Source organism: Phalacrocorax carbo, chromosome 3 (genome assembly GCF_963921805.1).
Source record: "Phalacrocorax carbo chromosome 3, bPhaCar2.1, whole genome shotgun sequence".
Classification (NCBI taxonomy): domain Eukaryota; kingdom Metazoa; phylum Chordata; class Aves; order Suliformes; family Phalacrocoracidae; genus Phalacrocorax; species Phalacrocorax carbo.
The window spans coordinates 19,853,452-20,318,089 of record NC_087515.1 but is presented as its reverse complement, the minus strand read 5'-3'; the positions used below and the strand labels follow the sequence as shown (position 1 = coordinate 20,318,089).

The window sequence follows — 464,638 nt, the reverse complement described above, 5'->3', positions numbered from 1 at the left end:
TTTACCCAATTATTTCAGAGTTCAGTTCAAAAGAACCAACCAGCTGTAAATTCAAGTTAGGTATATATAATTTGAAACTCCCTAATTTGGGTCATCGTCAAAAAATTAGTCTAATCATACAAGGCTTTTTTCCCCTCTTACGTGTGTAGGATTTACTTTCTAATGATATGCAATATAGTTACAAAGTGAAATAGCCTTAAATGTCCCAGATGTAATGCTTGTTCTTTGTGTTACTGTTCTTTGATAAGGGCTAGACTTGACACCAATGAATCATTGTCTGAACTCCTGCATCTTAATGTTTTTAGAGCTCTGCTCAGGAAAGCACATGCTTATGTTTATCTCTATGCAGGGTCGCAAAACAGTAAAAAAGCAGGTTAAAGCATGGGACTAAGTTTAAACAGAGATTACCCCTCCGGTTTCAGAAGGACTTAAGTGTCAGTCTATTCCAGTATTGCCCTGAATAGAATGCTTTCTCAAGCTTGGGCTTAAAAATTCTTCAGCACATGCTATGGGTATGTGCTGTTTTACAAGCAAAAGATCCACCTGTGCTCTGCACTGGCTGAAAGCTGTGTAGCCACAGCTAGTGCTGCACTTACCTGAACTAATGGGCCCTGCTTAATGGAGAGTGCATGAGCTGCAGCTTTATGCTGTTAGGGCTTCCTACAGTCTGCAGGCTGGACAAAATAAGCATATACTTGCTCGCAGAAGACCCTCCAGGTATAACCATGGTAAAATCCCTTATCTATATATTATCATAAATGTTACCATACAAATATATATGCCTGATATGTTTTTTAAAGCTCTGTTTAAAGAGTATTTAGGCTGCAAAGCCAAGCAAAAAGCCACACTTGGAGCTCCTTGTGTAATCTTTGTACTGCCCTTTATGCAAATACTTACCAATGAAGGGAGGCATCCCATGGAAAATTGTGAGACTGTCACAGTAAAATAACCCAAGGAGGCAGAGTTAAGATCTGATGAGGAACCTTTCCCCCCACTGAGTCCTTCATGTTGCCATTTCAGTAGCATTCTCATATGGCTGAGTGCAATTTGTAAGGCTGATAGAAAGGTAAAAGCTAAATTGAGCACAGTTGTCCCATATCCTATATTACCAGTGGGGATTGAATCCTGTGTCTTTTCCACAGTAGCCATAGTTCATTATAAAACCAGTCAAATTTGTCATTTTAGTGTAGGATGACGGATTATGGGTCCTAGCAGTGGTCAGTGGGAAGAAACTCAGCATTTCTTTCTCTTTTCCTGGGAGCTGGAAAATTGATGCCACCTGAAATGTCAGGAAGGGAGGTGAGCCAGTGGAGCAATGTGCTGGGTCTTCCCCTCGCCTCCTTGAGAACTGGAGGAAATCCAGTCCTTCACAGTGTACCCAAAAATTTGCCACTGGGGACAGATGCTGGATTACTTATGGTATAAGAGTGCAACCTGGTTCTTGGCTGCATTGCAGGAACATGCTGAGGGTCATATGGTCTATACTCGGGCTTCATAAAGAACGTAATCCATACTCCTGTTTCCTACCTCAGTGCTTTGGCAGCTCGTGAGTTAGCTTCTTCTGCAGCCACTACTACTGCTTTGGTGATGGTGTGAGCTGAACCATGAGATATTCATGTGTTTTGTTATCATCTTGGCAGACTGACAAAAACTTCTGTAGGCGTGCAACTGGGAGAAGAGAATCAGTGATTTTTAACAGTCCATTTTTCAACAAAAGATGACAGTATGCACAGGCCAGAAAGACAGGAGAACTCTGCTATTGCCTTTAGCTTGTCAGACAGTGGAAGGCCCCAGTCCAGAAGTAAGATAACTGCATGAACCTAAGCTAATGAGCATTGCTGAGACAGGGTATGTTAGTTTGGGCATGGTGCCATATTAACATTACTCTCCATCTTCCAGATGGAAGCTAGCTTATGTCTGGGCAGCTTGGAGCATGAGCAGAGCTTGCTGGTGTCTGTCTGCACATGTCTGTGTGGCCTTGCAGAAGAAAAAAAAAGCCGTAATTTCCCAATTAATTAGCAAAGGCCTTTTGCAAACAATGCAGTCATAAGAGCGTCCGCCAACCCCATCCCCACCCCACGCTTCAAAACCTCCATTTCTCTTTGTCTACAAGGCCTAGAAGAACATGGCCAGTGTTGAGTCTACTGTCCATCTTGCCAATATACTCTCAAAGTGCTTTTGTAATCCCCATCTGTTTTTGTTTTCTTCTGTTTCTTCCTGCCTTATATTTATATTGAAAGATCTCTGAGAAAGAGACTCTCTCACTGCCTGTGTTTGTACAAACATACAGTGTGATGGCAGCGATATGGGCGATATGTGTTAAGTAACCATTTGATTTGGGACTGATAGAAATGTCAATCAGCAGGAGCAGAGATCTGTCAGGAAATAGTTTGCACTGTATTCATATTTTCTACTTGCAGCTGGACAAAGCACCAATATTTTTATTTTGTGTGACAGTGAGCACTTGTAAATGGAAGCTCCATGTCACTATTACTTTTGCCACTATTGCAAGCTTAACACTTTGATCAGATAGATCCTAACTTTAGACTATGCCCTACCTATCCAGAATACTACTGTGACCTCCACCACTGCAGACTTTGAATGCCCCACAGTCTTTACAGTATTTATCATGATGCCTTCACAAAATGAGGGTCCTGTATGCTCAGATCCTAAGTTCCACTCTGAAGAAGACACCGCAACCAACTTTCTTTGTGTAACGCCTACTGAATCTACTGGCCATTGCTGTGTAATTGCTCGGTACATGTTTACAGCAGCTCTTCTTTATGTATGGGTGATGCAGGGTGCGTGGTCCATATGTGGAGTCCCTATGCACATATAGGACGAAATATCTATTGTCAGAGTGTGTTTGAGGAGCTTCTGTATTGTGCCTCACAGCCTAGTTTCCCTATTGTGAAGGACAAAGGCACAGTCAAATTACATGCCTTATGCAAAGGTAGAGAACTGTATCCTGCATCTTCAAAGTGCATTGGTATTCCATACATGATCTGTTAACTGTACAGCTGCAGAGAGGAATATAGTGTGGCTCTTCTTCCAATTGATTCAGCAACTGTTTTGCAGAATTACTTCTGAAGCTCCATTACGTGCTAATATATCCAGCCTATACACATAAGCGAATGGAAAAAGAACTGTCTTGGAAGAAAAGTAAGGGATACCAAAGGATGTTTAGACTGAAGTGTCAACTGTTGTTCCTGGGTTACTGCATGTATCTATTTCAAAAGAGAAGGTCTCTTCAGAATTAGAAGCAAACAGTGGCTTAGGGATTGCTAGAGGGCAATTCTACTTCTGTAGAGGTCAGTTCTTCTGTAAATAAGCACGCTCAAGATTATAGTAAACTTCTTTTCCTAGGCTGCAACGGCTTTTTTGGAAAAAGTCACATTTAGGAGAATCAGAACTGAAGTACTTCACTCAAGGTTAGTCTACTGGCAAAATCCATTATTCCTGTACTATTATCTATATAAAAGCATTTATTGTCTTTATTTTACCCTCTCTTTTTTTTTTTTTCCTATCAGTTCTCTGCCTGTGGGACTAGGACACGTCAGAGGGAAATCAGAGTCTCCAGTTTCCTCTGCTGACTCTGCAGAAGCACCCAGGTCAGGACCTTCAACAGCCACGAAGCCGCGTGTCTTGTTACAGAGAGACCAAATCCATTACTTCTGAAAACAGGAGACGATGTTGCCAAGCGGAGGGGGCTCAAAATGTGCCCATTATTCCCGTCTGTTCGAATAGCAGCTTAAGTGCTTACAAATTGATCAGATGCTTTCAGCAAGCTATGAAAAGGGCTTCGGTCTAGGGAACATTCATCTGAATCTCAATTTCCTTCTCAGCTACAGATGTCCTGTGTGACCTTCAGAGAGAGACTCTTTCTGTGCCTCCATTCCTCATAGGTAAAATGAGCTACGAATAACATTCCCTAAAATAGTGTGTGAGGTTAAATAATGACTATGATACACTCAGGTATTAGCAGATAAAGGGGCTGCATAAGAATCTTAGATTTTAGTAACTGTAGATTTTACAGGAAAATTCCTTCCAGAAAAATTTTGACTGGTCCCAGTCACTGCATGGACAGTAACAGTATCTGGTGTTTGCCATGTTCCTTACTTGTGTGCTACTTACTGACACAATGGTTTATGCAAGCATACTTAAACAGCTCTAACCAAGCAATCTGTGGATATTATTGAAATAAGAAAGTTTGTATATAGTCAAAATATAGTCACTGTACTAGATATCCTGATACAAATAATCATTTAGAGAACTCCTTTCTTTCTCAGTCACCGCTTCCTCTCTTTTCTCATCTTTGAAAGCAAGCTGGTGCTTTAAAATTCGAAAGCCTTTAAGTGGGTTTTTATGCACGTGGCAAGTCCACGCAAATGTAAAGATGAAAATGAGAATCACATAAGGCCTTTATCACCTGCCTGAAATTCCACCATCTTCAGCTGAGCTGCGGCTGGAGGTGGATTAGCCTGATCCTAGGTGAGAGCTGAGAAAGATGCAGCTCTTGGCTGAAGGGAGAGATGCATTATCCTTTCAGATCCAGCCCTTCTGGAACTGATGTCTGCTGCCAACAGCTAGGCCATGGCGTGGCCTTCCCCGGGTGAAGCGAGAGCTTGCTTTCTGGTTGTGGTTGTAACGTGTCTGCATTTTTACTAGCATGGCAGCCTGCAGTTTTGTTAAAAATACTTTGAAAATGGTTCTGTTAGTAGTCCTAGTGACCATTCGTTTAAATAATCACAGTCAGTCTTGCAGACTCAGTCATGATGTCTGTTCAATTCAAAGTGTGTACAGTATTTTATAACCTGGCCAACATTTTGCAAGTAACATAAATATATGTAATGCCTCATCTTTGCTAGATTTAAAGCAATGTTGTTAGGTTCAAGAAACAGTGATCCAGCAACCTTGGCTTTAGTAGTACTAGCAGGCCTAGAAAACGGCCATTTTGGTTGCTTCTGTCTGTCTCAGTTATCCTGCAGCATCGCAGGTCATTCATTTTCTGACGAGAAGTTCCAAAAATTCCAGTGAATGGAGAATGTTGACACATAAAACTTGGTTGCTATTTCTGTAAAATAACTATTGCAGTAACTAACTATATATAGCCAGAAGTAATTGCTTCTGTAAATAAAATACCAGTGAACACATTACAAGATTAAAGAGAAACTTTGAGCTTCCATCACAGCTATTTGCTGACTCCCACCCATATACACACGATGACTTTGCAGTCATAGCTCTGCAATGCTACGAGACTTAATTTAGGATATGCGTGGCATAGAACACTTCCTCACATTCCTAAATGAAGTGTTCTTCCATTAGCTGCTTAGTTCTCCTTTTAGCTGGCCACTTCACCTTTCGTTGGTGAAGAAAAGTACAGTCATTTCACCAATTATACTGCAACACAATTACTAGTTAGTCTTACTTTACAGTTAGGATTTATAAATGCATAATGAAGGCTTTAGGTGACTGGGGGATTTGGATGCGTTCTTTAGCTAATATTATTTTGAAACTCTCACTCTTTAAAAAAAGCCTCTTTGAAATGGCAGTTATAGGTAGTAAAAGTGAGACAAATTGCTAGAAGATCAGATCAGAAGTGATGTATCTTAATAAAAGTGTGATCAATCTTTGAGAAGGAAGGTGGTATTAAATAGCTTGAATACCATGCTGCTGTAGAAAGAGACACTGGTTAAATACCTTTGAAGGTAGATGTACAGTGATCTCTAACATTCAGTGAAGGATAAGAGTTATTGCCCATAAACTGTGGGGTTTTTGCTTACTACTGCTGGTAAAACTAGAACACCTGCCAATCCTCTATACCTTTTATTGCTAGGTATTTAACAAGTTCACATGTGAGAAGTATAGAGGGTACCTACATAAGGGTTTGAAAGTCCCTTATTTTTTCTTTCCTAGTCATTATTTAGGCAAAGCTGGGTTTGCATGTGGACCTTTTAGAAAGAATACAAGTCTATTCCTACAAAATCATTTACAAAATACCTTTTGCTGATTCAGTCCTTATTGTTGTTTCTATTAATATTATCAGAAGATCTGGAAGCTACTGTGATGGAGCAAGATCCTACCAAGCTGTAGGTAGAAGAACAGCAGACTGGTATTGTGCACATTTGTAGGTGTCACGGCAAAGGAGAGTTTTCAGTCTGAAGCCTGATGGGGAGATGCACAGGTGCCTCCAGGGAGCTCCTGGGCACAAGGGCAGCATAGGAAAAGTGCTTCTGTACTTGAATTAAAATGTAAGAAAGGAGTTTTGCCTCCTTCTAAGAGTCAGTGATCAGAGAAGGGTGTTGACATCTTGTTAGGAAGGAGCCATTGTAGGCAGAGTGGGGATGGGCTGCGTAGGAACCTGAAAGTGAAAATCAATGGCATGAGTTTATGCAAACAGGAATAAATGAGAGCAACCAGTATGTTGTTTTAGGCAAAAACCTGCACAAATTCTTACAACATTCTGAACGAACAGGGGTGGTGCAGGAATACGTCTTTCATAACTGAAAAAGCAGGATGATGCTCCACTGTATCTTGGACAGGCTGTGATTGAAGATTTTACTGTTGAAAAAATCAGCAAGACAAACTCTGAAGATAAATCAGAGTAGAAGATGACGCCTATGTTATTAGACCTGACAGTAGTGTGACAAGAAAGCAGATAACAAGAAAGATAAGCTCTGGGAAACAAAATCATATTAACTTGTTTTGTCTCTTTGTATTTGAATACATTTGCAGCAATTCGACATCAGCTTCCCCAGAAATGCAGATATTTGTGTTCTCAACCTGTTGGCGAACAAAATGACATCAGGTAACAACCTATAGTTTGGCAGTGTTGCTTCACTTCAGTGATAAATGCTGTTGATGGGCAATAACCCAGTGTTACAACATTATCCCAGTCGTAAATACACATGATGCCATTACTTCCCTATGCCCTCATCCCTGTGGCCCAGCTCCACTGTTCTATATCTTTCCTTTCTTCCTCCCTTTCCCCTCTCAAAGTCACAGTGAAGTAACATGTGACTGCTCCAGTGAAGAACAGAGAAAAATAGAGATATGAGCTGCCTGAGTTTTCTGCTCCAATAGCTGTGGAGATCTGGAAGATGAGTGTGTCCCTGTACCAGACTGGGCTGCATGCCCATGTATCAGCCTCTACTGCATGTAGGCAGGCTTTGTCTAACAAGCCCATCAGATGGGCTCAAGCGTAGAGCAGTTAATAATCAGAGAGGAAGAGCCCAAGGGCCCTAAAATTTCATAGCTTGTGTCCTGAAGATTTTGTGGTGTCCTAATACTTGATAGGTTCATGATATATTTTCGTGCTAGTATAATAAATATCTAAATGTTGTTGTCCACTGCAAGTATCAGTAGTAAATGTAGACTAGGTTCTGCCTCTGATCCTTTATATGTAGAAACATTATTTTAGCACCACTTTTCATCTGTCCATGGAAAGTTGTATGGTCAAGCTACTAGTTTACTACAAACTGCTTAGATTGATGCTTACTAGAGAGGAGGCTATTATCAGAAAGTGCTGTGTCAGGGAAGTTGTGTCTAGCAAGAAATTATTTCATATGTATGATCACCTGTTTCACATAGAAAGGATATCACAGGGATCTGAAGTAGTAATGTAAGTATATGTAATCTTTCACTTGTAGATCAGCCACAAACTCTTCTGAGCTGCTTGTACTCCCTGTTTGTGTGATGGGAGTGCTGTGTGCAGATTTTGGCATATGTGGTGAAGATTTGCCATAAACGACCAGTATGATCATCTCCTGTGTGTACCTGGATAGATCTCTTCTGCCCAGTTTGAAAAAACACTTCTCTCTAAAGTGTCTTTGTGAAAAAAGTTAACTGGAAGGTTGAAAGAGAAACACGGGGATGCAAGTGCCAGTGCTTGACCCATTAAAGAGGTACTGAATGAGTTTCCTGTAGAGTTTGGAAAGGCCCTCCATAAAGTTAAATGAATTTTGGTTTGCCCTCCTGAGAGAGCTTTGGGAAGCTGTCTTGTAAAGCAGAAGGATATGGGCAGGTACGTTGAACAGCTGTTTGAAGGACAAATCTAGAAAACATTCCTGTCCAGGACAATTCCCAGGAACATGTTTAACTTTAATCATGCAGCGTAAATCAATCCTGTATTTCCCATCTGTTGAGGATGGAACATTTGTGCCTTTCCATTGCAGTAACTGCACCCTTCCAATGCAGTAACTCACTGCTGCTTAGTCTTCCCTATCTTCAGCTGAAGCTCCCAAAACTCATTTATGTCAAATAGAGAACTAGTTCAGAAAACCGTATATGCACAACATGTCATTTTTTATTCTGAAGCACTTTGCTGCAGTTATAGATGCCTTTTTAAACGGAACATATGCTTCACTACATAGCTTCATGGCTTCAGAACAGCTATGATACAACTACTGGTTGACTCCTGAAGTAAGCAAGCACTCACCTGCTAAGCTAGAAAATAAATCGCTCTAAAGGGTGTTTCAGACAGCTTACAATAAATACATTATCATCCACTTCATGCAATCCACTAATAAACAAGAAAGAGAAGAAAACCATCCACATTTTATATTCCATGTGGTGACGCACTGTTGTTACGGAAAAAGCGAGTGGCAACATGTCACAGCTTGCCAACTTCAAATACCTTTCTGAATGCTGTCTCTCATCAGTAGACTTCTATTCCCAAAGTATGAGTATTAAGTTTCAGTGAAAGACTTGAACTGTTCCATTAATGACCTAATGGATGAAGTAGGAGTCAGTGTTTTTTACTCAAACAGTCCCAGACTTGAAATACTTGAACTACCTCTCACTTCTGCTTGTCTCTTTTCCTGATAGATATTCACAGGGATCCAGTTGTTGGATAAATTTCTGAATCAGCAGAAGACACTGAACTCTTTCCAAAATTACAAAATAGAGGTTGTTAAAATTAGGTATTTGAATCCATTATATCTCAGTACAGTGCCATAACTTTAAAAGGTGCTAAGTACAATGGGAGCTTTGCCTCATGACCTTGTAATTGGCCCTGGAGACCAGAACTTCAATATTCAGATATCCCACTGCATTTGAAATTGTTAGTTTCTGTCCTTTCAAAGTGAGAAGAAAAAGAAACCTAGACAAAGTTGCCTTGGGGAAAATGGCTTATTTAAAACTCATAACTTTGAAACAATTATACTCATTTTTCCAGGCTTGGCATTTCTTAGATCACAACAAAACACAACAAAAAAAACCCACCCCCCAAACAAACTAGGTGCGATGTTCCTGTCCTCTGCCATTATTGAAATATTCAGGCATAAAATATGCTACTGAAACATATGAAAAAGGTTATGTTATTAATCCACACATAACTTAAAAATGTTTGGAATGATATTACTCAAACTTTTACATTAAAAAATTAGGCAAAACTAGAGGAGTTTCAGTCCAAAAGAATTATTTTGCAAAGTTACAAATATACCAGACTTGGAAAAATGTGTTAGAATTATAGATTAAATTGTACTTTGATTATACTGAAAAATAGCTATTTCTGTGATACTAAATGCTTACTAATTATAAAACCATATTACAGTTTTTAACCTGATTGCTATCCCTTCTTTCCTTCCTCTCTCCCTTATGACTCCTTAGTGCAGACCGCAGTTTTCTGCATTTTGGAGCAAATGTAAGCTATCTCCATATGTTGGAGGAAGAGGTACATAAAGGATCAGTGCTCCTTTAATTTATAAATATGTGTTTATCCTAATAAATAAAGTGTCAACGTTTCTCTCCAGGCTAAATGTACTGTAAAAAATTCAAATACAGACTGGAGCATAAGAGCACAAACCAGAAATCTCATTTCTTTGAAAGGGAACCAAAGATATGTTAATGTCAGTATAAACAAACAGATTAAAACAAACAAATGGGGGAAACCAAAAGTGAAACAATGATGTACTACATGATCTGAATGAATATATATACTTTTAATAATTTATCTTCTTAAGAATGAGGCGGTGTAGGGGCTGTGGAGCCTACAAGAAAAGTAGAGTAATTCAAAAGCAGAAATGTTAATATTTTCTCTATACTACTTCTTAAAGCACCACATCTAGACCTCTGGATAAATTTAATTTATTTCACTTCCACTAAGGATGGGTGAAGGCTACCAGATTCCTCAGACTCAGAATATTAAAACCATGGATATTGAGGATCTCCCAAGGCACTCCTTCAATTATATTAATATTAGAGATGGGAAATATTTTTCATTAATAACACTTCAGAAAAAATGCCATGCCCTTATGATTATGACATACATTTTCATTGAATTATTTTGACTGTTATGGCCAGAACAAAAAATAAATACACAATGGTTTTCTTAATTTTTTTTTTCAAAGAAACACTGTAAATAATCTAATTTAAGCATTTTAATTAACATTCAGATTACCTGGAAAAAATAATTCATGTAACTTGTCCTATCTTGGCTTTGTTAAAAGTCAGCAGCCCTACTTTTGATTCCTTTGGATCGGTTACCTACTTGACTTTACAAGAGCAGCACTAGCGTAAGTATCCCCCTATTAGTTTGTTTACATTCAGATAACAAGAAGTAACTGACATAATTGTATGAGACTTAGATTAAGGCAGTCAGCTCTCACACATTTATTTTGGAGTGTCTGCTTTCCGTAAAAAAAACAACCAACCAACCAACCAAACCCCCAAGCTTTTATTTTCATAGGAAAGCTTTAAATTCCATGATTGATTATTTTCAGTTGAGCACTAGGCTCGTTTCAGATACTGAATATTCATAGTCTATGCTATTGTTTTTTTCTTTTTGCCCCCAAATGGTATGTCCAAAAGCAGAAATATTTATGGTAGAGAGCAGAAGGATGTCTCTTAGAAGTTATTTGGTAAACAGAAGATAAATTTAGACTTATTTCTAATGTATTTAGACAAAATAACAAAACTGTTGTTTCCTTTGATTTTCGTAAGGAATAAACTATGTTTTTTTAATTAGATCAAATACAAATTTTCTTTGCCTTTATAGAATAGCTATCAAATCCTAAAATGAAAGTATGAAAGTCAGGAGGGTGCTTTGAGGATAGATGTGTGAAAGTTTTGTAGAAAGCTATGAGGTTACAGAGGTATAATTACTAATTAAGTAGTACTAACTCACACCTGTAGTGCTTTTCTTGGGCTCAGAAGTTCCCTATGCCTGTGTATAATGGGAGTGGATCATGCCCTGCCTTGCCACAGGTGTTCTGCTTTGTAGGATCCCATCCTTTGCTTTCTGCTTGTCTTGTGCTGTGTGAGGGGAAACCGGGATTACACTGAAGGAAGAAATTATTTGCATTATTGAGAGGTCCTACAATCCAGCATAGAAAAGACTAAGAAAAACAGATGAAGCTTTTAGCTGGACAGATAGTGAGGTGGCTATGTTTAGGGTGTGTAAATGAAGAAGAATAATGGAGTATGACAAACTTATAACCACATCCACAAGCATAAGAAGGAGAAAGAAAAGTAAAATAAACTGTGGAGGAGTAACTGTGACCTACTAATGCTTTGTGTCATTCTTCTGTTTGTGAACTCTAAAGTCATGAGTCATGTGAGTTTAGTTGTCAACTGTTTTCCATTCTGTGTTTGCCAGTAGAGGCCAGTTAGGCATCACTGCGTGGGAGAAGACGTCTCTGTTGGTCCACACCTCCAAGTTTTCTCCCAGCATTGACTACCTTCCTTCCCTTATGTTAGAGCAAAAACCATCAATGGTCTGTTCATGTCTAAAAAGAGTTGAAACTGCCAACTATACTAGGAAATGAAGCTTGGCTTTAGACAATTTAAAGACATAAATATTACGGACTTGTGTAGCCAGGTACTACATTTCAGTTCTTCAAAGACATGTGCAGGAACAAGTCTACTGAAGAGTCCCCAATCCTGATGTTTCAGATTGCATAGTGTTATGCACATACATATAGGCCTTTTTAGGCTTCGGCCACCATCGTAACTTGTTAATTAAGCCAGGTAGAAAATGCAGCTGAGCAAGTCCTACATGAATGGCAATACTGCACATACTGTAAATCATTACGTCACTCCTTTATTCTGCCTTAGTTTCTCAATTTTAAGAAGTTTGAGTTCTTGAATACTACAGTGGGAAAAGGCTGGAGGAGGGCTGTGGGAATCATGAGATACAGGTTTTATTCATAGAATCATAGAATCATTAAGGTTGGAAAAGACCTCTAGGATCATCGAGTCCAACCATCAACCCAACACCCCCAGGCCTCCTAAACCATGTCCCCAAGTGCCATGTCTACACATTTTTTTAACTACTCCAGGGATGGTGACTCCACCACCTCTCCGGACAGCCTGTTCCAATGCCTGACCAATCTTTCAGTGAAGAAATTTTTCCTAATATCCAATCTAAACCTCCCCTGACGCAGCTTGAAGCTGTTTCCTCTCGTTCTATCACTAGTGACTCTGCTAATTACTTCATATACTATTTTAAGCAGGTTCTTAGGACTAAATTCTCAAAACTGTCCACTTAACTTGAGATACCTAAAATATCTTTAGTGAGATATTTTACAATTAAAGCACTCAAAATTCAGAGACACTTCCAAAATGTATCCCTTTAATCAGTCTCTTTCTCAGTCCTCTTCTCTGTGAAGTGGTGATAATACCTACTTTTGAAAAGCATGTTCTTTTTATATTTAATTGATACTACTGAACCAATGTATAATTTAAAATCATAAAAAAAATTAGCAGAAGTTGTTAATGACAGTTACACCTTGGGCACAGTTATTACTCCGCCACAGCTTATCAACTGTGAAATGAGTTTGCCTTCAAGTGTCATATGTAATAGTGACAGGCTCCAAACCCTGTACAGGGTTCTGGGTAAGATAGTACGACAAATCCTAGCTATGCTTCAGCAAAGAACATATACCCTGCCACTATTCTCAGGAACCTTACTACATCCAGTGATGGCTAGGCATGCAAATATCAAGCTGCCCTGATTTGCAGCTTTCCTTATTTTTTAAATTTCTTCTGCTGTACTCACACTAAATAGTTCAGTAGAACAGCAGGTCTTTCTAGCCTGTTCTTCTGGGAAGAATATGCTGTGTCCTGCCATATGTTGTATTGCTTCCACTACAGTACCATATGAGCAAATGGAGAGTCAATTCCGTTTCCTAGAGGCAAACACGCTCAGGTCCTCTCAGGGAGTTTCTTTTGGGGAAGTCCACCTCAGTTTCCAATAACAACAATACTGTGGTACTCTACAGAGAGAAATAGAAAGAGCAAAAACCAACAGGAGTTTGGATGAATGGCAACAGATCCCAAAATGCATTTGGTGTCCAGCCTCAAGGGGCTGTGATGACTGTGACAACCCAAGGGCCAGCTTTTCTCTGACGAAAGGAATTGTATTTAGCACTATACTACACTTGTTTCTTGCCTGAAATTGCTTAGCTGGTAAAGAAAGGAATGAAGAGGACTCGTTCTTTTCCCTACTTACTCTCGTTGGTTTGTGTTTTGATTTGTTTTTGTTTGGGTTTTTTTTTCTTGATACAATACAAAATCATTGACCCAAGCAGCATATATAGTGGGTTGGGTTTTTTTTCTGTGTGCTGCTCAAGAAAGCAACAGCCTGGAAAGGCAAGACTGAAGTTCACATTCCTGTTCTCTTCTGGTCCTGATGCAGAGTGAGCTGTACCTTTAGAAAAACTCTTCTTCCAAGGCTCACCCTGTGTGCGTCGAGAAGCTGATTTAGGGCAGGGGCCTCTCTGTTACAGCCTGATCCATTCCAGAATTCTCTCCTTGACACTTACTTCCAGCAAGGAAAATCTAATCATTGAGTCTGAATACCAAAAGGCTCCTCTTACAGCCCTAAACAATGCCAGTTAACTGCAAGTTTCCCTGTTGTAAATCCTCTAGATGAGGGCTGATAAACCAAACCCAGATCAGATCTGGGTTTTACCCTCCACAAGTTTCTCCAGCAACTCCATGCCTAGAATAGCAACAATCCTGTAAATGGCAAACCCACAGTGAATGCTGCCAGCAAGGAAGGTTACATATGTGAAGGCTGAGAGGATACATGTGTTAGACCAAGTGGACGCCTATTTATGTATTTGGAATACATTTCCAGTATAGAAATACCACTGTATTTTTCCAGAGAGATGTATGGTGCTAAAGCTTTTTATATCAGTATAACAAAATCACCATCCACAAGTAAGAAAACAATTTAATAAACCATAACAGTGACAGTCCCTGGCAGAACTGTGTTTGTCTGCAAAAGTACTGCTCTATAGCCCTGCCTAACTGAGCCAGAAGTCTCTAGTCTAGATGTGACCTAAGCATATGCTCTGCAACTGGTGGTATGTTTTTGTAACACATGCAGATATGCTTAAGCTGGCTCTAATCTATCTAGCTCAGATAAGAACTGCTAGGAAGGTATGATATCATGGGTTTCGGTCTTGGCCAGCAAACCAGGTGCATACCTGAAATCAGGCTGGCTGGCTGGTAGACGCTGCATGGAAATCACCGTGTCACTATGTCTGCAAGAACCAGGTACCTTAAAGGTGCAAATCCTGCAGTCCCGTAACAGTTGCAATGCAGATGTATTCTGGGAGATTTATTCCCAATGAAAGCTAACAAACTGAGGTTGAGTTTAGTATGTTCTCTTAAAAGATGTTGGGAAGAGTACCAAAAGTATAATTAAACTAGAGAGAGTTGGAGAGCTAGTTAATCACACATTGACAAGATCTCTTTTGCTGAGACATTGTACAGAGAACATTAGGAGTGCCTTAAGTCACTTCCTCAGGTACATGCTTTGTGAGTGAAGAATAAATTAGTAGGATATTGGCTGGACACAAGGGAAACCTTGAAATGTATTTGGAGGTTGGACCAAGCTCAGTGAGACCGGGCTTTTTCTTCATCTTTAGAAAAGATGAATTAGCTATATAAGTATATATAGGTATATATAGCTATTTAGGTATACCCTAAAGATCATTTGCAGCATGACAGCAGTGAAAATGCTCGAGGATGCTTTTTTCATATATGTGTGTCCAAAATTAGATATCTAAATAATAATCTGACTTTCAAAGATCGTCAGCGTTCACCAGCAATTTTTGATTTCTTGCCAGGAAGGACGCAGGGGACAGGGTCCAAAGTGGCAATGCTAATGCCATCACATCCAATGGGGGAATAAGCCAGGCCAACCAGAAGAGGAACAAAGGTGCCTTAACTGCCTCACGAGATGCCAGTCAGAAGACCAACCACCTCAGGGGTGTGTAGGCCTATAATGGATCTTCATGCACCCCTCCAGTGAAACCTGCATACTCAATTAACTCTCTGAAATGGCTGTACACCAATGCACTCTCCATCACCTTTGAAAGGTCATGGAGGGCAGAAGAGGTGCCTGAGGACTGGAGGGTAGCCAATGTCACTCCAGTCTTCAAAAAGGTCAAGAAAGAGGACCTGGGAAACTATAGGCCAGTCAGCCTCACCTACATCCCCAGAAAGGTGATGGAGCAGTTCTTCCTGGAGGTCATCTCCAGGCATGTAGAGGACAAGAAGGTTATCAGAAGTAGTCAGCATGGATTCACCAAGGGGACATCATGCTTGACCAAACTGATAGCCTTTTATGATGGTATGACTGGATGGGTAGATGAAGGGAGAGCAGTGGATGATGTTTACCTTGACTTCAGTAAGGCTTTTGACATTGTATCCCATAACATCCTCATAGGCAAGCTAAGGAAGTGTGGGTTGGATGAGTGGACAGTGAGGTGGATTGAGAACTGGCTGAACAGCAGAGCTCAGAGGGTCATGATTGGTGGAGCGGTCTGGATGGAGGCCTGTCACTAGTGGTGTTCCCCAGGGGTCTGTGCTGGGTCCAGTCCTGTTCAACACATTCCTCGTGATCTGGGTGAAGGGACAGAGTGTAACCTCAGCAAGTTCGCTGACGATACCAAGCTGGGAGGAGTGGCTGATACACCAGAAGGCTGTGCTGCCATCCAATGAGACCTGGACAGGCTGGAGAGCTGGGCCAAGGGGAGCTTGATGAAATGCAGCAAAAGTAAGTGCAAGGTCCTGCACCTGAGGAGAAACAACCCCATGCACCAGTACAGGTTGGCAGCTGACCTACTGCCAGGTGTCTCTGTTGAGAGGACCTGGGAGTGCTGGTGGACAGCAAGTTGACCCTGAGCCGGCACTGTGCCCTTGTGGCCGAGAAGGCCAGTGGTATCCTGGGATGCATTAAAAGGAGTGTGGCCAGTGGGTCGAGAGAGGTTATCCTCCCCCTCTGCTTCGCCCTAGTGAGGCCACATCTGCAGTACTGTGTCCAGTTCTCAGCTCCCCAGTTCAAGAAAGGCAGGGAACTACTGGAGAGAGTCCAGCAGAGAGCTACCAAGATAAGGGGACTGAAGCATCTCCCTTATGAGGAAAGGCTGAGAAGCCTGGGTTTGTTTAGCCTGGAGAAGAGAAGACAGAGGGGGGATCTCATCAATGCCTATAAATATCTAAAGGGTGGGTGTCAGGACAGTGGGACTGGACTGTTTTCAGTAGTGCCCAACGACAGGACGAGGGTCAATGGGCACAAGTTGGAACACAGGAAGTTCCACCTGAATATGAGGAAAAACTTCTTTCCTGTGAGGGTGCCAGAGCAGTGGAACAGGCTGCCCAGGGAGGCTGTGGAGTCTCCTTCCCTGGAGACATTCAAAACCTGCCTGGACACAGTCCTGTGCCTCCTGCTCTGGGTGTCCCTGCTCAAGCAGGGGGGTTGGACGAGATGATCTCCAGAGGTCCCTTCCAACCCCTGCCATTCTGTGATTCTGTGATTGATCCCACTAACACTCATCTATTGCATTTGTATAAGCAAATCCATTAAGTCCAAAGGAATTCAGTGGATGTACTCATAGTAGTGAACATCTTCACACATGTGATGCTTGGAATATGTTAATGTCCAATGTGGATTCAGAGCCAAAGTTCCTCAAATTTCACAATGTTTATAACTTGGATTCTGGCTTTTATTTCATTTTTGACATAAAGATATTTGTGAAAATCTCTCTGCATGCAGGCCTGATTTTATTCCTTGTGCATCTGTTTAGTATAACTTTAAGAAATTACACTCCTTTTAAAAATAAAACAACTCAAAATCTCCTCTCGTTCTTTCTAATTGCTGTACTTAGAAAATTCTGAAAAAATGCTGACATTTCTCCAAGGTTTAAGCAGTTCTTCAGGAAAGCACTAGAAACTGATAGAAGCATTAGTTTTGTAAAGACTCAGCCAGGTGTATTCCCCTGACACTGGGACTGTAAAAAAGAAAAGAATCCTCTTGAAAATCCAGTCAAACTATCACCCGTGGGCAAGCACACCTCAAAAGCAGCTGCGATTGTGGCTGCAATAATTGAGCAAAGCCCATTGCGAGTCCTGGAAGGACTTTACAGAGTCCCTCCACCAGATAGTGCTGTTTCTCCACAGAGCTGTTGAGGATTCACAGGCCAGGGGAAGGTCAGGGGCTGACTCAAGGTAACAAACTGCCTGCAGCTTCCTCGTCCCTCCCTGCCACTGCCACCGCCACTCTGCCAGAAACAGGGGAGGCGCAGCCTTAGAGGAGTTTGCGCAAGTAAACCCGTGTCTCGAAGGCCGTTGTCTGCAGATGACTGCGTGCTGGTGTTGCCATCGTTGCTATCCGTTGCCAGTTTAATGTGTTTTCTTTCTTAAAGTAAGAATGCAAATAGAAGCTGATGCAAATAGGCTGCGCTTGTATGACCTTTCAGGGGTCTTTCCCTTACAGTTCTACAGGAGACCTTAATGACGCAGTTGTCTGGCAACACTAATGAAAAATCAAAACATCAACATGCAGACGCTCCCGCAGGCGTGCAGCGTACGCTGGGAGCAGTCCTGACACAAAGCTACATGCAGTGTGGCCTTAGAGGGCTGTGCAGAGGGACTTTTACCAGCAAAGTTACTTCTGTGGAGTAGGTAGATCTCCTTAACCAGCCCTGAGCCTGCATACCCTGTAGGCCCTCTGTGCCCTTTCGAAAAACACACAGCTGGGAAGAATACCTAAAGCATAATAACTACAGGGCATGGTTTACTAACCTGCTGTAGCCTTTGTAACGGAGTACAGAAATGCATCTGTAGTGCTTCTTACTGCCTTTCCGCAGGAGAAATATTGCACGTGCTCTATCTTCCTCTCCTGACCCTCCCATGAGAAATAGAACAGCATTTGCTCTTCAACTCTTAAAGAACTAAATCCTTCTGAACCTACAGCAAGAGAACAGAAAAAAAAATCAAGCAAACAAATATTTAAAAACTTTTCAAGTGGAAATTGGTGCTTATTGTTGGAATGTTCTTTGCTGTCCATTACGTAGAGTTTTTGAGACTACTGAGCCAATTTTTTGGATGAATTTTGCAGGAATCATTGTAAAGTTGCTCAGTGTACCCGAGTTACTGGATTTTAAGAATATTGTTCTGGGGTCTTTTGGTAAGTTAATAACTGCTTAGTGTTTAAAGTTCAGTCCTGACATAAACATGCTTTCCCAAAGAATAGTCAGAAAAACAAAATATAAAAATAAATTAAAACAGTGCAAGATATGTTTATTTTCCTAAGCAGTGTAAGGCTTGAGCTGTCTGATCCTAAGTGAGCTTGTAAATCTTTATTCATGCAGGCAGCCTTCTCAGAAAAAAATTATTTGTGAATCAAAACCTTAGCTTGCTTCAGTGCATGGAAAGGTGCAGATGGCTCAAATGAGATATCAGGGCCTAGCTATGTATGCAGTAGCTTGTATATGTAATTAACCAAATATAAGGTTTATTTATCTTATTTTATATGCTGTGTTAATATTGTCTGTATTTATTCAGACTTTTGTAATATGCATGTGTGATCTCAGAGACATGCTAGGTCATTAAACTCACCATGGAGACTGTGTTTACTTAAATCTTACCTTGGGCATTCGGAATACACCTAGTTGCAGGTTTCTTAAAAATAAACAGAAAAAATTTAAATATATCAGTTTGGCTTGTATGTTTTCCAATATCTAAGGAAATGGAGCATATTGTTTACATTACCACTATTGAGAAACAACACAAAAGCATCCAGAGGAAAGATTTAATTCTAGAGTTCTTTCTGACACACTAAATGTAAGACCATATAGCTTAATATATTGTACTATATGTGGTAGGTTGTGAATGGGCGATTCCCGCATTTCTGGTGGGGCCTACGAGTACAGTCCTTTACAGAAATAATGTGGTAGATGTATCATGGCTGCTGTGAGCCAGGGAAAGGCTGAATTGCGAAGGAAGACATTTCCTGTAATTGGCTCCATATCACAACTTTGTATCAAACGATTCTACTTGGGGTTTGTCAAGATGATAATGAACATAGAGATTGTACTGTACTTCTACTTTGACTGGTAGATTAAGTGGCAACAGGCACCAGGAGTCTTTCTTCCATTAACGTGAATGCTCTCATGACCCTTAGGCTTCATTAGTACCATATCCTCTGTCTGGAAACTACTCTGGAAGCACAGACACTGGAGCTATTTCATCTGCTCCAAGTATAACACCCGTCTCCTGAGCCATTACCTGTCAAAATCCATAATTATCTGTTCTTTGCTCTCCAGTCAGGAATATCAGGTCCAGATCAAGGATTGGGTGCTCATCTTTTATGTCCTTACTCAGCTGGATCCAGGCAATCAAGTTTCTTTCTACGTTGCCTGAACCTTCGAAGCACCCCAGCCAGCCTCCTGGGTGCCAGCACCGGCCCTCGGTTTCTCTTGTGATATTACAGTGAACTCAAGTCCCATCGAAGGGCAAACGCCATCCCTTTCCCAATAACTTTCCTCACAAAACACTGGCAAAATCAGTAACTAAAAATAAATAAAGGCAGCGGTGATAATTTTCACCAAAGGAAACCATCTAGATCCTGAGTACATTTGTTCTAGGAGGAGAGAGCCAGGCTGCAGTTTCCCGATTAATTAATAGAATATTTGGTACCACGGTGACGAAAATGCCTGAAATCTTACATGACTTGTAGATAGCGTTCAGAAACACAGTAACTACACCCTTTCACCCTCTCAGATTTATTTTCCCCCCTTCTCAGTACCTTGGCGGGGCAGGGGTGACCGGCCCCGCGAGGCGGCCCCGCCTGGGGACAGAGCCGGAGGAGCGGGGAGGCGCTGGGCGCCGTGGGGCCGAGGCGGGGGCCGGCTCTGCCGGGCCAGGTGACCCGCAGCAAACAAAGGGGCCGGCACCCACGGGGAGACAGGCGCTCAACAGGCGTTTTCCGCCGGGCCGGGGCGGGAGCCAACGGGAGCCTCTGCCGGCCGGAGGAAGGGCGGCGGCGGGCCGGGCCGGGCGGTAGCGGGCCGGGCTGGGCCGGGCCGGGCGGGGCGGGCCCCGGGAGGCCGCTTCCCCTGCCGGCGCACGGCACTTCCCGGCGCTCGCTCACCGTGGGGAAACTCTTCCTCCGGCCCGGCCCCCGCTGACGTAGCGCTGTCTCTGCCGCCGCCGCGGTGGCCGGAGGGCGGGGGGTTATGGGGGGTGGCGGCCGGCGGCGCGGGCCGGGGCTCGGCGCTGTCAGGCGGCGGGGCCGGGGCGGGCGGGGCGCGGCGGGCTCGCTGCCCGTCAGGCGCGGGCAGAGGGGTCCCGGGGCGGTGCTGTCACCGAGGGGAGTGCGAGGGGCGGGAGGCCCGGCGGGCAGGGGCGACCGCCGCCCCCGCGGCGCCACAAGCGCCCCGCGCGGTGGACGCAGCCGTGGCGGCAGCGCCGCGCGGCGGCCGCACTTCCGCGATCAAACACGTTAATAAAGGCGGCCGGGGGTGTTTTTTCCACGCTTGGTTCCCCACTTTCCTGTGAGGAGGAGGAAGAGGGGGGAGGCGGGGGGAAGCAGAGGCAAGCAGAGGCCCCCGCAGAAAGCCGCCGAGGAGCGGCAGGAGTCGCGACCCCGGGCGCGGTTCCCCGGGCGGCCGCCGCCGCCTTGCTCCCCCAAGAGGCAAAACTTTCTCCACTCGCGCGCGCACACACACACACACACGCACACACGCACCCGCCGCACGCTCGCCCCACACACACACACACACACACACACACACACACACTGACGTCTTTTGCGCATTTCCTGCACTGGAGCGGGCGGCGGAGCGGCACCGGCGGGCGGGCCGGGGCTGCGCGCGGCGCGGCGCGGCGCGGCGGGAGGCGGGCGGGAGGAGGCAGGAGGCGGGCGGGGGGCGGCCGGCGGGAGGGAGGGAGGGAGGCGGGAGGCGGCGGCGGCTCTGCCCATCGCCAGGGCGGCGGCCGCCCAGCCGGAGCCCGCCGAGACCCGCGCGGCCCGCTCCGCTCCGCTGCCGTCGCCCCCGCCACCCCCCCCGATGCGCGGGGGTCGCTCCGCTGGGTCCTTGGCCTTGGCGGCGGCGGCGGCGGAGGAGGAGGAGGCGGCGCAGGACGGGCGGCTGCGGGCTGCGGCGCGGATGGAAGGTCCCCGGGTGGATGTTTGCTGAGCGGAGGAGGCTGTGCAGTAGGCAGGGCTGGCGGGTCGGCCGGTGTTTCTGATTTGTGTGTGTGCGTGCGTGTGTATTGTTGTGCGGCGCACGGGCAGGAGCGGCGTGTGCGGGAGCCTGGGGTCGCGGCTCTGCCTCCTCTGCAAAGACTGATCCAGGATTATGGTCTAGGTGAAGGGAGAAGGCTCTTGCGCACCCCAAGGATTGATTATGCTCGGGTTTTGATCGCGTTCGGGGGTTTCTGCAGCCGCGGACGCCTCCCCCTCCCCGGCGGCCCCCCTCCCTTGTTTTCCGTTAGAAACACGGGCAAGAAAATAAATGTATTCACTGGGTGTCGCAAGAGCAAAGGCTAAATAGTCAAAGGTAACAGCAGCGGCGAGGCGAAGAGACCCACACTGTATCCCGCTCCCCCACTCCCAGACCTGCCCTCCTATTTATTGGCGAGACCTCCCTCCCTCCCTCCTTCCCTCCCTCCCCTCCCTCCCTCCCTCCCCTCCCTCTCGGTGCGAGTGCGTTGTGCGAGTGTTCAATCCCGGGAAAAGTGCAGCCATCCAGCCATGGTGGTTTTCAATGGCTTGCTGAAAATCAAGATATGCGAGGCGGTGAATCTGAAACCCACGGCGTGGTCTCTGAGGCATGCAGTGGGTCCCAGGCCACAGACCTTTTTGCTGGACCCTTACATAGCCCTCAATGTGGACGACTCCAGGATCGGGCAGACCTCAACCAAGCAAAAGACCAACAGTCCTGCTTGGAACGATGAATTTGTCACCGATGTTTGTAATGGCAGGAAGATAGAGATGGCTGTTTTCCATGATGCCCCCATCGGGTACGACGATTTTGTAGCTAACTGCACTATACAGTTTGAGGACTTGCTGCAGAACGGGAGCCGCCACTTCGAGGACTGGGTAAGTGTTTGCGCTGTAGATACATGCACGTACATACGATTTTTAGTGGCACGGCTCTGGATGCAACATCTGTCTTGCAGAGCTAGGTTGCCAAGGCCATATAATGGCTCTGAAGGCTTTCCATTATTTCCATGCTTTGTTATACTGCGATAGCCATGGTTACTGTGTATCTAATGCATGTGGTGTACAGGCAAGGGAGGAAAGAAAAATATGCTGAATCTAAGTAAGAGATGTATAATTACCACTTCAGCTTCTGAAATTACGTTACATAAATACAAGTCTAGTTATCTTATTGTGTTTGAAAAACCCCAGCCAAATGCATCCATACAGAACATTACCACAAAACCCAGATCTAGCGTTTAGACCGAGTTCACCATTTCGATGTGAACGCTCTTGGTCAGTCTGGCAGTGACGAGCTTAAAAATCCAGACCTGACCTCTGATACGAGACACTTTGGGGTCTTCGTGTCACTTGAAAGCTCACTGCATCATCACTGGTGCTCCTCCTTCCTCCCCCCAGATGATCTACACCTTTATGCACAGAGCTAATGCAGTGCGTCTTCAAATGCCTGCAACTGATAAAAGGGTCCTGGTGGATTTTGGCCCTAACCAGGCAAATTCTGTTGCCTGTATATGCAACGTGTCTAACAGCGTCTACAGCATCTTAAAGACCCAGAGGCTAACATGCCTCTGTGGGAGTACAAAAAAGCTGGAAAACCCTTGGCCTGACATCCTCAGGTGCTGTGATTTTAACATGGAAAAATCAGACAAACAAGAAAAGAAACACAGGAATGTGGATATGAGTATTTAATGTTTCTGCAGTTAAACAGTTAAGTGGTATATCCTTTAAATAAGATGTATAAGAGAACAACAGTAGCCGTCTTCTCATTTTAAATGTGCCCTGCTTGACCAGCCATCTGAAATGTGTATGCTCATCTTTTTGAGTGTTTATTTGTTGTGGTCAAGAATACTAGCCAGGGAAATATATCTTTGGCAAACAGACAAAGAACCCAGGACCAAAGTAAAAATAGCGAGTTAATAGCTCTGAGTTTCATGTATTCTTTGGGGTTTCTTTACTTAATGCAGTGGTATAAAGAGATGTCAGAATGATGGAAAGGCGTGAAAGAATTAGGCTCTATTTATGCTGATTAGTTGCTCAATAACTTTACTGTTAAAACTTTTTTATGTTTACAACTTTAAAATATTTTTCACTTTACGTATGCTACATTGTGATAATTAGGATCTAGATTATTCTGATACTCTATAAAAGCTACACGTTAGTAAGCTCGGAGGGTAAAACTGGCTGATAGGCAGAGGAAAAATAGCCAAATCAGGAAAAGACAAATGCAGCAGTATTGCAGATGTCTTTTACCTGGATTGAATGATAATCAAGTTGTGGCTTTCCTGAAATCAAGGGGGGTTACATCTTTGAGACTAATGGGACGAGGATGTCATCACAGATTTTTAGTGAAAGAATAATAATTTCATACGTTCTTTTTGTGTATTGTACATGTTGTGAGTTTGCCGCCAGATCTGGAAGGACGTTGCAAGTTGGAGATGCCAAGTTTGAATTTTGGTAGGGCTGGTGTGCTGGGGTATGTCCTGGCTCTGATTTTTAAGGTGAACTCAAACATCTGAACACATTCCCTGGATAAATAGTGGAATTTAACAGATCGAGGCCCATTGTAAACATGATCTGGGAGGAACTACATAGCTGAATCAGACAAATGCTGTGTTTTAATGCGCCAGGATTCATTGCTGTCCAGCATTCACTGGGTGGGAGGAGACGAGGGCGTGACTACGCTTGCTGTCTGTTGATGTGACAGAATTGAGGACATGGCAGTGGATCATAACTGGCCAGCTCAATATAATGCAGCTTCTGAAGCATCACTTGCCTTGTTTTGTGCTGTAAATCCTCCTAGTTTGGATTGTGTTTGTGCAGTACATATAATACACGGTGTACACCACCCTCCTGGTATGACAGTTAGAATTGGTGGGGAGGCAAGTATTTGTAGGAATGTGCTTTACCCTTTCCAAAATCTTCCCATTTACTGAATGTGTGACTGTGATTGTAATAGCAAGTGTATTTACTAGATTGTTAATAGATAGGGACCTTCAGAGAACTGACTCTTAAAAAATTGCACTGGGTCTTTTTGTCTGATTTCACTGAGTTAAAATAACGCCTGTGGCCATGACATCTCTGTAGAGTCCATAGTGAAGTAAATAGATTTATTGCTATCCTCACCAGTATCTGGAGTCTATATTAAAACCTGAAAAAGAGAAGTCGTCTATGAAGTGAATGTGTTTCACAGTACAAGAAAAATGCACGTGGCCTAAAACAACATTAGGCTAAGATCTGCTGGTATGATACAGTCAGTTTCTTCTGTTTAATAAGAGGACTAATTCCTTCATGTCAGTCTTGGCATTTAAGGCAGTTATTTTTGTAGTGCTCTCTCCTGACTTTATAACACGCAAATTAAAAGCAGCAATGACAGGAACCCACTCCTCCTTACTGCCTGAAATATCAAATAAATGCAACCTAAGAAACACTCTTGGAGACAGTGAAGTCTTTTTAGGCCATTCAGAGGGTTTCCCTGAAAGTTTGAACTGGGCTCCACATACTTGTTGAGTGTGTTCTATGTAATTGTACTGCTGCCCCTGTCTGCCTTCAGAATGATGCAACAGTTCTTGCAGGACTGGACTGTCACTATTTAAGTAAGTTTGAGAAAATGCTCATGTGCTGAGAACAGCTCTTGTCAATATATTAATAGCTTCAATACTTTTGATCTTATATAATACTGCATGTATTTTTTGTAAGAAAATGTCGGTATTTGTTTTATAACATCTGCTCTGGGTCAAGGTTATGTTACTTATCCTGTAATACTTTTCTAGGTTGTTGTTGGAAGTCCAAAATGCAAAAAAGACTTGCAAAGAAATAATGTTTTGGGGGTTTTTTTTGCTTAAAAACCAGCTTTAGCCAGCTCGCCTACTTTGATTGGCTTCTGCCATTGTGCAAATCCTTGTATTTTTAATAAGAGATGAGTTTTTTAGGAAAATATTGGGTATTTTTCTCACTGTTAAGCCTGTGCTATATACTGATGCCATGGTTACAGGAGAAACACTAATGATAAACAAGTACAAAGCTTGAAATCATGGTAGCATCTATTGTATTAGGACAAGTCAGATGAATATGCAAAATCCTGGTTGCTTTTATCTACAGAGAATTCAGCAGTTGCAAAAAAGATTTTTAACCTTATGATATGTATACTCCCTGAATGTATATATATATATTAGAAAAACAAATCAAAGTTGTGGCCTAAAACATTGGTTCAGATTTTACTGGATGGGAGCTTTTAAACAAAATATATACTTGTTTGTTTTTTTTTTAAGGATTGGTCTAAAATATTTGTTTGGTTTTCTAGAAAAGGTATAGTGACAATTAAAAAGATGGCTGCTTTTCCAGTGGTGCATCAATACAGACATAGCACAGTAAAAGTGTTAGTTTTGCAGATTTTTTTAGTCATGGCTACACTGCAGTTTTCAAGAGAGCTTTGGATTTATGACATTACAAGCTTTTCTGTAAGCACCTAAAATGTTGTATGGAATGGCACAGAGTATTCAAGAGGATGTTGGTGAACTTGCACTTTGAAAAAGACGAAACACAGAACAATAAACAATGTGCAAGTTCTAACTGAAAAACAAACTAATAGCATGAAAGCTGTGGCTATATTTTTTTAGGTAATTCAGGTAATAATAAAGTATGTCTTTAGCTTTCTTACGTGTGGCATATGTAAATGTTGCACTTGAGTGGGTAGTGCAGCTACATTTTAATAAGCAGAATTGAGTTCAGGAAGGAAAATTCCGTTGATATTTAGCCTTGTGGTTGCGCTCCTGTGAATTAGCACGATCAATGTTCATGTGTTTGGGTGATTGGTAGTACGGGGTTTGAGTTCAAGTCCACTTTCCAGAGCTGATGATAGATGAAATCAGTGTGATTGGACCTATGCCAATGACTCCATCTAAGGGTCTTAGCCATTAGCCCGGCAGTATGCGAGAAAACCTATTTCGTCCTAAGAAATCCTTTTGCAGGCTCAGTAGCAGAACTCACTAAATCAGTCAGGGCACCACAACGTTTAGCAAGAAAAGCCTCTATTTCCACTGAAAATATTTTACAGCTGTATTGAAGTTAATGAAACAAGTTTAATCTTCTACTGTCTTAAAAAAATCCTTAATCCTGTCAGGGGAAAAAAAAACCCAACAGATTTCAGCGCGCTTTTCTTTGCTAGTCCTAAATATCTTCCATACTGTCTTTTTTTTTCTCTTCAGTGCTGCTTCTTAAGATCTAAATTTAAAACATTATACTTTTTTAAAAGCATCCTTTCATTTTTCCATTTTATCAATGTGAAATTAGTCACGCAACTGCGCCACCATTGCATAAAGCCAGTTTATTATGAATTAGTGTAATATCTCAATAACAAGTTGATGATGAGTTATGGGAAATTACATGGGGAAGAAGTCCACTCTTCTACATACTTGTTGAACTGTTGAGTTATGTATTTTTATGTCATGCGTATAGTTTACTGTTGAAGAAACTTTCCTATTGGAAAAAATCTGTCTTGAATTTGAGTCCATACAGTTAGACATCTAGGTTGACGGAGCTCTGGATGTCACCCAAAAGGCAATAGCAGGGAAGGGATTAAAACTCTTCTGAGGCCTTGGTCCCTTGAGCTGTCCGTGGATGTGAGAAGTAGAACTGTCTCCTTCCAGTGCCTCTAAACTGAATTAACTGGAAAGACTACTTAGGTGCTTATCAGAGGGTTTGTTTGGTGGTTGGGTTTTTTTTTTGTTTTTTTCCCAATGCCATTTCTGCTGCTGAAATGGGAACTCCTTTCACTCAGCAGGTGATCTGTTGTAGCTGGCAGACAGAGTGTGGAATCATCATGATTTTATTGCAGGTCACCCTGCGTGTTAACCTCTGCTTTTGCCACACACTGCTGAAGGTTGGCATTGGGCTAGCAGAGTGTGAATGTAGCGTATTTTCATTTTTATTTTAATCTACTGGCTGAATTTATCTGCGCTGATGGTGTTGAGAGGCCTAGGACTTTGCTTGTGAAAGCTTTACATCTCATCTAAACTGCAGTTCATGGGCTGCTGAAAAGCATTGTTATCAGAAGAGTATTTGTTGAAATGAAAATGAAATTTCTGTCCTGTTTGATAGATTTCTGCATGACAAGGCTGTCACTGAGCAAGGTCTGTCAGGTTTGGGGGGGCAAGAGTGAGAGAGCCACAGGGTATCAGCAGGGTTTCAGAGGGACTTGACTTCATTGTGAGGGTGGGCGGTTGTCAAGAGGAGATGGGAGATTTTGGAGAGCACTTTGTACAGGTAGGGGTCTTCCTTGCCTTCTCCCCCAGCCTGTCTCCCTCCTGTGCCTCCTCTTTTCCCTCTCTGCTGGGGATGTGGTACAGTCACCATGCAGCTCACCCACTATCTCGTATCAATCCCTTTCTACAGCTGCATAAATCTACTCCTACTCCCTGCTAGAAATGCTCTCTCCTAACAGCTCCTGCTTACCTGCAGTGCTTCCCAGCCTGCTGAGAGGCAATAGAGGGTGAAAAAGCTGCCTCTGTGGTTGCTACTGCAGGGACATAGAAGGGGCGAAATGGGGAAAGGAAGAGATGAGGCATGGAGAGAAAGCTGGAGGAGGGTAATGGATAGTCGCTGCTGCCCCACATACTCCAGCTGCCCTTTTGGCAACAGCAGAAGGCTACACATATAGGAGATGGGGATGAGATGGCATAGGCAAAATGACTAGTTGAAGGTCATATGTTTCTCACTGACCTGGTGGGTTTGGGGTTTTTTTGGTGTTTTTGTTTTGGTTTTTTTTTGCCTGCTTTGCTCAGTGTATAGCTTTTGAAGTCTCACTTCAGATGTGAAGAAAAATGCTCAGGGCATGAAAAGTGTGTAGTAGAGCATGAGTTTCACTTAGCACTGAATTATCATACATGAAGGTCAGGATTTGATCCCAGAACTGATCAGAGTCTCATCCTATTGTTGCTAATACCAATACTGGTAGGAAATTCTGCATCATGAAACTAATTCTTCGTAACTCTGTAGAAAGTATTTGTTAGAGCAAAGGTACCAGTAACAGAGTCCAGTCCATAGGTATTAATTCAAAGTTGGACTTCAAGAAATGCTCAAGTGGGATGAAAACAGTTCCTACATGTCCTTCTTGTGCCAGTTTTTAGACTGTGCGCGTATTTATTCCAGCTTAGGTGGTTCCATACATACCATGCAGAACTTCATAGTTGTGAGCAAACCACTGATCTCACTGGGTTCACTGGATTTCATACAGGCATGTGTTTAAATTCTTTTCTCAACTGGGGCCTGTGTTCCAAGGGAAAACCAAGAAGAAATAATATTTAATAACATCCTTTACTTTTATTTTACTCTTAGTGATTTATTATTCTTCTGCAAATCTTGCACATGCAAGCCTGCTTTCGGCTTTGCTCAGCCATCAAAATGAAATCTCTGCTCTCCCTGTCCAGAATTCTTTAAATACTGCTGAAATGAGGATTTGATTTAAGTTGGAATTGTAGGACTTGGCATCTAAGTCTGACTAGTTTCCACTCTCTAACTAAACTTCCATTTAAATGAACTTTTAGGGGGTTTTCAAATTTCGAAGGGAGGCTGTGAATAGAGTTAGTAAAAAAAAATTGAGGCAAGAGGCCTTTCTGCTTGGAATTGGATGGTTGAATTCAGTTCTGCTTTACCTGGTACTGTCTTAATCTCCTTTCCCTCACCTCAGTTATTGGACTGTAAGAGAAAGACATCTACAGTTCATGGAAAGAGAGGATGGAAACAATAGGGTATGCAAGTAATGGGAAATCTGTGGTCAGAGAGGACTGAGAAGAGACTTTCCCTCCATCTGCACAGAAAGGTAGGGCTGGAACTATCTGGATATGGAATAAGATCAGAAATACAAAGACAGCTTGGAAAACTGCCATTTTTGGGGACACCCCCCAAAAAAAAAACCCAAACAAACCAACGACCCCTTTTGTCAAGCTAGACAGAGTAAGGTTTGAAGAATGAGGATATTTCACATGCCCTTTTGAGTTGTGCAAATTATAGCAGTTACAGGGGTTTCTACCATTTGGGGGCAAAGCGGTCATTACAGAGGCTGAGTTTTAAAAAAAAGTTTTAACCTTGTGTTTGTAAACAGCTGCTTTCCTATTTGGCGGGCAGTCACTAGAAGATTTAAAAAGTACATTCGGCAATATTAATATGAAACTGCAACTGTAAAACTAATAAATAATTCTAGAGATTGGGTAACTTTCATGGCAGTTATGTACTTTGCCCTATAGTAAAGCAAAATGCAAATGAATATGATGAAAGAACATCTGCAGAATTATTACCTACTCTGATCATTATTCACAGTCAGTAGCTCAAAGTAAAGTTGATTTCTGAGTGTCCTCTCACATTCCTCTAAGAGTTAAAAAATCTTGAATTATCATTGCTGTGATTTAGCAGAAGTTACAGAAGCCAGGATTTCACATATTTCTGAATAGCACAGCTAAAAAACTTAGTGATACTGGCATGTTCCCATTAAATGTAACAGGAATTTTAACGTTTATTTTATTGGAAGCAGTGTTAGAGAAAAGCTACACGTTTCTAAGAATTTTTCCCCCACTGAACTCTGTAGGGCTTGAATTGTTGAAGAACAGAAGTAAAGAAAGACCATTACTTTTAGAATTGAATAAAGCAAAGTTTGATTCCATGGGAGGCTTGCAGGCAGCCATTTCTGCCTTATATCAGCTAACTTGAGCTGATTTAATTGTTCCAGACAATAGAATAATTTTGGTTGTTTCTGGTGTCCTGCTGGGCAATTTCATCACAGGCAGGAACAAAAAAGTGTGAATAATGGCTAGATGTTACCAAATAAATTTCATGTCTGCATTGTTTGAGCAGCGAGCCCCCATTGTATCTCTGTATCTTAAATGGCGAGTAGCAAACTTAATACTTAGGGTGTGCAACTTAGTGTCTTTCAGTACTTTACAGTGTAATACGTAACAAGCCTCTTACCATGGGGGACCAGGTTTTGTAACCCATTTTAGAACTCTTCATTCTTCAGTACATTGGCCTTTTTATTGTCATTAAAAATATATGCCTTTGTCAATGTTAATGTTTATAAGTATCTTAAGATAGCGATGTGGTAGCAGTGAAGTACGTGCAATGGTGGTGGAGCCATGAAGGGAAGACTGATGCATACTCAGCATAGGTGATGAGGAAACGGTTGGAATTGCTTTGCTTTGTTTCACAGATTAAAAGCCGGCAAGGCAGTAGTGTTTTCTTCTTTTTCTTTCCTCTTTATCATCTCTTCAGTCTTCATGCTGCCAATTCTCCATTTTTATCTGTTCTGTCTTCAAGATGGTCAAGAAATGATAGGGTGACCTTTACAGGATTGCATAAGATTTTGATGTTGGCAGTGCTAGCAGGCTACGTGAATGAAATGCCCGGCTATAGATCTCTACAGAGACCTATTGCAAGTACAGTTTTCTTGCTGGGACCATATTTACTCATTGCATAAGTCTTTGTGGCATCTGTCAACTTCCCTTTATTTCAAGGTGAGCTTGATCCATGGTCTTTAAAAACGATGCCTGAAAATGTGTTGGAAGAGGACAGGCTAAAGGTTACTCATGCTGTGTCCGCTTTGTTCTCTTTCTTAGATGGTTCTAGTTGGATTTATTGAGGAATCTTACTTTTCTTTTCCTTTTCTTTTCCTCTGAGTTTCCTTGCCTTTTTCTTCCTTGTGACCCCATAGTGCCTTGCTGCCTCTTGAACATTTGACCTCATGGCCCACTTCTTTTTTCCTTAATCCACTGCTATGACCTTGTCCTCAAGTCCTGATTCTCTATTTTAACTTTTCCTTCATTTTTCTTGTTACTACTTCCCATATATCCATATTTCTGTTATTCCAGCTCCTTCCCCCTTCTTGTCACTCTGGTGGACCAGTGAGCTCCTGGTGTCAGTAGGACTCAGAAGCATCTTCAGTATGTGAAGCTCTATGGGATTTGCCCAGCCGCTCTCCCGTGTGCTCTCCCGTGTCCCCAGTGTGCTTCTCAGCAAGCAGCAGGGAACTAACTAATCAGGCTGGTGGCTGTCGGAGCAGTTATATTCAATCAGAAGTGATGCACTGAGTTTCCAGTTAGTTATACGGCAGAAGTGGTTGGAGGAAGAAGTGTAATATGGTAGCTTTGAACTTCAGGTAAAATGCTCTGGTTTTAGCCGTCAGTGGCATGTTGAAGGAGCATGATCTATCCCTGAAAACTGGACTTTCCCAAGCAATGGGAACACTGTTGTAAAACTTCAGTTGGTACTGACTGTTGGGTTTTCCAGGGACTCCTAATCACAGAAAATACCTACTATTGTTTGGTATTTTTATTTTAGGTAAAGCAAAATTATGGTTTCTGTCTTAAAAAAATTACAGCCCAAACACAAGTCAAAAAGAACAGATTAGGGAAGCCAAAAGAAATAACAGGGAAATGCTTACCAGCGTGAAAGGCTGCAGGTAGCTTGCAGCAGCCTATCAGTTCAGCTTTGCTTTGTGTCCCTAACTCAAAATCTGAAGGGGAGAGACAATAGTGGAAATTTTGCTGAAGATTTTTGGAGATCCTGTTGCTTTGCATGATGTGGTGTTTCTTTTTAAGGAGCTAACAGGTTTAGAGGGACAGCCCTTATGATCCAGTCTATGGTTCCCAAATTACTAACTATTTCTGAGTATCCCATATAGGTTTAAGAATGTTTGGGATCACCAACTTTTAGGGAACTACAGGATTTTTCTGTATAATTATATGAAAGCTGGTATTAACTGTATCATTATATTTGAGCTTTTTTCTTTATCAGTAACTGGGTTAGAGCACTACCAGTACAATAATCAAATACAGACACACTATATAGGGTTAACCTTATGTACTAATGTCACTGGGCTGAGATAAGCTTTGTTAAGTTTCATTCTACATCTTTACGCTTTGTGCCAGTGAGTTCTCAGAGCCATGTCCAGGCTCTGAGAGAAGGAAAGAGAAGAGTTTTACTAATCTCTTGTACTGATTTTGTACAAGTCTTACCCATTGCATCAGAGGCAAGCGACAGTGCTTTTCACCTAAAGAATGAAATCTTGTAGCTCTTTCTGGTGACCTTTATGCAATGCATTATTTATTTTTTCATATATATAGTAAATTCCATTACTTTAAAAATAACATTTGTTTAGTGGTCATATTTAGGAAGTAACTTTGCATATGCATTTTTTATAAGGCCATGTAAATGTTTTAAAATACAAATTCAGCTAAACTCATTTTTAACAGTTCTATGGTGCATTAGCAGCCCAGACACCACGACCTAGACAAGTTCCTGTGATCTCTTTAGGTGCTCTTTCTTTGCCAGTTCACGCTCAGTTCTTTGTGTCCTCTTTGCCTGTTTGTTGCAAGATGCTTTGGGTAGGGGATATCATGTTACCTTCATGTATATATCATTTAGTAGGACTGTGGGGTCCCCGTCCTCTTCTGAAAGATACTCACAGTACAACAGTAGTGTGGCAGAAAAAATAGATCAGGTACAGCTGATCTCTGTTTGTCAGAGCCCAGTGCAGTGCAAGAAGCAGAAGCTTTTCAGTGTTGGTTTTATTGTTAAGTAGATGTGTGAGTAAGCAAAAAACGATACACCTTAAACAAACACAAAAGAAGTTTAAGTCTGTGGTGTGTGCCGTACACAGGCTGCCCTAACTGGTGGGCAGACAGGGCATAAGTTGTCTTGCACACCAATTCAAAGCTGATGTTCCTATATTGATTTTAAAGGGAATTTCTTTCAGTGGTCTTCCCTGTTGCTAAAACTGTTGAAAGTATGTGTACCATTTAGTTGCATACATAGTGATTCCTCTGTGCTACTAGCTGAGTTAGGGAGATGGGTAGTTATATCACCATCAATTGAATTCCTTGTATGTTTAATATTGTGCTTTATATATTTCTCAGAATTGAGGCCTATTGTAAAATTTTCAGATATGTGGATGTCACATGAAAAATTTAGGCTTCTGGTTCAGCTGTCTTTTGCAAGTATTACCCAGCTGTCTTATCATCGGGTTATGTCAGCGTGATATCCATAGTAAGCTTACCTTCTAAACTGTTTATTAAGAGTTCACAATGCACTGACAAATGCATTGTGAATTTGTTGGTCAAACTGCATGTTCTGACCAATGAGTGTTCTCTTCAGTTTGGTATGTACGTGTTTTCTTGCAAGTGATATTGTTCAGAGCATTTTTAAAGTTTAAAAAAAAAATCCAAGCCCTTAACATTTTTATTTTTTTTGTGACTGATACTTCATTATAAAGCAATAGTAAACATTGGATATTTGAACAAATAAAATGAAACTGATCTCTAGCCTTGTTTGAATGTACTCTGGACAGCAAACTGACAGGCTCTAACAAGTTCCAACTGTTATATTTGGTTTAAAATGTATACACTCTCCAGCCAAGCAAGTTTTGCTGTATCAGTGTTATTAATACTATAAAGCTTTCAAAATCTTTAGTGTAATCCAAAGTTTACAGTTTTTTAAAAATGAGATTTAATATCAGATGTGAAGTGTGAGAATGTATTTTTGTCTTTCTGCTGTTCCTGGAAGACTGAGGTCAAAAAAAGTATCTGACTGAAATGGGAGGCAGGCAGACTGAGAAATGGGGCAGCTCTGGTCAAGCCTCTTCTCCCTACAGCAATTTCCCACTGGACTGTATGGGCTTCTTCTGTTTGGGTCCTGGGCGTAATTGTGGCAGTGACCAGTAAGACAAATTACAGGCCAAATGTTTTGTAGAACTGCCAAAAAGTTTGCAGTTCTTCCAGCAACTGTGAATCAGCCCTGCGCCCTATTTGCAGACTAGCAAGTAAAATCTGCTTCCCAGCAGCAGTGTGCTGGTCTGCAGAACCCCTGTACATAAGCTTTATGCATGGTTACACAACTTTATGATGCAAATAATGTGAAGTCGTGGAGACATTTTATGCTACTATGAAAATGTACTTGATGCTAGTGATATCCCCAGGAAGACAGGAGTAAAGTGCTGAAACCTTCTTCAGAGTGTGGATGCCTACATTCTGGCAGGGTGACAGTTCTGAATGTAGGAATTATTACTTTCTCTTTGATAACACTCACAATGTGTGATGCTGTGCAGAGACAGAAAATTCATAGTTTCTTCCTGGAGGAGTTTATGCTGTAAAACAAGAAAACTTATTATCTCACTTCTGGATAATAAGATCATAAACTACAACGTAAGATCTAGAGAGGCTTTGGACCTATGAAGAGAGAAGTGACACGCAAAAGCCACAGAAAACGCCTAACAAAATACAAATCTATGCTTCTCAGAACAGAAGCATGCAAAAGAAATAAATGGCATATTATTGCAACTTTTAAAAATGTATTTGATGGCCTTTGGGGAAGCAGTAGTTGTCTAAGAGTAGTTAAGGGAGAGTGCTTTTATTCATGAGTCAGCAGAGAAAGAGGCTGAAGCTTAAGTAGTGTGCCAAACCAAGGAACATGTAAATAAGGTGGACAGTCAACAAAGTGAAGCCACTTTGTAATAGACCAGATTACGCAAATAAGGAAGATGGTATCTGCAGCAGGCTTTATTTAAATAAAAGTTTAAAAATGTCATAACAGGTCACAACATAAAAATGATTGTCATCAGTATTGCTTGGTTTTCCTTAGTGTTTGTGGTAACAGGTGAGGTTGGTGAATTAGTTTTCACAGTGCACAAAGCGTTCCTGATCCTGATTATTTTATGGTCTGAAGTTTCAGTGAGCCATGAGATGATGTGGAATAACTTCATTATAATCTTGCATGCTGTGAACTAGTAAGACAAGTTTTTACATAGTTCATTGTCCTGCATCTACTTGTGATGTAACACATTATCTCCTCTCTCTTCCATAGATTTTGCCTTAATTTCCATTCATGTAATTCCCTCAAACAAATGAGGATGTCAGTAATGGGAAATGATGGGCATTCACTCGTAACTCAGGTATAAAATCTTCTTGTAAAATGAATAATCCAGTCGTCTTTTATATCAGTGGTTCCAGAAGAGGCCTTTGTCTGTTTTGGATTGACACATAGTAACACACAGATCTTATCTGTCTCAGATAGTAATGAAATTCATTAGCAAAATATCTGAGTCTGGAGACTCATGACCATAATAATCTTCAGAGCATTCCTAAGAGGAAGTATAATGGATGGAGAAACAGTATTCCTCCATGTCACCCAGAAGTATGGCACAAGCATTATGGTTTTAATCTCAGACTTTTGCAATGGAGGTATCAGTATCCTCATTTTTACAGAGGGGAGGCTGGGGCTGAGACCTAGAGGTCTGAAATAAGGTTTCTGCCTAATACTTTGTAGATATCTTTCTTTCTGTCTTGCAGTTTCTTCCTTGTCTGTCAATCACTTTTCTTACTCTCCCTTTTAAAAAGAAAGATTCTTATAATCCCATTTATGTTTCCTTCTTGTAGCATAGCTTTTGCAGGCTATTGGGTTTATGGTTCAGTTGGTTTTTTTTTTTTTCGTGTTTTTATTCTGCAACCACTTTACTGTGGGGACGCTTTCCTATAGTTGTAATGAACAAATCGAAATGCAGGGCCTCTGTCTTGCTGCATTCTTGACATTGGAGCTTTCTCTGCAGAGGTATGGATCTATAAAACCAGGCTTCCAGACTGTCAAAGCCGAGTCAGTAGTTTGAAGTTGGGCTGCTTCTCTGGATGACTCGTTGTGGGCAGCACCAGCTTTACTGTTACCATGGAAGAATTACCATCTAGAGGATTCCTACACGGATGTACTTGGAGCGCCTCTGGTGTTGAGCCTACCTGTGTATGAATATACATAGGCTGTCAAAGGGGCTGAAGAGTGGGATGTGCAAACCCCTTTGAAGTGTAGAAAGAATTATTTGAGCACCTTTGAAAGTTGTCATCCTAACTCATAATTTTTTATATAGTTTATAATCCCATAACTGTAGTTAATACAGGAGAAGACAACAGCAGACAAAATGTAAAGTTGAAGTATTTGTTGTTTGATCATTCATGCACTAAATTCAGAGGAAAGAGGACTTCCCTTTGGGTCACTCGTGAAGAAACAGAACATTTTATTTTCCATTTTTAGGGCCTTGTCTTTGTTACTAGGAGTAGAAAGGCTTAGGATCCTGCAGCTGGAGTTCTGTGAAGAGGGAGTAAGTGCAGCTGGTGTGTGCTGTGGAACAGCTGTGCAGTGCAGCAAAGCCTGATAGCCCAACACCTGAACGTGTTTATAAAACAGATACAGTGAGATTATATTGGTGTTGCCTGCCTGGCAAATTGCTAGCCTGTGGTTTACACAGGGCTGTCCCTGGTTTTGAAAAAGCCACAGAGTCAGCACACCGGATATGCTAACATGTCTTGGGGTTAATGTGTTATGCTTCAGGATTGATCCTGGGTGGGATGGATTTGGTGCAGATTATAGCAACTGAGGCTTTATGAATTTGAGGAAGAGAGACTCCGGGGAAATGAAAAGGAGGTCTCAGTTTAGCTACTCAGAGTTGCTTTGCAAAATTATTCATTACTTATTGTGTCTGGAGCTCAAATGAAGTGGGGGAAGACACAACATACCCGTTGCCATCTTTTCACAGTGAAGAAGCGGCATTCTGTTGGGTCTTTTGATATAGTGTATGTTACTGAGCTTCCTGATCAGTATAAATTTAACAGCTGGACCTGTAAGTGTAGTAAAGCTTTTTTACTTACAGTTCTTTCATCTGAAAGGTATTGTGCAGACACTACAGAAGAAATGTCGACACGTGGATTGTTAAGGTCTATCATACTAAAAGTAGTCAGTGATTGGAGTATCAGTTTTGTGGTATTATGTGAAGCTGAAGACACTGGAGTGCAAAGGGGATGAACTTATGGCTTCAGTTACTTAGGGTTTTCATCTGTTCATGAGAGTTGTCTTTAAACCCACAACTTACATGTTTCTGTACAGCCACCCAAAATTTAATACTGGCTTTGCAATACACTGGCTAGTGATCTACAGCAAGAAACCAGCATGCTTAGACTACAGTCTTATGGATTTGCTTGATTTCAAATGTATGTGACTCATTAAATTAAATTAGAATAGCAGCTTAAAGGGAGTATGTTAGCAGCTTGATTTCTTACTGTAGGCTTATAATAGTGTGACACCTTTGACTGCAGAGAAGCTACGATTTTCTTGCATTAGGCGAGTATGAGAAAACATGGTGCCCAGGTACAACCAATTATCTTCAAATTCTCCTGGTGTCACAGGTTTACTTTTCTGGAACAGTAACACTGGTTAAGGACGAGCATTGTTAAGACAGAATGTTTTGAATGTATACTAGAATTGAATGAATACTACATGAATACAGGTTTGTTTATTAATATTTGTTGGCAGGTCCACTGTACAGTGTGAGACCGTATCAGTCATCATTGTTTCAGTGTGATGTTAATATTTGTGTCCTCACTTCTTAAAATATGAATGTATTGTGTTAGATGTTCATCTCAAGGCTGACATATTTCAACAGCAAAAAAGAGAGTGTATGGGAGGATTACCCAGCAGTTCTGAAAATATCTCTGCTCACAAACCAGGTTCCTGGTAAGAGCCATAATTGAAGACCCCAGGTAGGTAACTCCTTTGTGCCTCAAAGTGCCATCTGCCCCAAAGCTCAGATCCCACGTCCCAGAGCTTTCGCCTTCAAACCCACAAGCTCATTGCTACTTTCCTTCAACCCTGCTATCTTAGGGTTACTACTTTTCCAGTACCACTTCCTTCTTGTACCTTATTCTCCCAGTGGTACTTCTAATCGCTCTTTAGTTGGTTGCTGTTTGCATTTCCTCAGTTGAGAAGTACCTCACTTCTGCTCCTGGCAGAATTTAAAAATCATGGTGAAAGGCTGCATTTATCAAAACTCCTATGAGGGATCCTGGTTCAGAAACCGAGTATATAGTCACAGAAGACCATACATGTGCTAGCCTGATTAAAAAAAAAAAAAACAAAACACCACAAAAAATATGGTTTTGGCTCAGAATAACTGGAGTACCTGAGGGTGAGAAGGGTTGAAATAACTTATCTTCATTTATTTAGGTGTGTATGTCTAACTCATGCTGAATTTTCTTTCCTGCTAGGAATCTGGGAAAGTAGATGCCAATCTCTACCACCTGTGTGTTTTCTTTCCCTGGAGAAAGCGTGGCTGGTAGCAGCTTTAGTTACAGTTAACATTTTTAATCATTAGAAAGCTTAATTTGAAGACCTACTTTGTTACACTGTGTTTCCCAGTGGCTCCGTCCAAATATGAGATAGGTGTAATGGATAAATCACATTAAGGCTGTGCATATGTGTCATAGGAAGAGGTTACATTGGCTGGAAGGGGAGATGTGGGGCAGCCTCCCTTTTAGGGTTGTCTGAATGATAACTGTGTGAAAGCAGATACAGAAGGAAATTATGCTACTGAGAGAGAACAAAAGCAAGTTCAGTCAGGTATTTCAAGGCCAAGGCAACTCACTTGAGTTATTACTGGCTCTTATTAGTATGCCTGAAAAAAGTAATGAATGTTCTTTGCTTCAGCTGGGTGGCCCTCAGAAAGGGGAGAGATTCTTTCCTGCCTTTTGAAATCATCAAAGAATATCAGAGTAATAATTTCCAAAGTTATCTCTATGTCAGAAAGCCTTGCTGCTCAGGATAAGCCAGGGTAAACAAAGGGCAAATAGGAAGTGACTTTTTAAAAGTATGGATTTGAACCTGTGAGGTGCTGAGTTTCTCCAGTGAAACGCTGAGCTTGCTTGGTTTCCAGTAAGTTTATGGCTCTCAGTTCCTGACGGGATCAGGTCCTAAGATTAGATCTACTCTCTGAAGTAAAATCAGGTTACTGCTGTCAGCTTTTTAAACTGCCAATATTGCTTGCAGTGCACATCATCAGTGCTCTGTATGTACACAGACAAGAACAGCACTTGAGTAAAGATACAAGCTGATCAACTGGGACTGTATCACTTTCACATTTTCACCGTTTGTTGTACTGATAAGAACTCTGATATGAAAATGAGACATCAGGAGGGTAAAGCAAAATACCAGATGCTTACTGGCAAAAGGAAAAAACCTTTAGTTTTGCTCTCATGTTTAGGAGCATTTGTATGTGGTTTTCCCTTATGTACAGTAAAATAATGTCAAATCTCTAGTACTTTTCATCAGTAGATTCCTAAGTGGATATCACTTTGAATGTATTGAATATGCAATCAAGACCTCTGGGTAGAGGAGCATGTGGTGGTGTAGTGCTTCACTTTCAGATGAACTGCAAAGCCCTTCACATTTAGCTTTGACTTCAGTGGAGCCGTTCATGGTGTATGGGTACCTCAATACACCATTGCCTGCCCAGAGATTCAGAGATTGCAAAGGATGTTTGAATTAGACTCCTTCTCTCCCACTAATACATACTTTACTGTCTCTACGAGGTTAATTTGCTACCAGGATGCTGACTTCAGTCATTGTTTGGCATTATTTGAACTAAGGGTGGGTGTAATGAGACTTCACTGCTAGTCACGCTGAAGGGGAAAACTACCTGTTTTTTCACAGTAGTTCCTAGAAGTTACACAAGGAAATCTATTTGCTCTAAGCATGAAGTGAGAAATGTACATACAGTAGTCAGACTGATTCAGTCCTCTCATAATTTATTGCTGTTATGCTGAGCAAGTGGCTAAAATTTTTGCATCTGGTTATTGCAGCATGTAGAAATAAAACTCTTATCTGAAACGGTACTGAAGTTTTTAATGGCACGACAGAAATGAGGCATGGTTGGTTTGGGTTTTTTTCCCTTTTTTTTTTTCTGAATTATTATATCTATACTAATGTTGTTTAGAAGGCTTGGACCATCTTGAGTCAAAGGGATTTTGATTAAAGTGTACCTTTCCCAGGGTTCATGTGTTGCTGTGTTTTCCATGGCTTGAATAGAAATTGTGTGTTCATTGACCCTTCCAATATATGGATTATAAACAAATTGGAGGCAAAGGGGAGGAAAAATTAGACAGACTTTTAAAAGAATCAGTGCTTAATTCTGCCAAAGCTCCTGCCTCAGGCTTCAGTGCTGGGTTTCATCAAACAGGTTCTTCTACCTCTGTTTCCTCATTCCTCTTGAGGAGAGTCAAGCTGACCATGCTCAATTAATCACGAGCCTTCAGAGCCTTCCTTGCACTCCAGAGAAAGAGTGCCTCCATGCCCATAGACCGGCAGCACCCAGGAAATATCTGAAGTACAGATCCTGAGTTATAATAATTTGGGGTGAGGGATTGTTTTCTAGGGCAGCTTTTTTTTTTTTTTTTTTCCACTTGGTGCATGGTGACACCTTCTGGGAGGCCACTGGAAGGCTAAACCAAATTCAGCAAGCAAGAAGCAAGAGACTGCCTCCCTCCTGTGTGTGGGGAGGCAGTCTCCTGCCAAGACTGGGGAGCCATATTTCCCATAATGCAATGATGCAGATCACCCAGACAATAACGCAAGTGACAAGCCTGGGAAATATGGCATATTCCTTAGTAAACAGTAATCTTTGGAGAACAATATTGCATAATCATACGACATCATCATGTGGGAGAAGTCCATATTTCAAAGTCAATGTCTCTCACCTTACCTAAAGGATGATCTTAATATTGGAAAGCAAGGTGGTTGAAAGGGGAGCTATGCTAGCAGTTGTATTTCCAGCCTCCTTTAGGGTACATACAGACTTCCCTTTACATCTTCTTCATCCCAAGTATTTGGTGTACAGGACTTCCCTGAAAAATACTGATAAGGATAACTTCCTCTGAAACATTGCAGACCATCCTTTGAATCTCTGGGTTCTCAGTATGAAAATAAATGTGTTTCAGACAGTGCTTACTCTGAGAAAAGACCAGTCAAAATCTTACTCTTCACTGCACAGAGAGGGTAATAATTAGTTGAATAATAGCAATTAATTTTGAAATGCAAGGTATAACTATGTTTCCTGCAGCCAGGCCTTCAGTAATCAAGAGTTGGGGAAGAACTGTACCCAGTTTATGTACCAATAAAACAAATAAGTAACTGTGTGATAGTTTTGGCTTGCAGACTGTCAGCTACAAAAGGGGAGCCTGGAAGCCTATAGAGCTTTAAAAATACCTTGTGCTGGTTTTGAACATTAGGGCTAAATGTTCCTGTTGTTTCCCCAACTGTCAAGGAACAGAGCAAGCCACATTTATCCCCTCCTTTTCCACAGTATCTGCAGAATAAAGGATGGGTTAAGAGTTGCTCTCTGCATCTTTTGTCTTTTAGCTAGTGAAGATGATCAGTAGTGATACCTCAGTTAGTATAGATTGGGGCTTCGAAGCCCCTCTCTATGAGACAGGGCAGTCGGGGGCCTTGTGGGAAGGTCTCACACGGGAGAAAATCTCTAGGGAAGTAACGTGGAGCACAAGGGTGGACTGTTGTTTGGAGAGCTTTTGAAATCTGTGCTCTTATCTGGAGATCTGACTGGGAACTGGTCTCTTTTCCTCTTAAATGAAGAGGGTAAAGCTCTGTCTTTCCTCTTCCCTCACCCCCTTGTTTTCTAGTGGAGGGTGTGAGTCAAAGCTGGCAGGGCTGTCAGTCCTGCTAGGTAGCATTGCCTGAGTGGGGAGAGGAGGGAAGCGGAAAACTGGGATCATAATCGTAACATAAATAAATAACATCTGAAATACCTCAGTATTACCCCAGAGAAATGTGTGTCCCTGATAAATGAGCCTTGATATTGTTAAAATGCCTACAAGAAGCTTATCATCAGAGGCCATATACAATCCTCTGTGGTCTTATTGATCTGTGTATAGTGTGATCCTGTAACCTGGCTAAAACAATATGCTCACAAGATATACCGCAAGGTTATTGGGTTCTACCTAAATTATTCCATACTGGGTGATTTAATCATGATTCTATGATTTGTAAAATTTGTTTATATATGTGGAACTCTCTGATCCTATACGTCTTCGACACCAAGGCCGCAGTAAGTTAACTGTGAAATTGTGTAGGCTTTTTTGATACCTGCAATCCCAATTGATACCTCATCCTCAGGTGATCGTGTGTCCAAACACGGGCCAGGTATAGACTGAGGGGGATTAGGCAACTAACTGATCTGTCCTTGCTGATCTGGTTATTCAGGCATTGCCCACTAGGAGGTTTCTTGCACCTTTGCTCAGTGTGTTTGTGGGGGCTACCGAAAGATTTCTTCACTCTGCAGACCTCTGACAGAAGCATGGCGGTTCCTGTTTTCCATCTGAGGCTGCCAGACATAGCGGTTAGAAGTACAGTATCAATAGAAAGCTATTTTTTTCCTAGCTGGTGTGTGTGATCATCGACTGCTTTGATTAACCAGTTCTGGGGCTTAAAGTGAGACATTATTTTTTCCATTCTTTGTAGAGTTTTGGCAAGGGGTGGGGAAAATATAGTCATTGCTCCCTTTTCTCTCTAAGTTCGTTTTTTTCTGCTCTTTGTGCTCAAGCACAAAATGAAATGGTTTGCAAATAAACTAAATATTAAAACTAAAATGTATTTTATATTCCCTCTTCACAGAACTTGTATGAAGATAAATAGGAACAGATCATATTGGGAAAATACTTATTTCCCCCCCCGCTCATGAAAATAAAGCAATCCCTCCGTTATTGAAATTTTCTGCAAGTAAACCACAAGTAGGCAGGCTGAGTGCAGCCGGCTACAGGGTGATAGCTTTGTTTTTGTTGTTGTTGGGCTTTGGGGGTTTTTAACTGCAGATTTAGCCATTACAAATTGAACCGCTAAAAACACATCAGTGTTATTTTGAAAATTCACAGCAGATTCCGCTCAAACCAGGAAGCGAGGTGTTGTCCTTTTAAAGCCTGATATACAGAAAAGGGTATTTCTGACGCATGACCTTCAGTGAACAGGAATTCCTCTACTCAAAATCTCATCCTTACCATGAACTTCACTGCCGCAATTCATCCTCTCACAGCTGTGTGAAAAGTGACATATCGTGGGAAAAAAAAAAACCCAAACCTTTGAGAGATTTTGATCATATTTTCTTAAATAAATAACAAGGGCTTGCAAAATATAGAGCATGAGTTTTTGCTGAAATGTTTTGTATATAAATAAATGTAATTTTAAGTTACAAGAGGGTTTTTTAGTGGAATTTGTTAGCTGTTAACTAAATAACTGCCCAGATTGTTAAAATCTGTTTAACTATCTAATCATAAGTATCACAATAGAAACTGTGGGGGCTTACTTAAGTTTTTTGAAGATCTGGTTTGAATTTTGAGTGGTGAGTATTTGAAACTCCATGCTGAAAAAAATCTGGCTCTCTATGCACTTTTTTGTATACGTTTGCTTTTACTTCCCCCCTACCCCCCCTTCATTTTCCTTTGCTCTCTTTCTCTCTCTCTCTGCTTTCAGCTTAAAGGCAGCGAAAGAACACCTAGCAACTGGCAGGTTTGAGAACGAGGCAAAAATGTTTTTATGACCATAGCAGGTAACATGTCATGCCTACTCTGTGGTGGAGTGAATTAACAGTAATAATTTTGTGCAGATACTGAGTATGACTGCCGTTAAATGCATGCAAAAATACAGCCTTTTTGCCAGAGATAGAGATTCTGGAAGGCATTGAATTGAAGCCTCTTTGGAGTGGGAGAGGGAAATTATCTGGCAGGCGTCCTTTTTTAGGACTCTGCACTGCTAGAATTTGCCAGTTCCTGCTGTTTAACAGCCCAGATTTGCTAACCTCCGGGACATACGGCAAGGCCTACTTTTTTTCTTCTGGTTCTGTGTGGAAGTGGGTGTTGGCTAGAGCTAGATAACGATGAAGAGGGGATATGTTGCTGAGATTGCTCCATTTTTGCTTTTGCTTTTGTTTTGTTTGCTGGATTATTTTATTTAACCTGAGGCAATTTATTTCTAGTATTTAATTTTAAAAGCCTGCTAGTGACAGAGAGATCACTGAGAAACTTTCCAGTGATTTAGAAACAAAATGAAAAAATAATACTTTTGTGACTCAAATCCCTATATACTGCAGCTGCTAATTAGTAGAGCCTTTATTGTTTTTATCTATAAGATGTGGTAAACATATAAGAAATTTTTCCTTGAATTTTCAAAAAACAAGTGAATGTAGTGGATGCAAATATAAGTGATAAACCCTAATGAAGTGAAACTAAAGATCTTGTAGGGCTTTCAGGTACATTAGGAGAAGGCATTATGGCATAGGCCTCATAGTAGATGCTGACACTTCCATACAGTAGCAGTGCAGATCAATCAATCTTTGCTCGTACGCCAGTTTTTACATTAATTTATAGACTGGGGATGAAGTAGAAGTCAAAGGGCTTGTATGATCTTATACTTGGAGAGACAGTACTATGCCCTGTGTGAGAGGTATGTAAGCATAGCGTCAGGTAGTACTTACTTGTAGATGCTAAAAGAAGTTGCTCCTTTTTAAGTTCAGTGTTTCATCATTGTAGTTAATGAACTTCTGAAAGCTTGTTTTGCCAAAACTACTCTTAAAAGTAATTAAAAATTAATAAGTCTTGTTAAGGAGCAGGGCTGAATCAGAGTTTTTAAATGTCGGAAAATAAAGTTTATGATGCCTTAGTACCAAAATTTATGAACAGATATAAGCCTCACTTTAAAGTCTACATAATATGACTTTGCAGAAAATGTTCTAGCTTAATTATAGTAATGTGCCTCCAATTTTCCAGTGGGGTCATTTATTTTGAGTGATGTGTCGTCTCTTATTACTGTAACTACGAATAAGGCTGTCGTTGGGTATGTGTTGTCTAAACGTTGCACGTAACTTTCCTGGAATTTGTAAAGCTATTCTGTTTGACATTAGTTGGCATACCTTGTTTGCAACCCTTGTAATCCAAAAATAAAATATTTATGTGTCTCTAGTAGCAAAGTACAAAGTACCATATTAAGAACAACCATATACGGGCCTAGCTGTGTAAGATTCCCCCTAGCTCAGCAATCAGTTTCACATGTCTGTCTTAAAACCTGCTGGAACTACTCTGAAGTTACAACTTGGAAACCAGAATCATCTTCTGGCTTGGCTGTTTGAGGCAGAGACTAAACTCTCTTGGTTTAGGGTGCCATCGCAGTCGAGGTGCTGCTGTTGCAAGCAGCTGTGGACAGAGATGTTGGCTGCAGTGGTTTGGCTACTGGGAAGAGTAGCTGCCACTTTATCGTCAAACTGAGCTGAGCTATCGGAAGGAAGCAAGAGCTTTTAGAGAAATGTATACAAGGGAAAGGTGTTCTTTTTCACAGAAAGGAACCCTTCTGGCCATCTGCTGGGGTTTGGGGGAATTGCCTGGCAGGCTGGTGGAGGAGGTACTGATCTGGCACCCAGAGATTTTACTCACAGCAGGAACTGTGTGATCCTCCTTTTTGGCTGTAGGAGAGCTGTGTTGATTGACAGACACCCAAGCTACAAATAGTGCACTTTTTCTGTGTTCTATTTGCTTTATTTGGATGCCCAATTAAATATTTGTTTTTAGCCCTAGCTGAGGATTATGTTTTCCCTATACGCTTTTTTGTGTGAGAAGGATGGGAAAGAGGCATAGGGAAGGCTGGTGGGCTTCCAACCTATCTAAAGCTTCAGAGGTCTGTTGAGGGTTTTCTTCAAGAAGAATACTGTGCCAGCCCTACGGTCTGCCAAATAGTATTTTACTCTTTGCTGCAGTGAGATTTGTTTACATATATCTTTCCCCATCCTATCTCCTTTTTCCTCCAATGTAAATAATTTCATTGTGGGATAACAGTGGTAACAAATTCTCTAAAAATTATGCCAACTTCATGCCTCAGGGTTAGCAAATCAGGTGTGCAGAGGTAGCAGGGGAATCTAACACACGTCTGTTTTGCTCATCCATAGCCAGAGGTTTATGAGGAATAAAGCACAGCTGGATTCGAGTTACTAGTCTTGCCCTTTGAGTTTCTTCTTGCATTGTAATTTTTAGCATGGAAAGGCTGAATGTACATGCAAAAGGACTAAGATGTGCACTGCTTGTGTTGTTTTTGTGTCCTGGTAAATTCACCATCTGGTATTCTATCACAGCATAAAAATATGTAGATTCCTTACTGAACATTGAACTATACTGGGACATGGTACTTTGCTTACAAACAGGTAACCATTTATCTTATGGGTTATTTTTAGTATCCTTATATGGGAGTTAGTTGCTAGTTGGTGGAAAATAAGGAATCATATTAACCCTATATGAAAATGGGGTCAATGGTTACAGTAACTCAAAACAAAATTAGTTTAGGCTTTGGAGGTGCAACCAGAGTGCTGCCAAACAGACTCTTCCTCTGACTGCACCAGGATTTCTTTCTGCCTTTATAAGGGTTTGCAGGAACTCTGGGTGGAAGTCTTGCCGTGGTAGGGGCTGCTGAGCCCGTCCCATAGGAAACCAGTGAGAGGAAACACAGGGGTGGCTGCAGTCAGGAATATACTCGCTGCAAATCACAAGTGGGAACAAATGCAATAAGGAAGCAGCCGGCATCTCCCGTGGTCGCTGGGAAGACACAATGAAATTTTCCGGCATTGGGGCAGGATAGTGAACCTGAATCATGAAAAGCCTTGGTCCCTCTGTGATTGTGGGGAGCAAAGCGGTGAGGGAAGACAGGAAAGGGAGAGGCCATTTCAGGACATACAGCCTGCAGATTTGCCTGGAACTTTTGAACATTTTAGCTTTATGCTCCAACTTCTTGCTAGTTGTTGAATATGGCCTATACAGCCTCCCCTCCCTCCTTCTTGAATGACTGTCCTGTGAGAGCGCCTATTTGTGGGGCTTTGTGGTTTCTTAAAGATTAACCTTTTCCCATTTGGCTTTCCAAATTTGCTTTTGGTGAAGATGTATGAGTATCACTTGCACTTTTGTCCAGAGCACTCCTGGAACAACTCTTTGTGATGACCACTTGAGTTATTTCACACCTCGCTTCTTAAAAAAGTGAAGACATTTAAAAAAATAAGCATTATAAAGTTGTATCCATCGGTTCTTTGGCAAATAAGAACATGATTTTCATAAAAAACTACAGATAGAATTAAAGCAACATATTAGCAAATACGTTTCTTTATATTTTTCATTATAAAGATTACTGTATCAGCGCTAATTTCAGATTTTCAAGAATTTTCAGGCACCTAGAGGAAGAGTATTGAACAATACACTTTCTAAAATTTACAATGTTTAATCTGTAAATGAACAAAAATATGTATCTTCTGTATAGCAAATTTCAAAGCCAAATAGCACACTCCATAGAATTTCATGTATTGTGTGGCTTTGACTGATTCATATGAATGCTAATGATCTGCTGCTTTCCACTGCTTCTTTTCTGCCAAGAACTGTTTTAGCATTTCTAACCTTCCAGCAATATAAAACTGGAAGGATGAGATTCTTAGATTTGCAAGGCCCAAAGAGCAAAGCACTGATGCATTTTATGCTTTCCTTAATATATGTATGTAATTATTATTAATTCATGTTTGTGCTGAGAAATATTAGTAGTATAGCGTTAACACTGTTCTGGAAGGATGACAATTTTAGTTCATTCCTGTCTTCATTCCCTTTAATGTAGCCATCCTAAAATTGTGCCTAGAAAACCTTATACCACATTGCAGCATAGTATTATCGACATAACTGCTGTTCAGTGAGCCTGACCAATGTGATGTAGGGGTGTTTCAAGCTCCATGATGAATCTGTATGCTATATGGGTCCAGTTGTCTACAAACCATGAAATGAGGTACAGTGTACGTTAATTAAAATATACAGGCAGTATCTATAATTCTCTTTCATTTTTTCTTTAGCTGGAGAGTAGAGAGACACAAAGCTTTTCTGGGTTAGGTACTTCAGCAGTTTTGGTTAGACACTAGTATGTAGAAACCTCTGTTGTCGGTAGCCTAGAGAGATGCAGGAATCCTTGTCAGCTTTTGCTGACAGACTTTGAGTCACCTATAAAATGCCATACATGTGTCATTGTGTATAGCTGGTCAAATGCTTGTGGGTGTTGGTGCGTGTGCCAAAGATGAATTTTGCCTGGATGATAGCTTGATAAATCATTAATGTAGTTTCTGTTGTCCATGGAATGTAGCTATGAATTCCTTGGCAGCCAGGGTTACCTGGAGACTAATATAAAGGTTGCTAGTATAAAGGTAGCTTGCTTTGTTATCTCAGATGTGAGAGTGTGCCAAAAAACAAGGCTCATGGTTTGCATTCCCAAGTTCAGGAGAAAGCCAGGTCAGCAAACTGGAGACCTATAGCCTATCCTATTTATTCCAGCTGGTCAGGACTTTTTTGTTAATCCAATTCTTATTTTGGAATTACTGATCTGTTGCAGTTTTTTCAGTAGAGCATAGCTGTTTTCACATAATTTACACAGGAGGAATATCTATGAGGTCCTGGGTGGAATTACCACTCCTAGCCAGCAGCTCGTGATGGGAGCGGTCTGACGGCATGCAGGAGAGCACTTTAAAGGCCGTGTTTCTTTGCCAGCTGCGGTTTCTGTGTCACATATGGGTAGCCTGACCATGTTACTCTTCAGGGGTAAATCTCTATCCTCCTCCCCCCGTTTCATTTAAAGACCTCCAAAGATAATTGGTTTCATTTTAATGCACAGTAGAGTAAGTTTGAAATTTTAATGGGATGGAGGAGGGAAGCCATTTTCTGACCAGCTCTGTGCACTAGTTAGCACCCTGGGTATGCCCTAGTGCTGTGTGCAGATACTTTGCCTGTCTTTAAATCTCACCAGTGGTGGTCCTTTCGCTGGGAGGGTGTGAGAATGAGAAAATCCCTGACCTGTGGTGTCCTTGACAACTTTATCTAAGTACAGAAGAAATCCTGTGCTGTGGCATATTGTCAGCCGGTGTTCATTCACTGCTCACTTTCTCTACATTGTGAATCTTGTTTTTAGATAATTTAAACCTCTCTGAAACTGAATGTGCAACCGGTCGCTTTATTTGTGATGGCAGTAAGGATTGAGCTTCTTTATATAACCAGGAAACTAAAACAATAGCAGCCTCCGCCCTGCTACAGATTCTGGGGATTGCTGAGTGGATGATTGAAAAGGTAATCTAAACTGTTAGGAAACAGTCAGGTTGATTTCCAGCGATAATGGGATTCATCGGGGATAGTTTTCAGATGCTTGGAAAAATCTGTCTTAGTTCAATAACTATTTAGTTCATGAAACAAAGTTTGATGGCAAATTCAAAAAAAATGAAAGACCAGTTGGCTATGTAAATTTGTAAAGGGAGGCTGGATTATTTTAATTTATTTTTGGGTAACAATACGGTGTTTTCTAAATAAAAAATGAGCAAACAAGTGACAATACAACCTTCAGTATGGCAGAAGCTGAGTTTCCCTTCTCCTTTGCAGCCTGCTGTCTAATATACGGGTTTTTAAAATTTGATTGTAATACTAGCATTCTTAATAAATAAGAAATTATATACCTTATTTAATACACTTTTTCCCATCAGCCTTTGGTTCACAAATCACATTTCAGAATACTGATTAAATGGGGAAGCTAGCAAATTGTTGCTAGTTAGTTTAGTTAGCATTAGTCACGCAGCTCTGCAAGAGCTTTTTGAGGGGATAGTGTTGTTCTAAACAGAGATACAAATCTCGTATTTTAGTTCCTGAGGTTCTAATTTTGGTTAGGCTATAAGCAAAAAAATAAGTCTTGTTTTAATAGGCATTTCACAAAAAGAAAATTGCCACTTCAAAGACTGAATGACGTATTAACCATTATTTCTTTTTTTTTTTTGGTAGGTGATTTAACTTGAAAGGAAGTAGAGAGAGGGACTAATTTATAATAGTTGAGCGGTACCCAGATCTCTCATGTCCTCGATCGCTCTTATCTGTTCCAAGCATATATTAGCAAAGAAAAAGATCTGATCTATTGCATCACGTCAGATGGCGTTCACGCATTGTAGGCTTTCTCCATGATGCGAGATAGTTCAACTTCTCTGACTCTGTGGTATGCAGAAGACAAGAGGTGGAGAATGAACCATGAAGGGGGGTGGAGTAACTATAAGGAAGAAGGAAGATGGGTTGTTTCCCTTCAGAACAAAGTCTCATCAAAGTATCAAAAATTCTGTTCAGGTTGTGGAAGTCACCGACGCAGCGCTTTTAGTCTTAGGAGCCAACTAGACATTCCAGTTCATATCTGCGGTTTACTTATCCCTAGAGATTTAAGGAAGCGAGACGCTACTTGAATTCCAAGATGTCTAGTATTGCAATTTTTACTGTTACTTGTACGTGTTATATTACTATCTGGGGGCCAAAGATCCATTATCATAGTGTTATACAAACAGCAACAAATTATGATTCTTGTCTAAATGATTCCACTGTCTGTGATGGACACAACAGATGTCTGGGACAGCAGGTTCAGCTGAGTTTTGAGATGGTTTTAGTTTTTTGCAGAGAAGTCAGATGTCTACATAACCTCCTTTCCCAGTCAGAGGTCAGCCATACAGCAGACATCCAAATATTACTGTCATTGGCAAGTTTCTCATTGGGTGCTCGAAGCAAACCTGTGTTCTCCTGGGTTATATATTGATACAAGCATTTGTACTATTTGATGCTGCCTGTTCATTTACTGTGGCTGATAAGGTGATAGAAAGAACATTGAGAATGTTCCGTGGCTGGTAGGTCTTCAAGACTTACGTACACCCACGCAATGCAAGTGTCGATTAGTGTTCACCCAGCTCCTTTAATTCAGTCTGTTTGAATTTAGTCATTGCAAGTGTGTGGCCATGAAGACTGAGCATAATCTTACACACTATAACATGTGTAGGCTTTGATTTTAGGCACTTGAAACTCTAGGCATGCTCTTGGAAGGACTGATTTCCAAGTCCTGCACAGCTTTTACTGATTGGTCGTAAAACATGCATGGAAGAGGGAAGAGGATTCACTTCTTGGATGCATAGGGCTGGAGCTGGCTTACTTGTGTGGCAGTTCAGTGCTTCCTTGAGTAGATATACTAAAACCAAACTGGGGAAAGTCAGAAGACATTTCCAACAGCACAGTCAGACATTAAGAGAACCTTTCTTATGCATATCATAAAATATATATTTGTAACCTAATCAGGGCAGTTTTTTAGAGGTTCTAGTTGAGGCTTTGGGTTTTGGATATTCTCAATAAAAGAAGTTTCTATAGAAAAATAATAGTGGTCATAGGTGTAATGCCTGCAGAAAAGGAATGCTGTATAAATAATCCTTTGTGTTTATGTTCCAGTAAGCTAATAAACTCTTCCTTTAAAATAGAGAGCAGAGATGAGCCCCTATAATGAAATGCAGGAAAAAGTTACTTGTCCTCTGATTAAAGATTCTATATGTAACTCTCTATCTAATCTTGAACTTAACCTGAAAGTAATTATTTTTATGTTAAAGGGTCTTTTAATTTTGCTAGAGTCCTGTACTTGCATGTTAAAAGTAGATACTTTTAGAAAAATGTGACCTCTTTAGTAGTTTGTTGAATGCTGAAATAATTTTAATTTCTGAATAATTTTGAGGCTTCCAGTGTAGCACCTTTTTTAATTGTGATTCAGCTTCTTGATACACTTCTTTTTTTCTTACTTGGAGGCCAATTGCCATCTTTTAAGATAGTGATGTTCACACTAGAGCTTCAGTTAATTTCTTCTTCAATTTGCACCTTTTAGCAATTAAAGGACTCTCCAACACTGTTGCTGACATGTGAAAGGATAACACCATCTGTTGACCTTGAGAACCTGAATTGTATTTCTTGATGTCCAGCCTGTGATTGTGACTTTTTTCCTGGTTTCATTTAAAATTCTAGGTGATGACTCTGGTGTCCACACATACTATGGATTTTGTTATTAAGCAGCAGTGCATAATGACAATAACAAGCATAAATGCAGGATAATAACTTTTGGAAGATATACTGATTCAATAAATTTTATTGATACTCATGAGTAATATGCCTAAGCTTACTAGCTGTACGTGTGCAGTGGATTATGAGCTCAGCTGAATCATATGATAATCTTGTCCATGGAAGGCAACTGCTAAGAACACAGCAACTAGATACCACAGTATTCCTTTAAAGGGAAGTTCCTTATTTGTTAGGAACACTGCATAAATCATCTGTTATTTCATGTGCTCCTCGTCCAGTGTCCACATTTGTCTCCTGTCTCGCTTCCTTCTATGTTCAGACCAAGCATACTTTTTGTAAGCTGTTGCTGTTTCGCCTGGTTTGTATTCATCTCTTCTTCCCTGTTTCACTGTGTTCCAGAAAAACCTCTGTTGCTGTGTTCACAAACTGTCCTAAAATATTTTTTCTTTATTCAAGGTCTTTTGTGAAGCTAGCCTGTGAGCAACAGGGCTTGTGAAAGCGTATACGCTGCAAGAGATGGTCCATAGAACATGTGATGTGGGACACATGCATACAGAGTTATGTTAAATCTTTAGGACGGTAAAGCCTTAAATGCAGGTTTTAAATTTCTTGTGAGATAGGAATTGAAAAATACTGTTGTTTGTGTTCTGAGCTGTTTTTTCAGAATGTTCCTATAAAAATACAGCTTCACAGACACCCCGTTAATTTGAGTTGTAGTTATTGAGTGGAATTTACTTATTGAGTGGAATTCTCTTTTCAATGAAGTGAGTGGCAACGTTTCAATGAGTTATTTTGATTAGCAGGAGCTTTGCCTGAACTTCAGTGGAACCAGAATTTCACCCTTCATTTTTACCACTTCATATTGAAGAATTCCAGAGTGATTCATTGTACTAGATACGCTGAGATATTGGTGAGCTACCACGTTTTTATTTGTTGTGCCAGAGGGTAAAACCTAGTAGCTCACATCAATATATAGAATAATTTTTAAAATACTCTTCATTTCCTGTCTTGAAACTTATGTGAGATTCTTTAAAGAGAGTTCTTCAGCTGTTTCCCCTTTATATCAAAGAGCAGCATCCAAGTCCTGCCAATACAAACAAATGAGAACTTTAATAATGATGACTATCAGACTCCTTATTCCTCTGAAAAGTAACATCTGCAGCGATATGGTAGTCAATGGATTCGGTGTGTAATTTCCACTGAGTTGTTAGGAATTGCAGGATTTTATAGGAGAAGGTACAAGAGGTATAAACATGAAATAATGGATCCTGAAGATGGAAACAAAAATGCTCTGTACTCTGATACAAGTTGCTTCTGCTGTCTGTGTGCTTTTAAAAATGTAGCTGAGTCTAGATGTCATGACTTAAAGTTAGGAAAGCTTTACAGCTGTGGGGTTTGCCTGCACACCTATGGCTGAAAATGGTTTGGTTTGCAGAAATGTGGAGGGAACTGTGCACTCAGCATCACTGAGCTAATAAATCAGGTTCATAAGCTCTTTCTTTTGAGCAGGTAGCTCACTGTTTGTGTCCCAGATCTCCTTATCAAAGCTGGAGGGCCATGTCAATAATTCATTAAATAAATCCTTGTGAATAAATTAAATTGATTTAATATTTTCTATGTTGAATTACATTGAGTAGAATGAACATGTGGAAATATTCGTACTGGCTTCAGTGGAGATACAGGACACATCCTTCAAGAAATTAAGCATGACAGTTAAAATTAATAACGGGTTTTGCTTAACTTCACTTTTTTTAAAAAAAAAAGCTGTACTACATATCTTAAGATGAGGGTGTAAATTGCAGTGAGGAGGAATCGGAGTAGGAGTCCACAACCTAGTACCAAAGAATATTGGGGTGTTTACACTGACTTGCTTGCTGGAGACCTTGGGGTTATAATGCAGCAGATTGCAATCAGTTCCAGTTGTAACTTCACTAAAATAGTCCTCTAAATTGAAAGTTTTAATGAATTTGTTTCCCCCACATATTCTCTGCACGTACAGCCTTGTGTTTGCTGACCGTGGGAGGTTAAAACCACTAACTGTCTCATGGCGTGGTTAGCACCAAGTGAGTCTGAAGGTGTTTCGGTTTTCTGCTGATAGTGAAAAGAGAGCAAGGCAACTACATTTTGGTCGCTTCTAATCTTGTGGCAACTGCAGAGTTGTTTCAGAAGGTACATGATTTGTACCTTCTTTACTATTGCAAGTTTGAGTATTGCACCGCCCTTGTCTGAAATGATACTTACCCAAATAACATCTGCACAATTTTAAAACTGTTTTAAACTAACATATCAAGCAAGATAATGTGTACAAATTCCTGCTTGAAATTCCTTTTGGAATCTGCAAGATAGGTAGGTAGCAAAAGAGGTATCTCAGTATACTAATTTTTACATCTGTTTTCTGGCACCTCGGGACACTTTTGGGGTTCTCTGGAAAGCTTTGGGTAGGTAAGAAAATAGATTTATAGAACTATGCACTGTATTAACATTTATTCTCTTTCTTCTTTTTAATCCCTTTTAAAAATGAGTCAAACCCCAGGGATTTGTATAAACGAACATGTTAATAAATATTGGTCAGCTGTATGGAATTATTGGATTCTTTTGGAGTTCAAGTAATTTGGCTTAATAAATTGTAACAGTTACATAACAATCACTCTCCAAAAAGAAATTCTAGTGTGGAACTTATTTATCCTACACTACAGTTCCGGGAAGCACTTTTTAGGGTTTACCTCAGTGTAAGAGATACAATCTTTAACTTGATTAAATTATTAATTATCTTTGAAAGTTTTCAAGCACTTCTATCCAAAGTATATACATGCAGCAGGGTATGTCAAACACAGATTTGTTACCACTGGCTTGTAGTATAAGAGAAAATATTGATGAACGTCTTTATTTTCTGAGGACTGCCAGTATAGGTCATAATACCGGTTCATTTGGAGTCTGTTTTTGTGTTGCTTGCTGACTTATGATGGCTCGGTGAACTAAGGTATGAGAATAATATATATAATATTGTGCAACTGTGTGGGATTCAATTGCTGTCTTATTGCAGTACCATCTAACTGTAAAAGTACATTAACACAGTGGGGGAAAAGTACTTAGAGTAGAAATTACATATTAGTTGGTGTGTTATATTATCATATTTGTACCTTATTATGCAATTATTATATAGTACATATTTGTGTGCAAAGTCAAATGTTTGTAAGTCCAGTAACAAAATTATCATTGGTTTCAGCGGTGCAGATTCAGTGCAGTGGTGCAGAATTCAAAAGCTAATATGGGCTGGAATGTAAGAAGAGGTAATATTAGGTGAGCAGTGGTAATACAATAACTCTCATGGCAAATTTTGCTCTTATGAAATTATTTCACTAAAAGGTTAGGTTTTATAAGGAGACTCATAAAAATAAATAGGTTTTGGAAGGTTATACAGCAATATGTAGGATGCTTCTTTGCCATATAAAAGTAGTTGCTGTTGCAGCTTACGACATTTTCAGTAATGGCTCAATGAATACTATACCTGCCACCTTTTCAAGGGTTTTTCATGGCAATTGTGAGAGACAACTGTACCACTCAAAAAGCATATTTCTGAGAGATCTTCAATACGGGAAGCCAAGCTTGAATAGTACATTTTAAACAAATTGATGGTGCCCGTCTCTTTCTAGGTGGGTGATTCTGCACACTCTAAAGAGTTTGAGTTGGGCACCTTAACACATTAAAGAAAGGGCTTTGAACATCTTGGCGCATTTGGGACCAGTTAGCTAGATGATGAGCTCTTTCTGGGATATTGTGCGCATGAAACTCCAAACCGTGTCTTCTAGCTGGAAGGAGAATATTCAAGGTTCTTGGGCTGAGCAGCAAGAGTGCTGTATTGATTAAAGAGAGCATGGATTAAAGACAATTTCAAGCTAGAATAATAATAATTATTATTCTGTCTTGATCAGTACATAACACCCAAGCTGTTTTGTATATTTATGTATTTTAATGTACATAACCTTGAAAAAAAAAAAAGGTTTTTTTCTTGAAATAAAAATTCAGCTTTCAATTTCAGATCAGAGCATTGTTTTAACACAAGTTATTTAAATACTTAATGCAGAAAACTTTCATAAATTATTTTACATTTTTTGAAAATAAAGCTTCAACCAAACCAATATGATTATGATCCATAGTCTTAAATAGAGTCTGATACTGTGAGTCTGTACCTTTGATAATTAAGCTGCCTGTTGGAAACTTTTCACAGGATTCTTCTCCTGAAAAACTTAGCAGTCCTGAAGGAGTTGCCTTTGGCTTCCATTTCTTAAGGTATTTGCTAATCAAGTTTCTTCAAATGAAGAAAGCTAAATGACTGACGTGAACTGTAGTTTTTGAATGTCATGCATCTGTAAAATGTAGTTCTTCCTCAAGTCCTGATGAATAGAGTATTTAATTAATTAGCTGAAATAGCTTTAAGCATGAATATACAGTAAGAAGCTCTATAATTCATCATATAAGATGTTATTAAACATCACTGGAAGAAATTAAAGGCCTTGAATAGAAGGTCATCTCAAGTCATGCTGGAACAAGCATAGAAATGTTTGCAAATTTTAGATCCTTGTCATTGTCATCTGAAAAGTTTCACAGGAGAGGCAAATTTATATAACTTGAATAAATGTGGGAGTTCGAATACACAAGAAGTAGTTAAGTAGCAAATTCACTAGTAAAACCCTGGCCAAAGTTGGAAGTTTTCTACTGTAAAAAGAGCAGGAGTTTGGCCTCATCTGTCTTCATGGTTCCCAGAAGTATATTATTGCAAATACAAAGTAATGACTTCAAGTTCTTCATGAATCTGCACCAAAGCCCACTGCCAGTCAAACCAGTTCTGTACTGGCTGCTGGAATCTAAAAGTGGTGGTGATGTAGGATTAATCACAACACTTTCTTGGATTACTGCATTCACCATGCCTTAAATAATGCTAGTCCTTAGGACACCTTGCTTATCAAGGACAGAGTATAATGTTAGCACATGCAAATCTAATAGTAGTTTTATAGTAGTCATGAGCAAAATCAATTCTGGAAGTTAGAAACTTCCAGCTACTTAAAAAGTTCAAGAACAATGTTCTTTATGTGATAGTGGTGGCAAGATGGAAAGGTTGTTTTGGGGATGGAGCGTGACAATTTTGACCGTGACAAGATAGGAAAATTCCTGGAGATCGAAAATTGAGTTTATGATAGGATTTTTGGCTATAGGATGTGTTGGTATCTCTCAGTGGAATTGCAAGAGGGTATGCTATTGTTTGCTTCTGGCTTGCCTAATTATATGAATCTCAAGTTGTTGGGCTTCTGGTTGTCACCTCTGTAAGCTGGAAGGAACCCTTTTTTATCTTTGAAACATATTTTTGCTTCTGATTCTCCCCACCCCCCCAAGATTTGACAAATATCACAGTTAGAAACACAATGTACCCAGACTTTGGTTGCACTGTTTAAGTCATTCAGACTGTTCAGGTGTACCGTATCTATATCTGCTAGCTGTTAAACTGATTGATGTTTCTGGGGTTGGGGAGTGTTTTTAGCCCTGACTGTACTGGCAGGGATATGATCTAGGACAGGACCATCCAGGATGAGAGAGGTTTTTGGTTTTTTAACCTGTCTAGGCTGTCACAGATACTTAGACTATCTCTGATTCCCTCCATTTTTCTGGTATCTATCTTTAGTATTTTATAGGTGTTGGTTTTGCAAAATTTCAGTCGTTCTTTCTTTTCTGTCATCTTCCTGGAAATACTTTATCCTAGAAATTTCAATTAAATGGAAGAGTGGTTGTTCAAACAAGTAGGCAAAGGACTACCATGTGTTTTATTGGAAGAGGATCGGAGTGATCCCAGTTTAAGGTACACTGTCTCATCTCTTCTGTTATCCATGTGTCAGTATGTTTCTCAGTTCAGCTAGGTTGCAGAGGGAACTGCTGCAATCATGCCCTTTGCTAGAAGGCACTCTGAAGTCCATCCTTTTGCATTTTCATCTAATTTTTGGAGAATTGTGACACAGTTTTCAAAGTTGCTCCATTTGTGCAGCTCCCATGGATGGGCCTTAGTCAAATTATGTGTATTGTTGTGTAGCCCATTAGCAGAAGGACCCACTACTTCTCCCAGACGTGATTAACCAGCCACCAGCAACCCCTTCTGTGAGATGATGGTCTCAGAGGTGGTGGGGTCTGGAAGGGTTCCTCCTGAGAGGAGGCTTGAGTAGGTGGTGCTGAGGTGAGAGATGCAGCTGTGAGATATGCTAATGGAGAGATAATGGTGATGTACAGCCTGGTCTAGTAGGAAGGTGGTATGCAATAGGGAAAAAAACTGTTGTCTGCTTACCAGGATGTCTCTAGGCCGAGACCCCGGAGATGACAGATTGTGGAGAGGGAGAACCAGACTTGCACTGGTGGACAGAAGGGCTCTTCTGTCAGACCTGGCTATGGTGGGTGACAAGGTGTTTCCCTTTGACACATAAAAATGTGTGGTAATACAAACCTGATGGAAATATAGTGTATCATTTGTGTTAACAGTAATTTAAATGTTAAATCTCAAAGCATTAGTTGATGTAGTAGTTGGTGATAAGTGGTGTTTGTAATTATGGATGCACAGATACTTAGTGTTACAGTAGGACTTCTGTTTTGTTAAAAAGTGAAAAATATGTTGTTATGAACATTTAGTCACAGGTGGGTTTTCCTGGTTTTTGTTTTTAATTTGATGCACATATTGCATGAAATTCAGTTGGTACTTTACTCAGTACTTTGTGTGTGTGGAGATATGAGTGGATGTGAAGTTTGGTCCAATACTACGTGAGACTGTAGCCAAAAAATTGTGTTTCATCTGCAGAATGCCATTTAAAAGGAATGATTTCACAAGATGTCACACAGATGCTGTTGTTGTGTATCTGACAAGACCTATGAATTTCATGCAAGAGACATGTTTTTCTTCTGTTCACTGTTACACTTCCTACGTGAAGCATGTCCTTAATATTTAACAGATTATACTACTTGTTGTGTTTTTTTTTTCCAATGTGGTACAGAATTCAGACATTGCTATGCCATGATCCTTGCTTCCAGTCAGAACTTCCCTTAGGTTTCTTACCCAGTCTGTACAATGATCCTCCATGTGCATTTGCATTTAGTATTCCTCACATCTGGGATTTCAGATTGGTGCTACCTCTAGCCTAGATTGGCTAACATAATGTGGAGTCCATGATCTTCTTTCTATCTTACTTTGCTAAGAATTCCCCATATTCATAAAAATTTGTCTTGAAAAGCAATCCCTCGTAAGTCTGTGTGTTTTTCCAACGTGCCGTGTTTTGTTAACACATTACAATAGCAATACCAGGCATGGTATTATGAAATGCCCTTCTGTTGAATACCAATTCCTTGGAACTAGTGCTTTGGTGTATGTTCAGAGCTCTGTCGGCCTATCTTTTTCTGTAATAGTTAGTGAGTCTTTATATCTTGTCTCCCTATGCCCACTTGCAGAGTGAATGAGACAGTGGTATTTTGTCTAATTGCCAGCCAGAAACCCCATGAAGTTAGTCTTTCCATCACCTTTCATTCATTTTTGAATATTTTTCTGTCTTTTAAAGAAATGCAGTTGAGCTTCTCTAGTGATAGTGCTTCCATGTAAATAAGGAGGAGAAAGAGCCTTTTTGCAGTACGTATGGTCTCCACAGCGTCGCCATGAAAATCATGTATAACTTCTTGGCATCTGTGCCCTGCAGACCAGGTTCAGCTGACTTCAAAGTAGGCACCATGCCATCTGAACAGATGGGTATTAATGCGAGCATTGGATATAGATGTTATGGACATGGTTCCCATTTCCAAATGTTACAAAATGTTGTCAGTCCTGAACATCTACCTCTGGCTGTAAAGGTTCTGTTGTAAATCCAGCTTAGTGAAGAGTTAGCTTTACAATATTAGGAATTTAAGTCTTGGATCAACTGTGTCATTTGCAATGTTGGATAAGGGTGTGAAGTTCCTCAGAGGAGCTTGCTTGTATTTTTGGAGGAGTTCCCATGAGCAACAGATGAAAAAAAACATCTGTGGTGTTTACCACTTTCATATGAATAAATTATATTGTGAAGCCACCGTGGAAGAAAATAACTATTTTACTTTTTTTCTGCGCCTGCAAGTAGGGATGGAATTCATTGGGCATCTGATGAACTTCATTGAGCTCACCAGGCTTGTCTGTTCCCTTGTATAATGTGATCGCTATTTAGGGTGAAAGGTTCTTTTCTCTGCTTGCCCTTTTTGTCCTGTGTTTTTCTCGTATGCCTGTACGGTAGCGACGATAGATGCTTTCCTAGGCCTTGTTGACAATAAGGTGTTTTTTTGCTTGTCATTGTCTAAGCAGTCTCCTGATCCTTCCAAGGCTTCTTGTAGGTCCCACCAAACTGAATTTCCTCTCTCCTGCCAGAGTTGTTATAAACTCCACTGTGTTCTGAAAGTTTTTTTCAGGAGCTACTTACTTCTTCCACTCTGTGTCCTAACGGGCGGTGTAACAAGACGTATCCTGAGGGAAGAGTGTGGAGATGTGAAGTGACAGTGGGCCCATTTACAGTGATTTGGATAGAAGCTGTGTTGGAAGTCAGATTCAGGGCCTGTCTCTCAATGTTCTCTGTAGTATGGAGGATATGACCTAAATCCTATTCGTTTTCTCTTTTTGTATCACAAAGAGATCAGAATATGTATTTATACTGGACGTCAGCTCCTATTCCACATGATCAAATTATTTATCTTTTACATCCTGCCAAAAGTGAACAGAATGCCATTTGTTAGTTTAGAAATGCCAAATAAACAATCTTTAAAAATAATTTCTTTTGGGAAGAAACATCCCCTAAATTGTTAGTTTTCTTACAGCATGTCTAGTCCAGATAATTTCAACAAAAAGTTGATGTTAGTGGGATCATCCACTGAGCTCTTGGCTCTCGTTCAGTCTGTACAGATGTTCTTTTAGACTCTTATCCTGTCTAGATAATAGGAAGCATGCCTAGTAAGCAACTGTGGAGCATGTTAGCATAATTAACGTAATTCACAGTACCTCAGCATTCAGCCTGGGGCTGCGGACTCTAAAAATAGAACAACAGATTCTGCACAGCTTAATCCTACCTGCTTGTTAGTCATTATCTTCTTAATAAGCAACTAGCGGCTACCTTTTGTTTGTAAAGAATCTTTCATTCAAATGGTTTTACTTTTCATTTGGGAATGAGGCCGGGGCTTTGGCCATTTTCTTTAGTAAAGTGTTGTGGATCTGTGTGCTGATACTAAAACAGTCATAGTTAGATGCAGTGTTTAGTATTTCTCTTTTAGTTTAGGTAAACTCAGCACAAAGATGAACAGATGTTGCTTAGTAAGAGGGGAATAATTTAAGTAGGTGCAATGATGTCTTTTTTTTTTTTTTTTTAATTTTCAGTTCAGTTTTTCCTTGGGCAAGTATATTGTATAATGATGAGATTGGCTTCTCTGTTTAAGGTTATGTAGGTTGTAGGTGAAGATGCAGAGAGTTTCCCTCATGGCAGACATCCTTTCACCCATACCTCTGCTCTTCAGAGGCACCATGCCATGCCATTATTATGTTGAGGGGTTTTGCCAAGGCAAAAAAGATTTACGCATGTTGAAGCCAAATAGTACATGAGAAGGGCAATCAAATGTGTTTATGGCAATAGATTGGGAAACCAGCAACTTGAGTTTAATTTCTGCAACTTCCAGATATAACTTCTATAATTTTAGGAAGTAACTTAAGCCCATATTCTCAAATGCACCTTGCCTATTTAATTTTATAGTCTTTTGGTCCTAGTTTCTGTGTGCCTCGATGTTTAACACTAAGAGGATATGTCTTCCTTTGTCTCTTTCTAAGCTCTGTACAAACACATACACAGGCTAATGAAGCTCTCAAGTTTGATTTGAGACTCTAGGTCAGGCAGTAGTATAAATAGCCTACTAATGAAAGGATAAGAAATGGAGGGAGAAGATGACATAGCATTTATGGAAACAGCAACAAGGCTGAGAGGATAACAAAAACTTTTTAGAACAATCATGGGTAAGATGTGCAAGAGCAGTTCCTCATCTAGGGATACATATGTCATGTTCACTCCCATGGTTTATTTTTGAAAATAAGACTTAGACATTTAAATCACTTAAGAATTCTTGAAAATTTAATTGGTTTATAAATATGGGTCAATATACTAGTAACATAGCAGCTGAGTCAAATGCAACAGAAGAAGGCAAAATCAGTACTTTTAAATTCCAAGATATGTTTATTATGTGTGCTAATGAGAAAAATAATTATTAATAAATAATAAACCAATAAAATTAATATAATTTAAAAATAAAAAGTAAGAAACAAATATTTATGAATAAATAAAACTTTTGTATGTTTATAAATTGTATCTGCCTAATATAATTGGCTTTTGATGCCTTTAAATAATCTGACTTTGTTTTCCCTTGTTTATACACCTTGCTGTCGATGCCTTGCTTGAAAGAAGAAGGAAGATGACCAATGGATGAAAAGTTTAGGTGTTTTCTGAGGTTTATATGATTTAAATTCTAGATTTGGGAAATTTTATGGTTTAATCTGAGAGGTAAACGAGAGCTGCACTGAAAAGTGTCAGTTATTGGTATTGTTTCTGGACCATGAATCCCAATGTACCTAATGTTAGGTCATCAGCTTTTAAAAATTCACACAGGAATCTTACTAGGGACTTCTGAGTCCTCTGAAACCACTGAGGAGGGAAAAAAAGAAAAATATCTTGTCTTGAGTTGAGCATTCTTCTGCATATGCATATTTAAGACACTTGTTTTACAAGGCTGAGAGCGGTAGTGATTACCGAACCGCTCAGTTGCTGAGCTGCAGGAATTTGCGGCTCATAGGCCAAATTGTGACTGGCAAATTGTGGCGTCTTTCGGAACATTATAAGTATTCATATTCTGAAAATCAAGCCCATTTCAGATCCTTCTGTAGGCTCTCAATATATGAGCCATCCATACCCATTACCTGCTTTTGAAAAGCTTTCCCTACTTGCCTGAGGATAATATGGTTTTATATGGCACATCAAGCTCCAGACTTGCTGTTACTTGCTTCTAATACACTGAATTACAAGTTAGAATTTGACCATTAAGTCCTTGTTCTGTTTTTCTGAGTTTGTACATACTACTGTCAGTGCCAAAGCACCATAGCTTTGACCTAGCTCCAGTCAAAGGTTAGAAAATGGCTGGTTATTTATAACCAGCAAGCACAAATCTTGTCTTTTCATGCACACGTACTTTAATATACTTTTATTGGTTTTGAATATAGCTATCTGGTCTTTCTATCAGTCAGCAAAATTGGAGGTCAGTCTAGTCTAAAGCAATTCAGCAGCAAAAGCTTGATATTTCAAGGCAAAACTGAGATTGATGGATTGCATTGACTTTCATAGAACTATTCCATACAAGTGAAGTTAGGTTAAAATTTGTACAAGGAGGTTTAGCTCAATGGTAACCACTCAAATGTCAAAAGGATTTAATGTGCAGAAAAGCTATATTTAATACATATTTTACGATGCAATTAGTTCCTAAATATGTGAAAATGATCACCTGACAAACTTTATACACTGGCACCTTCTTGGACTTGGCACATTTTTGTTTTAAAGCCTGGCTTACATTCCCATGGAAACTGGAGTTTTTTCTATTCCACTATTTTGCTTCATGGGAAGATACCAGCTCCAGAAATTCTTTCTTGCTGGAAGTTTTTACAGAAATTATGTTCTAAAGCTTTTCAAATCTTGAACACACCCATAGTTCATAATGAACTGTCCTCGTATGCAGAAAATATCGCTGCTGATATTCAAAATTCAGAAAAAGGGTAACACCCTTGGAAGGTTGGTTTTTAGTATCTCACTGTTTTTTGTTGTCTGGATGTGTGTGATTAAACCTGTTTAAAAATGAGCAGTTGCCACCAAGCAGCACAAGTCGAGAGAATTGCAGCTTCCTGTATATTGCTTGAGTTCCCCAAATAATAATAATAAAAAAGTATCCACATCGTACAGTATCAGTGGCGCACTGACCAGCGTGAAAGAGCAGCCTCTGGATCTGAGGCTGCCTCCGCTGCAGGTACTCACCAAGCACAGTGGAGTGGCTTGGCTGCCCTGGAAAACACAAGCCTGATGGCAGACAGCAGGATGTTTCTGTCAGAAACCAACTGTTGTGACGCAGCTTGTGGGAAAGGAGATGTGAGAGTTCTGGATTTTGGGACATTTAAGGCTTATCTTTTTGTGGACTTGTCTTGAGGGGTGTCTGCACTGATCCCTGCACTAGTGAGCAGCATGGCGAAAGTGCATCTGAACTAGGTCGACTGCTGTCCCTGGCTTGGTGCTTCAGAAGCTACCCAGATAATCGGTAGCTTTGATGACAGGGATGAAGTTACTGAAAAGGTAGTATGCTACTGCAGTTTGATAGTCATTTTGCTGTCCTCTTGGCTCTGATGGGTTTGAGTGGTTGGTCTCTGGGAGTGTGCCTCAGAGCAAAGAGTTTCTGTGCTTCATTGAGGGAACTCGGGACTCAACAGGCATGGACATGCTGTGCTATGCATAATATAATATTTGAGTTTTCTGGATGCTCTGAATGGCTTGAATACCTGCAGCTATAGTATGTATTAATAACAATTATGAAGTAACCTGAAGGGTAATTTTTTTTCTTTGGAGCTTTGGAAAGCTTATCTTAGCACAGTTGTCTTCTAAATGCATTAACTTGGGATCGCTGAAAACGCATGACAGAATCAGTTTTGCCATGCTCTGCTGGAAGGCCAGCGTTGCTGCAGAGCAGGTAGAGAAATAGGTCACCTTGTTCAAGGGCTGAGTAAGGCCTGTTTCTGGTATAACTGCACATTTTTTAAGTGCTCTGACTTTTGAGAACCTTCAAAAAATGGGTTGCAAATACTAGTTAGCAATGCACTCCAGGAAATTAAAACTAAGGAATCCTGTTGCCTTCACTCAACCTGTGTTCCCGGTGGAGTCCTTAGTGAGTCTGTCTAAGCTGAAGAAAAACCTCTGGGATTTGACCCACCAAATACTTAGTCATCATAGTGGTTTTGAAGTATTTCTCATGCCATGTACTAATTTGAAAAAATTCAAGAAGTTGTTTTAATGATACTGGGACAAAATGTTCTTTGTCTGGCTTTCTGGAATAATCTGTTCCTTCACAGAAGTAATAGTATCGTTATTATGGGAGACACTGCTTTTTGGCTCTGTTGTCGAACACTGGAGCCTTGAACAGTCACCTCCACTGAATAACAGGTTTCCTAAGAGATGATGGGCAGCCTGGTCAAATGGTAACAGGACTTCAGTGACATAATAGCTCTCAAGTCTTGATCTAGACTGTAGTGAGTGGCTCTGTCTGATGGCTGTCTGGTCTAGGCATGAATTGGGCAAGAGATCTGGTGTTAAAAAGAGAAAAGTTCCTGAAGTGGGTTATAACTGGTAATCTTTTAATTTTCTTGACAGCAAGCAGTTGAATTGTGCTGAGAGCGACAGCACATTGCAACTCTATACGGGTTCTGAAAAGTCATAAGATCAGAGATTTGAACTACTTTTTGTTCCCTGTTTGTGACCCTGGATGGCCAGAGCAGGGGTGTATTGGTGAGGGAACACATCTCAACTGTTCGTTGTGCAAGTGGAAAACCTGAACCTGATTTGCAGAAGCACAAAACTCACACCTGTAGAGTTTTAAGCAGCAACTGAAGTGGAGCTGCTGTCTCTGACAGCCAGTCCATCCCTGCTCCATGTTCTAACTGGATGCACAACTTGAAGTGCTCAGCTCCTCTTTTATCTGCTTGCAACAAAAGTCTTTGTTGCTAGTTGGTCTTTTCTCTCTGTGCTAATGTTTTTGATGCATCTTTAGTCCTGTAATGGTTCCACTATGAAAGTTGACATATAGGTAATTAAGTAAAATGGGGTTTTTTACAAACCTGTAAGTTCTGCTGCCAAAAGCCAGCGAATCCCTTTTTTAATCTCAGTGTGCAAATTGTTTCTAATATGCAACACATTTTTAATTTAGCCCTCACATCCGCATTATTACTATTTGAATGCCATAGCATATCTGTGGCTCCATTTGATGTATTCTGGATAGGAAGGGAGTTCTGCTCGAGCAGTATCAGATGTAACTCCATATGGCATTGTTGTGTGAGGCTAAGATGCTTGCCAGTTCCAATTTGGAACATGACATTCAATGCAAATATATCATGATACAACTGCATTGCAAGGATTTGAGCTGATTGCTGTGCTCTGCTGCTTATAGGAATATATGGTTACAGTGTTGAGGTTATGGAGTATGCTCTTGCATTCAGTGCTTAATGAGATAAAGGTGCTCTATATACTCAACTGTAACTTTTTAATTTCTCTGTCTCATGAGCATGCAATGCACTAACCATTGTACGAGTAGGCTAAGGGGGGCTTTGTTTGCAAGGTACAAGCAAAAAAGAACATTTTGGTATGTGTTCTAATGATGTATTATTGTAAATACCTCCTCTGGGGCAAAGAAAAAGAAAAATATGTATTGCTTCTGATTTACCTGAGGCCCTGCTACCAGAGTTATATCTTAAAAATCCGAACAAGACAGAGGTAGTTCTGAAAGGGTGGGTGAGAGTAAGGAGACAATCTGTCTGTATGTTTGGGGGTTTGAAATTAAGGCACACTCTTACAAATAGTGACACCAGATGCTTCAAGGGGACAGGTGGTTAGTGGGTTGTTATCTTCCTCTTCCTCCTCTTCGATACCAGCTAGTGGGCCACAGTGACGCAGGGGAGATCATGCTGTACTTTTGAAAGGCTAGCCATGCCTACAGTGATGTGCAATGCAGTACCTTTTCCTGCCCCTTCCTTCATGCAGGCTCTGGTCTGCTGTCTTTTTCTGTGCATTTGCAGCGATAGTTGCTTCCAGCAGGCCCATGTAAATACTGTAAAACTTGCTTTTCATGCATCTGTTGGCATCCCATCATCTCTGTTCTCTCATAGTGTTTTTCTGAGTTTGTTCTTGCTACATCTTGCATGTCAGCATCTTCATGGCTTCTTGGAAACATTGTCTTTCTTTTGCTTTCTATCTTAAGAATGCACAGTTCATCCTGGAAATAAAATGCACATTGAAGATTATCTTAAGCTTTATGGAAACAAAAATAAATCCTGTAAATTTCAAGTAATGTGCCATTAACTTTGACGCAGTATACAGCTGAGCTAGAGATGTGAATATGTCCAGAATTGCTCCTAAAAGGATGGGAAAACCATGTGTAGTAGCATACTATACAGCAAAGCTTCTCCTAAAAGAAAAGGGGATAAAAATAAAGGATCATAAGTAAAACAAGCACTTATCCTGTTGTTTGTAGTCACAAGTGAAGTATATCGATAATTTAGAAGTCACTGAAACAATTTTAGGATATTGCTTATGAAAAAACATTGCATTTTTGCATGTTACATTAGAACTTATTAACATTTTTTTACATGTGAAAAAAATTAATTGTAAAAAGAAATAAATGTCATGGCAGCACATGGGCATAGCAAGAACAGATGCTGATTAGGTCATCTTGTTAGCGACTTAAAAACGTCACTGCAGATGGGTACAGAACTGACAGCCTATGCTGAGGAATGTATCACTGGTAAGTTACACAAGCTGCTAGGGAACAAGTGTGGAGATGGAGAGATAAATCTGGGATCCTGGAAACCCTTATAGCAGGCTGAAAAACTGTTCTGTTGTCAATAACAGTCCAGAATGCCTGAAATAAAATCAATTTTCCATAGCTTGTTGGCAAGGGATTTTGAAAGAAATGTCTGACATGTTTTCAAGCTGTGTGCAAATCAGAAGGACTATTACTCTGAAATCCACATGATAAAGTGTTCAATTCATGAGATAAAATACTTTAAATCCTTATTAAGGGGACTAAACTTGTTAGCAGATGCTGCTTGACACAGTTATGGTTGCAGAAACAGAGGTACAAACTCAGTGGTTTGTGTGCTGACAGCTGCGTAGCTAAGTTGGGAGTAAACCAATATTGGACATGACTTGTAGTATACTTAAGTTCCTAATCATTTGCCACCTACAGGATACGAGCCGGCTTAGTTATTTTGTGTATGGGGCTATTTACAGAGATCCTGACCTGGTATGCAAAACATTGTGTGAGAGACTTTGTGTTAGAGGGTAGCAATGACACTGAATTTGAATGATTTGGAAAAGAGAGTTTTCCATACAGGGAGCATAATGGTACCAGAGGCTCCTGCAGCTCCGAGCTTTCAGTAGTTTGCAACGACAATTCTTTTGTCTCATGGCTGGTTTGTCTAATTTTGATTACTACAGCTGCCTGTTTGCTCAGGTGATAAGTAAAGAATAGGAATTGGCCATTATACCTATTTGAAGACATATGTCTGGTTGCTGGTCGAATGTTGTGTCATGGAGGATGACACTTAGTTTTGCTTGCACTGCTTTGCATTGTGTTAATTACTGCTAACATTAATGTTTCTTCTAGTTTCTGCTCTCAAATTTTAAGTCAAGACTGCAAAGAATGTGCAATGAGCCTTAAAGATTGTAAGTTTTAAATAATTACGAGACATTTGATCTCTCCTACTTTCTCAAACTTCCGTAATTCCTATTTTCAAGCTCTGGTCTTCCAGGCAGGGGCTTGAAGAGTAGAAACTTTAAAAAAAACCCCAAAATTATACAACTGAAAGCTGAAATTGCCATATAACTCTCTGGAGCCCAAGCATTTTAAAAATCCCACAAATGAAACACCAACGGATAGATCTTCAGTTCTCTCTCAAGGAACTACACTCGATTTGTCTGCATGGTGCTTTTTGTGTTTTCATTATAGCTGTGTCACTTTAAAGGCAAATGTCTGAGGAATTGTGAGTCCTGTAAGATGCTTGTGCAAGTTACCAATAGGCCTGACCTCCAACAGTTTTGGAGAAAGAAATGGTTCATTGAATACAATCCATGGTGGTTCTGCAACCATAATTTTCTGAACGCATTGTATGTCTGTTTCTCTATTTGTACAGACTAATATGACCTGATCCCAGTTTATTTTTAGATAGAATTTTCTTTTTTTCTGCTGACTCTTTCTTTCTTTGTTTTGACTTTGCATCTGCGGGGACAAAGCTCGGCTTTACATTACATTAACTGTTCATTCACAAAACTCACCTTTGGGAAGATTTGCATCTATGCACTTGTTCTGACTAAAATTTCCTGTGCGAAACAAAGATTTTGCATTTCAGTTAAAGAGAACAGAATTTGTCTGTTTCGGTGTTTTCTGTTTTTCCATCACCATGGTATCTTAGCACCTGGCAATTTTGCAGGCTGAAAAAGAGCAAGCCAAGTTTATTAAGGAAATAGAGACAGGTCAAGCATTTATTTGATGGTACAGTACAGTTTAAGAATCCCCACATGGTAAACCTCTTGGTAAAATGTGTGTAAATGCGTTAACCCTGAGCACGGAGTTAATATAGGTGTGAGTAAGAGAGAATCACGTCCAGCATTCTTCTCTGAATGGTGTTCTCCTGGCAGAGGTGGTGTGCAGCATCCCGCAGACCCAGCAAACAGTGGGAAATCAGTGTAGCTTGGAGTTGTGCTGTTGCATGGTATCATCCTGAAAATAACAACATGTATAAGCCACCTGCAAGTCACCCTGTTGAAACTCCTCTCCCACATTTTCATCAAAGAGCAGCCCTGCGTTCAGCAAGAAGTAGGAATGCCATCAAAGTTGCCATCGTATGAGCTGAACAGCTTGCATCAGGGTTTCCTGACACTGGTACCCACCTCTCCCATTCCCTTCTTTCTAGGAAGAGACAGAGGCTGTGAAGAGCAGATATTATGAAAAGGCAACAAAGTCTTTCTGATCTCTCAGAGTATTCTGAGAAGTGTGCGCACTGAATGCAAAAGACAAGGAGTTGAGTTTCTTGGTTAAAAAGAAAGTTGGCAGGTTTAAAAGGACATGCTTTAAACCCAAACCTCTATAGTACTGTTGATCCACTCTTTTTCTTTTGTTCCTGTCTAAAAAAGTGCGATTACTCCTCTTACTGCTCTGCCTCCATGGGTCATTCATAGAGACTTTTAGTATTTTTAAGTTTTACTCAACAATAAAGTCATGTAAACACCAAAATGCATGAAACTTAGCAAAAATTTTCTGCTCTGAATTTTTCTAATACTAATTTTCTTTTTCCATTGCTTTATCACTGTTTTAGCTTCCGCTTTGAATTGGAAAAGTTGTTGCATTGTGACAAGTGGATTAGCCAGTTGCATAATAATTTTACTGTAATGGTTCATGAAAAAGTGAGACAGGGTAGGAATGACAGAAAACAAAATCGAGATTGAGGAAGGTGGTTTGAAAAAGATGCATTTCTAGCAGTTAACCTGATTTTAAAAAGAATCTGGTAGGGGAAGCAGGGACTGGTGGTTGTAAAATGAGGACAGGTATCAGCTAACTTGAAGAATTAAAGTTAAATAAAACTTTTAACATCTAGATTACTTGTATGATACGGTATGGAAACACACAGGAGTACAGATACATTGAATGGAAAAACCAAATCCTCATCACTGCATTTACTGGCGGATCAACTTCAGTGCTGGTTGGCAGACTGTTTTCATTAATTTATGCTCTTGTATTTCAACCTGATAAACATCCTTGCTTCAGGACTTTCTTCAGTATTTGTAACCATATCCTTTCACAGATTCTCAAATTTTTTAAGTAATCCAGATTGTTATGTGGACAGGGACTTTCTTCCAAGGAGGCTGTTCAATCTATTTCACTGTTGGTACGCTAGGACTGTATTTTTCTACCATAGGAAATGTGTTTTGACTGCCTTCATTATGGTAGGTAAATTTAGATGATACTCTGAACAGTACAGACAGAAAAAAAATGTCTTTAAAACAAATTCTGGAAAGTGGGTCTTAGTTTCCTCTTGGGACATTTGCAAATTCGTGTGACATCTGTAATACTGTTTATGCAAGTCTCATCCCTAGAGCAAAGAGGATTTATACTGTAGTTATGACTTGTTATGAGATTTATAATATCAACAATCTCAGTGAAACTGGATCAGACCTGGTGGCTTACAAGGGAAACTCACTTTCTGCATGATGATTTCCTTCTGTGGCAAGTCTTCGACTATCTGAGAAAACCAGTGCTGGCAAGTGGAAAAATGGTGGATTTTCCTTTGGTATTATCTAGGCTTTGGCACTGCGCTAGAAGGCAGAAGGGAAGGGAAGTTGGGAAGCTGACGCTCTGTAGAGGGTGAAAGTAGAGAGGAAGATGTGATCACCTATCTAGCATGTGCAATGCCCCTAATCCTCCTTCTGTGCAGGCGTCCCACTTGATGACAGATACCCAGACTGGGATGTGGGGCATTTGTAGCATCTTGCTACAAACTTCAACAGGAAAATGAGAACTTCGTGAGGTGAGGTGAAACCTACAAGTCAACATACAATGTGAGGTTGTATGACACTAAGCAAGTCTGCTTAGGGGTTGCTGTAATACAGGCAGTAAAATAATAAACATAGCTGAGCAACATAGCCCATAGAAATAAGCAGAATATAGCTTTAACTCAGTGGCTTTCCCCGCCAACTCAAGCGTGGGTTTGCTACGCCACAGGAAGCTGCACTATTTATGTCTCTGATTTAATACAATGTTCAGGTACCATGATGAACACACATAAAAGCATATATAGATTAACAAGGGGCATTAAACGTTGAGAGGGAAACAGAAGAGGATTGTCTAAGCATTGAGCATTCTTTTAAAAATGTACAGGCTTCGTTCCGCATGACCTTTTTTATTGCTAGCCTCAAGTAAAAGAATTGAGCATATACTTTCTCCTTTGGGCTGATGGAGCTGAAATTCAGATAACCAAAAAGTATTTTATTATCCTATCAAAGGAACTTGGACCTTGACTGAATGAAAAGATAAGGCCTTTCATGTGAGCCTTATCTGTAGGTTTCTGTATCTTCTTCATCAGTTGCAATGGCTTCTGAATAAAATGAACGGAAAACATTTCTACTGATGCTAGGCAAGTAATGCATCTCTTCGCTTTTAAAGAGGTGGCAATATGCTAGTTAAATGTGAATGATGAAAGAGGTTTTATCAAGTGTATTCACTGTTTACAGCCAAGTGTCTTCATTCCCAAGGAGGAAGATTGGAACTAAAATTTTAGGACTGCAGGAGGAGGTATGTTCAGCAAGGTGCTGTAATCCTGAGTATTATTTTCATCCTGTTGCAATCGTTAAAAAAAGGCTCCATCCCTTGTAAAATGCGCTGACTTCAGGACCAGCTTCAGTGTTAGAGGTGGGAATGCTGGTATTCCCTGGCCTTGTTGAGCACTGATGAAAGGGCATGGGAGCAGTAATTGGGATAACAAAGCTTCTTAAGAACAGCTGCTCTCTGCTTCTCTTTGTCTTGATGGTGGCTAAAGGCAAGGAGGGGAAGGGTGTGGAAGGGCCATTCCCTGCACTCCAGGGGCACTCCTGTAATGCTAGATGTCAGAACGCACTGGGTGGATGGAGCTGTTCCAAATATCAGAAAAATTACTCTAGTGATCCTGTTCCTTCTTAAGAGTCAGATCATAGTTACGCATTTGAGGCTTCTTATGCTAGGCTTATGACAAAGACATTACTCAAAACTGGGTTATTAGCAAAGAGAAAAGGGATCACCACTGTTAGCAGTCTCTACAGCAGCAGCGTGTCTACAGCAATTCTACTTGCAGCAGAATTATTTCAGTGGGTATTTGGGGCACTCAACGTATCTTTGGATGGGCTGGCAAAGTGAGGAGAGATGAACTGATATGTACGTTATCATTAATGCAAATAAAAATGTTGAAATTGCCAGAGTGGGTCTCCCAAAAACTTTAAAGGCTTGTGTTTCTGCTATGTATGCCTTGATAACCAGTTACAGAATCTAAAGTAAATACAGTAGTTCTTTCAAACTAGAATGCCATGCAAGGCTAAAGTCAGCCAGGAAGGTGTATTCAGACTTTCTTCATTATGGAGCTGAATTTAGGAGCTAAACTGGGAGAATAAATTTCCTGCGGAAGTCGGTAAGTTAAAGGGTGCCTTTGCAGAACAACTCAGAGCAGAGGTCTGTATGTCTAAACCAGTTTCATAGAGAAAGTAGGTGCATAGCATAGGCACCCAAATTTAGATGCTTAAAGACTGTGTGAATACTATGCTGGAGCGTATGTTGCCATAGTCACAAGGAAGATGATCTGCATCCCGTGAAGTATTTCTGCCTTATAATGATTTCAGTGAATAACTGTTGTAGTGTTTGGTCTTCTGTAAAAACAAGATTATCAGTCTAGTTGGGGCGTTATTTTTATATTTAAGAATGTATTTGGGTTTTTCTGTAACAGAGCCAATGGACCAATATACTAATTTATGTACTAAAGCCTCTCTGTGCTTCCAACGAACTGCTGCCTAATTTCATCCACCTTGATACTCAAAACTGGGATTCAAGAGTAGTCAGGAAGACCATGTGGACTTCTAATGTGCCTTTTCTCATGCAATGTCTTTTACACTGCCTGTGTTATCCTTTCTTTTCACTGCAGCCACGTTGCATTTCTTTTCCTGCACTGTACCAGGTATTTGATGTTCACCCTCTCTCTGCATATTTTTTATTTAATGGAAAAGGGAAAACTTCCCCCCTACCCCATTCTTCTCTACAGAACAAAGATGGAATAGGAATGCTAATTGATATAAATCCGTTGCAAAGAGCCTAGGGTTAAGAGGAAATTAGCCCTTTTGCAGTAAGGTTATATTGTGATTATTCATAACAAAAATGTCTTACTTCTTTAGAAAAGCAGTTGTTACTAGCAACAGATTGGGTACATTACGAAATCGACCACTGGTCCGCTTAATGTGTGATGTTAAGTAACCGCTGTGTGAATGTTACAGCCACATCTCTTGTAATACATGGAAGGAGTTTTTTATTGGAAATTCTAGGGCCTGTTCTTTATCAATACCACTATGCTGGCTTCAGTAGAATTAACTTTGGCACCTGGTTTACACAGAGAGGCCAGTGTGTTGCTGAACCTGCCGTCTGGTTGGATGGGAATCACACCCCTTCTTTCAGAGCTCAGTGTCGCTGGAGCCCTCGTCATTTCCTGAATGCAGAGCAACCTTTCTGACAACTTCTTCAAGGCTGTAAATCTTTCCATGTAAAACTGTTGTGAGTGGTGTTTGCAGAATTGAATCAATGTAGAATTTATCCGTTGCTTAGCAAGGTCACTGACCAAACAGCTTCCAGGCTGTGATTACGTTGTACATTCTAAAGGCTTATTAAAAGATGCAATTTATATTTCATCTTCATTAAATAATTTTGAATCTCAGAATTAAAATCTTCAAGCCAAGCTGGGAGGTCTTGTCACAGCTCTATGTATTGTGTAACTCCCTAGAGTACAGGCTCTGGAGTGTATGCAGAAATCCTTGGGAAATTGGACATAAACGTCACTGCTGACAGTTGTGTTACAGTAACAACACAACTCACATCTTTGTGGCAGATCTGACTAAATTCCTTGTCAGCAGGTTTTTTAGTTTCCAGTTAAGTCAATTGCCGATCAGATGGTTTAGATAGAGCTGATACTAAAGTTTTGTTTAATGTACTGAGTGGTCCCATGTGGCCCTGTTCAAATATGCTTTGCTCTCGGCTGTGGGCAGGTAACAGCTTTCCCCCTCCAGAAAGGCTGCATTCTTTGCTTTTCACAGTGCACAAATAGTGAGCAGGTATGGGAGGAGGGGTGGCAGAGAAGCAGGCAACTGAGAATGAAGGTGCAAACAATTTATCTATCCGACATTTCTGAATTAGGGTTTAAAAGAGGGCTAACTACTTTCTCTGGTGGTTCTCCATACTGCTGAGTATGGACAAGAAAACATGAGTCTTTTTCCTTATGTCAGATCAGACCAAGGGTACATTACAGCTGGGCTTGCTGGAGGCAGAAGGCCCAACACTCTGCTTTTGTAATTTAATTTTATATGAAGCTCACAGTATCAGCATTGTACATAGAGTAGCCAGTTGCACAAGATAAATAATGTTGCATTTTTCAAGTTTCACAAGCTTTGTAATACAATAATTTAAAAAAATACAAGAAAGATGTGAGTCTTACAGCTTGACTGTTACTTCAGCTTAATGGCAGACTCTTTTAAAGAACATACCCGCTCAAGCAGGGGGATTGGACGAGGTGATCTCCAGATGTCCCATCCAACCCCTACCATTCTGTGATTGTGTAAACTGTCATGTGGCTGCTACCAAGCACCAGTAATTTCATGTGCAGCCCCCATGTGAAAACTCTGGTTGTATTTTGCTTTTGACCACTAGAAACCTCAGCCACTGTTGTGTTTGCTGTGGCTACACGTGCACTAACCACAGAAAGTTGTTTCAAACCACTGATCAAAGATCTGTCTCTACTGGTCATAGCTTTAACATTGTTTTTTGTTTGTGCTCTCACATTTCCTTTGGCTTTCAGAATACAGTAGGATAACAGTTATATTTTTAAGAAAAGATTTTTTCAATTTCAAACACTAATAGGAGTGGCTGACTGACTGCTTCCTTCACTCTGAGTTTGGATGTTGGGGCAAGAGCAATAGGTATTGTTAAGAACTGCAGGTTTTGATATTCTGTAGGACTCCAGTTACTGCACAGTAGCATGAAAATATGAATAATTCAGCTCATGGTTCATAGTGAGAACTGGGAAAGTCTCCAAACTGAAATTTGCAATGGAAGGTCTTAACACAGTAAAAGTGACTGAAGAAAATTTCATTTGGAGGCCAAGGATTACCCTCTGTTAAGGTATGTCTCACCCTGTCTGTATGTCCCTAAAAATCTTGCTTTACTTTAACATTAGGACTTTCTGTTGTACTCACATTGTGAAGTATTAGTTTACCTAACCTGTGTCTTCTTTGCTACCATCTTCAGTCTCTCTCCTTTTCCCCTATCAAATTTTTAAAGAACGTGTCAGATAATGGATTGTCTTGAAAGCCTACTATTGTCAAATAAAAGATTATACTGCAGGGTGGAGCAGAGCAATAAACATGAAGACAATTCATAATACTCTCTCTGGTTGTGTTATGAGGCTGGGACTTGGGTCTCATGCAGCATAATGAAGAAGCACCTTTGCAGCCTGAGTCATGCCTACAGTAGTCTCTGCCTGTTGCCACCAGGACCATGATTACCCTGAGAGGTCACATTCATAAATCTGCCCACTCTAAAAAACGCTTCCTTGCATATGGGTTTTCTTTATGGGGGATGTGAATCCGTGCTGGAAAAGACAGCATCCACTGCCAAGAGATAATGCTGAAGTGGACTTCAGCAATTTTTGGGGCCATTTTCCTAACCTTTTGAGGTCCAGAGAAAATACCTCTTAAATTGCTGTGGTCTTACCTTCATGTACCTTTGCTTTCTTAACCTTGAACTGTGTTTTATAGTCTCTCTGATGGGACACATGCAGGGTTTCTTTGCCATAGCAGGAATCCCAGGCAAGAGGCTTCAGGTATTATCTCTCTAGGTTTAATGGAATTTTTCTGTTCCCTGTTAGAAGATGATAATGATAAAAAATCACTGCTGTTTTTTAATACATGAGCTCTGGTTGTCTGGACCCTGAATGTAGAAATTACCTGTCTTCATTGACTAGATATTTGGTAGCTGTTAACACCTGCCAGCCAACAAGGTGTTTAATACTGTATGGTGTCATACACCATCATTATACCCTGACTCGATATAATGGGAAGCTTGCTTCTCATCCACTCCAGGGATAGCCCTGCTGGGCCACCGCCAGCTTCCTCTGGGACCTCTCAACCATGCTCGCCGTGCCTTACCTGTGGAGCAAGTGCAAAGCAGTCACCTGTGGGTGTGGGATGTTCCTGGAGTAAATCCTTGATTCGCCTTGGTCCCAGAGCATGGGCTCAGTCCATCCCAACTCTGGGACCAAGGCAAATCAAGCAGCAAGCTTGGCCAAAAGGGCTGAGCAGCACAGGTGCGATTTGACCACTGGATGGCAAGTTAGGAATGTATCCTCATAAAGGTCTTAGGATTTAGAGAAAACAGTGGGTCTCCAGGTTGGAAGAGGGCCAGGGAATTGTCAGGGTTTTTCTTCCTATGGGTGGGCACTTGGTTTGGAAAAGAAATTGCTTGGCTTTGGAGTGTTTTGGTAGGTGGAGCAGCAGAATCGAGGGTTCATTTTTGCTTTAAGAAAAGGCATGCAAGATGGAGGTGTTGACAGAGACATGCACTCTGAATTTATTTAGTAATAAATGGACACGATCATTCTCTTTTCCTTCTTTGTTTGTAGGAGTAGAGAAGCTGTGACCTGATGGGGACTGTTTTACATAGACCCAAAATGAGGAAAACTAGGCCCAAACGGTGGGCCAGCAAGCAGAGGGTAGCTAATAGCTACAACTCCATTTTGCTCCACGATTGAATGACAAATGCCTTGGCCCCTTTTCCCTTAAAGGTGCTTTCTGATTTTTTTCTTCTTTCTTACTTCTCTGTACTTTCCTTTCTAACTCCGTCTCCAGATTAAAGAAAAATAGCCTCCATTTATTTTAATGGTCCATATTTCTGTCTGTGAATGTTACATCTCTTTTTGTACAAACTGTTCCAGTTCAAAGGGGAACAGTTCTGAAAGTAGTTGGTCTCCACTTCTGGATGCTGATGTTCTGTCTGCTGAAAAATTGACTTTTCTGGTCACTGGTAAAATGCATTCGGGAAGATATGGAGCATCTGTTCGTAACTTGTCAAACAGATGGAGCCAACTAAGTGAAAAAAGCATTTTTGTGCCCATAGCCCCTTTAAAGCATTGCCTTCCAGCTGCTTCTTCCTTTAGAAAGGGTATCTTGCAGAAGACACACTGAATATCAGGAGTTCCTGATGGTAAGTCCAAACGCCTGCACTCAGATGCTGAATTAATTACAATACTAAGTCTGGATGGAGTCATCTGAATAATTTTCTGTAATGCCTAAGCAGACATGACTGTAAACCAAATCACTGTGTTTTGTGCAGAGGAGAACTGAACTCTCCAGTTCAATGAAATTCCTTGAATACGCCCCTAAAGTAGTGAGTGAACATGATGATAGAATTTAGACAGAAAACTTTTGACAGGGTTCCTCACAAAAGGCATTCAAGTCTTAGGATAAGTACTTAAAGGGCAAAAGGCAGTGGTGCATCATTATTTGGAAATCGGCCAAAAGATGCAAATAGGAATTTCTGTAGTAAATTTTCACAGTGGTTCAAATGTTGCAGCGTATCTGTCCCTGAAGATTTGTTTGAACTTTTTGCCTGTGTTGCTGAAATGAAAGTTAACTCTAACAATAAAGGTAAAAGCCATGGACCTTATTGTCAGTGAACACGAGCGTTTATGTAGAGGAGTGGTAAATCAATTATTTAAATATAGAAATATTTCTTTCCCGAAGTTGGAGATAGCCACCTAGACTGAAAGTGAATACATTTTGAAAAATAAATAACAAATAGCCCTCTACATAAAATATGACTACCTGCAGTTAGCAGAGCCTGTAAAAGCAGGTAAAGTTTCAGTGTAAAAGCATACTTGCCTTCATGTATTTTGGTAAAGGGGCTCCTTTAACTCTGTTATGCTGTCGCCAGTGATGATCCTGCAGCCTTAGAGCAGATCTGCCTGCTGACTGAGTGTACTGCAAGGGATGGAGTAGAAGTCACTGTGGTCTCACAGCTATTTTACCTTCAGTGACAGGTTCTCCTCTCTGCAGATGTCTTTCCAGGTGTTCCTCTTCAGCAGCTGGGCAGTGTATCTTACAGCACTGCTGAACTGGAGGAGGGTCAAAGATACAGAGTTTTAAATAGCAGATTTGGGCTGTTTGTTCAAGCATGTCTTTGAAGGGGGGGGCCTTCAGATGGTCTTTGTACCTGAATCAATTCTATGCTAATGCTCACTTGCCTGGTTTTGGGAGAGAAAACACCCAAGAACAGTCTGTTTAAAAGCAGAGGTGCTGCCCAAACGAAGCTGGGAGAAACTTCTTTGTGATTTCATATTCTTGTAATAAACTGAACCTGTGTACTGAAAAAAGCAGAAGTCTGTTGTTCTTTCTTATTTTTTCTACCACTGCTGCATACAGCAAACGCTCTTTCAGCCTTGCTAAGTTTGTGGTTGCACACTTCCTCCCTCTGTTCCCCCCCCAGCAACCTCAGCCTTACACCCAGTCTGCAGAGTCTGCATGTACGAAGGAGAATTTTGGTTTTCATCTACTAAAAATCCAACTCTCTTCTCTATTTATGTACCTTTAAAAATAAAAGTAATGTATGTAAAATGATTGCAGAAGGGCAACAAAGTATTCTTCTGAAACAGGAAAACAAGGGAATTAAAAGCCTTATATGTAAAATTTGGGCTCTGTCTCAAAAATTTCTCTCTCTACCATTCTTTTCCTTCCTAAAGCCTCAGCTTTGCCATCTGCACTCTCACTAGGGACTGGGATTTGGCTATGTGTGAAGAAGGGTAAGACAGCTGAAAAATTATTCTAGGAATAATTGCTGCTAAAGGTGTTCTGCATTTGAATGGTATCTGCTGAAAAGGAAGCACTTCCCTGTTTCCATTAGTGAGTTTATAACGATTGCTGCTGCTATTTTCCTATGCTTTAAGTTTACCTTCAGGTAGATGCTGTCGGTGTCAGAGAAATATTTGCACGTCTAATGTTTACAACTCTAAATCAAACGTCTGTCTTTTTCATGAGTTCAGAAGCTCCTTAATAGACACTGCAGAGAGAAGTGGGCTCAGCCTTTTAAACGTTCTCTGTCCTGCCTTTTTAGCCTGGGATTGAAGACTGTACATGGACTTTTTCTTCCCCATGAGGACAGTGTGAGCCAAACCCTTCTGTAGCCCAATTCCTCTCTCTCCCTTTTGGCAACTGTGCAGAATGGCTTACCGTATGTGGAGTTTGGTGCAATTCCATTGGAATTTGCTAGAGTTGCACTGATTTATACCTGGTGTGAATCTTGTCTTTCCAAAATATTACTGATGCAACAGAAATGCGGAGCTCAAAAATCCTTAACCAAGGAGAAATAGTGGTCTTTTTTTTTGTTTTGCAGTAAGTTAATGGATCATTGTTATCACTGAATCATTGTTATCACTAACTTCGGTTTTCATTATCAGCTGGAAAAAAGATGAATACTTTCAAGAGTATCAGAATAAAAACACCAATAAAAATACCTTATTCAGTAGTTTCTGGGAGAGTGGTATCCCTGAAACCTTGCATTGACTACTTCAGAAGCTGCCAGAACAGCAATCTGAAATTGATAGGCTGCAAACCTGTGTACTGGAACAGATGTTAGTATTCCTATGGGCAGCACTTCATTGTGTTACTTCAGGTACCAGTTCTTCAGCAGTGGTTTAGGAGGAATGGTGGTTGGAAAAACTCGCTTGTGATTGGAACATAAATGGAAAGCGCTTCAGTTATAATAGTGACACCTGTGTCTTTGTTGTAGTCGTGGCACCCAGGTCTTGTTTTACATGATAGAAACATGAATTTTATGTTGGTTTTAGAGTATGAACCTCCCATTTTGCATCTCTTTTTCCTGCAGACATCTAGGCATGGCGTTGGACTAGGATAGTCATGTCAAAGAAGGAAGCCGGTCACCGAGTAATAAACTTTTCATTTCGCTTGTATGTGATGTGATTCACTTCCTGCTTCAAACCTTAGTTCTGTGTTCTTAGGCAGCTGAAGTTTCACACCCAAAGTCTGTTTTTCTACAGCGTGTGAACCAATTTCTGTACATGTAAGGCCCTGCAGTCAAAGGACTGCAACAGAGAATGTACCACATGTGGGTAGGTATATGTTTACAATCGTGTACAGAATGAATGTCACAGCATCATTTTAAGGGTGCTCTTTGCCTTTACGAGACCCCCCTGCCTCATAAACAGCCTGTATGTTTTCATATATGTTGGGGAGAGAGAGCAAAGTGAGGGACTGTGAAGGTAGTGGGGGAATCTGTTGGAGAGAGATGACTGTAGAAGAGCAAATACTGTCTATGGTAACAGCTTCAGGCCCTGAAGGTTAATGGAAATTACTTCCATGGAGTGTTGCAACGAGTCTGTTATACAAGTATGTGCTATGTAGTTCGAAAAGCAAGGATCTGCTTTATTATCCTGCAACTCTTTTATTATCAGCAGCTAAATAAATTAGATCTAATTATGCGGCTTCTAGGATTCTGTGTGTTGTGAGTTAAATTTGCTCCTACAGCCAGTGTAGTTCATTGTAAGTTCAGTATGTTACTGAATATTTATGAATGAATATTTTTTGCATTTTACAATGACATTTAGCAATACATTACAGCTAGAGCCAAATAAAATAAAACCTTCTTACAGAAAGAACAGACTTGGGGGAAAATATCTCATCAGATTCTTGCTTTTCCTTGACAGATAGTTTGGGGACCTGTTCTGGAATTTTATTAATGGCTGGTTTGTGAATCTGGCATCAAATCCTGGCCTTGCTGAAGTTAATGAGTGTTTTACCGCTGAGTCCAGCAGTGGTAACACTGGAGTTCTTGCTTCTACCCTTCTGTCCACTTTTCTGTTCCTGAAGTGTGGTGAGGTGCAGGGATGCAGACAGGGAGAGAACTGGTCTTCTCCTTTCAGCTCAAGAAATGACTGCATGGAAGGATTTTCAGAGCTGGGCTATCTGTAGAGAATAAACTTATTTCCCTACCCTCTGTTCTCCTCTCTGCTTCCTTAACTCTCCCTCCCACGCACTCTGTCTCCCTGTCTCTGGGATTTTCTGTAGAAAACAAGAAAGGAAACCTGGGAGGAAAGATTGCTGGCCATTAGCTGAAGCAGGTTCTGCCTTAAATGTTTACTTCTGGTGAAGGAGGGGAGGAAGACTGTTTGGACTTCCCAAGGGTCTGGACAATATTTGCATTAACTTTTCTGTATCAATACAATAAAGCCCAACACAGGTGTTTTAAACTTGACCCGCTTGTGCAGCGTTCCATCCCAGTGCTGACCAGTCTCTCTTAACTCTGTATGATAAGGTTGTTTTCTTTGCAACCAAGTTGATCCAAGTGACTTACCTACATTCCTTCTGATGTGCTTGGAAGCTCTTTTCTTGTTTTGGGCTTGGAATACTTTCGAAATTTTTTTTTCTGATGAATTCTCTGAAGTCAAGCTTACTAACTCTCTTTGACCTCACAGGTTCTGTCCTGCCCCTCTGTTGGTGCAATAAATTGTTTTAATTTGCTGCAAAATGTTTTTACTGAGATTTTTATATTTATAATGGCTGTTTCCAGGCTAAGGTACAAATGAATAGCATATGGCTATTGTGAGAATAAAATATTAATTTTGGCAAATTCAGTCAATTCACAGTGGGTGTTCTTAGACTTTAAAACAAAATTATCACATATTTGGCACAGCTATCAAGTGCCTGGGTTTTGACTCTAAGTTTTAATCACCAAACGAAGAGAGCAATGTGTTTTTAACATATTATGAAGACGTGGTAGCTATGACTGTGTGAGCCGAAGGTGGGTGTTGTACATGGCAGACACATGGTAGAAAAGAGGACAGGTTGCAAAGTTAGGGCAGCAGGCAACAATTAATGTACTCAAAATGATGTGGTCTGAGTGATGTGCTTGGATCAAGCCTGCCAAACCAATGAGTTTGGATTGAAAGCCTAAAAATTCTGTAAGTGTCTGGCTTGTCTGATGTTTGATATCATCCAGAATATTCAAGCATGTTAAGCATGTCTTTGTCTGTTGTTACCGTCGAGTCTCAGGGAAGAAGAGAATGCATTTACTCATTGAAAAGCAGCAGAAGACTATAGATTGGTTAATTGGAGGCCCACTGATTATAAATACCTCCATAGCACCACATCTGATGGGCAGTGCTATATGACAGCAGCATAAGCAGTATCACTTACAACTTCATTGTGCCGAGTGCTGACAGCTCCTGCAGAATCCTCTCCTTGGGAAATGAGGAAAGTCAGTGTTACGTAGGAGGGCGTTTGAGCTTTTTTTATCTGCATGGATGCATCCAAATCACCTTCATTCATTTCTGAATACCTCACCTGTTGTCTGACTGCAGTCCAGAGTGACATTGACGTTTCAGATTATATATTATGGCCCAGTGGTGTAATTGATGATGATTCTGATTTTCATGGGCATTAACAAAGCATGGTTTCATAAAGTATGTCCTTGCTTCTGTGCTTCACTGGAGCATAATCTTCTGTAGCACCACCAGCTGATGGAAAATACAGGGCCGGAGCCAAGGCCATTTTCCTTTTGTTGTTGCATATAATATGGTCTTTAAGTTACGTCTGTGTCCTTATGAAAGGACTAATGTTGATTCTGTTGAAGGAGATCCCAAAACTGGGACAGATCTATAGGACACTGGCAGTGTTAGGGAGCTGACTGGTGCTGTCAGTTACAGATTCATGAACTGTCTTTGGCATTAGTATTTAAAAACTGTGGAGCCAACCTTGTAGGATTTGGGGATCTTTGGAGGATGGCGGGAAGTTTGGGAGGGAACAGTAAATGAAGGCCTCCTAAGGCATGAATATTTTTCATTCACGTAAAACCAAGTTTCAGGAAAATTTTAATACTTTCTAAGAATACTTGGGGACATGCTGATAGATGTACAATATTCTTAAATTATATTTTTAACACAGTAAAATACATGTGTGGATGTAAGTTTGTATGGACAGACGTTGGGGTGGAGGCAGATTGTCCAAAGGGAGAGCAAGTTTCAGTTACCCTGCATGTAATTTCTGCTCCCTGTCTGGATTGCTGTTTGGAACTAATGTGACAGTATTACTGGCTCCTAGAGAAGAACATTTTTTCTGTGTATCTCATACGCTAAGCAAATGTAAACCAGAGGAGAGGAGAGGAAAGGGGATGGGAAGGGAGGGGGGAAAGTCCATTTATTAAACAAGATTTTGATAATAGATTACTTTTTCTGGAAGTCCACGTGCCACCACCAGAACATATGTTAAACTGTAACTCAAAGACATTTTGACGATATGCAAAATGTCTTCCAAAACCTTTAAGTAAGCAGCTATGAGATTGAACTAGCTGTTACTAAACATTTCACATTATTTTCTGGGATCTGTGAGGTTTTCACTTTTTTCAAGGCCTTGTTCAAGATGGGAAATACTGGGAAGTATATTTGATATTGGAGGAAGGGTTTTGTACCATGCTTTGCTCAATTGTGTCAAAGTTGTTTAATGAGATTATTGGCAAAGCGGAATAATAAATTATGAACAGAACTTAAATGACTGTCTGTCTCATGTTCTAAAATAGCTTGAGTTCAGAAGTCAGGACTGATCTGAGATTGCAAGCTGGCGTTTTTATTTGTAACAAGAGTGTAAGCTTTCTGCAGGTGATTCAACTGTGTAATGTCAGTATCAGAGCATACCAGAAATGGGTCTCTTGAACAAAATGCTGTATAGCTGGGATTAGGATTTTGGTATGTCCCCTGTTGTACTGTCTGATAACCTCACAGAGCATTTATCTTCCAAACTTAGGCCCTATTCTTCCTTGGGTTCCAGCTTCTAAGTAAGGGCCATTGATTAGCACAGGAATTCAAGTCAATGTAACCTTAAACTTGATTCTTCCAAGTCCTGCGTTTGTAATCCCTAGACGTCATCCTACATCCGGTGTGCTATGTGTGTCTGGATCACTGAGCCTTTCTGTCATCCTTTGCACACTGTTGTCTGTGTTCTGGATGTGTCTATACCCTGCTCCTTCAGTGAATTTTAGAGGACAAAGTTAAACATAGGGATTAATTTGATAGCTGGCATCTGGCTATTTCTTTTTAACTGTTCACAATGGAAAATTAATTTTCTTTTTTAAGCTGTAGGATTTTTTGAAAAGGCACGGGGTTTTTTTTTGTTTGAGTGATGATTTCAATGGGTTTCTATGTTGGCTCTATTCTTACTTGAATATTTTTAAGGCTACCATAAAAACTTTCTAAAATGTTGTTGGTAGAATGATTTGAAGAATTTATAAACATGTCTTCATGTATTTTGGTTCATATGTATGCATACAGACATTTGGTGTCTTTCAAAAGCAGGAAGGTTTAACTTTTTTTGTTTTTGTGAGTAATCGGGATGCTCTTTCTAGGCTTACTGTCATAGTGACCCTTCCTCTGACCGTGAGAGCTAGAATTGGAGCCCTTTTTAATTTGGAGTTTCTTTAATACTGCTCTAAGCTCCTGCTTAATGTCACAGGAAGTTGTTTGAGAGTAAATTGAGATGCTCTCTCCCGCAGGATTTAAATGTGCTGTTTCCATTGCCACATCCTGCTGATACAGTGGTAAAAGATTAAATTGAAGGTCTAATTTGATGTGGGCCTAATTATAAGCCTAGCAGCCTTAAAAGCTTATAATGCATTTATTATTCATTTAGTGTATTTTTGAGGTACTCTAGTCTCTATTTGTGGTTTAATGTGTATGTTGGCTAACTTATATGTATTAGAAACTCTTTTTTCCCTACTCCTGTGATCAATAAAGCCTGGTTTGGATTTTCTTTTTTTTTTTTTTTAACAGAAAATGCAACTTTTGGAAAACAGGAAAAATACTGCAGTTTCCACTCGATAAGAGCATGTTCCGCACTTGCAAAAAACCCAATATTGCCATCTAGTGGGAGTAAAGATTTTTGACGTGCCATGCTTCTCCCTCTACATTACTGTTATCTAGGTGTTCTCTTGGAGTCATAACATACGTTTCTATTGAATGCACCGTTCTTCTCTTTCCCCAAACTATGCAGAAATCTCATAATCTTGTTGCTGAAGGTACTCTTGCATGTATTGCTGGACAATCAGAAATATTTTGAAGGTGTAGAAAACCAAATGTGGGTCTTCACAAGCTGCTTTTTAAAGCACAGATTCACAGGGCAGGGTAGTGTTTCTATGCTACTGTCTGTTTGGGTGATGTTACTGTGTCAGTGCCTGTGCAACATGCAGATGAATTTAAGCCTTTGAACTTGCCAATTTTCTGATAACTGTAAGAATATTAGAAAAAATAAATATTTTTCTCTCTCAAGACTATGTGCAAAAATATATTGGAAGTGTTCTACGTTATATGTTCAAAATATATAGAAAATGTTCAATGAAACAGAGCAGGAGATAGGATTTGGCTGAAGCTCTGGGATAAAGTGATTTCCAGAATGTTTCTTCTCCCTTTTTTCCCCCTTTTTGTATCAGATCAGGGTCCACTGGGGCTTCACAGAAATGGAGACAAGATTTAAAAATTACTTTTTTTGTTGCCTTGTAACACTTTATTCAACTTTTATTGCCTCGTTACACTTTTTCTTCTGAAACTGCAGCTGGGTAGGATTGGCTAAGTTGCAATTTTTTTTCTTGGATTCAATTGTAGCATTTAATTAATCTCCCCACTTTAGACATCAGTCTGTAGCTTAGCAATGCAAGGTACTAAGAACCTAAGCATTACTTCTAAATACATTAGTAATGGTTTTACTTAATTCTCATGCCCAGTCATTGCATTTCTGAATCAAAGTGCTAAACCAGAAATCACTAATGCACACTCTACATGACTCTTTTTTTGAAGCACAGAACAACAGCAGGGTGATAGTTATGACAGTATTGCTGTTATTGCTTTTTCTTCTTTCCTTTTTTCCCCCAGTCCTCCGGCAATGAACTTAATTCAATCTAGACTGCTTTACATATCTCTTGGCAAGCAGATTGCTACCTGTCTTTCTGAAAACCTATGTGATCCATAAAAGAGACAAACCTATGTGTTTTTGTCATATTCAATACTGTTGACTCTTAATCATCTTTCTTCGCTTGCAGATGTTTATCTGTTTTTCATCAATTGCAATTGGTACTGCTAAGCATTTTTTTGCACTCGGTGCTGCATCACTGCTGATGCCCTGTCTTACTGTTCGCCCTTGTCCTCATGGAGCACTTCGATCTACCGGATGTATGCTGGAAATACAATACAGCGGAGAGGAAACAGTCTAGGAGGTTTCTGAAGTGTGTGGAAGATAACTTCCTGACACAGCTGGTGAGCGGGCCAGTTAGGGAAGGCACCCCGCTGGACCTGTTGTTCACGAACAGAGAAGGACTTGTGGGTGATGTGATGGTTGGAGGCCATCTTGGGCACAGCGATCATGAAATTATAGGCTTTTTGATTCTTGGAGAAGTAAAGAGGAGGGTCAGCAGAACTGCTACCTTGGACTTCCAGAGGGCAGACACTGGCCTGTTTAGGAGACTGATCACCTGAGTCCCCTCGGATGCAGCCCTGAAGGGCAAAGGAGTCCTGAAAGGCTGGACGTTCTTCAAGGAGGAAGTCTTAAAAGCACAGGAGCAGGCTGTCCCCATGTGCTGAAAGACAAGCTGGTGAGGAAGAAGACCGACCTGGCTGAATAGGGCGCTTTGGCTGGAACTCAGAAATAAAAGGAGAGTTTATGACCTTTGGAAGAGGAGACGGGCAAGTCCGGAGGACTACAAAGCTGTAGGGAGGTTATGCAGGGGGAAAATTAGAAGGGCCAAAGCCCAGCTAGAGCTTAATCTGGCTACTGCCATAAAAGACAACAAAAAATACTTCTAGAAATACATTAGCAGCAAAAAGAGGGCTAAGGAGAATCTCCAGCCTTTCTTAGATGTGGGAGGAAACACAGTGAAAAAGGATGAGGAAAAGGCTGATGTACTTAATGCCTTCTTTGCCTCAGTCTTTAATACTAAGACCAGTTCTTCTCTGGGTACCCAGCCCCTTGAGCTGGAGGACAGGGACAGGGAGCAGAATGGAGCCCCATAAAATCCAAGGGGAAATGGTTAGCAACTAGCTACACCATCTAGGCACACACAAGTCTATGAGGCTGGATGGGATCCACCTGAGAGTACTGAAGGAACTGGTAGAAGTGCTCACCAAACCACTTCCCATCATTTATCAGCAGTCCCGGCTAACTGGAGAGGTCCCAGTTGACTGGAGATTAGCAAATGTTATGTCCATCTACAAGAAGGGCCAGAAGGAGGATCCAGGGAACTACAGGCCTGTCAGCCTGACCTTGGTGCCAGGGAAGGTTATGGAGCAGATCTTCTTCAGTGCCATCACGTGGCGTGTACAGGATAACCAGGTGATCAGGCCCAGTCAGCATGGGTTTAGAAAAGGCAGGTCCTGCTTAAGTAAACTGATCTCCTTCTACGACAAGGTGACCTGCTTAGTAGATGAAGGAAAGCCTGTGGATGTTGTCTGCCTAGACTTTAGTAAAGCCTTTGATACCATTTCCCACATCATTCTTTTGGAAAAACTAGCTGCTCATAGCTTGGGTGGGTGTACTCTGTTGAGTAAAAAACTGCCTGGATGTCCGGGCCCAGAGAGTTGTGGTAAATGAAGTTAAATCTAGTTGACAGCCGGTTACAAGCGGGGTTCCCCAGGGAACCCCATCAGTGATCTGGATGAGGGGATTGAGTGCACCCTCAGTAAGTTTGCAGATGACACCAAGTTGTGCAGGAACGATGATGTCTTTGAGGGTAGGAAGGCTCTACAGAGGGACCTGGACAGGCTGGTTCAATGGGCCAACTGTATGGGGTTCAACAAGGCTAAGTGTCGGGTCCTGCACTGGGGCCACAACAATGCCTTGCAATGCTCCAGTCTTGGGGAAGAGTGGCTGGAGAGCTGCCTGGAGGAAAAGGACCTGGGGATGTTGGCTGACAGCCGGCTGAACATGAGCCAGCAGCGTGCTCAGGTGGCCAAGAAGGCCAACAGCATCGTGGCTTGTATCAGGAATAGTGTGGCCAGCAGGAGCGGGGCAGTGACTGACCCCTGTACTTGACACTGGTGAGGCCACACCTTGAATACTGTGTTCAGTTTTGGGCCCCTCAGTACAAGAAGGACAAGAAGTTCTTTGAGAGGAAAGTATAACCTATCTGTAGCCAAGTAGCATGCAAAAAAAGATAATAGTACACCTGTGAATGTAATTGATCAAAACTGTCCTGAAGCACCAGAGCTTGTGCAGTTTGTCAAGGTAGAAAATCTGTTGATGCATATGATCTGTATTTGATCTAGTGCTTTTTGTGGATCTTCAGGTATCAGCCATTGAGATGTGAAAGGGAGTTTTCTGAGCAAAAATGGACAGATTTCTACTCTGGACAAGATTTCTGAAAACAGATTTTTCTTTTCAGAACAATGTTTCTGAAATATTATAATGGATTCTAAACCATCTTCTCTTCATCTTTCCGTGTATCTCCTAGTACAAATTTTTTGTATGCTAAAATAGTGTGTTTAACAGTAATTCTCTGACAGTATATGCAACCAAAAGGAAAAGGACAAAGCTGATAAGGAGTGCGAAAATAAATTAGCCAGCAGCCAATGGTCTTTGTTAAAGTAAATAATTAAGGAGACAAAAGGTAATTCAGAATTAATCAGCAAGTGCTGTTACATTATTATGATAGAGAAGGGAACTGACAGAAATACTTGCAATTTTCAGATTTTACATAATTTGGAAAATAAGAATCAAAGTGTTTTGAATTTTTCAAAGTTTCTTTTATTAATATTATCTGTTTTCCCTCTGGTACTATATATGAAAAATATTTTGTGTAAAGAATAGTATATGATTGCATTTCCATAAGTGTGTTTTTATTTGCTTTGCCATATTTTTCTTTATTAGCATCTTTTAAGAAGACTTTTCTTTTTTTTAATACTAGAACTGTATGAAAGAGAAGAACAGGCTTGGTAAAAGGTGGAGTTGTTCTTCAATCCCTATTTCAAATACCTCTGGATGTCTAAGGATCTAATCCCCAAAAATGTGGCAAACATTTATGGATATGTTGCAGCAGGAATGATTTTTATCTGCCTTCTTTGCTCTTCTTTCTCAAAGATGACATGGGTATCCTGAAATTACTGCCTTGGTTATTCTGTAGCCTGGAAAAAGCATTATTTAGAGAGAACAAAGTTTAGCTCAGGCCAGCTGCCCAACTTTTCCTCCTAATTTTCCTGCAGGTTTTCCAATCCATCCTACATCCTGTGCCTTTAGAGCTACATTGCTAACCTTACTTGAGCTGGATTTTTTTAGAGAGAGTTTGTGTATGCAAAGAACTATGGTTGAAGTTGTTACTGTATATATATTAATAAGCTTAAGAATGGCAGTGCGATAGGGTACTTCCCCTATTCATAACCTCCTTCCCAGGGTGAATGTTGTGTCGTTAAGAATGTGGTAACATCTGCATCTCAAATACCTCATTTCCTCTTATCTGCTACTAAAAATGGAGATGAGGGACATTTTTTCTGTTTGTTAGTTGGTTGGTGGGTTTTTTTTTTACCCCAAAGTACCATTTTTTGATTCTAGGGGAAAATAAGATTGCGTATGTAACTTTAATATTACCTTATTTTATGGCTGGAGAAACCAAGACCTGGATTTCTTGAGCATGTATTTTCTGGGTATACTAGCTATTCGAAGATCCTGCCTCCCTCGCTCCCTTTGTCCCTCTTTCTTTTTGAAATTTGTCTTCCCTGATCCATAGCTCATTACTATTCATATAGAGTTATCCTCTTGCTGCTTGTTGTATGTCTGCAAGGACACACATTAGATAGTTAAGACAGCAACTGAATGATCTGAATAATAATGTTTAATACAAGATCTAGAAATAAACTATATAAATAGGAAAAATTACTGCAGCTTTGCAATGGCTAATTATATTGCACTTCATGTATTTTATGATAAATCCTATTTGATACCTAATTGTAAGTACATTTCCTATGCAATCTTTTTAATTTCTCAAGACCTTATTCTGTCACTGAGCGGTTCCTTTAAGTTGTGCCTATACGCTGTTTTCTGGTGCAGAACAGAGCACTGATCAACTGTGTTGGAAATTATCAACTATGTTAGAGAATTTGGCCTTCACAGAAATTTATCACCTTTCTTGATTTTACGTACTAACATAAAAATGTAGTAACTATGTTGAATTTCAGAAGGAAACATGGAAATCCCTGAGTTAATTTTCACTAAGGTCCTCTGCCTTTCACTGTAGTATCTATACAAGTTCAGCAAGACATTGGTATTCCTACTTCTGCGGGTGTTACGCTGCCCATGTATTTTCTTTTGACAAGGTCCATCAGTTGAACACTTAGAGTTATCAGTGGGGCCACCTTCCGCTTGCCATGTAAGTGGATTTTCACTGATAGACCCGAAAGTGAGAGATAAAAATCTAAATTAAGACATGTCCTGGTCTGTTGTGATCATCTCCGTAAAAGAGCGGGAGAGCCGTGCCATATGCCAAGGAGCAACCTCAGTAAAATGCCTGGGTTGCAGAAATAGTTCTTAGATTCCTGTGTGGGTGGAGATGGAATTGTAATACAAGTACAAGGAAAATCTGCAATATTGGCTTTTGATCCAGCCAGTTTTTGTGGGCGGGAGATTTGGTGTTGAAATTGATAGAATAGAATGAAAAATTATCTCAGGTCAATGCTGAATTGATTTTAAAAAAAGAGGAAACATGTTACGTGTCTTTAAATCTGTTACCTTATTTAGCATGCATTTGTGTATTTCAATTTTTATGCTGCTTAGTAGAATATGATGTATTTGAAACTTCATCTGTATTTCTTCAAATGTGCACTGCCAATGTAGCCTACTGTCTACAAAATTTTTGTTCCACTGAAATACAGTGAAAGGAAATTGGGTAACAGGAAACATTCAGTTTATTAAGGGTTTCACTGTGAGTAGATTCCACTCTGATGTTAAGTTCTGGAAATACAAAGACCTCTATACTACGACTAAGCGTACTATATAGAGATACACTATTAAGAATTAATTTCAGAGAGGATACATTTTATGTATCTTTTGTACATCATTGCCTTCTGAAATAATAATGGTAATCCCTTTCCTCTTCCATTTTCTTTTTGTGAAAATTCACGAGCTTCCACTCCCTCTCTTTGTGAGCCATACTGAGGCAGAAGGGCTTTTTCCCTCCTACCCCCTTTTTCCTGTTAAGAACTATTCACTTTTACTTTGTAATTTCCAGAAACTTTCAGTCTCTGTCTTCCAGGGCTTCAGCCTAGGTGAGTTAATAGATTGTCCTTTTCGTCCTAATCCCGTCTGTTATTTGCAGTGGAATTTACGACACTTGAACTACAATACTAGTGGTAAACTGCATTTTCTAAAATCTGCTGATTTTTTTCTTTAGAAGCAGAATTTAAATCTTTCTTATAAATGTCTGATAAAAAGAACCAAAACTCTTGAAATCTGTGTGTTTGGTATTTCTCACTTTGTGGAATTGCTGTCCATATAAAGCTAAAAAATGACAACTAGCAAAACTTCATTTATAAAAGATTATTTTTCAAGTACTTTCAAGATTATTTTCAAGTGCACACAATAATTCGGCATCAATTATTACATGCAAGTTTTAATGAAGCTTGTTCTTATTCTTGTTCTGAAAGTGCTGTTTGATACAGTGCTGCGTACTGTGGCATTTCCTCTCAGATGGGATACAGTTCAGAATCAGACAGACAGGATCCCCACAGATATCCACCAGACTTTATATAGTGCTGCCTATGGTCGCTTTGGAGTAAATCCTTCCAGTGCTCCCCGTCTGAATTGGTTCTTCTGTTCCTTGTTGAAGAAGCTGAAAATGCTTGCCGGCTGTTCCACCCACTCCAACACGTTGCAAAGGTTGTTTCTGGAACTATTTCAGGTAGTTCATACGTCAGGCTTTCTGTTAGATGGGATCAATAATTCCTATAGCAGTAGCTGAATCCTTTTACCATCTCAGATCATTCTGGGAAATGGTTACATTATCAAAAAGTCTGATTCTGCAGAATTTGCAAATGCAATTTTCCTTGGCATTATTGGTGTGTTTATCATGGTGTCATGAACGTAGCATATCCACAGAGTCTTACTTCCAGAAAACATTTATAATGTGTTTTTTTTTGTTACAGGGAGCATAATATAGTTTATAAGTGTACCTAGATAAAATGAAAAATAGGTAGAAAGCTATGGAAGTCTCAACCCCAGTGAATTACTAATTTCGGTGATGTTTTCAAAAGCGAGTATTCAGAGTGAGAGCTTAATTTACCAAAAAGAATGTGTTGGGATTCCATAAGTTACAAGCTTGCAAAATACCTTTTTTGGAAGTTTTTGCCAGGAGGTTTCAGCTGCACGGTACAGGTAGACTTTGGCCACTGAGCAAACAAAACTGAGACGCTGGCTGTGTACTGTCTTTGCTGCTACCCGCCCCGCTCGCCGCCCCCCACGCCCCACCACTGCTTTCCGTGCATGGTGTCGAGCTGCACAAGCACCCGTCTGCAAACCAGCCCGGATGGTGCAGCTGCTGTGGCTCCACCACAGCAAATGTGATTACCTCCGTGTAGAACGCCTTTTAGGGAGCAGTGCTATTGATTTCGGAATAATGGCCCTTTTATCTTTCACTTACTTTTCAGCTTTCAGCGATTGGCTTTGTCTTATTATTGCTCCCATGGACCTATTTCAAAACCAGCGCAATATTTGTAGTTCAGCAGAAATAAATGGCAAGCAGCATCCTCTGTCTATTCTATGAATAATGAAGCAGCAAGGGAAGGATTTGGTCTTTAAAATCAGTAAATGTATTGATGGGAAGGACAAGAAGGAATTAAACACTTGTAACTCCATGCAAACCTTCTTAATTCTAACAGAGAAACTGTTGGGTTTTTAAAAGATTTGAAGGCAGATTTTTGAGTCCCCATTGGAAAAAAGTGTAGGGGTTGTGAATTAAGCATTGGTTCAATTCATAGGAGTTCACTAACATAGAAAAAACTTACATCTACTTGATTTTAATGGCTCTTCTACACCTCCCAGAACTACTCTGGGAGAGCTGTTTCTGCTGCTGGCCCCAGAAGTTCTTCGGCTCAGAAGCTCTGAGCACAAGAGCTCAGAAGCTCTGTGCTTTCAGGTGTATGGTCCCTTCCCACTACAACTAACTTAAATACTTTGCCCTAACTAAAAGGACTTTTCCCAGCCCACCAGCAAGCAGCTTTCTTCTTGGTCTCACCAGTCCTAATTTGTATCCTTGCTCAGCTGGTTGTACACCAAATCCCCTTCAACTTTTCCATCACAAAACAACCTCCTGACCTGAAGAGCTTCTACTCTCTTATTCTCAGTGGTCTACCTTTCACTGGTATTGTTTATACTAGTGCTGTTAGGTTTAGTGAAGCTACGCTGCATGGACCTCAGTAACCTTAAGGTTAACCTTTACAACCTGCAGTATCTTATCTTTCCTCTGAGATTTCTAGTAAAAGTAACAGGTAGTATGTTGTAAGGATGACTTACGTGATACAGGCATTTGCTAAGTAGGATCTGAACTAGGACTGTCAATATTCCCCACGGGTACTCACCACCAGGGTAGTGAGAACCATATTTTCTTCACAGCGGGTTTGTTTGATGGTTTTGAGTAGAATTCTGTCCCCCCTGCCAAACATCTGTCAGCTGTAAACTTCAGTTGGACGTACTGTGAAAGAAGCCTGGCAGAGTAAGAAACTTAATGTAAGATGCCACTCCTCTGTATAGAAGTACGTGTCTGAATAGTTTTTCCGTTCCAGCTAAAGAAAAGTACAGCACTGGCAATTAGAGGGGTAGTGCTGTGGGTGGAGGGTGGAAAAGGAATGTCTGTTCTATGCTAGTGCTAAAAGCAGAGATAAGAACCTCATGAAAGCTGGTTGTCAAGGTGTGGTTAACCCTGCCCGCTAGCCTGCCTGGCGGGTTGCAAAATTCATGTTCTGTTTCTGATAGACCTGGTGAACAGTCTGTGAACCACATTGGGGTAGGTGCTGCTGCAGAAGTGCTTGTGAGCTTTTGCTTGTATTCAACAGCAGCTGAAATCACATGAATATCATTGACGTTTTATGGGGTTAAAGTTAGGTCAGATTTTAACCTTATGAACAAAATACTATTAATGCTTTCTCTACGTTAGGTCATTACAACATACGTGTTTGGTGGAGATACAAAATGGACTTCAGCAGTGTGGAGGGGTTAGGAATGATTTCTCTTCTGATCCCATTGAGCAGCTCTGTCACCCTGAGAATGCCCAGTTGGGACATTTTTTCCTTTGGTGAATTGCAAGAAATAGTATCTCATTATGTATTTTCCAGGAGTGGCAATTATTGCTTGGGAAAGGTGAGACGTTGGACTCGATTTTTTTTTTAAATTTAACCTTCCTGTGCTGTGTGGCTGGATCACAGTGGAGTGCTAGAGCTCTGGAAGCGGTACAGATACGTGGCAAAAATCTTCTATTAAAGATTTAGAGATGCGTACAGCACAAAAGTAGGAAATATTCAGGGATTTTATTATCATAGGATACTTCAATCTTTTATAACAATTTTCCAAAGAATAACATACTTATATGGAATTCTTTGTGCCATAGCAATCCATCTTGTTTTTATCCTGACATTCTGAGTGATAATTAGTAATATAATTTTCATGTCCTCTAAGAAGTATTTATTGACACAAACTAGAAAAGCTTGCAAAACTTGGAGGTTGAAAGTTCTTCGGCAGAGTCAAAATTCTTAAGAAACTTCTGATTCTCACGTAATGGGGGTGGCAGTTTTAAAAGGCAATAAAGAATCTTTTTATCAAAACTGAGATGACTGCAATTTAAAGTCCTGAACAAAATGCAAAGCAGTTGGAAAGTGCCTTATAATTGTGAGCCTGTTACTTCCCACTGCAGCAAGTTTTATTTATAATTCTGTAAATGTTATTGAATTTAATTTGACTAATCTGAGAATTATCCATTTAGTGTTAGTCCAATACTGAAAATTCAGTCTGATATCATAGGCACAAAAGCATCCTGTCATCTTTCCTGCCTTTTGAGAAGTTCAAGTGAGTCAGTTGTTAATATAAAAATTAAAGTGCATAGTAAAGAAGAGCTTAAAGAATAACCTAGCTCCATATATAAAAAAACCCAGGGTACCTTAAATCCTGAGATAAAATAGCCCTATAATAAATAAAGATGACATAACTGACTGATGCATGCACTGCTGCTAACAGACACAGGGGTGTGGTGTCCGCTCCTTTTGTACTTTGGATTAGGTTTGGTGCTACATTTTGGGGGGGTTTATGTGGCCTCACATGAGTTTTAGCTGAGCAAGGATCTGCCAGTATTGTCCTTCTCTAGGCAGATAGTCAGTGAAATGAAAACTGGGTTGAAAAATGTTATTGCTACATAATAAGCCAGAGAATGTTTTACTGGAACAGCAAAACTTAGCTGGCTGTAAAGCATCAAATATATATAAATACATCAGTTGTTGCAGATAAATGAAAGTACAGATATACATGTTTGTCATGATTGATTTACCACATGACATTTTGAGAGCATGCAGAAAAGAGTACGGAGCATCAGATAATATAGAAGTGTTAGCCAGTTTTAATTAGGGAGCTTTCTTTATCTGTTCCAGCCTTGCTTGTGTGGCTGCTCAGGCTTTCAAGAAGATTTTCCAGGCTTTTTTGTGGGAATTCTAATTTTGCTTTTTTTTTGAGTTTCCTACATTACCATTTCTTACTGGTGGTAGGGTGGGTTGGCCCCATACAGTGCCTAGGAGGCGAGGAGTTAAGTCTTGTCCCCAACTGCCAGACACCCCACAGCTGCTGCCAGCAAGCCAACAATGCAGTTTAATAGAGCAGCGGGAGCTTCTGGTGGGGGTGGGGTGGGGTGGGGGGTGTTAACAAGGCTAGTTGGCAACGTGCACTTCATTCCCAGTGGCTGGAGGATATAAACCATGAGCAGGCAGAGGCTTGGTGTAGAGTTGTTGGTGGGGAGTACAGGTGGAGATACATGCAGGCTAGGCTGAAGTTGTTAAGAGTCCAATTTGTGGTGCTATCTCTATGCAGTGTGGCAATGGTAATAACTTTGTTGGCCAAAGAAAGGTTTTTTGAGGAAAAAGTGTTAACTATGAGCTGCAGTTCCCTGCCTGCCAGATGCTTTACCTGCCAAAGTCTCTGTTTGTGGGAGCTAGCATGGGCTCTTGGGTGCTTGTTTGGATCCATCAATGAAATCCTGTACTTTGGTCCTTTATGGTGCAATACCAGCTCCTTGGTGTCCTATGTAGCCCTTGATCTAGTTCCTTCTAGTAGGCTTAGGCTGTGCAACTCTGTGTTTGCCCCTTGTAGCCACAGTTCCCTGGACAGCAGTGGGCTTTCAGTCTCATGCAAAGCACCACACGTGGTTGCACTGGGCCGCTGTCAGGACTCCTGCTCTGTAGGTGTGGGGCTGGGGTGGTGATGGTGGTGGTGCGGTTCACACCTCATGCAGGGCTCGCACCTCAGTGGTGAGTACTGAATGTCACAGCACTCCCATGCTTTGGGTGGGTTTCTGTGGTTAAGCAGTGCAGCTACCCAAAGCAATCAGCTCCTGCTGCAAAAGCCAGAGGCTGTTAACCAGCAGCACTTGCCTTGCAAAATTGCAGAGTAGCACCTGCGGATGCTGTGGGAAGTTGAAGCCTCAAGACCCGGGGCACAACGTGAGTCCCAAAGAGCTTCTTCACCTGAGGCAGAAGGTGAGAAAGGAAAGCTGTTGGGCAATATCATGCAGAGGAAAAGCCTTCACAGATTACTTTAATCTCTTCTCCTCTGTCTTTTTGTGCCTGAGGTGTTCTGTCTTTCATCAGCCTACTGAAAAATACAGCACTATGCAGCAGTTAGATATGCTGGGCATTTCAAGGTCTAACTTGTCAGTAAGAAACCAAAATGTTTCTTGTTTTACAGCAGCATGTGGAAGTAGTTGTATATTCAGACCAGTGGTTTTGGAGCTTTCTATTCTGTGTGTTTTCTTCTTAAATCTGATTTCTGCGGTAGATATTAATAATGGGAAGGATTAAACAAAATCACGGAAGAAAATGAAGGATTTTAAAATATAAGTCATTGTATTAAAAAAGTTAAGCAGTTAGAATTTATAAATGGATTACTATACTACCCTGTGTTTGTAGATTAGAGCTGTTCATATAAGCTTGTAATTTTTGTTATAATTGTTTGTATTTGTTTTGTTTCAGTCAAAGTATATGAAATTAAGACTAAGAGTGCTTTCAGTTACTCTCTTTCCGAGAAGGGTAAGTTGTCCTGGACATGTTAGTCTCATGCTGACCTTTGACAGGGCCAACAGGTTTTTGGATGGGAGCTGTAGTTTAAGTTGTTCTGTTTAGGCTAATAGCACAAATGTTTAATAAGCTGTTTCCAAGCTGCTGTGGTAACACGCTTGGTTATCTTTTCAAACATACATCTACTTTAAACGCTAACTTTAAAATCAGATATTGAGTAATATAGAGTTATTGGAAAGTTATCAGTTTATAAGCTTTTAGAATATGACAAGCATGCAACTTTAAACTTAACCGGAAGTGTTGTAAATAATTAATTTTCATGGCAAGTGGCAATGGCTAGCAATTCGAACTCTCATAGTTACCAAGGTGGTTTAGAAGCACAAGCTACTGATGATCAAGTCCTGATGAGCTGCTTACGTTTTTTAGAATCATCCGCTGCTTTCTGTTCCATTTTACCTTTCCGTAACTTTGCTTGTTTGTCAGGGAAGACAGGAAATTAAATGCTAACTCTTTTTCATTGAAAATCAAAAATATAGTTGCAAAAAATCTGACTTCTGCTTGGAATAAACAACTTTGTGTGTACAGAGGGCCTATTTGTTGCAAATGAGATAATTTTTGATAACAGAATTACAAATATTCTTTAAAGTGGATGAATTGCCACCTTAGATTCCTATTTATTTTTCTATTTATTTATTTGAAATTTTTTGGGAAAATTTTCTTACCCTCAGAACTGGTTTCTTAAGAATATTTAAGGAAACAAGATGCATACAGACATGTAAATCTGAAAGAATTTTTCGTCGCTTTAAAGAGTAATGGGTTTAATGGAATAGAAGGTGCATGCCTGAAAGGCAAGACAATTATCAGTGGCCCTCAATAACCCTCCCAGAAAATGTACTACCCTGGAAAGAGGGGAGTTAGAATAGAGGTAACGCTCAAGGCACCAGTCCAAATGGCTATGATTTTTGTTTTATGCTTGTACTCCTTTATCCCAAGAAGTCATATTTTATTAATGGCTGCTGGTTTTGGTGTTTTTTTTGTTTTGTTTAAAATCTTGTGTGGTTTAAAAAACTAACTAAATAATTGTGATTCTGCCTGTATTCCTGACCCAAATGATGCAGAAAGCCTTTCCACTAAGTTTAATGGCAGGGAAGGTCCACTCCTTTCCAGCTTGGACCTGAAAATCCTTTCCTTATTTCTTAATTGCCTTACAAAATGGCCAACTCCTGCAAAACTGCTTCCTCGCTGTGTAGGATGAATAGTTATACAAATTCTGTCCAGAAGAGAAGTACAGACAGTCACATTTGGAAAAATCTTTGTGTAGAAGCTTCAGAAACACCAAGCTGACTTAAAACATACGTTTCTTTGGACAGCAAAGGGATGTGAGTGCGTGCGTTGCTTTGGGAGGGTGTTTGAGCACGCCAGCCTTCCAGGTTGTGCTTGCTTTTGGAGGGTGTCATGCTTCCAGATCCACTGGGTGTTTCTGAACGTCTCGTTGTATAAATTAAGAAAATAGATGGGGAAAGCAGGTGGAAATCTCTCTGGGGGATTTTGTTTTTAACTTGCTATAATGGTTTAATAGTTAGCAGTTAGAGCTAAGCAGGTGTTTTAAGAGCTCTTATTTAACAATTATCACTCATTTCCGGGCTTCCTGTTTGTTCAGACTGCCGGAGAACATCATGAAATCAGCCAACTGCTCTCAAAACCTCTTTTAACCCTATGTCATCCACTGAAGCTGGGAAAACCCTTCATTAAAGATCCATGTGGCTGAAAGGATGAAGGCCATAGTACAAAGGCACTGTGGTGCAAAGGCTTTCTGGCAAATGAAAACAAGGCTCTGGAAAATTATGTTGGTCATAGGAGCATCATATCATTGGGAAAAGACTGTATCATCATTTCATCTCTTTTGTGTTGGAGGAGCTTATGGACCTCATACGATTTGGGGTTTTGTGGGGTTTTGTTTGTTTTTTTGGGTTTTGTTGTTGTTTTTTTTTTCCCCCTCCTCCTGTACCACTTTCCATTAGTTATTGGCCTGGGACATGACAGACACATGAGGATTTTTTAATGTGATAGAATTCTAATTGAATGTAATTTAACCATCCTTCAAAAGTTCATATAAAGCTCTTGAATATTTGTTGTCCTGAATCGTTGTGAAGGATTGGGATTTAGAAAAGCAATCAGAGAATCGTGAAAGATTTCCTTTTGTCTTTAGCAATTACTGTTCTGTTGATAATATGCAAATGAGTTTTTGATCTACTCATAACTGTTGTTACATAGATTAGTACTAAACTATAGTGAAAGTGTAATTTTAATCAAGACTTCAAAATTAAACTACTGACAGTACTCTTGAGGTTGATATTAGAACACAGAGCAAACTGTAAGACTGTGAGGGCTTTTTTGTTTAGTGCTATAACAAGGCTTATTGCTAAATGGTTTGTGTTAATATTTAATCATAAAATTAAATAAATGTATGCAGTTATTTTCTGGGGCGCATGTATAGTTTGCATAGTGCATATTTCTGTTTTTTTGAGTTTTAAGAAACTGTCTCAGTAGATTCAGAAATACTGCTGTACTTACTTGAGAGATAAAAATGGAAAAAATGCTTTTTAATTCTGCTACAAGTTGGAGTGTCTCTGGAGACTGTAGAGATGGATAAGAAGGGACAGCCTGCTTGCTATAATGGCCCTTGAGTGTTGAGGCCTGGTGAGAGTAAGAAATCTGGGATATATGTCTGTTCCTAGATTTGTGTGCTGTTAATGGTATTTATGCCAACTTCAGCTAAGCTCATACTGGTTTAAATATGTACTTTTTCTAGTTTGCCTGAAATTGCGCCTTAGTCTTCCCAGTGTAACAGAGATTAGAATCAGGCCAGATGTAGCCCTGCTCTGGTGGAGAGGCTTTTGGTGAAGAAACTGTTTCTGCCATTGAAAAGCAATTGCTCTGAATGGGAGAGTGGGGAGGGAGAGGCCTTCAGCACGCTCTGTGTGTGTGTACGTGCATGCACATGCACACCGCAGATGGTATGCAGGGTCTGTAAAGCTACAGGGAAATGCTTTCTTTACTTACCCTCTCATGCACATATGTCTATTCCCAGTGTTTCTGCTGTCATCTCTGCTCGTACCAGTTATCATTCAGTTCAGGAACTGCTGATAGCGAGTTTAAAAGTGTTAAGTGAATGTAACGTTATAAGCTTTCTTCAGCTGAAATGACAGAGCATTTTAGTTTTACAGTCTTAACAGGCTTGGGCCAGTACCAATGGATAAAACCAATTTATATTAAGCATGTAAGTAGTAAAATTGATTTGCAGTTTAATATGCTACAAATTCAATCTTCAAAAGAGAACAAGATAAAAACTCTATTTTGTATGCTGGTTCAGGTACCTTCCAGTTTCCTGGTTAAAAGTATATCATAATTTCTCCTGTTTCCTTTAAAGATAAAGTACATATTGTACAGATTTTCACTCTCCCAGATTTCCTGTTTTTCTCATACTGTGTTTAAAAATCAAATTCCACTAATTCATTAGTGGGAATTAATAAATCCTTATACTGAAAACCTAAGGAGACTAAGCAACAGAAACCTGTGAATGGTGTCCAAGGAAAGGAACATAAGTGTTTACTTGAAATGCCAAACCAGATTCTGTTACTCCTTGAAATGCCCCAGAACAGGAGTTGGGTGTTTTATCCTGGAGCTGCTATATGGGCTAAAAGTTCTCACCCTTCAACATATATCTGCTGCAGATATAATAATTCATTACTGTTGTTGAGAGCCTACGTTATCTTGTAATGTCTTGCCGGAGCTACTCCACTAAGCGGAAATTACTGTTGGCGGAAGAGTTGGACTTGATACTGCAAGCATCTGATTCAGCTTCTGACAAGGTCAATATTCCTGGCCCAGGTACAAGGTGCTGTTTTACACTGATTTTTTTTTTTCAAAGGTGTGTTGAGGATTTGGAGGCACAACGCGGAGATTTTGAGCACTTGAATCCTTGAGGTAGGTTTTTGAAAACAGCCTCAGTTAATTTAGGTGGAAGTTGTCCAAGTGTAGATAAATCAGCTGGTTGGTATACACATTAATTTCTTTGTGGAGGCATGCTAGCAGCTGAAGGGTTGCATGAGTAGCATGTTAGATGTTGTGTTCTGGTATTGTGGTCTTAAATGAAGTTTGGGTCTTTTCTGGTGGGTGATACATCATGTATGTCTTGCAGCTTTTGTCACTTGGAACTATCTTCCTCAAATGTTCTGCATCACGGACTCTTCGGCTTGTGTCAAATCTCACAAGAGGAACTGTGTTTTAGGGGGAGAGTTGGTAGTAGGAGGGAGTTTTTTGTTTCTTGATTGAACTGTGTAATGTGTCTTTTTTACTCCTAGTTTTCTTTTTACTGTAAACAACAAATTTCTTTGAACAGTTTGGGATTTTTTAAGATGACTATGGCACATAGGTCGTAAAGGCCTATATGTACTATGGGCAAAAAATATCACAGTTCAGTCACATATTTACTTCGAGAGGGTTTAGTTTAGCTCTTCTGGTCTATGACAAAACAGCATGTCAATGTTTAAAAAACTTGGCTGCTTAGAAAACTAGAAATCTTTTCTTTATAAAGGCTAGCTCCTGTGCCTTTTTTTAATTAATGCTTGACCTGGGACTGTAACATTGAAACACAGAATTGCTCTGTTGGTATGGAAGCAGCAGGAATAAATTCAGCAGTTGAATTTGCACTCAGGTTCAGATTAATTAACATGTGATGTAAGACCCTATGAGATCACTGTATGCCCAAATTAGTGTTTTCTCTTTCATATATCTTTCAGATTATTTTTATTTCCCATGATAGTTTCAGAAGTAATTTTGTTCTTTCTCTCTGTTGTAGACAGTTTAAAATTATATCAAAGACAAAGCATGATTATAAAATTTGGAAGATTTCCTTTTCTTTTTTCGTCCTAACACGTGCTTTGAACAGAGAAGCAGTTTCAAAACTTTTCATGTATGTGGTAACTAGAAATGTATGTGTGTGCGATTCTGCGAGATGGAACAATAACAGATGTTCTCCAAAGTGATAGGTAGTTCCCTGGCAATTCATCAAGAAAGAACATGCAACCTAGGGGAAACCAGGCTTCTTGTAAAGGGAGTATTCTCAGCTCCAGGGGTATAAATCAAAGACTTTGTGTATACCAGGCTCTATTTTGGTGGCCCGGGAAATGTAACCAGTCTTGTGTAGAAAGGATCAAATCATGTAGTTCCTATAAAAGTTTGCACTGTTCTTTTCATGTAATAGGGCACTCTGACAGCTTTCTCCTGAGGGAAGGCAAGCATTTCTTCATGCTGTTTCTTTTTCAGGTGCCTTAGTCTTATGTCTCTTCAACAGTAACATCAGAAAAATACTTGAAGTCTTCCTTGAATCTTCTGGCTTGTAACGCAGCAGTGCAAAATTCTTTGCTTACATGAAACTTTAGAAACAAAGGAAGACAGTGGGCACAAAGGCTGCAGTGCCAACTTATTAGTCCAACTTCTGCCAAATGAGGATCAAGCATATTTGCATCTTAATTATTTTCTAATGTGTTTTTAGTTGGTACATCAAGACTAAACTCTTAAAAGAGAGGCTTGATGGATGTAATGTTTACCTTTGCTTAGAGTCCAAAATTTAGAATTATTTTTACAATAATACTTAGAGATCATAACAGTTTGTAAATAACAGGTAAACTGCATACAAATTATGTGACTGCAAAACAGCAAAAACGTGGCACAGCTGAAGTTGCCAAGAAGAAAATAAGAAAATATCTGTAAGCCTCTCATATTCAGGAATTTTGGGTATTGGGAATGGGAGCTTGGCTTGTGGTTGGTGTTCCATATTCCTCTGTCCTTTGAAGTTGCAGGGGTCAGTATTGTTTTCCATCTGTGTTACTAACTTTCATTCACTCGTCCTCTGTCCTCCATGAATTTGCACTTGTGTTAGGAGAATAATACAGCTTCATGAGAAGTCCTTTCTGTCCTGCATGCAGGCTACAAAGATGTCAGATAGCAACACTGAATGCCCATTTATTCAGTAGGAGCTACAGTGCTGGATGCTACCAGTGGACTCTGAACATCTTCGGGCATGCTCAGGGTCTAATATTGATTTAGTAACACTCTGCTACAGTTTTTGTGATTCAGTGTACAAAGCTGTTGCTTGTGCCTATAAAAGTTAAGGATTTTTTTTTTAATGCTGTGCACAAGCGCTTCCAAGAACGAAGGGAGGAAAACTAAAAATAACAGGGAAGGGGAATAATACTGCTCACATGCTTTTCAGTGGTTACTTTCCCCTTTTTCATCCTTAGCCTCCCATACAGCAGTAGCTTTTTTCCATGTTGGAAGTGATTTCTGAAGATTATTATATGTGGGAATTTTATTCATATTTGTCTAACTCCTGAGAGTTTAAAAAAAATCATGTTTGTACACTCTTTTTAAAGTATGAAATATAAGCTAAATCTGGATTAATCTCCATAAGCTAAAACTGGATTAATTTTTCAGATAGACATTTGTGGACCAGAGCTTTTTTTTTTAATGCAGTATGTAGAAACCGCAGCTTATATCTCTGCTCAGTATCTTGCTTTCTTCAAGTAGCAAGTACGAATCCCCACTTTTAATCTGCTCTACAAAATTTGTCTTAGTATGTCACTTCATTTTTAGTTTCAAGGTATTATTAGCATTTGTATGATGCATACAGCTATAGACGAGTAAAAGAATTAATTAAACCTTAGGTTTGGAATGCCACGCTCAAATACAGGTCTGTTGAGACCTTCCTTTTTTTTGAGTTTGATAAAATTAATAAAATTTGAAAGGAAAAGGCGCTTTTTTTCTCTCCCCTGACAGATCTAAGCCTAGCAGTGTTGGAATGATATTAAAAATTCTGTGGGAGAGCTTAAAATAGGACTTTACCCAGCATTCTTTTTAAGTTCCCCTCTTTTGAAACCTACTCTGTATTCTCTGATGCTGCGTGAGGTTTGTAATGCACTCGAAGGATAAAAGTATCTCTGACTATCATTGCACGGGCATCTTTTACTTTTGTGTCACCTCTTTAGTGACACATCAGTGCACCACAAATAGTGGAATAAGGCAGAAGAAAAGCATAGACATGCTCCTAACCATTACTGCAGTACCAGATATGTCCAAGGAGAGTAACTTTGAGATAAATAACTAGATGGTTTTGTTGTTGCATGTGTCCAATTTCTCAAAGAGGCTAAACGTCGTTTTCTGAACTATGTCAGTCTGTCTTTCTGTTTTCACCGGCTGTATCTGTTTGTGGAGCTGTTCTCTCGAAGCAGAGGTGGTCATGAGAGGGAGGTGATTTAGGTGAGAGAAGCAAAATTTTGTGCCAGTAAGGGCATACCTTCTTTCTGTCTCTTCCCAAATATGTTTCCAGTAAACGTGGAGCCTTGAGGACTGGCAGATTTGGTTTTTTCCTGTTTAAAACCTTTGGATGACCAAACCCAAACTTTGGGATGCTCTTTGAATGTTGGTTTGCTAGAGTCATCTGTGTGAAAGACCCGGAGTCTCTGACACCAGTCTAATACAAACTGCAGTCGGTGGGAGGTTTGGCAGTTAGGTAGGTTTTGGGCAGCTCATTATCTCTGGGATTTCTTTGGAGTTCAGCTGGTTGTTTTTTTTCTAAAGATTGATTCAGTTGTCACTTCTAGACTGCAGCTGCGTAAACGTACTGCTGCCGCCAGTGCTTTCTCCAAAAGCTTCTTGCAGTTTTGCCCTCAAATAGTGTCTCAGAGCTCTTTGGAAGGGCCTCCTGTCTGCAGAGTGAACGTTTCAGTAGCTTTCAGTTTCTCTCCATTGATGGTGGTTCACACTCATCTAACTTTGGTGGGGAGGGCAAAGCTGATGTAAGTTAGCAGTGTTTCAGTGCATGATCCTTCACAACAGCTCTTACGCTGCCATTAAACTTGATTCTTTATAGAAATTCTTGCAGTGTGAACTCAGTAATTATCCTGATTTACATACAAAGTACGGGGAGGTAAAAGGAGGATAAGTGGCTGAGAGCAGGACTTACAGTTTGGTTTGATGTGTGCTCTTCTTGCTTAGCCATATGAGAAGGAAGCCATGTTTTTATATATATATTGTAGTACCATTTTAATAATGTTATAAACAAACACTACTAGCTATTGACATGGTGCAGAAATAACAGTGATTTACAGCTCTTGCAAAGCTTGATATTCATTAATTTAATAGAAAATGACAAATACGTAGTAATAATTAAATGCAAGTAATCGATTTTTATCCTTAGCTACTGTAATCTTTTGGTATAAAAACATCTTTTCAAATAACTGCTTAAATTCCTAGAAAAAGCTACAATAAAATAGGAATTCAAGAGTTGGAGTAGGTGGTATTTGAAGTAGCTGTTGCTCTAATATAAGTTAATTGGACGATGGTTCCCAGAATGAGCTGCTTTTTCTTGAACACTCAGAATTAACTACAATTTCCAGCATGTAACAGATATCTCTTCATGTGTTAAAAATGTGCGTTGGTTCATGGTTATAAAATCAAAGCCACATGTTATGAAAATAATTCTGAATGAAATGTTGATTCATCAATTGTTAGTTAATTTTGTACCTGAAAAAAATCCGTGAGCAGCATTGATTTTACAGATAAAATGTCAGGTCTCAAAATGATGCTAACTTAGCTTTTGTGTGTCTTTTCTTCTATTCCGGTATTGCATTTTCGTGCCAAGATGTCTGTTAGGGCTTGTGAGATCTGTGCAATATGGCCATGCAGTAGGAGAGCTAGTCTCTCTCCATTGTTTTTAATGTTAGCATGCTGTTCGGTGCTTGTATTTTTCACCATGCATTTTCTTATAACAAAAGTTGAAGTGAGGATGGGAACCTCATCTCATTTGAATGTTAATAAAATAAATCCAAGTGAACTGGTCAGGTTTCAGTTCACACTTTGCTGAGGCAGAGATGTCCGGTTCCTTCCTTTGATATTGTTCAAGGGATGAGAGCAAAGTGAAGTAAAAAGTTCCCTTACTTTGTGGTAAATCTGTGGAAGCAGTCAGAAAAGCTGTCATTGTCTGCATTAAATAAAAGGCTTCAAACTGTAGAGGAGTGAAGGGTGCAGGGGCTGAGGAGTACCAGCAGAACCCAGTGTGGCTGCCAGGTTGTGCCTTCTGCTGGATTGTAGGGTGTTTCTGGGTGTACCTGTTCTATGGATGTTACTTGGATGCCTATAGGATCCTGACTGACTGTCCCAGGGGTAACAGCTCTCCTTGTTGCCAGATTAGGTGGAGAGTGTTCAATTTTGTCGTGAAGCAGAAGAAACTTCATTAAAGTACTTCTAAAATACTTGGTAATGTTTCAGGTTTATTGTTGGGTGGGACTGTTCATGGTGTTAAAACCAGTTGATTTCCTTTTAAAATGATCCAAGATGAAAATGAAAACAAATTGCAGGTCAGGGTTCAGACTTAACCAGGTTTTTATTAGGTTTGCAAAAAAAAAAAAAATTTAGGTTAACCAATGATCTTTAAAGAAACTAGCAGTAAACAACAATTGCATGGGTTTTTTCCAGCATTTCTTCAGGTATACGTAAAATGCTGCTGAATTGCATTACTTCAGTTCTGAACACACAGTTCTAAAGTTGCATGATCTCTATTCTTTTTTTGTTGGGTTTTTTTTTTTGAGGAAGGTATAAGAAAAATGACCAAATTACCCAGAATCAGTCACATATCCAGGGCTGAATGTCAACTACTATTTGAGCCAGGTTTTTTATCCTTTTACCTTTACTGGATCCCACTGCATCTTTATCCTCAATAGTTAACAACTTTCTTAGCATGCACACGTGTATGTATGTTGAATATTTTTGAGAGGGAACCTTTTTCCTTGATGGGGGGAATGATTTTTGTAATGGGATAAAATGAAAGCAATTTTAAAGGCAGCTGCTTTGCAGAGAATGACATCTGAAACAACCCAAAAGAAACTGTGTAGACTCCTGGGAAAAGTTAAAATACAACATATTTGACTGAGCCACAAGCAACAGATTGGACAGGGTCAGAGAATCAAAAATGGAAACGGTCCAAAACTCTCACTCTGCAATATTACACAGACATCATGGAGATCTATAGGATTCCCCAGAGTGCCTTACTTAGAGGGGTTGCGCAGAGGGTTAACAAGGTCATACTTGTGCATGAATCATTTTTATCTTTACTACTATTACTGTATTTTAAAAAAAAAAAAAGGCAAATGGGAAGGAATCCCAAACAAACAAAAACCCCAAACCCACACACTCAAAATGTTTCTTCCCCCATACAAAGGTAACTTTCCTGCCACTTCTGTCCTTCAAGTCTCTTTAGCAAAGGCACTATCGCTGTTACTTTGGTCAGGCAGACCTTTGGGAACTGTTTCCTCGCTCCTAGCAAGAAGTTTAAACATGTAGCTCACCTTTTAAGATAAAATTTTTCAGGTAAGACTGGAGAGGGAGTTTTGAAACAAACTCTGATAGGACCGAGTTTTGATTATAGGGCTCTCTGAGATGGAGATTTCTGCAAGCTGTGTGGGATAGTGCTTATGGTAATCGTGGGCCAACCAGAGATGGAGGAATGAGGAACAAGGATATCCAAAATGTAGAAGCATTCCTTAAGAAGCCAATCCTGCCTGCCTCAACGCTCACTACAGATGACAGATTTTTCATGACACTTCCCCCCAGGGTGTGAAATTATTCCTCCTCCTTCTGTAGGCTGCATGTAAGAGGATTATGGGTGGTGAACATTTTAAAAACTGGTTGGAAACTGAGAAAAAAAAAAAGTTTAGTAAAAGCCAGATAGACTTGCTGTAAGACCTCTCTCTGCCCTCTCTGTGTGGAATTAGAATTGCAAAGCCTTATGCTGTAAACCCCAAATGAAGATTTTTCTGTAAAACAAGTGGTAAGGTTCCTTGCTTTTGGGGAAGCGATAGGTGCACCACAGCAGAAACATGTGCAAGTTTATCAATAGGCTACAACAATGACTGATTACTCCTAGTCAATTTAGCAGTTAAAATAAAACTATCAGTATGGCAGCACGCCTAGAACCTGTAAACCCCAATGTAGACGATGGTAAAGGGACTGGGGTCTAATTGCATAAATGTGTTAAGGAGAGCCTGAACTTTTTAGAATTTAAATCCTAAATAAGACTAATTATAGGAGGTGAAATAGGCACATGGAGAGCTAATTAAGTTTATTGTCCTGGATAACTCCACAAGTCAATACCAGAGCTCACAGTCGGGCTTCTGAAAGTATTCAAATTTTGGAGAAGATTCTTTATAGGGAGAAACTGTGAGCTCACTGGTTTGGTTTATATAAAGGGAACAATGGGAGGTTACTTAATTTGGGTATGTAAAGTACCATTTGAAAAATAAAGGGTTTTTTAATCTGAGAAGGGTAAAGCAAGAACTGAGGGCTAGCCAGATAGATTAAAATGAACAGCATAGCACATATTTCTTTTCACATTAAAAGCGATAAACCAATGAAACCGGTCCTCAAGAGATGTAGCAGATCCTTAAACCCTAGACATTTTCAGGAAACACTGAAAGCATTTCATGGAAGGCAGGCATTAGCTTTCTTCTACTTACTTGGCTTGATAGAAGAGTAAATAGGCAGCATGCTATGCCCTCCATGACCAGAACTGTGTGGTTCTTATACAGTCAGAACTACATTTCAAGATCTAAACAAACAAAAATTCTTCAGTTATCCTGAGTCCAGTTCCAGGACCCCTGACTATTTGGCTGTGTAAAATCTAACATAATCTCTAAAAAGACGTTACCCAAACCTGAACACTCTTGTATTTAAAAAAAAAAAAAGTTTGAATTATAATCAATTTTTTTCAAAGCACAATCCGAATGCACATGTAACTGACTCTGCACTTTCTGTTTCATTATGGACTAAACGAGGAAAAGAGGAACAAAAAAATTACTACAGTGTAAGGCAGGGTGTCAGGAGAGTTTTTGTTGTGTGTTGTTTTTTTTTCTCCCCCCCGAAATACTGGAAAGCTTGCATGGGTGTGTGAAAGAGGGAGATTTTAAAAAGGTGTACCCAGCATCTTTCATGTCAAACTGGTATCTAACATGTGAGACCTCCACATGTGATACAGTTTAAAACACTGCATTAAATGAAAATAAATGCTGAAGACAAATGTCAGTTAATGCAGCATATGCTAGAATGTGGTTGTTCTTAGGGAATTTTGAAGATGTATTTATTCCTGGTGTGCCACTTCTGGCTGGTGGACTTGACTCTGCTGCCTAACTTTTCAGGAACAGTAATAATAGTAGAGGCTATTTTTGCAATTTCCTTTTCTGTAATCTCTGTATGCAAGATGTTATGTTCTGGTCTATCCATTTTATGTGATATAGGTTGCCTTGCAGCATGTGTAAAGCTACAAAATTCTATTTTACTTGATTTTTTTTCCCTTCTCACATTTAAACATAGGTAACATGGACCATAGAAGTTTTCTGTTTTTTTTTCTTTTAACAGTGTTTTGTAGCTGACATTCAGGGAGTCTTGGAGTTGCTCTGGGTTTGTTATGGCTAAAGCTGCAGAGGAAGTCCAAGTGAATCACAGATAACTGTAGTCCTCAAGATAGCCATTTTGTTAACAGAATTAACTTCATTAATCTTTCTAATCTGATAATTAAACAGAGGGTAAAACATCATCAGAGCAAGGCAAATACTATGTTTAAAAGAAAAACAACCAACAACAAAAAAAACCCCTACGCTATTAAATGATATCTAAAGATCTCATTGTAGTACTTTCTAAAGAAAAAAAAAATCAACCACTCCACCCCCACCCCCAAACAAACCACAAACCAAAGAGCGAATGTTCCAGTTGATGTTTTATTCTGGAAATAAAAAAGCAGGTTCCTCTGGCAAGTTTTTTAGAAAGGCACATAAGATAGCACTGGGGCCACACTTTCTATTAAAATTTTGAAGTATTTTTTGCCAATTCTGGGTGTTTGTTCAAGAAACAAAAGAAGTTAAATGTTTTAGTGCTATTTTTGAATTTACTTTTTCAGGGATTGAATGATCAAATATATCTATTTTGATTAGTTTTGTATGATTAAAACTACCATGTTTACTGGCAAAATGTTTATTTGATACAAGGGTTTTAGAAATTACCTTTTCCTCTGGGAAACAACAATGATCTTGTTATTTAGATATCAGATGGAGATTTGAAAAGTGCATTCAGTTCCCAGTTATAGACATCCTTACTTAAAACCCCAGTGTGGAAAGGGTGATAGAGAAGTCGGGAGGTTCAGAGAAGTCAGTGCAGAGACGGTGTCATCCTGCGTGTGTTCTGTGTTAGTGCTTGGTAGGGAAAAATGTAACGTATCCTCACAGCAGCCAGTTTCTGTGAATACTGCTTGCAGTTGTGTGTGTCATGTTGTGTGAAGGCAGAGTGAAGTCTTTCATTCTGAAATAACAAGCATTAAAAAAGATTTGGGGTTTGTTTTTTTTTAAAGACAATTTTGCAAGTAACTTGTATTTTATTTTCTTAATTCTGTTTTCTTCTTTCTTCTTTCAGATTTCTTTAAAACTTAACTTCTAGTATAACTTGAACAAAGTCTCTGAATCAATGTAATTCTTGGCATGCTGTAAGTAGGAGAGCTATTTCCAGGAAGGATACTTTTGTTTAAAAACTTGATGCCAATTCTGTTTTACTATTGTGGTTTGTATATCATTCGATGTTTGTTTATTGTAATGTCAGTGTTTGTTGTAAAGCAGTTCAGGTTACAAATACATATGTGAAAGGACATAGAGAATATTTGTGTAGAACATACTTTTTCCTTCCATGTTTGTAGCCCAACAGAAGAATGTACTTGTAATTCTTGAAGCCTGTGTATTCATGCTTTCATCTTGGTGCTTGCTGAAGTTTGTTGGTTTTTTGTTTTTTTTTTTAACTGGGAAATAAGTATTTTTGTGGTACTTTTCAACCTTTCTATGATGAAATCTTGCTAATTCTATAAGGGGACTATTCCTTTTTTGCTTCTATTTCCAGTTTCTTTCCTAAAAAACAAAGGGGTATCTGAATGGAAAAGTAGGAGACTTTTTTTTTTCAAAAGTTCATTGAAGTTACTAAAGATGATCAATTACAAGGATTCCTAAACAGAGACATCTTACTTCAAAAAATTGCTGCCTTGCAATTCCCTGGACAAATAATGAAAGCTCTTAACTTATTGTGGTTTTGGTGTCTTGATTTAAAAACTGTTTAAAACTTCTTTGTTACTTTTAAAAAGCTTAGCCCTTATGTTAGGAAAAAACTGGTCTTTCAACATAGCTGGACAGTTGAAATAGTAATGAGAAACATTTTAAGATTTAATAATGAGATGATAGAGTAGTATGGCGCTCTTTCCAAAATAAAATTTATAATTTCTAGAGAAAATCTAGCATAGTTTTGTTCTTGAAATATTATTTCACTTCCTCGTGTTTGCTTGTGACAACTTTGTGCCACTTCTGAGCCATATATATAATTTTTGACTCTGTATGTTCCCATGGTTATCTGTCTTCCCAAGATCCTTTGTTTTTCTCATTCACTTGTGTTTTTTAATTGAAGATATTTCAGTCTCTGTATTATGTTATTTCATCAGCTGTCTTAAGTTCTGCCTACCTGGAGTAGTGTTCTGCGTTTCTTACGTGGTGGTAGTCCATAGAGCTGCTGCACTTTGGCACTGCCTCAGAGCAGCTTGGCCATCTTGGTAGTTAGGAGTTCAGCCCTATGATATTCTTCTTTGGTCTTGGGCGCCAAGGCAAGACTTGAGACAAAAACTGAAGTCAGTCATTGCACTATATGCGTAAAGGTCTTTGCGGTGTTCAGCTGTGCTTGGACAGCTTGATTGTTGGCTGAAATGTCACGAAGGGTACACTTCGGTTAACTGTGAAGTAAACCAGGGTTTTGTCATGTTAAAAGACCTGTTTTGCACAGAAGGAGCTTGAGTGCTAGAGAATTTTCAGGCAAGCCTTGTAGAAAAGCTTCCTCAAATAAAATATTGTTAATTTTCTGGAAATTTGGGGCTCAGAGTTGCTGAGACCAAAGACTTTTCTGGGCTATCTTAAATGTGTATTCTGTAGTTTCAGCAACTTCAGGTGGGGGGTTGTGGGGGGAGGGAAGCTCATTCGTGTCTAAAACAAATTGGCAAAAGAGAAGGGGAAGAATTTACCAATTGGAGTTTTTCTTCTGTGGTGATGAACTCTGGTTCGCAGCTGATGCTGGTGTCAAAAGTCAACAAACTACTTGAAAGTTCCAGTGAGTGTCATCAAAGTACAGTTTGTCTATTTGCAGCGTATTGCATCAAGCTGTTTCCTTCCTAATGGAGGTTTAATTTCTATCATGAATACAAATGGAGAGAACATTTAATGTGGTTGCCTTTCAGATAAGAAAGGCCTTTCTCCTTTCTTCCCAGGGAGCTGAACTGAACTCAAGCTCACAAACAGTAGCTGTTGTTTTAATTTTTTTTTTTTTTTTAATTTGGAACGGAACCTAGGCTTAGATGTGAGTTTTGCTGCTAACTGGAACAAAGCCAGTACAGCTTTACTTACAACTCAACCTGAACTAGAATTGAACCAGAGTGGATTCAGTTCTCTGATGCTTTTTTTTTTTTAAACTGGCTAACTGATGATTCCAAGTCCAGTAGGACCTCTCTTGAAAGCTACCGAAAGGTGATGCACGGTAGCGTGTGACACATTGAACATGTGAAACTCTTGTGGGAGGGGTCTGAGATCAATGCTGAAGTGTCGGCCTGGTTTGTGCTGAGGTTTCATAAAAGGTATATTTATTTTTTAAGAGCTGGTCTGAGAATATCTGCCCTCTGAGGCAGTTGAGAGCTTTGCTCAAACAGGGGTGTCATTGATGTTTGTAGCTTTTGTTTTAAAAAACAGTTGGTTAATGGGCAAGTTCAAGAATCTTTCTTTTTTATGGAGTATTAGAATAGGATTAACAGGTGAAAAACTGGCTAACCACGATGGGCTTGCAGCCCTTGTTCTCTAGCCAGCATTTTATTCCCAGGTATATAGGTGACCACCTTCCTTCTGGTGGCAGTTCTGTACTGTGACATTAAAAAATGTCCGTAAGCCAAGATGATAGATGTGTTTTAAATGTTTTGTGACAGCTAATTATTTTCCTGTGGCTTGGAGAGTGCCACTGCACTGGTGCATTAAAGAATAGATTTTTGAAAAGCTTTGTGATGAAATTACAGGTCAGATCTTACCACACGATGCAATTCCTTTATTCTTAAATCAAATAACCATCTGCTTGGGAAAGTGATTGTGCTCTGAAGAGTTTTTCTTTCCTGAAATACATTTAGCAGATGTTTCAAGTCAATGGCTTTATGCAGACTTCTGTTTTGTAGGTGGTTTTACTGTTCTTTCACTTAAAGTCTAGTTGAGCGTTGCTCAGCCAAACCCAGCTCTTACGCATTGTACTTCATGTTATCTCTGGGCTTGCGTAGGTTCTTTGTACTTTATCTTCATTACTATTACTAAAATAGTGTAACCTCCATTTCTAGTGTGGATACTGTATAACCTTGGCTTATTCCCTGTCTTTATAAGAGTTACTAATAGAAGACATTTACATCATGAGAATAACTGTACTGGGTTAAATAAACCAACAAACCAGCACACGCATGTGCCTGAAACACTGATGCTGGTACGAGTCTCCATTGACCTGTTCATGTGCAGAATGCCCTGAATAGTTAGTTTAGGCAGCCTCACTTCTTAAGGTTATTGACTTCTTTTTCCACTTGTGAAGAAATGTCTCTCTTATTGATTTATTTCCCTCTCTCATGAATTCGGATTGTAGGTATTTAGAAACCCAGACCAGTTTGGGCATATAACTGTTAAACACCTTAACAGTAATTAATACCTCGTCCCATACATATTCTCACCACCAGAAGCTTTTAAGAAATGAAGATACTCTCTTCCTCCCTTCAGATCAGGAGTCAGAAACTTGATTTTGTGCAATGACCCTTCTGTGGTCATGCTGCTTGATGCCTTTGCAGCTGTTGGTACTGCTCTGCTGTCTTGTTGCATGTAAATATATCCATCTGTCCAAGTTCATTGTCTGGACTCCACCAGAAAATGAACCATGAACATCCTAGTCCCAGTGCAGCGGTCCGTAAAAGATGTTCTTCCTTGTATTACACCACATGAGTACATGACTTCTGAGTGTGTGCAGATGTGCATGCTTGTGCGCACGCACACACACACACGTGCATTTGTGTGTCACCAGGCATACAAAAATGTTCCTCTGTTAGTGCCTGGAGGCCTTAGATATGGTAGGCTGTGGAAGATCAGAATTGTATCACGTGTGGTTCAGGACACTGCAACTGAATATCGGTATAAGCTATATTAACTAATGGAAGGTTTCTTGTTTTAGAATTGATTTCTGAATACTGTGGTTATTTCCGCTGAGTCTTGTTTTTCCCTGGCTGCTTCTGTTCTGTATTATGTCTGTGCATGTGTCTGGCACTGGAAAGTGTTTGATCTTTTTTGTAGGTCATGCAAGATGTTTGATGTCTTTTTGTTGACTTTTGAGTGTGAGTAAATAAATGATAGAATCCCCTGTGGCCAAAACTTCTTAACTTTTATGTGTATCATTGTGGTCAATTACAATGCGGCAAGCTGTGTTACGTTTCTCTGTAGTTATAATAATCAAATATGTAACATTCATAATGAAAGGCAGATTTGTGAACTTTGTGGCAGTGCACTGGCTCTGAGAGGGACCTGCTTACTTCAGCCACAAGAGCAAGGGGGGGGGAGGGGGGTGGGCAATCATGGAGGCAAACAGAGATTCCAGGGAAGTTTTCTAAATGTGCTCTCTGGGTAATTTCTTTAAAAGTCAAGTTTACCTCATGTAATTAATAATGTAACGTGAAATCTATTAATTTTCAGGTAATACTATTAAATAAAATTTTCTCAGCTGTTTTGCTGACCTTATGGAGCCTATTGCAAAGCTATCCATTTTAGGTGAGCTTGCTAGGGATTCAGGCGTGAATGCTGGGCAAAGTTTGCAAATTTAATCTTACCTCAAGTTGTTGTTTTGGTCAAGTGTTTGCTTCCATTCCAATAATGATGGTGGAAAGATTTTAAATTACTTGGTCTCTGCAGTCATTTTCACTATATTGAAAAGTGTCACTATTAATGTTTTCTGGTAAATAATTTAAAATATGTACTCTATTGGCTATTGAAGATGAAGCAGAGAAATCTTTTGGCTAAAGAAAAAAGACCATCGTAGACTCTGTCACCAGCCATTCTCTACATTTTCATGGAAATAATATTTTATCAAAATTCAAAAAGTAAATGCCCCTCAAAACAGCAGATGTAACCCCGCCAGCCTTTGCAGATATCAGTTCTCTAAACACACAAACCCTTTCCTCTTCCTTTCAGAGTTGTGTGTTCAAAGAGAAACTTTCTGTTATGCTGTGCTCAGTAAGGGTTAATACATACTGACTTCTCAAGTCCTACATGACTCAAATAACCATCTGCAGTGACAGATCATGTGCTTGGAGGTTTATACTTTAAGCTATCCAAATATCAGATAATCCTAGAACATCACAATGAGAGGTGCAAAGCAGGTTTTATGTTTTAATTCTTTCTGTTGCTTATACAGTCCATTTAGGTTTATACCGTTGCCAAAATCCTAAACAGTTTTGTGGTTGAAGGGTTTTTGCTGTATTTCACATACCGTCTAGCTAAGGAGCATCAGAGTAAAACTTACTCAACCTTTGTGTGGTTAGGAAGTTTAGTTATGGAAAATGTGTATGTCTAGTTGTTTTTTATTTCAGGTCTGAGATTTATGTTAATGGCTATCCTTAAATTTCTCTCAAGAGACAAGTTGGTATTTAAATGAGTACAGTGCACCTAATCTTAGGTGACGTTCTTGTGTTGGAACATAGGTGGCTGATAGATTCTGTTACAATCAAATGAAAATCTATGGTAATGGGGTACTAAGCCACTGAAGGTAGCAGTTTATCACTTGCTTCCAACAGGTCTCAGTTTGCTCCATAGGGCATGCAAAATCTCTGTGCTGGTGCTGTCAGCCAAAATGAAAAAAGCACCCCCAGATGCTGATGGAATGATGGAGGCTGTACAGTGGTCAAGAACATAAAATATTCATATTCAAATATGAAGCACGGTGCAACCCAAATAATTGCATATCATATTCTAATCTTCCTCATCCCTGTAAGATTAGAGTGTGTGGTTTCCTTAGCAAAATCTTAGTCTAAGAGAATTCTGTCTAAATTTCTTATTTTTGAGGTTGGGAATTACATCTTGGACCTGAGGAGGAAAATGGTGAGCTTCTAGATGAGTTTAGGACTCAGCTTTTCAGAAGACTGGTTAGGAGTAAACAGCTTGCAAAAGCAAACTTTGAGGAAAAGCTGAACTATTTTCACAATCTTCTGCATAGTTTGATTACATTTTGCATTACTCCAGAGTTGCCCAAGTGTTGTGATGCTTTGGAAATGCTGCAGAGAAATATTTAAGCAATTTTTTGTTTGATATTGTTTTTACTGATGAGTATTGACTAAATGGAAAAGAAAGGAAATTGCCTCCTAGATATGTACCCATTAAAGTTGTTACAAAAAGAAAAAAAAAGTACTTGAATGTCTCTGATATTGCAGGAAGACAGGATGTGTATAGCTTGGCAAAGTGAAGCTTAACTGAGGAATACGAGAAATGGTCCAGTGGGCAGTCTGGGCCTCCAGAGACAGAGTTCAGTTCTTGTTTAACCGTAGACTTCTGGTATGACTTTCTGGCAAGTCATTTAGTGTGGCTTGTGCCTTTGGGAGTATCTCATTTTACAGATGGGGAACTGTCTCAGAAGGGTGTTGAAAATAAAATCCATTAATGACTGTGAAACTATATAAATGCCTTCAATATGCTGAAAGTTGGCCATGGTTCCAAGATGGGATTTTTTCCTCTGAAAGTATGTCTGGTTTTATGGATGGTTGCCTTTTGTTCCCTGAAACAGGCTACTAATATGCTTTATTTGTGCCTGGAGTTTTTCAAGGTCTGTGCTGCTTTCCAGCAATCATTTTACTAATCTCAATACATTGCCACATAAGGATTATTTTAATAATATAGAGGTTGTTTAAAGTACCTTTACAATTAATCTTACTTGCACCTACTAAAACTCTGTTTTCCAACAAAAGTCACAGCAATAGCATGGGCCAGTAACAGATAAAATACTTTGGTGATCAAACATTTTGCTCAATGATAGTTGTTACATCTTCTGTTGCATGTAGAGAATGTGGTGTGTATGTGCAAGGTGTATATTTTGCAACATGTCGTGCTTACAGCAAAGCTGCTCTCGTATCAACTCCTTTGTCCCATCCCTAGTTTGCATCTTGCCTTGTTCCCTTTTGTCCTTTTGAAAAGTCATGGCTTTTTAGATATCTTCTCATAGCATCTCTCTGCATGTATAAATGCTTGGCTGCATTCGGAGAGAAGTATTTTTAGTCAAAGACAAGGGTCAGAATCAGAACAGCTGTGATCAGACTATTTCCATTGCATTCAAGGATGTCTGTTACATTCAGCTGAATTTGGCCAGTCACTCTGTTTCTGGTTACATATGTCTAAGGGCATTTCACGTGTTATAACTTTCAGGGCATTTGGTGAAAAAATCCTGGAAGCTGTAGGTTGTGCTGTATGCATCTTTTGTTACTGATTTATAATATGACATTGCATAGTCTCCACCTTCTTCTAAGTGTCGTTTAATGCGCAGATTGAAAGAAAAGGCCATGTAGGTTATATTCTAGTAATCTGTTTTGGAGGTATTGATACCATTATGTTTCTAGGCATTAAATGAGAAATGTTTTGTACAAAATTAGGATCAGTCCTTTTCATTCCACACTTGCTTTGATATATGAAAGACCTGAGATCAAAAGAAGGATTCCTGTCAGTTTAGAGGATTCTGGGGTTTTTTTGGGTGTTCTTTTTATATGTAAGGTCAGCTGAGGCAGCTGAACTGCTGTCGTGTGGCAAAAATACTACTTCATGTGACTGATGAAGCTGTCAGCATAGGTACTCGCAGAAATGAAGTACGGGTATTTTATGAATTAAAAAATAAGAATATGTCCATTTCATCCTTATTGGTTTTAAAACATTTTATGACTGAAACATGCCTTCTTTGTAAAAGAGACTCCCTTTTATAAATACTTACTAATGCTTAAAGCATCAGTAAAAAATCTGAATCAAAATTAGTAAGCATCATTTCTAATAAATTGTATATGAAAACAGTCCGCTTGATGGGTTCAGTGCTCCGTCTTTTCCCTCAGTTGATTCCAGTGGTGTTTGTACTTAAATGGGCAGAACAGAGGCTCTGTGATGGTCGTCACCAACTCCTCCAGATGTCTGATTCTTCTGGAGGGATGGTGTTGGGGTTTTGTATCTGTGCACGCACACTGGGATTTGAACTGCATAAAGTATTTTACTGAAAGCTTAACCAAACAGTATATAGTGCTGATACATCCAGAGCATTAGATATTCCTGTCTTTAATACAGCCATCTGTTGAGTGCTATAGCAGTTTTTCAAAAGCCTCCCTCATTGTAGACATCAAAGTCTATTCATGCACCTGTGCCTCTGATCTAATTTTTTGTTTTATTTAAAAAATGCAAAGGGAGAGGAGCAATATTTCAAGATCAGTAGCTTTATTCAAAACGAAAACAAACCCCCCAAAAAATCTCCCCCACAAAACTCACACTGTTAGTTCAGAAATTGTTAAAAAAGTCTTTACTTAATATTCAACACTTTATTTATGGGAAAACACTCAACCATGCTTTCATTTTCCTCTCCTCTGAGTAACCCTGGCCTTGCGAACACCTATTTCCTGCCTTGTCTATTTACAATACAGCTGCTGAGATAATTTTCTTGATCCATTGGTCCAATGACATCAGTGAGACCTGTAAATTCCTCTACCAGCTTGCTCTTGAACGGCACAGAAGCGTTTTTGTGAGAAGCTGGGGTGTGGAGGGAGGAGCTTGTGTCACCCTGATGCATTCGGCAGCTGTGGCCCAAAAGAGCAAAACAGCAGAGATACCCCTTTTGTAAAGGTTCTCTCAGGTGGTGAGAGAAACCTGGAGACAAAAAAGGTGGCCCCATGGGACTGCCTGCTGAACGCAGATGGGCAAAGCCTAGCATGGCCCAGATATTTTGGCATCGCCTTCCTTTCCTCGTTTACTTGCTACTTTACAGATTGGTCTTCCAAGTTATTTGTGTGAATTGGTCACCTTCTGATTATCATCTTTTTGTGGCCTAGTGCCCCATATCCTGACGTCGCTTATGACTTAGGAGGCACGTCAGTGCTCTGTGTCAGCCCACAGCTGATGTCGGCGAAGCAAGGTCCGCCTTCCCCTGTTGCAGCAGAGCAGCCTGGCCCAGGAGGAGGGCGGCTGCGGTGGGGTGGGAGGGGAGCTGGCCTGTTCCCAGCCACGGCCCCGTGTGCGCTTGCCTCAGTGTAGCAGGGGCATAAGGGAAGTTCTGGGGTTTCTGCCCCTGGAGAGCCAGGCTTGGCTGGACTCTGGCGATGAGGCACGCTCCTGGCTTCCTCGTCTGCCTCCATTTGGTTTGGCACCAATAGTCCTGCTGCTTTTTCACTTGGGGGAAGAAGGGGCATTTTGGGGCATATATCCTTTTCCCATGTTCTCTCCTGCCTCATGTACCCTGGTTTGGTAAACAGCAGGTGTGATCTCATCAAGTCCCGTGTGGGTGGCAGGGCTCTGAGGGCACTGACAGGCCCCAGTGTCCCTGCCTGGACCCCCAGGGCTCCCTGACTCTGCCCATGGCCCAGGCTCCCATGTCACCCCCCTGGGGCCATCAGCTCCTGCCCCAGCAGTGCCACAGCGGGGCCAGGCTCCAGCTCCCCATGGCCCTGCCCTGCCCTGCTCGGCTATGGGCCCCACTGAGCTGGGCTTTCCTGCAGGCCCACCGCCCGGCCTGGCCTCGGGCCTGTCCCCGTCCCCAGGGAGGTGCCCAGTGCTGGGGGCTGGGGCTGCCCCAGTGCCCCCCGGCTGCTCACGCCCAGCTGGGGCAGTGGAACGCAGGACAGGCCCTGGCAGACAAGGCCCTTTCAGGCACCCTGGTACTGGGCATGCTATTTTATCTGTGTGCTTTACTTACTAAAATAGAATGAAAATACAGTATTAATGTGTACATGACATCACTTGGTCTGTGAAATAGTGTGACAACTGCGGCGTGACAGTAAGAGCTATTGATTACATAGTGTTTTAGTTACAGTTTAATTTTTGAGAGATGGGTGGCTGCAAAAAATTATCTGTCATGTGGGGCACCATTAAGATACTCAAATCTGGCGTTATTTAGAGTTGCTGATGAAACGTGTGGTAAGTATAGGAGGATTTGTAATGAGTTCTTCATTGCAGTGCCTAAATGTACAGGAGCTTATTCCCATAGCCCATGAAATCTTCAAGTACAGCAGCTTGATGCTGAGCGCCTGTATTTCATGCTGAGTGAAAGTGATCTCCACAAGAGCAAAGACTCCTTAAAATCTACCAGACTGGTGCAGAAATAAACAAATTTTGTATTTCAGAAAAAGAGGATAAAGCATGTATTTCTTTCTCCCAGTGGAGATACAAAGGGACTATTATAAACACGTGTTAACTGGCCATATGAGCTGTGTGTGTTCATTTCCCCCATTCTGTGACCAGAGCTGATCTGTCTCACTGGGATCTGAATAGGTCACAGTGTTGTTTTTCACATTTGCATAACTGGGCTTAGTATAAGTTACAGTAAAAAATTTATTAGATACTACCACTTTTTAACTTTTTTCCTTTTCTCATTGGAAATAGTGGTACAAATGTATGGCAGAACAGTGCTTTAAATATTTGATTTGTAAAATTCACTGGGTCTAAGCTTTCCAAGTGCTAAGGGTGCACCCTTCTTTTTTCTTCAGTAAAGGTTCAGGGTCCTCAGCACCTCTTTGTAAAAGGAGGCTCTGTTGGTAGTGAACTGTAGACCTGTCCGTGTGTCCTGCCTACACCTTGGCTTCATGAGTTTTGGAAAATTCTTGTTTCCTGCATGTGCAGTCACCTGCTTTGGGAGCCCTTCTAAGTTTTCTTCTAATTCTCTTCTTGATTGCAGATTGACTTGGAGCCAGAAGGGAAAGTGTATGTCATCATAGACCTTTCAGGATCGTCAGGTGAAGGTAGGGACTTTCAACATTTTATCTTATTTTTTCATGAATGGACTCTTCCAAGGGCCTCTGCAATGGAAGCATTAGAGGAAGTGCTGTGCCAATATCCTCTTAAATCTGTATGAGCTTCAGTTAAAGCGAACACATTTTGATGTACCTGCCTCTGAGTCAATGAGCAGTTGTAGTTCATCTTACCCTGTTAATCACCGATGGTAACAAGACCAGCTAAAAGGACAGTAATGAAATGAGAATGTTTTAGTAGTATTCATTTCCAGAAGAAACTTCAGAATTCTTATTTTTGGAAGAATGCTAACCATTATGTAGCTAGAAATTATAAGATATCAAAAGTCGGGGGAAAGACTTGATTTCTTTTTTAGATTATTCTAATATTTGGTATTTTTGCTCTAGATGTTTCTTTTCCAAGTAAAGTAATGACCAAAACATTGTAATGATAAGAGGTATTTTCATTGTTATGACACAGCAGTTACATGTTGGAAAAAGAAACCTGAAGAAAGATGGAAGTGAAATATTTATTAAATCTTTAAGATAATTTTCTGCTGTTAGGTGGGAACAGAGTCAGGTGGTATATGGAGGGAATAAGAGAATTTATGAAGAAGCAAATCTGTGTATCCTAGTCATGCTTTTGATGACAGCCTGATCAGCTCAAATGGCCTAGATGGCTCTTTGGGTTTGATTATTTTAAATGGTGTCCACTGATCAGCTTTACCTGATAGCTCATAGAGCTCAGCTAAATGAGGTTATCGTTGGTTCACAGTACATAAAGAAGATTCACATAAGCCCTGACAGGAGCTCAAATAGAAAATGCTATGAAATGAAATTATTTTGCCTGGCACAGTTGAGAAACAGCAGAATGCATTTATATTTCTGTTCTTTGTAATCAGTTCTTGTGCTCTGATCAGTTACTGACAGCAACTTGCAAAAACGCATATGCTCTAAATCCTGAATTTTAAAACCAAAGCAAACTGTTATTTAAATTTCATCTTATAGCCACATTTTGTACCCACATAAGAGATGCTCGGCTTTTTTTTTTTTTTCCTTCCTGCATGTTGAAGAAAATATCAGTTTAATAGTTTCCACATATCTTGCTAATTGATATGTCAGTGATGGAACTAAAATGTGGTTAAAGGCATTGGGGTGATTCTGTTGTAGGGCAGGTGGATGGTGTTGCAACCTCCCATTGATACTTAATACCGCGGCAGGCATAGTGTTACTATTCCTTAACCAGATGCATTCAGGTGTGTCAGACTGTCAGAAGGTGGGAAGAATCATGTTATGTTGCTCTTCAGAAGTTCTTTAAAACTATAAACTTCTATATAGCAAAAGAAAACATGGCTATGGTAATGTCTCCTATATTATGTGGTTCATTACCCTGTGACACTTGTAAGATGCTTGGAAAGAAACCTGCAGAACTAGAATTCATGTCATTACATGAGCATTGAAGGGGAGCACTCACATGGAATAAGCCACTGAGGGAAAACAGCTTATGAAATGCTGTCTTATGGAAAGTTTTTGTGAAGACCGAGAGGCTTTAGTTAGGGTGGATTCGGTGGAACCCTGGAGAAGTTGGTGTGCTTACAAAATGCAATAGAACTTGTATAGTTTTGAGCTTTCTCATACAATTAAATACCTGTGAAAAAGTGGTGTGTAGAAGTACTGCAAAATTCTATAGGAAAGTTACGGTCTTCCTCACAAGGGAAATTGGAGCAGTTCGTAAACTGTTTTTACGGTGTTTTGTTAGTGATGTTAAGAAATCCTGTTTTTAGATTGCTTTATTAGGGCTGAGGCCTAGATAATTTTGGATGAGTCTCCTCTCACTTCAGCTGTCTTAGTGAAGCACCTAGTTTAACAAAACAACTGTATGCATTCTTCTGTAGTGAACAGAAACACTTAACCCACATGGAAATTAACTTACTTTACATGTTTCAAAAATGCCTATTTAATTTGATCTATGTATATATACATATATAAATATGTATGTAAATAGAATACATCTGATATATTTTATGCATTGCAATGAGGCAGTTCACTGTATTTGATCTGATTTGTTGACTATGAAAGGGATGTAAGATAAAGGTTAGACTAAATACATGACTTTGGAGTGGTTAGGGTTGTTTGAGGCGATTGCTACTCTTGACCTAATCTGTTAACCAGGATCTTGTTTTTGAACTCCAGTCTTCATTGTGAATTGCACAGAATACATAGCATTCTTCTCATGCTGAGCAAATAGGTATCAATATTTCACCTCGGGTTCTGGAGGGGAACAATTGGCAATTTATGAAAATAAAAATAACTGTAGCAACTATTTTAACTGAAAGAAACAATCATGTCTCAGCGGTATTTAAAGAAAAAAGGCAATAAAAAAATCTGTCATTGAGATGTAGAATATACTTGCCAACCAGTATTGTCTTGTAATTCTGTGTACTGAAAATTGGTTTGTTTCTTCTTCATAATATATGCAGGTTTCTAATTATCAGCAATCAATAATGCAACTTCAGTTATTTGGCACTTCTAAAAGATTTTTAAGATCTGTCTTGGAATAACTGACTTAAGATTAGTTGAATCCATTAATAAGGGCAGAGAGCTTTGTCCTTTATTAAGTTGCCTCTAAGAGGCGAAAGTCCTAATTTTGTAAGTGAGCCTTTATGGGAATAAATTGCTATATAAATTTAAAGTTTACATATAAAATCCTAAATGGTGGAGAAAGAACCACCATTCTCAATAGTAGTATATTCTCAATAATTTTAGTAAGCTTTTATGTTATATTGATATAAGATGTTGTTACGGTGTACCTCTTAAAATTCAATTGTCCCTTTGTCCCAGCTGCCAGATTGATTATCCCTCTGCATTATTTGCACTTGCATGGCAAAACAATGAAAACTGTTCATTGTTATAAGCTGACTTCCTCAACAAAAGTACACAATTTCTCTTCCTCCTTCTCCTTCCTCTAACCTGAATCATTCATGGACTTTCATCACTTGCGTGGCTTAGGTGTACAGAAGAGATGGAAATATGGCAGATTCAAAGGGAGGTAAAGAGTACTTCTGCCTCTCCTTGTCATACTGTCGCGAATGCAGGCTTGTGGATATGGCCGACTACACCAAATTGCCACAAATATAGCCTTCTGTATCCTGCTGACTACACCAAACTGTCGGGAATATGATTTGTTACACAGCTTTAGTTAGCAATCTAAGATTTATTAATATTTTTGAGATAGATCACAGTATTAGGTATTGTATTAGTATAATTCTTAACAGCACTAGCCAATATAAAACAGCAATTTGATGGAATTTTTTACAGTCAACATAGCAACTTAGTTAAAGATTAGAGAATGGCAAGGTTCACTCTATTGCTTAGAAGTGCACAAAGGAAAATTGAGGTATACTTGAGTTAGAATGATTCAGAGGGATTGTGGATGCAGGGGATAAGGAGGACCCTCCTGCTGAGTCACGAGGTTCAGAATAGACCACCTTGCTTTCTAAACATCTTTCAGAGAGAAGTCTAGGTGTGGCTAGGTCCAATCTTAGTCTCGAACTTGGTCAATGGTTTATGTGAATAGGGATAATACATATATATAGTCAAATTGCACATGCAGACACACCCACCAAGGTTAACCTGTGAATAAAATTTCCCTATTCGTGAGTTTCATAAATTACTCACTTTTATGTGCTGGCATTCATCAGCGCACAGCTGGCAAACCTCGCAAAATCAGTGTCACTCATCCCACTGCAGTCCCTCTTGGATTGCTAGTTATAAGATCAAGATGATTGACTTTGGTCAGTATTTTACATTCTGGCCACAATTCTGGTACACAAGTCAGGCAGCAGGTAGACCAGGTGTGGACAGAGATTGCCTCATGCCCAAGTCATTTGACCAAAATAACAACACAATAGGGCTTGTGCTGGATCCAAAAGTAGCCCAGGGAGCCTGAACCACCACACACACTGAGACAGACTTAGCTATCAGTGTTAGCATCTGGCAGGTATTTTTATGTGGAACTGTAGAAAGGAGGCTTGAGCTGCTGGCTTTGCTACTTGCAGTTTTTCTCCCATTTTAAAGACAAGCTACAAATCCATGGGAGCTTATAGAGCTGTGCCAGTTTCTCTGCCATTTCCTATATTGTGAAATTTCCTCCAGAAGCCACCTGAAGGAAAGGCTCTGCTTCTCCAGCAGCAACAGTGCACTTGTGAGGGGTCAGCCTGTAAAGTCCAAGGCTTTAGACTGCTCTCCACTGGATATCTTGCGGCACTGCCAACTTTCACAGTGGATCATTCAAATCTCAAAGTATTTGTATTTGTTCTGAAAACATCATTTTCTAGAACTTGCTCCCATTCAATTCTAGTCTTTGCAGAAAATGGTTGAAAAATACAAATGCTAAAGTCTGAGAAGTGGAAGACAAACTACATAAAAAGCCCTTACAACAACAAACCCCACAGGAACATTTTTATCATCACCTTTTTTACACTAATCCTGTTTTGGAGCCTGCTTACAGCTTCTGAATGTTTGTTCTGCACTGAGAGGGAGGGTGATTAACTACTTATTTTAGCAATCTTTTGTAAATTCTGTAGTAGGAACTGTCTGGCCCACATACTGAAAAGAAAATGCTAAATGAACTGTTTGTCATGCAAAAGGCAATGTTCTCAAAAGTTAGGATTTAAATTTTTCTGCTGAAATTCAAAGATCCCTATATTATGCTTTCAAAACCAGTCCTGCAAAACACTTTAGCTCACTTTTCCTGATGGGAACGTAGGCAGAGGGAGAGAAAACATCCCTTAAAATACATTTTTTTAAAATTCTCCATTTTAAATTATGTAACCAGTATTTCCATAACACCTGAGATTCAGGTCTTTAAACTCTCTATGCCAAAATTGATCTACAGGGGTATTTACCTTCTGTAGATATATTTTATTTAAAATGGCTCTGTGCATTCAGAGTAAATACGCATTTGTGTTTCCTATGAATGGAAACAGCTGCCTCAGTGGAAACTTCCCAAATGGCATTTCAGGACATGGTTTAGGAGACATGGTAGTGTTGGGTTGATGGTTGGACTTGATGATCGTAGAGGTCTTTCCACCTTAATGATTTTATGATTCTATGGAATGTAGATACACACTCAGGTATCCATTCACAGACTAAAATAACTACAACAGTTAATCAGTGAAGTTCTATTTATAAAAGTATTTGTTTATAATGTTAATATTTTACTGTATTTTTAAAGTGCTGACAAATAATAACTGCCTGCTCTGAACTTTTAAACATAAATCCCTTTGGTCAAACAAAGAAATGGAGCTTCTATGGACCTGACACAGCATGTGGTAGCATTAGTTGAAATTTTTTGGTTAACTTCATTGAGCCATGTCCTGTGCCATATGTAAGCGCATAAGATCCTTAAGAATAAGTGTTGCTGATAACTTGCTTTTAGGAGACCAGTGCAAAATATGGGTGGCTGTTGTTACTCTGCCAGAATATTTTGTCAGTCTTGCAAAGCACGTAATCAGCCAATTTTGCTATTAACCAAACATCTGGTGACTCCACTTCATGTATGCAGTTACAAGAAAAGCAAGGTTTAGAGTAGACTGGTGTTTGTAAGAAGTAATTAGCTTGGGAAAGGTCTATCATATTTATTCTCTGTTACTTCACAAAGTGGACCTAATGATTGCATGGGTTTTTAGTCTTGTAGCTTCAAGTTCTGCCAGAGCTATGGAGATAGGTGTGTCTGTTTATCAGTCTTCGGATGAACAGGAGAGACTCTAAGACATGCTGTCTTATTCATTTCTTCAGTGCTGCTTGTTGTCTGAGGTCATATTGATTTTCTGTATTACTTCAGTGTTGCTGTAGCATATGCTTTATTTCTAGGCTGAAGTGTACTCATTGACTGTTTTATTGACATGCTTTGGCAGTATTTTTTGATCTATTTTAGTGCTTATAGAGTTTTGTGAGTGAGGTTTTTTGAGTGATTTCAGAAATACTTAAGAGCTGCAGTGTAGCTGATCAATATCCAAATGCAGGCTGAAAGTTTAAAACATAACTCATATGATGACACAGTAATTCAATTTATAAACTGGAGTAACAGATGGCCATCAAGTGGGTAAGAGAGGTAGGTTGCCTTAGGAAACTGAGGATTAAAAACATTTTCAACAAACTCGGTTTCATATAGACTGAAAGACAGATGCTGCTGTATTTAAAAGCTTGTGGCTCTACTGCAGTTGTCATTGTAGATTTCTTCTTTCTTTGGAATTATTGGCTTATGTATGACACAAATGTGTATGGTTACGTATGATAGCTTTCTACCAACTTAAAAATTAAGTTATCATTTGCAATATGTCAGTATTGACTCAACTGTAGAATTACTTCAGAATGACCTTGATATGTTAGGGTTTTTTAAAACTGTATTTATTATAGGTATCATGTAATAAAAATTGTATAAACTCTTCAACACTCTCTTTCTATGTACTATGTTTAACCAATTGTAATGCTTTTTATTGTTGTTAGATGTCCCAATTTGCGTAATGCAATTGTTTTTCTGTATAACTACAGATTCCCCATTTTAGAGCAGGTAGTTGAATTGCAATAAAACACCACCGCTTGTGCTGGAGATGGTAGGTGCTGCAGAAAGCAGCCTGTTTGAAGTTCTTGGTTATGTCTATGAGTTAGGTAGTTACAAAAGATTACATCTTCTAATACATTTATTTTCAGAAACATCTTCCCATAGATACTTACGTTTCACAGGGTGAAGAACTTAAGGTGATATTTAACAATAAAGCCTGTTAGCTGAAGTTATGGCAGTATTTTGTGAATGCAAAACACATTTTGTTTAGGTTGATTATTTGGCCTTTTGCATTGAAATGCCCAACAAAGAAGTCCTTAGATACCTGACTACAAGTTATATATTTAACATTTACGTCAAAATACATGAGTTTAGAAGAGGTTTCCTGGTTCTTGCTAGCTCATTTAGTTTGAAGGCTCTCAGCTTTGCAAATACAGTTATTGCTGATTGGTGTACATCCCTGCTTATTGTAGGGGGGTTGGACTAGATGACCTTTAAAGGTCCCTTCCAACCCAAACTATTATTTGATTCTCCTGTGGCAGAAGTTCTGCAGGAAAAAGGAGATCAGCATTGGTGGAAGCAGGGTATGCTTCTTAATGCCATTTTTGTGTGACATACCTGATAAGTCTGTAACATAGATATGGCATGTTAATCAGAATATCCACAGGATTTATTCCAGGCATCCAACTTCAGTAGAATCGATACCGTAAGAAAAACTGTATTTGTGTTCCATGTTGTAGCATCCTTTTGCAAAGATCTGTTAGTAGAAAATACCCCATGGGTTGAAAACTACCTCTACAATTCCTAATGTATCCATTTGTCAGAGTTTTTGTTCTTAAGACTATTTTGTAGTCGTCATCATCATTAATTACACTTCTTATGCTATGAGGGCCCAGAAGATGAGATCTGGTTGTGCTAGGCACTGTCTGAAGAGAGAACAGCAGAAGGTGCCTACCCAGAAATATCAAAGTCTAAATGACACGCATGCAGGAGCTAGTCTTTTTGCTTGCTTGTTTCAGGAATCTGCCTTAGTGAAGGCAGTGTTTTCTTTCACTAATGTCTTCTGCAAATACAGCTTTGACAGGCTGGGGTTTTGGGAGGTTCTTCTATTATCTCTGATTATTGCCATTTTGGGACATTTGTGGTGCTGTTGAAAGATTTGTTAGGCAAACCATGAAATAGTTTCTGGTAGCCATCAGCTGCTGATCTTAGGGTGTGGAACAGGCTATGAAGAATGCTTGTGTCTGTTCAGAATTTCTAGTATATGACTAGGTACAAAGATCTCAGCTGAATATTGTTCCAGTAGGTGGAGAGCAGTTCACCTCTTTCTAGAAACTCAGTTTTTTAGAAGGTACAAATTGTTCTTTATTCCCACTAATACATCTCTTCCATCAGGATGTATCTCTAGCCCACCTTTGCTACTCATCCTGGCAGTAGCACCTCTCTCTGAAAGAAAGTTTCAAGTTGATCACAAGCTTTTAATTGCCAATAATTGCATTTTAAGATGGAGAACCAATTGTGTAATATCCCACGCAGTTATGGTAAACACATTGAAAAGAAGAATCACAATCTCTTAATAAATTCACTGCAGAGACCTTCTTATCTCTTACTTTGCAACCCATAATTGAGCATTCAGCACACGCACATCCTTACCTTCCTCTGTAATTTAATGTCTGACTGGAAGCTGATGCGTTGGAGGTGGCTTAGGGAGAGCCATACAGAGCCTGGGGAGAGACAAAGATACAGTCAGAGTGCACTGCCCTCAGGGCAGGAGGGGCCCAACAAGCCTCTGCAGCTTCTCCAGGGCTGTAGGTGGAGTGGAAATGATCTGCACAAATGGATTTGTTGTGGCATTGGGGCAGGCAGTCTTCCAGGGATAAAATTTAAAGTATCTGTAAAGTAAGGATGCTGCTCGATGCCTGGGAAGCTGTTTACCAAGACTCAGCTAAGCACAGAAACATATTTTTAGACTCAAGGCTGGGTCTGAACAGGACAGTGCTGAACTGGCAGTGCTAACCAGATGTTTTCTGTCTTCAGTCACTTGACTCAGGTAGGTTTACGAGCTAGAGCTCTTTCACAAATGCAGCTCCCCCTGAAAGTTCCCACAAATATTGTGTGCTCAGGGAGATAGGGTTTGAAGTGTCCATATTGTATACCTTTTCCCCCTTCCCAATGTAAAACAAAATATCCAGTCAAAGAAACCAGGCACACATTTGTTGCTCTGCTCTGGGCAGTCTCAGTAAGGAGGACTCTGCTTCTTCTAAAGGCCTAATCTCATGTTTTTATTCATAGCTTGGGTGAAGGTAGGGTACTACACTAGCTTTTTGGTTTTGCTTCTGTAGGCTGCCTTACTTTAACAAAACAACAGCAAGCAGTAGCGTTTGTGCTATCTTCAAATGTAACCAGAATCTTTGTGTTCAAAATTCATTATGCAGTGTACCAGCTGAGAACCTATTTCCTTTGAAGCTTTGGTTTTATGCACATAGGGTTTGGGGGATTATTTTTTCCCTATTCAGCTTTTCATTTCTTCAGCACCAGAAGTTCAGCACGCATGTAAACCACAAGTGAGGAAAAAGGGTAAAATCGAAGAAATAAAAGAAGCTTAAACTGGTTTGTAAAGTTTTTTCCTTCTGCTATGTCTTAATTTCTCCTCTTAGGAGGGATAATTCAAAACTATCACTAATATGTCTTTTCTCTTGGGTCTTATTTGGTTTAATCTTAAAATACCTCCGTGCTGAAGAGTGGATATGTATTACAAAAATGAATTTTTTTTTTCCTAGGTTTCTTTCTATCTCTTCTTGGAACTATGAATCTGTTTTATTTCTGTGTTTACAACTGGAAGAAATCTTTGCCCATCCAGATCTTGAGTTTCTAGTTTGTTTATTTAAACAAACAAACAAAACCCAACAGAACCCCCCCCCCCCCCAAGCATTGCATTTATAATAAATGTGTTAGAATAAGTTAATGTCAGTAGATATCTGTAATTCACCTGACTCTGGTGCGTATTTACTTGTTGATCTGGTAGGTGCTATGTTTCTCCTGAGACAGAATTTCACCTGTTGGTAGCATGGCATCTGAAAGCAGATGTCTGTGTGTTGTTACCCAAATGACAATAACTGGAAAGCCTGCGAGGAGGAGCTGTGAAATAGTAGTGTGACTGTCCACATTAAGTTCTTTGCTCTTGCAAGTTAACACTGACTTCAGTAATGGCACAGGCATTTGGCTGAGAAAATGAACCTTGCAAGCTAACTGATCAAAGCCAAAATTCTTTTTAAAGGTATGAGTGCAGACAGAAATTAGACCTTGGTGACAATTCAGTCTGTTGGTGCATAATCCTTTTAAACTGCACCACTCAGTGAAGAGGTTCTCCAAAGGGTGCTTATGCAACTTTGACTTTCTGCGGCAAATGCCTTCGTAACGAACATCCCTCTGTGGATTTATAGCCGTCCCTTGGATTGTATCCAGTTAGCTGATGGAACATCTGGTAAGCATTGAGGGTTTGTAATAAGCCCTTACTGTATAAATCTGGCTCAACTTTTCAGGCAAGATCGATGACCTTTTCTTGGCAGGCTTCTAGCTGTTTGCCAAAACAAGTGCTTCACAGGGAGCAAGACGCTGGTAGAAGATTTGGTTTAAAGGCGCCTTTGTATTGTACTGTAAGAGTTTGTACTTGTTTAAGGAAAATTGCATTATATTGAAATAGAAAAGTAATGAAACTCATATACAGACCATGTTCCAAACTGCTGCACCTCTCTTCTCCATTCATGTAGTAAACGCTGATTTCCATATGTTGTTTTTTTCCTAAGAAAATTGTGCAAGGTCTTTGGAATAGGCATATTTAATTTTACCACTGTGTACGCCTAGTATGTTTTTTGAAGAAAATTAAAGGCAAGTATCAAATTAAAAACTATAGTGATGTTTTCATACATCAGTGAAACACGAGCTAGTAATAGGATTTGAAATAGAAATAAATTTTTGGAAATCTGTATATGGCTAGCTATTTCACAATATAAGACACTACATAGATTAATCCAATGCTCATTGTATAACATGATATGATGTGAAAAATACATATAGCTTTTTGTTGTTGTTGTTGTACTTCATAACATACACAACCTATGCTCTGTTACTATGTTAGTGTTTTGCTCTACGCTTCTGTTGTTGCAGTAGTGTGCTCTGAATCGATCTGTTCCCTCTTCACCCTTATGCTCCCCAACAACAGGATAATTGTTAATTCTTGGTATCATTGAGGAAAAAAAGTCAGTGTAGTCTATTTTGATTAATTGATTAGGGAATGAATAGATGAGGTAATACATCCATTAAAGACAGGTCTAGCCATGTTCCTGGCCATTCCATCTACCAGTGAGGTTGTGAAAACTTTGGGAACACTAATGTCTTTTCTGAACATCATTAACCAAATGTTTATTGCCTTCAATATAACCTAAAAATCTGCTTCTGTTTTTTAAATGAGTTCTAGAGTACTATAAACTGCTGGAGTCTCAAAAACTATGTATTTTTTGAATATAGTCTTGAAAGGTTTAAATATTTGAGTATAGCTGGAAACAGAAGTCAATTTAGGAAAGCTTGTTTTTAGTAGAGGCTCAAAATCTGCATACAGTTGCATATTTATTTCTTGAAATTTCTTTAATTTCTTGACAATAAGTGTTGTAATATATTAAGTAGCGGTAAATACATTTTCATCTTTTAAAGCTGGGTAAAATAATCATTTAATGGAAAAGTACCATCGTTATTTCTTAGGTAAAAGCCTGAATTTAAAACTCATACTTTTTAAAATAATAAGCAGATGTTCCAAAAAACCAGTCCCATTACCTGTGCTCGTTTGCCACAGAATCTTAAATATTGTCAGTCTTTTGCACTTCCCATTGAGCAAGAGTGAACAGTATTACAAACCTGTGGTGCATGATATGGAGTTTCAGTAAAGATGAAACAAAGCATTTGAGAAAAGTTAATACATTATATATCCTGTAAATCAGCAAAATTTATACCTGCTGTTACTTTTGTTTTGAGGCAGCGCTATGCAGTGCAGTGAGCGTCCCAAAAATTAGAGAGTAAAATCAGACTAATAAAGCACACTACTCAGGGGAAGCCCTTGTCTATAGCGAACATGGCTGTCATTAAGAGGGACTCTTGGACTCTGGTTTACTACTGGACATTTGGTACTATTAAATATGTGTGTTTATGCCTCTCAGTGGTAAGTCATCCTTTATACTGTTGGAGAATAAAGCAAACTATAATCTCAGTATTTCATAAGTGACTATTACTTGCTGAAGCAAACACCTAGCTAAAAATATTTTACTGCGGAAGTAGGTAAAAAGAGCTGCATACAAAAGGGCAGTAGTTCTGTCGGTCAGAAGCTTTGTTGGCAGGTTTTGCAGGTTACACTTGTGTAGTCAGAAACTCTTTATTTTTTTTGTATCAGCAGCTGTGCTCATAATTTAGTAGACATTCAGTCTATGATAGATCTTTTAAGGCCTACTGTTAACTAAATTTGTGGGTTTTGCAATGCCAAAGTAGAATGAATGAATGCATTGGAACTTCATTATACTGAACTATAATAGCGTGGGTTTGTGCTGGTTTGGGTTTTTTTTCTTTAAAGATTTTGCTAATCATAACATGTTCTTAGAAATGCCTCTGCAAAGGCATTTGCAGTGACAATACTGTATTAATTCTTGTGGTACTCTCAGAATACAGTATGATTTGTGAGACTTGCTAACATTGCTTTCACCCCTGCCTCACCTTCAAGCATCTACAATTTGGCTGAAAGAATAGGAATGGTGGTTGTGTGTAGTAGGACTTACCTCTAAAATAATGAGGTAGCACAGATGATTTTCCATAGGTACCTTTATCTGTCCTTTAGAATTTACTCTTTCCTTTTCTCCGCTAGTGTCTTTTCATGGGCGTTTTGTACCTGTGGGGGGACAAATTGTTTGCCACTATAAAAGGCAGTCTCTTGACAGAAAAATGACTGAGTAGAGCATGTGTGTATTATTTGCAAGTTAGTTTTTTTGAAAGAAAACTTCAAAGAAAGCAAGATGCAACTCCAAAAACAAAGATCAAGCCCTTTCATAATTTCTCTGGATTTTCAGAAGGTCTATACTAAGGAAAGTATCACAAGCCACAAACTGAGATACATACTCTGACCTAAACACTGCCTAGTCTTTTTTTTTTTTTTATTGTGCTGTGACTTTTAGTTTGCTTTCATTATTTCTTCCATATTTCTTTAATGTATTCTTCAAAAAAAGTGAATTATATGTGATATCAGGAATAATATAAAATATAGATTTTAATCTGTGGTAGCAGCTTTAACAAAGAAACTGCCTGATGTGTTGGACTGTCAGCTATTGCATGTGGTATAGATCCTTAATTTCTCTTATACTAAGACTGGGGTATATTTCTCAGAAATTATATTTCTGTAACACACGCTAAACTTAGAATGTTAATAAATAATGAAGCAATGTCAGAGTCCAGGGCAAAATCCTCAGCCTGAATAAATCTGAGGAGTTTTAATTACTGCAATTTGCACCAGTGGGGCTTCTTCCTCCAAGACAGAACAGATAGAAAATCTCATTTATATTATGGTGTTGTAAAGGAAGACTGAGAAATATGCCCTTTCTACTTATTCTCCATTTATAATTCCCAGATCAGTACCAGGCAACTGGATTGTTCCAGTGAATTCCTAAGCATGTGCTTTTCTTCTTTATTAAACTTTGTGTTTTCAAAAAATCTTTAATATAGTATTTTTTAGCTTCATCCCATCATCTTGGAATTCTGCTTTGCTGTTAATGGGCTATTTAAGGGAAACATCTTCCATTGCAATTCATGAATTCCCATAGTAGATAAAAGTATCCCAGGGTATCAGTTCACCTCTGTCTAAAATACTGGAAGCAGCTGTACTTTTCTCTTTGTCAGAGCAATGTAATTGTTTACATTTGCACAGCAATATCATAAGGCAAGAAAGAACTAGAAAGGAAGAAAGAACTTCTTTTCCCATTTAGACTTCCGAAAAATGAAACTGTGTGAATGTATAATCACTTTCAGACTTTGGTTCAGGGTGCTTGAAGACTCAGTCCTGCCTTTATAAAAAATATGATGCAGTATTTACTATTGTACGACAAAGAACTAAAGCCATCCTGTTTTCTTTTCTGAAAATGTGCCCATTTAGCAATACTGTTCTCCCAGTAATCCTGTTCAAGGACTTCATTTGGGGCTTGGTAAAAGTCAGATGGTTACTGTGGGATTGTCTTCACATCCAAAGAAACTTTCAGATGCAGAGGTGAGAATATTAAGACCAGGTTTGAGGCTTTGCCTCAGTGGTTGAGTTCTTAGTTTTACAAAAACAGACCTGTGCATTTCAGTTGATTTAGTAAACAAGCAATGCACACCCACGTGTTCAATTAACATTATATTTAATATTATATTCAGAAGCAGAGTTCACAAATATTTCAGTGTGTTGTAAATGTCAGTGTGCGAATCACAGCATACGTGCTGAACAGAGGGGAGAAAAAAGAAAAAGGTCTCACGAGCTGCAAGCGCGGTAAGTAAAGCTTAAATTGTGCGGTTTTGGAGCCTTTTGGGTTTTTTGCCTTTTTTTTTTTAAAGCTACAGCAATTTGAGTTTCAGTGTCTGATTTACTTTTGTGTTAGAACAGGCTGTGGACTAAACAAATTTTTACTTTCAAATGCTTTAAAGTATTTTGGACGAAAAATAGAGTTAAAATTTATAAAGAATTCTAAGGGGGTTTTATGATTCATTTGTATGCATTCCATAAGTACAGCAGATTTTGCTAATATCCGTGATGGCAGATGTTTGTGTGAGAACACGCACTTTTCACGTGTTCATAGTCTTTGGAGTGAACAGAAGTACAGAGCTATTACACTGAATATACTTCAAGACTGCAAATTTTGTACTTCAGGCAAGATAATATAGCTCTCGACATGCAGTGGAATCACTGAACCCATTTTATAACAATGTTTTTGAGGATAAGATTGTCTGGTTAAACCCCATAACTGGAGCGATTTGTACATCTGCCATCCTGACTTTGGGCAAGATTCTTCTGTGTGTTAACAGACTTGTCTGGAAAACAGGAGTATGTCTGTGTATTGTGCTGTGAGGCTAATTATTAATAAGTGGAAGTTTTCCTTGAGAGAAAGAGGTTGTTAAAGACTGGAAAAGGGTTTGAGATTTAGATTTATATCTTGTTTTCAGTTAACTACCTACTCTTCACTGAAATAGTAGAAAGTACAGTCAGTGTAATGTGATGAACTTTGTTATTAAAAATACAATTTCTCCCTGTTTCAGAGTCCTTTTTTTTTTTTTTCCTGTTTTTAAGGATCTGTTAGTATTAAACTATTTTTGCTGGCTGTAGCTAATAAATTGTAATCAGGGGTCCTTTTTCAAAACCCCTTCTCAGGACATTTTACTGAATATCGTACCTTTGTGTATAAATGCAGGAGTTATAAATTCTTAGTTATATTTTTAAATTTGAGTGGCAAATTGACCACAATGAATGGGTTTTTTTCTCCCAATGTTTGGTGGTGTAGTAAATTTCAGAATTGATCTTAAACCAGGAAAACCAAAACAAAACAAAAGCTGAAGACTGTATGAACTACTTGCAGGATTTGAAGACTAAAAATCTTACAGGTTTTTTTAAAAAAAAAACCAACACAAGCAGCTGTCATCCCTGGTCTTTATTATTAGAGAGCATAAATTATGCATGCTCATGGAAGGACAGATACGTAACATGTATAAGATATTGGAGATATCTTTACTTCTTCCTTTAGCCTTTGTGGGATGTAATCAGTAACAGAAACTGCTTTGGAGGGTTTGATTTTGTTCATTTCAGAATGCATATATCACTAAAACTTAGCTTCTCTTAGGTAGATTAAGCATTCCTCTTATCTGTGCTTGAGACTTTGACTAAGTTATATACGGAAATCACATCTTGTTCTTCAAGTATTTTTCCTAAATTTTTGAGTGGGAGAAGGGGCGGGAGACTTCGCGTACTCAGTAGTATCTTGTTTGATGTCTTCTCCTAAGGTCTGTGCACTGACAGACTTTGCGCCTAGGATAGCAAACCCATTTGGCATATTAGGATGTGATCCAGCTTTTCATATTTCTGTTTCTTTGCAGCACCACAGTCCTCATTATTTACAGATTTCTAACTCTATATTGCTCCAGAAAGGTTGGCTCGGAATATGAGCTTTCAAATAGCATGAGCCTATGTTTCTGCATTCTTTTCAGGCTTATCACCCATTTCCTGGGCCTCAGCAGGAGTCAGTGGAACTCTTGCCACCAACTAGATTAATTACATGAGTTGTTGGGCACACTCTTTCCTTACAAACTGAGAATGGCGACTCAGTGAAAGATTCAGAGTAGCAAATGCAAACATCTTTCTTCTATGCTGGTTTAGCTATACATAGCAAAAAAGTGTTTCATTTCATTGCTACTGCCTTTGGAGAAGAAAGCATTTAAGAATCCTTGTAAAAAGCTGATGCAACTAATACTGTCCAATGTCTTCTACAATGGTTTCTCTGCATTCTTAATATTTTTTTTTTGTAGGGTAACAAGACTCCTGATTCCTCATTTAATATGTAGTCAGAGTAGTGGAAGCAGTTTCCCTTTACTGAGTGTATGGCAGACATGCAGGCTATAAAATTTGTATTTGAGAACTTGTATCTTTCTTGTTTCTTTGCCCAAACTCTTTATAAAATATGAAAATGAAATTATTTTGTTACCAAATTCGTTTTTTAAGTTACAAATACCATATGCTGCTTAAGTCACAGATACTTCTCAGGGTTGTTTTTACATAATAGTCTAAGACTGATTCCTTCTAGCAATACTGCTACTGCTAACACTTGCCAGCATTGAAGGAACGCATAGAGGACTTCAAAAGTGGTTTGGCTGTGCTATAGCACAGGTGAAACTGTTGTTTGCAGCATTTCTGGTCTGAGAAACTTTGGCTAGCATGAGGCATGCAGTATGTCTTCTGTGATAGTAATGAGGCCAACCCAGCTATACTGGAACAATTTTACATCAGTAAGAGATTTGGAAGACAACATGGAAAGAATCCAATCTTCCAGTTTCATACCTATGCTAGAAAGGCTAAGAAAAGAATCTGTCTTTAAACATCTGGATTCTATTTCTTCTGTTTGCTGGTACTGATCTTGAGTTCTCTTTTTATTCATTCTTCTTCTCTCTGTTCCTGGGAGACATACGGTTGGGGTTTTTCATTAGAAATGGAAGTTTCTGTTAAGGATTACACAGAATAAAGTTAAATAATGGCATTGTTAAATTCAGTAGGATCTAAATTTTATGACTAGTTTCCTATTTTTATAGCACCCAACTAAATATTTTCCTTTTTTTTTTTTGCTTCTAGTCCTTCTTCCTCAAATAACAGTTGAGGACTGACTTCATAGGTTGGTATACGTTAATCACACATGAGCTAAACGTGAAATGTGCTGTTAAAGATTAGGTAGTTCCAGTTTGAAATTATTCTGGTGTTTGTAATACTGATATCCTTTTTGGAAATTTACTGCTACTTTTGTGTAGCTCTGTAATCAATAGCGTTTCAGAAGGTCATTTTCTAAGAAATGGGCACAAAAGCTCTGTAACTGTAAAGAAAGAGATTTTTAATTTATTTTTTTTTTAAAAAAAAGACGTAATTATCTTTTGTTTTCACTGGGTTAGTGCCTATTCTTGGTAGCTCCTTCCAGAGAACCCAATTGACACAACCCAAGTTGTGTCAATTAGGCAAACAGTCTCTTGAGGCAAGTATCTTTCCACAGAAAGCAATGTGGAATGAAGGCTTTTTCTCCTTTTGTTCCTTAACTTCTGTGGGATGTAGCCACCTACATAATTTAGGTTCTTGTGAAAACAGCACCTGATATCTGTCTCTGTAGGCACTAAAGCCCTAATTTGTCCCGTGTTTCTTTGTACAGTGTTTGATTATGCACAGCTCTCAGCACCAGTGCATATGAGTAGTGTCTTCTCTTGCTCTGAATGCTAAACCAAACAAAGCTTCTTTTATGCCTTATTACAATGGGAGGAAGAGAGCAGATGACCATTGTTTGAATGTGGAGCTAAAAATCTAAGTAAAATTTCTTTTTGTCCTTGTTATTGTAAGGTTGGATTGAATTCATTATCTTGTTGACTGGCCTGTAGCTGCCTTCTCTTGCTTCCTGCTGAGCTGCTTATCGTGGCCTGGTGTGCATTGCTTCCCCTTCCACTTCCTGCCAGCTTCATCTCCAGAAGCGCAGGCAGGCCAATGTCTGAAGTCCCTGCCCTAGCAAAACTGATTTGTATTTGGATATTGGTATTTAGAGCTGTGATTTCCTATAAATCCTTCCTTGCTGAGATCTTTAAAGCTGCTATAGTAAAGATAAGTAAAAGCAGTTACAAAGTTGACAGAATCAGTTGAACAGCAGAGTGGATCTTCCTCTTCGACTTGTCTTGGAAAGACTACTGAAATATGTAATCGCTGTGGGGTGAAGTGACTGTTTTGGTGTGGCAGTGAAACTGTGCCTGTCTATTATTTAGAGTTCATTCTTAGGAAAAAATAATTGTGAGTTGTAGTATTTATGTTTTATTACAAGTTATAGGGATAAATTAGCATATCTTTATATGGCAATAACAAGGCATGGAGCTGCCAATCCAAAGCACCACTTTTGTACATTTTGCGTTTGAGAAGATAAACAGAATCCATAGGAAAAGCATAATAAATAGGAGATACTCTGCTGTTGTAGACCATTCTGTTGAAGACCATTCAGATTACAAAAGTAATCTTAAAATTGAAAAGACAGGAAAAAGATGAAAACATTTACACCAAACTGGTTCCATCAGTCAAAAGGATACGCTCATATATGCGTGTGTGTGCACGTATACACACATAAATACGTATATTATTGTAGTTTAAAGACATAATTCATAACTGAAAGATGTCTTGTGCCTGGAAAACGTTAGCATGTTTGATATGTTGTATCAGAAAAAGAAGTAGTTCCATTATGGTTTTATCAAACACACTAATAATGAATAATGGTTGTAGTAGTATCGGTGTATTTATTTATATTGACTTAGCATGTATCCTTTTATGTTCAAATGACCAAGTTACTTACAGTTTTAATTCTAGATCATTATTGTGCCCATCTGCAGTGTTTCTAGGGATAATAAATTGTATCGCTTAACTGGAAGATGCTAGATACACAAAATAGCCTTTTACTAATTTGGTTGACTTTAAATTGTTACCTGTTCCTGTTGCACTGTGTTGTGGTTTCACCAAAACAGCAGTGCCCAACCTCCTTAATTTTGCATCTAGTTGGCCATACCACTTTCATATTGATTTGGATGAAGAAAACCTAAGCAACTTATGTTTGTCATGTGTTTCCGTCACAGCTGGTGACAAACACTTCCTTTATTTGATATTGTTAAGTCTGAGGTGGCTACATCTCAATATTTAAATCCCTTGCTGAAGAACCAGCACTGTTTTGTAAGACTGGTTTATTTGCCTTTACTTTCTGTTTCTGCTTATGGCCTAGAGGTAATTTTTACATTGCTTGTGGCAAAAGCACAGAAATAGCTATTTGAAAACTTGATAAAAAGCCAAAAGGGAAAACAGAAGATGGCTAAGTTTCTGCAAGTAAGGAGTATGAAAAGCTAACTAAAATTTAAGCAGCAAGCGACTATTCAGTGAAACATTATTTAAGACATTTCCAGCATTTTATCAACATTTGTTATCTGAGGTATGAAAAAAGGTGGTTCTACAAACAAGTTGCAGGACTGTAGGTAACGTAATTTAGAATTAAAATATTATATAAACCACAATCTTGAGACCATGGTCTTACTCCTTCTGCTGGTATCATTGATGTCCTTTATATGGAAAACAGCCGAGATTTCCTGTGTATGGTAATAACTGCATTTATATGGTGTTTCTTATCAGCATAGAAGATTTTACATGTTGCATAAGCTTTACAACATCTTTAGAAGATGTGTTTTTATGTGGAGAAACTGAGGCAGAGATGCTGTCATTCCTCCAGACTGGGAGGATTATAGGCTAGTGGGTTGGTCAGTGAACACAGGATTCAGGAAGCAGCCTCAGCAAAAAAGTATTTGTGGCTTTGGACAAGTCTTTGATTTACCCCACATCTCAGTTCTCTCAGTGTGTGAACACTGAATAGAACTGCCAGGGGTAAAATACATGGAAAACTGAATCAAGCAGACGGCACAGCAAAGAGACTGGAGCATGTTTGAGCTGAGATCAGTTCTCATGATGCCCATGCTACCAGCCTGAACTCAGTCAGGCATAGTGAACAAAAAGGCTATATAAAACTAATGGATTTATCTGCCTGGATGCATTCCTGTGCCCCCTGCTCTAGTTGTACCTGCTCAAGTAGGGGGGTTGGACAAAATGATCTCCAGAGGTCTCTTCCAACCCCTACCATTCTGTGATACTTCTGTGTCAGATGCTGCTTGATGGTAGCCTTTAAAATGCTTTCTGGTAACAAGAAAGTGCTTTTCTGATTCTGGAGGAAAATAAAAACAGAAATATCAGTGTTTCTAATTATATTTCTTTTTTCAATGCAGTACTTGAGAGCCTCCAGCTAGTAGCAAGTGCTTTATTTTTTGCCTCAAGCCATCTAACTGTGGCAGATTTATGAGGCAGAGTTACTTTCTGGGCGCTGGGCACTGGAGCTTGGGTTCAGTTCCCTAAAGGAGGGCTATCAGCTACGTGTTCCCTATTATATTCTCAAATCAAAACCTCAGAATAATTTGTAATTGAAGTGCAGCAACTTTAGAATGAATTTCTGAATTGCATGCATAGGTGAAGGAAATCGATTAAAATGTCCTGTCAGTTTCGAGGAAAAGCGATGGTGCAGATTCTGATTTGCTCTACTTCCCCTTCCTGTCAGCTGCTGTTGAAGACTGAGACAAAGATCTGATGTGCAGGTTTTTTCCCCACAGGATCAGTATTAGGCAGTGTTTTCAGTATTTCCATTAATACTTCGGTGCTTCAGAGAAGCATTAGAACTCTCAGTATGCTTCACTGGTGACACCCTTGAGAAGAAAATCAAGGTTGGGGTATCAAGTCATGCAATAATATTGACATGAAAGTGATTCATTTTAAAGCTATTGAATTATGAATTATGAATCTCTCTTCAGTATCCAGCACTGTGATCCTTATTCATGGAGGGCAAATGAGGATTGCTGATGTACAGGTTGCAAATCAGGTCCTTTACCCTGTGTCTCACCTGTGTGACACAAATAGGAAAAAAGCAACAGCTTAATGAAAGGGTGCTAATTAGTTGGGGGGTTTGTTTTGGTTTTGTTTGTTTGTATTTTACAAAATGTTCCACATTACAGATTTAGTGTAAAGTATCAAACCAGCTCACTCTTACTGAGTCTTTTACCCTTACACTAGTTACTGTAGTGTAAGATAGAGACAGTGCAAGTTCCACACTGCATTATTTGAAAACTCTTAGAAGAAGGGAGCAGTTGATTATGAAAATAGCTGAAGCACCCTTTACAAGCTGCAGAATGTCATGTTTGAAATAGGCAGCATGTATGCTTTTAAGGAGGTAGAGGGTTGATTTTGCTGGTCCTTCCTGGACTACTGCTTAGCTCCTTTTTTGGGAGAACTTCCAAAGTTTAGGATTCATCCATGTCACATTGTTAGAATAGATTACATGTTTTTAAAAGAAAACAACAAGAATTTGCTTTAGATAATGTTGGGTTACTTTTAAAAGGGAAAATCCTTGGAGGAGTGTTTTGCTCTTGTTATTCAGAATTCATACACAGTTAATATTTAGTTCAAATTATTTCAACAGAATGCTTTTACCTAAATAAAGTTGCTTTCATTAATAGTACAGAGAATGGATTTTGATTTGTAATTGATTAACTGTCTTAATGTGTTTGCATCAATTGAAAAATGCACTAGCACAAGCAAAAGCACAATATTGCTCCAAGTAATTTTCCAGCCCTTTGTTTCAGTGGCTGGAATGGCATTTAAGGTAACTATGCAATGTAACAGATGCTGATTTCATCCTATATTGCTGTCATGGTAATGACTAATAGTGCTGATAAAAGGCAGTTGAGCATTTGCCTAGGGCATGGAAGACTGACTCTCTAGGGTGAACTGTACCATGATGTCAACGTTGTTTGCAATGCATGGATTCCATCATGGCTCCGTGTTTATCCCGTCTTTAAATAGTCCTTGCTTTTATGCAGAACTCCTCTGTTCTGATTTACAGTAGAAATCTGGTATCTGTGGTGGTGTTTTGCTGTGTTAAATTAGAATCGGTACTATAGACAAAGGCAAAAACTTAAGTATTAAAAAGGAATCTCTTTCTGGTTTTGATATCAAGGGAATACTTGGGTGGCCTATGTGAAATCAGTTGGTGGTCTAGCTCTAATTCCTCATGGATACAGGAAAAACAAACAAAAAACCCCTTCATTATAAACAACACCCTTGCTGATACATTCAGCATGGAACAAGAAGTGAGCTGCAGAGGAATGAAATCCTCTGTGACCTTTAGATAAAACTTCTCCTGGAATACTGTCTGTACTGGTAGTGAAAGTTGCATACTGCTTGCTGTCTTATTTTGTTACTGGATTTCAGTTTCCTTAAATCGGGCTGCAGATATAGTTTAAGAAGGGAGCTCCATCCACTGTTTGCTCATTTCTGAGCAAGTAGAGGAAATTAGCCATAGAAAGTTGTATTTGGATACGTAATTCCTCGAATAGTAATTTCACTGTTTTACCTTTAGGCATGCAATATGCTTAACTCTTACAAGATTTCTTGCCTTAGCCCTTGCTAATTAAACTAACAATTGGTAAATATTGTATGATTCGTGAATCTGCATATGAGGTTGTGTTTTTTGCAGTTCAGAGTGATCTTCACTGTCAGTTGAAGGAAAAGGAGCAAATGTAGGGCGAAACTCCACTGACTAATGCTGTCTCCTGTTGGGTGTGGCCGAGGCAGTGTACATACGGGTTGATGGGAGCCAAATAAATAAATTAGCTTCTTGGTGAGGTACTTAAACTCTCACAAACAGCACCATTAGATTTCAGCCAACTACATAGAAATATAAATGGAGAAGGTATATTATTTGTGACTGTTTATTACTGATATCTGGAGATAGGCCTGTCACTTTCTTCCAATATGAAATATGTTCTTTAAGGAACAGCAGCGATGTCATATGCAACCTTGATCATTTTCATTTTGCTTAAATCTGTCTATAATGACTTTTTAAAACATTATGGAAAAAAAGTACATCCTATATTAAAAACAGACTTTTATTGTTACTGTTAAGTTGTTGCTTAAATTAACTTGGGTGTGAATAAGAATAGGACAGCATAGAATTTATGAATCTTGAACCCCTAGATGCTATGTGAAACAGTAATTTGCCAAATACTCAGAAGTGGGGGGTATATTAGGGTTGCATCAACGTTGTTGTAGCCCCTATGTTATGACTTGTTAAATAAATTTGGTATGCATAGGAAGGTGTTAATGATGTCTACAAATGGCGATCTTTTACCAATGTCTCTTAGAGGATTCCTGGGGTATGAGGGTCTTTAGAAGTTATAACTCATTTTTCTAATTCCAAATAGTAATATTAATAATTTTAACTGCCTGTGGAAGTTTAAAGTAGTTTCTGTTACTTGGTTTACATGTGCATCTCTGCCTAGGTAAGTTTATATTTAGCTTTTTTCAGTATGATCCTGTTTATTGAGAAACGGTATTGCATAAGTAAACACTGTAATGACTAAGTATACTTAGATGCTGGTATTCTTTTCCAGAAAAAGCAGAAATAGCAGGTAGTAGAATCAGTAGATTATGTAAAATAGGCTGAAGTAACAACGTGTGACTTTTCTGATGTGGAATAGTCGGGTTCTTGTATGTATGAAGATTCGGAAACCACAGAATAAAGTGAGTAATATTATTTTCACCTACATCCAGAGGCTCTGTTTATCTGTGATCCCTGCCTAAAGCTGTTGCAGTGACTAAGAATGCAGCAGGTGGTCCGATTTCAGTGTCTACAACATTTCATGTTATTGGCACTGCTGCTTTTAGAGGTGTCTCTCTGGACAACTGTACACAAAGTATTCACCCAAACCTTGGTGTCTGTCATCCTTACAAGAACGTTTCAGTCTGTGTTTGTGGAAGATGAGGATTCCCTGTACTACAGCAGTTTCCCGGTGCTGTATGCTTCTCTTGCGTTATACTGAGAGCCTTTCTGTCTCATCCTTTCATTTGCAATAACACTGCAGTGCTCAGCTACTTGCTGAGCCGAATAACCCAGCAGAGTTTCTTGTTGGAGGATGTTTTACTTTAAACAAACCATTCATGTTTCTGCTTTTGTTGTTTCCCAGTATTCTGCAAACCAGGAATCAGGAATGGGAAGTGTCCTAGCCGAGTAGTCATGCAGCTGAAAGGCTGCACGCTTCCTCTTTGCTCTCTCCAAAACCACTTTTATAAGCCCAGTTGCAATTAGTGCTAGTGTAGTTTGACTGACACCTTCCCCTGTGCATCTTCAGCAAGGGTCACTGTGATGAAATGTAATAAAATTAATTATCAGCATGTTGCAATGTTTTCTGTGTTAGCCAAGGCCTTTTTAGTGTTGGCTGAAGAACTTCTCAGTGACAGTGAAATTTAGTACTAGTAAAAGTGGAAATATAGCAGTGTTTTCTATTGTATGCTTAACAGCAAATGCAGATCCTTTAAATGTTTAGTCTAAGTGGCTTTCTCATTTGTATCCCTGCTTTCATTTCAGTTTCAGAAATGTGTAATTTTATTAGCCTTACCTTAAATTTCATACACAAGCTGTGGATAAAACAAGACTTTCTTGTCTCTAGTTATTTTCATGCAGAATGCTCTTCCTTGTGGAATAACTTATAGAAGGAATGGAAATGCTGAAAAAATCAGACCCAGTTGATGGAACTAAGTGTGTGTATTTCAGATTATCATCCTCCAAAGACAAGATTCAGGAGAGACAGTACTCCCTTTGCCCCATATAAGGGGCAAAGGGACATCTGCAGGTGCATCTGGAGGAAACACTTGGATCCTGTGTGTTGCGCTCTGTTTTTACTGGGCTATTATTATTGGTCACTGAAAGGCAAGATGCCAGAATTGGACAGGATTTTTTTTTCTGTGAGTGCTTTTTGATAAAAATATATCTTGTATAGAAGCTTCTGAAAATGATGCAGTTTTGTCAAAAGTCTTATTTCCCATCTTCTCCTAGCCATTTTTCCAAAAGCTTTTTTAGTCAATCAAAATAAATAAATTGGTGATCTTTACCTCCTTAAGTAGCACGGGGCTTTTTAAACTGAATTTCTTGTAAATAGCATTTCCACTCAGCTTTGCATTTTAACAACATAACTTTGTAACAGAACTTAATGATTTTTCTAGGAGGTGCTGTTCTAAATATAGGGACTCATAAAGGAGATCTGAAACACTCCATGCTCAGGTACATACTAATCAAAAACACTATGATGACAAGTTGTTAAAACTTGAAGGATGGATTGAAAAAGAAATATTCTATGGAAAGTTCATATTGTTTACGCCTGTTGCCTCTCATGATTTTTAGCATGCTTTTCCTCCATGGCCCAGCATCACTCCCTCTAGAAATAGCCTCAAAGCTATTCCATCTTTCTGTGTCTGTGTCCCCTCCTTCCTAATGAAGAAGACACTGTTCGTTCTGGAAATCTGTTGGCTTATTTCAAATGTGCTGGAGCAGGAGAGGTGTCGAAGATAATCATGCCTCCACAAGCTCAGTGGAAAATAAAAAGCTTGGTGGAGAAGGGAGGACCTCCATGGAGGGTTCAGAAGTGCTTAGAGAGAGTTCATCTCAAACTGGTAGGAAAGGCAGACTTTGCTAATTCCAGGGTTTATAGAAATACTTTTCCTCTGTCATGGGCATCTCCATTTATTTCACCTGCTCTTTTACTGGCTACTTTTTTCCTTTTCTTTTTTCTTTTTTTTTTCCTTAGAGGAGCTGTTGAAAAAATACTTATTACTTTGATGACAAGTCTATCAGAGGAAACGTAATTTAAATGCACAGGCTATTCCTAACAGTCCCCTGCACGGTGTAGCTGTTGATTCATCACTTTGCTGTCAGGGATGGATCCAGTGGTTAAACAGTTTGCCATTTTAGCCTTAGCTAAGCTTGTGCCCCTGTTGAACACTCCTGTGATCTGAGGGGCTTCATAGTCTGAGAGTTTGCCATACTTCACTGAACTGAGAACACATTTCAGTGGAACAGTCGAGTCTCTGACACTGAATGATCCACCATGCTCATCTTGAAGACCTCACATAAACTCTGTAAATTATCCTGCGTCATAAGGTACAAATATCTGATCTGTACTAGTGATTCCTAGGAGAAGGTGACTGAGAACTTTAGTAAGCAGATCTGTTGCTAGGGCTTTGACCTGTCCACCTCAGGGGAATAAACATCTGCAGGTGACAAAACCAGTCTGTTCCTTCTATGGAGCCATCCATCCAGCAAGACCACCAAATCTGTTCTTTAAACATTCAGCCTCCAGGGGATTTTGGACCATTCCCTAGCCGATTTCTGATTCTTTTTTTTGTAACAGTATTTGTTACTTTGGTACATGCATGTTGTGATTAAAAAAAACCAAGCCACCTTTGAAATAGGATAAAGTTTTCATGGTGCCTTTTCAGATTAGGATTAATAGGTTTATCACAATATAAATTTAACAATTGGTTGAATGTATACTGAAAAGCATCCAGAAAACTTCATTTCTTTCAATCAGATTAATTGTGCTGGTGTCACAGTTGTGCTGATTGCACAGTCCAACCTCATCTGAATTTGTGACTCGTAGTAATATTTTGATTAGGTTTTACTTTCTTATGGACAAATCCTTTATTGAAAGGACCAAAGGATCTCGATGTCTAGGAACTGTTGTTACTAAAGGTAACAAGGTAAATTTATATTATGTCACACAGTTGAGAGTTCTATTTTTTGATTGTTATATTCAGACAGTAGATGGTACTTTGCAATAGCAGCATCTGGTTTTAGGTGGGTGAAAGGTCTTGGCCATGTAGGTAACTTTTCAAAGTCCGTTATTGCCATTGGAAAAGTTTCTGTGGATCCTGTTTGGTTTTATGCTGACCCTCAGAGCTTGGTTTTGATCTTGGCAGCTGATGCTGTGGTGCTTTTGTGGGCAGGGTCTTAGATTTGAACCTGTGTAACTTGACCTTACAGGTGTCCACCACCTCTACAAGGGACTAAATGCAGAACTAATGTTGCAGGCTGTTCAGGTTTTGTGGAACAGGACTTCAGTTTGTCATCGGTCGCCTTTGTTACTTACGTCTGATACATGGCTTCCCAGAGGGAGGAAAAAAAATAGGAGTTACAGGTTAATCAGTGATTGCCTGATTGTTAAATGGAACTACCACAACAGCAGTCATCACAGATAGGAGCAAAATGGAGTAACAGTTTTGACTGTAACCTGAAGTATACTGCAATTTCTCTTGATTGCTATTAGTACCATTCATAGAGTATATATTTCTTGATTTTATTCTGCTGGTATTCGTGGAGCATCTGAAAAAAGATGTCAGAGAGGCTGGTAGCCTTTTAGCAGGTGCAAAATCAAATCAGGCATCTTCATTCATATAGCTACCATTTTTTGCAGCATTTAACGTAGCTTTGCAAACACTTGGAGCATTCTGCCCAAGGGTATGGCAGTGTCAGAAGCAGATGCAGTGTAGGTTTATATTTAGAATTAAACGTGTGATGTAAAAGAAGTGCCTTGAATTCAAATGTTAAAGGATTGGTAAATAGGCCTGCCTAACTACTTGGGGGGAAAATGACTAGTAATCAGGACTTAGAAAAAAGGACGTTAATAATAAATTAATAAAAAATTCATAAACTGTACTTGTCTGTTGGTGTGTAGAGAAGTTTCGTTTTTGAGGGTAAGACCTGAGTCCTTTAAGAGTAGCACCTTACCCTGGGCTGACAGCAGTCTGCCAAGGATACCCTATTTAGGAGGCAGCACATAGCTATGCTAAGCAGTGATGGTCTGCTGTTTCCTCCCTTGGACTGGCTTCAAGAGCAAGGTCCCACCCTCTCCCTCTCTGTAGCTGCTAATTTGTTCAGTTCCCTGTGATCCCTGCTCAAGCGTGTGCTGAACATTTAGCTACAAACCCTTAACCTACTCTCAGCAGATTCTTTATAACTGCTTGTGATAACCAGGTTCTAAGCCACGATAAGGATATTGGAATTCAGTTGTTTATGTATGTTAGTGTTCTTGTATATAAGTACAAATAGTGACTATAATGTGATAAATAGAAAAAACATCTATATTAGTTACATTTGGGAAATTAATTTTTTGCAGTTCTGTAAATTGAAGGTGCCAGTTTATAAGCGTAAATGCTCTCACTTAAACATGTATCTACATACTAACTGAAGGTTTAGAATTTTGAGGTCATATTATTTGGGTTCATTATGCATGCTTCCTAATTAGTTCTACCTTTGAAATTTTTGTAATGTTAAGTTTTTGCTGACAGAGTTACTAATTGGCAGATTTTTCAGCTGTGAAACAGTGAGAGTATGTGCTTTGAATTTTTAATTTTGGTTCCCTGTCTGGAGAATAATGTTGTCCTTTTAGATCATATTGCTCAAAAAATAGACATTTCTGAATGAAGATAAAATTTGGTATTTTACACCATTCACAAATGTGAGTGGTGTACCTATGAATTACTCTAATTAGGCAATCACTCTTTTGGAGCCATGTTTTAAGGTTATCCTGAAGCATAATATAAGTTTACTTTTGATGAGGAATGAAAATAATATAGACTTTATGGCAAACTCAGTTTTGGTTTATATCTTTTTTAGGTGTACTTCAGCCAATTCTGAAGCAACTAGCTATAGCACTGCATAAAATAGGCCAAATATGCCTCTAATCTTGTTCCATCTTTACTTAGGAAGAGTCTCAGACATAGCAAAAGTAGCTAAAGCCTGAATAAAAGATGCCTATGATCTGCTGTATTTTCCTTGTAAAGATGAGAATGCTACAAAAATCATGTTTTAAACCAAGGAGATTAGCTATAGATACACTTGCTAAGTGTGCATAGGTAGAATAATCTATTGCTCCTACTTTCTGACTACAGCTGAAAATTTTTCTTCCGTCTTATAATTTGAATTTATTTCAGATTGATAAAAATGTTTCACCTCTTCAAGATACTGAAATTTTTGTTTAAGTGTATGTAGAGGAAATGTATCTCTAAATTATTTGAAATACATGAATCTTATATTTGGGTTAGATTAATTTTTAGTGAAGAAGATTAAAGTCATGTAATCAAAAGCAGTTGTTCTTTAACATACTCGTAGTGGACAAGTCCAAATCCAGTGTGTGGTTGTATTCTAAAATTCTTTAACCATATATACACAATAAAGAACAAAATAATGTGCTAATCTTGTGTGTAAATATAAATAATTTATATAAGATTTTTTTAGATTATTTTAGGGTGTAGATTATTTTGGGAGCCTTCAAATTATATTTCAACATTAAATCTGAATTTGAATGAAAACTTCACTTCTTGACAAAGAAACATTATTCCAGAGTGCAGAAGAGAACCAGTCTGACAATCACTGTAACTTTGACACATACAGTAATTGATCCACAAAAATTATTTGGGGGGAGAGGGAATGGACATCACCCTGGAAAAGTATGTGTACTAATTTTTTTTTCCCATCTTGATTTAATCAGATGTAGTTACCAGAAAACATCCCAATAGTAATTTCATAGTTAACTATAATGACACAGCTGAAGTTGTACCAATAATATTTTACTAAATCATTCTTGAATCCAGATGATATTTTCTGAGTTAGAGATGGATTTTAAGAATCCAAGTGATGATGTACTCACCTCCCTTCTAGGTCATTCATTCTCGTGGGTTGATTCTTCCGTTTAACCCATTACTCCTAATGTCTACTCCAGAATTTGTCTAACTTCTGTTTTCACTCTTTCGATTTCTTAACATATGAAAAGGAGACAGAGTTGTTGTTTTGTGGGTTTGTATTTTTTTGTGTGAGTTAGTTCTTCTTCAATGTCTTTCTCCCAGAATAAGTTAAATTTTGAGAATAGAAGATGAATTCACCCTGTAGTTGTACTGTTTTGTTCTTATCTTTGCAAAGAATGCTTGCCACTATTAATATTGGATGTGTGAAGCAGTAAAAGATTTGCTATTAGAAACTGTTTGCAAAATGTGTTTATTTTGTACCTGGGTGCTGATAAATGGAATAGACTTTGTTTGCAGAATCACCATGACATTGAAAGATGGTTATATAACTGGCATAATTTTGGTTAGCAGGAACTCAATATTATGTAAATATCAGAATAACCCGGCTGACTGCAGCAGGAGGTTATAGCACAATCAGATTGATTTTCCGTAATGAATGTTAATAATGATCAGTTAATATTAACTACTTCTTTCTGCTGAGTGATAACAAGGGATCCTGTTAAGTTGGGGATAACGTGACAGAGCTTTTAGTGTTGCGTGACATCTTATACAAGCATGGAAAAAGTCCACCCTATCAAAGTATTATCAGTTAAAGATGCTGTGGTGGGTTTTGTCCTGCTCTGCTTGTTCCTGCTTGGTACCAATGTCTCAAAACATTTTGAGCAAGTGTCTAGATAATTCACAAAAGTAGAATTGCTTCAGAGGTCATGATGACTTCGCATAATGAGTCCATTAGATACGGTAATCAATATCAAGCTCTTGGATCTTATGAATATTGATGAAGCAATTGTAGCAGGGAGGTAGATGGGGAATTGAGATGCATTTTGATATAATCAGAGAAACAGTTAATGGCCTAGGTAGATTATGGGTCCAGTAACCACCTTGCAACATTTTGGAACATTCTAAGTTATCATTAATAATGGAAAAGCCATTATGGCCTTTGCAGGGGAAAAAAACATTTGTACAAGGCTTGTGTTGTTTTCTGCCCACACAATGCTTCTAAAGACATTGGTGTCACTGCTTCATCCGAAATATTCTAAAACCAGTGGATCACAAGGTGAGGAATTATGTCACCTTTTCAACAGGAAGTAACATTAAATGTTGAACAAGAAAATGAGAATCTAGGTAATAGGTCACTACTTCACCTGCTGCAGCCATACTCCGAAGCTAAGAAAGCTGGGATAGCTGTCTGGCATTCTGCATACTCAGTGATTTTAACTGCTGATCCCTGAATTGTTTTTCTGTTATCCTGATGATTCCCTTTTTTCTGCAGAGGAAAAAGAATTGGAAAGGTTTTGTGAGGAGTCACGAGCGTCAAGCCAGTTTGTACGTATTCACACAGTTGTGTGTCACTTAGGCCTGTGTTCAATGGAATGGCTGCACCCCTCTGAGCCCTGTAAGCAGCATAGAAACTTCTGAAAATCTCTGCTGATAGCTGAAACATAAGAGCTGACTGAAGTATGTTACGCTGGTATTACGGAGTTTACAAGCCCAAGTGCTTGTAGTTGTATTGTATAATAATCTAATCTCCGGCTTGGTTATCAGTCTGCAGAATGGAGTAAACAAAATTTTCTTACCTTGCAGAGGTTGATCTGAGCATATGTCAATAAATAACTGGCAAGCATATGGAGACTGAAGCCAGTTCAGGCCTTGTCCTGAGCATGGGTCAAATCAGTCAGACAAAAGAGAGTAAGGGGAAGGATGCAGAAAGTATAATGAGGAAAAGTTGCTGTTTTATAAAGTAAGAGAAAAATCCCTGGCAGAAGCATGAAATTTTAAGAGTGATTCAGTAGAAAAGCTCTGGCCTGTGAAAAGAGGCCAGAAAGATCTTCATGTCATGCTGTTTTTCCTGTGTAAGCAACAAACATGGTGTTGAAGCCACAGCCTTTCTCCTTTTGGCAGTGGAAATGAATGGCTCTGAATTGAAAGTCTAGGTCAAGGTTATGTGCAGAGAGTTTGTAAGAAACCTGGTTCTACTAGCAATGACCAGGTCACTCAAGTTATAGTACAAAATCCCGAGACCCTATTATTCTTCTGACATTTACTTCAGAAAACTAATATGCAGAAAAGTTAGAGGTTTTTGACATAAAACCTGAGGGGAGATTTCAGGATTGTCACATGCAGCTTCCAGATGCTTCTGGAAGCATATGTGATTTAATACACACAGCATGTGCATAAAGGGCAAAATACAGTTAGAGCAACAAAAACTTTACATTGACAGAGGATATTTAAAAAAAAAAAAAAGATTTCCAGATAGTAATAAGTACATTTAGCTGCAATTGTTCTCCTGTGACTAATATAAATACCTAAAAATAAATGTTGTCTATAAATAAGTATTTGGCTTAATGCCAAATTTCTCTGCTGTTTATGGAAAAGCGGGGGGAAAACGCGCAGTAGCTGTGACTAGTTTTCCAGTAAATGACCTATTTTGACCCTTACTCTAGCACTGCTGAAATAAGACCAGTGTGGCTGAAAATTGTCAGCCACAAGTCCCATGCACAGAGAACTGCACTAGGGACGTTCAGAGGAAACTAGGCGTATCAGATTTGAGATGAGTTTGAAATGACAAAGGAATAATGTTACCTAACTTTTTTTTTTGTAAAATGTCATTGCTAGAACGTGTGACCTTGACTGGGTTTGGTTAAGACTTCAGTAAATTCTGTGTTGTTTTGTATTTATTTTAGCGATATTAGCCTTTATCATTATTATTAGGGAGGGTGTATTCCTATTCTAGAATAATCTTGAAGGGCCCTTCTGCTTCTTCCAAATAGTGCTGAGATGCTACAAATGTCACCAATAAGCAAGAATACATCATTGATAACTCTCCATCTTGTAGTATTCTCCTACTGAAGTTGCTGTCCAGCTGTACACTGACAGTCTCTCACGCTTGGCATAGGGTTATGATCTGATAGTGGTCCAGCATTAATATCCGCTGTTTCGCTACCTGTCAGCGTTAGAATATTTTTTGTTTCTGCTTGGTATCAAACAGAAAACCCTACACCAAATTTCAGTACCACTTACGACAGTTTTATTAGTGATGCCAAAACTTGAAGGCATGAGACATTGGCAACCGTATTTACTTTTAAAAAATACCCCTTTTTCTACCTGGAATTACTCTGCTTCTCTGTAACACTTGGTAACACCATTAAGATATTTTGCTGTCTGACATTAACTTTATAATTTTGATTTAGAATCATATTTGTATTGTTAGAGACTAGACCTTGTAAGTTCATTCATGACTTTTCCTCTTTTGATTGCCAGGATTATGGGGATATAAACATGAAGACGATAGAATATTTGTCAGCCTTTTTTGTTTGTTTTTACACACTCTGTAGATGATGGACCACTAAATTGACATCACTGCACTGTTGTCACATTTAGTATCCCTTAGTTCTTACATGCATGTGCATTTTCAGATTCTCCATAATAATTGGGTAGAAATTGCTTCTATATCTTGCAAGTAGTTTAATAAAGTATGTACTTTATTTTGCTATATTTCTATGAATTCCTGCATCTAAATTTTAGAAAATGGCTTCTCTAGCTTACAGACTGCTTCCATTCTGCCTTTGTTTTGATAAAGTACTTTTTTGTACAAAGCTGGGATGCAAACTGAGTTAAAAATGCCTTTATGGGCAAGTCATTCTGCTTTCTCACCACTTTACTATGGTTTTATTAACAATTATTTTAAATTGTACAGGAACCATTTTCATGTTGAATTATAGCCTTCATTAGTCCCAAACAGTGAACCATAAACGTATTGCTCTAAAGATATTTATTCCTCAGCTATTTTTTCTGTTGTTAGTACTAACTTGCTCCAGAATATTACATCTTTTTGTGCCCTCCAACAAGCTGCATTGTTGCTGTTGGGCAAATAATTTCCATGCTGCATCTCTAATGGCTGGGCCTACGTGTTAAATAGAAATGAGAGACAGGAAAGTAGTAAAGTTGCTACTGTAGGTTCAACCTCTTCAACAGCCCCCTAGCTGTTGTTTGAATTGTTCCAGCTGAAAGCGCTCCAGAGATGTCCTACCATTCCCCCTGCAGCACCCTACCTGGAGTTCAGGGAGTGCAGCTTTGTCACACGAAGTCTTTGAAAAATGCCATCTTTCCTATCAGTGTTGTGAATGGTTTGTTTTATCTCGGCTTGTGACATTCAGACCTTTCATGTGGATTTCCATCTTCACAGTCACCAAACAGCTCCCTTCATTTTGTGACCTGGAATACAATGAATTGTATCTACTTTAGTCCCATTTCTGCATGTGGGTGTGTGATTTCACTGCTTTGCTCAGAGTTTTACTGGTTTTGGCTTTTACTTTTTTTACTTTTGTTCCCTGAAAAGGCAAGGTTCCTTCTTCAGATGGGAGTACTGACTCTCAGAAGATAAATTTTAGACCCTTGTTTGTGCCTCTCTGAAATTCTCCTTTGCGCCATTGGCGTTTCTTGGTTGGGATTTTTGTGGTTTCCCCCTGCCCCTGAGACTCCTTTTAAAAGTAATTTTTAGACAGACAGTGTGCTGGTGACATAGTCAGTAATTAGGCTTCTCACTGAAATGCCTACAGGTTGCATACGCTTAGTTTCTGACCCATTTTATTTAGCGCTACATGTATGAACATGGGCATTAAAGCAGCCTTCAAAATCTGGGGATTTTTAACTTTTCTCGAATATTCTTTGCAGCTACCAAGTGTCTTAAGATCATCATAGTGGCCTGTTATTTTCCATCTTTCAGTTCTGCTTTTTAAACTTTTAAGGCAAAATTTATAATCTTAATTTTTTGTTAATCTCAACATTTTTTTCACCTGAATGGAAACAATATGGGAGCCCTCTGGTGGCTGCTCGAACATCTGCAGTTTCCTTGCAAATAACGGCATTAAAGATGAAGGTGGTTACCAGTCTTCGGCCAAAGCAAGAAAAACCCAAAGTGCATGCTTATTGTCACATGCAGTCAGTTTAAATCCTATTAGTCACACTTCTGGTACTAATTTCCATTACTTCTAGAATTACTATGAAAATAAATGAAATTTAAATAAAAATTCTGAAACCCATCCATATGCATCACTTGTTTGCAACGTCATTTGCATGAATCACTGGTTTGTATGTGCATGTGGCAACGTCTTGGGGAAGAGGTACCCATTCACATGAATTATGAACCCCCTGCACTTGAGGTCATTTCAGCTTATTAGTGGGATGTAACCACAACCACAGCCCAAGCCGTGGCCTTTGCTGGCAGAGGGCGGTACATAATACAGCCCCCCGTAGTTTCATTTATTATTTTGTTTTCCTATAAGGCCCCAGCCCATGCTCTGACGGATGTTCTGTATGAGGATTTCGGAAAAATCAAGACAAAAAAAGAACACGAGTATGTAACATAAAAATAAAGGCATTTAGCTTGATTATTGTTTCAGATGCTTGGAAAGGCTAACAATGTTGAGAAATGAGAAAGTTAAGATATAGACAGGACTATTATTTTTTTTTTTCTCCCTTGGGTACTCTTGGATTCAAAATGTACATACATGGTTTCACTAGCTGGAGAAAAATGAATCAAATGCCTCTGGAACTGATTATGTAAAAGCAAAAGAGCTCTTCCCATTTTTAAATATAAGGGGTGGTTTTGGGAAAAAAAGTAAAATTTTTTTATATAAAGTTTTAAAAGAAATTAAAGTCTTCCTTCTTATCCTCTTTTTTTCAGTCTACTTCAGTGGCAAATAAAGGGGGGAGAAAGAGACAAAATGGCAGTGTAAATATTGAATGAAATAAACCAAAATGTCAGTGTACTCTGATATTTGTTCTGCAATCTAAAAATAAACAAACCTACTTCTATACCATTTTTGGAAAAAAAAGTTATCTTTATTTTTACCAATTTTGGCCTTGTTTAGTATGAGCACTTAAATTCTTTTTGAACACACAGTTTTATTTTTATTGTCTTTAAATAATGGAATTTTGTTCATGTTTAAAATAGTAATAGTTTTGGCCTTCCTTGCAGTATCTTAAAACCTCATGATTTCCCCCATTAGGTAGATTCTGTAGATGCTGAACTACATCACTGCAGCAATGTTGTATGGCCTGTCTAGAATCATGCTGAAAAGGTCTTCTGGATCAGAAGGTTGAATCCTCTTCTGGTCAAGTCCTGGTGCCCTCTCTTATCTACAACATTGTTCAACCTGATCAATCTCTATAAATCACTTAAGAGCTGTCTACTGGCTGAAAGGGAAGAGAAGAGAGATTAAAACTGTATGAAATTCTCTAGGGTATGTATTGAAAAACAATAACTCTTTCACATTGACTCTTTATGAGGGTTGTATTACATGACACAGCCAAAGCCTCAGGGTGTCTTGGCTTCTACTCTTTCCTAATGTGAAGAAGAAAAAAAAAAAAAAAAAGCTGTGGAGCAGCCGTTCCAGCTTGCTTCTCCATGTAGACAAGCACTTACATTGTACTTCCCATCCTTTTTGGACCACTACAAAGCTCTCTTTCTTACAGACTTGGCAACTAAACATTTGGAAAATTTAGACTAATTTTGCCAATTCAAAATACTTCTGATTACTGTACTATTCATAACAGTAGCATAAGGGGATGAGACTTTTTCTTTTAGTGCTATAGTAAAGTAGAGCGTGTCACAGAATATAGGAATTTGATTGTTTACCAATGCAATAGAAATAGCCTATTCTGTTCCTCTTTAGTGTTTGCTGCTGCTGCCCAGCTCCAACTAAATATAACAATAGAGTATTTAGACAAAAAAGATATTTGCGATTGAATAATATGACTATTATTCAAATTGAAAATGCAATGAGCAGACAAATCCAATCATACCACTTATGACTTATGCATGGTGGCTGGCAGTGTTATTGCGTTAGCCTAATAGAGCTGACTGCTGAAAAGTGTCATGAATTTCTGGGAATGTAAAATGTGGATTTTCTATGCATGATTTAAATTGGCATAGTAATGACATATAATGCTATTAAAAAAATCCTAAATGTTTCTTCATATCATTTAAATGATACTTGATTATACTGTGGGAAATTAGTTTCTTCTCTCCTCCTCCCTGTTTCTCCTGAGTGTGCTGTGGTGGCTAATAATGTGTTGGGAAAGACCAAAAAGCAAGGAGCATGGGTCATAAGATGACTAGAAAGCTTCATGGTAACACTAGAAACATTAGAAACATGACGTGGAATTCAGTTCCATGGTTGGCAATAACGGAAGTTAGAGCCAAATTTCAGAAACTGGGGGGGAGGTAGATGATGATGGAAGACTAATGTAGTTGGGGTGGTTCCGTTTGGTCTTTTGATTTACACAGAAGTAATATAGGAGGTATTTCTTCCTTAGAATGATCAGGAATTTGAGGTTCTTGAGTGAGAAATAGCATTAGTCTTTATTTGTATAGTAACTAAGTTGTCAGAGGTCAAATATGCAGAATACTTGAATGAGTAGATAGAGCACAATTCATGTTGACATTTGTAGCATGGGTTTTTGAGGCCTTTCAAATAGTTGCAAAGAAAACATTCTGAACATGACAAGATCTTCAAAAGTGTTGAAATGATTCCCTGCATTTACAAGAGAGCCTGAAACAATAGCTGTGAGGTGCGATTTGCTTCCTTCATTTCAGTTAAATGTAATTTGAATTAACTTGCTTATATGGTCCTACTTAACTAAATCATAGTTCAGATAATGAGGATTTAGGAAAGATGATTTATGGACCATATCTAATTAGTCACATTTGCAAATCCACAGGACTTTCACTTCCACCTTTAAATTTCTATCTGACATTGAATTCTTAAAACTTCATCATCCAGTTTTACTGGTAAGTGAAAATTTGTTTCATGGAGGATGTGAGGTTTGGCTTTTCTCAAGCTTTAGGAAGTCCTTATGTCTTTCAAGCATGAGGACTGTTTTTACTAATCCTTCTACAGAAGTTGAAGTGATTGGGGATCTTCTACCTTTTTCTTAGTCCTCTGCCATGTATCTGGGCAGGAGAAAGTAGCAAAATAGCCTGTTGGTATTGGATAGCCAGAGCAGGGCTGTTGGCATGGATTAGCACACCAGGCTTTCACCTGTGCGAGGTGGTTATCTGGTACTCCATGACCAACTCCACTGCAGTGCATAGGGAGCAAATAAGCAAATCTGAAGCGATGTTGAGAAAGGGATGGAGCAACAATGCTAGAAGTATTTAAAATATTGTTAAACAAGCAAGTTCATAATAAGTTTTCTTTCTGTTGGTATTTTTATTACTCTAACTGGCTGTTGAACATGCAGAATAGTCCTGGAAAAGGATAGCGAAGTCTTTGATGGATTTTTATACAACGGGGGATTTTTACTAGTTATCGTAGTAAAATAATGATTGAAGAGCATAGAGCATAGCAAGGATGTATGTAATGGCTGTTAGGGAATGTATTTCTGTAAAGTTTTTCCGAGAAAAGTTTGAGAGAGGTGCCATGAAATCAAGAAGCAACTACTTTTAAAACTGGTCACAGGAAATCATAGCCGACCTGGCTGATACTTAGCAGCATATTTGGTCACAGGGAAAACATTGTCATATCCACAAACTGCATACAAATCCATTGATTTGAGTGTATAAAATGTATTGGAAGTTATTTCCAAGTTAATTATACTGTGTCTGTCAGCTGCTGCAGTAGTTTTTGCCTGGACTGCTTTGCAGATTGGATGGCCGTGTCTGTTACAGGAGCAGGTTCACCTGCAATTACTTGTATTTCCTATAAAACATTATCCAAAGTCAAATGAAATAGTAAGAAGGCTCCCATTACTTCCAAAAGGCATCAGATAAGGCTCTTGACATACAGTTTGGCTTACAGAAGATGATTTTCCAATGGGCTGAAGTGCCAAGTGTTCTGGCTTTCAGGACCACTTGATAACTTTGGCCATTTGGAGGAGGAGTAATATAAGATGGATATGAGGCTCGCCATCTTACTGTGTTCACTAGTACGTAATGCACCAGTAAAGCAAAAACTGTTGTTGTAACCTCACCAAACCAGCATGAGTTTGTGCACTGCTTTTAAGGAACCCATAAGGGAGAAGGCTTGGCTTCAGAATCACTGAAGGGTATGAACTTATTTATTTTTGCTTTCTTAGATATAGAATAATAAATTTCTTCAGAGAATCCAGCAACTCTGTACTGGAACAGAAAAGCTGTTTGGTTAAGCAAAGCTCCTATATTGTTTACGTTCTACAAATTGGAGAAAACAGATTTAAAAAAATACATTAAAATTAAACCATGCTTTTTCAGACAGCGAGGTTATGCTGCCCTTGTTCTTACTCTTCCTGCTGGAAACATTTATGGAGTTGCAACTTCATCAACATTCTTACTGGATTTGAATTAATTTTAACTACTGGTATTTTGATTGCTGTTAGAAGGCTTCTAAGTAATTCATTGCCTGTTAATGCTCTCCTGCATAGGGCTTTAATTTCTTGCCATAAAATTTATTATCTAGCAGTACCTTTTCAATTGGCATTTAATATTTTCTAGTTTGCTGATGTGTAGCTTTCAAGATGAATGCAGTATTAATATTACATTTTCTACAGCTTCCTTCTTAGACTTAATCATCTTTAGTGTAACAGCACAGGAAACTACTAGAAAGATGATTCTTAGCAAATGACATTAATATTGATGGCCATAATTAAGTCCAAAAATGTGTAAAGGCAGTGTCTTTACTGCACTTATGAAAAGGCAGGTTAAATTTAAGTATTAATACTTTCTATATTCAATAAAAGTTTAAAAAGAAAACATCCATCTTTCCCATCAGCAATTTCTGGGTTATACCAAAGAACAGAGGTAGAGAAAGTCAGTGCCACTCATAGTACAACACGCAGTTTACTAATAAAGGTTATTTCTCTTTTCAGTGTAATTATGGATGCTTCAGGCAAGTGGAAATTGTGGAATCTTTTCTGAGATTAAAGTTACTAGGAACAGAAAGCCAAGTTATTAACCTCTGGAGATTTAGTTTTAGTTGCACAGTATAAGAGTAGCAATGGTAATTTTGTAGGGGGGGAATCCTTAAAAAAACTTCACATACTTTGGCCTTTTTGTTCTTTTATTTTTACTTTGGGGGGTGGGGTGTGTGGGGTGTGGGGTGGGTGGTGGTGGTGGTGGTGGTATTAGTTTTAGGTACTGTATTTTCTCAAAGTTTCCAAAGGACTAAAGTGACCTTAATTGAGTAGTGACACTCTTTCTTTTTCCGTGTGAAAACTCCATATAAAAAATGAAAACTTCAGCATAATTGTCTGTAATTGTTTTAACATCTTAAAAACTTATCAAGCTATTTGCAACTTTTTGTTCAATAAGCAAGCAACCTATTTTTTGAAATCCTGCAGGAGGAATGGTAAAAGTCCTGATATTTACACATCTTGACTTTACTCAAGTTGCCAGCATTTTATCCATTTTATGCCTGCTGATTATATCAGTTACAGTGGTCTGTAGATTAGAAGGTATTTTAAATCATTATTAAGTTGTCACTACTGGACTTGAAACTTAAAGCAGTAAGAGAAGTGGGGGAGAGGGGATATGTTGGGGTTTTGTTGGTGTTTTTTTGCAGGGTTTTTTACAACAGTCGATTGTGTTTTCCTTCTGTCTGAAGACACTTTTGGGTCTCATATTTAATCAGTTGGAGAGGGTTGTCTATTTTACAAGGAGCAGAAACTATTTTTGCAGTGGAAGTTTATATTATTGATGAATCAATGAGGCAATCTCATGCATATGTGGTTCTCTACTGAGTAATAGCTACTCTTCTGTCTTATTCACTAGACTGAAAGAATAATTTGTTGTAAAATTAATAAGATGATATCAAAACCAGTATCACTTAAGTGCTTTTTGTCTGTATGTTGTCCTTGCAGACCTTTGATCTTTTTTGTTTTGAAGTTTTCTTCACTATTAACTACTGTGATGGTTTAAAGGAGATATAAAAGCTTCTTCATAAGTAATGGATCAGTAGGAACTGATTATTTTATCAGGTTTTTTTCTACTGCAGTGTTATCCACTATGTCTGATGATTGCTGTATGCACGCTCTTGACCTAAAGCAAACATGAAGTTCTCAATCCTCTTCATTTTGGAGTATCAATGAATTGTTAATTTAAGTTCATATTTTATTTCATAGCCATCTTGTTTGTGTCTACAACCCCTTAGTTGACTGTAGTGAAACCATGCTGACCTAGTTGTAAATGCGATAGGAGTTCTCTGCGTTGCTCCTGTCCTACCCAGCTTGACTGGTCCATGTGCCAAATTGACACGAGTGTACCAGTCACAATGACCTGCTCTGTTTTTGTGCAGAAAGCTGTTTTGACCACAGTCACTCTTAGTTTTCTGATGTCCTTCTGATTAATATTTCTCCTTCTATGTCTGTTTTGTCAGCCACAGGATACCTTACTGTCCTTGTTTTCAAAAGGCTGAAGCTTGCATTTGGCTTACTGATGTTAGAAGCTAACCCTGCTCCATATTTAGTACTTCAAAGATGAATTTTTTGGAATATGCTCATAATCCACACTTGCATCCAGATATGGGTGACTGACAATATTTCCTAATAATATCAAAAGTGATTCAAATTTGTATGGAGGAAGTTCTCTGTCCTTCGTGTGCACTGACTCAATATCCTGGGCTCATTGTGCAGTTATCCTTGAAGATGGCTTTCAGCCTAAAAGAAAACTACTTTTGTTGTGCTCTGTACTTATGTACCTACATGCAAGCTGTTCTACTGGAACCTTCTCAGTATGGGTAAACTGCTAAAAAGCATTTTATTGTGAATGCATAGTATATACTTCCACTTTATATTGTGATAGCTATTCCAGTAAGGACTAGAGGAAAAATACACCTTTGTGGTCATCACAGCAAGCTCAGAGCAGTGATTGTTTCCACATACTACTTCTTGCAAATTATGAGTTCCTTCACTGAAGGAACTGTGTTTCAATTTATATGCTCACAATTCCTTTTTGTAGACCAGGCCTCTATTTCTGTGAACATTACTTGGGACAGCAGGATTATTCTGAATTAGAGCAAATACTTAATAAATGAGTCCTTCTGAAGTTCAGGAGCAACACACAATAAGATGATGGAAACTTTACAATGAAATTTACTTCTTGCAAGAAAACCATAACATAGCAGGTTTCTAAGAAGTAAAGTACGTATTTCAAATCAAGCTTGCATTCCTAAACTGATGGATTCTTATGCTTTGAAGAATTGTCTTTCAGCAGGGTGTAGATGAAGACTGTTGCTACAATTCAGTCTCCCACAAAGAGAGAGATCTGGCATACGTTGTAATAAGGCATCCCTTTTGTGCAGCTCTACATCATCTGGTTTGAAGTGGGAATAACATTGTGACAGAAGCATGAACAGTCTGCCCTTTTTGCCTTCTTGTTCATTCAAATTAGAGGAGAAAACAGGTGCTGAAAGACAGTAATGGTTTGTCTCTGTAGAGTAATGAGGAGGATTCATCTGCTTCGATATGTAATCTGACCAGTGTAAGAGACTCTGCTTGGCACAGAAAAAGCCTTGCGCAATACAAACCAAAACATGGCTACTGTGGCTAATTTTAGACTTCTGGCCTTGACAATGTCCTTTATTTCAGTTATTTTTATTTATCTATTTATTTATGCTTTTGTTAGGTCCTCAGGCCATGTGAGTTATGGCAGAATGCCTGGATTTCAGTCCTTGAATTTGGCTAGTTATGTGTCCCCTGCAGACAAGTATTCTGAGTGTTGGTCTCTCCCCAGGATATCCATTTACTCCTCTACTGCAGTCTGACTATTTATTATAGCTACGTAAAAGAGCATTATGAATGACGGATAAAAATCTTTTGGAAAGAATTTGCCCACAAGAATCTTACTATATAGGTTAAGCTAGATAGTTTTGTGGGTTTTTTTTCTCTAGGTAACCAGATTACATCCTTCAAATGTTGAAAGTTTGGTGCCTAGGTGTCTGAAAAAGCAGTCCATTGGGCTAAGACAGAGTCAAGTTTTGAATTATATCTTTTTTTGCCATCCTCACATACTAGTGGTCTGTAGATGGGCATGTAATGCAGGATGTTGCTTGCTGTATGGAAAGTTATACGTGCTTTGTACCAGAAGCAGGTCAGTAGTTCTGAAGAATAATGTTTTTTATTGAGATTTAGGCACCTTCATCACTCTTTGCTCCATTTCTCTGAGTCAGAGGAATGCTGTACAGCTTGCCATTGGAAATTGAAGGGTGGGGGAGAAGAGAGAAAGTAGCAGCATGATCTAGGGTCATTATTGTCTTATGAGTTTGTAGCAATATTTTATTTAATTCCAGTAAAATTGTTAGGTGTGCTTTTGTCTGTTGTCATTGAACAGCTACAAAAACAGGCTCTAGTGAGGAAAGAAGGCTCTTTCCGTAACTTCTGGTTTGGAACAGTCTTTACACCTTGCTGTATTGTGTGTATGGTAATGGTGTTACAGGTCACTGCAAGGTTAAAATCATTTGAATTAGAGCAGCAACAGAGCTTAGCACTGGAGTTCAGTAGGTGCTGTGTTAAGACCAAGTTCTTTTGAGAGGAGGTCAGTCATGGGCTTGTTTCACTTCTTTTGTTTTACAAAATGAAGGCAATATCCAAAAGAAATTAATTATATATAGTCTTCAGCTATAGACAATTATAAAAGTTTAAAGATTTCAATTGTGTGTATTATCTGGAACAGAAAGGGTGGACTGTAGGAGTCCTTAAGAGTTAGGAAAAAAATTTCCAAATGACAAGCTATTGTCTGGCAATCTACCCCATGGAGTGGTTACTCTTTTCTGAAGCATCTGCTATTCGGGCAACTCTCGGATAAAACACTGAGTTAAGTGTGTCCATATAGCAGTTCCTATGCCTCTGTGTCAAACATTGATTGTTCTTATCTAGTGGGTATAGGCTAAGGCAGTTTTTCCTATATTCCTTCATGAGATATTAACCTCCTGTACCACTGTTATTAGGTACCCACATTGCTAGCTTTGCAGATTTGGTTTCATTCACTGTATGAGTCTCTAAGAGACACATTAGCAGGCTGTAACTTCATTTTCTCAGAATCTTATTGGGATCTAATTTCATGTACTGCTATTTGTTGTTATGGAAACGGTATAATGAGTTCAGTTGTTTAAGGGTGGAAATATCACATACAGTTTCTGTACAGGGTAAAAATGACAAAATGGCATTTCTATATATGGTGTTCCAGAATAAACTGCTTCAGTGGGACTCATGAAGTTTTCCTTCCAGCTAATTCTTCATCATTCTAAAGTTTCTAAAGTAAGTGGCAGAAGAAGCGTTTTAAAAATAAAACTCATAGAAGACTTTTTATAAAAATAGCAGGAAGCTTACTCGTCTCATTTAAAGTGTAAGAAATAATCAGAAAAGCCAAGATATTGTGGCAAAAAATTTCCTCTTTAATAACTGTATTATATTAAAGAGTATTAATCTAATGTATCTTTCTTTGAGAGATTATTTTAACTGCCAACTATTTTAACTAAGAGAATACTTTTATAGTGTCACATAATTATTTGTCTCATAAAAATAAAATTATGCCCCAGTAAAGTTGATATAATGGATGCTGTAATGCTTGAGGTCTTTGTTCCATTCTGAGAGTCTATATAGAAATTCGGCAAACATGTTACAGGTGTCATTTATGTGGGTAAGAGCTCTATCTATGTGGTTTAGATAGATGCAGCACTTGCATTATTTATTATTTTATTGTAATATCTAAAATACGGAATAAATCTCATCTCTTCCAGAAAGAAAGGTTGACAGATAAACTCACAGGAAGTCTTGTGTGTGTATTATCTAATACTCAAGCAGATTTACTATTGACTTTTACTTCTTTAACACTATAGAGATGGAGAACTGTGTGAATGTTTGGAAATCACCTCACACTTGGTGTAGCACTAAATTTCCACCAGTTGTTGCTCAGGCTTATTCTATAAAATAGGGAACATTTCTAAGAAGCATGGACTTCATTACATCAGAATAAGAGAGAAAACCAGAAAGCCAAAAAGACTATAATTGCACTGAAGAGGTTATAAAGCAGAGAAATACTATCACTTTCTGAGCAGGAAAAATCTACTTCTGTGTTAACGTCCTTAAATAACACTTACAAAGGTGTTAGATCAGAGAATTGCTTCTTTGATTAATTAAGGGATGTGAGGTGCAGAACAGAAATTTACGTCCCTAGGATTTGGGTTAAACTGTAAGCCTGCAGCTGTGGTTGGAGCTTAACTTTTGAAGAAGAGATGGTAAAGTTTTTCTGTATTCATCAGAATATTTACTTTGTCATCATCTGCCATTTCCAATCTGTCCACATGGCAAAGCTCCCTATCTTATCACTCATCTGAAACATTCAAAGTTTTATTAACATCAGTTTAAAAATCAAGTTAAATATTTCCAGCAATAATATTAGCTAAAACCAGGCAAAACTATATCTCTTCATAATTTTCTATCAACCTTTACTTAAAGCTTGATTTGAAGAGAGAACGTGGGATGTCCCAGAGGACTGGAGGAAGGCAAATGTTACCCCTATCTACAAGAAGGGCTCAAGGGAGGATCCAGGTAACTATAGGCCCATCAGCCTTTTTCAATCCCTGGGAAAGTTATGGAACAAATCCTCCTGGGGGCCATCACAAGTCAAATGAAGGACGTGATTGGGAAAAGCCAACATGGCTTCACTAAAGGCAGACTGTGCTTGACAAACCTGGTGGCCTTCTATGACAAAGTGACTTGCCTGGCTGACATGGGGTGGGCGGTGGACATTGTCTACCTGGACTTCTCCAAGGCCTTTGATATGGTCCCCCACGGCCTGCTCCTGGAGAAATTAATGCATTATGGCCTAGACAAGTGGTCTGTGCAGTGGGTGGGGAACTGGCTGACAGGCCGCACCCAAAGGGTGGTGATAAATAGGTCTTTTTCCAAGTGGCAACCTGTCACTAGTGGAGTCCCCCAGGGATCGATATTGGGCCCAATGGTATTCAATATCTTTATAAGTGATCTGGGTAATGGCATCAAGTGTAGCCTGATGAAGTTTGCTGACGACACCAAATTGAGTGGGGAAGTAGACACTCCAGAAGGGAGAGCTGCTCTGCAGGGAGATCTGGATAGGCTGGAAGAGTGGGCCAACAAGAACCTTATGAAGTTCAACAAGGAGAAGTGTAAGGTCATGCACCTGGGAAAACATAATCTGGGAGTGCAGCACAGACTGGGATCCACCTGGCTGGAGAGCAGCTCTGTGGAAAGGGACCTGGGGGTCCTGGTAGACAGAAAGCTCAACATGAGCGAGCAGTGTGCTGCTGCGCCCAAGAAGGCCAACAGGATGCTGGGTTTTATCAAAAAGGGCATCACCAGTGGAGATAAAGAAGTCATTATCCCACTCTGATCAGCGCTTGTCAGGCCACACCTGGAGTATTGTGTACAGTTCTGGTCTCCTCTATACAAAAAGGATGTGGCCAGGCTGGAAGGGGTCCAGAGAAGGGCCACCAAGATGATCAAAGGACTGGGAAGCCTGCCATATGAGGCTAGGCTGGAAGAACTGGGTTTGTTCAACCTTGAGAAGAGGAGGCTCAGAGGGGATCTCATCACCATGTCCCAGTACTTAAGGGGTAGCTACAAAGAAGATGGAGACTCCCTTTTTACACGGAGTCACATGGAGAGGACAAGGGGGGATGGACACAAGTTGCTCTTGGGGACATTCCAATTGGACACCAGAGGGAAATTTTTCACAGTGAGGACAGTCAACCACTGGAATAATCTCCCCAGGGAAGTGGTTGACTCGGCCAAATTGGACACTTTCAAGAGTCGTCTGGACAGGGTGCTGGGCCATCTTGTCTAGACTGTGCTCTTCCTAGAAAGGTTGGACTAGATGATCCCTGAGGTCCCTTCCAACCTGGGATTCTGTGATTAGTAACTGTGCTGAACTACGAAAGAAATTGAGACGCCTGGTTAGTAATAAGATGACACCAGTGCATCGGCTGTGTCACCTTAGTGTGTTCTGGGTAATGTTTGCAGCTCGTTTTCTGTGTAGCATCAAGGAGCACACACATATCTGTGGTGGGGCCATTACTGCCAATAAGGTTTGTGTGAAGCTGGCGTGATGATTACACCAGTGTGTGTTTGCGTGCCTAGTGGTTGTTTCCTCGTAGTTTGGATTATAGTCTGTGTAGGTTTTATGATTAGCAATAAAATAAGAAAAAGCCTAGGTTAAAATATGTTCAGCCACTGAAAGAAACATTTTAAAATCTTTATTCTTTTTAGGAATATTCTAGAAATTTAGACATGGGTTTACATAGAATTTACATAGGCTAGGTGAATCATTTTGTATGGGGGAAAGGGAAAAAAAGCTTTGTACAGCTTTTTTTATCATTTTAATAAACACTATTTTCTCCACAATACTGCCTTTAATCTCCTCTAGTTATGAGCTGCTTATTAATATACAAATAGAGAAAGCAATTTATCACATAGTAATAAACTAGGTTTTGCAAAAGGCTATTCAAGCTTAATGAAATCAGACGCTGGCAGTCTGGCCAAATCGCAGAGTCTAAGGCAAAAATACCATGATGGAAAAAGGCTGCAAGTTTGGCTCGTTTGGTTTTCATGTCTACCTGAAAATGTTAAAAGAATACCATCATAGACTATAAAATATTTTTGTAGCATCTGAGGTCCTGGTGCTGATAAAAAGCTGATTTATCTCAGAGGAGATGGAGATAGCGAAGGCGAGGTGGACTAAATAGCTGCCCTGGCAGGGACAGGATCACTCTCTCTGTGCTCTGGCTCAAATGGAGAGAAGGGGATAACTTGTCTACAGCTACAAGAAAACCCTATGCAGATAGTTCTGATCATTTCCTACTGTTACAAGTAGTAAAATTTCCCTCCCTGTAATTTGCAGAGGTAAGAAAGCCAGTTGACTTGTTTTAATTATGTATCTTTCTCAGTCTTAAGCTGTTTTTTCCTAGATTTGGACAAATAGAGCAGATGAACAGAACATAAATAACTAGGATTAACCCCAAATATGTGTAGAGATACCCATCTCCAAAAGTTGTCAGTTCTCTTTTTTAAAAAAAAAAAAAAAGTGTTAAACTGGTAACGCTGTTGTTAACTTCTGCTTGTTTGCTTGATTTACCTCCCCTCTTTCTATGAGGAGAGACCTATTTATTTGCATCAAGAACTGGCTGGGGTTGTTCAACTGTTCAGGCCACAACTGTTTAAATACCTTCCTTTAAAATCACTCTTAGGCACTGTTTGGAACATGCTCGCTGCTGAACAGTTAGAGATTATCTAGAGCTACCATCATCCAATCTAGTCTGCATATCAAATTCTTCACATACTTGTACAAACAACAGTCTGATTCTTCCTTTTTATTAATATGAACTTTTACTTGCTAATATGCTGCTGAAAAAGAAAAGGGTGGAATTGAAAACCTGTCAAATAGTATAACTTCTCTGTGGGTGATCTTATTTTGTATATTTTTCTTTAAATGGCATTAATTGGCAGCATAATTATAAAACATAGAGGAATTAATGTGCTAAGTGTGTGGTCCTTATAGACAGAGAGGAAAATTATACCCTGAAAAATAATCAGTATCAAGAATGTTTTGTTATTTTGTGAGCATCTTGATGGCCATTACATGAGAATTTTTGCATTGCGTATGCTAAATATAATCATTATGCAATGAGTATGCAGTTATTGGGTTAGGCTTCTGTAGGGTTTTTTTGAGGTTTTGGTGGGTTTTTTTGCATTTGCAGAGCCTTGCTAATACTTCCTTCATATTGTTCTAGCAGACTTGGGATGGAGGAGGAAAGAAAAAGATAGAGGAAAAAAAAAAAAAGATGCATTTCTGGTCTGCTGGTGCACACATGCCCACACCACCCGTGTTGCCCATGACACATCCAAATGTTAGCTCTAAATCTCTATCCAATTTTATTGCGTTTGTTCACTAAATAGATTAGTTGAGTAAATACTTAACCCTGAAAATTCTTCTACATTTTTCCTCCACAAGAGGCAAAACTTTTTGTTTTCCAAAAGGACTGAGTTGTTTACCAGAGCTCTTTGTTTAATATAATGGTGAAATTTTCATGCTGCTTTTGCCAAAAGTGGATGTCCTCTGTTTTATGAAAGGTATTTTGTAATACCTTTTGTAGAACTTCAGAATACCTTTTTAAATACCTTCAAAAGATGGTGAAAATAAAATCATTGTTTATGTCAAATTGAGTATCCAAGAGAATATTTACCTAAAGGTTTTTTAATGAAGTATTGACATGTATGTTTCACATAGAGCAGTACTATGGTCCCAAAAGTGCATCTGGAGACTGGTAGTAGAGAGTGTAAAACCTCAAGAGGAGATGGTAGCGTATAAACGTACTGGTCTTGTCAGAAATAAGTAATCTCACATCATGGTATATGGCATCTTTGACGAAAATGTAGTTATTGTTGATATTCTCAAATGTACTTGACAGAGTTGTCTGGTCCTCTGAGTCTGAAAGAAGGGGAAGGAAAGGATGGATGCCCATGCCGTACAGGACAACCCAGGGCAGAGGAGTGTTGGCTTCCCTGACCTGCCTGCCTGGGCTGTTCCCTGCAGGCACCATGCTTTATTTGAGGGGATCTGGAGAGCAGCAGCTTCAGCGGCTCACCCCACCAGCGTCCTTTGATGTGGGGCACTGCAGGCTATGGGGAATAGAAGCCAGGTTTCTCAGTTTCCTGTCTCTGCTGGCTCCTGTCTGCCAGAGAAATCACAAGCAAAGGACTCAGCAATTCCCTTTCCCACCCAAGGAAGTGGGAGAGAGCAGAGGATCTCCCCTGCTCCTCTTCCACGTTCGTAGTGAACTGTGGATCTCCCTTTTCTCACCGGCAAGGTTGTGTACCACTGGGTGGTAAGAAAAAGCTTAGAGTCATCTGTTACAGGGATGAGTTGTCAGAGAGTGGGATGTGAGGAAATTTTAAAAAGGTGACTCCCTAGGGGAAGTTCCCATTACATTTTTGTGTTGGTGCCTCATATTCTGTTTAAAAACCAGCCCTCCATGAAAGATTACAGCTGAGCAAGGGAATGTTTAGCTACAAATTAATAATAAAAGCTAGACTGAAGATGGTTTGACAGTATTCTAAAATTAATGGCCTGCCATAGAGCTTTTCACTTCTTAATTGTCTTGGACCTCTGGCAGCCTTGGCAATAAAAATGAGTTTAATAAGTAAAGTTTATGTGAACTAGTTTTTGGTGCTTTTAGTAGAATTATTAATGACACTATAATGCTGTAGATGCTACTGATTAAACCCAAGATATTGGTAAACTATGAATTGGCAAGCTTGAAAGTGTAATATTGAACGACTATCATAACAAGAAATATACTTCTGGCAGTTAAGCAAATAACACCATTTTTTTTAAAATGGTTTTGCTCAGTCATACAAACTAATTCGGTGAAAGAAATGCACATCTTTTTTCTTCAGATAAGTGTCTGGTTTTAGGAGAAATGTGCAGTGGTTTATGTGGGAGGCTGTTCAAAGAGAGCAGCCCACACATGAAGAACTTGTCTTTTTGGATGCGTAATAAGGGATTTATTTTATTTAAGCTTAATTTCTGTACAGAACACCAAACTGGTATAAGCATCACATAAACATTTGCCTCAGTGCTGACATTTTCACAGCTACATTCTTTAGAAGCATTTATCTAAAGTTTTACTGATTGTGTCTGTCTGCAGCAACAAGGATTTGCTTGGTAGTATAATTACATGCAGGATCTGGCAAGAGATCTGATGTGTAATTAAAACTTTGTATTGGGCTTGTGTGGCAAGGTTTTGATAGCTGGGGGGAGAGGGCTACAGGGGTGGCTTCTGTGAGAAGCTGCTAGAAGCTTCCTCCATGTCTGATAGAGCCAGTGCCAGCTGGCTCTAGGTCAGACACACCTCTGGCCAAGGTCAAGCCCATCAGTGACAGTGGTAGCACCTCTCTGATAACATGTTTAAGAACAGGGGGAAACACTGCTGTGCAACAGCAGCCACAAGAGAGGAGTAAGAATATGTGAGAAAAACAACCCTGCAGACCCCAAGGTCAGTGGAGAAGAAGTGGAGGAGGTGCTTCAGGCATCACAGCAGACATTCCCCTGCAGCCGATGGTGAAGGCCATGGTGAGGCAGGCTGTCCCCCTGCAGCCCGTGGAGGTTAACAGTGGAGCAGATATCCACCTGCAGCCCATGGAGGACCCCACGCTGGAGCAGGTGGATGTGCCTGAAGGAAACTGTGACCCCATGGGAAGGCCATGCTGGAGCAGGCTCCTGGCAGGACCTGTGGCCCCATGGAGAGAGGAGCCCACGCTGGAATAGGTTTGACGGCAGGACTTGGGATCCACACTGGAGCAGTCTGTTCCTGAAGTACTGCACCCCATGGAAGGGACCCACTCTGGAGCAATTCATGAAGAGCTGTAGGCCATGGGATGGGCCCACATTGAAGCAGTTCATGGAGGACTGTCTCCTGTGGGAGGGTCCCCACGCTGGAGCAGGGGTGAGGAGTCCTCCCCCTGAGGAGAAAGGAAAGGCAGAGACACAACACGTGATGAACTGATCGCAACCCCCATTCCCCGTCACCCTGTGCCACAGGGAGCGGGGAGGCAGAGAAAATTTGGCATAAATTTGAGCCTGGGAAGAAGGCAGAAGTGGGGGGAAAGTGTTTTTAAGATTTGGGTTTACTTCTCATTATCCTACTCTGATTTGATTTTTGGTAAGTTAAGCTAATTTCCCGAGTTCAGTTTGTTTTGCTTATAATGGTAATTGGTGAGTGATCTCCCTGTCCTTATCTAGACCCATGAACCTTTCATCTTATTTTTCTACCCCTGTTCAGCTGAAGAGGGGGAGTGATAGAGCAGCTTGGTGGGCACCAGGTGTCCAGCCAGTGTCAACCCACCACAAACTTCTATGTTACCTTGTTTTAAAGTGATCTTGCTTTGACCGCAGATTTCAGTATTTGGGCAGTTTCAAGGGGTGATGGATAGATTATCACCCCATACCAGTGCTACACATTGGAAAGAGGTCCCATGCAAGCTAAGTGTCAGCAGCCATCTCATCTGCCATCAATGACAATCTCTGCATGAACTTTCCTTCTCATAAGTCCTCTCTGACTTGGGTTTTAAGGAGAAAATAAATGCAAAGATATTTTTCAGTATTAGCCTAATCTTTTGTCACTGTGCTTACTACTGAGAGTTTAGTTTGTAGATCAAATAGTCAGTGACAGCATAGATGAACAGCAGTCATTATAGGCAAGCCTAATAAGTATGTGTTTGTATTTAAGATCCTGTAGACTAGTAAATATTTTTCTTTATGGAAAATTAGGAGCAAAGAAACTAAGTATTGCTTAGTGGCAAGCCATTGCCTATTAGTAATCTGAAGTCTACTTTAAAGACGAGTACCTGAGAGTCTGATTCTCTTACTGTCTGGCCCTGTTCCCAGCTGAGGTCAGCCATAGGTTATCCTCTAGCAAAATACTCTAGCCTAACAGTTACTACTTTCATAGAGTGTAAATGCTACACAAGTGCAAATTATTATTACCAGTAATTTAACTGGAAGATAGTGATAGTGACAAAACCAGATATTTTTATACATTGTGAAGAAAATTCTTGTTTCTACTATGTGCTCCCTTTCCAGTTAGGTTGATAACCATTGAGCCATCCTTCCTAGTTGTTTTTGCTTGTTTAATTCTGCCCCTACATTATAGAAAGCATCTCAAAACAATTCTTGTCCTACCTAAAGGAAGAACTAGGCTTTCTTTTGTTTGAATGGAAGATACTAGTTTGCTTGTCTCCTTATTTTGTGGTACTGTTGTGGGAGGGCTGGGCAGTCGCAGTAGGTTGTGCATGTTGCCGTGGGAGCACTGTGGTTCGTGGTGACTCTGGGACGTGCAGTGTGGCACAGCCCCTGCAACTGGCCACAGTCACACACAGAGCAGCTGTTCACCTGAACCACTTCATTTTAGGCTCAGACGGCATCCTGAAAACCAGAGACCACTGAGAACAAAAGGATTTAAGCATGTAAAGCCTTGGTGAATCTTGGGTCTTCCTCAAACTGTGTGCCTGGTACATGGCTGTGCAGAGTGCCACGAGGTCCTCCTGGAGGTGCTACAGGTGTATCCCATGGCTGAGTCTGAATCTGCCTGAAGTGAGCACAATTTTCTTGGCAGGTGTGAGCAGGGAGAGTTGGTTTGATAGCTCTTCTGGGAGTCCTCATGAAACCTAAGCCTATAAGCTCTCTTAACATGCAGATAAGTAAGGAATAGTAATACTGACCGTAAAGAGTTTTTCACAGCAGTACTTCTGTGCATGAGGATAATGTGGTTCTTAACTGAAGTAGGGCATAGAACAGAGTGAGAAACATTGGAAGAGGAGGTTGGGCTTCTGTGGGTACGAGCTATGGGAAGAGGAGGAGGAGCGGTGCTTGTAATGGATATTTGTTTCTTGGAATAAATAATTCATCTCACCATAATAGTCCCAACACTCCTCATACCTCTGAAAGATTTCTGAATGAGCTCTTAAGATCATCTAGTTATGGTAGTACAGAGCTCTGTGCATGTTAATCAGTCTCTCAGAGATGCAAGATGTAAATGATCCAGTAATACCTTGCAGAGTCAATATGTCTGTTTTGAAATGAATTCCAAATCCTGTCTTTTACTGGTAAAAATGAGAGGGAGCGTGTGCAAATGTTTAGCCTGTGTGTTGCTTTGCAGAACTGTTCCATTAGATCAGCAGGCTGTAGATGAATAATTAAAATATATAATGTAGGCTGTTCTGTATGTGTGTTTGCTGAATGGGGTTGACCTCTATTCTTTGTCATGATACAAAGTGAGTTCATTAACTGTATTTAGTGTATTGATAGTGATTTGAAAGCTATTTCAAGGTATTATATGAGCATTTACAAATAACAGAGTATCTCATCCAACTCATAGACAAGACATGGAGCAGCTGTAATTATTGTAACTGCTGCTGGAACCTAGGCAAATTAATTTTGGAAAATTTGTGTATTTTCCATTATCTCTGTTCTCTGTTAGTTTGGACGTAAACAAACAAAAATCCCTGGCAGAGCACTCAGGCACAAGATTTGGGATCACCTGTTCTGGTTGCTGTCTCTGTTTTTGTCACTTTTTATCCATTAAACGCTGCTTTGGGTCAGAGAGACAGTGTGATGGTGTGGTAGTGCACAACTGGTTAGCATTTTGATTATTCAGGAGATGCTCTCACCCCCCACAAAGTACCTGTGGACATAATAGTCATTTCCTTAAACCAGATATAAGGGGGGAAAAAAAATGTATACTTCTGTTGAAGTCCCTGTGGCACTGTTTTCACTAACGTATTCTGAGAACTCTGCTGGTGTTAGCGGTAATTCTGATACAAGAAGAGACGCTTTTGCATCATCAGGGTGATTTAAATTGAAACTATATTGGAACATTCATAAACTTCAGTTTAAATGCAATCACAACAATATCAAGCAGAAAAGGACAATCTGAAATCAAGACTGGGAGTGCACTGGCCAAATTTAAACAGGTGAATATACACGAAGGAAAGGGAAAACACTGAGAAATTTGGATAGTGCTTCTTTAAGGATTTAATTCAGAAATTAATATATTCCTTTTGGTGTGTGATTTTTTTTTTTTCCCTTACCACATTGCAAGCAATTTAATGTCACCTTGCTATCCTGTTTCAAAAGGATTTTGTGACAGCACCTGTCCTGTCTGCTTTGATCCCAAACTTGAATTTGGTAGTGTTGAGAAAGCAAAGACACAATTTCTCTTCTGACAGTACAGTGGGCCTTAGCTTCTCCACGAACTAGTTCAGATAAAACATACAAAAAAAATAAGCTAACCATTTGTGTCAGAGAGCGAATATCCACAGCTTACTCCACCTATGTAGGTGATCCCTTGTATTCAGAAAAAAGGCTTTAAAGAATGTGTCACTGCGAAGGGGGAGGGAGGGGAGTGGATTTAAAAAGCAATTACATCACTGAGGTGATAAGTTTTGGTTCCTGATAATTCTGCCCTTGTGTTTGTGATGGAAGGAGGTGGCATAGTCTGGTTCCAGCCATGCCTTTCCCTCTGGAGTCTCCTCTCATACTTAGTATTTATGCCTTGTCATAGGCTATGTCATATAGCAGAAAGGGTGGAAATTGCCAAAGTAAATGCCTCTTCGTTTTAAAACAAATAAAATTACTGTCCTTCGTAGCAGTCTGCAATAGTAAGTGTAGCAAGTAAACAATGATAATGTTAGCTGAGATGTTCTGTGAGATGTCTGCAGGATATTGTAATAAACTTTTCCATTATTGGTTTCCCCAAACAATTTGCAGTCTAACAGCACTAGGGGCGTGCAGTAAACAGAGCAGTTCAGTTCTGGATCGTAAATGTTTCCTGGAAGAAATAGGAAATAAAACATTTTTTGAAAAAGGGAAGGGGAGAACGTTCAAGCCAAGCAGCCTCATTTCATTCATGTCCCCTTGCGTAGTGTTTCCTATCGTCTGGCTTTCTACCTTCAAAGGTGCCCCAGCTCTGAGAACCAAGTAGCCTAGGGATTTAATTAGCAATTAGGTCCTCAGAATATGGGCCACGTTTGGGATGCTGTTCTATACACCAGAAATGGTGTGAAAAAATGATATGAAGTTGGGAGTGAACAAAGGGAGAAAAAGAGCCGTGACTGCTCAGTGGCTCAAAGCAGGGAATCCAGGCATGAATGTTCGGAGAGGCAGAAGCCCCATTTGTAGAAGCTAGCAAAGCACAGCAGTTTTATCTAAGCTTTCAGAATGTTGGCGCTCTGTCCTCTGTTTTTGGCTGGTGTCTTAGGATAGATGTGTGGAATGTGATGCAGCAGGGGGGTGGGAACTTTAAAAGGGGATGGAAGATGGAAAACAGAAGGAGCTGGCCCAAACGAGCAGGCTGTGCTAGTTCCATGTTATGGAGTGCAGAAGTTGTTTCTAACACTGCGATAAGGAAGCTGAAGCTCCTGAATGGCAATTACCAGTGCAGTCTATAGGTAGAAATCCTTCATCAAATTGTAGAATTTTTCCTCCTCTCTGTCCCTTTAAGCAAGCATTGATCATTCACAATACACGGTGAATCCAGTTTTCCTTTTGTCTTGAGTTGTTTGAATCCACTGAAATAATGAAGGATTTCTGGGAACTGCTGCTTTGCATAATTTTTTTTTTCAGATTGTTGCCAAGATTTAGATCGATCCCTAAGAGTCAGAATGCCATAAGGAAATGAATTGGAGCAAAAATATTTTCAATGACTGTCATTTCTTTGTCTGTTGAAAGTGATCGTAAATTTATAGAATAGATTGTCTCTTACTTTCATCAATGAGCTTCAGAAGTTACCTGTAGCAGAAAGGCTACAGTTGTGGCTTTCAGGACTGCTGAAATAACACTTTTAGAAGCATCATCAAAAGCAGATTGAAGCAGTTCTCCCGTACTGCTATTGAACAGCAGTTTAACAGCCTGGGTGCTGATGCCGGGAAGGGGCTGTTTCATAAGGCTGGCTATTACATGAAGTTTCTAGTTTGAGACTGCTTTCCTTTTATTTGTATAAGTAAATTTAAAATCTCTACTCTGATGCTAGTCTAACCAGATCTTACTGGATATAAACAACATGGTCATGTATAGCAAGGGTCCTGGTTTTGTTTAGGATTTAGGTTGCAGTGCTTCAGCTATAGCTGGATGCCTCAAGGGCAACATCAGGTTTTCTTGTCTCCCAAGTGGAGTGCTGGCAGATAAGCCTTCATAAAATTTAGCTCTGAGTTTAGCTCAAATCTTCTCAGAAGCATGGGCAAAAATACATTTTTGCCGTCCTGAGGGTGACAGGCCAGAGTTTTCCTGCTTTAGCAAGGGTGAATGAAAGCACAAATACATAGAGCTTATCTGAAAAGGCAGCATTCCTGCTCTCTCTGCAGGGTAGGAAAAGCTAATCTGGGAAATGCTGCTTTTTAGCAAGGGCCACCCCAACCATTAGCTCAAACATCACAGCCTTTTAGTCTTCTGCAGGGGTCTTGTTTTTCCAGGGCTCTGATGGAGGAAAAGGGAACAGTGGAGCATCAGGGTTACAGATGTTAAATCAGCTGGTGATAGTCCGATATGAAAGAGGCTATGCAAATGTCAGAGCATTTCCTTGTGTAAAACTGATGCACCTGTAATTGCATCTCTGATTAGTAGACTGATATTACTGTCCTTGATGTTGGATTTACTAGGCCAAACATCAATATGCTTTTTCGTAAGGGCATATTGGCAGTCTCCTTTGGAGAATCTTGAGAATGTACAGCCTTACATTTCCTGTTTGAAGGCATAAATTTAAAAAGTAGCATGCAGTCTAATGTTGAAGTGTTCTGGGAAATTAAAATGAGCCTGTGTTTAAACATGGATTGTAATCTGGCATAAGTTTGTGCTCTGCTTAGAGCTTCTTGTGCTGATTTTCAGCATGTCGGTGACCTGACCAAACCTGTCACACAGCAGCGCAAGAGCTAGAGGTGATGCTCTGGGAGAGTTGACACAGGAGAGGATCATTTCTTCCACTGACAGCATGGATTTATGACAATCTAAAATGACTTTGAAACAAGAACCTCAGTGATTTTTTTTTTTTTTCATAATTTGAATAGGAAATAGCTCTCTGTGACCTGCATTAGCATTGCTTGGATTGCTGCTGTTCAGCAGCCAGCTTTTTAGCCATGTGATTTCATGGAATTTGGATCTAAGATAACTTTTCTTTTTCCCTAACTTTTTCAGTTAGATACTACACCTGAATATCTAAATGCTTCTTCAAGTACCTTTTTCAGATTAAAGTTTTATGTTTTCCTCTGTGCATGTACTTTATGCTTTTATATTAGTTTCAAGGTTTCAAAGGGATGTATAAGCATTGGTAAAATATTTCACAAGTTCCAAATGATGTACTATTGTTATTCTAGTACTTGTGGCTAGAGAAATCTGAGACCTTGTGAATTATTCAGATGTATGTCATAAGGCGGCAGGCGAGAAACAGACAGAGCCTACACAGACAAGTGCTACGAGCTCTGGCCGACATTGAGTCCTGCTTTGAATGGGCTCCCAGCCAGGTGACCTTGTAAAGGTCTTTTCCAGGCTAAATTATGAATGCACGTGCGTGGTTGGGGAGCAATGCCACCTCAGTCCTGGATGCAATGTAGACATATAAGCAAATAGCAGTGTGTGAGAAGCTGAAGCATTACGTTTCTTTGTATAATCTAGTAGGGGAAGAAATTTTCCATAAGGGTAGTTATAGTTAAAACTTCCCTTGCAAATGCAACACAAATTCATTTTTAAAAAAATAAACTTCTATAAATTCAAACTTTTGTCCTTCTTGTAAGTGACACCAATCAAACAAATTAATCACATACAGTGGGAAGTTGGTAATGAATATGTTGTCATCTGGCTATGTCTGCTGAGCAGAGCTGAAAAACTATTTAATGTAAATGTCTCCCTTTTACTTTAGTCATGTTTAATTTATGTTTTAAATGTTGCATGTTTCTTTTATCAACTTTTATTTCTCTTGAAAGAAAATCACAGGAAGACAAATATTAACTTTCTGTTTAACTGCATGTCTCAGAACCTAGCTTAAGTGGCATTTGTCAATATGAACATTTTGTCATTCAGACACTGATGATGCAAATATCCTTTTCCAAAGTATCTACTACAGATTCCCATTGTAGTTTCTTGCTCCTGAGTATTGTGTAGAGGCTGTGATTTGGGGAAAGAAAGGAAAATTATATTGCTCAAATTATTTTCAGTGATTTTTCCTGTAGTTTTATGCTTGCTTTTTCCAGTAATCTTGCTGAAATCAGTAACCTGGCATGGATATTCAAATAATTGAATCTGGTACTGTTTCAGAAAGCATTTAGTAATATTTTGCACAAGTTTTTTCTGGTTTTAATACACTTGTACTTTAACGTACTACAAATAATGGCATGTACCATGACAGACACATTGAAATATACAGAGGAGAGAAAGCATTAAAATCATGTTAGACATAATCAAGGCTGCTTGTATTTCTGATCCCCGAAAGGTGTGCAAAAACCTGGTGGGTCTGCATTTGTGCACTGTCCAGCGCCATGGGGTCGGCCTTGAAAGGCAAAGCCTAGGTGCTGAGGATCCAGTGTCCATACTGTGTGCACTTTGAAGGTTTTACTTTGGCCTAGCTCTTGTCTGTCTTAGTCTTACTGAAGAAGGGCTCAGTTTGTGCTGTCTGAGAGCATTCAGTGATGTGAAGCAAAGCATAGTAGGTAGGGATGATCATGAGACTTGCTTCAAAAAGGCATGTTCAGGCTGAGATAAAATGCCGGTGTAAACGCACTTTTCACTCGCTGTAGAGGGGATCCTTTTTTCCTCCATACACAAACACTAAAGCAAACAAAACTTCCAATGATTATCATTTTGCTACGGATTTGACTAATATCTATAAATATAACAAGTAATCATCAACATCATTAATTGAGGGATCTATGTCTGTTGTCATTCATTCTTCTATTTTGCTGCAATCTAGCTGAGGAGGTTTTCAGTTTTGTCAGTAAACACTAAAGGGCAGAAAAGAAATCGCTGTCAAGTGGTAAAAGCATTATGTGTAATTATTTGAAGGTACAAATAGTAGCAGCCACATTTAGTGAGCTGTATAAAACGGTTGTAAGATCCCTTTAGTTGGCTCCTTGATTTTGGTTGCAAAAGAGAATAATTTGTTTTAATTCATTTTAGATATATATACTTTAGAAATTTTGCAACAGGTATTCTCTGGAGCGTTGCGTCAGTACATTTTCTGCCTGGTTTCACTTGAGCTCCATGAGCTGGTACAGCTTTCCAGCTCATTCAGGAATCATCCTTTTGGGTTAGCAGGCTAATTGTTTTTCAGCTTTTGTGTCAGGATTCTGCACAAGTCGAGGACAGAGGAATAATTTATTTCGCTGGGCAAGTGCAAGTGTGGGTTAGCTGGCGTGATGCTGACCTATGCTTGAGCAGCCATGCAGGCACTGCTTCTGCAGGCTGAGGTTGTGTGAGGTCTGGCTGTGTCCTGTTCAGCCCCTGCTCTGCTCTTGTCTGGTGACTGTGAGGAGCCCAAGCTCCTCCTGGCTTGTACATAGCAAAATATGTTCCATTCTGGAAAGGTCTTGCTATAGTATGAAATAGAGGAGAGAACAGTGAAATAGACTGGTAGTAGGAACGGCTATTTATTAATCTAACTAGTGATCTGTTTTGAAAGTCATAAAGAAACTCTTAGGAATTATGGGTGGGTATATAAAATTTTTGGTAAATGCTGTTACTGGTACTGTTTTCAAATGGGAGTTCTTCCAGATTTTTAAGCTGAACATGGCATTATAGTGATAGTTTGTTTTGGATTTTTCTCTGAAACTTTATTAACAATTAGATATAAAATAATCTGATCTTATTTTAAATTGAAGTTTCCAATTGTACAAACTCTCAATCTATAAAGTAACAATTCCATTTGCAGTAGCTAGAATGCTCTGGGAAAATATGTACCTTTATCAACCCTGAGGGTTGAGTTACACTGAACCAATGTATTTCATCAACGTTATTAGTGGCAAATGATTTACTGCGCAGTACAAACCCATCAGGTTGCATGTTCTCCTGAGAGCAAAACAGTTTCTGAGCAAGACGTTGATTATTCTGCCACCATGTGGTTATCTTCTTTAGATTCAACGACCATTTTAAGAAAGATGCACTACTGTGGTTTTTATAAAAATTGACTATAAACTATCACAATTGTTTTATTTTTGATAGTCAAACTTTGTTAACTTGTGTTGTTCTGTTTGTAAAGCTTGAACTTCAAGATATATATTTAGAAATAAGCATTTCGTTCAGTAAAATTGTCTTTTCATCTGCTGCAATTTACTGTAAATTACGTATTCTTGCTTTAGCCTTTTTTCCTGTTGAAAAGAAGTAATAAAGCTCTTTCTTTGATATTTCAGAACAGGATTGGTCCCTACATTTCGAAATCAAAAGTGAAATTAGAGTTTCCAACACCACAGTTGAACTGTACTGATGAAACCTTTTCCCCCCCATTTGCCATAATGCATTAAAAAGTTAGGTGTTGCTTAAAACATAAGAAAATGCCCACTCCCTATTTAACAATTTCCATTTCAGTGGGAGAGGGACTTGCATAAACATGTTTGCAGATGGATTCCTTAAGAATTTTTGCCGAAAGTTCCTATTTTATCTATTCGTAGGATTCAAAATTGGACCTTCAATGTGAAAACGAAGAAAAGTAACAAAGGACAGGCTTGGCATGCTTCGTAAAAGGGTATCTGACATGTCAGACCTATTGCTTTTCTTTCCTTCTTTCTGTGCTATTTTCATACAGCTCCTTCAGATTTCTTGTCAAAATAACCAGCTGCCATAAACCCCATGATTATTACGTAAGCCGTGCTGCTACTGAAATACTCATTAACATGGGAAGGTACATGTCATTTCACACCATGCATTGTCTGAAATTATAATTTTTGTTCTGAATAAGCTTTTTGCTTTTACTCCTCTGTAATAACAGATATTTTTAGTAGAAGGGATGAAACTAAGTTTGAATGCCGAAGTATGGGGTATATGTGTGCAGGCAGATTTGAAAGGTGTAATTAAATTGCTTAGGTCTTTTTTTTTAACTCTACTGAGCGTGAACTTTGAGGCTCAGTCATCTCCCTTATACTGTTAATGTAGTTAGAATATGTCCAATAATAAAACCTGATTCTTTTAATTGATTTTGCAGATTTTTGAAACCTTCAGTAAGTCAACCTCTCTAGACAAACAGCTTTAGCAGTTGATTCTTGGTGCTCACTCCTTTGTGCTTTTGAAGCACTAGGTCTTAAATTCATGTATTAATCAACAAAGCTCTGTCGCGTGGTGTGTTTTAGGTCATGTTTTGATAGACCCACGCACCTCTCTGGAGGTTTTATTGGATGCATTTAAGTACATTTCTACTGTGCTGATGGATGTTGTGTGGATGTATTGAAAAGGCTTCAAAATTGTTTTCTAAAATACAATGAAAGATGTTTCACTAAAGAAATAATGGTTTTTGCAAAGTGCTAGCACTCTCAGTGTGCACTGGAAGCAAATTCCATACTGCTGAGTATTGTTTGGGCAGATAAGGAAATGCACCACCGCCAAAGCGATTCAGCAAAGTTTGTAAATGCCAAAAAACCTTGATTTGAAGAGCCAAAAATATAATCCTTTTGCATTTTCTTAAAACTAGGTCATAGAGCTGTTCAGGAGCAAGTCTTTAGAGAATCTTTAAGTGAGTTCTGCTAAACAAAAAAGGTAGTGCAGTCACCTGTAACAAATAATATGCTTATTAAAGCTTTGTGGGTGTGAGCTTTTTCACCAGAGTAATGTCATTTTTCATTCTTCAGTTCCTACTTGAGAAGCAAAATCTACATTCAATTCACTGTGCAAAGGAAACCCATTAAAGCAAGTGACAGCACACTGCGACTAATAACAGCTTATACTGTCATGTGTCTGTGTCACAATGTCTTAAATATAAACTAAGTTTCTTCTATTAATTTAAACATTATTTAATGTAGCACATACATACAATTGTTTTCTGTTTTTGTCCGGTGGTCTCTCCATGTAAACTATAGCATTCTTTTAAGGCAGTTTGGCAACCTATTTATGACTAGGTGGGGAAAAAAAATTGAAATCTCATTGTTGTGCCTATGAAATAATTAAGAAAAAAATCTGTGGTAACTGACAGATAATGTTTTCTTTGAAAAACACTCCTGCTAACTTTCCATACCAAGCATAACTGAGTTTATGTGAGTGTCTGAGGATAAAATTTTTAAGGTACTTAGAAGAAGTGGCATGAGGTAAAGAATAATACATTGTACAACTTACGGATATGATAAAATATGTCATGGTTACTGCTTACTGTCATAAAGCAAAATTAGGTCCTGAAATTTCTAATTTTAAGTTGGATCATAGCTTAAAGATTTCAGGGATCTTCTATAATTCATGGGGTGTACGTGGAGTTTACACTTAGAACAGAAAGGTTTGTTCAGCTTGGAGCCTGGAAGGATGGGATGTTTGAACTGCTGTGTTCAAAGGTTGGTTTGGCTTGATTATGAGTCCTCTTATTTTCAAATGTCCAGGATTTTTAGCTCCTGTAGTCTTCCTACTTTGATAATTGACTTGTTTTGTTATCTTTTATGATTTTAAACATTAACATATTGTTTTAGATTTTAAAGGGGCCAAGTTTCCCAGGAATTCCCCTTTCTCAGAAGTTCCTTACTTAAATTTCTAAATGTTACTTCCAATTCTCAGTAATTCAGCAACAATTGGAAGCAGAGTACTAGTTTGCAGACGGTCATTAAACTGAAGCAGTCTTGAAAAACCTCAGGCACTAAGAGGAATAGATCCTCTGCAACAGGAAAATAAAAGACTTGTATGCGTCGCTACGTCTTAGGATATTCGGTCATGGTTTTGCATAAGAGGCCTGAAAGTTATGCTTGTGTTTGACAGAATGCATAAAAGGTGGTCAGGAAAGGAATATCACAGTTGCAAAATAGAACTTACATTAGTAAAGGTTCTAGGAGAGTGCATCTATCCTGGTAAATTTGCTTTCTTCTTCAATCCTCCAAATTCCACAGATCAGATGTGATTATAGATTTCACGAGGAGAGGAGGGCACAGCAGGACTGTGTACATCTCTTCTGACATCAGATTTGACTGTGTATGTACTTACATGTGCCTATAAAAACATGCCACAAATATTTATGTTAAATAGAAATATTTAGCCTGTTTTTCTAAAATTTTACTGCAGTGCATCAAGCACGCACATCCCTCTGCTGAAGACTCCCTTTAGGAGCATAAGTTCAGGTCTGCAGAAATCCCCATGCTGGTTTACAGATTGGTTTCTGCAGCACTTGAGTCCAGCTTGAGCTGTAGGGCTCTCAACAGCTCCTTGTACATATTACACAGGCATAAATGCTGAGAATTCATTGGAGATCTAATCTTACTGCAGCAACTGTGCAGGCACTGTGCTTAAAAATATTCATGTTCACTGATCTTCCTTGAAGACTAGTGAATGAATCATGATCTGTTAAAAAGATGTGATAACCAAAAATAAAACAGAAAATCCTAAACTGTCTCTCATGAAAAATATCTGCTTTCACAGTAAACCCTCCACACTAAATTTAAAAAGTTGATTGATCTATCTGCCTACCTGCCTACCTACTACATTGTAAATTATTTCTAAAAATCATGCCAGCTTTTATATGCACCATTTCCTTAGCCCCAGATAAGGGGGGGGGGGGGGGGGGGGGGAAGGAAGGGGGCAGTCATGGCCAAGTCACTGTTAGTGAAGTCACAACTTTTATAAATAGGTCTTATAAATAGGTTTTTTTAAAATAGCTTTCTACTTTTTATTTAGAATACATAGTAATGTACTCCTTAAAACACATTGTATAATATGTTATTGAATATGGCTCAATTTTTAGGATGTTGACATAAGAAAACAGGTATTTAGATTATGATAGTGGTCATTCTCAAGTTAAGTGATATAAAAAGATTTTGGGTATCAGTCCTAGCTTCAAGCAGTAGTAAGTTTTCTTCCATTTCTTGCATTAACTCATTTTGTGTGTTAGGCACTTTAATTATTAAGTAATATCCCCTGCTTCTTTTATTGGTCTTGCTCTAGCTTCTGCTTTTTTATTTGTATTTTTCTAAAGGACCTTTCCATGATATAAAAAGTAGATACTACCCAAGAAACTTTCTCTTGCACATAGACATTTGTACTACAGATCACATGACAGTAAATTAATTCCTGTAGTTTAACGTGGGGGCGAAGTGTAGTCTGATCATTGGATCAAGTGGTCCAAACTCAGTTTTTTGGGGGTGTAGTCCTGGCTTTGTCATTGATAGTCTCTGTAGCTAAAATTAAGCCAACAGAGGCTACTTGAAGGACAGTTGTTGGAGAATGGATGTGAACCCTGGATGCACTTGGATTTTGATTGGACAAGGCTCAGAGCAGCCTGCTTTGGCTGGAGCTGCTTGGGGCAGGGTTTGGACCAGAGACCTCCAGAGGTGCCTTCCAGCCTGAATTATTCTGTAGTTCATGAAAACGGTGTGTGAGAGGGAGACAGTAATTTTCCCTTGACATTTAATTATGTTTTGGCTTGATGATGATCTTCGAATGAAGCAATATTTTTTAGAAAAACAATGTTGTTATGCCTTCTAAATACATGGGACAGGTTTTTTATAAATTGTATATAATTTTGTGTCCAAGCACAATGGACAGCTGACTGTCACGAGTGTTCAGTCAGAATCGCAAAAGACAGGCAAAGAGGATACAGAATTAGGTTAGGTGACCAGAGAGATGGTGATTACAAATATGTTGAGATGCCTACTTTTATAGTATATCTGCTACGTGTATAATTTGCTTATGAACAAAATAAAGTGACATATGTGGAGCCCATTGTCTTTTTATTTAGCTAAACATAGTGTGATACTAGCTTCCCTTTGAAAAACAAAGCTATGAGAGATATATATATTTTAGTATAGATAAAAGCACTTGGTAGGTATTGTTATCTGTGATTTAGGTGTCACAGGTGTTTCTAAGATTTCCATTGGCTTTTATCTACAACTGATTTTTGATGACCAGTTTCTGCCCAACTGGGAGGTGGTTGAATCTGTAAAAATAGCTGTAACATGGTACAGAGTTAAAATATAGTTCAGAAACTGAGATATAAACTTGTAGCTACTGAGCATGGGCCACTGCCCTTTCTATTTTTCATGCTATGGGGAAAAAAATTACAGGAAAAAAAAGTCCTTATTTAGTGATCAAGCAGGAGGATTCAGGGAAGCAATTATCTGATATTAGTCATAAGCACTGTATCAGTCTCTAGGTGCTTAGAAATGATGGGAAGAAAATCCGGGGTGAAGGCTGTCAAGGCACCATGCACAGGTCGTCTGCCACAGGTTTTCTGCATGGCCTCGGGCATGTCATTCAATGTGGCAGTGCCTCTTGGGTAAAGCCCTTTGAAATGTAGAGGTAAAAAATGCTGTTTCAGGGATATTGTGACTACTATCAACAGTCACACACACTTCTGCTGTTCTACTAACCAAGTTAGGCTGTTTATGAAGGCAAGTAGGATGTGAAGGCAAGGCAGTATATTCTAAATACATTTTTCTTTTCCATGTATTTGTGATATATAAATAATAACATATGCCAGGAATAAGTTCTGGATAAGTCAATTGACTTTTATATATGTGTTTAGTAGGAGAAATCATTGGCTTATTCTTCCTCAGTATTGGTTCGCTTTGATGTGATCAGCCTTACTTGTATGTTATTCTGAAATTAAAAATAACATTATTGTAGTGTAAATGTTTTATTTTTGTTTATGTGGCTCTTTCATAATTTTATCTATCACAGATTCATTTCACTACTGGACTATATTCCCAAAGTTTAAGCTGGTATAGTCACTGTGATTAGTCCGTAGCTGATGTGTACAAAAAATTGTTGAAAGAAGACATAGAATAGACAAAACCAGCCTTGTCAGTTCCAGCTATTGTTCCTCTGAAACCTAGGGGTGGAGGGAAAGGGAGAATCAGTGTTTGACAGTGTTAGAAGAAAAAAATTGATCAAAGCAGAAATGCTATTTTTCAGGACTTAGACTTAAAGGAAAGAAATAATACCGTTACATGTAAATAAATAGATAAATAAATTTTAAAACTTAGCAAGTAAGTAATTATTTGCCTGGTCTAATATAACCTGTTATTTCATATTACATTGGAGGAAAATGTCTATTTTAATTTCTGAAATTAAAGAGATATTTTTGCTTTAATTTTGTTATGAGTAAGCTATAAAGCACCTTAAAAACCTTTTCCAAAGAACTGTTATTTTAAGAACCTCTTATTTTATATCTACAGAGACAGATTTTATTTGTGTGAGTTTACAGCAATATGATTCAAAACTCCCAGGAATTTATCAGAGTTGGACCCTGATCAAGACCATTATATTTTAGCATGTAGCCAACAGTTATTTTAGAGGTAGCACTCCTTAAAGAGTTGAGTGGTCGGCTGAAATAGTTCCTATCTTGGGACCAGTAGTATAACACCATATTAAAAGGGGTAACTTAATAGTAGCATTTCAGTAGCTATTAGTGGGAATTCACCCTCATGTTGCACATATGACCAGATAGGTGATGTTCTGAAACGTCAGCATAAGGTTACACATCGTGGGAATGAAAGGAAGGGAAGAATGTGATACAAATAAATCTAGAGATTTTCACTGGTCTGAAGCCAAGGGCTTCTTGTATCTCATAATTGAATTGCCCCATTAGTTTAAAAACTTGCAAATGCCTAGATAGTTTATATTGACAGTTCCTTGTTCTGGAAAGCATGATTCAAAAAGTGCTTCTGGTGCAATGGTAGAGCCACACACCTCTCTCACTGATGGCAGGCAGCAATGATTTGCTGATCTCTGTGTATTCAGCGGGACAAATGTCAGACTGAGATCTTAATACTTTTAATCTGTGATTCAGCTTTCTACATCTTTCTAAATCACCTACAATCCATTTTCATGGAACCCACAGCTCTGGCACAATAATTATAACGTTTAAAATGCCCTCTCTTAAACTAAGATTTATTTTTGCCCTTAGTTTCCAGGGATGCTTTATATCCTATGTTCCTTGCGTCTGGTAAAGATAAATACAGTGCAGAGGGAGGATTATATTAATGATTTTTTGTCTTTTTATCTAAGGGACAAGTGTAATTTGTATTGCTTGCTGGAATAGATACTGGAATAATTATTTTAAATAAGTTTAGATGCTGCTAATAATAGTGCTAATGTTTTGCTCAAAGGAATGCTTTCTTCTAATGTTCTGTGTGGGCTGACTGAAAATTGCTTCACTACATCTGATTTTCTTGGCCTGTTTCTGCGATTTTTTTCCCCCTCATGAAACGAGGGAAATTGTGTGTACTAAGATGATATTCTTGCATGTTGGAGAATAAGCAAACTGATGCTGCAATGCGGACATGGTGGTCCGAGTTCCTAAATACAGGCAGCTATTCTGAATACCTCTGCTTTTGGATATAAGATTTAAAACACATTTAATGTAGCTGAGTTCAGACAGTTTCACTGTATCTTATAAAATCTGTACTTTCTAACGTAAGTTTGTTATGATGGTCTCAGAACTGGAGGATCACAAAATCACTACTCACGATTGACTAGTTTGGATTCACTGCGTCATATTAGAGTTTCAAATTCAATGAGTTTTCCAAGTACACCAAAAAGAAAGGTTTGGTTTCATGCATTGGGTGGGGTGTTCCTGGGGCTTTGTAACAACTCCAGGACAAGTAGTGAAGGGTCGCTTTTACTTTAAGAGAATTTTTGAGTGCTTGACTCTCGAAATGCTGTGTTTCTCTTTCCTTGCCTTTCTTTTATACTTGTTAAAAACAATCTCTACCTGTTTTTTTTTCTTTGTTATTAAAATATTTGTTTACTGTTTTGAGTGTGAAATAAGGAAAAAGGCAGACTATAAAGATGGCTTTATTCTAGTCTAACTTACCTTAAAAATGTTTTTTTTCCATCTTTGTTTCTATTTCTTAAAATGCATTACATATTTTCATTTGGCTACTAGTATGCTAATGGCAAAGGTAATGTTTTATTAAATAAAAGTTCAGAGAAATCTTTTCAACATGTAAGAATATATTTGATTTTTTGATAGGTATTTACTGAAGGAAGAAGACAATAGATCTTACCTATGCAGTTTCTGATGGTAAATTTGCTAGTCTGGGGGATGATCCTCCTCCTTAGGGTGTTTTTTGTTTCCTTATTAACGAGGAAGCTTCATTTTTTTCTGAATCGAAACAATTGTAAAGAACTAATTCATGAGTGCTGTGATATGTCATATGGTAGTCAGTCAGAAGCTCCAGCTACAGAGCTGTCAAAATTGTTTAAAAAAAACCAACAACAACAAAACAACAGTGGGAGCTTCTCTCTAGAAGTTCTTTTTCTAAAGACAGCCAGTGTTAAAAGGATTTTTTTGAGGAACTTCTGACACCTTCTTAGGTAATTCACATTTAGAGAAAGTAAGTGGGAAATCAAAATCTCTTTGAAACCAACTTGGAAATGCTGCCATATGTCTTATTCTTGAGATTATAGAAGTTTTTTTAAAAAAAAAAAAAGCAGGAGGAGAAAGAAAAAAAAAAAGTAAGAAATCCAGCCTCCAGCTTTCAACTGTCACATCCTTCAACCAGGCAGTTCTGGGATCTGTTAAATCTCCATACACCACACTTCCCAACTTGTGAATTGATAGGTGATACAGCTTCCTGTGGTGGTATTGAAGTTTACCATGGGAACAGCTAAATCAGTGACAGCAGCAATAAGGAGGCACTGAATATATTTTTTTCAACTTAGAGCCAGCTGACTTTCACATCCTTATTCAGCAACCTGATAAGGCTAAGTTAAAATGAATTATGTAGTGTTTGAATATGAGCAGAGGTGCTTGGGAAACCAAAGAGGACAGGAAGGGTTTGAGATCATGGGTTGTGACTTGAATCTTTTAAGGAGAGCTTTTTTATTGAACTGTCTGCTTTCTCTTGACCTGTTAATAAACAAAACAGTAAATGGAACGAAGTTTTAGAGGTTAGTATTTTAAAATTGCTAGCGCAATTTTGTATCCTTACAGTTTGGACGTAGGCAATCAAGTTGTTTTTTTTAATCTCTATTGTAAGTAAACTGAGCCAAATTCTGCCTGATTTTATGTATGTGTGCCTGTTCTCTGCCATAACTGTAGGGCTCTAACCAAGGATAGATTTTATCCTCATGTGACGATGCAAGTAAAGCACTGAGATGTACAAATAGTTGTCCTTTGTGCTGCAGGCAATCTCCTTGTTATTACCTTGGCTCTCCACAAATTTTGCTTGGACCCCATCCTCTTCGTGCTGTACACAGGTTTCCAGATGAGTTTGTCCTGTCAGTAGCAGGACAATTTTTATTTGATGTGCTAGAATATCCAAAGGTAGCACCGCTGCTGTGAAGGCAGGGTCGGTGTTGGACGGAAAACAGTTAGAGCATTGAAATAATAAGAGAAAAATTAAGTTGGCAGTCATTCCAAGAATTGCTTTGCCTCTGTTTTTGTTGCCTGATTTAGTTTCTGGACTAAATAGGGAGAAAGTTGTTTGGATCTTGAAGTAGCATTTGATTTGATCTTTGAGCTGAAGAAAAGAAAAAAATAATTCAGGGTTTGTTTTTTTTTGAGGTCCATTTTCTCTTTCAGTGACAGTCTACAGATGCACAGCCCAGAGTTTAACAAATATTTTTCCTGGAAGACTTACAGTTTTAAGAAATGTTAGAAGCAAGTTTTCTCCCACACACATTGATTAATTCTTGTATAGAGTCTCCACATATGTTTTGAAAGTTAACCTTCAGTGAGTGCTGTGGGGATTTGCTAGTACTGAACTGCTTTTAGTATTACGAAGTAAAAGGTGATTTACTGAAGGAGAAAACAATCGGTTAGTTCAGAGTAATGTAATAGAATACAATATATAACTCTCTTAACTTGCTAAACTATCTTTCTGTACTTGTTCTTCTGCATAAACATAGTTTGAATTAGTGTTAACTGTAACATACCTGAAGAAAACAATAGCATGTCTAAAGTAGCACCTAGCTTGTTGAAGTTAGTTGTTCAGGTGAATTTGATTGGTTCAGTATCTTTGGGAAAACCTTAGCAAGTCTAACATATTTTCTTTAGGCATGAGAATATCCATTCTCTTAGAGCACTGCAAGACAGGTATCCAGATCCCCATGGAAAAAATACAGATCTTGAGTGCTTTTCTGTAGCTAACTCTTTGTACGTATGTATCTGCTAGTTCTTATGAGTTTTCTGTAATAGGGAGGGTTAACTTTTTGTTACAGCAGATGGGTAGAAAGGAAATTAATTTACTGATTGACAATAATCCTAAACTCAGATTGGCCTTGGATCTTGGGCCATTGATGTAAGCTGCATTGCTCACAGTTTGTCCTACAGGAAGGAAAATGAACATTCTCTTTCATCTGATTCTCTCTCATCAGCCCTAGGTTCACTTTCATTTCTCCCTCATTTTTCTTTCATGTCCTATTTTCCTCTGAGTTTCTATCTCTAAAGTGAGAGGATTAAAACTCAGTCTGATTCCATTTTGGTTTTGGTTTTGGTTTTTTTTTTTCCTCAATTCCCACAGTAAGGCACCTCACTATCCAACATCCCACCCTTCCCACTTGCCAGCTGCTTCCATCAGTAAGTTCTTAAGCATTCTTGAATATTACATCAATTTTAGAGAACTACAAAAACCAAAACACATCTCAATCAACACATCTGTTGCCTGTTCAAAGGCTGTTTGCCAATTCTTTTCCTCTGTGAGTATACTTTTTATTAGAAACTTAATCAGCCGTAGGTCAGGAAAAATGTCTCGGGTCCCATTAGATTACTTCAAGCAGCTGATGCTTAAAAACTTTTATGAATCTGATTCAGTTGGAAATTAGGTGTCCAGTTAAGCATCTTCTCGTAAGCCAGACGCAGTTTTCATTTTACACGAGAGCTTCAGCCACATGCTCACTGAATCACTGAAAAAGTGAAAGGCACTGATAGATCTGTCTTAGCAAAGGCTGGAGAATTGGGAGAAAATAAACATGGACACCGGAGGGAGGAAGTTTGGAATGTCAAAAAGGTAGCAAAAGTTCAGAATAAGTAACTAATGTAACTTGTCTCACACAGTCTTGTGTTCTGTCCATACATGTGTCTTACACAGTAAGCCATAAAGTTTGACCAGCTGTAATGGGTTGACCCTGGCTGGATGCCAGGTACCCATCAAAGCTGCTGTATTGCTCCCCCTCTTCAGGTGAACGGGAGAGAAAAATAAAATGAAAGGCTTGTGGGTCGAGATAAGGACAGGGAGATCACTGAGCTGTTAAAGTCACAGGCAAAACAGACTTGACTCAGGGAAATTAGTTTAATTTATTGCCTATCAAATCAGACTAGGGTAATGAAAAATAAAAACAAAGTATTAAAAACACCTTCCCCCCACTTCTCCCTTCTTCTGGGGCTCAACTTCATGCCCAAATTCTCTACCTCCTCTCCCCAAGTGGCACAGGGGGATGGGGAATGGGAGTTGTGGTCAGTTCATTGCATGTTGTCTTTGCCACTTCTTCCTCCTCACTCTTCCCTGCTCCAGCATGGGGTTCTTCCTATGGGAGAGTCTCCTTCACAAACTGCTCCAGCGTGGGGGTCTCACACGGTCACAAGTCCTGGCAGCAAACCTGCTCCATCATGGGCTTCTCTCTTCATGGGGCCACAGGTCCTGCCAGGAGCCTGCTCCAGCATGGCCTTCTCATAGGGTCATCCACCTGCTCTGGCATGGGGTCCTCCATGGGCTGCAGGGGGACAGCCTGCCTCACCATGGTCTTCACCATGGGCTGCAGGGGAATGTCTGCTCTGGTGCCTTCCAGGTGCCTTCTCCTCCCCCTCCTTCTCCACTGACCTTGGTGTCTGCAGGGTTGTTCCTCTCACTCCTCTCATGTGGCTGCTGTTGCGCAGCAGGTTTTTTTTCCCCCCTTCTTAAATATACTATGACAGGCTACCACTGTCACTGATGGGCTGAACCTTGGTCAGTAGTGGGTCTGTCTTGGAGCTGGTTGGCACTGGCTCGATCGGACACGGGAAACTGCTAGCAGCCTCTCACAGAAGCCACCCCTGTAACCCTCTCCCCCCAGCTACCAAAACCTTGGCACCCAAACCCTGTACTGATTTGAAGTCTTGTATCCAGTGTGCAAAGACAAGCAAGATTTTCTGTAATAAAGTTGGGGGGTGTCCTCCACTAGGACTTTTTTGTGCTTTTCTGTCTTTAGATGCATTCATGTCACGTTTTTCAAGCTTCTCTCCATAACTTGAGGGCTAGATATGTGTTGTGTTGCTTAACAAGAGCCAGGGTTCTCATGTAATTATGTATTTTAGGTAGCACAGTATTCAAAGCCTCAAATGCTGCAAAACTTTGCTGGGACTCATAGGAAGCAGGAGAGACATCCCTTTGCTGTTCTTTTGCTTGAAGACCTGCAAAAGGAACAATAACGGTACTTTTATAAGTAGCAATCTAATACTACAGATCAGAGCACACAATGGAGCTGGTAGCAAATGCATGGTAGGCCGCAAATTCCTCTACAAAAGTAGGATGCGTGAACACTCTAGTCTCACGTTATTACTCTGGGTTTTTTTCATTGTTATGTAGAGTTTTGACAGTAAAATAACCTGTATATTAACATCCAGAAGCAAATAAGAAGCGTTAAAACTTCTTATTTAATCATCACTGAGAAATACTTCTTTTGCTGATGATAGGGCGTGAGGGTGGTCATCTGCCTGTCCCTTTCATTCCCCCCCCCAGTAAAAACTAATCTAACAAATTCAGACTCTACTGCCAACACGCAAACTCACCATTTGCAATTACCTCGTGATGCTGTGCCCATAAGCCTGGCAGAAAGAAAGAACATACTGTTTAGTACCTGTTTCCATTTTTACTGTGCAATAGATGCATAGAGTTAACATCTAGCAGGGCAGGTAAGGAGTGCTTTAAATATTGGAAGATTTCCCTTGAAATCCTTGGCACAGTGAATATACTCTTTCATATAGTCATATCCAGAAATGCTTTGCTAAATTGGGATTTTAAAGTAGTATGCTCATAGTAGATCATATGAGTACTTCAGGATTTACATAATATATCTATTATTGTTCTCTGAATGGAAATTAATAATAATATATTTAATGTTGTAAGACATAGATGGGAGAGTTGCTTTAATAGCACTGCTTGTGAGTCAGAGACATTCTTAATTAAGCTTTTGTTGTGTGCATGTGGGGGGGCATCAGAATAAGAAATTCCTCCCACGTTTGCAAGAAAGACAATGGAAAGAGGGAATGAGTTCTTTTGCTGCTGATTTTTGTCTCTTACAAATGATTGCAAGAATTGCCCACTTAGGAAATGGACAAAATGAGGATGTTGGTGGTGGAGGATAAGAGGATTTTCGTAATATGGTCCTTAGTAGAAGTTGTAAACCAGAAAGAGCAGTGACATGTTGGAACACGAGTGGAAGTGTGTTATGGGGTTATATATTGTATATATGCTTATACATATATATGTATAGCTACAATATACATGTATATATACACATATACAATATGTAACAGAAAAGTAGTGATAGGTGTTGTTTATTGGTGGTCTTGGAGAACAGTCCTTTCTAAGGTGATGAGTAACATTATCTTTCACTTGTTTTATTCAGTTCAACAGTAGAGTTGTGAGAAATGAAAAGTCCAGCGGTTGATTACCAGTAGACTCCTGCACTCTTCATCAAAGAAAGGAAAAAATTACCTCTGCAGTTCAAATGAGGACCCACTTTTTTACCCATTGGGTGTCCTGCAGGCTGCACTGCAGAGTAAAGGTGTATCATGTATTTTTAGCACGCAGAACCAAATTATAAGTGGTGAAACAAAAGGAGAAATTTTTTTTTTTTTTTGGGGGGGGGGGGGGGGGGGAGGGGAAGGGTGGGAGGTGAGGGGGGTGGATATAACCATTATAGAACTATGTTCTGAAAGCCATCTTCTCTGGCCTGTGTAGGTTATACACCACAAGCCCTTAATGTGGTTACCACAGGTCCTTAATTTGGTTACGTGGAATTATCAGATTTAATATGGAGCTTCTAGCGTGAGTGGGCTTTTTTCCCATGCATTTCTAAACTCAGATGGAAGCAAGTTGTCACTATCAGGAGGGGGATGTGGAAATGGAATCAACAAGACAGCTGTGAGATTTAGTAGCTTAAAGGCAGGAAGTGGTTTTCATTCTCCTTTTTACCTTCAGATATAACGCTTTTTCTGCAGCTATCATGGGACTGGGGTCTCCACGGGGACCTGTTTAGTTCAAAGCAGCTTGTGTCTTGCTGTGGCCTGAGAAGTACGCAAAATTTCTACAGTAGCCTTTTCTGTGACGTCTTGCTGTCTCTGGCCATCCCCAGCCTTGGTCTTTTGCATGGTGTACAGCAGGATAACAGTTGCTTTGTCATAGATACTCCAGTAGTTTCTGTGCTGGCAAAAAACTTGCTTTTTCAGGTTGCCATTCACTCATCCAGCATAGCTTACTGCAAATGGATTTAAGTTGGCTATTGGCAGAACAGCCTGCCTGCTAGAGTAGTGAAACGAAATACACAAGTGTGTTGTGCAGTTTCCCTTGCTGGAGATTTTCAAGAACCATCAGAAAAATGGAAGCTGAGGATACCTGAAGTACATGAGACCCTTCCCTATTGCAGGAGTCTGTGCTCAGGCATCTCCTGTGTGCCTGCCACTTATCCTTCTGTTATTCTATGGCAAAGGAACATAGCTGGGGTTAAAAAATATTTATGAATCAACTCTTTTCTGAAGGACTAGAAACCCCAGTCATACAAGGTTCTGTTTCATTGTGCTCTATGTAGCTTTTGCAACTATTAGAAAAAGACTGCTGAACTTCTCCGATCTATCATAAGCATATGCTTAAAATACTGTCTTTCAGGATCTGTCTGGTTTAATAGTTACCTCTGGGAAAAGGGCTTTGTCCTGAAATTTTCACAATGCTTGTTTTCCTTCTTAACATCACAACACTCTTTCATTTCCAGGAACTGAGAAAGGCCAGCAGCTCAGGTGTTGACCCCGCAGAGAGGTCAGTTAGCGCTGCAGATAGTTCTGTAGCCTGGAGGTCTGTTAAAATAATCAATCATGTACACTGCTTTGAAAGTTCAGCTTTCACAGCAGCCTTGACCATGATGTTTTGTCACGTTTTCCTTCTTTCCTTTAAGACAGCCAAAGGACAATTGATATGAGCGTGTCACCAGAGTATCCACCACCACCACCACAAGTGGCTGGGCATGCTCTGAGGAGCATGCTGCAATCACACTGCAGGACATGCTTGCAGACTTGCAGCAATAACTGGAGGGAAATCTAGTTTCAAGGATGGCATTTGGTCTGATCATAGTTACAATAATCTTATTATATATGTAGTTCTTCATTCAAAAGTTGATGTACTTTTTTAGCTCTAGTAAGTAGTTGATCTAATAAGAGCTATTGCACCTTTTTAGCCTGTCAGGACTAAACACTGTCGATACTAACACCAGGCTACTAATACTACTTGTTACTAACACTGTATCATGAACTGAATGTCACTGGCACAACTAAGTTAATTTTCTTCCTCTAAGTTTAGCATGTGAAGTTATGGCACAAAAACTGTTCTACATTTTACACATCATCATTTTACATTATTAGTTATTTCATGCGTAGACCCATGACATTGCATTGATGTAAGGTTTTTCTCCTGAATAAGCTGTAGTATTTAGCGTATGTAGAATGCATTTCCACCTCTCTGATTTCATCTGCAGATTTATTGACATAAGCGCGTTGTGTTTAGAGTGAGGCTGTTTGTTCCTCCTGAAAGATAATACTGGAAGAGAAAAATAACCTTAGTTAGCAGTGATTTTTATTTTTGTCCTGTTGTCTGTGAAGTTGTCTCCTTTCCGACTGAAAAAAGCGCTGAATTCTGTCTTGTGGAAGAAGTCTTGGAAGTTGAAATTTTATTTTAAAAACCTTGATGTGAAGTGGACTCTTCAGAGAACGTGTCATACAGCAAAAACTTTCCTGTGGTATTTCTAGCAATAGAACTTCTTTTGCCAAATAAAATGTAATGTGAAAATTGTAGTTACAGGGCTTTTATTTCAGAAATACCATATTTCTTAAAACCATTAATGTTAAATACCACCAATAAAGAAACTGAGAGGAAGTAGGAGGAATCTATCTCTGATTTGCTTACTTTGTGGGTCTGACGGCTGTTTATCTGTAGGAATTGCATTCACCCTCTAAGATGAGGTCAGTACCCCATCATCTGTGTGAGCCCCCAGAGATCTAAAATATAGCCATAGGACCCTGTATTTATATCCGTCCCCTACCAGTTGTCTGATCAACTGTATTTCTGTTTTACAGGAACTTTCATTAAATATTAGATTTGTTAAAACATGCTGTATGATCATCTGAAGACCATGTGTAATTCCACATTGTTAATACGTTAATCTTGTGTAAGTTGTCACTAATTCTGCAGGTGCTGTGCAGATGGAGAGCAGAAACATGTGAGGGCTCATCTTGAAGGCTTTCTTAAGGAAGGTCTCAAAGCCAATTTGAAGGAGCTGACCCTCCTTCCCCCCCAGCCTCTGCTGCCGCAGGGCGGGTGGCCTGCAGCTGTGGCAGCAGTTGTCCCTTCAAGTAACAAGCTTCATGCTCCTGGTTTTGAACAGTTGGTCCAAATTATTGCCAGCCAGCAAGGTTGGGACATTTCTGAAAACTAATTGGACTTCTCCATGTGCTGAAATTACAATCAGACCTTCAGCATCTATGAGGCTTTTTGGTACTTCGGAACTTTATGTCCTGCTTTCTTAAGTGAATAGAATGTGAAGGTATTTCCTTTTGAAAGGTTGTGGGGAGTTAACTGTTGTCCCTTCAGCTTTGAGGGAGCTAATGAATGTGTTCATGATAATAATTAAGTATGTAGAGAAGGTTAGAACTATGTGTAAATAATACTTTGGATAGCTTCATAGGTTTGGGTTGGTTGGTTTATTTCCTTTTAAGAAAAGGAAAGTAAAACAATCCCTGAAGCAAAAGTGTGTGCCTGTCACAACCCCAATCACTTTTATCTGTTTACATGAGAAGGGAAGTCTTTAAATACCTATAGGCAGAATCTCTTTTAGACAAGAATTTAAGCATTTAAAGATAAGCACGTGTTTGAAGACAAATAAGTAAGAGCCTGGGCCCATGCTACAAGGCCACCCACCATATCTGGGCTTGATGTACTTTAAAATGCAATTTATTCTTCAGTGCATTCAGGCACAAAGCCTGAAGCACCGTGGAGGTGTCAGTGTTCTGCTGCACTGGGTTACCTGGCAGCTGCTCCTGTTGCTGCCAGTGTTACCGTTGTATATGGGCTGCAGTTTGGCTTTCATGGAGCAGTAGCCATTTCACTAAAACATCTGATTATTTTTTTTCTTCCCCAAATGCTGTCACTGTTTGATTCCTATCCTCTCTGGATTAAGGGAAGTGCCCAACATGTTCCCTTCTAGAAGTTGGTATTCTCAGCAATAGCAAATGCCGAAAAACCTCTCCGTGCATGTAATCTTTCTCTCTCTCTTTCTTTCGGCAATATTTTTTCCATTTTTTTGTTTGTTGTCAGAATTCTGTAAGTACTCAGCATAGAGGATAAGGAATGGAAATGGCACATTTTGTTACGCAGGGTAATTCTGCCTGTTGCAGTTAGTGCTGTACACTGAACCCTTCTCATTTATGCTGAAACCATTTTAGTATGAAATGAGACTTGACATGTTCCAGCCTTTGCTGTTTGATGTACAGGGTCTTTTCCCTCCAATCTTGCATCTTTCGAGCGTTACTGAGTATTATGTGTCACTTTCGTATCTTTTTAACTCATGACATATAATACATGCTTAACAGATAATACACTATTAACAGTGTTAAATGTAGTTCCAGACACTTCATTTAAACATCCATTTTGCAAGTATTTATGAATTTTTTGCAATTTTGCATGCCAAATACTTCTGACCTCTATAACACTTCTCTAAGAGCTTGGAGTTAAGCCTGCAAGTCTTCTCAGTCTTTGAAATTGTAGCCAATATGTTTGTATGTACATTGAGTTTATAAAAGCAGTTTATATGCTATTGTTTTCCAAATAACTCTTGGCTGCAATGAAAAGAAGTAGTGGCATTACTGAGTATAGTTTTGAGATGAAATTAGTTCTAAATTTGCCAGTTCTCAAGTACCGTCATATAAAGCCTAAACTCAGTGTGTTGTATTGACAGTATTCCAGTATTCTCCATGAACACTTGGAAATTATCATGAGCCTTTCTTACTCCTTTTGAAAATGAAAGTTAAATAAATGCATTAAAAAAAGATAAACTGAATAATATAAAGGGCCGAAGGAGTCAAAATCAAAATAGGGAACATAATGTACGTTACATAAAGAAGCAGCTTTTACTGAGGAAACAATAACCCTCTGTGACTATTTAGTAGAAATACTGTGAGAAGAAATTGTTGTTTATATTGGAACTTGCTTATAGACTGACTACAGCAAATCCACTTAATTTTCGTTTGAACGCCTCAGCTGAGAATAGAAATGCCACAATTGGGCAGTATGCAGTATCCTAATGTTATTTTCTGGAATCTACCATATACTACTGTAAGACTTTCTTTTTGAAATATATTTAAAGGCCAGTTTTGTTTGGGATGCTCCTATTTTCTAAAGTATATCTTGAAAACACTGTTTGGCTGTATTGCACAAATGTTGGGGTTTTCCCCAGCACTCTGATTTTCTGATAGCGTTTAGTGATCTCTGCTTTCCTGCTTGTGAACGATGAGAGGTTTGGGGAAAGCAGTGTAGCTCCTTTTCTAAGGAGGTGTCTTCAGAGAGTTAAATGAATGTCTCTAGTGTGGCTGTTCAGTATGAGAGAAATGGGTTTTAATTTAAACATGAGACTATTGTTAGTGCTACTAGAAATGAGTGGTTCACAACCCTGGGTATGAGCCAGCACAGATGTGATCATCCGCTTCTGAGTCACCTGGGAAAGTTACTGCTTGGTTTTGTGCCACTGGTCCACCACAGCGATGTGAGTCGTGCAAGACATGGAAGCGTTTTGCTTGAGGACTGTGGAAAAGCATTGCGTATGAGTTTTTGTTGGGCAACAGTCAACAAGCTAGCCAAACTGAAAGTAAACTGAGTGTTTATCTAGCCAAAAGAAGAGGAGGATTTTTTTCTCCTCTGTAAAATTACAGGTGCTTTATCTGTGAAGTATTACACTTAAGATGGAAAAGGGAGAAAGCACTGTTGTGGACTGAATATCATATCAAGTGTGAACTGTGCACTGTCAGAACATCTTGTTCATTTCGTATAGAAGATAACTTTTTGGAAACCCTGTCAAGGAGAGTGGGATTTTAACTTTCTCACATCCAGGCTACATACTTCAGCAAATTCTACAATCTGGATGATAACTGAAAGAACAGTTCTGTGTTAATATAAAATTATTTTCTATAATGATAACAACTTTTAAAATATTTCCAGTAGCTTTGTAAAGTCAGTAAATCATTCAGAAGCTGGAAATAGGAGCCTTTTGTAGGATTTCTAACTACTTGTTACATATTCTCTGTGGAAGGCAGTGTTTCTCTCCAGGGACTGTTGTATTTATTAGATGTCAGAGTTTTGCTTAGTGCATAAGCATAAACATAATTGTAAACATAAAAATAAACATAATTGATAACTATTTGGTACTTCTTATTTCTTTCTTAAAGGGGGATCTAGAGCCATTGCTTTTTTAGTGTGTGTGTTCTTTGGAATAAATAAAAGGGGCAGCTTTGTGTATAAGTCAATGTTGATTTACTGAGAGCTCACTCAGAAATAGGAAAGTAATGTCAGCCTGGCCATCCCACAGATGTGTCTCCTGAATATGAAGTTTTTGCAAAGTGTTAATGTGTAAAGAGCTTAGGCTTTTTAGTGCGTAAATGAATTTCCTGCTGTCATGGGTTTTATCACTTGTTGCACAGTGAAAGAAATTGATCCCGATTCGTTAATTTTACAACCCTCAAAAATAGGGTTTATTTCAGTGTTTGTCAAAGAATTTGCGACTATTATAAATTTGAGATGTTCTCACACTTTTAATTTTGTGTGATGTTAAATACTGTACTGTTGCTTGGAGAGCTCATTCGTGTACAGAAAAGCTTGCAACAGACCTAAGTTGGCCTCTTTAGGCCATCGTAATGATTCAGGGTAGCTGAAATTCAGAGAATGACAAGTGTTAAATACGTTTCAAAGTGTTGCATGCGCTGAAGTAGTGAATGTATAGATTCATTTGGCAATGGATGACTGAATGTGGTCCTGTCTAAATCTGACATTCTAATTTGCAGAGACAAGTGGCTCAAGGAATGCTTGTAAAATCTGTCTTCCATTAACAACTGTGTACTGTTCTTCATTGATAATTCATCCTTAGCTTCTGCTTAATGCATACAGAATACTATGGAGGTGCTAGTGACACTTTTCAAAAGAAAGCCTTGGATAAAAATGCCCAATGTACTCTGCAGATTTTTTTCCAAAGGTTTTCATTCTGAGATATATCAACTTCACTTTTTACTTCCTCTACCATTAAATCTTATATACAATTGAACAGGAATTGGTTAAAAGGAACTTCCTTCCCTTGAACATTTTGCTGAAAATGTATCAGTATCAAAGTGGATTATTAGAGCCTGAAGCTCAGATCTTAATCAGAAATTCTACAATGTAATCAATTCTGGATGGAATTTTTGTTCTGCTTGATAATATATTATTTGTACTCAGCGTTCTTGCACTTGTGTCAGCACTTTCTGAGTGTATGGGGACCAGGGGATGCTGGGATTTTTTTTTTGTGGGTTTTCCACACCCCACTACCACCAAAGATCAAATGTGATTAGAGTCTGAGCTGTTCAGAGAATCTAACTGTGTAATTACTGTTAAAGAGGTTGTCAGTGTGCTTGATAGTAATAAAGCGCAGAAGACTTATTCCCAGCTTAACATGAATTTACAGGTAAAGGTTTACAACAAATAGAAGTTCCTCTGCTAGGCAATGAAAACCCTTGCTCTTCAGTAATTGATGATAAAAAAGAAAAAAATTACCCACAACTTAGGGACATTATCTTGCACTGCTAGCTAGAGAGGATTTTGTGTGTGTGTGTGTGAATATCTACTTACTTATTGCATTTGGGTTTTCCCTTATTTGTGTCTGATACAGTCAGTGCTTACTGTTTTTCCCTGTTTCAGCACCCAAAGACAATGAAGAACGTGTGTTCCGGGAACGTATGCGCCCTAGAAAGCGGCAGGGTGCTGTGCGACGCAGAGTACATCAGGTTAATGGACACAAGTTTATGGCCACCTATCTTAGACAACCAACGTATTGTTCGCACTGCAGAGATTTTATATGGTATGACTTTGCTTTCTTTGCAACTTTGTATTGAAGAGTTAACATACTTTCCTGTTTTGGAGAAGTATAAATGGCATACAGTAGTAGTTTTTCTGCTCTTCATTTTAATATTAAGCTGTCATCTGTTTTGCAGACAACGATGGAAGACTTAAACTTTAATCACAAGTGTTAGAATTTGTCATGTTTGTGTTTTTCTCCTCTGAGCCACAAAGTTCAATCTTTTACTGTCTAGTGCACATCATAAATTCTAGGTAGACAGCCAGTCTTGTGTTCTGTAGGTGCCTAAGCGTAGATTTAGATGTAATATTAGACCTTTATGTTTTACCAGGATGACTGAATTCTTCTTTAGGTGCTTAAGTATCACCATTTTCCTTCTAGGAAATGCCATGCTCCTATGTATCCTATGAAGTTAATGAAATACGGGAATATTAGACTTGTATGATCCAGGGGTTTGGGTGCTCAGTGTACAGGGTCTTTCTTATTATAGTGTATGTCAAGAACTCCCTTTTAGAAATTATTTACATTAGTTTTGGGTACTCACAGTTTTCAGGTAGGGAAAAGTGATGGAGACATTCAGTTGTCAGTCATTTTTCAGCAACTTTATTGATGTTTTCCTAAGTTGCCTACAGATACTAATTTGCACCTTAATACAGGTAACATCTGATATGATCCATAGTTAATACTTCTTAAGAGTATGTAGTGAATCAGTCTTTCTTAATTTGAAATTATGTGAATTGTACATGAACTCAACTGCATTCCTCCAAGAAATGTCAGCAAGTTAGGCTTTAGGTTAGCTAAGATGATTTCGAGCAACAATATTGGCAAATGCAATCTTCTGTCTGTTTGGAGGCCTATTTTACCGGCTTGTGGCTTCCCTCTCTCTGTACCCTTTGGCTTTGCCTATTTTTCTTATAGTAAATGTGTCTTTACTTCTTAATCCCTTCATGGCCTATCTTCCTACATGTTACCACTTAGCAGCTAAAAAGTGGTTCATGCTTTGAACTGATCTCAGTCTAGGCATGCAATTATCACATAATAGATTATAAGAAGCTATTCTTTTAAACTTATGCATGTCTAGTAAAGAGAGGAAAAATGTTTTTCATTTTTAAAAATATATATTAATAATGTTCTAAAACACTGTTTTATTTCCAGGGGTGTAATAGGAAAACAGGGATACCAATGTCAAGGTAAGAGAAAATCTACAGGGGGACAGTTTGAATATATGTATTATATGATGATGAAAATATCTTATTATTAATATATAAAGTATTGCATATGTACAGTGTTAAGAATTTAGCACAAGATTATAAGAATAAATTGGTCTCACCAAAGATACACTGTACAGAAAGCGACAGTAAGAGTTGGTCTTAGGCAGCATATATGAGGTAGGGCCACAGCTGACATGGCTGAACAGCAGGTTCTAGGTATCTCTTGATGCACATCCAACTGGGGGCGGCATTCTGTGGATGCTGACTGCTTCATTTTTCATTTCTTGCATTTTAAAATTGTTTAAAAATACCAGGTAGTTGCGAAGATTGTAATTAAATGGATGAGATAATTATAGAGGTCATTATTAGGGAAGGTTATAGCAAAGACTGCAGAAGTGCTTCATTTTCAACTCCCATTTTTCAACTCAATTTCTTGTACTCTTAATTTTTTATGCAGTCCCCTCTTGTGATCATGTTTTTCTTATTTGACAAGTAATAATTCTTAATTTTTATCTGACAAGTAGAAATAATGAAGTTAGTGATGATTTTTCAGTTACAAAAGACTTGATGAAATCTCACTGTAAGTAAATAAATGCAAATAATGGTTTTACATGCTATAACAAGAATTACTCTATTAACATACAGCAGAGGTTCCTTGAGTGCTGATAATTTTTTTTCTTACAACAATGACCAAAGCTAGAAAAAAATGAAATTCGTTATTTAACTCTGAAGGTTTTTTCTTCACTTAGTGACCTTGAATCCCACAGTACGATAGACCTTGCAATATTTTATCTTCTCTGTCATATCTGCAAACATTATTCATTGATTAAGTAATCAGAATGAGTATTGACAAAGTATTTTTGCCTTCTGAAACCTTTTACTGTTATCAACTCATGATAAGGTGTTACAGAAAGAATGTTCAACTTTGTTTTTTCTGTTCTTTGACTTTTACAATGACTTATCTTTATGTCTTTCTTCCTCTGGAAGTTCTTCAGACATGAATTGTTTTTGCTATTGTGTCTCATATAATGTGGAGATCATGGACTTCTATCAGATAAAGAAATCAAATACGTAAAAAATGAGAAAAATTGTGGTTAATATTTCAGAACGTAACTTGTGGTTTTGCATACTGAGATTTTGATAGATATGCTTTAGTTCTCTTAAAATTCATTGGTCTTTTGAAAGTCCATTATCTTCTGCCTTTGTAAGCCAAACTCACTTCACTAGGCTCACCAAGTCACTAGTCACTTGCAGCCTTTCAAGTCCCAACATTTCTAGTCTTCTGAGATCAGTCTTTTGCTTTAAAATCAATCTTCATGAAAATTCATATTTTAATCTTTTTTTTTTTTTGTTTATAGTTTGCACTTGTGTAGTCCACAAGAGATGCCATGAACTTATAATAACAAAGTGTGCTGGCTTAAAAAAACAGGAAACTCACGATGAGGTAAATGTTTATAAAATAAATTTTCTAGATAAAATTCTGTCTTTCATCTGTTCAAAGTAGTGTCATCTCCTCTGTTTAATCAATAAATGTTGTAGACTTTTTGTGCTCTCTGGTTGTCTTGTGATGTAGCATTTACTTTGAATGACAGATGACCATAACAGTTTCATCTACATGGGAATGATTATACAGCAATTTATTTCTGATTAGTAAACTTTTATAACGCCTGAATGCTTAAAGTCTTGGTGAGCTCTTTCCATTCCTTTACTTTTTTAAAAATTCTCAATTTCCAAGTTAATATGAGTTTTGTCATCTTTAATTCAGAAGGTGCAGGATGCAGGATGGGACCCTTTATCCCTTAAGTGCATTTTGTTTGGCTGAGTCACTAGCAGCTGATAGGATAGGCACTATAAAAGACTATCCACAATTTGCTTGCAAAGTCTCACCTCAACAAAGACTACATCCAAACTGTCAATATGTAGAACAAAAGCCATGCCGTATGTTGAAGAAGGCACATGGATATTGTGTAAGATGGTAGGGATAACACAAGGTACTGCATAGCTAACAGGTTTTCCAGCGTAAGTACTCCCTACCTCAAGGAAGCTTTATTAATGGAATTAAGACAATACACACTTCATGTTATCATACATTTAAATCAATGAAGAAATCACCTGAAAATTTAATTAGCTGCCTTCAGAACTCTACTGTCAAGGAGGTAAATATATTTGTCAACAGCATGTTCAGCTCTTGATCAGAAGAGAAAACAACAATCCTTTCACTTGGGTTAAAGGTCTATCTTGACTAAGATGGCCCTTTTAGGCTTGGTTAAGAAATTAATGTTAATTTCTGTGGATAGTCATATACTAGGGAGCAATGTGACTGCTGTTGTGTTCAGCTTCCTTAGACTCGGCTTCAGGGTATCCTTTTATGGCTGAGTTGATAGGGGACCGTTGGGGAGGGGAGTGGACTTACGGTTTTTTAAACAGTTGTAGCCCTCAGCTGTAACCAGTGAATGCTTTACCTTATGCAGAAGTTTGTTATTTGTTTGTGTCTTAACAGAAAAGTTAATGAATGCTCACTGTCCTGTTCTGTTTCATGCAACAGCAAGGACCTACTATCTTTCCCCATGGGATTATTAGGTGAGGTAGTCTGTGGATGATCCCAGTTACTTGCCCACACAGAAAAAATACACTACTTAGCTTTGTTTTGGGTTTTTTTTTTAAAACCTACATTTATATGTTACAAATCAGAGTTGTGTGTAACAATGGTTTTAAGCCGCTCTTTCAACTTTGATGTGTGAATTTGACTGAGACACTAACTGATCTCATTCTTCCTGTGCAATTCACCACCATTTTTCGTGCTGGAAGCGTTCTTTAATATCTGGTTCACAACCAATATTTTACCTCTGAAACCTGATTGCTTGTACAGGAATGTGATAAAGGACTGTTTGACTGGTGGTGTTTTTGCATAGTGCTCACAGGAAGATGCTAAATCTTGCATAGATTTATATTCCCAGGCTCCAGACTGGTGGAGACTTGTATGCTTTACTGATAGAATGCTCTCATTGTTTAGAAGGGGTGCTAGATCACTGGAGAGAAGCCAGTGATAATAAGAAAGGGAAGGAAAAACATCAAAATAAATCTCCTGCTATGCAGTGGCCATTATAAAAACTTATCAGTGGCATCCTTTAATTAGTAAATAATCATACCTTGGAATCCCTGAACACAACAAATGATCATTGTCATTTTCATAATCTAAAGAAGAGTGGGATATGTAAAGGTAAAGGGGTTGTGATATATTTCTTTTTCTTAGTCCTGTGTTAGTTCAGCCTCCTGCTCCTAAAACAATTGGGAGTGACTTCCTGGCCTTCCACATTACGAGATCTTTCTTGATAGCTTGTATTTGTTGTTCCCAGAAGTACTAGGAAGTAGACTTTAGCCTTTATCTCTTGGACAACAGCAGCCCTTCCCCCTCTTTTCCCCAAATAAAGTAGTAGGAACAACTCTGGAGCTGGAGTGTATCTAATGCAAAGATCATCATCTGAGTACAGACCTATTTCATCTTGTTTGAATTCTGTGTGGTTTCAAAGCATAACAGGGCCTCAGTGTATAATGATTAAAAAGAAATTAATTTGCATGAAATATGATGTGCTCTCCTTTTTCAGCAAGTGGGATCCCAGCGTTTCAGTGTCAACATGCCTCATAAGTTCAGCATTCACAATTACAAAGTGCCCACCTTCTGTGACCACTGTGGTTCATTGCTCTGGGGTCTTCTGAGACAAGGTTTACAATGCAAAGGTAAGGGTTACCGCTTCAGAGCTTTTCTTTTTCTTCATGAGTGCAGTACACTTGAAAAGACTGCAGGTTACTCTGTCTTTTCCAGCATGACAGAAATTAATAGAGAGTAAATAACGGACTGCTGTATGGATTGCCATCATGATTAGAAAATGGTCCTTGACCCTGCCTGCAACACCAGTCAATAACAGATGCAGAGGACAAAGGTGCAGAAACACATTTTGCACTAGCTGCTATGTAGATTTATTGCCACACAAGAAATTAGAAGTTGACAGAAAGTTAGGAGCATGAGAATTTACATCCCTTCAGCTTATATGCCTGTGTGTTTTCAGGTTTGAGGTGGTGGTTGTTAAACTTTTTAAAAATCATTATTCCGGCTACTTTTCCCTTTAGTACCATCTTCAAAAATTACTATTACATATTGGCTAAGCTGGGCAGAACCAGTCATGTATGCCCTTATCAGAAGATGAGGTATTCTGATATCTAGTTAAATCATCCTTTGTGATGGTCTGCCTAGCCACTCTATTCCAGAATATAAAGGATTTATTATGTTCTGCAGCTTAAGGACTGTGTACTCTCTACAGTAACTGTATATAAGGTATTGCTAGAAGGTACATTCATGTCATTTTAGCTGACTAACAGAAATGATCGGTTCCATATCTCCTTGTTTCAAGCAGATCTATATATTCTAAAAAGGGGAGAAGACAGTACAAACGCTTGCAAAGGAAAGTAGTAGTTCAGAAATAGTGAAAAAATACTTCAATTAGTGGGTTGGTGGTAATGATGTCAGAAGATTGTCAGATTCTTAGGAAGTAGTACCAAGTGGAATTACAAGCATTTTCATTTTGTTACACCTTCACAAATGGGTAGGTCTTTTTCCATAAATACAAAAGTCATGTTATGTACACTTCTCAACAGCAGAAACATGGAGTCACACCTATATGTATAAACGTGTAATCTATTAAATATATGCTTTGCAATATTTAAGATGAGACATAACTATAGGTAAAGGTCATGCTAATGCTTCATGTCACAGATTGCCATGCAGCAAGGGAAAGAAGAAATTTCTTTCATGGCAAACTCATACACAGTGAGAGAGCTCTGAAGTTGAAGCCTTCCCTTGTGATTCTAGCTGGAGAGCAGTGATAAAATGTTAGACTCCAAATATAGTTACTTTACTACTATTAAAGATTTTGTTCAAATGCTATCTTAATTATGGTGGAGATATGTTCAGAGAAGATTTTTCAATTAAACTGAATTTTTTTTTCTCTTTGACTTTTAATCAGAGCTATAGTATCACTCCACTTAATCTGTGGATAAATTAGTTCACTTTCACGTTCTCAAGTACCATAGTGGTTCATTTCGTCTTAACTGTAGAAAATAATGTTATTTCTCATATATATGCATTTACTGTGTAGCAGATGCATAGAAACAATAGTTCAGAGAGCCTATGTTGCTTTCTCCATGTTCATAAAATTAGTGCCTATAAAAATACAGTATTGTCAGCATGAAATCTAGAACTCAGCTGAGCTGGAAAAGTCATTTTCTCCATGCTTTGCTTTCTCTCTTAACAAGTGCTGACCAATGCTTCTTTCTTCAGAGATGTACTTGCTTCCCCAGTGTGGTTATTAACCCCATGAAAAGTGTATTCCAGAGGTTTATTATTATTCTGGTTTTCACTGCTTAGTCCTGTGTTTCTTTTTACAAAATACGTTCGTGTATTTGGACTGTACAAAATTTTCCTGCTTGCTTTATTTCAAGCAGTGCAGTTCCTCGGTGCCCACTGTTATGGAGCCTAGGTCAAACATTTTACTTGCCACTGAGCTTTTATCACTGAATAACATGCACTGAAACTACTCTGTGTAACAGTTTCTTTTTGCTGTTCTTGTGAGCTGAAGCATACTTGAAAAGGAGGGCACCTGCTTTCTGAAGCACATGGCTACTGTTGCAGGTGTAGTGCCTGTGTCTCAGAGGGAAATGGGGTTTGTTTCTTTAGGGCTTATATGGTGAAAGCATTGCTGAGGAACGGTATAATGAAATGCAGCTTTACAAATACTTCTGTGAATTTTTTTTCCTAAAAAGTAATGAAGTGAGGAATTTGAGCAATTGAATGTTAATCTAGTATTTAATTACACTTGCAATTTTGCTTTCTTTATGCCTTGGTCCACAAGAGGGCAGTGAAGTCTAAGATAAAATATGTCATCTGCTCCTAACAAATCCACACTGTGCTATTTTTAATGGAACTATGTTTCCCCACCCCACCCCATAACCTAGAAAGAAGGTAACCTTTTTTCCCTCTTACTTGTATGCTAGTTTCAGGAGATGGTATTTAAGAGAAAGAGCTTAGTAAATAGATTGCTGTCTAAAGAAAGAGAGCTTCTAACAGTGCCAAAGATTTTATTTAAAATTTAAAACACTGTTGGTTTTATGCCTGCCTACATTAGGAGTTAATCTGCTTGAGTAAAATAGAGTAAGAAGTAATAATAGATGAGGAACTTATGTTGTGCACTCAATATGAGACCAGAAGTGGACTGCTAAAATCCAAGCTCTGAAGGACTTTTCTCCTAATTAAAATTCTATTTAAGATTTACAGGATCATTAGATATTTTCATTTATTCCTGTGTCTGTTCTGGGTACTGTGTGAAAGGACTGTTCTGCATTATCATAGCAGAAGAATGATAACCAGGTTAATAATTTTATATGAGCATTCAAGTGTCACTGCAAATCCAGCTAAGTATTTTTCTACTGAAATTGCATTTATTTGAAAAATTTATTGATGGGTCCAATAAGGTCTGATTTAAGTAAGACAAATGCAAGTCAAGGTAGTATTTAATTTACTCTATTACTTTACATTTCATTGCAGTTTGCAAGATGAATGTACATCGACGCTGTGAAACAAATGTGGCACCAAACTGTGGAGTGGATGCTAGAGGCATAGCTAAAGTTCTTGCAGATCTTGGAGTCACTCCAGATAAGATCACTAATAGTGGGCAGAGGAGGAAAAAGGTAATTTCACTATGTAGTATCACATAAGAAATAAGATAAGCACAGCTGTATTGTGACTTTACTAGTCGGGGTTCAATCCCACTCACTTGACTTGCACAAGAATGTTTTTTTAAGTCAGTACAGAACTAAGACTTTGGCTTTTGATTTGTAAGTGCAAATCATCTATTCTGAATTTTGATATGGAATTTATTTTGACCTGCTACAATTTTGCAAACCTGGAGTCTGTATAGTGTCTGGAAGGATTTCCCCTTTTTAATTTTGAGGAAGGAGATTCTACAGAGAGACAGGGTCTGATGCAATAGTACATAAAACCATAAATGTCTCTTAGGCTTAGAACTGGCATTGGATAATTGATTGATAGAGAGAAAGCACTACTCTGTATCATTGTAAATGCTGACAAATGAGCCAGTGTGCTGACTGTCATGAAGGGGAGCTGTTTGCTAGATGGTGGTTCCAGAGTTATCATCACTATTATAGGAAGAACTACGCTGTCCTAGAAATAAAAAACAAAGGTCACCCCAAGTACGTGCAAAGCTGATGGAGTTATTCTAGATCAGAATTTTGCCACACTTCCTATCTCTATTTGCACTAATGTGACAACAGATCTATTGCTCTCACTTACTGAAATAGGCAAATTTTACCATAATTTGTTAAAACGTTGACATTTGGTTCTGTTCATTTTCTGGTTCATTTTCCTGATTATTACACACTTGGATCCCATGTACACTGTTTTAAAATGTTACAGAAATATAGAAAATTTGGGAATAAATTAATTGATCTGTGACTCCTGGGAAAAGATGTTGCATGTTGTTATTGCACGAGTTAGTTTGCAGTGCTTGCTGATGCTTCTTACAGTTAAATGTATTTACTAGATAGATTTCTGTACAGGCTCAAAGTTGCTATTCAGAACTTTCCCACTCACTAGGTATGCTTATTAAATTTATTTAATCTTAAGAACCTTTTTTTTTTAATTGCTGGTTCTTTCTCTGGTTGTATAACGGTCTCCATTTGATGTGATGCCTATAGTGAGAATCTAAAGGAGTAGAGCATCTTCACTTCCCTTCATACTTCTAGTTGCGAATTAATGTTGTTAAATTAAATTTACTCTTGGCACGGAAGGATCTCATAGCTAAGTACCCCCTTTGGAATTGTTCTTAGCTAATTGCAGGTGCAGAGACTCAACAACCAGTTCCTGGAAGCGCATCATCAGAAGAAGATAGGTCTAAGTCAGCACCAACTTCTCCATGTGATCAAGGTCAAACATTTTTTTTATTTCCTACCTGAGATATATATTGTCACATATTTTCCTACCTGAGATATACATTGTCACATATTTTCCTTCTTTATGAGGAGTAAAATAGCTATCGTGCCCAGCCTTTGCAGAACTAGACAAACGAAGTAGTTACCACGAGAAAATTAAGTACTTAAAGTTATGAACTGCAGAGACTTTTTAAAAATCCCTATTTCTCATTTCATTTAAATCTGTGAAATTAAGTGGCTTTTAAAGGGAAAATTCTAAAAATTCATCTTAAAATATTAAGTTTACCAGATGAGTCTTTGCCTAACCAAACACCTTTATGTAAGGAAGATATATGTTCTATTGTAAGAGTGAGAACATTTTAAATAGTACCACAGAACTTGAGAGAGTCTTTATCTTTCTGAAAAGCTTCTATCTATTAGTAAGTTTTTGAGATAAAATTGCCTCCTTGCAATTCCATGTTGAACATTTGTGATAATAAAAACTTCCATCCAGTTAGGCTGTGCTAGGGTCTCTGTGTGGTCTCCAGAGGCTTCATAAAGCCTTGTTTCCTTTCAGTGATTTTTTTCATGCATAGATTTGGAGACAGATATTTTAATCTTCACGGATATGACCTGATTTCATTGAGCTTAACAGCCTGATTGAGAGAATGTGTATGTCAGCAGCACTTTTTGAATCTGATCTGACTGACGTTTTTAAAAACAGAAGTCTGTGAGGTATCTTATGTACCATCATGTGTGTAAACTGATGAATGAAAGATCTTTACACCAAGACGTAGGAAGAAGGATACTTCTGTGTCAAATTCTTTGAAAATTATTTACAGTTGAGAAATTTCTCACCCTTGTTTTTAGGGAAGAGGCTTTCAAAGCTCCATTGTAATAAATACTCTAAGACTCTGAGTCCAGAACTGATTTAAATTTGTAACCTTTTTGTTTCACAGACAGTATTTTAGTTAAATAATATTATTAAATATCTGATATTTTGCTTAAAATAAGAACAAAGAATTTGCCGAAATTCTCTCCTAAATTTCACTTTTGTAGATGTCCAGTAAAGTTGTTGCTTCCAAGGCCATCAGGCAGAAGTAGTATGCAAAAGCTTGAGGCAGACCTTGAAGTCCATTAGTCACCAGGACTCACTGTGTTCAGCACTGAGAAGCGTTCAGAACCATTTAGCAGATGTACATGATTGCTGCTTGAAGCGGCACTAGGAACTGGTCAAATACTTTACTGGCAGGCGTCTGTTAACAGCTGGAGCTGAGTAAGGTGCTCCATTCATATTGACTTCAAGGACTGGGATGCCCAACTATCCTTTGAACTCTTAAAGACAAAAGTCTAAAATACTGAAGCAGGAAGATGATCAAGTGCTGCAGGAAGATAGGGGTATTCAAAACAAAGTACTTCTCTGTTGTACAGGAACACCCAAAAAACAACTATTTGGCCACTATTCTGACTTATCTGTCAAGTTTTGGATATGTCATTCTCTTAGGTTCATTTGAAAAGGCCACCCTTCCTGTTAGAGCAGGATTTTGGCTGATTACTGTAAGGTGGAGAAGCAGTTTGCTAAATATGTATTCTTAACTACAGAATGCTCTACACAGCATTCAGGGATGATGAATGTCTCTTCCCAAAACCGATACAGACTAACACAGACTGTTTTTCTGACGTTTGGTTAAAATGAACACATTTTCGCACATTTCTACAGAAATCAAAGAGCTGGAAAACAACATTAGGAAAGCATTATCATTTGACAATCGGGGAGAGGAACACAGAGCAACAGCAACAACATCAACGGACAACCAGCTTAAACCTGGGGAGAATGGTGAAAATGGGGAAGTCAAACAGGCCCAGACCAAGAGAATAGGCCTTGAAGAGTTCAACTTCATCAAAGTATTAGGGAAAGGCAGCTTTGGCAAGGTAGGTAGCTTCCCCCCGCCCCGTGTTGCAGGCTTCTTTTGACTACTGCTTTGAAAGTGTTCAGAGTGACGTTCAGAAAGTCCCTCCACCCCAAGGGTTTCCTTCCATTCTTTACCTGTTGTGTAAAAGCAGCTTTTACCCTGCAGATCAGGAATATCAGCCTCCTGATCAGGTGGCATTTTCTGACCTTTAGTTCACTTCATTAACTGGAGTCAAGCCTTTTGAAACACAATGTCAATGGTTTCCTATTTCAAGATAATGGTAATGAAGTGAAGATGTACATACAGTTTCATATATACTGTTCAGCAAGATAATTAGTTGTGGTCAAGCAGGACAAATCAGCCCAGGAATAATGCTGTGGAGTTCTGAGTTCATTCCCGTTCCAGATAATACCCAGTTCAAGTTTACTTATTTCACAGAACAGTTTGTGTGCTTGTGTCTCCTCGGTGGGTGTATTCAGTGCTGGAGGAAGCAGAACACAAGCATTTCCACTCAGATATGACTAGTGCAAGAGGCTTAGGCAGCTGCCCAAAATACCACATGTGCAGCAAAGATGTAACTCACCAGATACCTTCCCACAGTAGGGAATTGATGAGGCTGGGAGGGGCATTGCTCTGTCTACAGGGCTTATAGATTTTTTTCTTTTCACAGTGCTGGGCACCATGGAATCAAAGAGGAGGTCTGAAATGTGAATCTGTTTCACAAGTACATTCTTCCTTCCTTGATATACAGGAACTGCAGATGCAGAGGGACAGGGCTGAAGCAGCTCTTTTGTCTCCCTGTTTTCTAATCCTTTCTCTGACAATTACCCTGGCTACAAGCCAGAACTGACCTTAAACAGAGTATAGGACCTGAACCTTAAACAATAGTAGTAGTTAAAATCAACAACTTCAAAGAATGGTACATGAGACTGGATACTAAGTTCATCACACACGAATCCCACTACCAAAAGTGGGAGATTAAAGTGGGACATAAACTTCTGTTTATATCAACTTCCTTCTTTTTTTAGTTTTTGAGATCTCATTAATAGGCACTCATTCAGATATTTGAATGAAGAGATAGAATTTTTTATCCTCTGCTTTCTTAAGTAACAAACAAAATAGATATCCCTCTGTTTCAAATTTAAAGAATACCAGAGAGATCTTTTTCTAAAATTACATTTACCTTTAATTTTATAAACATACAACTGCATTCAGGCAAGTATGTACATGTCTTTATGTTTCCAGTGCTGTCGATCTCATGTACAACCCTGCATTTATGGTATCTGTTGTTCATATGTAAACAGAATTCTTGTTTGTTTTAGGTAATGTTAGCTGAGCTAAAAGGAAAAGATGAAGTATATGCAGTGAAAGTTTTGAAGAAAGATGTCATACTTCAAGATGATGATGTAGACTGTACAATGACAGAGAAGAGAATTCTGGCATTAGCACGGAAACATCCGTACCTAACACAGCTTTACTGCTGCTTCCAGACAAAGGTAAGCTACGTGAACTTTTTACCAGTTTGTGCCAAAGGAACAGCATTTGCTATTTCCAGAAAAAAAGACAGCAACATAAAAAGTACAGCAATATTTCAAAAATATTTCTGAGAAGTTTTTGGCATTTCAGCATTTCGGTAGTATTGAACAGTACTGGCTGCTGTTAAATGGCATATATACTATTACCTTGTAAGTACCAGGAGATGGCAGTAAATGAGTTAAAAAAATAATTTTAAAAAACCTCACATGCATAAAACAACAACAAAAAAAACTACTGAAGTGCCATTTTCTGGGTTTCTTCTGTACACTAATATGGTATATTGTTTCTTGAATTAAGTACAGATGTTTTTAACATCCAGTATTCAGAATAAAAATTCTAAAATGATCTTGTCAGAAATGAGGTTATGCTAGAACACTCATCGTTTCAGTTTTCTTGTGCTGTGTGCATACAAAATGTTCAAAAGAGAAAGGAAATAGGTATGCTGCTTGTGAAATAAGTTCCTGTAGTGCTAATGCTTCCTGTGTGCTTGAGGAGCAGGGAGAAGGAAAAGCAGAGAGCGCCGATAATGAGAGCCTGTTCCCATGGCATGTTCCTTGTTGGTAATTTTTCAGACAGAATTCCTCTTCATAGCACATGCTGCTTAAATGTAAGTGGATGTTTGGATGGTTTAGCTGACTCTCTAGGATTTCTGAATCCAGTCAAAGTGCTTGAAACTGGTTGTGTTCACAGAATATTTCTAGTTTTCATTTTTAGTCCCTTATTTCTCTCTTGTCATTCAGCTGAGCTGACAGCAGTTTCTTACCTGATTGTACAGAAAGCTTTGTGAACAAGAAAACCCCCACAAGGTGAATCTGTTTTGCAGATAGAATACCAATCATATATAATTGAATTTACAGAAGCATCCATTATTTTTGAAGTACCTGATAAAGTGTTTACTACTTCAAATCACTAAGGTTTGAACTTTTGCCTGCTGAACTAAATATGCCATTCGTTTCAATAGGATGAGTTTTTGACCTGTAGGGAATAAGTTTATATGTTAGTATATGTGTATGTTTTAAATAAAACACTTGAAAAGCAATCAGCTTCAAAATTCTGTTTTGTTGGTTTGTGGTTGGTTTTTTTTCTTTCAATAAGACACTACATTGGCATATTTGAGTCAATTTAGTGGAAGAGTTTGCCAGATTAAATGAATAATTAAATTTAGCATATTGAACGAAATTAAGAGTTACTAAGGAAGTGTATGTATGTGCATGTGTAAATACCTACATATTCACGTATTATAACTAAAACTAAGTATGGCACAAATAAGCAATATGTGTAGAATTACAGAAAAGCTGTAACTAAAAGACCTTCCAGCAAAGTTGTCAGGAAAGATAAATACGGCAGTAAGAAAACCATGGGAAAGTATCCAGTAGGATCAAGATTATAGTGTGTTCAAATATGCAAATAGCAAATGCTTTATATATTGATACAGTTCTTAAAATAGAGAAAATGCTTTAGCTTTTTGTATGCCTTGAAGTTGACACAAAAGAATAGCCCAGGAAGGTGTACATACAGTTCGTGTCTATGGAGGGTGTTTCATGTATTCAGACTATCGTTTCATTTGAATATATGTGTGAACATACTCTTTAAATGTTTTAACATATTGTTTTTAAATCTGTAATTAGAATTGAGGATTTTATTTCAGATTCTAAAAGGGATAAAAAGATTGTACTGGGGTGAGGGATAAACTCTGACCAGAGAGGGACCTCAGGACTAAGGCAGACCATACTCCCTGAATTGTCGATAAATGTATCACCAGCCTGACATGAATCATGTGGCAGAACATAAGTAAAGATCAGTTTTACATTATGGCAGAAAGTTCACCTGCTACTTCTCTGATTTCCTGGAGATTTCCTTTCTTTTGTATTTGTCATCTGTTCTCCCCTCTTTTGTGTCATGCTTTCTGCCTTCCTCCCTGCTGTCCAAAGCCATTTGCCAAAGTAAGATACTAAAAAATTCTTCTCACCATCTTCTCTCTTCCCAGATCTCTTGACCAGAGGAAAAACTATAGTTTGTGGCTTTGCTTGAACTCAGAGGAACTGATAGTTATGTGATTTATAGTTACAAGTCTGTGCTGGTTTTGGCTGGGGTAGAGTTGATTTTCTTCACGGTACCTAGCATGAGGCTGTGTTTTGGATTTGTGCTGGAAATAGTGTTGATAACACAGGGACATTTTCATTACTGCTGAACAGTGCTTACACAGAGTCATGGCCTTTTCTGCCTCTCACCCCACCAGTGAGTAGGCTGGGGGTGCACAAGAAGCTGGGAGGGGACACGGCTGGGACAGCTGACCCCAACTGACCCAAGGGATATCCCACACCGTATGATGTCATGCTGAGCATATAAATCTGGGGGAAGAAGGAACTGGGGGACATTTCAGGGTTATGGGGTTTTGTCTTGCCAAGTAACTGTTATATGTGATGGAGCCCTGCTGTCCTGGAGATGGCTGAACACCTGCCTGCCCATGGGAAGGAGTGAATTAATTCCTTGTTCTGCTTTGCCTGCATGCGTGGCTTTTGCTTTACTTGTTAAACAGTCTTTATCTCAACCCATGAGTTATCTCACTTTTACTCTTCTGATTCTCTCCCCCATCCCACCGCAGGGGGGGAGTGAGTAAGTGGCTGTGTGGTGCTTAGTTCCTGGCTGGGGTTAAACCATGACAAAGTCATAGGCTAATGACTCTTATCAAACAACCAAAACTATTCCTAGTGACACCCAATCAAATTAAAACTCCACAGATGAAAAATTGAAGGGGTTTTTTGAGCATGGACGATGAACAATTTGCAAAGAACTCCTTATAAAGAAACTAAAAACCAAAACACATGTAAAAGCAAAAGCAATAAATCTGCTAAAGCTATAAGTTATTTATGAATGGCAACAAATGAAAATATACCAGGTAAATTAGTCACGGAATGATTTGCTGAGGTTCAGTGGAAAAACAGGTAGAAAAACTTGCTTGAACAAACACGGTCTGTGGCTAAAATAGCTTTACTGAGACAAAGGCTATTGTACAATAGAGTTTAAAATGTGTTGAGCAGTAGTGTCTAGTTACTTACACTGTAATTGTATGCCGCGCCATGGTTGCTGTGCTTTGCAGAACTGGTCCCTGAAGTGATCATGCTGGAATTAAATTTTACATTTCAAGTAGAGCATATATGTCGTGTACACCCTGGCTTAATGGGAGGATTGACTCAGTATTCATTGTCAAATCACTCAGAGGTTGACTTCATGTAATGAGATTACTTGCTTTGTTCCTCTTCCACAAAAACATGAATGTGTGAGTTTGACTTTATATATTGGAGTGTTTTCCTTCAGTAATAAGGTGAAGACACTGCAGAAAAGTTGCCTAATTGGCTTTTTAAAGTAAGTATGCTTTGGTATTATTTGGTTTTTACATGAAGCAGACTTTTCATTAGTATCATTTACTAAATGATACTATTATCATCACAAGTAAGGGATCATATTTTAAATTATTTTGGAATTCAGAAATCATGCCAAATAATGGGTAATAACAGCATACCTTATACACTAACATGTTATTAGCCCTACATATGTGAATTTACTTTTAGCAGTCCCATCTAGCTTCCTTATTTTAAAAGAATATTCTTGGGACTGGTATGTCTCATGTGCTACCTTAATCCAAAAGCTATCTTTGCTGAAATCACTTTGCTTTAAGCTCATTAAAAAATTGGGCCCCAAAAATATCAACATTTGATATTAAAATTATATACATTCAGATCTTACACTTCAGGGGTCATTTAGTGGTCTTGTGCAGTGACCTGAAAGTCAAGAGAAGTGGAGTCTGTTCCAAAGCTTAGGATAAAGTATGCGAAGCTGATGCATGGTGTTTTGTCTGCAATAGCTGAGGTATGAACTCAGCAACCCAGTCCTACACATCAGAAAGAATGTAAAAATCTACTGGCAGGACCTCAGCTGACATGTTTTGACATGGAAGGACCTCGCAAGATTTTTGTGTAGCATATCTTATAAAACCATGTCACAGTTGGATTTTTCAAAGCTCCTATACTATTGCAGCATTTCCCTTCTTGTTTTACCAGAATATGGTCAATGCATCTATCAATGTATTCAGAGGTTTGAATTCTGTTTTGCTTGTGATTTGCGACCTGGGATATAAAAGAAGAATACTGCATTCTGTATTCAGCACTACCGTAGCAAAACTTGCCCAAGGCCTAGCATACAGGGTACAGTATTTTTTTAATAACTGACCTTTGTTTATCATCATCTTTGATTTATGCAGGACTTCATTGTGTCCTTTATTGAGAAAATGTTGTGTTTTTATAAGACGACTACTGTTTACATTCTTTTTTCACTCTTCCTCCTATCTACTCTTTCTCTTCTATGTGCTTGTTTCTTGTGTCTTCAGTTAAGAAGTATTGTACCTGACAATAATGCTGATGCTGCCCAGTTCCCCTCTCCAGCGTCCTCTTCAACCTCACTCCACGCTTCAGTGGTCATCTATGGAGCAGAATCAACATTAGGTTTTATTGATAATGCTTCGGTCAGGTGGCTGGCAAAGTGGGGCTAGGTATTTCTAGAGCTATTTTCTCTGAAGACATTCTTGGATTTGTGGTACTTTGTTCACAGTTGGAAGTTTCAGAACTGTGAAAATTGAAATCTTTTTTAATGGAAAGTTGAGATTCTAAAAATAAAGGTATAACTAGCTTCACTTTATTCCTCCCACTCCCCTGTCAACCTGCTTCAGAGTACTCAAAATTTTCTGGACATTTACCTTATGAGATGTATAAACATATAGGTGCACACCCTGAAATTTATAATGAATTATCCTAATAAATACTTTAGAAATAAAATGTTTTTAAAATTATTTAAGACAGTGAAAGCTTTATTACAATAATTTCTTAGAAATTTATAAGACTGGAGAGCTACTGCTTTTAACGTTTACCATTTGCTTGTTTTATCCAACATAATGAAATTAGATAAATTTGAAACTAGTGCTCTCCCGCTTTTTTCAGAATACTATCTTCAACAAAACTGCTTTGTACATAGACATACTAGAGGGTACTGTTAGTACAGAGCAATGTTGTTCTTGAGTGATGTAGTTGCATAACTTGTAAAGGACCCTTAGTCAGCGTTAGATCTGTTTCTATTAGAGAAAACAAGTAATTAAATAAAGGATAGAGAAAGTCAGAAAGTCAATTACTACAGGTAAATAGTTCAGCTTATCCCACCCATAAAAACTTTTTTTTTTTCCTTACAATTATCTGCAAGTTAAAAGCAGCATATCTTTTCATAGCATAGCTCCTGAGCTGACCTGCAGGGCCTTCATTTGTTTCCTGTTAGAGATTAGCCACATGACAGTAGAAGAACTGAAGGACATCTAGGAATAGGCTGTAGTCACCCTATTATGACTGTGTTGATCCCTTAACTGTTACGTTCTACTTAGTGGCTGACTACTGGTTGATCCTAGGTTGTGAGTACTGTGCTTCAGGTACTATACCTTTCTGCGCCTTCGCACTGTATCTAACACACTCTGGGTAATGTTAGAAAGCTAGTGTTTGTAAAGGTAAGGTTTAGGGAAAGTTGGTTTCAGTTTCAGCTGTCACGATGTTCCTTTGTGGTTTTTGGCAAATCTCAGAACCTCTTTCAGCATCAGACCCTTCTGTAAAAACCAAGAGTCATCAGTCCTCCTTCTACTCATGGCTTGTATTTAAATGTTGCCGAGGAGGGTTTGGAAGTCTAGTAGTACGATATTACAACGTACAATGATCAGTATGGAAAAGTGGAATATTGCAAAAGGTGTAAAACAGCTACATTTTTGAAGTGGCTTGTTTTATCTGTGTAAGAAAATGTCAAACAGTAGAAGGAAAGAGAATCATATGCTTCTGATGTCTTTAAGTAATGTTTTCTAAGTTAATTTAAGAAGCATCACTGTAGTATGGGACCAAACAGTCTTTGATATTGTAAAAGCAAGTCTTATTTCTCGTAGGTGTATTCGTACAAAAAAACTAAACGTCGTCTGTAATAATAGCTCAGAGGAGTCTCATTTATGATATACAGTGCAAATTAACCTATCTGACTGGCCACTGGTACATTCATCTGGGACTAATCAAAGCTTATAATCCATTCTATCTGGTATTCTTGTACTTCTGTTGCTAAGCAGCTAAAGCCATTATGCAGATCTTGCTATATGGGCATAATCTGTTTAGCACAAGTTTGCATTGCCTTTTATTACTGATTAGTGTCAAATTAGAACTTTTTAGGGCCCAATTCTGTTCATTATTATCCCTGCTTCAGTGGATTTGTACATGTTTGAGACAAAAGACTAAATTAGCCCCTGTATTTTTAGCTACTTCAGTGCTAAAATATTTTAATACAAATTAAATATAAAATTATGGACAAATGTTTCCTCATGGTAAGTGTTAACTGGTAAAAAGGTAGAATAAAATGGTAGGTAAGCATGAAACAATGTTATTTGTACTGTTTATATTATGGTATATTTTTATATACATTTATACATACTTATATTCAAACTCAATTTTAATATTTTATTTCCCTGTGTTTTTATATATATATGTATACTCAGAATATGTGCAGTAGTAGCTATTTTTTAATTCCCAGCTGGTTTCTACAGGCAGTTCATATCATAAGAAATTAAAGTGAACTGATGCTGACTCATTCTTTGGAATATTTCCTGAAGCACTAGAAGTTAGAGTGGTATCTAGTTATTTCTTGTGTATCATACATTCAAGAAGTCATGTAAATACATGAAATTTTGGCAAAATAAGGTTTTTCAGAAATTTGGGTGCTGTGTATGTTAAATTTAGATTTCCTGTTGACTGCTACAGAGTATGAATGCATTGACCGCAATCATTGTATTGTCTAAAAGTAGACACTGTGGTCAAGAATAGTTGGAACGGTGAAGCTGATGATTAAATACTGTAATCATTGTCTCTCACACACACAAGCCCCTGTTTCCAGCACGATGACCCGGTTTTGGGAAACTTGCTATTATGCTGCACAGTTATTGCTAGCTGCTCTTGAAGGATTATTAAAGCCTGGTTAGCTCACTGAAGATTCATTGTTCACATCAGTCCTTTTAGTGTTAAACTTCAAGTCAGACTATCAGTGCAGCCAGGCTCATCAAGGGCCCATAGGAGAAATTACTCCTCCAGCATCAATCAGAAGAGTCTAAATGCTTCTCTTTCAGACAGGAAAGACTTTTATTTTATGATGTAGCACCCAAACTGAACAGGACTCTTTCACACCCTCTCAAAGCTAGGGCTTGTTCCTAGTTTGCATGTATAAAAGTGAGTGCTGCAGCTGCAGCTCCATGGATTGCTTTGCTGTAACCAATTGAGGCCTCGACAACCCCAGGAATAGTCCCAAGTCAGCATCTGTGGCCAGGATTCACTGCAACTGCCATCATGAAAGGGGTGAAGGCAAGCTGGAGTTTGTACTGATTTTATTTACTCTGGTCCTCATGCCTGCCTATTAGGTTGTTGAAGTAAACTATACGAGTAGTTCACTGTGTTAGAAACATCTTAGTGTAGCCAAGCATAAAATTCATCTTCAAGATTTTAGTCCTGATGTGATCATGTACAGACAGGAGGTTTTTAGGATAACAGGTGGAGCTAAGGGCCTTTTAGGTACTGTTTTCATCTGTCTTGGACAGAGTAGCTGGAACTACATATTGCACACTTTTCCTCTTGAGAAAAGGGTGTTTCTCCAGTTGAGACATGTTTGAGGGGAGGAATTTTCAGAATATCTACCAGATGCTTTGCCAGTAACTTTCCTGGCAAGTCTGTCTGTCTTGTACACCATACTTTAGCAGAGATCAGAGGAGACGGGAATATTGTCATCCAAACAGGGCAAAGGGGGTAGCAGACTTTGAACAGAACTGCAGTAGACCCAACACTTACTGGGTCCAAAAAAAAATCTGTCTAAGCTTTGCACTGTGGCTGTGTTAACATCATGCTGGTATTCTTAATCTTGCAGTTTTTGTGGGAATGAAGTACTGTTTCTCATCCAGCAGGATAATTGAACAATGCTGCTTTAAATCAAATCCTGCAGGTTAAGGCTGGATTGTGGCTTTCAGTTTAGTTTCGTCTTTGGAGAAAGGGAAGGATGAGGGTAGCCTGCTTTGTGGCAGCAGCCTTTGGAGGAAATGTGTCTGACTGGTTTGTAGCGGGATCCTTCACCCTACAGCCATATGCTGTGACCCTCCTTTCTGTCCTCCTTCTGCACCTAGGTCTCGAGAGCATCCTCACACCTCGTGTAGGATCCCCCTTTTGGACAGAAGAGACCTGAGTAGATGACCTACATGAACCCACTGGCCCTTTGTCGTAGCACCCTTTGTGCTTTTTCTTGTATTTTCTAGAGGTAAAGCACTATTTACAGTTTACCTCTAATGAGTTCAATACAAAAATGAATTTGTAAAAATAAAACCTGTTTTTAAAGCAAGTGGAAATGTAGTACTCACATGGATAGCTGTCAGGATGCCTCGTTTATGCTCATTAACTCTTTTAAAAGCTATTTAAAGAAAGCCTGTTTCACTCAAGTGATTGTGGGAGAACATTTAATACTGTGTTTGTTAGGTGTTGCTCTTACAAGTAAACAACTAATGCACCCCAAAGGAAGAGTCAAGAAAAGGAAACTGCGTATAAAATTTTATTCTTCTGCAGCTTCTTTTCTAACTACAGGAAATGTTTGTCTTTGGAATTCATTGGGGCACTTCAATAAAACTTTTCTTTTTTTGGGTAACCAACAGTAGGCTTAGTAAATGATAATTGTACACGAGAGAATTTCACCATGGGAAAGAAATGGAATTTACAAAACATTTGGGTTTGCATCTTTAGTAAAATTTTCATTGCTTTTTTTAGTATGTACACAGAGTAATTTTAATTTTGGCACAACATGCCTTCTGCACCATACACCATTTGTGAAGTGGGCCAAATTTGAGTAGGGTATAACTTAAATTATACTTTATCTCTTCTTCTCAAAACCACACCATCAGATTATTTTTACACTGCTAGTGGGTGTGTGAGAAGATTTAAGGGAATCCAGTTTATGCCACTTTATCTCACTTGCGGGTGAGTACTTTTAGCAGAAAAACACACACTTTTTTGTTGGCAGCAGGGATTACTCTTGCCTAATTACTGTGGGCTAAGGATAGTGATGCCCAGCCTATAGTCTCGTGCTTGTGTGTGTGGAAGCATGTAGAGAGCTTCTTCGTGTTCCCATGTAAAGATGAGTCTGAGGCCATTCAGTAAGCTGAGAAGTATTCAGTGTGTTGTTGATCTCCTTAAAAAAAGATAACAAGAGAGGTGATCCATAACATCAGCTTAACGGTTAAGAGAAGTGACTCTCTAGAGGAGAGCGAGTGGTGTGTCACTTGTGGGCCTGTGAGTCCACAGTGCCTCTATGCCAGGGCTAAAATGCTGCATTAAGAGAATATACAATTTCCACTAACAGTAAGAAACAGTGAACATAGATCTATAAAGCATGTACAGGTAAACTGTAACTCGTCATTAATGCTTTCTGTTCTCTTCTAGTAAACTGGCCATTAAAAACTAATTATTCAGAACTAAGGAAACCTGAATAATAAAGACTCCTTCAGAGAAGTTCTGGCTGTGCTTATTAATACAGTAGTTCATAGGAATGCAAGTGTGTTTAGCAATTGGGAGATCATGACGGGTTTTGGACTGTGCCATTACAGCAAATGACTATGAACTACTGCAAAACACTTTATCTTTCCATTCTCTGCTTTCCATGTAATTTAAAGGTGACTATGCACATTGTTAGAGGCTGAAAGGAGGGAAGGGGCTGTGAGTTTTAGTTAATGTTCCTTGCATTGTAAGTAGATTCTGATTATTACTGAAGCATGAATTATTTATATTGAGATCCTAGAATATATTCTACTAACATGTCTATTATATTATAAAACTAGTATAAAACAGTATTTTAATTTATTTCCTAAAGGGAATTGCTTCTTAATTTGCTCACAGTCTTTCTCTTCCTACACAGTGTAGCATAAATATTTTATTTTTCCCGCATTGGGTGCACTAATTCATCATTTCCTGCATCACACAGGGTATCTAATAACTAAGTCTCTTTCCCATGCACAGTGACTCTCTGTGTGTAAGGTTAGCTTTGTTACAATCAGACCACTAGGTCCTCTAAGGAATAATGAGGTTTTGTCGGAATGGTATGACTCTTAAAACTAATCATCATCTAATGACACTACTTTAAATAATTTAAATATTAGCAGTACCTGTGCTGGAAAAAAAATCTTTCTTCTTTTAAAGGCAGTACGTTATAAGGGAACTGAGAGTTAACTTACAAACTTTACTTTAATTGTGTATGGAATAATACCAGCTAGTAATATTAATATCTATAAAAAGATATAGATATAGATATAAAGATATGTAGTATATCCATAGAGTCAGCATATTTCCATAGACTAATTTTTAAGTTGTGACTTAGGGAGGCCACCCCATTTTATCCTTAATACATGCAAGAAAGACCCGGTTATAATTCTTGTTTTCAGAGCGTGTATACCTTGCCAAGTACACAAGAAGGAAAATTGTCCTTTTAGGTACTTAACTTGCCATTCAGCCAATAAAAGGATGAAAGGGATCCATTTTGTAAGCTTCTATAAATAAGTTTTTCCAAGAAGCGTCACAGAATCACACAAGATATACTCTAATTGATAAGTGGTTTCTTGAAAAGTCTATGGTGGTACTTGTTTTCTCTTTCTGTCCTCAGAAACCGAATATTAAAGTAATCACGCAAAATCCTGCCCCTTAAAACTGCTTCCTGAATTGTAGAAAAAAACTACACCCTGAGGATAAGATGCATTATTTTCTTCTGTGCTGCTTTACTCATATTAGAGGTTTGGATGGCTTAAATGATGGCGGAATTTTGGGCAGTGTTTCCTGTTGTCTGACTATTCTGTATTTGTGAATTGCCAAGGTTTTCAGCCGTGTGAAGCATAGGCTTTGCCAAAAATTAATTGTGTTCTGGAAACAGGAAAGTATGGAAAAAAAAAGTGGATACAATTAATGCTTTTAAAGGTCACTGTTGCATTTATAGAACTACAGAAATCCAGACAGTGAGGAGAGGTGTATGAATAATGTCTTTCAATAGGTATTGAAAAAGCCTGGCTCAGGTAGCTCATGTTTTTCATATAAAATGAAAAAAATCTGTGTGTGGTGCTTACACAGATCGATGGATATTTATAACAAGCTTCATTTTCAGGAAGGGTTGCAAAAACATGTTGAACAGAGAATATTATAGGTAGACTAAGGATTTTGCATATATTTATCTGTTTTCATTAATTCTATGTGCTCATGTAATTTTTCTCTTGAAACATGAATTTTTAACCTCTTGCTAGGTTCTTTTAATCTTCTTTTGGAAAGCTAATTTATATAAAGGGACAAAGAAAAGGCAAAAGCAGGCTCTGATCTCATGAAGGACTGTATAAGACATACTAATGTAAGAACAGCCAATGGCTTTTTTGGCCCAGTATCCTGTCTCCAGCAGTGCCAAAGCAGGTACCGAGGGAGAATGTAAATACTGGGTAAAGCGTATCATGACACTTTTCCAGAATACTATCCCAATATGAGGAGATCGATGGTTTGGGTGTTTCCTGAGGCAAAGGAGGTGGTTTTGCATGAAATGAGGTGGCATCTTTGCACATAATATTGTTTGTGGGAAGTGTTAAAAGTGAGAAACTGTTTAGAAATGTAAATGTTGGAGAGCATTGTATTGTGTTCTCCACCCTGGAGTGGAGAAACCCTCTTCATACCACATTTGCAAACAGACAACCATATAGTGCAGTATAATTATTTGTACCATTTTCTTTAGCAATATTTCTGAAAGTAGTGTCTATACCATTAAAAATCTGCAAAGTGATGTAGCTGCACTATTTCTGTCATCTTCTACAATAGTGAAATAATGTATCTGATCACCTGGAAATAGCAACTAAACGTACTGGAGTTTCTCAGATAGAAAAAAACAGGATACCCTACAGGTGTTTTGATATGAGTTTCCATAATGTATCGTTATGTGTACATTAGATATAAAAAATATTACATGCTGTAATACAGGTAAATAGTAAATAATAAATTTGATAGAACAGCTCTCAAGTTACATTTTCCATCACTGAAAGCGAAGGTAATGAAAGAAGGAGATAAGTGTTATAGTATCTTGTGCTTTCCCATCAGGAAGGTAAGCGGTGAACCACAGCTGGCAATGTCGTGCCAGAGCCAAAAGGGCATCATGCATAATGCATTAGACTTAATTAAGAAACATGCCAGAGAGTGATGCCATCCTCTTTCAGGTTTTCAGTCTGCAGTGTTCTTTTGTTGAATTTCTGAAGTAGAAATGCAATAAGGATTATTTTAAACTTAATTCAGCCACTTTTTAATACATTTATCTGAGCATTTCTCAAAGAAAAGCTAGGGTGTAGACAGCTCTTTCAGAAATGAGAACAGCTGTGTTGGATATATTGATAAGTATAACCCATGGATTCATATATAGACCTATACAGTAGAACAAGTTCTGAAAGAGAAGTTAATTAGCTTCTTTGGACATCAAAGAAATCTTACTTTGTGTATTTTTAGGCGATCAAAGAGTAAAAATGAAATAAGATTTGGGCAGGGAAAGGAGCTATCTTCAGTATAGCCCTGTGGAAAGTCCTCTTTGGTTGATTTATATGTGAGAAACTTGGTGGTCATGTCCCTGAGGTCTCATTCGTACAGGCTTGTGTCACATGTTTGCTTTGTGCGTTACAAACACCCCCTTCATGCTTGCAGTATTCAAGAGCAAGTCCCTTAATGGCAACTGCTATATTGCAGCAGCATAGGAAAGGAAGCTTGCAGAGCTTTTCTAGCATGACCAGAAATGGGAAGATCATATCTAATGAGATTTCTGGATCAGAAATGAGGGAGTTTTAGATAGGAATCTGAAGTTGAAGAGGCTTAAGCACACCAGACCTCTGAACTTTTGGAAATTTGCCATGAAGCTGTGGGAAAAGTTAAGAAAGAATTGTTGCTGGGTGATATGCCTGAGGAGATTAACTGCTTTCCACAGTGCATTTCAATGTGGTATTATTATATAAAACACTCGAAGTGGTTCAGATATCCCTTAGGCTAACATGTAATCTCAGCCACATGTGTAACCCAATATCTGAGTATTGTTTCACTCTGCTTTTTAAATGGATTTAGATTGATGATTTGGGTCTAAGTAGCCGCAGGCATCTCCCTAGAACCTAAAATATCATGAAGTTCAGGATTTGATACACAATATAGACTTCATTAAAATTTATTAACCATTATCTGATTGCACAGTTAACATCATTCTGCAAATAGCATTGACAGAAAGGAGGTTTATTTACTGGCCTTGTCCAGAGAAAAGTCATGTTTTATCCATTAGTAGTATGTTGTTTGTAAAGTTGTTTACATTCTTTGAGGAAATGCGGAAGCTACTGCTTGAAGAGGTTAGAGGACATACAAGTTTATTGGTTCTTTTTGAAAATATTCTTGAAGCAAATGCTAAATTACATTATTCAACTAACAGACAGCAGAGAGAACATTGTGTCTTGACAAACTGAATTTGCTGTGTTATATTTAAATAAATAAATCTAAACTATGAAAAAAGTTCCCAGATCTTATCATGACACAGTGAAGAATTATATCTCCTTTTTTTTTTTTTTTGTCTTGCCCACAAGTTTTATTTGCAAGTTACTGCCTTTGTCAAATTACTGATGGTCTCAGAAAGATATACAGACTACAAATAAAATTATTGGAGGGTTTGAGTAGAATGTTTCGAAGGTTAAATACACGATAATCTGTTAATGAAAAATTCTGGCCTTTTAATTATTTTTCCTTTTCCTTCTTTTTCCCTGTAAGGGTAGATGTCTGTTAACGTAACAAGTAGCAATCTGCGATCTTTCCTTAAAGGCCTCTTTTGAATTATGTAAATTGTTGTCCCATAGAAACCTTAGGTTATAAACTTCAAAGGAGTCTCATGAAGCCTTGAGGTGAAGGTAGGGGAAAATTTCAAATAGACCTTCTTTCTCCTACGGAACTAAAGACATGGGAAATTGTGTCAGTACAACTGAAATTTGCTTTGAAATGCTGGGTTAGCACAACCACAAAGTACTGAATGGGAAGCTTCCAGTCGCTGCTGGTGTACTTACTGAATCACAAAGGCTAAATTCGTGCAAATTGTTACCGCTGCTCTTTTGTTCCTAATTCCAGAGAACATTTTTCAATGATTAATATACTTTTTCTTAGAATGAAATATCGCACTGCGCCAAGATTACGGCATGTTGTATTCCCAGAACATGTTTTAGTTCAGGAATAGTTGTAGAAAGGCAATGTGAAGCCACAGGGGGAAAATATAAACTACGAGTTCAACGTTTTGTATTCTTACAAAGCCAGAAATATATCCCATTGATGTTCCTTTTCTCCTCAAATATGAGATTTCTTTCTAACTCTTGTTAGCTATTGGACACTGATTGCATTGTTCTGCTTTACCAGCTTGCTGGTTTGGTCTGTCAGTTCAGTTCTTGTGGTCTGAGTGTAGTTTTTGATCCTGAACTAAGAAAGAAAAACTTTGCCCTCTCCTTGCCTTGTTTCATATAACACAGCAACTGCTATAAAGGAAAAGTAAAATAAATACATTGGAAGTTACTACTTTTTTTCAATTTGTTTTAAAAATAATGATGGGAACCTTTGACATCAGTTTTGACATACACAATTTATCAATTGTTTTGAAGGTACTGATGACTGTGAACAAGTTGTTCTTCAATATGCTGAAAAGCTTTGCTGCTTCAGCTTGAAGTTTTAAGCCTAAAATAATTGAAATGAGAAAGAAATATAGTCCTGCTTCTCTGTGATACACAGAGTGAAATCAGTTAATTTATAATTAAAAGAAAAGTAGCTTTTTTTGAGAGAGAGCTTAAACTTAAATACATCTGTCCACCAGAAAGGAGAGAAAGTGTATGTCAGCAATCACAGATACAACCACTCTTTTTTAGGAATTCAGCAAATACCTATTATGGGTGGTCTTTTAAAATTTTTTGTTGCAATCCTGTTTGCATTATCCAAAGAGAATGCATTATTCATGCATTATTTAAGGAAAGACGTTTTGCCACAACTTTGCCTATGTAGTGAAAAAAAAACCCTGAAAGGAATTTTCCATATCTTCCCAAACTATCATGAAGTTTCCATCACTCCGGTGTTCATAAATACCATTGACATTTTCATAGCTGATGCTTGTAATCTCACCAAGGCACTGGCTGTTTCTGCTTATTTTCTTAATATAAAAAGCTGTTGAACGTACTTTAAAACTTGCTGGTGCGATGGGCTTTTTGACAAGTGAGCAACACAACTAAGCATATAAATGTTCTTCATTTTTACCTACTGCTTATCAAAACCTGTACTTATTTTTGCATGCCTTCAATCTATATATGTTCTTTGTAGTCAGCCTTGATATGGAAAAAGAGTACAGAGCTTTCAAGCCATGTCTTAAAAAATAAAGTTCACATTCTTACATTATCACTGTTTGCATGGAACAATTAAGTGAAGCTCCAAAAGTTGTAACTGGGATTGTGATTTGACCCAGAACTCACAGAAGTGACTTTGCTTGTGATTGGGCTTATAATGATGAAAGCAAGATACTGCGTGACGGCACTGTTATAGATCTTACGAATGTTATAAAAACCATTTTACTGCTCTAGTGTGTCATCTAATGAGAATGTTTATGGGACGAATACAGAAAATCTAGTTAGTCTATATCTGACAGCCAGGTGTAAGTCATTGAAAACTTTTTTCAGGATATTGCCATATTTGTGTGGGGTAGAAGAATTGGGGTTTTGTTTGTTTCTTTTAATAGTGACTACATTTAATTCAGTTGAAAAAAAGAAGTGAAATTAACTACTGGGGGATGAAAAATGGAAAGTAAACAGTGTTTGGGTCTTTTTGTACAAAACCAAAACACTTGTGTTTTATTAGAGGGCATTTGAACAGTGACCAATTAATAGTGAAGTTTCGTGATATGTGCATGCTGACAGGAGACTCTGCTGATGATGATTGATGAGGATGCCTTCCCCTCTGTTCCCTCTTGCCAGGGGTACCCGGGCTTTCCGTTGCATCTGTCCCAGTGAGCCCTTGTGTGGGTGGGTTGGATCAGTTTGCTGGTAGAGCTGAAAACTAAAGTTGCAAAAGATAATCTGTATGTCAATGAGCAGCTCCAACCAGCCTGGCACTGGTGCCTGCAAGGCAGCAAGTGCGAAAGAGGCTTTTGCTCTTGTCAGTCGCAGTTCACTGTTGGGACAGTAAACCAGCTGTGAAATTCCATGTAGCCCTGCCTGTCCAGACAGCAATAGATTTTCTTCTTAAAAGACTAGTAAGAAAATTTGAACTGCAGTTTTTTCACATTGGTGTTTTGTGGCTATAATCACCTTAGATGCGATCCTAAACTCTTTATCCTCATGATTGCTATTAAGTTGCTCATGAGAATGGAAAACAAGATTTGTGGGTCAGTTTTGATCCTTTTGAAGATAATAGTTATATTCCCACTGACTTCAGAAGGGTCAGAAACGTTAGCCGCCTTTTTTTTTTTTTTCTGTGACCAGAAAGAAGTACGTATTGCAGACGAGATGTGTCATTTTGTCATCTGCTAGAAATTCAGCTTTTGGCACTGCAACTATGTGAGCAGCATGTGCAATTGCTATTTTGTTTCTGGGTTTGGGGTTTTTTTTAGTTTTGTTTGTTGTTCTAGTGTTTATAGTTAATGTTTATACTCTGTAGTAGTTGTTACACATAAATTAATTACACTCTTAAGGTGACATGCCATAATTGTCCATGTCCATCTTTGGAAGTAATTATTTCACTTCTGCACAGTATTAGATGATGTGGATTAGATGGTATGTTACCTATGCAGTAGAGGACTTAAAATGGTTGATCCAAAATGGAATGTAAAATATCTGAATGTGGATTTTTAAAGGACAGAAAAAAAATTGGCAGTAGATTCCTGTATATGAAATGCAGTACTTAATTTGGAAAACGGCTAGATATTGCAGAGCATTTGTATAGTAATGTACATTGGTGTTGGCACTCTCCAGACCCATATATCTTTCAGGAACTTGCACGTCCTTGTGTATTCTCCTTTCTTCAGGCAATTTTGTCTGACCTTTCTCAAATACCCCCTGTGACTGCCTGTCACTATCTCCTTGCAGGACTGCAAGCTCTCTAGGCAGGATCAGCCCCGCTCCCTGACCGCTGCTCTGCTTAGCATCACTGCCAAGCACATGGCTGCTGGTTTGAAGTCTGCAATCTTGACATCCTGTGTTTGAACAAGGCCTGCCTCAGTTAGATAGATACAAGTCTTAACCTGCTGGCCACACTTACTTAGTGACTTACCCGCTTTTGCGGGAGTTTGTGGGATGACATGGGTAAAATAGGAAAGACTCATAGATGACATTACATGAAAAACATGCACAAGTGAGTTTGCCATTGCTATTTTGATTGTGTATCATGAGGTGTTTACTTGTACGTGTTGAAACCAAATTGACTATGGATTTGTACACACTTCTGACTGCTTTTTCAAACAGTTTCTGCTTCCTGTTCTAAATCAGAAAAGAGGACACAGGACAGTATATTTCAGGAGACAGAAGCAGGTTAGTCTGTCACTGTTTTTCTGGCTAAACCATGTGTATAAAACATTTGCAGGAGTATGTTTGTATATTCATGCACCCAAAGCACATCTGCTTTTGCCAGAATATATTTCTGTCCTGGTTGTTCAGTGTTCACCCAGCTTCCCCTATGCACAGGATAGTTATTTTCGTAACAATTTCTTTAATATGTCTGCTATAATTTTAAAACTTTTGGAGCTGTTTAAAGAAGTTTGCCTTTTTAATTTTTTCTTACTCTCAAAAAAATCTTGTCTTCTTGAGTTGATTTGAATTTTCATCTCTCTTTAACTGCATTCATATTACATATGAAAGCTAGATCTGCTGCAGTGATTTTAAACATGAGTTCTGCTCCAATTCATTAATATGTACTAATAGAAGAGTCTTCCCCCCCCCCCCCCCCCCCCCCCCCCCATTTCTGTATGACTGAATACCAGAGAAACAGTTCAAATCCCATATAAAAATGTTTTGGACTGCAAAAAGTTACATTGAAACTCATGGGCACTGGGAAGAAGAATGCTCAGTGATGAAAGTTTATGACTGATGATGCATAGAAATGATTCCTGCTGGTCATCGTCTAGCAGGAGGAGGGTCACAAGAGATGTCCATGTGGTTACTCTTCTGTGTTACAACGCAGTCACGTTTTTAATGCAGAGAGAAATTATCTGTGTGAAGAGAAACACGTGGGAATATATTACATTGCTAAGCTGTTCATATCTATCTGTCAAGAGAAAGGCTCTTTTTGCTATAGACCAACACTATACATGCTAGAGACTAGGTGACTTTATTTTTCTTCCAGTTTTCTAACCACAGAGTCTTTCAGCTTTCTATTTCCAACACTTCAGTATGCTAAAGTAAATATTAAACTCTGTCTTCAGACAACTTTCAAGGTCTATGAAACTTGATTTACCTAGATTCAGATATGGATTAGGTCCTGTGTACATCCAAGTTATCTGTCAGGAGTTCTTAAAAAGCTTTTTTCCCTAAGAATTCCTGCATCTACAGCTAGGTATGTCCTTTCATGGAATTACTTTCAATCTAGGTACAGCACAGATCTTTTGAGCCAGGCTTGCTACAAGCAGGTTTTTGGGTTGGGTTTTTTTTTGTGGCAGTTGGGGTTTTTTTTTGTTTTTGTTTTAAACGTATACACCAATACTGACCTCCATTAAAGGTGTTTATTAAGTGCAAAATTTTATGTCCTAGATGTTAAGCTGTGTGTGGTTTAAAGTAAAAAAAACAAAAAAACCACCACTAAGTTTGCACTTTTAATGACCCAAACTTTCATTCATCATAGAATTCTGTGCTTAATCTGTTCTAGGATCTCTGCCATAATCTTATCGCTTTAATTATAGTCCCAAAAAAATGTAAAAAATGTTATATAACTCTTTCTGAACTTGTTTGGGCTTCTTATAGACATGCTTATGTGGCAGGGAGAACATTACGCAGTCCAACAGTGGCATAGGGCATGCAAGCAACAATTACCATCTGATTTTCTAAAATGAAACTTCTAGAGATATAGTGTTGGCAAGAAATAAATTTTGAAACACCAAAGAATAGTTTCATTACAGTTCTCTGAAAAAATGTAGACTTCATAATCTGAAGGCTGGAGTTAAGTAAATTTGAATTTGTCAAATTGAAGTTATTGCAAACTTTCTGGTTTGCCTTATGAGGTCAGGTTCTAATAGATTTAAGATGTGTGCCATAAAATTACTTGCATTATCTTCTATCTGTAATTTAGAAAACTATCATTTTATTGTTTTCATATAGAAGTAAAAGACATTTGGGATTTATGCATGTTGTAAAAATCTATGCCTGTAGGGGTTACCCAGCTAGAATCAGAATGGCTTTCTGCCTTTTCACATTGTGAAGGGTGTCTGCATTTCCTTTTGTGGGGTCCCTTTAAAGAAGGACTTCTAAAATAGTGGAAAAATTAAACCATTTCTACATATGAACATGAGCCAACAGTGTGCCCTGGCAGCCAAGAGGGCCAACTGTGGGTGGATCAAGCACTGCATTGCAGCCAGTCGAGTGAGGTGATTGTCCCACCTCACCTCAAGTACTGTGTGCAGTTTTGGGCACCACAGTACACTGAGGGTATAAAGCTACTAAATGTGTCCAGAGAAGGGCCATGAAGTTGATGAAGGTTTTAGAGGGGAAGCCGTACAAGGAGCAACTAAATTCACTTGGTTTGTTCAGTATAGGGAAGAGGAGGCTGAGAGCAGACCTCATCCGAATCTACAGCTTTCTCACAAGGGGAGGCAGAGGGGCAGGCACTGATCTCTCCTCTCTGGTGACCAATGGCAGGACCCGAGGGAATGGCAGGAAGATGTGCTGGGGAGGTTTAGGTTGGATATTAGGAAAAGGCTCTTCAACCAGAGGGTGGTGGAGCACTGGAACAGGCTCCCCAGGGAGGAATTCATGGCACCAAGCCTGATGCTATTCAAGAAGCACTTGGACAATGCCCTCAGACACATGGTGTGAATTTGGGTTGTTCTGTGCAGGGACAGGAGTTGGACTCAATGATCTTTGTGGGTCCCTTCCAACTCAGGACATTCAATGATTCTATATCCTTGCCTGTGCTGAAGAAACCAGCTACAAGTTCGTCATTAATGTATTCATAATTATAATGCTAAAGGCAAGAAGAAAAGGAGGAACTGTTTTCTATTTTCAGTTAACAAATCCTTTTGTGTGTGTGTACATTAAAGGTTATGGGCATTTTTGTAAGAGCTAATGACCTTTTGAATTGTTAATTAACTCTTAAGTTCCTTTGTTTATTTGTGCATGCATTTTATGTCTTCAGACTCAATTTTAAATCTTTCATATTTTGATACTTCTTGTTTTAAAATGTCAAATAACAGGTCATAAAGTCATAGTAAAATTTAGGCTTAGAAAGCAGGGTCAGCTTGATCAGTCTGCCCAGAGCCACGAGGTCTCTCACCTAGATAGTGCCAGCAAATCTTAATGTGACAGTAAGTCAGGCCATTTGCAGAGAACACAAACTCATTTGGTGGGAGCATAAGAAAAGCAGTTTTTGCAGGATTAGCCTCCTGAATAGTCTACTGTTTGCTACTGTTAAAGTGTTACGAGATATTCCATCATGTATCAGAAACATGTTGTTTGTTGAATAATTCCATGGAAATGGTATGTGGCTGTATATATTTGCGGATACAGACAAGATAATGGCAAAATGGAAGCGTTGTAGAAGCATTTTTACTGGTGTCCAGGCCATCAGAATTACTGGAAAATACAGCATGTATGTTGGACCACAGTGATCATTCTTGGTGAATAACACATGCTTTACAACCCGAGAAATTGTGCGGGCTCAGAGACCGTGAATGTTAAAGCTGCCATTAAGCCACCACCATTATCTATGTCACATAAATTCATAACTCTTGTAAGATCTGTTATATGAACTCCACATCTATAATGTATAGGACACAAAAGTTGTTGATATTTAGGAACAGAATGCTGGAATGGGTATATTGGGAGGTTTTTTAGTAGATACCCAGAAGTCCAGTTCTTGTGTGTTTTGTCTTTGAAGTTTCTGGATTACAGTCAAGAATAATCTGGGCATTTTGAGGGTACGTCACATTTTCATTTTGATAATGGGGAATTGCTTGTGTAACTTCTTGGCTTTGGTGGTTGCCACGTCACAGTTTTACTTGAAAATCACAATAACACAGAAAGTCATTGTGTTATTTCCCCTTTGTCAAAGCTTTAAAAGTCACCCATGTATAAGTGGTGATAGTGTCTGCAGTACCAGTGACATCCCTGTATCACTAACAGAGTCTGCCAAAGGAGCCTGGGGGCTTCCACAGTTGTTCTCCCTGGAGCAGAGGACTTTCCTGGCCAGAAGTTCTCCGGCTGCACTTTGGTTTGTAATCCTTTTTCCCTAAGTGGTTGTTTTCCGTCCTAGAAGAGGCTCCATTCAAAGAGTAAAACCCTGTGCATATAGTTGGCAATATCCTCTGAAATGGGTTTTTAAGACCTTTGCTTGGACAAGGACTGTCAGAAGTTTTGCTGCTGCTTTCAGACTGCAAAGATCATCTTCATTTCTTTTTAGAATGTATATGCGCTTTATCTTCTCATATCAGGACTATTTCTTACTGCCCAATCTCTGACTTAGTATTTTTCATTTGTTTTTGCTTGGAATATGTAAAAGTAACATGTAGTAGCAATACTTAGGGAGATTGCTCAGGAGTTCGAATTTATAGCCAACACCCGCATCTGAATTACTGCCTCTGAGTGGAGAAAGTGACTTCTGAGCCCTCCGAAGCTGCCGGAGCGTTCATTTTGGTCCCCTCCACCCCTGCTTTTTTCCCTTCTATTTTTGATAGGCCTAAAATAAATATTGCTGAGGTATCCAAGAATCCCCAGGGGGGGAGGGGAGGTTAGGAGGGGGGTAGTGTTTGAGTGTATCTCCTTACATGGCACTTATCACAATAGTGCTTGTGCTAAACATTCCTGTTCTATGAGGCAGTGCAATGATATTCAGTTGCTTTTTTATTTCTTAGAAAAAAATTTTGCAACACTTTGAAATTGCTCAAACCCTCAGTTTTTCTGTGACAACAAGTTTAGAGAAGAGGGGGTTCCAGCAATGAATAGCTTCAAGAATCTATTCTGGCATACAAAGAATCTTATATAAGAAGTCGTACTTTTATTCTTTCTCCCTTTTCTGCCCAACCCCTTTTCTCTGCTAGTCAAGGCCTTTGTTATAGCAATAGCCCAGCTGGATGCTACTTCCTCTGCTTAAGTGAAGTTCAAGAAACCAGCTGCTGCTTAAAAGAAAACTGCTTATTGTTAAGTTCCCCTTCTTCCCCCTGCCAAGGTTAAACATGTCCCTTCTCTGTCAGCACCTCCAATGTAATGTGTCCCTAGATATTGTGGGGCACGCCTTCAAGGATACAAACTTAGTCTTTACCACGTTACCTGCTGACGAGACAAAAAAATAGACAAAAATTTTTGAAGTTTACTTAATGTTAGCCAGCCACACCAAGATCGATTTCCTCTCATTTAGAGGATTTTTCCTATCCACAGATGTTGTGCAAGGTGAAATTCTGGTTTTGTGGAAGTCATTGAGGATTTCTAGGAAGATGTTCATTTTAGTTTTCTTTACTCTTGCCTGAGTCTCTTCATCACTTTTGTAAGGAGAGGTATTTTTTTGCCCTCCTTATAAATCTCCTCAGGTGCTGTATAAAATCTTGTACTTTGGCATTTTTAATACAAGATTTTGCATGATAGCTCCCCAAAACTTTAGTCTAGTGATTTACCCACACTTACATCCAGTAGGAAGTGATTGGCAAATAATACATTAATATCTTCCTCCTATATGGAACAGTTACTTTTAAAGAAGTTTAGAAAAATTCACTGCTGTGCTCAGATTTCCTGTGTAATTCAGCTTTCTGAGTACTCAGTATGATGCAGTCCTTAATTCCATGATTGTGTACATTTTTATCGCAGACCATTGCTGTAGTAAAAGAGGAGGTGTATTTTTCTGTATCTGTGATAATCAGTGCAATGCCTTGTTTAGGTAGTAGGTGTAAACCTTATGCTAATTTATTTCCCAGGCTGTGTGTTTATGATTGTTTTACTATGCTGCCTGAATGCTTCACAAAGCAATAACAGGGTACCCTGTGGGAGTGGCTCAAACTGCTATGACTGTTTTACAGCTGAAGACCTTAGGTACAGAAGGATTGCAGCCATAATCTTCAACAGTTTTATTTTTGTAAAACATCACCTGTGCCTACATTCATTCTGCCTAACTGCAGCACCGAAACTGGAGACAAACTCTGTCTTCGCATAGGGAGCGGAGCTTGACAGGGGTCCAAAACCAGGCATCTTTATTAGCTCCCTTAAAGTTGGATGAAGTAAAATTATGCCCAGAGTATATTAACGTATTTTCAGTGTTAGCATTTTATACTCTATGAACCACACTTTTCATTTTACTTCAGGTATCACTGTTAATGTCCTAAGCTTCTGCAGAGAGGGTGCAGAAGAGAAATAGGTAGCAACCAACACTTGAACGCTTTTAAGTAAGAGGCCTGACTAGTAGGGTTGATGTAACCAGGGCAAGGACAGACTCTCTTTGTTCAGAGTGACAATTAATTCTGAAACCATCCTTTCTCCAAAAATTTACTTCCTTTGCAACATTTCTTTAGGCTTTCCTGTAGTAATAAAGTGGGGTTTCAAAAGAAATAATTAGTCATTGTTTAAGTAAACATCATCAAACTGCAGGTTAAAGAGGGAATAGGTGGGGGTATACAAGCATTCTTAAGTCTGGCGTTTGTTTGGTTTTGAGTCTTTAACTGCTTCTGTAATGCTCTTTTACATATCCTTGTGTGTGCTTTTTCATGTTTATTTACAAACACATGCACTTTTGTATGCATACATATATTCACTGCGGTGGGAAATCTGTGTGTTTTCAAGAGTGCATAATGAATAGCATGTAACATGGGAAGATTGTGTTGAGCAGAGATTGCCGTAAATCTGTAGCACATGTCTTTTGTGGGATTGCTTGCAGTCCTAGCACCTATCTTGGCTTTGTATCTTCTCCCGATGACATTGTTTCTGAATTCACATCTCTCCTAGACAAACACAACAGGATCTCCTTTGTCTCTCCAGTGGAATCCTGAGAATGCTATCTGAAGTGTTAGTGTAAGTTTACCTGTAGCAAACAAAAAAAAATAATTGCTGGTCGTTTCTAAACTTCTGCCTGGTCTTCCCACCTTGCTAGTGGGAGATCATGTGCTGAGCTACCATTTAATGTGCATCTGTGTTGCAAGCAGTGAACTTGTCATGCACTTTTACTGACATGAGAGGGGATTGAAGCTATGTTTATTGAGTCTTTGTGATAGTCCTCAAAGACTTAAAAAAAAAAAAAGCCCTGTCCAACAATTAGTTAATTTTGAAAGCACTGTTTAATTGTAGCTGCTCTGGTTTTCTTAAAGCATTTCTGGAACTGTGTATGAACTGTAGTTGAACTTGCTTACCTAAAGCCAAGTTCCTAAAAGATAGCTAAACAAATGGGCAAGTTGTTGAAAAGTTGTTTATGAAAATTCCAGTGACCGAAAGCACTGTAAGACAGAAATCTATGTATTATGTTAAAATAACTGACAGTCATTTTCTACAGAAGGTTTTGACAGATTAATATTGCATCATAACATTATTTATTTCAAGTCAGTTGTTGAAACAAAGCAATGCTAGGTGTTACAAATCCATCAGTACATACCACCTTGCTACTGTGCTCGGTGATAAACTATAAGGATGGTAAAGTGTTGATGCTATTTTTCAGCCATTCCACAGAATATTCCATGAATGGGAAAAAAAGTAATAAATCTAGGAAGACCAGAACTGTGAAACTTGGTAATAAAGGAATAGTAAAAAAAAATGCTAGCTGTGATGTATTATCTCAGAAATAAATAGTTCAAAAAAATTATCTACTAAACTTTTCAGAAGAGAGCCAGCCAAGCAAGCGATGTAGTCTCCCAAAGACTGTGTAATGAACACCTGGGAATAAAAGAAGATGGCTTTACAAGCAAAATCTGAAGAAAACCACATCCCCATTTCTCCATTTTACACCCAAAAAACCACTTGAAATATAGTCAGTTCAGTTAAGTGGTTGACATCTGTTCATAAATAGAAGCTACTAATTTAATAGTTTCTGGTTGCCAGAATGCTGTATATAGTATGAGCTAGAAATACTGAAATATAGCCCAAATATGTCTTACTAATGTGCTGACTGCAGGAGAATTAAGCCCAGTGGAAATCAAATAGTGAGCTCCTCTCTCTCTCACCTGTGATATAGTCTGGAAGTAGGAAAGAATGACATCATTTGTTAAAAACACTTACCTGATCCACCTCATCAGGATGGTGCAGAGCTGCTGATGCCTTATTGAGAACTGCTCAGGAGCCTGTGACACCTAGGGCTTGGTACCCCAGATGCATGATTTGTGGAGCCTACTGAAAAAAGAAGAAATGAGCAGGATAACGTTACACTTAGATTTATGTGTATTTCATATTTCTGCAGTTTAACTTGATGGTAATAGGATGTGTAGTCCTACCAAATATCTGTAGTATCTGTTTAGCCTCGTATGTTAGTTTTCCACTGCCACACAGAAGCAAGTTGCTTTCTGTTCACAGAGAAAACGATGGTGCAGAGTCTGACTGTATAATTAGTGAAATTTCTTGGGTTTGGAAAATATTGTTCAGTAAATTTATTCTCCTTTACCCCCCACCCCATTCCAGGCGGTCTGCCTCAAAACGTAACTCTAGAAAGTACACTCCTTACTGCCTGCAACTCTCCAGAGATAAGTAACATCACAAGGCTAGCGATTCTGTTATCATTCCTTCAACAGCTGAACTCTCCTTTTATACAAGGGAAAAGAATTAGTAAAATGAGTAAAAGCTATGAGTAAAAGAATCTAGTGTTCTGCTAGCAGAGCAAATACTTATTAGGTATACAAAAAAAAGGCAACTACTTTATAATAGAATATATAAATCTCAATAAAGTATCATAAAATGAGAAGAAATTGAATGTTCTACCAGGAAAAAATTGAAAGCAGCTGTTATGTTGCCAGAACGCTTATTTCCAGGTTATTGTTTCTGATCTTATTAGGTTTTACATAATTCACTTTTCTGTGATTTTATTTAATGTGTTTTGAAAAAAGTTTTTCTTTTTCTTTTGGATTCAGTAAGAGTGAAAGGCTTTTAGAGGTTTGTAAAGTTTTAAACAGGTTACAAATGAGGAGTGATTGATTTAGTATAAACTAGAAATCATCTTCTGCATCCCAGTAGGAATCATGTCACAGTATTTCTTCTGTCTAGTTGAGGCAGAAGAAAAAAGTTCTTTATCCTATCTAGCAGTTTTACTTGCTGCCCTCATCAGACTAAGATTGCAACCAGTAGTGAAAAACGAATTTTCTTGAGCTTCAAAAGTTCCAATTTGTGTATTCTATGAAGGCTTGAGTCAGTATTTTGTTCTACTCACTCTTGTACCTAGACAACGGTATCCAGTACCAGTACTATAGCAGTTTACTTGGTCAGTGCCCAGTACTGTTAAACACAGTGCATCAGCTTCATGGCTGGTCTAAGTAATCCCAAATCCATTGATTCAAGTGAGTTTTGACCTCCTTGTACCAGTGAATAGGTTATTTTTTTTATATGAGATCGTATTACCAAAAGCTTGCCAAGAACTTAATACCATGCTAGAGTTAGATTTGTAGAAGCGTACTACATCTTGTGATCTCTATTTACTTAAACTTACATGTTTTCTACTCTGGTAAGGCATAAATAAACCAGCACTAGAACACCACACAAATTGCAGAGAGCACAGTGCAACTCAGGACACTTCCATGGCTGCCCCGTTCCAAAGGATAAGTGCCTTGTCCCTCCATAAGCCAAGATCAGTTTGGCAAAGGTCCAGCAGCTTGTTGCATTGTGATGGAAAGAAGTACTTGGAAGCAACCAGTTCACTGTCAAGGATGTTAAATATTTTTTCAATAAAGCAAGACTGCATTTAAGTGAAGTGAAAAGGCTAACTTTTAAGCCTCACCAGAGAATAATATAGTAAGGCTTGCTGTGTTGGGTAACACAGAATTTAGCGAATATGAAGGGCAAAATAGGTCCAACCTGTCTCACTGTATTTTAACCATCGTGTCATCTAGTTTCTGTATAACCAAAATTAAGTGGATTCTTGTTTTCATCATTTAGTAACAGTAAGCCTGAATGCCATCTTCCTGGATTTGGTTTTATTTCCATGGTATAGTAGAATCTCATGTAACAGATGCATGGAGGTTCGAGATCCCTGTTTTTTCCACTGTGAAGTGGCTGCCTTGAGGCCTTAGGAGGAGTAAGATGAAGTATAACACAGTCCTGCAATTGTCAGGTGGTGAATGAACCCTTAGTGATTGTTGCCAGACTGCCTTTAGGGCTCATGGGGATAGTACACTTAGACTCTTTCTGACGGGGTAGATTTAACTAAAGTTCGGTGACTGGAGGAGAAGGGCACCTGCTTTCAGTCAGCTTTGGAGCATTCTATTGTTGGCATTGCATCAAAATTAATTACTTTGCATTTTTTACAGTTTATTGATGTGTAGTTTGCAGAATTCAAAAATTTTAAGCGTTTAGTAAAAGCAATTGTTTTGTCATTCCTGTCTTGGTAGGGGCAAGACTGGTGTCTCATAAGTAATGATATGAGAAGTGCAAAAGAAACTGATGATTATGCGAATGCTGATGCCTCGATAACATGCACTAAAGTGGAAATTCACCCCAATGCTGCACTGATTTCAAAAATGAAATGGACTTGTAAGGCGAAAAGACTAAAATGGTTCCACAGTAGTAGTAAGCTGCTTGTGGTCTTAAAATGCTAGCTAGGTAGTACATAAAAATGGTGCTTTAAATGATACTCCTGCCTTGGGTGGAGGGACCTTCCCCATTCTAATGGCAGCTTTCCTGCAAAAGATGTCTTAAAATTGAACTTGCCAGACTGAAGATCATCCATTCTGCTGTGCTCTTGAAGTGTGCCTAAAATCCTTTCATATTCTGTAGAATTTCAGCACTAATGCAACGTGTAAACTACTGCACACACCCTCCAAAAACACACGTCACTAGTGCAGTCTGGGCACTTGCTCACAGGCTGACTTCACACTTACAAGAAGAACTTGATCTGAATTATTTGACCAGAAAGCACTTGAAGGTAGCAAAACAATATAATCCTAAAAAATAACCTATTAAATACTGATGGAGGTCTATTTCTAGCAAAATAATTACCTTAGCAGCAAGATAATAAATGTAGAAACAGAAAAAGGAGATAGAAAGCTAGGAGTTTTCTTTCTTGCTCTGGCATCGTGTTTTTGTTTTACTTCCTGAACTACAGCAGCTGAAATAATTTTATTGTTTTATTCCTGCTCACTGCAGATGTAGAAACATGTTTTCCTTGGCTTCAAAGTTAGAATGAAAAAAAAAAGTCCCACCTGATGGGGGAATGGAAACATTTTTTTCTAAAAGGCGTTTGAGGTTCTGTGAGTCAGTGTCAAGTTTATATTTTTCCCATTGTACAATAAGGAAAACTAAAAGTGGTCCCATATCACAAAAGTAAAATGCATATTTTCTGAAAAATATTTCAGTAACAAATGTGGTTATGCGTTGTTGTGAAATTACTTTATAATACTATAATTTTCAGTTTAAAGTATTCTCTTAGGAGTATAAGCTTGTACAACCATAATGTTCCAATATATCGTATGAATCTATGTAAAACTCCAGTTGACAAAAATACCTGTACTTTGAAAGACTTAAGGGGTTTTGTTTGGGTTTTCTTGTGTAGCGTTTTTGGATTTTTTTAATCTGCAGCTTGAGATCAATCTGTTTAGGTAGGTGTACATCCCTGGCTTTGCTTGTAGTATTTCAGTGTGATCAGAACATATGTATAGGTAAAAGATTGACTAAAAAAATTAGGTCTCATTAAGCAGTCAAATCTTCAAACTGACCTTTCAATCGATGCAGTTTGTAGCTCCATCTGACTGAAGGCTTAGAACCATAATGAGCTTCATTCAGAACATGATATTCTAAAGGAGATAATTATTTTTTAATACCCCACTACATTCTTGAAAGCACAGGCTTTTAATGAAAACTTGTGGTTGATCAATGAAATTTTTTTACTGATCTGCATTGTTGTGCATTAGCGGATGTCACAATGCATTGATAGATGAAGAGGAAAAGGCTTCGAAGTTCTTTTTCAGAGTTGAAAGACTTGATACACATATTATGTGAGCCCTATTCATTCTTGGTTTTCTCCAATATTTTTAATGATTTTTGTATATTAATGTTAGTTCATGAATCCTAAATGAAAAATTTTTAGAGCCAGGTATGAACTGAAAGCCTGAAACAAGGTAATCTGCAGTCTCTTTTCCAAATTAGAGTGAAACTAAACATGACCTTTATATTTTATCTCTCATTCTTCTTTCAAGCTCCTGCAATCATAATTTTAGTCTTTCTCCTGCTGATGCCTCTATCACCTCCTTAAGGGTCTTTTACAACCTTAATGATTCTATGATTTTTTTTTTTTTAATATTTACTATAATAATGCAGTTATTCTTCAGATATATTGCCACCTTCACTAGGATAATGGTCTTTAAAAAAAAAAACATTTTCTGTATGTCTTGAGCTATGTATAGATATCATGTAAGTTTTTATTGTTACCTGTGAAAACAAGAACTGTCCTACCAGGTACAATCAGGGGGCTGTCTAATCTATTTTGTTGCTGCTGACACCATGCAATAGAAGAGGCTATTTAGAGAGGGTATTTAGAGACTACTTTCTGCAGTCTATTCCCTTCATACTTCACCAGCATCCAGAATTGCGTACGGCTGTTAAAAGGGACTTCTCTGCTTTATCCCTTTTACTATATGCTTATGGATCTATTGTCCATTGTTTTTTCTAATCCATATTTGAAGTAGCTGACACAGTCTGCCTCCATAGTTACAGCAGCAAATTCCTGAAGTTCACTAGTCACTGTGTGAAGAAACACTTTTTTTAAACCTGTTTTACTACTTCCACCAGTGTCACAGTTCTAGTATTGCAGGGTTACGTGTACAGCGGTTCCACATTCATCTCATCCACCATCTTCATGATTATGTTAATCTCACTACTGTCCTTCATCAGCCCCAAATTTTAGTCATTTTTTCTATGTCAGCTCTTTCATCCCTGTGATCATTTCAGTTACCCTTCACTGTACTCTCTACTTCCACTGCATCCTTCTTGATTTGCATAGACCAGCACTGCATATGATACTTAAGATGTGGGAACATAAAACTTTTATGTAAGCAGCAAAGCAGTACCCTCAGGTTGTTTTCTCAGTGACCTTCCTGATATTAACCAACATTTTGTTGGCTTTTTGAGTGCTGCTGCACCTTGAGCCAATGATTCAGAGAACCATCAACAAAAGCACCAAGATATTTCTCCAAAGTTTTAACTCTCAGTTCCAAGTTCAGCATCATGTAGATGTGGTTTGAGGTATTTTCCTCTAGAAAGAAAATATTTTCACTTTACATTTATCTATAATGAAGCTCATCACCACCTTTTTGCCCACCTGGTTTGAGTGGTCCTTTGTGGAGTTCCTTAACCATTAGCACAGCATCTATTTGAAAGAACTTAGTATGATCCCCAGATTTGGATGTTTCACTGTTTGCCCCCTTCTCCAAGTCATTGATAGAGATGTTGAATATAACTGGCCTCAGAAATGATCCTTGGTGAGAACCCACCAAGAAAGTGACATTGTTCTACCAGTAATACAATACTGATTTGTCAGATGAAATAGCTGTACTCGTGCATTAAATTCTTCCTGTACCAATTCCTCTAATCCTGAAGTTCCCTCAAGAAAAATTCTCTCCTTCTCTTTACCTTATTCTTGTCTTATTTTCTCTAGATATGATGCTATTAGTATTTTACAGATGTAGAAATGGAGCATTAAAAAGTAATTTAATTTTTCCATTTCTACTGTGGGATTGCACACACACACTCTCACACACTCACTTATGGGAGTCAGGGGACAGTTGTCCTCACAGGTGGTCCTGGTGAGTTATATCCCTACTTTGGTATTGGGATGTGGCACAAAATAACGGGTAGAGGCAGTGCAGGATGTAGGCTGAACCATTTGCACTGTGCCATTGTCCTGGATGATAATGGCCCATTTTGCTCCATTTGTCTTAGCCCTTATTCTGGGTAAGAGAGAAGTTGCAGCCTTTGGCCAGTGGACACATGTCAGTGCAAGTAAGAGTTGGTGTGAACTTGAGTTTTCAGTAGCCTCTTATTTCTTTAAGATGAATAAACACAAAGTAGTTTCTAGGGGATTTTAATTCAAAGATTTACTGACATTTTTCAGCAATGTTTCTAAACTTCATGAACTGTGGCCAGGTCTTCATTTCTGGCGTTAATTTGTTCCATCTGTTTGTTAGCATTATTTGCTGGTAAAGCCACCCAGGTGGCTGAAAAAATTGTAGCTATAAAAATACCAGAATCTAGGGTAAATCGTATGTTTCCACCGTGTAATTTCTCACTCTTGTGCTTTGAATTGCATTACATTTTCTATTTAGCCTGGAATTAAACTTTTCTGACCTGGACCCATTCTGTCAGCTCTTTAAGTATTTTTCAGAAACATCTTTCCTTCTAGATTTACAAACAAGTGGTACCACTTAAGCTATTTCAGTAACTGTCAAAATAGGCACTTTAATATATTCATGCACATACACATTCCTTTTTCAGTTTGTCTTATAGTGCAACACATTCTGCAAATTCCTGATGCGCACATCTTTCTTTTTTATGGGCATTCTGCAGAGAAGTAAACTGCCAGGCTATTCTGTAATCGTCATTGATGTTGCAATAAATGCTGTGTTCTTTAAAGTTTTTTAACATTTAATCACCTAAAGAACAAATCAAAGAAGCAGATTTCTAGGTAATTTTAAAAGACTATAGACACAGTAGATAAGTTGAAGTCTGTGTTTGCTGTGTATCAGAGAACTTTCCTTCTGCAGGAAGAAAGAAATTCAGTGAGCAGCCAGCAGAAAAACAATTCAGACATCTCATTTTTTAAAAAATATATATATATTCAAAATGTGCAGTTATTTCCACATACAAATGTGTATTCACAGGACTAATGTTTTAAATTACCCATGCTTCAGTATGCACAGAGGTACCCAGTGAATATATGCAACCTGAAGCCTCCATATGTGTGCTGCTGCCAGCAGCAGGTGCAAATCTGACCCCACAAAAGCTTCGCCCAAGTCAGAGGTCAGTGACTATTGGTAAGGGCCTAACGGCATCACTTGATGTGTGTGTGTCCCTGCTTGTTGCTTCAGGGGAAACTTGCTGATCCGGTTTTAACACCTGCTAGCATTTTACTGGGTCTTAGAGTGAGTTCAGCCTTACTCAGTCCAGAGCAAAGTCCTCATCTGTAACCTGTAAGGCACTTGCCATCTCCATAGAGAGCCAAGGCATCTCCCCCTCCACTTTCTTTCCCGTAAGCAGCTTGGCTAGTGATTAAGCCATGCAGGGGACAACCTATGCTTCAGACAGAAAATATTGCTGTACCTGAATTTCCTGGGGATCACATTGTGCCAAACTTTAGTTGCCTTCCTTTGGGGGTATAAATGTCATCGCCATTGGTTCAAATTTGTTCATACCTTTGGAAATACATATGCAATGTCTGCCAGCGAGAGTAAGGGTCAGCCTGGGAAGCAGGCATTGAGAGTGACCCACCAATTGACACAGACCTGGGGGGTCCAGATTTGACAAGCAGAGCTGGCTGCTGGTAAAGGCGTCCATCAACAGCCCCCAACATGGTGAGGGGATGAAGCAGGCCCGGGGTCCATCTAGGAGCTAGGGCTAGAAGTGCCCACCTATGTCCCCGGGCTGGACTGAAACAGGACTCCCATGGACAGTGTTGACGGGTTGTCTCTCACCAGGGGAGACTGGGAAGGGACGTTGGGGCCTATAAGTGCCCTCAGGGCCCTGACTCTATCACTAGCAATTTTGTAAGTGCAAAGAGGGCTAAATGCTAAATTTGAGGCTACAGAGGATGGCAGTGCTCAGCTCAGCAGAAAGACCTGTATGATCCTCATCCCCTGTATCAGTTCATGTGGTAGCTCTGTATATATGCTGGCCTCTTACCATTTGCTGAATTGGAGAATCTGTGCATATATTAGTTACTTTGAAATAGGTGTATTTATATGAATTTGTATTAATTGTGTTAAATATTAACTTTTTAAAATCCTTATTTATGGTTATAATTTCATTGTCCCTTTCAGGTTTATTGGGTATTTTTGGTGCACAAGAGCAAATCAAAGCACGAAACACTGAGTTTGTGAGTAGAGTAGTGGTGTGTACAAGACACAGGAGAGAGCATACGAAAGTCAAGTTTCCCTCCCTGGCAGGTGCTCTCTAGCAGAGCAGGTTATCTAGTTTCTGCTTAGCAACAGAGGCTGCACAGGGATTTGCTCAGAACGTTTACCCAGGGTGGAAGCTCTGCCCATAAGCTGTTATTCATACTGACCTCTGTCTCCTCATGATGAAGGAATTTTGATGTTGTCATGTTTCCACAGACAGGTTTCAGGAAAGACACTGAAAATCTTGAGAAAGTATTGTATGTTATCACTATCTAATGAAATTGTTGTGTTAACTGTCATCTAGGATAGGCTAGGAGTAAGAAAGGTAGTGTAAGAGGAGATGAAGAGAGAACACGATTTTGTTTGGCCTTGCACCAATCATGAGGTTAACATCAGGTCTTTTAGTTTCTCCCTTCCCAAACAGCCTGTTTCAGTGATAATTTTGCATTATCCTCTCTGAATGAAGGATACACCTTCCAAAAGTGTAAATGAGCATCTGTTCTGTCATTGCTGCGGTTGATGCAACGAAGCTTGCTCTATGGGAAACAGCCTGGGCATCCATGAAGAGTGAGGCATAACATGTGCAATCCCTGGAGCTTAGCCAAGCGAGGTGTTTCCTGAGGCTCCAGCAGCAGCAGCTCTAGTGCTCAGCAGAAGCTGCAACTCACTTGGCTTAGGCAGCAGATGCCCTGCCAGCAGTTTTCCTAGTGTTGCTTTGACTAGTAGTCTTGCTGTTTCTCCTTGTGCATCTGAACTCTACCCCTTCTTGGCATATACCAAGTCCCTGTGCGGAGGAACTTTCAGTCTGTATTAAGTATGGTAATCAGTGGAAAGTTTGTCTGCCTTTGGGTCTAGTTATGGTATTTTATTACAGCTAATAATAGTATACATTTGAGCTCAATATACTGCTTGATATATGTACAGTCTGAAGGACTGAGCTTGAATTTGAGGAGATGAGCATCAGCATGTTAGTGTGCCTATCGCTGTTAGAGTACTATGAATTACAACCTGTAAGAAGAGAGAGGTCCTGAAGAAAAAGCTGGAATTAGATATTTCTGAATGGAAACATTTCTTACCTTACTTTAGAGCAGCAACACATCTATTTTTGCTGTCATAATTATTTTGTTCTGGCCCAGCCAAGTTCCCAAAAAGAAAGTCCCTTTGGTAAAGGCTGCAAAATAATAGTATGCTGTTTTTCTTTCATGTGAGTGGGGACACAGTTACTCATGTTAATGTCTCATTTTAAGGAACTTGAAATCCTCAGCAAGGTTTTGTTAGTACAAATGCAACTATTTTTTACTATTCAGAACATCATGTTCAAGTAAACTGTAGACTTTATTTCTGGCATCCAGGGCATAGTTTGTGAACTGATATGACAGTATCTCATATAAATTTTCCATCTGGATGATCACAGTGCAGTAGGAGTTTCTTGCTGCGTTGTCAAGCTAGAACCAACTGTTGTTACTGGCTGACCTTTGTTTTTAAGTACGTGGGAACATTACTGAAACACTTCACATAATAGAGAAGAGCTGTTTCTCTGGTAGCGAATATCTTTATGTTGCCAAAGACTTCATTCATCTTCTCCTTTTGAATGAAGTGCAGGATTCCCTGTCCTCCCCCACCACAAACTTTCTAAAAGTATAAATGAGCCAATTCTTACCACTTAATCTCACAAAATGTCCTATAGGACTCAGTGACCTGGTCTAATGAACAAAAGTTAGAAAATCATTTTCTAAAACAAGGCCAGAGAATGTTTTATTGTGCTCTGGCTTGTGTAAAATCACTGAATACAAAATACTGTGTGCTGCTAGGTGTGTCAATGAATAATCTTTTTTGTTTCCTTAGTGCAAAATGATTGAGTTGGTTATAAGAGTAAGGAAGCATGAAGAATATGCACAGGAGCAATCTGATGGGAACATTAATTATGAATGATTTATTGATGAATGTAAGGGACCTAGTCAGCTAGAGACTGGAAAATTATCAGCTCCAAAGAATAAAAAGCTTGTACTCAGAAATTGGTAAAAGCCCTCTATTTAATGCTCGTACTTTATTTCCTGAGTTTCATTTGGTGATTCATCTTCAGGAAAAAAACTAGCTGTGGGGTGAAGTACCGGCCTTTTCACCCTTTTTTGCTTAGGCAAAAATAACAATTTAGAAGCAGTAAAGAATATCCAGAGGCAAATGTTTCTGTAACATGTAGAGCATCATAAATGGAGTATCTAGGCAGTACGTATAGAAGCTGGCCCTGCTGCAGCACAGTTTTCCAAAGCTCGTTACCACATTACGGGGAAAGAGGTTTGAAAGCTTTTGGAGAATTCTCGTTTACCTCTTATTAAATGCACTAACGTTCACGTCAAGCTCCTATTAGTCAAGTTGACTTACAATACAACATATCAAATGTTTGGATAACTTTTTGTACCCTTCTGCATTGCCTTCTTCCCTTCTACAGTGTCTACTACTCTGTTCATGGGCAAGTACAATTTTGAGCGGGAAGAAGGGGCAGGTTTTTCCAGCGGCAAATTCTGTGTTGCAAGACAACTCTCCTTTCACAGGCTGGTGCAATGGCAAAAATTTGTTGTTGCATGGGGAGAGGGGAAAGCTTTAGATATCTGTGCTTTCTTTTCTTACAAGGATTTTAGCTTTGGGTGATTTTTTCGAAGTGAAATTCTAATTCTGAAAATGTAAACAGTGAAATTTATATATAAAGTATGCTCATGTATTGCTGCCATAGTGCCCATTTAGGTTCAGTGTGCCCGGTCCTGATACATGTGACTAGAAATCATATCTCAGTGGACTTTTTTGTCTGGGCAGCTTTTATACAAGTAACTCATTGGTAAAGACATTGTAGTTTCCTCCTGGATCATGACTGACAGTTTCATAGGTCTGAGAAGACAACTTCTGCCTTTTGGTCAGTTGATTACATCCCTAGAAACAAAAAGCACTGTTGCAATATATCATGACTCTGATATGAAGATTTGCCCACTCAGCTAATTACTTCTGGTTGTTTTTTTTCAGCAATAATGGGTAATTTCTCAGAAAATGGTTGCCGGATGAGTGTTTTGTCCCATGATTTTCATTATCTTCCTTAACTGGTTCCTTTTCCTTCTGATACCACTGCTGCTGGACCAACTGGCTGCATTCCCCAGGGTGTTCTCTCTTAGTTGCGTAGTACCCGATGTGTTTCCCTGTGTGCTCAAAGACATAAAGTAGATGCTCAGACAGCATAAGAAAACAGAAATGATAAAGACAAGAAATGTTTGAGAACCAGCCTATGGGCTGAGGAGGTACTGAGGACATGGGCCATCTCTGTCTAAGCTCCTTGGCAGAACGTAAACAGGTTAAAAGTTGTTCTTAGAAGTTCTGAAGTGCCTTCAAAAACTATATAGTTATTTCTAATTGCCAGACAGCGCTTATATTTTTCCTATAAGAATCAGAACAAAGGAATATTAACAGCTGCCTGCACTTTATAACATTTTCTGCACAATGACAGTTTGCAGGCTTGATATAATTTTCTGTCATGTGCATCAGGCCATTAAATGAGAGGTCTTAAAATTATCTCACCAGAACAGTTCTTTTTTCCAAACAACACTAAAAGAAGATGAGATCAAAGAATTTCATAAAAGGCACTTTTCACAGCTTATCTGTCATCAAATGAAGGTATTAGGGAAATGGCCTGAGAAGCTTTTCCTACTTGATACCCCTTTTGAAGTGACTAGAACTACAAAACATGCCATTTCTGCAGAGGATTCCAGTTGTGTTTCTCCCTTGTGGGAGAGGAAGGACAAAAAGAGCATATTACACCAGCTGGCACACTTCTGGGGTCCCTGCTCTTGTGGCTTGCTTGGCATTTCAGGAGCAGGCAGGGGTCAGGGTTGCCACCCCAGGGAGCAGCAGTCCTACCCTGAGCTCACCGTGGAGCACGTGGCTACCAACACTGCAGCTTGGGGCAGAGACTGAAAGATTTGCATCAACTTCCAGAAAAAACATGGTGACAGCAGAACACATCTCTCTCCAGGATAATTTGCGGTTAAAGACTTTCCCAAAGTTGGAAGTCTTTTTGTTTCAGTTCATTACAAAGGTTAGATGGTAGGGGATTAAGCCAATGAAATAATGCATATAATTTGTTCTGCGTCTTCACTGCATGCCCTCAGCTAACAAATTCCACATATTACAGCATTGAAAATTTAATCATGACCTAAACCCCATCTGAGCTAAAGAGAGTCTCACCACTAAGCCCTGTAGATACAGTGTCAGAACATTAGGTATTATATTACAGGTGTCACAGAAAACATTTCACATATGCAGAAGGCGTAATATCCATTACTGACTGAGAAGAACAAAAACCAAAATTATAATTCTTTTTTAAAGTAGGAAGAAACTTAAAGAAGAAAATGTTTGCACTCACATGATAATATTTTAGGGTCTTAATACAAAATTTTTGTTTATTCAAGAAACTCAAGTAGAACTGGAATTATATGTTGTATTCTCGGTGAGTAAAATGAGAGCTCTATGGAGAGCAGGCTGACAATTCTCCACCTGCTGTTTCTGTGCTATGTTGAATTAGTCTAAACTTTATCTTTTTTAAAAACAGGATTAATGGAATTTTCAACTGTATTTTCTTTTTACTTGCCCTAGTAGGAACCTGATACACCAACTAATCCAATGCATAGTAAACTTGGTCCAGATAGTAATCTGACAGAATTTATTATCTGAAAAAACAGTAGGAATACTGTATGCAAACAAGGTATATTTAAATTACACAGGAAGAAGCTTTGTGTAAAGGCCATAACCTTCATCTGTTATTCTGATGTATATGATTGTTAGTTGCAGGTTCTAGGGTATAGATTTTATTCGTATCCATACTGTTATTGTATTCCAAAATGTATGGTACAGATAAAGACTTGTACATTCCAAAACTGATGTTAAAGTCTGTGGATTTTGCTAGCCACAGGAACATGGGACTAGATTCTTTGAATAATTGAAACAATCAACTAATTATTGAAACTTTTCTAGACGTATTGGTGCCAAGGGGATAACCAAGTGGCATATTTTTTCACTCTCTACGAATCTGGGACTCGTTGGCTTCTCTTCATTTTGGACAGTTTTAGAGTATTGTTGGACGTGTCTTTGGAAAAATCCTTGAACAAGACTTCCTTCTTGAATGCCAGTCTAGGTAAAACCTAATCATCCCTTCACATTTTTTGAAAAGAATAGGTGATGTCCACAAGGTCCTAGCTAATGTTTCCTGCTTTGAACAGTAAGTTGAGATTTCCTTAGTTCTGTGACCTGCTACTGGCACATAGAAAGTCCCCCAGCCAGCCAGTTTATCTCAGTGTACATACACTAGCCATATTTTCCTTGTTGAACAGTAATGGGATTCGTTAGGGGCATGAAAAACATGTTAAAACCTCCATTCTGTTCCAGTATCAATTGATATTCCACGGGGAGGCAACATAAATCTCCCATGACAAAAGCAACATACCAGGCCTGCTTTATGAAGATTAGAGATCTCAGACAAACATCTTGCTTAAAAACCGTTTTCCAGCGACTCCCATTATAGATGAGTAAATGCTACAGTGAGAGTCTTTACAGTAATACCGTGTAAAGATTTTGAGAACCTCTGTATTGATTCTGAGAGCACTGTTTGGAAATTAATTGTATTAGATGTGTAGCTTTTTCTGGCCCTTCACATGGTATAAGGGTAGAGAGGGTTTTTTGAGAATTATTCCAGTGTGTCAAGGAGGCCCAGCTATTGAAACCATTTTCAAGACTTCTAAAGTGGTTTTTATGCCACAGGCTCTCAATTGACATAATGTCTGGGGTCTCTACGAATAGAATAAAAATATTTTGAGGTCAGTTTTATAAAATCAAGAAAAATCATTAACCAGTTCTTTGCATGAGAAACAAAGTTGGAAAGCACTGAAGTGTTTCTCTGAAGGTAGTATGTAACTTCCACAGCTAGGAATTGACATTCTGAGTAAGATATTTTCTGTAAGTACCAAAACAGACTGCCAGTGAAGGTCAAGGAATGTTTATCAGTAGTGATTTTTAAGAGCTGATCAGATTGATTTCAGGAACTGATGCAATTTTCTGGCCTGCAAGGCAGAATATATTCAAGAAATACTATTCACTACTGGCTTATAATGATGATGAGAGGACTGAGAAAGGAACAGAGCAGTTCTGGCACAGCAGGAGACCCCACTGCAATGGAGTACAGACAAACCCACTTGCCCTCCAGCAGACCAGACTAGCAGAGACTTCTGCTTCTAGGTTTTTGTGGGCCAAATGGAGTCCCCTCAGCAGGGCTGTTCAGGTTCACAGTTAGATTGCTGGCTCGCAGTGCCCAGAAGCTGCCTTGCAGCATTGAAAAGGTTAGTTGCCCTCGGCATAGGTACAGCTGATCCTGCCTGTCAGCGTCAGCTGTGGGATAATCTAGGTGACCTTGCATGACTTCTTTATCCATTTTCGTGTGGTTCTCTGACTCTCTATGGTGTGTGTCTTAATTTTGAGGTCATTCTTTCTTTCAATGACAAAAAAATGGGTTTGAAATTGAATACTGGGCAAAGCTGAGTAAAACTGAGCAATAAGTCCCTAGCTGTAATGGTATTCACCAACCTGAGAGAAATTTGAAGTGTCTGGTTGACAAAAAAAACAACCCTTTAATACAAAATCTGAACGTGTGCATTTTTTTTAAGTGGAAGATGCAAATATCCTGTGTGAAGTTTATGACAGCAGTTCCTATGTACAGGGCATTTATTCCAAGAAGTGTGGGATTCATAGAAATTGTTCCCTTCTTAGTTGGAACTCCATAAAAGCACTGATACAAAACAGGAAAAACAACACAATTAGCCCCGCGTATAAACACTGAAATCAGAGACAGATAACGTGTCGTACTGTCCTGTTCAAGATTGCTACAGTAAACTTCAAAAAGGAATCAAATGAACAGGAGAGCGCTTTTTGTTGTTTTCTCTAGCGTTGTACCTGGCTTTTCCCTTGATTTTGTATGTGACCCTCCTAATGCTGGGATTGTGGAGGATGAATCTGCCATCCTGGTTAGTCTTCTGCTCCTGGTGTTGAAGTGTATAGTTTTGTGTACAGTGTGCCTGTGCAATTTCCATCAGAAGCAGGAAATGTTTATTCAAGTTCTGAGGGGTGGGACAGTTGCTGTAGTTTTAGGTAATTTTAAACAAACTGTTTGAGCATCCTGTTTAAATAGAGGTAAGTAATCACAGTTTTGTGCTAGCTGGAAAAGAATTCCATATGTGCATGATATTAATAAAATATCATCTTACAGAGCATACAAAGGTTGTGATCTCTCTGACTTCTTGTGCAATAAAAGTTATATATTTGACTTTTATTTTGCAACAAGTTTAGTGGCTAAACGTATTCCATTATGTAACAGCGCTCTACTAGAATATGGACCATTTTGTGTTTAAATTTACCTGTATTTAATACATGTATTAATTTCCTTGAAATTTTCAGTAACCTCTGAAGAAATCTACTTCAAATATGACTTTCTGAAACTAGGAGGTAAAAAGTGTACTCACAGAAACAACTTACTTTAGGGAACAAATGAGAATCAGGAAGAATTTATTTGCAGCCAGCTTTATGAAAGCATAAATGAAGGGAAGAAGTGGTAGTTGGAGCAGACTGATAAGATTTATCAATTGTTAATTTTACTTGAGGAGTCCATGTTTGATGCCTTTCCTGAATTCTCTCATTTTAAGTGTTGTAAGGGTTGAACTGGGAGACAAAAAACAGTAGTGAAAAGATTTGTTCTCAGGTTTGTAGCATGGATGCACATGTCATATTTGAAAGTGAGAGACAGATTGCACGACTTATTTTTGTTTTGTAACATTTCAGTGCTGAAGTACATGTTGGGTCCCCCAGCTGGCAATACCCATTTGAAAGGGGAAAAAAAAAAGTTGGTACTCTTCAGATTGCAGTGATACTTTGTCTTATGTCTACCAATGGTATGTCTTTAAGCTGCAATCTAATGTTAGTGAGATTTTAACTGGAAGACAAAGGACAGACAGGTTAATGACTGATAACCATTTTTAAAAAATCTTTTAAAGGCTACACAACAATTAATGTAAACAATACATCAAAGTCCTCCCATGTCTAAGCTTTCATACAGGGTTTACGTAGAAGCTTGTTCCTCAACAATGGTATTATTCCATGTCTAAACAACTAACAGACTGTATAGTGTCATCTGTTAAATCAAAACTGATTGGCAAGATTATCTGGTCTTACTAGTAGGAAGGACTTGGTCATTAATCACACCTCCACAAAAAGGAGCTGGATTGAGTCTGTTATGTCCTGAGAGTTTATTACTGTTGATGTTTCTGGAAACCACGCCCTTTTTCCCAATTACAAACTTACACATTATTCCAAAAGAAGCAAAAGGTAGGAGCTCTGTCCAGTGGCACTTATAACACTGAAAAACAAGCTAATACAGATTGGTGGGGAGTGCACATCATATTGTTGATGTGCTGATGTTAACAAGAGCTATATAAATAAAACTAAAAATCAGAGAATGGTTTTGAAAAGGGAAGGTTATGGTAGTGATCAGAATAAAGAGTAAAGGATTAGTTAGAAGGATTTACTGTGGAGCTGAAGGATGGCTATTTTGAATGTCAGGGAGGATGAAAAATGAAATTAGGACACAATTAAAGGAGTGGAATGAGAAAGAAGATGAAACAAGATTTCCATTTTAAGTGACAAGTGTACTTCTCCAAATAGTGACAGGGACAGAGACCAGAAGAGAGGTTGCTTTTAGAGTCCGGTTTTGAAAATGTAGAGCATGCAGGAGAGTCTCCCAATTAAGAAAATCAAGAGTTGAGACTGGAATAATAAAGATGTTAATCGTAGAATCATAGAATAGTTTGGGTTGGAAGGGACCTTTAAATGTCACCTAGTCCAGCACACTGTTAAGACAGGCAGTTATGCTTTCCAGTATAGTGGTTAAAGCCACAGTCAGAAAACACTATGGAAATACAGAGTTGAAGGTTTTTTTATCTTGACTTCTAGCCTGTTTACTCCAAACCCACTTTGCTTTTAAAATCTCTTACCCATGCTCTCCGCTCTATTTTTCTTTCCATTTATTATTTTAAGTATTCTTATTCAACCATACCTTTTGAGAAATTCAAGGAAAAGCAGGTGTGATTGAGGACTAAAATAAACCCTGTAAAAGAATCTAATTACTTCAGAAAACATACTGGCTGGCTTTGCAGTATTTTTCTGCTTTATAGATGCCAAGAGAGGATTAATCTAGCATGCCTCTGTGATTTTGCCTGTTTCTTTTCAGTTTATGTAACTAAAGAGCTGCCAGGATTGCTTTACATTTATTTTGTTCGGCAAAACATACTTCTCAAATGTTATGAAAACATAGTTGAAAAATAATACAGTCCAAACCCATTCAATTTTCTCTTAGAACACTATCAATGATAGTCACACCTTGTATCTCATTTTTAGCTGAGTAAACACTGTGTTGTCCCTTAATAATGCATACTTCTTTAGGGTGTTCACTTTATATTCTGCCATTTCAATATTTGAATATACCCTGGTGATACATGTAGCAAGATGCACATAATCAGGTATGATACAGTTGTTTCACAATTACTGTTTGGGGATGAAATCCTTTCTGCATTGAAGTCACAGAGATGTCATTGGGTCACTCTGTGTGTGTGTATACATTGCGACGGAAAGGAAATGTCCAGAGTGTTAGGAATCTGTATTTTGATAATTAACTTCTGATGAAAGATTGGGAAAGAATTCAAGTAGCAAAAATCAAGATAGTGTCTCTGTTGTTGCATCAAAAAGGATGGTACCTTCTAATGTTGAAACTCTGGCCTGCTGTGCATATGCATGTTGTGCATATTATTGTTTACCTCATTTTAGTGGGTGAGAAATAGTATTTTTCTTCTCTCAGAATCAAACCCTTTCCCAGAGTCACTGTAAACAGAAAAGAATTTTCAAACCACTTTTTTTTTTCTCTGAATTCTCATTAGGAAGCTGAACCATGCACCCAGGAAAGCTGGAAATGTAACTTGAAATATTGGTGTAGAGCAGAAAAATGCAACAGCCATTTCAGTCACTGAGCTGTTAATTCTGGTTTTAGTAGTTATAGTTTTGAAGAGGTGGTCAACTAAGTGGCAGAATCTGCCAGAAATACCGCTTTACACTGAGAAGGGGATGTGCATAATACAGAAGATGTGGAAGTAGATAGGAGAATTAGAAGTCTCCAGCTCTGGGAATGGAGCTGCTGCTGAAGCTTTTGTTACGGCTGTTTAATGGCAAGATGTTCTGCTAAACAATCCAGGTTAAATTTTCAGTTGGCTAAACTGGAGAAATCCTACAAAGGACTGAACCAAAATAAAAGAACCTGAAGTTTTAACTAAAAACATTTTCTGATATTTAGAATCAGCAGTTAGGCATTTGGTGAATGTCACAAAAAACCATTGGTTCTGTTTGGATCAAACATGGAGTATTTAATACAAAAATGATAAAATGTATATCCTGATATGTTAGGAAATGGCCCTGGTCTATACAATTGTGTAAACCAGCCCCCCCCTTTTTTTTTTGTGCACCATCCCCAGCAGTTGGAAGAGTGGTGGCATCACCATTGGGAGCATTAGCTCCCTGCTCAGTGGCAAGCTGGGGATGACGGTTTGGGAGAAACAGCTGTTAAGATAGAGCACAATCACTTTGCATCAGCATCGTTTGTTTTATACTTGTGATAGAGGCGTAGCAAAAAGGTAGCATTGTTGAGAATGTTGAGTATGGCTGCTTGTCAGAATGTGCACTGCAGCTTCCTTTTCCTAGTTGTGCCCACTCACAGCCAGACTGTTGACTTTGGAAAGGTTAAAATAGCAATGTAAGAAGGTTCCATTTCAGCAAGTGTTAGGAGAAGTTATTTTAGCCAAATGTTAGACAGACGCTCCCCAGCCTGCAATCCAAATGGGTTTTGTACTTGAAACACTGAACTATATTCATGTGAGATAATCTAAGGCAATGTGCTGCAAAGGCACACTCAGACAAAACTGCTCTCCAGAGATACTGTCTGTAGTGCAGCGATGAGGAGCGTAATGAAGGTTAATGCCTGCATCTTCTTCTTAGGGATGTAGTATCCTCTTAGGCTACAGTACCGATGTAGCTATGCTTTTGATTGACATTATCACCAAATTGACTGCTTTTGGTCTTATCCTTAAGCTTTAGCTTCTGAAATCATAAGACCATCTGCGAGCTATCAGATTTTCTTTTCAAAGCAAGGATGTAATTCTCATCAGTTCCAGAGAGAAATCAGAGAGACAGCACAAGGGCCTATATTTTTGCTTAAAACAAGCAATGGTGATACAATAATGTCGAGAGATCTGCACTATGATTTTGAATGTTTCTTATCAGCAGTATTAAGCATTGCAAAAAGAATAAAGGCATGTCTCTAAAGCCATGCTCCTTTTGGTATATGATACAGCCAGAAGCTTTGATGCTGTTCTTCAGTAGGTTTTCCTTACTAGGGAATGGTAAGAAAAATGTTGGCAAATGTACCAAAGTTGTTAGCAGTGTTTTACCAAGAATGCCAGTCCACCCAGATCCTGAATTTGATCCAGTTGGGCAGTTTCTGTGTTCCCAAGATACAGAGGGAAAGGCACAAGGTTTTTTTCCTGCATCCTCTTTCTGTAATCAGCAAAAAGTCAGCCAAACATTTGTAGCCTCCTCCAGGAAACATCCCTGATAAGTATAACATTTAGGCACTTAATGAGCAGGATTAATGCACACGCTTAAGTTTAAGGGTATTTTTAAGTGCTGTGCTTTAAATCTGAGCTGTAGAGTAGTTGATTAAGGAGAAACAGCAAACATTTATGAATTTCTGGACTTGTGTATATAAACTATGTAATCTGCAGGCTTGGATTCACTTGTGGGAGGTTAATTAACTTCCATCTTCTGTTGGTTTTGCTCATCCAAAGCAATGCTGCATCTCGTCTCCCTGAGAATTCTCCATGAGAATTACCTCCACCTCTGTCTAAACTCATGTGCATATAGATGTAGATATTTGACAGTAAGGAAATAAAGAATGTGGAAGTAGGCTTAGAAACCAAGGGTGAATGGGCAAGGAGTTGATGATTATTTAGGGCTGTTAGTACAGATTAGGGAAAACTCTGAAAATTTGTAAGAAACATTTGCAAAAAATAGCATCTAAATTATATCAAGTGGATGTGTGTAATTTCCTTGCTTATGCCTTCACCTGCATTGTCAGTTTAGATCATGTTTCAAGATGCCAAGCACACACATAATTTACTGGTGTTCTCAGTTCTGACTATTTCACTGAGTGCTTAATGGGGTGATTATCAGAGAATCTCAGTTCCTGTTTTTAAGTAAAGTTCATTTCTAGTTCTGCTTCATGGAATAAGGCTTGAAAACTTGAAGTGATAAGCATCAGGAGAAAATAAAACGAACTTGATATGTATTTTAATAATGTAACTGTATTTCATTGTCTTATGAGAGTTTGAGGCAATTCAAAAAGTCATATGTAGGTGTTTGACAGCACTGGTTTGTATAGCTTAAAAACTCTAATTCATTTTTACATAATTTGGGAAAGATACTTCGCAGACAAAGTAGCTGGTAAGAGGTAAGAGAAGAAATAAGGAGCTTGAAACTTGGCAACAACCCCACAGTAGTTGGCAGAATGGGCTGTATCTCTTAATTGTTATGGTTAAATTTTAAAAGAAACAACATCATTCAAGTATCTCCGTTATTATGTAAAATTTATTATAATTCCATATGAGAGATTTGTGCATACGTTGCTTATTACTGCGTTTTGATTCTATTCCCTTTTTCTCGTTTCTCACTTTGAGACTTGTGTCATTTTCTTTAGGTTTGGGGGATTTTAGTGTCTGCTTTTCCTTTTTCAGAACTGTAGCGTTTGTTTCTTTCATTTCTTGACACAAATGCTGCAGTGGCCTAAAGTGGAGCTTCAAGCAGTCCTTTGTGTGACTAAAAGAAATTAGCTAAATAGCACTGTTTAATTAATTTCAGGACCGCCTCTTTTTCGTCATGGAATATGTAAATGGAGGAGACCTAATGTTTCAAATCCAGCGTTCACGCAAATTTGACGAACCTCGATCCCGCTTTTATGCAGCAGAGGTCACATCAGCACTCATGTTTCTTCACCAACATGGCGTCATCTACAGGTACTTTTATTTTTTATCAAAAATAAAGTATTCTTGAGGCTTGGGGCTGGTTTTGGCTGAAATCCTCTGTCTCTTAGCAACCAGATTTAGATTAGTTGTTTGTTCCAATTTGCTTACATAGAACTTTTTTTGGCTGTTTATCATTGAGAATGTTAACATTTGAATAGCCTCTGCAGCAGTCGCCAGCTGTGTGTGCCAGTTTTGTATTATAGTCCAAATAAAGCGGTTTTGAAAAAGCTTGGCACAGTGCGACCCAGAGGTGACCTTTCTGCAGATCAGCGCAATCTCTTCACTTTCCTCTCTGTGCCATAGATTTCCTCTTGGTTTCTAACCCCCTGCCACTTCCTGAGTTTGTTTGTCCTAGTTGTCTCCACTCTGATACAATTGGGATGGTCGTTTGCAATGCTTTGCTTATGCCCCTTCCTCTTGACTGTTTGGGTGAAGGCTTAGTCACCAGCAGGAAGTGGCTCCTTGAAGACAATTTTGATTTGCTTGCAAGTGCCCAGCATCTATATGAAACTCCACCCCCCACTCCCAAATCTCTAATCGTCAACACCCATGCACACACACCAAAAAAGTGCATATTGTTGCGCTGTGTTGAAGAATGCGTTTGTTAGGGATAGGCTTTTATTAGTAAAAGTAAGAAATCACTTTGAAAATTCTCACCCTGATGTCAGTGTGTTTATTAAGTCCTTTATCTTGTCATTTCATCCTTCCTCTCTCTTTTTATTTGTTTTTAGCAGCCTGTCATTGCTTGCGATAAATTCAGTGCACATAAGCAGAATGTTTACAAGTTTTGTGATACAAGTCTGTCCTATCTATTAAAAATTCTGAGTTCAGTGGATCTAACTGAGTTTTGGTATTCTCCTGACGTTCTCACCCTCTTTCAGGTTATCAGTTTTAATTTGGGGTCGTCATCTCAGAGGCAGGCAGTCTCAGGTTTCTTGAGCAGAAACATCAAGATGAGGATGTGGAATTTGTCACATCCCTGGATTCGTATTAAGGCTGCTCTCAAGAGTACTACAAATTGAAAGAAGTTAATTTGAATCGTTTAGTAACCAAGACTGAGTGGTAACTTCCATCAGAGGCCATTGGCTTTCCCACCAACTGGAATTCAAAGGGAAACTTCTCAGAGGAGGAGTGTCCTTTCCAGAGACGTCGCAAACAGCAGGACATTGCATTTCTCAGGAAACTAAATCTTTCAGTCAAAAATCCAGTTTTCTTTAGAAAACTTTTTTGCTAGCTGCAGCTCTTAATCTCCATCTTTTATTAACACTGGTGTGATGTTTGTATACTGGCTTGGGCTTTAGGCCCTACCACTTGTTTAGGTTTGTTTTCAAGGGCTGAGGATCCAACACATTTCTTACCTTTGCTGCCCGTATAACATTTCCTATTCTTGTCTGCATTTATTTTCAAAGCTATGTATTTGTACATTTGGATACTAGAACGTGGCAACTTCACAATTGTGTAAGTATCCATCATAAGGGAAACAGACAAGATTGGTGCTTTTAGAAGTTATGGGTTTTGATGATTTGTTTCCATAAAAAGACTTGAGCTAATTTCCTCTTCCTGAAAACTGGAGTTTAGACACTTTGTAATTAGCAGTCAGTTTAGTGATTTCTGTGAACGAGCAAGAAAGAATCAGTAAAATTACCTTCCCGCTTCTTTACATGAATGTGCATTCATTCCTCCTCTTCCCTCCTTGCTCCCATCCTTCAACACACATCCGCTTCTCTCTCCTCTCTTTCTCTTTTCTCCTTCTTTTCCCTTGTCTTATATGTAGCTTCTGCTATGTGTTGGCTCCTAGCTGCATTGAATTGCTTCATGTGCCTGCGTTCTTTCTCTAACTTTTTATCGTAGTCAAAATGCTTCAATCCCAAGAGAAATGTCAATTCTGATGAGACAATGCTTTGTAATTTAAACTCTGCAAGATACTCTCAACTTCTGATTTAGAGACTATGCTGACATGTCTTTGGCACACTGCAGTAAAACACTGAAATTGTAAATGGCGTGTTATATGGGGTATAATAGCAGAAGAGGCAAAGTTGTAGGATTAATGCAGAAACTAAAAAAAGTAACAGGAAGAACATTAGGAACAGATTTAGTTGTATTCTGCTTTGACATTGGCTTTTGGATCTGGACATAGTTGTGTCCGTAAGAATAACTTATTTTCCCAAACGGGGGATACTAGGAGTTTCAACAACTCATAAAATGTATATCCCGGTTACTCTATAAGATACAAGTAGAAGGAGGAAGTTAGAGATTATTTTAAAAGAATTAATAGTATAAAAACGTCATTCATAGCGTGCTAGGCCCTGGGAGAATGCATTTGTTGATGTCAAGCATATGTTAGAATAGTTGTCTTGCACAGAACAGTTTCACTCTGACATTCCCTACCTCACTGCATCATTTATTACAATGTTAAACATGCATTGGGATCAAGTTACTTCTTTGCATCTCCAAAGCTCTTATTAGCTGGCAAACAAGGAAAGGAAAGGGTAAAAAAAAAAAAAAAAAAAAAAAAAAAGAGAAAAGAAAAGAAAACCTATGCTCCTGAATAACTACCAGTCATAACTACCTAACATGCCTTCAGATATTTTAATAAAGAATACTTGTCTTCTGTGTAATTATATCTCTAGAAAAAACATTGTGGTGTGAAATTAATGGTTATTCTCCAAAGTGGGAAATGCTGCTTATGTGGGCAATACTTCAAGGAAAGTGGGGAACATATAAATAAACTAAGATGTTTGATGGAAATGCAGGTTTCAAAATAGCTGCTATACCTTCTGATCTTTTTTCAGCCATGTATGTGGAAGTATTTGTTTGGAGCTAAACATAGTTATATTTTTGGAAGTAAATAACTAGCTTTAGCTCATGCTTTGGCTTGTTGGTTAGATTTTTAGAAAGTGCTATGATGATACTAAATGATCATCTTTTATAATAACTAGTTTATCCTCATTTCCCCTGAAGTTCAAAGAGAAAGCTAGCTCCCTGTTTGGCAATAGAAATTATTTTTTAAGTTCACCTCTTTGCAACTGGCCCAACAGTTGTTCCCAGACTTGTCCCATTATTTGTGTGCTTACTGGAGTTACGTACCTTCCTTTTGTTTATCGAGTTTATGTTGGAAATAAAGATGAACCTCACAATTTTTATATCTAAAGATGCTGCTGTTGCTAAATGCATCGTGTATGATAGATAAACTTTGGATAATTTTTGGCGTGGCATTTTTAAGGGTATAATGTTACTGTTGTTGTGTCAAAAACACGTCAACAACTTAATAAAAATATTTGCATTATCCCTGCCACCTTCTCTCTCATCTGGCATTTAGCTATTCAAGTACGTGTCAAGCTGGGGCCTGATAATGCAAGTAGAGTCAATCAGACACTAGGGGAGTTTCAATCACAGTTTCTGGCAGTCATTGTTTGTGTTATGCAATTACACCACTTTGAAAAAATGTATCCAAGCTTCAGGAATTAAGAGCTAGACTATGAATCCCATTTTGCCTGTGAGCTGAACTGGACTTTGAACTTGGTGGTGAAAGATTGTGAACTATGTTCACTGTCATCTGTCCCTGGAGTCTGGTATATTTAAAGTCAGTCACTGTTAGTTTAGTATATATTCTTATATAGGGAAGATGCAACAAACTGGAGATTAAGAAACTGCCAGTTCCATACTCCCATCTTGTACTGACTTTCAACATTCCTGTGGACTTTCCACAAATATATCTAAATGTTACATGTTCTTGTTTCACCTGCAGTTGTTGAGCTGAGAAGTACCTGGGTGGGTGTCTCTGGCTGTCATTGTAGGAGTTCAAGTGGGGTGACACAAGTGGCCCACTCTGGCTTGAAATACATACAAAGAACTGTTGTCTCCCCAGGCAAGGATATCAGCACTAGAATGGGGTACCAATTCATTAACATAAATGCCGGTGTGGTTACCCTAGTTCATATTTGATTTAAGGAATAACTATGTGAGGTACAAACCTTGTTTAAGTCAAGACCTGAAGGCCCAGTAGTTGCATGTTGCATGATTTCTGGCACGCTCCAAGACCATTCAAGTGATTAAATGGGGTGCTCTCTCTGAAATACAAAAGGAGGAAGCTGAATGTACACAAGTTCAGCTCACCTGAGAAGATGACAAATACCTTAACTGGGAAATTACTGTCACCTGCTTTGGGTTAACTCATTCTTTTGGTTTTGAATGTAAAGTCTGTGAGATGTTGCCTTCAAATCATACAGTACCTGGTCATGGGGGAGTCCTCATTCATAACTATGGGCTATCATGTTCCTCAGCAATATGAAGAAATAATCCAGCCTGTAACTTGCTGCAACTTTCTGAGGCCCTGTGCACTCTCTAATTAGTATGTTGGTCGTGATGAAGGATATATTAACACTGAATTGAGGAGAATGTGAATACAAATATGCTGATGCCAATCCTGGAATACCTCCAGGCTTTTTCCGTACACAAATACCCTAAGAACTTGTTTGAACACTCACTGAATTTTTCCTTGGATGATCAGTTTTCCCAGCATTCCCATTTATCAGGGTAACAAACACCAGTGTTTCAGAAAGAACTACTACCTAAAATTAAAAGCACTTTCATTAGTTTGTTTTTATGTGAAATAAGAATATTTAGAAAGTCTGACTTCACTGGCGGTTGTATGATTCAGTGCAACCTTGGCAGAGTAACGAGGAGTTATATTTACACTGATGAAAATGTTGCATGGTCAGTGGTTAACATGTTAAAAGTCATCATTCTCCCAAGTTACTTTACTGTGTTATTTCTGAGTGGCAGCAGCCAAATAAAATTCCCTTCCTCCCCTTTTTTCCTGGCTTTTTAAAATACAAAACTAGACGTGGAGCATTTTGGTTTAAATTTGGTTATGTATGTAAAGATAATCATATCGCAACTCTGAACAGTTAAAGCTTAAATTGCTGCTTGAGCTCTGGCCAATAAGGAGGGCAAGGAAGACCTTGTACCCTCAGTGTATTCAGACCTAAGCACTGGAATATTGTGAACTCAGGCCCTTCCCCACATAAACTGTCTGTTGCAGGAGTCTGCTACAGAGAAGTTACAGTTTCCTTCTGGCGCAAGTGAGCAACAAACTATTTCCATCACCTTCAGTAAAACGAGGAAGCAAGGAGTGAACTGTTGCTGCTGTGTGTGCACCTGAGTCCCAGTGTGTGCCTGAGTCCCAGTGTCTCCCGGGACAGCTGCCCAAGCCGCACCACCTGACCAGTGCTCCTGGCTGGGTTTGCGTCCTGGGCTGCATCCATGCTCTGCTCTGCCTGGTCTAGTTTCTGAAACCGAGCGTGAGCTCCAATGGGATTTTAGTCGGTGGCCTCCTGCCCTCTTTGCACTTTTTCTTGCGGGATCTAGGCAGGCCAGCAGTCATGAAATGCAAAAATAAGCAGGATATCTTCCCCGCAGGAAAAGGCAGTGGGCTGGGGTGGAGAGGAGCGGGGCTGAGGGAGATGAGAAGCAGGAAGAAGTGTTGGTTCCCAGGCTTCTGGCATTCGGACCGAGGGAGTCCACCCTGCCATCTGCCCAGCTTATGTATTGTGCTAAAGGCTGCTGTCGTATAGGAGAGCCTTTGACAAGGTTTCCAGCTGTGGAAGGATGAGTAAAGGCTGTGGGAATAGGATATGAACCACACGGTCTTGCCAACAGTAGAATGCTTTCTAAATTTCTCCTGGGTTTGGAACATAAGAAAGTCCTCAGCTGGCTCTTGTGTGGGAGTTGGGTACGCTGAGGAGCAGCGCCAGGCAGTTAATATTTAGAAGGATAGAGCAGCACCATTGACCTCATTTGGGGAATGACAAGGTACTTCCAGGGGGAGTTCCCGGTAGCGAGGTCAGCATTGTTTTTTTGCTTCGTGTTTATTTGGTGCAAGATTTTCTTCTTTAATGACCATTTGTATAGTGCTGTATTGTATAAATAAAGCTATGACCTTTACCTTCTGATAACAGTATAGGAGTGAGTTAATGTTAAATAAGAGAAGTCAGGGAGTGGGAATCTGCCAGGGTTAATGCCAAGTTTACATTCCTGTGAGGGCAGCCATGTTCCGGTACGCTCGGTGGAAAGGGCGACAGTGCTTCTCAACAGATAATAGCAGCAAAATGTTACAGAGCTTATTTTTATTTGTTTCTGGGTGAATGTCAGTGATTTTAGATGATTGATGTTTGTGCTTTCATTTTATAACAGGAAGAAATGTGCGTTCTCTTTCTGCATTTGATAAGATTTTAACTGAGAGAAAAATACACAAAATAAAAATCCACTAGAGTTCCAGCACATGTAAAACTGAAATGTACTGACACAAGACAATCCCTGTAGTTTTCCTAAAATGCTGAGACACAGCTTTGTTTCTACAGAAACTTGTATGCTACTTGCAAACAAAATCATATTCTTCAAACATATTTCTAATAAAGGATGAGAATGGTTTTTGTTTCACAGTGCATTAAAACTCTGAAGGTGCTTCCTAAATGTAAGCCTGCTGCTAACAGACAAAAGTTAGGACTGAATTTTGCTGTGCCCTTCAGTGGTGTTTGTCTTCAAACAATGGAAAATATTTCAATAACCCAGTTACGGTGGTGTTGAAAGTATGTCATGTTAAGGGTGAGGCTTTGCCTTTTTGCATGCTATTGAATGCATCTGCCAAAGTTTCATAGTAATACAGAGGAGCACACAGCAAACATGGTTCTGAGGCAATAGGCATTTTACAAAGATTTTGTTGTGCTCTTGAGGTGCAACAGAAGTTGGACAGCAATGCAAAACGTTAGAAGAGAGCACATGAGGAACTCTATTTCATGCTTTTTAAATAATTATATTAAAAATACTAAACAACCTTAAAACAAAATTTGGATTGTATACTTTGGTAAGGACATTTGCTTACAACTTTTTCCATCTTTTGGTCAGAACCTTGCTACTTTTGGCACAATGTTTGCATTTATTCTCTTTGCTCCTTCTTCCCCCCAACTTTTATCTACCTCCTTGTTATAAAAGAGCTTATCACTTAGACACTGCTCCAGCAAACATTTCTGCATGCAGACCATTCTACTCATAGGCTGATCTTGATTCAGTGAGGCTATTCATATGCATGAAGTGTGCAGTTCCCTGGATGATTTGGGACCTTGGTTTGACTTTTCAGACTGAAAATGTGTTTATTCTAAAATAGAAAATCATCACCTTTGAGGATGCATTGTTGTTAAAAATCATATGTTATTTTGTTTACCATTGCAAAAGGCTGTGGAAAATGAGAATTTAGCCAATCTGAAAGTTAACGTAACTGAGTTATCAATGAAACTTTTGAAAACTATAAAAGTGTCTGTTTAGCTGACAACTTGTACTTAGATGTAAGAAAACAGAAATAATATTGTTCACCAGGAGGTTAACTAAAACGGAGGAGATACAGCCAGTAAGAATCCCAGCATTTTGGGGAATGCATCAAAGTCTCTACTGCTATCAGAATAAACAGTGGTAGGATTACATCAGAAGGACCTTGGACAGACTAGATGCAGTCTAGCCAGGGGAATCAGAAAGTGGAACAAAAGGGGTCAGGTGGCCATGACTGTGCTGAAAATGAGCAGAAAGATGAGGGGTAACAAGTCCAGGGTGGTAATGAGTCACTAAGTGTACCTTCTTGTGTCAGAAGTAATGCCTGCCCCTCTCCTCAGCTGCCAGTGTTTCAGAGTTCAAGCAGCTTCCCAGAGCAGCAGTGGTGGAAATACATTGTCTTCATCACCTTGGCAGCACTGAGTATATGTGGAGCAGGGCTAAGCAGGAATGGCAGTGAGGCCAAGGCCAGCTTTTACTGACATGGGAGTTTGTGTGGTTTCTGTGCTGTGATACACCCAGGGATGGATGGCACCAGGGAGAGATGCTCTCCTGCCACCTCCAAACTGAATTTTGATCCCCTCAAGACCACTTATGCTGGAGGTATAATGTTTTGGATTATGAGCTTATAAGGAGAAGCCCAAGCAGCGCTTCTCACGATGTACGCACCAGACGGGTCTCCACTTCCTGCCTCCTGCTTCTAGAATTTGTTTCTAGTAGTCAGTCTTGGGAAACAGCAGAAGGCGGGGGCGGGGGGAGGAAAGGCCGGAAATAATGCCAATATTTACACAGGTATACTTTTTCCTCCAGACTTGAATTTCCGTCTCCTGATGTATGGAAGCTACAGAAAATACTGTTCTTCAGAGCATGTCAAATGCAAAGAGTACATGCAGTTGTGTACATTTTTTAATGGCTGTTGTAAAAGTATTGTTCATGAGACATCCAGTCTTAGGGCATGTGATTGCCCCTTCAAGGGGAAGGAAGGATGGGGTGGCTTCAACAGTAGATAGCCAATAGCAGCTGGTATGGGTGCACCTTGGTATGAAACTGAATAACACAGAAGCAGTGCCCTAAAAAAAAGAAACCCAGAAAAAGCTTGGTCACAAATAACCTGAACTGAGGAACTTCATGTGTTCGAAACGTGGAATATTAAAGATAAAATTAAGTAGTAACAAATAAACATTATAGCACTTCACCAGGTATTTACTTGAATTATTATAGGGTTTCCAAGGGAGATCCTATGGTCTATTAACACCCATTTTAAAAAATGCCTAAATATATTCTAACAAACACAAATAATGAGTCAGATGGAATTGCTATGGTCAATTAAGTGGGTAATGGTTATTTAAAAGCTTCCAAACGTCAATAAATCTGAAACAGCTCTAAAGGAGTACTTGTAGAACAAAAATAATATGCACTTAAGAAACTGCCTGAGTACATATTTGCCTAAACTTAACCACCAATAAGAGGACAGCAAGCATTTATGGTACTGTATACTGAGAGCATAAAAAGGCATAGCAAATGTGTGCCCAGTTCAATTGTTGATAATCTGTAATAGGTCCGAAGGGGCCATAAATATTATAAGGCGGCCCTGATTCTGATTTATATGAAAGTCTTTAAACACCTGATAGCATGAAAGGATCCTCAGGTTGTGAATGGGGGTAGTAGACAGCAGCTCAGCAGAGTACCCCTTGGTACGAGGCTGAAGGGGTCCTGCACCTGGGGAGGAACAACCCCATGCACCGGTACAGACTGGGGGCTGAACTACTGGGGGCTGAACTACTAGAAGGCGGCTCTGTTGAGAAGGACCTGGGAGTGCTGGTGGACAACAAGCTGAGCATGAGCCAACAATGTGCCCTTGTGGCCAAGAAGGCCAATGGTATCCTGGGGTGCATTAAAAGGAGTGTGGCCAGCAGATCGAGAGAGGTTATCCTCCCCCTCTGCTTCGCCCTAGTGAGACCACATTTGGAGTACTGTGTCCAGTTCTGGGCTCCCCAGTTCAAGAAAGGCAGGGAACTGCTCGAGCAAATCCAGTGGAGAGCTACCAAGATGATCAGGGGACTGGAGCATCTCCCTCATGAGGAAAGGCTGAGAGACTTGGGTTTGTTTAGCCTGGAGAAGAGAAGACTGAGGGGGGATCTCATCAATACCTATAAATATCTAAAGGGTGGGTGTCAGGATGGTGGGACTGGACGGTTTTCAGTAGTGCCCAATGACAGGAGAAGGAGCAATGGGCACAAGTTGGAACTCATGAAGTTCCACCTGAATATGAGGAAAAACTTCTTTCCTGTGAGGGTGACAGAGCACTGGAACAGGCTGCCCAGGGAGGCTGTGGAGTCTCCTTCCCTGGAGACATTCAAAACCCACCTGGATGCAATCCTGTGTCCCTGCTCAAGCAGGCTGAGTGGACAAGATGATCTCCAGAGGTCCCTTCCAATCCCTACCATTCTGTGAAGGCAGTCCTTTGCAAGCTGGTTGAAGCTGCCTTTGTCAAAACTCTCTAAGCTGGTTTCCACAGACACTGAGGGAGAAATGCGCAGGGTGGAGGTGAGAGGAACCTTTTAGACAACACCACGTTTTAGGTAGGTTCTCTTTTCACCTTTTGAAAAGTCACAAAAGAAAATGGAAGGGATCTTTTGTCAGCCTCCATGAGATCATAGCGAGTGGTACAAACACGAGGACGGAAGTTCCAGTTTTCTGTGGATGACCCAAGAGGAAAATGACTTGACTTCGATTTTTAAAACATCTGCGGATTGGGTGGAAGTCCATGAGCAGAAGAGTCAGAAGAAATTTTGAAGCAGCATCATGGAAATTCTGTGTTATAATAACAACAAAACATTAACTGGTATTAGTGAGCTATAGCTTATAAAGCCAGAGGTAATTTGGTGACAAGCCTGGTATATTTCATTATCTCTACAACATTTTATTCCCTGGCTCATCTATGGGTGCTCTTAGTTAGGCCAAGATAATTGTCTGTATAAACACAATCTGCGAGATTTAGGCTAAAACCCCAAAATCCTGCCATAGAAAATAGGGTTTATTTTTTACACAACTTATTGAATAGAATGCATTTAAAAAGCAGTCAGACACAGTTATGTTTGCCTAATTACGACAGTGGTAGCATGGGGGTATGAAAGAAAATGGAAGGGATGATGCCTGGGGCAGAGTGGGCAGTAAAAGGTGGAACTGTATCATGGCTAATGGAGTACTTCATGTCATCATTTGAAGTCTGAGTGTGGGTTGAGAATCATACTATAGTGCCCCTTAATATTTCATTTGCTATACTATCAAGTCTTAATGCAGTGCCATAAATTGGCTATGGAGACTCTAAACTAATATCCACATTTGTTTAGGGTTGGACAACATTGAGTTTAATACATCATATACATGTCTTTGGGATACAGCACAGCTTCCGCAACTTCTCTCCCATTTTGTTTTAAACGTCTTTTGATAATTTTTCTCAGAGATTCATTTGCATATGCATTTTTATTTGGAATTCAGAATGAGATAGTACATAATAAAAATATATTATAAATATGATCATATTTCCCATGTGTACGTTGGTGTAAAGAGGCTGCTATTCAGTGTGTAGGAGGCTGGTTCTTTAAAAATTGTGATTCTCATTTACAATAAAAGCTCTTTCTGATACCAGAAAAGCAAAACAATTTTACAATGGAATTAAATTGTGCGCAGTGTGTTCAGTTTAAGACTGTCAGAAGGATGCAGAGAGACTTTATTGAACATCATAATTTAATGAAACTCTATGTAAAATAGTTCTTCTGGAAGCTGTATAATTAGGTTTCTTGCTAGTCTTTGCCCACATAACCATCTCGGAGTTTTATAACATAATTTCTGATCTTGTCAGAGCATAGAGTCTGGTTAGCAGGTCTCTGAAGAGAGACATAGTGGCTGTGTTCATAGAAGTTATAAAGATAATTCCTTAGGCTCAAAATATTTTTTTTTATGTTGACAAAATTGTTCAAGAACAGCACACCTCAGTCAGTAGGTCACATCATAATCCTACTAAAGTCAATATTTACATGCAATGACTACCCAGTAAGTACCAAATGTTAACGATTAAAATCACATTTTAGTCTCCCAAATCCTGTATTCAGCATTGCCTCTCTTTTTTTCATTTAGGCTGGACTGTTAAGCTCTCCTCTGTAGCCTCTCTGTCTTTACAGCTGAAGGTAAATTGTTATAGCAGTCTTTGCCAACCTTCATCTTGGCAAAAGTGAATATGCTGTAAATTTTCTAAGTTGTGCCATGTTTTATTTCATGTGACTAACCCATGAGTCATCTTTCCATAGCATTCATATTAATTAAAAATAGTGGGGTTCTTTGTATAAATAGATTTTAAGTGATGATGATATACATTGGCATTACAGCCAAAGTAGCGTTCCCGAGCATGTGTGTTCTGGAAGAGAAGGGGAAAGGCTACATGAGCTACATTTGAAACAGCACTGGAACTTCCTACACAATAAAAGTTTCTCTAGGAATGTTTGCACAGCTTTCTGGCCAAGGTTGGGGTGAAAGTAATTTGATTTTGCTACACAATCCTGATTTTAGAAGAGTATCTTGTAAAATATAGCGTTCTCTATTACATATGGAACCCTTTTCAATTACATATCGAAGAAAGGTTTGGAGTTGGAGCCATCAGTGCAAAGCAGAAGCTTCTATGACCTTGGTCTGGAAGCAGCATTAAGAGTGTATTTTACGTATAGATCAAAATAAAAGGGCATGCAGCTCCCATTTTTTCAGGCATCTTCTTCATACTTTGCAGACAAATAATAAAGACTTTTTTAAATTTTGCCAGAATCTCTGCACTGCACTTACCTTCAATCAAACATAACAGAAAATTAACTCTACAGAATTTTGAAACAGACAAATTTATCTGTATAACAGAATGTTTTTAGAAGGTTAAAAAACAAAATAGATTTAACTCACTTTTTTTTACAAAAAGTTCTGCAGAAATCTGTTAAACTGCTGACAACTCCTGCTGTTTTGATCCTTGATAAATACACCAGGGTTAGAAAAGGTTTTTAATTAGGAGCCTACATACCCTTCCCAAGTTCAGACCACGTGATTGTGTAAAAAGATGTTTAGGCATGTGAACTATGCTACTGAAATCAGAATAGAAGCAGAAATTACTAAATTCTTTCTTCTAGTGATTCCATATAAGTAAACATTTAGTTGGAAGCAACATTCTTGTGGAGTTACATAATTTCATTTATGCTATATAATTTATTTACTCCATTCTGCATAATATTACATGTACCGCACTGTGGAAAGGTTTTCCATAAAAAGACCCAAGAGGTCGAACTGAGACCAAAGTGAGGTTGGAAAAAAATCAGTGTCTGTACAAAAGTTCACTGCAGAGGGTTTTTTTTCTGACCAGGAAAGCATTTTTCTCCATGGAAACATGATACAGAGCTTTACCAGGAGTCAGCTTACTGCTAGGAGCTGTGTTTGTTCCCTGCTAAGGGCACCCTTGGGAGCATCGAGAAGAATATTCTGATAAATGTTTCTTTTATAAAAAGAAACACTATGTAAAAACCTTCAGCAACCCTTCTCCTTTACACTTCCTGGGCACCATAAAGCCGCAGAGGGCCTTCGCTTGTACAGAAAAGGCAGTGGAACGTCAGCTTATGCTGGCGAATTAATGACTTGTTCAGGATATGCTCCAAGTCACCTGGATTTGGCCATTTTATTGAATGCCTCATGTTGTGGTTGCCAGACTATAGTGGGGTTTTTAAACATCTTTAAAAGTCTACAGAGTGTATAGAGTTTACTCAAAGAAATGAAAGAAAAAGAAGACCAGTTCAAGTTATAAGGTAGGTTCCCAGCATTGCCACGTTTTCGTTTTTTCCCTGAATCTAATGGTGGTTCTGTCTGTTCCTGACAGAAGCACAAAATAAGGATTACTGAGGATGTAAAAGATATTTGTCACCTTTTACAGGCAGATGGTAATACTTTCAAGAGCTCTTCGTCTTCGCTGTGTGTTCTCGCCTTTGAGTATGTTGAAGGTCTGGTCCCTTGGCTGAAAAATGGGAACTTATCTGGGTGTCATTAGTTTTCTTTTGATAAACAACCCTAGCTGAATTAAAAAGAGAACCTTTACTAAAGTTTTGAAACTAGTAAAGGGGTGGGGGGCAAGAGAGAACAGGACTTCAGATGAGCTTTGGAGGCCATCTGCTAACACTCAATAGCTTCTACTGTGTGCACCTGTGTTCAGTAGGTACGCAAGAAGGCTGCGTGAGGAGTTGGCTTTCAGTCTTCTCGCAGCCTGCTCAGACAGGCTGGCCTTCTCCTTTATGTAACAGAACTGGACCAAAGCACAGGGTTTTCTTAGTAGCTGCTGGGAAAACATGGCATGCTTTTCCCTTCTTCGCCAAGTCAACAATACGCTTGGAACTGGTCATTTCCGAGGGAGGTGTTGACATTTGTGTTACAAGTAAAAGAATGTCATTTGGCATTCATGGAAGAAAAAAAAGACCTTCTCTCTAGAAAAAGAATAGGGTCAGAGCACAGGACAGGAATGCTATGTACCTTAAAACAGTCTGTATTTAGTGTGACAGCAGGATGACAATGTACAGGATTGGATCAAATTAAGCTATGCTATTTGTAGCTTTGACATTTGTTTATTAGTCATTTTAAAACTTACACTTGTTCTTAGTAGACAGCATGATGGAAATGACAGGCTTCCCACTGAGGGAAGTTTTTGCTCAGTATTGTGATAGTGAATGAAAATCTGTCTCCCCTTTTGGACTTATACTAAAATAATATTGGTATTGTTACACAGCATGAGGTTGATTGACCTTTAGGCTAGGGGAAGTGTAAGGCTAACAAGTTAAATGCCATTGAAAACAGCTATCTAAATCATAAATTCAAAATGACCTCGTTCATGCATCTATGATTTAAGGAAGAAAATTGGAGATGTGGGATGAGATCCAGGACTAAACATCTGAAAGAGAGAGGCTAAAGTAGTCAACTTTAGTTGATTAAGGATATTCTGATCCTGTTTTTCTCTGGTGCCTTGACCTTACTAAAGTTCACTGAGTATGTAATGGAAAAAACAACTGGTTTGATAGCAAAATACAGGAAATGCCTTCAATCATGGCTGATTACAGTAGCAGCTTTTCTCCCGTTGTTTTCGGTTTTTTTTTAGAATGCTCTTTCTACATGCCTGAAACAATGTAGAATAATAATGCTTTGGAGGCCTTTATTTGGTGCGTCCAAGTAGAGCAATTAAACGTCTGGCTTTTTGATGGATATGCATGTTGGGAGTTTTTGCAGTCAGGAGAGTGCCATATGACATAAGTGAGAAAAATTAACAATTATTACAGGGTGTAACTTCAAAGCCTAGCAAATTGTGTGTGTGTGTGTGTGTGGCAATTCCATGATGAGTAATGAGACAAATGAATGCAGATATTTTTTTAAAATCTGCCTTTGTTTAGCTTTCTCCTACAAAAGTGGAAGTTTTAGACTAATTTGAATGAAATATCTATCTGGAAGAGAGGAAGCCAGGAAGCAGCTTATACTGAATGTGAACAAAGGCTCAAATTCACCTCACCTAACTTTAGGAATGCAACTGAAGCTTCCAAACCAGGCTCCTGCTTGTTCCGGAGTGCATTTACAATCGGTGCAGAAGGGTAGGCTTCTTTGGAGAGTTGTGCAAACCCACATGCTCTGTGAATCATCTGCTTGGAGGTATCTGTGGAGATGGCCATGGAGAGAACCTGGGGCAAACCATGGTACCTCAGTTAAAACCTAATGTCTGGTGGGATAAATCTGGGTCAGAATCCTGGAAAATATGGGAAAGAAAATGACCATAAAACTAGAGTAAATATTTCAGAGCTCTGGTTATTTTCATATTTAAGGTAAATTTCAAAAATGGATGGAACTGTGGTTAGTTACATTGTATTGTTTTATTCTGTCTTTCCTATTATCTGTATAAGGCAGTAATATATCCTTTTGGGGTATTAAGAGTTCCAAGGCTTCATTGCTGAGGTAGCTGAATGAGAACTATTACAGAAATGCAAAATTCTGTCTGGATAGACATGCATTTGTTGGCTGTATGTTTTTCTATTCCATGTAAGAAAGCTTCAGTCAAAAATAAGACAGAGGGGAAAGAATTTCAGTCTTTTCAGTTAGCCACGGAAACCGTATGCCTGAAGCCCAAGTACTGTTCTTTGTGTTTGCATAATCTGTGTTCTGCTGTTCAAATGGTAGTGACTTTTTCATCCTACCTGCTAAGGTCTCTAAAAAAAAAAAAAACCATTGCTTTTGGATTCAAAAGAAAAACTTTTGAATAGATCCAAAATTAATTAGTGTGTCTGCTGATAAATTTGTTTTCTAAGGTTCTGGTAACATTTTTTCAGAATTGAGTTTTTGAAACTTGATCTTGTGAGCTTTTCTAGCTTCACACCATCCTTTTGCTGTCTTTCATAAAGTGGTTTTATCAAATAACCATTTAGTATTGTTTTGTTTAAAAGGATTATAGACATACATAGTAGGCACTTTTAGTTTGCACTACACCTAAACTATTGTTATAATATGCAATCTTATTTTTATGTTAATTGAGGTATAAAAATAAGAGCTTGAAGCATTGAACCTCACAGAGTAGAATACCACAGCTTGAGTAAGTCCTTGGCTAAGCCTGGGGACCCCTGTTGTCTTCAGTGGGATCACCAAGGTGTCATTGAGGACGGGGTTTATCACATTACATATTTATCAATGACTTAATGCATAGGCTTTGTAACAGAGACCGAAACAGTAAATATTATTAATGGTAGTACAGATTTCACCCTGTTGTTCCCAGCCTGAATACATAGAGCCAGTTAGAAATTTTTCAGCTACAATCTTCAAGAAAAAAGTTAGAAAACGGTGCTTTTAACCAAAGTGGAGATAGCAAGAAAGAAAGAAAACCTCTGAGAGAACTGCTAGTCAGCTGAATGTCAGGGCACTCATGGCGGGGGCGGGGGGAGCACAGGACAAGCAGGCAGCTCAGCCTCAGTTCAGAGCTGGTCACTGTCCTGAGCACCCAGCCATCGGCTGTTCACATGCTACTTTCACAAAAACCTTTGTACAATCCATGTTTTCACCCAGCATGAAACATAAATGGTTTGTAAAAGCTCAAGAAGCCTTACAAAATGAGAAAAACATTTTCTGTCTAGTTTAGCTGCAAGTTTCTGAGGCAGATTGTTTGTCCTATACAATAGGTCTAACAAGAAGCCAGCTCCATTCGTGACAGATCTTACTTGGGACAAAAATTGCAAGCCTGCAGGCAATCAGAAGGCAGAGTTGCCACTGGGATCCAACACAAAACTTGTCTAAATCAGGGCTTTGACAGTAGGCTAAGTCAAGAGGCACAGCTGTAGCACTCATCCCATTCCTGCGTCAGGCTCATGGAACAAGTGGTGTATTCCCAGGCAGGGGTGTTGGAAGGATGAGGTTTATAAAGCAGTGAGTTGTGAACGTAGAAGGCAACCCTTCTCGTGAAAAAGAAATAGAGACCGCTCCCCTCTGTGCTTAGCCAATTTTTGAGAATGTTTTACATAACGTGTATTTAAACTTGTACATATTTCACTTATGTTCACAAATAAAAATGTGGAAATAATAAGAAAGGAAAAGGCACACAAAAGAGAGCTGTTAAGTAAGTACAATATATTTATTTGTCTGCACATTATTTTAAGGAAACTCAGCATAGTAAGATAAGCAAATCAGGCACTGTAATGTCCTAAGCAGCTACCGACAATTGTAGTAGAGTTATGATCCAAGCCATTAAAAAGCCATATATAGAAATTATTTTATAGAAAATGTTTTTATGCTACCAGAAAAGTCCCTGGTTTCCTTAAGCTACTCAAAATGAATATGAAACCTTTTTTCAATACGTCATTAAGACATCAGTAAATAGTTAGGGCCACGCGATGAACAGACAGCCGCCTTTTCAATCTCGGGACCTTGCTGACCTGAAAGTTTTCTAATAGTAGGCGTTGCTGGAGCAGGTGATGTTATATATCTTGCAAGCCAAACTTTTGCCTTGTAACAACTAGGGTTTACAGAGCCACAGATAGGAATCATATGTTTGTTTCCCTCCGATGTCCCTGGCGGGTAGACAGCAAACTGCCTTTTGCTACATCCCTCCTCCTGGCTCTGCCACCCCCTTAGTCCACAAACTATTTGTGCAAATGGCAGGGTGGTGGACACTGTGTTATATAAGGAAAGTAAACATGTGTTTTCAAAAGTAAACATGCCTGACGAAGTGTCGCTATGGTCACATTAAAAGTCGTCGTTTCCCATTAACGTTTACCCTGCTATCTGAACTATCACCATTTTCTTTGATGAAGAGTAGCTATAGTATCTCTGACTTCATTTGAAACCAAGTCTGTGCTCTTAATTCATCTGCCACTAGCCATTACACATACTCATACACATCAGTGTAAGGTGGATTCACTTTATTCCAAACTTGACACGGCTGAAAAGTAGCAGTTTTCAAATCTGCACAGCAGGTTTTTCTGTATATTGCTGAGTACAGCTCTGCTATAGTTTGTGTGATAAATAATGTCTTTATTCTTTGAGAATATCAAGTAATGTAACAGTGACAAAGAAAATGTGTATCATAAACCCAGTAATCAATATAAGAGCAAAACAGAGAAATTCCAAGACTTTCAGATGAACGCAGGCAAAACTTCCTGAGATCTCCTACAACAACAAAAGCAGCAGAACCATCTTTTTCTCACCATTAGTCTCACTCAGGTTGCTCCCCAATCCCTCCCTGCTAACAGAAATTGCCCTACTGTTACGAATCCACTCATAAACATGAACAGTCCAGTGCATGTCCTACTTCTTACTCCGTGAATAAGGGAGGTCACATCAAATAGTAGAAGCTGACCTCCAGTGTCACTGCTATTACTGCATGTTTATGCTCAGTAACATCAGAAAGTATGGGCTCCTCCTTTCCCATACAGTTTTTCAAATGGGAAAAAAATTCTATTACTAGTTTGCATTTTCTTAGAAGTTATGGTTTGGATTTTCCCATTTATCTGTGATCTGTTGTGGGGATAAAAAACAGCCTTGCTGATGTGTTGTGACCAAAATACTTAAAGCAACAAAAGAATCCACTAGTGAAGTACAGTCCAAATGTAGCTGTCCCATAGTTTATGTATGGAAACTGAGATTATGTTGGTGAGAGCTAACCATTAAAGAAGCTAACATCAGAACATTAAAATTGTTGAAGTTTCCTTTTGTTTCCTGACCAGTTCCATATATAACTCCATCTTGCTTATATTGTAACCTAGTACATTAGTTATCGTTATTTTGAGGACACCAATGTGTTTGAAGAACTGAGACAAAGATTTTGGTGAATTTATGTCTTCCAGAAAATACTATGTCAGATGGCATGGTACAAATGATCCAAGTTCTGTGATATTTACTGCTTGTGATTGAAATTTATGTTGAAAATGCAGCATTAACTAAAATTACAGCAGAGCATAAATTTGTGCTGGGTACAGGAGAGACCTGTTGTTGCAGGTGAGCATCGTTGTCTCAAAAGCAATTTAGATACCACTGATTAAGGTAAAAAGTAATTCTAGGAATGTAGAAGTCTTACCTTAATTAAATAGAAAAAAAAATTCATGTTACCCATTGTTGTGGTTTAGCCCCAGTCAGCAACCGAGCACCACGCAGCTGCTTACTCACCCTCCCCCCTTGGTGGGATGAGGGAGAGAATCTGAAGAGCAAAAGTAAGAAAACTCATGGGTTGAGATAAGAACAGTTTAATAATTGAAGTAAAATAACAGTAATAATACTAATAATAAAATTGTAAGGGGCAGGCAGAGAGAAAGGGAGAACACACCTAGGAAAAACAAGTGATGCAACTGCTCACCACTCACCAACTGATGCCCAGTCCATCCCTGAGCAGCAGTTGCTGCCCCCAGCCAGCTCCCCCCAGTTTATATATGCTGAGCGTGACGTCATATGGTATGGAATATCCCTTTGACCAGTTTGGATCAGCTGTGTTGGCTGTGTCCCCTCCCAGCTTCTTGTGCACCTGGCAGAGCATGGGGAGCTGAAATGTCCTTGCCTAGTGTAAGCATTACTTAGCAACAACTAAAACTTCAGTGAGTGATCAACATTGATTTCATACTAAATCCAAAAACACAGCACTATACCAGCTACTAGGAAGAAAATTAACTCTATCCCAGCCGAAACCAGGACGCTCGTTGAAATGGCTAATTGAAATAATGAGCATATTGCCTTCAGTTATGAATTTCAGTAACTCTAATGACTAAAGAATGGTTCTGATGGTTTTCCATGTTGTTTGGGGAAGTTTCCCTTTTACCTTCTGTGGTTTCTTCTGTGAAAAGCTTGTCTCTTTAAAGCCTGCAGATAGGATGTGTTTTTGCTTTGCAGGGAAACAGCAGCAATGATTTCAAATACACTATTGAAAGGGTTCGTTGCAGTTGAAAATCACCAGAAAAAAAATGGTGGTTAAATAGCTACATGGTTTAAACTTGTGTTGCTTTCAGATCTTTCCTCTTTGAAGTTCTACAGATGTTTAGTAAGGTACAGTCCTTCACTGAACTTTCACCCTATATTCTTCCTTCTGATGTTGCTATTAATAGATAATAATTATTGTGCTTCATTCTGACCTCCACTGTGAAATGTATATGTTTTCTAGTTTTGTTGCTCATTCAACAGTTAGAGTAGAAGCAGATGCTGTGGAGATATTTTTTTTTTTGTAAAGTGATTGCTTAAACCCGCTTGTGATCATGTTTCTCAGCTACTTGATCTTGTTCTTCAAATATGGATTTATTTAGTCACTAATGTTTGCTGTGTTCAAAGGCTACTGTTAGTAATGTTTGGCAGACTTTCTGATTTTACTGGTAAAAACCCATCTTGATTGTTTAATTGCCTTACTTTCAACAATAAAATTATCTGTTATCTAAATGACACATGTGACACATGGGGCCATGCACACAAGGCAGTTATCTCACTGGCTGCTGTTGGGAGTCAGTCTTTTAAGAGGAAGCCAGGGCAGTCAGTGTCTCATGGCACTGGTGTGGGGAGGAAGGAATGAGCATTATGGAAGCTTTCTTGCAGGTTACCTGCAGTCTGGCTCCTCTTCTGTTCCGACTTGCACAAGCCTTACTGTTAAAATCCTGATTCTTTCTTGAGATCCTGCCAATCATTCCAGCTTCTGAGGTGATTGCGATGCTGGCAGGTATCCAGATATAGAAACCAAGGTTTGGATTTCTGTTTAATGCTTTCTGAGAGAGAAAAAAAAATATTTAAAAAAAATATGCAATTGACTGCTCAAGTCAGCTGAACTGACTGTACAAAGTATCTTGGCAAACAAACAAAGGAGAGAAATAGCTTAATGTAGCATTACTGCATTCAAGCAATCTGGGCATTTTCCTGGCTTAACTGGTTAGGTTGTTTGCAGTTGCATGTAATTACTCAGGTTGTAGGAACTCATTTTGTCAGACACAGATGACTTTCTTAGTTGCTACAAAGAGAATGCAAAATGAGAAAAAGAAGAATTTAATAGACCTTTGTCATTGAGCTATCTGACACTATTATTTGGTACGCTTTGATTTAGAGGTAGACAACTGGCGCTAATACCAGGATTCAAATAAAAGACAGAATAGGTCAGAACGGATCGTTCTGTACAGACAACGAATTTACATTCCAGAGATTGATAGCTGTTTACTTTACTTTTTGAGATGCAGGAGAGCTGGCTATTCCTTAGAACAGTTCTGTGGAGATATAAGTCTTAAACTAAAACTTTTAAGGGTTGGTTTTTTTTTTCAGTGAGACTTATGCTCTGGAAGGAGAAGCTTCCCTGACAACTTTTTTTTTCTGTTACTTTTTCATTTGTTTCCTCACCTCTGACTGTTTTAGTTTAGGTATTTTCCTGTGAGGTGCTAAATAGCATGTTACCTATTCTCTGACATTTATTTAGTGAACTAAGATTTCTTTCTCCAAAGTTGCATAATGAGGGGGGTTTGGTGGGGATTTTTGTTTGGGTTTTTTTTGTTGTCTTATTTTTTTAATCTGGCAACTGTAACTTGACAGAATGATTTTGAATGGTTTTCAGTGCAAGCACTTTTATGGACTATGATGATCTTGTGGGCTACCTATGAATTTGGCATTTTGGCAGACTCCCAGCTTACATTTTAACCTCCCATCTGTACTTTAATGGGAGTCATGATGCTGTAGTTTTAGCCTCTTCCAAATTTCTTTTGAAACTTTGGTGCACTTTGTATTTATGATAACAAAAATCTACTATTAAATTCCATTATTGCTTGAGTAATTAAGCTGATGCCTTCAGTGACTCCGGTAGGGTTATGAAGAGGCTTATGGGCTTCACTCCTTTGTTTTGGATTGATGAGGGTTCCCAGATGTTTCTCCTCTGTCAAGTAGGATTATGGTTTGGTAAATGGTAAGAAAGTTATACCGACCTGTGCTTTTACAGGTAGGTTAAAATTTCATTGTTGGTCGTTACAAGTACTCAGAATTTAATATTTAGACTCTTCCTGTTTTTCTCTTTGCTCAGTTTGTTCATTCTCTTTCTCCACTGTCAAGTTAATTTTTTATTGCTAATTTCTGTGCCTTATACAAATCTTCAAGAAAATAAAGGTAATGGTGAGTATCCTGTCCTTCTCCAGTATGAGGTGGCTTGCTGTTGGGGTTTTATTACTATTGAAATTTCCCTTAGTTTAGGAGTTTCTTGGATTATCAACTATATCTGCATCCAATTCCATGGCTAGCATATGGGTGGCAGTAAGTAAAACTTAAACAATTGTAGGTCCTAACAATTCCAGTGTGTCACCTGCCTGCACTGGGAAGTCCTGCTTCTGGGATCAGAATTAAGATAACATATAAGAGTCTTCTGATGATCACTTGCCACTCTGAATTAATGTGGATCCAGTTTTCTTAGCAGCCTCTTGAATTTCATCAGTTTCTATCATAATTATTTTTATTACGACCTTCTTCCTAACAGTCTGTTATGATGGTGGCTGGAAGTGGTTCCCAGATTACATCAAATATAATTGTACTTTGATTTCTTTATCTGAACATCTTGACTTTTTGAAATACAACTTTTATTCTTCCTTAGCTTAGGAACGTCTGAGATAACACTGCATTTGGAAGGTTAAAATCTACAGCTACAAGCTCATTTTCTTCTCCGATCTGCAAGAGCCTTATCTTATTCTTGATCACATTCTACTTGATGATGTTATAGTGTTGTATTCACGCAGGTCTTTTGTTTGTAACACTTGTAGTTCACTGAAGGAGCGGTTTTGGAAAGGCACATGATTATTGGAGTGGGAGCTTTGCTTTGTTTACTTGACTTTTTTGGGAAGCACAGAGCTAATACCCACCTCACTACAACCTCCTTTCAGGTAGCTGTAGAGCAATAAGGTCTCCCCTCAGCCTCCTCTTCTCCAGACTAAACAACCCCAGTTCCCTCAACCTCTCCTGCCCCTTCTTCCGAAAGTGGTAGACTCTTCTTTTTTTCCTGAGTGTCAGCAGAAGCTCCCTGTTCAGCCAGGCCGGTCGTCTTCCCTGCTGGTTCGTTTTGTGGCACTTGAGGACAGGCTGCTCCCACGCCTGCAAGACTTCCTTCTTGAAGAAAGCCCAGCATTCCTGGACTCCTTTGCCCTTCAGGACATCCTCCCAAGGGACTCTCCCAACCAGTGCCCTGAACAGGCCGAAGTCTGCCCTCCAGAAGTCCATGGTAGTGATTCTGCTGACCCGTCTTCTTACTTTGCCAAGAATCGAGAACTCAATCATATCATGGTCGCTAAGCCCAACACAGCCTCCGACCACCACATCTCCCACCAGCCCTTGTCTGTGTGTGAACATGAGGTCAAAAGGGGCGCCTCCCCTGGTAGGTTCACTTACCAGCTGTGTGAGGAAGTTATCTTCCATACACTCCAGGAACCTCCTAGACTGTTTCTTCTCTGCTGTGTTGTATTTCCAGCAAACACCTGGTAAATTGAAGTCCCCCACTAGAACAAGGACAACCAATTGTGATACTTCCTCCAGCTGCTTGTAGAACAAATAATTGTATGTATAATGATTATGCAGACCTTGAGTAGTACGCCCACTGTGTCCCAGAAATACCTGATTTTTATGCTGTCCTGTGTACATGCTTGAGAAATATGTTAGATACACAGGTCAGCATGTTTGAAAATTTTGAACAAGTTTCAAAAGAAAGAAAAAATACAAAATCCACCTACTGAAATTAGGGTGATAGGGAGAAAAGAATATTTCTGGGGAAATCCCAGCGTACTGGAGCCTTGGACGTGTCCATAAAAACTCTTAACATAATGCAGCCTTGAAGGGTTGTTTAATCATTTAATGTGTGTGAATGCTTCCACCATGTTATGGTTTGTGCCTGTGGTTCTAAGGTCTGGGGGCTGATAGGGAGACATTTCTCTGAAAAAAATCGTCAGAGCAAGGTGAACACTCTTCATCCCTCACTCAGGTAGGATTTGTTGGCATAAAGGATTTTTGCAACAAAACTTGTATCTTTTCATGGGCTTTTGGGGTGAAATTTTGGGGTGAAATTTGTTTACAGAGGTTGGCATGGGATTTTATTCCTCTATCTGATTTAGAACTTGCCTACACGTGCTTTTTTCCTTGTCAGTTCCACCTGTGGAAATTCCTCTAATCCTTCTAGAAAAAAAGTTCTGATCAGAAGGTGTACACACAGTGTCACCTAAGGACATGTGCTTCTCACCTCTGTGTGCATTCATACATACAATGCCTTCATTTATTACTGTGTATTTTTAATCCACGGCGGAGGTACCTAAAGCCTAGACAGAAGTAGAAAAACTAAATGCAGTAAAAGTGGGGGGGTTGCTTTGTTTTATGTTTTATTATTTATACATGATAAAGTGTTTTTAATTGTGGGGCTTTATTTCATGCAAGTGAGGGTTCTTTTATGCATTGAGTTTCTGGATTCTTTTCTAGTTTAGTCTAAGGCAAGTGGCAGGTAAGTTAAATGGTACCTAGCATCCATTGTGTTGGAACATGTGATAACCATCAATGGTATATTTAGAAAATGTGCAGAGGGCAAGACAGGAAAGGTGGATATCCCTTTCTCAACCTGTTTTTGACCTCACCCAATTTAATAGCTGAAGAATTGTGTAATTTTGACACAAAGGCATTTGTACAACAAGTGATCAGAAACAGCTGCTAAGATGTGTTGTTCAACAATGAAACTGTTTCAAAGTACCTATTAATTCAACTCATAGAGTATGGGTAAACTGGTACTCCTTACTTTGTGCTAATGGAAAAATGGTGAATGGCTTCATTAGACATTGTTGACCTATTTCACATAGACAGAATGTTAGATTTGTAGCAAAGACAACTGAGATCTTTTTCCAAACGTTTCTGGTTATGTCGTGAATACAGCTGTCCTTTCATGCAGCTAAAGAGAGAGTAAAGGCCTGGTCTTCCAAAATGCCTGTCATTGCCTGCTTCCTTATTGCCTTCAACCAGGTCTGTTTAGTGACTGCTACCAACTTTTCATGCACATATGTGAAGGGCAGCTTCTCTGTGGTGTTTGTGAAACCACCTATTGGTCATATTCCGTAGCTTATGATGCAAACCAAGAGCACATGATCAAAATTTGAGGTTTAATTTTGGGCCTTTTTATTTCAGGGACCTGAAACTGGACAATATTCTTCTGGATGCAGAAGGCCACTGTAAGCTGGCTGACTTTGGGATGTGCAAAGAAGGGATTCTGAATGGAGTGACCACCACAACCTTTTGTGGCACACCCGACTATATAGCTCCAGAGGTATTTTTTTAAATTGCACTAAAAATACAGATACTATCATTCATCAAGCTGTTACATGTATAATTTCAAACACTTTTTACATGTAGGTGAAAAGAGTAGAAGATGCAGACTAGACTGTGCCACAGTTTTTCCTTGGTAATCTTGCAGAGATTGGCTACTCTACTACTCACAAGTGGTATTCCATGTTGATAGGAGTGGCAAAGCATGGTTTTTCTGTTATTTGTTCCCTGGACTTAACCATATTCTTCTCCATACGCTCATTTCTGACTCAGCATCATTGTCAAGGCACTTACTAGCCTTTACGGTGCTAGATGCAGCTATCTGCTGCTAGCATTGGTCTTTAGTAATTACAAAAATGTTTTCAGTTTTTCATGAGACTTAGAAGGGGATGTTCATATGGAAGAGACCGTACATTTGGTGTCATTTTGTCTAAGGCCTTTGCGGAAATATAATTTTTTTCCTTTCTTTAAAGTATCTGTGAGTGAAAGGTAGTATATTTGTGGTACTCATCATATGGATGAACAGAAGTTATAGACTTGCGTAGAAAAGTAGGAACTTGTACGGGTGCAGCATATCAGTTGGGAACATCCAAAGTAATTTCAAGGCATTCACTGGATAAAAGAAATGACTGAGAATCGTGGTCATTTTACATATCCTAAATTTTAATATTATGAGATGCATTTCCAGGAATCAATATTTTACAGTTAGTCTGCTAGGCAGACTTTGCTCAGTTTAGTAAGTAACCTGTGCATCCATCTTCCTGCTGAATATTCAGTGTGCTGATTAAATGTAAAAGTTCCATTGGTTTGTCTTTCATCAACCATAAATTTGCAGCAGGGAAAAGCGTGAGTTTATTATTTGCTAGAGACAATAAATTAGAAGCCCATATCGGTAGTGTTCATGGCTGACAAGCTTTGGTAGCACAACTGATAAGGTGTGAATCATCTTGAAACTATCATAATATAAATGTGTGTGAATATGGAGCTTGAAAAGTATTCTGGCGTTAAAAGAAAATTAATGCCAGTGTGATGGTTTTGGTTTTGTATGAATTCTTTTCTGATTCAGTATACTAACTGAGTCCTTTGGTAAATGCTTTGAATATTGTTACTGAAAACAAAGCAGTAATAAGATCTCAAGAAGTTTTACATTAAATCCTGGTCTCACTGAAGTCAGTAACTCAGGCTTCTGTTTTGTCATCTTAATTGCAGAAGTTTATCTCCTGCTTCTATTTCTCTTGCATCGTGGTGGTTTTGTTTCAATTTCCTTTTCTTTAGCAGTATCTGAGTTCCAAAGAATGCCCAGAACACTTGAAAAGTACACTTTTGACGAGTATAATTTTCTGTAGGTAATATCTATAAAATGTAATATCCATTCAACTAAGAATCCAGTTGGGATTCAGACCTCTGTATCCAAATGTTAAACTCATTTCTGTTTTTATATTAAGACTGAATTTGGTTTTATATTGGTCCTGATTCCCAAATACAGCACTAAGGTCACACGGTTCACCACAAGGCTTCTGACTGTAACACTAGTGTCGTTTAAGGAGGTGGTGGAGTTGTTGCCATTCCAACTCATTTAAAGGCAGTCAGCTTCACCTTAAACAGTCACCCACTCTACTTTCCCCCATCCACTGGCATACTGAACCATTACAGCCAAACTACAAGCTGCTTTTCAGTGGAGAGGAGCCAAGAATTAAACTTGTTCCTTGTACAACACTAGTTCTGTAACACCAAATACAATACAATAAAACTCCATCACCCTAACCTACTACTCCCTACTGAAGGTATTTGCTTCAAGGTTGGACTTGTGCCACATGAAAAGTTGTAGCCAGTTTTTCTGAAAGCAGAAGGCAATGAAAGTGAGTCCTACAGCTATGTATTGTACAGTGTTTTAATGCTGTAAAAAGAACTTGGAACAAAAATGCTTTGGATTTCCTTCAGCCCTACCTAAAGGACTAGAATAAATCTCTCAGATGACTGCAGTTATTACAAGATGGTTCAGTTTGTTTTGTTCAAGATAGAGACATGGAAATGTTTCACATTTTCCACCAATCTGTTTTGTATATGAGATCTTTTTTCCCCTATAGCATGACCTGCTTTAAACATTTTGGAGGGATATACAGCTCTTTTGCTCACGAGGCTAGTCTTTTACTCATGGGACTGATAAACTCAGTACTTCTGAGAACAACTATCCATTGACACTTAGCTGTGTTAGTGTGCATTGCATGGGTAAGAAACCATGCCTGCTGTTACTGAAATCAGTGTGGGATTTAGTCCTACTCAGGCACTGGGGGAAAGAAGGGGTGTATCATGTTGAAACAGCAAATGTGCAGTCAAGAGTGTTGTCTAACTTCTCTATTCAATCCAATCTCTTTTTCTATACTAGATCCTCCAGGAGTTAGAATATGGCCCGTCAGTAGACTGGTGGGCTCTGGGTGTTCTCATGTACGAAATGATGGCTGGGCAACCCCCCTTTGAAGCTGACAATGAAGATGATCTCTTTGAATCCATCCTTCACGATGATGTCTTGTATCCAGTCTGGCTCAGTAAAGAAGCCGTCAGCATTTTAAAAGCAGTGAGTCTTCCATTACTTGATTTCCTCCTCCTCTTGATGGCGTTGTTTGGGATTGGGTTTTGGTTCCCCGCTCCCCCCCCCCGGATTAAAATTGAATTTGCTGAAAGTTGTTGAGAGCAGTCACCGCTGGGAGTTCAAGCACAGTTCAGAGTGCCACTGTTAGGATAATAGGGCCTGGGATAAATTACACCGCTTGTGGGAAAGGAACAGAATGTTTGTATTCCACGCAGTTGTACACTGTATAAATCTGCGTACTGCAGATTCATGTTTCAGGGAAAACCCAACCAACTAGAACTGTGCTATCACTTTGACACTTTATATGCTGCATGTTCACTAGAGTGGGGGAAGCTCTATTTAATTAAAGAAACAATGTTTTTATTTAACCCACTTGTAAAATCTCCTGTCCCTCTGCCTTTCTTCTGCTATCATCAAGATGGGTTGAAAGCTTTTTATTTACAACTGCATGTTCTATTACATAACACTTTGATGTTATGTTCACATAACACTTTGATAAGCAGTCTTACTCTAGTGTAATTGTTTCTGCCCTGGTTGGTGTTTTTCAATATGAGTAGTGACATGTGTCACCAAATGCCACAATTCATTTAATCAGTCAAAATGTGCTACTGGGCAGCTTCAGTTTTTAGACTACCTTTCTAAAGTCAGGTTTGCTTCATTATCACGCGCTGACAAAAGTTCTTTCTTCTGTGCTAGTATTATCCTAAAATAAAAAGCAAAACAAACCAGAAGCAGTATGCCAGTTCCCATAGTTTGAAATTCTGAGGAGGATTTCTGGCTTAAAAAAATAACTTGGTTTTTATTCCAGTTTTCTACCTTCTTTGAAAGTGGAAAATTTCTACCTTTCCCTTTCTATTTTTCTTTAAGCACCTGGAGTAAGGGAGACTTTCAGTTAAGAAGGCATCTGGTAGCATAAAGTTCTGCAGAGGTCTTCATACAGGGTTACATTTTGAAATTTATATAAAACTTGAGCAAATTCTGATTTTAACACCAGTGGGCAGGTAACACCTTCTGCAGAAATGCTCATCTTGATCTTTTAATAAAAATATCTTCAGGCTCATTCTAGCTGAGTGAGATAGATGCTCTAGCAGATGAGTCAAAGCAGAAATTGAAGTTAACCTCTCTGAATTGTTTGCTGGAGTATCTCTTTTGCTCCATCCACTGTAGTGAGAACATGGAGGAATTATTAAAGCTGAATTTTCTACATATTCTTCCTTCCCCCCCCGATACCTCTCTGATGACTTTTTATTAGCTGACATGATACTTTCATGTGACCATTTTTGTTGCCAGACCCTTCAGTTATTTTCAGTTCAGCAATTAAAATGTATGGACATGAGCTGCAGAATTCAGGCTCATATCTAGCATTCAGGGGTTATTTTGGCATACTGTAGAGAAAACATTATCAACATTCATATCTGCATCTGAATTTCGCTAAAGTCCAGGAGATTTTCTGTAGTGTTTTGGTTTCGCAGCCTGTAAGATCTGTTCCCTTGCCATCCACAGGCTCCTTCAGTGAATCTCTGACCCTTCTGTTGTTCTGAATTGTAGAAATGTTTGTCGGAGGGGAAAAGTTAACCGATAACTCTTGGTGAAGTGTGTAGTACGAGAGCCATTGTAACTATTAGGAGAAGGTGTTTGTTTTAGAGAGAAATGGGGTAAACAGATTTGCCAGTCAGAGCCTTACTGTTATCTCATTTGTGGTGCAAGTAGCGAGATGTCTAACTTAATGATATATATGTCATTCATTAACCACACACAAATGCAGACGCAGAATTGGGCTGCAGGTGTAAACTGTATATTTTTGTGAATGTAAATGCAAGTGTGTTAAACCCTCTAATTCCTCTTAAAGCTGACTTTGCTATAAATTTTCATGAGTCTGTTTTCCTGGGTCAACATTTTGATAAGTAGTCATGGTGTTTTGTATTTTGCTGTAGTTGTAGCATTTTTTTTTTTACATCTTTCTGTCTAAAGTTAATCCTTAATGCCACTACAAACCTTAAAAAGAGAGTTGCATCGATTAAATAGATCGGTACTATTATAATAAGATTATTCTTCACTGGGCAAGATGTCTTCACTGGCATAAATTGATAGAATTTAATGGAACTGTGCCACTTCCTTATATTTAGCAACCTGCTGCCTATGCAGCTATGGTGTGAAACATGTTTAAAACTTGTGTTCTTCATCTGATCCGTCTCCACATTCTGTTAAATGAAGAACAGGAAAAACAGAGGAAAGAAAGAGGTGTCTATGTATTTTACTGCTGAATGGTAGCAAGGGATTAACTTTGGAACACTTTGTTTCCTCACATTGTGCTTTGAAACATGGGTTTTATTCTTCAGCAACTGTATTTTTACACTCCTCCAAACAGCATGTAAGGAAAGTTTAATAAGAAGACGTTCTCATGTGTTAAGTAACAATGTTTTCTTATTTTCTGAAGAAACAGTTTTCCTGTTATTTCCAACAAAACACTGAGGAGGATAATTTTACAGCTCAGTATTACCAGGCAGCATGTTGCTTATCCCATGAAATCCCACAGATCTTATTAGTCCTGTTTCTGTGAATTGACAGGAATTGCTATTTAAAATTCTTTCCTGTCTGGTAAGGAAAACAATTCTGCATTGAAATTAGCTCTGTGCTTCTTTGCAAGCAATGGAGAGAGGTTGTGTCTCCAGTGTGTGTTCCCTGTGTATCGAGATGACAGAGATCTCTGGGTACAGAAACAGCACTCTATTTTTAAGCTGTGGCATTTATTTCAAGAAGCAAAATTTTGGGAGCCTGACAATCCTTGATTCGGGCCCCAAGTTGCGTGGCTATCTCAGCAACCTTTTGTCCTGTTGTCATTTAAGTCAGTAGGAACTCTCATCTTAAAAGACTTGTCATTTTGTAAAAGGAGGTTCCTGCCTTAATAAGGGAAAATAAAGAGGCAACACTTCACGGCTACGGCTGTCAGCTCCATTGGCAACCATCTCATCAGCACAGTACAGTTAACAGCTGTCTCTGCCCTGACAGTTCCATCGTTGTTGATGCTGGTGATACACAAAGAATAAATGTCAGCTTGTGCTTCAGAAATAGAAGGTGAAAAATCAATATTTACTGCAGGGGATGAAACTTACAGAATTAAATGTCCGCTTCAGAAGTTTGAGATTATTTCATCATAATTGCGTGTAATTTTTTTTAAGTATTCATTCTTCAAATTTGTTCTCCCTTATCGTCCATTTCCAAGTTTCATGAACTTTATGAAATACAGTACTAAACTGTAGTACCTAGTCATATTTTCATGTCCTGGGCATCTTAAAAATGACATGTTCTGTTGTTTTTCCCTGCCTCTGGATTAAAACAAAGATAGAGCTTGGCAGACACTAGGATCAGATTTTACTTCTTTGATACCTGGATTATATGGTACAAAAAGCATATCCTGTAGTTTCCGTGTTCTGTGGCTGCAAAATATGTGGCTGCTGGTTCCTGGCCTGCTTGTTCCAGTCCTGAAGGTGAAATAAAGCAGAGGAATGTAGGAATGCGTTTTGTGGTTTTCCAAGAGAGCTCACCAAAGCACAGTAATCCTTTCAAAACCTTTGTTTCTCATGCCCATAGAAAATATGGCCTGTAGTTTAGATACGACTTATCCACTTGCAAAAGAACTTGCAGAGTAATTGAACGCAAGACCAAAGAGAAGGATCGTCTTCAGAGCGGCGCTTATATGTCAGAAACCACAGAGAGAATTGCCTCACTGATCTATGTTATATCTTTAAAATGATAGCAATGGTATTCTCCTGTGGATGGTTGATCTAGCTATCTAAAATGATCTTAAGGGCTTTAGCAGCTACTTATCTAATAACTGGAGTTCTAAAGGAAGGGTATGCATTATAGTTATTTATTTTTTTCTAAGTTGGTTTTTTTTCTACAGATGTATAGTATAATATGGTACCTAGGTTAAAAAGGCACTGAACAATTGTTATATTTTGCTTCATGTGTGCACTATTTTTTATATTTTAAAAATGTTATAATGGCTGAATATGAAGTTATAGCAACGCTTGGGAATTGCAAGAATTCTGTGTCCACATGCATTAGGAAATAAGTAGAAAAATCGCTAATAAAAGAAGGAAGAAATGACAGACCAAATCAGGAAACATAATATCAGCTGCCATCATTTGACATCAATGTCTTACACTGGTTATACAGCTTTTTGCTGGAACAAATAGTAAGAGTTTAAAAGTGAGATGTTTAGAAATTACCACCCCGGAGGAGAACAGTTAGTTCCAGTTGCTGCCACTAACAGTGTACTAAAGATGAAAGGGAAGGTGCAAGTTATGTTATGGAGATTCTCAAGGGAAACTTTCTGCTGGTACTGATCACTCCGTGTCTTTCCTGAAATGTATGGACAGAACACTTACAACTCACATAGCCGCAGGCGGTGTTCTTATTTGTATTAGAATAAAATCCTAGAAATTAGTAAGGAGGTTATGGCTCTTCATGTGTCTGCTTGAATGGAGAGTATGACTATGCAGCCTACGTACTCAAAGAAAATAAACAACAGTAAGCATAATATGTAGCCCCTATCCCCCAAATTAGTAGTTAAGATAGAGCAAATAAGAGACAGTAAGAGCTATCCTGACCATCTGTTTGGAAGTGCCTCTGGAGGGTTTAATATTTTCTTTCTTTCCTTTAGTATTTTTGGCCAAAGCTGGAACTAGAAATGTTGAAAGAGAATCTGAGCCTGTAGCACTGCCAGCCAGATGAAATTAAAAGGTCTCGGCAATCAGTTGAAAGAGCTTCCTGCAGGAAACTTACTCTTTGGAGTCTCTGAATCTTCTAGTTTGGCTGGAACCTCTGAAATTCGGAAGGGCATCCTTGTCACTCTTAGAAAAAAAAAAACTTCTAAAAGGGGACAGTCTCTAAAAACTAGGCGCTAGAAATTGGAATGCGTAATTGAACTGCAAATGGTTTCCAGCCATTGCCATTCATGTTTTAACTTTTTCCTTCTCTCCCTCCCCCACCCTGTAGTTCATGACAAAAAACCCCAATAAGCGGCTTGGCTGTGTGGCGTCACAAAACGGGGAAGACGCAATTAAGCAGCATCCATTTTTCAAGGAAATTGACTGGGTTCTTCTAGAACAAAGGAAAATCAAGCCACCCTTCAAACCTCGGATTGTAAGTAGCAGTTTGCATAACATTCAGAAGAAACTTGGTTTGAAAATTCTAGTTGTTGGCTTTTCTCAGACATGAGATTACATGATACAACATTTGGGGGTTGAAACAGTAACATAAAAACCACACTGAAAAGATTGCCTTGTCATTGTTTCTGTGAAGGTAAGTGTCAGGAATAGATTTAATGCACAGGAGGATGTTCATGTTCAGTCACATAAACCATGAGAGGGTTCGAGGCCCTGTTTTAATTATTTTCCTGTGTTCCTAAAGAAACCTTGATCAGAAGAGGTTATGTCCGTCGGGTATATACTGTCTGCATTTCCTGTGTGAACTCCACTACAGTCCTGAATTGCCAATGGCTACTGGATTTTGTAGCGAAAGACAGAGGAAAGGATTTCTGATTAATAATATTTTAACTGAGGATACTTGAAAAAACAGCTTCCTGGGGGAAAGAAATATATATAATAATTAAATAAGTTGATGTACTTACATTTTCCTAGGTAATAATCAAGTATTTCTATTTTAAAGTAACAAAAACATAGCAGCCCCACATGCAGAAACTACAAAAGCCAAGCAAAAATACTTTACTTATTCTTGTCTTCCTCTGGATGAAAATACATGTCAGCTTTTCAGCTGAGAATGTGTGCAGTGAATTTTGTGCTTGAATGGTACAAGAGAATAATGTTATGATAAATCCTTTGAGATTGATTTGCATCTTTTGACTTTGCACATTCCTAGTTACGGTGTTTGATTTGCCTGTAAATATGATCAAGGTACTTGTTTCTTTCTTTCTTTAGATAGTTTACAAAGGTATTAAAAAAAAATAAAAAGGCAAAACTTTGGGCTTAACACTGAATCCTAACTTAAATTTAGAGGTGGAAAAGTCCCCTCTGTCATTGCAGAATTGCTGTCTGTTGCGTTTAATGTAGTGAGATGCATTTCCCCAAGCTGCTTGTGTAGGTGGTGAAAGTGGGGCTGCCGGTACAGAACAGCAGCCTGAGGTAGCTCCTCTGAGTCCACTCTTGGAGAAGTCTCTCTCTGTAACTATGCAGAAAGAGCCCAAGGGGATTGACAGCTGTTACGTGAAAGTTAGCCCTCATGAATGTCTTTCTAGGAGCAATAGCAAGATATAATGTTACTGTATAGGAAAGTTTTTCTTAATATGTTTCTTGGAGTATGGAAACCTCGTAATGTGGTAGCTACAGGCAGAGGGATGCCTGAGCCAGCCCCTCTCCTGGAAAGCATCCAGCCAACTGGGCGCCCTTACCCTGCTGCCCAGCTCTGCTCTGGAGGTGTGGCCAGGTTGCATCTAGTGCCTGAGCTGACTTACAAATGTCTGTACTGATGCAGGAAGTGTAAACCCCAAATTCACCCTATTAGTATCTGTTTGAAGCCTAACTAATAATGTAACTAACTGCTTTCCAGTCAGGTTCCGCAGCCCTCGCATAGTTACAGGCAGCCTTAGTCAGTGTTCAGCTGAGCTGTGTGTGTGTGTAGCTCTTTTCCTGTTTTTACAAGAGATGGCCTTTCATCTCACAGTAATTTTTTTTTGCTTTGCTCAGTATTCATCAATGTTTTGGTAATACAGTTATCAAATCAGGATGCACAATTCCAAAATAATTTTCACTTTATGCCTGCATCCAGTAACTCCCAGATTCCTCACATCTAGTCTGTTTATTGGCTATTTTGCTTTCATGATCAAGATGCACAGTCCCTTTAACAATAGGTATTTTTACAAGACCTTTATTATTTTTCTAAGTATTCCTGCTGTGGTGGTCCTTAAAAGTCAGAAGGGATTTAGTATGTCAGACATTTTTATTCATTGCTGATACAAATACCTTCTGCCTTCTCAGTGCAGCTTCTTTCTCTTTCTGGTAATTATTTCACTGCTGGTACATTGTAAAGCAATTTCTATTTCATTTGTTCCTATTGTTTTATTCCTTTTCTGCTTCCTTTAATGGTATTTTAGTTGGATGTTTCTGTTTTAGTGATTTCAGATTACTTCAGAGTAGTCCTTTGTATAATTTTCAAGGCAGTGCTTGCTCTTTAATAATTGTCACGGTGATTTTATACATCTTTATTTACACCTTTTCTCATTCTTCTTCAGGCTGCTTCTATAATGTCGGATTTTCATACTACTTCTTTCCATATTGTATATGCCAACTTTCTTTGTTCTATCAAATTTGATTCCTGCAGTCAAGTAGTTCTGTATGCTTGTTTTTTTCTGAACTTTTTTTTTTTTAATGGGGTGAATTCAGATAATATGTAGTCTATGTTACAGGCATCTGTATTATTTTCTCAGTCTGCTGTCTATAAGATATCTTCCCCAGTGACCTGGTCCTATCAGCTTTTAGTGATAACTCTTCTACACTTAGAAAGGGTATACCTTTTATGTTTACACTATGTTTATGATCCATCAGCTGTTTTGTACCAGCTGTATGAATTTTGCAATTGTTTGAATTTTGTGGTTGTGTAGAAATCCTTGAGCAAGATCATACTGAAATATTTACTTGTCCTCTTAAAACTGAACGATTTAGTTAGAAAGTAAAGTGTGATATATATCTAGGCTGGAGAGAAAGATCACACAAATAAAATCTAATTATTAATTATGCAACTTCAGAAATGGTAAAGGAATCTAGGGCAGCAAGTTTCAAATGCTGAAAAGGTGATTTTGGATGTTTGCCAAGCTGGAAGAGATTGCACTGACTTTGAAAAATACAGGAAAGAGGGAAGAAGGTGAACACTAATGAAATAAAGTCTACTTTAAAACCTAGATAGAGAGTCCCTCTCTAAATTCAGTTGTGGGTATAGCATTGAGATTCATTGATTCAGGTTAACAAGCCTAACTGTTCCATAGCTATGGAGTAACTGAGGAGAAAACATAACTAATGTCTGTGTTTGGAATGTTTTCTGTTTTTTCACACATTTCAGTATTGATAAAGGGCTGTTGATTATTTAAAAGTGACTTGTAATGGTAAAAGGGGATTAAAAAATATCTTTTAATCGTATGTTTGGGAGAGCCTAGATCTGTGAAAATAGCTATAAGAGAGGCCAGATTATTAGTCAGAAAATAGACATTCTTGCATGTGATATGTGAGTGTACATATGTGTAGGGAAAGAAGCATAAAACGCATATATATTCATTTGTGCATTCAAATTTAGTTTTGCATGCACATATAAAATTTGGCTCATGCAAGAATGCATATATTTACACAGGTATTCATCTATTTTCTGACCAACCATTAAGATGACTAAGGGGGGAAATTTTATAATTACTGTATCATACACACTTTCAGAAAAAAAAAAAAACACAAAAACAAAACAAAAAAAAAACCATAGGGTGTATTCAAATGAGCTCTGGGCAATATGAAATGCTGACACTAAACAAGTAAAGCCATTAGGGAAAATGGTCAAACACTGAGGTCCCATCAGACTATGGAATAATCTGCCAAGGGAGGTCACGGAGGTGCTACTGTGGAAACAAATGTTGCTTCAGTTCTACCTCACTATTCCGCTGATCCCAAAAACACGTGAGTGTCTTGATTAGCACAGCTGTGTTCCTCTTCTGTTACCTTTTATCCTTTCTCTGCCATAATAGATTTTCTGAGGAGCTATGTTACATGGTACTGTAAGGCCTGTGCTTCTCCACAGTTCAGGTATGCCAGCCTTAAGTCTGAATTTTTCAGCTGGACTTGGAAGAAACACCACATGGCTATTAGCCTTTTGAGGGTTTTTTAAAATCTCGTTCATGCTGTGAATGTATGAAAACATATTTCTTATTATACCGGAAATATACCATTAATATCTTTCTAGTTTGTACATGATTTGATTATTCTAATGATGATGATTCTAATGATGATTTGGAAGCTGAAATTTCTTTCCTAACTGTTTTCAGCTTTGGAATGAAAATTACCAAAGTCCAAAAGGTCCTTGAAAAACTGACTGTGTTTTCTGAAAGCTTGCAAGAGTGCCCTGGGCAGAGCACTCATACAATGGCTGAGGTTTAGATTGCTAAGAAGTGACAGGAGTGCCACACCAGGTTGTGCTAGGTAGAGGCAATGGAAGAAGATTTGGTGGCCCTGAAACCTGCTCTGAAGGATCTTTGGCTGCTCCTCCAGCTTAATGACTTGTAATAAAGAATACAAAGGGGTTAAAATGCACTGTAGCCCAGTCCTATGATGCATATTATCTACCAGTCCTTCCTTTTGTAAATCCAGCATTGTGAGGCTGTTCAGTGGCAAAATTAATTTTTTACATATATATACTATGGTTTACTATACTAAGCAATTCTCCCATGTAGAGCTATTCTAAATGTTAAGCTATTACAGAAAAAGTAATAGCTCTGGGGCATGTACATTAGAAATCAAGCAAACTTTTGAACCGCAATGAAGGAGATATTTGTTACATCTAAGCTGCAGTGACCATGACAGTGTCTCTTGAAGATAATTTCCTCTGTTCTTAAAACCTCATTCTTAGAGTTTCACAGACTGTCTTGAAATTTTCTGAATAATGTTATCTTCCCTGCTGACTTTAATGCAGACATGAATATGTAGTTGTATATGCAAGAAATAAGTACAGTTTTAGTGCAGACAGATATCTTGCAGACAGATATCTTTTCTCCAGAGCAACTGTTTTGAGATAGAAATCCCTTTGAGGCATTTTATTCCTATGTTGAGATATTTTGTGTCATGCATTCTTCCTGGAATTTTATTCCATTTGGAGAATGAAATTTCCCTAATGAGTAGCCGTAACACCAGGCTATGGTTTGCAACATAATTTATTACCCAAGAACCACAGAGGCCTTGATATAGTATTCAGTGATGCTCTGCTCTCCATCTTTCTTTGTTTCCATGGTTATGCTCCTGCCTTGGTTGAATTGGTTATTTCCATTTTCAGAGCGCATTTGCCATAATACAGATGAAAACCAGGGTGTAGTAGGTTAATTTCTTACCAAAGTAATTGATATGGTGGTAAGCATGGTAGATCTTGCTTAGTGACGTGATGGGATGATTGGGTCTATCCCATAATAAGATATGCATTAAAAACAGTTATTGAAACATTTTGTCGCTTCACCTTGAATGTGTATTGTTAAAATTTATATTGTCCCAAGTTGTTATTTACTGGCAAAGCTTATATTTGAAACAGTGAAGCAAAGGTATATTTTGTCATATTTTCCTTTTTCCTCAATCTTCTCCATATCTTATTAGATTCCCTGCAAGAAATTCTTTGTGCCGTTTCTGAGAGCACAACTGGCCAGCTGCAGGCTTTCCAGACTGCGCTTGTGGCCTGCTGACATGCCACTAACATCAGCTAGTGAAGCGCAGAGAGGTGTGCACAAGTGGCATGATATCCCAGTCCCACTTGCCAGGGATGGTCGAACGTCACTCTCTAAAATCTGTTACTGATGTGGCTGAGGTCAGTGGTAGCCTCATATGAGCATCAATTTCATAGAATTATAGGATGGTTTGGGTTGGAAGGGACCTTTAAAGGTGACCTAGTCCAACTCCCCTACAATGAGCAGCAGAATCTTCAACTAGATGAGGCTGCTCAGAGCCCTGTCCAACCTCACCTTGAATGTTTCCAGGGATGAGGCATCTACTACCTCTATGGGCAACCTGTTTCAGTGTTTCACCACCCTCATAAAAAAAATTTCTTCCTTATATCTAGTCTAAACCTGCCTTCTTTTAGTTTAAAAGCATTACCCCTTGTCCTGTTGGTACAGGCCCTGCTAAAAATTTTGTCCCCATCTTTCTTTTAAGTCCCCTTTAAGTATTGAAAGGCTGAAATAAAGTTTCCCTGGAGGCTTTTCTTCTCCAGGCTGAAAAACCCCAACTCTCTCAGCCTTTCCTCATAGGAGAGGTGCTCCAGCTCTTGAAGGGATTTCTTCTTGTTTTTTTGTAGAATTAGACCAGCACAATGAAATTGCTTTTGTATTTCTTACGCTGTTGGTCACAGTGGCTCAGTGTGCTGCGAGGAGCTGTGAGACTGGAGGAGGCTGTTAGGCGCTGTGCAGTGAGGACAGCATCACCACAGGCACACCCCTGTCCTTTCAGGCTGAGTTTTCACTGTTAACCCCTGAAACATGTGCATGCAAAAGACAGCCTTGTCATTTTCATCCACCCTGTTGTAAATGTCAGGGTTGGGAAAATTTGAGACTTTGACTAAGACATCCTCAACATGAAAAAGCTAAAGAACTCTGAGCCAGAGGGTAATACAAAGCCTGGTAAAACAGATGTTTGCCATATGTATTTCTTTTTAGCAATTAAGCCAAAGTTTCATCGCTAATGGCTTTATCAGTGCCTGAGGCAATCCATTCATAGTGTGGCTTTATGGAGATGAAGTTAACAAAATAATCACATTACAACGATTTACTGTGAACATGCAGCTTTCACAGAATAATACATTATTTTCATTTCCTCTATGTATTCATGATTTCTTGGTTTTCCATTTTAAAAGCTCACTTTCTCCAAGAGCATTAGAAACAAAATGAACAAGATATTCTATTGCAGAATTGTATCTTGCAGTATGGAGCAACAGCAGCTGCTGCCGGCCTACTTAGGTCATCTAATGTGACTCCTTTCGTTTTGCAGCCTTTTCCATTCCTTCTGTTATATCATTGAGAATGTTTTCTGAGCATTTGTATGTTCCTTCTTCAGTTCGGTCTTCTCAGGGGTAGAGAGTTGGTCTAGCAGCTAAAACCAGAGACCCAACGATTGCAAGATATAGAAGTTCTTCTACCAGATTTTGTAGAAACTCATGGTGTGGTCCAGGGTTCATCACCTTACCTTTTCATGCCTCAGCTTCCACTTTGTGGTAGTCTCAGGATGCTTAATGTAGAGTTCTGTGACAGCAAAGATATATGACTGAGAATTGTTAAAAGCAAATGCTCAAGATCAGCCTGGCTTTTAAATTAACTGAATACGTAGCACTCCCCTTGGAAGAGTGTTCTGTGCTATACCAGACCTCAGTGTTAGCAGATTTCATCTTGATTCTCAGTCTCAAATTTCCTACAGTCATTTGCACCTCTCTCTCACCTCCCGTAACTCTAAGATAATCATAAACCGTTATTGATGTCCCTCCCCCCTTAGTTATCACTATCTGAGCCACATTGTCTGTATGCAATTTCCTTGTCAATCTAAATTCCCTTGTTAAGTCTTGACTTAAGGATGCCAGCAATGTGTCCTCTTCCAGTTTTGCGCTGCAGAAAAAGTTTGAAATAAAATCATTCCCAAGTGTGAAATTCCAGTCCTAGCCAATGATTGTGGTTTACAGCTGGAGTCAGTGAACACTGGGAATTGTCCCCCTCCCCTAAACGAGTGAAAAACTGGCAAAATTTTGGCAGCCCTTTGTTGATGACTTATGACAAGCTGGATGCCCACAGTGTTTGGAAACTGGGTAACAAATAGCAAACACAAATCAGCACCTACGGACTGTGCAGCCAGCCTGTTTGCACAGGCAAACAGGCAGAGGCCGCACCTGCCTAATGGGTAGGTGCCTCACTGAACGGCTCCCAAAAATGTGTTCAATTAGAGAGGTGTGTGTTTAAATTGCTGCAGCAACCGTCTGCTTACTGTGAAATACGGCTGGAATCCTTAAAGAGGGACCATGTTTCTGGAGAAAACTTTCAAATATATTAGCCTGAAACATAAGTTTTCTAATCTCAGATTTGTTTTTAATTATGACTGCTAACAGGCAAAGATTTTTTACGTCTTAACGAGGGATTTTTAACCTGGTGTTGGGAAGTCATGATACTGTTTTGGTGGGGTTTTTTGGCACGCCTCTATTTTTTTGTGACAGTGGATTGTATCATCATACATGCAGAATTATGATTTTGCCTTTACACTGTGGGGAAGAAGCCCTGTAAAATGCAGTATCATTCAGTAACACCAAAAGGAACTTAGGAAATTACAGGCCAAGTAAATTTCTTTTTGTATAAATGTTCTCTCTTTTCAAGTTTGCTTCAGTGTGAATGTCCCTCTTTAAGGTAAGGCCTTCAATATGGGGAAAATGCCAAGGTAGGTCCATTTTTAGGCCTAATAACCTTGAGGTGTCCCTTCAGTTTCATAATATATTTCCATTCAGTCATCAGTGCATGGCAATGAGCATTTAGCAGATGGGCACGCAAGGGGCTATACTGCATGCTTTTGCATGAAGTGTTACTGCTTAGACGAAACACTGGGGAGTGATCTTGAGACCTCAGGCTCTCATGTACCATTGTTAAACATTGCACATTACGTATTCCCCACTTGCTGCAGGCATTTCAGGCGTAGGAGAACAGTGGGCTTTCTTCTGAAAGTGACACCGTGGTGATTAATACTGGTGTACAAAAAAGGTTTAGAGACAGGGAAGAATCTCTATTTGTCAGAATGGTTAACATATATCCTTTATAAAAAACTAAAGAAAAATGGATGTGGACTTCCAGGACTTAGCCTTTTTATTACAAACAGCCATAACGGCTGAATTCCCACACTCTTTTTTTGCATGCTGCTCCTGCCACAGGGTATCATGAATTAGAATATTTAATGTCAGCTGGTTCCTAAGAGTTACACTGTTCTGCTACCGGTTCAAGTGTTAGCCAGGTTGTTGCTGATTGAGAAGCATTGGCTATTGACAGGTGATGAAGTTCAAGTCTCAGTTTAGCTTGCAGTAGACAGTTGTGAACAATGGTACCATAACTGCCTGCAACGTAGTTCATACCGATCAGTCCAACATGTGGCTGGGCAGGGCAGTCTGTGACATTTCTGCATCTTCCCTCAATAAAGCAAAAGACCTTGGCTTCCAAAACACTTAAACAGCTTGGAACTTTGTACAACCACTAAATTTGCTCAGAGTGTAAGTATATAGCTTTTGAGGAGCCGATGTGCAGCTTTCATCACAACTTAAGAGAAATCAAGACTAAGCGAGCTGTTATTTTTAAGGGATTTCAGTGTTATTTGTTTGGATGAACAACATTCTGTTTTCCCAGAATTTGCTCATTCAGTTACTCTTATTTTCTGTTTCTCATTCTCTTCAGCATCAGTTCCTGCAGCAGCTGTTTTTAGCTGTGATTACCACAACACTAGAATTACAGAAGTTTGAAGGATACTTCCCAGCACTGCAGGGTCCCAAATATTTATAAGCTTTTATTATGCTTCTTTTGATTCTGCACTGGGCAGAATCTGATACTGACAGCAATATTTGTTTGGTTTTGTTGAGTCCTGGTCTTATAGCACTAAAATCTTTTCATACTGAATAATTAAGTTTAATATAATCCTCTGTTGAGAGTACATTTTTAAGTGGCACCCACTGGGATGGAGTGATAAGCGTCCGGAGTGTTCCTGCTTTCCTTTTGGGCTTCCTCAGAATAAGACAAATTCTGTTTAACTTTTTGGCTGCTTTAATCTCCAGTGCTGTTTTCATAAAGTAATCTAAACCATTAAGTCAAATCATATTATCATGGTTACGTACAGTATATTCTTAAGTGTGCAAAGAGAAACATTTTATTTTTAGGTCAATGTAGATACTAAATAATATTCCTGGGTCAGGTCTGTTTCTGATGTCATTAAAAGCTAGTGGCAAAACACCAGGTGATTTAAGAATCAGTGAAATCTGGCTATTTATCAGGCTGTGGAGAGGAATTTATCAGAAAAAAGCAGAGACTCGTCTAAGGCTGTCAGTCCATGACTAGTCCCATTCACAGCTGGAGTCCGGTGAACACAGAGTATAAGAGCAGCTTTGGCTTTGGGTTTTTTCTCTTGCAGAACCTTTTATATTAGCAGTATACCATGATAATGCAAGAATAAAGTTAACAACAGTGGTTTACCAGGACGTTCATCCAAAATGGGCGGCAAAAATTTGCCAATGTACATGTTCACAACTCTGCATACTAGTGCAAAACTTAATTCCTTTGGTATTTGCACTAATATGCAGATGGTGACCTGAAGCAGCTGGTATCTGGGCACTTATATTCAGTAGCAGGACAGGGAAGGCATCTTGAAATGGTAAGGAATCCTAGCACTTCATTAACTGCTCTTTCCTCTTGTTATGCTGCTTTGTTGTTACAAAGGATTTGGAGGCACAGACCTTCTACTCATCCTCTCAACAGCATGCTCCAGGAGTCATACACTTAAATTATGCGAGATGAGGGGAACACTCAGTCAAGATATTTATCAAAACTCTTAAGCACAGATCTTGTTCCTTGATTGACAGCACATTGACCATGAGCCAACAATGTGCCCTTGTGGCCAAGAAGGCCAATGGTATCCTGGGGTGCATTAAAAGGAGTGTGGCCAGCAGATCGAGAGAGGTTATCCTCCCCCTCTGCTTCGCCCTAGTGAGGCCACATCTGGAGTACTGTGTCCAGTTCTGGGCTCCCCAGTTCAAGAAAGGCAGGGAACTACTGGAGAGAGTCCAGCAGAGAGCTACCAAGATCATAAGGGGATTGAGACATCTCCCATATGAGCAAAGGCTGAGAGACTTGGGTTTGTTTAGCCTGGAGAAGAGAAGACTGAGGGGGGATCTTATTGCTTATAAATATCTAAAGGGTGGGTGCCCAGAGGATGGGACTGGACTGTTTTCAGTAGTGCCCAATGACAGGAGAAGGAGCAATGGGCACAAGTTGGAACTCATGAAGTTCCACCTGAATATGAGGAAAAACTTCTTTCCTGTGAGGGTGACAGAGCACTGGAACAGGCTGCCCAGGGAGGCTGTGGAGTCTCCTTCCCTGGAGACATTCAAAACCCACCTGGATGCAATCCTGTGTCCCTGCTCAAGCAGGCTGAGTGGACAAGATGATCTCCAGAGGTCCCTTCCAACCCCTACTATTCTGTGATTCTGTGATTTGCGTGACATACTCATGTTTGCAAAGGACCTATAGAAGAATTATTCCCTTTACTTAATTATGGAGTATGGAAAAGGAAGAGTTGAAGGTCATGACTGCCCATGACTCTCTGAAGGACTGTATTTATATTTATATTTAAGAAGGAGAAAAAGAAATTGCGTTTGTGCCCTCAGGTCCACAATAACAGCTTGAGTTCTCAGCAAGATAAGGTTCCTGCTGTGCAAAAAGCCATGTAAGTGAAAGACAATCAAGAGATTGTAGAGAATGATAGACAGATCATAATCCATGTACAGGAGATCAAAAATAGGAAGAAAATTAGATGCATAGTGAAGAGAAAATTACTCAAGCTCAAAGCAGGTCAGTAGCAGAACCAAGAATGAAACCTGTGTCACTACAAACTCTGCTATGTCTTACTGCACTCTTTTAATAAAACTGTGTTCCAAAAAAACAGTTCCAGTGTCTGGAAGAAAGGTGGAAAGGAGGTTTATTGAGGTGCAGAAGTAGTAGGCATTCATGCATAATTGTGCAATGCCTGGGTTTTTTTTCAAGTCTACAATTTGTATGAGTACGTGCATTAGTTTCAAAAAAAACAGCACCTTCAGCTGCTTTCTAAAAAGTGACATATATATTCTAATCTGTCTTTGCAGAGGCTTAAAAATAATCATTAGACTTCAAAATATTATCTCTAAAAATGTGGAAGTCTTGGAATTAAACCATCATTGTTTGTCTTTCTCCATTTGTATAAGGTGAGACCTGCTATACCATTTCTCTGAATGAAAGCCTGTCATATGCATCATCCATGTCAAACCAAAAGCTTTATTCTTAATGAGCTAGAGATCATTATCAAAGAACATTAGTTTCCCTGAAATATTTTGAAGAAGCCAGTCTTGCCAAAAACTCTGTAGCATTCCTGCTCTATGGCCTATAGTGCAAACTGTTGTAGTGTATAGCCAAGTCTTGGAATGATGGTCCCACTGTACATGCTTGCGTACACCACCTGCCATGCTGTGGTGCTTCTTTGCATCCACTATCACAACGCACATGTCCATGCCTCCTCAATAGAGGGGCTCAGAATCAGAAGATACTGTTATATATTTATAATTTCCTAATGTATTCAGAGAGGTTTTCATAATGCGTTACTTTTCTGTAATTAAGTGGGATAGGTGGCTATAGGCAGAATCAAAATTTGGAAAGTCAGTCGGTCAGTATGTATTCAGGATACATGGCAGAGATATGAGTCTTGAAATATTCACCTATTCCTAGCATCAGATTGTCCTTAACTTACTACTTGTCTTTGTGATTGCTTAAGGAAGGGAAAGTAAAGTAAATCTATTGATCTTTTACAGAATAGATCTGGTCAAATATCTCAGTGCACTGCTAGAATATCCGCATTTGGGTAATTTTTCAGTGATTCATGGGACATCTGGAAGCCACTGGAATTCTAGGGGTGTGTGCCCTAGGCTTACCAACTCTCACATTTCCTCTTCTTTGCAAGTCAGCTCCATTTTCCGGGTATAGCCAGTCCTTTGTGCTAAAGTGCTAGTTATCAGGAAGACAAAAATGCTTCTACACCTGTATTTGAGGACTCCCCAGCAGATGGTTTAGCATGTTGCAGATGCACCAGCCCTGACTGCTATAACTCTGCTGTAACAACAATGGTTAAAACACAATTTCAAGAGAACACAACCGAAAATGGACTAATCTTGGATGTGTGCCAGGTTGTAAGAGGGGAGGTGACATTGGTGATCCTGACCTTAGAGCAGTTGAGGATATTAGTGGAGGCTTGCCAATATGTGAATCAGAGAGGCGCACATATAAAATCTGCACTGCAGAGTGGATCATAAAAGTTGCAGTAGGAATTGCATGGTGCAGATGAAGGATATTTTCATATGATTGTTCCATTACTTTCTCTTCTCTGATTATTCATCCCCACCCCAAGGAGAAATATAAAGTTGTTTCCTGTGTAGTTAAACCCTCAGAGAAACCTACCATAAGGGAAGAATTTAGTGTAGAAATTCAGAGATTGGCACTCTTCCCCTGCAATTTTTTTGCATGTATTCTACCATAGCATAGCTTATGTGCAGTGGTTGTGTCATGATTAATTCCTAATGGAAGCAAGCCCTAATAAGGTGGGCAAGGTGGATCTTGAGGCTAAAGGACTAACCACGGGTGAGAAGCTGTAGTGCTGACCTCCCCTGCAGCTCCTGTGAAATCTGTCTCCATCGATGTTTTACACAGAGATAACTGTTGTGCTTTAGCAATCAGGCTATGACAAAGCTGGCTGGGTATATATAGTTTAACTGCTGTGTACTTTTTCATGCTAAAACCATACCCAAGTATGGCCATAGGGGACAATGGTTTTACAGCGATTTCTTCTGGGTGAGGTTCATTGCCCAGACTGCGAACACAGGGTGGTTGTCAGTGAACCTGCAGAGCTTTGATTTTGTTTGCTTTGCTGTTTGTATTGTTGTGGTGGTTTTGGGGTGTAGGACAGGAGAAAAGCTGTGCAAAAGTGAAATACTAAGGTTGGAATCCTGGCCAGGTAGTCATTATGTGTTTGTACCCCCTAATTGTTTAGGTTATTCTTCCTTCCTACTTGACCCATTTCACATTCCTAGGAAAAATCCACACTGTTTCAGGATACATGCTGTTTCAGTATAAAGGTGGTTTCAGTTTACTGGATCACAAATGGTCCCTTTTAAAATTCATATTTCTGTGAATTAGTCTGGTGTTTATTAAATACCTGTGTACTTCCTTAACAGGTTAAATTGTGGACTGCACAGGTTGGCATGGTTTTCAAATATTGTTTTGCTATCTATTAAAATCTTTATTCACTGTTTTTTACCCAATTCTCTTATTTTGATGTCCTTTACTTCTAATGAAAGCATAATCTAGAAGCACAAAATCTCACCCTCCACTTGGAAGTAATGAATGTTGGTACACCTGTAAAAACTACTTGGATTCAAACCCCTTTTTATCATCACAATCTTCAGCTGAATATACTGCAGCCCATTTCTCATCTGTTGTAGCTCTTCCATACATGAATAGAGCCATTAACATGCTGAAAAAAATTAATAACTTGTAAAATTATTCTGATAACATATATTTCATATCTTCCAAAATAAGGAAATAAGACATTCTAAGAGATGTTTCTAATACTGATACAGATTCTCAGGGCATGCAAATACTGTGAAGAGACTTCCCCAGGAAAAACAGAAAGACAGGCCTGAAGAGTTCTGCTTCTCAGCATGTTTCTTTCACAGTATTCATACCAAATTTCCATATATATAGAATGAGTTATGTGAGAAAGTGAGCACACATTACAGTTGGTCTCAACTTTTTAGAAACTACTATGTCTTTATGAAGAGAGATCTAGTCATTGGTGCAAAGTGATCTCCGCCTGTGCTGCGGTTTTTGTTGTCATAATAAAGAGAGGTGAATGAGAGGACAGTGATATGTGAGGTTAGCCACATAACCTGTGCTTCAAACCAGCTTGTTTGATGTCTTCAGTTTCCATTTGTCTTGAACAAAATAATCTGAAAATCTTATCAATGAAAAGGTAAATACAAAATATTCAAACTCTGATCCTTCTGATCTAAGAATTTCTTCTTGATGATACTGTGTCAAACGTGGGAATCATTTATTTCTTACTGAAGCAAAGTTCTGGATAAAAATAAATTATACCGTGTAATACATATAAGAAGGTGCAACTCTTGCTGCATGTCCCATTCCTCCTGCACTGCTGTTACATGCCCCTGTAGCTGCACACCAAAGGCTGTAGCAGCTTCCTGTCCAGATTTGATGTGCCTGTCACGTGTTTGATGTGCTGCTGATACAGCCAGATGCTGCACTGGAAGGTGTCTCTGGTGAAGCTCCCCAAATGAATTACAAACTCCAGGATTTCAGTATGGGACTGAAAATACAGGAAGAGGCATCAAGTGCCAATATTGACAGAAAATTGCAGTGAAGTTAAAGATGTTTCATTCAGTGATATAGAAAGGCCAATCTACATCTGCATTTCTGTGAAAATCATGAATGAGCTGTGTATATATTTTGGGTCAAAAGGTCAATTTACTGAAAAATATTATAGCACAATAATATTTTCTTCCAACATATTGGTTCATTGTTATAATGATAATTTCTGACCTCACTTACTTGTATTTGCTGTCTGTTCTAGATTAGCTCCTCATTCTACTAAATTAAACAGAAATCTATTAATTGATTTAAAGAGGATTCCTGCAGTTATACTTAAACAGCATATTTTGAATTTGCAGGAAAATCAGACTAAAATAGAAAACCTAGACTTTTATGGCAGTGTTGTTTTCTAGCATCCACCTCCATCTTTCTTTCACCTCCTCTGAGTAGCCTTTGAACCCTCTGGACAATTCCAGCCCCATTTAGTGGAGCCATTGAGCTTGCAAAAGACTGGAAAGAGTTTCGGTGATTTTTTCTGCAAATTAAATGAAAATAAATACTGGAGTAGAGACAGATGCCTCTTAATGCCTCCAAGCTGAAGAATTCATTTAATCCTTGTTAGGCAGAAGAGAGTCCACTGAACTTCTTGGCCTCATGACATAGCTGATGAAGTGCCCAGGCTTTGCTGAGTTCCCTGGTTTGGAACAACCTCTGTCAGGTGCATTCTTGCCAGGATTTCGAGGCTTTTTAATACCAGAGGCTCCTTTTGTTCACATTTGACTCACGTCAATAATGGGAGGAATGTCATGTTCTAACTTTCTTAATGTATTTTTAGTGGTAAGAACACCAACTTAGATTTCTTTTTTCACTGTTGCAGTTCAGATAGTGTTGTTTAGTAATCATTGACAGGCAAGGTTGGTAATCCTTGACACCGGAAATCTTATTAAGCATGTTTTGGAGGTTTTTTCTAAGCTTGAATCTGTACCCTGAGCAGGTAGAAAATTAATTTTTCCTTGAAATGGTAGTGAAGATAAAACCAGTTAAGAAAACCAGTGGTTAACGTGTGCTTATTAATAGCATATGAAGTTCCTTTTAATATTTTAGTAATTATGGCAAGATATTTAAGGAAAAAAAGCATTTTGACTCATAAAAAAATATTCCTTTGTCCAAAGTTGTCCAGGCCAACTAGGAAAGCTGATTAAATGGTGTTTTATGAAGAGAGAACCTTTTAAGATCTCCAATATCTTTAGCTGTTTGAACAGAAGAAGTAACCTTTGACTAGAATAAAACATTACTTTGACTTAAGAATTGTAAGCCTTGATGGGTAGTAGGTCGTGTTAATATTTATTAATTAATTTATTAATATTTATTTATTTATTTATTTATTTATTTATTAGTGTTCTATTTCTGTAGCAGAAGTGTTACATCTAATCAGATCGTTTCACCCACATGAAGTAGGTCCCCCGTGTCTCCCAGGATAAGCAGGTCACACTAGGTCAGTGCTCAGACTCGAGACCTACAAAGCATTCACACTGCTGGAAGAAAAAAAAGATCAGCTATCCGGCGCGTTTCCTGCGCAAGAGGTAGTGAGTCACTATTCCTTCTCACTATCAGAGATACTGTGCTGATCGAGAAGCCGTCTTTCAGACTAGGTTTAGAATTGGAGTCATGTCATTTTAAGTCATTAAAAGTGCCATGACACTGCTGCTGCTCTTTGTCAGACAGAGAAGGACTACTCACATGGTGCCTCCAATAGAGCAGTTTCAGTGCGGTGTGGAATTTGGCACCTATTGTTGGAAGTTCTTGGGTAGCTGCTCTGACCCTGCTGTCATGTAGCATTGATGCATGCTGAACACAACATGTTTGGGTAGTCTAAAGAGAAAAAAAGTAGCATCTGAAACCTAGTCGGATTTCTGTGTGTTTGGGTGGATAGCTGTGGTTTTGGGTGTTCTTTTTTTCCTAATAACCCTACTTTCTTCAGTCATCTGAAATTGAGAAGTCTTCCCTGGAAAAAAGTTCGAAAAGTTAAAAATAATGTAACCCAAAGTCTCAGTAGCTGCAGACTATATAAACAGAATCCCACCCATTTAATTACTGCATTTTTTTAATTATGTATTTGCCAGCCAATCTCAAGATTTTGCCTTTTCTCTTAATGTTTTTTTTTTTAATCTTCAAAGTTGGGTAATAGCTGCACTGTTTCCTTCATATACTCTCCTTACCTTCCAGCTCTTCTTTCTTTTCTCAGCTTCTCTGCTAGGAGACAGCCACAGCCCTTCATACCTTCATCCGCAGCCCTCCTGCTGCAACTACATATTGGTTCAAGCTGTTGGCCTATGTAGTAGTCACAGTGCAAGTACATTCAAATAGCAATAGCAGCAGAAATGTGGCCAGACCTGTTTCGTCTTAGATGGGGCCTTGCAAAATAGTCATTGCTTCAGGAAGAAAGTGCCTAAGTTGCTAAGGAGGGTTTCTCAAATAAATCTTTCTGTTGAAAAGAAGCACTTGTTATGAACTCTACCTTTTGTCTTGTATGGCTTAATCCACTCACTTTTGTTCCCTATGATTTATTTAATCTCACTTCATCAATTGTTTGGTTAGAGGCTTGCTAGCATACCCTTGCAATCTAAGATTACTCCATACTTGTCCTGTTAATAAATTGGGTGATGTACATCTGTGTTGCCAAAAAGACATGGAATTGTTTATAAATAAAAGAAGGTAAAAACTTATTTTTTTCTTCCTTGGTCTTGAAGGCATATTTTAAGACATGCTAGGCTTTTAAAACTAAGTAAATACCTTTTTTTTTTTTCAGAAGTGTTTGGGGTTTGAAGTTCTACTGGAAGTACAGTTGTTTTTAATTGATAGGGTTTAGGTACACCAGTGTTGGGACAGTTTATCAGATGTACTTGTCTGCACGCTTTTTCACGTAACACCTTCACAATCTTAGAGATGGTTTTCCGGAAAAAGTAGCTATGGGGAATTAATTGCCTCTGATTGGCTTTGAGGAATTTGTCATCTTACTCTTTTAGCTTCAGCAAGGAAGTAACACTTTTCACAGATACGTTCAGTATGAAAACCTGATAATAATAAGTACTGTATTTGTTCTCAGCTATCTGAGAAGCTCTAGTCCAGAGCTAATTTACCCTGGATAACTAGTGGTTAACATGTCAGTGTAGTCATATTTCTCTTGCACATAACTACAGTTCTGAATTTGAATTCAACTTTCTACAAATATTCACCTACTTCCTTCTGCTCTAGTCACTATTCCTGTAGCAAATTCATTGTATTAGTGTGTGAGTCCTACTACAGTAGCACACGGGGAAACAAGAAGAATGTAGGCATAGTTGCAATATAATGCATTTAAAAATTCATATGGAATTTCATTCTTATTTTGCAGCATTTGCCCAAATGACTGGGAAAAAAAACATAAAGCCTAAAGCCATGTCCCTCATGCTTTATGCAGTACAGAGTATACGGGTTACATATGCTTTATGTCCAGTGTTTATGTACAAAGTAAATATTACAGACATAAACAATATAAACATATATATATATATATATATATGCTTGTTAAGTCCATAGTCATTTCCTTTTAGTGGAGTTTTGTAGAAAGAGGATGTGGATTTTTGGTTGCCTGCACTTAGAAAGTACTTGGTTTACAAGTGACAATCTCTTGCATTTATATAGACCTTTCTTCCCTATATCTATAAAGTTCTTATGAACAATGTAGGTGAAGGTTGCTATGACCATTTTCAAATTGTGAAAAAGAAAACTATTTGGTCTAGTGCCTCAGTAGGTCTGATGAAGAAAATATGTTTTTATATATATTTTATACATTTATATATTTTTAATAGGAAAATTAATTTACACTGAAAGAAGGCATATATCCCGTTTGGAATACATTAATGTACTTTATGATGTATCACTTTGTGATTTTATCATTTACTTTGCAAGTCAAATAGCTATTCTATATCTGGGTTCATCTTAATCTCATACGTGTGCAGGATGGACACAAAGCTAGTTTTCAATGTGTCAGTGTGCCTCCACTAAGTATCACGGAGGTGACAGATTTAAAGAAACAAGGCAAAAGGAGACAGTGTAAAGGAAAATGCTTGTTCCAGTTTTCTGAACCTGTACATGCCTGAAATATGCTGCTAACATGGAAAACACGAACAGTTCAGGTCTCAAGGGGATGACAATGGGGAATGTTTTCCCCTGTAGCCTTCAGTTTTTTTACATGTAAGTGGACACAGATGGTCACTCTCCTGAGTGCCCTGAGGACGAGTCAGCCTCCCCAATGCTGTCTCTAGTTAATATGTCTCATCCCAACCACATGTACATTGCACTTTGTTGGCCCGGCCTCACGGAAGGAGCGAGGTGGTTTAGACTTCAGAGGGGAAATACTGATGCCATTGAAATAAAGAAGAGTTCTGAGGTGGATTTCTCTGGAGCCAGAATTTCACACTTTGCCATGGTGCTCTGAATGACGTTTGGCTGCATTAGGAAATCTGAGTTGCCGGCGTGGAGCTCAAGGATTTTGGTCTGAGAGCTGTTGCGAGGTCTACATCTGATTTTAAAGCAGAGTGTAGCCAGATATAAAGAAACAGTTAACTTAGAGTTGAAACAGTAGGCTATATTGTGGGGAAATCAATTAAATCAGTTCACTCTGTGCCTCTGAAATGAGATATCATTATGTTCAAATCTAAGAGGAAACAGCTGTACCACCTACTATGCCAAAGCCTTTTTTAAACTAGTCCTAATCTCAGCTTCCTGCTTTATCATCATACTGCTATTCCTTCGCCTGTCAGAGACCCGTGAGTCTCTGGGAACTCATTTATAGTACTGCTTCTGTGGCCTCTCCTGAACTCATTTATAGTACTTGCTCCTGTAGCTTCTCTCATACATCTGTTATTCTTTGTGTGAAGTAGCTCCTCTTTTATTTCAATCATTCCAGAAAATTCAGCCTTTTGGGAGGGATGGAGAGGAGGGAGAGCACCTTTTATTTTACTGTGCTGTTTTACCATTCACCTTATTTGTATTTTTCTTCTCAGAAAACCAAAAGGGATGTAAATAACTTTGATCAAGACTTTACACGAGAAGAACCAGTATTAACGCTAGTGGATGAGACAATTATAAAACAAATCAATCAAGAAGAATTTAAAGGGTTCTCTTATTTTGGAGAAGAGCTACTGCCATAGACAACGTTAGGCTGACAGATGAATGATGCTGCAAGAAGTGATTCTGAAGAGATCGTCAAATTACTGAGACTCAGTAGATCAAGAACTACTTTTCTTACCCTGAGCCCATATCCCCAACTAAAGTATATATTTATTGTTTTTTTCCTTTAATCTTCTGACCTGAAAGCACTCTTAATTTCTGTCTCACAAAGCAATGCAAAATAATTTTGTATCAGAAATTGTAGATGTAACACACTGCCGTATATTTGCAACTTTTCTTTTATTCCTAAGATCTCCCCAGAGGAAAAAATTGCATCTTTTCCATGGAAAACGAAGCTCTGCTATTAAAAGCAATTTAGCAGATCACGTTCTGTAATCGTCATATGTATTCAAGCTAAGAAGGTGAGAACTGTTTCTTCTGCACTGGTGGTTATGGTGAGATCTGCATTCAAATGTGGAACAAATCAGTAATATGTTGCCCTTTGGTAGGCAAAGAAGTCTACCTTTGTGGAGGTGTAATCTTCAATTATTAATTTATTGTGGTGAGGTACAAACTCAAAATAAAGCTGTCCAGAAAAAGAAGCATATTAGTTAAGGCTTTTGATGAAGCTCCTTGTACAATTTGTGGTAAACTCTTAGGAATAAGAAGAGTCACAAAGATAACTGAAATTTTATTTAAAGCAGGAAATAGATACTATTTGGAAAGTTATTAAAGGGCTAAAGAATAAAAAGCCTATAGTACTTTAACACAGCTATATATAGGCATTTTACAGTTTTTCAGGCAATTGGGTGTACTGTCCATGTTACCAAATTTAATATCCATTTAAATATCCATTAATATGATGGCAATCTCACAAATGTTTACAGTTAATTTTACATAAAAAATTAATTATAAACATTATACATTTGCCTTTTCCATTGTATCCAAGTTGATAAATAATTTCTTATTTATATTTATTTTCTCAGCAGTGTGTTACTTTTGCACACTTTTACAAAACCATAATACTACTGTGTTTGTTGGTTTTTATGTTTAAAATCTAAAGAGAAATCTGCTTTTAGAAGACGCAAAATAAAGCTACACGTGCATTATGTGGAAGTGTGTTAAAAAACTGAAGATCAAACATTCACAAACTGACATTATTGAAAGTTGTAAATTGAATTTTTTTGTGTATGAATTGAAGTGGTAACTCATGTGGACAATATTACTAATGTGAAGTTACCTCCTGTAGATACGCTAACAGTGTTATGTACTTATATTTCCAGGAGTACCCTGTGGTTTGTTGGTTTTGGGGTTTGGTTTTTTTTTCTGTACATGTATCGCTGAGGTCATTTTATTATATATTTTACTGGACTGAGTGAGCGGTCATTGGAATCCATTTTAATTGTTGCACATGGATTTCCAGCTGCACAAAAATATATATACTTGTGATTGGCAAAGTGGCACTAAAGCTTTTTTGCCTTTTGTACAGGTGAGATTTTGTATATAGTGTTTGCTGCAAGGCCTGTGGAATTCATTGAATATAGAGGTATCAACTGCTGCATGTTCAGGCATACTATTAAAATGTTAGTCTATGAAAGAATAATTATAATAATGTCCATGTGCAATACTCTTGTATGTGTATTGGTTCAAGTTACTGTCAGAGAGATGAGGTTTTTGTTATAAAAGATGTAGACATATATTAAGCTATACTAAATCTCTTGTATAGTTCTCTTCAACTCTATTATGACATGATAGAGCTCAGAAAGAGAAAGGAATGTTACAAATCATGGTGGACAAAGTGTGAATCATTGGCTTTAAGAGATAATCTTGGTCTCAAGCAGATGAGTTAGTTTGTGTCAGTTTTGTGTCTGGCTGCTCATAGCCTATTACTGATGACAACATTCAGTTCCATTTTGTTTTGTTTTTAAAACTCAGGTGTAATTATTATATATATTCTTATGATGATTTCAAAATATTAAATATTATGATATATCAATTAATGTGTTGTCTGGCCTACAGGTGTAATAGTGGATCAAGCCTCTAGTTTAATTTAATTTATCTTCAGTAATCTTTTGTACTGGGAAAAGACCTGCTTCTGGAGCTGAGTACCAGCACAGAAACATCTTAATGATTGCATCATCTCAATGTTTAAATTTCTTTCTCTTTTAGAAATATATTGTAGAACTGCCCATCAATTTGTGTCTCACCACTGGCTCTGTTTATTTCTCATCACAGTTAGCTTTTGACATCCAGGCAAGAACTGATCACAATGCTAGAGCGTTCTTTTCCATAGGTGAGTAGACTGGCTAGGAAGACAAGTTATCAGATAGTGCACTACTGTTTGTACAACAAGAGGCCTTTACACAAAACTCTGAGCGTTTATTTTGAAGGAATAAATGCATCCCATAAAGCTTTTGTAAGCAAGCTATGTAGTCTGTATCCCTGTTTCTAACATGAATATAATTAGCAAATGTTTGTATTTCAAGAGGCCTCAGCACCTGCAATGCTTGGTAGGATGCTACGAGAAAAGTCAAGGAGATAAAAACTTTTGCATGGGCAGATATTTCTTCAATATAAATAGTTAGATCCTCTGCATTGGGTTTACATCCGAAGGTTTGTCTGTTACCTTGAACATTTTTTAAAGATAATTCTTAAAAATGGACATTCTGTTACATTTCTGCCTGTTCTGTAAAATCTTTCCTGTTCCTTCTTTGTAAAATGAGTGCAAAATGCCAAAAATATTATTAATAATAATAATTATTATAAAGAATCCATTGTTTCTTGTTTTTCCTCCCAAATAGACTTTATAAAAAATGGAAACACATTTTTCTCCGTAGGGTGAAAAATAATTCTCTCAAAAAAAGGCTTACAAATTACCTCTTTTTAAATTATGTGCAGAATAGTTCTGGCTAACTATAAAATGTATTGAGTTGGGGGGGTAGGTGGTTTTTTTTTTTATTGTGAGGAATTATTTGTACAGAATTTTTTTTCTTATGGATGTAATTTGAATCTCTTGCCATTCATTAGTGTTATTTCATCGTAAACATTATTACTGTGCCAAATGTACTGTATTCAAAAGGATGTGAATGTGTATTGTTTCGGAACCTAATAAATACAATGATGTTAAATCTTATTTTTTTCCCCAAAGTTTTCCTGAGTATTTCCTAATGAGGAAGGAACAGAAGGATGAATATTTTTCCTGTTACGTGTTGTGCAAAATACCATGAGCTTGTCTTTTAGGAGTGGACATTTTGCAAAGGAAGGATTTGCTAACAAGAGCCTCATCTGTGAAGCACTAAACACTCCAAGAGAAACACAGGTAACAAACAGTGTGTGAACACTATTTACCTTGGGCAGTATACCTCAGAAACACCAAGCAGGTGAGTTTACAGACTTTTTCTGCTTACCAGCTACATAACGGTCACCAAGTTCTGACTGATCCCAGCATTCTGCTTAGCTGCATTGTTAAAACGCACTTCAATGGGGCAATCTGTGTACAAAAATGTGAGTCTGCTTCAGTCTTTAATTGGATTTATTAGAGGAATTAATAGTATGCATATGTTTAATTAATTAGGGTAATAGAGCTTATTAAATTATTTAACTTAATCTGTTAACGTGATGTCAGAAATATTTCAGTATTTCATCGTGTTTCAATTTGCACCTTAAATACTTGCCATTTTCATGGTAAAATTCTTCACTTCTGTTTCAGTAGATCGGCGATCAGCATAGTCTGGCAGTAATTCCAGTTAACAATGTCCAGTTAGTATACCTAGCCAGTAAGTATACTAACTAGCTTTAAAAAAAAAAAATTTAATTTGAAGAGTGTTTTCAAATCGGAGCTTTTGCACAAACCTCCATTTTCCTCCTTCATGCTGAGTCTTCTCAAACTCACTGAATGTGTTTGGTCCCTAAAGCATATTCCAAATCCTGTGTGTTGACAGCATTAGCATAAGCTTTGTCACACAGAATTTACCACTTAAACAACTATGTAACATCTTGATTTTCTGGGTTTGTTTTGCAATCTTAGAAGCATACAAAGAATTTAACAGTCATCTTACAAACAATAAGCATCACTGGCCTCCATATACATCAATCCATATCCTGTTTTCTTGTAATGCTGCAACTGATGTCTATTAAGAGCTTTTATCCTTGCTGATGAACTGCAAAATTTAGAAGGACAGCAGTCTTTTGAAGAAGAATGAGTCGCAGTCTGATCGACTGTCCATGCTGTAAATGTGGTACTAAACACTGCTAGAGCCTGGTCAGGTACAGAGTAAATCAGTATGATAAGCACCTAAACATACTGATCAAAATCAGAAGAATTATCCAATGGGGAATTGAGGTATTGAATAGGTTGACATATCCTAACTTGCAGAAGCTGAAGAAATTCAATTTGGGTCTTAATCTATATATACTGTTTGAGCAAAACGGTTTTTTAATTAGAAAACATGGGGTGAACATGCCTCATCCTGGACATGAGGAGAAAACAAGAATGAGTTACAGTGGACCTCTTTTAGGACCAAGAGACTTTTCATCTGAGTGATGTAAATAAAGTATTCATATAATCAAAAGAAGGTGTGAGCAGCCAAATTGGGTCAAACCAAACATTACTCAGGTCAGGTATCCCGCTCTTGGCAATAGTCAGTAGCTTAAGCAGAGACATGCACTGATTAGAAATCAAGAACTGTCAGCTTTGATTGTAGCTATAGAAGCATAACCAATAGAAAATACCTGTGGAAAAATCTGAGAGCAAGAAGCATGAGGTAGTATTCTGCCTGCGGCAGTCTGACTCCATGATGTTATGAAGTACCTGGTGTCATCTTTATTATATTTCATATCTCTGAATTAACTTTCTTTTGATTAATCTCTTTTTGAACAATATCAGCTTCTGTCGTGCAAAACATACTGTGGGAAGGAGCTCCACAGCTCAACTAATCATTGCATTAAAAATTACCTCCTTATGTTTATTCTGATCCAGCCATAATTCCATTTTTGCTCCATGGGCCTTTCTTTGAAAGAGGATAAATAATCATTCACTATTCACCTTTTTCATGCCACTGAGGATTTTATAGGTCACTGATACATCTTTCCTCAGCCAGTTCTTTTTCAGACTGAAAAGTCTTCCCTTGTCTGTAAAAAGGCTTAATACAGACACATTGGTCTTTTGGTATTTTTGATCATCTGTGTCAGCTTTGTCTGAGCCTTTTCTATTTCCACAGTATCCCTTTTGAAGACGGGGAGTAGAATTATGTGTAATATTCAATATGTGCATGTAACATGATTATAATGACTAGCATGTTCTGGTTTGTTTTCTGTTATATTTCTACAGCTTCTTTTCTTAATCCAAGTTTATTCTCAATTCTTTTACAGGCCTTCCCAGATTATTGTCAGTTGTAAATCTAATGTGCATCCTCCTTATTAGATTCTTGAGTCATAATGAAAATACTTTCTGTCCAGGACATAATGAAAATAGGTTAAATAGGAATTTAACCAGTGCAAAGTGCTGCCTCAGTGCAGGCTCCCATTTTAGCAGTAAACCTTTGATGGTTACCTTCTTGGCGTGGTTTTCCTACTGCTTTCATACCACCTATATATAGCTATGTTTAGACTGTCTTTCCCTAGCTTGATTATTAGAACATTGTGTGCAAAAAATATTTTTCCAAAGTGAAGATACAGGACATGCTCTACTCCCCTCCTATCAATACAGGCTCTTACTGTGTTCTCAAATACCCCTTCTTTTGACACATTAGCTACAATGAAGGAGAGAAAGATAAAGGTTTTCTTAGCACACTGGGAAAATGTATATATGTGCCAAAATAGTTTCCACTCCATCTTTCCTTTTACCTCATCATTGCTGTGGAAGCAGAAGATAAGAGCAGGAGCCTGAGGTGGAACACAAGCTGCCACTATAAATATTGTGAAATGATTGTGCAAGACTGTCCAAAATCTGGAAGAGCATTAAAGAACTTTCACGTTTGTACATAGATGTTTAATCCTTGAAAAAAAAAAATCAGTTAGGAATAAAGTCAGTGACCTGGAGTCTGTTGCTGTTTTGGGCACTGGAGTGAGAACTGAATTGGGCATTACGAACACTTGTCATCACCATCCAATACTACCAGTTTGATGTAGTGTCTAATGTACTACAGGAGGTCTCACGAAGGTACGACTAAAGCTGCTAGTAACAGCAAGAGCCAGTGCCAGGCTGGTGATCGTCTGTGCCAATGTCCGTTCTCATTTCTCTAAACCTGTTAAGACAAAATGTTACCGAAAGGTGCCATACGTCCAGGATTAGTGCCGCAAGGGGGGAAAGTAAAGACAGGAGTCTGCTGTTGGCATACACGAGCTTTTAGGTTAGTTTGATCACCTCTTATACAGCTGTACCCTTGACAACTTTTTAGGAATACGCCAGATATTCCTTGAGTGACAACATCCCTGCTCACATATGTCTATCAGATGGTGACAGTTACATAGAGGGAGAGACCGGAATATCAACACTTAAGAAGTGTGTCTAAATTTCAGAAATGCAAAAATGAGTACAGTTGCCCAAGCAACCCTCTGTTTTCATTGACATGAATGGCATGGAACTTGAGACTCTGAAATTGTGTGAAGGGAGAGATACTCTTAAGGCCGTTTTACAAATCAGCAAACAAACTAGGTGCTACGATGATGATTCGCTTCTTATTGTGTTAGTATAAAGTCAGCAAGAGTGCTAGGAAAAGAGCATGGGTGAAGCTAGTCAGGGCTCTCACTGTACTAGTGTTTCTGAGTACGAGGCAGTTTCAAACCATGCTTCACTAAATACCTGCTGGTGGTTTCCCATGAAAGGGCTTCATGGCTGCTTGGAGTCCCATGTTTTCCTCTCTTCAGTTGCTCAGCCAAAAGACAGTCAGAAGTTGTGTGCAATCAGATACGGTAGTTGATGCATAAGGGAAGTGGGGTTTTGGTGTTACAATGGGGTAAGTTTTTTATTGAAACGTGGTCACACCCAGGCAAAGTTTGAGAACCTCTGTGTTCTAGGAAAGCTATTTACTCAGAGTCTTTGGTACATTGAAAAAGAACATTTTCTGTTGATTTTTGGTTAATGAGCAGTGAGAAGTAGGCAAAGATACAAGGCACATGGAGGCACATTTTTCTAAATAATGATGTGGTTGATTAAGGTGAGCAGATTGAGGGCCAAAGAGATTATGCAAATCTCACTTAGGTAAATGTTTATGTTAGGGTGGGGATCACTGTCCTGTTTAGAGGCAAACTTAAGACCTTTAAACTTTACTTGTTGGAATAATGTGGAGACATTTTTTCTTTGATTAAATGATATGCTAACCCCTTCCATGCTAAAGCATTGCAACGGCAATCTGTAAAGGACAGGAGTTGAACTTCATAGATCCTGAATTATGCTGTTATGAGGCCTGTTAATGGTTTATGATGCTGCTCTACTCAAGTACAGGGTTGTATGAAATCCCTCAAACACCACCTCCTAGCTGCTGAACTGAGGCCTTGGGTAACCCCAAGATCAGTCCTCCCAGAGCGCAGGAATCTTGCTGAAAAACTGGTGTTCCAGAGTGGGTTTTTTGCTACACTTTCCCAATCCCAACTATAGGGCCAACTTTTTAAGCAGCTGTCACCACGAAACTCTATGTTTGGGCACTCTGAGATGCAGCCTATGACATGTATTCCCATTTAAAGCATGTCTGATCATAGTGACAGCCTGCTAAAATTGTCGGTGGGTTCAGTCTACCAAATATGGGCGAGGAAGCGCTGATCCAAAGTCCACATTACAGTGAGTCCCTCGTATTGTTAATTCCTTAGTCATCCTGCACTACTCAAGATATAAGATTACTGTTACCCTACCTCCCATTGCACATCACCAGTGCTGGCTTGGTCAGGCAGCAGCTGGAACACATATTGACTTCAGTGGGAGAAGGAATGGAAAACTGTGCAGCACACCATTATTCTGACAAGTTGAAGGGCTACAAAAGCAGCATTAAACCATCAGTCTTTAATACCACCAGAGAAATCTTCTTCCAGAAGGAGTCAACTTACAGACAACATCCTCTCCATACATCCCTGCTGAAAGCCTGTGTTCTATCAGCCATTAGCCCTCTGAGAGGCCCATACCAAGTGGTGACTGCCAAGATGCTCATCCCAGTCACACTATCCTTTTTCTCATTTGCTTGCTCAGGGATAAAAGTAACACATCACAGGAGCATTTTGTAATGGACAGTAATGCTGTCACCGTGTACTTTGGTGACACACTAAGAGACAATCTCCAGCTGGAAGATTTCAAATACAAGAGCTTTACTGATGTTTTTGTTCTTGTTAATATTCCTGTCTGTGTTGGGAGAAGAGTCTGGGTGATTAAGAGAAGTGGAGAATATTAATTTTCATTTACTAAGCTGTCTAGCAATAATTCGAACCACCCATACAGCTGAACAAGTTGATCTCAGAGCTAGGGAGGTTATCAACAACAACAAAAAAGCAGTTGTCATACTGTTTAGACACTATGCATGGGCAAAAAAACTCCTGGTATATCACTCATATGCAAACTGAAAGTATTTCTATAACCTCTGACCCTGCTTGTAAACAGCAGATTCCAGGAATTCTGCTGGAAACCATACATTACTAAGGCAAAACTGTACTTAGCAATAAACATGCTTTCCTCTGTGAAAGAATCTGGAAGTGGAAGAATGCAAGGCCTTGAAGTGCACTGCTGATTGTGGGGAAACCGCTGAGGCCACCTCCTGCTTAAAGGCTGGGAAAACACCCACCCTTGTGGAGCTCCCAGTGGAAATATGTAAACCAGGCATGGCTGTTGTGCGTGAGCACCTCGTTAACACGCTATCAGGCGTTCGCAGGCAGCGGCTGTGCAGTGCCAGGAGGCAGCAGACACGTAATTTAAGCTTGCTCTGGCATGAAACGGGAAGTCATTGGAGGAATTCAAAGAACTGAGTGGAAGGACAGGACAGTTACTTTAGTGGCAGCAGGAGGACTGAGGAGCGAGTAGGTGAGAAGGAGAAGGACAGAAAACACAGTAGCAGTCCAAAATGAAAAATCCCCTTGGAACAGGGGAGGTTTCCAGTGATCAAAGAGTACAGCAAGAAGATTGCTGAAAGGTGATCGAGGGAGGAAATGTGGATCTTGGATAGAAGCTAAGCATAGGAGGGAACAGGAAAAATTCAAAGTGGATATCTGTGTGTCAAAGATGTGCCCCAAGATATGCCTAAGGTACTTTTAAAATAGCTAGCATGGGTACCGTCACCTCAGCAGTGCAGCCTCATGTTCAAATATTTACCTGGCACCTGAGGGAGGGGAGTTTACAATCAGGTGAGAACTTAATGTGGCTGCTTACATTGCTAGGAGTAAAAAGCAAGCTGGTTTAAAGCTAATCCAGGGTGTTTATACACAATTTCACATCATAGTGTTGACCTATACTAGAGGCATATCTAAATAAAAACCCAAAGGTTGTGTCCATGGAACGACATGGTCTGTTCCATCAGGATTATCATTTGGCCACCATCTCCTTCGCAAAAGTATGTTCATAAGGATCTCACATTCAGCTTTTTCAAAGGAAGGGCATAATTTTAAAATCCAGTAATACGATGTTTTTGAAACACTGCAGGAAGCCCAAGTTTTACTGCCTAAGTGTTAAAAATCTAGGGCAGATAGTGTGCTAGGGCTTCCCCCCCAAAAAGCAGAGAGATGGATTATTCTAATATAAAAGGGAATGGACCTCTGTTATTGGTGTTGTATATGCCCTCACACAAGGAAAATATGTGTTTCTTCACGATGGAAACATTAACAAAAGGGTGATGGGAGATCATAAGATAAAGAGTTACAGTGCCAGTCTACAGCTCGTAGCCCACTCCCGTCATGACACTGCATGAAATAGATGCACCGATTTTTTTTGTCTTGTGTTTCCTGCTCTTTCATCAGTGCAAGCAAAACTCTTTCACATATCAAAGGCAATAAGGCAAAACAACGCAACAAAACAAATATGAGATCTATTTAATAACTCATTAACTTCCATGTAGAAGATAGAAAATTACGCTAAGATAAATATTTTCTCTATTTGGAGTTTATTTTAATTTATCAGCATTCAGACTACTTCTCTGAGTTTGCTCGATTTTTCAGAATAGAAAACTAGCATAATGTTACCAGTAGACCAAGCCAACAAAAGGGGTGTTTTGCAAAATCTTTCTTTCTTTTTTTTTTTTTTTTTAGCCCAGAAGGTCTTGTAGGTGTAGCGTGCTGCAACAGTTAAGCTAGCCTGTCATCTCATGGTGGCTGAAAGAGGTGATCCTGCCCATCTTTCCCTGCTCTCAGCTACACGATCCCAACTTTGTAGGCACTGTGAGCTGGGATTCAAGTGTGCTAGGTGCTGTACTCCATTCTTCCTCTCCGCTTATCAGTTCCCTGGAACACTCTTCTGGGAAACGGTGTAGGTCAGCACCCACTGTCTTATTTACTATGTGTAGGGCCTATTAAGCACACTCCACTGCATAAAGAGGGCAGTCTCCCTTCCTGCTCTTGGAGTTTCCTGTTTGCACTGCTGGCTTTGTGCTGGCTCTGGCAATTGCCTGACCTCTTTTGAGACAATCCAGCTTGCTAACCTGATAGGAAACTACTCACTTTTTTTTTTCTGTCAGTTCTCTGCCATTTTAGAAGGCTGAATTAGTTCATAAAAGGGTCAGATGCATGCCAGACCACTGTGAAGGCAAGTGGTGTGGTTGTGGAACTGGGAATGGCAAGGTGGGAGAAAGAGGAAAGACTATTCTTTGGGGTGGTGGGGCTGGGCACTTCATTTCAGGTCACCTTATCCTTTTTAAACTAAACAGGGTCAGGGAACACCATTGCAAAGGTGAGAAATAACTAAAGGACAATCCTGTGCTGCAGGAGACCATGCTGGTGAATCAGTGGGGTGTTGCCCTGTCTTGGAATCGGTGCTGGTCCAGCACTGCAATGATGAAGTCAAGAATGCAGTTGCTGAAAAGGTAGCAGTTCAAATGTAGTGTTGCAAAGGAGATATAAAATTGAGTTCTTGAAAGGTGGATTTTTAAAAAAACTCTAACAGGAAGGCCCACAGTTTTCAGGGGAAGTTCAACAGGGAAGTTCAATAGGGAATTAAGATAAAATACAAAAGTTAAAATGACCAACCCAACAAAAGTGGGGGAAGAACTGCCAGTGATTCCAGTCAAGAATGTCTTGTCCTCAGGCAAGCAGCCTGCATTACCTCCAGGGCTGAACGGCAACCACGCTTCCCACTCAGACATAAGCGTCACCCAACTGGGTATGACCGACTAGCGTAATCCCTGTAGCCTTCATGCTTGGTCCAGAATCCAGAGTTATGCTAGGGACTGTGTGATCACAGGCACACATTCCTGCTGCACTTACCAGTCTCCCAAAGGGATCCTATGGGCTTGCAGAAATGGTGCAGGTCAGCGCTCACTCTCCTACTTGCTGGGTGTGGAAAGTAATAACTTATGGGGCTGACAAAACTGTAGTGTTTTAGTAGAGGGGGATTGTGGTTGTGCTTTTTTTACAAACAGACATTCTTGGATTTTTTTCCAAGATGTAGACCCCAGTGACTCCAGGCAGATATCGTAGATCATCAGTAAGTACCTCTGCAGCAATATTCAAAGAACTGGGCACGCTTAGTATTTCACTGAAAGAGCTGATGAACTAGCAGGTGCTTTGCTGAAACTTATCTTTGTTTCTGTGCTTTCCATGGACTGGGATGCAGATTTACCAGCCCTTTCTGAGCCACCGGCTCACGGCTCAGCTACAGCCTTGGCTAGTAAGATGTTGGAAGCTTGGGTCCGATTATTTAAAGCAAGTGAGCAGAGAGCCTGATCTGTGATGTGCACAGCATCCTCAGGTCTCAGGAGGAAGTAGAGTACTCAAATTCACTGGAGTGGAAAGCATGCAAGATGTGAGATTCAGTACCTCAAAGAGCCTGCAAAAGTACTAAGCAATTTGCACCCCATTCTCCTCAATAATGTGGAAATTCAAAAGTTACCTATCTAAAACACTCTCTCTGACTGTTTCGTGAGTGTCTTGCTTTGGTTATAGTCCATTTCTGGATATTTTCCCACTGATACTATTTTCTTTTTCCTTTAACCTAATTTTATCTCTTCCCCCATCTTTTTCCTTTTTTTTTCTCCAGTTCATGTCAACAGCTGGAGATTGAGCTGTTGGGTGAGATTTCCCCCTACATTGGACAGTTTTACCCGTTGACCCAGTGCCTGCTGTGACTTTGGCTAAGATAATACAATTCATTCAGTGTCATTCACAGCAGGAGCAGGGAAGAAATTGTTTCATTACAGGAGCACAGAACAATGATGATACTACCAACTATATATAAACACAGAGCACTAGTTACCCACCAGCCAACGTTTAATGGAAGTGGAAGGCTGAGTGAATTTTCTCAGCTACCACCATCTGCCAAAGCGCGTCCTGAAAGAACAGACGTCTAATGTTGTGCTTTGAAAGTTCCAAAACTTGTGATCCAACTGTTGAGTTCATATCTCCCAGACTGTAAATCACAGCTCTCCTAGCCTGCAAAATGATACCAGCTGACTGCAGGCTCAGAGTGAGCGAAAAGAGTTGCATCAGACTCCAGAAACAGTGTGGTAATTCATCTCTTTGGCAAAATGTTTTAATAGGTACGAACACTGACTGAAAGAAAATGCTGGCATTCTGCCTTGTTTTGCTATCTCACACCCCTTTTCTTCTCCACAGCCCCTTTTCCTGCTCGCTGCAAAAAGTAAGTATGTTAAGGGAAACATTTACCAAAATTACAATCCTGCATGTGAGCCGGCCAGTTTTCACGGTATTGCAGTAAATAGCATGTGCTCTTGGAACGTACCGCTGTGGATATCAAAGAGAGATTTGATCAAGAGGGTAATGGGTGCTCTGAGCGGCAACATTTGTCCCTCCATTTGCTTTGAAAGCTCATTTCCATGTACAATAAAAGTAGCCATACACTTTTGTGCAACTGCTACCCAATACCCACAATGAGTGATTATAAGTGAAAGGAGCTACTGATTCACTTAGTCATCTTCTGTCACAGATGCCCAATGACCAAACACTAATTGGCTCTTTGGTATCTTTTTCAAAGTAGATCTAATCAAACGGGAAAAAATTACTCCAAATACTTGTGGTTTTGTCAGTAGCTGCTGTGACTACTGATCAGGCCTCTGCAGTTCTTTAGAGATGAGAAATGTGTTTGAGATTCACAGTGGAAAGAAACAGATGAATTGGCCTTGCAAACTTATCCCTAAATTAACAAATCCATATTGAAACCAAAACTACCAATGAAAGGCCACACTGTGGGGATTTTCTTCTGTGATGGTACTGTATATCAGGTAAATAAAGAACAGACCAGGTGAATTCTTCTGCTAGGAGTTTAACAGGGTGATTCCTCAGACTTACAACTTTGAGACCAGAAAGTCTCAAATACAATTTCCCCCGTTCCTACACTTGTGCTTTAAATACTCCAGAACCCTCTGAGAACCAACAGAGCTTGTTAGAGGAGGGACTGTTTCATCCCCTTTTCCCCACAACCTCTGGAATAAGGTCAGCGCTCTGCTACCTTTCCTTTCCTTTTAAGACACAGAGATGAGGAAAATACTGATCCTACCCCAGCTTGGGAGAGGATGAGAAGAGTCCTGGCACTTGGTCTCCCATTGTTTTTAGATGACCGGTGGCTGTTTTCCTGATGGTGTTGGGTCATGCATGCTATTCCCTCTGCCAGTTTGCACTGCTGGTGAGAGCCCGGCAGCTGCTTCCTCTGACCTCTGCATGGTTTGGGTGTCTTGTTTTTTGGCCTGCTCTGCCTTGCCCCCTGGAGTGTATGAACGATTCTCTCCTGCCGTGAGGCAGAGGGAGCATGTGGCAGGGTGAGAACAGGTACATGCATGCTTCGCAGATGCAGGCCTATAGCAGAGGTGGGCAGGGCCAGAATTCGGAGTATTGCTGATACTCCTGCACTGGGAAGGGTAAAGGTGTGGTGTGCTTGCTAGAGGCCTGCGAGCTTGGCTGTTTGAATAAGCAAGGCCCCTAACAATGTTATTTGGGCTGCAGCACTTGGAGGCATCTAGCCAGTATTTAATCATATGTCTTCTGCAGTGTGCTGCTGGTCATGTCCCTTTTTATTTTTTTCTGCTTCCTGAACTTTTCTTTAGCCAATTGAAATTTGAAAGCTATAAAAAGAAGGAAATTTTTTACAAGGATCCAGAAGTGCACAATTTTTCCTCTTATTGTAAGTTTTAATATTGCTGATATCCATCAAATTTACTTGTTGCTTGACATGTCAGCGTGAATATATACAACGCTCTTTCCTGAGGATAGCTGAAGTGACAGATGATTTCATTGTTGGGTATACAATAGGCATAACTACAATGGAAAAGAAAGGCTGACATCTGCTATGGTGATATGTTTTCAAAAACATGTATTGTCATCTCTTTCTTTTGCGTGTTATGCAATGATAATTAGGAGTGGCAAAGTGAGCATCAGTTTGGTTGCTTTGCAGTGATTCAGAGTTTCTACTTGCAATCTGTGTTAGTGCCTTCCAGTGTCTGAGAGTGCAGTAAGTATGTTCAGATACCACATCTTTCTGCTTCTGAAGTAGTGTGCTAACTGTGCAAAGACAGCAAAGGAACTGCTGTTTATATGAACTGAAATCTAGCAGTCCTTACTTAGGTCAGCTCCATTCTGTCAGTGAAATGCCACAGCATCATCCACCATGGAAATATCTCAGGTTAATTTTCTATGTCCTGTGTTTTCTCCCTCCTGTTTTTTCTCTCTACCCTGAGCATGATGTTTCCTTGATGTTTCATGCCCACACAATACCATGGCAGTGAAAACTACTGTAATGACTGTTCAATGACTAACCTGTATCTGAAGAATAATCTTCACATCTCTGCTGAATTTGATTCATACTCCCCATTTGAAAAGCTGCTGCAAGCTCAGATATGATTGATGGGTAATAAAGTAACACAGCCCACTTGAAATATTAACCTGTATTCTCTGCTGATAACCATATTTCCAAGCAGCTCAGGATCCCACCACATGGGGGATCTACATTTTTAGGTAACGTGGTAGTTCTTGTCCATTTCTAATCTAAAAGAAGAATGAGTAGGTAGATGAGAAAAGCAGAGGAAGGAACAGAAGGGCTGTATTTGCAAATGTAGACTCAAAACCACTAGCTGCAGTCATAGCTGTCAGCACCCTGCAGTGCTTGATGTGTATTACACAGAGCTGAGAGAGATGTTGAAGACGGCGCTTACAAAGCAGGAGTTGATTCTTCGTGTAAAAGATAGTCTGGGAAGAAGTTAGAGCAAGGGAATCAGATGTTGGCAGAGCAAAGAGTAGGGCCAATCTTTTAATGAGAGAATGATCACAACAGGAGAGGGGAGCTGAGTTGTGAAGCTTTCTGAGGAAAAACAGAAAAGAGGTTGCAATTCCTTTTCCCTCCCTGAGTGTTCATTTTCTCCCCAAACACCCTGCATACCACATCACCTGAATATATTGTGCTCTCCAGCACAATCCAACACCCTAGATGCTAAGGAAAAGTTGTGTTCCTTGACTGACTGACTTAATGATTTACTCATTCAACCTTTACACATATAAAGCTATTTTCCCTGCCCAGGGACAGTACCCATAGTGGTTTTTACTACTGGTAGTAGTTCTCCACATGGAGGCGATTTATTGCTCAACCCTTTCTCTCATGTTTAGCAGCTTTACCTACCTCCTGCTGCATTTGGGTTTGGGAAGGTTTTGCCTCCGAGTGGATCTGAAGAGGCACATTGGGAGGGGATGAAACCTTGCTCCTGTCACAGGTGCAGGCTGTTAGGCAGCAGTGTGGAGCTGGCAGGGCCACAACAAGCCCCAGCTGTGCCAAAGCCAGCACCAGCAGCTGGGGCTAATGAGAGCTGTGGTGGCCGTGGCAGGCCCCGAGCAAGTTCTGTGGTCAGGTCTTTGGCACAGGGAGAGGTTTGGTCTGAAGATATGCTCTTGTCCCTGTCCTGAGGTGGGTTTGTAGGACTGCTGTAGGAGAAATACAGGTAGGGCAGCAAGCAGTGCAGTTGTTCTTGGTGGTGGTCTTGGTGTCAGGGATGAGTTTAAGGGGAGAGCGGAGGGAGTGTTGTTTGTACCTGTGAATACTTCCTGAAGAGGCTGGTAACATTGGTCCTTTGGTGAGAAAGATGACTTAATTGTGGCACATGTCAGGAGGATTCATTGTTCCCTCGTACAAATTCTGATATGAGGTGTGTATTTTCTTACTACTGTATGTGGTCTACATAAGTGTTCAGGATTTTCAATGCTTTTCTAATAAACACGGGGGTTCAGGGTTGTTTTTAACTGAACTGTTTCTCTCGGTAGCAGACAGAAGTTTCAGTCAGGCTTCTGTTGTGTTAGATCTTGTTCAAATGCAAACTCTATGCTTGTTTCTAGGAAAAAAAAAAAGAGTTTTCTAGTCATCACTGCAAAATACAAAGTGCCTTGTGTTTTGTGAGCTCTGTGGTAGGGTCAAATATGGTAGGAAATAAAGCATGTTACTTATTGTTACATTATGAAACTAATTTACCGATATGTAATGAAAGAATCTTATGCAATACTAAAAAAAACTAATGTGTGAAAGCTTTTACTAGACTTAAACATAAACTGAATCTATCCCTCTCCATCTCATCATAGTTGCAGAAGAAAATAGCCTCCCATTATGCTTCACTATATGTTGATGTGTAGGTTTATTTTTAATTATTATTTTCATCAGAAAAGTGAAATTAAGCGGGAGCTAGTGAAGACAAAATGGCACCTTGAGATATAGACATCATAGTAAAGTGTCAAGATCTGTTCCTTGATCTCTGTTTCTTCTTTGCTACATGATGAGTAAATTCTTATGTGTGTTTTGGATCAGAGGCTGAGCTGTGCAGTCAACTGCTGCTGTATTATTTCAGTAGTAAAAGGACAAAAAGCTAAGAAATGGGGTCCCCTGTCACTAGGATCAGCCTCTTCTTGCCCCTTTCTCACGAAGGGATCATGAGAGGGCAGAGGAAGGAGCTGTAGGTGAAGTTTTGTTCTGCTTTAGCAGTTCCTCAGTAGCAGAGGGAGGCTTGTGGGTTAGAAGCAGAGACAAGTGGAGTGTGCAGGGCTGCATTTCACCTTAACTGTGTGCAAAAACTACCTATTACTGATACATCCCTATCTCCTTGAAGGATTGAAATGTAATTAATGGGTGAAGGTTCAGGCTAGCTTCATTTGCGTACAGTTTATCCTTAGTTTAACTGCAAACATTTCCCTTTTCTAATAGGTGAAATGTTTGATTGTGCCTCTGTGGTTATCCTTGCAGCAAGCATAGCATTTGTGGTAGATTTGCCCTGAAGCTCCTGGACTGAAAAAAGGCTAAAGGACTAAGACTTGGGCTTGGTGTTGATAAAAGAGGTGCTAACTTGAATGATCAGGTCCTTGCTCCTTGTCTGAGAGCTTGTGGAAAGGATAAGGAAGATAGCAGGACTGTCTGTGGTAGTTCTTGGTATGGGACAGACTGTCATTTGGACACACAAATGATGCAGTTCTGATAAGGAACCTGTCTTGGGTTGTTTGTTGGCTGCCAGTGCAGCTGCTATCAATGTGGTGCGGTGGACAGTGTCCTGAGCTGCCATCAGCTGGAGAATAGAAGAAAGCTAGTACGTTGACTTCAGTCCACCCTCTTTGCTTGTATATTTTTACTGTTTGAGTTTCTTCTAGAAGTGATTTCCCTGTCTTGGCACTTGAGAAGATGCAAATGTGTCTGTGTGGGAAAACACGTGTCATAGTGACAGAGGGAACTCGTGCTGTATTTTCTGTGACTGCCCAGTGACAGAAAGGCCATCTGAACTACTTTCAAACCAGGCTGAGGCCAGCCCTTCTGCTACACTAGGAAGCTGTGAAGGACAGTGGTGGGAGAACTATAACTAACAGTGCTGGCTTGTTCCAGCTGCAAGTGTGTCTGTGAAACTGGAGCTTGTGAGAGAGGATTTACACTCACTTGGCTTGATCTCAGAGAGCTTACTGATGTAGGATCTTATAGACCAAATACTCTTTTACAGTTACACTGTCTCCTCCAAGTTTAACTCCATAGAAGAATGCAACAGGAAAGTGAGAATAGAAAAAGCTAAAAGGCAAAGTGACTTAGATTTCTTTTACACAGGCATAGACCAAGAAAATGAACATTTTCTTACAATGCTTTATATGCCAATTCTCTATGTATTTTCTTGTGCGCATGAACCAGAATTAACTTGAAGAAAGGAAGCGATAGCCGAGTAGCAGTGTTTACTAAATATCAAGAAACATCTCTGCTGCATGTCTTTGCCATTGTGGCAGTCTTTGAAGTCTTTGAGATTGAACTTTTTGAAGAATGATATAATAACTTTTATACCTTGAAGGACTTTTTTTTTTTTTTAAATCATCCCCTCAAGCTCTTTATTAATATAAGGTCTAGAACACTCCAGCCCCCTAAGGTAAGGTTTCTCAAATTTTTTAGAGGATAAAAAAAATCTGCAGACAACCTTATTTCAAATGCAAACTACAAGCTAGACTACATTTTTAATATTGCCTATATTTGCTCAACTGTGTGATTTTTTTTTTTTTTTGCTCGCATGAGTAAAAAGGCATGTGAGTTGTCTCTTTCTCATGGTTGTTTGGACAATCCACTGAAGTCTTTCAATCCATAGATTGAGAAATACCTCCTTGATTCATCTTTTCTTCAATCCTTTGCTTTCTATTCTCTCTCTTTCCATTTTCTTTCTCTTTTAGGCAGCCTAATTTGTTTCTTGCTCCCCCCCCTCCCCCCCCCCCTTTCTGAAAATCAAAAGAATAAAAATTAAGTTAAAACTGCATACTGCTCTCTCAGTGATTCTTGCACCATTTGGGGTGGACTTTTTTTTTTAATCTTGGTTTCAAGTCACATGGTTGTATCTCTGTGACTAAGAGCAAGGGTGGTTTTGTTTGTAGTGTGAAACACTCCTAAAAACAATGAAGCTCATACTTAATGATTGGAGCTATAAGGAGAATGTTTACGTATTTGAACCTTTGGTTTGTCACTTGCAGTCTTCATTTTGGTATGTCTATGCGTTCCTGAACTGAGGCCTCTTCATCCCTCCCTCCCTCCCCATCTTTGTCTGTTGTTCGACTAATGAAGAAAATTAAACTGAGAGGTAAAGCGGAGAGCAAATTTGAAGGTAGGGTGTTCTTAACAGTGTTTGTCTTTATTGCCTTTTTGGGTAGTTCTGCAGAATAGGAAGACTGGATGGCATCAGAAGGCACGGGGGTTTGGTGGGACAGCAGTGCTCTGAGGGGTGGCAGAGAGGTTCTCTGTTCACAATTTTGGCCTGGTTTTGCCCCTTCTGTATGGGAAGCAAGAGGGCTCTTGATGTGTATGACCGACAGCTTAATAACCCAGAACTTACCATTTACATCTCCTCTTTGTGTTCCTGTTTGGCTTTTGACAACACCATTTGGGGCTGGGTGGCAGCAAGACAGACTGAGGGCAAGGTGCAGGCTGTGGGAGGAGACTGGGCATACCTTTCCCAGAGATAGCTTGCTTATCCTCCCATTTGCTTTCTATTCACCTTTTGTTGGTACAGAGTTGAGTTGTGCTGGTTGGAGCAAACTCTGAATACTCCCATGTTAAAGCTAAACCTTTTTGATAGGCTGGTTGTTTTTTTTTAACCTCAGTCAGTTCTCACTTGTCTGAATGCACAACTGCATGGGGAAATGTACCCGCATAACGTGAACGACAGCCACTGAAAAGCCAATGAAAAAGAGTGAGGAAAAGGGACAAGGGACTGCTAGAAGTTGGTATTGCTGCTGGGAGATGTGCCTGTCAAATCACAACACAGGAGCATGATTGCAGCAACAAAGCAGTATGTGTTGTGCTAGAGGTTCACCAAATGCATCCCTTGAATAGGCTGGAGAGGCATCTCTTCCCTTGTCAAGGCTCACTAGCATGCATAGTCAGGAGCATAAGAGTTCGATTATCTTTATCTGACTAGATGAAGGCAAAAGTGCTTTTTACAGTCCCAAAATGTCATTGCCCTCTTAGAAATGTAGCCCGACTGGGTAAGAGAGTGACTTCTTTTACTAAGCACTAGTTTTAGGATAAGTCAAGGTACGAGGAAGACAAGGAAAACAAAAATCATTCATACACTGTGTACTCAGTAACACACGGATACCTTGCCACTGCATGCTCTAAAGGAATTTTCATGTGCAATCCAAATACCTGTGCCATGTATTTTGGTGGCCGAAACTGAGCATAGAGGGAGTTCAGCTCAGAATGGCCAAACACTTGTTAAATGTGTTCTCCTTAGAGAATCAGTTGCTAAGAAATATAAGTGCTGGGTTGTATCCACAATCCTACCAATAGCAAGGTATTGTCAACTGAAGCTAGAGCTGCAAAGAAATTTGGTCATCTGTTGGGTATCCGTAAGATGAGATCCCTCTCTTATGATATGGTCTATGATGGAAGGAGAAGTGGAAATGATTCTGATCCATTTTGCCGCAGTCTGGATGCAGGAATGCTCTCAGATAAAGAGGTGAGAAACAGTTTCTTTGCATCCCTATGTTGCAGGCCCAAACAGGCACCTCCTGCCACTGAGGAGGAAGCCCTGGGTGTCTCCTGACAGGCCTTGCCTGTCGAAATTCTGCCACTGCAGAGGTAAGAGGGAACAGGACTCTCTGGTTAAATCATTTGAATGGGAAGCTGTAGAGTCCATCCCCTTACTCAATGTCCCTGCATTTCTTTTGTTTGTTTCCTTTAGTGTAGTGTGAAAGATGCAAAACCACGACTCTGAGTGCCCTAACCACTGTGTGACAGATCAGGCGGTATTTTGACCCTTGCATTCCTGACTGCATGATGCTGCAATTTCTAAAGGAGGGATCAGCCCTGTGATTGTGCTCTCTTGGGAAGAAGTCAAACTGCTAGGCTGTTATACAGAAGCTGAATGGTGCTACTTAGTACCCTAACTTTCATCTCTAAGATGGAGCAGATGCACTTCTATTTTACCCTGTTGATGGGTGTTAATTGCATTCAAGGCATGCTTCCCTGTTTGGACACAGGAGGCCTAGCTATCACTTGCTAGTTTCTGGATTACACTGTGATTTCAGCTGGGGCTAGCCAGAATTAGGTCAGATTGGGCAGCTGGGTGGATGCAAAAGCAGAACCAGAATAACTTTGCCTGGCCTCTTCTGGCCTGAGGCTACTGCAGAACAGTATTTCTTAGATGCTTAAGGAGGGGGGTGGGGGGAAAAACCTGCATTCTAAGTCCTCCTCTCTCTTCACACTTGATTACCACTAACAGACCCAGAACATCTGTTCCAGGTAACATATACTTTACATTTAAGTAACCAAATTTATTTTCCTATGGAGCCCTGATTATCTCAGATGTCTTGCACAAGGAATGTGAACAATGCAGAACTTGGTCTGTACTTCGCTAAGCTTATAGCATGCATGAATGTGTTCCCCAAAACAAGGAAAGCCCTTTTCATTTGACGGTAGAAATACAAATACCCTGTTCTTGAGAGATTCACAAGTGGGGAATAATTTGTCTCCTAACGATCAGTAGGTGCCCAGCTTCCACTGAAGCCAATTTGAAGTGCCTCCTGGAAACTGTGTTCTGCTGATTTCTGTGAAATATTTGGAAAGAGGAAGGATTTTTGACAAGAGGTCTGGGATCACAAGTGTCCTCTGAAGTGCTTCATAGAACTTTTAAATGGGACTCAGCGTGCTGCAGGGACGTTCATGGTCCTCACCAGGATTCCATCCAACCTCTTCATTGAGCAGTGTTGTAATTGCAATATGTAAAAAGTTTGAATTAACTGCTTTTATAGCTAAAGAGTAGATCGGGCATTTAAATGGGTCACATGTACAGTGCTTACGCAAAGCTGTTATTATTTACTGTTGGCTTAGCAACATAAAGTTATGTGACTTTACAAACTTGCAATTTTGCACAAATTTGAAAAAAAAAAGCAGCCCAAACCCAATCCCTTGCCAGTTGGGTGTGGATCTGTGTTGGTAAATGACGGAAAGTAAATAGCGAATCGCAAAATGATGCGTTTGTGGTTTTGTCTCTGGTCTCTGCAGCCAGCTACCTTTGAATCAGGAGATAAGAGTACATGTAGTTCATGGATGTTTACAGCAAAAAATGTGACATTTTGGAATGTGATACTGCAGGCAGTGCATCATTTCAATGTAATCTTCACTAGTATTTGCTCCAGTATACTTTTAGGGTGCAGTAGCCTGTTGGGCCTCCAGGAGGTAGAAGACATAGGTTCATATTTAAGTTTATATTCAGTTCTAAATCAGACAAAGAGGATGCAAATGCAAAATGCAAATCCTCTGTGTCCAAACAGAGCACTCCTTTAACCCTGGTTAATTTGGAGCCTGAATGTCTCAGGTTTTCAGGGAAAGGCTATCTGTTTAGACATCTAACTCCAAAGGAGATAGTTTCCAGGGAATTGGGCACTACTTCCTGGGATTATTTTCTTTTTTAATTATTTATATGAAGAAGGGGGCATGCATCTAGAATATGGGTCTTAGCTGCAGCTCTGGTATATGTGCAGGAGTAACAGGCTAGGTGAGAATATCTAAATGCATCCCTGCTTACGGCTTTTTTTTTTAAGCTTTCCTTAGCCCTTTCAGAGTTGCCTGCATTATTGAGTGATGTTGCCTGTAGATGCTGGAGTCTTCTTAATTGTGATGGGGATGGATAAGAGCAGCCTAACAGTGCAGGACTTTGATTTCCCAGCTTGATAAACTTTGTTTGAAAGAACTGTGTGTCCAAAAAAACTGTCTTTGTCCATTACCATTTACCTCATGCAGTTATTTCCAGCTGGATTAATTGTTCAAAAGGCCATTCAAATTTGGTGAGTGCCGACTACCACCTTTACCTAAAATGAGTGGACAAGGAGAAAACAAATAGGCTCTTGTGCATCCCCACACAAAGGTTTCAAATCAGGAAAGAAGACAGGCTGCTTACTGGTGAAAGAAGCAGATAATTCCTGGTAGCAAGATAGCCGACGTGAAATCTTTGCTCTCATTCCTGAGGCTTTTGACACACAATAACTTTCTTTTACCAGTCTCTCCCCCATACCAAGTGGAGCGCTGTAGGCTGCCCTCGGCTGTCTGCCTTCCTCACCACCCCTTTCTGGCAAAAGTTGCCATCCTGTTTCCCTCATGCATCCCCAAGAAAACCATCAACTTCAGTGGCTGCTACAGGAGCTAATAATATCCTAGCCAATGTTAGTGGTTCAGTCTTAGTCTTCCCTAAGGTATTACCAGCCCTTGGATGAAGATGCCCTCTTAGATCTTTAATTCAATCTGTTTTGTTTAAAAAATAATTTTCTGGATGGAGGCTGGAAGAATGCATTAAGATGGTCTAATCTGACCCCTCTGCAAAGAATGCATGTGTGATCTTGGCCAGTGATGCCTGCAGGTAACCTAGTGACCGAGCGTGTATCTCAGAAATTTATGCTCTTCAGCCTTGATCTGAAGATTGTTACTGCTGGGCTGTTCTTTGCAGCCTTGGGTAATTTGAATCTCTAGTACTTGTTTTGCCTTTGTCTAAGAGATGGAGCCCTCTAGTTATAGCTACTCTCTTTGTATAGGTACCTGTAGATTGTGATCGAGTTAACTTTTGACCTTCTCTTTGATAAGTTAAATCCCCAAATCATCCTCACTGTGAGGCCTTGTGTCAATTTTGCGTCATTCTTGTGTCACTCTTCTAGACAATTTTTTTCTTTTTTTGAAGGGAGTTGGGAATGGCAAAGGGTCAAATTCTTGGTGAAAGGAGCTCCCATGTACTAACTTGTATTTCTAATGTGGAAGTGCTGTGGTCTTTTCAGTATTCGTGTGTATGTGTTGGTTTATTGAGGTAGTTAAACATCACTATTCCCATTTCACAAACTGAGAAACTGGAGCTGAGCAGTCACATAACTTATTCAGGGTCATGCTGTGATCCAGTGATACCTGCTCCCATTCTCTGTCTGCTGGATGTCCACTGCAGTGCTGCTGTTCACATCTGAACCAGAACACTCCCGCCACGATGACTTTGACATGCTGTTACCATGACCTGTATGCATCCTCACTCCTTTGTTAAAAAAAGCGTAAAAAATTTGTTAGAACGTTGTTAAAGTCTAACACTTCAAAGAAAAAAAATCACTATTATGTCTGTTAAAATTTATCACCTTTTTCATAGATTATGGAAGTAACTCATTTTATCAGTGCATATGCTTTAATTTTATCTTTCTACGAATACTTCTTGCCTTGGTAAGTATACAGAACAACAGCAAAGGTGTAAGTAGCCAAAAATAGAGATGTGGTCAAAAATGTTAAAGCAAATTCAGCTTGTAATTGAAAAGTGAGTGTTATGTTCATCTTTCGAAGTTATTCTGAGAAGTGCCTTTGCTTTTGAAGCATTCTCTGTAATTAACATCTGGGTTGGACTTCTGTCATCAAACTGAGGAAAAACAGATGATCTGATACAAGCAAATGGATGTTTTGTTTTGCTTTTAACACACATATCTAAATAACTCGCATTAGTTACAGGTACTATTAATGCACCAGCACATATATTATTGAGACACCAAAACTTGAAGCAACATGTAACTTAGAACAGGCTTTAGAGAAGCTTGCAAATCTAGTTGGCAGTGTCTAGAAGGAATATGAATATTCTTACCAGGTTGTGACCTTGCAAATTCCTTTATAGGGCATGTTCTTTGTTAATATCTCTGAGGCTGAGACTGTTGCGTTTCAATGCATTTAAATTCCTTTCCTTTGTTTGCCCCTGGAATGTGTGTTCTTAGTCACCTAACTATTGAGAGCTTGGATGCCTTTTTTGTCTCTAACCTGTCCTAGAACATTACTGTCTCCATGGCAGAAGAGGATAGGTATGGCTGATACTATTATCTATTTAACACTTTCCTCAAATAAGGTCTCCTGAATAGGGGGAACAGGCAGGCTGGAGCCTGTTCTCAGGTACCTCTGTAAACTTCTATGATACTATTTCAGACCCTTGTTACAATCGCTAAGGGGCAGGTAGGGAAGACTAATATTTTCTTAGTCCAAAGGGCTCCAAAATGGATAATCCAGTTTATCAGAAATTCAATTTATTCCCTGACCAAGCAGGTTGTTTTCTGGCAGCAGCAAACATAGTTTATAAAGGCCAGCTTGTCTAATCAAGAAGTATGAGGATAGCCAGGACAGACTTTAAAAGGACCCAGCTTATCCAACCAGGGGAAGTAATATTACTACTTTTTTAAAATAGGGTTTTATCATTGATTTTAGAGGGAAGTAGACTAAAAGATAGCTGAGACTCCTACTTGGTATGTATTTAGATCTTTTGGGTCCTAGTAAAACACAATTCATAAATCTGTGCTGTAACACTTGCAATCAGTCTGTTAAATCAGATATTTGGTTGAAGCTACCTGAACAATCCAAAGCAACATGAGGGAGGGGTGGACCCAAAGTACGTCCTTATTAACAATTTGCAAAGTGCAGGAAGGATAATCTCATCAAATCACAGTAAATAGTTCAATATGTTCTCATAGTTATCTCCTATCTTGTCACTACTAGGACTGGAGTCACTAGGATTTGAGTAAAGTTGGGTTTATTATTAACCAAAGCTTATGTAAGATGTTATTGCATCTGATTCTATTTTTGCTGTTACTGGGACTCTGTTGATCTTTCAGGCACAAAATGCTGCCTGTGTAAGAGTGCTCATATAAAGCAATTGGAATTAGGGCTGGCTGGGCAACAAACTGGGACTCACAAGGAGGGTGGTGTGGCCAGCCTGTGCTTCCTGCAAACCGAATGTGATGCTTTGCTTTCCCGAGAGATTTTGAGGCAGGGCTGGAGAGGTCTGGTGAGGCATAGGGGAGGATACTATCATGTGTACAATGCAGCAGACTTCAGCTGGAAGATGGCGTAAGCCCTGCTGGCAGGGTGCCACTGCCACGGCTGGGAGCAAGACCCTTCAAGCTGGGTGCCACCAAGTGCTGCAGTGCCAGAGCTCAGGAGAACCAGAGGCTGTGCAGGATCCTGTGCACGTAGGGTCCCAGGGCAGGGCTCCTTGCAGACCAACAGTGGGGTGCCTCCAAAAATTGCACATGCAGAGGAAATGGGGCAAGGTATGCAGGCTTTCCAGGCAGCTTGCTGGCCTGTCCTAGGAGGCTAGCTGCAATGCAAAACAAGCACCTTCTGGTCAGGTTCCCCAGCTCTGAACATTTTCAAGGGTTTATGGGAATTCTCTAGAACAGTGCCAGCCTGTGGGAGCCCAGCGGTGCTGCCCTCCATTGTACACAGAGGTATGCCCTTGTGCAATGTGCAGTTGGTGTGGGATCAATGAATTACTATCCTATGCAACAAGGTGCCAGTTTGGCTTTTTAGATTTTTCTCAGTGCCACCACTACTCTGCTGGTTGTTTTTTTTTCTTTCTCTTTCCCTGGGAGGCATAAGTGGAAACAGGAGTGGACAGGCAGGACCAAGGGAGCCAAAATCCCAGGATGGACACAAATGGGATTTTTTTCCTGAACAGTTATAGCCCTGCCATGGATGACGGGCCTTGGAGAATAACTCCTGCCTTTTTTCTTTGCTCACCCCCAAACTGCATGATGGCACTGAACTCTAACCACCCCAGGGAGGCATGTGGCACTGCAGTCCTCTTCCCCTGCACCCCACTGCCTTCCCTGCCTCCCCAAACGTGCCAGTGTGGTGGGAGGGTTGGTCAGTTCCAGCATGAGATGAGGAGCTGTGAAAAAAGCTGTGATACTGCCTTGTAAGTGTGAGGGGGGGACAGAACCCCACACATACACGTCCACCGCAGCAAGCAATCAGAACACAGAGGTTTGAGAAAACAGTCAGTCTCCTGGCTGCTGTGAGTCAAACACATGGCATGCCTAAACGAGCCATGCTTGTGTGCAGCCTCTCACAGGAGGAAAGATGGTTTTTTTGTTTGTTTTGGGTTTCCCTGTGTCATAAATATGCACATAGATAAATATGTGGGACTTCCTTAAACCTTTCAATCTCTGCTGTGTTTTATCCTACATCAGGGAACAAGAGAGGTACAAACCGGGACCTGTGGCTCCTGTGTGGAAATGCACGTTGGTATACGGCGAGGGATCCCGCTATCTCTGATCCACTTACCTGCAGGCAGCCGGCATGCCTCACTGATGCTGACACCATAAGTACAACCCTGGCGGGGCATCCTTCGCTATCAGGCAGCAGTTGGAGCTCCTCACCTGTCGCCCCGAGGGCGGCTTGTGCTGGGTTTCTCCAACTGTCCCCATAAGCTGGCCCAGGGTGAGATAGTGTCCTTAGAAACCTGGATGTTTTGCTGACTGAGGGGCCAATCTTGCTTTCAAATCTGCCTCATACCTCTCCTCAGGCTTGAAAAACTTCTGATGCATGAGAGCACCTCAAAGTTTCTCTGAAGTCTGAGTGGCTGTTTTCAAGAGGAAAATTGCCAGAGCATGTAACGGCCATCTCTGGCATGAAACTGCAGCGAAAAATACAACTTATCTGTGCTAGTGACACAAAAGTATGTGGCAGCTCCCCCAGGTTTTGTCTAAGCCACTACTGGTTTGGCAGGGGTGTTTTTGTTTGCTTGGGGGGTTTTGTTTGGGTTTTTTTGTCTGTTTTTGTGGTTCCTTAGGAGTATGGATTGTATCCTGAGGGGTGCTGGAGAGCCCCAGAGCTTGGAGCTGCAGCTGGGGACAACCATTACTTTTACATGATGTCTGCTATATCAGGGTGTGAGCACCTCTGGAGAAAGGCTGGCATCTTGAGGAGGGGAAAATGGGGCTGTTGCGTGAGACTTGGTGTCTTTGACTTATCTGAGTCACCATCACAAACAGCTGAAGGAAATAGGCTGGTTGATGTATGTGCTATTGCTAAATAGCATTCAAAATGTGAAATCTGTCTGCTTTTCCCGGGTGTGGGGGGAGGGGGGAAGAATCTGTTTTCATCTTTCTTCTCTATCCTGCCATAATTATTTTTTTTTTCAAAAAAGCACAAACCAAACCAAACCAACCACAACAACACAGCCCCCACCCCATAATAAAAGAAAACTTCTGGGAACTTAATTATCTTTTAATACCCCTTTGCCAAGCTGGATTGAAATCAGTCAAGTCCAAAAGCTATTTAAAGTGGAGGGATAGACTGAGAGTTTAATTGCATTGTAGGGTCATAGGACAATTCAGGTTGGAAGGGGCTTTGATAGATCATCCACTCCAACCTATTAATGGAAGCAGGGTCAGCTATTTTAGCTTATGAAACCGGGCTGTAAAAAAAAACACGAAGCAAAAATACCCCTGTTGACTCCAAGTCCTGCAGTGATCACTGAAGACCAGAGCGTAGCTCTATGTGTGTGTGTGTATGCGCGTGTGTGTTTTCCACAAGCTGTGGTTTCCACAGAGTAACAGGCCTCTTCCTCTGGGCTTTTGTTACCAGCTGTGCTGTTGTCTCCTGACCTCTGTCTTTGGAGCAGAGAGGGGTGGGTTGCGAATGGTCTTGAGGCCCTGGCCTGGCCTCACTCTCAGCTAGCCAGCAAAGCCATGGTGGGATCACACAGGCTGGCATTTCGAGGGGTAACAGAACACGCTTTCCTGAAACGCTTGCTGTAATGGGTAAAATCAAGAGCCTCTCCTGGCAGAGCAGCACCATCCGTAGGGAAAGTGAGTTGCTGCAAAAAAGCTAAGCCCTGGCCCTTCAGTGCCACTCAAAATCTCAGGAAAACTGAAAGGGATTTTTCTGGAATAAGTACAAAGAGGACAATAGAGAAAAAGATTGACAAAATTATTTTTTTTTTAAAATGTGTGGAGATCAAGGTGGCTTCTAATAATCTGTCTTGCTTTTTCTTTAAAAGAAAGCAATCCTTTTAACATTTTCCTATGGCACACTGCATCCAAACACAACAGCGACAAGCTGGTTCATGGGAACCGGAAACTGAGACAGGCTAGAAAACAACATCCTTGGGGGGGGGGGGGAAAGAATGCTGCTTTCAGGGCTGTTTCATTTTTATTTTTATTGCTGTCGGAAACAAGTGACCTACTGCAGCCAACTCGGCCTAGGGCTAAAATAAAAGGACCTTCAGAAGGCAACCAAAATACACAGGCCAAATGATGTACACAACATAAGTGTAATTGCTACTGTGCGGTCCATTTCCCCTACCAATGTCTATCATTTTAATTTCTGAGGGGAAAACAAATGTAACTGGAAAGTTCCTCTGCCTCGGGTATTACTTCCAAAGGGGAGAAAAATTGAACTAAAAGGGAAAATGGACAAGAACATGAAGTTTGTGTGCAGATAAGGGGAGAGGGGGAGGAACTGGAGGAACATTTCATGTAAAATGGTTCTTACCGACATGAATGGAAGGACATAATATGTGGAAAATAAATGTTACTATATTTGTGTATCTGTGTGCCATAAAGTTGACAGATGCCAAGCTTTAGACTAGACCACAATTAGGGGTTATTTTAATCTGGAATAAAATGCAGGAAAGATTGCCAGTTTTCAGTGAGACATAGGTCTAAGAATTGGAAAATACTTACTAGATTGCTGTAGTCTGTTTTTCCTGCCAATACGCGACTCCTCTGTGAGACACCAATCCAGTAATGTGCCCCTGTACGCTAGTGTAATTAAATGCAAAAACAATTAAAAGCGGACCTTTGCATCAGTCAGCATTACAGATATGGGGATAACAAAAAGCAGAATCATAGGGTCTCTTCCCCCCTTGTATTTGTCCGCTCTTTCTGTGAATCTAAAAAGGCTCCAATTTTGACGATGCGATTGATATGCTCTGACAGCTGTATTACAATGACTTCTACGTACTTAAAACAGCCTGTATGAAATAAATTTGCAACTGGACTAATGCATGCAAAACTTGGGTTTCCCTTTTTGGTTTTAACAAACTTCACATCTCCCCCCCAATGAAGAGACTTCTGTGTGAAATAGTGGGTCAAAATTTTAGTGAAGCATTTAGATGTTTGAAATAATCAGTGTTGCTAATTCAAAATCCTGGGAAGGGACATACTTTAGACTTTGATTGTGGAAAACACCAAGTCTGTCTTCAGATCCAAAGAATCTTATTTTCTGTTATCTCAGTTCATTAAGTGTGCTGCTCCTTGGGGCTCGGTATGATTCCAGTAAATAATCCCCCCCAAATTTGGTTAGTAGTACCTGCTAATCTGGATTCATATACAGCTGCTTTCCTTGGGTACTTATTTGACAGCAGAATTGCTTTTCTGTGGGGCATACTTTTTCCCTACCAGCTTGCTTTCTAGTGTTTAATTTTATCCCACCACAGTCATGTGCCTTGTATTTCTGTAAGTACCTTCACCTAAAGGCCAAAACCATACTGAAGACTTTCTCAGAAATTCCCAGGTCTGTCTCCCACTGCTGCTGGAGACTGCTCAGCCAGACTAGATATGTTTAGCTCTTGTGAAGAAGCCTTAGTCAGTTCCTCCAACCACATAATTGTTTTGAAGCTCTTCTCCAAAAATCCCTCACAGTTGTTTACATCTTTCTGAGGTTCAGATGAAAATCCTGCTGGACTGTCACTGGCCTTGCAGAGAAATGTGTTTTGCCCTTTCTGATTCAAGCATTCTGAAGACTAAGCTTGTTGGTTGCAGTGTTGGTCGCATGCCACGTTGCCTGCTCTTGCTGCAAGGGCCAAATCAGTTGTCGCTGGAATGATGCAGCTTTGCAGTGGTGATGAAACAGGCCCAGCTCTGAATTTCGTGCTTCCATGGTACTGTGTTTTAATGAATATTTGTCAAATTATTTTCCTTCCAAACTCCGTGTATATCTGATGTTTTCCTAGGTTTTATTCCAGTTAACTTTGTCTTTATTTCTAACCCTTTTTTGGGTCATCTTCTGTTCATCATGTAATCTGTGAATGATGATTAAGATACCATTCAAGTCTGCTTTTAATATAATTTATAAAGTACTTAGGGAAATTTGGTCTTCCTTAAATTCATCCTTTTCTTGGAAGCCCGTCACGAGATTGCCATTGATCCCAAAGAGAGCATTCAACAAAAATAAGTTGAAGCAGACATGGTCCTGAAGCAGCACTTCTTGTTCATACACACTGTAGCTTAACTAAACCTTAGATGGTATTGGTGGGCCTGAGTGCCCATTAAAGGTCTTAATCTTCATTGGTTTACACTGGCTCAAAGTTCATAATGTCTATACGTACTCCTGTAGGAGTCCTATTATTTTGTTTCTTTCTTATGCTCAGATTGAACTTGATGAAGTCTTAGTGTTCCTGTTAAGCTGGAATAATTATACAACTCATGACAAACTGCTCTGTGATCTCCAATTTCAGCTATCTAGTTGAATAACTCCTTAATCTCAGGTATGTGACACCAGTGTTTAAAGCGAAGTATGTGATCACTGCAGTGTTAGAGGGTGACTAAAGTGACCCTTAGTTTAGCTGTTAAATAGCATACATTAAATGGCTAAAAGGGAACTTGTTTCTTGTGGTTTCGGCAAACTTTTACCCTTGACTTGCTGTGATAGAGTACCTCCGGTTTTTCACCTACTCTGCTCTTGGGTCACTCATTCAGCCACCTCTCCTCTGTGTAGGAACACATACAGATATTTGTTTTTATAAGGAGAGTGTCCAAGGTCGAAAATGCTTTAGGACCAGGAGAGAATGCAATATAAAGCAATGAAGACAGCCAACAAACTTGCAGGTGATTGTGAAAGTAATGCACCATGTGCTGCATTACTGCTTGTCAGCTGGCGTAGTGCACTGAGGTATGACTAATTATCCAGTGAGCTTTCTCAAGCCTTTCATAGTCTTAGAGGCAGCCCATTTATACTAGTCGTTAGCAGATGATTACATTACGAAACTCAAAAAACACTTATTGTATCTTAAAAAGATGCAGGTTTCCTGTGGTAAGATCACTTTTTTTTAAGCCTACTTTGAATTTCAAAAGCTTAGTGTCAACCTTCTACCTTTTCAGTCCCAGGGTTTGTGTGAAAGAAATCAACTTTTCTATACCGATGTGTCTGATAGGATAGTGCTCATCCCTGTGACACGGGTGTTTCTCTTGCACTGTTCCTGTGCCTCAAGGTGTGCTCAAACAGATGTTGCATCTCCAGAGCCGCCTGTCAAGGCAAAGGGCACCCCTTGTTCCTCTGCCCCTTTTGGGAAGGCACCAGGCAGAGCAGGGACCTGCTGGCTCCATGTGCCCGCAATTCCAGACAACTGATGGAAAAGCAGCCAGCTAGCATGGGACCAGCTTGTAGCTGATGTAAGGTAATTTAGACTGAGATCAGGGATGGTATAGTTTTGCCGTCGGAGACAGGGGAAGTCAATGTGGTGCCCATGGTTACTCCCATGCCCTAACACTGATCGCATTGCTAGAGAGTCTCTGCAGTTTATTTCTCCAGTGGTTTTGAGAGCTAACCACACCCGCTGCTGGTTTCTACAGTACCAATTTACAAGATTGGCTGGTTTGGATGAGGAAACCCACATTTCCTGAGGTATGCCAGGGAGCTCAAAAGCCAAGATCTTAAGAAAATTAAGAGAAGTGGTGATTTTGGGTTTTTTTTTCAGCATGCCACTGTAAAGAAGGCTGTGTGTTTCTCCTCTGGTAGAGGAGGCAGCTGCAGATGTATGCATTCAAACATCAGGAACTTGTGGTTTTGCCCTTGTCGCACAGCTGGAATCACTAGCCAATTGTTTCTTTTTAGCCTTGATTTGGAAATAACTTTCTGCCCTAGGAGTAATCAAGCTAGAGTCCCTGAGTGCCCTTACTCAGGTAGGCAAGTGGATGGGTGGAATAAACAGCTGCATCAGTTTTCTCCACACAAAGGAAGAGGTCTGTCTCACTCCTTTGCTTCAGCTGTATGCTGCTTGGACTCTGAGATAATTCAGTCTTAATACCAGCACAAATTTCTGGGTTGTTTTTTTTTTAATGGGATAGTTTCCTTCTGGTTAATGAGTTAAAGTGACCGATATGAATAGTCTGATGAGCATAAGGCCTGGCATAACGTAAGACAGGAATGGGTGTGGGAAGCCAGATGGTAGAAATACTTTTCACCTTGTGATGAACAGTTAGATAAGGTCATTTGGTCTCCTGGAGCTGCAGTAATTTTCCTGCAGCAAGGCCTTAATTCTTTGGACAACTCTTGTAAGTGGGGTGAGATGCCAGGAGGAAGGGCTGCTGGTCCACACCAACCTGAGCCCCTCTGGGCCTCCAGTCACCTGCTGGAGCTCTCCTGTGCTGGCCGTGCAGCTCTCCTGAAGTGCTAGAAAGTATTACAAAAACTCTCCTGGGGAGATATAGGAGGGTGGAGGCTTTTTTTGATGTTGTTTAACTCAAAGTTCTTAGGCATTCAGTTTCTTTTTCCAAAATGCCCAATGGCTGTCCTGAAATAATCAGTTTACTAAATCAGTTTTATAAAAGTGCTTTTAGGGGAAAAAAAAGGCAGCTTGTAAGGAATTGCTGGCATAATTCTAGAAAAAAACCATTACTAATATTAGGGGATAACCATTTAAAAAATTTTTTAAAATATTTTGTACTATAATAATTACTGTTAAATGCTGTGTACTCAAGGAACTCAAAATACAACTTTAATATTTCAAAGGACAGAATTGGGACTGTAATATTCTTGCAAATGGGTTATACCCAAGATCCAGCCTAGGGTAGCGCAAGGCTAAGGCTATGCACCTGGAAATTGCAGAGTCAACCCATGCAAAATATGCAGCAGGAAAACAATGTTAATACAGCAGCATATCCGTTTGATTTTACGGCACATATTTAGCAAATGCAGAAGCATGTGAGTCTGCTGCACAATGACTGCATCCCACTTAGCCGAGCTCCCTGGGAGTTCCCTTCATGTCTTTAGGAAGTGCTTTGGACATCTTGCAGAGGAGGAAAGAAATCTGAAAGTTATGATCCATTCTTGAAGAGGCCCAGCCTGACACTGGTGATGCACTAATAAAGGGTGTTGAGGAAAACATGCAGATAAAAATAAGGGTCACTGTTAAATGATGGTGTGATTACACAGTCTGGGCACATTCACAACTTGGTGGTTAGTTCTCAGTCCTGCAACTTGCAGCAATCCACCCACTTGCAGCAAATCCAAAGCCCCAGAGACTTTGAGGGATTCCGCAGTAGGCTGTCAGTATGACGTGTTTTTCAGGAAAACATTTTTGAAAAAAACAGCAGTGATGGTATTTGCTGTTGGAACCTCAACTCTTGCATTTCTTACCTTTGAGTGAAGTGATTTTTATTTTTTGAAATTGGTTTCCTTAAAAACAATCTCCTAATCCTTCCAGTGGTTCATCCAACCAACTGTTTTCCATGTTCACCTTAACGGTGCTCAGGTTACACACTTCTTAAAGTTTAAAATGCTCCTGTTAAATGTAGATATATTTATGTCTCATTTCCTAGAAGATACACCTTCTCACCCAGTAGTATGCAAGTAAAGCTTTGAATTAAGACTGTCATTCTAGAGGGAGTGGAAACTCTCCCTCCAGATGAGTCTTCGGTGGTTTTTTTTCTGGCAGAAAGGGAAACTGTTGGCCTGTGAAAAAATGTGTCCTGTGGTCATGAAACATTTGGAGCACTGGTAATTTCATCTGCATGTGTTACCTGACAAAGAATCCAAGATCTAAAAATCCCGGTGCTGTTACTTACATGGTTAAATACTGCAAGTACCTACCACACCCACAGCTCGAAGTTGGGTCCTTTTTGAAGGAGAGCTGCATATGCCATTTTGTCTTGCAGTCTCTTTAAAACAAATATTGTTTTCTCTTTGCCTGAAAGTGTTTCCTTTTAAATGAATGTCATGTATCAGTGTGAGACTTTTAAAACAGGAGGGCTAACAAAATGGGAAACGATGCTTGCTTTTTCATTATTGAGAAGAGTAAGCAGGTAATTTCTTACAACAACTTCCCTTTGCTTAAGAAATGTCCAAAATCTACACAAACGAGTTGGAAATGAAGGATCCAGCCAAGTGCAAGCGCTGAAGTGCATACCTGCGTTCAAGCAGGAGTTGTTATGCGATTTACTCATGCACTTACGACGAGCACGTGCTTTACATTGCAGAGCTAAGAGAGCTGGCCTTTCTAAATTCAAGATGATATCTCTTTGTTCTCTTTTTTCTTTTCCTGCTATTATAACATGAAATAGTTGCCTATGAACCTAACTTAACTAGCATAGCTATATACGCTGATGCAGACACATACACTAGCTCCTGGTTGCAGATGACCCTGAATCTTCCTATGAAAATGAGGAATAGGTCTAGCCAGATTGTAATTTTTACCCCAAATGCCCCTAATATTGCTCCTTACTTGCTCTGCTCATAAAGGGATAAAGAAGGTATTATCTCCTCATGTCTTTGGCTAATGATCTGGCCAAAAGTAAATACAGACTGCATCACAAGAATGCAAAGGGCTTAGCTGCTACTGGCATCTTGGTCAGGGACGACCCTCCTCTGCAGTTGCCCTGCCACAGCCTCACCGGCCCAATGGCAACTCACGCCAATGGGGCTCTGCTGACGGAGCGCACACATGCTCCTCAGCAGCAAAGCCACCATGCTGGATAAAGATGTGGGGCATCCTGTAAAGCATGTAGCCTGATGGCAGCTCTTCCGTCTTAAAAGCACTGTGAAGGAAGTGTGCTGGTTTGCCTTGCTACCTGTGCAAAGCTCCCTATGGAAGGGACCCATTTTGCTGAGAAATGTGGGTGGTGGTTGGATGAGGAGAGCTCTGGCCACCTTTATTTCTTGTGCTTTTATACATGTGTATTCCTAGTTTTTTTGTTTCTGCTGTGCACGATAGCATGTACTTCCAAAGAGGAAGAGAGGTTTCTTTTCTTATGGATGAGAGACACCCCTACATGAAAGAAATAATCCCATGTGGTGGTGTACAGCAAATGATTAACAGCGGCCATATACTCTTATCTAGCCATAAGCATATCAGTTGTACCGCATCAGAACTATCAAACCTATTCTTCCGACAGCCTTGCACCAAGCTTCTCGCTTTGCTGCCTGATAGTCTGTCTCTTTAACTGTTGATGAATAACTGAATGTCATAAATGCATTAGCTAACTTTTTTTAAAAAAATTAAACCCTTTCAATTTCTTGAGTCTTTTGATCTGCTGTAGACAAGTCCCCTTAAAGGACATTCCGTTGACCAGTATGGTTGTAGTAAAGATTATGGAAAAAGTTTAATCTATAATTTTCTCCATGCATTGAGGTCTGAGGATAAAGTGAATAAAGCCTTGGTTTGTCCCTTGAGAAAGGATTCATGACACAGAAGACAGCAAGACTAGGAGCTGGGTTTTTGCTGGGCAATGTGCATGCACTTCCTGATTTTGGAAAAGTGCAATCTTTTTATTCTTTGCCATGTGTTCACATGATTTTAAAAAAACAACCAAACAAAACTTTTCACAGTATCAGTGCAGTTGTAAGAACTCTTGTATTTTAGTGCTTTTGGAGTTAATCAATATTAATGACAATTGATAGTGATAAGCCTTTAAGTATTTCTTAAGAGGCCTCTATTTCTAAGGACCTGCATACACAGATGGTGTATGCAAAATGCAAAGATGTGAGGGACTCCTATACATGTGTAGCCCTCAATCCAGAGAAGTACTCAATTTAATCATCCCTTTTCCATGGCCTTCAGTTAAAATACCCCCAGCCTTGGGGTAAACTATACATGTTACCAATCATGATACTTCGCTGCATGAATCTTTGTATATATCTTTATCTATATCTGATATCTGCAATATATCTTTGTATAACCCAGTGTTAACAATGCTTTGCGTTTCTGCCTTTTGAAAAGAAGAAAGATCAGGATTTCATGGCAGGCAGCCTCTGGTTCAATGTCCCTCTCTAGCACGTTGTAGCTTTTTTTTTTGTTTTTTGCACATTACTCTGAGTGAGCCAGGGTTGGTATTAATGAACACAGATCAAACCTAAAATAAAACACAAGGCAAAAATAAAATGATTGGTTTGGAGCATACTTCTGGGATTTACATTCATTTTTGGGGGTTACATAGAATGCTATAAACAGGGGAAGAACATGGTATTCGCTAACAAAAGGCGTGGGGGAAGAGGATGCATGTTTGTACTGCAGTCTTATTTACTGATCTATGAGTATTTATATAGATTTTTTTTTCCAGGGCAGGAAACCCTGAGCTAGTGTAAATCGGTTGAGTTAATTTATCATGATGTTGCTGACTTTAAAGGAGGCACCTGATCTACATCAACCAAGGATCTGCATGCATTCTAGTCTTCTGCTGCTAGGAACTGGCAAACTATGCAATTAAATAAAGAAGAAAATGCATTCTTATGGTGTAACCATACACACTGGACACGTAAACCAGTTTCTGCCTTCATGTTAATACCTTGTGTGCACAAAAGTTTAGTCTGTATTGCTATTGGAAGCCATTGCTTTTAGAGGGAGCCTCTGTATTTTTAGTATTGACTATAAAGTTGAGAATAAACCATTACAATAGAATTAATCTAAAGCTCTGTCAGAATTTCTCACGATAATAAAAATCTTATGTAAAAGCTCGTCTGCTGATGGAACACACAAACTCGCAGCGCTGCCCGCCTGTGGAATTTGTGTTTCAGCAGTGTAGTACTTAGGTTTGATCTAATTTCCACTGTGGTCAATGAGTATCTTCTGACCTATTATTTTCATTTGAGAAGTGGTTAAAGCCCGTGATCCCTTGTTTTTCCCATGCTAACTGGGTGATTGTGTAAGGGAACAAACTTGAAGGTAATCCTAAATTAGACAAATCAAAATAACAAAGGATTATTGTGATAGAGCATCAATTTAAATTATCTTTTCTGGCACATGTGTGTTTGTTTGCTTTTTAACTTCTAAATGAATATTTACAAAAAAAAGTGATAGGGTGATGAAGAGAACTTGTTTTAGGAAGGTGAGGACTGCAAGACATATTGTGTGGACTGAGGGCCAGTTCCTCGGGCAGAGTAACTGGTGCAATTTCTCTGAAGGTTTGACTTGTTCTATCTTAATGTCAGCTGTATTGACCACATGTAAGCATGAATAACTCTGAAATATATTTTTTTTTCCTCTGTGGTGGATGGGAGGATGTGTGTGACAAATGTGCAAGATAAAACAAATTAACATAATGTAAAATATGACAGGAAATAGTTAATATTTCATCACTTCTGCAAACTATGGTAACATGTACTTAGATGTCTGTTTCTGTTTCAGTGCTTAAAAGACAGTATAAAAATGTACTGTAAACAAGAGACAACCTTCTGTGAGACAGCTGTGTTAAACTACTTAGAATTTTTCTTACTACTGAAAGAACGTTAAAAAAAATAATATCTTGAGAGACAATCAGTCCTTCTAGGAAAATGCCAATTAATAGAGAAGTCGTCCTGTTTCTAATAACCACATTCCCCCCCGCTTCTTTTTATTTACTGATTAAAAAATACTTCCTGGTGCAGTGCAGTTGGAGAACTTGGCAGGCAGTCTGCATTTCAATGGAGCACAACTGCTGCCTTTTCTTCCCTTGGACTCTCTCAGCCCAGCTGTAGCGGCTTCCTCCCTCCGCTGGCTCTGCTCCTTGTGCATCAAGGACCAGGTGGGGTCTGGGTCGACAGTTATTTACATCAAAGATTTAATGCTGTTCTTCCAGCAAAATGTTATGGAATTTTTGCTTCCTGTATTTCCAATCTTTTATATTTGAGGATAGCAATGTTTATTGTGGGGACAGTAATAATATAAAGCCCCCAAATATATTGAATTTAAAAGAAAACAAATAATAGAAAGTCTGACTGGAAACCAGAACATGGCACATCAGGGTAATATAGAGAGATGTGTATCATCTTGGCTGCTACCCGCAGCGGTGGCTGGTAATGGGATTAGTCACAGCTAGAACTTCATAAACGGGAGGTTTGAGGCAAAGGCACTCTGAAACCAGTTGTGAAGTCTCAAAGGCTGATATTGGCTCACCAGGAGGCAAGGTTATTGAGGTTATGCTCAAGTATAGTAGTCCATTGACACATGCAGCCTTCCTTGGAAACCAGTTTTTCATTATTGCATTCTAAGGAGAGTAAGCAATAAGGTGGGCAGGCATCTGGCTGACAGCCCTGACAAATCTAACCAGGCAATTTCAACTCGGTTAACTCATGGGTTGTCATAACTATACAAGATAACCTAACCTTGAAGTTATTCCTAGCATTACCCACTTCTACTAAAAGGTAGTTCTGCACAGTAGCAGCATAATGAAGCAATGAAAAAGTGCTTATGAATGTTTTTGTAACTACTGTCTTGTACCATCTGAGGAAAATCAAAAGGTCTTGCCCGTACGCTTCTGTTGGCCTTCTTGTGAGGCACTGAATTACTTTAGTGTGCATGTGTATCTGTCAGTTTGAAATTTGCCTGCTTGCTCTCCCCAACATGTGCATAACCAGATTACTTGGCACAGTCACACAGAACACCGACAGATCCTCCCGTCCACGTGTCAGCCTTTCCTCCACCACGCAGCTCGCTCCAACAGAAGCTAGTTGTCAAGTATCCATTTCAACACGCTTAGAAATGCGTGAAAGAGTAGAGCTCTTCGCCTGCTGTTCTAGCACCAGTTGAGTGCTTCAGAAAACTGTTTTCTTAACAAACTGTCTCCCTACAATTGTGCCTTTCACATAGCAAAAATAAACGAAATAATATTTATGTTATTTGTCAATACCATAGGTGTGTAGCCAAGAAATTCCCTCTATAAATTGCTACTTGGAGAGTATTAAGGGAAAAAGGCTTCCTTCAATATCTTTATATACTTTCAGAAAAAACAAGGTGGACTGTTGTTCCTAGTTGTATTGGAAATGTGTCCAGATTCATGATAACTGATTCAATTGCCTTGCAGTGTATTAGGGCTCTCTTCTTGTTTCTTGTTGGTTTTGGTTGGTGTTTTTTTCTACCAATCTCTATTACTGCACATGATTGTCATAAAACCTTTTTGAAAATATACAAAGTAATATATTTAAACTATTTAGATTTTTTTCCCCAATCCTTTTGCTACACAGTCAGGCTGTTGTTCCTTCAGTGACTGAGCACATTCTTCTCAGCATGAACACTTTTTGTTGCAGAATTACTATTGATTTACTGAAACTTATGTGCATTGATCACTTTTATAAAAGAAAAGGAATGGGATGTGGTACCAGCTTGTCTGCTGTAAACAACAGATCATGGGTGTTGAAGGCTCTGGAAAACTTGACATCTGATCTACACAGCACAATAAAAACAATACCAATGTGTTGCAACCTGTAAAACAGGATAATATTTTGTAAATAATAAATGAAAAAGTTTTCAAACCTAGGAAATGGGTACCCACCATCAGGGAGGAGGGAAGAGATGATGCATCTTTAAAAACATTTTCTCTGTAATTCCTCTTTCATCATAAAATTAATGGAGTGGGAACAATTTAGTTTAATTGTGTGGTTTATGTTTTCACTCTATTCCATTTGCACAAATTTGTGAGCGGTGTCCTGTATGCTTTTCGCCAGCTTTGTGCTGCTGAATCTGGGCCTTCTCATGACAGCTGTGAGAAAAAAAAAAAAGGACCCAAGGCACCTGAAGATGTGATCTTTCAGCTGTATGTCTGTCAGCTATTTGTACATCTTTTCTGAGAGATGTTCTAAGTCAATGTCCAGTCACAGCTCACTCTTCCTGTTAGTGAAGTTAGTTTTCTCTAAAATCTAACTTTGGATAGTTAAAAGTCTTGGTTTTGTCCTTCTCACCACATTTGATTACCAGATGGTTGCCTGTTTTCTTTTTTTTTTTTCCCCCAGAAGCTTTTCCATATTTAAAGTTTGTTATTGTCCTGGTCATGCCGAAGACCTCTGACCACTCTCATGATCTCTCGTAGTCTTTCTATGGCTTTATCCACTTCTGAGCACTGCATTTCAGGAAAGGTATGGTTCAGCCTTATGGCTGAGACCTATGTGCTGAGCAGAGTGGCAGAATTTTTCCATGTGTCTTATGAGCTGGACTCTCACATGGATGTCTGAGTACAAGGATGCTGTTACAGAGCAGGAAATGCCGAATTATGTTCACTTTATGATCCATTCTTTAGTCTCCAAATTATTTCTTGCAGAATTTTTGCCTCACCTCTTGTTTTCTGAACTGTATCTGTGCAGTCAGGTATCCTAGTAACTTGCGTTTTTCTTACTGAATTCACCTTTTCCCCCACTTCTCCAGGTTTACCAAAACTAACTTTCCTTTCTAATGCTATCATCCAACATACACCCACAAACTCCTCTCTCTCCAGTGGATTACTGCCAAAAATAAAAGGATGCATCAATGTATTCTGTGGCTTGCCAGACAGTGCTAATGAATTCGAGAGCTACGACGGTCATCTAGAAGGCCTGCAATTGTGTTCCAGCTGAAAATTAATTTGATTGGGCAAGATTTGTTGTTGATAGATCAAAAGTAACTGCTGTTACTCTCTTTGTTTCCTTCCACAGCAGATTAGTTTAACTATTTACCATATAATTTTTCTAGGGATTTAAGTTAAGTCTGGAAATCTCGACATCTCCTCTCTTTGACATCTCCTCTTTTTTTTGTCACACAACTCCCCTCCCCACCACCCCTTCTTTTAGAGGTAGCCACTGAGTTTGCCTCTTATGGTTCTTTGGTACAGCAGCCATTCCCTGTTAGCTCTCAAAGATAAACATTTGAGGTTCTGCATTTACTTTAGGCCAATTTCTAGGTATTCTACTGCAAACATAAGGTGAGAGCATTTAACTTAAGTATTTCTCTTACCAATTCTGTCTAATCTGCAGGATACATAATCCCTGTCGCTAGTGTCACTATTCCAGCAGCCTACTCGCAGCTGGCTTTTGGTAAATGCTGATGCAAAGATGATGTTAAACACTTTGGCCTCCTTGGCATCAGATCAGTTGGCTGATTCATAATTTGAAGTCATCCCTTATGTTTTTCTTAATTCTAGTGAGACTGTTAAGAAAGTGTTGCAAGGCACTCACAAAAGCTACTGCTTTGCCCTGCAGTAAGGAAGCTGCCCCTGTGGGCCAAACTAATGACTGATGCAGATCAGGCTGTCGATGATAGAGAACTTGCAAGACAAGGAAATTTAAAATGGCAGGGCCATTGGTAGAGCTATGAATGGTGGAGCCTATGCTGAAAGGGATATAAAAGTATGAATTAATAAAATGTTATTAGTTCGCTTAAATGTTAAAACAGAATAACAAGCAGTAATGCTAAAAGGCTGAGCATTTATATTTGTGTACTGTATTTGAGAGAGGTCCAGTGACATAGAAATATCATGATGAAATCAAAAGTATTTCAGTGCCACTCATAACAAAGCTTCTTGGCTTACATATTGACAGGCTGAAATGACTTGCATCTGAGAGTTTTAAAAGAGCCGGATGAATGGGTCTCTGGGATACAGAGTTCTTCCCCAAATAGCTATTTGAAACTGTGGAAAAGATGAAGAGATTTGACCCACAACTTAACATTGTAGCAGCATTTTTAGAAAGGTAAATTATAGTTGTATTTTGGGGAAGAAAACTGCATGACTAGTATGAAACCTGGTAAAGAACGAACAGATTAACTTAGTTAACACAACAGTGCTGCAGTGTAAAATACACCCCACTAAACAAAACCTGTCTGGAAGGTTTGCTCCCATAAATCAGGAGTGTTTAAGTAACATTTTTTGCTTCCTGTAAAACAGTTCAACTGATGTCATACACTGTCTAAATTAGTAACTAAAATGACTCAGTTTAGCAGAAGATACTGAGTGTATTGAAACTGTGTGACTGACAGGTCTTAAAATGTAACTGTGACAGGGACAGTCTTTCTAGAAAGGTTTGGAAAAGCTTAGTTTTTCACCCAGCTCTGATTATGTTTAATAGTGCCCTTGGAGTAAACAAAAACTAGCCAACAAGTGTTTGCAGCCTGTGCAAAGACTGGGGAAGCACGAGGCAATGGAGACTTGCAGCACCTGAAGGAAAGCAGTGGAGATGCCTAGTAAACTGGACAGTGCCAAGATGAAGCTCGCTATGCAGTTTCACAGCAAAGTAAAAACGGAGACTGTGTGCAAGGCGCAAACCTGGAGCACAGTGATTCTAACAGCAGTTTAATGATCTTTGGCTGGATAACTTACTGAACCTCACTATCTAGTATGTTTGTAACTCTGAAGACTAATGTGATCCTTAAGTTTATGGACTGAAGAATTTCAGGCAGTATTAACAGAACTTATGCTTGCCCTGTATTTTACGCAGAAGATGCTTTTATGGTGCCTTCCAGTTAGTCCAATATAGAAATTGCAGGAGATCCATCTGGGAATAAGTAAAAGAGCAGAAAACTGCTTGTAGTGGCACATGGAGAGAAAACCTGCCTGAAGAGTCAAGCAGAAGGGTGGGAGCTGACTAGACGGCAGATCATTAATAACTCCCAGGCAAAAGGGAATGAAGTTGATAAAACTTCTTACTGATTTCAAAAATCATATAACATGTTACAGGTAGTAGAAGCAAGGCCATTTCACACTTAGTGTAGGTTTTCAACTGGGAGGATAAAACATGAGAGCATTTACCAAGAGTTGTGATGGATTTTTGCCAAGGATTATCTAAAAGATATTAGAAGACTTCCCTGTGATATGCTGTTTATTGGCTTATAGCTGTCGATTTATGACAACTGTATTTAATTAGTCTTTTTAAATGGAGCATTTTGAGTGAAGGTGAACTGTCAGTTTGAGAAAAGGATGAAGAGTGACATGGGGAGAGAGCTGTTGAAGGGAGAATCTGGGATAGGTCTGTGGGAGAAGATGGAAAGAGGGAGGAGAGAGGGTGAGGATTTAAAGGACACTAAGGAGCTGGCATTTCTCAGCAGACTCCTGCAGGACAAAAGCTAGTTAGGAAACAGCACTGATGGTGTCAGGTGGCAGATAAAAACATGGGAGCCTGTTTCCCTGAAAGGGGGGAGTCCTGTGGCAACGCCTAGAGAGCTCTCTGCTTCCTCCCAGCTTGGGTACAACCTCAAACTGCTGGAAATCCCAGTTCTGCCATTTTGGCAGAATTGGGAACTCTTTTGAAGGATCCTTTTATGGACAACTTCTAAAACATGAAGATTAAAATTAACTCAGCTTTCATAGGGCAAAAAAAGAGAAATTCCAAGAGAAAAATAAACACACCCCTTTTACAAGGCATGGAATATTTTGGTCGGTTGGAACAGAACTTCAAGGTTCTGTCTCTTTTTTTTTTTATTTTTATATCATCATCTTCTGCGTGACTGAAGTTTCCATATCATAAAAGGGGTGTTTCACATTCCATTTTCTGTTTAAAGCTAATAGGAATTGTTTGTCGTGTTTATGGACGAAAAACTCAGCTAGAAAGTGAAAGTTATCCCACACAAGTGTGGGACGAGAACACGCTCTAACCTCTGAGCTCGGTACTTTGATTCTGGTACTTGCCAGTAACACTACATGCTTCATGCCAGTTGAGCAGCACAACTTCCAGCCTCACTACTTTCATCTCAGTACTTCATAATCTGTGTCTGTTATTTATTAAAGAAGTGTATGAGTTCTGACATAAATTACTTATTTCTTAATCTCTTGGGAGATTAATTTATTTGTTTGCCAGGTTTCCTGGAAAAGAATTGAAAATTGCCTTGCGGAATAGATAGTTCAGGGTTGTCTTTCTGTTTTCATTATTTTAGGTTTCATGGCAGGGTTATCGGGTATTTTCCGGCAAAAATCACTTTTAAAATAATACTCAGTATTGTTAATGTGAACTAGCTTTTAATGTGAATATAAACTTCTGTTTAAGTTGTGTGCGTTCAGACGGAAAAAATCACTATTTCCATCAAAAAGCATCCGTTCACAAGCATCTTTGGGAACATTTTTAGGAGACAACTACAGAACCTAAACAAAGAAATGAAGACTAAATAAAATATGTAAACAAAAATATTTAGGTACAAAGTAAGAGCCGTGTTAATAATGTGAACACTGACTTAATTCAGCCTGTTGGCAAACTCTGCTGAAGTCACTTATGTGCCTGTAACTATGGAAATACGCCAGCACTCCGCGTTAAGCCAAATCATGAGTACCCAGTCAATGAAGGACTTAAGTTTAAGTTCTTTACTTACGTATTCAGGACAAGTCACGGTTTATTGAGGTAGGACACTGACTCCCAACTGTTACCTTACCTTTGGACATGGCTACAGATAATGAATGTCCTTCTTATTTTTCTGAGTGTGATATGCACAAACTTTTCCAATGCTTTTCTGAGGCTCAGATGCCTTACATGACACAGCTCTAAAGACTCCTAATAAATCATACATCTGGATAACCAGATGAAGCTTCATGCAATCACTGTTTGGAACTGTGTAGGTTTTGGGAGAAGCTTTGATATCCAAGCTGGTTTTGAGTTGAATTGTTGTGATAACAAGAATAGGTGTTATGATTTCAAAATCCTGCTGCTTTTATTGAAAACTGGTGTCAGTGGGGTCTCAGGAAAATCCCACCATTGATCATTTAGCATAATGAAAACAACTTGCGCTGGCACTGGGAAGTGTCTCACACTGACTGATGTAGATGCCTTTAGTGTTAATTGGGAGGGGGCAGGAGGTCCTGTTTTCAGTTTCATAATTTGCATGGATGTTCTGTAGGACTCTTGCAGCAAAACTTCCACCTGCATCTTTGAAAACTCAAGCACAGTGTTCACGTTTGCTCATTGTTTGCTTCTGATGCAAGGCATGTCTGAGACTGCTATACTTGTCTCCGAGTTGGTGACACAATTCAGTGAGAAAACCTGCTGAGCCTGTCAGGCTGGCCGAGATTTTGGGCTGTACTGGCCGAACATGCTCCACTATTTGAAAAATGTAATTGGAGGTTTTAGCTGCGTTCCCAAAGTCTCTCTGTCTGAAGAGAAAAACAGTTTTTAACATTGTTCTTTCCTTTTGCTGCTGCACTTACGTGATATGTCCTATAGACAAGTAAGTCAACAACTCGCATAGCTTGAGCAAAATCTTTTGTTGCAGCTGGTCTGGAGCAGATGATAGATAGAGCTCTAATAAACTTGCTGGAGATGGAGATTCAGAGGTTTTAGCATGTTTTTAACTTAATTTTAGGACTGTTTGAAAGATAATGTATTTGGAGCAGTTCCTTTGCCACTGGTAAAGAAAGAAGAAAACCCACATATAGTGATGTCTTAGATTCCATGTTACTGAATGGGATTTTCAGATATTTGAAATGATTGTAGTTGTCTGTACAATGTAAATGAAGAGTAGCTTGGAATCCGTGCCTACGTAAGGGTATTTATGCAGTCCCCAGCTTGGTGGAGATATAAATACCTACCCTCGTTAGTGGTGCTTCTGCTTAATATTAATTTTGAGTATGCAAAAATGAGATGATGAACTCTTATTTGAATGTATGTGTTGTGACCAAGCTCCCTGCTAGATTAAATTATCTTGGGTCCATCATTAATGCTAACTTGCAGCAAGCTGTAATGGTTCTTCTTGTTTTAATTCTTATGAGTACTGAAAACCAAGGATTAAGGGTTTGGAGAATGTTAGAGCATTCCCTTGCCAAAGCAACTAGCAATGGAATTAAATCTGTTTCTCCACAGAAATAAATGACTTGGTATATCATAGTTGCAGTTTTCTCCTACTCTTATTTTTTGCTTTCTCAGTGAAATAGCATGTTATCATAAATTATATATTACAGTGTAATGAAGAGAAATGTCCATTAGTATGTGCAGCCAGGGTCATTATTGATAACAGTTGCCTCACGCAAAGCACGCAGCCGGAAGAAAACGAGAAAGTACAGAGATGGCTTTGGGGAAAAAGGGGGACAACTATCCAACTCTCTGTCTGCATGTGAATCACTTGTACTGTTACCAATATCTCGCGTTGTCTCTGCTTAAGAGCCTATAAATATTTCCAGGAGCAGATCTACTTGTCAAACAAATGTTAGGCCCCGTGCCAAATGGGTCTTGGAGTGGTTCCCCAAAATAGAACAAGTTTCAGGGTGAAAGGGAAAAAGGTGAACTTTACCAGCACTTTAAATAGTCAGGTTGGTGTAATCTTGTAGCCGTTGAGGAGGCAACTCACAAGCAGCTGGGTTGTCTGGGCAGTGGGGGTGTGCCAGGTAGCTGGAGGCTGTCCTAGATGTCTCCAAGACCTGAGTTAGGCTCTTGCTCCAGGTCATACTCTCATGGAAGCGATGTTTTCACTATTGACTTAGAGGGAGCTAAGGGAGTCTTAGTTATGCTTATACACTGTGAGTATCTAAGACTACCTTAGATCAGTTACGGTTTTAGAGTACCCAGGATACATGTGGGAGTTGTACAGCAGTACCTTTGGGCTGGGATTTCAATTACCAAGAACCTCACCCACTAAAAACTAGCCTTTTTTTAGGACAAAAGAAAAAGGCCTAGAACTCCAAGAGCTCCAGCAGTACTGTATGATATCTTTCAAAGGATGCAGTGATAAGGAATTTATCTTTTTCTGACAGTGTTCTGCTCCCAGAAAAGGTAAATTTTTTGGCAGACATTTGGCTTTTAGTATTGCAGCACCTGAAGAATTCAGGATTTTTAAAAGTTTTATAATAATTTGTCACCTTATGTAGGTGACAAGTGTCCACATGGTTAATGGGTTCAGTGGCTTTGTTAAACATCAGTAATTTAAGAATGACTGTTTTAAAACAAACACTTATCAAGATCTTCATTAAAATAAATTAGTCTTTGATGAATAAAAACAAAGCCCAGATCTATTTGCCTGGCTTAGGGTCAAATCAGCATTTAGTGCTGGGATTAAGAGAGCTCACTGCTTCAGTTTCATTCTAAACTGAGTTTTCATTGGCATTATGTTAGAGGGAAATTCACTGCTATGCAGAAAGTTGGTACAGGCTTGAGCATCACCCATGTGCCATGCAAACCCTCTAGAAGTAACCACCAGAGATTAAAAGATTTGAGAGCTGCGTTGCCTTTGTATTAAGGTTCCTAAAATAAATTTAAAAAAAAGTAAAAGAATCTCTTGGCTCCTTTTAAAACTCAAAGTTCTGCAGTAGGCATGTTACACTGTCTCTAAATAAATATTTGTTAAGTGACTGAATGTTAACTACTAGGCATTGGTATCAGCTTCTGTATTGCAAAAATCTTCAATCATACCTTTCCATCTCTGTGGGCATTCATGTGGAACAGAGTGCTTTTGCTCTCATTTATGTTGCTCCTCTTCCTCCTCTTCAGTGATAACTATTTCTTGGGGACAGGAGGTGATCAGTATTAGAAACATCGCTACAAAACTTGTCTTTTAAAATCCACCCAGAAGAACCATTTCCCTTCCCATCTCCTAAATGTTACTGTTGTTTTTGCTGGCTTTGAGTAAAACATGCCTCTGGTGATCTTGTGTCCATATTTTCTTCTCACAGCTACTGTCAGGGAGCAGGAAGAGGCTGCAGACCCCTTCTGCCCGATCCTAGCCCTGATATCTAGTGTGGGTAATATGGAGGGTGAAGTAAATAGGTTAAAATAGAATAGGAGGTAATACTTAATGTTGTATCTGTATGGTGCCTACCTTCCAGAAACATTGCAAAAGAATTTCTGAAAATGAAGTGAAGGCCATACCTGCTTCATACTTCATTTTCAATAATTTGGACTATTATTGCTTTATATACAAAAAAGCATACAGTAACAGAATACATTGCAGATTAAGCTCACTCCTCTTCGGCTGTTTTTTTAAAATATACTGGATTCTCATGCGTGCTCTAAGACTTTAAGCCCTTAGCGGTTACCCTGGCTGCCCGGCAGTTATTTCCATTCTAGATAGTCAGGGTCCTGCTTAGGAAATGTGTTCAGCCTTTTCTCTCCACAGGCCAATAAAAAAAAATAGTAACTGTGAAACATGGTATTTCTAAATAATAAGCTATTGAAAGTCAAGGGAAAAAACCAAAACAAAAGCCTTCTTCATTTAACAAGATGGATTGCATCTGTTTTCTCCTTGGTTTCTTGGTGGAGCTTTCCCAAAATTTCAAAATGATAGTTCCCAGTATTGGGACGGGAGTGTTTTTGTGCACTTACTCATCATCGGTTTTCTTTCCAAACTGATTCTATTGCAACACATTGCTATGTTAATTAGACTTTCTTTGTTTTACCACCTTTCCTTGGGATAGGCTTCAGACATCTACAGTATGTCATTTTGAAAAAGGCTAAAAGATAAGCTGAGTAATTTAAAGCCATTTAATATTCACAGGTACATTCTCAACATTTTGGCCATCATGTCTTTTTTCATGTGAGTGTGATGGCTGAAACGTCTGGAATGTGTCTGTAAGTAATCAATGCCTCGAAACGCTGGAGCTTATCTCTGCGCCTTGCTTGAAGATGTGCACTCGGTGTTTGGAAGCTCTTGAAAACATCATAATGTATTCCCTCAAAATTACATTTTAAACTGGCTGGTCCAGTGTTGCCTATAGAGTGCGTACTGCTTTCTGCCTAGGGTGACAGGGAGTGCTGTTATAGGTTGTTCTTAACATCTGTTCTTGTGTGAAAGCAATCTATGTGCCTTAATGTACGTTCTTGATTAAGAATTCTCTCTGTAGCATGAAACTAGCAAAAGGCAAAGTAATCCTAAAGACTCTGCAGGTGTGCTAGCTGAGGTGCTGTTCCCTACCTTGGCAAGTGGTTGGTGCCACTGCAGAGAAAGGACACAGCTACTGATTTTGCAGAAGGTGCATCTATACTAAGACACAGGCACACACCTGTAATTATGAAAGAAGGCCTGTGTGAGTGTGACTAGTTGCACAAGGAACAGTCCTTAAATTTTTTCTTTTTTTTTTTCTTTTGCACCGCAGTTCATTTTTTATATCTCCGTCTGAGTAGTCCCCATGTTATCCCATGACCTTTTGTGTTTTATCCAGCTTATAAATATCACTCTTGCCCTGCTAACAAATTAACCCAAAGTTTGGTATTTTTCTGTCTCATTTGCTATTGCATGTAATAAATGTTCTGTGGCTGTAACTTATTCTGGTACAAGTGAAGAATTCTGTCTCTTCTTCAAAGGATCAGCTATGTTGCAACAACAGGCTCTCCTTTCTCTCCTTCCCTTTCCCATAATGTCGTTATTTGTTATCACAAGCATCAATGTTTTCCTGCCATACTTCCTCGCAGTATTGAGGAGCCAGAAAAAGACAGAAAACTAACAGGGATCCTTAATGAATCTGAAACACTTAACCCTCTCAACAATCTGTTTTTAATAGCTGTTTTTAATTTTAATAATAACACCTCTGCTGCAAGGGATGGAGCATCCATGTATTCTGACTACTCTGGAGCAGTCATTGCCGAACAATGTTGAACTTCTCTATGTTTTACCAATACTTTTTGGTCAGTACAGGCACCAGTAGCATGCAAACATAAAACAGGGTACTAGAACTGCTTTCACTTCGCTCATGATAGCTATGCACTTTCAAACTGGTGCAAGCACTGATTTGGATGGTTGATTACATACATATGCATGTCCTGAGAAAACACAATGTAGCATAACTGGTCCTAAATCAGTGGTGTGTTTCAGAATAAATGGCAGTAATCAGAAGCTTGCCAGCCTCTTGTTTGGGTGTTCCTGCCTGGGAATGCCAGAAGGGTGAGCTGAGCACCAGGGGCCCAATCACTACCGTATGCAGATTTTCTAATTTCTCAGTGTAGTTTAAACTTGAGGGTGGGTCATGAAAATCGCTCACACACCACCATTTAATTTTTGTAAGTCATCTTTGTGGTTTTTTCCATAGCGGCTAGTCCAAACACAATTGACATGTACTGGTCCCCTGTATACTTGAAGGACCCTTCAAGAACAAGCAACTGCTATCCCAGCAGATGTTAATGAGTCATTTCAATTACCTCATCTGAAGGTTGCTTTTAGGAAATAAAAAAACTTTCTGTTCCTATATGTCTCGAATAATTCACACAGGATCAATGTGAGTCACCTCATATAACTTCCAAAATAGAGTGGACAACATAGCTACTTACATTTTCTCTGACCGTCGAGAGTAAGGAAGGCCCATCTGTGTTGTTGATTCTGCTGGAAACCTTGATGTTGTGGGGGTGGGGAGGGGAGACAGAAGCTAACCCCTGCTAAGATCATCTCATGCCTTTTTCTGAGTACTATTTCTCCTTCCATGAGCTTTTCTCTGAGTTATACCTACTAAGCTAAGTGTAGTATCTAGCAAAATTGAGATAAAATGTAAGGAGTAATAAAGGCATATGAAACAGAAGGAGCTCTTACAATAGTGATAGTAGTAGGACAAACCGTGCTTACTGTCAGTTTGAGGTTTTTCTTGGCTTTCCTGGCAGTTGTCATCTCCTGCAGATTAAATTTTGCGCTTCTGTAGAGTAAATGCATTCATGGTGTGGCTCCTATCAAAGCTTCTGAGTAGTCTAAGAACAGAGAAATTCTGCCTTAGGGTGGTTGCCACTCTTAACAAATACTGACGATCATAAAGGAGATCAAAGCAGTAATGAGGTGTATTTGAGAATAAAATGGTGTGATTCTCTCTACTGTTCTCCAGCAAGGAGAAAAGTTTTCTGTGTCCCTGTAGGTGCCATGGGGCCCCTTATGGTCACAGGGTGGGTTAAGTAGAATGAAAGTGCTATTTAATACATATTTGATCTTTCCCTTCCTGCATAGAAATGGAAAAGAGAGGGGATTATCAACTAAAGTAAGCTCCAGAAGACAGACCATTTGTTTTCCTCATGGTCGAGATGGGGAGCTCAGTTGCCAGAAATAATAATGTGGACAACTTCAGGAACTGAAGTTGCGATGGAGCTGTAAGAATCACTCAGTCTTGCTTCTCCTTCCTGACGCAGCAGCAAGATTCTGGTTTTGCTGGCATTGATCAGCAGTGTTGAAGCCCACCAGTCTGTCTCCACAGAGGAGGACAGGTGGTGGTTCCTGAGTGGCGCTTAGATGTGAATTCTCCTGTTGTCAAACCGCCTTCAGGCCTTGCTGGTCAAGAGAGTGAGAGATTTGGACTGTTAATCAACGACACTATATCCACATAGGCAGAGCCAACAAGAGTTAGGCCAATGGGCTAGACCTGGAATATTTGAATTTTACTGAGGGGTTTAGATTTAGCCAGTTTGCTCTTCTTGTCTGATTTTTGAAGGCAAGTTGTTTATCCAAGTGAAGTGCTTTAAGATACAGCAAGGAGCATTGACATCAACAGAGATCAATGAAGGATGAAGAGGTCTATTTAATCTAGGAAATGAGTGACTTGGCTCTTTGATCCTATTGCATTCTCTTATTCCCAGAAGGTTAAATTTAGTCCTGCATACACAAATTCTGTTTGACTAAGTTTACTTAGGTTTTAAATATTTGTGGGTTTCTTTTGTTTAGGTTCTCTTGTATAACCAGAAAAAAACCCAACTGTTACCACATAATTAGGCTGTTGCTGTGTAAGCATGTGTAGCTCTTTTCAGACTTGAGAGCAGAATATGCAAATTCAAACCCAAATGCATTTCTTTAAACATTCATTTTGTATAAAAGGAAAAAAAAAACAAACCAGCCAAACAAAAACCTCTGACCCATTGTACACAAACCAGCCTATGACATGGCACAGGGAAATTGCTCAGATTTGAATAACCAAGAAATAAATCTAGTTCGGCTCATTTTGCCTGCAGTACTTCTATTTTTTTCAGAAGTACGGGAAACCCAGAGCAGTTTAATGCAAAGGTGTGCATTTTGGTTTGAGATGTAAAAATGTAAGGTAGGACTTGGAAAACATGAGGATAAGATTGCAGTTTCTACTGGGATGAAAGCCAGTCTCGGAAAAATTCTCATAATCCTTTTCCTAGAGAAGTTAGTCTCTTCGGTGTTACGTTGATCTTACCTGCAGCAACCCATAGCAGGTGCTAGCATGAGATGCGCTTTGGCTGCGGCAAGTAGCCAGTATCTTGCTCTTTCTTATACGTTGCTGCGTGTCAACAACGAGGAGTTTTAAGAACGTGTAAGTCGAAATATGCAGCATGACATAGAAAATAAAACTGAAAAACCAGGGCGTGGAAGGAAGTCCCACGAGGGTGGCAGAAGCGCGATCGTCCAGCACCTTTGCACATCCCTTTAACCCCGATGGCTGCCGCCCGCCCTCCCCTCTGTGTGTGACGGGAGCTGAAACACGAGGGGGATAGCTCAATAGTCCGAAGCCAGCACCGTCCTTGCTGCGAGCGCCAGCCCTGCGGCGCGCTTGCTGCCTTTGAATGTTTAAAGTTTTAAATTTTTTTATCCCGCGTCCGGGCTGCGCTGAGCGCCCAAGGGGCGCAGGCAGCGCACCCCTTTTCTAAGCAGGGACGCAGGCCGGAGGCGCCCCGGGTCCCCCCGGCAGCGCGGCGGGCGCTTCGCGGTGGCGGCGGGGCAGGTGCGGCGGCGCCCCCCGCCCCTAGGGTCGCACCGACGGGGCGCGCTAGGAGCTACCGCGGTGAAAACGCCTTATGGGGGGAGAAGGGAAAGAAAGTTAAACAACCGAAAGGAAAAAATAAAAGGGTGTCTGTCGGAGAAAGAGGCGCCCCCGCCGGAGCCGGAGCGGTGCCGGTGGGGCGGGGGGCCCCGCCGACCCCCCGCCGGGCAGGCCGAGGCCGGTGCCGGTGCCGGGGGCGGGGAGGCCGGGGCGCGGCGGCGGCGCCCCGCCGGCCCCCATTGGCGGGCGCGGCGGCGGCGGCGGGGCCGGGCCGGGCCGGGCCGGGTCCGGGGCGGAGGGGCCGGCCCTGCCCCCGCGGCCGGCGGCGGCCCAAGGTTTAAAGTGAGAACTTTCTGCGGGCGGCGCCGAGCCGCACAGCCCGCCGCCGCCGCGCCGCTCCTGCCCCGCGCCCCAGCCGCCGCCTCCCCCGGGCGGGCCGTACAATCCTCGGCAGTGTCCTGAGACTGTACGCCCGCCTCGGGGGCGACCCGGCCGAACCGCACCCCGGACCTCCGGCCCTCCCCGCCGCCGCCGCCCGCCGAGCTCCGTCCCGCGGGCAGGTGCTGAGCCCGCCCCGGCCCGCCCGGCCCGAGAGGCGGCGCAGAGCCGGCAGCCGCCGCGATGACAGCTGACAAGGAGAAGAAAAGGTGAGGGGGGCCGTGGGCGAGGCTCTCGGCTGCTCGGGCCGCTTCGTCGCCCTCCTTCTCCTCCCGCTTCGCCCGCGGCAGCGCCGTCCCGCGTGGGGCCGCGGCGGGACTCCCCGCGGGCAGGGGCCGAGGGCGGCACTCCCGGCGGGACGGCCCGGCCTCGCCTCCCGCCGCCGCGCCTCTGCCCGGGCTCCGGACCTGGAGCCTTTGCGGGGACCGGCTGCGGCGGGAGTTCGTTCGCCCGGCCCGGGCAGGGGGGCAGCGCCGGGCTCCGCCGGGGCAGCCCGAACTCCTCCGCCGGGGGAAGAGCGGCGGCCGGGCCGGGGAGCGCCTGCCCGGGGGAGCTGCCCCCGCCGGGCGGCACCGCGGCGAGCAGCGCCCTGGCAGGAGCCGCCGCCGCTGCGGGGAGCGGTCCCTGCCCCGGCCGCCGCGTCCCGAGCGGCCGCCACCGGGAGCGAAGGCGGCCCCGGCCCCGGCCCCGGCCCCGCGGGGCGGGCAGGTGCGGCGGGCGGGCACGGCCGGCTGCGCCCCCGGGCAGCCTGCCGGTGCGGGATGGCTCTAAAGGGCGTTACGGCAGGGCTCTTCGCCTAGTATCAATTAGGAGCTAGTTATTAGGAAATTGGTTTCCAGTCGAGGAAGGTGGGGTAGCCGCCTTAGCAGAACACGTTTCATAATTAAAGTCGCGTGGATGTAATTGACAGGAGAGGTAAACGCTTACTAATTGTGTAAAACCGATAGGTTTCGACACATCCTCGCTCCAGCCCAAGAAGCTGGCCGCGTTCTGCGGGGGACTGGCATCTCCTGCGGTTCTGGAAGATCCGCAGCTGTCAGCAGCGGGCTTGGCTGCAGGGGCGCCGCGCAGGGTGCTGCGCTTCGAGGAGGGTGTAAAGGTAGACCTTTCCCTACGGCCATAACCAACCTCCCAAATGGAATAAGAGGAACTTAATAGTTTTTTCGTAGTTGTGTCAAAGAGTGTATTTTTCCTTGGTTCTTGAGGTTCGACGTCAACGTAAAACTCATTATCCCTAACACAGAAGTTACAGGTGGGGATTGAGGGAAGTATCTAGTCGTGTGGTTCCAAGCCTATAAATTATTCCCGTGGATGAGATGAGGGCGCTGACATGGTGAAGGCTAAGCAAGTGAATAAACCTCCACAAAGTCTCGTAACAGGATATTTTTTTGGTCTGTTTTATACAGCAGGCGGTCACAAGGCTGCCTCTATTACTGGCTCAGGTCACTGTTCTCACGATAGGTTATGTTCATAAACGATGTGATTTACAGACTAAGAATTTTATCTTGTTACTTGTCATGTGTACTTTCCAGTTGGTGATGCACTAAACTTTTTTTTTTTTGGTTTGTCTAATAGCTCCTTTTTTATTGAGTCACCCTGTGCCAATGTAATAGGGGAAGTACTGTAGTATAAACCATACATTTTCCACGTAGCTAGCCCCAGTTTATCAAACGCTAGTGTATTAAGGTTAAACAATTGCCTCAAGTGTATTTTGTTCTAGGTATCAATCTTCAGTGCAGGGTGTAAAATACGGGTACGTTTTGTGTCTCCTTGTGCTGAACAGGACAGTAAAAAATTATAGTACACTACAATGTAGTTATAAAAACATGATATAGTAATTTATAGGAATGAGAAGAATGAAATAGCGTACATATTGAAAATACACTGGGTTCATTGTATCGCCTCTTTTTAATGAGGCACGCTTAATCTCTTCAGTTTTAACCTCTTATTTTCAACACAGTGAGGGATTGAGCGCTGCCTAATCTTGGAGGACAGCACGTTGAAGTGCTTTGTGGAAATATTCTTCAGATACAACGTAGAAACTTCACAGGAGTAAAGTGTGAACGCTGATTTTACGTAAATCTCGGTGACATTCCGGTGACAGTTTTCTGTCTCTCTCAGGAGTAGGCTGTTACCTGGTTCATGCAATTGTTGTGTAAATGAATGCTTGTGGAAGAACTGGGAGGGTGTCTGTAAAATGAGGGATTTAAGACAGCTTGCTTGTGACTCCCTGTGTGTACGTCCCCACTGGGGATGTACCCTATGTAGCCTGTTCAAGTAAGGTTTTTTTTCCCCTAAATTTTCCAATACTATTATAGAATAGATTTATTGCCTTGAGTTCAACGGTTGTTGTATTATTTGCTTGATCTCCATCCAGATATGCAGCTAGGAACTTTAACCTGACTCGCTAATAGCATTTATAAATCAATTTCAGGGAGAAAAGGTGGTGGGGGTAATCTGGTTTACCAGATTTGCAGGCAGCTCTGGGCCATATATTTAGAGGAGCAGTTGTCTTACTGTCAAACAGATGCACTATGGAAGATAATATTTGATTCTTTTAATGGCCCATTTAAGTTGAAGAGTATCCTCAGGTTCTCATTTGAAGCTCTCTTTTTCAGTAGAAAAAGAGCAGTTGCTTCCTTTGGAACAAATGTTCTAACGCTTCCAATAGGATGATTTCCCTGTTTAAAGTTAGTCCAAGATACTGAGCTGAGATTAATATGATTATTATTTCAACTTAATTAAAAAAAAATCGTTATCTACAAAGTCTTAAATACAAAGTCTGATGTTTCCTAGAACAGTAATAATTAGAAACTGGGAAAAGGAGTAGTAAAACAGTAAAACACATTTTGGCAAAATAATAAAAGCTAAGGAAAAAAATATCTGTGATCATTGTGCAGTACAATGTCAATTAATAGATTGGTTCCAATTTAATTAGGGCAGTCTTGTAGAATATCTTGGTGTGGTTTTTAATTATTTAGTCAACATGTGTTTTTGAATTATTTGAGGGACATAGTTATTTTATTAGGAATGGATGGTGTGTTAAATGGTCTGTTCTGGATAGACAGCAGCGTATCGTTGAGAGAAGTTTGAAACCAGGCTCAGGAAAAATCAGGTACCACTGAGTAGGATCCATCATTTGACTTCACCTTTTCAGTTGTGTTGTCTGAGGATTTTTGTGTTGGTTTTCCAGTAGTATGAAAACCCACCCTACCCCCCAGTTCTGTAGCTCAGGGAGACTCTGTACTAGTGGTCCCTGTATAATTAGACAGTACTGTTTTGTCACCCTAAGGATGCATCAGTTTAACTTCTTCTGGTCCAGATAGTAAGCAAACGTGATTCCCCCCAGTTATTGAGTAGGTAACAAACCGCTTTAAATTACCCTTTCACTTTGGACTTTATTGGATGTTGAGCCCCTCTAATGAGACACTTCGTGCCTCGATTTTCACTGACCTTTACTTCAGGAGAGTGATTCTGCCAAGCTGAGGTCACTCTTGGCTGCTTCTCCTCAGGATGAGGAAACAGTCCTGACTGCACCGCTCTCCCAGAACTCAGGTAGTCGCTCGCTCATAATGGATGCCAGGAAATGTGAGCGTTTGGATGTGCCAAGGTGTTAAACTGCAGATTTCAGGAAACCTACAGTCTTGGTTGTGTTCTACCTGATATGCTTTCTGTTTTAAGGTATGTCACTACTGTCAGCAGGTATACTACATCTTGCCTGTTACTCTGTGACAGTGGTGAATTAGATGATCTTGTCCATCCACTTGCCAACGTACGTTGTTTCTTATATTCTTGTAAACCTCACTTTATGTACTTCAGCTGACGGAGCTTTGAACGCTTTCCTTGGCAGACTATTGCACAGATTACTCGACTTAATGAAAAAATTCTCCAAGTTTTGTTATTGCTCAACATCTCCCCACGTGTAGCCCGCACATTTAATTTACTCCTGTTTGGTTCTATGTTAACATCTGCCCTTGCAATTTTTCTTATTTGGAGTTACCAAAAGGAAATGTAATCTCCTGAATTCACGACGAACAATCTGTTGAAATTGCCTGTTTAGCACATGTTTATAGTGCATTAAGAAATTTTGACTTACGTTTCAGCACTAGAAATGTGAGTGCTTCGTAGCTTGCAAGTCTTATTGAATGGCTCTGGCAGATTGTACTCATCATACTCTAATTTTGCCCCTCTGGTTTCTGCATTCGCCACTTTTGCTGTATTTCTATGGATGTGGAAAGGGCATTTCTACAAGAGGGTGGCCCAAGGGCATGTGAATGAGGAACGACAGGCTGCACGCGTGCCTTGTCTCCCTTTGCCCGCAGTGGCATGTAGCAGAGGTTGGCCTGAGCTCTGGCTTGGCATCCTGGCCTACTTAGAAAAGCTTGACTTCTGCCCAGCTGCTGTGGCTTCACCTCTATGGAGCCAAAGCATTTGAGCAAAATAAAGGCTGAATGGCTTTCACCTTTGGAGTGGTGTGCAATGCAAATGCTTCCTGGTGTGCACCGCCCTCCCAAAGCTATCTGGGCTTCTGAGGATTTGTGCTTTGCAGGGACACTGCAAGGGCCGGCTCCGCTCATGTTTAGCGCAAGAGCAGGTTAACAGTCTAACAACCCTTAGTATAACAGCACCTTTCTTTGTCATGTTCTTTTCACTTCATCTTCTGATGTCGGTCGTCTTCCGTCTTGTTTATCCTGTTTGGGTCATTGGGAATATCTTGCATATTGGAAGTACTCTGCTAATAGAAGTTTTGGGGTTATGCTGTTAATTTAGGAGACCCATCATGAGTATCAAAATTGATCTCTCTGCCATTCTATAATATTTTTTTATTATGGTGGATTCATAAACATGAAGTATGTTTGTTTTCAGGTTCCAAGTAGGAGCTGCTGTTAGGTGTAGTGGGGGAAGAACTCTGTAAGTGTTGAACTTTTTGCTATGATTTTCAAATAGATTACCTTTTTAAAACGGAGAATTAGGATAAACATTAGAGTAAGGAAATAAGCAATACAAAGGCAGGTCATATTTAAAAATAATTGGATATATGGAGTATTTTTATTCATCTAAAGTTATTTGTGAAATGCTATTCTGTAAATTACTCCAATATTCATAGTGCCTGTATATCTTCGTAGTCATAAACAATTTTACTCCCAGTAGCTGGCACAAGGTGACAAGAACCCTTCCTTTAAATTAGGCGAAAGTACAAGTATGATCATTTTGCATCTGTTTTTTTTTTCTCCTTTGTCAATCTTGTGCTCCATTTGCTTAAAAGGCAAGATAATAAAGTAGTTATCTGCTGATTATAAAATCTTGACTGCTTATATAAGAAAAAATAACAGCTTTCTTGAATTTACCAGGTTAGTTTTAATGGAGACTCTTTCTGAAGTAGGTAAAATGGGAAACTATTTTACTGTGCATTTGGAAAGTAGTTTAATGAAGTATATCAGGCCAATTGGCTGATAAATAACTAATGTTCCAAAGTAACTCTCATTTAATTACGATTTTTACTACTTGAGCTCAAATCTAATTATAATTTTGGTTCTTTTCTTGGCAACTTTATTTAGGTCTAGAAAATTTAGCTGAAACAAAATCTACCATAATAAATTCTGATTAAATGTGCATATTTAGGACTTAAAACAGCTAGACTTGTAATTTAATTTACCTGACTGTAATTACAAAGAGTTTGGAGAAGGATAACATATCCATTATGCTTCTCTGTCCATTACATTACATGACACAGCAAATATTCAATATTCTATTCTATAGAAACTCATTAAATGCTTTGACAGACAAGATGCAAAGTTGCTTTAGTTGGATTTTTATGTCTGATCTTCAGTCAAAGTAGAGTCCTGGTCTTGACCCTTTCTCTGTGCACAAATATGTGGAATCAGCAGTTTTCTTTGGTTAGGGGAATGTTTAGGGTGTTGCCTCCAAAAAGATAGTCTGAAAAATTCAGAAACCTTACAGATGCTTTATGTTACCCTGTGGGTCTGCAGTTAATGCTGGCTTATTGCAGCGTTATGAACGAGTTCTGTGCATCTAGGCAGGAGGAAAAACCTCTTTTCTTACTTTGTTTTTGCTCTTAAGAGGGACAAAACCAGGACAGTATGGCTCCTTGGTGTTTTTCATTCCTAATGCAACTATGTTGAACCATCTCCCAAGTTACAAATGCTTCTTCGTTCTGCTGTGTATGTATTTATATAGTGATCTGCTTTCAAGCAAAGAGACTTTTAATAGCATATGTTTTCATGTCAAGTATTTGTGGAGTTATCTGTAGAACCAAGCTGTTCCCCAAAAAGATCTCAACAGCTTTTTGATGTTTCCAAGAAGATATAGGAGAAGTAAAGGCGTCCCTCAAAATGTGTCTTGCCCATGCCTTGTCCTCACTTCTTGAGGCCTGTCACATCTGTGACCTACATGAATAAAAGACCCAGGCCAGAATGCAGACAGGCTGTAAAGCAGGATTGTGATGGAGAGAACAACTGGGCTGCGGCCATGTATGGGATTTGGCTGTGGGGTTTGTTTGTTTTTTTACTACATCATCAGTAAGCTTAAGAGTTATTGCCCTGCCGTGGTCTTAAGATAACTCACAGCAACTAATATGTCTCCTCTGCTAGTTTTCCCAACTAGGTGTAGTGGCGATTAGGTCACCATTTGCTCTATGAACGTGGTGCTCATTTTACAGTGTACCAAAATGAAGGTGAAGTTAACAGAACGATGACTCCTCTCTGAGTATCTGCTTCAGTCCTTCAGATCTGTAAAACAAAGGATGTGTTTATGAAATAGGTGGTGGGCAGATGGTGCTATTTCTTATTGATCTGGGCTGATGTCGGCCTGACCTTAAGTTTCTTTGAACCGAAAACAAGACTTTCTTCTGGGCGCACTCGTACTGGGGTGGCCATTAGCTCGCTCCTGCTGCGGGGAGGGTTGCACCAATGGCCAATATATCCCATGAGACGCTGTTTCTCACCTTCCACGCCGCCGTGCCCATGACCAGTGACCAGCATAACATCTTAGCTGTCTCTTTTGGCCTGGAGGCTGTCCCTGGAAGCCAGAGCCATAGTGGTGGGGGATGTGGGGTGATGGTGTATTCCCGGCCTTGAGTCCCATGCTCTAGTGGGTTGTCCTACTGGGTTATTTCTATAGAAAAGACATTGGTGCCAAGTCCTACAGTGTGATCTGTTGTCTGCCTCAATATTTTTCCAAAAATCACTCAGTCCCTGTTGCTTTCACCTCCTTCTCCGCAGCCCCGGCAGAACAGAAAGCTGGAGCACTGCAGCATCCCTTTATATCCTTTATATTTGGCTATGAATTAATGCCTATGTTCAACTACTTCTACAAATAACATTTTGGAGCTGGAAGAGTGTGGGCAGTCTGACCCTCTCTTTTTGTTTCAGGAAATTGTGTTATCTAAGGAGAGGCTAAAATTAGAAGAGATATGGAGGGGGTTGGGTTTTGTGGTGGTGTGTTTTTTTTGGTGGTGTTTTTTTTTTTTAAACTGAGCCACTCTCCTAATGGATGAATCATGTGGGTGTAACTTATGGCACTTGATAGCAAGCAGTCTGTGTGAAGGTGTATGTGTAATAAGATTACCAGGATCATTTAGAAACTATTTGGAACTACTGAAACGTGAACTTAATCTATTGTAAATATTTGTTACTCATTTGTTATTCATTATCTAATATATCAAAATACATTTGGTTAGAGTTAGGCAAATGAAGGTAAGATCTAAGGTGCAAGTTTTTAACAATGGGTTACTGAGCATTGGAAGGGCTGCAGATGCAGTTGGAGGAGTGAATGTTTCCTGTAAAAAAAAAAAAAAAAAAAAATTTCTTGGAAAATCACTTCCCGTGCACAGGGGAAACAAGAGTTAGTGTTAGACTAAAATGAAGGGATGGGATTGAGAAATTGTCAAAACATTTGGAGAGTGTTGAAACAGTTTAGATTTGACTTAATTTTAATAAACTTTCTGAATTCCTGTGTTGCGCTGCTTTGTTAATCTAAAACGATGTTTTAAATTTCATTTGAATGATACTTAAGAAGAGGCTAAAGATCACTTAAGTTCAAGATTTTTTTTCTTTCTTTTCTGATGTTTGACTCAATTGGGTTTTTATTCCAGATCTTCTTTGTTTTACTGAAAGCCACAAGTCAGATACATGAATCTGTTTTAGTGGCTTGACCTGAATCAAATTCCTGTCTTCCTTTCAGGAAGACTCTTATTAGTTTATCTGCTAAAGCAAAATATTAGGTATTCCTTTTACACTACTCATGAAGACCTTATAACTTGAGGCCTTGAACTCAAAGCAGTCTGTCTTTCAAAAACTGCAACCAATTAAACAAATTACCAGGTCTGATGAAAATATTTAGTCGTCTTTGGATTGGGTTAGAGAGGAAGTGTGACTTGGCGATGACAAAGGTCTTCTCTAGCTTTGGTTATGTGAACAGCATTTTAAAGGCAGTAGTACAATCTAAAATGCAGCAATAAAGGCCCTCCCCACCCCCTGGCCCACATTATTGGCTCCTGATCTGACAAACAAGAAAGTCAAAATGTGGGAGAGGTGAAAATGCATGTGGCAGAATTTCTGACTTTGTTGTTCTCGAAGGACTGATAATTTCAGAATCGCATTCTTGAAAACCTGCCTACGTCCAGTGAGAGATAGAAATGTTTGCCTTTCCCAGAAAAGCTATTGCTTTAAGTAACAGATATAATAATATCTTGCAATATAGTGATCCTGGGTGATATCCACCTTTGGCCTAGTACACACATTTTCTTTAGATAGTCAGCTGCTGAGTCCCATAGTATATATTATTTAATACACAGAAGGTGATTTGCTGAATGACTTCAGTTTAAGAAGCCATGCAGTGGCCTGAATAAGTTGCATGAAATCTAAAAAATGGTGCCCTGTTGCACTTCTTTTCTTAAAAGGGAAAGCTGTTGCTAATTTGTAGTGTCGGAGGCCTTATCAACTTTTTAATATCTTAGCACTGGGAAAAAGCCATTAAGAGTTGAAGATTTTGGTGCAAGTTGTCTAATATTGTTCAAAAGTTACTGTATAGTATTTTTCCTTTAAGATTATTAATGTGCTTGTAAGATAAATATTTGCTTAAGTAATAAGCTGAAGGAGGTATGAAGTGGATGCTTATTAGGCAGTTCTTTATTAAGCTAGTAGAAGTATGCTTTAAAGAACATTCCTTGTATTTTGTTTCAGTCATTAGCATATCTAAGGTCTTGACTGCCATAAAAAGGTACTTAAAAACTCTTGGTATCACAGTTGTCGTTCACACTTGCATTTGTATGATAAACTACAAAGCAGCCCTATTCATTCATTGTGTTTGGGACATTCTCCTGGCTGGTATTGGTCTTCAAGCCCTGTCCATTCATTCACAATTGTATCGCCCTCTCTGCCAGTAAATTCTTGGTGTTATTGGGTACTTGCTGTCACAATAGGTCAAAGATCTTTGTGACATTCACAAACACCTAGAAAAAACCCCACCCCCTCTGTATTTCTACATTTGTTAAATGGGGATTGTTGCTAGGAATGTGCCAAACTTTTACCTGTCGTACAATTTGTATCCAATACTTGTTGTAAATACCAGAACGTCTTAGGAGATTTTATACGTTGTTGTGTCTGGCTAGATTTTTATGTGCCATTATGATGAAATAATACACTTGTCAGCTGATGGCAATGACAGTATCTTCAGATTCTTAGGTAATTATGGAGAGTATTGACTTAAAGCTGATATGAAGCTTGCTTAGAACAAAAATGGTTTTTGAATGAACCATGGAATGACAGCATTGTACATACATGTGTGAGAAGAAATTCAACATAAAGTGGCTTTATCATGCCACGACTCTTTAGGCAGTATTTTTCTGGTATATAAACCCAGTGACCAATTACAGCTATGCTCCAGGATTTTTACGAAGGACTTAGTTGCCTCCAGTGTGTTTCATAACCCGTGAGAGAAGACTGGAAATTGGTGGAAATGCTTTGGGTATTTTTCCTGTAGAGTTTTTGCCAGGTGATTCTTCTGGAAAGGCTGCATTTGCTCAGTTCTCTGAAGGGGAAAGCCTTTGGAAAGGGGTAAGCCTTTGAGAACAGCCTCTGCACATTGCCTTTACCAGGAGAGAAGAGCTGTCTTTGGAGGAGCAGCAGGGCTTTGCCTACTGTTGGCTCTGGCTGTCCCTGGGTTTTCCCATCTCTCCTTAAAGGGAACCTCTGTTGCAAAGGAAATCCATGACAAATGTAGGTCTTGGTTTACTTCTTCCAGTATATCCCCATATTGACCCAGGAGACCCATTTCCTATCATCCTTTAAGCTGACTCATACGTCGGGGAATTCAGAGGGTTGGAATCTGCCAACTTTTGCACATGAGATAGGTGACCTTCACTTGCAGAGATGGAAACCAATACCCTATCTGGCCAAGATGATGATGCCCAGTCTTAACAAAATAGCATTACTTACACTTTTAAGAAAAGGTAGACATTTGTGGGGGTTGGCCCCCTTTATTGCTTAACACAGCACTTCTACATGCATGATTTGGAGGCAGATTTATCATTTGAGTGGTGGAACATAGCTTGGTTCAGTTGTTGGTAGGCTGTTTATGTGCAACAGCTGTAAGATTCTCAGTTACTGTTAATAACTCTAGTTCTTGGTTTGCCCCCTGAAAATTATTTGAAGGATGTATTTATTGCTATTACTAATTAAAGAGACGTTTTTATGGGAACATCCTTCCAATGCTCAAGTTGTCTTAATGCTGCTACTGGCTTTTACATAATAGCAAAACCGTATTTATGTTACCAATGATTCACAAAAGGAGACTATCTCATTCGCTTAGGCATGTGCTGGCTTGAAAATGAGATCGAAGCAAAAGCAGATAGCTTGAGGGAAACTTAATGCTATGTTTTGAAACACCCATTATTTCCCATTTAAGAAAAACAAACCCCCCAATCCTATTTTTGTTTAACTGCACGGCTGGCCCGAACAAAGCCTCTTTTGCATGGGGACGTGGGCCAAAGCGCAGTGAAGCTGAATAAAACTGTTTCTTGGATTCTGTCTCTTTGAGTTTGTTTGCCACTCTCGGTGGAGCTGGTTGTGAAAGCTGTGTCTGGTTGCTGACCTGGCCGCTGAACAGCATCTTTGGCAAGCGGTTCTGGCCTCTGCAGCTGTGTCTCCCATCTCCTTTCCCCTCCAACACCCTCTCCAAAGGCCCTGCTCACCCGGCCCCAGCTCTTTGTCCTGCTGGGGACTGGTGGTGTTGGGTTGGTAATGTAGTGTGGATGGGGTGGCTGATGTCGGTCATCATCCTTGCTCCCTGGTCTGTAAAACTGGGATGGTAGTATATCCTTCCTTCCACCCTTTGTGTGTCTGATTTATTTAGACTGTAAACTTTTAAAAGTAGGGACTTTCTATTTCTGTGCCTAACACAATGCTGTAGTGATGTTGGCAAGAAGCTTGTGTGATAAACCTAACTTGAAAATTTTTAAACAGGGAGTTGTCATATGGAAGGAGTTTGGTTATCTCTTGCTCTTCTTACATTGCCTAGTTAATTGCTTTCTTTACTGCACCACACCATATTATCCCTCAATATGTAGGTTACACCCACCTGTTGATGGGTGACCTGCACCTTCCTTTGCTTCACCTCTGAATTTGGCTCTCCTGTTGTATGAGATCCATATGCAATTTAGATGCCCGAAGCAATTGAGGACATGGGGTGGTGGTGGTAGGGGATTGCAACGCCCTGAAAGTGTCTGGGAGATTATAAAACCCCTTATTCTTTCAGATTTCATCATGAAGTAGGCAAGAGAGCAGCTTGTGGTGAAACAAAAAGGAGGGTTTGACCATCACACCAAAACCAGTCTTTCCTAGAGATGGGGAGTTCAGTAGGGTTTCAGCCAGCAATCATTTGCTGTCAGTTCTTTTGAACTGAGAGCTGTAAGAAAGGAGAACAGTGCTGAATTACGGGGTTAATCTGACATGGGTTTAGAGGTTAGTGTATGCAAGCTCCTTCACATAGACTGCATAGACTGAAGCCTGTGGATCTTCATTCACGTTAAGGCTTCTCCTGCGTGCGGGTGGCAGGGCAGGCCTGAAGAGGGAGCAGGCATGTTCTTTGGTGTAAAGAAAAGGCATTGAGAAAAGCTAAACATTTTATACAGGCTTTAATTGGCAGCTTTGCATACTGTATACGCAGGCCCTGAAGAAGATAATGCAAGAAGCTGTGTTATCAGTGTAGTGCTGCTCCTTTCCCTTTGCCTGCCAAATCTTAGGACAACATCCCCCACCCCCCAAACCTAAACGTCACCATAAACATGGTGTAACTAAATTCCAGCTGCTCTAAAGGCAAGCATGAAGCAATGAACTACAGTGATCAGCGCTATTGCTGTCTGACTTTTTTTTTTTTTTTAATTTTTTTAAAGGAGGTGGATGACACAGCAAACGGTGTTTATTCAAAAAGTAGTGACTTTTCAGTGCCCCTTCCACCCAGGGAATAAAATGATCAGGGAGCAAAGTCTGCATTTCAGGTCACAGTAAGGATTTCGGGTGCAGTGGTGGCTAATGTGGAGCAGAGGTCCACCTAAAGACTGAGCTGAAAGAGGAAGTGTGTCTGCAGCCTGACATGTTAAAAGCTTTAAGAACAAATCATCCCAACATGAAGTCATTATAGAGCGTTCTTTTGGAGGGAGTTGATGTGATGAATACAGTGCAAGCATGAAAAGATTTCATGTTGTATTGCATTTTGAGGAGGTTACAGCCATGGTATGAGCCTACCGAGTCATTTGTACGTTGAGCTGGGTGCTCCTGTTGGTCAGGTTTCTTAGTTTCTATTTGTACCTTACTTAACAGATTGAGTGCTCTGGCTTTTGTACCAAAATAACTCCAGCCCCAAAACCTTTGAAGTCTGATAATGTGTCTAGAACTTTTATCAAAATGGGGTTCATTTCCTGCCTGAGACCTCTGGGTACCACTTTGTTAAAATGCCTTTGAGAAAGATAGGATATAAACTGTGTGTAGTGTGAACCTTTATCCCTCTTAAAAGGGAATTTCATGGTCATTTCACTTGGGTTCTACTTCTGTTAGCTGATGAATTAAGCAAATGAAATGGTCAAACACTCAGGTATGTGGGAAGCAGAGCAAGCATCTGCTGTACACTGTTGTTTGTGTGGGAAGTGAGTTCTCATTTACGAAGTTCTAAGAAGAAAATATTTGGTGGGCAAATCTATTTCAGTACACTCTGTTTTTGAAAGTATTTAGTTTGCTCACATACCAGGAGTTGTGGGCCATACAGTGAAGCTGTGGAATATGAAATTACTGTACTGGAGGAAAATAAAGAGAAGGCTTCAACCTACAGACATACTAGCCTCTGAGAGTCAAAACATCTCTCCCTCCACCCTGGAGAAAGTAAACACTTTATTGTTTGTGGTGGTAGGTATATTACAGTTTGTTGTAGCTGACTATGAATTGCATATGGGAAGTTCAGAGAAGGATTTTGGCTGGGTAAGCTACTGGGAGGTGCAGTCATCAAAAGAAATTTTAATAGAAGATTTAACAGTTGATGAGACAGTGATTAGAACTATCATCTTCTAGCTTGTTTTCTTAAAGAATTAAGGCTTACACTGTTACAGCGTGTCTCTGTCTCTATTCCTGACAGAGCTGTAAAGATCTTAAGGATATTAAATTCCTAGGAATAGGAGTTCAGGAGCAGTGTTGTAATTGCTTCAGGGAAAGGCTGCAGCACAAGGGCATTTCCCTGTAGAGACCAGAGACTTCCTATGGCTGAAGAAGTCACAGGCTCCCGCTCAGGGGTGCTGACTCCAGCCAGCTCCATGCTTGCAGCTCGCTGTGCCACAGGTACCAGTGTAACAGGAGTCTACAGGACCTGGAGAAATGCGGTTTTGCTAGTGCCCTTGTTCACAAAACAGCTTGTTGCTTTTGTAGTATGGTTCTCTAGTTAACCCTTGTGGTGTTTTAAAAATTCACCATGAGAGATTTGCATTGCTGTTTGGTAGAAATAGATACAGATAAGATGTTTTTCCTTTCTCTGGTCATTTCCGAGTGTTTCAATGTGCTTAGACTTTACTGGTTTTGGATGAAGAAACTGCTGTGCGCCTATGATTAATACTAACACTTGATACTGTGAGATGTTTTAGACTGGCCACGTTAAAACCACCAGTGTATGCTTGACACAGGCCCCGAGAAGTGCAGCTGGACTTCTTTCTGCTGGGCAGGAATTGCTGTCTCCAGCTGGAGAAACAACTATGACTCTGGATCCGGCTGTAGCAGGGTCTGCTTTGGTTGGAGAGGTCCAACTGTGTGTGGTTTGCTGTTGGTTGTCAGGTTCACGATTAATTTTGGGCATTGTTATACTGGCAGTAGCAATGAAGGCGTTGCCACCACTAACATTTTCACTTCCCTGTGTTGCTGTGATGCTCATTTAATTATTTTTGCAAAAGCAGTAGGTTATGGGAATCTTTTCATGTGTGAACTGTGGGGAAGATGGGAATCTCTTGTTAAGAGTTGTGTATGTTTGTCGTTCGCATATGCGATGGTAAAGATGAAAACTTCTAAAATTGGTTCATTGGTGTTGGCAATCGGAATCTACCAGCAATCTATTATATGTCTCAGAATCACCAGTTAAGGCTGTACTACTGTTTGGTTTTTGTTTGTATTATGTATTTGCTGGAAGGAGAGCACTATTGTGTGTCTTTTGAGGGCAATTACAAACATAAAATAGATTCTCTTGAGAATGCTTTGTCTACACTCATCACAATTGGTAATTGTTTTATGTTGTGTAAGGCTTTGCATGCTGCGCTGCTTATTGGCAGCGTGTGTGTGTGAACCTCAAAATGGATTCCCACCTCCAGCTTTTTATCATTGACGTTTTAAAGGTGGATCCTAGAAGAAATCATAAAAGTTCTATGAACTCGTGCATTGCTAGATGATGGACATTTGCCAGATTAAGGCCAATATTTTCAGCCATTTTGGAAATAGTTTGCTGCATTTTAATGGAGGTCTTCTCCAAGTAGGACCTGGATGAGATGGTTCTCAAAAATACAAAAAACCACCCCAGTTATTTTCCGCATGGAAGCGGGTTAAAATAGTATAGTTTTGTGCAAGGTGGGTGTCATTTTTTTGCGCCAAGTCCGCTTGCAGTGGTCATTCTGTAATGCCACTGCATTGGAAAGGAAAAGGAATCCATAACCCTTGCATATCCTATTAGCAGAGTGCCTGGAGGTAGAGATCGGCAAGATGCATGGAAAGAATGAAGCTTCTGCCAAACGTTTTCTTTGTAGGTCACTTATTGTAGTTGAAATTACAGGGAGCATAAGAACAAGCGGTCTATTAGCAAAGCCATGAAAACAAACCATTTGCCACTTCTAACAAACGTTGGACAAAAATATGCTCCAAATTTTAAAAATAAGTGAAGACTTGGCGAAAAATAAAACCCAGGTTTATCTGAATTTCATCAGGTACATGGCGTCCTGGAGCGTAGCCCACTGGCGAAAACATGGGGAGTGTTATCCTTTGCAGCACTGGGAATGTTCTCTGCTGAATTTGGCGCCAATGACCGAGCTTTGCTTGTCAGCTGAAGTTCACACAGACTCCTTGCCAGGCCTGCCCAGAATGCTGTCTCCTCTGACTTCCTGTGGTCTTGCATAATATTTCCTTGCTTCTTGTATAACTGCGGCTTGATCTGGTCACTGCCTGGTTTATACGGTTGACTTTTTAAACGGCCAGTCCTGCAAACGTGCAGCTGAGCCATGTCAGTGGCAGGAGGTGTCCCAGCGGTGACGCCGATGGAAGCACCCTTCCATGGGGAAACCACGGGCGGCGGGGGCGTATGGCAACGCCGACATGTCTGAAGGCAATAAAAGTTGACTGCTGCAGCCTCGTGATGAGATAAGCATGAGGCACGACTTCGGATTGATTGTGCCTTTGAAATATGCACCGTTGTTGCTCTAATTTCTCTAACAAATACAGGCAATAATTAAGAGGGGGAGAGGCAGCACCACGAACAGTGTATTGATGAACAAGTACATTTTACGAGCACTGTTAAATTCTCATTATTGCTAGTAGCCACGTAGTTAAAAGACCTTACGTTCGCCTTGAAAATATGCTCCAAGTATCCCAAACGTTAATTTTAAGATTTGTTAATTAACTCATTAATTTTAAGACAATGTGTTTAAGCTTTTAATTCTGCTGATTTTTAGTGCTTCCACACAAGTTGTTTCTGCAATTGTCTGCTGTTAAAATATGCATTATTTTAGCATTACTGGTGAAGGAAATGTATTTATTAATGTTTGGCATTTATTAGCCTGGATTATTTGTATATATGTTTTGGAAGGGAATGTTATACATATAACACTGTGTGTAATTACAGATCTTTGACAGTAACTCATTTTCAGAAAGACACTCATCCGACATGACGCCTTCTAGGGCTCCCTTTCTAAACGCAGTTTTTGAACTGTTACTCATGTTCTTTGGTAACCCCATTCCTAGCATGGTTTTGAAAAGCTGAAGAGCAAAGATTACAAAATAGTCACTTCAGTGTGTTCATAAACTTACTCAGTAGACTACTGATTTGTATGTAATAGTTCTCAGATTGTGTATGGTCTTCTAGTTAAATGCTATCTGCTGTGAAGGAACAGAAGAATCATTTAAAGCCAAAACATGAGAATTGACATAGTCAGCATAGTTATGCAAGATTTTGTTTAAATTATCTCATACCGTCATCTCTTCTGTGAATCCAGGTTATCCAGTTGTCATAGTAACTTTGACAGAAAAGTTCATGCTGCCTACACATGACTTCTTGCAACACTGTCTATTAATCTGATTAATTTAAAGGGAAATACACTTTTACTGGTTAATGTGTGTTATGAGGCAACTTTTCTGGTCATTTAAAAGTGGTTTATTCTCTCATGTTCTTAGGATCAACATTTTAATGACTACAGTCTAGCTAATATAATGCTTGGAGAATTGTCAAAGTAAGTAGTGGCAACACTACGGACATCTAGCAGACCATTTTATAGTATTATGAATACCGACACTTCTGGGGGACATGTATTAAATATACTGCATTTTTGGCAGATGGATGTAAAGCCAGAGTTCCTAGTAGGGCTTGACCATACAGCTCTAGCAGCAAGGGTGCTGAAAAAAACAGGTTCACCTCCACATGTTTTTGCCGGTGATGGAGAAGCCACTTTATGTGCCAGTACCAAGCTTGTTCTCACTTTTGGGTTTGGAGTCCTGGATAAGCCATACAAGTATGAATTGCATGGTAGAAGTAGACTGGTGCTAGGTTGGCCCTAAGATAAAGGAAGAAGCATAAGAATTACAAAAGGTGTTGGGCTGAGCATCGCTTAGCCAGCTAGAGAACATAGTTCACGGTCAATGAAGAGGGGTTTCTCCTCTAAATGGAAGCAGTTAGAGAGAAATTTTAGGACCCAATGGTCTATTTCTTTTAAAAAAATATTTGCACCCCCTGTAAACCATCTATCTAAGCAGTTTTAAGAGATTTCAGGAAAAAAATGTTTTGGATTATAAAGTCACAGAGTTTGAAATTTATTCAGCGTGCAGAATAAAGAGGTTTAGAAACTCATTGTCAAAATAGATGGGCTCAACCACAGCAAAGAATTGCAAGCCTCGATTTCTAAGTGAGCCATAGTATGTGTATTGGCAATGTTAGAGATGTACATGTGCTCTCTGAATCCAAGCATAGCTGACGGTTGGAGAGGTCCACAGTCAGATGGTGATATTCTCCCTGCTTTTCTTTTTTTCTTTTCTTTTTCTTTGATGATTTAGAAATGTGCAAATGGGTGCTGCAGAAGATCTAAGAGTTTAATTCTCAACTGCACAGGCAGACACATACCTGCTGCATTCAGTGGGAGTTTTGTCTGAATAAACAGCTCAGGACTGTGTACTTGTATACATGTCTAAATATGGATCTCGGTCAAGTAAACAAGCATGTAGCTGTACACAGTAATCTACTTTCGAAGCTGGGGAACACCCTGTGTTGCTTGTGTGGCTGAGTACATGGCCACATCTCGAGCTTCATGTGAGCTCGTGTTAAGCCCGCTGATTGCCAATCCACATGTGCCTCGCCACAGGAGGGGGGTGATAGATATCTCTGAGGCGTATGGCAGCCTCCATCGCTCGGCTCTTGGTGCAGTGAGATACCTGATGCGGTGAGATACCGCACTCCTTTGAAGGATGTGTTAGGGCAGATACACGCTTTCAAAATGCCTGTGCTCACAGATAAAGGCAGAAGGAGCAGCTTGCCTAGCGCTGGGTGTTTTCAGCATTACATGCCTGCCCCTTTCTGAAGCTGAAGATCTTGCTCAGTGTTTCTCAGGCTGAACTTTTACAGGAGAAAGAATAAACCTTTTATCTGTGGAAGAGACTGTGTAAAGACTAACTGGAAACACCAGAAATGGGGTTGTGCTTACGGTGCCAAAGAGCATTAGAGCGTTTTTTCGTGAACTGCATTCTGCAGCTGGCAAAGCAGGCCAAATCTGTAAACCTCTTCATCGGTGTTGTGCAGAGGGGAATGGGACATACTTCTGACTTTATTTACCCTCATGTGGGTATCACAGTTGAGAAAGAGTTGCTGATATTTATTTTATTTTATTCTTATCATTTTAATTTTTGTAATGAACTTGCCCAGAGGCTCTAGTCTGTCAGCAGGGAAAGCCAAACGTAGGACGTCACCACAAAACATGCCACGTCTCATGCAATATTGTGATTTGTATGCTGTAATTAGGGAGCTGTGCACATGAGGGAATGCTGTAGGTGTGTAATAACAATTCTATTGTATACCATAAAATCCGGTCTTGCTAAGTACTGAAGACCTCAGGAGGTTTGGAACAGCTTCTCCTACTGTCTGAAGTAATATTGCAGTATACTTAGCCACTTAGAGGATAGGTCTTAATAACAGTTAGTGCATGTGTGTGTTTATGTATGCTTAAAAAGCTTAAATGGATGTGGTTTGAAAAAGTGAAATGAAAGAACTGTAAAATTAACATTAAAACCCAGCATATGCTATGGTGAGGAAGTGTAGCTTTAGCCATACCACAAAAAAATAGAGATCTGAAAAGCTCTCTGGTTGTCAGATCTTGCCATATCGAGCAGAAGTGAATAGTAAATGTTACTGTTGCTTATGGTGCATTGGTTTTTCTTTGCATTTTTAAAAGCATCAGGGGATGATGGAGGAGGGGAGCAGAGTAAAATGATGAAAACGCACCTTTTGAAATGTCAACAAAAAGGTCCCAGGAAGAACAGTTTTCACACGTCAGTTTCTCTGAACAGTCAAAAAAATACAATTGTTTCCTTTAATAAGTAAGGATGGGAACATTTTTGAAACAAAGGCAAATAAAAGCTTAATGCAATGGGAGCTTTAACAGAGGACAAGAGGTATGCTTTTCTTTTTCTGGTGCTAGTGTTCCTTCAGGCTTGGCAAGGTTGTCCTTTGGGTGGAGGTGGCATATGCAGCACCAGTGCTGCCTGGGGGCTGGGAAGGGACGAGGGGGCTCTGCCCTTCCTGTGGAGCCCTGTTCACCTTCATGAATTTCTCCTGATGAGATGGCTGTAGGTTACCTGCTGCATGGGAGGGCTGGCAGGGTGGGATCATGAGCTGTGAAGGAAGCTGATGAGCAGTTTTAGCTCCGAGTGTCGCACTGGCCTACCACAGCATGTCATTTCAGAGAGTTTTGCTGAGGCTTGGGTATATGCTAGATGTCATCAAAAGTGTCTGTAGCCACTAGGGGTTTCACTGAACTAACCTTCTTGGGGATAGTACTCAGGTGAAGGTCGATGGTCAAGCATGTAGAGGCTGGGAGAATGTTCTGGGGAAGCATCGCTCTGCCTTCTGTCTCCTTCTCTCTGTGTCTGCTGATTGAAACAGGCTGATGGGAAGATGCTGGGCTCTATCAACCTCTCACCTGGCCCACCAGGGCTGTTCCTCTGTGCTCCTCTGTAGACAAGGATACCCCAAGAGGGTAGAAAGGGTTGAAGAAGTAGGGCCGCAAATTACTTTGACGCAAAAGAGCTTTCAGTCTATCCAAATCATCAGCAAAACCTCCTCCTGAGGTTTTCACTGGCCATACATGCTTTTGAACAGACATCCTCGTCATTGTATATCTAACATTAATATGTGTATGAATCAACCTTCAGTCTGATGGTTAATAAGGGCTCTTACAAAATAAGTATTTTTGTTGCTTCTGCTTTGCTTGTTTTGCAGGAAAATAAATATTTGCTACTAGCAACCATGATTATTCTAAGAGTTATTCTGCCTTTTCTCCAAACGGCATTTATTTTTTCCCACAGCAAAGCACATTTTACATACCCGTAGCACAACTCTAGCCTTGGCCTAACACTGTGGGATTACAGAGATAAGATACTAGCCATGGCTAGCATCATCTCCTGATAAACTGGAGAAGCATCATTAGGGTGTAGAGTTATAGCCTTGGAAGGCAGAGAAAACAGCATTTAGGGCTCTTTGAAATTCTTGTTTTAGGGATTGAATAAGAATCATGAACAAATAGATTTTTGCAAGGACTATGGGGACTCTGTTGTTAACTTTTGCAATAATTATTGAGCTCCTCTGTTGTTGCTTAAAAATTGGTGCTCTCATTTGTTACTGTTCAATCCACGGAGTGAAATACTTGGTAATAAATTGCAGCATGAGGAAATAGTAACATAGTCTGTTTCGAGCCACATTTGAATACTGGAAACAGGTAAAATGAAAGGTGAAGCGTGATGATTTAATAACAAGGTCCCCAGGACCGTGCCATATGTATGGAAGGCAGTATTTTGCATTTGCTTCCTGTAGGGTGACTTTACTGAGGAACTGTGCATATTTAGCATATGCTGATGCTGAGATTCTCCTATGCATCTGTTATTATTTGGGAAGTGTAAAGTCTGTGATGGAGACCTGTAAAGTGTTGCAGGAGAGGGAACGAGGCACTGACAGACAGGAGAGCACTGGTATAGGCAGGGAGTGATGAGGAGAGGAAATGGTGATTTGTGCTCCAAAAAGCCGGGGGTGCACCAGGGTAGCTAATGTGGGGAAATAGGCTCTGTTTGAGAGGGATGTTTATGTGCTAGACAGAATTGCATATGCAGCAAATTGCCTTAAATATATTTTGTGGTTACCACTACTTACATACAAAGCAAAACAGTAATTACAATGCTGTTCTTGTTTTTGAAACAACATCGTGTGCCAAGCAAGTTCTGGATATTTGTAGAGCACAGTAATGTCAAAGATTGCCTGAGCATGAAAAGGACAGGTTTACAGGTACCAACTATATTCACAAAACCAACTGAAGCAAAATTTTCATTCACATCATATTGTGAAGACTTTAACCTTCAAGTGTTTGATGATGGCTTCTGCATCACCTGTGTGCCCACAGCAAATGTCGTGGGGGGTGAGTGGCTGGAGATGGGGTGGGTGGTGGAGCAACAGACTTCTGTCCTCAGGCCCTGCGACTCTTCCCTGATCCTGGTCAGGCTGCACAGCACGTGCAACAACATCTTTAATGTCCCTTTGCTCTTCTCTAATGCCGTATGAACAGCTTGGGGCAGAAAAAGCTCCTTAAATTGAGTTTGCTGATGATGACAATGTCTCGGGTCAAGTGAAACTCAATAGTTTCTCTTCGCCTTTTTGATCACGCTGGAGGCTCCTTCTGGAACAACCTCTGGTATATTGACTTTTTTTTTTTAAGTGTTTCAAAAAGTTCAAGGAAAAGGTTTTTTTTATTTTCTTGGTCAATCAGTGACAGTTGTAGAACGAGTCCTAACTGCACTTGGAATGATGATTTCCTAGACAGTTCAGCACACTCATTCAACAGCACCCCCTCTCCTGCTGATGTCCCTGCTGTTGTTTTAAGACAAGTTACAGACATGGCATAGCATACAGGTCAGATGCCCAGCGTAAGAGCCAAAGGCTTCAGCTTTGGCAGAGCGGCCAAGCTCCCACCGACTGTACATCCCCAGGATTCCCCCAGGTTAGCTGTAGGGTGTTGAACTTGTTCCTCCAGTCCAGCTTGCAGAGCTCACTATCTCAAATTACTCAAATTATTCATTGGACCTCTGCTCAAAACACACAAACAAAAGTGAGAACGCCCAAGTCCCTTTGTAATGCTTAATAAAAGATCACTAATCATTTTAATACATTAGAAAAAAAATACACTATTTATGACAAAATGTCTATATGTTTGCAGTAAAGGATTTGTTTTGTCATCCTTTCACAGGACATTTTAAAGAGGGTAAGAGCACTAATTTTTGCAGGCACGAGTTAATAAACTAATTGAAAATGTGGAGATTTTGTGCTTTTGCCTGCCCTGCTTATGCCCTGTTCAGTATTAATGGAACTCTATGGGATGTAAATGGCCACAGCACTTTTTTGCCGTTTTATATAAACTATATTTGGGGAACTTTTAGTGTTTGTTATGCACAGTGAACCTCTGGGAAAGCTTCAACCTTTAACCTCTGTAGTGGGTTATAACAGGGAAGAATCCTAAGAGCTTGATTTAGATTCATCTGCGGAAAGCTGATTAAAAATATTCAACTACTATGTTCTTCCTCCTCCCCCTTGTCAGTAAAGGTCCTCTTAAAATACATTCTCTGTGACTTCATTTTTATCATTACTTTGGGAGCCCTGTAGCCAAGCCTGCTCGTAAGGAAATGATTAAATTATATTCATGTTTGTGCTTTGAAATTGCTTTGGTGGTAGTCCAAGAAAGGCTTTTTTTTTTTTTGCTCTTCCAAATTTCCATGTGCTTTAATATTAATCTATTTTCATCAATGTGACCTGCCCCAGTAGTAAAATTTCTTTGTAATTGGTCATGTAAAGATTTCTGAAGGGACATAAAAACTAAACTAAATTTATCTCAGGCTTTTAAAAAACTTATTCTAAGAAAAATAAAGTTTCTATTAGAAAATGAAATGGCATTTTGACAGTATCAGTGGGTAATTTGTCACAAAACTGAATAGTCATTAAAGAAATCATCATAGCAGAACTCTAATTTTTCTTTTACAAACTAGAATAGTCTTCTTTTTTTGCAATACTTTGTCACTACCTTTTAATTTTGCATTATGTTAATAAATGTTTATGCTTGGGTTCTGGTGGCAGTTTCAGACTGAACAACCAGTAATGACATTATTTGTTGCCTTTGAGAAAGTACCTTTTTATGTGGTCTGTATGGCACAAATTAAAACTATCCCAAGTATCTAGAATTAAAGAATCTTTTTAAAATGATAGCGCAGGCCGTCTTCGAAGCAAGACAACATTTGGCTGACAGTTCAGACTTTGAAATTCTGTTTTGCTAATACGGCTTTTTTGTTAAGTAAAGGTGAAAGGATATTTCATGCAAGAACAGAGTTGACTTTATTACTTAGGACAGTGGCTATTACTAAGGACTATTAGTTGCATTTTTAGAGCAGTTGATAATATTTCGTTGTTTTTCTTCCAAAATTGTTTGTAGTCAAAGCCCTTATACCGTCGCTTAAGTGGAAAGGCCACCATTTGTCTAGAACAGCTGTGTAGTTACATTAGCTTCTATAAATAAGTTTATTATTTCTAGATGAAAGCTATGAAGCAACCTGTTTACCTCTGTCGAAGTAAGTAGAATAGCTGAAAACATGCCTAAAAAAAAGGATGAAGAGCAGCATTGGAACAACATAACATCCTTCAACGGTTCTTTATGCATATTTAATATTTTAATCAAACACAACTTCTCTGTGGTTTTGTGGTCTTAAGAAAACTGGAAGGAAGGAAAGTGCTAATTCATACTTCAGCTGTCTGAAATGTAGTAATTTCCTTGTTTAAAATATTGATTCTCCCCAGTTGCCCTGAGACGTTTTTGGAGGCAGATAGAACTGAATGGGGAAAAAATACGAAATGTGGAAATACTAAAAACTTCTGTTAACTGTGTGGAGAGAATAAAAGCACTAGCATGCACTCTGTTCTCCTTTAGAAGCACATATTGGTTAGAAACAGAGGTTTCAGTACCACGTATGCTGAAAATGTGGTCTAAGAGCTTTAATTTACCTTTGTCTGTCAATGTTAATGGACAGAGCAAGTGCTGGAGCTGCTGTAAAACAAATCTGTTTTCCTTTTGTCTGCCGTGCCAGATAATGAAATAAAAGCTAAATTATCACCGATAAAAGTAATTTGCAGAAAAGCAATGATAAAAATATAACAGCAGACCTTGCCATTAGCTGTTTAAATGGATAATGTTTGCTAGTGCTTGTAACCTACTCTGGTTTTTATTTTCTTCTCCCCCTTCCTATGTTAGCAAGGGCCTTTTCAGGAGAGGCTTAGAGCAATAAAATTATGGGTATGCTAAGTCCCGGCAAGATTAACTTTCTGAGAGGTAACTATTTTTTTCCCCCCTTCTTTTTCTGTACTACAGTATTGCCAAGTCAAAGCATGTACACAGTTTCAAGTGCTGTTATCAGTATCGTTTTATCCATGCCAACTTGAGGAATGTATCTGCTAATATCAGAAACTGAGGAAACGCTTTCTCTCATTGCAGTGCTGGTAACTCTTGGAAACTTATCATGAGTTATGGTATTTACTGTAAAAGCCTCAGTTCTTGGAGTCATGTGTCTAGGCAAGACTCATATTTTCCTTTCCTTTCTGTCTGTTTTTCTGTATGTCTGCGTCTATTTTCTTTTTATTTAATTTTTTAACTCCTAGAGGAGTTTCAAGTCATATCCCAGTTGTTCACAAAAACTTGGAAATGGGAAGGCAAATGTACAGACTTCTGAGCCCTGTGTGTTTGTGTATGCACACAATGATTCTAATGTGTGCATGTATAAATGTACACACACATGCACAAACATTTAAATCTTATAATTTCCTTGTGTCATGGTTTAACCCCAGCCGCCAACTAAGCACCACCCAGCCGCTCGCTCACTCTCCCCCACTGGGTTGGGGGCAAGAATCAGAAGAGTAAAAGTGAGAAAACTCGTGGGTTGAGATAAAGACAGTTTAATAGATAAAGGAAAAGCTGCGCACATGCAAGCAAAGCAAAAGAAGGAATTTATTCAATACTTTCCATGGGCAGGCAGGTGTTCAGCCATCTCCAAAGCAGGGCTCCATCATGCGTAACAGTTACCTGGGGAGACAAACGCCATCACTCCAAACGTCCCCCCCAGCTTTATACACTGAGCACGATGTCATATGGTATGGAATAACCCTTTGGTCAGTTTGGGTCAGCTGTCCCAGCCGTGCCCCCTCCCAGCTTCTCGCTGGCAGGGCATGAGCAGCTAAAAAGTCCTTGACTAGTATAAGCACTACCTAGCAGCAACTAAAACATCAGTGTGTTATCAACACTATTCTCCCACTAAATCCAAAACACAGCACTATAGCGGCTACTAGGAAGAAAATTAACTTGATCCCAGACAAAACCAGGGCACCTTGTAAACCAGCCTTATCTCTCCTCAAATTGAGTCATCATTTTTTAAATGCTTGGAATTCAGGTTACTTTTATGATGGGAAGCCAACCTCCAGAGTAAAACATTAGCTATAGGGTACTTGAAGGATGATTCCTGTAAGAGCTGGACATGCTCATTGGTACATTTGTAGTTCATAAAAGTGTTTATTTTAAGATATTCAGTTGTGAAGGCCTAAATAGGGAACAACTGCTGAACTCTAGCTGCAGTACCTATAAGTATTCTATGTTTGCAGCCTGGACACTGCTGTACAGCACTTGCCAGTTTGCAAATGTCAAGGACAGTTACCCTCTCACATTCCTAAATGGTTTGCCTCTGACCATCCTTCAGAAAACCTGCCCTTTCTCCAGCTATTGCTGCCAATTGCTGCTTTGCTGTGTGGCTGCAATGGCTGTAATCCTTGGGAAGGCCAGGCCTTGTTGGTCCAGGCAATCTGGGAAGGCCCATGAACTCCCTTTCCCTGCCCCCAAAATTAAGCCAAGGGCACCCTGAAAGCTGGAGAAACTCTTTCCATGTGTGTGGCTGTGCAAAGTATCAGCCAGAGCTGCCGGTCAAGAATTTCTTACAGGCACAGGCTTGTAAGGTGCAAAGCTGCTATTGTTTTAATGTTGTTCATGAAAATCTTGATTTTTTCCTGTGTAATGTAGGAGAAAATATCACATGTGTGAACTTTCTAAAGTACTTTTATCTGACAAAAAAACTTTTGTGTTAATCTTGTAAGTGATATGGGTCTGTATTGTTCTGAAGTCCTTTATTGTGTCTGTTATAAAAACTGTTGTTATAAAAATGTTATAATACTTTGAGCTTTGCATCTGTATTATGCCTGTTCTGTGTGTCATGCATTATTCCCTCTGCAGCCTCAAAGTGTTTAGGAAAAAAAGTGTGCTATTAAATATGTGTTTATAGCAGAACAGATAATTGAGTTCTTCTTTTGCAATACTGTTCAAAGAGGTGAAAGTTGCCTTCAAAGATGCATTTAGTGGCATAATAATTAAATATCAATATAATGGAATAATAGTAATGCCATATGGAACAAAACATAAATTTTCCATATAAAACCAAATTTATGGCAATAACCTGAAGCCATAGTGGCAGGGGTCTGCTTGGTGGTGTACAGTAGCATCTGTAGTCTGGCTTTTAACAGGCAGGCAGGATGTTATGCACAAGCTGATTCTGTTCATGGCGTGTTAAACACAACTTCAATGAAATAAAACTTTGATGAGTAACATCAAAGTTGTATTACCATAGCTGGATAGCAAAGCAGTCTGATGCGTTGGCATTGTGTTTACATACTGCTTAACAAAAACATCAGAGAACGAAATGAGTATCGAAACTGATGCTTATTTAGAGACAAAGGCCAAAATGTGAATTCCAGTGTATGCGTAGAAATAGGGGTAGCTCTGCTGTTTGTCATATCTACATACATATTTGCGATCATGTAGGTATGAATGGATGTTGGACAAAAGAATTTCGCTGCAGAAAATGATCCCCTATTCCCTGATGACAGAGTGAAATAGAGGGGTAGACCACAAAACTACTGAAAACATCAGCATGAAATACTGAAAGCTCTAGGGAAACAGTGTCTCTGGTGAAAACTCGGTGTAAAATAAAAATGGAGATGCACGCTACTGCAGAATTAAATCCTGCAGATGGCTGGTCTTAGACTAAGCTCTTGTACTTTCCATCTGCCTTTAGGGAGGGGGTTGCAAATGCTCAGCACCTCCTGGCCTGCAATGTGATAGTTGGAGATAGAAGCACGCTAGAAAATTAGCCATTTCAGGTAGTTTAGGTGAGCAGTCAGACCAGAGATAACACAAGGAAGACTCGACCTTTTTGGAGAGACAGCCATGAAAAGAAGTTTATTCAGGCCAGAAGTCGAAGAGACAGTGCAAAAGGCTTTTCAGTAAATGCAACTATTCTTCCTTGGAAGAGAGAGATGTGCTCATCAGGAGAACATGTACCTTTCTGAGAAGGGCTAGGGGTGGTCTTGAATGTGCAAGTGCTAGCATGGGGCTCACTGAGCAAATAGTCATGGCAGCTTGGCATGGGTAAGGACAGTGAAAGTTGCTGGGCAGCAGCATGGGGAAAAAATATGAGTGAACAGAAAAGAGACCCTGATGAAAGATTTAGTCTAGATTTTTTTCAGGACTGAGTTGTAGCTGCACAGTTGTAGTCATATATGTTTATATGAAGATACTGCTTAATAGAGGGTGAATTTTTATCCTTTCTATAAAGTTTTTATGCAGTAACTCCTTTACAGTATCCTTGTGGGGATGAGAAGTGACTCCTTTAAGACCACTTCTGAGCTACTAAGACTTGATAGATCAGGCTGATGAAGCTACTGGGCAGGCTGCCTCCTTTTGTTCTTAAAAGTGTTATTCATGGACTTAAACAGAATTAGTCTTTGTCCTTCTACCGTTCTCAAAGCTTGGTTAATTAAGATGATCAGTGCTTGCATAACTGGGACTTAACAGAGTCCAGATGTTCCTGTATTTCAGCCACACTTGTACCTTTTACCCTGTGTGAAGCAAGACACTTAGGGTGAAAAGTTCTCCACTTCTCTCTTTATCTAAGGGCTGCACTTGGAAATATTTTCCATGCTCTCGAAGTCTTTCTACACCCATGGGATTTTTTTTTTCGGTTGTCTGCTTTCCCTTTCCTCTCCCTAAATCTGCTGACGACACTCCCAAATCTCTCCCCGATTTTCTGAATTGTGTTATCTACATCCTCCAGAGATGGTTTGATAAAAATCTGGTTTCCAGTTCTCTCCATGCTTCTGGTCTCTGTGTGGTAGAGAACATCATTAAATGAAGCTCTGTTAGTTGCCTTTCTTGCGTTCCTTAAAGCGGTATCCATTTCAAATGGTCCTCAATAATTTTATTGATTTATTTTTTTTCCTATAATGAAGTACAGTTTTATTGAGACATTGGAAATTCTACATCATAAACTAGCTAGATATTAATTCATTCATTGGCCTATGAAATTGTGAAATTTTCATTGCTTTTTGTAATAGACTTGTAGGAAGGGTTACTTTTCCTTGCAGACCCCTTGTTTTATTTAAACTTCCCCCAAAGCTGTTGTTTCTACCTACTTTCTTTTTCAGAATCTTTATCCTTCTCCCTTGGCAGCCAAGTGACAGAACTCATATGCAACTTTGGATGTTCCTTCCCATGCCAAAAAGTGGCTGCCTACTAGTAGCTGGTCTGTTTGGATGGAGTTTCAGATGGTTTTTTGCTGTCCCTTGTGTGCTCCAGTTCCTTCTCTGTGTGTGGAGGTGCTCTGAGTTGAGGTCTGATGGGGCAGGTGTGGGACAACCCACTCCCCGCTCCTCCTAATGTTTTTTTTATGCTGTTTTGATTTTAATGCTGAAATGAGGAAGTAAGGAGTTTTAACATTTCAAGATGGTAATTTAAATAGCTGGAGAGGGTATATGCTCTATGGCATTTATTCCTTTCCATGTAAACAATGTAGCCACCCTTTGGTTTTTAGTGTCCAGAGAAGCTGTCTGTAGAAATGTTCATGCAAGGCAAGGTTGTGTGATAGTGAGTACTACTGAACAGTGTAATTCTAAAAATCACCTAAATAATGATTTGCTGTGGCTGGTACATACGTAATGCTAAAGGAGAAATAGCATTCACCAGAGTAGACACAAACACTGTATTTTCTGGGAGCCGGGCCAGGGGTGTGAGGGTATTTGTGTGGGTTTTTTTTATTTTTTCCTCCCCAAACCCCATAGTGTATCTTGCTTGTTTCTCTGTCTTTCCTCTCCCCTCTGGCCAGGCTCCAGTTTGCAATTCTGCATTCTTTCCTACTCAGCCTGACGTTTTCTCATGTTAAATGTTTGTTTTGAATTTGCACCTTGTTTCTGCACAGAACATATCAGTGATGCAAGACCTGCTGGTTAAGAGATTTTTCAGCATATAAAACAGAGGCTGAAAGTCAACTAGTATTGGGTTGGCACACCTATGTGCCCAAAATATCTTCAGACCTATAAAAATAGGCAGTAAGAAATTAATTCTTACAGAGGGAAAATAAAATTGTGCAAATATTTTGACAGCGAAGGTGACTGACCAGTAGAGCAACCTACTAAATGTTACAGTGGGTTGGTTCTCCATCCCTGAAAGTTGCTTAAATTGACTGGGTTGTTCTTTTAAAGAAAAGCTCAGATTCAAACTGTATTAATTCAAGTGAATCCTGCAACCCCTGATCTACAGGTTAGACAAGTTGTTGGCACCCTTCTTCCTTTAGGGGCTGATGAGGTTTGATGCTGTCATTCATCCTTCTCCCGCAGCTGTTAATAAGCCAGAGCTTTTGGGAAACATGTCTTCCTTGAGGACTGTAATAAAACATGCTGTAATCATAGTGAATAAAATCCCTGCATCTGCAGAGGCATGGGCCTATGTTCTACCTCCACTTTGATTTGAAGCTTAATTGAAAATGTAGATCAGCAGACTTTCCTATTTCTTGTCACACTGCGGGTCCATTTTACTCACTGCTTTCAGAAGGGTTTTTTCCAACTTTTGTTGGCTAACGCTAAACAGCCGCTTCTCACCTGTGATAAACATTTATTGGTAGATAATAATAAAGTTTTACGTAGTAGCATCAATGAAAATCACCTATTTGATTCTTAGTCAATTATCTGACATAGTGGACCCCTTTAGGTGGAGAAACTGTGGTTGAAATGTTCACCTGTGTGGGTTTGTTCTGCTAATAGCTATTGTTCTTTTAAAGCCCTTGGTGATTTTTTCCCCTATGTTTTCAAGTTTTCTTTGAAAGACTGGTGAGAGAGTCAACAGAAATTGGTGGAAGTCCATTACATGTATGAGGAAATGGTAATAAGAATGAGGGGGGAAAATCTGATATTGGTGATTGTTACACAGAATCATGAATAAGATTTAAAAAAATGGAATAAAATGAATAGGATGTACATGAAGTGTATTCCTCTAAGACTTGTTATTTTATAAATGTGCTGTTGATTAAAAACTATATGGTAAATCAAATTTAAATCATATAGTACGATTTAGGTTGACTCCACTAGGTGTGCTGTGCTTTGCTCTTCAGTTATTACTGCTGTTTTCCATACGTGTTGCATTATAAAGGTTTCGTAGTCTTAAATGTATTTCACAGTAGCATATGGCTGTTCAAGTAAGAATTAAATATTTATTCATATTCTATATGAAAGGACTTTATGATTTGGGGTTGTTTTTTTTCTGTCTATGAAGGGATACAAATCTCTTTTTTTAACCACTTTTGGCCATAGCAGCATGTTTTGTACAAATGTAGCTAACTATATACTGGAATACAAATACAATGCAAAAGAATGCATTAACGCAAGAAGCAATGTTGTTATCTTTTGGATTCAGCTTGTATCAACACGGGTACACGTTGCGCTCTCTCTGAGCCTGCCTCATCCCTCTTCTGTGCTAGCGTTTGGGGTAGGGTTGTGGTACGATTGTTTCTCAGCATACATCTCTGCACCATCCCAGTTGTGTTTTCTAATAAAATCATCTGTTTTGGCAGAGTGCAGTTTCTTTTCTTTTTTTTCTTCTTTTTTTTTTTCCTTTCTGCTTCTCCTGAGAAAGTCATTTTTGGAACAATCATTCAATTCAGTTGATGAAGTTACTTAATTTAGGAAGGGGCAAGAAGAATAAAAATTGCATTTTCCAAGAGCTACTGTAAGGAGGCACAATGTCTGTTTACAAAACAGCGCTGGTGGTTATTGAGACACTCAGCTCAAAACAGATGGCAGCACCCTCGCTCCTGCTTTGGGAAGTACCATCTGTTTTGTGTAACTCTTATGATCCTTTATGCGTGTACTGATACAGTTGCATGCATTTCACCATGCTTATCTTGGGCTTTCTTATTAGAAATTTGGCTGCTATACAGTTAGAATCAAAATAATGAAATATCGAGGTACCACACCCTGACGGATGCAGAGTTCTGATAGATGTCCAAGACCTGCCTGGTTCTAATGTCTCTTGTTAAGAGAATGCAAGGGAGCTTAATAGTAAGCCGATGCTTGTGAATTGTATTTAATTAAACAGCAACAGAAAAAATGTAGCTTCTTTTCTGGAAGAACTGAGATTTACCTACAGATTCTTAGAATAAATAGAATTTATTACTGTTCTTAGGCTCGTATCTGGTGCCCTCTTGGGTGATGGGACTGTGATGGAGATAATAATCAGGCCCAATATATGCATATATCTCTTGTTTGCTTACCTTCAATGAGAATAAAAGCTCCAGCAGAAATGATGGCGAAATACTGATGTGTTAATTCACAGTTCTGAAGTAAAAACCAGAAAACACAGAGAAGTGTGTATACAGAGGCATATTCCCATGGCCGCACCAAATGATTCCTAGTTTTCCTTCTTCCCATTTATTATCATCTTTTATTCTGATCTAGAGGAACCATCCTTTGATTGTAGATACAAAGAAGTTTTAAGGAGTTAGTAGGCAATAATAGGAAAGGAAACAAAGCAAGAAATGCCAAAAGAGGAGGACTGCATCCAGTTATTCACTTTGTATTATGACACAGACTGCCGTGATAGTTCCCTTTGAAAGTTTGTGTTCAGTGAGTAATTATTCAGGGTGATGTGTCAGAAGAGCTAGTGGCCATTTCCCAACAGAACCAAGCCTTAATTTTTAAAATATTTTGAATACTGCAGTTCAGCGTGGAGGGGCCACAATCACTTCCTCCTTGAGCACTGGAGTTTTGACGTCCCTTTGGCTTCTGCCACAGTGGAGGGTGCTGAGAGGGGCAGGTCAGCAGTGGGAGGGCTCCTCAGGGCTTTGCCAGCAGCTGAAAAAGCCAGGAGCTGAAGGTTTGTGTGTGTCGGGGGGGGGTGGACAGAGAAGGCACTGATTGCCCCCAGGTTATATGACTATAGCCTCTGATTTTAGCTGTAAATTTAGAAGAATTGCCTAACTTTGCTGAAGTGACTGCTGGTTTTCTGGCCAGGTAGCTGAAGTAGCCTGACCCTTTGGTTCAATCCTTTTCCCTTGTAGTAAGAGGAGAATACAATTTACCCCAGCTCAAGCTACTAATCTTCGACGTTTATCAACTTAAACTAGTGACAGACTTGAATAGTAATGAGAGACCAAAATCACAGCATGCAAAGTTATCACCACTCCAGCTTACCTGATGGCTTAATTAAGAGGAGATGGACAACTAAAGAGCCACTGTATAAAATAACAGCCCCCCTGAACAGAAGGTGGGAACTAACAACGAGCTGTGTCCCAGGATGTTTGTACAGACAAAACTGACACCCCAGAGGGCAAAAAACGTGGCCTGGCTCTCAGGATCTGCGCTTGATCGTTGTTGCAGGAAGTGGAGGAAACTCTGTTACATGGAATGATCAAAATTTAGTGTGTCTGTATTGTTATTCTCAAGAATTATTATTCCCTGCCTGCCAAAGAAATGACTGTTTAATCTGTCTTTCTGGACATCCATCTTCTTACTGTGAATGGCTACAAGTCGCCAAGAGACAGAGAGGGAGAAATCATTAACTTCTATCATAACTGAGAGCACATTAAAATTATTAAGGTCCAAAAAGTAAGAAGGGCTGACATTATTTCATAAAGATTTTATTTTAAGAAAACAGCTCTTACCTTTATTATTAGAAGATTTGACACTTTGGAAGGACAACACATGGCTTATTAACAGGCACTAGCGCAAAGTAATTTTAATGATTGTTTTGAGCATTCTCTAATGGAGAGAAAACATCTTAATTTTGAGCTGGTGTGTGCCACCACTGCAGTCTTCAGAGCATCCAACATGGGCCCTGTGCTTGAAACAAAGTGTCATGAATTGCCGAATTTCCTTCGTAGATGCTCTGCTGTCTTTATGGACTGAGCCTGGGAGAAGGATGCTGTAGAGGGCATCATCACAGAGCAGCCCAAACCCTTAGTAGAAGCAGCAGCTCTTTTTGTGTTCCCAAGGCTGCAGGGTTCACTTGTCCGATCTTTGCTTTGTTTGCTTGCTGACTGTGATGGAAACAAGCCTGTATGTGAGCATGGCCTCCATACCTTCAAAGACTGGCCTCCAGGGTTCAACTGTTTGCTGATTTCAGAGACACATTTCGTTAGGGATTGGCTTTATTGCTCCTTTTCTGTCTTGCGGCTGTTTTGTCATAACTATTTTATTAGTTCTAGCTACTGTTTTAATTGGCAGAATTATTTTTAAAAATCACAGCTGAAATGCATTGTGGAGGGCTGTTCACTTATATAGCAATTTTTTAAGTTGTGGCAGTATATACATGATTGCTATAAATGCTTGATATTGTTTATTTACCAGCCAATACAATTTTAAGTTTTGATTACTTTACTCTGGAAGTAAAGACGTCTGCTTGAGTCAGCTTGCATAGAGGGCCTGGAGATGCATGAGAGAACAAAGGTGGGGGGAGGAGGTTTTGGTGGGTGCTTACAGACCTCTTTATGGCTTAGTCTGGTGAACATTTCTGTGTCTTTATGGTTTGCTGATCTCTTTTTCAGGGGTTGGAGAACCTACAATATATTGAACGGTGGGCTGTTTATTTTCCCTGTGTTGTTTTTATGTACTGAAATATTGTAGTGAAAATAGCTGGGTGGGGTGTAATGAATGTTTTCAAAGACCTTTCTTTGAAAGAGGCTTTTTTCCAGCCCTTGGTGGTCACCACCCATTTTCCTGTGCTGTGTGCGAATCTCTCATTGTTCCTACCCACAAAGGCCCCTTGTGTGAACCTGTCAGCAAATGTGCCAGTGCGACGAGATAAAATGTGGTGGGATATTGGTACAAGCCAGCAGAAGCGCCAGGGTTTTCACCCACAAATGTCAGTGGGTATTGCCCAAGGCATAACACAGTGTTAGATCGTAAAACTTGGGATTTGTCAACAGTTTTCAGGGTGACTCTCTCAACTGTTTACGGTTGACTGGGTTTGAGGCTGAAGCATAGGTACGCGTACCACTGATAGTAAAGTCATGTGATGGTAATGTTTGTCCCTTAGGCTTGAAATAAAGCTTAATTGAAAAATCATTCTTGTTCACCTGCAGTTGCGCCACCTTGATAAATGATGCTGGCTGTGGTTAGGTATGAGCTGGTATGTGGTCAGTGCCCCGTCTGAAAAATAAGGCTGGTATTGAGTGTAACTTCTGGGGGCCACCCCAGCCTGCGAATTGCACTTCCTTCACCTTTAGCTTTAACCCGCTGGTGAAGAGATAAGGGACATCCTTTGGTATGTATTTTTTAGAGTAGGTAAATAGTTGAGTTATCTGAAAACAGATCTTAGCAATACCTGCTGAGCTTCTGAGCAACAATATGTATGGACCTCTAGATTAGCTGTCAAAATTGACTGATTACTACAAGTAATGCCACAAGATTAGAGATCCTTATCTCTCAAACACAAATCACTGATAGAGATCTCGGGTTGTGCACTGTCATAACCGTATCCTGGCTGCTGTGGTGTGATTCCAACTCTAGCTGTGCTGCAGGGACTCTTGAATATGTAAGTGGAAACTATGAGAAAAGCAGAACAGAACATTTATCACCCCCCAAAAAAATCTGCTGATTTGAAAGCAAGTTCAGTTTTGGCCAACAGTCCTTTCTGTAGCATTGTTTAGTGGGTTTGGTGGTGGGTGGTTTAGTCTGACGGTTATCTCTGAAGCTTGCCCCATCTTGGTATCAAGGAGCTGATTGCCACAGGGAAGGAATCCATGATGCCATATCTTGATGGAGCAGAGCAGTGCAAAACCAGTCTCAGGAGGGAAGACTGAGTTTTGGTACTTTGTGCTCCTGTGGTTGAGATTTGACCCTGTGCTGGACTGCTTGTTCCTCTCCAAATTCCCTATTATTTGAGAAGACATAGGAGGTGTTTCACTGATCTCAAATTAAGTTTGGGCTGCAGCAGCTTTACAAGGGTGATCCAGAGCTGTCCTGACCCTTTCTATTACCGGCACTGAGGCTTGCTGAGCACGGAGTGACTTGGAGCAGGAAACTGCTCTGCCTGAAAACTAAGCCACAAGAAAAATCTATCTGCCATCTAGTCCTAATGCAGGGAATGGGTTAAAAAGGCAATGCCTTTATCTGCTGTAACTGCGGATCAAACAGCAGCCTGGCATCTTCTCTGCATGCCATGGGCCTCGCGTGGTTCCATGGGGCTGTGCCTTCCCACAGGAGCAATGTGTTTGGCACATCCTCTGAGGTACCAGGCTCATGCTGGCATGGCGACTGCAGGACGGGCTGCACTCACAGCATCGTAAAATAACCCAGGACCAGATTACTGGCTGCTGAAATCCTAATACTTATCTTTCTGGTTCAAGGTACTCATAAAACGACAGAAAAAATGGTAGAACATAAATCCTGTAGACATTGTTTTGCTTACTGTGATTAAATTTATCAGGGTCTGTTGACATATTGTGAACCCAAATGCTTTAAAAATATCTAAGTGCTCCTGCAGCCTCAGTAAGGTTTTCAACATTGAACTCTCAAAGTACTATGTAGTTGCTGTGACAATTTCAGTATTCACAATGATACTTTAAATTGCAGGTGCAAAGAGTTTTTCTTTTAGTAGCTGCATTAAATGCAACTAGTTGTATTAGAAAAGGTGCTAGTGGTATAAGCATTTTAAAACGGTATAGGTGTAATGCTTTTTGTCAGAAATAAATGCCAGGAATGTTCATGAAAATAAATAAAAACAAATCCAGTGCAGCTTAATTATTAAGACTAAAGATACCCTCAGAGCTTCAGACACTGGAGAAGTTAGTCTTACATGTGGTTTTAAAGTTCATGTGGAATTTATACTGTCCAAAGAGCTGATGTGTTCCCCATTGAAGAAGATGCATTCCTGGCTGTGTTACTGTCAGCTGTGGTGGTCCTAGGGTGACATGGACTGAGTGAATCATAAATATGCTCAAAGACACCAAACGTCTGGTATTCACTTAGACCTCATCTCTTGACACTCCAGTCGTACTAGCCAAGTCCCCTATTGTTGTGCCAAGCATCCTTTGAAAAGGCCTAATGAGAATGGAAATGAGTTCCTCACCCTTAACATGAACTCTTGTCTGTCCCGGAGACACTATTTCACATTTTCCTGACTCTCATCTAGCCTTTGGTTTTAAACTCGGAGGAAAGAATTTCATCACATATTGATAAGGCAGTAGGTGCCAAGGTTTACTGAACTATCAGTGATTTGTTACTTAGTGGGTATGTACAGAAACACAAGAAATCCCCCAATCAAACGAAGGAGTCAGCGATGAGTTACTGTAAGTTAGGGCAGCTTTAAAGGAAGGGTGGAAGGTATTTCATTTCCTTATTTTTGTAATAACCCTTTCTGTTAGTAGCTTTTCTTGTTACCTTCGAACTCTCATTTCCTCTATTAATGAATTCCCCATTTTGGCATCGTCTGTATTTATTTTGTCTGTGTACTGGATATTATATCCCAATGTGCAGCAGCACTGCTTTAGCACTGACCTGCCATGACCACTCCACGTATTTTCAAGTATTTTCAAGCTTTTTTATTTTTCCCTCGGTCCAATGACAACTCTGGATCCTTCCTGCGGCTCTTGCTCATGTGCTGAACCTGGGCATCAGGTCTCTTTTCAGACTTTAGAAATAATTATTTTCACTGGAAGGAGGCAAAAGGAGGGACCTGTATGGGTTTCATTCACAGCTTTGGTACTTTGGCCTGGGCTCCAGGAGAACAAGCAAACTGCTGTTTGTACCACTTTTTATTTACTGATGCTCACTTTTATTACTTTAATGGAGGGGCTTTCAAAAGCACAGTGTGCCATCCAAAATAAACTGCTTGTCAGGTAGAATGATTACAAATACTTTTTAAAGGAATTTTAAGGCTAAGTATGCATGGCTCCTGGCAGCTTAGTGTCTGTGCAAGCACACCTCCAGGGCCGTCAAGCGGTGTGGTTCTGAGATAGCTGTGCAGTGCCTCACAGTCAGTGAAACTCTTTTTCAGATATTATCCTGGCTCAAGTCATCTAGGGATTTGCTGAACAAGAAGGTAAAGCAAAATATAAGTGCACAGCAAAAAATGGATTTGCTAGTTTGAAATAAATCTTTTTTTGTTATCTAAGATAGTACTGCCTGTTAAAATATTTTTACTGAGATTTTAGTGGTTTGAATTGGAAAATATTTTTATGCTAAGCATCTGATTATTTTTTTATTTATCTGTACTGTAAAATATTTTCTTATCTTTGCATCCTTAGAATGTATTTTTCTTGCTCTGCAAGTTAGCATTTGAAGCTTTAACTCTAAACCATTCGAAATGAGCATTTACTACAGAAATTTTGTGTGACAGCTTAATTAACTGTGGATTCTTGACCTTTAAAATGCTGAAGCTAGAAACATTTAATAACTAGCCATTGGATATAAAGTAATACGCTTGTTGTTTTACTAGCTTGCATACATGGCAGTTTGAAGCAAAGTCCAAGGGTCACCAAAATCACGAAGTAAACTTACATAGTTCAGATTGACTTGCTTATTTCAAAGCATTGCAAGAACGCGTCACGCAGTATGTATGTACAAGTGAAGGCTACCAGGTTACATATAAGGTACTTTTATGCAAGTTGTGGATTACAATTTCTCTAAAGACTTTTGTGATCTGGACTTAGAAGGTGGGAGTGTATTTCAGTGCAATAACTGTGCTGCCTATTCTTAAGCAAGCAAGCGTGTGTGTACACAACCGAAGTATCAACCCAGATGGACTTGTTGTGAGTAGCAAAACCCTGAGCAGAAGATTGCTATCTTGGCAAGTCCCCTCCGTCAGCTTAAAGGAGGTCACAGATGTCCTTGACAGAAGGGAGGATTGCTGGAGCCTACCACCCAGCACCATCATCAGCTGAGTGGGTACCAAGGGCTTTGAGGGGGTAGCTGCATGTGGGAAGGACCAGGGAGATGCATGGGTTGAGGTGGTGAGCGGAGATTACTGGTGGTGGTCATGTACTAGTAGGATTGAGACTGCAGAGAGGGAGTATGGTCACAGCCAATGGAAACAGCACTGAAATGTCAGGTGGGTCCCTCTGCTGAGCCAAGGAGGGTTGTGTGGGTGCCTAACCCCACTTCAGACCAGTGAGTGACATCGCATGCCTGCACGCAAGCTCCCATGCAGGGGGTGGTCTGCCCCAGTGTTTGTGGGGCTGATCCCTGCTGTGTCTGAGTCACGGGTACTTTTGCAGTTGTCTGGGAAGGGCAGTGGCAGCGGCGCAGCCCCCAGCCTGGGCTGGCTGCCCCAGCATTTCTCCTGGCTGCCGAAGTCTGGAGCTGTCGCAGCAGCAGGCGCTGGGAAGACAGTCCTTAAGCTGACATGATAGTTTTGCAAGGTTATTGAAGCCGGAGTGGTTACATGAGGCTTCAGGTTTTGCCAATAAGTTGCAGTGCCTGGAGTTTCCAGTCGCACAGTACGAGAGCCTTTGGAAAGCCAGATTATGATCTTTATCCCAAGTGAGCAAGACCTTCATCTGCAGGCATTCCCACTGATTTCAGTGAAGCTGTGTCGCAAGGGACTGTCGGAGATGAGCAAGAGGATAGGAATCTGGCTCCCGGGATCCGTGCAGGGCATTCCTACAGCCGTTTGGATGCTTCCGGCTGGTGGGATCGCGTGCTCTGTTCCCGTGCGTGGGTGTACCCCTGGGACCGGTTTGTTGTTTGGGTTACTGGGAGAAGTGCGGAGAGCTTTTGCTCCTGAAAATTTGTGGGCTTCACCTGAAAGGGCAAATACATGCCAGTTGTTTGTCGTCTTTGCTCTCACGTGTTGGCCTGTAAATTCTATTTTCAGAGTGCAAACTAAACACAGCTAGGAGGGAGTGGGAAATCATGTAAACAGCCGTCCTGGGGGTACAGTGCCATACTTGTGTTCCGTGGTAGGGAACTGCCTGTGCTGCCTTAACTCTTCCATTTCCCACAGCTTGCATTTGTGTACGCACTGCAGCCCCAGAGCATCATCCAGCAGCCCTGGGAGAGTGCTGGGAAGCACCTTCTTCCTTCTCCTCCAGCCTCCTGACCACCCTTGGCATAGCCAAGCCCTGAGCGGAGTTCCCAGACCCATTCCTGATCTCAGTCACGCTGTTTCCAGTGGAGATTTGAGCTTCTCCGTTCCTTTCTGTTCATTTTATCAGGAACGGTCAGGCTACAATTGCAATGTGAGGGTGCGTGTGTGGCCAAGTGCCGTCTTACCCTGCCAGATCCCGGGACTCCTGAATGAACGAGTGTTGGGGAGCTTCCAGGAGGCTTCCCGGCAGTACCTCCGGGCCTTGCACCAGCATACGGGTGGATTGAATTGTGATGGCTTTCTCCCCTCTCTCCCTCTGCATTTTTAAAAATCTGACATGGGTTTGGGTGAGTGAGGTTTCTGCTTCTGCTTGCGTCACTTTCTCCAAGCAGTGACGCACATGTGTGCTCTTTTTTTGCCACATAAGTGGGTGGTTTATGTGCTGGGAGGGAATGATTCATAAATTAGCTAGAGCCTGGGCCTTTTCTCTGTTGCCCTAACGATGTGTGAAGAGGATTTGGTGTCAGCCTTTCTTCCTGGCCTTCAAACAGGCAGGTTGTCAAGAATTTACATTTTCACTTTCTAGCTGTGGGTAGTCCAGCCTCGCCTGGGGTAAAATGCTAATCCCATGCATAAAATGGAGGTAACTGCAAAGAAAGTTGATGGCCTGCCACCTGCAAATGAAAACAGTGAAAATACTTTTTTTTGCAGATTCTGTCACTCAATTGCAATTTTGGAGGCTTCTGCAACCAGGATGAGTGAGCACAGAATGACCAGCTTTGACACAGGTTTTCCTGGGAAGGACAGCAAGCAAACGTAGATGTCTGCTGGGCGGGAAGCTGTGAGGGGCAAGTGGCATGGGGCATAGGGGGGCTTTGGGACTCTCTTTGCTTGTGCTGGGCTGACTACAATAACAGTGCAATGTGAGGGTGTGCTGAGTGAGTGTCACGGTTTAACCTGGCAGGCAGCTGAACACTGCACAGGCATTTGCTCGCTTCCCTCCAGTGGGATGGGGGAGAGAATCAGAAAAATTGTAAAACTCATGGGTTGAGATAAAGACAAAGTAATGTGACAGAAAAGGAAGGGGAAATAACAATAACAATGATAAAAGAATATACAAAACAAGTGATGCACAACGCAGTTGCTTTCCACCCGCTGACTGATGCCCAGACAGTTCCTGAGCAGTGGACGTGCCCCCCCCACCCCAGCCAGCCAGCCACCCCAGTTTTTTGTTCAGCATGATGCCATATGGTGTGGAATGTCCCTTTGCCTAGTTTGGGTCAGCTGTCCTGGCTGTGCCCCCTACCAACTTCTTGTTCACCTTCAGCCTCCTCGCTGGCAGGGCAGCATGAGAATGAGTCCTTGACTTAGTGTAAGCACTGCTTAACAATAACTAGAACATCAGTGTGTTATCAACATTATTCTCATCCTAAATCCAAAACACAGCACTCTACCAGCTACTAGGAAGAAAATGAACTCTATTCCAGCCGAAACCAGAACAGCTAAGGGAAGAAGGGGAGGAAAATTGAGGTGCGGTGCGGGAAGTCACAGGGGGAAATGCTTAACAAACAATTTGTTTATTTAAAATTATAATGGGTGAACAAGAAAGTCGTTTGAAAGCAACCAGGCAGGCTGATTCTTCTTCCCCTTGTTTTCTGATGTGAGAAAGCTCTTGTGTGGTGTATAATGAATGGCCATGTGTCTCTGCAGAGAAACCAAGCATGACAGTCAGAAGCAGTGTTGAGGGAAAGCATCTGCTGCACATAGGAAAAAAAAAAAAAAAAAAATTCTCTGCCTATAGCATTAGTTATTAGAAACCTTGAGCAGCCCATGGTTAATGAAACCAGCTTGTCTCATTAGCCACACTTCAAAATTATATTTACAGATGTTAGCAAAACTAAATGTTTTTCTTTGTGGCCAGAGTGGCATTATGAGAGACCCTGTCTTATAGAACCCATTGTTATTGCACGAATTGCGACACAGCTTTGGCCTTGGTTCCCAAAGTTTCATATTTAAATGATGTTTTGCCCAGGTTGGTTCTAATGTGAAAACTGTGGGCTCTAGATTTAGAGCAGAGCTCGAACATTTATGGTCCAAGTTTAAATTTTCTAAGCTGCAATTGGAGATTCTTGCAAATATTGCCATGAAGTTTTTTTGTTTTGTTTGCTTTTGTTTTGTTTCTACTCTTCTATTTCATTGGTAGAACTAGAAACTGAGAAGATTTGTTTGCAGTCTATCTTTATAGGCACAGTGTAGACACATTTTTCTTTACAGAACAAGACATACCTCTGAAAGACGCATCAGTGTAAGCATTTCACATGGCTCTTCTGTTGCCAGCACCTGCCCAGGAGGACACAGGGCATTTTCTGTTGTACCTTCTCAGACAGCTGTGTGAAGGGACTTTTTTTTACACAGATGTAGCATGTCTCTTACTTGGCAAGGATAAAATTAAGGCGTTAGTGTCACCTTGTGAATATCTGATCCTTTAGATTCAAACTTGGGTGAGTCAGTGTTCGCTCCAGCGATGCCCCCGAAGTCATTACAGAAGTTAGATCCTGCTGTTACATTGCAAAATGTGTGTATTACATACTGAAATGTGTGTAGCTCTCATCCCGTGCATACCTCCTGTAACAGATGCCGTGTTAGAAAATATTCACCTCAGGCAAAATAATTGTGAAAGCGGTTTGCCGAGGGCTGATCATGGATCTTGAGAAGATACCGTAAGCATTTATGAGGCCCCTTGCCCTGTTAGCACACCCACTGGTGAGCACCTATCTGATCCTTAAACATATGCCGAGCTTCACATGTTCTGCATCACGAGGGCCCTCCTGATGAGTTGTGAGCACATTTCTGCTTTGGATGATGAGGTTGAGTGCCAAGCCTTGCCTGGGCCCCAGCAAACACCTTACTGTAATTTTACTCCTAGCATTTAACACACACCCTGGCTATTTTTCCTTCTTTATAATTTACCAAGCCACCTGTGGTTTCTGTGCTAGAAGAAAGCTTCTAGTCTAGCCCTTCTGGAAGTGGTTGTCGTCTTTAGAATACATTTCTATGTATTGATACTCTTTTCTATTTTATGCATTTTTGTATGAGACCAGCCATGATTGGAACAGTTTCTAGGATTAAGTGAGGCAATTGATATTTGTTTTCATGATCATCTTCACAGAAAAAATATATTTATTGAAATATTCTGTTGTTAGGATTTTTTTCTTTTTGGTTGATCCATTTTTAGTTTATGGGCTCATTATTTTTTACTGATATTGGAAGAAGCAGGTTATAAGAAGCTTCATTTTTTTAGGTGGCCTTGCAAATGGAGAGCTGCCACTGGTGATTCTAGAAAAGAATGTGCAACCACAGCAGCAAAAATGGTGGGGCTCATTTTCTCCACACCCTGTTCTGTGCTCATCCAAGCTGTGCTGTTTGCACTGGTACAGTATTACAGGAGTCTGCATGAAAAGAAATATATTCTGTGCTGGCATGACTATGGTGCAAAACCCCAACCTGTGCAAGTGAAGGAAACTTGTAGTATCAGCAGAGCTATATGGGGTTGAAATAGCTGATGTTTTTGAATGGATTCAGCTTCTTCGTGTTCTGAAATAAGAACTCTATAAAAGAACCCCTTAGAGTCAGTGAAGTTCCCTCTTAAACTGTCCTATCCCAGATCCGTTATATATAAAGCCCTTGTGTTTCTCACACGTTAAATTTAGCTTTATGTCCCTTGGTGGCTTAGTTTTGCATACTTGCTTCATAGAATGTCTTCCTCTTTGTTGTTTCCTGCTCTTCTGTTCTCTGTGGAGTTTGAAGGAGGCTGGCTCTATCAGTCATGTTATTTTACTCAAGGAGGAATCTGTTTTCATAGACAATGGAGAAATGGTGATTTAATTACAATAGCTTCTATGAAGGAGGGATTTCTTGCAGGCAACAGTATTTTCTTTCCCATTTTGTATCTTTCATGGTCAAGCAAAGGTGGTTTTCCAGAGCAGCGTCAGGTTAAGAGCTTAGACAGTTGTATATACAAACATAGTTTGATACCCTATTATTACTTTTATTTTAATGTGAGGAACAGCCATTGCAAGTCATGATATCTACAACAGCGACATGCACTGTAATTGTTCCAGCTTTAGAATGGATTGTCACCTCATCCCAGAGTATTTTTCAAGTAAATTAATTTAGATTGAACAAATGACACTTTTGATTTTAACATTTTCTGAATCCCAGGAATAATAGTTTGCTATTTCATTTTGAATCTCTCACCTAAAGCAGATCTTGATCCTGTTACATTCAATGGGGATTCATTTAGGGGGTCCAAAGGCTGACTTTTATAGAATTAGAGCCCTTTCCAGTTGTGGCAGTCCTCTCCTAATTCCCATTTTAAAAGGAGCAAATAGATACTAATATCTGGTCAATTGATTTAAACCAGTTGACAGAATGGATTCATTGCCAAGAAGATTTACTCTTGTAAATGCCTCTGTCAAGTAGTGAATTGCGTTTCAAGAAATGCTTTTTCCTTTACCTATCAGGAGCAGTTCAGAAAGGAGGAAGGAGAAATCAAGAGATGCAGCAAGATGCAGGAGAAGCAAAGAAACTGAAGTTTTCTATGAACTGGCACATGAGCTGCCCCTGCCCCACAACATCAGTTCCCACCTGGACAAGGCATCCATAATGCGCCTGGCAATCAGTTTCCTACGAACTCACAAGCTTCTGTCTTCAGGTAAGATCTGGCTAAAAGAAGTGGTGAGTGCTAGTTGATGGTAGCTTGGTAAGATTGTGCATGTTCTTCTCTGAGTACTGGGTCCTAAAGTTTGAGCACAGGACACAACTGCTTGTGTTGTATTCTCACAACTAGATTTAAAGATAGGTTGGTGTGGGTTTTTTTTTTTGTCAGAATTACATATGTTTTAATTGGGATAGAAAAATCTGAGTGATATTAGTCATATAAGGTCTTCTTTACCAAAATAACAACTGGTGCAGTTTTGCCTCTCTAAAAATACAACACTCAAAGTTCTTGTATGTGGCTTATAAAGCTCAGTTACAAGATTTTGAACTTTTAAGAGTTTAATCAGAATTCAAACATATATCTTAAGCTTCCATGCTGAAACAAGTAAATTTTGATTTAGCATGGCAAGTATGTTTGTGCCAGTGCATTCAAAAGGCGTCTGGGAAGTTCTGAAGGTCTAATGCTTCGCTTGAAAGGACTAATTGTGCTTATATGCTGGTAATGAGAAGTAGGCAGATTGTTTATGACAAGGTAGACTAAGATAGCTAAAGCAAACAACTTTTAAATACTCTATGAATGGATTTTGTGTAATCAGAACCTTGCTCATGTTGGACGAGTAGGAAAGGTGAACCAGCATCATTTTCATAGCCAATGAAAACAGATAAAGTTAACAATGTTCTTATTTTGCACCTATATTTGAATAATCACTTTAATGGAAATCTGTGGTTTGAGTAGCCTGTGAGATCAATGAAAAACAACTGATGTTTCTGGGGGAACTTTCACACGGTGACCTATAAGTGTCCAGAATATGTTAACAGAACAATGCCTGCATTGTTTGTGAAAGGTGAACCCATAATTTCATCTTTTCCTTCATTAATGGCAAAACTCCCAATAAGGTCACGATTACACTTCCTCTCTTCAGAAAAGTTGAGTCATACCATAACAATTACTTTAATAAATGTTATTAGGAAGTATCTCATTCTGTGGAAGAGTATGCTGTTGGTTTGTTGTTGGTTAGTCTGAAAAAAATGACAAATTCATTTCTGCTTCTCTATGCTTTCTAAGTTTTGTAGCTTTTTTTAGGTTCCGCTAAGACTATTGTATAAAGCGGGTATCCTCATCTTAGCTTATGGAATGTGGTTTTAACATTTACTTATATGAAAAGGAAAGTTTATTTGCTGAACAGTGTGTATCATCTCTGGTTTAGTCGTATAATTAATACTTGAAGTTGCGTAAATATGTAAATGTTTTTAAACATGCCATAAACTGAGCCAATTTGTTAGTAACTTTCTCATAAAAACAGAGCTTCAGCTTTTCAAGTATTTATAGGGCATGAACTAGAGACTGGCACAGTGTAGGAAAAGCAAACTTCTGAAGGGCTATGACAGAAAATATCAGTAACGCGTGTGTCTGTGAAACTTGACATGAAATAGTTTGATGCTGTTATCACCAGAAAAATACATTTGCTTACCTGGAAACTGTTACGTTTAAAGTGAAATTTTCAAATATGTGTACATTTATTGGTGGGGAAAATAATCTCAGAACATTTATTTAGTGCTTCTGTAGTGTTAAGGCGAAGGCTCATATCATTTGATAGTTGTGACAACTCAGTGTATGTATACAATATTTGTACGTACACATACATATATGAAGTATCACCAGGACCCAGCAGTTAGGAAGTAATCTGGAAATAAAACATTGCGGTAGTGATAGGCTGTGATTTAATATTTCAGGCCTTCTCTATGTTAGTTATTTGCTTAGCCTTAAATCTGATGCACTTCCTCAGTCTAAGTATTGACTTGGAGTAAGTCCTGTCATTAAAATTTTTGTTGTTAGTCAAATGCAGATTTGTCAATCGCTGCATCTTTAGACACTGGAGATGTAGGTAAAGGTTTTTAAATCTTTAGTGCTTCTATTCTGAGGAATTGAACTTAAGGTACTTTAAAGGGACTGGATTTTCTGGAACAGCTGGGTGGTATTTTCTGACAATGAGAATACACTGAAGTAAAAGAACTCAAGACAGAAAACCACTGTTTGCTTGTAAAGGCCTCATTGACTACTTATGTTCTGAGTATAGCTAACAATTAAATTAGCCAAGCTAAACAAGAAGCCTGAAAATTTAAGCCCTGCGTATTTGAAAGATAAAATGTATCAGGCATTGGAATAAAGTGGCATCAGAGAGAGAACTTTCATTATCATTATCAGAATAATGACTTCAGAGTATTATTTCTTCCTTATGCAATTGCCTGACAGTTTACACTTCCTGACTTCTGAGGGTCACAGGTGTACAGTACTGCTCTGGCCAAAGAGAACTGTTTCTTGCTCTCAGGAGACACAGCTGTAAAATTGAACGTAAGCATTTCTGATGGGTGAGCTTCATTGAAAAAATACTGCCTTTCAGGACTGATTAACACTATTGCTGTACAATAGCTGCTTAATACAGCTAATATTTGACAGGTGCTGATTTTCGGATCTGTTCCTGTAAAAGCAGAGTTTTAAGTCATTGATGGTGGGCTTCTGAATAATGTCGGTCTTTATAAGGACACTGGCTTTCACTAGAAGGCTGTCAGATATATTTCAAAGTGATAGGTTTTCAGTACAGCTTTTGTGTCTCAGATGAAGTAGTTTGCTGCTCATCGCATTTTGACGAGAGCAAAGGGACACTGGGCTTGCGTGATGCCTGTCCACGCTCCGTTCTCACTTTTGGCCTAAACCCTTTCTGAGCCCGAGCAAAGCTGCCCCCGTTTCACACACGTGTTTAGCAGACTGGAATTTGGCCATTAATTCTGGGTTACATTTGAGGAGCCTGATTTGACTGACGGGGAGCACAGGGGTTATTGTGTCGTCTCTGACAGGTGAACAGGGAAACGGAGAGGTGGAGAACTGCAGTGTGCATGAGAAGCAAACGCCTGCCCCAGCCCACAGACCCCCGCTTATTTATGTTGTCTTTGTGGAAATAGTTTTGATTATTTGGCCTAGACACTTAGTGTAAACTGGAGTTAAGTGGGAGTATTTGTTTTGTCATTAATTAGGATTTTAATATAACATTTACTGCATATATATATACACACACAACACGTCACTAAAATAAACTTGCAGTGCAGCTTGAAAAACGCTTCAAAAGGTAGTAAAGAGAAAAGTACGCCTTGATTAGCATTTTTGTTATGTGTTGTTTAGTCTATCAAAAAGTACTGGAACACGAGACTGTATTTTAAATTACTCATTGTGGGCACAATTCTCAAATGCAAATGCATCTCTACATTTCGTGGCAGTTTTTCTGGGAGTGGAGAGAGCAGGGGCCTTCCCAGGACTGTATCCTCATATTTCTGCAAGCTGATGGTCCAGATGGGATTTCAGAGATGGCTGTAGGCAACTTGCCAGCCTCAGCCCGGTGCCACTGAGTGTCTCATGCCCCTTCCTATTATCCTTGACTTGGAATAGGGCTTTTCACTTGTGTAACTCGGGCTGTTTTACTAGCTGTGTCTGCATAATGATTATTTATCTGTCAGGAAGCCAAGACCAAGGGAAATCTATGCCCACATTCTTCCAGCAGGTGAATGGCAGAGCCCACAAGTCTGAGCCCTCATTGAGAGCTCTCCCACTACGTGCCTCTGAAAATCCCGGCTTCTGGATTGCAGGGTGCACGTCTCCTGCAGGCATTGCAGGGCCCAAGCTTGGCCCTTGTATCCTATCATAATAGGAAATAGCTGGTTGTATATCTCAGAGTTCAAAAGGGTAAAAAATACCAGGTTTTGCTTTATAAAAGTTGCTGCTTTACTTAGTAACACGTTTCCCTTTGATTTTCACAGTAGGCAATTCTGTGTGGGAATGTTGGAGAGGAAGCCTTTAACATTTAGAAATGCAGGCTGTTCGTCTGACGGCCTGATTGAGATTAGTATCACAGGAAGCAAACCGAAACAATAGCTTTATGATACTGTTTCCATGTTGTGCATGGAACAGTACACAGTATAACTGGAATGCTAAGTAGAAATATCATTTAATTATGATCCTCTTAAATCTTTTTCAAGATGTCTCCCAGTTCTGTTGGCATCATACATCTTTGCCATCATCACATTCAAATGTTGGGGATAAATTTAGAATCTGTGTTTGTTCATTTCAGGTAAAGGTTTTGATCCCATATAGTGGCAGCTGAAAATAGACTGTTTGATGCTCATTTAGTGGAGCTTTTGGATTTGGGGTGTTAAACCCTTTAGTATAGTCAGAAAAACTGATAGCAGTATGTGTCCTATTATTCTCTACTATAGCTAGTAAATTAGCCGAATGCTTTTTGGGGGTGAATAGATGCTAAAAGAGAAATAACTGTCTTTTGCTAAAGAATGGCTGTCTTGGTTAAGAGCTAACACCGTGATAATTGCTCAGGCTCCCTCAGACTGTCTCTTTGTCTGAGTATGAGGAAGAGAATCCACTTTAGGAAGCCTGTATAGGCAGCATCGGCATGTGATGCCAGTAATTTTAAGGGTTTACTTGGACCAAGCTGATGCTAAAGGCATTACAGGAACCAGAACTCTTTGGTACCAGTGAGTTTCTGTCTATCAGAGATCCAGCAAAGGAAACTGGATGGGAGTTGCTCCTGTGCAGGCAGACAGCAGCAGAAATGGGGAGGGAACAGGGAAGCAGACGGGAAGTTGTTTGGGAGAAGGGAGGCCACGAGGAAGCCAGTGTGAAGTTGTTTCAAGGGAGGGAGACAACAGAGCCGGAAAGCCAGCAGGGAGCAGAAGGGAAAAAATAGCTTTTCTCTAGGCTTTTAAGGGAGAGGACAAAACTGTAGGGAGAAGTGATGTGGGCATTGTTTTTGAATGTCTGGACAAGCTGCATCTAATCTCAGACCATTGTGGCACAAAACAGTGCTTTAAAAATAGCATGTCTCCTTGTTTGCTTTTATTAAATTGGAAAAATACTTTTGTGCCAGCCGTGCTGCTAAGAATGAGTGGAGCCGGGTCCTGAGTGCTCCAGCTGCTTCAAGTGATGTCCCTTTTCTGGGAAGGTGCACCAGAAGCACCCACAGGTGTGCTCAGGAAGCCTGGGCTGACAAGGTGCTGCATCCCACCGTTCAACTCCGATGGCTGCAGGACTTGAAGCAGCTTCCTGGGAGCAGCATCTGAATGATCTGGCTAGATACAAACTCTGCAATCAAAACAACTCTAACATAAGTGTTTTCTTTATCAAAGTTGCTTGTGCAGTTGGAGGTAAGAGCCTTTCAGGAAGCTTCAAGTTTAAGAGTAGCTTTTTCTTGATGTATCTAAATTGAAAGCTTTTATTGAACACATTGAAACATCCCCCTGAACAGGATGTACTGCCCTGTCAAGACAGAAAAAAAGAAAAAAAAAAAAATCAGTCGCTTTCCTTTGCAAAACAAGAAACCAGGAAGGGACGAGTCTGCCTCAAAGCTGCACTCTCTAATGCAGGATGGAGCCACTGTTAGAGCTTCCCTAGCTTCTGCCTACTGGCGTCAGGCAGTTTTTACAACCCTCCTCAGGAGTGGCAGCTGTAGCCTGGTGTCTGTCATGCACAATATCCAAGCAACTTTCTAGTACTTGTAGGATCCAGGATTAGAGACAAAACCATGAAAATTCTGTGAACGTGATGATGTGACCTCCAGTAAAAACCCTTTTTATCACACTCTACCTCTGACCTGACCACAAAGGCCCCTTTGAGTCAGATCAAAGGTGTTGAGAGGAGTATAGTTGTTTGCTAGGAGCTTGTTTATACCTGAGTGGTTATTTCTTGTAAGGAGAGCCTGATTTTTGAGCCTTCAGACTCATTCCAAGAGGTTGGACTGAAGGAAATGAGCAAGCATCTACGGAAAAAGTGTTCTTAAACTTGGGAACAGTGCACATCCTGACAGTGGGAATTAATCAAAGCTTGTTTACAAGAGCTATTTTTAGCATAAAGGGTTATCATAAACACTGCAATAATCATTTGCCATTACAGTTCAAAGTTTCTTGTTGATTAATAAATTCTACTTTGGTGGTTAGAAAATTTTTCAAAATAGAGATGATTAAAAAATATTTATCAGAATTTGATGAAAACTGAGACATGGTCTGAAAAATACTGTATCCAAATTTTGATCCTGACCAAGAAATACTGTCTTGGGACAATTAATACGCACAGTGGATGACCCATCAAATGGGTATATGGGACACGGTTGCTCTGTTCCTGGTTCTGCCATAGCTCTGACAGCCACCCCAGGGAGGCCACTGCACTTTTCTGTGGCTCTCTGACGTGTTTCAAGATCTCTCGATCTCAGCTAGACAGGGTTTCTCCCTCCTTTGTAGGCTTCCCAGTGCTGCATGAGCACAACCTTGGCTGGGATCCATGAATGTAACTATAATGTGAACAACAATATTACAGTACTTCATTCTGCTGAATGTGCTATTAATTTATAGTTAAACCAGCATATTTATAGTCTGGTCTCTCTGCTAAACTGTCATGGTGCCTGAACTGAAATACTCCCATTAGTAGTGACAGAAAAAGTTGCAGGAAAAATAAGAAACGCATCCTTATTTCAAGACTTGTTTTTCAAAATAGCTGCTAACTAATGCTGACGACAAAACCTCTACCTAAAAATGGGGGTAAACTGAGTCCACGGTTACCTTTCTTTAAGACCTGAAAATTCTGGCAAGTCTTCATGGGGTGCCACCACCTGACCCTCAGACCTACTGGAAACCAAATTCTGCCCCTACCTCCTCATGCTAACCTGCTTTCATTTGGTCCCAGCTTTCTCAAATGTTTTCCATCTGAAGCTAAAACTTCTTATGCTAAAGTGAAAGACAATAGGGATTTCTGGGAGAGGCTTGCAGTAGCGGTGGCTTTATTTGTTTTTCTTCTGCAAAATAGATTCTTTCTGAAGCAAACCAGGTTTTTGCTAGTGGCAATAACTGAATTGCTTCTGATGTATCAGTCTCCTAATGTGTGGATATCCTCTGTGTATTAGTAGCTAGTGATTTTCACAGGAGAAAGGGAACAAGCTATAATGCTGTAACTGCAGCCATATGAGGGACTGTTATTTATTATTACTATAATTACACTGAGTTACCTGACACAGGGCATAATAGGGCCACCACAGTGATGCCCAGCATATTTATTTACTGCGGACTAAGGCCTTCAGGTAGCTAATATGCTTCAGGTCTTCATCCCAGATGATACCTTCTGGGACTGTGCGTTTGCAGCTACCACAAAGAGCCTCGACACACCAGGAGACAAGAGCGCCTTTGGTGCATCCCTCAGTGCCTGGGCTTGCTTCCCTGGGCAGGCTGCTGGGGCATGCTTATGGGGGACAGGCAAGGAATAGACCAGCAGCAGCACAGTGGCCCCTGGAGGTATTTGTCACCTATCTTTGTGCCTGATAGTGCCTACGGTTTCCTTGATACAGCTGCTCCATCTTTGAAATGTGATCATGCCCTACTGACTACTACAAGAAACCCGTATCTGCAAGCTCCCCTTGCCTGCTGCTGCCAGGGCTGCTAAGGGGGAATGAGGGGATACAGTGGGGTTTCCTGATTTACCAGGGAAGCTGGAGGGTGTCTGCAAAACACCTTGGTCATGCTTTTGGGTTATGTGAGAGGGGGTGCACAGCAGCACAAGCCCTCTTCCCTCCCTCTTCCCAGTCCACGTGACAGATGCCTCCAGCTGAATGAAGGTAATTTTAATAAAAAAAGTTGAACTCTGATCCCACAAAACTCTGTAACCGCGTGCTTTAAAGCTGACTGTATCTTTAAGTGCTGCGCTCAGCTAGGACTTTAAGGGTTTGAACCTGCTACCCTGATGTGAGTGATCCTATGTCCTCTGTGTGTGTTTGTATAAGTAATATAATTTATATACATGGAAAAGCAAACTTAATCATCTGATAATACAAGTAAAGTGTTTGTCTTTCACTGTTGGAGGCATTTAAGAATACAAATGCTTTGAATAGCCTTCCTGCCTTTGAATGGTCATGTTTTGTTAATGCAAACTTAATGAGCTGGGGAAAAAAATGGAAAGGAGGGTCTGGGGTTAGAGCTGAAAAGTCATTTTTTTCTCTGAACCCACACTTGGCTGATTGTCTTGGGCAATAGCCATGATCCCTGCTGAATAAACCATTTGTTTGCTTCCGGAAAAGTAAAAAAAGACCCTTGACATTCTTTACACAGCAGAAACAAGCTTGGGAGCAGATGGTCACTTACCTTCTCCCCCCCCACCCCCACCCCCCCTTCCCTAAATGTCATTGTGGTCAAAGTGCGTACTATTAAAATATATTATTGTGTATTTTCTGTATTTTAAAGGCTAGCCCTGATGTAATTTCCTGACGTCGGTTGCTTTGTGCTGAGGAGGAACTGGCCCCTGCACGTGTAGTTAGAATTGCAGTGCAGGGACACAAAATGATAAATCCCCCAGCCTGTGCTGGCCATCCCCAGAGAGTGTCTTCTCTTCCTGCTACGAAATGATCATGTAGAGAAGCAAAGGGTGATAAACTAAAAGCTCCCAATGGCTTTGGGGCTGAGCCTGCCCATTCCTGTGTGCGGACGATGGGTAATGGGCTGCTGCCGGGGAGGGATGTTGAGGAGCAGGAGGAGGATGCAGAAGCAGCAGCCAGCATCGTTTTTGTCACCACTCATCTGTTCCAAACAGTGGCTCAGTGTGCTCTGCATTGCAAATGCTCATCCTTCTGCATTTGCTCACTGTCCATCCTTAGGTACTAGCAGATGCAGTTGCAGGAGATATTTAGATTGGACTTGTCCTTTAATCATAACGCATTAATACATCAAAGTTAAAACTGCATTAGTTTGGCTCAGCCTCTTCCCTATCCAAAAAATGCCAAACCCAAACCACTTCTAATGTTTTACAAAGCAACACCCCATACCTGCTTCTAGACTTCTTCTAAAATGAGTATTTCAACAAGAAGCATGAAGGGAAATGATAAATGTGCTGTTTCAGGGAGGGAAAGAACAAAAGTTTAAATACGTTTCTCAAATGCTAATAGAAGTGCTAAAAACTGTATGCTGGAATTACAATGTTAAACCAACAAAGAAGAGCAATTTCTCCAAGAAACTCATTTAAGAGTCTCGCTGTCCTTGCAAATAAGGCTGATGCAATTATGGCTGGAGCCTCTGGCCAGCAAAACCCGGTGGTGGGCCCAGCCTGGAGCACTCTTGTGCCACCAGGGAGGGGCACAGAGCAGCTCACTGCAGCCCCTCTCAGATCATCCTTGCTGCCTGGGGCTATGGAGCACCTTTGATCTAGATGGGATTTACCCATGGCCTGGTATCTTCAGCAGTGTATGGTTGGAGTTGGTTAGTCTTTATTCTGAGGAAATAAGGCTTTTTTTGTTCTTTGTCTGCTTTTTCCTCTGAATTCAGAGCCTTACCACTGCGGTATTTGCAATGACTTATCGCAAATGTGCAAGCTAACTGAAAAAACTATAAAGATAACCTCACCACAGCATGCCTGAGGTACACTGACCAGATGCAATCTGTAAATAGTTTTGTAAAAAAATAGTCCCAGAAGTTTCCCGTGAAACATGTCAAGAAATTAATGGGCCAGCTCCTACACAGAAATATTTTTATACTAGTCATCTACAAATCATCTCCTGCAGGCTTCTTATTCATGGCACTGAACCATGCTTAAAAGTGTAGAAGGGAAGGCAAGAGTGCTGAGTGGACACTTGGGTGACCGGCATTAGGAGGAGCAGTGCATCCCTCTCCCTCCCTCCCTCCCTGCCCATGGCTTTGCCTACTTACTGCCTGCCATGGCAGGAGACGAGCAATGTGGAGCACACACAATAATGAGGGCACTGCAGTGCCTTAAGTTATCTCTACAGCACAGCCAAAAAGCAACAGGAAAATAAGTAACTGAAAAAAAAAAAAAAAAAAGCTTTAATAAATATTCTAGCATGGCTTTAGATTTCAACACAACAGAGGCACGTCTCCAAAAATGGATAAGGTGCACTGGGTTCATGAATCTGCATAGGCAAATGTAAGGGATGTAAGTGGGGTCTGAGGCTCTCCTCTTTGTGGGACAGGAGGAGCGTAGGTGGGTGACAAAGCTTGTCAGAGTGGAGTGGAGTGGCACATAGGGAGTTTTGACATCTGCAGATGAAAAAGTAGGTGTTGGTGGGACGGATCTGTGTTTTTCCCAGGAATATTGAGGTTTATGGGATGAAGGAAGGAGAGATTCCCCTGAAAGGGCTTTGAGGAAGTGGGTTTCTTCTACTTTTTCTACCAAAGGTAGTGTTAACAGACCTTTCCATACCACGTGGAGAGTTCTGTCTAGGTGCTTCATAGGAAAAGTATTTGAACTTGACCTGATGGCAGTGTCTTTTCTTAAACATTTGTTAGGAATGCACAAAATTACTTACCTTCTGTAAGATTTGCCCTATACTTTTTGCCTGTTAGGAAATATAAAGGCTGCATGTGGCCAAAAGAATGTGCAGAAAGATGATGTGCTTCAGAGTCTGGGTATATAGGTGTTATGTACTGAAAGCATGTCTTGCAGAAACACATTAAAGGTGAAAAGAGGGTCTGTTGTATTTGCAAAAAACTTTAGGAAAATATCTTTCCAGTGATAAGGACATCCCTTTCATACAGTGTGCAGACAGCTTTCTTCTCAAGGAAGGCCCCATTCGAAGGGGTTTGTGGAAACAAAATTCTAGCAGCAAAAAATATTTTGTTGCCTTGTAACTGGTTGTGCTTGTGTTGAAAAGGCTGGCTTGGGTGCTGAAGACTTTAGATGCTTTTTTTTTTTCTTTTTTTTTCTCAGTATGTGCTGACAACGAGAATGAACTAGAGGCAGACCAGCAGATGGACAACTTGTACCTGAAAGCTTTGGAGGGATTTATTGCCGTGGTGACACAGGATGGAGACATGATCTTTTTGTCAGAGAATGTCAACAAATACATGGGTCTTACCCAGGTAACTTGTTCCCTAACACTTTCCTGTCTTTGTAACACAATTCCTAGAAACTAGTCCTATGCCTAAATGCAGAAAAACAGCTGCATGTCACTGCAAAAAAAGACTGGAAATAAAATTTCTTAGGCAGGTACCCTGAACACCAGACAGCAGTGTGGTGTTTTTCCCTTCTCCCTGTCCAAGTTGTAGTATCTTTGGTGATTGCAAACTTGCCTTCCTAGATATTACTGTGGAGAGGAGAACAGTAATTTAATCAACTTGTGCCTTAGACTATGGGGCAGAGGGGAGAGAGCTGCTTTTTTGGGTTCCCCCCTTTTCTGCTTTGTTGGTTGGGGTATTTTCTCCTTCTGTATGGAAAATAACCAGTGGTGCTGACTATAACAGCACCATGTAAATCCAGGAATTGTTTTGGGGACAGAATGAGAAGTTGTGCATAGGATAAACAAAGGAAGGGTCACAGGGTTTGTGTCTGTGAGCATGGCTGGATGTCAGCAGAGGAGATGGTTTAGGGAGACTAAAAAAATGGGTACAGCTTTTGTGGTGGGAAGGCTGTTCTGATTCCCACTCTGCGTCCTCTTACACCTGGACTGGGACATTGTTAAAGACAGCCAAAATCTTCAGAAGATTGTGGTTGGGGGTATGAGCTCTTTAGTGCACCCTTGTGAGTCACCAATCTGATGTGGTTGTGGAGTCAAGCAAACAAGTTAAATACAGGACACAGCACAAAGTACTGATAAAGGAGACTGAGCTAAACCTACTCTTACCCACTGCACACCACTGTTTAGACCATGGTCAAATTTGGCGTCTTTGATTCCTCTTAATTCCTCTCTGAAAAATCCTGGAAATGAGCCTGAAGCGGCTGTTGATGCACTTAGTTCTAGTGACCAGTTTAATCTGATTAGGTGGCATTTAAAACCAGATAAATACTATTAGTTGCTTTTATTTGGCTAAATGTAGCTCTTACTTCTGCACAGGTGGAATTAACTGGACACAGTATTTTTGACTTCACTCATCCATGTGACCATGAAGAAATTCGAGAGAATCTAAGTCTGAAAAATGGTAATAATGAAAATAGAGAAGAGTCGCTGTTTGCTTTTTAAATAACCAAATTAAGTAATTGGCTGGTAGTAGAGATCTGTTAGTCATCATAAAGGGAATTTTCATTCCCAGAGTAATCATGAAATGTTATTCACTATCTTGCAGATTTGTTTTGTTTTGCCAAATATTGCTTATATATGATAGCACTAAGAACTGTTTGTTTAGTGTTTTCCTTTCATCAAGTTAAGGCAAGCATAAAGTTTTCACTTGTGTAACACTTTGCAAAGATTTATGTGCTTGCAAGCTAAAATATAGGTTTAAATGCACCAAGTCCTATATAAGTTCCACTTAAAGTTTTATGTCTGAGCTCTACAAACTGCTCTTCAATGGTCCATGCATCTTTGATGGTCTCTGCAGGTAAATTATCTGAGAATTAGTCTGTTCTTCCTGTTGAATGCTTCATGCTTATAAGTAGAAGAACTCAAGAAGCAAAACTGAGAAAACTCATTTGCCATTTTCCTTATTACAGGTCCAGGCTTTGGAAAGAAAAGCAAAGAGATGTCAACTGAGCGTGACTTCTTCATGAGGATGAAATGCACCGTTACCAACAGAGGCAGAACTGTTAACCTCAAGTCTGCCACATGGAAGGTACCATATTTGAGCCATAATAAGTGTTTTTGATTTTAAAAGACATTTTGGTGTGTAGAGAAAGTACATTCTAAGTTTGTTTCTCATTCAAAAATCATTATTTTAGGTTTTGCACTGCACTGGACAAGTTAAAGTGTATAACACTTGCCCTCCTCACACTCTGTGTGGGTATAAAGAGCCTCTTCTCACCTGCCTTATAATAATGTGTGAGCCTATTCAGCATCCTTCAAACATCGATATCCCCCTGGACAGCAAGACCTTCCTGAGTCGCCATAGCATGGACATGAAATTTACATACTGTGATGACAGGTAAACTCCGCTGATTTTTCCTCTTCATGGGTGTTTCTAGCTTCTTGAACAAAACAAGCAGTCCTTCCAAATGTCCTCTTTTGTGGACCTGGGAATTAAGGACTAGAAGAAAGTACAGTCTAGTATGGAGACAGCTTATTCAGTGGCTCACTTAATCCATTTCAAATCTCAGTTTAGGCAAAATGGTACTCTTCCTGTACTTCCTCTTCCTGCTCAGTGAGGAATTTGAGTTCACTAGGACAAGATGAGGCAAGCATAAGTTTCTTGGGATTTAATAAACTAAAGAGAACACAGGATTTCTGTTTTTGAGACGTTTTTTAGGGAACGTCTCAAATGACATGCCTTACGGACCTTAGTCACGGACTGTCTTATGGTTGGTTTGGCCCAGGATGCTATTATTGGTTAGCTGGAAAGTACTTTATGCTCTAGATTAACTAAGAATTGCTAAGGCACCCAGAGCATCTGCAGCTCTGAAATGGGGTTGCAGCCTCTTGCTCAATGAAAAGCAAACAGCCTTTACTGGTTATCTGTCTGCTCATTTTAGTGGCGAAATGAAGGGGAGGGGAAGATCTTGGCCAAGCAAGGGGCCTGTGTCCTCCACTCCCCACATGTCCCTCTTGAATGGAAAAATGGAGATCCTCCTCGTCTCTGCCTGCCTGATTTCCCCGGGTTCTCTATGGTCTTTCATACCATCTCCTCTTCTCCCTGTCTACATATTGTGGTAACCATCTTCCCTGCATGTGAGTGAGCCACAGATCCCTTCCCGTGATATGTCCTCCTGTTCCCCATTTCCCCAGAAGGTCCTGTCTGTACTACTGTGGGTTTGGTGTGTTTTGGGGGATTTTAATTGTATGAGATCATCTCTGATTTTAATATGAAGTTTTCTGTCTAATGAAACTCGTCTGAAATTCAGAGATGCTAGCAAATGCTGAGGTCTATAGGGTTATCAGTGGGATTATACGTATGCTCGCATTTTACACAAAAACTCACAGGATTGAGATCTGGGTTATTTTTTCATCCTTCAGAGGTTTTTTTAAAAACCTGTTCTAAGCAAGATTATTGTGTTAAACAATGTGATGAAGCAACCGTATAAACTAGCAGTGTTAGCACTTGTGGATGAGAGCAAGATTACAAGTGTGAAACTTGTGACTGTCCTTCTGACCTCTCTGAGAATTTAGCAGCAAATGTGCTGTAACTAGAAATGCCTCTGATGTAACTGTAATAAACCAGACTTTTTTTTCCTCCCTCTTTTTAATACTTTGAGGATGAAAGTATTGAGGTATCAATAGGATTTTGCTGCTGGGGCCAGGGAGGAGCAACAATATGGTAGTGACTCATTATTAAAAGCAATGTACCTGAATTGCTGGGGCCATTCAGTGGCAGGCTAGAGCAGAGTAACAGAGGATTTTTCTGTATTGCGGCATTCACAAGTCCCTGCCAGACTTGATGCATAAGCAATTATAAATGAGAATTAGAGGGACCCATACTATCCCATTAAAGATACACATGCTTATTTTAAAAAGAATAAAATATTATGCTATGTCTTAAATAGTGGGATTGATTTACAGGGAGAACTTCTCACATGGCAGTGAAATGTAACAGCTTCCTCTGGAGGATTTAACTTGTAAGGAATTTCAGAGATTTCTTGTTAAAACCAGACAACAAAACAGTATGTCTTTTACTAGGTAGTTTTGGTTGGAAGTTTAATTCATGTTTTACTGAGATTATGACAAAGCTGTAAAAATCCAGCCAGGCCAAAGAAGGAAGAAGCCTCATGCACCTTCCAGGTTCTTCCCAGCAGGTCCTCCTGGCTCGTGTTTCCCTCCCAGGGGGATGTTGATTTCTCTCCAACAGGCGACACATCACTAGACGCACAAAAATGCAAAACACTCAGCTGTTCTTATCAAATTTGGTGCTGCTAGACAAATTGTATTGAAGGAGCAGCTTATGCCAGGAATGTAAATCCAGGATGAGGAGCGGGGGGAGGAAAAGCAGCATGTGCCAGTCAGATGCCTAACCCCTTTTCAACCTGCTCTGGCCTTTCTGCAGTGAAGCAGCAGGGCTGACACACCTCATTTCTCCGTAAAAGATTGTGTCTTTCCAGTTCAGGACTGATATCATTGAGGGCAGCGTGTCTCCTCTAGCAGGCTTCCGCAGCGATCTGAGCATCCCCTTTGCAGTTCATCTGGTGTGGACAGGTCTGCTTCCAGAGAGCACTGAGTTTTTAATTTTGAAGCATTCAGTTGGAGAAACTCTAGTGTTTCTGTGGAAGTACCTTAATGAATGGCAGCCGTGCTGGACCTTAATAATGGAAGCACCCACCTTCAGTGTGAAGCTCAAGTGGGTACAGAAGAGAGCTGCCCTTGTACATGAAGCTGAAATCTATCCTTGTGGAAAGTAAGGATCACATCTGTCATCTCCTTAGGAAAGCTTATAGTCTGTCTGTGACAAAACAACATGCAAAATATAAGCTGGCTACCTTTCAACACTTGTAACAAAAACTAGTTGGCTGACATGAAGTGCCTTGATTCTTTTGGCTTTTCCTCAGGAGGGTACATGACAGATGCGATATGAGGCAGGCAAGACTGGCCTTCCCTCGTTTAAAATTTGTGAGACACTAGCCCATATATTTTTGCCTTCCAAAAATAATTTTTATATGTGGGCCTATGACTTGCCAGTGTTTAGGTGGGATGTATTTGTATTCTTAAAACAGCTTTTGCAAGGTGATGAGCCTGTAAAGGAAGGTTTGTGAGAAATAAATATTAAAAATAGGTTGTTCTGTTAAATGCCTGCTTCAGCCATTCCTGGAGAGCAATTTAAAAATGTTCCCTTGCTCCACTTATCTTGGCTAAGTGGTTTACAGGAAGGATTATTTTAGCTGTAATACGGAAATGCTGATCAGTGATACAATTCAATAATCCAAGTAAGGATTTAGTTCAACTGCACAATGCTTTTGTGTTGGGGAAGATTTCCAGTGAGGAAAAAAAGGCCAGTCCTTGTACAAAGACAATTTTGTTGCCTTGGTGGCATAGCTGATCCTCAGCGTATCTTCCAGTGCAGTGCCCCAGGGGCTATGGGTACATAGAAATAGCAGCAATATGTTTCTGTGGCAAAAAAATTCCACAAAATGAAAGTGAAAACTGTATCTGAATTTGATAGTAAAGCCTGAAACTACTTCAGGTGCCCCAGCACGTGCAGTCTCAGTCTTTTTGTTTTATGTATAACAAAAGAGAACCATACACTGTTTTGGAGGGGACCAGAGTTTTGAAAGCAGGGAGGGAAACTTGGCATTGTAGGTGGTGTTGGCTTTTCACCTTTCTCCCTGCGATCTCTTTGGGGTGCTGGGGAGGGGAGGGGGAAGCGCTCTTCGCCCACAATTGCTGTGGGAAGCATAAATGAGAGGACAGAAGGCTAAGGAAACAAATCTGTTCTGCATGGGGTGAGATTTGCAGGCAGCAGCTCTAGAGGCTGCATCACAAACCAGTTCCCTGGAAAAGCATGTGTTTTCCGTTACTTTGAAGGCATGGCTTACTTTGGGGAATTGTGTGTTCCTGGTTTCAAGAAACCCAATTAGTTAATAGTCTTTTTTACTCTTTCTTGATTGGAATGTTTTAATGGAAGAGTTGAAAAAGAAAAAGGAGCAATGGAGGATGTATGGTGGTTCAGAATAGGATGGTGCAGGAAGAGGCAATGCTAATAGTGTTGGCCTCAGTTGGGTTTCTCCTAATATGACATGTGGGGTCCAGGCTGTGCCCAACTGAGAGGAACTGCGTTGTATTGTGCTGCCAGTTATGTCCCTGTAAAACAGAAATATGCAGACACAGGACCTCATCTGAGGGTTTAAGTCAGCTTGCCGTTTGACCTATGTTTGGGGAATACGTTTAAACTGGGTGAGAATGCAAATAAGCATTTGAAAGGACCTCCTGTCCCTCCATCCCTGCTCAGGGGGGAAATGCATTATGGAGACAAAAGTGAAGTGATGTTATCTGAAGCCAAAGAACCGCATTTGGCAAAACTGGCTTTTCTTGGTATATGCCATATTTCAGAAAAAACATGACCAACTTCTTTTGTTAATAACAAAACTTTGATTTAGGTGGACCAAATGAGTAGGACCTACAGAGTCCTGGGTGAAGATGTACCCATCTAGGATTTTTGCCTGGCAGGGCAGATAGACCTGACCAGGACAGCCATCCCTCTAAGGAGTGGACAGGCGTTCCAGGATTTTGCATTTTATTTTTCCCTTTGGCCTGGGTTAGAGTAGAAGTCATGAATATTTTCAAGAGGAAATCTGGGTACTTGGCAGGACTGCCATGCTGCCCTGCTGCCTCCTCTTAGCAGGCTGGCAGAGTGCTTTACCTCGGGGAATAGTGGCTGTGTTGGGCTTTGGTTTTTTTCTTTTTTTTTTTTTTTTAACTCATTCTGCTTTAAGTATAACTTTGTTTGTTTGTTTGTTCCAGTCAAGACCAATTTAACTTCAATAACTTGGTAACAGTTTGAATACAGAAAGACTTTGTTAAGAGATCCACACCCTCACACACACAGTCCACGCATGGCCTGGCAAATATACACCCAGCTCTTTTTTTATGAGCAGTAAACATTACAGCAGTCTTTCACAAAGAGCCTGACTTCTCAGAACTGATGGTTCCTATGATACTATTTTAATTCAAGAAATGGTATACAATAAAAAGCTTTGTAATCCTATAAAGACAGAAACGCACAATTTTAAGAAAAAACAAAACACTTGACATAGCTCATCTCTTAGGAGATGCAGCCTTTGAAGCAGTGAGCTTTGTTTGCTTTGCCATGTCTCAAAGAGATAAAGTAGGGCAAATTTGTACAAATCTAGAAATAGGATTCAGATCACTTGTTTCTCCACTGTGCACCCTGAGCACTGCCTTTATTCCACAGGGTGTATTAAGAGAAAGCGAATTAATGCTCAAAAAGCATTTAAGTAGTGGTAATTGGGACAGACCTGCTACTGCAGAGGGCTACGGCCCACCTCTTTACCGTGTTTTCTGAGATTTTGACAAGTTTAGCTCAGAAAACTGGCAAGTCTGGCAAAATTAAGATTCCCCCAAAGGTATTTGTGTTTTCATAAACGAGTATTCAACACAGCCTCTCAGCCCACCTGTTGTCTTGAACAAAAATTGTCATCCTTCTGATTAGCACCAATTTAGCTTTTACAAATACAAAGGAAACAGAAAACCTACCATGGCAGGAATGCCAACCAAAACCACCATACAGTTTGTTTTCCAATTTTGTCATTCCGCAGCTTGCACAAAGTGCAATTTTCTGTCTGGCGTCTAAGCAAAAGTAGAAGTGTTCTGGACTCAGGTTTTGTAAATGGCCTATTGGTCCCATGGGGCGCATATATTTCTGTGACGGAGCTTGGACAGTGCACCTTGCTGGCGAACCTCGAAGCAATGCTCATGTGAGGTCAGCGCAGAGACCTTTGCCCAAGCACTCGCTGCCTTCTGGCCCAGGTGCTGTTCAGGCTATCATCTACGGCCAGTCGTCTTCCACAAATGTCTCGAGAGTGTCACGGGATGAGTGTGATGGAGGAGACGGGGATAGCTGCTTGCCTCAGCCCTGGTGCATAACACGGCATGGAACTGGCTAATCTGATTTCCAGCCCTGCACTGCCTGCAGGCTGCAAACTTTCCTTTTTAAGCTTTTCGGAGTCAGCAGCACCAGCGGAGGAGTAAAGGAGGGTTCGATCTGCCAATTCATGCACCCAAAAACAATACTGCTAACAATTCTTGGCGAGAGGGTGTTTGATATAAAATAGTGGTATTTAAAAATGTATGTAGGAAACGTGTCAGCCAGTTTTAGGTTTTTGTGGGATGGGAGAAAGAAACATTCTATAATTTTTTTTAAAAGTCCTTTCACTCCCAGGGGTGTTCAAGGAGAAATGTAATGCATCTGAATAGTGGTAACAGAGTAACAGATCAGTTAGCAAGGACATAGAGGCTGTAACCACTTTAAAACAATTACTTTTGAGTAGTATTTCACTGTTACCAGGCATGGATTTAGAATTTGGCCTGTGTTGTGGAGTTTGTGGATATTCTTTGATATCTTATTTTTATTTTTTTCTGTATACTTTTTATTTGGTTGTAGTAAAAAGATATCAACCCACCACTTGCTAACTTCCTTTCAAGATTACACTAGATCTAATTAAAGTTGACATTGTCACAGCAGGATCGCACCACAAGTTGTTCTGTGCCATGGAATGACAAGAAGAGTCATTTTATAGTGAGGACACTCATAATGAACTGATCAGTGAGGAGCAATTTGAGAGGGGAGTTACAGGATTGGAGTAGACAATTTGGCATAGAGGTTGCAGTTCCTATATGATAAGAGTCCCTCAGCTGGTTGTAAGGCATAGTTTTTTGCTTGCTATCTCATTTCCACTGTTGACACCCATGAAGGCTGTAACGTGGTTTTGGATTTGCATTGGTGTTGCTGGGTATATGATGCTTCTTTTTTTCCCATTATCTTTATTTCCTTTTCCTTCTCCCCACTCAACCCCGACTTGGCTCTCAGCTCCTAATGACTGGATTAAGAGTAAATCCTCAGCTTCCTGAATTTTAAAAGCCTTCCCCTTGTGATGAGCTCCAAACTAACCGGGGTGGTTTTGTGATACTATGCCATTATATAACCAAAGGCCATAGTTTCTGTTTTTAAAGACTGTATATTTACACTGGTCGTGGCAAAAGCCTCTGGGCACTTACACCAGTGTGTCCCAGCTGACTGTGTAAAGGCAAGCAGCAACTGTATTTTGGGACCCTTGCTTATATTCATTAGCGCTCCTTCTATATTTGTTGTTTTCTTCTGACGGTTCAGCTCTGATGACCAATTCATTATGAGAACTTCTGCTTTTGTTGAAAAAGAAGTAATTGTGGTTTCAGAGAAAAGTTACAGATTTGGCTGGGGTACAATTTAAAAGCTGAGAGGCATGTCAGTGAAGAGTCAAAAAAGCAACTCTTTGAAACCTGATTCAAGAATTTCCCCTTTGTCAGTCTTAAGTGTAAATAAAACTGTAAACATAAACAGAAGAGTAAGTTTTCAGGGGGAACCCAGTAAAACAAACTACAGTCTTTGCTCAACTAAACCATCTAAACCCAGGGTCATTCCATGGAAATCAGGGCAGAGAGTAGTTTTCAGAGTGACAAAACCAAGGTGTCCTGGGGGTTTGAGCTATACAGTTCTGTGGAGGCGAGGGGAAACCTGACTCAATGCCTTGGCGTTCAAACCATACACAAAATAGCTCCATCTTATGTGTCTTCCTTGCTGGAGGAGGATCTGGGAGATGAATGCCATGCTCTTGCTCTGTTTGTTTTATAGTATTTACATGTCTGTCTTGTAAAGACATGCTTGTGTCTGGAGGGCTGGGCCAAGGCTGTCCTTCCAGGGAGTACACAAACCTGAGGATGTCTCTCTTAAAAGTAGCAACTCCACTAATCAAGTGTGGTGGTGACAGATAAAGCCCTTCCAAGGGAGTTAGTTACGAGGCATAAAACCTGGGCACTACCATGGATGGCAGTGATGTGCTGCAAGACGTGACCATTCCTTGCAAACCTCCTGGCTTTCCAAGCTTTATGACAGCTTAGCAGTCGACTTGTAGTTGTTTTTGCTACTGCTCTCTGCTACATTGCAGGTTGTTACTGCAGTTTAAAAGCTAGGAAAAGGCATTCAAGAGTGGTGTTGACATGGAAAACAACGGAAATGTTTCCTTATTTTTTCAGAAGATATGGTATCTTTGCTTTTGAATTATTTTTTACAAACCATGTTTCCTGTAAAGTTGTGTGCAGTGGTATTTCAAATTGAATTTAGGCAAAAAGAAGCCTTTTCCTCCACCCCTCATTAGAGAAAATCATCTGCACAGTTTGATGACCTATTTTCATTTATTCAGCAACTTGTGAGAAATCCTGCCTTGCCTGGGTACTCCGAAAGCCTCTGAAAAAGGTCTTAGTTTGTGGATTAGTCACCCAAGTAACCTAATCCACATGCTAAAGTTCTCATATAATTGGGAAACACTAAGTAGAAGAGCTGATTTTTTTTTTAACTGCCCTTAATTTCTCACCTTGCATTTTTATTTTATTAAAAGCAATACCTAAAGTAGTGATTTAACCCTTTTATCTATAGTCTTTAAGTGTACACATACTTTTAAACCTAATGGTGCCAACCACTACGCCCCTCACATGCATTTGATTTTTGAATTGGGGTAGTTGGGAGTTCTGCATGTAGTGGACAGCTTGAGAACGTCGTCAGCAATGGTTTTCCAGTTCAGACCTTGTATAAGATATATTGTGCAATAGGCCTGGGAAAATTTACAACACATGTAAAGACATCCCTACCGAGGTTTTATTCCAGTAGTAGTAAAAGGCAGTTTATTCTGAACATGGAAATATTTCAGAACGTGATCAGAAGTGCTCTATGGCTCCTGATGTGTTTGGAAGTTCAGAATTTCCCGTATTGTGGTTTTAATTCTTTTAGACTAAGGACTAGAGCTGATAACTGCCCTGCACGTGTAAGCATAAGGCTAAGATGACCTGAATTTTAAATATTTGTTTTTTTCTTAACCAAGAATAACAGAGTTGATTGGATACCATCCAGAGGAGCTGCTGGGCCGTTCAGCATACGAGTTCTACCATGCCTTGGACTCGGAGAGTATGACCAAGAGTCACCAGAACTGTAAGTCACATTCTTATTTTTCTTCATAGTTTTCATGTAAAGCACAGCTTGCGGGTACCTCAGTAAGCAGTTGAAAATACAAATGCACCTTGTGTGCAGATATTCTTGGAGGACAGTATTTACACTTTGCAAGAAAGCTTACAGGTTACCGTGGTTGTCTAGCTGAAACCTGCTGCTGATCTTTTCAGAGGGTCTGATTTTTGCCATAATTAAAGCTAAACTTGGATGGTGGAGAGGAGAATCACTGCCTCTCTGAGGGATAATACAAGGATCTGCTGAGAATTTGAAAAGCTGAGTTAGGTGGTACTAGCATTGTGAGACGTGCATTTACTCGTGGTACTGGTGTGCCACTGGGCTCCACAGCAAGAACCAGCTGCAAAGGGTAATAGGAAGAGCTTGTTGCAGTGTATTTTTGGATGTCTTTCTTCTGCTATCAACTAACAACTATCTTCCCCACCCAAAACAGATGTGCAAGGAGAATTTCTAAAAGGGATATTAATTATACAAATAGTATATACTGCCAGGAGCAGCAGCTTCTTGTTATTCTTATGCCTATGTGAACTGCCAGTTTTAGCTGGTTTTAATGTGAAATAGCCCAATCGTTCTGGGAGATCTGCTCTCCCTCTTCAGCAGGCCCCACACAGTTATGCATCCTCTCTCTCTCACATAAGGTGTCTTAAAATTATTGGATTTACATCTTCAGTCTCTGTCCTTAGAGTTGGTGCTATGGCTGGAGACAGTATGGTGGACTAATGTACAAATGACATTTCCCTCCTCTGACTGTTAAAACCACTGATCTAGTGCATGGGACAGTTCTCAGCAATGAACTGCTAAAACTTCTCTGCTGCTCTTTTTATTAAAAACAAAGCAAACCTGCTAGGCTGGAGTCCACAAGCGAAAAAAAATACCCCACCTTTTAGTCTCTGTCCTCAGGAAGAAAGTGCATGACTGACTTATTATATCTGTAGGGAATTGCCCACCAAATAGACTTACAGAAATTATTTTTGTGCTTTCTAGAGAAAAGTAGCAGCAAAGAATAACTGTCTGACCTTAAGGGAAAACGGGAATATGCATTAGCTCCAATGGCAAGGATTCAGCACAGCTTTGAGTTGAAATGTTACTTGAAAGAATGTTTGGCAGTGATCAAAGTTGTGTGCTGTAAAACAGTGTTGGTATGAATCATCCTGTTTCCAGAGCTGCTTTGAAAGAAAGAAAGAAAGAGGGGGGAGGGAGGAAATCACACCATACTCTACAGTGAGTTGTCTGGGAATGTATTTGTTAAAATTGTTTCTTAGGTAAATATGTGTTCCTGCTTTTAGCAATGAAAGGAATGAGTGATATTCATTGACAGAATGTCCATACCCTATACTGGGCTATCAAGAGCCATCCTGAGAAATCCATGGGTATGCTGCCCTGTTGGTTTTGAATTGTTGAGATGTATTTCTAAGAATGGGACAATGGCAGGAAGGGAACTAAATGAGAGCTGGCAAGCTTTTTGGTAACAGGAGAGAGAGCCCTTGCTGGTTATCCCTATCTGATTAATTAAATGGGACCATTGAGTTGGGGCTTGTTCACATAAAGATTTCTGGAGACTTTCTAGTAACCATCTTGACCAGGTATTGATTGAGGTTGCGTCTCACTCTAGCAATTTGAGTCACCTCATGTAGAGCACAGTTTATGTCTAGATGCCATTTGTGCCTGCTGAAAAGGGCCAGGTCCTACAAAACTTTGCTGTTGGGCATGAGGACTGATAGAGAAGCAGAATGAAGGCAAGGGAAAACCTAGAGGGGTGCTCAAGGTTCTGTGCACTGCATAGGTTATAAATATTTAGACTCAAACTGTTCCATAGTGTTTCTGCTAGCACAGCATCAGCATGGATGACCTTTACTGTTGTAGACACAGAACCAAACTCTGTGCTGTGATAAATGCTGTTGCCCACAACAGAATCATCACTTTACCTTGTCAGCAAATTTGACCCTTTTTTCCTAAGCTAAATACTTCCTGTGTCTTCTGGGGCAGTCAGGCTTCTTACCAACGCAGAGAGCAACCGCAAAGGCAAAATGACAGCAAGCTGTGACTTGAGAAAACACATATAAGCCTTCCAAATAGGAAATGCCTAGGTTTCGTAATGCGTGCCATTGAGATGTTGTCTAATGCACAGGGCAACCAAGTAGGTATATAGCTAATACAGAACTCGCTAGCTCTTCCTAGCACATAGCTATACAGAACTTCCTGTGTACAGTTCTTCCTGGCCATGGTCATTTATACATGGAAATATCCACATCAAAATTCATGTTCAGCACACTTGTATTGATTAAACAGTAGTTTTTATTAGAAATGTGCTATGTATAGAGTATATATTCATGCAGTAATACAGTCATCAATTTTGACAGTGCCAACCATTTAGTGTTGTAAAGATGCATAGGAAATAGAGGAAAGAGTATGAAGTTTGAAGAGAGAGAGGGAGAAAAACCTCAAATTAGTCTCTTGCATAGAAGCAGAACTCCTTCCCTTTCTTTCCTTCTAATTTAATGATAAATCAGGCTTATTGCAGTTTTACTGTACTGCAGGGTTGGTTTTTTTTCTTTTTTTCTTGAGGTGAAATAACCTCACATTCAAGCAAGCCACAATAGTGTTTGTGTTCTTGGCTGGAAGTATAGTGCATATAGAGTACGAAAGTCTTAATTAGTCACCATCAAATGGAAGACTAGAATGCATTTGGCAATATTTAGCATACCCAGTTTTTCACACTTTATGCGAACAAGATTAAAATCTCTGTCTTGTTACATAAATCTACACAAAAGATTGACCATAGAGCTCTATTTTCCAATTCAGCAATTAATAATCTATAATCGCTTCCATTTAGACTCTGGTCTTGTTGCCATTAAAGCCAATGGGAATTTTGCTATTGCCTTCAGTGGGGCGCTGAATGTCACCATCTGGGACCCGCCACTTGGTAGTATGTAGCAGAAGTTTGACAAGCCTTCCAAGTGAATCATATTTCTCAAGTGTGTCTCAGCAATTAAAAAACAAATTTTGTGTTCAATTAAATTCAACCGTGCCTTCCCCCTTCCTCCACCCAAAGTTAAGGAATATAATCGGAGCCTATTTCATTGAGATATTACTAGTTCGGTAAAGATACAGGTAATGTATACTTACGAAAAAAAAAATTCACTCTGAAGGTAGAACCTTAAATGTAGCACTGATGGCAAAGTCAGTAGTTATGCGTGTATTAGTAACTTATGAGATTTCCCCATGGAGGGATTCTGCTGTACTTTATTATATCAGAACGTGACATGCTTTGAATAATAATAATAAAAAAGATTAAAGCAGTAAAAAGCTTCTTTGTAATGTAACAGGCGCCTACACTGTGACTCTTATTGATGAGCTGATGATTAGGAAGCAGTGTAATTATGTTTCACAAGCAAAGCAGAACAGTCCAGTCACTAAAACACTTTGAAATGAAAGCCTTTTGATTTTGTTCCACCAGAAGTATTTAATCAATAAAAGTAATGTTCTACTTTGTCTAAATAAATTAAATGAAGGATGATTAAATACTCCTAGCAAGAAAACAAACAAACTTCAGAGATAGAGGGATAAACACAGCAACAATTATCTGCAAAACAGTTGTTGCATTTCACAGGCCCGGATTTGTACATTTGTATGGTGGCTAAGTAGGGGAGACTGACAATAAATAGCTTCTGTTAATGGCCACATTCACAAGGAATTTTTCTGTACAAAGAATGCAGAATCAAATTTCCAGCCTTACTAAGTCAAACCGCGTTATTTTTAGGGCATTAGTTTCATGGCATACTGTCCTCAGGCAAAAAACATAATCATAAAACTTTACATCTCAAGTCCAAAGCTCCATATTGAAAACTCATTCTCTTCAAATATTACAAAATATTGACGGGGGGGATTTAACCCTTTAGACATCTAGATGAAGCTTTAAACCCGAGCTGTACTATTGTCAGTTCCTTGGTTGAGAAACACAGGCTAGTTCAAAAATACATTTTGACTTAAGTAAACATTTGATTTGTCACATGGGTCAGCGAGCATTGTTTTGGGGGCACTTAGGATCTTACATTACATGCAAAAAAAAGCCAAAAAACCAAAAAAAAACACCAACCCCAAAAAACCCCCACAACTAAACAACCCACACTCTGATCTGAGTACTCAGACCATCTAAAGAACTCAAATGCCAGGCATCTTGAGACCGCAAATTAGCAGCCCATTTTATATTTAAAATGGCTAAATTTTCCTAAAGTTAAGCATCCTTGCTAACAAATGTCTTAGTGTAGTTTTGCGGAATAAAAACTCAGAATCGGGTTTATTTAAAACAAGTGTTACATATCGTGCGTTCCTGTCCCGCTGCATTATTTATTTCTCTCTGCCCCCTTTTCTCAGTGTGTACAAAAGGTCAAGTAGTGACGGGCCAGTACCGTATGCTTGCCAAGCATGGCGGATACGTATGGCTGGAGACTCAAGGAACGGTGATTTACAATACGCGCAACCTACAGCCTCAGTGTATCGTCTGTGTCAACTATGTGCTGAGGTAAGTTGTATGGCACAGGAAAACCATGTATGGATGCATGTGCTGGAAGAAATGCAATAATCAGAGGAACTTATGAAGGGTCTATTTATTCGGTGTTGTTATTCTGAAATCCGTTTAGTCATGTTTGTTAGCCATCGATGAAAAATGTGGCATGCCCATTCCCATACATGCTGTTGAAATACACCACAGCCTCTCTCTTCTGCATAGTGGCTGCTCTGCTGATACAACAGCGTATAAAGCCTGCACTGAAGGTTTTATTGTGTAACACAACTGCTAATATGTTTTGTTTGTCTAATGCTGTGACACAGAGATAAAATTAAGTAGTAATTGTATCTTCTGTTGCTAGGAGAAGCTGGTTTCTGCCTCAAAAATCAGGACCAATCAGGAGTTTTGCCTCCGTCTGGCAAAACTCAAGTATTTTTGGTCCTAGATGGGGCCAAAATAGGAAATACTTGTTTGAGTGATAGTCTGGGTCATTACAGCCTCGATTACATCCCTTTAAAAAGCAGAGCAACAAAGCCCTGAGTATTCCACAGAAGTCCTGAACACACTCTCTGCGTCATCTGAGATGGTGGTGCTCAGCAACGCTGGAACTGTGCCTCGCCTGTCGAGAACCTGGCGTGCGACTGAGAGAGGCCAAAACGCTTGTATGGGCCCCAGCTTTAGACAGTTTGTACTGCCTACTTTTTTCTTTTTTGAGTGCAAAATACCTAAAACCTATTTTCTTGTTAGTGAAATTGAGAAGAACGACGTTGTGTTCTCCATGGACCAAACAGAATCACTCTTCAAGCCTCACCTGCTGACAATGGGCACCACCTATGAGAGCGGCATCCCTGGCACAGAGAAGAGCGACTTCTTGTTTACTAAGTTAAAGGAGGAACCAGAGGAACTTGCTCAGCTGGCACCAACACCTGGCGATGCCATTATTTCCCTGGATTTTGGTTAGTACTTGTATAAATAATTTTTGTGCAGCAAAGAACCACATATGAGCCTATATTTAGAAACTTAACAGACAAGGTCTGTTTGCTGTGTGTACAAATCAGGAGTAATGGCTATAAGAGCTCACGTGCTCACGCCAGTGGAAAATTTCTGTGAATGAGAGCAGAATCGGGCTTTCTTGCTGACTAAACAACATGCATTAAGTCTATGCCAACTTATTGTCATAGCAACTAGGAGCAGTGTTTACTTTCAGGGAATAGCTGCAATTATAACTCAGCACAACCTAAAAGCATCCATTAATATTGTTAAAACTCCATGCAGGGACACAGAAGTTTGAGGAAGCCCCTGCCTTCACCAGTGCTGTTTTGACACCTAATAAGGCATGGCCAGTGGAAGTGAAAAGCCACACTGCTCAAGGTGAAACACTGACGATACCATCCTTTACAATGCCTCAGATTGCACCTGGCAACAGTACTCCAAGTGCAAGCAGCAACAGTAGCTGTTCCACGGTAAGAAGAGCTTTAAAAAACTGCATGTAATATTTTGTATGTAAGTCACATCAATATACGTAGATGATATTTTCATGTTAGCAGTCCTGTCTCATTGCTTATTAACGAGGCCCAGTGGATCTGTATCCCTCCTGTACTGCATATATCTTAAGCATCAACAGCAGAAACAGATGAGAACTATATCCTGCCTTTACGTTTCAATCTTCATTTTCTCCCAGCTGTCCCTCAGTAATTAATATGACCTATAAAACAACTAGTAGAAGAACATGCTACTACCTTTCATGGAGTTAGCCTTAAATAAAACAAAACAGTGTAAAATGGTGTGTGGTCACTAGCACCATCGACCCAGACCCATATGGCCTCTCTGTTTCTTAACTAGAATCTATAGTCTTAAGTCCAGAAACTTTACCCAACTCAAGCTTTTAAGAGCAGTTCCATGGCGTTCCTCACTGAAAGAATGAATGTGCTTTCAGGGCACTGTCCCCAAGAGCTAGAGCCACTCTTAGCCGGCCTTTATTAGAGGATGGTCCAATTTTAATCAAGACATTGAGGTGTAGTGTTAACTGTCTCCCTTCTTCACACAAGTATTTAATAGTGTACATCTCATGTTGCTGGCCTGAGTTGCCAAAAACCCCATACAAACTAAGATGACAATTAGGTTCCTGTATTGGGTGCCCTTGTTAATCAGTATAGCTCTCAAATTTTGTTGTGACAAGTCATCAAGTGTTGGAGAAAAGCATATGATAGAAGTGGACAGTTTTGGGTTCTGACGACACTATATATAGTCTGGTATCACAGGAGAGATCTGCTACTGAATAGCATAGTATAAACTGCATGATGCTAGCCAATACCGTGGTTGTCTTGGTGCCTATAGCAAATTCTTATTTCTGTGCAGCCAAGCAGCCCAGGAGATTATTACAGTTCTGTGGATGAAGATCTTAAGATTGAGGTGATTGAAAAACTCTTTGCCATGGACACAGAATCAAAAAGTCAGTGCAACTCCCAGGTAAGGAACTAGTAGCTCTTCCAAAAGCCATAAGAATCAGTCCCCTTCTAGCAGGTAGTACAGATGCATGCTGTATGTGCAGATATAGTAACATACATGCAAACTACATTTGCACATGTACACCAAAACTGTGATGCACTACATTAACAAAAATACACACTTTCAAAAGCTGGGGTGTAAATTTCTATCCCTAACTCTCTGAAGCAAGCGCCTTAGGGTGGCACTCTGGTGGCACTGCTAAGAAGAAAGCAGCAGCAGAGAGCTTGCAGAATTTGGAAGCTTCTATAGACTAGATAAGGAATATAAGCAGCAGCTTTTTTTTTTTTTAATCTGGCCTAATGTTAAGTAAACTAATTCCTGCAAAACCTCAAAGTGAGAAAGAAGTGCCCCTCATAGCACATGCCTCTAACTACAAAATGAAAACTGTCATTTTGGATATATTCCTCATCTTACCTTTTGGAGGATTTCAGAGAGATGTGACTTCGCACATGAAGTAACAGAAAGTATCAGTCTCCTGCATTCTAATCAGAGTGTAAGTGTAGAAATTCCCTCCATAAATAACTCTCTTAATCCTCCACTATTACAACATTACATCAAGTGTATAAAAGGCGTAGGCCTGATTCAGCCCACCTAACTTTAGGTACTTAATTGAAATGCCTTTGTTAAGAGCTTATGTTTCTTAACTATTAAGAGAAAGGAATAGGCAGCTCAGACCTTACACTCATCTCCTATTAGTCCTATGGAATGTCTGGGGTGAATTTGGCCCAAATGAAGTGCCTCAATTTGCCAGTGCAATTTGCAGACTTAGTAAGATACAGGTAGGCTGTAGTCCATATCCTGAAGAAACGTCATCTAAGTTTGGACACAGAAATAGCAATGAAGGCAATAGAAAGAGTGGACAGATAGGAGGGAAATGTGGATCAGGATCAAACGCAGTGCAAGACTTGACATCTGCAAACTTCAGTTTTGTCAGACTCAGCATCTGCTTTCACAGCTGTGCAGGTTTGCCTGGTGGGAAAAATAAGTGTTAGAAAAGTGCACCTGTCCTGAGCTGACTGGTGGGCCAGCATTCATTTCCCTCTCTATTCTGCTGTGGTTAAACACCAGGAGAAAGGAATTTAAATATGACTAGTTCTCCAAGGGGGAAAAAAAAAAAAAAACACCAAACAAATTTAAGTGCAATAGTGTCCTTCCAACTACATTTTTAAAAACTTTTGCATTTTTTAGACACATTTTTTTCTCTTGTAGCTGGATTATGAGAACGCTGTGTTTTGTATTTTAGCATGAAAAAGCCTGAGGTTGAACTACATGCCACATGTTGTAGAGTCTTGGCAGACAAGTTACTCAAAGCTTAATGAAACACAAGATCTAGTTCAGATCACAGTGATGTTGCAGGCTGCATGCAAGTTGCATTAGCAAATACTGCTTATCTGGAAGGTTTTTTTCTTCAGCTTGATATGATGAACATGTATGCTAGTCATAGAAATAAGATATCTTTATTTTTGTGCAGACTGACTTCAATGAACTGGACCTTGAAACCTTGGCGCCTTACATTCCTATGGATGGAGAAGATTTCCAGCTCAGCCCAATCTGCCAAGAAGAACGTCCTCTCTCTGAAAGTGCACAAAATACCCAGCAGAGTCTAAGTAGCATGAGTACCATCTTCCAACCTCTTGCTTCTGCTTCACAGAATCAGTTCCTCCCAGAGAAATATTGCCCACAGCTATCAAATAAAAACATTAACCCTGGTCATGGGTCTCTGTCATCAGTGTTCTTCAACAACATGAGTAGGTCATCACTGCCACCATACCATGACCAAGCCAGCACTCCCCTGTCTTCGATGGGAGGAAGACCAAACACCCAGTGGCCACCTGATCCCCCATTAGAATATGTTCCTGCTAAATGGAGACGCATGGATAAATACTCAGGATCCCTATCAAGTTCTGCTTCAGGGCCACCAGTACATTCTCCCAGCATGCCCATGTATAAAAAAAGGTAAGAGTTTTGGGGGTATAACTATGTATGGTACTCAGAAAAGACTGGGGAGGGGGCTCATAATATTGAAAAATTCTCTTTTTTTTTCTCAATTCAGTGCTTTGATATCAATGCCCGTCAATTCTTTGATAGGCATCAGACTGCATTTTTTAGGAAATCTGTGTGCTCTCCCAGCAGCAGTCAGTCTAGGGGAATCAGAAGTGGGCTAATTTTTTGCTGCCTGTAAGGATGCATGAATGAATTTCCTGCTGGTTGGGTAAAGATTACCTAAGTAATTTTGCAAAGTGTGCTTGACTTGATGCAGTTATTAAAAAAATTCTGAAGAGGCTTACTGGTCCAGCAGTAAGCTGGTACCCACGCATACTTTCTTATTTTGCATGCATTTTTTTGCACAACAGAAAAAGGGGAGAGGGAGGGATGACAGTACATTTATTGCTGGCATACATATTTTTTTCTACAGCCCATCTTTGCCTTGATCACTTTCTCACACATCTGAACAGTATGGGATAAGACATAGATCAGAGGCTAGACTCCTAGGAGTTTCCTGTCATAGCTAGAAGCGTCTCTGAAGCTCTTGGGTAGCATGCAGAGTGTGGGTTTTCAGTGTTGTTCATACTAAGATGTTGAGGAAGTACATAAAATAGCAACAATCTTTTTAAAACATGAATCTGTGCAGTTTACTTGCCGTTTGCTTTCTGGGATTTCTTGTTGTTGGCAGAAATACCACTGTCTGAATATGCATCTGGAAAGAGAGAGTTTGTCCCCAAACAGCAACCTCTGTGTTCGTATTTAATATGCAAAGCAAGGGGGCAGACTCTCAAATCCTATCCTTAAAAGTTGCATGACTTCCTTTTCCACAGCATTCTTATGTCTGCCTAGAGATTCCTAGAGGCTGTTTATGCTGGACTTTCATTAGTCTTTGATCCCAGAAGTCCAAAGTTTCCAAAGCTTGTGGGATGACTAACCAAAGGAAATAAAAACTTTTGACATTTGAGGTCTGTCCACTGTCATGTGTCAAAGACACCTTAAATGTCTTTAAATGAAAGAAGATTCTGTGTAAATGAACAAGATGGTTTAGATTTGCCTCCCTGTTCGCTCACCCAGAGATCTCTTTCTCAATAGGCCCCTGGATGCTTTTGGGCAGCGAGGCATAGATATAAACCCAGCAAGAATTGCTCTGTCTAACAGTTTGAAACTGAAGCGACAACTGGATTATGAAGAACAAGCATTGCAACAGCTGAGTGGGGTAATCACAAGAAGTGCATTCCCTTTGCAACTTTGGACTCACCGTGGTCATCGGTGTAATTATTTGTTTTGGTTTTCTTCACATTCTAGGGAGATCCATCTGTCATTAACCCATCTCACCTAATGTGGAAGAGAATGAAATTTCTCAAAGGGGAAAACTGTTCCTTGGTTACAGAAAAGAAGTCTCTCAGTACAAGTGTGCTTACTGGTAAGAGAAAAGAAAGCGGTTTTGCAATGTTAAGTATTGAAACACAATTTTAAAACAAGCTGAATAGAAACAAACTCTTTCAAAAGGAAATGTAAATCAGCTCTGTAAATATTACACTAAGCAAAGATTAAAGATCAAATTGTATTACTAAAAGCTGAACAATTTAAGGTACATTTGGTAACTACCAGGTAGATGGTTTCATGTATGTTCACACCCTTGCTTTGGAGGTAACAGAGATCAGCCTAATGGAGATAAACTCATCTCATGCCGATCCAAGGCGCAGACATGTCAGAGCTAGAGCTGACACTTTCTCAACAACATTGTGTTTCCTTACACAGCATATCTTGGGTGCAGTACTACTTCTAGAGCTAGTGCTGTTTCTGGACTTCTTTTGTGACAAGGTGTAGGTACACGTATGTTGAATTTAACTTTTTTTTTTCCCTACTATGTTAATCAGACGAATTTGTCTGTAACTCAAGAGGTCTGAGCCAACCGATGAATCAACTGCAGCAGCAGCAGCAGCAACCCACCTGTGGCAGTCCTGGTGAAAATTTGAAAGCAGGAGCATTTCCCCCTCCGTTTTACAGTTCCCATTATGAGGACTATACTGTCCAGCCAGCTCATAAAGCATCAGGTAAGAGCTGTCAAATACAGAAACTGGAAAGTGTTGGTACTTGGTTCCAGTACTAATTCCATGAAAGAAAACACTTTAAAAAATATGGAGGAGGATGATAAACCAACAACCAACTATGTCTTGTTTCATAGAATGAAAAATTAGTTGTTTTTTTAGTGTGAAACTTTAATGTTTACATTTGTAAAATGATGAGGAAAAATTATTTTTGCCCTTCAATACATTTTTACCACAGAGGTCCAGTTATCCTCCAGCCATACTCTTGTCTTGTGATAGAATTGATTAAATCATACTAAACAACTTCACTGCAGTGTTGATAAGGGATTTTGTAGGTTAGAGTCTCAACACATCTTCCAAAAGTTAAAATAAGTAATTAGGAGGGACATATATATGCCCCTTTTAATATATAAGGGGAATGGGTATCAATTTAGACACTGTGTTGTTTACTACAGCTTTCCTCATCTGCACCTGTATTGTTTTTCTCTGAACAATCTAACTGGGGATGGAGGTGAAAAACTGCACCTGTCCGTGTGACAGGCAGAGCAATGTGTAGGTTTGCTCTAAAACCTGTAACTGCTGGTGGTTTGAGGCCTATTGACGTAAACACAAAATGAAATGGTAACTGGTATAAACAGAAGAGGAAGGAGAGGGAAAGAAGTCCTTTCTCAGTCTCTCTGGTCTCAGCACCATGACCTACTCCACAAATCTCTTCCAGGTATGACCAGTCGTCTGCTGGGGCCCTCCTTTGAACCCTACTTGTTGCCCGAGTTGACGAGATATGACTGTGAGGTGAACGTCCCTGTTTTGGGCAGCTCTACGCTTCTGCAGGGCAGTGAACTGCTCAGAGCACTGGACCAGGCAACCTGAGTGATCCTGCAATAGCCCGTGGCCTATACTGTTCAAAACAGCTTCAGTTTTTAAATATATTTTTGCAAGTAGACAATTTCTAATACCAATACACTTTTACAGGATTTTACTTAGATATTGAACCTGTCCACGTTACCAAATAGTGGCCTTTTGAAGTTACTCACTTTATTATTCATATTAAAGAAATACATCTACTGTATTTTCTCTATTGCAATTAAAGTGTTGTTTAGAGAGTTTGATTACCCTCCCCTTATCTCATTACTTGTAATTTATACTCTGAAATTTTCTTCAAATTTCATGCTAATAAAAAGCTGTGGTATAAATGCCTCATCATGTGATACTTTGGCTGTAGTACTGCAAAGATTTATTTTTATTGCCAAAGATGAATGAAACAAATTTGATCTCCAACCACAGTTTCTTGTTGATCTGCCAAATGGAAATCCTTTGAGTCTTTGTTTTCCAGCATTTATTGTAGTGTAGCTTTCATAACTCTTGGAAATGTATACTAAGGAAAAATCCCCGCTTTCCACTTCCCCCCCCTTCCCTTCTTTTTTTATACACTTTGTTGAAAGAAATGTGAATAGCGAACTGCAATGTTTGTGGGTATCTGTGAAAGTTGCACATTGTAAGCTTTTTTTTTCAAGCCATGTTCTCAGCTGCCTTAACCTGGCTTAGCTCTACAGTCAAGGGAGTCCTACAGATTTACCCCAGTGGAGGATTTTGACATGTGTTTTTGTTTGTGTTGGGGTTTCCTGTTTTGTTCTTTGTTACTCCCTTTATTTTTTATACAAAACTGGGGTTCTCTTTGGGTTTTGGATTTTTATTTTTTTGCTTTTGTTTTTAAATTTCTCTCTGGGTCAGTAGTTAATCATCTCCTGGTACTTTTGCTGTATCTAGGACACAACAACTTTAAGAGATGTTTCTGCTAGAACTAATAGTAGGGTGTTGCTGATATTGCAGGAATCTGACCAGCAGCCAGTACTAACAGCTCTGATTAATGTTACCCCTTTTCATTTTACATGCTAGCTAGCAATATAATTGCAACGTGGAATTGTTAAAACTAAAAGTAGCATTTCCCAGCGTATTAGGCTAACTCACTTAGTTATAAGTAGTAGGCAAAAAGAATTAAGGGTTGTGTAGTGAGATGAATAGCTAGCAGGCAGGTCCCTATCATTTTTACTTGCCTTACATTAATCAGTAGCTGAAATGTCATTAAAAGGCAGCCAGACATTTTTCAGAGTTCCTTTCCAGCTATCATTAGTTGTCATACACATATTTTGAAAAAATAAGGCTTTGAATGCTTTCAAAGGCAAAGGGATTTGAAAGTTTAAATAGGTTGTAATTGAAACAGCAAAAATATTAAAGTAATAAAAGGCAGGTGAGCAGTTCTGACTTTAAAACATACAGACCTAGATATATGTTGGGCTATATCATCTTGTTTCCTCCACTGGTATAAATCATTGTAGCTTCATTGAAGAAAATGGAACAGTGGCAACGTACAAGAGGTAAAAATCTGGCCCAGAAACTTAGAACAAAGAGATTATTTTGAGACTTCTGATTCTGCTGAAGCCTGGTTTATAAAGTTGCTTTATATCATGCACTGACACTTGTGGAGAGGGAGCCTTGGGTTCATTGAGCACTTCAGAGTTCGCTGTGTAAGTGAATCTTAACCACACATACTTAGAAAAGCTGAAGGTCTTTTGTTATTGGTACATAATGTAAAAAAAAAAGTATAGTCCCTATTGTAGGCAAGCTTTCAAGAGTTTATTACCAAAAATTTTCTACTCCTAAAGTGATGTTATGACCGTGTGGGAAAAATATATTGTAAGCATCAAAATCTGATGAAAATTGGCAAGCCAGATTTGACAAATTTGCAGTGGCTAGGACTTAAAGGCCTCAAGGATTAAAGACACTTGAATACTGCTCTTTTCTTATTTGTGTAGTTTCAGCATTAAAGATGTTATACCCTAACAGTTTACTAAAACACTCTGAAAAAATAGTCCATGTCTTAATATTAATCATACTTTTTATCATAATTATTTCATAATCTATATTGCTGAATTCTTATTGACAATATTATAACTGTATGGGAACTTTAACTTGATAAGGAAATGTATTTTGACACTGATACCTTATTAAAGTATACTGATCCTAAATTCTTTGTGACTCGTTTGCTATGAATTTGTTATTTGTTGTATCATTGTAAAACAAAAGTATTTATTAAATTATTTATAGAAAATAAAGGTTTGCATTGATCTTTGAAGAATGAAAGAACAAACAAAAGTTACCTATATGTGAGAGCTGGGAAGTAGCCTCCCAAAGGTCTGTACCACCAGCCTTTTTCTATAGTATACACCCAGCTTTCCTCAAGTTGAGAACGGATGCCCTGCAGACCGCCCTTCTGAAACAGTCCTACGGTTCAGACTGATGCTTCCATTTCAAAAGTGTATTTCTGTCTGAGGAGCTGAAGGTGCCGCTTGTAATGCTACCCTCTGAAAAACAAATTAGGTTGACAAAATTATATTTTAGAGGCTGAATTGCCGTAGCTCCCCACTTCCGTTTTTGTGGCAGTAACATAAGCTGTCGTATGCCGGCAATCCTGACAAGCCCGTGAATAACGGGCTTCCCCCCTCCAAGCCTCTTCTTCACCCACCCAGTCCTTTATCCTAATGCTGCCGTTAAACACGCCAGTCCTTTTCCATATAGAAATTGCTGGTTTTGCCTGTGTAATAACACCATCACACTGTAGGTAGGCAGACTCGGTAAGAAATTAATTTCCAACTATGCACTTAGATTCAGATTGGACTGTGTGGAAGCTGTTGGTGCTTGACCCTTCTGATAACTGCCTTCGAAGCATGCAGTGCCCATACAGACAATGCTGAGCTTCCCAGACAACAGTGAATCTTCTGAATAATCTGTATAAGTGGGCTCGCAGCACCTGCTTTTCTAGATGGGATGCTCAGCAGGCATAGACAGTAACTCCTTGCTTCTAATCTGCGGTAATTAATACTCACACAACACCCAGCAGTGGCAGGGCTGGTGGTATGCCTGTTACCCTCCCTTTTAAAGCACCCCGTTGATTTTCAGGGCACCCAGACATGTCAGATTCCTACCCGCGTGCCAAAAAAAAAATAATATTTAAGTAGAGATTAATGTGTTCAGATCAATTTCCCCATCTTTTAAAAGGTGTAATCAGTAACTGCTATTGTAAAATAGTGCTGCCAGGCACCATTTTTTGGGGTGTCCCTCCCACTCTCCTTAAGCTTAAGGAAGATACCAGTAGCGCCCTTCAGCTTCTCCTCCCCACCCCCTGCTTCTACTACAGCTAACCACTTCGCATTTTAGCGAGTTTTGGGGTGGGCATCCATGTGTGTTCCCTTATGCTTATGAATGTCCTGGATAGCTAAGCTTTGACACTGCAATTTTTGCACCCAAAAGAACCAACTCCTGACCAGAAACATAACACCTAGACTGCACAACAGCAGAGCTTTGTGCTGCTAAACAGGTATTTACTAAAGCGTTTTCAATATGTTGATTTCCCGCCTCCCCCCCCTTTTAAGAAGTGCTTAAAATTAAGTGTACATCATCTTTCACTGCTTAAAAGTACCATTTCTTAGCATCAGATCTTGCAGCTCCAACAACATAGACAAAGCTCATCACAGCTATGTTGTTCAACACTATGATGTTCACCTGAAAAAATCATGCACATGACTGGAGCTGGTCTCAGGCTCTGGCTGATTTTCAAGTCTATCATTATCTTTTTAAAACAATCAAGCCAACATTTGTCCTACACCCCAGATTTCATACAGGTAAGAAAGATCACGCTGTTTATCAACAAAACGGCTACAACAAAATACTATAGGAAATTCTCAACAGCCTGGTAGATAGAGAGATATGTTGTCCAACGCCCATTCCCGCTGTAGCTGCTGGGCATGACAGACCACAATCCTTGCCCTGACATGAAAGCAGATTTAATGCTCCAAGGCACAGGAGGTTAGTGTCTCCCCCCGAGAGCTGCACCACCACCACCAATTCAATTCAAACGTTTTCCTTAGCTATTAGATGGCCACTACCATTTGCTACTCAAGCATGTGATGTTAGGGTATGGATGAAAAAGGTTCTGCTTTCATCATCCCCTTGACACTGCTTTCAGCAAAGTCCTAACAGATTTCAGACGTATATATAGTTTCTTCTACAGTTTCAGAAACGAGACCAGAGTTAAACAATTTCTCCAGATGGCTGAACTCTGTCTGTAAAGCCAGAACAATTTCCGAGGCATAAGAAGAGCAGTATGGTTTTGCTCTTTTAGTCCGATCGACACCATAGAGCTAATACTAGTGGGAAAAGAATCCATACTTGTGGTTCCCCAAACCTTCTCCCCATACAAATATTTTTGTGTTCAGGACAAAATTAAGCCTGAGATAGAGAGGATGCATGCACTTGTTAGCATGCTTCCAGACATCACTATGTGCTTGACAGACACCAACAAGCTCACTTTGGGCATGATTTCCAAATCCAGCTGTATCCACTGTGGTATTTTCAGCCTTGGGCAATCCTTACGCACTCGCTCCAGAGTTTCGCCATTCAGAACTTTGAGAACTCCAGGGTGCCCTAGAGGACAGTGATCCATGGGGATCTCTGGTTTTAATTCCTATGTCAGGAAAATCAAAGATTAATGCTCCCTCAGGCAAACTTAAGCCCACACCTACGTCTGCCAGAGCAAGTGACAGTAAAGGTATCACAATACCACTTCATCAGAGTTTTCCAAAATAAAGCTCTTTCTAAAGACATCAAGAGGGATGCATTTTCCCGGTTGCAACTGTTTATGCAACTGAATTTTATTTTAGGTCCTCTAGTGCGAAAGCCAGCAGCATGAAAATCTTACTCTCTTTTTCACAATTGCCAAAAAACCCAGACCCAAGCCCACAGCTCGGCGGCATTGTTTTGTAGTAGAAGTTGCACGAACTAAGTGGCAAACCATGAAAGGTGCATCATAAGATGAGCCTTTTGACCAATACAAATACATATAATTTTAATTCAGCCCCTCCTCCACACAGCAGCACCACAACAGTATTACACTGGATCAAACAAAGCATAAAATGGATGTTGTCACCGTCCATTTTTAGATGCATTGCGTGACATCTATTGGCTTTATTATTCCTGGAAGAACAGGCAATACTAATTGTATCTATCACCTTACTGCTAACACAGATAGTTCTGTCCTTAACTGTAACCCCCAAAACACACTGGAGTTAACAGAAGCAAACCAATTGAAGTTTACTGGCAAACAGGTTACTCTCCATTATTTTAACTTCAGCTGCAAACATGAAGATGAGCTTTCCTGTGCCTTGCTCAACTACAGAACTGCTTGTACTTAGCATATCTACACCATTCATAACTTCAATTTGTTTAATCTTTAGTCAGTTTTCGGAGTGCACAGTATCACCTCTTTCAGGGCCTGTCTGATCCCTGCAGAAATCTCAAAGATAAAGGAGACACCAACATTGAACACTTTAATTTTTGGTCAACCTCCCTCTCCCCTGTTCTGCAAAACAGATTCTGTTTAATGATAGGCCACACCTTGAAAAACCACGTACTGGTTTTGCTCTGTCCAGCACCCCTTTTTGCCTTCCCCAGATCCACAGCAAGCAAAGCGTGTGCAAAGCCACCCAACCACTCTGAAAATGGGACAGAAAACAGGCTTTTGCAACCACCAATTACATCGTAATATACTGAATAAATACTTTAACTTGTGCTTTCATTTTTAGAGTGACTTCTCCAACCTCCTCCCCCTCCTTACGTGTTCTCCCTCCCCCCACGCAAAACCAAGAAGAAAGTATCTTCAGAAAAAAATGAAAATCTAAAAAATAAAATACTTGTCTGGGTAACAGCAGAGGAACCAGGAACTAATGAAATATTTGGAACTCATTTCAGTTCATTTGAAAGACGGAACGTTCAAGTCAACAGTGCTCTCATTCTTCTTTCTACAACACAGTCCCTGCTGGGCAGGGTTTGTTTGCACTGAGGTTTTGTATTAGAAACACACACACTTAGCTAAATATGATTTTGTTTATCCAGGATTTCTTCTGTCCTGTTCAGTGCATAAATTCCACAAACTTGTGCTGAAAATAAACAGGGTGAAAAGTGCCTGTGCCCAGTGTTCAAGAACCAACAGTTAAATGGCAGACTGCCATGCTGGGCATACTCGAAAGACTTGTCCTGAAACGAGCTCAAAGCAAGTCCTCCTCAAAGCCTACCAGGAGAACACTTTTTCTGGTGGGTATGTTTAGAGCGGATCCCAAATGAGCCACCTCAGAGAGAGGAAATGCTTCCGTGGTCTCCTGCTGAGCCATTCCCCAGGACATTTCCAAGAAAATAGAAGTGATCCTCCTTCCTCCCCTTCCCCTTTCCCCACATCACACCTCCTTTCCATGGAAACCTCTCAAAGAGTATTTTGAGTCTTATGGGCAAAATTTTGCCCTGACTCATGCCAAGAAAATAAATCCCATGTGTCTGCAAAGCCTACACTACCAACTGGTTGCTGAGGGGTGACAATTTCCAAGCCCCTGGAAATCACGTCTTCTGCAGCTTATGGCAGGATCCATAAGGCACTCCTGACCCTGACACAGGTGTGCCCAGCAGACATTGAGTCATGGGCCAAAAGTGCAGTGGCATTTCATGTGCTGTCCCCAATATAGGTCACCTATATGAAACCCATTTACTTAGGTTTAACACAGATAACACATGATCCACTTGCATATGGAGCAAGAGGGTAAATAAGCCTGGCAATGTGTTACTTCCATGGTTCATGGGAATACTTTGTGGCTGTGCATTACAGAGCAACATCATGCATGGCAAAAGCTGCTTAACAGGAAATTGCTCCAGGAAGATTTCCAAAAAACGTATTTTCCTCTTTCACACTAGACGCCCAAGCTTCACTGCCCAAAGGGCAAGGGCATAGCGCACGCACTTTGCTACAACTAATGTCCTACCCTGTTCTTCCCAGCAAGCCAAACCATAATGGCAGCAGCTTGCTAGGACCAAAAGCAGCACTGCAGGGTCCCCCAAGCATGCTTGTGCTCCGCAGCCCTCACTCACAACAGCTAATTCCAGAGCAATCAGATACTTCCCCAATTTGCTGCACCCCACAGCCATAGTCTCCCTTTCCTAACTACCAAGATGCCAAATGCTTCTCCTGAGTGAATATTTCCATCTCACTTTTTCACAATATCCAAACAGCATTTAGAAATCCTCTTCCAGATGCTCTTATTGGAAATGCAGACCACACAATTCAAAATGAGTTCTGGGATCTTATTTCTACCACTGTGACTCATCTTTGGAAGCAGCATTGCAGCAGCACTGAAACATACATTCAAACTACTTGTTCATGTTTTATTTTTTTAAGCGAGCTAGAGAAGAAAAGGGATGTGGACAGTCACATGCAGCACACTGCAGCTGGATAGGCCATATTTTGACACTATGAGTTGTACGTAGGACTAAATCAATCCATAACCAAGAAAATATGGGCTTGTAGGACTAAACTCTCAAGAAAACTTGGCATTCAAAGCCAAATTTTAAAGATAATATTTGTAGCTGTACAGCTATCGCTAGTAAGGAGACACTGTTGCACCTGCACCCCATGGAGCCGGTAACTGAACTAATGCTGAAAGAGGCTCTCCTTCAGGATCTCTAGTCAGGCTCCAACCAAACAGGTACTTTTGTGGTAACCAAGGAAACAAGACAGAGTGTGTTCGAAGGCAGAAGTCAGACAGCATACAAAGAGGCCTTTTTTAAAATAATGCTGACTATTCTCTCCATTTTTTTAATGGAAACAAGTGGGCTGCCATCCATTTCTACCCAAACATAACGTGTTCCTGCCCAACATGTCTTTCTACTGATAATTTGTTACATCTTCAGATTTTTCTGCTCATTTAATAAATAAGTAAATCACCCGACTGACTGACTGGGATTTTTTCAGCTTCTTAGCGTCTCCCCTTACCAGCTACGGAAATCTAATTTACAGGCTCTAAAAAATGAGCTCCTTTGAAAACTTACCTTTTTAAACAGCTCAGAGAAGATGGCTGTCATCCTTTCACTTTCAAGCAGCAGTTTGTGTAGATTTTTAGTATAATCAATTCATGTCTATGTCATGTTTCATTTTCATGCTTCATTTTACAAGCCCGCTAATCAGACTAATGAGGTTGGAATGTGAAGAAATCCCTTTGTTTCAAGCTGAACAGTCTCTGATACCACAGTTATAATGGTCTTTCTTTGCTTGTTCAATTCCTGTTTGCAAGTAATAGCACAAAAATGGCATTAGATAATTCTTCTGCTAAACCTTAAAGGCAGAAAGGCATCTTATTACAACATACCCTGTAATTTACAGGAGCTCAGGCTGTATATTGATGTAAGGGAGTCACAATGCCTTCCACTTTGTAGACATGCTTAAATGAAAATAAAATCTTATTAACTGCTTTGGTAGGATCACAAATGCATCCCATAAGTTCCAAATAGGTGGCTTAAGATGGTCCAGTGAGCAAATGCCTATCTGCAGGCAGCAGGGCGTTTGTGCTGTGCTGAGCATGCTCCCACATCAAGGAGCTGGTTCCCCCCGTGCCGTGTACGACATGTCTAGGACCTAGGGAGGGACTGGGACATTCCTGGTTCATTAACCCATCTAAACCATGAACTATACGTATATAGATACATACATAGGTAGCAGGAGCTATGTATATAGCAGGAGACAGAAGCTAGAAGCTGAGATGGAAATTCCCACTTGGAGATTCATTACAGAGCCATCCCAGGCTGCAATACAAGCCCCTGCCAGTGCTCCTCGGAGCTTTTTGGTCACAAGTCAATAGGAGTACAGAGGGGCGCACACAGAGGCTTACAATGGAATACACGTGATTATGGGATGGTGCCACAAAAGGTGACATTGTCAAACCCCCCCAACTCCAATAAACTTGAAATTGTAATTTCAAAACATTCCTGGCTTCAGTTTGCTTATCTTCAAGTGGGTTTCTTTTTGGGTGGTTTTTGGGTTTGGGTGTGGTTTTTTTGTTTAATATCACATACAAATCTCCATCCCACCCTTGCTTTGGAAAGCAAAGTAGCAGCCAGTATATAATAATAATCAGAGAAAGGCTTGCTTCTGATCCTCTAAACAGCCAAGTACCTGCCCAGATCATCTGTTTAATAAGTGTCAAGTACATCACAAGTTTAGGAAGCCATAGGGTACTCCACCTTTATCATCAAGGTTACTATGGGTGTCACTAGACCTGCCTGATGCAAATATATAAGGTTCAATTGCGGCTCAGAGTTGTCTGAAAGACACTGGATATACCTGTAAAAAGGCATGGAGATGGGGAGGGGCTGAGGTTATCTTTTTAGATTGTAGCCGGATGATACCACAATAAGCACAGTGCCGTGGCTTAAATTCAGGAGAAAGATGGCTCCCATTCAAAGCATAATGCATCTATAGACAAAATCTAGGCAACTCATTTCCTTCTAAACCCGTAAGCCAAACACGAGAAATACAGTCCTGCTACAATACATCCCAGGCTACAACAGAAACTTTAAGTCCTTCACACACCATCAATAACATCCTTAGTTGAGAATCAGTGGGGCTTTAGAGGATTAGGGGTACCAAGACAACACTACCTCTGTATGGGCTCTGCGGGGTTAACCTATAGCACTTTCCAGGGGAGAAAGGAGGATCATCACTGGTGAGAAGACAGAAAAAGGGTGTATACCTCCTCCCCTTTCCCACTCCCAAGCAAAGGCACCCACAGCATAACAACACCCTCTGTGCCAGGTGGACCCTGGCCTGGCTGCAGAAACAGATGTAAGAGGACTGGGGCAGAGCACATGGAGGGTCGCAGGACCAGTCTGGTGGCTACCACCAGAGCACATGTGCATGACTATTAGCCAGTGCCTACACCCACCCACAGAAACAAGACATTTGAAAGCACTTTTGTTTTTCTCCTTCATAGGAGACAAACCCGAGCCACTCATCAGCAGTATCATGGCAGGTAAATAACGGAGAGCTGATGGGTCTGAAGAGTTCTGTGCAGAAAAGTCATTTTGGCTTTCAACTATCTCGAGTGATCCTCTAATGGTTATTAGGAATAATTAAAGAACAAACAAAAAGCCTGAATCCTTTCATGAATACTTAATAGGTATACACTAGTTATTTCAAATGGGAGCTTGGTTCAGGGTGGCAGACTCCCTTTGCACAGCAGCTGAGGAAAAGCAAACTCATCTGTTAAAGAAACAGAGCAAAAAGGTGTCAGATTCTTCCAAAACAGAGGTATTTTTGACAACAAACTGGTTAGTAAGCTTAAACAAGATGACTGACTAATGACAGACAGTGATCTGCCACAATCTCAAGACATAGGTGTTATTAAAAATAAACATGTAGCTTTACTGAAGTCTTTAAACACTGTACTGCCTCCCAGCCATGGGAAACGAATAAAACTGCCTGAGCAGCTTGGGTTCAGCATAGAAGAGGAGAGTTAATTAAGGAATTGGGTTATTCCCAAACTATGCTGTTTAAGAAGCATCAGTATACCTGCTGCACACTAGGCGGGATCCATTTTCTTTCAGCAGCGCTTATGTTAGATGTTAATTCAAGACTCTTATTGCGTTTAATGAATACTCCTCTAACACAAACTACTTTCTGCTGAAAAGAGGTAAGTCATGTTGCTTGGAGTACTGCAAGGTGAACTAGAGCACGTGGGTGAAAAGCAGGTAACATGGCAATGTACATTCAAGCAAGTTTAAAGGTGAAGGATGGAATATCGTTTAGAGTCATCAGAGATATGGGAGAGGCAAAGGGTGATTACACTCCTCAAAGTGGGGCAGCACAGCCTTTACCATCCTACTACGCCTCACTACTTCTCTCTCTTTTTTGGTGCAATCCATGTTTCGCCCCTCCCGGAGGTACATGCCCTGACCTGAAGAATGCCCCGTCTGTGCTGCTGGCTGCAGCTCCCACGCTCAGCAGAGCTGGCAGTAGTCACCACCACATGAGCATCCCTGGGCACACTCATCCTCCCATGGGGGGCACGGGGGGAGAACTGGACAGAGTCCCATGGCTTTTGTGCAGCTGTAAGGGCAGCAAGCCACACGCAACTGGTAAATCAGACGACACGTCGCCTCTCCTGCAGATGTGGAAACAGCCTGCGAAGGCCTTCCTGTGTGAGGGTGCAGCTGGTACAGGGGCTGCCCTAGTCTCCTGCTCCCACCACGCCAGCTGCACAGCCCAGCTGGGCACTGCTCCGGCAAGGGGGGGACCAGCACGCACTGGCACCAGAGGGAGGGGGGGCCAAAAAGCAGCACGAAGAACGCACAGACATGAACAACAGCACCACCACCACATTGCACCTCTTCTTAGAAAGCCTGTGCCCCACAAAGCCACAGGGACTTGCGTTCCTCTTCTACAACCTCAGGAGCCTGCTGGGTGCACCAAAGGGCATGAGGGCAAGAGGCAGGAGCATCAGCTTCAGCTGGAGGACTAAGAAATAGAGACCATGCCAGCCAACTGCCAATGGTGGCTTTTGCCTCATTTTAGCACCAGAGGTCTGCAGACCTCCTGAGGGTGCTCAGGAAGGTCCTGAAGGTTAGTCTTGAGGCTACATTTGGAAACTGAGAGGGTGTGTTGCACGGGGGACAGCAGATTCCCGGTTGCTGACCATGGGAAGGAAAGAGGCTCTGCAGCCAAACAGGGAGGAACTGAAGGCATGGAAGGAGGACGGGGGTAGCACCCCTTTCACTTCATTACCTCACTGGGCCATTTAGATTTTAAGCTCTCTGGTGGAGGGATTTTCTGTCCCTGTTGGTTTTCAAAGTATCTCCAAGGATGAAGCCTTGAAGCCATTTGTGGCTCTACAGAAATTTCTATTGATATAAACAATACAAAGCAAGAATACAAAGCAAGAAAGAGGAATTTTGGTCACAGAATGACAATGTAGAGGCGGTATTTAAATCAGCCTCTACCTCTAAGCACTTACCACTCTCCAGTAATGCTTTCACGCTACTGCTGTGCCTTTCTTTTTGGCTTAGCAATGTGTTACATCAGCATTATATATGAATCCTCTAGGCAATTTTTGGTCACCTCTTCATGTCCAGCCCATCTTCCCTTGCATCAAGAAAGCCAGCATTTCACACGAAATAATCAATACGTCTGCTGATTGGAGCACTTCCTAACTAGAGACAAAGCATCACAGCTTCATGAGAACCCTTTCCCCCTGCGTTCCCCAGGGCAGGGCACAGCACTCTCCCTATCTGACAGAGTAACACTTTGTCTTCAGCATTTGTGTCACTGTAGCTAAGCAATCACTAACAGCTAAGCTCCCAAATTCTAATCATAAATCGTAGCAGGGGTGAGTCCATAAGCATCAGTTAATACATATTAATTTAAACTACTCAAACTACAGCCTATGCACTGACCACCCTGGACACAATGTGATCTAGGGCAGTTAGCTGGCCCCTCTCACACCAAGCTAACAGACCTACCTCTGTGAAGTTAAAATGCTGAATTTCATCTAGAGCTCTAGTCTTACACATGTTCCTTTACCATCTCCCAGCCCAGCTGCTATTCTTGCAGTTTTTAAATACTCTGGAGGAACCACCATATCTTTCTGAAGGAAGTTCAGCTGCACAAAGCAAGCAAAGACAAACAAAACTAAGTAAGGGTGCCTGAATTCCATTTCAAAACCAACAACCATACATTGCTTGGACAAGCAAAACCATTTGCAGAACAAATGACAGTCTACAGGCCACCAGCAGGAAAGCTCACATTATTGTTATGGTTATTTTTCATGCTTAACCCTTCCCATCTTATTTGCTTTCTCTTCCTTGTCCCCAGATAGTGCAGTCTGATCTCAGTGTGGAGACTTTCTGAATTCAACAGAAATTTTTGAGAGTGTGACCCTATTTCACTGACCTAAATGTAGGATGGGAACCTTAAAACTGTCTTGAATTGTAAGGGATGCAGTTGTTAAGAGCCTTAGGAAAGCAAGAAGTAGGAGATACCATACTACTCTAGGATTTTGAGCTACCACTGTTTAATAAACTTTTAAAGTTTATTCCACAAATTTTTCAAAATTTTCTGCAGAGGATATTGTCAAGAAATGCTATGGAGTATCATGAAGGGCATGTACGTAGAAATATAAGAAAAATAAATGCTGAAAATCCCAAAGTGCCATCTCTCCCCTCAACTGCTTTAGTGCTAAAAGGATGGGTTTAAAGGCAGAATACTTATGTAGCAGAAAATATATAAGGTTATACACTTTAATGGTTATAACTGGGGGAGTAGGGACAGGTCCTATCTGTCCCCCATATATATTTCAGGAAAGATTTCAGACCCAAAGCAGCGTTTACGCATCCCAAAGCTAGTTAGTTTTTGGGGCATAGAGCTTAACACAAATGTTACGAAAGAGAACAATATCGTTTAACAACAAAAATAAAAAAGAAACATCACAATATTCTCTCATTTACTCTTGCAGCTTTTTGTTACATGTTCTCACCCATTTACCCTTCATACTTATTTCAGGGAAACACACAGCAATAATTTGTGTATATTTTACTCTACAATCTTTCCTCAATATAAAAACATTTTTTCCTCAAGGTGTTCTTATTAGTTCCTAAAAGAAACATTAACATCAGCAGATGTGATCACAAAGTCTCCCCAATGGTTAGAAAATGTTTATGCTTATAACAAAAAAACCATAACAGACTAAGCGCTCTGGGATGAGTAAGCAGAAAAGAACATTTAGACCAGTGCAAGTATCATGCCATATGTTTCTTCATTAAAACAACTGTGCAATACTCAATCAAAAAGCTGAACTTTATGCGTCTCCAGTAAGCAACAGGGAAAATGACCTTCTTTTCTCTACACAGCTTGCCCTATGGCAATATTATTTTGAAGGACAGCAAACCATGGGCAAACAAACTCTATCATCCCCCTAGGATCCCTGAAACAGTCTAGCCCTGATAAGAAGTTTTTAATGCCTCTTCCCAGATGCATGCATATTTCCTCATAAGCATTTACCTAAGAAAGGTGAAGCAATAAGCTCATTCATGTGCAAACGTGCATGAATACCAAAGGCTGAGACTTGGGATCTCATTCGAAGGTACTTTGAGTCAAAATGTCGTGACTTAGTGCAAACAAGATCTTAAAAACAAAGGTTTTGGGTGCTGGAATTTAAATTTTCCATGGTGAGAAAATGGTCTTGGTCGTGATGACACACAGTCGGGTCAACACTGGGCTTCTGAAGGCAGATGCGGGTATCAGGTGTTTAGCTTATATAAATGCGGACAATTTAGTTAAGTAAATCTCAGACAAACATAAAGCTAAATTATATTTTACTTACAGATACACTGCACAGTATGTAACGCTTGTATACTTTCAGTTTTATATTTGGAAAGAACATAAATACATATTCTTCTTCTCTGTGCTACTCAGTTTTCCTACAGATGCCACAGAAAAGATGCATTTCATGGACAGTGTGAATTGTTTACCCTTCTCAGGGATGACAAAACACAAATGAACTCTAGTCTAGAGACTGAATTATCTGTGCTAATGTATGATTAAGAAAATATGATCTGTTTGAGCATACTTGCAGATGCAAAACCATCCCATTCAGAACATTTTCAGGCATGGTATAAAACGCAAAGAAAACAAAAACTCATTACATTTTCCTATTCATAAAGAAGCTTTAAAAATTGGCTTCTGAATCCATTTGAGACGACAGAGGACTAAGTCTCTTTCAAAACATTTCCCTGCATGGTCCACTTATCTACGGGAAACTCATAAAATGCTCGTTGTGATAGCAAGTGATCATCATTGCAACTGCTCCCACAATCGCCGAGATACCTTTTGGGCCATTTAGGAGGGGGAGTAAGGGGGATTATATATATGTATATGAAGGTTCAAGAAATGTTAGAACCAAGGTTATAATGCATTTCCCCTCCCTGTGCCAGTGGTACGGTATCTGTGACCCTCCACTGTAACCTTGTATTTCCTTTCCTTACAATACTTGCTAGCAAAGAAATCCCAAGCACCTGAATCTTGACTACCTGTGACGGAAGAACAGCCTCTAGGTCATATTCCAACAATGCAGAACCTTGAATGCAGACTCTTTGAAACAGATCCAGATGCCACTCCTAATGGCCTTTTTTGATGAGCGAGAAATCATTGACTAACCATGCCCAGGAGGTGTTTTTCTACCCTCTGCAGAGCTGCCATCATTTTCAAGACTCTCCATTCTCAACTACTGATGTACATTTCTATCATTATGGCATATTCTTACACCGTTACACCTTATATTCAATGTAATCTCCCCTCAATTTTAAGACCTCTTTCCCTAGAAAGATGCCAAGAATCACTCCATCATACCACGAAACAACTAACTTTGCCAACAGGTCGATAGCAGCTGCTCCTGAACATGTGGCTCAACCTGTTGCCAGAAGCATAATTATCACTTATAATGCTCAACTGCCTGAGATGTTGGCAAGAGCCACAATTTCTGGTATGCTCCTTTTTTTTATCCATATGATGGTCAGCAATTACGAGAGATAAACTAGAGGCTAGAAAAATTCCTCCCTTCTAGACCTAAGCGGTAAGAGCTGTCTTCTCAAGATATGACTTTATATACATTTTGGGCACAGTATTCATTAAAAAAAACCCCAAAGTTTAGTCTTAGATTATTACACAGGGCAACTCAGAGACACCACTGAACTGCCCTGAGGAAAGGCCTGCCTTTGATCTTGGTGGTACCTACTTGCCTGCTAAAACACACAGTCATAATGAAAGAAGATGAAAGATCTTTAGACTAGTTAATTCACTGCTAGTTTTGCCTATTTGGTTTCATGCTGTCGTCTTTTGCATACCAGACAAAACCCACACTAGAACTCCCCGATATCTCAAATCATGTGTGCCCCACACAGGGTTGACTGTGATAGTCCCATGGGTTTTGAGAACATACTAAAACTCATGCTCCTCCCAAAACCGGAATCAGTGTTTCTTCTGTCTGGAGTATGAGAGTGTGAATTGTTCCCTGTGTAACATTTGATACGGTTTAGATCATCTCCTCAGCTGAAAGTAACTTTAAAACAGAGAAAGAAGGCGAAAAGGGAAGAGGGGCAAGTGAACTTCTAATACTCCTAAGAAACCACTGGAGAGGCAATACCCTTGTGTTAGAGTTTAACAGTTTTTGTCAAATAAGTGAGCTGGAAATTATTTCCCTCTTTCACATGGCTTCCCGCCCAGTAAGCAGGTTTCCATCCAAGTTCTTTACATCTTTTCTGAACATGAGCTCTTCTTTGTTGAAAGTGATCCTATCAGGCCACCCATGCTCAACTGTCAATCACAGCTCCTGACCAAAGGCATACCTGTCTTGTATGGAATTCACGGGTACCTTGTCTCCATTAAACGTTTTTGTTTTTATTCATTAGGTCATCTACATAACCTTGTTATTGGCAGACAAAAGGATGTAAAAGCATTGCCAGAGCTATTCCTTCACCTCCTTCCCATTACTCCTCAAATCAACTCTCTCCTACATATCCTGTGAAAATAAAGCTCTAACGCAGCATTGAGGTCTACTAGCCCAATTTAAAAACTATATTCTTTCTTATAAAGTTACTATTTAACTTCCTCTTTTAAATCTAGGGGGGTTTGCAAGGTTGAAGCATTCACCTCATGTATTTTTGGTTCTGTTCAAGATTTTTCAGGCTTGAATTCACAGACTGTGACCATAATTTGCTGGGAATGGGGAGAGATCATGCCTGACAATGATCTTGTTCACTCCTATGCCCACAGTGAATTCGTATCTTACAAGATATTTCAACACTATAAACCACTTGAATTAGTCTAGCTATTCTTTTGTTTACTGATCCTAGACTGTCTTCGTTTGCAATGTCTTTTTGTAAGTATGTGTCGCCAAACCATTGTGGAGACTTTGTTAGTAATCATGTCTGCCTTGCCATAAGCATGGAAAAAAAATCGAGCAAAGAACTATTCAGTTCTGGTCAGAGAAGCATTCAAGCAATTTTTTATTATATTTAATTCACAGCTAAAATATAAGCTTAAATTAAAAAAAGTAGTAATGCAGACTTCTGCTTGCGAGACTGAAATTCATCCC

At 39.7% G+C, this 464,638-nt stretch overlaps 2 protein-coding genes and 2 long non-coding RNA genes across 5 annotated transcripts; 3 read left to right on the top strand and 1 right to left on the bottom strand.

Annotated features, from left to right (window-relative positions):
- The first annotated feature begins 21,173 nt into the window (after positions 1-21,173).
- On the top strand, positions 21,174-319,079 carry PRKCE (protein kinase C epsilon). The gene is made up of 15 exons (XM_064446071.1): positions 21,174-22,339; positions 122,240-122,303; positions 203,636-203,795; positions 204,948-204,982; positions 206,362-206,447; positions 208,609-208,741; positions 211,602-211,744; positions 212,903-212,999; positions 214,704-214,915; positions 216,219-216,392; positions 263,023-263,177; positions 288,186-288,324; positions 290,710-290,898; positions 295,915-296,061; positions 315,841-319,079. The coding sequence occupies exons 1-15, from the start codon at positions 21,992-21,994 to the stop codon at positions 315,985-315,987; spliced, it is 2,229 nt and encodes a 742-aa protein (XP_064302141.1). The 5' UTR covers positions 21,174-21,991; the 3' UTR covers positions 315,988-319,079.
- A 22,152-nt stretch (positions 319,080-341,231) lies between these two features.
- LOC135312819 (uncharacterized) lies at positions 341,232-344,968 on the top strand. Its single transcript, XR_010372437.1, has 2 exons — positions 341,232-341,302; positions 343,028-344,968. It is a non-coding gene; the product is annotated as an uncharacterized LOC135312819 (long non-coding RNA).
- Positions 344,969-369,664: 24,696 nt separating this feature from the next.
- Positions 369,665-448,170, top strand: EPAS1 (endothelial PAS domain protein 1). Of its 2 annotated transcripts, none has more exons than XM_064446070.1 (16): positions 369,665-370,014; positions 413,750-413,940; positions 424,702-424,853; positions 425,825-425,909; positions 426,418-426,536; positions 426,643-426,845; positions 435,433-435,539; positions 439,947-440,094; positions 440,827-441,035; positions 441,355-441,542; positions 442,438-442,548; positions 444,059-444,543; positions 445,666-445,789; positions 445,879-445,996; positions 446,454-446,630; positions 447,343-448,170. In XM_064446070.1, exons 1-16 carry the CDS (start codon positions 369,989-369,991, stop codon positions 447,492-447,494), a joined length of 2,595 nt encoding a protein of 864 aa, XP_064302140.1. In that variant the 5' UTR covers positions 369,665-369,988; the 3' UTR covers positions 447,495-448,170. The 2 variants fall into 2 exon arrangements, with proteins under 2 accessions (XP_064302140.1, XP_064302139.1); XM_064446069.1 differs by lacking the exon at positions 369,665-370,014 and adding an exon at positions 408,008-408,081.
- On the bottom strand, positions 437,845-445,911 carry LOC135312460 (uncharacterized). Its single transcript, XR_010371998.1, has 2 exons — positions 445,832-445,911; positions 437,845-443,556 (listed from the first exon to the last, which is right to left on the bottom strand). It is a non-coding gene; the product is annotated as an uncharacterized LOC135312460 (long non-coding RNA).
- Positions 448,171-464,638: the final 16,468 nt, after the last annotated feature.

What these genes read in the sequence shown, in the direction of transcription:
- PRKCE (XM_064446071.1), top strand. Translation starts at nt 21,992, where the DNA reads ATGGTGGTTTTCAATGGCTTGCTGAAAATCAAGATATGCGAGGCGGTG. An exon ending in ACTGCTGCTTCCAGACAAAG is followed by an intron (nt 216,393 to 263,022) that starts GTAAGCTACGTG and finishes AATTAATTTCAG; the next exon opens with GACCGCCTCTTTTTCGTCAT. An exon ending in CACCCTTCAAACCTCGGATT is followed by an intron (nt 296,062 to 315,840) that starts GTAAGTAGCAGT and finishes TTTTCTTCTCAG; the next exon opens with AAAACCAAAAGGGATGTAAA.
- EPAS1 (XM_064446069.1), top strand. Translation starts at nt 408,023, where the DNA reads ATGTCCTTGACAGAAGGGAGGATTGCTGGAGCCTACCACCCAGCACCA. An exon ending in GAATCTAAGTCTGAAAAATG is followed by an intron (nt 425,910 to 426,417) that starts GTAATAATGAAA and finishes TCCTTATTACAG; the next exon opens with GTCCAGGCTTTGGAAAGAAA. An exon ending in CATTATTTCCCTGGATTTTG is followed by an intron (nt 441,036 to 441,354) that starts GTTAGTACTTGT and finishes AACTCCATGCAG; the next exon opens with GGACACAGAAGTTTGAGGAA.